Raw genomic sequence first — 576716 nt, 5'->3', positions numbered from 1 at the left:
ATGTACAAGTTTCTATGTGAAAATAAGTCATTATTTCTCTAGAATAAATGCCCAGGAGTACAATAAAGAATGCTCAGTTGTAGGGTAAGCACATGATTTTTTTTTATATGCAACTGCCAAACTTTTGTCCAGAGTAAACTGTATGATTGTATATATATCACCAACAATGTATGAGAAATCCAGGTTCTCTGCATCCTTGCCAACATTGGTATTATTATTTTTTATAATTCTTCTATTTAATATGTATGTAGTGATATCTCAATCTGCCCTTAATTTCTATTTCCTGAAGACTAATGATGTAGAACATGTTTTCGTATGTTCGTCATATGCATATCCTCTTCAATAAATGTCTATGGGTATGTTTTGTGGGTATGCCCATGTCCATTTCAAATTAGACTGTTTTGGGGTTTTTGTTTTGTTTTGTTTTGTTTTTTGCTGTCAATTGCTGGGTGTTCTTTATATATTCTAGAAATAAGTCCTTTCCTTAGATATGTGGTATGCAAGTATTTCCTCTCAGTCGGTAGTTTTTCCTTTCATCTTTTTAGCAGGGTCTTGCACGAAATAAATGCTTTTAATTTTGAAGAAATCATGTTTATCAAATTTTCAATTTATTTATCATGCTTTTAATGTCCTAAGATTTCTCAGTCCACATCCTGATGATTTTCTATTTTCTTCTATTTCTTTTTGTAATTTTACATTTAATGTTTAATTCATCATCCATTATGCGTTAAATTTGTATAATGTGTGAGGTTTACACTGAGTTGGTTGGTTGGTTAGTTTTCCCTGTTGATGATGAGTTGTTCCAGCAACAGTGGTTAAACGGCTATCTGAAAAGCTATCTGTTTTCCAAGAAATTGTAAAAAACAAATAAGGATTTTTTTAGGTATGGAAAACAAGTGGGAGAACTGAAACATTTAAAGAGAATTTTTTTTTTTTTAAATCTTGAGCACTTTGGACTATAATAGCTACAACCCCAGAGAAAGTATTTATTACTATTATTATTATTATCATTATTATTTAACTTAGATTTGATTGTGTAACATCCTTTGAGGACAAAATCAGGTCAGATTAGAAACTTCCATCAATAAAATTAACAAAACAAAGAGTTCTGTAATTTCTTAGCTACAGAACTGGAAATTAAAAGAAGAGCTGGTGGATTAATATATTAAAGACATATTTCTTTAAGTTAAGAATTTTCCTAGATGTACTGCATCCCTAAACATTCTAAAATTACTTATGGCTTTAAGGATAGCATGTAAACACTTCAGATCATTTCAGATTCTCTTGGAAGACAGATTATGTCAACCTTAGTATCTGCCTTTTTTTAAAATACAACTTTATATCCTTTTGGATGTAGGAAAAATAAATCTTCAACAAATACTTCCAAGGCTTTCATATAACTAAGAAATTGAAGGCTTGGTTTAGTTGACAGAGCAAAAAGTTTTATTAAGAAGGGAATTAAGATTTGGCTCCACTGATTATTAGCTATATATTCTTAAAGCTTTCTCAAATCTCCTGGCACAAAGCAAGTTACAAATAAATAAATAGAAAATAAATAAAATAAGCACATTAGCTTAGATATGTTTATTAACTTGAGGGATAGGAAAATCTTAGCTTGCAGGACTGCTGTGGTAAAGGATTAGGACTTTGCAGACCACATAATAGGTGATCAAAGCATTAGTTTCATGTTTCTAGCTGCCCATTCATTTTAGCATCCCATTCTCATTTTATCATTGCCTTTGGGTCTGTCTTCCCACATTTCAAGGATATGTATTATTCATTTCCCCTTCCCCATTGAATACTATGAAAAAAGTCCCATTTTCCTTTTGTTTAATTATACAATTAATCTTCTAAATTTCTTATTATCTAGCATAAATAGACTAGTATAAATATGTGGCACAGTCAAGGTAGGAAGTGAAAAATGAAAGGTCATTTAATTGTTTTGTTTTAAGTGTGTACCTGGTAGTTACGGACCACTCAAGGGCAAAGTAACAATGTAACTTTTTTTTTCTCATCTTATTTTCCTCTCCACTTCTGTGAGAAGAGACTAGCTGCATGATTTTGCTCAATGTGCAACTGTTGGATTTACTGGGGAAGACTATATAGAGGGAATTATAATGATAGAAAGAAAAGAAAACAAAACAAAACCAAAAAACCTGACTCAATATTTCATAAATCTTCAGTACTTGGCATTGATTTTATAACTTTGTGGGAATGGCTAAATCCTGAATAGCTGGGTCCTAGGATAAATGATAACTCTTTTTTTTTTTTCACTTGTTTTTCTCACCATTACTAGTACTTATTTAGTTTGGAGATTTCAGAATATGGAAACTATACTTCTGAATTGTTAGGAAATCTTTGGAGAGAACAGTCAGCTCTATCTACATTGCTGTCCATTTTTCTGGGTCACATTGTACATATAGGACTGACATTTTATTAGTTTAAAAAATAGAATACTGGCAGTTTCATGTGGTTTATCCTGATATATAAAATAGATACATATGCTCATGGGTCTACTCCACAGTAGTAAGAGTTCATTCATGTCAGAATTCCTTCAAATGTGAACAGTGTATTTTGAAAAATTTTAGGCTACCATATTAATGGTAAAGTGAGTATCCCTTCCTTCCTTCAAGAAATATTTGAATAGCTGGATTACTCTATGCCAGAGTATTATGTACTTGGGATTGTACAAATTAGCCAGTATCACCACCCTCACGAACCTTAAACTCCAGTGGATAAAAGTAAAGATAAATAAAAGAGAAACATAAACTAGTAAAGCACAATACATCTATAGTGTATTGAATACTAATAAAAACTGGAAACAACTAAGCAGGGGAAATAAGATATGGTACAGGTGAGTATTATAATTTTGAAATAAGGTATCTGGGAAAGGCCTCAAACAAGAATAAGTATCTAATGAAAGGGAAGAAGCAAGCCATGCAAATATCTGTAGGGAAGGATTCCCAGCAGAAGAAGGTGAGTAAGCAAGAGCACAGAGGAGACATACCAAGGAAGGCTCTGTAAATTAAAGACTTGGCTTTTACCATAAATGAGTTTGGAAGCCATCATGGCTTCTGAGCAAAGAAGTAAGATTACTTATTAATATTTTAGTAAATCAGTCACCCACTGTGGAAACAGAATTTGGAAGCAGAAAAAAAAAAGGAAGTTAGTAATAAAAGTTAATATGGTACTATAATTATCCATGCAGGATATGGCAGTGGCTTAGAGTGAAGTAAAAATGGAGGTAGATAAAAAAGAATTGGCTTTGAAAGCAAGGATATGGGAAGTGAATAAAGAAAAACATCAAAGATGTCTCCAAGATTTTTGGCCTGTGGTCTGAAAATGATGAAGTTTTAATGAAATGAGTGAAAGAAGAATGTCAGTAAACTTGTGGTAGAAGGAATATCAAGAACTTAGTTTTAGACATGATAAATTTAAGAAGGCAAATGTCTCTAACCTAAATAGTAAGACCTAAAAAAGTGACTGGAGCCCTTTGCCATGGGCTACACACAGCCTTAGTCTAAGACTCAGAGAAGCTAAAATAAACGGTCCAGTGGCAACTTAAAAGGATGAGAATCTGGATATGTCACAACAGCAAGGTGAGCCAGCAGAGTAGCAATGTATTTGTGCTGTGACAGCACCTGACATACATGTATCTTAAAGCATAATGGCAGCTGTGTCATTCAAGTTCCCAAGTCTCACAAAAACTTCTATTTTGCTAACTGTAATCTAAAAACGTACTGGGACTGGGGTGTCTCGGTGGCTCAGTCGGTTAAGTATCCGCCTTCAGCTCAGGTCATAATCCCAGCATCCTGGGGTCAAGTCCTGCATTGGGCTGCTAGAGTCTGCATCTCCCTCTGCCTCTGCCTCTTTCCCTCTCTGCTTCTCATGAATAAATAAATAAAATATTAAAAAAATACAAATAAATAAAAATAAAAACATACTGGAAAGGCAGTTTTAGTTAAAAGGTTCCAGTTTAGCCCAGATGACACAACATAAAACCACCAAGAATGGGCAGTTGTCTATGCATGTCTGATATTCAAGCAAGATGACTGGGCTTCAAATATACATTTGGGTGGGTCAGCTGTAAATGGTATTCAAAGCCAAGAAGCTAATGACATCACCTACTGGGTGAGCATAGAGAGAAAATGTCTGAGGACTAAACCCTGAGGCACTCTAAATTTCAGAGGTCATGAATTTGAGAAGGAACCAGAAAAACATTCTAAGTGCAAATAGCCAGAAGTATAGGAGAGAAACCAAATGAATGTGTGATCTCAAAAGTTAAGTGGGGAAAACAATAGCATCAAATAAGAAAAAGTGATCATTTCTCTCCACAACTGGTAAATTTCCTCACTTAATATGCACTTCAGTTTTTAGTTCAAGTTCTTTATAAAGACATAATAAATAAAAACTATGGGATAGACTTGGTTCTAGACTTTCTTAGGGAGCGAGGTGGGGAAAGAGGTGGGAGAAGGGCAGAGCGAGAGATGGGGGAGTCGAAGAGAGAGAGAATCTCAAGTAGGCTCCATGCCCAGCAAGGAGCCTGACAGGGGGCTGGATCTCACAACCCTGAGATCATGAACAGAGCCAAAATCAAGAGTCAGACACTTATCCGACTGAGCCACCCAGGAGGCCCTAGAATGGTTTTTAAATGGAAGAAATATCTGAAATACAAACTCTAAGTATTGTATCAGGAATGGAGTACAGAATGTTTAATGTAAAAATAAATGATTACGCAACTGTCTGTTCAACAGCAGGGATGTCCACTACCACTACTGTTGTGCAATATGGTACTAGAAGTCCTAGCTTCAGCAATCAGACAACAAAAAGAAATAAAAAGCATCCGAACTGGCAAAAAAAAAAGTCAAACTCCCCTTCTTCCCACATGACATGATACTCTATGTGGAAAACCCAAAAGGGCTCCATCCCTAAATTGCTAGGACTCATGCAGGAACTCAGCAAAGTGGAAGGATACAAAATCAATGCACAGAAATCAGTTGCACTTCTAGACCCTAACACTGAGATAGAAGAAATAAAAATTAAGGAGTCAATCCCATTATAACTGCACCCAAAACCTAGGAATAAACCTAACTAAAGAAGCAAAAGATCTGCACTCAGAAAAACTACAGAACACTCATGAAAGGAATTGAGAAAGACACAAAGAAATGGAAAGATATTCCATGCTCATGGACTGGAAGACCAAATATTATGTCTATATAATGTCTATGTCTATGAATGTCTATGCTACCTAAAGCAATCTATACATTCAGTGTAATCCCTATCAAAACACCATAAAGTTTTGTTTTGCTTTTTTCACAGAGCTAGAACAAATAATCCTAAAATTCCACATGGAACCAGAGAAGACCCTAAATAGCCAAGGAATGTTGAAAAAGAAAACCAAAGCTGGTGGCATATAATTCCAGACTTCAAGCTCTATTACAAAGCTATAAACATCAAAACAGGATGGTACTGGCACAAAAACCGACAATGGAATGGAACTGAGAACCTAGAAATGGATCCTCCTCTCATAACATAGTTCTCTTCCATGTTCTCTCCCAAGAGAGAACTTTTGGGACTTCATCAAGATAAAAAGCTTCTGCAAAGCAAAGGAAACAATCAACAAAATAAAGAGGCAACCCACCGAGTGTCAGAAGATATTCACAAATGACACTAAGACATAGGGCTTATACCCAAGATCTACAAAAAACCCCTTAAACTCAACACCCAAAAAATAGGTAATCACATAAAAAAAATGGGCAGAAGACATGTAAAGACACTTCTCCAAAGAAGACATACAAAGTGCTAACAGACACATGAAAAAATGTTCATCATTGGCCATCAGGGAGATTCAAATCAAAACTACATTGAGATACCATCTTACACCAGTTAGAATGGCCAAAATTAACAAGACAAGAAACAACAAGTGTTGGAGAGGATGTGGCGAAAGAGAAACCCTCTTACACTGTTGGTGGGAATGCAAGTTGGTGTAGCCATTTTGGAAAACAGTGTGGAGATTCCTTAAGAAATTAAAAATAAAGCTACCCTACGACCCTGCAATTGCACTACTGGGTATTTACCCCAAAGATACAGATATAGTGAAGAAGGGACATCTGTACCCCAATGTTCATAGCAGCAATGGCCACAGTCACCAAACTGTGGAAAGACCAAGATGCCCTTCAACAGACAAATGGATAAAGTAGATATGGTCCATATGTACAATGGAATATTACATCTAAATCAGGAAGGATGAATACCTAACTTTTGTATCAACATGGATGGGAATGAAGGAGATTATGCTGAGTGAAATAAATCAAGCAGAGAAAGTCAATTATCATATGGTTTCACTTACTTGTGGAGCACAAGGAGTAACATGTGACATTAGGAGAAGGAAAGGAAAAGTAAATTAGGGGAAATCAGAGGACAAGATGAACCATGAGAGACTGTGGACTCTGAGAAACAAACTGAGGGTTTTGGAAGAGAGGGGGGTAGGAGGCTGGGTGAGCCTAGTGGTGGGTGTTAAGGAGGGCATGTATTGCATGGAGCACTGGGTGTGGTGCATAAACAATGAATCTTGAAATACTGAAAAAATAACGAAAAACAAAAACAAAAAAACAAACAATAGAGTCTTTCAGGGAATCTAATTTTCCCACTACAGTTCACAAAGATTTCTTGTTCTCAACTTTTATGGTTAAAGAAAACAGGTTTTACAGGAGACTGCCAAAACTGTTTAAGTTTAATCTTTGTAATAAAGATTACTTGTTTAATATTGAATTAAACTAGACAGACTTTAAGCCAGTGTAAGGCTTCTTAAATAATACATCTACAAATCAAGAGAAAGTCACAATGATAATCAGAATTTTTTGTTTTGTGCAATTCTGTGCCCAAAGTATTTTTGTTTTTTTATCACAACTAACTGGATCATTGCTCCCGAAGACTCTTTCCAGCTTGTTTTTAAATACCTTGTTCTAACTAAGTATGTTTAGGACATTTTGCATATAATGCCTCTCTTTTTCACAGAGCATTCAGGCTTTGAAAACTTATGTAGTTTAATTAGGAATTCCAAATTATGGAATCACATTTCTGTATTGCTGCTGTATATAATACTTATTAATCCCCCGGGAATCAAAATTTTAGAAATGATGAAATTAATTATACCATTCTAAACAGGAGACAGTACTAGATATTTTGTCTGAATTCACAAGTTTCCACTGTATATGAAAAATGCTAAAAACAATGTACCTGTTTACTATATTAAACCACTTCACCTACTTGTTTTAAAGTATACATCAACTTACTGTTCATAAATTAATATCAAACTAAAGTGTAGTTTGTGATACAAAGTTGGAATGACTTTTCTAGAACATAAGTGTTAGAAGAAAAATTGCAAATTGAGAAAATTATCTATGATCTCAGTGAATGACAATTTCTTTCTTTCCATTGTTCAGGACAAAAACCTTGGAGTCATTCTCCGTAACTCTCTTTTTCTTCATATCCCACATCTAAACTGTTCTCAAATTCTGTTGACTCTACCACTTAAATACCTTCTAAATCGAAATTCATCATATATAAGCAAATTTTGACTAGTCCATGCCACTTAACATTACTTGAACCTACATCTGAGTCATCATCACCTCTCACCTGAATTACTGGCATGCCACTGAATCAATTCATTGCTCTGTGACTACTCCATCCACAATATACAGTTGACCCTCAAACATCATGGGTTTGAACTGCATGGGTCCACTGACATGCAATTTTTTCTGACAAATACAGCACTGTAAATGCATTTTCTCTTCCTTATGATTTTCTAAATAACTTTTTCTTTTATCTAGCTTACTTTCTTATAAGAATACAGTGTATAATACAGCATACAAAGTGTGTTAATTGACTATTGATAGTGATCAGTAAGGCTTCCAGTCAACGGTAGGCTATTAGTACTTAAATTCTGAGGAAGTTATAAGTTATACACAGATTTTCAACTATGCAGGGTACCAGTGTCCCTAACTCCTGCATTGTTCAAAGGTCGGCTGTATTCTAATGGAACATCAAGAGTCATAATTTTAAATTAGAGTTCAGATCATATCACCCTTCTACGCAAAGTTTTTCAGTGGTGTTCCACTCACTCACAGAAAATGATAAATTTCTTAGAGGGAAAGGTAAGGCTCTCAAGTTACCCCTCAAACTTTATAATACAAAAAAAAAAACAGATCTGTGCCTGGATAGATTAATAAGATATTTCAGTGATACAGAAGATGAGTATGTGGCACAATAAGGATTACCCTGAGTTTATGCTAAGGGGTTAGAATGAAATCTCTCTTTTAAAAAAATAAATTTGTTATTTAGAGGAATTCTAGATTTACAGAAAAGCTGTGAAGAGGCTACTGAGAGCCTCCTTATGTCTCACATCCAGCAAACCCTGTTATTAATGTCTTACATTAAAATGTAAAAATAAAAAATTTTCATAATTAGTGAGCCAATATTCATATATCATTAATAAATAAAGTCCATAATTTATTCAGCTTGAACCCTGAGTCAACACACAAAAAGTCTGACTACTCTGAGACTGTCTTGCTGGAGACACAGGTATAGACACACTACTGACTGATTTCATCTAAGCCTAATCTTCCAGCCACCACTGACATGGTATCAGATATGTAAGTGAAACTATTTTCAACCCTTCAACCAGCCTTGTGAATAACTGAAATCTACCAAGAGAACTAGGTCAATGTTACATGGAGCATCTTATCTAAATTCCTGAACTGCAAGATGATGAGATTTAACAAAATAGTATTAATTTGGGGATAATTTATTACAGATCAATAAATAAGAACAAGTCACCTCATCTAAAACATTAAAATGCAGACAGGTGGAAAATATATTTGATGAAACATTTTAATATCTCTTGATAGACTAGATGTTGCTCGCTTAGTTTAAGTCGCTAGTTTTCCAGAAACAAATCTACTCTCCTTCCTTCAAATTGCTAAGCCTTGCTGTTCCTAGCCAGAGGCAATGCTAGATTAATTGTAGACGGAACATCTTTTCTTACTGGAGTCCTGGCAGTTACAGATTCTGGAGTAAGTTATGGAGCTGGGGATACCTGCAACTCAGAACAGCCATGAGTCACATAGTCATACTGACTATTAGGAAGTAGCAGGCACTCTTGGAGGGCCAAGATGACAGCCATAAATATCTCTGAAGGAGGTGATCTACAGGGATGGGAGATGCCAGGCAAAACAAGTTGTGACAATAAGATATAACCCTGAGACATGGCGAAAATCTGTGTGAGAATATCACTTTTCTGTTAGGGACAGTAAAACCTTCCAGGTGTTGGCTGAGTTCAAAGTTTCAAGGAGCATGAACTAAGGATATCTTCATGGAAGGCAAGATAAAGGGGAAAAGAAGCATAGCTGCTCTTCTATTTGAACAATATGATACTATTTTTAGAACAGTAACATAAGGTTATATTGGAACTTTGTATTCCAGGACAAATAAGAAAACAATGGTGTAGAACTAAACACAATGTGACCCACAAAAATAGTATAGTTCTATTTTGATGTATTTTTAAAACTTATTTTAAGGTTTTCATGAAAGCCTAAAAGTCAAATCTACTTATCTTCTTTACAATAGCGCTCTGTGAAAACTTTGCCATGGTCTCCTGGCATGGAGAAAGTGTTTTAAAGGGGTTGTTGCTAAGCTACAGGGTATGCAGGATCATCTGTTGTGCTTCATGTATATATATATATATATATATATATATATCCGAAGCTGAATTTCTTAAATGAGCAGTATTTGCTTTGGTTTCTGTGCAAGATTTCCTCCTGTGCCACTGTAAAGAGCCCGTCCAGCATCACAGACTCTCCCAAGAACCTGTGAGCATAATGAAATGTGTATCACTAATGAAAGTGTGTTTGTTTTTTTTTTAAAGATTATTTATTTATTTATCTATTTGACAGAGAGAAATCGCAAGTAGGCAGAGAGAGAGAGAGGAGGAAGCAGGCTCCCTGCTGAGCAGAGAGCCCGATGCGGGACTCGATCCCAGGATCCTGAGATCATGACCTGAGCCGAAGGCAGTGGCTTAACCCACTGAGCCACCCAGGCGCCCAAAAGTGTGTTTGTTAAAGTGACCTGATGCCTTGGAGGAAAAAAAGCCCAGAAATGGTTTTTATAACTTGAATGTTGGGTGACACTGTTGCTTCAAATGTGCTATTTCACTTCATACAAGCATTATTTATGACAAACAGAAACAAAAATAGAATGAGATACTTAGCTTAGAGTTGATTAAAGGAGTCTATGTCCTAAAAATACTTTTCTCAAGCTTGGCACCACTGACATTTTAAGCTGGATGATTCTTTATCATGGCGGCTGATTTCTGCACTATATGGTATGTAACAGCATCCCTAGCTTATAACCACCAGATTTCAGAGAACACTAAAGCTGTGACCACAAAACCTATCCCCAGATATTAAGGGGATAGGGGCAGACTCATGGGGCACAGAGTCATAACCACAGGAGAAATAAGACCCTATAGGTTAAGAGAGGTGTCCCTGGAAATAGAGCTTGGTTTCCCTCTAAGGTCTAGCACTGTGAGATCCAGGTGAAGCTATTATTTCTCTGCTTTTAATTTCTTAGTCTGTAAAATGTGAATTGTAGGGAAAACCATGAAGGAAATTTTAAGTGGACCAAAGGATTACTGGATACTTTCAATGGAAAATAAGTCATGTGCAGCATATCCTTCTAGGTTATCTGATTCTATGAGGGATATCACCTTCCATTGTCTTTGAACCACTTTACAAGTCTGTCATTTGTAGAAAAGTGACAAAAATATAAGTAACTCCTGATGACAGAAAGCAAATTGAATCTGATGGAACACAAATGATAATTAGCTCATAGAAATTAGCAGGTTTTTTCTGTTTTTAAATTCATTTCAACACTCCTTTTTGACTAATGTGTGAAGTGGTATGTAAATTCTCCTTTGAACCTGTAGTAACATCTTAGTATATTCCCCTTTAATTAATGAGTTAAATAAAATCTTTAAAATGTGTATACTTTATATCAATATAAGAGTTATAACTTTATATTTTAAATAATAATAATGACACAAATGATTTAGAGTAAGAACCACTCAAAAAATACAGACAAAGTATTTGAATAGTCAGTCTTAAAATAATGATTATTGCTACTGTATCACAAGCATCAAATAATACTGAATTTTAAAGACAGAGCAAAAAAAATCAACAGCATTAATTAATGAATAAAATTTTTGTCATTTCATGCATATACTGATCAAATCATGAATTTAAAATATATAAAAGAAATATATTAAAATATTAAATAAAGCTGCTTTTCTGTCTTTAATACTCTAATTTCCACTTCCAGGCCATCAGTGTACTTTGAACAATTACATACCAACAATTTGGACAACCTAGAAGAAATGGATAATTCTTAAAAATGTACAACCTATCAAGAAGAAACAGAGAATCTGAACACACCAATTACTACTAAAAAGATTGAATCTGTAATCAAAAAAATCCCAACAAAGGGAAGTTTAGGACCAAATGGCTTCACTGGTGAATTCTATTAAACATTTAAAGAAGAACGAATTACCCATCCTTCTTGAACTCTTCTGAAAAAATATAAGGGGAGGGACACTTCCAAACTCACTTTACGGGGCGCCAGGATGGCTCAGTCAGTTAAACTTCTACCTTCAATTCAGGTCATGATCCTAGGGTTCTAGGATCAAGCTCCATGTTGGGATCCCTGCTTGGCAGGGAATCTGCTTCTCCCTTTCCCTCTGCCCCACCCCCTGCCCATGCTCTTTCTTTTGTTCTCTTTCATGTGCTCCTTCTCTCTCAAATAAATAAAATCTTTTAAAAAATAATAAACTTATTTTATAAAGCCATCATTACTCCAATACCAAAAGCCAAACAAGGATACAATAAGAAAAGGAAATTACAGGTCAACATTTCTGATGAACATACATGAAAACACCTTCAACAAAATATTAACAAACTGAATTCAACACTGCATCAAAAGGATCATGTACTAGGGTCACCTGGCTGGCTCCGTCAGTTAAGCATCCAACTCTTGATTTCAGTAGAGGTCATGATCTCAGGGTTGTGAGATGTGTCGGGCTCTGTGCTGGGCATGGAGACTGCGTAAGATTTTCTCTCCCCTCCTCTGTACCTCCTCAACCCCTCTCTCCCTTTTTAGAAAAAAAAAAAAAAAAGGAAAGGATCACATACTAGGATCAAGTAAGATCTGTCTCTTGGTCGCAAAGATAGTTCAACATCTGCGCATCAATCAGCTTGATACACCACATTAACAACATGAAAGATGTAAATCATGTGATCATCTCCATAGATGCAAAAAATCATTTAACAAAATTCAACAACCAGTAATGATACAAACTATCAACACACTGAGTATAGCAGGAATGTACTTCAACATGAAGCAGGAATACACTTCAACATATATGACAAGCTTACAGCTAACATCATACTCAAGGGTGAAAAGCTGAAAATTTTTCGTTTAAGATCCAGAACAAGACAAGGATGCCCAATATCACTAATTCTTTCAACATAGTAGTGGAGCCCTGGTCAGAGTATTTGGGGCTTGGGGGGAAAAACAAAAGCATCCAAACTGAAAAGGAAGGATATTAAAGAGATATTCACATTCCCATGTTCACTGCAGCATTATTCATGATAGCCAAGACATGGAAACGACCTAAATGTTCATTAACAGAATAAATAAGATGTTGGTATATACACACAATGGAATACTATTTAGTCATAAGAAAGAAGAAAATCCTTCCATTTACTGTAAGATAGATGGACCCTGAGGGCATTAGGTTAAGTGAAATAAGCCAGACTGAGAAAGAAAATTACTACATGATTCTCACTCTCTAATGAGAGCATTCTCCATGGTTTCATGCCTGATCTTTCAACTTGATTTTTATATAGTTATTTTTACTACTACTATTTCAACTGTCACTCAATCTAACAAATTTGAAAAATGAAACTTAGTCAAAATGTCTTGTCCAAATTTTATTCCCAAATCTCCAAATGCAGGATGGACAATTCCTATCCAAAGCCAAGCTCTCACTCTAAACATGACTAACTACTACACCTCTGTCATAGAAATTATTCTTGTTTCCCTTCCTTTTAAAGGAGTTTCAATTTTTTCCTACTCTGACCTAAAACCTCTTAGACAATTTTAATCCTTCCACATCCAGTTATCTATCACACATTTCTATTCCTCCCAGATATCCACACAGTGCTTGGCATGTACAAGTCATTCTATAAATACTTACTGTTGAGACTCAAGGAAAATGAAAAGTAGCACTATTTAAGAAAGAACAGAAATCCTACAGTAGATTACAAAGATATTTAGGATAAAGGGAGGCCTGGGTGGTTCAGTTGACAGAGCGTCTGACTCTCTATTTCAGCTTGGGCTATGATCAAGCTCCGTGTCAGCATGCACTCAGCATAGAGCCTGCTTGTCCCTCTCACTCTGCTTCTCCCCCTTCTCCCCTCCTTGCATTCTCTCTAAAATAGATAAAATCTTTTAAAAAAATTATCCTCAAAAGTCTTAAAAAAATAGATAACTAGGATAAAGCAATACAGAGACCATCATTTTTACACTGGGTGACAACAATGTTCCACACATAGTGGTTCCTTAATCCTCATCAAAACTCAGAAAATTAAATCAGGTACAATCACTACCTTTATTTTAAAGAAAAGAATCCATGGCTCAAAAAGCAGAGTAGCCTACCTAAATAACGCTGTCGGTATTGCTAGGATTCAACTGTATCTATATCCAAAGCTCATTTCCTTTAGTGGCACGATACTCTTTTCTACTATAATATAAAATTGGTCAGGGAACAATTCCAGACAAAAGGATACACAGTGAAATTATGCAGACAAAGGGCTTAACTGTACAAAGATAAGATTAAAGGCTGTTTACCCTAGTGGTGCCATAAATGCCCCAGCAGGCTTCTGGCTAGCCATTTAATTATTCCATTATATTCCAAAAAATATGTAAACCTGTATCTAGCTCTCAGATAAGTGCTTCATTTTGGATAACATATAACATGGCTGTACACATGTTCACAGAGAAACTACATAGATCATATAAGTGTGGTTCTTGGAATAGGCCAGGTCTGAATTTGAATTCTTGCTTTATGATTTAACTTGGGCAAGTTTTTTACTTTGCTTAACTTGCTTCTGTCTGAACAAATATTAAGACCTAATCAAAGTTGTAATTGTGAGGACAAAATAAGTAAAGCAATTAAAAGGTTCTGTGTATAATGAATGCTTGGCACTAAATATATCTTTATTAAGCAAAAAAATTCCTTGATTTTAATTTTTTTAAGTAATACTATCTGACCTTTGTGACATTTTTAACACAAGACTCTTAAATTTGACATAGGAAGTCTAAAATTTAAGCTGACCAGTTTTTGTATGAGTCCCCTGTAAATAGTTTTTATAATAAAACCTATCCTGTGTCAATTTGATATCACAGGGAGCATGGGGAGCATAGGGAAGCATAGAAAGAGTCATTTAAATGAGCAAAACACTGGGTGGCTCAGTTGGTTGAGTGTCTGACTTTTGATTTGGCTCTGGTCAGCTCAGGTTGTGGTCTCAGGATGGTGGGACTGAGCCTTGAGTCATACTCTACCCTCAGTGGGGAGGTTGCTTGAGATTCTCTCCATCTCCTGCAACTCTTCCCCTAGCTTGTGCTCTCTCCCGCTTTAAAATAAGTAAATCTTTAAAAAAAAAAAAAAAGAAAAAAAGAAATTATAAATGAGTATAACACCAAATGCTTCATTGAAGAGGTATTCTGAATATTGCTAGCCTTCAGTAAAATTTACCCTAAGCTTCAATTTTTAAATGCTATTTATAAAAAGAATCGAAAAACTCTCCTTATGCTAAATGCTAACTCTTGAGCTAAAAAAAAAAAAAAGTAATAAATGTAAAGGTTACAAACAAAACTGGTTACATCATTAAATTTAGTCATTTTCTAAAATAAAAGACTATGTTATCTGTATATAGAAAATGTCTCTCCAGGCCTGTTTTTAATGCTTTCTACTTTCATCTTTCTTTTATCTATACAAGGATGTCCTAGTTAGAAAGAGAGAGAGGTTGCTACAATACATTTGACTTTTAAAATATTTAGGCTTTCTGACCCCCCAAAAATTGACTTAAGTGAAACAAGCATGATTGTTATTTTAGCGCACAATTTAACCTGATAAAACCTTTCAAGTATACATGATAAACACTCATAAGTCATGGACCTGGAAGGAAATATTCCAGCCTTGTGAAGGTCTAGGACCTGGCATGTTAAAGTTTGTTTGCCAGGTGGCTAAATTCCACAGCATAAATCATAATCCAGGTGTTAGAAATTCCTTCATAAATTTACAGCTGGCAGAAGAATGTTGTTAGCATTGCATGTTAATGTTGAATATGCACAAAGGAGACTTCTACTTTCACTCCTCTCTACCTTTGGCCCAAGTAACTATTACAGTCTCTAATACTAATCTGATCAACTCCTAAGAAGACAAAACAAGCAAATGAAGTTTTTGTCAGAGGCTCTGTCCACACCATAAAACTCAGATAAAACAAGGGATGGCATGGGCTCACCTCTCACCATCAAAGGTTTTAAGGGTCACGATTAAGCTCATCTTCAAATTATGCTTTGAGGTCCATTTATCCTCTTTCATTTCTCCAAAACCATGTGACTGCCAAGTACTACTCATAATGTAATGCTGAATAAAGCTTGGTTTCTTTCTGATGGGTGTTTACAAACATTCAGTTGAATGGTCATGTAGTTTCTGCCTTCATTCCCTTGAAACACCGAGACACTTAAGTGGAAAAACAGACTGCCATATGGGTGATCTGATACTCAGAGAACTGAGGCCTCATGGGTAAAAGTCAGGACCTGTAAGGCCACCTTGGACTTTCTAGCTGAGGCTATCTTAAGTGCAACAAAATTATAAAATGAGTGTCTCATAAACAACAGTTAATTTATTTTTCATAGTATAGGAGGCTGCAAGTCTAAGATCAGGGTGACAGCATAGTTAGGTTCTGGTGAGGGCCCTCCTCTGGGCTACACACTGTTGACTTCTTAAGATTGTCACATAACAGAAGAGGCCAGGGAGTTCTATGACTCTTTTATCAGGGTCCCAATTACCTTCCAAAGACTTTACCACCTAGTATCATCAGGGGTTAGGATTTCAATATATTAATTTGGGATGGGGAGGCACAGATATTTAATCTATAGCATGTGGTATAGATAACTGATAAAATATTGCTTTGTATTATTTATATTTTGCTGTATGTGGTATTTTCTAAGTCAGAGAACAGCTACCATATTCTTGGAAGAGTGTAATGATAAGTATTTCAGGTTTTAAAGTTTGTATGCACTCTGTCATATCTACTTAACTTTGTCATCTTAGTGGAAAAGTTGTAGTGGATAGTAGGTAAACAAATGACATGACTGTGTTACAATAAAACTTTATTTACAAAAATAGTTGGGCAGATTTAGTTTATGGGCCATAGTTTCCTGACCCTTGTTATAAATTAACAGACTAAAAAAATGTGTCATTCTTGTTCTAACGTATGCATTCAATTATTAAGAATTAGTTTTTTTGCTGTGTGGAAATTAATAAAGGGAAACCTTATTAGAATTAAGAGGCTGGAAGGGAGAGCCAGTATTACTCAATATCAGTTACAGGAAGAATTGTCAATTCCAGACTCTAACAGAAGAATTCCCAAAAGGAAAGAATCATCAATTACCAGCCCCCAAGAGGGAATGATATACACTGCATCTCATACAATAAATCGACTACCCCTGCTACTTAGCCCTGAGAAAGCAACCTCATCCTGAACTCCATTTCTCCAATGGACTTCCATTCAAAACGACTTCTCCCAATTTCCTCCATCTCCACAAAATAACATTCTTCTTCTCTTTTTTGGGTGGGGGGTGGTGGACAGAGACAGAGGGAGGTGGAGAGTCTTAAGCAGGCTCTACACTCAGTGTGGAGCCCAACCTGTGATCTCACAATGCTGGGATCATGACCTGAGCTGAAATCAAGAGTGCGACGCTTAACAATTTAACCAACTGAATCACCCAGGTGCTGCACATTCTTCTCTTAATTTGTAGGAATTGCCTGTGTTTTTACCATAGCTTGTGTGTCCCAAATTTTACTTCTGCTATTCTGAATAAACCCACTTTGGGGGTAAAATAACTAGCTATTTTATCTTCAACAACTGTCTTCAGAAAATTCTATATTGAAAGAAATCCTATAGATATTTTTTATAAAAGAGTATCAAGGCCAATTCTGGCAGTCAGTATCCCAGTGCACAGTGTGATAAAGTCAGGTAAACAGTCATTGTTCCAGAATATTGTACAAAAAAGGTAACTAGTTTTCTGTACTATTTTTCCTAAAATTATAGTACTGCTACTTTTATACAATAATGTACAAATTTAAAGAAAATAAAAATAAATAATAAAATCTGTCAGATTTTATTTTTTAAAACTATCAGAGCAAATGTAAATTATTCTGAACTTAAAAGAAAACAACAAGCTATTTCAATGAAAATGTTTGTATCTGAGGAACTAATAAGCACATAAACAACACAATTTAATATTATGTGTTCATTAATTAAGATGTATGTGTAATTATCCTTTGAGTGAAATTCTCTTCTTTTACCCTTGGAACACCATTTGGCACATTTTTTAGGCAGATTCTTTAAGTTTTTCTCATTCTTCATTCAAGGTGCATATGTCAAATAAATCAAAGCAAATAACCCTAGAAACATAAATAAAAACCTTCTTGGTAGAGGGGGAAAAAAAGGTAAAAATAACTTGAAAGAGAGCAGCATAGGAGATACTAAGGTTTTAAATACTGCTTCTTACATGCTACTCATGTTCTAACTAAATTAAATAACTGGCTCTTTCAAAAGCCTTACAACTTCAAAATAGACGGCACAGACATGGTAACTGAAAAAGACTGAGACTAATTAATTTAGGTTGAAAAACTGTTTCTAATGAAGATTACTCCCTTTGGCTACTGGCACTTGAATTGATAGATGAATCACCAGAACAAAAGAAGTTGTTCAGAAATATACTGGAGTGCATGCAGCAATGCAGGATATCAAAGTATTTCAAATCACTGAGAAAAAATTGACCTTTAATAACTTGTGGTGGGCAAACTGATAGAAATTTGGTAAAAGCCAAACTGAACCAATATCCTGTACAATATACAAGAGTAAACTCTAAATGACTTAGAGATCAAAAATACATGAGTACAGAAATACAAAATAAGTCATATCAGTACTAGATTAAAAAAATAACAGATTATTTCTATGACTTGAAGATGACCTAAAAACTTTTCAGGTATGGTTTTGTTAAAAAGAAAACTACAGGCCCAAAATACCATCACAACAGCTAGGCCAGGTAACCAATTGGGGCTTACTACCTAATCTAATTGCAATTTCAACCTCCCATAAAATATGTCTTAACCTGCCATGCAGGAATTTTCTGATAAGTACCAATGAGGTAATCTGTCAGTAATCTGTCACAGGGGCCCTCTCCACAACCCCAAAAGAAATGAGATAAGCTACATAATAAGACCCCTTGCTCTGTCTCCTAAGGGAAGGTGACCTTGCCTGGAACAATCCTTTCTTTTCTTTTACTAAAAACTTTCTTGTCCCACCCTCCTTCCTATAAATACTTTCCATTTTGTATAATACCTCAGAGCTTCCCTCTATTTGCTGGATGGGATGCTGTCCCATTCATCAATCATTTAATAAAGTCAATTAGATCTTCAAATTTACTCAGTTGAATTCTGTTTTTCTTAATAAGTTAAAAACATATCGAATAAAACAAGTGTGTAATAAATTCTACTACATTAAAATATGTTGCAAAGTAAGAAAAAAAAAATCGCACACTATGAATAAAGCCAAAATATAAATGAAAACAGGGAAAGATTTCCAAAAAATATCAGTAATAACAGGATAACCTCCCTAACCTAAAATAAACTCCTACAACTTCAGGGGAAAATATCAGAAACACAATGAGTAATACTGTTAACAGTAACAGTTCACAAAATAACACAAAATGGGCTAAAATTTATAAAAAGACACTCAACTTCTTTCATGATGATAGTCATGCAAATGAAAACTACAATGAGATAACATTTATCACCCATAATATTGGCATAAATTCAAAAGTCTGACAAAACATACCATACAAATGAGGCTGTTTGACACTTTAGTGTGCTACTGGTAAGATTACAACCCTTCTGGAGAAGAATTTGTCAATATCTAATAAAACTACATATCTATCTACATTTTACCCAGCAAGCCCACTTCAAAGAATCTACCTTGAAGGCTCATCTTCAGGAGTGTGAAAAATATGTATAGTTTTACTCACTGTGGCATTACTTTTAACAGCAAAAATATTGGGAATGAGATCAATGCCAAATATAGATTAAGCATATTCATACGTCCATGTAACAGGGGACCATTATTATATAGCTGCCAAAAGGAATGAAGACAATGTCTATGACTGATCTGGAGTAATTTATAAGATATATTATTAAATGAAAAAAGCGAATTGCAAAATAATAAGCTACCTTTTATATAAAAAAAGAGGAGCCAAGAACGGGTGTTTGTGTGTACAGTTTGTGTAAAAACTATAAACATAAATACATATAAACATTTTACATATAAATACATATATATGTTACATATAATTTGCTAAAAGGAAGACAGCGAAATATAAATCAAATCAGTGAGTCAAATCAATCATCTACACAGATGAGGTGAGATCCCAGTGGAAGAGAAAAGAAAGAGGATGTAATTTTTCTTAATGTTTGATGTTTGAAGCAACTTAATGATTGACATTCCTCCTCCCAAAATCAGTAAGGATGTAAAAAACCTTTATGAGTGATTATGAACAGAAACAAAATTAAATGTATTCTAAACTGATAATACAAACAAAAGTAAATAAATTAAAAACAAGTTCAAGTAACTTCTGAACATAATACTATGACTATAGGTGACTAGTGGGATCTATTTTAAAGGAAAAAATGCAAAGAAATCTTGAATTTTAATAGCAAGCTTGTGTGTGTGTGTGTTTGTGTGTGCATGGTGTGTGTGTGTGTGTAGCACTAGTAGTATTGATAAAGTAATTCCCAAATTACTTGATGTGTATTATGGCAGTAAGCAAACAAGACAAGTACCTTAAAGTTTTGGAGACCAAATTTTCTCTATGCAAGGGAAGGGGAAATACGAATATGCAATGGGGCAAGAAGAAAAAAAAAAAAGCTTATGGTGTATGATCACAGTAGAAGTGCTTTTATGAACTCATAATTTTGAAACACACACACACACACACACACACACACACATACACACGGCTGTTTCCATGGAATGGGCCAAATAACAATGGCAACTTAACACCTGATCTTGGTTTCTAGCTTTCTTTCACCATTGAAATAGCCAAGGCAGCAGCTGCTGCTGCTTCTTCTTTTTCTTATTCTTCTTTTTATGTATTTTTTATTTTTGCAGGAGACAGAGAGACAGAGAGAGACCAATATTGAGCAGGAGGGAGCAGCAGAGGGAGAGGGAGAAGCAGGCTCCCCAGTGAGCAGGGAGCCCAATGTGGGACTCGATCTCAGGACCTTAAGATCATGACCCCAACCAAAGACAGATGCTTAACCTACTGAGCCACCCAGGTACCCAAGGTCTTCTTAAACTGCAGCTTCCAGAGAGTAAGGATAGAAAAAGCATAAAATGGCATACTTTGTTATGCCTAAAAGTATGGAAATACTCAATACATGGTAATAATATATCAAAGGATTCATAGGACCTTTTGAAGAGTTTGAAGAGTCTGCCACTGGCCATATCTGAGACATTTGGGGGCTTAAAAGAAATAATGGCAGTTATGAATTATAACATATGCTGTATATATTTAAAAGAATCCATGAGCCCATGATGACACAAACAAAGCAAACAGACACAAAGGGTGGGAATACTGAAAAGGGATATGTAGTCTTTACTAAGAATGCCAAACCATCATAGAAGAAATGCCTGAATATGCAAATCTCCATTTTAAGACCTATGATATTAATTTCAAGCAAATAATATCTTGGGATCTCTTCATATTACTTACTAATAACAACAGAAAATGTACCTGTACAGTAAAGAAATCTAGAAGACACCATTTTTATCCAGAGACCAAAGTTAAAATCACCAGTAACAGTACAAACTGACATCTCAATGCACCACTACAATACAGAGAACAGCATTATCACCTTACAGAATTCTAAACAAAAATATTTAAACTGAAACTACAAAGAAACAATCAGATAAAAAAAAATTAGAGACATTAAAGATAACCTGACTTAAATCTTTAAAAAAGACCAGTGTTATGAAAGATTTATAAAAAAGGCATGCAAACTATTCTAGATTAGAGGAGATGAAAAAGATAAGACAACTAAATGTGATATGTAATTCTTTATTGGAAACAAAACAGACCATTACAAAAGGCATTATCAAAGCAATAAGGGAAATTTTAATTTCCTGTCTGTAGTATTTGGGAATAAAGTATGTGGTATCTACAAAAATACCTTAAATGGTTCAACTAAAGGGGGAAAAAAGCCAAAGAACTAACAATTAATAAATTTAAGTGAAAGATTATATTAATTCCACTATCCTTTTTAACTCCTCTGTAGCTTCACATTTAAAAAACCAGCAATATGGAAAATATTCCTTTTACCTTAACCACTATCCTTGTAAAGTTCTTTAGACATTTCAGTTTTTTAGACATTTTGGTTCTAAATGTTGTTCTGTGTTCCATTCATGGAGCTGCAGTCAACACTGAATTGACGTGTTATTTTTCATAAATATTTGAATGTTTGCATACATACGAACCAACAGTAGAATCTGTTTAACATACAGATTCCTGGGCTCCCACGTACTGAAATTCAGATACATTAAGTACAGCATAGTTTAGTATCTGAAGCTTTAGAAAAATATTCCAGAGGGCTTTTGAAGCTAGTGACGTAAGATCCACATTTTAGATGGCTCCCAAACCTGGGTTGATAGACTAAACTGAGGAGGTGTGTTGTTGTTATAGTTATTGTTGTTGTTGCTTTTTTATTTAAATGTATGGATTACCAAGCTATAGTAAACTCGATTGAGTTATGCTTTCCAGAATGATACCCAGTTTGTATTTTCAAAACTCCAAAGAAGTAAAACTATAAGACAATAGCTTCATCCCCCAAGAGATTCTGATTTGGAAATCAGTAACAAGTGATACCCCATGGTCACTAAACTTCTTGGTAGCTTCCTGTCAAAATGTGGTACAGTTCATTTGAGAAAAGTTATAAATACCAAAAAAAATCCCTTTAAATTATATTTTCAGGAACAAAAGATAAATTCAGTCTACAAAATTCAAGTGAGCACTTGTTTTAGGCAATAACTTCCACATCACCTTCACTGCCCTAACAGATTTTTTAGTCATAGTAGCAGTCCAGCAATTCCCTTGTTCATCTTTGTAAATCAAACACATAAACATGAAAGGATCTGCATTTGCAAGGTTTACATAATTTGAGTAGATACTGGGTGAAGGAAACAAAGCACCTTTTATTTCTTTAAGAAGAAGAAAAAAATAAAAACTCTGAGAGAAGTAAACAAAACAACTACACTCAGGCTGGCAGCGTCTGGAAATATAAGTGTGCCACTTTTCCAAGTGAGGGCTTTCAGAGCTGTTGTACAGAACACAACATCTACACCGTCTGCAGTACTATCACCTGTGGGCTCGTTAAAAATGGAGCTGCTACATCATACCAACAAGTGTCAGGGATGGTGGGGAAAACAGCAAGGAACTCAGTAAGTAATGGGTGATGATGGTAGAACACAGGTCTAGAGATTCAGATGGAAAGCACCCCATACAAGACATTAAACACAAGCTGAAATAATTTTAAGTGATACTTATGTGGTGATGCCAAGATTTCAAAAGTTGCAAGTTCAGTCACCCCAATAGTATGAATTTTATCTCATGGTTTAATTTAAATGTCTTTAATGAGCAATAATGTCAAGTGTCTTTTCATGTGCTTTACTTACTATCTGTACATATTTTTGGAGAATTGTGTATTCAGATCCTTTACCCTTTTCTTTTTAGTAATAAGTTTTAAGAGTTCTTTATATTCTAAATTCAAGTCCCTTTTCAGATTTACAAATACAACAGCTTCTTTGAAAAAGATAAGAAATGTATCTGAGAGCAAATGGATAAATTACCTAGAGAACTAACATGGTTTAACTGAAACTTAGTCAAGGTTAGTTGTTTTCTTGTTTGTTTTTATTTTTTTGAGGAGTAAAACTTCTAGAGTACTACATAGGATTCCAGAATAAATCACCAGCATGAGAATTTAGGCATAAGTAGGGAAGTTATTTTCTTTCTAAGACCTCTACCACAGAAATGGTCTCATTGTCAAAGCCAGAGCACTTGTCAACACTTATATTTCAAAAAGGTACTTTATTAAAGAGACTAGAGAATTTAACACATGATACTAGAGGTAAACAATTCTTTCTACACATATTGTTACAGTTTGACCATCTTAAATATTAATTCCCAAGGCCATTTCCTCCCTCATAAAATATTTTGTTTTCTCAGTTCTGAAGAAATACATTCATCTTTTGAGGCACTATTTCTGCCTTCTTTCTTTTGATGAAGCCAAAGTCTGACCTTGACCTTTAGGAAAGGACATGATGAACATATTTGAAGACAAAGGTATCTTTTACAGGCATTTGGAAATAATGAAAAATACCTCTTTCACAAAGTAGTACTAGTTTAATGTAAGTTTTGGAGAATGCTTGGGTGAAGAGAATTATTATGTTACTATCATACTTTTTAAGTATAGTTGAAATTTTACTCACATGATTTTAAGGCAGCCAAATGTTTTGCTCAGAAATTTAAAATAGCAATAAGAAAATATACTTAAAGAATGTATTTTAGCAAAGCCACAATCTGACATTGCTTGTCTCTGAGGACCCATTTCAGTGAAAAAATACTCTCACAGAAATATTGTAGAACTTAAGAACATCAAAAGAAACCACTGCTGAGGCTACAGACAATTTATAACAAATACAGATTTAAGTAGTCACATATTCAGCAGCTTTGAGATGGCCCATCTTTACATAACATTTTATGTTCTGCAATTCACCTTAACTTAAATGGGTTTCCGAAACAGCTACTCCATCTAGAGATACTGTTTTGGTTGAACAATACAATCACTTATATCCTTAGCCACAGCCTTAATACATATGGAATAGTTTTTCTTGTGCTCTATTTTAATTATATGCACAGATATAACCACAATGTTGAGAATTATAGTCACATAAAAATTTAAGACAATTACTGAATGATTACTTTATATCAGGTATTTTTTTTTTAAGAATTATACCCTTATAAGGTTACTCTGATGAGTATTATTAACTTCATCTTTTAAAAAAGATTTTACTTATTTGACAGAGAGAGAGAGAGAGAATGGGAGAGAGAAATCACAGAATGGGAGCAGCAGAGAGAGAGGGAGAAGCAGGCTCCCCACAGAGCAGGAAGCCTGATGTGGGGCTTGATCCCAGGACTTTAGACACTTAACCTACTGAGCCACCCAGGTGTTCTGTATTATTATCCTCATTTTACAGATGAGATATTGAGACACAGAAGGGTAATCTTAATTACCTAAAATCATGGAAAGAGTAACTATGTTTGGCAATACCAGATCTAGAATTTGAACATCAGAGCCCACTATTTTAACTAGTAGAATAGCACAGACTCTAAAATGTATTATTTCCTGAACTATGAGTCAATTTGTTTAAATGTATTTACTCTAGGACTAACAACTTAACTACAGTGAAAATACTAAACAGAAATGCAACCTTAACTATGGGCCAGTAGGGGCACTCATTTACTCAAAGAAGACTGATTTAGTATCCACTCTGTCCCTGTGCGGGAACTGCAGTTTTAGCCCTGAATGAGACAGATTAGAGACAGGCTTTCTGGGAGCTCCAATTGTGGAAGAGAAGGGCAGTAAATAAGGACACACAAAGTAATTCTTTAACTTCAGTGTCATGAAGAAAATAAAATAGTTAATATGATAGAACACCAGAGTGGAGCAGATGATTTAAATAATGTAACAGAAAGGTCTCTGAGAAAAGTGGCATCTGATTTGAGACCTTGTTTGTGAAAAAGAGCAGATAAAACACTCCAGACAGAGAGAACTACAAGTTCAGAATGATGAAGGGTGGAAAATGCCTGGTGACAATACAGTCACTCGAGAACTCAGCAATGAACTCAAGTCACAGAACCGCTTTCAAGAAGTGTATATTCATAACAGAAATTAGCCCAGATTCTTGTACCCAAACCATGAAGCAGATAAATGAAAGTTTATCTGCTGGGTGGCTCAGTCGTTAAGCGTCTGCCTTCTGCTCGGGTCATGGTCCTGGCATCCTGGGATGGAGCACCATGTCAGGCTCCCTGCTTGGCGGGGAGCCTACTTCTCCCTCCCAGCTCCCCAGTGTGCTTGTGTTCCCTCTCCCGCTATCTCTCTCTGTTGTAAATAAATTTTAAAATCTTTAAAAAAAAAAAAGAAAAGAAAGAAAGGTACCTTATAATCCACAAAAATTAGAATTTAGGATTTGTAGGAAAACCTCAGCTCATTTAGCCAACCTCCTAAAAACCAGTTATGAGTGACCTGAGACTATTTTTTTTAGTTTTTTTTAAATTTTTTGTTTTTTAGTTTTTTTTTATTTTTTTAATTTCTTTTCAGTGTACCAGAATTCATTGTTTAAGCACCACACCCAGTGCTCCATGTAATACATGCCCTCCATAATACCCACCACTAGGCTCACCCAACTTCCCACCCCCGCCCCTTCAAAACCCTCAGATTGTTTTTAGGAGTCCATAGTCTCTCATGGTTCATCTCCTCCTCCAATTTCCCCCAACTCCCTTCTCTTCTCCATCTCCCCATGGCCTCCATATTATTTCTTATGCTCCACAAATAAGTGAAACCATATGATAACTGACTCGCTCTCCTTGACCTCTGAGACTCTTAATCTCACAAAACAAACTGAGGGTTGCGGGGCGGGGGGTGGGGGGTGCAGGGGTAGGCAGGGAGAAGGTGGTTGGGTTATGGACATTGGGGAAAGTATGTGCTATGAGGAGTGCTGTAAAGTGTGTAAACCTGGTCATTCACAGACCTGTACCCCTGGGGCTAATAATACATTATATTTTAATAAAAAAAAAAAAACCTTTAAAAAAAAAAGAGTGACCTCTGAATTATAAATGATCTTCAAAGTTAAACATATATTGTTTGTCTAAAAAAGCAACTCATTATCATGTAAATAGTTAACCATTATCTCCATGTAATAGAATATCTCCAGTAATAGAATAACATTAAATAAATATTGGCACCTATTGTCGTCCTTATATTGTTGTACTTTTTCTTTTTTCCATCTATCACCTTGCAATATACTATGCAATTTACATATTATTTTACTTTTTTTTATGGATTGAGTCATATCATACAAGCTTCACAAGTAGTGAGGGAATGGTCTGCTTTGTTCACCAATGTAGGAATATGTTTAGTCTATAATATGTAGAAAGAAGTGAATGAATAAACAAAGGAATGCATTAGTGTGTAATTAAGTTCAATGACTAGAAATTTAAAATTAAAAATGGGTTTGGGGGGGCCACTGGTGGTGTAATTTTTTTCAGAGTGAACTAGTGTTGGACCAGGTAATTTCTTAAGTTATTCTCAATCTTACTCATTTGAGTCTGGATCTAACTTGGAACTTTGTAAAAATGCCATGCAGAGTAAATTTTTTATTGTAATTGTTAGCATTTTAAAATGATTGTTAGGAAAAAAATTTATTTTGCTTTCCATAAGTCTATAAAAATTGTGCAGTAAAATGGATGAATTTTACATTTTTATTAGCATGTTTCCTCATTGGGATTAGAAAATGCCTATGGTAATTAAGTCCTCAAAAAGCATGTTTAACTGGGCCAAATACAAAATGAATTCTGAAAGTTTCTTCATTTGTGCCTTTTATTTTCATCCACATACACCTAAGTTTATGTTCAGTATACATGGGGTGGTTCTATAAAGAGAGATAAATATTTTCAAAGAATTTCTAAACTGTTTAAATGAGAAAACCTCAGTTTACATGGTTAGTAGACTGTTTTAAGTAACGATCCCTATAAATTCTCTAGTTCTTGACTTCAGTATTCACTACAAAGGGAATATTTATCTTAGAATCATAGCAATTTCTACTAACAAGTAGCATTCAAAGCAAATTCATTTTAAAAATGACAGAATTTGTAAGAGAAAAGACTAAAGTAAAGGTACTAACCCCCCAAATTATAGAATACAGATTAGAAATATGGAATGATGCCTTAAATTCATCTCTTGCTTTTTGGTATATGTATTTGGTCCTTTTCTTTCTATTGAGAAAAAAATGATTTTTACAGACTTATGTACAACACTGAAAGACTAAAGAAAAAAAAATCCCAGCTCAAGATAATATTTAGATTTAAATCTCTCATTTTCATGGACATCTTCAGCGGCTTACACGATGTAAAAATGTCTTTAAAATTATTCATCTATCTTGCCAGAATTTTTAAAATACTAATTCATCGAGATCCACTGATAGTTATCATTGCCATCTTTAATTTAAGGCAGAGTACTGAAATAAAATAACATATAAATTTCATCTAATAAAACCCCATTATTTTAGCAAGAAAAAGAAAAGAAAACACTCAATCGATACTTATCCAATGAATGAAAGCATATGTGAATCTAATTGAGGAAAAAAAACAAAAGGAAGTTTTTAACTTAAATTGGGGCCAATCCTATACTAACCAAAATAATTTGAAGAAGGGAAGGGACAGACATTGAGGCTTATTCTGGTGCTCTATGCAGAGATTGCACTTTTGACTACAAAGATTTTTACATAATTTTTTCCTAACTAATGCTCAAACCACTTCAAGCAAAGTATTATGTAATTTTGTTGAAGAAGCTGAGACTCAGATTTAATAAATTTTCACAGGAGAAAAACGACAATTACAAGATTTAATTGTATTTGATTTTGAATTTTTAATACTATCAGCATTTCCACTTGGAATTTTGAGGAAAAAGGGGAACATCAAGTCAGATAATTGAAAAGAACTCCATTAAGTCTTTGAATAATTGAATTTTTGAGTAAAAATTTTTGTTCCAATCTTATAAAAGTTTTTAAGAAGTCTTATTATACGGGGAGCCTGGGTGGCTCAGTGGGTTAGGCCACTGCCTTAGGCTTGGGTCATGATCTCAGGGTCATGGGATCGAGTCCCGCATCGGGCTCTCTGCTCAGCAGGGAGCCTGCTTCCCACTCTCTCTGCCTGCTTCTGCCTACTTGTGATCTCTCTCTGTCAAATAAATAAATAAAATCTTTAAAAAAATAAAGTCTTATTATACTGTTTTTTCCTTTCTACTGCTGAATTTTCATCAGATCTGACATAAACTCTACTTTAGTAAATAGTAAGTTTATGGAACTAAACTCATGTTAAAAACATTAAGTATCTGCCACAGATATATGACAAAGATATTTCAACTAATTGATCAAACACAGTTGGGACTGGCTGCCTGACCTATTCACTGAGCAGAAGTCCAAGTTCTCACAGGAGCAGAATAACATGGAAATGTCTTCCAGAGGGACAAGGGAATCACAACTCAAACCATGTAAACCAGAATGTATCTCAGAATGAATAAGTGGGCAACAAAAACTAATAGATTACTAATGGGATTGTTGCTCAATATAAACTATGGAAAAGAATCATTGATTATTTCATTTTTACAAATAGGGCCAATTTTACAATATTTAAAAATGTTGAAACAGTTTTCCTGGGGAAAAGTAAAAAGACATAAAGATAAACTCTAAACCTTTTTTTTTTAAGTTTATTATATATATTTATATATATATATTTACATGTTATATATTTTTTATTTCAAGTTTTTTTTTAAAGATTTTATTTATTTATTTGACAGATTTTAGAAGCAGGCAGAGAGGCTGGCAGGGGTGGAGGAGGGGGTGGGGGAAGGGGTGGGGGAGGAGGAAGCAGGCTCCCTGCTAAGCAAAGAGCCCAATGAGGGACTCCATCCCAGGACCCTGGGATCATGACCTGAGCTGAAGGCAGAGGCCTTAACCCACTGAGCCACCCAGGAGCCCCTTTATTTCAAGTTTTTATTTAAATTCCAGTTTCTTAGCCCTCCACCCGCCTTTTTTTTTTTTTTTTTTGATAGACTAGCAGTGTCAGAAACTCTTTATCTACACATTTTATATTATAAAAGTTACCCAAAAGAAGAGACGTCTACATTCAGGCAAGTATCTGATGAAATTCATCAAGAGAGACAAAAAGATTGAATCCCTTCTCCTACCTCTACCCCCTCTACCCTGACCCATAGTTTTGAGTTGCTATCTGAGAACCTGCTCCTCCTGAATAATTAATAAAGAGAATTCCAGACTCTCATGAACTCAATAAGTAGTCATATGAACATTTATATAAAAAGAGATACACACATATATACCAACAAAAAGTATCACAATCCAATTTTTGGCATTCTCTCTCTCTGAAGATTCATAATATGTCAACTATTCATCAAACTGTCTGAATCTTTTCATCCACTGCAGGACCCAAAAATTCTTTAAAGTTTAACCTATCCTAAAGTGTATTTTTTAAGTACTTTTTTTAAAAGATTTTAATTATTTATTTGACAGACAGAGATCACAAGGAGGCAGAGAGGCAGGCAGAGAGAGAGGGGGAAGCAGGCTCTCTGCTGAGCAGAGAGCCTGATGTGGGGCTCAATCCCAGGACCCTGAGACCATGACCTGAGCTGAAGGCAGAGGCTTTAACCCTCTAAGCCACCCAGGTGCCCCCTAAAGTGTATTTTTTATATTTCTTCTTTAACTGCAAAGTTTTTAAGAAATAACCCCCACCTTTATCTTGACACATATAAATATATATCATAAATTCATGGGAAGATATTGAAAGTTTATTTATTAAATTCCAACTGATTGCCAGCTAGGTGCTAAATGCTTTATACTACATACAACCCTTAATAACAATTCTGCAAGGTAAGCAAGATTAAGATTCATTTTTCAAAGGAGAAAATGTGCTTAGAGAGGTAGAACTGTAAAAGGTGGAGTTGGGATTCAAATGCACATCTTTCCAAGGCTCCCAGTTAAGCTACCTGTATACTTTGGGTAAATTATTGTATCGTGTGCTTTGGTAATGTGAAGGCATCTGACCATCTGACCTTTGACAACCTTCTATATTGCCAAGTACACTCCCACTTCCAAAGGCAAGGTCCTAGCTAATATAATTTCTTTTGACAGGTTCCGGGGAACTTTCAGTTTCATGATCTACTATTGTAAGTATTTATAAGTGACTGAAGTATACTTTCCCAACCTACTTCTTGCAGGATGGCATGGGAAAAAGACATTCTAGAGATAGTGAGGAGGTATCTTCTAAGGCAAGAACTAACCAGAAACTGAAGGAGTATAGTGAATACCTGAAAGAGAAAGAATAAAATGAGGGCTTGAGGCAGACTATCTGGGCTGTAGAGCCCTATAAATGTGGGTTCTAAATGCACCTCCACCATTCAATAGCTTTATGGCTTCAGACATGATAGCCAAACACACACATGGAGAAAAACAGAAAATGTTCCAGTTTTATATCCATTATTATATACATATTTTTTTTACAACTTTCAACTAGGTTATAGTTGTAATTGACTGTTGTTGTTGTGTTTTTTTTTTTTTTACCAATTTAGGAGTATTATAATGTATCACATACATATTTTGTTTATTACACAATCTACCACCAGATCTATGAAAATCCCCTTCACCCAGATGGCTCCTTCCAAAGCTCCTTTGCTGGCAACTGCCACTACTTTTAATCCTTAAACTGTATTTTAAGATTCCATTCTGGGACCAGTTCTCTTCATATACTTCCCCTGGGCTTGTCTACCTCCAATGCTAGCACCAATGATCTAGAATCCTCCACCAACCTTATTGAAATGAAGCTCCAGTTATACCTCATTACTGACTCATCTTCTTTTGTATTCTTTGTTTCCCGGCACAGAGAGCTTTCTCTTTCTTAAATATTATTTCCCACTTTTTAAAAAATCTATGAATCTTGGGGTACCTGGGTGGCTCAGTGGGTTAAAGCCTCTGCCTTTGGCTCAGGTCATGATTCCAGGGTCCTGGGATGGATGCATCTGGCTCTCTGCTCAGCAGGGAGCGTGCTTCCTCCTCTCTCTCTCTACTTGCCTCTCTGCTTAGCTGTGATCTGTATTTGTCAAATAAAATCTTTTAAAAAAAATCTATGAAGCTTTTATTTATTCTTCATGATTTTGAGCTGTAATATCATACCCTCTGGAAAGTATACCCTGACTTTTGCTTACAGTATGTTTTGACCCTCCAATAATGGTATTTCTTAGGACAAAGCTGAGAGATATATTCCGAAAATAGAACAGAATATTTGAAATCTGATCAGTTATGAAAAGCCAGAAACAGGGGCACCTGGGTGGCTTAGTCGATTAAGTATTTGATGCTTAATTTCGGCTCAGGTCATGGTAGCATACAGTCTGCTTGAGATTCTCATTCTCCCTCTGCCCCTCCCTAGCTCACTCTCTTATTCTCTAAGTAAGTAAGTAAATAAATAAATAAATAATATCTTAGAAAGAAAGAAAAGAGAACAAAAGAAAAGAAAAAAGAAACAACAAAAAAGGAAAAAAATCTAGTCCAAATTCTTTTTTTTTTTTTTTAAGATTTTATTTATTTATTTGACAGAGATCACAAGTAGAGAAGCAGGTGGGGGGTGGGGGGAGCAGGCTCCTTGCTGAGCAGAGAGCCTGATACGGGGCTCAATCCCAGGACCCTGGGATCATGACAGGAGCCGAAGGCAGAGGCTTTAACCCACTGACCACCCAGGCACTCCTCTAGCCCAAATTCTTACATTTCCTTAAATAAACCCAGTAAATGTTAGATATGATCGTAAATATCTGGTCTCTAAATAGTAAATACCAGTCTTACTCTTACCCTAGCACAAATATTGGAGCCCCCAGCCTATACTCTAAAGGAAAGTGATCTCAGCTTGATTTCCAAGAGACCCTTTTTAGTTGCTGATAAAGATGTCTGATTCAGAAACTACTTGGGTGCCTGCTACTAAATATTCTTGCATTATCCTCTGGTAAGACTTTATTGGAAATTACTGCTTATCCCCTAAAAGAACAGAGCTGAGAACTCATCAAACTTATAGAAACAGTATAACTGATCTGTGCATTCTTGTCAATAAATGTTTGCACCTATACAGTAGAATTTGATAATGAGACTTGATTTCATTGTAAAGCAGTAGCAAGGCTGTGGGTTGGGGGGAGCTCATGTCAACATTTAATTGTTTGAGGTTAATTTACTAAAGAACTAACCGTTGTACATCACTGAAATAATTTACATTAATTCTCCACAAAGAAGCACTCTATTTCATTAGAGCATTTGGCCATTTTTTTTTAAACCATAGTAAATATCTTCTTAACTTTCAAACTCAAGACTCAGATGTCCAGAATATGCCTAGCTTTATAGAATTTATACAATATGTTTGTTGGAAAATTAAAGCACTTGTCTGCAATTAAGAATTATAATTGAAAAGATGATTCAAGTTCACTGGAAAACTAGATAATTTTTTTTAAAAATGAAGTTCTATCTGTCTAACCCAAATTCAGCCAATTATAAGACTGAGTTAAAGCGATATTTATGAAGAAAGTACATTACTTGAACTCCCTGCCTGGAATACAGTTGCCTTCATTCTGTGTCTTGGCCACAAGCTACATCTCACACTCTGAGTTTTTCACAAATGAGGATCAATGGCAAAAGAGAAACCAGATCATTTAGTTTTCCCAGATTTATGACTATAGCTATACACCTATATATATCTATACTATATATATATATACATATATATACTATATATGACTCTAGCTATATATAACTATCATATCCTTTCTACTATTATTCTTTCCAATTTATATATAACATGTTAAGCACTGGCAAATAATGGGAATCAGCAGTAAAAACATGACTCATTCAGTAGATGAGGAAAATGAAATCCAGAGAGATTAAGTGATTTATCTACATAAAACTTAGTGGTAGTTTAAAGTGGTACCCACCTTTATCTTCCTCCTATTCTATTGCTATTTCTGCAAGTATCACAGATTTTTACAGTTGTGCCCTAAATATATCAATCTCACTCTATGAAGAGACTTAAAATCTAATTAGAAAAAAATGTATTATTACTGTGTGTCACGGTTTTCAGTACAAACACCCTAAAAATCCACTGTACTTTTTAATCATTTGTAATTTACTAAAACATGGTATTGATTAACATAAATCACCCAGTTTTTGAAGAAAGCCAATGAGTTTCTCAAATAATACTGCTTTCTACTTAGCTTTTCTTTATTTAGCAAGGGCCACTGGATTAAAATCCAACCATCAAAACTGGATTTGAAGTAAAGAGAAAGAAAAGATATATAAGAAATTCTTGGTTCTTAGAAAATAGAAGTCTTCAATAAAATCAAGATAGACCGTTAAATTCATACTGCCATATATTATGTATTGAAATAAGAAAAAATTCTGTTAAATAGTTTCAGTGTGAGTCCTTGAGATAATAAGAACTTCTCAAAAAGATAGAAATAAAGTGTAAGTGGAGGTTAAAACAATTAACTTTTAGTCTGAGCATATGGCATCAGATGTGTAGCTTTTGGTGGAATTGTACTTTAGAGAAAATTCATCAGCCTTTGCAGCTACTTCTGCATTCATGATTATGGGAATTCCCTAAGGTTTTAAATGTATGCCTTATGAATATCAAGCATCTACTCATTAAGAAAAATAATTGAAGGCAAAGATAAAAATAGTCATGACAGATTGGAAATTAGGAATTTTCAATTACTTGTGGAATATTCAAGGAAAGCTATAGCAGAAGTTTGTTTTATTCTTATATTCATTAAACATATCTTATTAAATTTCTGTTACTTAGCAGGACTTATACTAGGCACTGGTATAAAGCATGAACCAAAGACCGACCTTGTGCACTTGATACTTTCTGGAAGGCATATTTGTTTAACATCATTTGTTTAACATGTACCCTACTTGTTGTTTATTACCATTTTGGAATCCAAAAGACAAGAATCTTCTCTCTTGGGGTGCCTGGGTGGCTCAGTCAGTTAAGCATCTGACTCTTGATTTTAGCTCAGGTCATGATCTCAGGTTTGTGAGATCAAGCCCTGCGTGGGTCTAAGCACTGGGTGTGGAGCCTAAGATTCTCTCCCTCCCTTTTGCTCTACCCCTCCCCTCCAAAACAAGAATCTTTTATCTTTCTGCATATATGTATTGCACAGAAAATTGCACAAATACTCATTAACTATAAGTAGCAGGAATGAAAGTCTCTGCTTTCCACCTGGCCTAAGAGTAGAGGACATTTTTCCTTCATCTTTAAATTAATTCCATATTTGGGCAACATCTCAAACATAAAAGGTGCTCAACCAATTCTGTGAATTTATAAATAATACACACTGTAAATATTTTGGAACTTGTACTTCATCCTACAAATTTTCATTCTTCTCTCCATTTTTCTGTGATGAAGTGCTTGCTTTCATGTAAGATTTAAAACATGCCATGCAAATAATTTCATGAGTAACATAAATGTTACACCCTCTTGCACGACGTGGGTGGCCAGAGCCAATATGTAAGAATGTCCATCCAAGGGGCACCTGGCAGCTCAGTCAGTTGAGTGACTGACTTAATGTTGACTCAGGTCATGATCTCAGGGTCCTAAGATTAGGCTCCAAATTAGGCTCTGGGCTTAGCAGGGTGTCTGCTTAAGATTCTTTCTCTCCCTCTACCCTGACCCCCCCACCCCTGTACACACTTTCTCTCTCTAAAATAAATTAATAAATCTTAGGGGAAAAAAAAAAAAGAATGACCAGCTAAGTGGTCAAAAGACTACTAGAAGTTTCAGCTATCCGAGAGCTGGTCCCTAGGGAAAACTTGCTGGATGATGAAGAAACTTTAACATGTAGGAAAACCACAGCTGGCCCTTATGGGCTGCTAAGAGAACTTCCAAATGCCACTGTGTTTGGCAGTTATACCAAAAACAATCCACTGGAATGAAAAGACGCTTTCTCTTGCTATGATCTTTCAATCCTTCCAGAGTTCTTTCTTGACAAAGTTTAATATCAAGCAAACATGCAAAGGGAGAATATTTTCAAGGTTCAAATCTAATAATATAAAACAAGGGAAAGAGCTATAGATTTTCACTTGAGAGGCAACATATTCACAAATGGAACAGGAACTATTCTGACAGACTTAGAAGTCTCACCTCCAGGGTCAGTGACAAAACCTGTGACTGAGGCAACCATCTTTACCCTCATTACTAGTCTTGCTTGACAATGTTACTTTTGATGCCTTCATATTACGTGGGTGCTTATGTTTTTGAACAACTATCTAGTATCCTTGATGTTTATGCTCTATAATTTTAACCTATCAGAGCTGATAGAATATTCTAGTCCTTTGTTTTTAATAAATGATAAAGAATACGTTTAGATTCACCAGTGACAAAATACAATCTGTTTTCCACTTAAAAATGGGAAATTAGAAGCTCTTTGCTCTTTCAACAGTCTTGGATGACTGTGACTATAGTTCAATAATCCTTTAGGAGACAAATAAGAGATGCTATACTGCAAAGCTTATTCATTAACTTGCAGCTCTCAACCATAACTATATTAGAAAAATTTCCACTGCTGTTACCTTTCCTACGAGAAAACTCAAGAAACTCTTCTGAAGGACTTTTTCCAGATTACATTATCCTGATTTTTTAATGTAATGTATTTTCAAAATGTTGTAGAAGTAATTTTAAGTACATAATAGAGAAAAGGAGAGATTATAAGGAAAAGAAAATTAAAGGGTATGTATATGAATGATGTATAAATGTTTTTGCAAGGCATCTTTGAAAGAAATAAAGGAAGTTGAAATAAATACACTAAGTACCTTCATTCCTATTATGAACAGACATTGGACCTGTTGTATGACAGTATGTTTGAGTAACTACATCAATTTATGCATTCATGACATTTTTTTTTTCTTTCTTAGTTTCCCTGCGATCCTATTACAGGCCAAGCTATTCTTTACCATACCCCATTTGACCGAGGTTCACCACATACATGATTTTCATATCCTGAGAACATGATAAAAAACATAAACATAAACCTGCATCTTCCCATAGTGGGCACACACAATTGGCCACTGAAAAATTTAATAAAGGAAACAGCTTGATATTTGGAAGCCTCTTGTACACAGGGATTGATTGTATCAATAAATAAGTATTCCAGCACCAAAGGAAAATAAAAAAGAGTATAGACTGTGGAGTCAGGAAGAAAGTTTGCATTCAGTTAGTTTTACTGTTTCTCAAAAATATGAGCTTTGGTAGATTAATTAACTTTCCTTAGATTCAATTTCCTCTTATGTAAAGCATAGATGAGAATGTACCAAACCAGAAAATTGTAAAGATTAAAGGAATTAATATACATCTCCTTTGTACTCCCAAAATTTAGTTCCCTGAGCATTACATATATTACTGTTTCATAATTAATAATTCCTGTGTTATCTAAATGAATAACCTGACCATTCCCTCCCAGTCTTTTAGGCAAGCTGCTGCTGTTGTTGCCAGATAATCCTTCCACGACTTTTGTTTCCCCCCCATACCTTTTTGTTCTTTGATCATCAGTTCAAACATCTCTTCCTCCAAAAAACTTCCTGTTACCCTTGAATTTATTAACATATTCTCTCTCTGCAGTCCCTTGGCATGCTGTCCCTACTTCTGTTCATACATTCGTTTGTTTGTACATTAATAACTGACATAACTTCTGTCTCACGTACTAAACTGTATGTCCTTCTGGATAGTTAATATCATTTTACTGTAATTTGCATCCCATGTCCTCATTGCCAACTACAAAGACAGCTATATTTTTCCCCACATAATATATAATGTTTCTAATTCTACTTAAAATGCATATATTAAATTTTTAGAAAGCAAAATGTCCACACTTTCAGTTCTGATCCACTGAGGGATGAGAGAAACTGCAATATATGCAACCTGGAATCTTGGCCCCTGCCTGCCTTTGCTTCTGCTCCTTTACTGCCATCTTCTGACAGGATATGTGTTTGCTGCTGGGGGCATGTGTCACTTCTTGGAGCCTCTTTTCTTCACTGGCTGAGTATCTAGGCAGCACTGAGGATTTAAGGTTAGTGATGCTGTTGTTTTTGTAGATGATGTTGCATTTTACTTCCACCTGAAACTCAGGGCTTTTTCTGATTCATTTCCCTGATGGGAAACGCTAAATGACTGTCAAAATCTCTTAGGTGTTGAATGAGGACCAAAATTATCAAAATGAAAACACACTGCATTATTCACTACGGCATTTATTTCCTTGATAATTTTGTAGGTGCTGCCCCAAGTCAGAGAGCATAGATTCTAGTCCAATTTGAACTTTAAAAAGTCACTAGTCTCACATCTGTGAAACGATAAGAATTGGAAATGAATGTTGTCAATGCCTTTATAGACACTGAAATTTTATGATTCTTTTTCATTTTACAGGATATTTCATTCTAACTTACCTAAAATAGTACACATGATACACAGATGTTACTTTATGAGTAAATACTGACTGAAAAGCATAGTCACATGGCTAATTTCATACTCACTTTAACAAACTTGTGAAGTAAGCAGGGAACATACTCTTTCATTTTACAGTTGAGAGAATTTCAAGGCTAAAAACAAATCCTGAAAAAAATAAAATAAAATAAAAACAAACGCTGGCTGTAGTTCTTATGTGTTTCCTTCCTTAAAACAAATAACTTTCACTACCTTATTTCACTAATAACTTTCACTAAGACTATGTGAAAAATGTAGACAAACTTTTATTTTGTAAGATGGCAGAACCTAAGTACATATTGAGTCCACTCCAAAACACAAACTATAAAGCATTTTTTAAAATTAAAAATGATTGGGGCTCAGTGGCTCAGTGGGTTAAGCATCTTCCTTAGGCTCAGGTCATGATTCCAGGGTCCTGGGATTGAGCCCTACATCAGGGTCTCTGCTCAGCAGGGAGCCTGCTGCCCCCTCTCTCTGCCTGCCTCTCTACCTACTTGTGATCTCTTCCTCTCTCTCTATCAAATAAATAAATAAAATATTTTTTAAAAAATGATTTACTAGAGGAGTATATGTATATATAACTTCCACTTGTATCTTACTATAGAGAAAAAAGTAGCAATGATGTTTCCTAAAGTAACAGGATACATAAAATGTGGTTATAAATCAGATAATTCTTTATTATGAATTCCTTATATAAAAATCCAGGGAAATTGATTATCAAACCCATTATAATTAATTAAAACTGAATTAATAACTGACAAGAGGGTGTACTGGATACTAGTCATTGTACTTTCAAATCCCAAATATTTTATTCAATTCTTGAAAGGCAATTGACTTCCAGATAACTAAAAGATGTCAGTTGGACTGCTTAGTAAAAAAAGACTAGATTTCCTTGTTCTGTTTCAACCCTACAGTTTCTTCAGTGTGTAGGGTCATGTAATTTATTTATTTATCTAGTGTGTAGGAATGTAATGTATTTCTGGAAAATTAAAGATAATGAAGGATCTTCAAGTTGCTAGTAACTACCTTAGATATAGTTCTGCCTGTCTAGCATGTTTACTTTTAATTATGGAAGATATGGTGAAGATATATTTATCACAGAGCATATATGTACATTTTAAAATTATAAATAAATCCCTGTTCTCATCATTGTTAATTTTGTTTGATAACTCTAATGCAGGTATTTTGAAAAAAACAAGTTATTTTTTTAGAGATAAACACCATCGCAGTTCCCTATTTTATATAACAAATAATCCCCAAACTTAATGACATATAATAATAATTATTTTGTTACTTTCTCATCATTCTGAAAATTAGAGCAGGCTCAGCTGAGAATAGCTAAGCTATTCTCTCATTCACGATCTCTTACACAGTGGCAATTAGATGGAGGCTAGATTTATATTCAGCTTGAAGTCTTCTTCACTGGATGTCTGGTAGCTGATCCTGGCTAACAGCTGCCTAAAGTTGTGGCTGTCCTCCAGAATACTTTATACATGGCCTCTATATACAGCCTAGGCTTCCGTATAGATTGGTGGCTGAGATCAAAGAGTACATTCTAAGGAAGAAAAAATGTGAGCTGCTAGAACCCTAAGTCATGGGCTTTGAACTGTCTTACTGCCACAAACTCTATTATTCAAAAGATGAGGCAGTGTAAGTTCAAGAGGAGGAGACATAGAATGTACCTCCCAGTGAAAAAAGGATCAGTAAATTTAGAGACCATATTTTGAAACTGCCAGTTAGTTCTCTGGGCACAAATTACTTCCAAACTAACCACAGGCAAAAAATTCACCTACGTCTAAGACTCTCTACCCAAAGTAGCATTTCTTTGTGGGATCAGTGTCACAGCTCCAGTCCTAATAACTGATTTCTATGTCAGGTCCAGACCCGGAAGAACTCCCTAAAAGTGGTTCTCAGAATAGAAATTTTTGAGTCTTGAGTTCCTTTCAATATGAAGACGTCTCTATGAAAGAGACAAGCTTTTGTCCCTCTATAATGGACCGACAACATCAGCAAAGACACAGAACACCTTTCATTCAAAAAAGGGGGAGAGCAGGAGTCACACAGCAAGTCACTGTTCTATAGATATTCTGAAATATCTGGGTATAAATTGCTATTCCCATGATTAGGGCTCATTCCTTCTCCCGGAGAATGATTCTATTTGGCTTTTGGCTTTAGCCCCTTAGCTACTGCTCCAACCTCTGCTTCACCTTGCTTTTTTCATTAGAAATTACCACCATTTACTGCTAGCAGTTTACTCATCCAGCTTTCTAAATATTAGATCAAGGGCTCTAAAGTCTCTTTCATTTCTTATGGTCTCTGCACTTTTAGCACAAGCTGGTGGGCAGCACCTAGCACTTTTAAAATTTTTCGAAGAGTTCTATGAATCTAATTTGAGTTTCCTAGATTAAACAAAAACTACAACCACAAATCTTATTAAGACCTATCCTTTTCTACCTTGACTTCCCAGTGATACTGCTATGAGACAACATCTTTATGATTCTTAGAAGCTTTATTTGTTTAACAGAGTGAATGTGTTTGGCATGCAAAATCCTTAGAGGATACTTGTCTAAATGTTTTATATGAATGATACTTGTCTAAGATCTTTCTGATATCTATAAAATGAAAACAGAAAACAAAACAAAACAAAAGCCACCTACGTACACACACAAAATTAAAACAGTCTTGCCTTGAATTTAATCTGTGGCCTGGAGTCCATCTGCCCTCAGGAGATACTAGGAATGAAAAACTTTAATTTTGGTATCCAGCAGGTTCTTCTTTCATTTTATTTAAGAGCTCATTCTTTAGCACATCCTCCTCATTATACACAGCAGGAGGAAGCCAGACGGCACTTTCAGTTTTTCCACCTATTCATCTCTTTAGCTAGATCACCAAATCCATCAGAGATATTTCTATTTTCCATGTTACTCCAAAACTGTTGCTGAATATCTGTCATTATAAAACAAAGATCCCATTTCCTCCAGCTTTACAACATTTTCCTCTCAAGGAAAACCACTTTCACTCAAGGTCATTTAGGCTTTCAGTATCACTTGCCTTGGTGCTTATTAGGCTTCCCCACTCTCCTTGAGGCTCTTCAGATTTCCACCTGCCACCTGATCCCAAACCCAATGCCATGTTTTAGGTTGTTACAATTGCACAAAATTCTACGTACTAAAATATTTCAATTATCATTTGGTGCATCACATATCACGTCAAATACTGATTCTACTGGATTCCAGACAGTATTCTTTGGCCTTGTTGTCTCACAGAAACTGTTTATGTACTCTCTAATCAGGGGATCAACGATTCTGGCCAGCACAGTTATTACCAAAGCTAACCCCTTGGTTTTCAGGTATGGAGATCCCACGTCATTGTGACTCTACTGACTTGGTAATTTCTTAGCTACTAAGACTTCAAACTCACTAAACCTAAGATTGGGGGGGTGGTGTACTAGACTAAAAAATTCCTGGTTGAGGCCTTGTACTTCTGGGCTGAGCTATGCTAGTACCTAACTCTCAGAAGCCATTGTAGGAGGAGGGCCTTGCTATCCAAGAAGGAATCAGGGATTCAAATTCTCAGCCTTGTATTTCTTAACCAAATGTCCTCATTCCATGCCATACCCTGCTAGTAATCATTACCTTATCGCAGGAGTCAGTAAACTTGTTCTATAAAGGGCCAGATATTAAATATTCTAGGCTTTTCCAGTTTGTGTTCTCTATTAAAACTGCTCAGTTCCACCATTAGAAAGTATGAATTGACAATATGAAAACAAATGGATATGGTTATGTTCCAGTAAAAGAAGCAAACGAAAATTTTAATAAAAGCTGTTGGTGGGCCAGATGTGGGCAGAGGTCTGCCTTCACTGTTAGTGTAATGGATGTGTGAGGCTGAGCACTTAGCAGGTGCTAAATCTAAAAACTTGTATTTTGGCCTTGGGATTGATTTTCAACCACATCTACTGTTAGAGATAAGGCACTTTTAAAAATTGCTATAGAGGCCTTCCAATTTTCCTCTTGTGCTCTTATTTGGACATTCCGAGTTTTCTCTGTTCTTTTCTTTATGTACACACTAGTTTAAAAAAAAAAAAAACTTCAGTACATGCTTCAATTATTCTTAATCATTGTTATTAACCATAGTAACTAGGTGCTACAGACACAATTTCTCAAAATCTTGCTCACCACCTATAATACATTGTGGCTGGCTATATAACTGATGGAGTCCAGTGCAAAATAAAAAAGCAGACCCCTGCTCAAAAAGCTGGAAAAATGTTCATCTTCTTCAGTGGTCTCTCTCTCTCAACTGTCATGGAGATTTTATTTGCTATTAAGTATCACATTGGTTCAGGCATGGGGAAAGTTGTGGCACAAGTGCAGACCCTCACAGGTACCCAAGGGCCTGCCCTCTGACAGAGTGGTGCAGAATGTGCATGTTTGATCTCCACCCTCCCTATGCTGCACCCACCCTATGGGCAGAGGCCAACAGCAGTCACTGAGCAGGGGCAGAGGAGCAGATAGCCAAGAAATAGTTGCAGGAAGGTTAAGAGGCAACGGGGGGGGGGTAAGCAGAGTAGGACTGCAGGTAAACTGAAGCTTCAAACCCTTGGCACATGTTTCATTGTCCTACGGGACTTCCCTTACATAACACACATTTTAAGATAAAATTATTAAGAATTTCAAGAGAGTAGACTACAGGGCATTAAACCCTGAGCAAAGGGCCTTTGTTACTGCATTGGTTGTATGATCAAAGAATTGGTACTGACTATATTCCATCTTCAACCAATGACAAATTGAAAACCATGCATTACCATTTTATTTTTTTCTAATAAGATATCCACATAGTCATTGTTATATATATATATATATATATATATATATATATATATATCCTAATCCCAGATTCATATTCCATAGACCCATTTCTTTGGGTCATTCCTGGTCTAATTACTATATCAGTAAGTGTCCCAGCAGGATGAGAGACTGTCCATTCAAAAGTGGTAATTAAATAAATTCAAAGAAAAGACTATTTACACAATTTTGAGACAGGGTTAAGTAAAAATAACAAGCACTCTGGAGAAAATTGGACTAGAAAGCAGTACCATTTTTAAATCAGTAGGGACAAAGGCAGCTGTCTTCAGAGAGAAAACTCTAGTTGTAAAATTATCAACAAAAGCTGTAGCCTTTGGTGGAGGAACTCATCCACTGTCAACCACATATCAGGAAGGAGGAAGCTGGTGGAATAATTCTCTTTTCCCTCTAGCTTCTATGCTCCCACGGGTGCCTCCTCCCATTTGCTAAACTAAAGCACTCCAAAAGGTGGAATTCCTAAGGATCACACTTTTGAGGCACAGAATATAGAATGGGTTGTAAAAATAGAAATAACGGAGCAAACAGAAGACCCAAGGGAAGTTATTTTTCACTTATGTCCGCACTACAACATATATAACGTGTCCTATCCAACCACCACTAAAAATAAAAAATAATGTAATAATTAGCGGATTGAATTGTTAATGTATAGATTAAAGTTTGCTGAAATTTGAGATTTACTGTGAGGTCAACCAATCCTCAATGATTTTCATAGTCTAACAATTAAAGCTTAAGAATCTCTAACTGGGAACTAAAAGTGCAGCTAGCCCACAGTTTCATCTGCATCATAATGGAGTTGATTTGAAGGGTAAATAAGCTTTGGAGTCATTTGTCAGGAATAGTTTTTTGTTATTTCTTTCTTACAATACCATTATTATAGTAATATTAATAATAGATTAGGCACTAAACTTAATTCATAGAAATTTTTAGGACAGCAATTTGAAATGGATTGTCAGAGATAGTACTGTACATGTTCTCATAGGATGCCATAACTTTTTCATAACTACTTTTCTCTTCATAACTACCTTTTCTCAACTTTTTCATAACTACTTGGAATATATGAAAATAAAGATAAAATAGAAGATATTTGGAAGATAAAATACCTTACAAAAATTTTTCATGTAATACAGATTGTGGTTACTTGGCATATTTATCATACTCAAAGGTAATCGCAAGAATGATTGTATATTCTAATAATATGAATGTGAATTAATTTACTCAGTATTCACTAAGTGTCCAACACTGCTCTGGTGTGCCTGAAGTACAGAGAAACTTTTATGTATTTCTGCTTAAAAGCTGATTAACTGCCTTTCAAATTATTTAGAAAAATAATCACCTTTTTATCAGTCCGGGTTTCTATTTAAAAACAACAGAAGCCACCCTAGTTCAAGTAGAAAAGCAATCTATAAGAGTATTATGAAATCTCAAGGATCAAGTGTTAAGTTTATAACCTATCCAACTAGGGGCGCCTGGGTGGCTTAGTCCTTAAGCATCTGCCTTCTGCTCAGGCTCAGGTTCTGAGGTTATGATCCCGTAAGTCCTGGGGGGTTCCTGCTCAGTGAGAAGCCTGCTTCTCCCTCTCCCGTGCTCCCCCTGCTTGTGTTCCCTTTCTCGCTGAGTCTCTCTCTGTCAAATAAATAAATGAAATATTAAAAAGAAAAAATAAATATAAGCTATCCAACTAAAGAAATAATACTACATTGCTAAACCTCGGCAGTGGACACCTAAACCTCAGCGACTCAACCCCCAAATCTTTATATTTTAGTCACCAACATCATGAAGAAAAAAATGGATCTCTTAATTTATCAAGTACTTCACACTGGTTTCTTCTGAATCAAGGTCACACACTGGGGTCTCTGACTAATGAATCTAGGTTTTTGTTTCTGTTTTTCTAACTGCACGAATGACTGAAAATTTTAAGTTCTGGCTTCTTTCTTAAAGGGTAGGAATAGTACACAAATAAAGTTATGGCAAACACATTGGAAATTCATTAAAAAGGAGTTCTGCATATGAAATAATGTGGGCTAGATTTACCTCCATATTAAAAAAAAAAAAGAGAAAACGGTCACTATGTGTTAAATAATCACTTTAAACATTAAATAATACACTTCTAAATAACTCACAGTTCAATGATAATACAAGGAAAATTACAAAATATTAGGAACTAAATAAAATGAAAGAACAATAAACTAAATAAACAAATAAAAATGTGTGTCTACAGCTAAGATAATTCTTACAAAGAAATTGTAGATTTAAATGTTTATATCAAATAAGAAAGTCCAAAATCAATGCTCTAGGTTTCTACTGTTTAAAAAAACAAACAAACAAAAAACCCTTAAAAAAAAAAGTAAAATAAGACTAAAGAAAATAGGGGAAAAAAAAGAAAGAAAAAGAAAATTCAATAAAATAGGAACTGGAAAAAAAGAAAAACAGAAATACCATTAAAACTCAATGCAGTTATTCTGAAAATACCAACATACTGAGTTTGCAATTAAGACCTTCCATGAAAACATCCCAGGCCCAGATGACCTCTTTGGCTCAGTCCATCAAACTGAGAATTATCAATCCTTCTCTAAATCTTTTAGAAAAACAAGGAACATACTATAAACTGATCTTATGTGGATAGCACCAAAACAGACCAAGATATTTCAAGAAAAGAAAAATAAAAAAGTGTGATATCCATCACTTTAGTTAAGACAGAACAGTCTTAACTAAAAATTAGCAAAAAGAATCCAGTAACATTATCTATAAATAAATATAGATAACATATTGGAACCAAGTTGATTTTACCAGAACTAAAATACTGGCTTACCAATTAAAAATGAATCAGTATAATTCACCACATTAACAGAATAAGGGAGAAAAAACACATGATCATCTGAATCACATAATCACCTTAATACATATTGAAAACATTTAATAAATCAACACCCATTCATAATAAAAATTCTTAAGAAGAACAGAGAGAAATTCCTCCCCTTTTTATGGGGAAGTATCAAAATCAAATATAACAGTCATACTTAATCCCCCTATGATCAGAAACAAGATGTCCACACACCCTCTCCATTCAAAATTGTATGGGAAATGATAGCCAAAGAAGAAATAAATGGCAGAGATGTGGAGGAAGAAAGGAATGAACAGACAAAGCACAGGCAATTTTTAGGATAGTGGAAGTAAACTGTATGAATGTAAATGTATGAATGGTGGATAGACAACCACAGAAGGTACAGCTCACTTCAACTGTAACAAATGCACCACTCTGCTGCAAGATGTTAATATCTGGGGAAAGCTGGGGCACTTGGGTGGCTCAGTCAGTTAAGCATCTGTTTTCTGGTAAGGTCAAGATATCAGGGTCCCAGGATGGAGTCTTCCCATCTGCTCCCCGCTCAGCTGGGAGTCTGTCTCTCCCTCTCCCCAACGTGTGCTTGTGTGTGTGTTCTCTCTCACACACAAAAATAAATAAAACCTTTTCTTTTTTTTTTTTAAGATTTTTATTAATTTATTTGACAGACAGAGATCACAAGTAGGCAGAGAGGCAGACAGAGAGAGAAGGAGGGGAAGCAGTCATGTCCCGTGTCGTGTGTCCCCCCCCCCTCCCCCGAGCAGAGAGGCCAATGTGGGGCTTGATCCCAGGACCTTGAGATCATGACCCAAGCTGAAGGCACAGGCTTTAAACCGCTGAGCCACCCAGGCGCCCCTAAATAAAAACTTTTAAAAAATTGGGGAATGTGCCTGAGACTGAAGAATGAGGGATTATATGGGAACTTTCTGTAAATTCTGTGCAATCTTTCAGTACACCAGAAATTAAAAATAATGTATACTAATGTATAAAATAAATATGCCTATGAATAAAAAGTGGACAAATAAATGTGTAAGCAAATAAATACATATAACAATGGTGAATCTAGTAATAGCAAAGGGTATTGCATCCTACAATTCACATTTTCCAAATCATAAATTAGGGAAAATAGGAAAATACGAGGAAATCTATAAAATAATATTTAAGGATATAAAGTAAAATCTGAATAAATTAAAAAGGGGCTTATCGTCTTGGAAAAATCGAGCCCTTTCATACCCCTGCTTAAAACCATCACTAGCTTCCCATGGCTCCTAGGTCAAGAGCTAAGCCGCTAAACCAAATGCATGATCCTGACCCGCCCTTGGCGTCCTTGTCCTCACTGCGGTGCACTGACTGGCTTCCAACCACCATTTCTGCTCTCTGTAATTCAGGTATACCTAAAAACATCCTAACACATGGGAGGAAATGACCCCCCTAAACTTCTCTCTCCACCCGGCCTGTTGTGCTGCTGCCTCACGCCGGGTAGGAGAGGCTGAGAAAGTGATTTCCCTGCTCTCTGTTCTGAACTGTTCCCCCATATCCCCTCTTGGGAATTTTCCTTCCAAATCCAAACGACGTGTTTCCTTACCATCCTGTGCTTAGTCCCCATCTTGTCCAATGTTCTGTACACCTGAGAACGGGGCCCGTCTTTTTCCCCTCAGCACTCAATAATTACAGATTCGACAAACAGACCACATTTCCATTCTCCTCTATGTGAAATAAACGAGTAAGGCTAGATAATCCACTGGCAGTAACACAGCTCAAATAATCCCCATAACAGGAAAGACCTTTTTCTTTTGTTTTCTTCCAGTCTACGCACCTGACGCCCTCACAAGTCTGGAAATGGAAAATAGAGTTCCCATGACCCCTCTGGAGGTCACGTGGCCAGTTCGGCCTTCTGGCAAGCGATCAGGACTTCATTTCCCGGCGTGCATCAGGACACGCAGCCTTTACCGCCGCCCTTCCTTCCACCCCACCTCACACCCAAGCCTGGGCTTCGCGCTGTTGAGAGAGTCTGAGGTAATGGCCCAGGCTGTGGCCGCTGAGGTTGAAAGTCCAGGGTATCTGTCGCCTGGTCTCTGTGGCTCGCCGCGTCTGTGGTCTGTGCTGGGGCAGCATGGAGTCAGGGACCCTAGACTGATCCAGACTGTCATTTGTGTGAAGTTGGAGCCCCTGAGGGTCGTGAGGCTGGAGCTGCTCAAAGAGAGCTGTGGCTGCGAGATCCCACCAGGCATCAAGATGCTTTTCCACGTGGCCATAGTGAATTCTAGGTAAAGGGAGGATTTGGCCTCATTGCAGTGTTCAAAGAGCTGGCCAGGCTGCTCCAGGTCTTGGCCATCCGGATACAGACCCTTCCGTGGAGGGGGAACACTTCACGGGACACAGACCTCCCCAGGCGGGGCGGGAGAAAAAAGCTACTCCCAAGAGAGGCTGCAGACCACCCTCTGAAAGCGTCGGTGGGAATAGTCAACCGGGGGCCTTCTTTCCCTCAGTACCACCGGAGATTTAAGAGTGAGGACTACACCGACTGATGCTACCGGTGCCTGTTCATGAGGAACAGCAGTTTATTCCGGCCAAAGCCAACCCAAGGAAAGGGCAAAATCGTTCTCTAATGCTCTTGCCTCGGACTATTCAGAAAGGACTGCTCAGCTATTCCCTGTGTAATGCTGATCGAGGAAACACACCTGGCCTGATGGGTCGGACATAATGTGGTATGTTAAAATAGATATTATCATATGAATTACAAATAACTAATTAGGTAACTAAATAAAATTTATACAGATTAGAAACAAAGTGAAATTTCAGATGGCAATTCTTTGTATAGAAAATCTCAAGTCTAATAAGATGATGTATCAGTCTCACAAGATTCAAGGAAATACGTAGAATTTAACTGTATTCCTATATTTAAGCCAGGTATAGTTGAAAATGGAAATTAAATACCATTAACAGTAACATCTCTGTATTTTAAATACTTTAGGAAAAAATCCAGAAGAATAGGAGCAATATTTGTACACAGAACCCTACAAACCATTGCTGAAAGAAATTAAATTTTCCTTCTAAATTGATCTATAGATTGAACATTAGCCCAGTCAAAATTTCTAGAGGTCCGTGTTTTCTGCAAATGGACAAACTGAAATTATTTATGGAAATTCAAGGAACATAGTATGATAAAAACAATTTTTAAAAAGAAAAAAAAAGTGTAGAACGGCTTACACTATTTGATTTCAAGATTTCCTATAAAGCTACAGTACTGAAAACAGTGTGATGTTTATGTAAGAAAATGCGAATATGTAACTGGAACAGAATAGAGAATCTAAAAATAAATCCACAGGCATATGGCCTGTTGACTTTCAACAGAGGTGCCCGTTTGCAGTGGGGGAAAAGCTAGTGTTTTTAACAAATGGAACAATTTATAATCTCATATAAAAATGAACTATATAATGTTGAATTTGGAATGTATCATAAATCTAAAATTACAAAAATTTTAGATGAAAATATAGAAGAGAGTGTAAACTTGAGTTACACCAAGATTTCTTAGGAAACAAAAGGTATGAATGATAAAAAATTATTAAAATTGGATTTAGTTAAAATGTTAAGCCATTTTAGAGGCCACTGTTAAGAAGCTGAGATGTCTGAAAAAAAAAAAAAAACAACTATGAATTACATAGGAAAGACTACTATCCAGAATATTATACGGGAATATATACATGTTTTATATATGTGTGTGTATAAATATATGTATGTGAATATGTGCATATTACTGGTTTGTAAGACCATATATGTAACATTATATACTAACAAAATGACAAATGTTTCAGACACTTCAACAATGAAAATCTACAGTTAGAAAATAAGTACACAAAAGGCCATCAACATCATTATTTACTAGGGAAATGTAAATTCAAACCATAAGGATATATCGGTACATCTACTCAAATGGCTAAACTTTAGACATGCTAGCCAGGATGCAGAATAATTCAGTCTCTTATACAATGCTGAAAGGAATGAAATAGTCTATAGCTGCTTTGAAAACAATATGCTAGCTTCATAGTAAATTAAAAACTCACTTATAACCCAGGATTCCTACTCCTAGCTATTTACCCAAATAAATGAAATATGTCCACCTAGTGACTTGTGATGTGAATATTCATGGTGGCTTTATTCAGAATACCTCAAAACTGAACTGCTGATGACCTAAATGTCCATCAGTTAATGAATTGAAAACAAATGCAGATCATATAATAGAATACTATGCAGTGATTAAAGGGAACAAACCGCTGGTACATGGGAAAAGGTAGAGAATCTCAAAGGTATTAAGCTAAGTACAAGACACTAGACAAAAATTGACACACTAAAATATGCCATTTATATTACATTCTGGAGTAGGGAAAACGATAGTGACAAAAATCAGTGGATGCCAGGGTCTGAGTGGTGAGAGATGATTGATGGTAAAAGGGCTTGGCAGGGATGGGCTGGGGGGCAGTGATGGAATTAATCTGTCTCATTTGTGGTATTTATTTTAAGACTGTTTACACTTGTTGAAAGTCATTAAAATATATACCTAAAAGGGTTAATTTATGCATAAAAATTGTACTTTGCTAAATCTGACTTAGACATCAAAGCATATAGTATATTATACATCAAAGGTAATGTGGGAATACAGGAGAGACAGAAGAGGCAATGGGAAGTCAGGAAAGACTACCCAGAGATGATGCTTGAGCTGGGTGTTGAAGGATGAGGAAAAGCTACATAGTCAGGTACAGACATAGTGGGGAGAGAGGGTACATACGAAGTTTAAAGAGAGTTTCAGCAGGTTCAATAGTGTATGAGCCCCCAAGGTGTAAGAAAAAGAAGTGAAAAGTGGTTTAATATAGTAGGATGTGAATGAGGATTTAGCAGGATTTAGCAGGAAATAATGCTTGGCATATAGGCAATGGCTAAAACATAAAGATCCTCAAATAGTGAGGTGAGATTTTAAATTGTATCTTATATGTAATGGAGTATAACCGCATGATTTTAAATCCGAGACTGATTCATTCAGATTTCATTTTTAAAAACTAGCTGCAATACAGAAATCAGGCTGAAAGATGGGGAAACTGAATAAAAAGCCTTGTCAGAAGAGAAAGGTCAAGAGGGCCTAAAACAAGACATTGGCAATTACAGTTGGAGAATGTATTTAGAAGATGATGTGAGTAGACATGGATTAAACACTGAGTAGATAAGGGAGAATCAGAAGATGAGTGTGATTTCCAGATTGGATGTCACTCTGATGATTAGTGCTGTTCCTGGATTGAGGAATGTACCCCTATGGTCCGATTTACATTAGGAGGAAAAGTTACAGAATCAAAACTAAAGTGTTAAGCTTACTGAATCTGAAGTAGCTATGGGATAATTAAGTATAAGCTGATTCGGTTTCTTTATCCCTTCCCCACAAAATTGCATTGAGTTTGTACTGTTTGCCTCTTTAAAACCAATTTTGTCTTATAAACTTTTTTTTTCATTTTTTATTTTTTATAAACATATATTTTTGAAAATAGAACTGCCCTATGACCCAGTAATTGCACTACTGGGTATTTACCCTAAAGATACAAACGTAGTGATCCAAAGGGGCACGTGCACCCAAATGTTTATAGCAGCAATGTCCACAATAGCCAAACTATGGAAAGAACCTAGATGTCCATCAACAGATGAATGGATCAAGAAGATGTGGTATATATACACAATGGAATACTATGCAGCCATCAAAAGAAATGAAATCTTGCCATTTGCGACAACATGGATGGAACTAGAGCGTATCATGCTTAGCGAAATTGTCTTATAAACTTTTTTAATTGACTTTTTTTGTTGTTGTTGTTGTACCTTATTCTTACTCTTGACCTCCCTTCCTTCTTCTACTATAGCATTATTTACTTTAATATGCATAGTCACTGTATATGTAAATATGCATACACACATCAAATAATCTCTCACAAACATGCGAGAGATATATTCTCAGGTGTCCTCTCTTCCTTTTGATTACACATTTTCTAAAGGCAGAAATAGCTTTGACTTTCTCCTTAATATGGTGGTACTTGAAAATCTCTTAAAAAATAGCTCAAATTCAGGGTCTTTGGGAGGCTCTGTTTATGTGTCTATCTCTTGATTTTGGCCAATGTCATGATCTCAGTGTCCTGAGATTATCCCCCACATTGGGCTCCGGTGTTGGGTGTAGAGCCTGCTTAAGATTCTCCCTCTCCTTTTGCCCCACCCCCCCACCAAGAGCAAGAGAGCATGCTCTCTCTCTCAGGAAAAAAAAAATAAAATAAAATAAAGAAAGAAAAAAAAGCTCAAATTCTAAAGAATTAGGAGTCTCAAGCAGTTTCTCATATTTTGAGTGGATAATCATGTTTTCTTCGCTGTTGTTCCTTTTTTTGCTGCTATTATTGTTTGTCCGTGGCCATTTTGGTTACTGATTCATTTCAGAGCTAATTAAACTTCTATCAGATATCAGGCAAGTGAAGAGAGAAGATTTAATACATAACTACATCTGTTTTGGTGTTGATTTTGAGTTGTAAGGTACACATTGAACTGTTAGAACTCTTTTCTTAGGCTTTTGAAATGGGAAAAAAATCCTTTCCATGTGGCAAGAATAATTTTACACAACAATTACTTAACTTTTTTTTCTAGTAAATTCTTTAAACCACATGGGATGATCATGACAACCATCAATGGGAACAAATTAATCAGCAGTTAAGGAAAGTGAATAAATTTTATGAATTGATATGTGGTATGCATGTGTTCTTCTATCTAATTTTTGTAGAAGCACAAAATAAAGATACCCCACATTTTAGAATACATTATAGTTCATTATGTTAAATTATAAAGTAAATAAAATATTAGAAAGTTGTAGTATCTTTAAATTATTTTAAAAACTGTGTTCCAGTTTGTCAAAACTACTTGAGATTTGTCTCTATAAATATATATAGTACAAAATTTTAAGTAATATAATATAAATATAGTATAAGATTAAATTTCCAGAAAGTACACAAGGGCTAACAAAACTAATCTATGATGATAGTGAGTGGTTTGAAGGAGTAGGAATAGTGACTAAAATGGTACATTAAACTTTCAGAGGGAAAAACTTTATTTATTTAGATTGGTGATTACATACTTGTACAAACTCATCTTAAGAGCTAGGAATTGTATTATATATCAATTGTCTCTTTTTTTAAAGAAAGAAAAAATACTGAGTAAACCAGACATACTGGTTAATCTTTTGTGTTCTGAGGGCATAGGCATGCACCGTTCCAAGAAAGTTGAGGAGTCCATCTGGAATCAGAATTCCTGTGCTCTGAAGTACTTTCTGACTTTGAAGACTTTAGAGCATAAAAGCAGGGCTTTCTATGTCACTGGCCTTAGTTCTAGGCTCTTAGAGAAGAACTGAAAGAAAACTTTTAGCAGAGGAGGGACTTACTAGAGTTGTTGGCCAAGGAAGAGCTAGAAGATGAGGATTATGTAAGTATGAGGCCTTTTCCCTTGTTCCAAAGTTACCAAATTTTAATCTAAGTGATGTGATGTTAATCATCTGATTCTCTTATCTCAGATTTTGCATACATAACATGTAATATAGAAAGTATGGTATTGTGGAAAGAATGCAGGATAAATAAAAAATGTGGATTTCCATTTTAAGTTTACCACTTAATAGTACTTGGACTTTGGGAAAGGCATTTACTCTCTCTGGACCTTGCTGGTTTTTTTGTTTGTTTGTTTGTTTTGCTTATTCTTTGTCTTTGTTTTTTAATTTGTAAAATAAATAGCATGTACTAGGTGACTTCAAAATTCTTTCAAATCTTAAATGTTTTATAAAATAAAATTAAAGAAGAAACACCTATAATATAGTCATAATATAGTCATAATACAGACTGCAGATCACAAAGACAACCAGATAAAGACAAAACCAGCATATCTAATCCTATGGCAAACCTTGCATATATTTGCATTACAGAATGGGCTTATATAAGATCAATCTGTACATGTGGAAAGATAAATGAGAACAAATTGGACATACAGACATTCATAATATATTGTGATTATTTTTATGATTTACAGGGATAACCTTTTTTCTGTAATTGCTAAGACAGGTTACTAATACGTAATATATTCCTGATGCATACATTCTCCCATACTCTTTTTTTATTTTTTTTCTGGGTCTGCAATGGGCAAAGAGGGCTTTGTTTATTGTTTTGTTTGTAAGTATTTTAAAGAAAGGAAGTGGCTCTGAATTGAAAGACTAAAGGAGTCCGTGCTATCAGTTTAAACTAGTACAAGAGGGCAAAGGGAGAATTTTTAAAAGGAAAAGAGAATGATGTCCTTTCCATTAAGACTTTTCTGAAGGATGTTTTGTCTTAAGACAGCAAAGAAAACCAGCACCCTTTCCAAAGGAACCAGGCATGCAGTATCCTTTAAAATTGTCCAGTCAGCAGTCTGAACCTTTCCTGGTTTCAACTCTTGCTAAATCTTATTTATGTTCAGGGTGACTGAGTGGCTCAGTCAGTTAAGGACCTGCCTTCGGTTCAGGTCCCAGAGTCTTGGAATGGAGCCCCATATTAGGCTCCTGGCTCAGTGGGTGTCTGCTTTTCCCTCTGCCCCTCCCCTCTGCTCATGGTTTTTCTCTCCCTCTCAAAGAAATAAAATCTTTTTAAAAAATCTATGTTCAGTTTTTCTCTGGGTTCTGTGAAAAGTTTCAACACTCTTTAAAAAAATTCTCTTTATTAAGCTAACAAATTAGCCAAAACTTTTTAATAATACAAAAATTTTTGTGTTAAATAATGTATTTTAAAAAATAAATAAATAAAATAAATACTGTATTATATGGAGTTATTTTTGTATGATATAATTAGAGAATTAGAAAACTGAAAAGTGAGAAAAAGCAGTAGTACTAACCATATTTGTCTTCAGTAACTCAATGGATAAACTTATAGACAAAGGAGTTTTAGGTCAATACAGGAAAGAACTTTCTTTTACTCAGTGTATTCCAAAGTGGGTAAGCTGCCTCAAAAAAATAGCAGATGTCAAAACATGAACTGAGTGAATACATCATAAAGAAGTTATAATTGTAGAGGGGATTCAGGTTCAATTTTTTTTTTTTTAAGACTGTATTTGACAGAGAGCGATAGAGGGAACACCAGCAGAGGGATTAGAAGAGGGAGACCCTGGGATCATGACCTGAGCCAAAGACAAACATTTAATGACTGAGCCACCCAGATGCCCCTCAGCTTCAATTATTTAAAATAAGTTAGGGAGAGGGGGCTCCTGGGTGGCCCTGTAGGTTAAGCATCTGACTCTTGGTTTCTGCTCAAGTCCTGATCTCATGAGTCATGAGATCGATCCCCACACCTGGCTTGCCCCCCTTCCTGCATCTGGCTCCCCCCCACACCCTCCCACCCTTGGGCTCCACGCACTCAGCAAGGAGTCTGCTTGAATTTGCCTAAAGATTTCCTCCCTCCTGACCCTGACCGTGCTCTCTCTCTTTCAGATAAAGAAGTCTTAGAAAAAAAATAAGCTAGGAAGAAATTAGTGGGCTTTTAGATAGTGGAGAGGCAAGCTGATGAACATTATGATAGAATGAGAAGCTTGTTGTATAAGAAAAGTTATGCGTGCAGAAACCTATAGTCCCAAAGTGATATTCACATCTCTAACTATTCAAGGTACACCAAAAAGTTCTGTGACTTATATATAATTTTGCAGAGTCATTAACTTAAATAGTACCAGATGAGGCTGGTTGAGAGTAAGCCTTACTTCACACCATCTGTATATGCTGAACTTTTTTTTTTCTCTATGCAATAATTTTCTTTATATGTCTGGAAGTTTTTTTGGTTTTTTGTTTTTCTTTTTTATGGTTCAACTTTATAGCCATTTAAGGAAAATTATGGCTTTTTTAAAAAAGATTTTATTTATTTATTTGACAGAGAGGGAGATCACAAACAGGCAGAGAAGCAGGCAGAGAGAGAGGAGGAAGCAGGCTCCCCACTGAGCAGAGAGCCCGACACGGGGTCCAATCCAAGGACGCTGAGATCATGACCTGGGCCAAAGGCAGAGGCCCAACCCACTGAGCCACCTAGGCACCCCCAAAATTATATGTTTTAATGGTTTGGGAGAATTTAAAATCCATGAGTGCCTCTAAAATGATTTCTCCTCAGTATTAAGAGATACTATTTTTTGATGATATTAAAAGAAAAATTTTTTAAAATGGAGCAACAGTTATTGGTATCATCAAGCAAATGACAGGGTCACATGAGATGAGGGAGTGGAATCAAATAAACATTGTTTATAGGCTAAGTGATGTAAAATCAATTGTGTTTGTATCTAGCTTTCACACTATTTCCTTGCATCACCAAAAACAACTGACTTCATCCTTCAAAGCTCCATTTCTCAAATGTACAGTTAATATAACTATACCTAGAGCTGTTTTGAAACATATATCAAGTATTTGAGAAAAACTCCACATGCATTATCAAATTATAAACAAGTATTAGCTATTTTAATTAAATTAATATTGGTATAGAATCTATCAGTAGCACAGGACTTTCAGAGACCTGGTGATTTTTCAGAGTGAAATATGCTCACACTCTTTTTTTTTAAGTTTTTTTTTTTTTTTTTTTGACAGAGAGAGATCACAAGTAGGTGGAGAGGCAAGCAGAGAGAAGGGGGAAAGTAGGCTGTCTGCTAAGCAGAGAGCCCGATGCAGGGCTTGATCCCAGGATCCTGAGAGGCAGAGGCTTAACCCACTGAGCCACCCAGGTGCTCCGAAATATCCTCACGCTCTTATTTCTACATTCAGGATTTAGAGGAAATTGTTTTACAAAACAACTGCATGTATACTATTTGTGCTTCTGAAACCACTGTCTTTATTCTTAGAGTATTTGATTAAATGACTTATTCATTGGTAGGACAAAGGAAGAAAAACAACTATCTGAACTGTATAGGTAGAGTGAGAGTTGCCTAGAAAACCTCAGTTCCTCCAGTGAATAGAGTGGTAATGAGTGTCTAAATAAAATAGCTCAGGACTTCCCACCCCCATGCTCTATACCCCTGCACCTAGTGTTTCAATATTTCTCTTGGAATCTGCAGGCTATGTACATTTCTTTTCCCACCCCAGGATATAATTCTGTTTCTATTGGAATTCTCTTGCAAATCTCATGTTAGTAGTATGATGATGACCATATATGAATATCTACTTTTTAGCCCATTGGTGACTTCTAGAAGACAAGGCAATTTCTTCTCATTGGGAGCCATTCTTAGGCTAAAACCAACAATAATTAGTGTATTTTGTCAACTACCTGGAGAATTTTCGAATCATGGGCAAAATTATGTGCAGTAAACTGTTGGCTGAAAATATCTAACTTAAAGCTGATAGGCGTATTGAAAATCTTGCTAAATAAAATTAAAATGAAGAGATTGTGTTTCTGGAAAGAAAAGCTCATATGGATATTTGTTTATTTCAGCATAATCAGTTCAATAACTGTAATCGGGCTTAAGATCACTACTTGTGTTTTTTACTTATTTTGGGGTGATATAATTAGGTTAGCTTTGAATACATAAGGCAAAAATTGATCTCCCAAGATTCACTCATTCTTTACCTTTTGTAGATTTGTCAAGATGAGAGGTTTTAATATGGAGTCATTTATTTCTATTTTAATGTTTTAATGATTATTATAGTCAAAGTGCTTATATGTTTACAATTTTAAATACTTCACAGGAGAAATAATGTAGGAATGGCTGTAAAAGGATATAATGCTGATTTGAAATCTTTAAAAGGAACTGTGGGAAAATTTGCTTTTAATCTACAAATGGCAAGCCACCTGCCACCCAATATGTCCACATTAAACTCAAAAGAACTTAAGATCTGTTAATTTTCTTTATTTCCTACTTTACACAATGTCATCATTCGCCATTCTCATAATTCATTTTTCCTACCAGAGGTGAATGGGAGGTTTGATTATAGTTAAGACTTTGTTAAATGTAAAGAATTAAATATTATTCATTAAATATATATTATGCCCTTTCTGTATACTAGTATCCTTTGTGTGGTATAAAGTGCCAAGTTTTGTTCTTTTTCAAAATTGCTTAAGCTATTCAACGACATTTGAATTTCCAAATACATTTCACAATTAGTTTGCCAATTTCTACCAAAAAACAAAATGGTCATGATTTTAACTGAACTAAATCCATAATTAATTTGGGGAAATTCTTCATCTTAATACTGATTCTTTAAATTCATGGGCATGGTATGTCTAACTATTATTATTATTAATATTTTACTCATATAAATATACTAAACATGCTAAACTTACTTTTACTTCTTCAGGCTTTATTCATTCATTTTTTTCCCCCCTTCGGACTTTCTGCATAAAATACCATGCCATCTGCAAACAGAACCACTTTTAGTTCTTTCTTATATATATATATATATATATATTTTTTTTTTGCTTTGATGCATTGACTAGCACATTCTATATAATGTTGAATAGAATTCAAGGGATATTCTTGCCTTGTTTTAGATCTTAAAATAAAAACACTCTGGCTTTCACCATTAGGGATAATGTTATCCATAAGTCTTCTTTGAGTGCCTTTTTTTTTTTTTCAGGCTGAGAAACTTTTTATTCTTAATTTGCTGGGATTTTTTATTATCCCTTGAACTGGAGCCAAGAGGAGAAAAACAGTGAGTTAAAGGTTGTGGAACTGAAACCTATTTCTTTGTGGATGCAGTTACTGTAGTTTCTAATCAATCATCTCAGATAATATGGCTGAAGTACATGATTTAAGTTGTCATTCCCCTGTTTAAAATCCTTTAATCTTGTCCTACTACTTACAGGTTAAAATTCAGTTCATCAGGCATGAGGTTCATGGCCTCTGCCTTCAGCTTCAGCTTCAACTTCTTATGCTTCTGCATTTCCCTGCATGCTATTCTATACTCTTGATATTTGAATTATGTGTATTTCCTAAAGCATACAATAACTATATCCTATCTCTGTTTCATAACTACTATTCCTTTGGTCTGGAAAGCCTTTTCAGTTTGTACTGGGCAGGAGGGGGAAGTTCCACTCACTGAATTTGAACCACCTCTGTAAACCAGTCTCAAATCTCTCACCCCTCACTATAAATGATTGTCTCAGAGCATAATAATGTACAATGACTGTTTACTCTCTTACTTGACTTGCCCACTTGTCTCTGAGCTTCTTAAAGGTATAGATCCTGAGTGCTATGTTTGTATCCTGGAGGCTTAATTTACTGGTGTATAACAAGTCACACATACTGACAGTTTAGAATGAATTCTTGAAGGAGGCAGTTTACCTGAATTGGTCAAGGCTGACAGAAACAGATCGTTTAGATTGGCTTATCCTGTATTTATATATGATAATACCTGAATAAATTCTTAACTTTGGAAATTATAGATGTGACATTTATTATGAATGTCTGAGTATTAATTTCAGAACAAGAATACATTTTCACAATGCATCATTAAAAATTGAGATGATTAATATAATTATTTATCTGGGAAATCTGAAAGACATGCCATCTTTCTCTCAAATGATCTAAGAAGGTGAAAGAAGTAATTTCTAAGTGAGATTTAGTTTTCAATACATTTATTAAACTTTTCAGCCATATGAATTCCAAGAATAAATTTAATCCTTATTTACACCTGGAGGATATATTCTCCCATCTATCAAGCATCAACAGGAAGTTGAGCTTAATTTCCTATTTTCTCTGTCATTAGCACTGAAGAAAACTCGTCCTTTATTCTCTCTTAAGTCAAGAATAGTGTGGGAGTTAATCTATGCAGGATGATTGTCTAGGGACAGATCAATTTGTAGATGTGTGCTAAGCAATGGGAATTGAGTGATTTCTGCTCTTGTTTCAGGGTGTTAGACAAAATGTGACCTATCATCACTGCCTAGACAAAATTGGCAATAAAAGCATAAAAAGAGAGACTGCAAAATGCCTTTGATGGAGATGTCAGGTTTGAGGAATGAGTTTTCGGGCATATAAAATATATGAACCTGGTTAAATTTCACCAGTGAAGTTTCATCTGGGCTTGTAATTCTGCCCTGTTTGGGGCCAGTTTCTCCTGCCTCACTAGTGAGATAAAAATACATCTCTTGTTCTCGGCATATCTGTGGCACATCTCTGGTAGCAATGATTTGTACATTTTAGCATTTTATGGGATCTATCACCCAATTAAACTATAACTAATAGAGGTTTTCTGTTTTGTTGTTGGTGTTGTTGTTTTGCCACGTGATATTTGACTTCTTCTTAGAAAGGACCGTTCCAACGCATGGCAGATTTCATCCTCAAAACTGCCACTTTAATGAGAGGCAAGGGTCTGTTGTCCGGGAAGCCCATGTAAGAAGATTATAATGATGAGATGTGCTGTTGATGCTGTGAAATGTTTATCTGACATTAAGGTTTCCATTAGCACTTAAGGAGACTCCCAGAAAAATCTCTGTGAATATCATTCAGATTGCCATTACACAAATCATGTTTTTCTCATTTGGTGCTCATATACTCAATTTTCCCCTTTAAATTAGAATCAAGCAGTGTGGGACATCTGTAATAAAATGAGACTATGTAGAAATACCTGAGCAGAGTTGTTTATTTTCCATTTTGTTTTGTTTTTCTTTTAGTGTCTTGTTATTTTTCTTAAATAGTAATTAGGATTAATGACTATATGGTAGGTTATTAAGAAACATCAGATGTTAGCAAACTGAAAACTCCATTTTAAATCTGTGGTATAAGATTACAAAAGCATAAATAATCAAATAGTAATACAGGTTTAAGTCTTGTGATACAATATGCATGTTTACAAATTTTTGGAAAGGAAACAATGTAAAATAAAGTGGAGAGTAATGTCAATGTATACATGACCAAAACACTAATAATTTTCCCTCGACAAAGGAATAATCTTTAGTATTAAGAACACTTCTTTTCTGGGACTCCTGGCTAGCTCAGTTGTTAGAGCATAAACTCTTGATCTTCGGGTTATGAGTTTGAGCCCCACAGTGGGTGTAGAGATTACTTAAAACTAAAACTAAAATCTTAAAAAAAGAAGAAAGTTGTTTTTCGTTACTTTCTACTCTTAAAAGTCAGGAAAATGTCTTTGAATAGCTGCTTTAAATATTGGCAACCTAGGGAGGGACAGCAGTAGACTTTGTTGCTTAGAATGAACCACTTAGATAATTTATCATTTGCTATCTTTGTAGCTTCAGTGATTATCTAGATCTGTTGTCGGGATTCTAAACTCTGGGTTTATGTCACATGATATTTGACTTCTTCTCAGAAAGGACCATTCAGGTGTATGTCTTTAATGAAACGAGGGTGATGATTCTGGTTCAGTATTGCCTAATCAATGCAGGAAATCATCAGTTCAATAAATATTTTTAATACTGGATTGGAAACTAGTTTTACTACAGTCAAACTCTGGAGGGCAGTATTTCTCAAAGTTTTGTCTAAAATAAGCCAGAATTACCTAAAATGTGGTTTTCTAAGCCCCACTATAGAACTTCTAGAACAGGATTTCTGATGGAATAGGGGTAAGGGACAAAAAAATAAGCATTTTTAAGTAACTCCTCAAGAAAATTGTTCACACTAAATGTTTTGAGCAGCATTACTCAGAACTGTACATTATTTAGAACTGTATTATATGAGGTGAGTAATGCAGGTTATTCTGGAATTTCCTTTTAAATTTTCAGAACCCCAGATGTAATCTATCTCCAAATGAGAACAATTTCATCACTTCAAAGTGACTGGTATTGACTTTCTTATCAACATCAACAGCATGTTGTGATTCACATTTACCTTATTTCTAAGTGACTAGTATTTAATATAGTAGCCACTAGGTACATAGAGCTATTGCACCCTTGATAGTGTGATTGAGAAACAGAAGTTATATTTTAAGTTAGTTTAATTATAACTTTATAAATGAAGACTTAATTAATGTATTGGAAAATTTTATGTGTGTTTGAACCAATTTGGAAGTACAAATTTACTTTTTTAACTGATAATTTTATGAAATCTCAGCATAATGTATTCTTACGCATCTTAATTTGAATGTTAAATTTCTAAGATAAAATTTGCAGCAGATCTCAAAGATTTAGTATGAAAAAAGGAAAGCAGAATATCTATTAATATTATTTACATGCTAAAATAACAACTTGTTTATATTGAGTTAAGTAAAAAACATTTTTAACTCTATTTAAAAAATTTTTATGTGGCTACTAGAAAAACTTGATAAATGGTATGGAGGACTTTCATTATAATTCCGTTGTACAGCACTGCCCTAGAGTGAAGAAGCAGTTATCATTAACTGTGAGCAGTAGCATCCCTAACCATTAGTGAAGGAGCTATGCTTTTATTAGAGTCTAGAAGTTGAAGAGTAATAAAAGGAAGAGCTGGAAGACAACATGGACTGGTAGGCAAGAAAGCTAAAATTATAAGAATGGGACAATTCACCGGCTTCAATTTTAACTTAATAATGAAGTAAATAAGAATACTTATTATCAGATTTGTTTTGCTAATCATTCCTGAGGAATTTTTGGTCCATATTTTTATTATTATTATTTACCACACAAGACTGGCCTTCAGGAATAATAATCAAGGAATCAAGGAATGTGAAAGTGAGAACAGCTTTCTTTACAGAGGAAGATATAGTCAATGTTCCATTCATTCAGTTTCATAATTAATATTGTCATCGGAAATTATGCTTAAGAAGTGTCATCCTCATGATTGCCCTTCAATTTTATATAACAGTCATGTAAGGAGGACAACCTGACAGAAGGTAAAAAGTTGACAGGAGGGCCATTGAACCAAAAGATCCAATAAACCAATCTCAGTATGTGTTAAAATGAAGAAAATTGCCTTTCTCTTATTCCGCTCCTTCCCTTCTCTTTTCTTACTATTTCTGTTTATTCCTTTTCCTTGCTGGCAATCTAATGTTAAAGCCATTAGGTAGGGCGGGCTAAGCAAGGTAGTCTGCACTAAATGGAAGAGTCATGATAGATGAAAGCGGGGTTCAGAGCCCAGAGTGGGGATGATTTTTCACACAGGAGAAAATTGGGAATGAGGAGTGGAAGTCCCAACAAAGTGAGGAGGACAGTGCAGTATGGGATACTGGACCTAAGTGAGATGAGGCTGAATTCCATATGGGGTGCAACAGGTAGCCCTTTGCAGAGTGCCAAAGCTTAGAGTAGGTGAAGAATCTTCTGTGCTGTGAAATGGTTGGGCATACAGTATGAAGCATGGGCAAAAGAAGGCACATTCTACACAGGTGGATGGTAGTGGAGGCTAGTCACTGAGTGTCAGAGATTAAGTGGTGTAAAGAACACAGGCACAGGGAGAAGGAATGTGGTGGCTGTGAGGATTAGTTAACTAAATAAATATGTTTATGGTAATGGATGCTAGTATCAGAGAATAGAGTTATAAGCATGGAGGAGAGAAAGGGAGTAAAGTAAAATGTTGTTTGACTGAATTTGGAATTATTAATGGAAACTGAGATCACATATATATCTACCTCTCAGATTTTGGCTTTTACATGCCATTCTCTTCTCCAAGAAACTAGAGATTGTTGGAGAAATGACTCAATGCACGGATAGGGCAAACAAGCTCAAAGAGGAAAGTTAGCGCCATTTATAACAAAAAATAAGTAAGCATTCAAAATATAGTGTCTTAAGGATATAAAAGCCAGCTTGTTCTGGGACAATTTAAAAATAAACTTGATAGTAATGAATTATGACCCACTGAATGCAGTGGAGAACCAGTAGCTCCAGAAAATAAAGACACATATGGGCATAAACTTGAAGTTTGGCAAGGAACAGAGTATTTTTGTAATTTCAGAACAATTTGCTACAAAATACCTATTAATTACAAAGGGCAAAACAATAGTATTTTTGAGAATAGATGTCTGGCAGTTATCACCCTTATAAAGATATCAAACATCATTAGTAATGGGACAAATTGAAATCTTGTGCCCTATATATAGGCTACCATGAGAAAAACATAGGATCACTTCTGCAATAACCATCCAAAGAAGCATAACCTGAAACTACTCATGAGGAAACATCAGATAAAATCAACTGAGAAACATTATATAAAAGGGTTGGTCTCTAACCTTCAAAGGTATCAAGATCTTAAAAGTTAAGGAAAGACAATGGAACTCTTCCATCTTGAAGATGACTGAAAAGACATGACAAGTAAATAAATGAATGTTTTAAAAATATATTTTTGTGCTCTAAAGGACATGGTGGGGCCAATGTTCACATTTAATGGGGTCTGCGGATTATATTGGTCTGGACTCAATGTTCTGAACTTGCTGATAAATAGTTCTTGAAAAATAAGTTTGTTTTACTGTTTTTGCAACTTCATGAATGTCAGAAGGTTTTCATATAAAAATTAAAACTCAAGAAAAAAAGTACCTGTTTTTAAAAATCTCTCATCTGTTAGATGAATGGTTTTAAAATATTTCCTCTCTAGCTTCTAGTTGCTTTGGTTTTTTCAAGTAAGAACCAAGCTCTTAAGCAAAGAGAGAATGGGTAAGAAGTTTTAGAAGTTTGAAAAGAAGGGAGAAATTTGAAGTATTCAACTCAAAGAACACAAAAGAGAATAGACTGGGGGGTTTAGAGTATGGCACTGGACAACATTAAGAGCCCATTTGAGGGTAGAAGTCACAAATTTCAAGTGTGAACAGAATTTTTTGTTCAATTATACTCATCTTCAAAGGTGTAGGCTAGAGTCGAAAGAGAGTTTGGCTTAATTTGGATGTTGGCTTTTCCAGGGGCATATAAAAAAGCAAAAGAAAGAAAAGACAGTTAAGGATATGTGCAAGGGAGTTATAATGATTGACTGTGGGAATAGAAGCTTCTGTGGGTTATAAACATGATGTACATTGTTGAAGAATGTGTTCTTTTCCTGACTCAGCCTTATTAATGCGAGTGTTCCCAAAATCCTTCCACTCCTAATTGGAGGAAAATATAGCCTGTGTTTTTAAAAAGATGGAGTGCCATATCCTCCCCATATTACTGTAGGTATGTTTCTATCACTAATGTTACAGCATTATTTCATAATTATCTCTCAGGTGTTTGTCTTTCCAACAAAACTGAGAGGTTCTAAAAGATGAGATTCTTTTTATTTTTTTAAAGTGCTCAGCAGAGAGCCTGATACATTGTAACCAACATATTAGTCCTATAAGAAGTCATTTGGGGGGGGGGGCGCAAAATCACCATCTTGTGGCAAAACACAGAATATTGTCACTATTGACCTTAAAGTTGTTATTGTGTCTTAGTAATTATTAATATAATTACTTTTTGGTCTTCGGACTCTAAACTACATAGGATTAAGTATAAAATAGTGTCTTATCTGAAGATACTCAGTTTTTACATCTTTGCTTAAATCTCTGTCGACATAATTTAAAAGTTGGGTTCTCTTTAACTGCATTTTGTTTGTTTGTTTCAAGAGAAAAGAAAATCATATTTGTGAAAGAGAGGAACGTTTTTATTTCAAAAGCCTGAAGAATTTTCCCGGGACCCAAATACAGAAAGTAACTTAAGGTTAGCCTTCTTGGGAACTGAAAAACAATCAGGAGCACAGGCCAGATCTCCCTTTCTCAGGGTCAAAAATTACTTTCTGCCCTTCTTTTTTATTTTCTTCTCTCTCTCTACAGAGCTTTCATCTGATCCCTCAACTTGAAAATGTTTCAAAATGACTGGCCTTGGCCCATTTCTACGACAGGTCGTGTGTTTTCAGTCCACCAGCTAACTGACAGGGTCTCTGTATACCCATACTAAAATGCAGATAATCTTTTCTCAACAGGCCTGCCTGTGGATGGGCTGCTTCTTGCATCATTATTCCTCTCCTGGCTCAATCTGTTGTGATAACCAGGTAAGTCAGTGATTTCACCCAGAGGAAATCCATGGGCAGATAGATCTCTTTATCAGTGGCCTCTCAAACAGAAAAGCTGGATAACTAAGAACAGGTCAGATAAGGGGTGGGCTGTAAGAATTAAACCTTACATAATTGTGAAAGTCTAGAAAGGGGAGTCAGAGGGTCAGAAAAAAAATCACTCTTAGCCTCTGGAAGAATTTCCAGCTTTACATTTCAGAGTATCATGAAAATGTAATCTTAGTCCTAGTAATCCACTGAAGAACATCTATAAAATGAATCTCAGTCAACGGCACATTTCCTTAAATTTGGTGTTGGTGCTTTGCTCCCAATAGTATGTTTACTAACATTTGTGATTTGGCCTGACATTTCTCACAATAAGGATGCTAACTTCATGAACTTGATGTTAAAATTCACAAATGATGGTCATCCATAATTCCATTTGCTCCAATGTACCATCTATGACATGCCTTCTATTTAGGTTTAATGTCCTTCATGGTTTTGTGTTGACATGACTTTCACACCTGAAATTTCTTAGGAATCTATGAAAACTATGAGTGTTTTGCTTATTCTTTTTCAATATTAAGGGAGATTGACATCCTGCATTTTGAGGTTAAGAAAATTTACAGGCAAGTTCCTGGAGTTTCTGGAGATGAATAGAATCAGCCATTGTTTGCAGGCCTAACATCATCACTGAGGAAAGTGCTGGATATTAACCAGAATTTTTTGGTTTTCATTTTTTCCAAAACAAGATTTTCATGAGTAGTGAATTTTCTAAATTATATGGGAAAAAATGTTATGGGGGATGAGAGTTTAGCTATAAATGTTTCTGGGTGTCTCTAACAAGAGAACACAGAAAACCAAGAAAAAGAAAAAATCATTTAAATTTTATTGCTACTTATAAAGTAAAGTTTTAGAGAGCATATCAAAGTGTTGGGGGAAGGGAAAAAGTCTACAGAGGTGAAATGTCCTTCTCCTAGCCCAATAAGCACTGAATTTGCTATATTTGAACAGGGAAGATGGAATTAGACTATAGATATTTGGCAGTCGGTAGTGAGAAGAAATACTTGCCTTTAAATCATATAGCACAAGGAGAGAATGCTCTGGAATAAGTACTCTTAGGTTCTCATACTATAGTATTTCCTAAAAATCTGTCCACAGATTTGAGGAGGTTGTTTTCTAATTCCATAGCACATATGCCTAGGTCAAGCCTTACAACAGATAGTTTATAGAAAGCTCATCTCTTTGCCATTTTCAATTTACTTTTCTTAAATGTGAATCGAAGGCAGAAATGTACTTCTGGTCCATGCTTGGGTTCAGCACTGAGTATAAACTAGAGGAAATAGAGAATCAGATGAATGATATCTCTGTTTAGTCAAAAGATGTTTTTGGATATTTGTAATCAAGCCTCTAGCTATAGAATGTGAAAATGTATGAGAAAACAAGTTAATTTAAAGGTTAAAAAAATTGAACACTGATTAAAGTTAATAATATTTATAATACCAAGGAGCTCATATAGGATGAAGAATATATCTATAAAATCTACTGTATCCCTTAAGTATACGCCATGTAAGTACAACCTGCCAGAAACTGGCATCAAAGGAAAAGTACATGCTGCCAAAAAAAAAAAAAAAATGGCTCTTGAGTCATAATATGATACTGCCCTAATCTGTATTTTATGAAATTACCTGTCAGCTTAACAAATTATTGCCCAGCCGGTTTTTGATTCCCTAATCAGAGAGGGGGACTACTCCAAATATTCCCTCAGGACAGTCTTCTTCACAGCTCCTACTTTCACTCTCCTATAAGGGTCCTTTTCAACCAACATCTCCTGTAGTCTCCCTTCAGCCCTTCCCCTGACCTACTTGATGATTGCTTAGATCTATCAATAGCTGCATCATCTACATGGAAACATCAACTTGTGTCAATGTTTCAAGTATTCCTGGACACCATGCCTCCTCCCAGGCTGCTAGTAATAATTTAACTGTCATTTAGTCTACTCAGAAATTATCGTTAACTGGAAAATATATTCCATTAATCCCAGACTAAATGTGCTTTTTCAGTTCAATTTTCCTTTAACCAGATTCCCCAAATGAGAGTTGTCACGGTAAAGCCACTGATGAGCTGGGAAATATGATGAGATGGAGATAGAAATAAAAAGACAAAACATTTTTTAACTGGTTGTGGCTAAACTTTCTTAGTTTGCCAAATTTTTAGAAACATATACTTATATCAAGGTCCTTTTGCAGAGGCCTTATGTAAGTGAACAGTCTTGGATCTTTAATTCCATTAGCTTCCCAGTATATCTGTGACCATAACATCAGTACCTAGAGTATAGGGTATATGGTATATAGTATGTCCATAAAAATTACCTATTAAATGCATAGGTTAATATATTAAAATGAAGAAGAAAAAGAGCTGTAACACTGAGTATTTGAATGACTGCTACTAGAATGCATGTCCTCTTTTCCTGAAGATGGAGATCTCTTCTTGTCTTCTATCTTGTCCCCACCACCTTCTGATGAGCTTCAGGGGAATTTTTCCTTATTCCAATATTCATGTCCAGACTCAGAGGGTAGGCCCTGATACCCTGGAGATATCTGACCTCATGGTCATTATCATGACCATCACCTGCATCTTCACCATCACAGTTCAGCTATTAGACAAAATTCTCTTATTATCATTCTGAGCAGCATGGCCCCTAAAATCAAGTCCCTCATCCCAAAACAGGATGGTTGTTTACATTTTCATGCAAAAAGAACCATTTAAAGTGTATCCTTTAGTCCTCACATACAGAAAGGAGCAGTCCCTCTGCTGCCACTCCCTTCCTCCAGCAAAGTGGTAGACTTCACCTGGTAGAGAGAGTAGGAAAACGACAAAGGATTTTACAAATGTCAGAAATAGTAGGTACCGGTTTCGAAGTACTCCCAATAATCAATGATAAAAGATGCAGTGAGATAGGTGCCGAAAGGGAACCACAAGTGTTAGTGAAGTCAGAGAAGAGGGAATCTACTTGCACTTGTTGGAATCGGAAATTTGGTAATTAGAACTCCAGCTACAAGTGTAGGTTTCCGTAAATGACTGGAAAGAAAGACTGAAGCCACATGCCCCAGATTTTGAATATCAGTCTAACAAAATTTGTCTGTGGGGGAGGAAAATTTATTTTCCCTTCACCCCTCTAGGTTCTGGGCTAAGACTTCTCTGTAATTAATTAGTAAGAGTTTCTAAAGTTTTGGTCATCTCTCTTCTGGAACAAAGAGGGAGACACCCTTAGAAATGGAAATTTTCCTTACAAATGTCAATTTCTCTTACAGAAAGTTAACTTCTACTGGGTTTTCAGAGCCTCTCTTATATTTGCCATTTCTTAAAAGTAATCAACCTAAAATAATCCTCATGCTAAGAAGATATATTTTGGGGTGGCAAATTCTGTTCCTCTTCAATTATTTGGTGGGCAGTAGTTAGCTGCAAAAGTTTCTGAGCAGAGACTTGACATCATCAGATTTGTGAATCAGGAAGGTTAGTCTAGAGTGACATAAGAAGAAGGAATAGAACTAATTAACTAATTAACAGAACTAATTAAGAGACAGCTGTCCCGAGTGAATCCAGTTCCAACCAAGAGCAAATCAAAAGCAATAGCAAAGGGGGATATTGGAAAAGTCTGGATACAGTAGGCTTTAGGTTGACTTTGCTCAGAAAGGGATCAAGGTACTTGATCGAATACGTAAGCACTGAAGTCATTAGATTGAAACAGATCACTCCCATGTTCGTGTGAACTTCCACTGGTACTCTATCAAAACTTATTCTTACATTTCTATCTTAACCTTGAATAATATTGAGAGTCTCTTTATCTTGTTTTTGCATTTTAAGTAGAGTGTATTTTTTAGAATCAAGGATCGTAGCTAGTAGGCATCAAGGCCCATTGCAGGACTTAAGCTTGGTTTAGTTTACCTCAAAAATTTTAAAAAGCAACCTATTTTCTTTTCAAATGAACATGTATTATATTGTCATACATAAATTTGAATAAAATGTACAGCTTTTAGAAAGAATCATGGGGATTAGTACTTTTATTCAGTGACAGCTGAAGGTCACAGAAGGCCGTTAAATTGTAATAGTTTGTCTACTCAAAATCTTGATAGATAGCTCTGGGAACTTAGAATTTTCCTGGGAAAAAATTATTTGTCTCTTTTTCAAAGAATAGAAAGCAAAAGCCAGTAAACATTTAGGCCTTCTGCCAAAGGAAAATTATCTATGCCTAGAATGGACAAATTCCCAGCATATGAAGATTTTTTTCCTACATTTCTGTGGCATAGTCACGTCTTATTCCAAGAGCCTGTGCTAGAAACTTGTTGAACCATTGAGCATGCCATTAAAACCACCTTCACTCTTAAAAAAGCAGTGGACATTGGACACCTAGGTGGCTCAGTTGGTTAAGCACCTGCCTTCAGCTCTGGTCATGATCCCAGAGTCCTGGGTTTGAGTCCCACATTGGGAACTTGGCAGGAAGCCTGCTTCTCCCTTTGCCTGCTGCTCTCATTCTCTCTCTCTCTCTCTGACAAATAAATAAAATATTTGGAAAACAAAAACAAACAAACAAACAAAACAGTTGGACATCAAAGTCCTGGCAGTGATTCCTGTTGTGCTCACGTAGAAAAACTTCTCATGACATCCAAAGCCTAAGGATAATTATTTTTAAAAAACTAGGAGAAAATAAATAAATACCTTTTGTGTTGTTGCTAATGCTAGACAGAGAGTGTGCTTAGTGACTCACATCCTCACTTACTACTTGAGACAGTCTGTTGAGTTATGTATTACTGTCCTGACTCTGGAAATAAGGGAATCACAGAAGTTAAGAAATTTGTCCAAAGTTATAAAGCTGCTAAGTGAGGCAAAGATTTGGATTTGTGTCAGTACTGTTATGTAGTATTAATGCTTCTACTGAAGAACACAGTTTGGAAATTAACACTTATTGAACAGTTTCCAAGATGGAATTTTAGAGTTAAACATTACAATAGAAAAAATGTTCTATTGTAAACATTACAATAGAAAAAAAGAGACCTCACAATTTGTCTGCTCTCTAGTCTGCTGAAAGGTAGATGAAATAGCATAGTTTTATTGAGGGTAATATCTTCATTGAAATCTATTTACCACTTGACATTTCTCAAAATCTATTGGATTTGTTGTGACTTTAAGATTATATTCTGAGGGGGCGCCTGGGTGGCTCAGTGGGTTAAGTCTCTGCCTTCAGCTCAGGTCATGATCTCGGCGTATTGGGGTCACGAGCCCCGCATCAGGCTCTCTGCTCAGTGGGGAGCCTGCTTCCCTCTCTCTCTGCCTGCCTCTCTGCCTACTTGTGATCTCTCTGTCAAATAAATAAATAAAATCTTAAAAAAAAGATTATATTCTTAATATGTATATATATATATATATATATAGAGAGAGAGAGAGAGAGAGAGAGAGAGGGAGATCTCTATATGTATGCATAGTATATTCTGATTTCTACCAGATCTCATTGTTTTCACCAATGGTGCACTGGTCTAAGCCTGTAATGCTGCAAATGTCTCTTGAAGTGGTGTTCTCAACTTCCAACCCTAGGCGCTCTACACTCAGTTTCCAAAAGCAGCAAGGACAAGGTTTTTAAAATGTAAATCCAAATCACATTGTATTCTGCTCAGAATCCTACAAAATTGTTCTGCCAAACTTTGTTTTGACTCTGGCTGTCTCCCTGGCCTCATTCCTTACCCCTCTTCTTATCCTTTATTGTGTGACAGCTGTACTGATCCTGCTGAAATTCAAATCAAGCAAAGTTTGCTCTTGCCTCAGACCTTTTTTTTTTTTTTTCATATCTGGAATGCTTTCTCCTTGATTTGCACTTCTTTTTCATGTAGGTTTCTGCAGAAAGCCTGTCCTTGATTATTTTACGGGGGTGGGGTGGGGTAGGGAAGCGCACTTGAGTCTGTCTCTATCTCTTGTCTTCACTTGATTTATCTTTATAGCTCTTGTTACTATTTGAAATTGCATTATAGACCTATTTAATGCCTACCTTTCCAGCAGGATGTGAGCTTTATAAATACATGTCTGATTTTGTTTACTGCTGTATCCTCAGTGTCTACACCAGCATCAGGCACATGAGAAACTCTTTTTTTTTTTTTTTAATGATTTTTTTTTAAGATTTTATTTATTTATTTGACAGAGAGAAATCACAAGTAGATGGAGAGGCAGGCAGAGAGAGAGGGAAGCAGGCTCCCTGCTGAGCAGAGAGCCCGATGCGGGCCTTGATCCCAGGACCCTGAGATCATGACCTGAGCCGAAGGCAGCGGCTTAACCCACTGAGCCACCCAGGCGCCCATGAGAAACTCTTAATACATATTTCTTGTATGAGTAAATGAGTGGATGAATGAAAGAAGAAAGGAATCCCAGCACCACTTCCTTCATTTGATTGCATAAGCATTCTGAACATGACAGAGTATCGTAGGGATCATTTTATCCACTTGCTGTTATGTTGTAGACATGTGCTTTAACTTGAGAGACCTTGGCAAATTCAGGACTTAACGTATGTATTTATTTTGATAGTTTTTTATGTATGTTTATATATATGTGTGTATGACGATTTATGTACTTATTTTGATAGTTTTGATAGTTAGGAGAAGAGAATCCTTCTGTTGTCCACGAGAAAACCATGGGAGGCTGGGAGGCTGCTAGCAGGGACAGGAGAGAAGGCAGCTAAAGAGAACCACAGAGAATCAGCAAAAACCTGATGACACTGAACCTCACTACAACTAGTGAACCTACCTATACCGCATTTTAGTAACATTTATAACCTTTGCGTACCAAAGCCATTGGGATTTTTGCTACTTGAAATCAAAAACGGCTTAGCTGCTACAAGTTCATATCACATGTTTGGTTATTTAGCAAATACAACTCTTCCTCACAACTCTCTTTACTAGTACCTGTATGTGTTAGATTTTTAAGAAAAGGAATGATTGACCTATATTAACCTGTATTTTCATCAAAGTTACACTTTTTTAAAGCATTTGGGACTTGTTTAAAGACTAGATCATTGGCTAGATTTTTACCAAAATTGTTTTTACACTTTTTTTTTCTGTTTGTTGCATAAATTTTTAGTTTGTTTCAAGGAATTTCATTTGTGAGAGATTTTTCTCTCTTTGAAGTGTGATTGTCATCACATACTAACTTGGTCTCTTGGTTTTGTGAGAAATAAGATTGGTATTTCTGAAATAAACATAAATCCATCTGACTTTTTAAAAAAATAAACAATATAAGCTACAATAGCAAGCAAAATTTAGACACTGTATAAAAATAAGAGAAGAGAATATTATAATAATCTTATTATAAGAATAATAAGAAGACTTATTATTATTAAAAATAATAAGGTGAAACAAATGCATAAATAGGTACAATGAGTTTCCTTTCTCTTAAGGCACCATATGCAAAATAGATATGTATATATCAAGAGACATTTATGCAGATTAATGTCAAATCACCTTCTCATTGGCTTGAATTATTTCTGAAGTTCAAACAAGTTATATTTTATCATTTTAGAACAAAAAGAGGAAAGAAAGATTTATTCTCATGGAAAAATAACATAAGTGAAAGCAATGTGAAACAAAATAGCAAAGGAAATAGTATATGTGGGGAGAAACAGAAAACATTAAAATTCCATTTAAGACTTTGTAGTGCAAGAGTTGGTGATGCATTGTATTTGTACTCATATACTTGACAAGTGCATAGTAAAGGTACAGACATTGTCATCCTATTGAAATCTTCTATAGCAAAAGTCATGGACTGGCCCAGAAAATGATTATATTTTGATCCTAGAATCTCCCTTTCCTGAAAGTTAAATGCTATTTTGATAATTTAAGTTAATGTTAACCAGGCTAAACTTTTGAAAACAATTATAATGAAATGACATTTTGTTGTGTGATAGCCTCATACTAGTTGTTAGTTGTGATATTGGTGATAGCTTTGTTAAATGAATTTAGTTTTTCTTGCATTGCGTTCTATGGTACACTAAGTATCCCAAAATGCTAGTAACTGTGCAACAACAAAAACAAAAACGAAGGAGTGGATCTCTTTTTAAAAATACATACATTAGAGGAACTAAATTAATATTAATCCAGTTCTTTCCTGAAAACATGAGATTTTAACTTTCTAATGGACATCTTATATATCCTTGAAGTGCTTTTTTCAAATTTATGAGAACACTTTTAATACCTGAAGAAATTAGTATCCTAAGGAATACAACTTGGAATTGGCTGATATAAGTATTTTAAAAGATCTGGGGATAGATGTACCGTTCTAGGGTATTTTCATCATTTTTTTAACCATTTCACCTTATGAACTTGAGGTCTCTCTCTCTCTCTCTCTCCTCTCACTCCTTCTGCCCTCTCCACCAATAATATCTGAAATTCATTTTCACACTGGCATCTGTGATTGTACATTAATACATCCATGGCAACTTGGGAAGTTCCATTTGCCCCTATAAGTATGTGGGGCCTTCTTATAAATGATCTTTAAATTCTCTTTTCACTAATATTAAACCTTAGACTCGCCTTTATGTAGTTCAGAGTATCAACAACCAATATTTGTTGAGTGCCCTGAAGGTTAAGGGGAAACAAAAATTTATGAGACGGGACATTAACTGTAAGTTTCTTGAAGACAAGATGACTCTCAGAGCTAGTCATAGACCTGGCATATGTAGCTAGCATCTTTATTTTGTAATTGGCCAACACCCAGATGATTTTACTCTTCCAGGACCTTTGATCATATTAAGAAAACTCCCCAGCATGCATCACAGTGGTTTTAAGGTAGTTGAGACAATGAAGGTATGTGAGTCAGTAGCAGTATGAATAAAGACTTGGAATGAAAACAAAAAACGACACTGACTGGAACTGTACACTACCAAAGTGCTAACAAAGTCTGTATTGTTTTGCTCATCTGAGGGACTGAGCTAGTTAGTTCTGAAGTGCTCTCAACCAAAATTTAAAAAGAAAAATGGCGAGTATTTACATGTTCTTTGCTGAAAAACATTAATATGAAGTAGTAATTATTTGAAAAAATGGAAAGAGTCCATCAATAAATGTGATTGCTAACAATTTTGAGTTGTTTGAATCCTTTTAGGTAAATGAAGGAACTGATTCCTGTTGTACTGTGGGGCTGTAAACAAACTTCACTCAGTAAGCCCTCCAGCCGTTCATTGATCCTTTCATTTATTTGCAAGTCTGAAATTAACCAGGAATAGCTGAGAAGGTGCTCAAGTTCAGTGTGCATGGAAGACCTTGGTCTCACAGCATCTTGAGGGACAGAGAAAACTTGTATTTTTCCATCTGCGTAATCTTATCTGTTCCTGGTGTTTGCTAACCCTTCCTGATTACCCTCAAGCTTCTCCCATCCTCCTTTATTCTCTCCCCTCCATTTATGTTCTTACGCACTTCACACTAGGATATGTTGCATTATCTCATAATTACTCCTTTAATTATTGCTGACATTGCCAAGAGTAGAACATCTACAAGGAAAACAACACCTTCCGTATTATTACTTGCTTTATCTACATGGCATAATTCTGATATGTACAAATGCTAAAAGGCCTCTTTCCCATGAATGAAGACAAAGTGGGAAATGGAAACACTGATCCCATTTAGACAAAGAGCCTATTAATATATATACACTTTTACCATCTTCCTTACTAACTGAGCTCAACTGAATGATCTTTCTATCTTAGTCATTTCCTTTCAGCTTCCGCAGCCATGCAACTAAGTTTTATTGGATGAAATGAGAATTGAATTGCTAAAAGGGATCTAGAGTTCATTTTTTTTGGAGGAGAGGGAGAATACTCACATTAGTCTTTATTGTTAAGTGTGTTGCTGATGATAAGATTTATGGATGGAGCATCAGTGGTCATCTTGAATAGGTGGGAAAGCTTGAGCATGAAAACAACCAACAGTTATACAGAAATATAAAAGTAGTTGAGGTGCTTCATGATTTTATGAAGCATCAGGTAAAACCAGAAGTGCCTGACTTTTGCCTTGTTTTATGCTAAGAAAAAAAAAACTTTTTTGACTATTTAAAGGACATCTTTTTTATTAGAATCCAGGTACAATACTTATCTGATGCAAATATTCTATTGTGTGTTTACTTAGCATCTACTCTGCTCTCAGAACTGCACTAAATTATGTATTTCAACTATTTTGATGGTAACTCACAGTAAGAACTTGATTTACATAATAATCCAGTATTCGTTTATACATTTCTTTTTATACATAGTGGAAAAATATTTTAAGAAACAGTATCTCATTATTATATTCTATATATGTTCATGATGTCCAATATCTCCATTTAATATATGTGATATTTGAAAGTAGAGTTGGTTTAATCATGCCAAGAAGAACATAAAGAGAATACAGAGGGAAAAAATATTAATGGTTATTTGAGCAAAGAAATGTATGCTGGATGTAAGAAGAATGGTAAAGAAGCACAAAATACAATAATTACTATATGCCTGGCAGGATGTTAGGTGATTTGCATAGGTTGAGCCCATCTGGTTTTGTAAAAATGCTGTGAGTTAAAGTTAAATACAGTTTTTGTTTTTGTTTTAGTGGACAATTAGAATTCTTTGAAGCTAAAGAACTTTCCTTAAATCATATAGTTAATGGGTGCTAGAGTCAGGAGTCATACTTAGGTTTTTCTGTCCACTTCATTACTTTAACTTTTTAATTCTTTTAGAATTAAATGTGAGAATTTTTTATCTGATTTTTTAACAGTAGCAGTGCTTATTAGCTTGTTTCATTTTCATTTAAATGATGCCTTTAGAATTTTGAGGGCTTGGGAAAAAGAATAAATAAGATCAAGGAAAAGTACTTGGTTCACTTCTGCTCAAAAGCACTTCCCATTGGTCATTGATGGTCTAATTCAGAAACAGTCCTTGTACAGTAGATTCACTTTATGTTTTAGAAAGAACGATGTTCTCTCTTGCATGTTCCTGAGCATTCTGTGGGAGTTCATTGATCAGAGCTTCATTTTATTTCTCTCCCTTGTTCTTCACATGATCCTTCTGGAAGTTGTGAGTCTTTTTTTTTTTTTTTTTTTTTTTTTTTTTTTAAAGATTTTATTTATTTATTTGACAGATCACAAGTAGGCAGAGAGGCAGGCAGAGAGAGAGAGAGGAGGAAGCAGGCTCCCCGCTGAGCAGAGAGCCCGATGCGGGACTCGATCCCAGGACCCTGAGATCATGACCTGAGCCGAAGGCAGTGGCTTAACCCACTGAGCCACCCAGGCGCCCCTGGAAGTTGTGAGTCTTAAGTGCAAAGTCAAATTGTTTTGAATCAGGTATTAGAGTCATAAAGACAGTAAGATAAATCCTGGTTCTATATAAAGATGTTACCTTATGCAAATTACTTAACTTCACTTTACTTATCTGTAACAACGTGGTATACACACACGCCTGGTTTTAGGATTGTGTATGTAAAGTAGCAAGCATAGAATGATCATTAGTAGTATGAAGTATGTAAGCCCTAGGTCACACATCCTAGTTTCATATCCTGTCTCCATTACTATCTGAGTAAACAGGTAATGTTACTCAACCCCTTTGTCCTTTTCTTTCCTCTCAGTAAACATTAAAAATACCCCTTTCATGGTTGCTGTGAAGTTACTAAAAAGAATAATTCATTTGAAATGCTTATCATAAGACATGTTACCTTTAAGCACTCAAATGTTAGCAGTTGTCATCTTTCCTTAATAGATTAATAATGAGTTGATCTATGAAATAGATACTTCCAAATTTTTGCAGACAGGTTTTTAGAACCCTTCTAAGAAAACCTATCCTATTAGTGCAGTGAACCTTCGATTTTTCAGACTCTACCTAACAATATAAATATCCACTTAACATAATCCTGTAGTGCTAGTTCTGGGGGACTTGATTGACTTCAAAGAAAAAAAGTGGATTGCAAATGATAAAAGACTAAAGCTTGTACAAACTTTTGAAGTATATCTCCTGTTGATGCTTGAATAATTAGAAAATGTATTCAATGTAAAAAACAGAAATTTTCCCACCATTGGACTTCATGTGATTTAGGTCATAAACTGAATTTTTATTAAATTGGAAGCAAAGTTGAAAAATTCCATCTGGGACATAACGTATTCTTTATTTGGAGATTCCTTCTTATGAAGTATTTAATGTATTATAAGTCACTTTAATGAAATCTTTGTAAAGATGATTTTTTTCAAGCTGCCACTACTTGGAAAGAATGCAGTTGTTCAAGATTAATCTGTATTTCTGCAGGACACACACAGACGCATGAGCAATAAGTAAACATTAGGATTTTGAAGTTGTTTAAACACAAGAAACCTAATTACTATAGTCTGCTGCTTACACAATTTGGCAGATATCCTATCTAATTAATTCTGTTACCTAAAAGCCACTGAATAATTCTGTTTTGAGGCACATTTTATCTATATTTCCCATCTGGATTGGTCCTTTGTACTGGTATATTCAGTATAGAACCAGTGGTGTTATAATTGGCAAGACTGGAATTCATTGTGAGATGTAGAATAACTCCTCCTGTCCTCCTGTCATTTTATTTGCTGTAGGCCTAGAGAGTAAGATAGTCTCAGCAACTTTACAAAGCAACTTCTGGCTTAGCTGAGATTTAAGATACAGATGATTGGTCAATGTATACTCTATAGGGTAAATTTATTATTGGTGAGGTAAACTCCATAAGTACAAAAGGAATCAGTATTTCCACACAAGTATATATTTTTATTCTGAATCAAATTTCCCGTTATAACTGGTTGGTGGAAATCCACTCATCCCTTTCTTTCATCATTTGATCTAACTTATATGAAAACATAAGCTAATTAATGACCCAGAGCTGTTGTTTTGAAATAACTAATAACATAATTTGGATACCTTGGTAATATCATATTTATACAACTAGATTTTATACAATATTAGATATAATTGCTAGTAATTCCAACATTACCTTTCTGTTTCCAATTTAAAACAATGTCCAAAATATCATTACTTTGAAACTACTAGATTAACCAATAAATATAAATTAGTCATCAGTAAATTATCTCTCTGTCATACCCACGATTACACCTTTGTCATAGAACCAATATATCTTATTTTGGAGTCCCCAAATCGAGAGATATGACTAAAATTACATGAAACTCAAACAAGCAAAAATACTCTTTGCATAAGTCCATCTGGATTCTAAGTCTTCATTTTCAGAGATATTAATTATGAAATTATTTACAAAATACATAGTTTACTAATTCTCATTTTCAGAGAAAATTTAAGTTTTAAGAGTTGTGCATCCATCCATTTGATAATTCGGTATTCTAAAATTTTCTCTAAGAACAATTCTCATTCAGTCAAGCAGAACACTTTTCTAGTGCGAACAACTTAATTTTTAAACAAATGTTTTATCCCAGGAAAGCTACTGAATTCTTCAAATAGTTGCTACCTATGAATCTATTCTGACCTTTCCATTCCACATTGTTCATACTATTTCTACTTTTTCATCTAAAACGTTTGATTTAAATTTGAGTAAATTAATACTAAGTTGGAGTTTCTTTGTGTCTTGCTCCCATCCCTCCATACCCATTGTCACTATTTCCTCTACTTTCATCTAAAACAAAGATTTATTCATCCCAGGCTAGAGATCAGTAGCATGTTTGATTCAGAAACTACAGACATGAAGATGAAATAGCCTCTGCTCTCAAGTCTTTCACAGACCAGCAGCAAAGATTCCACAAATATTAGTAATACTAGAGAAATGTGATAGGTTCTATGACGGAGAGATAATCCTTTCTTCTGAATGAATGGAGGAAGGCATCTCAGATGTTGTAATATTTTTTAAAGGGTCTTTTTTTTTTTTAAGATTTTATTTATTTATTTGACACAGAGAGAAAGATCACAAGCAGGCAGAAAGGCAGGCAGAGAGGAGGAAGCAGGCTCCCCGCTGAGCAGAGAGCCCGATGCAGGGCTCCATCCCAGGACACTGAAATCATGACCTAAACCGAAGGCAGAGGTTTTAACCCACTGAGCCATCCAGGCACCCCTAAAGGGTCTTAAATTAAGCCAGATTTTTATGAGCAAAGAAGAAAGGTAGGACTGCTCAGATATATTTGTACTATGTAATGGAAAATGCAACAAGTTTTTAGACCTAATGTAGGATTTAGGGCAATGATCTCATAGTACACTACTGTATAAAACTTTAAGTTTTTCTAAAAACATGAGAACTTTATTCTAGTTAAGGGATTTGGATAACTTACTCTTACTAACTTTTTCTAAGAAAGTGCTTGGTTGGGGCGCCTGGGTGGCTCAGTGGGTTAAGCCGCTGCCTTCGGCTCAGGTCATGATCTCAGGGTCCTGGGATTGAGTTCCGCATCGGGCTCTCTGCTCGACAGGGAGCCTGCTTTCTCCTCTCTCTCTGCCTGCCTCTCTGCTTACTTGTGATCTCTCTCTGTCAAATAAATAAATAAAATCTTTAAAAAAAAAAAAAAAAAAAGAAAGTGCTTGGTTGAAGGAATGAAATGGGTCATTGAAGGTCAAAGAAGAGATTCCGTTTTATCTGTAATGTTCTTTGATTTCCAGGGGAAGTTACTTACTATTTTAATAACTAATAACTGTTACAATGATTTTTTTTTCAAAATTATACATCTAAAAAATTCCTTGAAGTCAGTTGTATCAAAATAGTAAAGGTGGTTGATTCTGGAAGGTAAGAATATGAACATTTAACATTTTTCCTCCTTGAACTATATTTTTTAAAGATTTTATTTATTTATTTATTTGACAGAGAGAGAGATCACAAATAGGCAGAGGCAGGCAGAGAGAGGGGAAAGAGGCTCCCTGCTGAGCAGAGAGCCTTGATCCCAGGCCCCTGAGATCATGACCTGAGCCAAAGGCAGAGGCTTAATCCACTGAGCCACCCACGCTCCCCTTGAACTGTTTTTTGTTTTAACATTTTAAGAATCATCTAAAATTTTTAAAAAGAGATATTATGTAATTGGAAATTTGAATGACAGATTGATGAAATTAAGAAAAAAGGGCAGCAATATCAGGTAGGAGATAAAAGCAGTAATCCTAGTAAGAGACCCTGTGCTTCTATTAAAAGCAGTGACAGTAGAAGGAGACTGAATTTACAAACTTAGTGTTGTGTTACACAAGAGGAGTGTCCTTCCTGCACAATGCAGTATCTCTAGGATAGAGAGTAGGGGGGTGTTTTTTTAGTGTAACTTGAGATATTTTTGTATTAAGATATGTAGTTAAATTTGTTATAGTATTATGAAATCAGTGGTATAAAATAATAATCTGTAATATATGACAGTTTTCCAATTAATTCCTGGATTCTTGTAAGAGCCAAGTAAAGGCCTTCTCTGAACTCTCCCTATCTGCCTTAAAAACAGATTCTCCAAGAGAGACTAAGTTGTCTTAATTCCTCTTCCTGGGAGTTTCATCAACCAGGGAAGACTGATCCTTATTATAGGAGAGAGACTAGAAGTTAGCACCACATCCAGACAAACTTCCTGCTCCCCTAAGATGCCTGCTCCTTCCTCCCCTTTCCCTGTTAAAATGGTGTTTAATCCTGAATTCTAAGCCACCTTGAGGAATTATTCATTTTTCTCTTTGTATCTCTCATGTATACATGGAGTGTACATGATAATTAACTTCTGTTTGTTTTTCAGTTATTCATCCATTTATTATTACAGGGGGCCCAGCTAAGACCTCAGAAGGAAACAGGCAAAATTATTTTTGCTCCCCATTTTATTCAATCTATATAATGACTGTGGTAGAAAGAGATTATTAGTCCCATTGAATAGATGAAGGTAATAAGGACTCATTACCATTACCCAGGATCTAGATCTAGGAAATGTCAAACAGCAGCTTTTAAATCTAAATCTAAATATGTGTGGCTCTAAATCTTATAATCTTTCCAAGTGCAGATATTTTAATTTATTTATCAAAGATTTTTCAAGCAATTCCTATATGTCCATGTACTCTTTATAAACCATATATTTTTTCAATTTTTTTATCAAGGAGTTTATACTCATATTAGAAGAGATAATTATTGTTATACACAGCTGTAAAACAGAAGCCCAATTGTGTGTTATATGTTATGTAAATATAATAAATACTATGAGCTAAAGCTATTACTGTGGGCCCTATGGTAGGTTAGGTGCATGCAAAATTAAGAAAGTTTATGTTTTGGTGGTTGTCTTAGTTCATTCAGGCCACTATAACATAATAGCAGGGACCAGGTAGCTTATAAACATAAAAAGTTTACTTCTCACAGTTCTGGAGCCTAGATGTCCAAGATCAGGGAGCCCACATAGTCAAGTGCGAATCCTCTTTTTGGTCCCACACTTCTTATATCCTCCCATAGTGAAAGGGACTGGGAACTTCTCTGGAGTCACTTTAATAAGGCACTAAACCATTCATGAGGGCACCATCTTTGTGACCTAAATACTTCTCAAATGCCCCACCTTCTAATACCATCACTTTTGAGGGTTAGGATTTCAACATATACATTTTCAGAGGATCCAAATATTCATATTATAGCAATAAGGAATAAATTTTGGACTCAAGATGCCAAAAATTGAACTCTATTCTAACATTTAACCTCACAATTATATTAAATTACTCTCTATAAACCTTAGTTTCTACATTTTCAGAATAGGAGTAATAAAACCCATTTCACTGTTTTGTTGACAGAATTGCATAGGAAAATGCATGGGAAAGCAAGAAGCAAATTCATAGTTTAATACAAAAGGCATTATTATAGGCAATGAAATCTGCATTTTATCTGAATGCCAAATTCCAGTCATGTTAAAGTTGATAAAATCTTTAACCCAACTGTCAAAAGTTTTCAAAAAGAAAACATCAAAACTATTTGTTCTTGAATTTTAAAATTCTTCTTTGAATTTTATGACTCATCAATCTTGAAAATGTTTGTTTGTATAGTTCACTGATGTTCAAGAGATAGCAAAGCTCTTAAGTAAGATTTCTGAAGTTTGGAAAGAAACAGAACCCCAAGTCTATCCAAAAGGAACCTAAAAATAAAACAAGAGAATAGGAAAGTCCTACTTCCAGAATAGAAAGCATCCCTAAGATTCACAATTAAAATATATTTTAAATATTAAATCCAGTAATTATGATTGAGTTATATTCTTGGAAACTGGAGGTTGAGAAACAAGAGATTCTATTCCATATTTGTTAGTGATTTAAAAATAAGAGTTATTTGATGTTTACTATATGCTAGTACCTTAATATTTATTAACACATTTAGTTCTCATAACAACCATAGGGGATAGTTGTTCCCACTTCACAGATCAGGAAACCTAAACCTAGAAGGTTAAGTAATTTTCCAAAAGTAGATACACAACATGGGCATAGGCACTCTGATCTCAGTGGCCTTGTTCTTAGCTATAGAGTTTAGATGCTATTTGTGATATTAATGCCTAAGTTACAGTACAGGGTCATAGTAGAACCTCTCTGAACCCATTAACCTCAAACAAGCAAACATATATCCTATTCAAAGACTTTTCCTCTTTGCCTGGAAACCTTTTACTCCAGATATCCACAAAGGACATTCCTATTTTCTATTTTCCAAGCATACGATACCTTCCCAGGGAACTTCCTTGACCACCCTTCTGTGTGTGGTCTTTCTACATAACATGGGGTTTTTAAAAATAATGCTTACTGTTCTTCATTTCACATTCTAGATTTGCCAACTTTATTATTTCTGTTCCTACTATTTTGATAAGCAATGCTGAAAGCAATGACTGGCATATTACAGACACTTAATAAACATGTGTTGAATGAATGCGTAGTTATGAGCTAGACATTGTGTTAGCAGCTTTGAATATATTGTCTCGTTGACTCTTAAAATAATCCTTCTAGGTGTGGATCTCATTATTCTCCTTTTCACACATGGGGAAACAGATTCAAATATGTCAAATAAATTTAACAGATGCACATAAGTACTAAATAGCTGAGACAGGATTAATCCAGGTCTATATAATTTTAGAGTACTAACATTTTGCATTACTCTGTTGCCTTTCTGATTGTTTCGGATGAAAAGTCAGGAAAATGATTTTATCTCTGCTGCAAACCATTATTTTATAGCATGATAACATGTTTTAGTATAAGATATCTATTAGATTAAGTCTAGTTTTATAAAGGTGTTTCTTCAGACCATTACAATTGAAGCTTTTTTTAAATTATTATTACTTTCATCTGTTTTAGTAACTCTACTGAGATATTCAATTTAACGTTTTCATTAAAAAATAATGCACAATTCCTTGAATCTGGTGACTTTAGGAGGTATATTTATCCTTAACCCTATGAGCCCCAGGGCCAAGTCAGAATTGTAAGGCTTTTTATAATACAGAATTCAAAGTCTACTCCGCAAATGGCTAAGGTTCTAAGAAAAATGAATTGTTTCCTTTTCTTTTTGTCTTTGCAAATTTATTTTATGAAACCTTTATATTCTTGAGAAATGTATCATTATATTATCCTGGGATTTCCTGGTAAGTGCCCGATGCTTGGCTCTAAACACGTTTTTCATAGAACACCCATGTAGTCATCTTTCAGCATTAGAATGCCCCGTTGGTTTAAGCTAAGAGTCATGTGATATGGTAAGTGCAGAGGTGGTTTGACAAAAAGGATTTTTGTGGTTGTAGCTCATAGGAGATGGAATATGCAGCTAATGCATTCAGATAACTTTTCCATTATTTGTAATAAAACTCGTGCTAAATTGAATATTTCTAACTCTAAGAGTTTTTAAACATATTTTGGTTTGTGAGATTGATTCCCATAAGTTAATCTTGGGCAGCTCTTTTGAGAAAGTTAGGAAGCAAATACCTAGGGCTTTTGCAATATGCATTATCTATGTGAATAGTAAATGTAATGAGATTAGAACACTTTTCCGTCTATCAATAGTTGTTGGTATTGGATGAAAATATATTTGGATATGTAATCAGTCTGACTGATTGAAGAATTTTGAGCAACTTTGATATAATGTGTGAACCTGTTAATATGTAAGGTATTTTATAAAATGATATCTGGAAGATATTCTAGTTAGGTTAAAATAATAGAGTTAGGATCAAAAGACTTTTAAGATAAGGTGCTATTCAATAAAGTTAAAGTTGGACATCAAGTACAAGAGATCTTTTAATCCTTTTTTTTTAAATCCTTTTTTTTTTCCACTAAGTCTCAGGATTCAAGCTGGAGTTTGCCTTAGTTTTCTTTTTCATAACTCATTCTGGAAGTTTAAGCAAGTCAACTAATTTCAGTGGACTTTATAGAATAAAATGAAAAGTTTGGATTATATGATCTCCAAATTGCTTTAAAACTTGAAGTGATTTTTTTGGAGATAACCAGCATAAAATATTTAAAATCTTGTATCATAGCATCTTGAATAGCTGAAGGGCTCTTGGGTAGTATCTAATACTCTAGTACCAAAATATGGTTCATTGCTGAAATTGACAAATGGCTATTGTAACTTGCAGCTCTTCCAACTCCAGATCAAGGATTTCTGCTTCTGTAAATCTGAGGTGTGGCCACGGATAATATATTAACACTATCGTTAAGTCCAGTAAACAATAGCTATTAGAAAACAGACCTGTACCCCTGGGGATAAAAATATATGTTTATAAAAAATAAAAATTAAAAAAAAAAAAAAGAAAACTGAGGTTAAATAAATCATTTTCTCAATAATTAGAACTCGGTTTTGGCTAAGTTTATTTTTTAAAAAAAGTAAGTACATTGGGTGCCTGGGTGGCTCAGTGGGTTAAGCCTCTGCCTTCAGCTCAGGTCATGATCTCAGGGTCCTGGGATCAAGTCCCGCATCAGGCTCTCTGCTCAGTGGAGAGCCTGCTTCCCCTTCTCTCTCTGCCTGCCTCTCTGCCTACTTGTGATTTTTTCTCTGTGTGTCAAATAAATAAATAAAATCTTTAAAAAAAAAAAAAAAAGTAAGTACATCTATAAAATAACATGTTTCCTTGTTTTGAAACATTTGGTTTCCCTTTTCTTTGGAGGGGATATGTTCCTTTTCTAAAATTGAGTGAGATGTATAGGCCCACTGGAAAACTGAAATTTAATCATAGGCTTATAGAATGATAACCTCCCCTGCTACATCTTACCACCCCCACCACAGTGGAATACAGGATTATAACTAGAAGAGCTGCATTCAGTATGTGGACTCTGTTTAATCAGGAGTTCTTAGGAAATCCAGAGACAACTGGGGAGATAAAAAAAAAAAAACAACAGAATAATTCAAAGCCTCTGGCACCAACAGGTACAACAAACATTAAATATAGAACTTTGGGGCATCTGGGTGGTTCAGTTGTTAATCGTCTGCCTTCGGCTCAGGTCATGATCCCAAGGTCCTGGGATAGAGCCCTGTGTCCAGTTCCCTGCTCAGCGGGAAGCCTGCTTCTCCTTCTCCCACTCCCCCTGCTTATGTTCCCTCTCTCGCTGTGTCTGTCTCTGTCAAATAAATAAAATCTTAAAAAATTACAGACCAACTACTATTACCAGTTTTGTCTGGATTTCAACAAAAGTTAAAAAGCTTGCTAAAAGTCAAGAGAAAAGTAGTAGTATCAAGAAACAAAGTGAATATCAGAAGCAGACTCAGATACACAAGCATGCTAAAAGTCGAGAAAAGTAGCAGTATCAAGAAACAGTAAATATCAGAAGCAGACTCAGATACACTATTGGAGCAGGAGGTTTTAGATAAGTGCAGGAGGCTAGAATGATACATGTTGAAATGGGTTAGAGCTGGGAGACATCAGTAAGAACTCATATTTAGCTTAGTATAGATTGATAAAGCTACATACAAAATATGTGTAAATATGTGTATAAATACCAGTTTTTATCAACATATGTATTTCTTTGTTCTGTCAGCTGAGATGGCCTAAAGGAAATGACATCAGGATAGCAGTAATATCTCGAGCACCCGAGTGCCATACCTTGGTTTCTAAGGCCATTCTCCAGCAAAGAAAACTGGGTCTCTACAGAAAAACAGTTGATCTAAGAGTGGGGCAAGAAATGTGTTAGATTACTCTCAAGTATCTAACAGTGTCAGAAAGGGGGTTGTAAGAGGATCACATGACCAAACTGAAGGAGCTTGCAGTGGTCAAAGCCAGAACAATTTCAGCAAGAAAATAAGAAAAAGTAGTACTGGATTATAACTCAAAGTATAAAATAAATATCTATGAATTATAAGGGCCTATTTAGCCAGAGTGATTCCATCTTGGATTAAACAGTCGTTTTGTTGTTTATGCAGTAAAACTTAAACTGTCCCTATCCCCCTTTCCCCCGGGGGACTGACTTAAAAACAAGTCCCAGAAACCAGTCCCAGCTAATAAAGTCCAAACACAAGAGTGGGTCAGGCCAGGTGAAGACATCCAATCAGTGGGGGTTGGGGGGACATACTGTCTCCCTAGCTACCAAGGAGTATGGGCCCCACCCTTTGGGCACCTTTTGGGCGCCAGTTCTGACCAAGGTGATAGGCTAGTTCAAATGTCTACTATAGGGTAAATTGTAATTCAATTGGTCACTTATGTGTGACCTAGCAGGACTGTGCAGCTTTCTCTGTGCGTTACAATCTCATTGGCCACCTGTGCGTGGCCAGGCCCAACCACATGGCCTTTGCCCTTAAAAGCTAGTCTGTAAGGCAGAGAGAGCTCATCCTCTCTGTAAGAGGCATGGCCCGGGCCGGTCGGTTTGATTCTTGATGCTTGGTGCAAAATAAAGCTTTGCTTGACCTTTACTTTGTATCAGTCTTGCTCCTTTAATCACAGACCCATTAATGACGGACCTTTCAAATCCATATTGATATATATAACTGATTGAAAAAATTAGTAATTGAGGGGAAAAAACTCTCTTATGTAAAAGAATTCCAGACAAATAATTTATATACTCTGTTCTCAGGAGGGAAAGTGCTTCACTCCCCACTACTTAAGCAAAGTAGTAGACTTCCTTCCAAAGATTACAGTATTGAGAGAGGAAAAAAAATAGTAAATTAGTTAAAAAAAAAAAGGAAGCCTGATGAACATTACCCTAGCCAGGTGATCAAGGTCAACATCAACAGTGACAAATATCATAAATGGTATATACCTTTTGTCTGATGGAATGAAATTGTTACAGGGTTCTTCTCACAGACTCAAAGAATGAATCTTATGAACACAAAGGATGAAGTGATAGTTTATTGAAAGTAAGAACAAGTTAAAAAAAAAAAAAAGGATCTAGAATTAGAGGGGTCCTGAATGGGTCGCCCAATGAGGCTTTTTTTTAGAACTGACCAGAAACTTGTGGCCTTACAATTCCCATGATGTCTTTTTGTTAAGTAGGGATTTATGATAACATCTTGTAATGCCTGACTTCTCTTTTGAGGCCTAGTCATTTTCTGTGGTCATTTTTTACTTTCTATGGTCATAATATAATTATCGGAAAAAGCATTTTAACCCTCACAGTTGGGACAGAGTGGTCTGGTTTTTCTTCCTTATCTTTGTTTTCATTCTGTCTCAGTGTCTGCGTGCTTGAAATATCCTCAGAGCCTAGTTGGAGTCATTTTCTTTCCCTACCTAAAGTCCCATTCTTTCCCTATTCAAAATTACTTTAATTCTGTGATTTTTGCTCTCCCAAAACCCATAATCCTAGTCTAAGTGTGAGAAGAACATCAGATAAATTCCAATAAAAGATACCTTAAAATATACATAATGCTCACAATTTTCAATGTCAAAAAAAAAAAAAAAAAAACATCTAAAATTGTGAACTTCCTTTAGTCATAATGTATCAGTATTGATTTGTTAATTGTAACAAATGTGCCATACTAATAGAAGTTAATAAGAGAACCTCATTGCTGGGCATATGTAACTCTCTGAAATATCTTCTCAAGTTTTCTGTAAATTATACACTGTTCCAAAATTAAAGTCCTTTTTTTTTTTTCTGTTAGTTAAGATTGAAAGAAGACCTCATTGGAAGCCAGAACAAAATTTCAGACATTATAAATACAGCCACATAGTATTCAAAAACAAGTAAGATGGAAGCATCTATGTTTAAGGAATATGTTCTGAGAAACTCAGATGTTCTGAATATCAGTCAGTTCCTACAACAACCTCTGTGTTAGGCAATTTCATGCAAAATATCTTATTAAATTAATAAAATTTAGCAACCATGGACACTTCAGGTGATTTAGATGAATTGAAGAGGTGGAAAGGAAATGGAAGATCAACCAGGTTCACTGAAAACAGTGAAATACTTGGAAAAATAAACAGGTAGTAATTACTTTTTCAAGGTCAGAAGAGATTAACCTGAGATCTACTTCCAAGGCTCCAAAGCCATAAATATTTGAACTTAATTGGCATTTCAGCAACTTTTAACACACAGATAGATAGCTTCACTGTCCCCTTCAAATTCAAGATAACAAAGATACTGGTGGAAGAACAGAGGCCAGAGGAATGCTTTGCAAATCCACAAGGTGCCCCCAAGCACCAAATACTAGTAACTATTTTCATGAAAGGGTGGTGTTTGACTTAGGCTTCCAAAAGGCTTTAGGTATTAGCCCCAGAATCCTGCCAATTTTTTTGCTAAATATGTTGTCACTTGCATGTATAAAGGTATTTGAATTGAAAATATGCCCTAAAGAACTTTCAGAAACAATGAATAATTTTTGATTAACAATAAGCATGGATTCTCATGAACTCTCATGAAAACAGAATATAAGATTTTCCTGAGACAGGATTTTGGAGAATAAGACCAATTACCTATACCCACATTCATTTTCTGCTTTTCCTCTAAATCTCCAAGTAGTTTAGCATGGGGCCTGACACAATTGTTTCGTGTTTTAATAAAATGAACAAATGAATAGATGAAATAGATTGATCACTTTCTTGAATATGTTCTGAGAATAAATCAAATTCTCAAATATGTTCTTGAATAAATCAAATTCTTATTGTAAATGAAATTTACTTGAAACAGAACACTTTGTAAATTTTTAAATTTGTAAATTCCTGTAGGTTCATAGTACTTTTGAGGAAATTGAAAGATTAATGGCATACTGTGGGTTGCACAGAAATATAGAACTCAGACTCAATTTTGAGTTTGTCCTGAAGGTCCAAGGATGTATATGACTTTTTTTTTTTTAATGCGTTATTGCAGAAATAAATAATGTAGGAAAGAATGCAAAGATCTACTCCTTAATCAAACACTTTCAACAGTAGTTTCCGGGGACCATTCTGATTTATGCTTGATATCTTGGCTTCTCACTCAGTTTAGTATTTGTCCAGGATTTTTATTTGTTAACAGTGAATAATTAATAATTACTATTAATATTTGTATTTAAATAAGACCAGAAATGTGTAAACCTTCAGACTACGTTTCCATCTTTTGACATGGGTATGGTATGGGGTATGGGATCATATGTATTAAAGTTTCTTCACTTGGATACATGGGTAAAACTGAAACCTGATTCTCTTTTCTATAGAGACTGCTTCCTGAAAACAAATTTCCCTCAGATTAAGCAGCTGCAGCAAAACTCTTCCTCCTGTAACAGTCCTGAGTGGTGGTTGGAGAGATAATCTCAGCTGCTGCCCCTAGCAACGATTTTTGTGAACAAGCATTGTGGCCTGCAAAAACCCGAAATATTAGAGGGAGTTCTTTAGACAGTAAAATCTGAGAGAAGTCCTGGAAAACTATTAAATTGCAAAAAGAAATAAAGAGCAAAGGGTAAATATTTGATTAAATCTCAAAGAAGCCATGATAATATAGGGACTGAAAACATATAGAATTATTTATAGCCCCAAAAGGTAGGAGATGGATAAAAGGAGTTAAGAAGTTCTAAAGTCTGTGCCTTTTTTTAAGATGTGGCAGAAGTGCCAGTTTGCTAAACTCAAATAAGGATGTTGCATCACGGTAATCACTAAACAAAAATTAAAGTATGTATAATAGCATTATAGGAAAATAGGAATCACAAAACAAAGCAAAACAAAACTGTTGATCTGTCTAAAAGGTGAGACAAATTGAAAACAAGGGTAGATTGAAACTGAAATATATCAACAACTACATTTGATATAAATGCACTTAAGCACAATTAAAGCACAAAGACTGTCAATGAGATTTCTTAAAAATCTCATTATGTTCTCTCTAAAAGAGTCAAAACTGTATAATCTAATAAAGCATAAAGCTTGAAAGTAAAGAGATAGGAAAATGTTATACCATGGAAATATTAACAAAAACCAGCCTGGTATGTCTAAATTACTAACAGATAAAATTGAAGGGAGGGAGGAAGGAGGAAAGGAAGAGAGAAAGTCAGGGAGGAAGGAACTCAGGGAGGGGGAGAGGAAGATTCCCCAAGTTTGTGAATTAAGGTACTAAGTGTTCTATAATCCAAATAGGAAATCACAATGCCAATTAGAAACCAATTTTTATTGAATAAAGACTGATAATAATAGGATTACTTTATAACAGCAAACTGTATATTAAAACATGTCAGATGTAATTAAAGCCATGTTTAGAAGAAAAGACATAACTTTAAATTTATACTTTAGGAAAGAAGATTGAAAATCAGTGATCTATGTATGCCTCTTTAGAACCTAGGAAACAACAATAAATCAATCCTAAAGAAAATAGCAAGAGGAAATTTTAAACACAAAAGTAGAAACATGTATAAAACAGATCAATAAAAGAAAAAAAATCAACAGAGTTTACTATTGGCAATTTTAAGAGATCAATAGAACTGATAATGCTCTGAACAGAAGTAATCAAAGGAAAGAAGCAGCAACAAGAATGAGAAGTGAACTTAGCTTTAGATCCTACATACCTTAAAAAAGATATTTATAGGATTTTTTAAAAAGATTTATTTATTTATTTGAGAGAGAGAGAGGACAGGTGAGCAGTGGAGTAGGGGGCAAGGAGGTGAGGGGTGGGAGAGAAAAATCTCAAGCAGACTCCCCACTGAGTGCAGAACCTGGAACAGAGCCCAGCTCAAACTCACCAGTCTTGAGATCTTCACCTGAGCTGAAACCAAAAGCTGGAAACTCAATCAACTGAGCCACCCAGGTACCCTGAAGATATTATGAATAGCATTAAACAAAAGAATTTTTAAGTAGTAGATAGTCGGGGAAATACCTAGAAAAAGATAGCATTCCACAACGGACTTGTGGGGGAAGAGGGGAAACAAAAAACAAAGACCTAGTTCTTTATCTATTAAAAAGATTAAATCAAGAATTCGGAATTTTTTTTTTTTTTAAGATTTTGTTTATTTTGAGAGAGAGAGAGGGAGAGAGTGAGCATGAACAGGGGGGAGCAGCAGGGAGAGGGAGAAACAGATTCCCTACCGAGCAGGGAGCCTGATGTGGGATTTGATCCCAGGACCCTGAGATCATGACCCAAGCCGAAGGCAAATGCTCAACCGACTGAGCCAACCAGGTGCCCCAAAGAGTCCAGAATTTTTAGAGAAAATGTCTAAAACCAGGTGATTTCCCAGCTAATTATTTCAAAAATTTAAGAAAGAAATATTACCAATCTTAAAAAAAGAAAAAAAAATTATTCCAGTGAATAAGAAACATAATAGTTTCTAAATATTTTATATGAGGAGAGTACCATTTTCAATATATCTTTTAAAAAAATATATTTATTTATTTGAGAGAGAGTGAGCAAGGGTGGGGGTGGGAAGGGGCAGAGGAAGAAGGGAGAGAATCTCAAGCAGACTCCCTGCTGAACACAGAGCCCCACATGGGCTTGATCCTGCAACTCTGAGATTGTGACCCAAGCTGAAATCAAGAGTTGACACTTAACTGATTGAACTACCCAGGCACCGCTCCTTTTCAAAACATTTTAGCAGTACTATATGAAAGAAAATTATGTGCTGATTTACCTCATAAACATAGATGCAGTATTACCATCTGAATCTACTAGCACTTAAGAAGACTCATTACATCAAGGCCAAGTTGAAGTTAATAAAGGAATAAAAATTAATTTTAAATCTGACAACCAATTTACAACATTAAAAGGAAGACAGGGTATTAATCAGCTCAATAGAAATTGAAAAAGCATTTGATAAAAGTCAGCTCGCATTTATTATTTATAAAAACAATAAATCTGGGGCACCTGGGTGGCTCAGCTGGTCTGCCTTTGGCTCGGGTCATGATCCTGGGGTCCTGGGATGGAGCCCCGTGTTAGGTTCCCTACTCAACAGGGGAGTCTGCTCTTCTCTCTCCCTCTGTCCCTCTCCGTTGCTTGTGCTTGTTCTCACTCTTTCTCTCTTTCTCAAATAAATAAAGATAATCTAAAAAAACAAAAAACAAAAAAGATAAATCCTTACCAAATTGTGAATAAAAAGGAATGTCCTTAATCTAATAAAAAGGGTATCTACAAAAAACGTAAAGCAAACTATATATTTAGTGAAATACTGAAAAATTTCTGCTGAGATTAGGAATGAAATGAAAATATTCACCGTTATCATTTCAGTCAACATTGTACTAGATTTACTAGCCAGCATAGAAAGGAGAAAAATAGGAAAACATAATTACTAGAAAGTTCCCATGATGCTATCACTGCATAATCCTTTGATCTAAACTGATCTAAAAGTCATACCATTTTAAACAACCTCTTGTGTATATCCTTAACTACTAAACACTTTGGAGGAATTTTACCCTTTTTAAAAAAATATGAAACAATTGGGGCACCTGGTTGGCTCAGTTGGTTAAGGTCCTGATCCTGGAGCCCTGGGATAGAGCCCCAAGTCAAGCTCCCCACCCAGCAGGGAGTCTGCTTCTCCCTCTGCCCCTCCCCCACTCATGTACACACTCTCCCTCTCTCTCAAATAAATGAATAAATAAAATTTTAAAAAATATATATGACACGATTTCTCATAACATTTCCAGCTGGAATCCATAATGTGATTCGGAATCTCTCAGGGCTAGGGGAAAGAGGAGAAAAATGGAAATAAAGAAATTCTGAGTCTTAATATGGCTATTAACCCATTTTAATTGATATTTTACTCATTTGTTGCCATTTTTATCTGTTTACCATCATTTGTGCTATTTCCTTTTAGTTAATTAATTTGCCTTATGATTTCTTCCTTAATTTTATCTATTTTTCTTCCTTGATTTTATTTATTTTTCTTCCTTCACTTTAAATTCTGTTGAAATAATCTGGATTTTCAAATCATAAAATTATCTTATAATTATTTGACTTGTTTCAGAACATAGTTTTCAACAACTGTTTAGTCCTAAATGCTTTTTTTAAGATTTTATTTATTTATTTGAAATAGAACAAGAATGAGAGAGAGAGCACAAGCAGGGGGAAGGGCAGAGGGAGAAGCAGACTCCTACGGAGTGGGGAGCAGGAGGCAGGGAACCCAATGCAGGGAACCCAGTGCGGGGACTCAATCCTAGGACTCTGGGATCATGACCTGCGCCAAAGGCAGATGCTTAACCGACTGAGCCACTCAGGTGACCCCATAAATGCATTTCTAACTAGATTATTTTTGCTCACCATTTATATATATATATATATATGATTTTTTTTTCCCTGTTTTGACTTCCTTATTCTGATTCTTTTGTTTTTTTCCCCCTTTGGCTGGAGTATTTCCTCAAATAATTGTTTTCAGATACAACACTCATGTTACACAATTTGAGTCTTTCTTGTTTATAATAATTTATTATTGCTATGCTTTTGAATTATGGAGACATCACTTTTAATCATATTGCTCTAAAGTTTGCTTTATATTCTGTCATTTGATGTTGAAGCTAAGAAGTCCTCCTTTCAAATTTGCACCACATTCTTTCCTTTACTGCCAAGTTCATCTTGAAATTTGTTTGAGATAGTCTTTGGAATACAGATCATGTCAAGATACGTGTGGTGTTAAGATATGTACCTTCTTTCAGTATTGGTGCATTTGCTTGGCATTAATGTGATCCTTTGAATTTGAAGTATCGGGAGTTTCTTCCATACAGGAGCCTATTTGTTTTGTTTTCTTGTATTTTTATCATAAATTCCATTTTCTTCGAGTTTCTGTTTGTACATATTAAATTTTCTATCCTCTATTATAACTTCCAACTTTTATATTTTTGCTCTATATTCAAAATAATTCTTTGTGTTGATTTTTAGTCAATTAAAGTTCTTTTTACCAATGATTTATCTGTGGGGCACCAGGGTGGCCCAGTTGTTAAGTGTCTGCCTTCAGACCAATGATTTACTTGTTATCCAGTACTTCTGCTAAGTTGACTTTTTAAGTGTGCTTCTTACCTACTTTCAACAACTTTTTCTTTTACTCTGCTCCCTTCCCCTAGCAGCTTATTTTTCTATTGTATATATAGAATATTTTCTCAAATCTCACAAAGGTAGGAGGTAAAATTTTCTTCTCTTTTATTGTATTTAGTATGATATGGTGAAGTTCATTGGATCTGATGGCTCAGTTCAGTTCTTGAAATTGTTTCTCTTCAAATATCTTTTCTTTTCTTTCAAAAGATCATGACTCCACAGTTGAAGCAAAGCAGAATGACTCCTGGGTTGGCAGGCAATGACCTACATTATATTCAGTGTATGATTTGTGCCAGTTGCTGTGCCTGGAGACTCTATAATTGGTATAAAATTACTAAAATAGACAAACTCCTGTGACTTACTCACTGACTTGTCTTCTGCTTTCACTACTGTTGAATGGAACTTGGTGCAACTGTTAATGGGAATTAAAGAAGGAAATTTGGGGAAGGCTGAGTATGTACTAAAATTTCTCTAAGTTAAAGACTGGCTTGACTCTCACTTTCCTGGGGCAATCTGCAAGTTAGCTGCGGAATGCTCCTTTTTCTAGCCCTGATAGCCAGTTAAGGAAATGATTGTGAACTGATCTCTTGCTTCCTTAGTACACAGCTGGAATCAAACAGTGCTTAGAACAAAGCAACACATCTTGTATTTGCTTCAGTCTCTGGTGCTCCTACAGGGGGAGGGACATGGTCTCATCTAGTCTTGTATTCAGGTTGTCCTGAGTTACACCTGGGCAACTTCCTCTTTGCCTTCATGGAATTGCTCATTACTCAATCAGTTCAGCCCTCACCTCCACCGTATATTCCAGAATTTCCTCAAATTTTCTTATAGTTTACTCTTTTGCTCTTGGTAGATCTTTTAAAATTTCTTCAGTTAGTTCAATAGTATTCTACGGTAATTTTTTTCAGTTAGTTATGGTTAGCTTTGTGGCTTCAAAGAGTCATTCTGAAACCTTTTCTAGCAAATATATATTGTCCGACATTCCTAACAATTGTTCCTTTTAGCAACTTGTAAATATTTAGACAACTATGTAAAAAGCAAGCCTTATTCTTTTTTAAGAATGTATTTTTATCATGCAGTTAAAATTACAATTACAGTTACGTTTAACCATTTTCAAAATAAGATCAAGTTAGTTTGGCCAGTTAAGAGAACCCAAGACAGATTATACCAAAATTAAGCATACCTGAGAACAAAAAAGGTTTTTAAATACAGCCTGTGTTTTGAAATTAATGAGGGACTAGAGATCTGAATTTACTGTAATCACTAGCAAGTGAGTGGTTACTATAGTAACAGAGATAAACTGATCCAGGTTGAGAGGAAAATATTTGCAGCTGGACCAATCAAAAGAATTGTTTTTGTGTGGCATTTCCTGCCATCTCCTGTTTATACTCTAAAAGATGGGGGGGGGGGCGGGGAAGGACATGTTCTGGGTTTTAGGAAGATGATTGAGTTAAAGGTTTACATGGATATTTTCTAAGATTTATAGCAAACTGTTCTAAATAAAATTGTTAGCCAAGATGTCGTGGAAACCCCTTTACTAAAACTTTGATGTCTACAATAAAATTAAGGTAATACTTCTATCTCACACAATGTTATACGTGAGTTTTATCTCAATAAAACTAGGGAGAGGGAATAAAGTACTTACAGACTTAAAAGGAAAAAAATATACTTGAAGTCTACACAGGCTTTGGCTAAAGACTCAGGAACAGAGAACTGCTGAGCTGATCCTTGAGTATCCACATTAACTGAAGGTCCTTTACCACCAGATTTCTGGAGACCTCAGGAGATGTTTGTACCTAGGTTACTAGTGGAAAAGGACAATGAAGTGAGTTTGTTGACAGAGTTTGCTTATCTCTATTATACAAAGCAGTAAAATCTTATTTTTTATATATTAGAGAATAGTAATTCCCAGTTTATGGATATATGAGCCATATCAAATTACTGTATGGGATTTATAAATCTGCATGCATACTTACAGTTATCTTAGAGCAAATGAGTAACATTTCTTACGCATACATGAGCACATTTTCAAAGATATATAAATGTAATTGATAACATATTTAAATGCTCATGAATTTCAAGTAGTTTTATATGATTATGTCAGATATTGATACTCAGAATATCACAGTATGAATACAGATGGTTGGATAACTCTGTATTTGTGTGTGTGTGTGTGTTCTCTTTTGGTTCCAAGATGTCTTCATGCTCAAAAACGAAGTCCCACCACTTGAGACAATGAGACTATGCTGTGACATAAGAGATCATCCCCTCAGGGATGGGTCTTACTGAAAATCATTTATGCTGTGATTTAACTGCAACTCTCTGGCCAAATCGCATTTCCATGTAACCATACCCTTTAAATTATTGCTTGAAGGAAGGAACACTTGAGGATTTGATCAAATTTATGGGAGATAAAAGGGGTAGAAATTACCTAGTAGTTAAACACTCATGAGCAACTCAAATTAAACCATTGAGACTGTCTCTCGGAAAGTATACCCCACCAAACACCATGACAGATATTTCAGTTGAGAACTGTGAAGCCCATCTTTTGTGATTCTAGAAACTACTTTTTTTCTTTAAGTTGTATATACACATTTTTTTACCCTTTATTCATTTCCTTGTATTTGCTTTCCTTTTCCTACCAACCATCTTTTCAACTCATTTTCTCAGTACTGACCAACATGCACCTTTTCTAGAAGCTTTAACACAGAGGCTAAGAATCCATAGGTAGTAGGGAAGCAAGTAGAATCTGTATTACTATGAAAGCACTTTGTCAGGTATTCTGAATATATACTGATACTTTGATATTTCTTTTAAGCAATGATAGTATTTTGCTGAATTATTATTTATAATTTTAATTCTGCTTTTACCTTCTTATATAAGTAAAGTATCATGTAATTAACAGTGAAACTTGGCCATATTTGCCATATTAGTCAGATTTTTTCATGCTGGTTCCAGAATGATAGTAGACGAGGCTTGAATGGCATTTTGTTTGTTGTCGATGCTGTTGTAATGACAGTCATTCCTGAGCCATGAGCAGTAGTTTATAAAAGCATGCAGAGCAGAGAGATAATTTTCTTTCCTTGTTTGTTCAGTTATAACTAATGATGAGTAAGACATGCCACTTTTTGTCCAGAATACTTTTCATATTTTAACAACTACGAATTTACAAACCTCTTAAATATTTTTTACTTTCTCAAAGAGTGCTGGAAAAAGAAGTCATATTGCTTCAAATATGCCAGGCTTCATGTGTAGCACATCTATTGCCATAACTTGTACAATGGTTATAACTAGAATCTCAGTCAGTCCTTGAGTCCAGATTTGGCCCACATCTTTTCCATTGACCTGTCTTAACATTCATCTGTCTAAGTTAACACCTAATACGGGGTCAATAAACACTCACTTAAATGAATAAATAAATTAATATAATAGATTTTAAAAGACCGTCAAAGAACTAATCTGAACTTCATCTAGTTTGACTCTAAACTGAAGGATGGCTTTTGCTAAATTATTTTTTTTATGATCTGTCAATGGGTACTTCCTCATGATCATTATGGATTCATGCACTCAAGAACAGAAGATGAGTAAGAATGAGATCCTAAATTTATTTTTCTTTGTTTTTTAGAAGAGAGAGAGAGAGAGTGTGTGTGTGTGTGTGTGTGTGTGTGTGTGTGTGTGTTTGCAGTGGGGGAAGGAGCAGAGGGAGAGAGAGAGAGAATCTTAAGCAGTCTCCATGCCCAGTATGAAGTCTAGCGTAGGGCTTGATCTCACAACCCAGAGATCCTGACATGAACAGAAATCAAGAGTTGAATGCTTAACCAAGTCAGGTGCCCTTAAATTAAAATTTCTAAGTTGACCAAAATAACCTTCTGCCCAGATACTCAGAAGGATCACATCCTTTACTTCTTAACTAGTACAACAATATCCATTTCCTCAATTACTATGTTTTTAGCATTTGCTCCTCCACTGATCACCTGCTCATATTATGAAATCAGTCTTTTGTGTTTCTTAAGCTGTATTTTATTTGACCACCATTTTTAAAATATAGCTTTTCCTCTAAACTTCATTGAGATAACATTTGTAAGTTTAAGGTATATAATGTGATCACTTGATATATGCAAGTATTTCATAATGATTACCACAACAAGGTCCATTAATATATACTTCACCTCACAGTTTGCTTGTTGTTCTTGTTGTTGGTTTTGGTGATGAGAACATTGAAGATGTACTTTCTTAGCAACTGTCAAGTATATAATACAGTATTGTTATCTATACTCACCATGCCATATATTGCATTCCTAGATCTCACCCATCTTATAACTGAAAGTTTATATCCTTTGATCAGCATCTCCCATTACGTCCAATCCCACTCCCGGCAACCACCAATCTACTCTGTTTCCACAAGTATGGCTTTTCTAGATTCCACATATAAGTAAGATCATGCAGCATTTGCTTTTCTTTGACTTATCTCACTTAGCATTGCAACCTCAAGTTTACTCCATTTTGTCACTAATGGTAAGATTTCTTTTTTTTTTTTTTAAGATTTTATTTATTTATTTGAGAGAGAGACACAGAGGGAGGGGGAAAAGCAGACTCTCTGCTGAAGCAGGGAGCCCGATGAGGGGCTCGATCCCAGGACTCTGGGATCATAATCTGAGCGGAAGGCAGCAGCTTAACTAACTGAGCCACCCAAGCGCCCCCAAGTTCCTTTTTTATGGCTGAAAATATCCCATTGTATATCACATTTTCTTTATCATTCATCTGTCAGAAGAGACTTAAATAATCCATGCCTTGAGTACTGTAAATAATGTTTCAGTGAACAAAGGGTGCAGATATCTTTTTGAGACAATGATTTTATTTCCTTTGGATGTATACCCAGAAATAAGAATGCTAGATCATATGGTAGGTTTTTTTATTATTTTGTTTTTGTTTTTGTTTTAATTCTTTAAAGACCTCCATAGTGTTTTTGACAGTGGCTTTACTAATTTACACTCCCATCACCATTGCATAAGTGTGCCCTTTTCTCCATGTCTTCAATTTCTTGTCTTTTTGATAATAGCTATTCTAACAGGTATGAGGTGATACTTTATTTTGGCTTTGATTTGCGTATCCCTGATAATTAGTGATGTTGAGGTCCTTTTCATGTACTTACTGGCCATTTGTATGTCATGTTTGGAAGATGAAAAAATTGTTCGCCCATTTTTAAAAATTGAATTACTATTATTATTACTATTATAGCTACTTCTACTACTGAATTATAGGAGTCCCTTTTATTTTTTGGATATTGAAATATCAGATAAATGATTTGAAAACATTTTATTCCATTCTTGCCTTTTCATTTTGTTGATTGTTTCTTCATTGTGCAGAAGATTTGTTGCTTAATTTACCTTTTAGTCTCCACAATCATCATCTTTGAATAAGCATGAGGACTATAGTCTTACAACCGTGACCCTGGAAATATCATTTAGGATTAATTTCCTTCCATATTAAAACATTCGTTGATGAGCTGCCCAGTAGAAAAAAGTTTCATTCTCTTACAGGCTTTAGCCCCACCCAGCTGATCTTTTGTATACAGAAATGTGAATGAGAACTTCCAATACCAAGTTACTAAAAGCATCTCTGCAGCCTTGCCTATGCCTTCACTTAGCCCATTTTACTTTTCACTGCAGCCTCTCTGAGATGGAGTTAGTGCTGCTGTCATTTTAAGGCAGCAAGATATCGTCAAGAAAAAACAACTCTAAAATCCATCCATCCTGTTGAAGTCAATTGCCTAGAAAAGGCATGAATACAGAAATTTAGAGAGTCAGCTCTGCATGTTTTATCTCTTTTGGATTTCCAAGTGAGAATAATCACCAGAAAGCCTGAAGTTACCACTGATTATAATACAGTGATTTTTTTTTTCTGTCTTCTATGATTTTTAAAACTTCAGTAGTGTGAACTTTGACTTACATAGCTCTTTAAGAATTTTGCAATGTCAACTGTGAAGTTTGAGCTGGATTATCTTTCTCCTGAAGGCTTCAGACATGAGCATGCTTCCAACCCAGAATTTACACTAACCTGTTTGACCGAACTCTCTGATGATTCTAGTCAACTGGAACTTCAGCATGCCAATTCTGTCCCCACTGGTAAGCTAAACTTTAGATTGATATTTTTGTGTATCTTACATCTGTATTTTCTTTAATGTCATATATGTTACAAACAAATCTTGATGTCACCTACTTTGTGGTGGTAAAACTGATGTCAATTTTAGTTTCATCAGTTGTTTTCCCTCAAAATATATAAATAAGTTTCTACAAAAAGAACAGAACATTGCCCCAGTAGAGTGAAATGCCAGAAAACAAATTTAAGGGACACAGAAAAATATTAATAGTGAAGTAGATTTTGTTTTTCTGAACTCAAGTCTATCAAGTCTTAGTTTTTTTTTTGGGATGATTGATAAAATCAGGGATTGTATCCATAAACTGCAGAAAAAGTCCTGCCGTCTTTCATTCATCTCTTCTATTTCAGTTTCCTTTTATATAATTATATGAAGGATAATATGTTTTCTTTACCTTCTCATTAAGAACAAAAAAAATATTCCTTTTTCTTATGTTATTTTATGACCTATTTAAATTCTATATGAGCTGACAATGCTGACAAACTTCAATGTGAAAATAGTATTTTTTGATATCTGTGGGTGGTACTTACTTATCCAGCATCCAACAATTTTTATTTTAGCACCGCAGTTTTGAGGAAACAATGCTATATACTAATAGTCTGCATACATTAAGAAATTCTGTGGGTTTGGATTATAGTGAACAGCTATGAGATGTCAATAATGAATTAGTTGTGCTTTGTAGAAAAAAAGTATAATAAATAAATATATTAAATAAATACTGTTCTAAAGGAAAATGCCGTTATGAGCTAGTTGTTTATCTTTCCTCATAAAAAAGACAGTACAATGAGAAAAGGAAAAGTTAAGCAAAGTCTTTATAGCTCTGGATGTTACATACAGGTCATTAATCTTTGTCCAATGAAAAAGAACTTGTAGAAATAACAAATTCTAGTTTGCAACCAGAGGAGTCTTCTAAGAAAACTTGGCATATTTATTTATTTTGAGATGAAAAGAAGTTTTGAAAAGAAGTTTTATGTGACTCCCAACCAATTGTTGAATTGTTGTCCGTACACTCTTGTTTTATATGACTTGTTTTATAATATGGGAAGTTCTATAATCAGGAGATATGACAACTTTTTAAAATTTTCTTTCACCCATACCATTATTTCTCTTTCTTAAATTGAAAGCCTTACTGGATATTGAACATACAGTTTCATAAATGGAAAAATCGAGAGTTTTTTTGTTGTTTGTTTATTTGTTGTTGTTGTTTTACAAATGAACAGTACAGTATAGTAGACTTAGACAGGAAAAAGACACATTACTTATTTTACATGTACCAGTTTAGTCATGGTTTAAATACCCATGTTCTTTTCACCATGTTTTTGTCTTCTAGTTGTCTCTGTTCCAGTTACCACATCTAGTCCAATAAATTCAACTGCTGTCTTTCTAAAACTGGCATTACACAGCTAGAGCTTAAGTTTGAACTCTTCTCCAGTGCCTGGAAGACACTTTCACCTCAATATCCTTGGTGGTGCCTCAAATTCAACACAAATAAACTAAACTCCCTAAAAATGCCTCCTCCTTCTTACATTCTTATTTTTGTCAATATCCCCTGAGTCACAGACATTCCTTAACACGTGTTGCAATATAAAGTACAAGGTTATTTCTATGCATATTAGTTTAATATAGGTCTTCTTTACTTCTTTGTCCATCACTATGAGCCAGTACTAAACAGGGTGCCTGGCAAAAAAGGTTCTTTATATCTTGACTCATTGACTGCCTGGCTGAGAGACTGAAATCTTGGCCCTCTTCATTTCCCTAGTTCATGCACCTGTGTAGTCTTCTATCTCATCTCAACTTCAGGTTTTCCAAAACAAGCTTCTTGTCTATTGATAGCCTCCTAAGCACAAGTCTGACTTATTCCCACCTTTGTTTACAGTCTCTGTTAAGTGTACATGACCTTGTTCTAAACCTGGTGCTCTAGGATCTAAATCTTTTTCTCCCCAGAACTTTGCCAGTTTCATGTAACCTACTTGTATCCTACAAGAATGATTTACACTTTTCAATTACTGTTTGCGTTATTTTTTTCAAAATAATTTCTAATAAATGTTTCTCCTCCTTCTACTTCTGAAGGTTTCACTGAGAAAAAAGATATATCATCTTCTTCTTAAATGCCTGTGGTTGACTCTTTATATAAAGGAATATTTCCTATGCCTAATTTCTACAAAAAGTTTGTCCTATATATGAAAGCATTCATATTCTGGATTTTGTTGTTACAAATACATATGTCCATGGCTTCTCTTCCATTAGATGATTTTTCTTGAAGGTAACTGCCTTTTCACAATTGTTTTTGCCTATAAATCATGAGCATGTCATAAATGTGATCGAGTGACTAAATTTTAAGTGTAGTTTATCTTTTAATTCATTTCCTTTCATAGGGAATACTTGTTCAAGTCAGGTTATACATGCATTTTACCTGCCAAAATACTATGTGGAAATTACACACAATTTTTTTTTTTGATGATACCATCATATAGGATATTACCAGTGGGGAATTTGTCCTTCATTTAAAAATTTTATGGTGCATTGGTCATCTTAAAATCTACATTGTATGCTAGATCTTTTCCTCTATATTCAAGAGAGTCAAGGTGTATTCACTTAAAATATAATAATTGAAAAAATAATATATATATTCATTGAATATTTATGACTGAGAGTTTTGCTTGGAGTGTCTATATGAAAATGAAAATGAGGTATTAGTAGAAACATCTTGGTTGTGTGACACTATGTTTTTAACATACATAAGCACATATCCCCAACATGGGAAAATAAAATACAATAGGAGAATGTTAGTCCATAGAGAGTTGAGCAGATATGTCTAAAAAGAAATGTGTTCCATTGTTAGCAAAAACAGTATTTATGACTTTTATTTACATAATAACTTGAAGATAATTCATACTTTCAGAATCTGACTAGTTCTCATAAGACCTCTATGAGTTAGAGTTCATTTATCTTGAACTTTATTAAATAAGAGAATTCAAAGGCCAGAAAAGGTAATGTAATCGGACCTACAAAACACATATACATATCTAATGTGTGCCTATGTCAGTGGGGAGTGTGGTGGCAAAGACAGAGATAAGTTGAGTTGCTCTTAATCTGCTTTCTGCCTCTAAACTTAGTGTTCTTTTTTTTTCTCAGCATTGCATGGAAATTATGATTAAAAACAGTCCCATGGGATAAAAATGCTTCTTTAGGTTTCAGAAGTGTATTTCATCAGTAATCAGTAATGAGATTATAAATATCATTCCCAGATTCCGGAATGTGCTTTAAATGACTCTTTTAAGATTATGAACATCTCACATTCAGGATCATCATTTTCACCATTGTGATATTAATGATAAGCACATATATATCATTTCCTATATATCAAGCAGTGCTGTGAATGTTCTATATATGTACACATGCAGAGATGTACATACATTTGTGTACATATGTTTTATATGTACACATATGTCAATATATATATATTTATCCCTGTCAAATAGGTAATAATAACTTCCATCACAACACAGTCTAACATATATTCAAGAATGTAGTGATTCAGCTTTTTAAAATTTGTTAATTTCATTTAATCTAGAATTTTGTATATTCTTTAGACCCTAAAATCCTTTTACATAGAACATTTCCTAACATCCTCCAAGACCTGCTTTGGAGATTTGGTGTTAAAGAAATGAATTACGCAATGCTAGTGAAGTAACTGGAGAACTCTAATAAAAAGTCAAGATAAGGTCCTGCTCAGTCACCAACAAGCAGTGTCACTTGGGGCAAAGTTTTAACATCCCTCCTGGGTGATTTTTCTAATCTCTAAAATGTCTAGAGTAGATTAGTTGATTTTAAAGGCCACCGACAGCTATAAAAAAAGCTTAATGAAAATAATTAGATGTAGAGCATTTCCAATGCACATCATTAAGCTAGATTAAGACCAGAATATAAAGAAGGGTAAAGACAAAGCCTCTGTTTACATATAATTTATAACAATAATAATGAAAGTCAGCTTATGCAAAGAATTTGATAATTTATGGAGTTCTTTTAAATTTGACTTGTACAATCCTTCTGTAGATCAAATCGTTTTATTACTCCCATTTTGGTAAATGAAGAAACTGCATATTAGTGATATTTTACAGTGAAATTTTAGTAAGTGATAAACCAACGTGGACACAGATTTTTTCCAATTCCAAGTGTTATTGCTACTACGCTAGTACAAGTGTGAATACCGGCCTTACTAGTTACCCTGCTGCTATGGCAATAGGGAAGATGACAAAAACAGCATTTACTGTTTTATTGACAATACCATATACTTGAATGGAATAGTCTCATTTTACTCTCCTAATGTTTTAAAGCATGAAGAAGTAAAATATTAATGTAATTGTCCATCGTATTTCAAATATAGAGCTATAGATCACTAATTTACATACCAATTTGCTATTTTCAATTCAGAATGATTGAATTGAAATCTTTTTAAGATATTTAGAATAACTTAATAACCTAAGTGAGACTATTTGGTGTATAGAAATGTTAATAAGCTGATTTTAAATACTATGTTAATTTTGAATGTGTCCACTGAGCCACCCCGGGGGCCCCCAAATACCATATTCTTAAGAAAGTGTTACACTATCCACTAGTAGTAGCCAGAGGAATCAATATAAACATTTATAAACATTACCTATCCCCATTAAACCACATGATCACAACACATACACACATTTAGTATGTAATTAGTATGTATGTAGTAATTCTCTGAGAATTTGACTATATTCGTCTTCCTGGATAGGTCTTGGAACCTAGAAATGACTGACCACTCTGCAGCCGTTACAGCTGTGCTAAGGTCAGCATAAAAAAAGAAAATCTTCATCATCCTGGGTGATTTGGGACTTTATGGAGTGGGCTTTGCACTGGTTATTTCTTTGTCTCAGGAAGTGAAGAACATGGTTTTTAAGGACATGCAAGGAGACCAAAAAAATAGATTCCGTTCTGTGACCTTGGAATGGAGGGTGAACATTCAGCTAGTTGCAGCCCAGAAGACCATCTCTGACCAAAAAGTAAAGGACCTGAGTGGCCTTTTTTGCTTAGTTAGAAGGAATTAGAGGTCCTAACTTCTTGAGATGCTTAGAATGATGACCCGTTGCCACATGTCTAGTGAGTTTATAATGCTGCCATCATCCGCTATTTATATCTATTAGTCGTCTACTCTGTTCCTAGCTCTCTGCCACTAAGAAATGTCAAGTATCTGGATGGTCCAGCGCCTGCTCTAACTCACTCTCTAAATCTAGTTATGAAAAAAAAAAACTGTGTATGTGATTGAAATAGGTAACTCTTTCTTCCTGTCAGTCTCATTCAGGGCAGGAATCAGCTGGAGAATAGTGCTTTAGCAGGGTGGTTTCCAAACCCTAAATATAGTCCATGGAGCATTTGCATAGAATCACCAGAATACTTGCGATTCCTGGGGATTCTAGGGTCCCATCCCAGATAATTTATATGTAAACTCTGTGGATACAATCAAGGAATCTAGATTTTAGAAATACCTCATTATGTTCATACACACTAAAGTTTGAAAATCCGTGCTTTGGTTAAGTGTCATTATAGGAGGACTAGCAAGAGCTTTCTACAGTGATCCTGATATTATGGCACTTGTTTCAGATAATTTCTCATCATTGTAATCTACAGCCAACTATAGCTTTTTTGTCAACAAGCTTTTATACTAAGGTTGTTAATCCATTGACATAATTGAAAGAGTGTTTTCCTTTTTCTTATATTTGCATATTACCCTCAGATAAATTCAGATCAAATGCTTCCAAAGAGCCCTCCCTCTCATTCTTTATATAAAACATCTAATTTTCCCTGTATTGGATGCCCAGAGTATCCATTTCTGTGGCATTGATATCAATGTTAAATGTTTATTTTTTGCATTTAATCTTGCATTTAAATGTTTTACTGTTAAATTTTGGATATAGCTTTCAGCTTTCAGTGCAGTTTTATCAAATAGAGCATAAACTCCCACAGGATAAGAGATATCTTGTACTTCCCTTCAGTCCCCTTAAGGAGAGACCACCAGAGAGCTCTATGAACTGAGGAGCTGAATTGCTTATTTCTAATATGACTTTACAAAGATGGGCCAATTGATAGAAGCCTTCACTTCCTTTGTGGAATTTTTAATATAACTCTGATCTCTTAATGGCTCTGCCTAGGGGCCTTCAACTCATCCTGTCTTAAGAAGAACAATCTAAGTTCATATAATATGCATACTTTGGCTGCTATGGTAAAATGAAAAGTTAATGCTAATGTGATGTAAAATGAAATAACCCCAACAACCATCATTTCTTTAAATGCCTGCTGAAGATATTCTACTAGGAATTGGGTACATCTATTATAATTCAAAATGATAAATTAAAAAATGGCCTTTCTGATAACATACAGGGTGTGCTAATGGAAGTATTGATAAGTGACCATTGCATACTATGTAATACCTTGTGGAGTTGACTAAACTAGATGGAGATAGAGATTAACACAAATACATAGATTTATCTCCTCAAAGGAAACATGTCTTCCTGATAGCAGATGAACGAATATTACTCTGTTTGTTTGTTTGTTTGTTTTAGAATAGGCCTCAGTACCTTAGTTTATACAGCACTTCGTACAGAAAATCAAGGATTGTGGTGAAATGTTTATGATGAGATTCTCAGGTTGGCATGGTGAAATACAGCCACAGTCTTTATTCATAAAGCTCTTTCTGGGAAGCAGTTTACGAAGGGCTCTCTGTAAAATAATGGGTGAGTTATCTTAGGGTATAAAATCAGATATGCTACTGATAATTTATAACCGGTTATAGAAAAGGTACTTAACTTGCAAGCATTATTCTCTTATAAAGTACAATAGATTCTAGAATCTAGAAATCACTATAACAGCTTGATAAGATTTTAAGCTAAGTTTTCAGGAGGAAAAAAAAAATCATAGAACGTGCTGATTATCAGCATGAAAAGAGAAATAGCGGCTGCTGACTCCAGAGTCATGTTGCTTCTGCTGAGACTGCAAAGCTTTCCCCTCTGCTCTAACCCCAGAGTACACCGAAAATCATTGAGTAAACAGGAAGAAGACACAGCAATACCCCTCTAGCCCAACCCTCTCCCGTGATTGGTTTCTTCCTGAGTCACAGCTGAACTTCTGCTCTGGAGTGGAAAAGCTTCACGAGAGAGGCACTGGCCAAGAATAGTCAGTGGGTGAACCCAGCCAGAGAAAGACACTCCAAACCTGTTTCCTTAGTTGCAAACAGGGGACTTGCAGAGTACATTCTCTGAACCTCTTTCAAAGATTCTCTGATTTAATTTTATAGGCATTTACTTAAAAAAAGGGTGGGGGGCCCTATCGGGAGGGTCCAGCAAATTCTGTAAGTCACCATAATTTCTGATTGCTTTACTGCTTAAAATAAATTTGCACACTGGGAAAACTCATCAATGCCTTCTGATACCCCAGCTTCCTATGGCTGTGTATGGTCTCATGCATCACTGTTGGGCTTTTTCAAAGCTCATTGTGCTACATAACATGGGGATACTTTTCATGTCCTCAAGAATGTTGGGAAAACCACTGCTTGGTCTCTTGAGTCAGCTGTGGTAGATCCTATTATTCAGAGTGGTGTTTTGCTTATTTTTAGATGACCAATGAACTTCTTACATTTCCCATGTTTGTATCGTATTTTCACATCCTTAACTTTCAGCTTTCATTTTGCTTGTCCTTTGCTTTTTCCTGCTGTATAATTTGAGTTCTCAAAAGCTAGATATACTCATTTGTGTTCTCTGAAAATTCTATATAGAAAATTCCTGCTCTAAGTTATGAGTAGAAAAATATATAAACTACAAATATAATCTTAGATTTAATGTTCCTACATTCTACTTTTTATAAGTTAATCCAGAAGACTGTGGCATTTATTTTTACAGTTTTTTGAGCTGCACATTTTAACTGAACACTGACTGATTGCTATAGAAGGAGTTGTCTACATAACAATATACCCTATAAAATAATCCAGTATCTTCATGTAAATTAAAATTGCTATTCTGTATAAACAACCACAGAGAGGTAATTGCTTAGACCCTAGTCAAGCTAGAATTCAGAGGTTGCTCTGTTACGATTTAGTTGTGTGATTTCTGTCAATCAGAAAATTCAGTGAATATCTGTATGTTTCTATTTCCTGATACATAGTAAGGGTATGCAAATCTCTACCTCACAGAGTAGTTAAGAATATTAAGTGAAACAACGATAAAACATTCAGCAAAATAATAGTAAATATCTAGGAAATGCTGTTATTCTAAGTATATATTATTGGATAGCTATATTACAATAGTATTCCAGAATGTGATGATTGACCATGTTCTGGTGATTACAGTCCATATGAGGCAAATCGCAGAATCTATGTAAGGCAAACTGAGCTGCTAAGATTCAAGTACAGTTGTCCACAGGAACACATGACTGTGCAGAGAATAAAAGTCACAAACTTCAGGAGCATTTGTTTTATTTGCTAAATTATCCCATTAATGCTTAATATTAAAATAAAGGTGGGTTTGGTAGGATGTAGAATAACTACCTAAATTAATTTTTGTAATCAAATACCAGACTGCAAAGAAAACTGTTCTCCTAGAGATGTGTGTGAGCACTCACTTTTCTCTAACAGGAGAGACATTTCTAGGGGAAAATTTGTGAGGCACTGGAAAGAAAACAGGTGTTGGTTGCATGAGAACCCTGGTGTCAGTTGGCTGCTTGGTCAGTGATGTCTCATAATGCCGGAGGGTGCTCAGTGCATTTGGTGAGGCCAGGAGTCTGTCCTGGATCCAGTGAGGCTCTGCTAGTTTTAGCACTGACATCCTGAATCAGTGTTCTCTTCTCAGGGTGTCATTGGTTTTCGAAAGCAACTGGGAATTTTACTTTACTTCATTGAGAGTTGGGAATGGTAAACTTTTTTGTGTGTGCTGGAAATTAAACTTCTGTATTTTGTTCCCACTCCAGATAAAAGTAGGCAGAGGTAAAGTCTTCCCTGTGTTCATCTTTAAAAGATTATCTAGCCTTTAGAGGTGAGATGCCTTATCTGAACATTGAATAGTGCCCTGAGCAAGGAGGCGGAGATATTAGAGACAATCATGTATTATCTAGATTAACTTGACTAACCTCATAGATGGGAAGAGATAGATTCACAGGCTTCTCTTATATGAGAATGTGAGAGTGAGGTCAAAAAAGCATGATGAGTAGCTTGCCTAATATTACACAGATGATTTGATATAGAGGTCAGTCTGTAATTTTCTCCATCCTGTATTGTCAGGCCCTCATGTGTCTTCTAACTCCCCTGGGTCATCATGATAAAGGATGACTGGACTTTGCCATATAGAACACCTTTTGCTATGACTCACACATAGATTTTAGAGCTTGCGAAGGTTACTTAATATTTCTCTGCCTATTCTTAGTGGGATACCCGCTTCATAGAATTGAGCATGGGATTGAGAAAATATTTGAAAAAAATACCTTCTGGAGGGACAGGGTTTAGAATGTATATTTAATGGATATGAGATGTCTCCTCTTTTCCTGCTTCTAGCATTCTGCCTACTCTATTACTCGCTTGTGTCTTCTCAACTCAAAAATTGTTGGTCCGTTCATATGAGTTTCTGTGACGACTGAGGTAATAAATCTAAAGTCAAAGTGTTCTACAAATACACACATCACTGTGACTTTTCTAATTAATTCTTGCAGCCACATGATTTTTAAATCAAACTTTCTTGAAAGTGATTTATGATTAATTTTTAAAAAAAATAAAGATCTGGGGCTATTGGTCTAAATGTCTCTTGTAATGTAAGAACTCTGATCTCATCATTCATCAGCTTATTTTTCATTACCACTGAAGAAATTATCATTCCCCTCTATCTGTCCTGCTGATATTTTCTTCAGAATCCTTATCTGATGCCAGAGTAGTTAAGTACAATTCAGTGTCTCATAGTTCTTCTTTGCCACTGAATATTTGGCTCTCATCAGTCAGATTTCAGAATTTAGGCTCCATTTCCAAGGCCACCGTGGAGAAAAGTCTCAAAACAAAAGCATGTAAAGAAGTGAGTTCTGTAGTAGATCCAAGAGCATGGATTTTAGAAGTCACCCGATACATATAAATGCTATGTATTTTGTAATTTCTGGCAAAAACACAATAATCACAGAGAGTTTGGTCATTTTTTGTGTTGTTTTGCCTTGGAAGCCTAATGAAACTTTTCTCAGGAATTTGTCTTATAACCTTATCATAGTTACCCTTTAAATGATTAATTGTTAAAAAATAAAGTTCCATTAGCTCCAACATATGCAGATACTTTAAAATTTGAGTTAAAAGGGGCATTTTATGACAGACAAATGGTGAGGAGAATAAGTGGAATTAATGGGAGTTCAAATGTATACATTGTTTATTACCTATGGGTCAACAATATAACATAAGACCTGCTAAAATGTAAGACATTGTACAGGTTAGGAATTAGGGGCAACTGGGTGTCTCAGTCAGTTAAGTGTCTAACTCTTGATTTTGGCCTAGGTCATGATCTTAGGGTCTTGAGATAAACCCCACATCAGGCTCTGGGCTCAGCAGTTAGTCTGCTTGAAACTCTCTCTCCCTTTCCTCTTCCCCACATTCTTTCTATCACTCTCTCTGTCTCTCAAATAAATAAATCTTCAGGAAAAAAAAAAAAAAGTTAGGAATTACTTAAAAGGAGACTAAAACATGGAGTCTGCTCCTAGTGTTAGAGAGGACATTCATTCATTACATTAATATTTACTGAGTAACCATATATACAATGTACCTATACACATACATACAAAATAGTTTTGTAATATATATACAACCTATTTTGGTACACACCATCAATGTATTTACCGTGTGAGCACAGCTGATATCAACTCTGTTCTCCCTAATATCCCAGCACTCAGTGGCATCCCTCGTCCCATTCTCATCTGTGAGTGCCCCGTAGTAAGTAAGGTCATTCTTTCAGTCTTAGGTTTGTGTTCTCATCTCATCCTGAATGTCGTCAGTGTTAGAATCTTTAGTGATAGATGCTTGCAAAGAAGGAATAGGCAGCCATGGACAAAAGGAGAGTCTGCATGGAGAATTTTGCAATATATTCTCTATGTAAATATGTCCATGTCAAGTTTATTTTTAGTCTTTAGTTTTCTGAAAGTTAAGCTAGGAAAGAGTCTTCTCCATGGCTATAAGCCATGTTTCAATGTTTCTGTCAGAATATCTGTTGATTTGTGTTAGTCTTCCCCTACTGTTTCTTTCTATTGTACATCCTCATGGGTCTTGGTCACCATTTTAATCCTCACCCATACGAGACTCCTCATCCCCCACAAATATCATTATGTTCTGCATCCTCTGTCCCCATGTCATCTCACTCAACCCACCTGGTAGAGCATCTGTGCCTTTTGTGTAACTCCAGCCTTTGTAATACAGAATACCCTCATCAAATTATGGGAACCATCACAAGTGACTGGTTAATGAGCAGTGTTCTTCTAGTGAAAGTGGCAGGTATCAGAGAACAATAAGGGATTTAGGATGGTTCTGGAAAGTCAAAATAGAATTTTAATATTGTACCTCAGTCACATGATGAATTAATTAAATCTTGCTAAGCTCTAACACAGGATATTATACTGTTTCTTAGTGTAAGAGTTTTCTGCCATGCAGTAAACTTTGGAATTTAAGTCTTATAGCTCACAGAAGTTGCTTGTAAATTGGAGCTGATCACTCAGGGGAAAAAAGAGGCAACTATTCATTGTAGCACATGCCAAAGGAAAAATCAATGATAAAGGATATATGTTTTGAACTTCCAGAAGAAATAGATTAATGTAGCTCAACGAGAATAGAAAAGGAAAGAAATTTTAAGCAGGGACAGACTGAAAGAAAGGAGGAAGGCATTCCTAGAAAATGAATTGACATAGATTGACCACAGTATACGGTGTCATAAAGTATTTATTTGTGTGTCTGTGCATTCATGTGTTTCTTTATTTTTTGCCACAATTACTTCCATACTTCTAGTATGAATACTATGGATTTTTCTTAGAGAATCAACCCCGTTTCTACTCTTTATAGTAGGTCATATCGTTTGTGCCCCTACTTTAAGATGTGCCTTAGGCTAGCCTTCCTTCCAATTATTTAGGTTATTGGACTAATGAATTCCTTATGGGATAGTGTTCATTTGATTTGATTCTTGTATCTATTACAGTAGGCATAGTTCTCATTTCTAGTTTTTGGTAAGGGAGTGACAAGAAAAGTCCTGCGTGGCGAGAGTGAAAGATGTATGTTGCACGATAGGGGAAGGTAAATTAAGTATAGGTAGAATAGTAGGCCTCAATGCTAAATGAATAGCATTGACCAGTACAGTTGGTAGACACCTTGCTAATTCTAGGAGACCCGTTTTAGCTTTCCCTACTTTTTAAAGTCAAGGCCTTGGTAACATTAGTCTGGGGCTACAGCCAAACCATCATTCTTAAGGAAGTCTGGAAACTGTGGCCTTAACCTCTGCTCTCAAGGTTCCTGGCTCTATACTCTTTTGCAGTTAAAATAGATAAAAACTAAGCCTCATATAGAAGTTTAATGTGTCCCCAAGGCAACATTGAGATTTTCTCTTCCTCCCATTAAGAGAAATTTTTATTTAATTTGTAGGAGGAGGAGGAAGTGGCTAATCTTAGGCTGTTTACAGAAACTCCTCCAGGGGTCTCAGAGTGGCCTAGCCTGTCTGGTTTGTTCTATTTCAGGGTGGAATCCATGTGGGTCCTTCATGTTCCTGTTTTTCATTTCATGCAGGGATCAGACCTAGGCGTAAATTTGTACGTGCATAACCACTGAGAGATGTCATGTTTAACCATCTGGTTAGAAAGTGGGCTAAAGATTCTTCTTCTCTGAGAAGCTGTGGCTACAGAAATGATTGATTTTTTTTTAATGATTTTATTTATTTATTTAACAGACAGAGATCACAGGCAGGCAAAGAGGCAAGTAGAAAGAGAGAGGGAAGCAGGCTTCCTGCTGAGCAGAGAGCTTGGTGCGGGACTTGATCCCAGGACCCTGAGATCATGACTTGAGCCAAAGGCAGAGGCTTAGCCCACTGAGCACCCAGGTGCCTCAGAAGTTGTTGATATTAATGACTTCCTGCGTTTCTATATATTCAGATTACCATAGGAGTTAAAAGTCAATATGGATTTTATCTTCCTTAGATGAAGAAATGGATTTTTTTTTTTTTCGGTAAATGGTTTTAGGACAAAATATATTAGGCCTGTCTTGGCAGTTATGGTGTATAACAGTTGCAGTAGAACCCATTTCCCCCTTGTTTATGGGAACTGTTAACAGTTTCTTCTAAGAAACCTTACTTTGTCACATTCTAATCATGATGTTAATGGATAAAACTCTCTCTGAGTGCTTGACTTATGACCATAGAGTATCCTACGGATTTAGAAGGGAAAATAAGCCTGTCCAATCATAGTGGAATTTAAGACCTTAGTTAGAAATACTCAGCTTGGGGAAAGGGTATGAGGCTGGTACTGAGCCTTGGGCAAATATAAGGCGAGAACCTGGTGTTATCAGCAACTATCTGTGGAGACTAATGATAGAGAAAACCCAGAGGAAGCAGAGCCACAAGAATGGCATTACTATAAAGTTAGAGTATGAATCAGGTTCTAACTGAAGCTAATCTGAACCTGGAGCTCAGTCAAATTAAGTCCATTATGTTTTCCTAAGCCAGTTTATATCAGGATTTATTTAGCTATTTTAGTCTGGTGCTACAGGAAATATTTTCTCCCTCTGCCTCTTCCCTTTGAAACCTCTTTCTTTTTCCTTAAAATTTCTCTCAAGTATACTTCAAGTATTTCTTCCTCTTTGGAGCTTTTTTTTTTTTGACACAGCTTGGGAGTTTGTTATTCTGTTACAATCTTTATCATGAAAAACAGTGATATATTTGCTTATCTGTATCTTTCATGGTGAAAATTACTATAATTCATTTCACATTTATTCTATGTTACATTTTATTAAGCTTTGGGATATGGGGCTGAACAAGACAAACATTGTGTGTGCACTGTGTAAGGGCTTTTCTTATATACAACAGACGCTTGCAAAATACTGAATTAGTATGCAGTTCAAAACATTCATTTCTGAATCTTTTTTGACTAACATCACTCCACGAAGATCTTAAATCTTCTGAATATCCACCATTGCCTTTATTTCTTAACATTTTGAGAGCTGATGCTTCAGTTTCAAAAGACATATATCTCAGATCTTCAAAGAGTTCCCAAATCAAAACTGCAGAAATATTTACCAAAGCAGATAAAATTCCCTGTGAATCATAATGTCCTTAAAAGTTAAATTTATAACACCATGTAGACACAGTCCATGCTTGCCATCTTTTTAATTTTCACTATCATTTTCTTGTTTATGTTGTTAAAAAAAATTACAGTGACTAGAGAACTAATTTAAATGGTTTAAAAAATACTTTTTCTTATTTCCATACACAGCAGACTATAGATTGTGTTCAAGTGATAGATCAACACTGAATTTGACAATTAACTCTTAAGAGCATCTAAAGCTATTCTGCCCAGGCCAAGAACCAAGAAGGTATTATATATATTGGCTTTATTTTTTAATGTAACCTACTATCTTCAGTTGGACTTTTATCCTGCCTTATGCCAGGGTCTGTTTTTTCAAAAGAAATGTTTGCGTATATGACTTTTCAAGAGTTGTCATTTACTTAAATGGTGAATGAAGAAAAGATGAGGAGAGAAAAATATCATGCGTTCGTGCTGGCTTTGATCTAAACCTAAATGACTCATACTATTCAATTTTGCAAGTTAATAAATCACAAGTGGAATTATATTGTGTATTTTCAATGTGGTCAAGATTATAAATTCCATGAATTTCAAGTTCATAAATACCATTATGGTGGAAGAGTAATATACCCATTCAGTGAAATTCTTAAGTTACTTGAAGGGATAAAGATTTGTATATTCAAACTATGTAAATAAAATATATCAATAAATATTTATAGTATATTTTTTAGTAAAATACTTAGTAAATAATTTGGTGAAAAATAAGTAAAATATTACTTTTTATTCTGTGTTTCTCACATATAGAAGTTTTATTTTTATTACTGTCCCTCAGAGCCTTGCAGGTCTCAACGTATAGCTTATCAAATGAAAGCTTGACCACTCATAAAACCCATGGGAGTTGTACTGGTAATTTTAGGCAAAACAGTCTCATTTATGCTCATAATCTGTTGCTACCATTGCATTCATTTATGAAAGAGCCATTTAAAAGTTTGGGCTGTAGCTGATGTTGGAACGGAATGAAACAAAATGATCCCCTAGAGATTGTGTTCAAGATACTAGCTAGCTTCCTTAGCTTTAACCTACCTACTCATATAATTGGTTGGATCTAAGATAAGACAATCAGCAATTAAAATTTCATAGAAGTATCTTATCCAAAACTTATAACTGTCCTCAAATAATCTCCTAAATTCTACTTATTTTCAGAATGCCATTTTTTTAATATTAAAAAGTACTCTTTAGAATCTTATATATGGATCTTAACCAATGCTACATTCACTATTTACTGGAAGACAGCCACTTAATTTGCCTGTTAAAATGCAACACGATTAGTGTTATAGTAAACTTATGAATACTGTGTTGGAGAAACAGTTACGGGAGTGATGAATTCTGACAGAAGTAGGAAGAAAGCTACAGAGAAAGTAGCTTAATGGAGGAGACACTTGTACAAACTCCTCATGAGTACAATTTTTCCATAAACTTGAAGTTTAAGGAGAAGAGGTAGTATAGGTAAAGGAACATCATGGGCAACCACAGAAAGACATGAGAAAGCAACTTAACAGTTGAGAGAGTAAAATCAGTCTTTAAAGCCATCCCCCAAACCATGAGAAATACTAAATAATAATTCCTCTGAATTTTTAGAATATTTTATATATTTGGTAGAAAAGTTATTTTTTGTTTTGTTTTGTTTATGAGCTCCTTAAGACAACTCCCTTCATCAAACTCTGTGTTCTTAAATGCAGGGGCCAGTTTTAATTTATCCAGCAAAACATACAGCCCTTGGCAGCCATTCAGCATAGTTGTCAACTGAATAGTGATGTAGCTGGAGTGTGGGTTGTGTGAGACATAGATTGGAAGATAAGGAGGTTAAGTTGGGCCAATTTGCAATGGGATTTGAATGTCAAAACAAGCAGTTTAGCCTTTATTCTTTCAGGGAAGATAAGCCACCAAATGTGTTTGAGCAGGTTAGTGGTGATCAGAGCTGTGCTGTTGACATTGCCAAAAAAAAAAAAAAAGAGAGAGAGAGAGAGAAGATTTTTTCTCTAGTCTCAGAATGAAGGCTCATTTTCTTGCTCCAATTTTTTAGTATATGTGCTGCCGAAGCGAGTACCGATTGTCTTGATAAAAATATTTTAACTTGGTCACACACAACTCTTAGCTTTTTTTGTTTCAGTTTTTTTTGTTTTGTTTTGTTTTGTTTTAAATAATTAGGAGGTTCCTGAGAGAATAGACACTGATTTATGAATAAGAGGTCATTATCTGAACAAAGGGTATTTTGGTGTATGGTTAGCATCAACTGGAACAGATACTCCCAGAGGAAGGCTCCTTATTCTAGAAACTTCCTTTGAAACCTGAAGAATTTAGTGGGTTGACTACCACGTAGTTTTGAATATGCTATTTTTAAGTATAAGAGCCAATCATTCCCATAGGCATTAAATTGTACAGTCATATTTCCAAGTAAAACAGCAGTTACATTAAAGCTACCAGTCTATGTGGAAGAAGCATTGCCTAAGACCCATACTGAAGTTGAAGCTTTGTATTTGTCCTCTGCTAGTAATTTTTACTCCTTCACATGTTAAAGGAAAACCCAGAAACCTTTTAAGAAAAATGGAGTTGCACCATTTTATATAGAAAGGGCAAAAAAAGCAAGAGATGTTGATAACCAGTAACAGTATATTATATTTTCCAAACTACAATTCAAATTTATGGTTTAGTTTTCTATTGACTGTATCATAGAAACTTAATTTTAAGCTATTTCTGATTGAGATGAAAAAATTACCAAACATAATTTGTACATTGAAAATTTGATTTAATTAGTAATTTGCGACTATTTAAATATATGTTTATATGGTTATAATACTCTTTTAATTTCTAAATTACTGATTTGAACTTTTAGTTTGTATTACTTGAATCTTCCACAGATGGAGACAAATGTCAGCTTTCCCTGATTTCCTCACATGATACAAGATTCAATCCATTCTAAATGAAAATAGTACATTATAAATACTACATAGTTAGAATTCTTCTTAAAAAAATAAAAAATATGGTATGTGTTAATAAGCTTGGCCTGTGTTTCTGAGTAAACTTTTATCTTTATTTCCATTTTCCCTGTTTCTATAAACATAACATCAACACTGTTTCCTTACTGGGTAGTGTCAGAAGAATTTAGCTTATGTTTTAACATCAACAAACATCCCCAAGGAAGAGACAAGGTGGTATATAAAGAATATTAGCATAATTATTATTTGACAAATGAAAATGATTTTCTGCTCCTGGTACAAAGTTCTTTCATAGACTGAAAAGGTAAATGTGTACAAAGACAAATTAATCAAAATATTCTCAATCAAAATGGTCTAGTTCAAGGTTAGTAAGTTATTTATTCTCATTTATAGTATAGTTGTACTGAGATTTTGACATGCTAGGGCATAATGTTCATTGAAACATTATTGGGTATTGAGCAGATGAATGAACATACAGGAAAGGAGCATTTTAGTGTGATGCTGTACTTTTGCTTTACTCATTTAAAAACTGTTATCTCACTTAATTAGACTTAATTTCTAAAATAAAGCCAAATTAATCTGAAATATAGTACCTAGAGAAGTCATCTTACAAGTATTAAGTGTTTTAAGAAATTAAAGCTTGGGGCATCTGGGTGGCTCAGTCATTTAGGTATCTGCCTTTAGCTCAGGCCATGATCTCAGGGTCCTGGGATTGAGCCCCTCATCTGGCTCTCTTCTAAGCAGGGTGTCTGTTTCTCCCCTGCCCTTGCTTGTTCACTCTCTCTCTCTTTTTCTTTCTCCAATTAACAAATAAAACCTTTTAAAAAAGAAAAAAAAATAAAGCTTATTTTAAAAAATATAAATCACTTGCCATAAATCAGATTTTTAAATGCATAGATAATATTCTAAGGTATTAGGTTGTTTGTTTTTTTCTCCTATAATCTCTTGACATTGGAAAGAAAAAGCTCAGCAATGCTTCTCCTGTATCTGTAGGCTGATTGCTTCATTAAGTGTTAAGGTGAGGATTTAAATCCACATACCTCTCTTTACCAAGCATCTTGCGTGAACCAGTGCCTTCGACTTCTCTGTTCCTTCAAAGATTCTTCATCTTTAATAATAATAACAACAATAATAATTCATTAAGACTTTACTCAGTGCCAGCCACTGTTCTGCATGTTTTTTCTAATTTACTTTATTTAGTCCTCATAATGGCTCAGGGAGGAAGTTACTGTGATAACAGAGAAAAACAACTGAGGCACAGAGATGTTAGACAGGTTGCCCAAGACCACATAATTTGTATGTGGTATAGCGGGTCGGGATAGAGACAGTTAATTTGGTGGTAATACCTAGACTAGATTACAACAAGCTCTGTCAAATGTGGGACTAGTAGAAGTGACCTTAGGGCACTTTATTTTTATTAATCTATTCCGCAATAGGTTGACATTGAAGTCTCTATGAACCATTAATATCAAAAGGTCTTCAAATGGATGCATGGTTAAAGATATATAATACCAAGCCTATTACACTTTATTTGCTGAGCATTGAGGATTGAAGCTCCCCACAGAGAGCCACAACTCCATAGATCATTTAGTTGTAGAGAATTTAGTGATTTGTGAAATATTAAAATGTCAAAACTAAAAATATTTCCATAAGTTATAAAAGTATTATTAACCTTCCTTGATGGGGAAAAAGTGGTCTAAGATATTCAAAGCACCTTTTTAAAGACTATTTTGATTAACATTTTAAAAGTTATGTATAAATATTTATTGAGCTTTGTGCATGCACACACACACACACATATACATACATACATATTAAAAAAAAAAAAGCAGTTAGCATGTTTTTGCCTTGGATCTGAATGAGGCAGCAGCCTTGGGTAGAGCTGTCTTGAGATAACATAGTCAAAACAAGAAGGGCATCAAGGCCCATCTTTTGTCTTGTATTTTCAGTTTTCTGATTCATTGTTTGTTTCATTTTATAGCCTCTAAAGAATAAATGAGGGGAGTGCCTAGCTGGCTAAATTGGTAGAGCATGTGGCCCTTGATCCTGGGTTGTGAGTTTGAGCACCATGTTAGGTGTAGACATGACTTAAAAATAAAATCTTGGAAAAAAAAAAAGGAAAGAATATGTGAGATCTTGAAGTTGTATTCTAATCCTTTGCTTCAATGTAATGGGAATAATTTTGCTCTCACAAGTTCGGTATGATCATTAAGTGACCTGATATGCAAATGCTGGGTAAACTGTAAAAACAATAACTACATAATAAATCATGAACTGATTTGGTTGATAGGAGTAATTATATTAATAATAATAGCAGAAATTTAATGAGAGTCAACACCAGATGCACTTTACTTTGTACAAAGACTTTTGGTGTTGCTTTATCACAACTGGAGAGCAAATTCTATTTTAGTACACCAATGGATTCTTCTCATATTTCATAGAGGAATTATTATATTCTTGACAAGGTCATGAGCTGACTTTAAAGTTCAAGTGTGATATGTCCATGATTCAGAGGACAGAAAAACCATGTTTACAGTGGGTCTTAGGATGAGTGAATTGGGCTAAAAATATTCTTTCGAAGTCTAAGGCAAAAAGCTTTATCAACTAGACTAGCCAGTTAAGGAGTTTCCCATACCAAGCGCACCTAAAATCCAACTGACCTTTCTCATTAGTGGTTTTCAAACATTTCTGTATTTGTCCAGAAAGAGAACCAATCTCCAGGTGCTGAGATGTCCCTTAAATGAATGTTTGGTGTTCATACCTCCCAGCCACTGAGCTCTCAATGATAGTAACATGCTATTCTAATAGGATCTTACTTTGGGGCCACCTTCCTAGGAATAGTTTTCTCTGTTGGAGCAGGGAAAGCAGAAATACAGCACTGCTGACCAAACCAATGCACATGCAATCAGGAATTATCTAGAAACAAACACTAAAAGGAGCATGTATGACAGAAGCAAAATGTAAGTGGTATACACAAAGGTTAAGCATCTACTCTTTTCTGTTGAGGTTGGGAAGAAAGCAATTCTGCATTTTCTGAAGAGATCATTGATTTCTGGAAAGTATTAAGCTTTTAGATTCCAGTTACAACTTGAGCTCTCTTTTCCAACACCTAATGTATGAAGAATCATACAAAATTCAAGATTATAACAATCTCTGTAAGACTGTGTATCATAGTTAAAGCAATACCTTTTTGTGGAGGTAGATTTATTTTCTATGGCATTCTGCAACTGAGAATTGAGGACCCTGTTTGTTAAGCAACCATCTACCTCCTCTCTCATTTGATATGGGCTGATCAAGTGCTACAAACGTTGTAGTGTGAATAATATTAACTTATTCTATGTGAATATGATGACAACTAATAATTAAATAAATTTAATAAATGAATTCATAAACCATTGCCTCAGCCAATAAATTATAGCTTCCTCCTTGACTAGAAAGAGTGAATTTATTGGTGTTGGTTTTTTATATTCCTAATTGTTAAATATAAATCTCCCTGTGGCCAAATTGGTGGTCTTCTAGTCTTCTAGTCTTCTATCGTTCCTCCTTGACAGTTTCTCTCTTGGGAAAAAAATATGTATCTGCTACATACTCATGTGGTATAATATAAACTACAATAAAATTTTATCTGAATTCAAATTAAATCTCTCAAATATATGTAGTTGCACAAACTTCCCCAATTCAATATTTGATGTCATTTCTCCTAGACTCATATCTATCTCCATCCAACCATTTCCTAATAAATACTTCTAAGGTTATCAGAAATATACAATAAGCATTTTTATATTAATCAACATTAATTTAGTGGTTATTATATCATATATACAATTCCACTTTCTCTTATGCAGCCAAGTTTTTAAATTTTTTTTTTATTTTTTGATAGAGCACATCATGTGAGCAGAGGGGTGGGGCAGAGGGAGAGGGAGAGAGAATCCCAATTAGGCTCCACACCCAAGGCAGAGCCTGACACAGGACTGGATCTCACAGCTCTGACATCAGGACCTGAGCTAAAATCAAGAGTCAGATGCTTAAGCAACATCACCCAGATGCCCCTATGCTATCAAGTTTTTTTTTTTTTTTTTAAGATTTTATCCATTCATCCGACAGACAGAGATCACAAGTAGGCAGAGAGGCAGAGAGAGAGGGGAAAGCAGACTTCCCGCTGAGCAGAGAGCTCGATGTGGGGTTTGACCCCAGTACCCTGAGATCACGACCCGAGCCAAAGGCAGAGGCTCAACCTGCTGAGCCACCCAGGCGCCCCTGCAACCAAGTTTTTAAGCTATAATGATTTAACCAAATTTTCTATAGTTTCAATCAGGAATACTGTTTATAAAAATACTGTCATTTGAGCAAAATTTTGCACTTTTATTCAACATGTTTCTTACTTCCTCAAATTTTGGACATAATTTGTAAGTTCAGCTTAGCTCTGTGGTTTGAAGAAATATGGGGGAAAATGTGAGAAGAGTTGGATTTTGAATAAAAGTTAATCTTAATAAAAATGAGAAAAGTGGAGACAGGCAAATGAGGCAGTGGGGAAATGTATCAGCAAATGTGTACCTTTTCTAGACCTAATCAAGACTATTTTCATTTAATAAGAAGTTTTCCTATAAGATAGGAAGTGGATCCTTGCAGTATCTCAAATCCTAGATTGCTGATTCAGGTTAGATAACTTTATAGAGCTATGCTGCTGAATCTCCTTTATGCCTGTCCAATTAGAACATATTACTCACTTGGTGGTAACTCTCCTTTCCTAGATGAGTATGTGGTCATTGAGAACGTTGCTTACAAATCTGCAGGAATTGTAAGGAAAAAGACTAATTCTGAGATTGCAAGAGCTAAAGACAGTATCAGCCTGGAAGTTTCAGGTGTGTGGAACACACATTTAAGATTGTGGAACACTGTTTTAAGAGTACTCTTTTAATAATACAGCTAATCTCAAGGTGAATTTTAGAAAAATTAAAGTTTTCTGCCTTTTTATAAACTAAACTAAATGGTATAATTTGATTGATGTACAAGTTAATAAAGAGGTGAAAATGTTTGTATACCTGAAATGTGTAAAAAAAAAAAAGGTCTATTTCAAAGAATCAGTCCTTATTCATTTAAATTTGCATCTATCTTTCCCTTCAAAGTATGTTACATTTCAATATTTCTTGATTTGATTTCTGTTTGGACTACTGCAAGTTTAATTAGATTTTTTGAATCCAGATTACAATTTAGTTTATTCATATATGGCTTTTAAAAGGAAACTAATTTTAGGTATTCATTCTGAAAATTTTTAATTTCCAAAGCTTTTTATAATAAAGGGGTTTTGAAAGAGTAATTTTCATGTATATGACCTTCAGTGCTATACCAGCACACTAATTTCCAAACAAATATTTGTCCCGTAAAATAAAAATTTCTATATACCAAAATATACTAAAATAAAGTTATCTATTGAGGCAGTCTCCTAAATTGGAAAAATAAAGCCAAGTTACAAACACCACTTATGTCTTAACCATATAAATATGTCTGTGTATTTATGAATATAACTAACAAAACTGCATTTTTTTCTGTTTTATATCTGGGGTTAAGGTTTTCAGTGACAGTTGTTGTAAGATAGGCTGACACGTTTCAGCCATAATGAATTTACAACTGTCACAGTCCATTATCTGCTTCCCAATGGAGAACTGTTCATTCAAGAGTTAGGCTTGGATTTTGGCAAAAGTATTCCATATTATAACAATAATCTCGACATAGATTTTATCACTATTAACTGACAGCATTTGGATACATGCAGCTCAATCCAGAGCCATAATCTCAGAAGTAGTTTGATTCTTTTTTATATTCCATTTTCTACTCAATGTCTTCTTGTCCTTCCCTGTCTCAATGTAACATTTTAAAATAAAGTGTCCAGAATAGATTTAGATTATACATCCCATGCTCATGGATTAAAAGAACAAATATTATTAAAATGTTTATACTACCCAAAGCAATCTACACATTTAATGCAATGTCTATCAAAATACCACCAGCATTTTTCACAGAGCTAGAACAATCCTAAAATGTGTATGGACCACAAATAGCCAAAATAATCTTGAAAAAGAAAAGCAAAGCTGGAGGCATCACAATTCTGGGCTTTAAATTCTCTTACAAAGCTGTAGTCATCAAGACAGTACAGTACTGGCACAAAAACAGACACATAGATCAATGGAACAGAACAGAAAACCCAAAACTGAACCCACAGCTATATGGCCTGCTAATATTCAACAAAGCAGGAAATATGTCCAATGGAAAAAAGTCTCTAACAAATGGTGTTGGGTAAACTGTATAGCAACATGCTAAAGAATGAAACTAGACCACTTTCTTACACCATGCACAGAAATAAATTCAAAATGGATGGAACACTTAAATGTAAGACAGGAATCCATCAAAATCCTAGAGGCAAACACAGGCAGTAACCTCTTTAACATCAACCATAGCAGCTTCTAACTAAATATGTCTCCTGAGACAAGAGAAATAAAAGCAGAAATAAACTACTTCGACTTCATCAAGTTAAAAAGCTTCTGCACAGTGAATCCACAAAACTAAAAGGAACCTTCAGAATAGGAGAAGATAATGCAAAATAAATAATTTATCAAACTCACCCCCCCCAAATTATCCAGTTAAGAGATGGGCAGAAGACATGAATAGGTATTTTTCCAAAGAAGACATAGGGTAACTGACACATGAAAGGATGTTCAACATCACTAGTCTTCAGGACATACAAATCAAAAACTACAGTGGGGTATCACCTCACACCAGTCAGAATGGTTAAAATTAATAACACAGGAAACAACAGGCGTTAGCAAGGATGTGGTGAGAGGGAAACCCTCTTACATTGTTGGTAGGAATGCAAACTGATGTAGCCACTCTGGAAGACAGTATGGAGTTTTCTCAAAAAGTTAAAAATAGGGTTCCTGGGTGGCTCAGTGGGTTAAGCCGCTGCCAGGTCATGATCTCAGGGTCCTGGGATCAAGTCCCACATCGGGCTCTCTGCTCAGCAGGGGGCCTGCTTCCCTTCCCCTATCGCTGCCTGCCTCTCTGCCTACTTGTAATCTCTGTCTGTCAAATAAATAAATAAAATCTTTAAAAAATATATTTAAAAAAAAAGTTAAAAATAAAACAACCCTATGATTCAGCAATTGCATTACTAGATGTTTACCCAACGGATGCAAAAATATTGATTCAAAGGGATACATGCATCCCAATGTTGAGAGCAACATTATCAATAATAGCCAAATGATGGAAAGAGCCCAAATGTTCATAAACTGATGAATGGATAAAGAAGATGGGAGATGGAGATATATATATATATATATATATATATATATATATATATATAGGGATATTACTCAGCCATCAAAAACAAAAGAAATCTTGCCATTTGCAACCATATGGTTGTAGCTAGAGAGTATAATGCTAAGTGAAATAAGTCAGTCAGAGAAAGAAAAATACCATAAGATGTCACTGATATGTGGAATTTAAGCAACAAAACAGTTGAACATAATGGGGGAAAAAAGAGAGGCAAACTAGGAAACAGACTCTCAACTACAGAAAAAAAAAAACAAACATTACTGGAGGGAAAGTGAGCAAAGGGATGGATTAAATGTGTGATGAGTATTAAGGAGTATTTGAGCACTTGTGATGAACACTGGCTGTCATATATAAGTGATGAATCACTAAATTCTACACCTGAAGTGAATATTACACTGTATGTTAACTGGAACTTATTTATTTATTTAAGATTTTATTTATTTATTTGACAGAGATCACAAGTAGGCAGAGAGGCAGGCAGAGAGAGAGGAGGAAGTAGGCTTCCTGCTGAGCAGAGATCATGACCTGAGCTGAAGGCAGAGGCTTAACCCACTGAGCCACCCAGGTGCCCCAAGTTAACTGGAATTTAAATAAAAACTTGAAAAATAAAAAACAAAAACACCTTTAAAAAAAAAAAGGAAAAAGTATGGTATATTCACAAAATGAATGCAGTATCAAAATAAAAATTAATAAAGTATAAAAAAAGAACCAGAGTTTGGTTTATAGAAAAGTTCAGGAAATAATACAGAGAATTCCCTATATACACCACACCTGGTTTTCCCTATTAACATCTTGCATTAGTATGGCACATTTATACAAGGAAGAAACCAGTATTCATTTATTATTATAAACTAAATTCCATGCCTTATTCAGATTTCCTTAGTTTTTTTACCTGTAGTCCTTTTGTTGTTTCAGCATATTATTCATATAATACCACCTACTTTTATGTGTCATGATTCTTTAGGCTCCTCTTGATGGCAACAGTTTTACAAATTTTCCTTCCTCCAACTTTGAGTACTGGTCAGGTATTGTTGAAAGTCCCTCAGCATATGTTTGTCTTATTCTTATCTCATACTTAGACTGGGATCATGTGTTTCGGGCGGGGTAGACCACAGAGGTAAAAAGTCATTTTATCACATCATTTCACAGGTTCCTACTTTCCACATGACTTATGACTGTCCTAATTGTCATAATTTAGCTGACTAGAGTAGTGTTTATCAGGTTCCTCCATTATAAAGTTATTTTTTTTTCTCTTTACCATAGTGTACTCTTCAAAAGGAACTCACTGCATACAGCCCACACTTAAGGAGTAGGGAGTTATGTTCTACCTCCTTGAGTGAGTAGCATCTGGATAAATTATTTGGAATTCTTCTACATAGGATACTTAATGTTTTCTCCCATTTGTTTAGATTTTTATTTATTTTTATCAATATGGACACACGGATACCCATTTTATACTTTGGGTTTTAACATAATTACTTTGTTAATTTACTTTGTTGCTCAAATGTTCCAGCTTTGGCCATTTGGGGTTGTTTTAGTGGTTTCCTTGTTGCTTTGATATCTTACGATATCGTAATATCATGCTGACTTATTTTTTTTCCCCTGATGGAACGCTCTTTACTTTTGGACAATACAAGATATTCCAGGATCATCTTGTATATTTCTTCCCCAGTCCTACAGGAAGCCATTTATCTAAAAATTCTGGTTTTTGTGTGTGCTTGTTTCTTTTTTATTCAAGAAAGGTATTCAAAACCAAGATCAGGGCATTAGGTACGGTTATTGGTATTGTGATATCATTGCCTTTGGGCTCTCTCTGCTGAAAAAACAATGAAATATATGTGTGCATAATGACCTGTATATAAACATATATCTATGCATATTTCTATGAGCAACTACCTCTGTCTATATTGAACAGAATATGAGTTCAAACTGATGTATGTGACTCCTGTCCATTACCACATGATCATTATTGTCTCCTCTCTTGTTTATAATACTCTACTCTCAACAATGAGAAACTTGACTCCCACCATCTACCTTTTATATTTCAATCACAGTGTACAGTGTGCACAGTTACCAGAATTGCTAATCCTCATCAGAAATGACTTTATCAAGTAGAATACAACCTTTATATATAATCACTTGTCTTTACTATTGTCAGATTCCATCCTTATACATAATCTCTTGTTTTTAGTCTTACAGATTCCATCTCTTTCTAAACTTACTTGGTTGACCAATATTTTCTCCCACTCCCTGCAGCTAAATGGTTTCATACATTTGCGATACATGGAAATGGCTTCGTCACCTTCTGCCTTCTCTCCTTAAATACCCTACCTAAAATATTTTTAAATTTGTTTATATTAGGGTTTGCTTTTTGTGTCACAGAAGTCCTAAAAGTTTAAAGAAATGTGTAGTGTTATGTATCATGTGTCATGTATCATGGCAGTATCATAATAGTTTCACTGTATTAAATATCACCATGCTGTACTCATGAACCTCCTCCCTCCTCAACGCATGGCAACCACTAATCATTTTTACCATCTCTCTAATTTTTCCACATAGAGAAATGTCATGTAATTTGGAATCATCCTTGCAGCCTTTTCAGATTGGCTTCTTTGATCCACCAAAATACATTAAAGTTTTATCCACATCTTTTTGTGGCTTGATGCCTTATATCATTTTATTGCTGAATGATATGTAGACCACAATGCATTTAGCCACTCACTCCCTGAAGGCCTTCTTGGATGTTTCTACTTTGGGGTGATTTTGAATAAAGCTACTAAAACTTTGACCTGCAAGTTTTGTATAGACATAAGTTTCCAATCAGTTTGGTAAGTACCTAAGAGCGTGACTGTTAAATTATGTAGTAAGGTTATGCTTAGCTTTGAATTCAGTGGCCAGACTATCTTCCCTACTGGCTATGTCAGTCTGCATGCATTCCCATCAGCAGAGACTGAGAGAGCTCCTGCTGTTCTGCATCCTGGTCAACAATTCCTACTGTTCCTTTTTTTTTTCTTTTTCCTTTCCTTTTTTTTTTTCCCTACATTAAAGTGTATGGTGGTATTTAACTGCTGTTATTTTATTTACAACTCTTTAATGACCAGATGTTTAACATTGTTCCTATGCCATCTGGACATCTTTGATGAAGTGTCTGTTAGATTTTTTGCTCGGTTTTTAATTGTGGTGGTAGTTTCCCTATTGTAGGGTTTTTAAGGATTATTCTAGATTGCATATACAAGTCCGTCTTCAGATACTGGTTTTGCAAACATTTTCTCCCAATCTGTGGCTTCTCTTTTCCTTAACAGTGTCTTTTTTTGGGGTAAGAGTTTAATTTTAATAACATCCAACTTATCAATTCGTTTTTCTTCTTCTGTGTATGGCACTTTTGGTATATCTAAAAACCCTTACTAAAAAAATTATAATTAAAAATTAAAAATCCCTTTCTAGACCCATGATCATATACATATCCTCCTATATCATATACTAAAAGGTTTATAGTTTTTGTGTATTTTACATTTAGTCTATAATCCATTTAGAGTTAAATGGATTTTTTGGGAACAACATCAGACTCTGTCTAGGTTAAAGAAAGGGGATGAAAACTTTGGAGCAGTGCTTGAATGCAGGAAAGGGAATTTAAAATCAATCAACCTCTCTTTTTCTCTCAAACTATCTCTGCCTGAACTTCAACGAGTATGAGTGTCTATATATGTTCCTAAGATGCCGGTTAAAAAAATGGCCTCTGCCATGTGATGTGCTTTCAGATGGGCATGCGGGAAACACAAAGTAAAGATTAGGGAATCATAGTGAGAGATCATAGAATCATAGACTCTAGATTCATACATCCTGATTAGAATCCCAAATCTATCTCTTACCAGCTAATTGGCTTTGGACAAGTTTTATGTAGCCTTTTGTATATGGGTTTCTCTATCTGTGTGAGGATAATAGTAATTAATACTTATTCATAGAAATGAGGTAAGATTAAATTAGTTAGTATTTGTTAATTGCTCAGAACAAAATCCAGGACATATTACATACAATAAAAAGTATTTTTAAAGTATTTAAGAAGTAAATGCAAAAAAAAAATTTTTTTTAAGATTTTATTCATTCTTTTGAAAGAGAGAGACAACACAAACATGGGCAGCTGCAGAGGGAGAGGGAGAAACAGACTCCCCCCACTGAGCAGGGAGCCTGATGTGGGGCTCAATCCCAGGACCCTGGGATCATGACCTGAGCCGAAGGCAGATGCTCAACCAGCTGAGCCATGCAGGTGTCTTGTATATGCAAATTTAGATTCAAATTACCTCTAGATATTTGTTACTGTTGAGGGTTTTTTTTTTTAATTGTAATTCTTAAAAATTAACAGAAATTTAGTGTGTGTGTGTGTGTGTGTGTGTGTTGTGTATATTCTTTCTGAATGACTGAGTTAGGTGCGGGGGGGGGTTCTGTGTTCATGGCTGGATCAGAATGTTAAGTGGACAATGTCATCTCTGTTGTGACCAGTGAGATAATTATAGTTATTGAACTGTGGGAGGAGAATCTGGGTACAGCCATAAAACCATAGTTCTATGCTTCAAATACTCCTGCTATAAGGGAACTTCTTCAATAACTTTAATATTTCTGAAATTTAATTTATTCACTATTTTCAGTAAGTGAGGTAGGCATAATTATATATTGCAACCAGGTCTGAGTGCTGACCCTAGGAAGAAGAATACCAGAGACATGGCATTGTGGCTGTGCTTAGTGGTGTTAATAATAAGATGACCTTCTCCTGAAGCCATCTTAAACCCTTGCCAATTGCTTTTTTCCTCTACATTCTATTTTAAATGTGCAGTCTTTTGAATTTTTCTCTTCTGTATTTTCCCATGCTAGTTCCTACTTTTATTTGACCAACAACATTTCAACTTAATTCGTTACACTCACTCTCCCAGGGTTCTGGTCTGCTTCCTCACTTCTTCCCTAGATATTATCATTATCCAGTCAAACTGCTGATTCTGTGTCCCAAGCAATGCTTCAAATCAGTGTTCAGCTTACTGCAAATTCATATTTGTCGAAGAGCTTTACTGATTTGAACTCCCTGAAAAGGCAATATTAATAATCCTATTATTATGTAAATTAAGGTGCAAAGCTCTTAGAGAGTAGTAGAGCTCTAGACTATTAAAAACTTTTCATTTTTTATTTTTTTGAAGATTTTATTTATGTATGTATTTATTTATTTATTTATGTGAGAGAAGGAGAGAGACCACAGCATGAGCAGGGGAGGCAGACTCCCTCCTGGGCAGAGAACTGGACAAAAGGCTCCATCTCAGGACCCTGAGATCATGACCTGAGCTGAAGTCAGATGCTTCTTAAGCGACTGAGCCACCCAAGTGCCCCTAAAATAGATAACTTTTTAAAGAAAAAGTTATGTAAACTTATAACCTCAGAACACGGCACCGACATATTTTTATATGTGAAAGAAAAGGCGGAGAGCTGGTGTCCTGCTTAGTGATGGTTTCAGTCATAATTCCAAATTGTCACCTTAAATTTAAACCCTTGTGCTCAATCTGCTAGATCAAGGCTCCTCAACCTTGGCCAGAAAATTCTTTGAGGTAAGTAGTTGCCTTGCTCATTGTAGACTATGCAATGGCATCTCTGGCCTTGACACACTAAATGTTAGTAGAACCTTCCACCAGCTCTGACAGACAAATCTCTAGGCATTGCCAGATATCCCATGTGCACAAAATTGCCCCCAGTTGAGAACTAAAGCACTACACATTTAAAACATTCTTTTCCAGAAGATCTTTAAACCCATGGGAAAAGATATGGTGAGATGGAGAACTTTAAAGTAAATATGAGTTAGAAATTTGGGCAGAACTTCAAAGAATTATATTAAAGTTTTTATGTTATCTGAGCCTGCTTAATCATTCCATTTTATACTTGGTGTTTGTTTTATTTGAGTAGAAATCTTGAGTAAATAGCAGTGCAAGAGGGATCATATCTTGTTTTTATTATGGTAAAATAAATAAAACTCTTCCTTGGGATCTCTTAGTTTTTGTTTTCTTTTTTCATGAATCCTTTGTTCAAGATACAATAAAACTGAGTATTAAACCAGAAATAAACAAAAGATAATACCTGATTCAAAGCAACTAACCAGATATTTGGAGCTCAAAAGGAAAACTGCAGTGCTAACATCCATATTTGATTGCTTATACTTATACTTAAGCCACTGTTGTTCTTTGGGATTGTGTTTTTATTTTAAGTATGAAAAAGCATGGCCTCTTTGTAGTAAAATTTAAAACACCCATTTATTAAATGCTTACTACTGAAGTCAGGCCAAGTAAGGATTCTTTACTTAGAAAGACCTCCTAACTCTGCATAATATTTTGCATGTTGTTGGCACTGAACTACAATAGAATGATGCAATTTTATTCAAGAATGAGTAAGTGGGAGGAAAAAAGTGTCAGAGAAAATTCAAATGAGAATTATTTCTGGTTTGAGAATAAGCAATGGTCCAGGATTTGTGGAGCCTAAAGCCTATGTAATTAAAGGGCCCCTTTCAAGAAATAATAATACAAATTTATATATAAAATAGGGAACGATTAGAGTGAAAAAGTAAATTACTACAATTACACTTTTTCCAGTTTTGACAAATTGTTCAAAAGCACAAACTTACAAAAAAATAACATGTTATTTTTATTAATTAACTGCCTGACACCCTCTACCATGTTTTTTCCTATATAATTTTTGGCTTCATTCTTTTTGATACCCTCTTCATATGACATTGAGTTTATAGTAACTTTTTCTATAGCAAGAACAAAAAACTATGTATTATTTCCAACATCATGCTTGGTTGAACTGCCTTATTTTCACATAAAATTTATTTTTAGCTACACAATAATTTTTGGTACTGCCATGTAAGCTTTTTGGACTAATGCCAAACTTGGAAATACTTTGGAAATACCTCTTTCAAGTTTCTTATTTATGATCTATAAGATTTAGAACAATTTCTCAGATATGTTTCTGGCTTGGTATGTTCCAAGTATTGTTATTTCTTTCCCAAGCACAAGTTCCAGAGTGAAGCAACATAGGATAGCTCCATTTCCCTATCATAACCACTGTCTTCACACCTTTGTGCCACGGTGCTGGGTGTGTTCACACCAGATGGTAGGAATATGCCTAGAAGCCATCTTTACACTGGGACTGCCAGCCATAGCTCAATTCTAAATACCTGTGACTGATAAGCCCATACTTATAGCTCAGCAATGAAAGATAACGGCATTCCCACTTCAACTTCCCCTTATGAGGTCACAGAAATATTCATGATCACCCGAAGACCCCATCTGATAAAAAATGAGATATGACATAGAAAACTCAGGGTTCACAGAGACAGCCATTCTCACACATTATGACTTTTGCAAATGTTACCAAAAGATGATCACAGGAAAATATTAAAGGGGAGGCACCCTGAATTTCAGATTTCACTAACTTCATTATCTGCCTGGGGTACCTCTTCAATAGAAGAGATGCACCAGGGGCACCTGGGTGGCTCAGTGGGTTAAGCCTCTGCCTTCGGCTCAGGTCATGATCTAAGGGTCCTGGGATCGAGCCCCACATTGGGCTCTCTGCTCAGTGGAGAGCCTGCTTTCCTCCCTCTCTCTGCCTACTGCTCTGCGTACTTGTGACTTCTCTCTCTGTCAAATACATAAATTAATTAAAAAAAAAAAAGAAGAAGAGATGCACCATTTTATTTATCATTCCACACAAGCCATGTCATTGTTTAGGCTACTTCTTTGCATCTTGATTTTGCTTGGAATTGCTTGTAGCATGTAAAATAAGCATAAACATTATCACGAGAGTTTAAGAAATAGTCTGGGCATTGTGTTTGTTCCTGGATTTCTTTTTTTTTTTTTTTTAACCTGATAAAGCATGGGACTGTAAGGGTTAGGATTATTAGCCATGGGTTTGGCAGTCATGGATTTAAATCCCAGCTGTACATTCACTGTGTGACCTTAGAAATGTCTCACTTCTTATACTCTATACCCTCATCTTCTACTTGAAGAAGAATGCCTCCTGACATAATTTCATAAGACTTTAGATATAAAGCACTTGATACAGTATCTAGAACAAAGGTAGTGTTCCATAAATAGGGGGTGAAGAACCCTTATGTTGTCAGTATTGTGGGGTCTCTTTGTGGATCGTATATAATCCTAGCCTTGGACTTTGAAGACCATTCAGATGTACTTTCCCCAATATTGGAAGCCAGTATTTATTTAGCTTTCCTACTAACTCAGCCTTTACTTCTGCACTTTCTGTATTTCCTAATTCTGTGCCTTCATCCCAGTCTTTCACATTAATGCCACGCACATTCTGGAGCCAATCCCATTTATAAGCAAAATCCTGAGCCATCTGCCTGAGCCATTCAAAGGTTTTATTCATCAGTAGTTTCCAACTGACTGTTTAAACTTTTGTTTTTATTGTTTACCCCTGGGCTGACATTTACTTCTTAGGCTTGAAAACTGATTTGACTTCACCACTCTGATCTTCAAAACTTTTTCTAAATAACATAGATTATAATGTGACATCTATCCTCTGGCTCTTTCTTATTCCCACTCCTGATCATCTCATTTCATTAGGTCCCAACCTGTGTGGTCATTCTTGGCCATGTCCTCACGCCCACTGGAACCTGCTACATTGGGTTGATAACTTCCGTGGAAATTTCAAGTGACTCCTAGGTCTCTAAACTTTTATCTATTCTTTCAGAGGCAACACCATGTACTCTCATTTGCAAACCACCATCAACCCAATAAGCTTGGCAAAGTCACATGAGGTCAGGTTTCTTGAAATATTGACAATAACGTCTACTCAGGGTCCTTTTATCCTCCTAGTAAAGGAAAAACTATCCTAAAGTTCAGTTTAAACAAATTTGTGGTTGATGTAGTCTCAAATGATTCTCAGTCCAGAGACTCACTTATTTTCATTCATTCATTCAATTATCAATTTATCTACTCACCCATAAAATACTTTTAAAGCCTTGCTGTATATATCAGCCACTCTGAAAATCTATGGAAAAGAGAATTGAAGAAACTTCAATGTTTATGGCCATGGCATGCAATCAATAAACTCTGTCAATTCTACTTTGGAGTGATCTTGTATACTGGCCATTTCTCTCTATTGTCATTGAAATCACTCTGTTTTTCACAGGTCAGAACAATTTCACCCCCAATTTATTATTAAGCCTTCAAGTGGTCCGTTTCCATTTCTTATACTGTTTAAGTCATTCCACATAGGGAGTCAAAATGTTCTTTTTAAAAAAACAAATCTGATTATGTCCCTCCCTTGCCACAGCCCTTTCAAAAATTTTCCATTGTCCTCACCATGGAAATTAGAATCTTGAATCTGCTTCTCTGTTTGCTTCTCTGGCCTTATTTCTTGCTGTTTTCCCCCTGTTCATGTTCTGCATTGTATACCTACTGGACTGGCATTTGGTTTGGTCCTTTGATTGCCTTTTGCCCGTTTCCATTCTACATACTTTATTCATGAGGCCTGGGAGACTTGTCCCACCTCTTCTTCTGTGCCACCATTTTAGCTAGGCACACATCCATTACTCCATTTACTTGTTAGAGTCACTTTATCAGGGCAGCCTCATTAATTAGGCCACATCCACAAATTGCACTAGCATGTCCTGTGTTTCTAATATTGTAGTAAAATTATGTCTGGATTATTGGTCTTTCCTATTGGACTGGACTGTAAGTTTCCTAAAGATACAGTCTGTTGCTTGATCACAGATGGACCCCTGGTACCTTAGACTGCATGCAGTGGACACTTTGAAATGCTTGTTGAGTGACAGTGGCAAATGAATGAATAGTACTACTCTCTAAACCCCATAGTCCATGAAGTCATCAGAGAAGTAAAAAAATCAATGAGAATCCGGTGTGATTAAGAATTCAGGGCGGACATATACAGAACAGCATGGAAACACAGGCCAGGGGTAATTGAACCATCCAGTGGAAAGGTTGGGAAAGATTTTAAGAAAGGTGATGTCTGAGTGGAGACTTTTGAACATGAGTAGGGATAAGCCTGCAGAGAAGAGGGCTAGGTAGTTGCAATGGAAGGCACAATATATGACAAATAAGGCAAGAGGCACAGAGGAAAACAGTAGGTTCTAGGCACAAAAAATAATGCTCTGTCCCGAGGTAGCTCAGTCAGTTGAGCACATGACTCCATCTCAACTCAGGTCTCACAGCTGGGAGTTCAAGGCCCACATTAAACAACAATAATAATAACAACAACAACAACAATAATAATGCTCTACATGTAGGGCTTGGGGTGCACATGGGACAACAGCAGTTAATGAAGCAAGAGAAGTGGACAAGGACTAGATCTCCAGGGACCCTGACTTTGTAATACAAGTTAATTGTAAATTAATAGTATTCATCAGTTGGTTTTTAACAGAGGAGTAGCAAATCCAGTTTCTTAGGTGCTGTAACCACTTCTTATTTCTCAACTCAAATGCACCAAGGAGAAGCAGTTTTTTCTGGGTTCACCCTAATAAGTACCAGCCTCTTCCAGCCTCTTCCAGTTTTTTCATAAAAGGATGCAAAAAATGTTACCCTGCTACACTTTCCTTTTTTGATATCAAACTTCTTGACCAAGTGAAATTTTTTTTAAGTCGCATAGTCAGAGCTTCCAGATTTTATTTCAATAAAGGCAAGATAAATAACATCACTTATCTTAGTTTAGTTTAAAAATATATTTTGCCGAACTTAAATAATGATTTACAAAAATTTACACTAAACTCTGGGAAAAATAGTGACAATTTATATTACTGAAAAGTTTGGCTATTGCCTCAGCATTGACTATATTTCATTTTATGTCTCCAATGATTCTCATCAGACACCTGCCTCTATTCAGAAACAAGTTCCTTTGAGTAACTGCTTTAATGCGAAAGCCACGACTGGGTCGTCAGTGCACTACTGCCATCTGCCGGTCATAATTAACAACACGTTTCCATCTTTCTGACTCTTCAGGAAATGATTGATAAATAGTGTGAAATTAAATCCATTTGTAGAAAACAGAGGTGAAGCAATCAATGATTCATCTCTGTAGTCACTGTTAAGAAGTTCCTTCTTGTTGTGTTTTAAAACAAGCTCTCAACATTCAATTATTCATCCTGAGCTATAGGATGAAGTCAGATTCTTTATTTGCATGATTCCACTTGTTTTCTTCTGGCAAACATCGGTCTTCAATCTTGCCACTCTTTCTGAGACCATATACTCCTTCCCAGCAAAGTAGTCCAAACCGCCAGCTCCAGCTGTGTGTGATCAGTGAATTGACAATGTTTTTGATTTTGGCACATACAATAATGAGCTCTTTAAGCAGAATTTTTATTTCTTCACCTACTGCTTAGACAAATAAAGTTGTAGTCGGCTTTGTTGGTTTAGTCAGACCTAAGGAAAAAAAGGAAAACTGGCCAAGAGTTTAAAATTGTAAGCCTACCTATAAAATGCCATAGTTTATCTGACGTCAACATAGGTAAGAACTTCCCTGAGGGACATGTAAGTTGTCATTCCAGTAACACAGACACAATGTACCCTCATCTGTTGAACTCCTAGATGTTTAAACTTGACTATAAGTTTGAGATGTTGTGGCTCATATCTTGACTTAGCAGAGAGGACCAAATATTTTTAAGTTTATGCTTCCGTACAATTTTAAACTGATTTAGTTCATCCTGGTGAGATGTCAAATGTAATAGTCTTTGCGGTCTCTGTGACCTACATACTTTTCAAATTCCTGCCTCTTCACTAGCCAGCTAGTACATTCCCTCCTACCGGTATGCATCACAGTTTACCTCTGGTGAAAGCTTTAAAATCAGGCTGCCACATGCTGTTAGAGTGGCTTCGAATATAAGGAATATAAGGATATAGTCCTCACTGCCACAGGGTAGCAAGTAGTCTAACACTAAAACCTGATATTATTTTCTGCTTTCTCATCCCATTCCTGGCATCAGTTGTCACAAGTCAGGTCTTATAGGAGGGAATCCCTGAGACTGAGATAGGTGTAAGATATTTATTAAGTCATTTTTAAAGAATGGCTTTGGGATCAATACTCAAGGCAGGGAGGTGGAGGAAATAGGATTGAGCAGAGGGAGAATGGTTAGACCTTTACACCCATCCTTCCATCAGTCAGTGGATGCAGACCAAAGGAGGAAGGGCATGCTTTTGGATGAAACAGTTGTTCTCTGAAACTAAAACAATCCTAAAAGGACTAAAAGCTGAAGGGAGATATGGTGGTGAATCTTGTGGCAAAGCAGTAAGTATGTTTTCAAATTGGTTGAGTCTGTGTGTCCAGAAATTGGATTAATAACTTCAAGATTTTGATCAAGAAAAAATAATCAAGAATGGCATCCTCTGGCAAAAACTGCCATTTCCAGGCCAAAGCCATGTGGGCTCTCAGATTGTTTGTACTGTGCCATAGCCTACAGCAATCTTTTAAGGCTCTTAAATATAAAGAGGCCTTTCTTTATTGCATAGATACAAGCTCACCTTATTAGCATCAGGTAGAAATCTCTCTGAGGTTCCTGACCTGTTTTTCCAACTGGCATTAACTTCCCTCAGCCTAGAATTCTCAGTGTTGGGGAGATTCAAAAATATAGTGCCTTTACATGTTTGTAAAACATAATTTACAAGATAATTATCCAATATGATAATTATTGCCAAAAGCATATAAAGCTTTGAATCATAAGTGTGGTGTGATGCCTAGATCTGCCAGTTACTTTTTCTGTGACCTTGAACAAGCCATTTGGCTTTAAGCCCTTTACTTCAGTATTCCCTATTTTGTTAACTCAGTGTGTTAATATCTACTTCATCCCTCTGTGAATATAAAATCAGAAAATGGATGTAAAGGAGCTTTGCCAAAGGTGAGGTGTGACATAAAGGCCATGAGTAGCTTCTTAGCTCTGGACCTGCAACCCATCTCTTATATCTTGGTGTGTATATCCTAAGTTGCTTTTCCTTCTTAGAGAGAGTGTGTGTGTGTGTGTGTGTGTGTGTGTGTGTGTATTTAAAATGCTAACCTATCCCATCCTTTTGTTGTTGTTCTTACTTATTCTCTTAAAACTCCCTATCATCTACGTCTAAATGATGGATGACCCTCGTCTCTTCTCAAAACTGACACAGAACTTCTTCTCTTTGCCTCTCCTTATGCTAAGTGATAACAAGAGGACCATTGCTTCTTCACGGGCATATTTTCAGTGTCCACAGCATATGTTTTTATCGTTATTTTAAGCTCAAGACCCTCTACATCTGTAAGAGGTTACAAAAGGGGTTAATTTTTTAAAATTCTGCATATATAGATACAAATATGTATGTGTATATATATGTATGTATATATGTACATATATATGTTTGTGTGTATACATGTACATATATACGTTTTGTGTGTATATATATGTATGTATATACACGCCATTGTGTATACACACACAACTACCTGATATTCAAGTTGTTATGTCTCTATTGCATACATTGAAATATCAATATACAAATAAAACAATAAATAGAACATGAATAAAAGAACAATTATTAGAAATTTTTAAATTTTTTAAAAAGTTTACTTAGCTATAGTAAAACATTGCTGCTTTCTGATCCTTTATTCTTAGCCTCATTCTATTTCAGGATCAGAGCTTTCTTGCTTTCTCCTGGGACCCATGCCATGCAGGGGAAGGTAGGCCATCCTGAGATGAAAATAGACTGGCACAGACAGGGTAGTTGGCTAAAAGACTTCAGCCTCCTGAAAATATGACTCTTTTTAGACAAATATATTTTAAGTGAGTAGAATCATAGAAATGGATAGTTCAACAAAATAGGTTAATTTACTTGTAACCCATTCTCCCTGAGCTCAGAGCAGAGGAGGAAATGGACACAAGATAGGCAAGTTTTAACAGTCAGAAGCAGTAGGAAGATAAACAGGAATAAGAGGACTGGAGGGTAGAGGGTTTCAATGGAGAATACTTGTCAATGAAGACAAGTCAGCATCTCTACCAACAGGCTATAAAATACCTTGACTAGAAGAAGGAAAAGTAAAGAACTGATGGATCTAAAGATAGTTTCTATCCCAAATTTAGATGGAGATTCTTTTGATTGCCTACCTCATTGCTTAGTTTCATTTTGAAATAAGGTGATTCTTTAATGTCGTCCTTAGTAAAGATCTATCTTTTCACAAGAATGTTCCCGGTTATTCTCCAGAGTTTTCTGTTTTAGTTATTGTTTTCAGTTTTCTTTTTGTATTTCTCAGAGTAGACGGCTCTCGTGGACAAGATCCTGTGGGGTTAAATCGGTGGCTTATCCTAAGGAGTCGTGGCCTTTGATCAGGGCTTTGGGTTTGGGTCAGGTCCCTTTGAAGGATGTTTCTAGTCTGCCAAGACTGTTCAAGTTCTGTAATAATCATACTTAAAAGAAGAAAACACACACAAGCTACCCGGGAGCTACCATCACCCTGCATTTGTTATTCACATGTGTTTTTATAAGAGATTCAGCAGAAGACTCCATAGCCAAGGATCTCTGAGAAGGTGACTTGTCCAACTTTGTCCCTGACATACTGAACAATAGTAGTGAACTGATCATCTTCAGTTAGTGGCATCAGTGCCCAAAAATAGAAGAGCAATAGGCTATACTTGTCAGCACAAGGGTAAGAAAGTGTTATGAATCAGAATTAAGCCTTTGGGACTTCTTCTCATAACCCATATATCTTTTGAAAAGCTACTTGAATTCTCTATGCCTCAATTTACTCCTGAATAAAATGAGATTGGTAAGCCCTTTATCATAAACTTATTTTTTAATATGGATTGGGGCTATAAATGTAAGCTACTTGGCATAGTTCTTGCCAGATAGTAGTCAATAAATATTATGTATTATCATTATTGTTATATGATTATAACTTATTTGGAGTTGAACAGTTCATAAAGTATTATTCTGCATCTTCTAAGGTGCATGAATTCAGGTTACTTGTAAATCTTTGAGTTGATTTTTATTTAAGGCAGAAACTTGTATGATGTCTGATGCGGAAACTCGTATGTAGTAAAACACTTTACACATATTTGTTCCTTTCCATTTGAAGATGGATTTGTCAAGTAAACCTGCTTTGAAGAGGGAATAACTCCCCCACCCCTGGCCCGCCTGATAACAATTAGTCCTTCTGATATATGTGCCTCAGGGGTCCCCTTGGTGGCTCAGTCGGTTAAGTGTCTGACTTCAGCTCAGGTCATGATCCCAGGGCAGGGGTGAAGGTGGGGGGAGTCCCTGCTCCACGGGGAGCCTGCTTCTTCTCTTCCTCTCTGTTCCCCCTTGCTCCTTCTCTTTCACTCTCTCCTGTCTCTCTCTCTCAAATGAATAAATTAACTCTTTTAAAAAAATGTGTGTATATGCATATATGAGATATATATGTGTGTATATCCTGTATATATGTGTATATGCATATATTATATATGTATATATATTCCATTTTATGCCCCCCACCACTTTGTTGATTCTTTTTTTAAAAGATTTTATTTATTTCTCTGAGAGAGAGAGCATGAGGCAGTGTATGTGAGAGAGAGAGAAAACACAAGAAGCGGGAGGAAGGAGAGGGAGAAGCAGACTCCTGCCAGGCAGGATGTGGGGCTGTATTCCATCCAGGACCTTGGGATCATGACCTGAGCTAAAGGCAGAGGCTTAACCAAGTGAGCTAACCACAGGCCCTGTTGATTCTTTTTACTCATTTCCTTATTTGTTTCTAAATGTCAAGCATTACCACGGTTCTGAAGCCAGAGATAAAGGCAATGGTGTACTAAGGGGAATATCACTTCCCTCCATCCCTTCTATCCTTTTCACCCTGACTCCTTGTACCTTCTGAAGGCAGCCATTTTCAATATAATGTAGTTTATCCTTCCTGTGTTTCTTTTTGCACAGCAAGCAAGTACATATATATATTCTTATTTCCTCTTTTTTGTAAACACACGTTAAATGCTAAAGATTATATTTCATGTAAACAGAGTATTTGTTTGTAGAGCTCTCATTCTGTTTTTACAGCTACAAATTATTCTGTCTTGAAATACATCATAGTTTTTAAATTATTTTTCTATATAAGCACTCAGGCTGCTTTCAATATTTTGTATTTATAAAAGTGATTCAGTAAACAAACTTGTATATATGTATTTTCGTATATTTACAGATAAAATTCCCAGAGGAGGAATTGCTAGATCAAAATGCAAATACATATGTAGTTTTGTTGATTGTTGCTAAATTCCCTTCAAAAAGGATTTTTCCAATTTGCATGCTTGTCAACAAGTACTTTAAGCAATCTTTTAATTACCAATAAGTATTAGGTTCATTTACTCTATAATTCTTATTGAGTCAGAAATAGAGATATATACAGTTTCAATTCTTTTTAATAAGGGAAAATATATATATTTTTGCTCTAAACTCATTATTCAAAATTATAATTTTCAAAGATTCTTTATCTTATTCTGATCCCCATCACAATTCCATGCATTGAATGATTAAGATTTTGAAGTCTAGCAAAACTGGGTGTGAATTCCAGAGTTCTCATTTATGTGATATTAGCAGTTTTAGAACATTTAGAAATGTTTGTCATTTCTAAAAATCTGGGTTTTTCATTCTATGTAATTGGTTCTAATTATATTTCCTATTATGTATATTATTATGATTAAAGAGAATTACCTCTGATATCTTTACATACAGCATCTGGAATAGGGTAAGCTTCAAATTATATTTTTTTCTTTCCCTAAAACATTTTGGGGAATTGAGATTTGTTTAAATTTTGATTTTTAGAAATTTTGCTGGCTTTCTTTTTGTCAATGAGTTTCATATTTTATTTTTAGATCTTTTGTCAAAATTTGTTTCCTATTGCAGCATATTTTAGATAATTTTACTTCAAGGTTTTGGAAATAAAGCAAAACTGACAAAATCATAATACATAAGTTTTAAAAAATTAGTTTTTTTAAAGGATTCTAAAATATATCTTAAGACATTTTTCTTTTTCTAAAAAGCCTGAGTTATAGATGAGGAACAAACAAAATTGTGTTTGTTTCTGTTTTTTTTAATGAAGATAAAGAGCTTTATTCTGTATATCTTTTAGTGTAGATAAAAGGTTCTATAACATACATTTATTCTCTTTGTAAACTGAAAATAATTAATAACACAAAAGCTACATATGCCCAAATACATGTATCAAAGTATAGATGCCAGTTTTTCTCATTCTAACAGGTTTTCTGTAATTTATATCTTAGTACATTTCATATCAGTCTTTAATCTTTACTTAACCATTCTGCTCTGCCTAAATGAAAGTGTTTATGAATGTCATAAGTTAGAGTGAAATTTAAGAGCTGCACTGATTCTAAAATAAGTTTTTCCCTTGTATGAATGTGGTAGACAAAAACTGGACTGTTTATAGGAAGTGTTAGATAAACTGTGTAGTAATATATCTTTTTAAAGATTTTATTTATTTATTTGACAGACAGAGATCACAAGTAGGCAGAGAGGCAGGCAGAGAAAGGGAGAAGCAGGCTCTCCACTGAGCAGAGAGCCCCATACAGGGCTCAATCCCAGGACCCTTCTTAGATCATGACCTGAGCCAAAGGCAGAGGCTTTAACCCACTGAGCCACGCAGGCACCTGAAACTATGTAGAAATACTTTTAAAACCAAAGTTTGGAAGTTTAAACAGTTTAGTGAATCTCTTTATGACAATATCAATCTCCATCCCTACTACTATCCTCTGTGTGTTGTACTTAACATTGTGTATGTGTATACATGTGTATGTGCACATGCTTGTGTATAACACAGGATGTGTATCATATTAAACTTAATTAGTTTGTCCACTTAGCTTGTTAGCTTGTGGGAATCACAAAAAGGAAACTTACACATGTTTTTATTTTGACAGCACAAATTCTATAGGAGCAATTTCTATCAGAATCTCTTAAATGTAAATCTAAAAACTGGTTAACTTGTATTTACTTAGTGTGATGTACATTTTTCTCCAATACATTCAAATCTTCGTATTGAATTTAATGCTTTTAATTTAGCATCATAGATTAGAACTGAAAGACATAGGAAGTAATCTGGTGTAATATTAATAGTCTCTAAGATTTGCATCCTCAAAATATTTTAAGTTTCGGGCCCCTGGGTGGCTCAGTGGGTTAAGTCGCTGCCTTCGGCTCAGGTCATGATCTCAGGGTCCTGGGATCGAGTCCCGCATCGGGCTCTCTGCTCGGCAGGGAGCCTGCTTCCCTCTCTCTCTCTCTCTGCCTGCCTCTCCATCTACTTGTGACTTCTCTCTGTCAAATAAATAAATAAATAAATCTTAAAAATTTATTTAAAAAATATTTTAAGTTTCAACCATTAAAAACAATTACATATCAATTTATTTACTTAATCCCCATTCATTCAATACTTACTGAGTGCCAGGAGATGTTCAAGGCTTCATATAATTGAACAAAACAGTCAGTGATTCTGCACTGATGTTGATTATATTTTAGAGCAGGAGAAAATCCATAAACTATATGAATATGAAAATTATAAGTATTTTAGAAGGTAATAGATATTGTAAATAGAATTTGTAAAATATAATGTAGAACAGAGGAATGCAGGTTGAGGGTCTTTATGTTATTACAAATTATTGCAAACTTCACTTGTTGTCTAGAAATTTATTATGTTTTGGTACTATTTATCTATTACTCTATTTTTAGACAATCATTTCAAATATTATCCAAGATTTGGAAATATCTAAATCCAAAGTTCTACTAATTAGAGATAACTTTTCTAAGCATTTCATGGAATTTTGTGAATTTTTGTGCAGAATTTTTTCAATATTTATATTAATTATAATTTGGATTAAAAGTCATTTATGGGCTTGCATTCAGGTTTTTGAATATTAAATATTTTACTTAATAAATTAAAATTGTATTATAGATTCATAAGTGCATCAAGACGTTATTAAACTATTTACATGATAATACATTGCTACTTTAATCAGAAAAATAATACCCCAAACACATTGTTATGCATGTGGTGACAATAAGTTGGTGACCTCCCATTTATGCTAATTAGAACTCTGTCTTATCTGAGCAAGAAGCAAGGCTAATTTGCGCCTTCATTTATATTTAACCCCATGAAAATGAGTCATGACTTGTGGCTGAGAGATTTCTACTGCTTATTGCCAAAGTATAGCAGTCCATTGTCTTCACAGCTCTTTTCAGTTTTGAAAAGAGCTGTCCCCTCTGCCTGGAGCCCTCGTTCTGTAGATCAGCTCCCTGGTGCCCCTTATCACAACTGAGGTCTCCACTCAAATGTCATCCTATCAAAGAGACTTCCTCCCATGCTGTTAAAAGAGCCCTTCCAAAAAAAAAAAGAGCCCTTCCCTTTGGTCACATTCTCTCATGTTGTCCATTTCATTTTCTTCAGTACTAAAGTTGATTTGTTTCCTTGTTTATTGTCACCTTGCCCTCCTACCTTAGTTCTCTAAGTGCCCAGCACCTGTCTGACTTGATCTCCACGATAACCTTGGTCTCAGCTGAGTGTCTAGCACATACCAAGTGCTCAAGAAATATGTGTTGAGTGAAGAATGAAAAATGATGAGTTTTCATGTTAAAATATTCAAGGCAACTAAGTTTTCTCCTTAGTTTAGCATTTTCACTATAGTTCTTTTCATGACTAGATGAAGTGCGAAATTAAATGATATTTTATAAAGAAAAAATGCATTTCTAACAGAATAATATATTATAGGGTAGTGTAATATGGCACATTTAGTATAGTGGTTAAGATCATGGGCTGTGGAGCCAGATTACCAAGCCATTTCTGGCTTAGTTACTTACTTGAACAAATTACTTAACCCCTCTTTTGCCTTTTCATTTGTAAAATCAAGGTAATAATAGTGTCTACCTCATACAGTTATTGCAAAGACTAAGTGAGTTTATCTCCCTGCAATGTTTATCATAGCTCATAGTACATAGTAAACATTTGATAATATTGGCAATAATTATTATTCAGTGACTATACTTCTCATTTTTGTGATGATCCCTCTGCATAAAATAAGAAGGCACAGGTGTGATCCCCACATATACAGTAAAATTGTGCATAAAAATTCAGGTTTGAGTACTATTCACATTTTTAATCATGCCAGTACTTCCCCTGATAGTAAAACCATTTTCAGGGACCCATTTTTCTGTGCTGTTATAGAAAAATAAAACACTGGGCTATTTCAAAGATGCTAAGTATATATGAGTGCTGAAAACTACTTGCCAGAAATTACACAAAGTGCCAACATAGCACCTTGTCCCCATGTTCCTCTGCTTTGTGAGAAGTTTATTTATTGAAATTGATCCCCAGAAACATGAAATGTTGGAGTTAAACTTTGCTAAAATGCATTCTTTAAATATACTTTCCTTTCTTTATTTCTAATACTTGGGTAAATAGTGTGTTACATTACTTCTAAACTCAATGTGTGATGACAACTCAATAATTGGCTTGACCCACACTTAAGCTACTGCCATACTGTGAAAAGAGACATCTTATTACACTCGAATATCCTGTGTGAGATTCTTCAGGTTTCAAATATGACCATTAAGTCATGTCTAAAATGCAAAGACCAGATTCAACACCATAATGAGAACTGTAAGATGCAGAAAAAATACTGCAAAACATTGGTGTGTTCTCCCAGAACTGAGATAGCCCGATATTTAACATGGGAAACAGTGATTTTGGCAAGTAATATTTCAATTTATTTTTGTTTTTATTTTATTTTATTTTATATTTTTTAATCATGTAAGACTTCTTAATTTTATTTTTTTCCAAGTGTTTATTTAAATTCCAGTTAGCTAATACACAGTGTAATATTGGTTTCAAGAGTAGAATTTTGTGATTCATCACTTACATACAATAAATACCCAATGCTCATCGCAAGTGTCCTCCTTAATACCCATCACCCATTTAACCCATCCCCCACCTACCTTCCCTCTGACAACCCTGTGTGTTCTCTATCATTAAGAGTCTGTTTTATAGTTTGCCTCTTTTTTTCACCCTATGTTCATATGTTATGTTTCTTAAATTCTGCATATGAGTGAAATCTTATGATATTTGTTTTTCCCTGACCGATTTATTTCACTTAGCATAACACATTCTAGCTCTATCCATGTGTTGCAGTCTTAGAGGAGAACGGACACAAGTGGTAACCTCTTTTTTTTGACACTGGCCACAGCAACACTTTACTAAATATGTCTCCTGAGGCAAGGAAAACAAATGCAAAAATAAACTATTGGGACTTCATCAAGATAAAAAACTTCTGCCCAGTGAAGGAAACAATCAACAAAACTAAAAGCCAACATTTGGAATGGGAGAAGATATTTGCAAATGACATATCTGATAAGGGATTAATATGTAAAATCTATAAAGAACTTATCAGACTCAAAACCCAAAATACAAATAATCCAGTCTCAAAATGGGCCAAAGACATGATTAGATATTTTTCCAAGGAAGTCATCCAAATGGCTAACAAACACATGAAATGATGCTCACCATCAGTGATCATCAGGGAAATACCAAGTAAAAGCGCAGTGAGATATCACCTTAGACCTGTCAGAATAGCTAAAATCAACAACACAAGAAACAGTAGGTGTTGGCGAGGATGAGGAGAAAGGAGAACCCTCTTACACTGTTGATGGGCAAACTGGTACAGCCACTCTGGAAAACAGTATGGAGACCTCAAAAGATCAAGTTTGTTTGTTTTTGTTTTTGTTTTTAATTTTCACATATATGTATAAATAAAATTGCTTGCATGAGATAGCTTGTGTTACAGTTTCTGCTTCATCCTAATAGTAGACATTTTGAAATATGAGTGTTGACAGTTCTGGATTTAGAAAGAAAAATAATACAAAGTGCCATCCATCCTAAAAAAGGCTCCTTGCCTCAAAATATAGCCCTTGATTTAGTCTGTGGTCTTAAACTTCTCTATAGGATTCTCACCTTCTTAATCTAATACTCCTAACATACTTACCCAACAAATACATAGCTTACTAACTCTACACATTAATAATAAACATCTAGTGTTTTTCTCACTTATGCCCATATATATTTCTGCCTTTAAAGAAGTTAGTCTTTAGTAAGGAATATGTAGACCAATAACTTTAGTTCATACAATAAACACCAGTATAGTAGCAAGTAATATCTAGTATTTGTGAAACATTTGTTATGCTACAGAAACTAATATAGTACTTTATAAAGCTTACTTAAGTTAATAATTCCTACAATTATTTCAGGTAGTACTAATGATCTCAATTTTACAGATAAGAGTTGAGGCACAGGGGGTATGAATCACTTAACTGAGGTTATTCAGAAAGCAAGTGGTGGAGCTGGGATTCTAATCCAGGTAGGATCTTCACTCCGGGGCCCAAACTTTTAATTACTCTGCTAAAATCAAGGTTTGACTATAATTTTACTAGGACAAAGATAAGTAAAATGTAATTAAGCTTTGAGGTGAGATGCAGAATAGAGAGCTTTCAAGGAAAATGAGGGAAGATATGACATATGGAATGAGTTTTGAAGGATACATAATTTTCAAGCAGACGATCAAAGGATAGATATTTCAGGAAAGGAGCAAAAGCAAAGAAAGAGGGATTGATAATAATTGGAACTGTTATAAACATCTCTTTGCTTCCTGAATAATGTTCAAATTACTTAAGCTAGCCTTGAAAGGCTAATTTGATCTTACCTCAACCTAAATATCTAGTCCTGTTTTTTTTTATTTTTGTTTTTTGCTATTTATTTTACATTTTGTAATGTATTGTTTCTTCTTCCATTTTCATGCTTTCCTACCTCTATTTCTCTATCAGTGTTATTCCATCCATATGAATCTACTCTGTATGTCTCCACCTGTTCATCTTTTACTTAACCTTCAAGGCCTCATTTAGAAATGCCTTCCCTGGGTGCCTGGGTGGCTCAGTGGGTTAAGCCGCTGCCTTCGGCTCAGGTCAAGATCTCAGGGTCCTGGGATCACGTCCCGCGTTGGGCTCTCTGCTCAGCAGGGAGTCTGCTTCCTCCTCTCTCTCTCTCTCTGCCTGCCTCTCTGTGCCTACTTGTGATCTCTCTCTGTCAAATAAATAAATAAAATCTTTAAAAAAGAAAAAAAAAAAGAAATGCCTTCCCCTTCATAAAACATTTCCCTCCAGGGCAGAATTTTTCATTTCTCTTCCTATCCTCGTCCTTAGCACTTTCTCTATTCTTCTCCATGTGGCTCATTACTTCACACACACAGCTTACCTCTTAATGTATTTATGTGTCATTTCATTCATCCATTAATAGTTATCCTAGCTAGGTAGCTATCATCTATCTTTACAAGTAATCTACCAAAAAGTTTTAAAGGAAAGTTGCAAAATAACAGTTAAGATCTTGGACTTTATAGTCTAAGACAACTAGATGGGATTACTAGCTCTGGGTTTACAAACCATCTATAAAGTTGGTGAAACAATCTGAAGTTACATTTCCTCATCCTAGAAGTGGACAGAGAATACTTCCCTCAGAGCATAGTTGTAAAGATTAAATCTAATGGTAAATATAAAGTGCTTAACTCAATATGAGCACTAATGAAGTGATAGCTATGGCTGTTACTATTGTTTAGATACACAAAATATTCCCAGGAGCAAACATTTAAGAATCATGGTTGAATAATACAGCAGCATTTCTCAATTTTTAGCATTTATTCTTATTGTATATAATCATCACCCCAGGCACTTGTTAAGATGCAGACTCCGTATAGTTTTACTTCCAGATACTCTGATGTTCAAAGTTTTGGTTTGGGGAAAGAATCTCCATTTTTAAGAAGCAACCTGAGTGACTGTACTGCAGATGATCTGGAGACTATTTTGAAAATATGCTAAAGCAGAGACATAGCCAATGAAAATTCTTAGCTAGAAAAACAATATGTGTATTAGCCAGAAGTGCCAGCCTTGATGTCATCAATCTCTTATCAATCTCTTTACCATTTTCCTTTCTCTCTCATTTTAGAAGAGGGGAAAAAAAAAAAAAAACCTCTTTTATTTATGCATGATCTTTCCAGATTATGCACATTCTTTGCAAAAATAGAGGCTTTGGTGCTTACATGTAAGAACTCTCACATATCATATTTCTTTGATTCATAAAGAACAAAAGAAAGCTGTAATAAATCAAAAAAAGGAGAAGATTCTATATAATAGCAATGATTTAAAGATAAAACCTGTTGCTTATATAAAAGATTCGTTTTTGTTTGATTAACTAAGGTTGTCTTTTTTGTCTTTTTTCCTGAAAATGCAATTCAGAGTTCTCCATTGTGATTTTAACTATTCTCAGAAACAGAACACTTTGTAATGAATAGCCATCAGAATATTTCTTGGGCATAGGAGAGCACCAATCAGTGAATCTCAAATCAAGATCTCATGCGGAAATGAATTTGTTTTGATTCTTTCTGCTTCTTTAGGGTTTTTGGATTTTATTTTTTTTTATAATTTTTTTTATTTTTTATAAACATATATTTTTATCCCCAGGGGTACAGGCCTGTGAATCACCAGGTTTACACACTTCACAGCACTCACCAAAGCACATACCCTACCCAATGTCCATAATCCCCCCCCTTCTCCCAAACCCCCTCCCCCCAGCAACCCTCAGTTTGTTTTGTGAGATTAAGAGTCACTTATGGTTTGTCTCCCTCCCAATCCCATCTTGTTTCATTTATTCTTCTCCTACCCACTTAAGACCCCATGTTGCATCCCCACTTCCTCATACCAGGGAGATCATATGATAGTCGTCTTTCTCTGCTTGACTTATTTCGCTAAGCATGATACGCTCTAGTTCCATCCATGTTGTCGCAAATGGCAAGATTTCATTTCTTTTGATGGCTTCATAGTATTCCATTGTGTATATATACCACATCTCTTGATCCATTCATCTGTTGATGGACATCTAGGTTCTTTCCATAGTTTGGCTATTGTGGACATTGCTGCTATAAACATTTGGGTGCACGTGCCCCTTTGGATCACTACGTTTGTATCTTTAGGGTAAATACCCAATAGTGCAATTTCTGGGTCATAGGGCAGTTCTATTTTCAACATTTTGAGAAACCTCCATGCTGTTTTCCAGAGTGGTTGCACCAGTTTGCATTCCCACCAACAGTGTAGGAGGGTTCCCCTTTCTCCGCATCCTCGCCAGCATCTGTCATTTCCTGACTTGTAGATTTTAGCCATTCTGACTGGTGTGAGGTGATATCTCATTGTGGTTTTGATTTGTATTTCCCTGATGCCGAGTGATATGGAGCACTTTTTCATGTGTCTGTTGGCCATCTGGATGTCTTCTTTGCAGAAATGTCTGTTCATGTCCTCTGCCCATTTCTTGATTGGATTATTTGTTCTTTGGGTGTTGAGTTTGCTAAGTTCTTTATAGATTCTGGACACTAGTCCTTTATCTGATATGTCGTTTGCAAATATCTTCTCCCATTCTGTCAGTTGTCTTTTGATTTTGTTAACTGTTTCCTTTGCTGTGCAAAAGCTTTTGATCTTGATGAAATCCCAGTAGTTCATTTTTGCCCTTGCTTCCCTTGCCTTTGACGTTGTTCCTAGGAAGATGTTGCTGCGGCTGAGGTCAAAGAGGTTGCTGCCTGTGTTCTCCTCAAGGATTTTGATGGATTCCTTTCACACATTGAGGTCCTTCATCCATTTTGAGTCTATTTTTGTGTGTGGTGTAAGGAAATGGTCCAATTTCATTTTTCTGCATGTGGCTGTCCAATTATCCCAGCACCATTTATTGAAGAGGCTGTCTTTTTTCCATTGGACATTCTTTCCTGCTTTGTCGAAGATTAGTTGACCATAGAGTTGAGGGTCTATTTCTGGGCTCTCTATTCTGTTCCATTGATCTATGTGTCTGTTTTTGTGCCAGTACCATGCTGTCTTGATGATGACAGCTTTGTAATAGAGCTTGAAGTCCGGAATTGTGATGCCACCAACGTTGGCTTTTTTTTTCAATATCCCTTTGGCTATTCGAGGTCTTTTCTGGTTCCATATAAATTTTAGAATTATTTGTTCCATTTCTTTGAAAAAGATGGATGGTACTTTGATAGGGATTGCATTAAATGTGTAGATTGCTTTAGGTAGCATAGACATTTTCACAACATTTATTCTTCCAATCCAGGAGCATGGAACATTTTTCCATTTCTTTGTGTCTTCCTCAATTTCTTTCATGAGTACTTTATAGTTTTCTGAGTATAGATTCTGTGCCTCTTTGGTTAGGGTTATTCCTAGGTATCTTATGGTTTTGGGTGCAATTGTAAATGGGGTTGACTCCTTAATTTCTCTTTCTTCTGTCTTGCTGTTGGTGTAGAGAAATGCAACTGATTTCTGTGCATTGATTTTATATCCTGACACTTTACTGAATTCCTGTATAAGTTGTAGCAGTTTTGGAGTGGAGTCTTTTGGGTTTTCCACATATAGTATCATATCATCTGCGAAGAGTGATAATTTGACTTCTTCTTTGCCGATTTGGATTCCTTTAATTTCCTTTTGTTGTCTGATTGCTGAGGCTAGGACCTCTAGTACTATGTTGAATAGCAGTGGTGATAATGGACATCCCTGCCGTGTTCCTGACCTTAGCGGAAAAGCTTTCAGTTTTTCTCCATTGAGAATGATATTTGTGGTGGGTTTTTCATAGATGGCTTTGATGATATTGAGGTATGTGCCCTCTATCCCTACACTTTGAAGAGTTTTGATCAGGAAGGGATGCTGTACTTTGTCAAATGCTTTTTCAGCATCTATTGAGAGTATCATATGGTTCTTGTTCTTTCTCTTATTGATGTGTTGTATCACATTGACTGATTTGCGGATGTTGAACCAACCTTGCAGCCCTGGAATAAATCCCACTTGGTCGTGGTGAATAATCCTTTTAATGTACTGTTGAATCCTATTGGCTAGTATTTTGTTGAGCATTTTCGCATGTGTGTTCATCAAGGATATTGGTCTATAGCTCTCTTTTTTGATGGGATCCTTGTCTGGTTTTGGGATCAAGGTGATGCTGGCCTCATAAAATGAGTTTGGAAGTTTTCCTTCCATTTCTATTTTTTGGAACAGTTTCAGGAGAATAGGAATTAGTTCTTCTTTAAATGTTTGGTAGAATTCCCCCGGGAAGCCGTCTGGACCTGGGCTTTTGTTTGTTTGGAGATTTTTAATGACTGTTTCAATCTCCTTACTGGTTATGGGTCTGTTCAGGCTATCTATTTCTTCCTGGTTCAGTTGTGGTAGTTTATATGTTTCTAGGAATGCATCCATTTCTTCCAGATTGTCAAATTTATTGCCGTAGAGTTGCTCATAGTATGTTCTTATAATAGTTTGTATTTCTTTGGTGTTAGTTGTGATCTCTCCTCTTTCATTCATGATTTTATTTATTTGGGTCCTTTCTCTTTTCTTTTTGATAAGTCGGGCCAGGGGTTTATCAATTTTATTAATTCTTTCAAAGAACCAGCTCCTAGTTTCATTGATTTGTTCTATTGATTTTTTGGTTTCTATTTCATTGATTTCTGCGCTGATCTTTATGATTTCTCTTCTCCTGCTGGGCTTAGGGTTTCTTTCTTGTTCTTTCTCCAGGGTTTTTGGATTTTAATACTTAGCATCATTCCAGAGAATCTGACTTAAAAAAAAAATTTAAGAGGCCCAAATATATGCAATTTTTAAAAGTCTCCCACTTGATTGTGGTCATCTAGATTTTAAACATCCATCATCCCAACGTGTGGCTTCTAGCTTCAAATCCACCAGAAGTGCTTGTTAAAAACATAAATACATGATTCTTATCCTGGCTTATTGAATCAGAAATCTTTGAGGGTGGCTTCAGCATCTATAATTTTAACAAAGTTTTCTGATGATTTTATGCACATTAGACACTGAGAACCCCCACCAACTAAAATGATCCAGTTTCCTCCTCCAGTACGTGGAAAAGAATACCAGGAACCCAGGGACTAAGAAGCCTGAGAACTATTCCAGAAGCCATTCTGTTATTCTTTTTATTTTATTTTGCTTTTAAAAATTGTAGACCTCAAAAAATATTCAGTAAGTAGCACTATATATATATATATACATATATATATGTATATATATATATATATCACAAGGCTGCACTGATAATTAACATTGTCTACTATATTTTCTTTTTATTTATTTTGTGGAAAATTAAAGTTCAAGTTTCACTAACCATATCAAGTCTAGATATTTCAGCTTATATTCCTTATAGACAAAATCACTTTTCTATGTGACTTACATACAAATGTTACCCTCAAGAAATTTAACATTATTATCTAATACTTCATATTCATTTTCCCCCACTGTCCCAATAATGTCTTTCACAGCTTCTTTTTTTTTTTAATCATATACACCACCAAGGATCATACATTGCACATAGTTTTAAGGTTTATTTACAAACCCCAAAGCCAGAAGAAGGAAGGAAAAAAATAAAAAAGATTAAAGAAGAAATAAATGAAATAGAGAAGATCAATGAAAGTCCTAGAATTGTAGACTTCAAAATTATATCAAGATGAAAGAAAATTTGAGCAGAACAATTACTAGTAACAAAATTGGAATCAGTAATCAAACAAACAAACAAAACAACAACAACAACAACCAAAAAGAAAAAAAAAATAACAGAAAAAAACTCTCAACAAAAGAGAGTTTCTTCTAATCATTTAGAAGAAAACTTAATGCTTACTCTTCTTAAAATATTCCAAAGAAATAGAAGAGGAAGGAAAATGATGAGATTGATTCTACAAAATCAGTATTCCCTATACCTAAACCAGACAAAGACTGCAAAAACAAACAAACAAAAACCTATAGGCCAGTATCTCCAATGAATAAATACCCTAAAAAAATATTAGCAAACCAAATTCAACAATACGTTAAAAAAATCATTCACCATGATTTACTAGGATTTATTCCAGGGATGCAAGGGTGGTTCAATATTTGCAAATCAATATGATAAATCACATTGACAAGATAAACACCATATGATCATCTCAATAGATTTTTTTAAAAGTATTTGACAAAATACAACATCTTTTTCTGTTTAAAAACTCTTAATAAAGGGGCACCTGGGTGGGTTAAGGCCCCTGCCTTCGGCTCAGGTCATGATCCCAGGATCCTGGGATTGAGCCCCTCACCGGGCTCTCTGCTCAGCAGGGAGTCGGCTTCCCCACCTCTCTCTCTGCCTGCCTCTCTGCCCACTTGTGATCTCTGTCAAATAAATAAAATCTTAAAAAAAAAAAAACAACCTCTTAATAAAGTGGGCTTAGAGAGTACATACCTCGACATAATAAAGATCATATATGAAAAACTTACATCATACTAACATCATAGTCGATGATGAAAATTGAGAGTGTTTCCAATCAGAACAAGACAAGGATGTCCACTCTTGCCACTTTTATTCAACATAGTAATGGAAGCCCACACCACAGCAATCAGATAAGACTTAAAGACATCCAAGTTGGTAAGGAAGTAAAACTGTACTATTTGTAGGTGACATACTATATATAGAAAACTCTAAAGACTCCATCAAAACACTATTAGAACTGATAAATGAATTCAATAAGTCACAAAATGCAAAATTAACATACAGAAATAGGTTGTATTTCTACTGATAATAAAGTAATAGAAAGCAAAAATAAAATAACAGTGAGATGCCTGGCTGGTTCAGTCAGCAGAGCATGGGACTCTTGATCTTGGGGTTATGACTTCGAGCCCCATGTTGGGGGTAGAGTTTCCTTAGAAAAATTTATTTGATTAAATTGAAGAAAAAATAAAGAAAACAATCCTGTTGACAATTGCACAAAAATAATAAAATAGCTAGAAATAAACTTAACCAAGGAGGTTAAAGACCTGAACTCTAAAAACTATAAAACCCTAATGAAAGAAAGTGAAGATGACACAAATGGAAAGCTATTTCATGCTCTTGGATTGGAAAAACAAATATTGTAAAAATGTCCATACTACTCCAAGCAATCTGCAGATTCAGTGTCCTCCCTATCAAAATACTAACAATGTTTTTCACAGAACTAGAACAAATAATACTAAAATTTGTGTAGAACCTCAAAAGACCCAACACAGCCAAAGCAGTCTTGAGAAAGAAGACCAAAGCTAGTGGTATCACAATCCTAGATTTCAAGATATACTTCAAAGCTGTAGTGATCAAAACAGTATAGTGCTGGCACAAAAACTAGACACATGGATCAATAGTTTTCTTCAAAATAGAAGATTCTCCTGCTGTACATGATTATAAGTAATTTGTCTTGCAGAAAAATCCTCAAATGGAATTTGTTCTATTATTTCCTCTTAATTAGAAAAAGTTAAATATGATTTTCAAAAAAAGCTATAAAGTGTCCTTATTAGGCCATTATATCAGGAGGCATTACGCCATACATTGGTCCCACTTTTCATGAATAAATTATAATCATCATTTGAAGGTGCTGTTCATATGATTTTTTCTTGTGAAAGTACCTTTCCCCTTTTGTTAATAAGTAATTAATAAGTAATCTGTGGGATGATTTGTGAAGTTTGTAGGAATATTCTCTTCCACAGAAATGCTTTACTGAATAATTTAGCATCTTTTGGTGACTCTTTCCTTAATCAATTATTACAATACTGATTGCATAAGACTTTTTAATTTTATCATCCTTGTTTCTTTAATGGCATTCTTCTATAAAGTAGAGCTTTTCCCTCTCCCCCTTAACACTGCATTTTGTTATTATCACCTAAGACTCATGGATTTTTTTCTTTTATTAAAATATGTGTACACATATATCCTGTAATATACATACTGATAATAATAATGCAGCTCAGTGAACTTTCACAAACTGAACACACTGCTGTAATTAGCATCCAGGTTAAGAATAGAGCATTATAGCACATTGTAGCTCCCTACAATAGTTATATGTCAAGGATAACCACTATTCTGAAATCTAGCAACATTTACTAGATTTTCCTATGTTTATATTTGAGATAAATAGAATTATATAATATGTAGTGTTGTGTTTTTGTTTTTTATGTCTGACTACTTGGATCACCATATTTTTTTTTAAAGTTTCACTCATATTGTTATACAGAATAATAGATAATTCATCTCCTTACTTTCTAGCATGGCATCATGTAAATATATCACATTTATATATCCAATCCATTATGAATGGACATTTGGGTTGGGTTGTTTGAAGACCAGCATAAAAATAGTCTCATAAACATTCTAGCTTATATGTCTTTGGTGAACTCATACATAACTTTTTGTTGTTGTTGTTGTTCTTTTAAAATTCGATGCGATATAATCCATTGCTGTCATAATTCCATTTGATGCTCAAATTTCCCAAATTTCACCACTAGCTTCAAGCAGGCTTCTGGGTCCTTTAACAAGTCTGATTAATTTCTCTTGTTACTTTCTAACACATAAGATAGTTTAGGCTTGCCTTAAACTTTCCCAGATGTAGACCTAGAATTAGCCATTTTTCCTGAGAGCCCGGATAATGAGTAATGCTATTTAGAAATGAAGATCTAAGCACTAGATGTGTTGCTTTTGGGAGTCAATGTTTTTAGGCCTTTTAGTGGACAGTGCTAGGAAAATATTTTTAATATAAATAATGAAATTGCACTGATATTTACAATATCAACACAATGCCACATTTTCTTCATTTTTGACTAGTCTACATATCTCTTGTCTCTTAAGTGAAATCTTTGGTACACAAAACTATTTTTTGTATTTACTCAAACTACACAGTACACCAAAACTACTTTAAGAACTTTAGAACTACTATACCAAAAAAAAACCCCAAAAAACACAACTATTATACCAACAACAAGCCAACCATGAATATTCAAGATTTCTTCACTTTTTGTTGTTGTTCTTTCTTATATTCCTCTAACATTGTACAAATCAGGTATTTGGATCAATTATTTATTTCTCCCCCCCAACTACATTATGCTTATGTTATCAATTTGATAAGCATTTAATATTAACCATACCTGATTACATTTAATTTAATGATTTTATGTCCATTTTGTGATTTTCTTTTATCCTTGCTTATCAAATCTTATGTTTTGCATAAAGAAAGTATTAACATGATTAAAAATTCAAAATATATTTAGCCAAGTCACATTCCCTCCCTTTGCTATTCTGTTTACCCTATTCCCACCCTGTAGCCATCTACTTTGATTAAATTTTGGAGTATTGTTGCAGTGTTTTAATTTTTGAAAAAATAAGATTATATATATATATATTTTTCTTAGTTCTACATTATTTTATAAAATTTATATGCTCTTGGGCATATTGCTTTTTCTAACTAATAATAATATATCCTGGAAAATCACTCCATATCACTTCATGGATACTATTCTCTTTCTTTTTATAGCTGTTTAGTACTGTGATAATGCATCATAATTTATCAAGTGATTTCTTTATATATGATAAAAAGGCAAAAGGCAAAAGGATGTTCCCAATGTTTTGTTTTTATAAATAATGGCAAATGAATACTTGTATGTGTTTGGTTATGTATGTGGTATTTTGGAAGATGACTTTTCATATTGATTCTTAGTAGTATAGTAGGTCAACCAGCATATGCTATGGAAAGTTTAGTTCGCTTTTTGTTTGTTTGTTAATTTATTTATTTATTAAAAGAAGGAGGGAGGGGAGGTGGGTCAGTGAGGCTACATGCCCAGTGTGGAGCCGCATCTGGGATCATGACCGGAGCCCAAATCAAGAATCTGATGCTTAACCAACTGAGCCACGCAGGTGCCTTGTTGTTGTTTTAGTCTTACTACGTAACAATTTCCACTCTAGTGTAAAATATAAAATTTCTATCAGCAGAGTAAAGAGAGCCTGTTAATTCACAGACTTACAAACAGAATGCGTCAAATGTTTAAAAATTTTCACCAATCTGATAAATGAAAATGGTATCTGAGTGTAGTTTTAGTATTAATTTTTATTTTTAACAAGTGAAAACTGAATGTTTTGTCATGTTTTAGGGCCAGCTGTGTATTTCTGAAATTGTCCGTGTCATTTGCCTGTTTTTCTTTTGAATTTTTCATATTTATTTCCCTGATTTTAACAGTTCTTTTTTTTAATATGTTTTTTTTTAATTTTATTTATTTATTTGACAGATAGAGATCACAAGTAGGCAGAGAGGCAGGCAGAGAGAGAGAGGAGGAAGAGGAAGCAGGCTCCCTGCTGAGCAGAGAGCTGGATGTGGGGCTTGATCCCAGGACTCTGGGATTGTGACCCGTGCTGAAGGCAGATGCTTTAATCCACTGAGCCACTGAGTGGCCTGAGCCACTCAGGCGCCCTGATTTTAACAGTTCTTAATGTACTAGAGATACTGCCCATTTTTTATGGCATAAATTGAAAACATTTTCTCTGAGTTTTTTTTCATTGCTTTGGTTTTACTTTGATTTTACTTGATATTATTTTCTTTATGTAGCCCAATTTACTAATAATTTCTTCCAATATATCAGAGTATTCGACTCAGCTAAAAAAGTCTTTCCTCAGACTGAGGTAAAAAGGTCGGTGATATTGATATTTAGTATTGCTCTATTTTCTTACTTTTAAATCTTTGATTTAATTGAGGTTTATATTTATGTGTAGTAGGAGGTAGGGATGTAGTGCGAGCTTCTCCCCACCCCTAGTGGTGAACCAGTTGTTCATCTGTGCGTTTTAATATTTCATTTTTCCCAGTGATTTGCATGCCACTTTTATCAGACACTAAATTTTTATATGCACATTCTCTATTTCTACATTTGCTTTAATTTTACTGAGTTGTGTATTCATGTACCAGTGCCAAAAGGGGAATATACTTGTGAGTTATTCAGTGACAGAATCATAAATACTTTTGATTTTGTTCATCACTGAAACCAAGAGACAGGCCATTGGGAGTTGAAGGGAATGTCATTTGCAGAAACTATTGTTTCAACTCAGTTAATGCTAGAGCTTTATTTGATTACCATCTTTTTGTTCTTTATTTCTTTTGAAGAGATGAGAGTATTATTGAAAATCCAGATGTTTTATTTAGTTTAGAACTTGTCATTTTAAAGAGGAAGGATTTAAAATTTACATCTTACGCTCTTCTCTTTCAAGTTAGCTTTCTTTTTAAATGAAGTTATTATATATGGACTTTGATATTGGCTTTTATTTTTATTTACTTAAATGAATAATAGCAAGATATAGAAACTGAATGAAAACTCTGTAAATGGTACTTATTATAGCAAAAGAGAAAGGCTTTTAGAAAGTCTTTTCAGTTTCTTAAAATCAATTAGTGGAGCTAAACTGGATTATGTATGCATATATTAGTCACTCAGACATTATCATCTGTTGAAATAACTTTTTTAAGTTATGAGGTTTTTATTTCTTTGTGACATTCTTTATTCCATGGAATGCACCATTCTTTTATATTGCCTTTAGATTTCTGTATTTTTTCTATATTAGAACTACCACTTAAACAAAGATATAGTATTAACCTTAACTTATATTTGTCTAGCGCTTCAAAATAGTGGAGACCACTAAAAATGAAATATTAAAACGCACAGATGAACAACTGGTTCACCACTAGGGGTGGGGAGAAGCTCGCACTACATCCCTACCTCCTACTACACATAAATATAAACCTCAATTAAATCAAAGATTTAAAAGTAAGAAAATAGAGCAATACTAAATATCAATATCACTGACCTTTTTACCTCAGTCTGAGGAAAGACTTTTTTGTAGTGGAGACCAATTACCTCATTTTGTCACTGGGACATATGGATACTGACTGCCACATTTGAGCTGGACCCACTTAATCCAGACATCATTCAATACACTGTATACCTGCAGGGTTTTGTTTACAGAGAACTTTGTCAAGACAACAAAGGATTACTTAAAAAAAAAAACACTGAATTTATTTTATAGAAGGATGATTGAAGACATTTTACTATGCAATTAATATAGGAGATAATACATATATATGTGTGTCATTGACAAGGATATAGTGATAGTATGATATTCTTTAACTTTTTTAAGTTTTGAAAAATTTTTAAAGGTTTTATTAATTTACTTGAGAGAGAGAGAGAGAGTACAAGCATGGAGGAGGGGAAATGGGAGAGGAAGTAGACTCCCTGCTGAGCAGGGAGCCTGATATAAGGCTTGATTCCAAGACCCCAAGATCACAACCTGAGCCAAAGAGATGCTTAACTGACTGAGCCACCCAGGCACCCCCTGATATTAATTCTTAATTGCCGTGCAACGAAAGGACCAAAGGCTTTTGCCAACATTAACATGGGGAATAAACTGTGTTTTCTGGTTTTTGTCACTTCTTGAGCTATGCAGTTCTTTGCCTATTCTGGTGGCTCTTGTTGATTGTGCTAAACTAATTCATGCCTTTTTTTTTTTTAAAAGGCTAATTAGAAAGGAAATAATATTTTGAGCACTGCAGTATCTTTAAATGTATTTTTATATCACATCTAATACACTGAGTATAAGCTGGTTTTGTTTATGAATTTTTACACATTTATATTAAATAATCCTTGTTAACTAAATCTTATAACAATAATTTCCCTCTAATATAGACTGAACTCTGCTTCAGGACAAACTCCCATATCTTAGTTGCTTAACACAGATGATGTGCCCTTTTTCCCCTGATGCGAAGTCCTCTGTGCTTTTCTTCCTAGCAGTGTTTCAGAGTCCTAGATTTATGCATCTGAGGACTTTGTTCTCTCAACATATGACTTCCACTCTCACAGGAAGAGAAAGGAGAAGGAACATGAAGAACAAACATTTGTTGTTCCTTCTGACTGGAAGTGGCCATGTCACTGTCCCTTGTACTTACAGCCCACTGGTTCAGAACTATTCACTTGGCCCCAACCTAACTACAATATAAGTATGAGGGAAATGTTGGGAAATGTCGGCTAGCAAATAAAGTATTTGCTGAGTCTCTCTCTGTCACTTGCTTTTGGAAAAACCTTGCTCATAAACCTAGGGAAAGCTTCCTTTTCTGTTTATATGTTTGAGGTTTTCTTCCTCCTGCAGTTCTGAGCACTTCACGTTTTCTGCCTGGCTGCCTCTATGTTCCACCCATGTGTGTTGGTGAATATATAGAGAAATAGAGAAAGTGTAGAATCTGCTCTCTCTGGAGGACAAATGGCTTGATTGCATTCAGAGTTAAGAGACCCATGATGGGTGTAGATCTTGATGCCACAACATTCTCTGTGTGACATGTGTAAGCTACCGCTGAATCAGAAGACTTCATGTATTCCTGTTTTATCTTTTCATGTCCAGTATACAGACTATAGTTAAGTGGTTAAACTTCCAAGAGGTACTATTTCCAGTTTTTGTACCACCTCAAGCTTAATAGGCTGTCAGCAAGCTAACTTTATGCAAAAATTTCTGCTGGATTTATCAGTGCTGTCCTTCATTACTGAAGCCATTTACTTAACCTGAAAGATAGGGTTGAGACACAGAATTATAATCAGGAGAACTAAATTATCTTTTTTTTTTTTTTAGTTCTGTCACTAGCTAGTTGTTTTCCTCTCTGGGGATTTCACTTAACTACTCGGGGCATTAGTTTCTTAATCTGTTAAATGAAGATGTGAGTCCCTTCCAAATTTTAAATACACACGTGTGCACACAAACACATCCTTCTTTGTCTTGACTTCATAATAAAATCTGTCTTAGGACCCCTAAATGAGAAAATAAAAATTTTTTCACTGACAAGGAAGTACAGGAAGAGAACAGGTCTATTCTTATACTCTGGGTCAAAATCTGAGGCACAGCTATCCAATTCTAGATCTTCAATTTAGATCTTCCCCATATATCCAATTCTAGAAAAGTCTCTGAAATCTACTAAATCAGATGTTTTAAGAAATTCTCAGCTTCCAATATGTCTGAATTTATAATCCAAAAGGAAGAATGAGGTTGTTTCTGTTTTTTCTCTATAGATCTAAGTTAATAATTCATTGTAACTAAGGAAACATTTGAATTGAGTATCCATCAATGAAGCAGTTTTTCCCTGCATTTACCTAACATTTAAAATAAAAGGTAACAAAGAATCATATTTTAAGTCAGTGAGATACTTCCGTGTAATTCAATGCATAAAATGTTTATAAGTGCTTTTTGGTTCATGCTTTTTTTTTTTCCTAGAGAAACAGACGTGTCCTAAACTTCTATATCAATGATATAAATACACAATTAGAAGCATTCTCTTATGCAAAATACAAGGTGTTTTGTTTTCATAAAACTAAATTTAACTTTGGCCTGGTTCAGAAAAAACTCAGAAAATCACATTATTTAGGGCGTCTGGGTGGCTCAGTGGGTTAAAGCCTCTGCCTTCAGCTCAGGTCATGATCCCAGGGTTCTGGGATCGAGCTCCACATTGGGCTCTCTGCCCAACAGGGAGCCTGCTTCCCCCCCTCTCTCTGCCTCCCTCTCTGCCTACTTGTGATCTCTGTCAAATAAATAAATAAAATCTTAAAAAAAAAGAAAATCACATTATTTAATAAAAATTTTAAGTGATATTTCTTAGTGAGAAATTCAGTCTGATTCTGAGGTAAAAGATACATGAAAAGCATCATGAGAAGTTTTTCTGGAAATACTCACATCCTAGAAAGACCGTGGATTACTAGATCCTTATAAGAAACCTCTTTTACTCTCTAGATAGTTTACCTCTGGTTTCTGAACTAAAAGTTCAGAGTGTCTTGTTCAGTAAGGCCAATGAGGAACCTGAGGACAAACATGGAATTATGTTTTTTGGATTTCTGACATTTAAATTATTTACACAGTTTTTTTTTTTTTTTTAATTTTTTATTTTTTATAAACATATATTTTTATCCCCAGGGGTACAGGTCTGTGAATCACCAGGTTTACACACTTCACAGCACTCACCAAATCACATACCCTCCCCAATGTCCATAATCCCACCCCCTTCTCCCAAACCCCCTCCCCCCGGCAACCCTCAGTTTGTTTTGTGAGATTAAGAGTCACTTATTTTGAAACTCTTCCATGGGACACTACTTCCATCACCTTGTTTAGAAAAGTGAGCCACTCCAGTGAATGACATGGCCTACTGGGTGTTACACAGATATTTGAACACTTCTTACACATAAACCCCTACTTACATGTGTCCAACAGATATGCATATGCATTTATACACATTCCATGACAATTTTTATCATTCACCCAGTGAACCACATTCCATTAAAGATAAAACTTCTTTTGATCTTTTCATGCTATTTCTGAGGTGTGAACAAAATTCATATCTAAGGTAGAATGCTAGGATGTTAGTACCCTGCTAATGATTTAAATAACCCACCTGAAAGACTCTCATATGTCACTGATCCTAAAAGAAACACATGAGCAATACGCAAATGAGAGCATCTCTTGTTAAAATTTAGTTCATTGAAAACCAGTTCCACACAGGCCAGTGAGACTTGGGTGGCAGCCATCCTGTTGGACATGGAAATACAGGAAGGACCAGTGCAATGCTTGACCAAAGTATACATATATATTTTTTATACACTCACACACATACACACATATGTATTTTAATGTGCATATTATATATATTATATATATCTTTGGGGGTATACTTTTGTATATATAGTATATATTATATAAAAAATAAGAGAAAACAAGAAACTTACTGGACACATTTTTGGCAATTTGCAATGAAAGGATGCTTTACTTTCAACTAACCTTGAAAAATCAATTAGTCAAAATTTTCTTTGTAGATGAAGAAACTGACTGTAAGAAGTAATGACAGTCTTATACAATACCCCACAGCCAATCAATAGTAAAGATGGGATATGAGGCCAGATAATCCAGTTGCTAATCCACAATGCCACCACCACTTTTTGTTTGCCAACTTTAGGCAAATCATGTGGTTAAACATGAGTCTGTGCCACTCCCTGACTTATCTGTGCTTCATGGACAAGGCTCTGACACAAATAACTCATTTGTTTGTTCCATCTGTTCTTACTGGATGTTGAGTAGATCATATAGGAGCCAGGATGACAGTTTGGGTAAATACAAAAAAGTATGTTCAACGTTAACATGAAATGCTAACCAGGACACCTGCATGCCACAAGTTCATTCCATAAGGATTACCAACACCCAGATTGTGATTCATATTATGGATTCAGCCTTTGGAAATAAGTTTAACATGCTAGGCTTTCAAACTTCACAAGGCTGGTGTGTTTTATTTCAAGGCTATGGACTTATGAGCCCTTGTAGCATTTCCTGGAAAGGTATTATTAATTTTTATCTTGCACTAAAAGTAAAGGTTGTAGCTTCCCCAATTCAGTGATTTGTTTGGATCAGAGAATCTAAATATTTTAAGATCTATTATATTGCTGCATTCCCTGTCTAACTAGGATGACTTTAAATGGAGAAAATACAAATGAATGTACAGAAGGATAAAAACAAGGCTGGAGAAATAAACTATGTGGGCTGGACAACCTGTCTTTAAAATAACCTATCTTTAAAATTTATCACAAATGAAATGACAATCTCTTAAGTTTTTCAAATTATTACCAAGGTTGCCATTATTTTAAGAGGTTATTTCTTAGCACATGTAGAGAAAATATGCATTTTCTGAACATTGATTTATTTCTGAGGGTTGGGATTAGTTTTATTGGTGGCTGACAATACTCAAAATTCTGTTTACTATTATTATGTTATGCTATTTTGAATGTCTCTCTAACCTTTAAATAACAACTTGAAACTAGATTTGTTTTTTGAATGATTTTTTTTATAAGGAACACATATCATGTAAATATTAAGAAGACAATAAAAAATCCTCAGGGTGAATAGCAAGTTTTCTATATCCAATTGAATAATATGAGGTGAAAAATTACATACAGCTCAGCAGGTGTTACTATATATTTCAGTGTAAGATGTCATTATTTTCTAGTCATCCCTGCATAGCCCTCTCAAAGTGTTTTGTCTCATTTAGCTTTCAATACAACCATTTGAGGTTGGCTTCAGTATTCCAGTTTTAAAGATGAAGAAACAAGTTCATCAAAGTTAAAAAGTTACCCAAATTTAGTGATAGATTCAGAATTCAAATTCAAGCCCCTAGGAAAGCTGACACTGTTCAATGCTTGGATCTATTTCTCTGTAATGATGTGTTTAGCTATGTTGTTTGTTAATCTCCATGAGGTTAATGATCTGACAGGTAGGTTAGAGTTTGACATTTCTTCCAAATATCTTAAAGAGATTAATTAGAAAAACTGCTGAACTGTTCATGGGGGACAATTAGAGTAAGGACTTTTTAATCTTATCCTCAGGCAACAAAGACATTTTGTCCTTTGAATTTTATTTTATATCCCTCTGTCAGACATTATTTCCTGGTTAAGACTATTACAAAGACAGTGGGTGTTACCTGCAGGATAGGCTATGGGTTTAGATGAACTTAAATTCCCATACCACCATTTTTAGTAGTGGTATTTGATAAGCTACTGTAACTCAGATTTTTTGTCGGGGGGAGAATCATTGTGAGGATTAAATGTGCACTGTTAATGGAATTTTGCAGGTATCTGTTAATCATGGCCTACTCATTACTTTATATTAGATATATTATTTATTTACCTTCCTTTAGGTTTCCCATACATTTTCAGACTATCATCTTCAGAATCTTATTAGCAGGAATTAGAATGAGACCACACATTTGAGAGGAGGTCAAAAATATAAAAGATAAGAGAGGATTTTGGTGTCTTATGTACCTCAAACATTAACATACTATACAAAAATGTCTCCTGCAAAAATCAATCTCCAATCCTGATGTTGAACACTTTTATCCTCAGTACATAAGTCTGCTTCCAAATCTTTCTTTTTGAGATTTTTAAAAAAATTCGGTTGCATTTTCAAGCACCATCTGAATGTTATGAATATGATGATAAATTATGTTATGAATGGTTTGATCTTTCTAATTTCTTGGATTTGACCAGCCATGTTTAGCTGATGGAGTAACACTTCCTTGGTGGCATTGCTAGGAAATGAGCAGTCAGAGGTGTCTCCTAAATGCCAAAAACTAAGAAAGTTTTTGTTTTGATTTTTTAACTTAGATTTGCCCATGAACCAGAAACCTCAGGAGTTTCAAATCCAGTTCCATTCATGGTGGTAAACCTCAAAATATTAACCAAGTTACCTGTGAGATGAAGTTATGCAGTAGTAAAGACTACCACCTTGATGGGTAGATGAGTCAGAAGTAGGACATTTTTTTAAGATTTTCTTTCTTTATTTGAGAGAGCAAGCAGAAGCAGGGGGGTGGCAGAGGGAGAGAGAGAAGCAGCCTCCCTACTGAGCAGGGAGCCCAATGTGGGACTCTATCTCAGGACCTTGAGATCATGACCTGAGCTGAAGGCAGACACTTAACTGACAGAGCTACCTCAGTGCTCCAGATATAGGATATTTACAGGGCTTTGTGGTCCAAACTCAAGTGGTTTAAGACTTTTTTTTTTTTTTTAAAGGAGGGTACAGATTGGGAATGGGAAAATATCAGTTGAAGACTGATATAAGTTGAGGATTGGTGGACACAGCAAAGCAAGGGCCATGAAGTAAGTTGTGATCACTGAACTGTTGATAGTCAAACTGCTTGCCCAAGTGAGCAAACTAGTGACTCAGATAAATTGTTGATAGGAAATTCTTTGAGCCAACAGTGAAGTTATTTATTATTTTGCAATTTAGGTTACCCAGGATAAGGTTTACTGGTACAAACAACTAAGTCATGATGACGTAGGTACTCTACAGTTGTTTCTAAGTTATAAGAACAAAATTGCTCTCAATTCTCAACAAAGTCACATCAGATGCTAGGGGATCCCTGCACTCTCAGAACCCTGTTCAGTACCTCAGAGACTTGACTAGAGAAGACTGGTCACTGATGATAGACTTCAGTAATCTGACACTAGGCTTCTGGAGTGATCTTTATGTGAGTGGATGGTAAATTATAAGAGGAGAATTAGAAAGGTACCTAATGGAGGGAGAAGTGATTGAGACTATCACAGAGTAAGGTAAACACAGGAAGAATCCATTAAACCTGAGACAAATGAGTAGGCACCATTCTCTGCACTCTGTAAATTAATAGGGAAAAAACACTAACCTCTTTGAATCCAAGTTACTAGATAATTTTTAGTAAATGTTTTACTGTTTTAAAATAATACCATATAAAACTGTATCATATAGTGACACTTAGTCTCAAAAACGTCTGGATGGATTTTGGACTAAACTTGAAATTTCCTACTCTTAGTTGTGAATGGATCAATAAAACACCATAGTTTACAAGAGATCCATTCAGGTGCCTTGTATATTGCCTTTCTTTAGCTTTTAGAATTCTTCTACGAGTATAAAGATGATAAATTATAAGGTTAAAATTATAAAAGCAGTTATAAAGATTATATCTTAGCTTACATTTGTGATCTTATTCAGCTTCCAGACATATCACAGAATGGTGAAGAAAAACTTCAAATTTTTGCTCATTTTAGATGCAATCTTTGATTTCACCACTTACTATGTTTGATCAGGTTACCTTACTCTAATAAGCCTTCTTACTTATCAAATAAACTATACACTTATTACTTCTGTGAATCTCTTTACTCTATAAAATGAAGATGATAAAAACATCTATAGTTGTTGAAAGAGTCAAAGGAGATAATTTATGTTGATTACACCACTGTTCCTTAGGCACTTAGGCTTTTCTTTGCTTTTTCCTCTTCCTTTTCTCAGCTACCACAGTTTTGCAGGGTACAGCTAAAATAGGTGTGAGTTTTCCGTTTTCATCTCGTGCCAGCTAAATAAGTGATCTCAACTGGGGAGACTCTTTTTTAACCCCCTGTGGACATTTAAAAAGGTCTACAATTATGTTTGGTTGTTACAACAGGAGAGGTTGATGCTACTGGTGTCTAATAGGTAGAGGCCAGAGATACTGCAAAACAACCACAATGCACAGGACAACTTCCTCCAACAAAGAATTATCCACTCAAAATGTCAGCAGTACAAATCAAAAAATGTCTGATTAGATGCACATTTTATTTAAAACAAGTTTGGTATTGAGAGAATCATCAAAATCAAAATCATAACTAATATCAATAGTACATATTGGCAACTTTATGCTTAGTGTATATGTATAATTATATATGTGTGTATACATATATGTGTATGTATACATATTGCATATATATTGTTTTTACTGTCATTATTTCATTTTGGTTTACATTATTTAATCAAAGCTTGTTTTTTTATGCCCATTTTTATAGGAAATTTGGCAATAATAATATAATCTGACCCAAGTACACACAATTTATTACGGACGGAGACTTAAATTTAACCCAGGTGTTTCTGTCTCCAAAAGCTATGCTTTAACTTTCTAAACGATTCCATGTTCCTGTGGTTAAATTCTAGCCTTGCCATGTAATGATTTGAGTCTTTTGACTAAGAATTTACTTTTCTTGAGTTACAGTTTCTATTCTGTTAAAAAAAAAAAAAGAACAAATTTACATTCCCATCCATGCTATGGAATCAATGTGAGCACCAAAGTTAGGAAATCAATGAAAGTATTTTAAAATCCCAAAGTACCATAAAATGCAAGCTGCTATGCCTCCTGGTTAACATATCCATCTCATCACTGAGAATACTTGGGAGTTTCAGTTTTATGTGACTGAAACAATATTCTATCAGTAGTAGCTCCTATAGAAAGAGAGATGAATGAAAATAAAAATTCTGTCCCATTGCAACCTAACTCCTGTTTGGATAAGGGATATTTCTGACAAATCTACAAAAAGTAGAGGGACCAAGAAATAACTATAAAACTCCAGTTTCCTTCAGAGTCTAATCTGTTTTATTTACTGGTTGGATTAAGCATGATTGAACTAAAATAGTTGATATTAGAGAAAAAGTTGGATTACCTTTCACACAGCCTTTTTTAAAAAAATTTTCCGTGAAAAATAAAGCCAAGAAATACCAACAAATACTGAGACTATAAGGGAGACAAATGTGGCATGTGTGTTTTAGTCATTTCTGTGAAAATTTAAGACTATGTTAATATCACAATGTATTCAAATAGAATTTCCTTATTAATGGTACATTTTACAGAGTAAAAATAGATTTATCCTGGTTTTTACAAAAGTATATGATATATTAAGTAAAGTTTTATGAGTTTTTTTTTTAATTCTTTTGACTAATGTCTTAATGGTATCATAGTCTTTGATTGCCTTGTGTGGATCAGAACAGTTAGCTTTCAAAGAGATGTTACACCTAACATTCTTGTTGATAAGAAATGTAACACAATGGTATTCACTAGACGTTTGCTAAGCAGTTACATCAGTCAACCATCCAGCACATATTTATGAAATACCTACTCTGTGCTGATCACTGTGTAGCCATGTGCAAGGATACTTGGAAATTAAAAACTTCACTTTCTGAAAATGAAATTGAAATAACAAATAATTGAAAGAACTGATTTAACTGAAATTGAAATGAAATTGAAGTAACTGCCTTTTAGATTTCTTCCAGGAAGCTCAGAGCCAAAGCTGAAGCTGGAAGACTCTAGGTCTTTACAGTCCTCATATTTGAGTTACCTACTTAGTCATAATTGCTTCTTTTCTCTTTAACTTTTTTCATAGTATTTATTCCTTGTTGGATTCATGTGTGTGTTTTTTTTAAGATTTTATTTATTTATTTGACAGACAGAGATCACAAGTAAGCAGAGAAGCAGGCAGAGAGAGGAGGAAGCAGGCTCCCCACTGAGCAGAGAGCCTAATTCGGGGCTCAGTCCCAGGACCCTGGGATCATGACCTGAACCGAAGGCAGAGGCTTTAACCCACTGAGCCACCCAGGTGCCCCGGCTTCATGTGTTTTACTTATACTCCATACTCATCCTCACTTCTGATCTCCATTACTGTCAATTCTGAATCTGAATAGTAGTATTAAGATTAAACACTGGATTCAAATTAAATCTATAACCATCAACCTATAACCAGGTACATTTTTAAAACCAATGTCCAAAGGAAGATCAACAAAAACTTCAAAATCCTGCTTCTAAAATGGCTCAAATTCTTTATAGAATGAGAAATGGTGTTAATAAATTAAATATAAACATACAAAGACATTCTTTCAGCGAATACCAACTATGGACATTATAGCTCTCTTGCCAGCATACATCTATTTGCTTGTCCACAGTGAGACCTAAATGCAGCTTGAGTTGCACTCACTTTAAAGTGAACTTTGAGGGGTACCTGGATGGCTCAGTTGGTTAAGCTTCCAACTCTTGATTTCCCCTCAGGTCACCATCTCTGATTGTGAGATCCAGCTCCAGTTATGGCTCTGCTCTCAATGAGGAGTCTTCTTGTCCCTTTTCCTTCCCCTGCTTGTGCTTGCCCTCACATGCTCTCCCTCTCTCTCTCTCTCTCAAATAAATAAAATCTTAAAAAAAAAAAATAAAGTGAACCTTGTCCGAGCAAAAATTGGATCTTGATTTTCTATTCTTGTCACAATAAAGATCCAAGTAACGCAGGTCAATATGTGGTATTCCTCTGTCCACAGGACTTGGTGCTGGGATAGTACAATCTATGCAAAGTTCAACAATTTTCTCTGGCCCTTGGAGGATAAGCATACTATCTTCTCTCATTGAACACAGAGATAGATTCTTAGTTGTGTGTGTTCATCTCTTTCAGATGCATGCATATAAATATACACAGTCAGAAAGGGAGATAAATGGAGAGAGCAATAGATTCTACTCAATAATGTTTAGTCATTAATGCAAGAGTACCAAAATCAAAATATTTTCTATTCTACCTCTGCAGTTTACAAACCATAAAACATAAGGATACTTGTTATTCTATTTTACAAATGAAGACATTGAGACCCCAAAGAGATTTGGGGATTAACCTTTGCCACAAGTAGATCACTTGCATAATGCCTGCCAGAAGGTAGTATATTAGAACAGATGACGAGTGAACAGAAACTCCAGAAAGAGAGACCCAGCGTACAACACTTCTGGGAGGAGTATGAGATTATCAGGACGTTGAATGACAGTTTAGATGGGGAACAATTAAAAACAACCAGAAACCAGAGGGAGAGAAGAGATCCTGGAGCTGAACCAAGATCTACCTGATTCCGGAGTCCCTTTCTTTAATGACTCAGGCATTGCCTTCCTTAAAGCCAAGATAGATATTCTCAATTCCAAGTAAGTATGGATCAGACGCTACCCAAAATTAATCCACAGGCCCATTATGGGCCATTTTTATTTCATGGCTTCAGATCACTGCCATGTACATAATGCACACTTTCCCTTGGTGATTTTTACTTTTATTAAGTCTTTAGCCTCTTCGTAGAGCCTCCCTGTGGTGTGTAGATTTATGATGTTAGGAGGTCTCTCTGAAGTGGCTCAGGAGGAAATAACTAAGGCACAGAAACAGAAGAAGAGGTTGTGCCTTTCCAGAAAATTAGCTCTAAATAGAATAATATGTGTCAACACAATAGCTAATTCTAGACATCATTTATCAATACCTCTCTAAGATTCTCTCCATGCCAAAAGAGAACATTCCATAGAGAACAAACATGAACAAAATAAGAGAATTTAACTTTGTGGCTATCCTAAGGGGCCTGAAATACCCTTTAAAGAACATGTCAAACAAACTATCAGTTTTATTTTTTTATCACTTTGGAACGGCTTTTTACATTTTCCTTGCAAGAAAAAAAAATATTTTTTTAAAGATTTTATTTGAGTGGAAGGCAGAGGGAGAGGGAGAATCAGGCTCCCTGCTGAGCAGAGAGCAGTACATGGGGCTGGATCCTTCCCAAGGCCCCCAGACCTGGGATCATGACCTGAGCTAAAGGCAGAGCTTAACTGACTGAGCTAGCTAGGTGCCTCAGAAAAAAACGGGTATCTAAAGAACAACCTTGATTCCTTTGCCATTCTGTTTTGTTTTCTCTGTCAGGATGTGCTTAGTTGATGTACCTTACAGTTGTAAAAATCAACCACACCCTGAAAAAGTTTCTGAGCATGATAAGAAGCTTACTGGGAGAGACTCCAAAATACTTTGACTCGGTTTCAAAATCAGCATCTTACCCCTTTGACCAGCACCCCATTTCCTTTCCTGTTCTTGCTCCTTTGATTTATGTAGATTTCCTTCTGATTGTTTTTCTCTCCCACCTTGCACTACCCACCCAAACAGAGCTTCCTCTGTTTACTTAACTTACGGCTGACCGCACTGACCCTAAGCAACTCAACTTCATTCCACAACCGATAGCTGCCAGGGCACTGTCAAGACAAAATGTCCCCTTTTAGAGGTCCTAAAGCTTTACTTCATCAGAAACTTAATAGAAACCTCAGTGTACTGAAGGAAGAAGAGTGGATTTATTTCTGGAAAAATTAAGAATGATGCTTTAGCTCCATCAAAGGAGCTGAGAGTGTTTTATCAAGTAAATTTTATGTATAGCTGTATTCTGAAATGTTTAGATTAGGACTCAATAGTGTTTATAGATTTTGGAATTATGTATGCAGTATGTACTTTCTTTCAAGGCTGACCACAAGCACGGGCTGTAAAGGAATAGTCAGTATGAGGTCTTTGAGGTTATGTAGCTTTGAACCAGATGTTCATGTCTCAGGACCAGCATCATTGTCCATAGCTACAAATCTCTAGAGTGCTCTAGTAAGCAAGATAAGTATTCATGGCTTATATTTGCCTGAAATATAAGAATAGAGGAAATTTAGCCCATAAGAACCTTGATGGCATGGCCCACACCGACCTTCATAACATCACCTAAAACTACAAGGATTTTTTCTTTATTTATTGCAAACTTCTTACAAATGTGTGAAAATGCCATGTTTCCTCCCATTCCTATTTTTTTTTCCTCCCACTCCTATTTATGCATGTACGCTTTGCTTTGATTGAAGCACTTTCCCACTCTTTCAACAACCTTCTTTAGCCAGTTAAATCTCATTATCAAAAATCAAGTGGTACATTTGACTTCTATTCCTAGCGAGCTGTTCTTCGGAGGCTCAATGATCCATGTGCTTATCTTTATCAGCCTTTAGAAATGTGCATTAAAATTGATGCTGTATATTCAGCTTCTATTAAGCTGAGCACTATGGGGCCACAGGGGTTGATATGGTATTATATTTGCTTTTCTAGAATGACATGGTACTTAAACTATAATAGGCACTTAATGACTGTCTACTTCATAAGTAAGTGATGGGATGAATGAGGTTTGTGAACTCTGTCTTTATTTATCACATCTGCAATGTGATTCTCTTCATCTTGTTGCCCATGTTCCTCATTCAACACCAAGCTTTCTCTCAGCCAGTCCTTCCTAACCCCCAGCTTCCTCCATTGTTTCCTTGTCATCTCCCATCCTTGCATTTACTCTCCAATATCCAAAATGTAAATCTGTACACATAAAAATTATCTGAAATTTAACTTTTTAAAATACTGTTGTATTTGCAGTTACATTCAAATCCATCCTCATTCCGTTCTGAGTCAGGTTAAACAAACTGTCTGGCCCTCAGGCTTCCATAGGCACTGGCCTCACACCAGAGAGCACAAGGGAAGAAATCAGGGCATTTGCCCCATCTTTCTCTGCATGGGCTGCAACCTTTTTTCAGCTCCAGTTCCCACCTACCAAACCTGTCATACTTTCGGGTTCTACCAGGATATCCCATGCCTTGAGTGCTAGTAATCCTGTCTCTTCCTGTTGTCACTCTACTCCAAGAGTCCTGGCTCCTTCCTAATGTCATTTATTTCTGGGTAACTTTACAATCTCTTGTTTTGCCTCTTTGGTTTCCCGTAGCCTGATTATTTAATTCAGGGATTTAAATTCCTGTATTGTTATTATTTGCAGTACTTAAAATAGTTTCTGTTTTCCTGTTTGGATCTTGACTGATCAATTGGCAGAGAGTGGCTGATTTTTTTCTTGGGAAAAAAAAATGTGTGTGTGTGTGTGTACACACACACATACCAATGATATACTTCAGTGATTATGGAAGCTCTGTAGAAACTGAAAAAAATAGCAAATGCAAATGAATGTAACAAATGGCCCCGTGATTATCATTTGATATGGACAATGGCTAATACTGCTTCTTATTTGGTCAAAGACCTAAATTCAGCCAGAACAAAGTATTACTTCATGAATTTCAGGCTTATTGCACTAAAACGGAATGAATCACATTTAGTCCTATGTAAAATTAATCGCCTTCATTAAAAAGATTGAAATTAAAAGTTCTTGGTTCTTCCTTTGAAGTGTTGGATAATATATTTCTTTCAGTTACATAGTGAGGAGGTCATGTAAGCTGAAGTGGTAAAAATGTATTTCCTGGAAGATTCTGAAAGTAACTCAATGAAAAAAAAATGCAGTCCATTAAATCTTATAATATTTCTAGAAATACAGCTAGAACATTTGGCTCTTATTTAACCAGTCCAATTTACCCAGTAATTTTAATTAAATGAATCAAATTACTAGGAAGCTTTATCAGCTATCCTTGCATGGCAAAGTTAGCAGTAATACTCTCAAACCATGGGCCTAGTTAAAAATTTGGCACCATATAATCTTTGAAAGAAGTCCAGGAAAACACACAAATATTACAGCAAAGATACCAAGACCCAGAAGAAGTTAAGGCACCAAATGCTCTAGTTCTGTTTATACAGTACAAAATGAAAAGATCTTAGATACTTTTTATGTGAGGATCTTTACCTTTATACCAGTAGAAGAGGGATATTTGTACTATTGTTCATTATATTAGTCTACTGGGGCTACCATAACAAAGTTAACACAGACTGGGTGGCTTAAATAACTTATTTTCTCACAATTCTAGAGGTTAATGTGTCAGCATGGTTGGTGTCTTCTGAGTATTTCTCTCATTGGGGTGTGGATGGCTGACTTCACATGATCTTCCCTCTGTGCCTGGGCCTGAATTTCTCTCCTCATAAGGACAATAGTCATGTAGGATTAGAGTGCACACTAATTATCTCATTTTAACGTAATTACCTCTTTAAAGGGCTTAGCCCCTCTGAGATACTGAAGCTAAGGAATTCACCATATGAGTTTCAAAGGATGCGCATTTCAGCCTGGAAAACATACAGTGATTGAACTTCTCTTTTAGAGATAATACATATTGGACTTGGTGGGTTTGGTATTAAGGAGGAAATAAAGCAGAGAAGGGGATAGAAGACATTCTTAAAAAAAGAAGAAAAAGAGGGAGAAGAGGGAGAAGAAGAAGGAGAAGGAGAAGAAGAAGAAGAAGAAGAAGAAGAAGAAGAAGAAGAAGAAGAAAGAAGATGATAAAATGAAAAAGAATTGCTTCTCACTCTGCCACACTCAAACAGGTACCGATGTGACATCCTTTCCCCATGTGTATACATTGCCTGTCTTTGGTGATCATTTCTCCGTTTCTAACATGGCTATTACCTAGACATCCTTCAAGAATTAGCTTTTGCACCATTCCCTATAGGACACTTGATCCCTCCCACTTTTATTGATTGAACTCAGTGGTCTTCCTTTGTGAAACTTCAGCATTTAGCACCAGGATGTTTATCCGCACAGGTAGGGTCATTATCTTGTATGGTAATTATATACATCTGTTCCTTCCAATAAACAAAGAGCTTCGTGAGGAACAAAGACTAGCTCTTTCATCTCAGTGCTTGTCTTGGCACTTAGTAGGTTCTACTTAAACATAATTTCTTAATCCAGTAGATCAGCATCCTCTCTGTGGCAGACATAGAGGATATAATAATGAGAAAAATCAGATGAAGTTTAATGAAAAAAATCTGATGAGTAATGCATACTGCATACACCCCCACCATTAGCATCACCACTGTCCATCATCACTCCAAAAATATCCTTTATACTTTCTCTTACTAGACAAGTAGACTAGTCTAGACAAGTGGAATTTTTTGAGGAACATTATAGTCTCTGGGCAGGAATTTTCTTCCATTTTGGGTAGTCTTTTCTTGAACAAGTAGTAGTACCACAAGACTTGAATTGTGTAGTGAGTCAAATACTATAAAATGCAGAGTCATTTCTCAAAGCTTAGGTAGGAAGCCAAAGTTCATATAGGGTAATTTTTATCCTGAGTAAGATTCATGAAGAATTATAAATTGGAAAACTTAGAGGTGAATGGTTAGAATTCAAAAGACAGCAAGGATGAATGGAATAAATGTCGAGGTAATATTTAATTCCCGCTGAGTGGCCTACTTCACAAGCTGCACAATGGAAGGGGAAAACCGTCAGTGTCAGCCCATCTTTACTAAAAGCCTTCTGGGGAATAAGGGAGGAATTTTGAAGAAGACATTTTCTGCCTCTCTTCTCTAGGATGAAATTCATGATTCAATACAATTTTATAACTAGATGTTTACAGTGGGATTCATCAAATCCCTCTATGAATTATCTAGGAGGAATTTTTTTTAGTCTCCTGTTGCAAAGTTGCTGAACTTTATAAATAAAGTACTTTCAAACTTGCTCATACCCAGAACTCAGTTGCTCGGCAATGACTCACTTCTTTTATTCATCACTTCTTCTTTCCCTGTGGTTCAGGTTTTAAAGATTTATTAATTAGAATGTATTCATTAATTAATTTTAACACATTTGGGCAACAATCACATGCCGGATAATGCATGTAACTCCTGCTCTTAAAAAGCCTAAATTCAAGCAACTAATAGTTAATTCAAATAACAAATGTAAATATTTCTAAGTACAGAGAATTCAGGGGAAAGTACTTTTAAAAGACTTTCATGTATGAAGTCCAAGTTTAGCATGTATCAGAACGACCTTCTCACTTACTTAACAAATGTTTTAATGGTTCAAAATAAATTTACCTGGAATTCTCCTTAGACTCTACAAAGCCACCAAAACTTTCTTTGAGACCATGTATGAATAGTTGAGATGATGCCCTAAAATCCCAAATACATAACATTACCTAAAATATTATGCTAGAAATTCATCACTAGTAATTTTTTACATGGCAAATATTTCATTTTAAAGAGAGTCCATATTCAGATATACTTTTGTTTTTATGTGAATATTAAGGAAACCTATCTTAAAATACTCTATGTCTGGTTTCTCAGTGCTCTTTATTTCATTCTTGGTTCAGCAGGTGAATTTTCAGAAATTCTTTTGTTCATGTTTTTGTAAATGACTTTAAAAACATTACCATCAGCAAAGAGAGTATAAAACATTGACTGGGTACAATTGCATTCATTTCCATAATGTTTTCCTCTTCTTCTGAAAGTAAAGACAAGGAATCTCTTTTCAAATTCAGCAGTAGATAGGTTTGCTGAATTGTGCAGATAGACACCAGTTAAATTTGCAGATTTTCTTGCCTTTCTTTATGGTCTGCAAAATAATCTTATGGGTCTGCTTTACACACTATCCTTCTGCTGGGTCTACTGAGCAAAAATTCTGACTTTAAAAGTTTCTGCTTATTCTAATTCAATCTACACAATTTTGTAACTTTCTTTTGCCTCACTTTGTTCTTTCTCTTTGTTTTCTTGACATATAAACATTGAATAATATACTAAGGTGAAAAACTGATAAAGAAACTATTTGGAACTAAAAAAAAAAAAATAGATGAATACCTAAGAGCAAAATTAAGCAACACAGCACTAACAGCATAAAAAGGAAAGCAAAGGAGAGACCTAGATTCTGTGGTAAATATACTCGTCTGGAAAAGAATATGAGAAAATCAACATTTACGGAATATTTACTGTGTGCAGCACATTGCCCTAAGCACCACCAAATGTAAAAGTATAAATAAATAAGGAGTTGATAATTTCAAATATTAGGTTCAAAATCATAGAACAATGGGAAAATCATAGAGCTAAGACAGAAACCAAGTAGACTGAGCCCAAAGAAAGTGTAAGTTTGTTTGTTTGATTTTGATTTCTGTTCTAATAGTTTTGATAGTATCAATGTTCAGACTCTGGTAATTTCAAAGTCTGCAAAGTAGAGGTGACATTATCTCCTGTGTGATTGTTATCAAGAGTATATGGAATAAAGAACCGAAACCTGCAAGAATGGAGCCAAGCATATAGCCCAAATAATCACTCACACAGTCCTTCCCTCGAGGCCACTGTTCTTCTTAAGCAAAGTCAGAAAAGCTACAGATGAGGATGGCAAAGGCCCCTTTTACCTATAAAATTGTTTCTACTGGACTGTTAAACCGAAAGGGTCAACCTTGACATATTTACATCAAACTGGTCTATTGGCTTTTTAAAATATCATCTAGATTAAGAGGAGATGGCTAGAACTAATAATCTGAGGATCATGTTGGCTGTCCCTGTTGACTGCCAAAGAAGTGACACATCTCCTAGTTCTAGATCAGTACAACCACCAACACTGAGCTGCTTTAAGTTGAGCAGATTCCTTTCCTAAATGCTTTCACTGACAACATGATTCTCTCTGTAGTCCTACTCACCACAGTAGAATGGACCCGGAAGGGAGTAAATATCAGTCACTGCGAGAATGTGATGTGGGTACAACTGAAATGAAAATGACTGGTCAAAACATCTCAAAAGAAAAAATTACTTCACATGCATAAATAGGACATTTCCCTAACTCATGAACAGTAAGTAGTTTGGACACTAACCATGAACCTCTGTGTGATCTTTCAGGCCCAACTGTCGGTGATTACAAAGGCTGTACCTGGCAAGGCTTATTGAGGGAAACTGTCATTTGTGCACAGGGATTTGGCGCACATCAATACATTGCAGTCGTAGAAGAGTTTCAGAAAACACTCAGCCTTCCCTCAGCCCCTAAGGTGGCCAAGCTCTTACATGTAATCTGTATCCCTAAAACACACTCCATTGGCCATTGGTGGCCTCCTTTTTTTTTTTTTCCCCTTTAATTTGAGAGAGAGTGGGGTTGGGGAAGAGGCAGAAGGAGGAGAGAAAGAGAATTGTAAGCAGGCTCCATGCCCAGTGCAGAGCCTAACGTGGGGCTCAGTCTCAGGACCCTGAGATCATGACCTGGGCAGAAAACAGGAGTCTGAAGCTTAAGCATCAGACTGCTTCCATCCTGATTTCCAGTTAGTTACCACCCAGATGCTCCTGTCAGGGACTTTTGTCAGAGATCTTCCTCAGGCACTTCTGCCAAGGTCGCATTACTGGGGAGCAGGAGAGGGACATTTTGGACACTTTTCATCCACTCTGGCCCAGTACTCAGTAGCTGTCCACTCCTCACCCTTTTCCCTCCTCCCTGTCTCTAGGGGCTCTTTCCACAGTGCATCAACCCTCACATCTGTGCTGATCCAGCTGACCCTAGACCGGCACTCTTTCATGGGAAAAAATGAAACAGTGGGGAGCCAGTGCTTCCTCCAGTACAGCATATACTATTGCAGTAAGTGATTGAAGCTTTGACCAATACTTTCATTCTGGCGGGTTGACTTAATTGGCTACTCCAGCATCTGACAGTTCAGCTCTCTTCAGCTCATCTCTAGCTCCTGGCAGTCATTACTCATTTCCATGCTGCATGGAAGCATGAGGCATTGTCCAGAAAAGTCACAGAATCTGGAGTCAGACAAGACTGGATTCAAATTTATACTCTGCTACTTTTTAGTGTTTGACAGTTGTTATAATAGGCTGAGTTGTGTCCCTCGCCCCCTGCCCAATTCATATGTTAAAGTCCTAACCCCCAGTACTTCAGAATGTGCCCATATTAGGGGATATAGACTTTAAAGTGGTTTGTAAATTAAAATAAGGTCATTAGACTGGACCCTAATCCAATATGATTATTGTCCTAATAAGAAAAGGAAATTAGGACACACACACAGAAGACCATGTGACAACACAGGGAGAAAATGACCATCTACAAGACAAGGAGAGAAATGCTCAGAAGAAACCAACCCTGTCACATCTTATCTTGACCTTGGGGACTCCAGAACTGTGAGAAAATCATTTCTATTGCATAAGCCACCCATTCTGTGGTATTCTGTTATGGCTGCTCCAGAAATTTAATATAACAGTGATCATGCTACTTTTCTTGGAAATTTTCTCTTATGTAGATTGGGAATAAATTAATAATTGATTCATGACACCATTTAAAAATATAAGAAAATCAAGTAAAGAGTATTATAAATACTCAAGAAATACCAGCTTTTATTTTCCTTTGTTTTTAGCTTGAAATATATGGCCTTCATTTCTTCCATGATTAGCCTCTCTATTTTAAGACCTCTCACCCAACGTTCTGCATATACTGGAAGATTCATCTTGATCATATCACTTACCTATGTCAAATAAATTAACAATTCCTAAAAGTCCTTGGGACATATTTAAATTTATTGGTATGGTCTAAAAACAATCTGCTAAAATGGCCCCATTTTATTTTTCCCATCATATCATCTATTAGCCAGCCCCAGTTTCCCATTTCAGTTATAGTTGATAGACTCTCTTTTCCCAGCACCTGTGATATTTTAGCATTTTGTCTTTGCACATGCTATTATTCTGTTTGAAATATTCCCTCTTTTTCTTTTCTCCCTATTCTTAAGCCTTCTTATTTAGAGCTTAATTGAGAAGCATGTTTTTAGCTTCTTCACTCCTAGCAGTCTCAAGCACGCAAGGAATAGGATTTAGGAAATGAGGTTATTTAGAGATACATCCTAAACTCACTCATGAAGCAATTATTGGGAATTCTCTATTTGATAAGAATTGAGCTAGATTTGGATATAGGAAATGAGAAAAATATAGACCTGTCTGTCTTCCAGGAATTCATAATCTGGCAGATTAGAAGCAACCACGCTCCCCACTGCTAAATATCTTGTGCGATATCTGAAAAGGATGCTTTGTACTGAGAGGGATATATGCAAATAGAAGAAGGGCAGAGCTGACTTTTAGGAGGAGGGAACATTTGAGCTCAATCATGAAAAGTCTGGAAACATAAGCTAGAAGGAAAAAAAGAGATTCTGGAAAAGACAGACATGTTCAGGGAAATCCTTGTAATCGCCACAACTGGAGTGTGTAAAGAGAACAATAGGAGACAGGAGGGAGAAAGGGACAAGAGAAAACCCTGGATGTGCAAGAGACATGTTTGGAAACATAGAAGCCACCTAAGCCAGCCTGAGGCCAACATGCGGCTTTTCCCCTACTTCCTCTCTGGTCAGACACAAAAACATGTTACGAGCAATATACCTGCACCTGCTTGCAAATGGCTGAGAATTTCAGATAGTCTTGATGTAAGACATATTATTTTCATGTCTAAAAACCCTCTACTGGGGGAAAAAATCACAACCAAAAGGATATTCATAAAGATTGAAGAATTTCAATTACTCTTGAGAAACTGTAAGTTGGTGAATATTATCCAGGACAAATAACTGCAGTGCTTTAGTATTCTTCCCCCTCCCCCATGCTCTCTCTACTGATTTTTTTATCCTTCATTGTTTGTCATCCTTTCCTTGATTTCATGTTTAATTAATAATTTAAAGGTATGGCATTACCATTTGAAGAAAGAAATGTAGAAGATCTTTATGAATGCTATAAACTAAAAGATAAGTTTTAAATTACATTTTGAGATTTTGCTATACTTTTGTTTATATTTGTATATATTTTCTCTCCTTCTAAAATATTTAGGGCAATTATTTTTTCACCCCAAAACAGTGATTTTTATGTATGACAATTTCTGGATGAACATGGATGTTTTCAAGACTCTGGATAAATTAAGAAAGGGTGAACGACAATATTAAGTACTAAGCCTATACTGTGTTCTGAGTATTTATAGCTTTTTTTCATTAAGTCTCATGAAACACTTAATGGCAGGGATTAACTACATTTTATGAATGAAGAAACTGACCATTAAAGATATTAAGTATTTGACCCTTACCTCATTGTTTTATGTTACAAAACTTGAGTGTTACCTCAAGCATTTCTATTGACAAATTTCATGCTGTTTCCCTTAAACCTAGGCTAATTGAAGAATGATGGTTGGAGAGCCAAGGATAAAAAACTTTATAATGGACTAGTTTCTGCTTGAATGAATTACAACTACATTCATAAAATCCTGTCCAAGTTTTAATTAAATAGCATTTTTGTGAAACTGATAGTTTTCATTGCTTGGATTTACTCAGACTCGTTTGATTTCAGATTTGTCTTTTTTGTTTTGCTTTTATTTTTGTCTTTGAAATGGCTCTGGACTGAATCCAGAAGGTTGTAGGATGCTGAGGAGGGAAAGAAAAATCATATTCTATGTAGATTCTACCAATTCATGATGATGAGCTTCATAAATAACCACTTATAATATTATTTTCAGATTCACCATGTTAAAAATGGCAAAACAAGAGACAAAATGTTAATTAGCAAATGTAGGTAAATAGATATTGGCAAATGTATTTATGGGAATAAAATCCAATTGGTATAGGTATTGACTCTTCTTTAAATGTTGGTAGAATTCATCTGTGAAGCCATCTTGTCCTGGGCTTTTCTTTGTGGGGAGTTTGTTTGTTATTACTCAGTTTTATTGCTGGTAACTGGACTGTTCACATTTTTTATTTCTTCTTGATTCAGTTTTAGGAGGTTATATGTTTCTAAGAAATATCCATTTATTCTAGGTTGTCCAATTGGTTGGTGTAATTTTTCACAATATCCACTTATAATCCTTTGTATTTCTGTGGTGTTCGTCATTATTTCTCCCATTTCATTTCTGATTTCACTTATTTGAGTCCTCTCTCTCTCTCTCTCTCTCTCTTTTTTTTTCCTTTTTCAATGAGTCTGGCTTTAGCTGGAAAAACTCAACTTTCTTGATCTTTGCAAAGAACTAGCTCCTTTTTTCATTGATCTGTTCTGTGTGTTTGGGGTTTTTAATTACTACGTACCTTGGTATGGACCTCCTTGGGTTGAGTCCTCCTTGGGTTGAGTGGGGGAATCTCTGTGCCTCCTGAGTCTGGATTTCTGTTTCGTTCCTCAAATTTAGGAATTTTCCAGCTATTATTTCTTCAAATATTTCTTCCGCCTTTTCTCTGTCTTCTCCTTTTGGGATCCCTAAATATGAATGCTATTATGTTTTATGGTGTCACTGAGCTCCCTAATTCTATTTTCATTTTTATTATAATTTTTTTCTCTCTCCTGTTCAGTTTGATTGCATTCTATTACCTTGTTCTCCAGGTTGCTGATCCATTCTTTTGCTTCCTCTAGTCTACCGTTTATTCCATCTAGTGTATTTTTAATTTCAGTTGAGTTCTTCCTTTCTAATTTGTTTATTATTTTCTATTTCTGTGTTAAAGGTCGCACTGAAGTCCTCCACCCTTTTTTCTAGTCCAGTAATTATCTTTATGACTAGTACTTTAAATTATCAGGCATGCTACCTGTCTCCATGTCATTTAGCTTGCTTGCTGTGATATTTGACCTGTTGTTTCATTTGGGACATATTCCTCTGGCTCCACATATTGTCTAATTCTCTGTTTCTGTGTCTTTGTGCTAGGAAAGTTAGCTAAGTCTCCTGCTCTTGAAAGTATTTGCTTCATGAAGCAGAGGTCCTATGGTTATCTGTAGTGCAATAACCAGTCCTATGGTGACTGGTGATTCAAGGTGTCCTTTGTGTGCTGCGTGTCCCCTACTATTATGGCTGAGCCACTTTCATCTTTAGTTCCATCATTTGCAATGTCTCTCTTTGCCTGTTGTGGACAGAGTTTGGTCCCTGTGTTCTTGGTGGGCCAGTCCAGGGCCACCTTGGGCTTGAGCTGAACCAGACCAGGCATTTGCCAGAGATGCAATAGCACAGAAGTGGAGGATGCTTTCCGTGTGTTGTCCCTTAAGAAGCTTTTGTTGGTGGGTAGGGTCTGCAGTTAGAGCAGATGCCTGCCCCCAGCTCACTGCTAGGGCTTCACTTAGAATGGTAAGGGGCACCTGGGTGGCTCAGTTGGTTGAACATCTATCTGACTTTTGGTTTCAGTTCAGGTCATGATCTCAGGGTCCTGAGATCAAGCCCTGCATTAGGCTCCCCACTCAGCCTAATGAGTCTAGAGTCAGCCCTGGAGTCTGCCTGGGATTCTTTTCCCCTTCTTTTCCTCCCCCTGTCTTGTGCTCCCCTTGCTTGTGCTTTCTCTCTCTCTCTAAAAATAAATAAATAAAACTTTAAAAATCTCTCTCTAAACATAAATAAGTAAAATCTTTAAAAAACCACGTATGTGAGTATTTTCCCTTCTCCTTGTAGCAGGAGTTGTTTCAGAATTGCGCTGACATCTGTCAGGGCAGATGGGGCTTGACACACTGCTTTGGACAGGCTCTGGCAAAGGGCATATTGCAGGGTACAGGTTGGCTGGAAAGTACAGGGGCTGGGCACATGGTGTTAGCAGCTTTGTGTGGGTCCATTCTGAGAGGGGACCTAAGGCCACTTTAGAAAACTCCTGCCTCAGGGTTGAAGGGTTGGGCCCACAGAAGAAAAGCTCCTGCCAAGGCAGGCCTGGTAAAAGGAGTGGATGTGCAGAAGTGCTCAGGGCTGGGGCACACACTGGAGGGTAAGGGGGGAAGTGTTGGTGCTGGGCCAGTTCCTGCAGATGTGTGCACGTATCTAGGCTGGAGGGGTGACAGAGGGAAATGGCCCCCTCCAGCTCCCCTGTTTTGGGGGAAGTCTCCCAATGATCTCTGCCCCTCCAGCACAAGCTCTGAGATTAGTAAACAAATCTCCCACCGATATGACCCTGGCATTTTTGAAATGTCTGCTTCAATGCTGTAACTCCACACAACTGTTCATTGTGCTATCTCTTTAAGGGTGGGGATTTGGTTTCCTCTTACTTTAAAACCCAGCCAGCTGATTTTTTTTTTTTTTAAGATTTTATTTGTTTATTCGACAGAAAGAAAGAGATCACAAGCAGGCAGAGAGGTAGGCAGAGAAAGGTGGGGAAGCAGGCTCCTCCCTGAGCAGAGAACCCAATGCGGGGCTAGGTCCCAGGACTCTGAAATCATGACCTGAGCTGAAGGCAGAGGCTTAACCCACTGAGCCACCTAGGCAGCCAGCTGATTTTTAAAGTTCCAGGTATTATACCCCATTGATCAAAGAATTGTGAAATTATGCCCCTCTAGTTTTCAAAGCCAAATATTCTGAGAATCCATTTTCCCTGCGCAGGTTCCCCAAGCCTGGAATGACTGGATGAGGGTCTTTTTTTTCTCTCTCCTTTCTGCACCCGTAGAGCCCCTGTGTCCTTTTAGCTTCTGTATCACCATCCTACTCTTTCAGAAGTGGCCTTCTCTCTACATTTAGCTCTGGAAAGTGCTCTAACAGTCTTTGGGTCATTTTCTGGGTTATTTATACTGATATGGTATTATTTAGTTGTGTCCTTGGGAGGAGGTGAGCTTAGAGTCCTTCTACTCCCCATCTTCCCTGGAACTCCTACTTTTATTCTTGCTGTATGTTATCTTGGTATAAAAATGTTAGTGACATAGGGCTGTGCACTTGGCATGGAGTCTGCTTGTCCCTCTCCCTCCCCAAGTTGGGCTCTTTCTCTCTCTCAAATAAATAAACAAATAAATAAAATATTTTTTAAAAATTAGTGGCAGGGCACCTGAGTGGCTCTGTCAGTTAAGTGTCCGACTCTTGATTTCAGCTCAGATCATAATCTCAGGGTCCTGCAATCAAGCTCTAGTTTGGTGGGTAGTCCGCTTAGGATTCTCTCTCCCTCTCCCACTCCCCCAACCTGTGTGCATGCACTCTCTTTCTTTCTAAAAACAAAAGTTAGTGAACAATTTTTTCATACTTCCTTCTATATTTATATTTTTCTGGAAAAGTCTAAGTCAGTTTATTTCAAAGTTTGTGAGTATGATTATCTTTTTTTTTTTTTTTTAATTTTGGTCCACTCATAAGAATCCTTCTCCTTAAAATACAGCAACTTTATCTGTATGCCTCATGGTTCATCATTTCTTGTAAGTTTTCTTGGGACACCATTTCCTTTTAAAACTACATAGTTCAGGTTTTGTTTTCTCCAGTTTCCATCTCCCACCAAAACAAATTTCCTTTCTCATAAAACTTCCATTTTTGTCTATACTTTTTCTAGCTTCTGTCAAGAATGCCATTATGGATCATTGGGATGATTTATTTTTTATTTGTATACTTTTCTGGTAATCATTTTTCTATTTTATTTGCTCATTCTCTGTGGCTTTCCTGTGTTGTTCTTCCTTTTAAGGTAGCTCTTTCTTTGTTGTTTAATTATATTTTCCTGGATTTCTTGGTCATCACCGAATTAATAGCACACAGTACAATGTCTGTGGGGTTTTTATAAATATTTGTTGAATAGATTATGAATAAAGAAAAAACAAAAAAACTTTTTTTATTTCTTTGTACTCTTTTATTATTGATAGTGGTTATGGAAGACAAGTCCATTTTCACTGCTTTTATGTTTTCAGTTTGTCAACCAAGCAGAATTGGCAAGGCTATTTTTGACTCGTAATATATTTGCTGATAATATAGTATTCACACATTTCTAAATGCCATAATGTAGGGTAGCTAAAATCATAGGCTTTGTTGAAAGATCAGTCTCACAGTTTCAGGTCACAGTCTGCCAGGTAATAATCAGAAGAGTGTGGTAAGAAGACCATGTTGTTTTGTCTCTCCCATAACTCCAGCACCTATCCTGGGGTCTTTCACATACTTAGTTCTCAGGAAGTATCTTCGGAATATCTGATTGATGAATAAATTTATAAAATTATGCATGCAGTTTTTTCAGTTGCTCAGAAACATTGTAATTAACAAATTTATGTGTCATAAATTACCATAAATGTCTATCAAAACTACAAACAAGACTATGGCTTTAAATAATATGTGACACCAAGTATAACTGTTCATTGATTTGAAACAAACAAACAAAAAATGACCCACTGATTCTGTTTGTTGAGTAACAAAAGAAAAGAACGGCATGATCTCTTTCAAATGGGTGAATATCAGATGTGTGTTAGGGCTTTACATGGAAATGGAGAAATTGAAGATACCCCAGAGTTGAGCCAAATCTGGCTAATGATATGCAAGTACCCCAAGAGATCATAAAGAATTAATTGCTTATGTAATATAAGTCTATAAGGCGGGGAAAAAATATGATTAAAATAGTGTCAGCACAGCAGATCACCCTTCCCAAACTGCTTTCTCTCTCTCTTTTTAAAATAAATGATCAGAAATAAAAAGAACATCAAATTCTAGATTTCTAGCACAGAAATTCACAGTTTAAATCAGTTCCTACTATTAGTACTTGATGTAAGGAGAGGCTGTTTAACCAGGCAAGAATGACTTGTGTTATTTTGTAAAAGAAAAACCAGTGTGAGGAAAATGCAGGCATATCGAGAATTATATGATTTTCATATCTAAAACAATTCTATATAATCTGTATTTATTAAACTATTCCAAAAGAAATATGTGCATGAAGATTTATGTCAAAGTATGTTCTGTCCATCATTATTTGTATTATTGAAAAATCAGAATAAATGACAAATAAATTATGATGCATTCATCTGACATATATGAAGTCATTGAAAAGTATTAGAAGTAGCAGATAGTATTAGTATTAAACATGTATATTATAATTTATATATTGTTAAAAATATTTGTTCACCCTCCTCACAAATCCTAGACCCACTGATGCCACGCTTAATCAAAGGACTTAAGTAGGGCATGGAAATGTGAGAAGAGAGGCCTCCCTCTTTTGACAAAAACAGCGTTCTCTGTTTTTTCTTACTTCTGCTGTGATACAGGCAGTGTCCCAGAGAGTGGCTGTGCCAGCAGTCCAGTCTCACAGTGGAGGACTGATGAATTCATGGAACAGACATCTACCACTCTTCCCTACATCATGTGCTTCCTTTTTATTGTCGTTGGAAAGCACTGGGGTTTCAGAGTCATTCATCGTTACCACAGCATTAGTTTGTTGGAGCTGACACTGAGCGGGTATTATGAAAGTTTTATATTCCCAAACTCCAACACACAACAAACTGAGCCATGGTTAGGAAGGAGGGACATAGGGGCAGAGGGAGGAGGAAAAACTTTTACTTCATACGAATATTTATTAATTTATTATTTGTAAAAATATTAGGATAGATAGATTTCACCAATATATACTTATCTCCAAACTCATCAGATTGTTTATATTAATTATGCATACCTTTTTATGATATCAGAAGAGGAATACATATATTTCAAAATTTCAAAATTAAAAAAAAGTCTAGCTGAACACACATAATTTATCCTTACCCCTGTAAATATGATCAAAGATTTCAGAGGGAGTTATTCTAAGTCATTTGATTTTTAAGGTTTTTTTTTTTAATTTTTAAAGATTTTATTTATTTATTTGGTAGAGAGAGACACAGCAAGAAAGGGAATACAAGCGGAGTGGGAGAGGAAGAAACAGGCTTCCTGCTGAGAATGGAGCCCCATGCAGGGCTCTATCCCAGGACCCTGGGATCATGAACTGAGCAGAAGGCAGACACATAATGACTGAGCTACCCAGGCTTCCCAAGGGTTAATTTTTAGTGTGTTGCTTTATTCACATTTTTTGTGGGGCTGACGAAGATTATATATTTAAAAAAATGAAAATCTGGATATGCTCTCCAAGCTGACATATTTACATGAGTGGTTCTGAAATGCAATACAATTTACAAAAAAAATGTTTTCTCTATTTAATAGGAATGGTCAGATCAACTAAAAAGAAGAGAAAATAAGACATATTTCAACTTTATGCTATAATATTTCTTGACTAGGCTCTGACTAGACTGAAATAGGATCCTTTAGAGAAGCTAAAAGAAGCCACACTATTTTTTTTTTCAGGATTTTTATTCATTTTACTTTTGGTAGAGATGAGATGTTTGACCTTCTTCTGACTTTAAATGCCAAAACCCATCATTTACAAAGTCCTACAAACAAATCTGTAAACCAAAGAAATCCAATAAAAATACATTTAAAATGTATTTATTTCAAGGAAAAACCATTAGGAACTCTTCCTTACTTCCACTCTCGGGACAGAGGCAGGAGTTAATGTTTTTCCTCTAAAGTCATATTGTAGGTCAGAAGTCAGAGATTGGGTAAAGGTTCTAGAATGGCAGATGCCAATTCGATATGGGAGAGGGGGCTTTCTGACATCTAATCCAAAACCTGAGGATTAAGAAATAGCGAGGAAATTCATACATGGAAACTAATAAACCTTTAAAACCTCCTTCATCCTCTCCTTCTTAGCTTTGTAACTTCAGAATGAAATAAATCTTGCTTTCTAAGTGCATGACTGTGGATCAGTCATTTAATCTCTCTGAAACTGTGTTCTCTGTGAGTTGTAACTGGGAGCAAAAATATCGTCTTCAATGGTTTGGGGGAGAGTGAAGTACAATAACGTACACCCAGTGCTTAGCATTGTTTGTGACCAAAGACAGGTGCTCTGCACAAGGGAGGTGTTGCCTGCTTTATAAAAAGTGTGTGTGTGTTTGTGAGAAAACACATCACCCTCACCTAGCTGCATTTAAGAGCCTGACTCAACAAAAGTGCCTAACACGGGTATCCCAAATTATGCCACATTTCTTTGTCCTCAAATATTGCAAGGGAAAAGAATTGTCTGAGGCTTTTGCCAACCCTGCAGTCACCTGGACACACCTCAGAAATTCTGATTAGGAAGATCAGGGATGGGACCTGGGAATGAAAATTTTAGCAACTTTCCCCCAAGTGAGTCTGAGAAAGGTGTCCTAGGAAAAAACTCTAGCTTCTTTTTTATAAGTGAATTTGACATTTGCATAATTTTTAGCTCTTTACAAAAATAACCCAAGGTTTTAATCAGAAATGAGGCTGCGTACAGACTGCTTTAGCGTGGTCATGCTTATATTCAAATAGGGATCAGCTTCCGAATGAATAAGATCGCATGAGGTAGCTATCCCTTCAGGGGTCATATTTTAGTAACAGACTAATGAACCATTATTTTCAGTTAGAACAGCACTTTCCACTCTGTTCTACTTGTTAGGGATACATCAGGTTAGAACACATTTTCAGTAGCCAATTTAATGTGTTTGAAGAATGGCCCACCTCTCTCCTGTAAAGGTAAAATTGGTTAACCCGGCTTGCCACCCCTTTCCTTCTTCTAGAGGTCATCTCCATCAAAATGACACTCTTCGCCTTTCTGGATTTCATTACCGTTGGGCTTTGATGGGTATAATTGGTCACCATGGCTTCAATCTGACTAAACTGATATTTCATATCTGTCACTTGATAGACTGACCTATCCTTTTGCAGCGATGGGTTCTTCCTAACCTCTGCTGAGGTCACCTTTGTTGCTCAATTTTGCTCTGAATTAAAGCAGCTCTGTGCTAGTTGGTCACAGCACGAAGTACGTATGCCCTCTAGTGGCCACCAGTCATATTGCACTGCAGAGATTTTGTTTCTGCCTTTACTCTTGGGGTTGGGGGCGCCAGGAGAGCAATTTAAGACAGAAATCAATTCATCCGAACAAAGAATAAATATCTTTCCATTTCACCAAATAATAATGTCCTTAGTGTGAGTATTTTTCTCATAGTATTATTTTGGATGAGCTGACATGAATAGCCTTTTAATGAAAAATAAGCTGTTAGGGAAACGCCTTAAGAATGTATTAAGGGCGGGGCGCCTGGGTGGCTCAGTGGGTTAAGCCTGTTGCTTTTGCTCAGGTCATGGTTTCAGGGTCCTGGCATCGAGCCCAACATCAGGCTTTCTGCTCAACAGGGAGCCTGCTTCCCTCTCTCTGCCTGCCTCTCTGCCTACTTGTGATCTCCCTCTCTATCAAATAAATAAATAAAATCTTAAAAAAAATGTTTATTAAATGGCTATTTCCCATCATATGAGGGGAGGAACAAGCAACTCACACGGAGACAGAACTGCCCATACTATGTCTAAGCTTTAGCATAAATATCTATCATAAAATATCTTATTATTGTTGATATTAAGGAATAAATTTTGATTCCCAGGATGTCTGAATTCCCATCATCTCCCCCACTGTTAAAAACCCTTCATTGGATCCTTATTGCCAATAAGTGAAAATATAGACTCCTTAGAACAACATAAACAGGGGCGCCTGGGTGGCTCAGTGGGTTAAAGCCTCTGCTTTCGGCTCAGGTCATGATCCCAGGGTCCTGGGATCAAGTCCCGCATCGGGCTCTCTGCTCAGCAGGGAGCCTGCTTCCTCCTCTCTCTCTGTCTGCCTCTCTGCCTACTTGTGATCTCTGTCTGTCAAATAAATAAATAAATCTTAAAAAAAAAAAAAAAAAAGAACAACATAAACAAGGCTTTCACTATTTGGGTCAAAACAATCTTTTTAATCTTTTTTGCTATTCCTTCATTTCAAATCGGAGATTCTAGCCAAATCAAACTACGTGTATGAAGACAAATTATATCCATTCAGACTTCTATCCTTTTACCCATGTTGTTCCTTCTACTTGAAATGCCTTTCTTCCCTTCTTCCTTCTATCCTCCAGAGACTTGTCTAAAGCTTGACTTAAATATCATCTTTGTAAAAGTTTCCTGATTTTCCCTTTTCCCCATTTGTGCCTTAAACATTCTACCACATCATCACTGAATGTAGTGAACTGAGTTTTTGAGGATCTCCTTAAAGCCTGGAAGTGTGCCTGTGATCTAAAACATAACTCAGGTAAAACACTCTTATAAATAAAAAATCGATTTAACATATAAATAAACTCCATTGTGTTTCTAATTAGAAACTGGTCTATATACTCTGAACTTAATTTTACCTATGGCTTTCCTTCTAAGACATTGTTGGTGGTGTCTTTTTGTCAGCTTAGCGTCGATTCCCCATTATTTTAGTTAGGATTCCCAGTCCCATCACTGTAGTAACAACTCTTAGACTCTCATTCTGTGCTTCCTTCCATGCACTCCTCTGACCTTCCAGTGATGTGACTCCATCCAGTTCTGCTTCCGTTTATGAGCACATGGTTTAGATCTGACTAATAAAAGCAACACATTCTTCTGGCCTTGGTGATTGATTCAAAGACAGACAACACTGAAATCTTTGTTAATTGTCCTGGAAAGGAAACTCGTACCTTCCCACTAACTGTGAAATGTCTCCACTATCTTCCTACCATACGAAGCCAACATTATGGTAATAGAGTGCAGAGACAGAAACTGGGGTGTTGGTGATATGGTTAAGAATATAAATTTTCATGACTCAATAAAGCATATTTTGGAAGGTGATCCACTTAAAATTGAGTTCTCTTTATGGAGCCTAAAGAGTCCTAACTGATCATATATATTTTACTATTTATTCTTACTCAGACCTACTTAGTCTTACTTAACTGGACTCAAGCAGCAAGAAAACAAGCATCCTATTAGTAAATAGTTCTCAATATTTAGCATAAAAATACCATTGTTGTTTGGACCTCTGGGAAACTAACTCTTACATATTGGGCTTTGCACCTGTGTTTCAAAGTCCCCAGTGCTTTAAACTCCAGTGACCCTAAGTAGTAATTTTCTGGTTATTCTGCCCTTTATTATCTACTTTTTCCCTGTACCATTCTTCACTTCTCTGTTAATGTTCTGTGCACCTACCAAGCAAACTACTTGCATTTGAAATTTTGTCTCGGAGTCTTTTTCTTGGGGAACCCAAACTACGACTAAGCCTCTCTGTCTCTCCCTCCCCCTCTCAGGATATGAATGGCAGATTTCAATTTAATATGGGTAGGGAGCTGCCATTGGCTCATTTGGTTCATTTCCACAATTCTGTAAAAGGGAATTCTAACAATGTTGTCCAGTTTTCTTGTTGCTCTTAGGAAGGAGGGATTTTTTGGGGGGGAGGGGCAGTCCTTACTCCATCCCTAACTTATAGAACTGTATATTCCATCCCTTCTAGAACTGTATATATAGTATACTATCAAAATCTGGAAACTTACATTGGTACAGTATGTATGTATAGTCCGTGTCATACTGTCTTATGTGTAAAGTTGTGTAACCACTATGGAGACCAAGATATAGAACTTTTATATCATCACAGAGGCTTCTCTTGTGCTCCCTCTTTATGTTTACATCCACCCCAAACCCGGATCATCCACCATTTTTAAACCCTGTTAACCATTATTCTGTTCTGGAACCACCTGTTGGAAGAGGTATCCATTCCCCAGGAATAGTGTTTCTCTGCTTCACTCAGTTATTGTCAGGGAGCAACCAACAGACCTCTTCACAAACACAATAATAGATTTTAGGGTGTGGCAACTGGGAAGCTAGTCAACCATGCTCTCTGGAAGCAGAATGGCTCGTTTTCCTGGCTGCCAAAATCAGTCAGAACATCAGTCGTTGTTTTATCCCTAGCACTTGGTACATAGTAGTAATAATATTTCACTATATATCAAATGTTGAATACTCTTCATATAGGAACTCACTTAAATCTTATTGTAATCCTATGAAATAGTAAAATTATAGTTTCTATTTTACAGATGAAGAAATGAAGATATAAAAGGCCAAGTAACTTGTCCGAACTCATATAGCCTTATAAATAACAAAGATAATGGCTTCAGAATTTATATGGTATATATAATGCTGTAGTAGGCATTCCATTAGTTTCTGTTAAAGAAATGAATGACTGAGTAGGAAATACTTACTTTCTCCCCCACATTCATCTTCCGGATAGCACTTCTAATCCATCCAAACTCCTGGTGAGAATAAGAAAATTAAGAGATTGAAATGATGAAGAGAAGCCTTTCTCCCAAATTGTCATTAGCTGAAGACCATCCAACATCCATCTCAGATGACTTGAAAGAGATATTTGTCTGCACTTACCTTTAAAAGATTATGGAAAACTTTAGTTTCAGAAACTGAAATTTGGCCAATATGTTCCAATCTGGAGTAATTATGTATGGAAATCTCTTATTCCACTCGGGGAAGCAAATAAGGGCCAGCAAAAATGTTTATAAGGGATTTCATCAAAATGTGTTGTCAGGAGAGTATGAAACGCTTTAGTTTATCCAAAGATGGTGCAGAAGTATAAAGCCCAAGAACTTGGTTATGTGCTGGTAGGTTCCTGAAAATACTATTTGAAAGGACAGAGCCCTGCCCCGTGTCCCTCTGACTCCTGTTACAACTAAAGCCAGGTAGGCTTTGCAGTCGGGGAAGGTCTTCCTTAAGATCGTCCTCTCTTTTGGGAGATATGTGACCCAGCACAGCTCATGTGCATCACAAAACACAATGGTAGTACCACCCAGATGAGCCATAATTCTTATCCTATGGCAAAGAGAAAACATGAAAGCCCTTTCTCTTCACCTTACACGTGTCTGTTCTCTTCCAAAATGCCTATTAGCAGCAGGGAACTGTGAAGCAGGGTTTGGGCCAATGTTATTTTGACTGTCAATGGAACTCTTCCCCTCCCCCCACCCAATTTGACTTGGCTGTGATCTGATCAGCCGAAACAAAAATTTCTGAAACTTCTTGTGCTCAGTTGAAAATAGAGCTGATGATGCTGGTCGTGTGATCATGGAATGAGATCCAGGAATCCGTCTGAATTGGGCTTTTCCTTAGCAAACAGGATCCTGGTTTTTTGTTCTCTTTTCTTGAGTAGATTCTCTGATTATGAGGATCTTTTTGTTGATTGTTAGGAACCTCAAGGACAAATGTGTTGCCAACTTCTAATAAAATTAGAGGACTCCGTAGCCCACATTCTGCATATTAATTTCATTTAAAAAAAAAGATTTTATTTATTTATTTGAGAGAGAGAGAGCCAATAAGCTGGGGGTGGGGCAGAAAGAGAGGCAGACTCCTCACTGAGCAGGAAGCCCCAACCCTGGGCTCTCTTCCAGAGCTCTGGGATCAGGAGCTGAGCCTAAGCCAGATGCCTAACCAACTGACCTACTCAGGCACTTTTGAATGCATCTTTTCCCAATAATACTTGGCTCTTATTCTATTTCTTCTCTACTTTTAAAATCTTATCATGTGTATTCATTGATTTCTTTAAAAAAGACTTTTTTTTTTTTTTTAAGATTTTATTTACTTGACAGAGAAAGACACAGCCAGAGAGAGAAAACAAGCAGTGGGAGAGGGAGAGAGAGAAACAGGCTTCCCACTGAGCAGGGAGCCCGATGTGGGGCTCAATCCCAGGACCCTGGGATCATGGCCTGAGCCAAAGGCAGACGCTTAACCAACTAAGCCACTCAGGCACCCCATAAAAAGACTACTCTTTAAATTAAGAAGTTTAATATGTTATTCCTAGCGTTATGTAGGTAGGTCACTTTGTGGCATTAAAAAAGAAGTTAATATGATTAAATAAAATTGAAAACAGAAGACTATATTTCCAATCTATCCAGTTAAAAACAGTACTTGCGTATCACTTCAACCAAGCATCAGGGGAAAATCTGGATTTCATGAAGCCCTGTGGTCTTTAATTTGGGGAGACTTTTCAAAAAGAATACAAAGTTACAAATACAGAACTATAAAGTAAATGAGAAAATAAATCAAAAGCAGATTATAAATTTTAAAAGGTCACAAAACCTACAAACATCAGAAAAAACAGAAAATAGCATATATCCTAAGTAACTGCCTATCACAGCTCTGTAATTACTTTTCGTATATTTTGACTACACACTTCTTGAATATTTTAATGCATATTTATAACATTTCTATAGCATTTATATCTTTCTAAAATTTTATAACATTTTCTAGAAAAAAATTTGAAAGACAATCATTGCTTTCTCCATGAAATTGACCAAATATTTTTAATCATTTTCTTAAAATTTGTTTGTTTCACAACTTGTTATCAATATTGTAGTGCAAATCTTTAGGATTTTTATCAACTATGTGATGTTCTCTTTCAAATTCCCTTCATATATGAGCAGTGTGATGTCATTGCATTCACATTTTCTTGTGCAGAAAATGATGTTACTCATGCACTAATCTGTTGGTATAATTTTACCTTTAAGAAATAAAATACATACTTATGAAAATGTAAACATAAATCTGGGGTCCCTTTCTTGGCCTTAAAACTTCTAAGGAGGGGCCCTTGAGTAACTCAGTTGGTTAGGTGTCCAACTCTTGATTTTGGCTCAGGTCGTGGTTCCAGGGGGGGTCATGGTTCCAAGGAGGTGAGATCGAGCTTCACAATAGGCTCCGTACTGGGTGTGAAGTCTGCTTAAGGTTCTCCCTTCCCACTGTGCTTGCTCTCTTGCTCTTTCTCTCTCTAACAGGAAAAAAAAAAATTAATTTAATTTTTAAAAGTTCCAAGGAAAATGAGGGATTTGGGCACTTAAGATTTATTCATTTTACTATAAATCTGTCCTGTAAGCAAGTACAGAAGAACCATGTCTTTAGTCAACTACTTAAAACATTTAACAATTAGTTCAATCTAAAAAAAAAAAAAAAGCAGCTCACAGTTGTTCCTAGAAATGAAAACTAATAGAGCCCAATGACTCCTTGGAAAGAGAAGAGAATTGGGATTTAGTGAAGGCCTAATTAGTCCAACCTATGCTTAGTAATTCTATAAAAATTGAATTCATCTACAAAACTATTCAATAAATACTTAAAAGCACCAATTCTTCAGCATACTAGGAATCTAATTGGCAACAGGAAAAGACCTGGTATCTTAAATTTTAATGGGGAAGACAGATAATGAACAATTAAACAAATAACTACGGATTGTCATGAGTGTTCTTCCAAAGGAAACAGAGTGCTATGAGAAAGACAATTGGAAGATGGGAGACCACATTCAGACACAGAAAATTTCCAAAGCAGTATTTATTCTGAGACCTGCAAGATGGGATGGAACCAGACACAAGAAAAAAGAGAAAAATGCCATCAGGAGGTGGGATCAGTTTGTGCAAAGACCCTGAGACTGAGAATGCTATGGCCAGTTTGGGGCAGTGTAGAGAAAAGCTAGTGCTGCATTAGTGGGTGGGTGGCCATTGTGATGTGATGTGGGTGGCTCAGGTCCCAGCTCACTGCAGTCTTGGAGGCCAGGTAGGGAGGGTCCCAAGTGCAGTGGTGAACAATGTGGGGCTGGCTCTCAGGTCCACAAGACACAATGTCTGTTCAGTCTACCGTGTGCATCTTGGAGCATATGATGGGAGGGAAGTGGGGAGGGTACTCAGGAAGCTGTTCCAGCGGTAGAGGCCAGAGGGATGGTGTTTTGTACTAGGAATAGATTGCAGATGGAGGGGAATGACTTAAATCTGTGGTCATCGCTGCATGACTATAATGAGGCAAAGTACAAGAAAAAGAGGATTCAAATTTGATTCTCTGGGGTCACATATTTTTACAGATGTGGAGAAAGACTGAGGAGAAACATCTCATTTAATCCTTAAACAACTCTGTGAGGTGACTGTTTTCATACTCACTATATGTATATGAAAATGGTGGGGCGCCTGGGTGGCTCAGTGGGTTAAAGCCTCTGCCTTCGGCTCAAGTCATGATCCCAGGGTCTGGGGATTGAGCCCCACATCAGGCTCTCTGCTCAGCAGAGAGTCAGCAGTCTCTGCTTGCCTCTCTCCCTACTTGTGATCTCTGTCTGTCAAATAAATAAATAAAATCTTTTAAAAAAAAAAAAAAAGAAAGAAAAAAGAAAATGGATGGTAAGAGAGCTTTAACTTCCCTCCTAGCCTTGAATTCAGAAGTAGAAGAATATAAATTAGTTTCTTCTTTTGCCTTAAGAGATGCACATTTTGAATGCTGATCTTCCTTCCTCCCACTAAATTTTTGGATTTGGGGCCTAGTCGGTCTGTAAATAAGGTTTGTATTCAAGAGGCTATGTATTCAAGCCTGTGAATTCAGAACTACTCTGTTAGAATCGGTGTGTCTTCAGAATTTCCACTAGAGGGAGCCAGCACAATGTGTTTTGTTTTCCTCCTGGCTGTACATTGTTTTTGATAATCGTGGTAAACTTAGTACCTTTTGGTCACCCGCAGACTTAATAAAGTCACTTTAAACTTAATAAAGTTCATTTTGTTATCTTTTAGAAATCCATATGCATAGTTTGCATAAGATCCTAAAGTTTTCATCAAAAGCTGTTTGCAGGGCCGCCTGGGTGGCTCAGTGGGTTAAGCCGCTGCCTTCGGCTCAGGTCATGATCTCAGGGTCCTGGGATCAAGTCCCGCATCGGGCTCTCTGCTCAGCAGGGAGCCTGCTTCCTCCTCTCTCTCTGCCTGCCTCTCTGCCTACTTGTAATCTCTCTCTGTCGAATAAATAAATAAAATCTTAAAAAAAAAAAAAAAGCTGTTTGGAAGGAGAAAATGTAGGAGATTAAGGAAAATTTAGGAAATGGGGAAAAAAGAAACTCTTATTTACATTATCTGCAACAAAACATCTGATTTAAACTGGTGGTGGAGGAGGGGCGCCTGGGTGACTTACTCAGTTAAGCACCTGACGTTTCAGGGTCCTGGGATTGAGGCCAGTTTTGGGCTTCCTGTTCAGCTTAGCAGGGAGTCGGCTTGAGAGTCACTCCCTCTGCCCCTCCCCCTGCTCACAACGGACTCTCACTCTCTTAAAAAAATAAATAAATAAATCTTTAAAAATATAAACTTGGTAAAGAAAATTCTAAAAATATTTTAGTTAAAAAAAGACATGTAAAATTATATAGAATTTAATAGATACCATCATTATTACCTTCACATGTACAAAATTATATGGGTTCTTTCTTAGTCACTGTGCTATCTTTATTTTTAATTTTAGGTGAATATATAATACATATTTATGAATAATTAAAGTTTACTTCTAGCATGGCCCCCAAAACTGTTTTTCCTGTAATGTCATGCCTTACCAAATATAAAATCTTTGTGCTATAGGAATTTTTGGAGCGCTTGGATCAACCTTTCCAATGAAATGAACAACACAAAATAAGCACAAACATCATCATCATCATAATAATAATAATGGTAACCATTTGGGTGTCAGTTTCATCAGATCGAAAGGGTTGGTTTCAGATACAGGGCAAGACAGGACAACCCTGGTGTGTCCCTTTCCTTTGTCATGCGCTCAGTTATGAAATGTTGTATGAGGCCTTTGGCAGCAGCATAGTAGTAGTGCATGGAATGATATGAATGATAAAGGCCTCCTTCAGAGTGGACACTCCAAGGTGCTTGTAGATGAGTGCCTGTCCAATGAAGCATGTGTTTCTAATTTGGGATTGCCTTCCTCTCTGGAATCTGACACAGAAGGTGTTGTGAGTTCTAAAAGGCTTGGATTTCACGTGTTGAATCCGGATACGAGATACAGTGGCGAATACCACCTTTTGAATCCATACTGCTGCATCCTAACAGATGGCCATTAGATTAGCCTGCAGGGGAGTCAACCTTTTGTTGTCTTTCTGAAAATAAGCAAATCAGCTCTCTACATCCTGAAATTACCATGGAAGAAATAGCCCAGGGAGCTCTGAATCTAGCAAGTGCCAATAAAATCTGGGAAATCAACCTTTCTTAACCATGAAAGATGTGCATTTGATGTATCTTAACATTTTTGTATTCAGAACACATGAAAGAAATTATATTTAATATAAAGGCCTGGGACATCTCAAGATTTAGCTTGGTGCTTTGAATTCTGGCTCTACACTGAAATCATTTGGGAAAATAATTTCTTAATAAGCTCAGTTGGGCCACAGTTCATACCAATTAAATGAGAATTGCAAGGCTTGAAATCCAGACATAAGTCATTTTATAAGTTTTCCAAGTACAGCCAATACTGGAAATCACTGATGTTTCCCAAACCTTTATGTTCAAGGTATCACTTGGGATTTTGTTAAAATATAGAATATGATTCAGTGTCTCTGTGTAAAGCCTGAGTTCCCAGAAGATAGTGATATTGTTGTGAACACACCATTCTGCAGAGTAAGGATACCAAACAGTGTAGGCAGGCTTCTCTGTCTTGATAAATAGCTCCTAAGATGCCAGAACTCTTTCTGCTCATTTGGTGATATTTATTATTGCTTGATCATGTAGAAGCTCTTGGATTGTTGACATACTCTCAGCTTATCTTCCAAGAGTCTTTAGCTTTCTTCCAGAATCTGCTAAGACTTTCAGCTTATATTATTTTCCTCTGGGAAAACCTGAAAAAAGAGACATGTAGATTTTTAGCAGAAAGGAGTTTATAACAAATGAACTGTACATAAATGAATGGAAACACAATGCATTTGCTTTTTTATTACTCACCTGATTGTCATTAACATAGTAGGTAAAATCAGGTCTGTGGGTATTTGAGATGCTTTCCCACCAATTCAAAAATAGAGGCCCAGAGAAGTTAAGCAACTTATCCAAAGTCACAAAGTTAATAATTGGCGAAATCAGGATTTAAACCCAGGCAGTAGATGTTTCTAAGCTCTTGCTCCCAACTACTATTTTATACAGCTTTGCAATAAACCCAATAGTTAGGAACCAGTTAATAGATGAGCAAATTAGAACCCTGAAAATATAAGAGACTTACTCAAATGTCAAAAAGGGATCAATAATCAGGCATGGGTTGAGACTCAGATTTATTGTCTTTCAATCATAAGGAAGAAGTCCAAGTTGTTCTCTACTTGGCTACTGAAACCAAGGGAGAAGTTTGTCAAATAGAATATGCTAGTTTCTGAAGAGTCATGTGAACCCTCTGTGGATTCAATTTCCCTTCCATTTTCTTCTCCATATGTATTTTGGGCTGTTTACACCACAGACTAATGCTTTCATAAAATTAATCAGATGATTGTGGAATGCGGAGTGTAGCCCTCTTTCTTGCTGAGAATATTTATGTCTTGGGCCAGGAGGCTAAAAGCCCAGGAGGGAAAGGGAATGAAGGCAGAGGAGGCCCAAGAAAGGGGCACTGGCTATACTCTACCTGTCATAGGGCAGGGGAAACCGTCCTCAGGGGAAACCATCAGCCTGCCTTTTTCCTAATTTGCTTTTAAGATAAAGAAGTAGAGTTTACTTCACAGATATTCCACTACTGCTGACATTTGGAGTGGTTGTTCGGAAAAGCACAAATGGACCTTATGTCAGCAGGCAGGAAAGTAGAATTTTTCACTGTTTTTAAAAAAAAAAAATGTTCTAAGAAAGGGCCTACAGGAGAAAACATAAATTTAGACTCTTAAATTGTCATCTTTTTGTGAGTGGATACAAAACAATCCCTAATTTGCTTGCTTGCTTTCTTTAATTTTTCTAACAGATCCAGAAGTGCCTGTCATTCTAGCTTGGATAATAATGAGTACAAACTAGAGTGGATGGATGGGTAGACTTTCCATGGCCTCTGTCTTCTTTCTAAATTTCAGATAAGTTTCACTGGCCATTGTGTGCCTAGAGCAATAAGGAAAGAAAACATCTAAAGCAGACCAGCATTGTCCTCTTTAATCTGTAGCATGTCTGGAAAGCATCAGGGTAGAAGGAGAGGAAAATGCAGTCTTTCCAACTGGATACACTAAATTAGTCAACATGAGTGTTTCTAAATTGAAGATTGTTTAATTAAATGGTGCAATGGATCTACTATGCAATATATATTTCCCTGCAAATTACCTCCTGGGAAGCTGTATCAAGTGGATTATAAATTAACACAATCTGGGTTTTTTTTTCTGATAGATTGATATTTGATATCAAATATTGATATCAATATATTGATATTTTTCTGATAGTCAAAGTTTAATAAAATGTTCCTAGGAAATAGATTCTAAATCCGGAGATTATATTACCCTATTTCACATCACAATGATTCAGCGACTGTGGAGTTTCCAGTATCTATCAGGCAATATGTCAAGACTTAAGAATATGGTGGCAAACTAGATGGTTCAGGTCTCTTTTTTATAGACACTGCATTTCAATAAGGAAGAAATAAACAATAAGTAAGTAAATTCTAGATAATAATAAAGGTACAAAAAACAAAACAGGCTAAAGGCATAGATTATATTAACTAGGAAGAGGAAATTTGATCTAGTGGTCAGGGAAGTCCTCTCCGTAAGGGGAGGTAGTTGAGAAGACAACTGCATCATGAGAAAAAGCAAATCAGGAACTGGAGAAGACTATTCCAGGTAAAAGAGACAAACATAACCCAGTGACCCTGGGATATGTATGAGTTTACAACATTCCAGATATATAAAAAATGGCATATGGGGGAGGGGTGTGCCCAGATGGCCCAGTCAGTTAAGCATCCCACTCTTGATTCTGGCTCAGGTCATGATCTTAGAGTTGAGCCCCACATTGGACGCCATGCTCATTTTGGAGTCCGCTTGAGATTCTCTCTCTCCCTTTGCCCCTCCCTCTACTCACATGCTTGCTGTCTCTCTCTCTTTCAAATAAATATTTAAATTTTTTAAAAAGGGGGGGCACATGGATAGCACAGTAACCAAGAAAGAGAGATCAGAGCAGTAAGTGTGAGTCATTATTGTCAGTCTTTATAATCCATCATAATCAGTTTTATTCTAATTGCAGTGAGAAGTTAGTAGAGAATTTAAGCAGTGTTATCTGATTTAACTCTAAATTATTTTATAGCTTCTGTGCAGGGAATAAATGGTAAGGTAAAAGTAGAAAGAATAATTAAAAGTCTTTTGTGTTAGTCTAGATGAAATGTGATTCTGTTTGGAACTAGAAGAGCAAAGAAGGAGATGAAAGATGGGCAGAATCAAGATATATTTTGGAGGCAGAGCTAACAGGACTCATTGGATTGGAAATGGAGACTGCACCTATTATCTCTTTTTGTACAAAAATGACCCTAAAGTGAAACCAGCAGGTTTTGTGGGTCAGGAATTTAGGAAAGGCTTTAGATGGACAATTAGTGTCTGATCCATGTGGCCCCAGTTGAGATGACTGATGCTGGAAGGTCCAGAATGACTTTTGTACCTCTTTCTTTGTACAAAATGCCTCATCCTTTTGAGCCTCTCTGCATGGTTCATGCTTCTCACAGTGTGGTGGCTCCATGGAAATCACATCTTTTCATTTTTTAAAATTTTTTAAGATTTCATTTTTTTTTTTTTGAAGGGGGCATGAGAGAGAGAGCGAGAGCGCATGAGCATGGGTTGGGGGCGGTCAGAGGGAGAAGCAGACTCCTGCCAAGTAGGCAGCCCAATGTGGGACTCGATCTCAGGATTCCAGGATCATGACCTGAGCCAAAGACAGTCGCTCAACCAACTGAGCCACCCAGATGCCCAAAATCACACTGTTTACATGATAGTTGGCTTCCATGAATGACTATTACCAGATGAAGGAAGTGTCTGTATCTGCCAGTCTCTCACTGCTTAGGCCAATAGATTATTACATCTGTACTTCATCAAATTGGTCACAGAGAAACCAAGAGAACAAAATGTGGATTTACATTTCTCAATGGGAAAAGGGCCAAAGAATTTGTAGCCTTTTTTTTTTTTAAATGCTACAAGCGTGGATGATAGAGAAGAATTTACCAAGTCTTGTAGATTACTGATTGAATCATTAATAGTTATAGAAAGTTATTTAAGTATGAGCTCTTCTCAGGGAATAAATTACCTCATTACATCAAACAATAAATTCTGTGCAGATTAAGTCTCTGGTGTGTTAGATAATGGAAAGGAAGTAACATCCTAGGCACATACTGGAAATACCATTGACAAAATTTGGCTGTTAATTGGATATGGAGGACAAAAAAGAAAGAGTCACTGATTTATGGAAGATTGTATTGACTGGGCTGTAGAGACATTAGGTATAAGGAATCAATAGGAGCTGGTTTAAGTGCCTAATCCAGGACTTTGACTTTGGACATAATTTATCAATGTGTTAACAGATTAAGTGATTACTAGTCAACCTTAGAATGAGTAGCCCTGATGTTTCGTGAGTCTCTGATGAGTACTTATCAGACTCTGGACAAAGAATTAAATACAATTATTGCAATTCTTTTGTGAGGTGATTCCAGGAAGTGAGGGTAGGGAAATAGAAAAGTAAGACAGGAAACAGAAAAATCAAATGAAGTAATAAAGTCACTGTTGTGGGTTTATGTAGCTTAGACCTGCTCTGAATCCCACGTGATTTAGGAATGACATAGCACACATGCCTCACGCACCCCAAGGTCACCCAAAGAGAGAAGAACCTGGGGTATTTACCTACTAAAAACCCATTAATCATTAGTTGAAAGATGTTCCCATGGATGCTAATTCCCTAGAACCCCTAGCTTGCCTTTCACACCAACGGAATAGGCACAGATGGTGAGAGAAACCCTTCAGGCAGAGAGACACAGATGCTGGCAGCAAAATTCAGAGAGACATGCACTAAAATAGCAAAGGCTGGGCACTGCTACAGCAGTCTTGAGAGGTTATATGTTCTAGGAATGTCAAAAGCAACTATTAGAACATTATTTGCAAACATGTCTAATACTCAAGTGAAATTGTTTGCTTCTAAAACTATGAAAAAGGCACATTTTCGTGTTAAGGCATTAACATCAACTCTTGCTGGCTTGCTGGCTTGGTGATAGTCACTGAAAATAGAACAAGGAAACAACGCACCATGGAGCAGCACAGAATCCAGAGGAGCAATTAATTGCATATGGCTAGAGAAAAAGGTCTGTGCTTCTGTCATGTGCTTTCCACTAGATTTATAACTCTGTACATTTTGCATGCATTTATGCATATAAATGATACATATTTATGATACTCAAGTTACTGCTGAAGTATTTGTACTTGATGGTTTCCATCTGTATCAGAAATGCCTTCTCCCTCTTCATCTTCACTGGAAAACCCTCCTAAAGACTCAAGTTTTTCTCATTCAGCTGGGCTATGTTCTGCTTATTAAAACTGTGTTGTGATAATTTTCCATATTCTTATTAAATGACTATATTTTGCCTTGTGTCAAATGTATGTATAATCTTTGTTACAGATCAACTGCTTTCTTTATTGTAGGTAAAGGTTCTCCCAAAACAAGTTTATTGTTTAAATGATTTATCTAGGGCTTTCACTTGTGCTATCAAGTGAAGTGCTAAAAGAAATACAAATTGAAAAAAGATAAGTATTTGCTTTGCCTGCAGAATAACAAACGTTAGTCATTATTCACATTTTTTTAAAGATTTTATTTATGTATTTATTTGACAGAGATCACAAGTAGGCAGAGAGGCAGGCGGGGGGTGGGAGGGCGGAGGAGCAGGCTCCCTGCTGAGCAGAAAGCCCAGGACTGGGATCATGACCTGAGCCTAAGGCAGAGACTTTAACCCACTCAACCACCCAGGTGCCCCCATTATTCAGATTTTTGAACAACAGACTCAGGGATGGAAAGTTGAATAAGATGATCAAGAAAAATATAGTGAAATAAAATTTTAGTTGTCAAAGTACTTCTTACAGAAAAATATTCAGTTGGTGCATTAATATTGGCCAATATATTTGAGTGGTAAGTGTTTGATATAAAAAAACAAAATACCTAGATTCCTTTTTTTTTTTAAGATTTTTATTTATTTATTTGACAGAAAGAGAGAAAGAGAGAGAGAGCACAAGTTGGGGGGAGAAGGAGAAGGAGAAGCAGTCTCCCCACTGAGTAGGGAGCCAGATATGGGACTCAATCCCACGAGCCCAGAATCATGACCTGAGCCAAAGGCAGATGTGTAATTGACTGAGCCACCCAGGCACCACACCCCCCAAAATCTAATTTTCTTAAGAATGCACTTTTCCCCATTAAAGTGATCATTAAATATATATTTAAATTTTGATGTGATCTTCAAAATTTGAAATTTGGGGTCTTTTTTACATATACATCTACACAAATCAAAAATTACCAGGTAACATTTCTGAGTTTAAAGTTTAAGGTATATGATCATTGATACTGTAAATATCCAAAGTGTTTTGCTGACATAAAACATGAGGTAGAGTCATGGATTCTTGGTCTTGAGAAAAAGAAATAAGCTGTGAAAAATTACTAAAACATGGAGTCACATTCCAGTCCTCACTTGACAACTCTAATGAATTTTGCCTTTCTTCAGGCCGAAATATAATATGTCCTATATTAAATCATGCTAATTACAGCTTGAGGATAAACTGATGACCTGCTAGGTCAAATTGCTTCCAAACACCCAAATTAGGTTTAGGTTCTATGGTTTGACATTTTGTAGCAAGAGATTGGAGTGGATCTTCTGTCCCGATCTACATTTAAGGTGTATCATGTGCCAAGTTTTATACACAGAGGGGCCAAAGGTAGAAGGACAGAGGGTGAGAAGAGGAGGAATCTATCTTCCCTGGACTCTCAGTTTGGTCTCTGTCTCACTCCTTCCATTTTGTATGCCTTTTTTTTTTTTTCCTCAACATAAACATAGTATGTGCTCATTGTACAAAATTTTCTAAATGCAAAGATATATCATGAAAAAGCAATCAAAAGTAACCATAAGTCAGACACCTCCAGAATCACCATTAATATTTTAGGGTATATCCTCACATTGCTGTTTTATGTTTTTTTTTTTTCCACAATTACGTGATTTGTGCTTCTAATTACTGCTTTGATTGAATTAATTCCAAAGGATCCTTTCTCAGGAAAACAACTGAAAGGATATAAATAAGGAGTGACATTTCAGTGGTAGATTTTGGCTATTGACAAGAAGGTGGCTGCCTCCTTCACCAAAGCAAAGATCTAGTCTTATTTATATAAATAGTACATTAAAGCTTCATACCATGAATCCATCCTACTGCCCATTTTATTTTACTCTCTTTATGAGTAATTTGATGACAAGTTTTTTCATCATGAATGTATACACACTAAGTATTTTGATTTTTTTTATTTGTTGACTATTCCATAGGAGTTATGACTCAGGGACTTTAAGTTTAGCTGAAAGAACAAATTTTCAATTAATGTAGTTTAGAATTTATTGACCTTGGTTCTTGATGATAGACAAATTTAATCAGTTAATGACTAACATGTGTTTCTGACATATAGAGAAAGCTAAGGTATAGCTATGAAATGCCTGCAATGACTCATGATTATCTTCAAAGCTAACTCCAATATATTTTTCATCTTGGAATCCAAGGCCCTACCCAATATGGTTCCAATTTCCAGTTTTAAATTTGTCCATAGGATTTTTTTTCATGATATAATATTTGATATTTCTGAAAGAACACAGATTATAATTAAATTTGATTTCAAATTCTCACCATAATATATTTTCTCTGTCATCTTGTCAATTATTTATTTTTGTTAAAACTCTAATATACTGGGCTCCTGGGTGGCTCAGTGGGTTAAGCTGCTGCCTTTGGCTTGGGTCATGATCTCAGGGTCCTGGGATCGAGTCCTGCATCAGGCTCTCTGCTCAGCAGGGAGCCTGCTTCCCTTCTCTCTCTCTGCCATCTTTAAAAAAAAACTCTAATATATCTACTTCACCGAGTTATTATAAAGATGAAATAAAATGAGGTACATTGTGTGAAATACACAGCACGGTGACTAGCACAGAGGAACACACTCAAGAATGTTATTTCCATTCTCTTTCCTTTGATGAGACTTATACGCCAGCCAATGAAATTTTATGTTGGCTTCCATGCCTTCCTACCCACCTCCTTCCCCAAAGAATTTGCTCATATAGTCTTCTTTACTTTGGGGGATACCTCGATTATTTTTATAATTGAGAACTTTTTATCTTGTATATATGAATCAAAACATCTTCTTCACAAAGTATTTGCTCATCCTACCCCTCTAAAAAATAATGTTCTCTGAAATTTCATCAAAATGCTTTATCTGTACTTCTCTTTAGGTCGTTATTACTTCTTTCCATTATAATGATGTTTATACATAGACACGCAGCAAGTTACTTAAAAGCATGAATTTTAGAGTATAAAGCATGACAAGTTTTTTCTTTTTTTTCTCATTCTATCACTAACATGTTGTGTGTTTGTGAAGTGTTAAACCTGACTGTACCTCAGTCATCTCTCTTTTTTTTTTAATAGTGGTAATTCTCATACCCATTTTTAAGATTAGTATGAGTATAGTGCCTGACAGAAAGGATCTACATAATGATGAGGATGGTTATGAGCTTTGAGAGGGCAAGTCCAATTTTATGCAACCTGGGAACCTTCACAGAAGGTGGCACTTAACTGTAGCTAATTAAATGAGGAAATGAATAATACGTGTTTTCAAACATAATCATGGGAAACAGGTAGCCTGATGCTGTATTCTGTTGCCATAGGTTCCACCATGTTCTGACACTTGCAACACCTTGGGTTATCCCATTGTCTCTTAATGTCTTTGACATGTCTTCCTTTGCCAAGATGTCAGGAGCTGTTACACAGTTTCTGTAGCTGTTTGAAGGAATAATTACCACAGTGTTCTCTACCATGTATGTATGTTACCTTGAAAACTGAATACCCATTGCACTAAGATGCAACACCCTAGAGCATGCTCTTATTGAATCACATAAGTAAACATATCTATTGACATTTTTGTTCTTGGTACTTTCTAGTTCCTACTTGCTTCATGACTAGCATGCAGAAACGTAAAGGATAGATAGATCTTAAATGCTATCTATCTAAGGGAAGTCCCTGGGCAAATACTAAGAAAAAGAGAAAAATGTACACTCTGCACTATTGTGAAGTGTGAAAAAGAAAAAAGAGGAATGCACCAGACAAGGTGTGTGATACTAGGATTCAAACTGTCTTCTTCTCTGACAGGAACCTGAGTAGGAGGTTAATGTAAATATCTATTAAGTTTGGAGAGTCTGAGAATATTTGTGCTCTTGGTGCACAAACATAAGAATTGACTGAGGATTCTAGGGACCTCTAGGAAATTCTATGCTTTGATTGTGTGCTGACATATACAATATAGGGATGAAAAGGAGGTGGACAGATAGATCGACCTCAGGAAGTAGTCAGAAAATCCTGTGGTTTGTGAATGGTATGCAGTGTATTTAGAACTTTCTGCATCCCCTTATTGAAGTGACATGGAGATTCTGGAAGTTATACTAAACTGCAAATGCCTGAGAAGCTACTGTACACCTGATTTTAAAACTCAAGAATGTAAATGTGCTCCCTCTAATTCATTCATTACTAGGAAATAATACTTATTTTATGTGCAAAAAAAATGTTTGGAAATCAAAGCATCTTTATATATTGTCTTTGCCTTGATGCTACTCAGTGCTTCTCAAAGCTTGTTGTGCTAAATAATGATTGTATAGGTAACTATATAATACATAGACATCAAAACTATATATAAATACATAGAGATATTTTTAAGATCATTTTGGTGCAGCTATGATTTATTTTACAGTGATCAGAGGAAATATGTCCATCAACATTTTGTTGATAAGCAATTTAAAACAGTAGCTTGAAATCATTAGGAGTCCCCAGCCCTTTTGGAAAACCGATGAAAATTATGGGTCAACTCCCAGAAACAAATGCATATATACTCATACACAAAAGTCCTAAATATAATTTAAATGATTAAGAAAATCCCCAAAACCTAATCATGGACTTTAAGTTAAAATAAATCCTGCTTTAAAATTTATTGTGGGGCTTACTATGGTTTACCTTGGAAATGTGAGCTATGTTTTATTTATTAAATTCCACAGCCTTTGGCACCAACATTTGTGAGAAAGAAAAAAAAAAAAGACTTATCTCAAAGTAAGAATGAAGTCAATCATATTTACAGCCCTTATATCATCACACAACATTTCTTACTCATGTCAATAAGCAAACTTATCCCCAGTAACCCATATTATGAAATGGGGCTTTGGGTTCCAGGAGTGAGTTGCTTTTGAATTACTGCATGGCTTTTCACCAGATATTCAGTTTAAAATGTTTCTTAAATGTTGCAATGACTATAAATTTGGTAGTATATATCTTCCTTTATATAAGGATGACAAAGCAAGTTAAAGTCTCTTCCAAATTTTATCAAAATGGGTCTTCACCAGAGAGGAATTTATTCCATCAAATGTTACACAGTAGATTATTATACCCTTTATCTTAAACAATAAATGCATTTGCAAGCAGTTTTTATAAATGCCTCCTGTGGTTCAAGTTCATTGGTTAGGGCAGAAATGACAAGTAGTTAGATAAGGCAGAAACTATTAGCTACCCATGCAAGAGCATCCTCTCTTTTGTACTTGCTCTCAAAATGTTTCTTTAAAGATAGGATGAGGCAAAGAGCTCAGGGGAAGTGGGGCTTTGTCCCAGAACCCTGACATGAATTCATGATAAAACCTACCCTTTAAATAGAAAAATAAAAGTGACTGCTCTGAAACTCATTCTGTCATTCTATCATTGAAATGTCTTTTTTTATTTTTATTTTTTCCCCTACTTCCTGACGCAGTCGTTTTTCCCAGTAAATGGATCCAGGTTTTATATTGCTAGAAAACTATAACATCTGTGCTCTGTAGTTTCTGATTTTGTTTTTGTTGTTTGTTTGTTTGTTTTTCTGGGAGGAGGTGGATGTTTTGGTAGAACCAGCTTCAGTGTAAAGCAGGTCCAAGGATTCCATTTATTTTTGTTGTTGTTGTTTCTGTCGTTCTTGTTTTTCACTCTTTTACTTCATCATAGAAGAAATCCGGGGTGGGGGCTTAGAGGTTATATTATGGAAATATATTCAGATAGAATTTAAAGATTCTTAAATAACCCACTCAAGTAAGAGAGCTGGCATTCTTTTCATTATTCACCTAAATATCTTTTTTTTTTCCTACCTAAATATTCTTGCTACCATATGTTGCCAACATTTGTGACTGCATTCCAACAGGAGAGTCTCTGTGTGGTTGTTGGGGAAGGCCCTAGGAAGATGGCATATTTTGGAGAGTAGGAGGAAGGAGTGGAAATTGAGGGTTACTTGGGTGGCTCAGTCGGTTCAGCGGCTGACTCTTGATTTCAGCTCAGATCATGTCTGAATGTCATGGGATTGAGCTCCATGTAGCACCACACGCAGGGTGTAAAACCTGCTTGTGATTCTTTCACCTTTCACAGCCTCTTTCTTTGCTCCCTGCCCACTGCCCCCCCCCCAAGAAAAAGTAGAAAGAAATTGAAAGACTAGACATGGAAATTGGGCTCTGTGGAAATAAAATGTTTTTAAAGTACTGTTATCTACTGTTTTAGAAAATATGGTTTATAACATTTTGCGGGTCATCTTGGGGGTCAGAAGCTGACCCATGCTGAAAGTATGGTCATTACTCTGATCACAGTTTCCACAAGGAATATATAAAACTCGTGGAGAGCCATGAGCTCTTCTGCTCCAAACCATCTACATTTTCAGGATTCATCTGCAACAGCTACTGTGTCAGTGCTTTATATAACATGGCCACACTGAATCCTCGAAAAAGCACTGTTCTCATTGTTAATATTGTTGTTATTTTAATGATCATCATTTCTTGCCAAGTGGGGAAACAGAAGGCACAGTAGTGTAAGCAGCTGTCCCAGGGTCACACAACAAAACTGACAGAACTGAAATCTACCTAATTCTCTACTTTCACCACCTACACAAATACCTTTGCCCCTTCCTGAAAAAGAATGACTATGACTTACAGTTTGATTCCTAATTCTCCTTTGAAACTTTTAAAAACTGAAAAATAATTCATGCCTTTTTTTTCTATATCTTTAAGAAACAGAAATATGTCTGAGGCAAGGGGTGTAGATCTCACCCACTGATAGCCTGCCACTTCTGTCATTTCTCCAACACATTTTTTATAACCCCCTTGTGATAAAGCCTTTGTTTTTCCCTTAGCAATAATAAAACTCATTTAAGCCAAGAAATTATGGGAGAATAGTAAGACCAGTCAAAGGCTTTAAATGTATTTTTTCACACATGAAGTCATACAGCAAAAAAGAAAAAAAAGTTACCGTAGTTCTTTAAAAAGTCATTTAAAAGATATTTAAAAGATATAAAGGTATAGATGTGAAATAGATCATCAACTCCTATTTCCATTAGATATCAGATCCAGTTGAAATTTTCAAAGCTAGCTTTACTATATCTCTGGGTTTTGTTCTTGCAGGTGTTAATTGTTTGGAAATGAGTCTGAGAAAATGGTGCCCAGTGGATACTTTGAGCCAAACTCTTCCCTTTTCCCACCTTTAAGTTGCTTCTACCCTCAGTGTTCTTGGGATTGTTTCTCCTCCTCTCAGTCTACAGAGCTGACTTTCTCTAGATGATTCTCTTTTTATTTATTAGCTTAGAAATTCTCTTGTGATAAGCACACTCCAATGTTAAATGGAAAGAGGATGATAAAAACAGCTTCTGATGCTGTGTCTTACCTAAATATGTGTGTGTGTTTAATGAAGAAAAGAAAATAAATCAGTTTAATATTCTCTGTAATAAAGTGATGGTAGATAGCAAGGTTTTTGTTTTTTGTTTTTTTCTTGTGCTGGTAACTGGTCTTCTGTGCACTTATTTATATGTAAAAATGTTCTTGGTACCTAGGGAAAATAAGCTCTTATTACACGAATGAGTTTATTAGAACTCTCCTGCCTTAGGCAAGTAAGCAGTTTCTTTATGAGTCCCTGAATGTAAACATCTCTAAAATAAGAAATGAGAAAATGTCTCCATGAGATGCCAGGGCTGGTTCTGGCCCTAGATTAATTGACCCTTGCTTTTAATGCTTTGGAGAGTGACTAATTTTAAGCAACATATATAAATCACTGAAATTCAAATCGTGTTTTTTTTCTGTTGTTGTTGTTGTTTGTTTGTTTTTAGCTAGTCTAAAAGGGAGAGAAAATTGTAATATGCTCTCAGGGTAGAGTCCTACCAGTACTCACAGAGATTGCATTCCTCTGTAAGCCTGAGATTAATGTGTCATGAGACGGGAAATATCTACCGAGGTTAGGAGGTAAGAGAAGAAAAAGGATCAGTCATTCTTTACGGTTTCTGTGTTCGGTGAGGGGACATCATCCCATAAATAAGAAGTTGTAGATGCAGAAAGCCTGATTGGTTCAGGCGGAAGAACATGGGACTCTTCATCTTGGGATTATGAGTTTGAGCCCCACAAAGAATTACTAAATAAATAAATAAAGAGATTGGGTGAGGAGATTACTAAATAAATAAATAAACAAGCAAAATTATAAAAAGTCATAGATGCTTCTATTATATTTCATTGCAGTACATAATTATCGCTGATGAAAAATAGCAAAGGCACTTATTTGCATGCCCTCCAATTTCTGAAACCAGTAGGGCCTTCATGATTAAAACAGGCTTTCATAATTTACATATGAGCAAAGCAGCCAGATTTTACTACAAGAAATATTATTAGCTTACAAGTCATTTAAATGTGGGTTTGCACTGAGTAACAGGACCTGGAAGCTGAAATGCTTTTAAAGATCATCAAGGATTCCTGTTATTCATGAATCCTCTCTAAGGGCTACCACAGTTAAAACTGTTCAAATATGGGGGGCACCTGGGTGGCTCAGTGGGTTAAGCCTCTGCCTTCGGCCCAGGTCATGGACCCAGGGTCCTGGGATCGAGCCCCGCATTGGGCTCTCTGCTCAGCAGGGAGCCTGCTTCCCCCTCTCTCTCTGCCTGCCTCTCTGCCTACTTATGAGCTCTATCTGTCAAATAAATAAATAAATAAAATCTTAAAAAAAAAAAAAAAACTGTTCAAATATGGTTGGGTATATCTAGAGGCAGGGAATCACAACCAAGGAGGCTCAGTCCATATTGGACAGCTCTTACAATCATGTTGGTCCAAATATTTACAAATTACACTTACAGAGTTAATTTAGGATATCATTTCCTATCATTTAAAGATAGCAATCACTGGCTCCTTGTGCCCTCTCTTCTTCTGGCCAAATATCCCCAGTTGCCTTGACTATTCCGTATGCACGTATATGTGAATTCCTTTGTCATATTCAGTATTTTTAAGGATTTCAGTATTCCCTTTTGATACCTGTAGATACCCCTGACTATCTCCTTGTTGGCTTACCTTGTTGATGTCTATGAGGATCATTTTAAATTTTGCTTTATAAAGGGATGTTTTTTGGTAGTAAGTACTTCTGTCAATATCAGAAATAACCAGTGAGTGTCACTGTTCTAATACACACCAATACTTGTGGGTTTTGTTGTCCTATAATGATCAACAGCACCCTTGCAGAAACCATAAAAACTTGTAATTATGCAGAGCACAGGCAGTGGGCTGGATGAATCAAGGGTCCTCTTACTCCACCCACATCAGCTACTATAGAAATTTTGGACAGATTTACTGGTGCCTTTTTTTCTCTTTGCTAGTCTACTTCAGTTTTGCAAGAAGAAAATATATTTTGCTTTCCGTCCAAAATAAAAGACTGGCCATTTTTTTTCCCCCAAAATGCTCTTCCTACCACTCAACTTCATAGTCTGTAAATAAATTCTGCTGACTTCTGATAAATATCATTATTTCTGATTTGATTTCAGTTATTTATTTAATGGATTATTGATATAAAGGGAAGATAGTAATTCTGAGTATCCATTTGTACCAGGTTTCCTTTTAAGCACTCCGCATATACTATTTCTTTTAACTCCACAACAATGCAATGAAGTCCTTATTCATGCTACTGTATAGATCAGGGAAAATAGTCTGAGATATGTTAAATAACTTGACTCAGGGTGACACAGGGATACATCTGACATTAGAAGCCAAGATTGTCTAATACCAGAGTCTCATTCTTTCCATGACACCCTCCTTCCCTCAGACTATACATGCAAAAATGGGATGCTTAGAAACTAGTATACGAACCGTTACAACCATGTTGGGATTTTGATGGACCCTGTAGGTAACACCTTTCTCCCACTGCCTGAATTCCGAACCAGGGGAGAAATAGAGCTCTGCAGACTGACAGATGGATATCAAAAGGTCAGCTCTATAATTGATGAAAGCTAGGAAAATGGGACTTTGATGTGTGGCCAAGTGAGCTTCTGAATTCCCTCTCCTTATAAATCTGAGGCCTACCCATCAACTAAGTGACTCAGCTGGGAAATCTGATCCCCCATAGTGTCAGACCCCTTATTATTAGCAGAATAAAGGGGAACAGATTGAAATGGAGAAGAAAGAAGAAAATTTTTCCAAATTTGCGAACCACATAATCCTGATAAGCTAATTTTTCCCCCCCAAAGGAAGAAAGGCCAGGAGTGCAGTCTACTACACTGACATCCCCACTGAAGTCTACAAGTCCCTCCACATGGGACAATTTTTCTTAATATGCCATCTTATAATACAGACTATTAACAAAAATGGAGAACAAATGAAAAGGAGAATTTGGATCCTTCCTGACACTAATCTAGGAGTTTTTTTCTTTAAACAACTGACATTTATTGTTGACAATGATATAAAAATCCTTTAAAGACTATCATATTTTATTACCCAAAGAGAGGTAATATGTTTATAAAACATTTATAGAATTAGGTATGCAAATAAATTAGGAAGGAAAGTAAATGAACACAGTAGTAACAGAGGGGGGAATAAAAGAAGCATTAGTACTGGAAAAAATGTTAAATGAAAGCAACATTTTAAAGAGTACAGGGTACTGAGAGATGTGGCACAAACTCATAATTAAATTACATATGCCCTATAGTTTTCTTACAAGGATAATGAGGTGTTTATCCTATAAGCATTTGTGCAGTGATGAACTCCTAATTTTTTGAGTTCTTAAAGATGAATTTAAAGAAGGATATGGAAAAGCTATTCCCTGAAATAGATGTGTTTTTATATCTGCAATGGCAAGCAAGGTTATTTCATACCTTTTTGGGCTTGTCATATAATTGTAAGGACTTGGGGTTTTACTCTTAGTGAAATGCGAGTTTACCAAATGAAGGGCTTTAAGCAGGAGATTCGTATTAGCTGGATTTCATTTTAAATTCTTCTGCCTCATGTCTACTCACTGTGAACCTCAAACCTACCTTCACACTGGTCAGTAGAGAGGCCACTTAAGAGACTCACAGCAGGGGAGAGAGTGAGAAGCTATGGATAGGTTCTGGATACACTTTGAAAGTGGATTGAAGTGAGGTTATGAAAGACAGATATTCAGATTTTGGCCTCTAATGTTTTTCCCATCAGATGATATGGGAAGACTATATGGTTGGGTTAGGTCTGGGAACAAATATTGGAAGTTTCATTTAAGAATATTGAGTTTGGACATGATTCTTTCAGACCAAGTAGAAATGTAAAGAAGACAGATGTGGGGTGCCTGTGTGGCTCAGTGGGTTGGGCCTCTGCCTTCGGCTCTGGTCATGATCTCAGGGTCCTAGGATCGAGCCCCACATCGGGATCTCTGCTCAGGGGGGAGCCTGCTTCCCCCTCTCTCTCTGCCTGCCTCTTTGCCTACTTGTGATCTCTCTCTGTCAAATAAATAAATAAAATATTTAAAAAAATAAAAATAATAAAAATAATTTTAAAAAGAAGACAGATGTGATATAAATGCTTGGAGTTATGGACAGATATCTGGATGAGAGATATGCATTTAGGAGGTATGAGTGTATCAATTCATTTCACCATGAAATGGGTGAGATCACCAGGGGTAAGGAATAAAGACAAAGAAGAGAAGATGACGACAAAGAAGAAAAAGTAAAGAAGATAAGGGCCCAATAATTGAGTCACAGAGCTTTCCAAAGTTAAAAGTTCAAGACATGAGAGGAAGACATAACAGAGATTAAGAAGGAGCATCTAGTAAGGTTGAATAATCAACCTCTACCTCCCTGGAAACCAAGTGAAGATAGTGTATCTAGAAGATCACAAGCAATTATGTCAAATGTCCCTAATGTAGCAAGTAAGATGAAAACTAAGAATCCACTGTTGATGTTGGCAGTAAAGAGAACATGGATAATTTTAGTACAAGACTTTGTGGAGGTATGGAACAAAACAAACGAAACCACAAAATTTATGGAAGATTTAAAAAGAGGACTTAGAAATGTTACTATTGACTGTACTTTTGTGGAATTTTGGAGCAAAAGGGAACAAAAATTTGAGGAGAAAAAACATCAGGAGAACTGGATCCAAAAGAGGTTTTTCTTTCTTTCTTTCTTCTTTCCAATTTTTTAGTAGTTAATGCTTGCATGGTGATGGGAGGCAGGACTTGATTCTGTAAGGAGAGATGGGAGAATTATCAGGCTGTAGTAGGTGGAAGGAATGGAAATTGGTGTCTAAGCAGAGGAGATGGGCTTAGCTGGGAGTGCATTAGTTTAGTAGAGTATCAGACAGGAAGTCAGAATATAGGGGTTTGGGATGCCAGTATGTGGGTGGGAGCTGTGGAAGTTTTCTGCAGATTGCTTCAATCTCGGAGAAATAGGAAGCAGAACTATCAGCTGAGAGTGAAGAGTGGGGAGGAGGTGGGTGTTAGAAGACAGAATTTGAAGTGAGGGAATAAAATATGAAGTAGTCTTCTGGGTGAGTAGAAAAATTAGATGACCAGGGAAATATGCTGACTGCTATCAACATTAAGGACTCACTTGAGGTTATTGTGATGAATTTGAGGGAGATAAGTCTACATGTTGGCATGCTTTTTTTCTTTAATTGTGGTTGAACTTTCTAGGTGTACACATGCAATTGATATATTATGTACACACACCCATCTCATATCTAAAAGTAAATTGTTTTGTGTATTTCCTATTCTATTCAAAAGTGTCCTTTTAAACAATATCCATGGTCATGTTATAGCTTGTCTGAGATAGTATTTTTTAAAAATAATACAAATGTTTGATAATGTGTCTCTAAGACAGTTGCTCATATTTTTCTTCCTTTTGGCTTTTTCCCTCTTGACATTGAACCTGATTTTAAAAGCAAACAAAAAGTACCACATCCCAACTAACATAACTGAATATGTAAGCATTGAAAATTATTTTAGAGATCAATCTCATTCCCCTCATTACAGATTAGGAAAACTAAAGCCCAGGGGACAGAGAATGGTACAGGATTCTATATAATTCTACTCATGTGATTTTCCAACTAAACCTCACCTTTTTCTTTTCGTCTCCTTTTTCTTCTTCTTCTTTTTTTTTTTTTTTAGAGCCATAGCACAGATCCAGCTTTGCCTTATGTTATGATATGTCCAGGGGATATTACTTGTTCAGATTTTGGCAGTCACATAGGAGCAAGCTGCTGGAGCTTTCATTATAGATATTCTTCTGCAGAACAGGTGTGTAGAAAAAGGTCTGTCCTATTTCCCAGCAGATGCTCAACCTGTCTTCTCCCTTATACGCACCAGCTCAGTTGAAGCAGAAGTAACCTATGCCTGCGTAATGTCACTCACACTGTTAAGAAAATGGCACTATTGTTGCCTGGTTACCTCTCCATTTTCTTAATTGCTTCTTCATAATGTGAGTTTCATAAGCTATAGCAACTCATGGAAAATTCAGAATTACAGAGAATTGCCACTGTCACTAGCTTTCCAATTTCCATCTGGAATTAAAAATCCAGATCTCTTATCCTATCTCCGCCATAGGCTTATAACCTTGGTGAAGTAACTGAACTTTCTGGGACACTGGTTTCCTAACGTACTAAATGAGTAAAATGGACTTCATCAGTGGTTGAGATCATTTTTAGGTGGCTGCACCTGGGCTTTATGAGAAATGAAAGTGAAGTAAAATTTTAATTTTAACCAGAGCTACAGTGGCCTAGTTGTCTACTCTCTGAACATCCTCCTGCTTTCCTAGGTTTCCTTGAGAAGCTACACAGAGTCCAAATGCTCCAAGGATCATGATCCTAAAACTGCTGGATGACAGGATCTAATAATCTCTTTTGGCTCTGTCATTGCATCAGCCCATGATTCCACGCTAGAGGGGTGTGTGTATGTGTGTGCACGTGCACGCAACACATGCACGTGCATGACAGAAAGACGTGAAGGATTTAGGCCAAAGATGCTTATGCATGCAGAGTTGCGCAGAACCTTAAACCCTTAATACCACAGATCGTAGACTGTTTTATTTTTTCCCCAGTGATGTAGTCTCAAAGGAAACGAAGTGAGATTGAGACAGACATTTTTGCCTTTTCATCTCATTTTTAAGCCCTATGACAGAAATAAACCTGCATTTGTTATAAAAATTTGTATGGTTAAAGGTGATGGAGAATGATTAATATCAAAAATTTCCAAGTGGAGAAGAGACTGGTGATTCAGTTCTGCTAAGCTCAGTACTGGGCAGAGGCTATGGAAGCCCCTGCCAAGATTCAGCCAAAACGCCAGTCATCATGTGGTATCATCTCATAATTCCTTAGACATAAACTGAAGGTCACTGTATCCTTTAGAGAAGTGAGAGAAAGGCCCCTTCATACAGAAGTGGCTAATGTATAAGAGTTCACTAAATGATAGAAGTCAGAATACCTCTGATAATTCTAATGAATACGCTAAGGTCTTTAAATACTACTTTCAACATCCTTTTATATTTATCTCACTACAGAAGTAATGTAGATAATGAATTCCAACTGCTGGAATGTATTTAAAGTTCAGAGGGGAATAACAAATCTAAAATATTATTTGGAGATTAACATTCTTAATACTCTAAAATATTTACTTTCAGCTTTTATGTAGCTGTGTGTGTGTGTGTGTGTGTATAAATGATATATAACACCATAAGAAAAATTGTTACAATCAGCAATATATAAAAGTGCTTTGTGATCAAACTCTCACAAATATTAACTGTTACCCATTTTAGTTTTGATAGTACAATGCCATATTCTTGATCTCTTTGATTCTTTGATTCTTTGATTACTTCTGAGGATTAATATCCTTTAGTATTTACATAATTTTTAGTTTTTTTTTTATATTTTAAGTTTGCTTTTAGAATAGAGCAAGCTTTCCATTTAGGATTTTTTAAAATGACTTAAATTTATCACTTTTAATTTTTTTTTTGAATTTCATTTTAATTATTTTATTTAATTTATTTTAATTATTTAATTGTATTGTATTGTATTGTATTTTCAGTAGGCTTCACCCTGAATGTGGGGCTTGAACTCAGGACCCTGAGTTTAAGAGTCTCATGCACCACTGACTGAGCTAGCCAGGCGCCCTGAGCTATTAAATTATTTTTAAATAGTATGCTTAAGTACATGCAGCAATAGCCAATGCAGAGCAATGTCTATATAATGCTTTAGTGTGAAGAATTTATATGTAATATAAAAGTCACCAAAGAGTAATAATAACGAAGCGTTAACTTTTTACTCATTAAATTCATGTTAAGCTATTCTATTTTTTGAAATTAATTTTCTCAAATTCAGACTACTACAAAATTTAATAATAATGAAATGTAGGTTCCTCCTTTACGTCCCAAAGCCACTCGCCACAGGTAACTACTATTACATCTTAATATATACAATACTCTATGGGTTTGCTAATTTCTATAGTACAGGTAAGTACATATTATAAAGGTGGGTTACACCTAGGTAGGTCTTAGTATAATAGGTTTTAAAACATCATTTTTCACTAAAGAATAATATCTTTCCATATCAGCACATGTAGATCCACCTCATTCCTTTTTTTTTTTCTTTTAAGATTTTATTTTTAAGTTATTTCTACAACCCAACATAGGGCTTGAACTCACAATCCCAAGATCAAGAGTAACATGCTTTACCAATTGAACCAGCCAGGATCCCTCACCTCGTTCATTTTGATGGCTCTTTCATAGGTTGACATACGGTTGTATTTTATGTTGTTTTTTTTTCCCCCAACTTTATATCCAATATAGCAATAATCATCACTGTGTATCTGTATTTGGGCTTAGTATGTGTTGTTTCAGGAAACGAGATTCTCAGAAGTAGAATGGCTCCATTGAAGTGTATGTGTATTTTCAGTTTTTAACTTACTGCCAAACTGCTCCTCTAAATGGGACTTGCCATGTTAAAGTCCTATCAACTGTATGTGGCAGCACCCATTTCTCTACAGTTGCCAACCCTGGCTCTTCTAATATTTATTTTAGAAATATTGGTAATCTGATGGCATTTTGTTTTAATTTATATTCCTTTACTGTTCCTAAGTTTTCACATTCTTCAAGAGTAATCTCCTTATATATGTTAAGGAATGTTTGCAGTTTAAATTGTGTCTTGATTTCCTCTTTCATTAGATTGTTAATATTTGATTTCTAAGTACTTTTATAATTAATTTCTAATTTTATTGAATGGAAGTCAGAGGATGTGCTCAGAAATACACTTATTGGTTCCACAAAACATAAATCTTATGGCTGTCTCTTCCTAGAAGCCTGGTGATGCACCATGTTATCAATTTTGCTTTAGTCTAATGATTGAATTCAATGCTTTACCTAGATCATGTTACATTTCCCATGCCTACATCCATATCTAGATAACAACTATGTGAAAAGTCAGGTTGCAGAAGATTTGATAAGAACATGTTATCACCCCCGGTCAATAATTTAGAAACTACCTTTTTATAAGACAATAGGGACTTCAGATCATCCACTATCATCTGCTCATTTTACAAAGACAGAAATTAAAAGTGAACGTCCCAAGATTATCCACTTAGTCGGTCATGACTCACTTCATTCTGAACTAATGGACAAATGAGCATTATTTCTCTGAAAAGAAAAAAATAATTCACATTAACAACTTTGATCCTAATCAAGAAAACTAATTGTAGGTTAAGTTGGCTCAGAATTTATAGTGTATAATTCATTCTGATTTAGAGATCAGTATTCGTTGAATCAGTGAATGGTTTGAAAGCAACACTGATGAGTCTCAACTTTTGCATTTCAACAACTTCTGACATTGGCGGCCCTCCCTTTTTAAGATTATATGTAGCTCCTCTGATGACGTCGGTATCCAGATTTGTCACTGTATTTAGGCTATTTAACCAGATTAGTGTAGGCTTTTCCACTGAGTCAGACTACAGACTGAATTTTTGCCTTAGTCACAAATCTTCAAAATAGAGGGTTTTCACAACAATAAAAAGTTTGATTTCTAATATTTACAAGTAGTCTGAACATACTTAAAAACCAAAATTTTAATGAAATATTTTAATATGTTTTGTGTTTCTGAGGATGAATTAGTCTAATGTGGTTTTTCTTCTTTCAACATTCTTCACTGAATTTTCTATAATTTTTCACAAAAGACTGGAACCGTTTGGCCAAATACTGACACAGAAACTAGTCTTTTGAAGTTGATAGACATAGACATAGTGGACACACTTTCCAACTATCTTTGAAATGAAGAGTTCTTCCAAGATCAATATTATAATATTTTCAGCTCTTTGTTTTGTTTTTGTTTTTGTTTTTGTTTTTGTTTTTCAGACCCTCCCTCATCAGTTTCCTTTCCTCTGAAACCAGCTGTGATCATTGGGCAGGGGTCTGTCTTGGCCCCCTGTGCTGTTTTCTCCCTATCTTTCTTTCTCAAGAGTTTATTTCTTATATAGGTTCAGCCTATATGAGATGCATAGCATCTCAGTCTAAGTCTCCTGTTCCTATCTCTCCCTCAGGCTTGGGAACTGACGTACTGAATTATCCCAGAGTCAACCCAAAGTTAGTCTGTCTGAAACTAGGCCTACCCTATCTCATACCTACCTGACCCTGCTCCCTGTTTCATCAATAGAAAACATATGTCAAGTCTCTGGAACTTAAAATATTAACTTGAGCTATTATTTTATTTCTGTCTCTCTTTTTTACCCAATTCTCCAGGCAATTATGATTTCCTGGTGTTTCTTTTGCAATGTTTACTCATGATTTGAGTTTCTACTGCTACAGTATTGATTGGAGTTTCAGCCCTTTAAGAATTCCCAGATGATCTTTGGGGATCTACACATAATCTTCTACACACAATTGCCAGATATGTCTTCCTAAACTTACTTTCAATAATTAGGGCTTCTCTTCACTATCCTTCAGATGCAGTTAATGATTTAGTGAAAAAGATAAGATGTTTCAGTTTTGTTAACTATTGCATGATTGAGTTGGATTACGTATTTCTTGGCTTCCTTATGTCATTCTCTGCATTTGTTGTCTGAGTTCCACAAACAGGTCTCTAAGAAAGCCTTTGCTATTCTAGTTTCATACTTTGACTCATTATTTCTCACACTTGAATTAACTTTGTAATCTTGGTCTATCCAAATTCTTTAAATTTAAAAATTCAAGTTAAATCCTGAAGGTTTAACTGAAGATATTTAGTTTAAAATTATTGTAGCCTTCTGAAAAAAGAAAAAAATATCTAGTCTTTGTCTCTCCAAAATAATTTTATCTGGCCCATATTGAACTCAAGTTGGAAGAGGTGAGTCCAGTCTTAAAATAGAGGTAAAACCACCTCCCCGTCACCCCCCGTCTGACTCCGCCATTGCCGCTACTGCTGGGAGGAGGGAGCCATGATCCAAAGAAACCAGAGCACTTGAGAAAACTGTTTACTGGTGGTTTGAGCTTTGAAGCTACAAATGATAGTTTAAGAGAATATTTTGAAAAATGGGGTTCACTTACAGATAGTGTGGTGATGAGAAACATTCCAAGGCTTTTGGTTTTGTGACTTAGTCTTGTGTTGAAGAGGTTGGTGCAGCAAATGTGTGCCTGACCACACAATGTTGGTGGGTATGTAGTGGAACCAAAGAGAGGTGTTTCTAGAGAGGATTCTGTAAAGACTGGTGCCCATCTAATAGTGAAGAAATTTCTTGTTGGTGGTATTAAAGACACAGAAGAGAGACTACTTTGAAAAGTATGGCAAGGTTGAAACCATAGAAATTATGGAAGACAGGCAGAGTGAAAAAAAGAGAGGATTTGCTTTTGTAACTTTTGATGATCATGATAGAGTTGATAAAATTGTTATTCAGAAATACCACACTATTAATGGGCCAAATTGTGAAGTAAAAAAGGCCCTTTCTAAACAAGAAATGCAGTCTCCTGGATCACAAAGAGGTCATGGAAGTGGATCTGGCAACTTCATGGGTCAGGGAGGAAACTTTGGAAGTGGTGGTAACTTTGGCCATGGTGGAAACTTTGGTGGAGGAGGAGGCTATGATGGTGGAGGATGTAGCAGCAGAGGTAGTTAAGGAGGAGGTGATAGAGGATATAATGGATTTGGAGGTAATGGTGGCAACAATGGTGGTGGCCCTGCTTATAGTAGTAGAGGAGGTTATGGTGATGGTGGACCAGGATATGGAGACCATGGAGGAAGATATGGTGGTGGTGGTGGTGGTAGAGGATATGATGGTCACAATGAAGGAGGAAATTTTGGAGCTAACCGTGATGGTGGTGGTGGGAACTATGATTGTGGAAATTACAGTGGACAACGACAATCAAATTATGGAACCATGAAGGGGGGGCAGTTTTGGTGGAAAAAGCTTGGGCAATTCCTATAGTGGTAGTTATGGATCTGGTGGGGAGATGGTGGAAATGGTAGCAGAAGGTTCTAAAAAATTTTCAGGGGAAAGGGGCTATAGTTCTTTGCAGGAGAGAGAGTATGGAGTTAACAGGAAAGCAGCAGGTTACTTTGAGACAGTTGTCCCAAATGCATTAGAAAAACTATAAAAATCTGCCACAGAAGGAACAATGATCCATAGTCAGAAGAGTTACTGCAGCTTAAACAGGAAATACTTCTTGTTCAGGACTGTCATAACCACAGTTTGCAGAAAGTACAGCTATTGATTAATGCAATGTAGTGTCAATTAGATGTACATTTCAGAGGTCTTTTATCTGTTTTAGCTTTTTCTTTTTCTTTTTCTTTTCATTACATCAGATATATTGCCTGGTGAATTGTGGTAGTGGTGCCAGAAATAAAAAAAATTAAGGAATTTTTAACTTAAAAAAAAACAAAAACAAAATTATTTTATCTGTTTTATCATTTTTTTTTAAAGAGAGTTTATTTATTTTTGACAGACAGAGAGCACAAGTAGGCAGAGCAGCAGGCAGAGAGAGAGTGGGAAACAGGCTCCCTGCTGAGCAGAGAGCCCCATGTGGGGCTCGATCCCAGGACCCTGAGATCATGACCTGAGCTGAAAGCAGAGGCTTAATCCACTGAGCCACCCAGGTGCCCCTGTTTTATCATATTAATAGCACATTTGTCATATTCATAGCACAACTGGAAAAACCTAAATAGCCTTCTGCATAAGTGCTAGGTAAGAAACCTGAGCATAAGACTCAGCTCTGTGATTTCCAAACATTTCTTGGAATATCTCCTCCAAGCCCACATACCAAGCCCATAATACGATACGAGGTCTCAATTGCCTCATCTGTGAAATAGGTAGGGTTAGAGTAAATAGTTCTCAAGTCCCTTTCAGTTTATGATCCATAAGCTGATATTTAAAGACATTTTGTCAACATAGTGTCAAATATACTTTACTATTATAAAACAAACTCTATCATTATAAAATAGCCTCTATTACATGTTTATCTGGTGATCATTAAGTTTCTCAAGCCCATGCCCTTATAAGAATATTCAAACTTCAGAATCAACATAATTTTTTGTTACTATATGAAACCAATTTTATTTAGTTGACATGCTACTAAAGTGACATGCTACTAAACAGGTTCTGATACCAGTTCTAGTGTGAGGGGGAATCCCCATCCCCATACCAACAAGCAACTCTTGGGATACCATCTGAGAGTTTTAAACTTCAACTCATTTGTAACTCTACCTGGAGAGAGCCTTGGATTCCACAGATTATGGGCTCGGTCCAGTATGACCCCCATCCCAGCCCCATCCCACTCCACCTACCAGTCATAAGTCCAGGTTATCCCCTGTGATTCTGATGGACTAGCTGCAAATTTGACCTTCGAGCAAACCCCTCCTTGAACCTCAGACACTAGTAGCAAGTTGTTACTTGGTTGTTACCTGTACTTCTTACCAACCGCCTAAAAATCACAGATTCCCATAATCCCTTTCTTCCTTGGGTTCACCAGTTGATTAAAAAAAAGACAAACCTGTTCCTCAAAATGTTGAAAATAGAACTGCCCTATGACCCAGCAATTGCACTACTGGGTATTTACCCTAAAGATACAAACGTAGTGATCCGAAGGGACACGTGCACCCGAATGTTTATAGCAGCAATGTCCACAATAGCCGAACTATGGAAAGAACCTAGATGTCCATCAACAGATGAATGGATCAAGAAGATGTGGCATATATACACAATGGAATGCTATGCATCCATCAAAAGAAATGAAATCTTGCCATTGCGACAATGTGGATGGAATTAGAGCGTATCATGCTTAGCGAAATAAGTCAAGCAGAGAAAGACAACTACCTATGATCTCCCCGATATGAGGAAGTGGTGCTGCAACATGGGGGCTTAAGGGGGTAGGAGAAGAATAAATGAAACAAGATGGGATTGGGAGGGAGACAAACCATAAGTAACTCTTAATCTCACAAAAGAAACTGAGGGTTGCTGGGGGGAGGAGGGGTTGGTAGTAGGGGGGTGGGGTTATGGACATTGGGGAGGGTATGTGCTTTGGTGAGTGCTGTGAAGTGTGTAAACCTTGCTACTCACAGACCTATACCCCTGGGGATAAAAATATATTATATGTTTATAAAAAATAAAAAATTAAAAATTAAAAAAAAAGACAAACCTCATTTTAGAATCATTTAAAGACCTTTACCATATTTGCAAAGAAATTGATTATTTGTACTTTTATTATTTATTTATTTATTTATTTTTGGTGGTGGTGACAGGAGGTAGGGGGCCCGGTTCAACAGTTGACTGAAATGCCTCTTTTTTTTTTTTTTTAATTTTAAGAGTTTACTTATATATTTGGGAGAAAGAGCAGGCTTGAGTGGGAGAGAGGAGGCAGAGGGAGATGGAGAGGTAGACTTCTCACTGAGCCGAGAGCCTGATGCAGGGCTCAATCCCGGGACCCTGGGATCATGACCTGAGCAGAAGGCAGATGCTTAACAGAGTGCCCAAGTGCCCTGAAATGTGTCTTTTTTATCAAGTTTTTCCTCTCTTTTCTATCATGCCTCTTCTTTTTCTTTCTCTCACTTTCAAATCCCTTATGAAACTGTGTTCTTTTTTTCTTATAGCAACTAATAATTTTGTTCTATTCTCTGAGCTCAAGGGTGTGAAGTTTGGAATTTGAAATTTCTGATATTAAGTCATCCTTTACATGATCATTTCATTTATTTTGTGTGTGTAGAAATGATATAGATTTTCATAGTGTATTATTTTTCCATCCATTATATAAATCTCTTTCATTAACTATGTTGTACTTCAATATATTGTCTTGGAATTTTTAGTAATGATAAAATTTACAAATAAAATAATGACTGCTTCTTAAAAAAAAAAGAATAAAAAGCTTCTATTTAAAAAAAAAAGTTATCTCAGGAACAGACAGATGGAAGAGGTGCATAGGGCATTGGATGTGAAAAGGAGAACAAAGCTTCCATGTTCTCTCAGGTGGGCTGCTCTCACCAAATCTCCAAGTATTCTCTAACCCTGAAGTGCTCTGATCTCCATCTTTTTGGGATTTTATGGAGGCTTCGTTACATAGGCAAGGTTGATGAAATCACTGGCCATTAGTGGTTGAATTCTGTCTGTAGCCTCTCTCCTCCCCAGAGGTCAGGGGGTAGGACTGGAAGTTCCAAGTCTAATCACCTGGTTGGCTGTCCTGGCTAGCAGCCCCTCCTCCTTATGTGCTTTCCAAAAGTCATCTCATTAACATAACAAAAGATATTTCTATGCTCTCATCACTTAGGAAACTCCAAGGGTTTTAGAAGCTCTATACCAGAAACAGGACAAAATTACATTATAAATTACATCACTCCTACATATTAATTGAATAAGCTTAGGCAATTTTTATTGGAAAAACAAAAAAGCTTACTAATTACAAGGTCCTGTGCCAAACACTAGTTAATTGGGAATGGGGTGAGGGATACAGAAATGAATTCAAATGAATTCTACATTTAAGGAATCAATTGTCTAATGAGGGAGGCATACAGATAAAGATGAAGGAATTACTACAATTAATTAAGAATTTAACATTACAAATGCTACTGTACATACACAAACTTGAAAGTTTACAACAATATTCCAAGGTAGTAATTATTAATTCCTATTTCTGAGTATATACTATCCACTATATTCAATAGGTGTCTTTTGAGGCTTAGAAGCATTTCTGGAGGAAGGCTTATTTAAAGGGAGATTATTTCTAAATGGACATGTCACTTAGAAGAGAGCAGTGCCTGTCAAAGTACCATTGGAGCTGAGTCTTCTTTCAAAAGCAGAGCAGACTTCCCATTGATCCTGTGGGTAGGAAAGGCATGTTAGGCACATAGAAAAGGTTACCAAAATTCCAGAGGCAAAGAAGTAGAGGTTATGGTCAGGGAATTCTGGTGATTTAGTCTGGTTGCACAGAAAAGCAGGGAATGAACAAAGAGAAAGGTACGGCTTTTGAGTTTGGGAGGGCACAATATTAAAAGAGGGTATTACTCACCCAGGGAAAAAGTAATTGGAAAATCTAGCCATTCTAAGCTTTTTCAACACTGACAGCTAAATCAGCTTGCATAACAGTACATAGACCTACCCACCTGCTTAGTTTCTAATGCAATTTACTAAAAAGTTGTATCTTCCTACACACTTCTTTATAACTAATTTGACCTATACCAGATAGCAGTTTTACAGCAGAAATAGTCAACATGAAAAGCTCTTTTTTCATGATAATTTCCTATTCTCCTTCTGGTCTACTGAGTTTCTAAGCAAAATGTTTCTTGTTCTTTTCTTCCCTCTTACAGGCTTACAAGAGTTGTGCTCATCTCATTGTGAGCTGGAGAAGAGTGTGTGGGCTGCCAAAGGCAAACATAAAGGTGAGTTATGAGGGTAGATTTTCAGGTGCTCCCACCAACTTCGCTCTTCAGTATAATGGAGTAGCAACTGCAGAGTCTTTGTCGGGAGTGAAAATTTAACACTGATTCGTATTATCACATTCATGTTATTAATTATTCATGTGACACTTTAACTTACCATGCAGTTTGCAAAGCACATTCATATCTGTAATTTACTTAGTTTTATCCCAAGCTTCTAGTGAAATTACATTTACTTGTAAATGTCTTATGCAAGATATAACATACAAAAACCTTTGTACCACTTGTTCTTAAGAAATGAATTTAAGAGTCATGTGTCTGGGCGGCTCAGTCAGTGAAGTGTCAGTTTCTTGGTTTCAGCTCAGGTCATGATCTCATGGGTCTTGAGATCAAGCCCCAAGTCCTGTCCTGCTCTGCACTCAGCAGGAGGCCTGCTTGAAGATTCTCTCCATCTATACCTCCCCCACCTCTCTCTCTTTCTCTCCTAAAAATAAATAAATAAATATTTGAAAAAAATGTTCACATTATAAATTAGTAGCTTGGCAAGTATTAATAAATTAATCAGCTCAAGGCCACTGCCAAACCATTTGATATATGCTTACTTATAACTTCTGATGTAAGATATTTAATGTGGATTATATAGAGTCTATATTGTATATAATTTATATATATAGGCAATATCTAACTTATGATGGTTTAACTTACAGCTGTTCTGCTTCATAATTGTGCAAAAGTGATAAACATTCAGGAGAAACTGTACTTTGAATTTTGATCGTTTCTCAGCTAGTGATATGCATAACATATGCCTATGATTCTGGGCAGCAGCAGCCACAGCTTCCAGACACACAGTCATGAGGGCAAAGAACTGATATACTTAGACTCATCCTGCACCTATATCATCATTCTGTTTTTCACTTTCAGTAGAGTATTCAGAGTATAAATTACGTGAGATCACTAAAGCTTTATTATAAAATAGGCTTTGTGTTAAATGACTTTGCCCAACTGTAAGTGTTCTGAGCACATTTACAAGAAGCTAGACTAAGCTATGAAGTTTTGTAGGTTAGGTGTACTACATGCATTGTTGACTGATGATATTTTCAAATTAGAATGTGTTTATTGGAGGGTTCCCCTTTCTCCACATCCTCACCAGCATCTGTCATTTCCTGACTTGTTAATTTTAGCCATTCTGACTGGTGTGAGGTGATATCTCATTGTGGTTTTGATTTGTATTTCCCTGATGCCGAGTGATATGGAGCACTTTTTCATGTGTCTGTTGGCCATCTGGATGTCTTCCTTACAGAAATGTCTGTTTATGTCCTCTGCCCATTTCTTGATTGGATTATTTGTTCTTTGGGTGTTGAGTTTGCTAAGTTCTTTATAGATTTTGGACACCAGTCCTGTATCTGATATGTCGTTTGCAAATATCTTCTCCCATTCTGTCAGTTGTCTTTTGATTTTGTTAACTGTTTCCTTTGCTGTGCAAAAGCTTTTGATCTTGATAAAGTCCCAATAGTTTATTTTTGCCCTTGCTTCCCTTGCCTTTGGCGATGTTCCTAGGAAGATGTTGCTGTGGCTGAGGTCGAAGAGGTTGCTGCCTGTGTTCTCTTCAAGGATTTTGATGGATTCCTTTCTCACATTGAGGTTCTTCATCCATTTGGAGTCTATTTTCGTGTGTGGTGTAAGGAAATGGTCCAATTTCATTTTTCTGCATGTGGCTGTCCAATTTTCCCAACACCATTTATTGAAGAGGCTGTCTTTTTTTCCATTGGACATTCTTTCCTGCTTTGTCAAAGATTAGTTGACCATAGAGGTGAGGGTCTATTTCTGGGCTTTCTATTCTGTTCCATTGATCTATGTGTCTGTTTTTGTGCCAGTACCATACTGTCTTGATGATGACAGCTTTGTAATAGAGCTTGAAGTCCGGAATTGTGATGCCACCAACTTTGGCTTTCTTTTTCAATATTCCTTTGGCTATTCGAGGTCTTTTCTGGTTCCATATAAATTTTAGGATTATTTGTTCCATTTCTTTGAAAAAGATGGAGGTACTTTGATAGGAATTCCTACACATAGGAAATGTGTAGATTCCTTTAGGTAGCGTAGTGATGCGAAGGGGCACGTGCACCAGAATGTTTATAGCAGCAATGTCCACAATAGCCAAACTATGGAAAGAACCTAGATGTCCATCAACAGATGAATGGATAAAGAAGATGTGGTATATATACACAATGGAATACTATGCAGCCATCAAAAGAAATGAAATCTTGCCATTTGCGACAACGTGGATGGAACTAGAGCGTATCATGCTTAGCGAAATAAGTCAAGCAGAGAAAGACAACTGTCATACAATCTCCCTGATATGAGGAAGTAGTGATGCAATATGGGGGCTTAAGGAGGTAGGAGAAGAATAAATAAAACAAGATGGGATTGGGAGGGAGACAAACCATAAGTGACTCTTAATCTTACAAAAGAAACTGAGGGTTGCTGGGGGGAGGAGGGTTGGTAGAAGGGGGGTGGGGTTATGGACATTGGGGAGGGTATGTGCTTTGGTGAGTGCTGTGAAGTGTGTAAACCTGGCGATTCACAGACCTGTACCCCTGGGGATAAAAATATTTTATATGTTTATAAAAAATAAAAATTTTTTTTAAAAAAGAATGTATTTATTGGGATATAACATCATCATAATTTGAGGAAGACCTGTAGGAACATCTATCAACATAAAATAGCAAACTGCCCCAAAACCTTAAAAAGTTAAAAGTTAGCAATAAACTGACGCATAATAGATGAACGAAGATAAATGCAAACCACACTTCGCAATCAACTTCTTGAGATCCAGCCATAAAGAGAAAGAACAAGGCTATTAGTTTAACTAATAATTAGTTTTAATAATTTTAATCTAAAAATAATCTAATTTAGATTTTAATCTAAAATCTAATTATTAATAATTTTAATCTAAAAATTAGTTAACTGTATTAGCAATACAGTTAACTAAATTGTCATGGTTAGAGGATAGATCACTCAGAAAGTATATGGTTCAAACATGAATAAAGAGAGGCAAGCATTGGCAATGCTTATTAGAGAACTCTTAATGGAAGAATTTATTCTGGCTCAAGATATCCCCCTGCACCATATGTCGATGGGTACATTGAGCTCTCACACTCAGTGCTACTAACCTTTCAAACTGTATAACTCACTTACTTTGCCTTGATTCTAGGCTTGATAGAAATCTTTGCATTAGAATCCAATTTCCAGTGTGTGTATTTTGGGAAATGTATACGCTGAATGTATGCCGTAACTGTCAGTACCCAAAGCAGTATTATTTTCATGGCTTAAGAATAATTTTATTAGTATTGTATTGGTATCATTTATTCCAGGCTTATTGAGATATTGACATATAATTTATGTAATTATGCAATTTATGTATTAAGGTATAATGATTTAAGACATGTGTACACTGGGAAATGATTACCACAATCAGATTAGTTAACACCTCCCACCCTTTATATAATTACTTCTTTTTGTGTGTTGTGATAATTTTTAAGATCTATTCTCTTAACTTTCAAAAATATAATACAGTGTTGTTAAGTATAAGCACCATGCTACACATTAGGTCCCCAGGAACCTCCATATTATTTCATAGTGGCTATGCTCATTTACATTCCCACCAGCAGATCACAAGGGTTCCTCTTCCTCTACAACCAACATTTATTAGTTCTTGTCTTTTTGATAATAGCCTTTCTAACAGGTATGAGGTGATATTTCATTGTGGTTTCAACTTGCATGTCCCTAATAATTAGTGATGTTGAGCGTGCACTCAGCCATTTGTATGTCATCTTTAGAAAATGTCTATTCAGGGGTGCCTGGGTGGCTCAGTGGGTTAAAGCCTCTGCCTTCTGCTCAGGTCATGATCTCAGAGTCCAGGGATCGAGCCCCGTATCGGGCTCTCTGCTCCGCGGGGAGCCTGCTTTCCCCTTTCTTTCTGCCTGCATCTCTGCCTACTTGTGATCTCTGTCAAATAAATAAATAAAATCTTAAAAAAAAATAAAAGGAAAAGAAAAAGTCTATTCAAGTCCTTTATCTGGTTTTTAATCATAAGGTTTTTTGCTATTGAGTTTGTGGGAGTTCCTTATATATTTTGAATATTAACCCCTTACAGATTGTTTGGAAACATTTTCTTCCATTCTGTAAGTTTCCTTTCTTTTGCTGATTGTTTCTTGGCTCTTGAGAAGCTTTTTAGTTTAATTTAGTCTTCCTTGTTTATTTTTACTATTGTTGCTGGCACTCTTTGTGACTTTTTTTGTCATATCCAAAAAATTGTCGTCAAGACCAAAGTCAAGGAACATTTTCCCTATGTTTTCTTCTAGTAGTTTTATGCTTGTGAGTCTTCCATTTACATCTTTAATCCACTTTAAGTTAATTAAAGTGGATAATTCTTGTACGTGGTGGAAGAAAGGGGCCTAATTTCCCTAACCTGTATGTGGTTATTCAATTTTCCCAGTGCTGTATTGCTATTATTAATATATCCTGAGAACTTGGTTGCCATGACTCCACCTTTGAAAAAGGTTCTGCTTCCTTCTGTCAAAGTCAGATTTCTGAGATTATAACTAAAAATCAATCTGTTACCTTAAGATTCCTCTCAGCAATCAGTAAGCCAGCCTTTTTCTGGTATAAAGTTTGCTATTCTTTCTGTAGTACTTAACATCACTCACTATTTTGCCTCTAAACAGCTTTCTTGTACTAAATAATATGGGTAGGAAATTACCAGAAGTTTTTGCAGATCCAGAAGAGGGTGGAGTGGAAACTAGCAAGGATAAATGATGAGTCAACGAAGAAACACATGACTAAAAACAGGCTTTGGGATAAAATTAAATGACCATTAGAATATTAGCAGGAACTGATATTTATCAAGTTTTTCCATGTGTCAAGGTCTGTGTTAGACTCTACGTGAGTTGACTCTTCCCAGCAACAATATGAGGCCAGGGTTACTATCAATGGCCTTGCTGCAATCCCACTGCAAAGATTTTGGCTCTTCCTTGCTTTAGGATTCTAGGATTCAGGAATCAGGGAACACAAGAAAGAAGTTAGATAAGTGATAAACTGAATCAAGTCCTATTGGTAACAATCTAATGATTTTTTTTCCTCCATTTTTAACAAAAGGTGTTCAATGAATATAATAAGAAGCAAAAAATAAACACTTTGTTTGGGTATTCTAAAAACCTACCAAACCAAAAATCATGCTTCATAAATACAGACCCATCATAATTGATTGTCATCACCGTCAAGCTATTTAACACTGTAAAGCTATTTATAAGTCATATCCCCTTATTACTGGTTTAAATCCCAATAATTTTATAAGTTAAATAAGTATTACTTTTTTATTTTATATGTAATCTTTGTATCCCTTTTATAAATTCTAGGCAGGTTTATAAGTATGTTATTAAATAAAAAAGGAAAAAAAGGGAAAAAAAAAAACAAACAGCTGTGATGATCATTCCCGCCTGTGGTGTTCAGACGATAAGCAGTCCATCTAGTTATCAGTCTGTAAAAAAACTGTATTTTATATTATTTCTAATTTCATTATAGTCAGTCCATAAAAATGGCTAGAGTCCACTCTTTTTTCTTTTTTAGTCCTTATTCTTTTCCCTCCCAAAACCTGAGTTTTTCTAGCTCTTTTTTTTTTTTTTTTTGCTCCCAAAACCACTCTGAAAGAGTTGGTTGCAAGTTGCTGGAACAAGGTTCACCTGAAGCTCAGAATGTCTAAAAAGCATTAAGGGTCTCAGTAGGAAAAAGTGGATGAGTTAAGCAGGCAGTCCACAATATCCCAAAGGGAATGGTAAATGGAACTAAACTTCAACTTCAGGAAAAATGTGATGAGATAGAGAGTTAGAGAGGAGACACTGAATTTTCAGTCCCACTTGACCTTTGACAAGTGATAGCCAAGGTTCAGTTTTAATAGATGTCCTCAATTTTTCCAAGTTACAAATCCAAATATTTATATAAATCTCTCAATTCATAATGTTGGCAGTGCCTTCAAATCCCTAAAAAAAAAAAAAAATACTAGGTAAGGCTAATAAAGGACCCCGAAGACAGATTTGTCCCTTGTTAGTAAACCCCAAATCTCTGCTTCATTAGCTTCAGAATTTTGATAGAGGACAAGATAAGCAAAACTTAGCCCTGTTAATATGGACTGTCCTTCATCAAGTGACTGATGAGTTACACCAATATTCTGTCTCTCTATTCTGTTTTACTATGGACCTATCATCTCCACTAGGGGCAGGGTGAGAACAGAAAGGGTGAATAAAGAATAAATCTATCTCCTGCTACTAAAAAATGAGGGACCTATGGTTCAAGCATTTATTCTAGATGGGGTTACTGTAGGTTCTGGTTTGCCAGAGACAGTCCTTATTTATAACTGTTACCCCATCCAATGTAATCATTAATAATGACTCCTTTCATACACATAAGTATGCCAGTTGGGGTGGCATTAGTACTGCTTACAAGTGTCATAGCTATAGACAGACCAAAATCACATGAATGCAGGGACGTAAGTCAATCATTGCTAAGTGCTATCTGAGATAAAAACCATTATAGTGTCCAGACTCAAAGCCAGATTAGCTGACCCTAAACTCGTAACTCTTTCCACAATCCAGGATGTTTTCAAGTTTTATGTTAAATGTCAGAGACCATGGATACCAGAACTAAAGCTAAGAGAAACAAAATACACTCAGACACATTCTTTAGGAAGTAACAGAGCACAGATTGTATCTGAGATCTTCTGAGGTCAAGGCTGGATACTTTTCTAACCATCTCCCTGTTTGGAAACCAAATACCAAGCATTATGCTAAACATAAAAGTCATTACACTAAAGGTACAATTTGGTGATGCATCTGTTAAGAGAAATAGAAACCTGAGAATAGGATTAATCATTAGGGACATGACTAACAGGCACAAAAGAATCAGAATAATTCATGATCCTATATAATTAAGTGCTAAATTATTTAGCAAGGATGAACAAGTTCAGAAGAGACTTCATGTGGGTTGGTATATTCAAGGAAGAGGTGGCACATCAACTCGGCCTGGGAGAACTTGATGAACAGCAGATAACAGCAGATGGAGAGTGTTCCCCAAAGAGGAAACAAAGAGAAGTATTTTGGGCTGTTTTTGTGAAGCAGATCAAGGAATATATTCTGACCCAGAGTTTCCTGGGAAGTTCAGAGAAATCTGGTGCATTAAATTAGATTGGGCCAGATTATGAGAATGTCCTTAATGTTTAATTTTGTTTTACACATACATATCCATAACTTTATGCATTCATGTGGATATTCATGTATAAATGCACACATGTGGATATTGACATGCTTTTGAATGTCTAGTTGTTTTTCTTTTTCCCTTATTAGGCTTCCTTCTCTCCCTCTCTTCTTCCATCCAGTTGTATTAACCTACCTACCCATGTTAACAGCCCAGTACATAGATTTCTGTATATTTTCTTCCTGTCAACTAATCATATAGATGCCTTAGTAGGATAAACCATAATTTACTATATTGCTGGGTATGAGTTTTGTTCTAGTATTTTGCTACCAAGACCAATGATGCAACAAGCATGTGGATCATTATTTACGGGTCATTATTTATGGGTGCTTTGTTTGAATGGAATAGACTTCTAAGAGATGGATTATTGGTTAAAATAAGCTGTAATCCTTCACGATTCCAAAGCAGTGTATGAAAGAATGCTTTTCCCAACATCCTCTATAAAAATAGATATCATGGCTCCTTTCCATTTTTGCTAATGTGAAGTGCCTAAAAATATACCTTGTTATTTTAACTTATCGTTCCCTGACTAACAGAGAAAAATTTTTTTCATTTTATTTATGATTTTTTTTAGATTATAATATTACAATGTAGTCTGTAAATACTCTGCATTATTTTTTTTCCCCGTTTTGCTTTACTCTTCCTTCTTTTGTTCCTTTTATCAATCAGGGTTCAATGAGCAAAACAGAATGAGATACACTGTAAGTATTATGGAATTGGGATTTGTTATAGGAATGGGAATTTGGGGAGAATGGTCCAAAAAGGAATGTTGATGAATCAGAGAAAAGCCACTAACCAGCTTTCCTGAAGCACTTGGGTGTGGCAAAGAAATCAAGAGTTTGTCAGGGAGTCTGGAATGGGACCATCATGGAGCATTGGTGGAGCCCCCTGTGGAAAGACTATGGCCTCTGCATGGCATTTCCATAGTGGGGGCGGGGGGGGGAAGCTGAATCTGGTACTGGGAAAAAAAGGGGCTAGCTAGACTCTGTCTATCCCTGTGTCATTCTCTCATTGCTTGAAAGCACAGTGACCTTCAGAGTGCACTGGCTACTGCTTTCCTGTAGGTTTACTATCCTTGTACAAATGTCTTTTTGATCAGCTTTAACCTGGAACTATATTGGGAAACCAGTTCTGGAGAACATGGCTGTAGTTTAGTGAAGTTGACACAAAAGGAACGTAACAAAGCACATGATTGATTTTTGTGAATGTCTGCAAAGTACAAAGATAATGTATGATGATCTTATAAAATTCTGTTAAATGAAGTTCATTGATTGCAGTAAGTCCATCTAGATCTTTATTTGTTATTTGGTCCATTATACTGTTTAAATTTTTTGAGAAGTATATATTGTCTTCCATTACAGTTTTGTTAATTTGATTGTTTTTTTAAATTAAAGGCTGTAAAGTTTGGTGCATAAAATATATGACTTACATCTTATTTATAAATTATACCTTTATCTTTAGGCAATGTACCTTTTTAACATTTTAGTCCTTCTAATGTGAAATTCCATCATGACTGACATCAATATGGCTAGACTTGCTTGCTTTCTTTTTTCATTTACCTAGAATCACTATGACCACCCTTTATTACTTAACATTAAATATTTATTTCTCATGGAGTACATATCTTGATTTTAATCCAGTTTAAGTCACTGTCTTTTGTGGGGGAAAAAGAGTGCTCATATTTGGGATATTGGCCAATAACTTGATCTTTTTCATTCCCTTTTGCTTTAAACCTATAATTTATGTTGATTGTTGAGTCCACATTTTCCTTTTATTTTTCCTGGTTTGATCAAGGTGTAATATATTTCATTCGTTTTCTCATTGGACAACTCACCATTCTTTTCCTATTCATTAAATATAACTTTTTCCCCCTTGTTCTCATAGTTAAATGAGTTAAACCAAATTATTTTTTCTATTAACATGCATGCTTCTCCTTTGCCTTTTGTTGATCCCTTCCCCAATAAAAGAAGATCTTAATGCTATTTTCATCTTCCACTTTTCTTTTCTAATTCTCCCCTCCTTAGGCTTCCGTAACATTCTTACTTCTCCCACTCCCAACTACCTGGATTTATTGAATTAATAATTAGGATTTTTTTGTGTTTTCTTTTTGATAGCTTTTTATAGTTCTTATATTAAGTATCTCTGGAGAGTGTGTTATTGTCCATTTGAATTTAATTAGGTAAATCAAGATCTGATACTATTATATTTTACTCATCTTTTATCTTGAGGTCTTTTTTCTAAGTTATTTTTTTTTAAGTAGAACCCATAAGTGTTTAATCAGACTATGTAAGTTATATATTCCTCAAATTATTGCAAATCTTCAAATTTCTTCAAGACTTGAGAATAATTATATCTTGTGTAGAGGTATGTGATTCTGGGATGAAGTCATTTATATCATCATCCTGAAGAAGCTATTCTAGCTTCCAGCATTGCATATTAAAGAGTATGATCAGTCTCTTTTTGGTTTTCCTTAGTCAATATTTTACTGATTCCTAGGTGACAAAGCCTAATTTGAAGATTGGAAAATATAATCACTAGAGTTAAGGTCCAAACTTTCCTGCAAGGGACTGTAAGAAAATTAATGTTTTTATTGTATAAAATATGATGCTCTAGTTTTTTTTTTAATGTTTAACGACAGTTTTACAATAAAACACCACAAACATGGAATACTTAGAGCTTCACACATTTAGAGGTTATATAACCATTTGCTGTCTATTCTTAAAGAAATTACGAAGATGCACTCTTCTTCTAGTATAAAGCTTGCAAAGACTAAAAATATATATCCTGGCTGAATTTGGCAAATAGATTCCAGTATATATCTCTTAAATGTACTGAAAATATATGTAGCTTTTTCTTATTAATTATAGGAATTATAGAAATTATAGGAAGGGAGGAAGAAGAACTTTATTTGATATAAAGTATGATTTACTGTATATTCTTCAAGGTAACATTATGTGATCATCTACTCCGTGATGCTAACATAAATTACTTAGATTTAATTCAATGAATATAAAGGCTATAAATGGCACATTGATTATTGATTTGCCAGTATTTGTTTTTTAAGTAAATTCAGTGGTGTCACATTAAATAATTACTTCAATAATCTCTCCATCCTATAGCTTTTATTTTGGCAAACAGTCTGTTCATCATATTAGTGTTTAATTTCTGACCCCACTCAAACTCATATTTCCACAGAGTTTATATTTGTAGATTTTCTGTACCATTTCCACTATTTTCCTTCAGAGAGGAAAGAGGACTAATCCTGGTCAAACCAGCCAAAAGGATTGTATTTCTGAAGTCAGAGCAGAAATTTTCTTCCAATTGACAAGAATCCTAGAATATGAGGGACAGAAGAGAAGTTAGGAAGCATCTAATCCATCAGCCTTCTTACAGATAGGATACCTTGAACCAAGAAGGCAAGGTGATTTGCACGCTGCTGGAGAGCATACAACTTTATACACCAGTCTATAAGCTCTAGACTCCCAAAGTAGTGCCATCTCTTCCACATTTCTCTGCCAGGTTAAAAAGAGGACCTCCATGGCCAAGTGCTGATTTTCCTTTTCAATTTAAAATCTACTATTGGATTAAAATGGCATAACAACATTTTCTACCTAGATTATTTCTAAATACATTTTTATCATTTTTTATTTCTTTACACTTATTCTTCTAATGTAAGTAATATGTATTTGTTGGTTAAAGTGACTGTTTGACTTACTGTCCAAAACAGGATACATTTTAAAGTTTGAGCTATTAATGATTACACTGAAACAAAAAGCAACCCAGAACATACTGTCACTCTAGGAATAAATGGAAAATAAGGTTAAAATATCAGTAAGCAAAATGAAAGAAAAAATTATTACTTCACTCGTATTTTCTTTATGTAGACTTTGATATGTTTCAATTTTATTACTATAGCTCTATCTATGCATATATTATTTTTGCAAAAATGGATCTCATACTGAAATATTCTTTTGAAATTTGTTACTAATAAACGGTATATCAGAAAATAAATTTTCATGCACACTATCTTTTTAAAGGATTTCCTTTTTTTTAAGATTTTATTTATTTATTTGTCAGTGAGCGAGAGAGAGGGTACAAGCAGGGTGAGTAGCAGACAGAGAGAGAGAGTGGAAAGCAGGCTCCCTTCTGAGCAAGGAGCCAATGTGAGACTCCATCCCAGGCCCCTGGGATCCTGACCTGAGCCGAAGGCAAACACTTAACTGACAGACCCACCCAGGTATCTCTAAAGGATTTCCTAATATTACATTTTTAATGTCTTTGGAAGAATGTCAAGGCATTAGACACATTCTTTACTCCCCCTGGACTGGTTATATTCAAACAGAGAGCATAGTGTATTCACAGCCAGTCAGTCCAGCTTCCCAGGGACCACACACTTATTTTCTCTGAAAAGAAAATAGGTAACTGCAGAAGCTACTTTATTTCCACTCCAACTGGCAAATAACCCCAACAACAGACACAGCACAGACCTATACCAGTTGATAGAAGCATCAAGCTATCAGAGTAGATGCTAGCTATAGACAACATTCACACCTAGAACTCTAGGTGAGTATTTATGGAAAAGTTGACTCAAGAGCATGGAAGTTCACCAAATGTGGTAGAGTAGTCAATATGACCAGAGTATCAGTTTAAGAGCTTATGAAGATGAACAGATGTAGAAAATAAACCAACAACTATTACAGTCCTAGATTTTCCAAACAACAGGACCAATCTTTATGAAATTATCTACCTAGAATAAGTAAAATCACAGAACAATATAAAATCACAGTCTTGCATGTAAATTTTGAAAGGTAATTAATACACTTGACTTATCTTTGAATGTCTTATTATTAGACTTTTTTGACAAACAGAATAAATGTTTGTGCTAACTTTCAAAGGAGTGCATATCTAATGCATAATACAAACATGATGAAAAATGCCATGAAATGATGTTAGTCATATTCTATAGGAATTATAGGAGATTAAATTCACATCTAATTGGCTTCATAGTGGGTGGATGTGGAAAGAGGAAGTCTTCGTTTTAGAATTGGTATTGCTCTGGGGCCTTAAAGGATGAGTAGGGGTGGGGAAAACATGACTAGGAGTTTTAGAAGGAGCATCCCAAGTGCAGAAAACAGCAGCAGCAAAAGTAGAGAGGCTTATGAGGAAGAAAACCATTGTAGGACCAAAACTGAGTATAAAGAGTCTTAGAAACAAGATTAGAAAGTGCTGAGAGCAGATCATGGAGCTCCTTGAATGATAGAATGATAAACATGGACTCCATTCTATAGACAACTTGAAATAATGGTAAAGTTTTCAAGTTAGAGAAGTAAAATAGAAAATGTTTATTCTGTCATTACCTCCTTTATTCTACACATCTGCCTTCTCTTAATGCTGTCTTCTTAAACTGTTTTGTGTCCCTGTCTCTTCAGAATACTGTTTAGCAAGACCACCTCAGGCTAGATTCAGATTAGGTAGAAGCTGCTGATTTTCCTCCAGTGTTTTCTCTTACTCACTTAGATCCATTAGGAACGTCAGTTCTGAATGCTTCTCTGAGTGTCTAGCCTGGCTGTCAGCAGGACTAACCTGTTGTTACACTGTCGCGTGTGCCCAGGAGCCCAAGGCTTTGGGGAAGCAATTGTTAAATTGTATTCCACCCTTCCATTTATCACAGCACTCGTTTTTTTCAAGAGCTTGTTTATACCTTTAATAAACCATGGATAGTGACTAGAACCAAGAAAGTAGTTAATAGATTAAATATAAATATATATATATATATATAAAATATATAAGTGGTTTAATATCATTTCTCTTGGTTTTGCATAAGGAAGACAACTGCTCAGGTCACTAAAGCAGCATTTTTCTTGAAGTCATTTTAAATTAATTACTTTCTTTATTTATTCACTAGTAAGTATTCATTGAGTTTGTGTGACTGGAACTGTACTGGTCTCTGAAGAAACAGAAACACTCTAGCTGTTCTCAAGGAGATCAGAGTCTCCCTATAAGAATGTCTCTGGGAGAGCTCTCTCTCCCCTTCTCCCTTCCTTACTCTTTGCAAATAAACCTATTACCGGTGTGACTTGGCTATTTCATTTTGCCCATTAATACCTTAAATAACTGGATTCTAGAAAGAGAATGACTGCAAAGAGAATATCTTTATTTCAGTTTCCATTGAGGCAAAGAGAAGCAGAATCGGCAATCCCAGTTTCAATTGAGTCATTTATTCAAGATGCAAAGAGGTAACAACAGAACTCTCTCAGTTCCTGTGATAGAGCACAAAATGGGGAACCTCACAATTGGCTGAGCTGAATGGTCATATATCTGAGTTCAAAGGAATAGAAAACCGCTTGATGTAAAAGCAGAGTTTCTTACCTCTCGGGGAGGCAAAAGTTAGCATGGGGCCTGATAGATTAATTACCTAAGAAGGACAGGAGACAGGTGGTGAGCTGTGGGAGAGCTAACGCCGCAGAGACCTGCGCAAGGAAACAGAACAAAGAAAACCAGGGTCCAAGACTGAAAAAGAAAAATTAGATTGGTAGAATGATAGATACTGAAGGAGTTTAAAAATATATGTATGTAATCAATATAAATTCAGTGTAGAACATGTCAAAAAAAATATGGAGGTCCAAAAAAATCAGCCTTAATCCTTACTTGCAAAATTAGTTATTTTGGACATTTTGGTATGTTTCTTTCAAGTCTTTTTTTTTTTAATATATTGCAAAACATAGTTAAGATCATTATATATGATAATCATGTTCCTTCACTGAACATTATATAAAGTATTTTCTCATTTTTAAAATTTGAAGAAACAAATTTGAAACCAAAAATAGTAAAACAAAAAAAAGTCAGTTTAGCCTTCCCTGATGAGGCTATTAAGTATTCATTTCTAAACTTTCTACAATGGAAATGTTAGATTCAAAATATTTCTTATCAGATCACAGAAAGATTTATTTCTTGGGAAGGTCTTTGTTCAAACCCCTCCATCTCCACTTTCAGAATACATACACATATACATACAGCTTTTCCTTCTCTTTGCATTGCCTTTCCTGTAAAGCAGATGGTGCTTGAAATTGCCTAGGCCCCTCACAAAAGCTGTTCCTCTAGCAACCTTCCTTAAAAGACGATTTTAAAACAAGCAAAGATATTCTTTGAATTCCCTGCTAGCCAATATGTCAGTCCAGCCTAAAATATTACTAATTAAAACTAATCAACTTTATGAGAATATAATTTAATCATAGTTGCACTGCATAGGCTAGGGTGCCATGGTGTTAGATATACAAAATTGCTTTTTAAAAATAATTAATTTCTAATGAGGTTCAAATTCTTAACTCATTCCTAGCTCCAGTGCCTATACATCCTTACCTCCTGCTGAGTTGTGGTTGTAGAAAATAAGACATCAGCACAAAGAAGAGGTTCTAAGAAATTGAAGATGTCCTTATGCCTGGAAGTGTAGAGTAGAACCATGAGCCTTTAATTCTTTCAACTGTTCCTCCTGATCATAAATTGAATTAAAGCTCATATTTCAAAAATATTTCTGATTCCAATAGTGATTTAAAAGTGTTTGTAAAAGAAGATCAGATCCTCAGGAGTTATAATTATAATAGTATGTGATATTTATTGAGCTTTGCTTTGCTGCCATGAACTAGTCTTTAATTATATGATCTAATGAATCATGAGATTGGGTGCTATTAGAATCCAATGAGTTGGACTGTGTCAGAATGACCTATAAGTCAAGCTATATTAGAATTTTAACTGAAGATGAAATAAACATAACCAAGAAAACCTCAGATATTCATTTATTGCTTCGGGTTTCAAAGCCCCCTTCTGTAAAATAGCTGTAAAATGAGGCTCTGTGGAGATAATCTCTGAGGTTTTTTCCTGGATCTTCAGTTGGAGATAAACTCACACTGAGTTAACTTTTCATAACCAAGTATTTCTTCAATGTTTGCATTCTGAGCTTTTACTGAATGTTCAACATTTTCCTTTTGGAAAATCCATTATCCTTCATTCAAGAAGGGGTCTTCAGTTGGAGATAAACTCACACTGAGTTAATTTTTCATTACCAAGTATTTCTTCAATGTTTGCATCCTGGGCTTTTACTGAATGTTCAACATCTTCCTTCTGGAAAAAACATTATCCTTCATTAAAGAAGCCTGCACATTCTATGCTATATGCCTTTCCCTGAGAGTAGAATCAAATTTCTCTCTCCTCAGTGCCTAGCCACAGAAAACTCAAGAAAAATCTAGTCAGAACCACCAGGCTGACTGACCAACTTCTGAGATATCATGAGAGATATTAATAAATTGTAGTTTAAATCTTTTAGTTTCAGAGTGATTATGCAGTCATATTTAACTGGAATGTTTTCCTGTTCACAGCCTGCCCTTGTGCTATACACTACAGGTGAACTCAAAGCATGATGGTAACTCAACCTGTTTGGGGTTTTGAAAACCTTGACATCATTCCATCTTTCTTTTTTCCATCTCCCTTTAATTAAATTCTTCAACTGACTAAGTTAGTCTCACAAACCTTCAAAAATCAGGAAAAGCATAGTTGCTTTCTGTGTCTGTGCGGTAATGCTCCATCTTCCAGGAGGAGCTATGAGGTTTGAGTCCGGCAGCAGGAAGAAGAAGGTAAGAAGACAAGAGCGGCCACTGAGGAAGGTGCCGAACTGGCTCCTGTCCCTATTTTGGGGCCACTGTGATTTGGTCCTCCCCAAGTTACTTCACCCCTTTGCGTGTCAGATATCACCTCTCTCAACTAAAGTGTTGGTTTTTATGGTCTTGAGAATTCTTTGTTGTCCCAGGCCTCAGTTTCTTTTACTATATTAAAATAATATTCTATCTACTTTATATGGCTTTTGTGAAGATTACATTTAGCATGGTAGATAGTGTCTTCTCAATACCTGTTACTTAGTAGGTAAATAAATGGCCCAATGTCACTATCGTATGATTCGAGGCCTCAATAGCTCAAATACAAGAGGATAACTCACGTGTAATATGCTTGACATTTAACATAACTTATCTAATAAAACCATTCTAGTGGCTAAGTGAAAGTTATCCATATTTCTATGCTCGAGTTTGAGAGGGAAAGACAGAAACGTCTCTCCATCTGCTGCTGCATTCCTCTCAGAGGCGAGATCAGCTTTGCCCTTCTGTAAGTGCCAGTATTTACAGACCAACTTTTAGGAAATCAAAACTGTGTCTCAATATAATAACCAGACTCGAAACTTAAAAAAGAGGTAATTACTCAGTGGCTCCAGAGATTTGCTAGGATTTATTTATAGTCGCTAAGAAAAGTCCTCCCCTCCCTTGCCAGGCAAACCCAACGCAACGCCCACCCACACTGCGGCACTGGACGCTCTGGGGATGCGAGGTTAATTCCCCGAGTAGCCGCTAAGGGGAGCTGGACGCTGGACCGCCCTCCGGCGTTGCCATAACAACGGTGGGCGCGCAGCCTTAGGAGCAAAGTGCCGGCTAAAGCAGGTGTTGGATTGCAGCGCGCTCGCGGAGGCTCAGGGATTGTGTGGCGCCCGGGAGCCTCTCAGAGAGTCTGGCTCCTGTTCCTCCGCCTCCCTCTCGGACAGCTTCCGAACCCAGCGGGGACGCGCAGAGTGAAAATGGTCCACCACTCAGGCTCGATTCAGTCCTTTAAACAGCAAAAAGGTCAGTTGGGATCTTGGTCCCCCCTCCCTAAGGGCGTCACGTCCCCCTCTGCATGCCCTTGCAGTTGTGTAGGAGCATCCTTTCCAGGCTAATGCGACGCAGAGGTGGAGAACTCTGTGAAGTTTAAAAAAAAAAAAAAAAAAATGCTTCTTTACTCTGCATCCAAGATGAGTCTGATTTCTGAGCCTCCGCACGGTCCCAGGGAGAAGCGGAATTCGTCATTTCAGGGACTTGATTTAATGTACTATCTCTCCTAAGACTGTTTCATTGCATTGCAGTAAACCAGCTGAGTAAGGATTGTTTTACCAGCCCAGTAGTGCTCTGAGGTTTGAGGACAGAAATATTGGACCCTGTTTGCCCCAGTCTGTCATTCAAATGGCTAAGAAGCTTCACATGAATAAATCTCTTACTTGAGATGCTTTTACACAGTCCTAGATAAATGAATTTTTGGTCAGTTCGATAAGTTGGCCTGTTGAAAGGGTTCTGAAACTTTCTTGGAAAACTTAATTTTGCCCACATCCTATGTTTGATTCTGCGTTTCAGGCTTTTGTTATTGTTGGTAGGTTCCTCTTCCGGGGGCTTTGTATTATCTCTCTTAGCTTGTCCTTCATGTTTCTCTCTGGATGCAGTGGTATGAGTACCTATGCTCATAATCAAATTAAGAAATATCCCTAGTTATCTTCACTCTTTAGTCCTTATTCCCTATTTTGTTGAAAAGTATTTTTCTAGAGCATGTTTATGTTTAGGCATATTTACAATTCTTTGCAGTTGGTCCAAAAACATGTATTAAATAACATAATTACCATTTTATTGAATTAATAATGATGATGGCAGTTATGCCACAGTTGACCACAGGTACCTAAGATATGTGAATTCTAGAATGGTAACTTGACTCATTCATAGCGAAGTGAATATTTACTTATGTTATTATCTGTACTCTTATCTGTCCATCTATCTATCTACAGTCAACAATTGTTTCTGTATAGATTGTTGACTATTTTAAAGCAAAATCTGGATGGACATACCAGGGATAATCTAATAGGGATTCCTGCATTAGGCAGAATATGGGACTGATTGAGCTTCAAATTCCATAATATTGTACTGTTACAGTCCAAATTCTCTAGGTTCTTTTGAAAAAATATGTTGTGCCATTCCACATAAAATCTAAGTGTTCCAAAGAGAATTAGATTGTTTCAAGAAGTCATGTTCTCTTTAATCATTACTTTAAACACATGTACACTTTAAGAATGAAGACAAAGATAGTAGGAACTTTACCTTAGCTTCATACAATTAATATTCTCTGATGCATGGCTATAGGTGACTCATTCTTGGAACATGGAACCTTGAAATGGTCCCCACACAACTTATTATTATGTATGCATACATATTTTGCTTTTAAAAGCTAACAACTGCCAATTTAAGGACCACCTGTGATTGCTCAAAGTGAGTCATAAAAAAATAGTACAAATCTTTGTTCTTCATACTGTCCAAAAACATTTGGTTTCCTTTATGATGCATTATGAGCATTATTTTCAAGTCTTTTACTTTTTGGCACAAAAAACAACTTTAGCAGAAGGATAAATGTGGAGAGGAGGAGGGATAGGAAAGGAAGCACCAATAAAGTGGTTCTGGTTAATTGCTTCTTAACCATGAATGGGCATTCCAAAAAGATGTAACAAACTGAGGATTAGCTACTTTAATCTTTCAAAGAAGAAGCAAAATAAGATTTTAGATGCTTTCTGATCCAGGAAGCATGAGACAGAAAGCTTTTAGGGGTGCTTTTCAGCATAACATTAACCTGAAAACTTCACATTAAAATGGAGAATATGCTGGAACTCTATAGGGTTCTAATTACCAAGCTTGCCTTTGTTAACTAGCTTAAAAACCTTGAGCAAAGGGAGTCTGCTTCTCCCTCTGACCCTCCCCCCATCTTCTCCACCTCACCATATTCTCTCAAATAAATAAATAAAATCTAAGAAAGGAAGGAAGGAGGAAAGGAAGGAAGGAAAGATGGATGGATTGATTTAGCTGAGCAAACCAGTCTCTGGGGATGACTTTTTGTTTTAATCAAGTGAAATTAAAGTTTGTTTTTATTTTGATTTCAACTCTATAATACCTAGAAAGAGCCTGGGATATTCAGAAAACACCATTAGTGTAAGACTTTAAAAATGTTCACTATCACTTGAAAAATAGACACACTCTCTATTTAAACTCTCAGCAAGCAGGGCGCCTGGGTGGCTCAGTGGGTTGAGTATCTTCCTTCCGCTCAAGTCATGATCCCAGGCTCCTGCTTCTCTCTCTGCCTCTCCTTGTGCTCTCTCTGTCTCTGTCTCTCTCTCTGACAAATAAATAAATAAAATCTTTTAAAAAATAAGTAAAATAAACTCTCAGCAAGCCAGGAGAACTATGTAGTAATGTATGTAATATGTAGAACTATGTAGTAATCTAATCAATCCCTGATCCAAATTCCCTCACTGATAATAATATCTATCTAATTGGGTAATCAGCATTTTTCAATAAGTCTAATAGATGCCAGAATTGTTTTCTGTAAAATGAAATACTATCTGAAAAACCAGATTTCTCCATTAATTTAATCTGCAATCTTCATTTTCAGCCTTGCATTTTAATTCTACATATACTACTTACAAGTTTTTTTCTTTAAGATCTCTAAACTTCAGTTACTACCTCTGTGAAATGAAAATAATATCTACATTGCAAACCCCTAATGTGTTCAGCAGTTTGGCGTACAGATTGGGACCCATAAGTATAGTGAATAATTAATAATAATAATAAAAAAATAATGATGGCTATTCTTCTTCCCAGGCCCATCTGCTTTTATTCTTGACTACTTAGGAGTAAAAACAACAACAACAACACCCTCAACAGTTTCCTTAGAAGTTGTTGCCCTTTATTTTACTTTGTCTCACTTTTGTTATTTTGGGGTATTTTTAAGGAAAATGAGACTCTAGGTCATCTAAAAATTCGTTGCAATAGTCTTGATTTACAGTCACAAACTACACAACTCCCATGCCCATTTCTCAGGAAGGCCTCTCAAAAATTCCCATAGAGTAAGTTTAGATGTTCATTTCATAATTTCAAAATTTCACTGCAGATAAATTGTACTTATTCACTCTCCACTCAACCCATATTTACTCAGCTCTTGCCATATGTCAGATATGGTGCTTAGCAATGGCATTGTCAAGAACGCTTTCATTCATGAACCTATTACTGCAAAAGTCTTCTTCAGAAAACTTTGTGTAGTAGGAAGGCGGAGAGGTTTGCTAAACACAACCTTTATGCAAATTATAGGAAACTGTATTTTTCTAGGAAGATGTTGACATATTGTTTATTGACAAAGCCAGTTAAGTTTTCTTTTCTGAAGAGACCTACATATATTTTTAATTTTTTAATATTCTAATAATTTTTTATTCTACTTTGATTAAATTTACATTGTTTTATTAAGAGGCTTAATAAATTAGGCAGTAAACTGGGAGAATGGGGGAGGGGGGCAGAGTATTCCACAGTTTATTTCTGAAGTCTCAAGATTACACTGGAGTGTATTATGCTTACAGAGAACTAGGACTGTGTTTTTGCCTTTGCCTTCGCACATATTGGAGGAACACATTAGCTGGCAAGTCAGCAGTGATATCTGGTGAAAGTCCAACTGTGCTTCCCAGCCTGGCTTGCTCTGTTCACTTGATGGAGGATGAATTCATGTGTCAAGCAAAAGTGGGCAAGAAAAGGACAATGTGAGCTCTGGCTTGTAGTGGCTGTTATTTACCAATACAGCCAGCAAGACTTTGAGGGAAACCATAGGTCACCTCAAACACAGCCTGTCCTAAAAGGCTTGGGCTTAATGGAATTAGCTGAAGCTGTTAAGTGATTCATCATTATTCTAAGGGACATTTGGTAAACATGAAAAGAGTGTTTTTAATAATTCCATGGAATCAAACACTTCCTACTCAAAAAGTGGCTTAATCATAATAATAATCTTTACATGTACTTGGGAATCTGCAAACCACAAAGCGCATGTATTCTCTCTCTCTCTCTATCTGTCTATCTTTTTTCCTCAAAATAAATTACTTGCAATGGCAGGTGCCCATCTGTGAAGCCTCTCAGCAGCCATCCTGCTTTGTGTTCAGTTCCTAGTTCCCAAGACCCTGAAGGGACATTGCTGGGGGGAATACCTAGTTTCAGAATCTCTGATATCCACTGTTTAAGTCTCATTTTCCTCTCACTCATATCTTTAGGATCTAGGATTTTCTTTTGCTCTTCCCCTGGTAAAATGAGAAAAAAAAAATCTGGAGCCATTTATACACTGACGGAAATGTATTCACACGTGTGTACTGACTCTCCCTGGTATTTTGCTAGTTGATTCTTTTATTTATGAGAAGAGAAGGCATTGCCTCTTTTAAAAAATTCCTGCCACGTAGGAGAAAAAAATTTGGGGGGGGTGGATATTTTGGGGTCAGAAACTGTACTTCTCTCAGGCTGGTGCTGACTATCATCCTGATCACAAAGGATTAGGCACTGAATCTAATGGAGAGCCCCTCAGGTCTTTCTACTCTGTCTCTTAATTTTCACCCTTCTCTTTCTTTACCTCCTCTGTAGATTTCCTACATATTTACAACTCTAGTTTCCTAATGATAATCTCCCAACCGGGGGAGAGCCCAACTATGAAGGGAATGTAAAGAAATTTCTATCCAAATAGGAAACACAGTGTCTGGGGCCATTTCTTTTCTTTCTTCTTTCTTTCTTTCTTTTTTTTTTTTTTTTTTTGTTAACATATAATGTATTATTTGTTTCGGGAGTACAGCTCTGTGAATCATCGCAATTCACAGCACTCATCATAGCACATACCTTCCCCAGTGTCCATCACCCAGCCACCTATCTCTCCCCCAACCCCCAAAAGTCTCAGTTTGTTTCCTGAGATTAAGAGTCTCTTATGGTTTGTTTCCCTCCCTGGTCCCATCTTGTTTCATTTTTCCCTCCCTTCCCCCAAAGAACCTCCCGCCCTGCCTCTCAAATTCCTCATATCAGAGAGATCATATGATAATTGTCTTTCTCTGGTGGACTTATTTCACTCAGCATAATACCCTCTAGTTCCATCTAGGTCCTTACAAATGGCAAGATGATGTGGTATATATATTTACAATGGAATACTATGCAGCCATCTTGGACCATTTTCTTTAAAAATGCTGCATACGTCCAATGGCTTAGAAGAATTACTGTGTCACTTCAAAGTAAGGATATTGAGGTTTAAAATGATGACTTTGAATTAGCAAAAACAGTATAGAATATGTGATAAATAAATATCCTCTTAGGAATGAAGAGAAGTGATAACATTTAAAAGAAATTTCATCCAAAATAATTATAGGATAAAAATATGAGTGTTTCAAAGCTATCTAGAAGTTCAGTTACCCAAAATATCACATTTCTTGAGGATTCTAAGGAGCGTAAGTCTTCATTTGAATCAAGGATTTAACATTCTACTCTGCCCATGGATGTTACTGAAAAAAAAAAAAAATGGGGGGTTGATAATTATATAAATCAACTTCTCAAAAGAACCTAAACCTAAAAAAAAAAAAGGCCTGGCCTCTTTCTGTTTATTATTTCAGTATTTTACAATTATGCAGATGTTTAGAAAGTATTAAGGTAAAGTGTGTAGATTAATGTGAAATAGGTGTATCTTGATGAAAAGAACACGGATTGGAATTCCGAGATTGAATTCTGTCACTATCTCTGTAACTTGCGAATTTGCCTTTTCTGAGCCATAGGTTCTTTATCCAGATCCGTAGGTAATCATCCCCACTTTCAGGATTGTCGAGGAGGATAATGATAACACCACCACGAAAACCAGCAGCAGCAACAGCAAATACAGTGTAGATACTACTCACCCCAAAGCTTAAAAGTACACTTCATATTGGATGCTCACTAAACCTTTAGTAGTTCCATGTATCATTTTTCCTATTTTCAAGGTGAGAGAATTGAGGTGTAGCTCTTTGAGGTATAGCTCATTAGCTCTTAATGAGTGACAGAACTGAGCGGTGAACACAGCCCTTCCTGACTCTGAGGTCTACCTTAGAATTGTTCTGCATTCCATAAGGAAGTAAGGAAGCCTACTTGCTCCAAGTTCTCTGGAGGAAGGAACAAAACAAAACAAAACAAAACAAAACCGAGGCAGCTGAAAGGCTGCTCACTCCCATTTGATTTCCACTGTCTGGCTGTCTGTAGCTTGTCCTCTGGTTTTAATCTCTTCTCCTCTATAGAACTATCAGAGTTCCAGGCAGATTTCAGTGATTTCTGAGCTACATCATGGATAGCTCACTGTCCATTATGTGGCTTCAGTAAAATGAGAACTTTAGATGGGATAATGTCTGTGATACCTTCTGACTCTGTAGTTCATCAGAAGTTACAGAAGTGTGAAATCATATTCCAGCAGGCAGTGCATTGGTACAACAAACCTACCAGTCCCTTCACGTCACTACCTTAACTGCTAAACTAACTGCATTACAAAGCAGCATTTACTTTAAATTCTGATTTGTTCCAACCCAGCAGGCACATGAGAAATCAGAACCAAATGCAGGATCCACGGTCACCAAAACACGAGTCCCTCTATTCACATCCTCACTGGCACCGAGACCAAGTTGGCATTGGAGGAGAGGACTTCCCCATGCATAAAACTGGGTGGACATGAAGACTGTTTTTTAAAGGCACTGTATTAGTCTTAGTCTTTTTAGCATTCCATTTCTAGAAAATTAATAGGATGACCAAAAGACATCTGTCAACTCCTAAAGTGGTGTGTGTGTATATATTTATGCAAATGTATTTATGTAAAAGTATATATTTATATCTATATAATATGTATATACATATATATTAAACATTTTATTTATTTACTTGAGAGAGACGGCGATAGCAACAGAAATAGTGAGAGAGAGCACAAGTGGGGAGAAGGGAGAAGCAGGATCCCTGCTCAGCAGAAAGCCCAATGTAAGACTCAATCCCAGGACTCTGGAATTATGACCTGAGCCAAAGGCAGATGGTTAACCAACTGAGCCACCCAGGCACTCCCTAAAATTGTATACATCTTATATCTTATAAAATTGTATATGCACATTTAACAGCAATTTAGTCAGGGGGCAAGGGGTCGGGCTTTCCAGATACATGTACAAGGTCCAGTTTAAACTGTGTTTCCATCACTCAGTGGTATCTTGAGCAATTTGTTTCATCTACCTTAGCTCATGTTTTTAATTAGAAGATCCAAATTTTCAAGATCTGAAGAATCACCTGGAGTTCTTGTTAAATGCAATTCTTCAGTCCCTCCAGATGTATAATCTCTTCTCCCTCCAGGGGAGGAGACTAGGAATCTGTGTCCTTAGCAAGCATGCATCCTATAGGGTTCTAACAACTGAGCCCATTTGAAAAACTTTTATAAAATAGTAACTACATAAACACTGAATGAGATAATGAATTAAAGTGTGTAGGCTACAGCAGGTTGTGAATAGGTGTTCTCTATTAGTAGTAGAGGTAAACTATGTAGATCCTAGACTTAGATGAATACATGCATTTAGTCCTAAGAAAATATAACTTTAGTGTGTCTCTATATTAACTACAATCCCCAATCCTTCCTTTTTTTTTTAAAAAGATTTTATTTATTTATTTGACAGAGAGCGAGATCACAAGTAGGCAGAGGCAGGCAGAGAGAGAGGGGGAAGCAGGCTCCCCGCTGAGCAGAGAGCCCGATATGGGTCTCGATCCCAGGACCTTGAGATCATGACCTGAGCCGAAGGCAGTGGCTTAAACCACTGAGCTACCCAGGTGCCCCCCCACCCCTGCCAAATCCTTCCTTTTTAAGATATGAGGAAACTTCCTAAATGGGAGTTACTGCCTTGTCTCATTTACTGGACAGTTCAGCAAATGAGTTATCTGACTTGTAGAGAAGAGCTCTCAGACTTTGCCTTCAGTTCTTCTATATTGGCCCTTATAAATACCTCAAATTCTATCAGTTCCTTATATTTGCTGTAGGTATTTTAGGTCCTATTTTTTTACTGTATAACTTTTTGAAAAATAAGGAAGCTTTAGCGCATACCCTCCCATAATGAAATAATTCAGGGCAGGGCCTTAAAAGTACAATACATTGTAAAAGTTTATAGTTCTTCTTGATTTACATATATGGAAGATGTGCATTAGGTTTGTGGTGATTTATTTATTTTTTTAATAATTCATTGTCATAATTTAAAGTCATGGTGAAAACACTATGTGAAATAAGAAGCATAATATGAAATCACAGAATTGTGTTCAAATCTTAAAACTGTTCACATAGTGACCATGGGCAAGCTAATTTCAATGTGTTTCAATTTCCTTTCTTATGAACTCTGAATAACAAATACTATTATTAAACATGTGTTCTTTGCCAGACACTGTTTAAAGTATATTGCTTATAGTATCCTACTTAATCTTCATAAAGAGACATATCTGTTACTGTAATTTCACAGTTGAGAAGACTGAAGGATAGAAAAGCTAGTGTTCAAGGTCACACAAGTAGGAGTGGCAGAACTAAGGTAGCTATCCAGAGGTGGAAATGTCATGAGAATGAGCAATTCTGTATGGCTAATTCCTTCTACAGCAATTGCTTATATAGTAGGCTCAATATTTGGTGACTAATGTTTTTGTAAAACACTAGTAGCTCCCTATCCTAACTTCAAATCAGTGAAATTAATGGTTGCCCATTACTCAGCACAGGGTTTTTCTGTTTGCCTACATAATCTCTACTTCCACTTGGTTACATCAATATTTCCCAAAGCATTTTTCAAATAATTCTCCCAAAGTTTAGCTGATTGCAAAAATTCAACTTCTTTTCCCTTTTTGGTAAAATGACTCTAATTTCCTAACATTAGCTCTATTTGGACTTATTCAAAAGTTGTTTAGCCGTGAACCTGTGGATCTTAATAGGCACAGTGGTGTACTTGCAGACAGTGGTGCATTTACAGTGTACTTGCCTAGAATTACCTTGACTACCGACTGAACATAGTAACATAAGATGGCCTCAGACTTATAATGAATGAGATAAATGGTCAAGAACTTGAAGGGAGAAGTCAAGCAGCTTGGATTCAAATGACACTTCTTGGCGCCCCCGAGTGGCTCACTTGAGCTTCTAGCTCTTGATTTGGGCTCAGGTTGTGATCTCAGGGTCCTGAGATAGGCCCCACATGGTGTTCTACACCTAGTGGGGAGTCTTCTTGAGGATTTCTCTCCCTCTGTCTCTGCCCCTCCGTGCTCTCTTTCTTTCTCAAAAATAAATAATTAAATGTTTAAAAAAATTATGCTTCTTGGGATTTGTAATGTATGATTTTTGCCAATGTTCTTATTTCTCTAAATTTCCCATTTGTCCTATGTAAATTGGAACTGGTAGGGTTGTTTAGGGGATAACTTGCTGTAGTGTGTACTTAAAAAAAAATGCATATACAAATCTGACTCTATTTTTTTGCTACTTTTTCTGATCTTAAGAAGTTCTAAGACATTCCAGTATAATTTATGTTTTTTGAATAAATGTTCCTACTAAACATAGGTCAGGAAAAGTCAAGTTTAACACTTTTTCTTTACAGTCCAATTCTTAGACTTAACTTCTTTTTAATCATGTTCAATCTACAAATTTCAACATAAGGAATAAATTTTGAAAATAGAATTATCAAAAAATGATTCACATGACTTTTAGTCTCTGAATTTATATTTACTTCTGATATAGTATTAACAATTTTTGATTGTTTATGATATTTTGCTCACCAAATGATATTCATGAAATGAAAGTATAGAGTGATAATTACAAAGAATTTTATATAGAAAGGGTTCAAATTACATCTTTCTCTTCACCATATTTTATATATTATAAAATATATTATGGCCTGATATAATAAAAAAGAAATAGCTTTCAGATGTCAGTCACTAACCATAGACAAGAAAATTGGGGGTAAAGCAGTAAATTCAAATTTCCTTACTGAGGAAAACACTGTCTTTTAAAATACTATCTTTGGTATAATGCCTCCTTTGGAGCATTCATATTTTGAATAATGCTTTTCTATTTCTCACACATTGCTCCAAGACAAGTGAGTTGGTGGTATGTACCACACTGAACAGCTTGCAGTTAGTCATAACTCTTACCAGATGTGAAGAAATCACCCACTCACAGGCACTTATACCCAGCTAGAAAAGAGTACTCTAGAATTTAAGTCACAAATAAGCAGTTACTTTAGTCCATAGTCCATATAAAATCATGTTTTGCAAAACTTAATTTATTCTCTCTAAAAACACTGTATAACTGAATAATGAAGTATGCCTGAAAAAATTCTATCTAAATATGATGTTTAAGACCTAATTATTACAATTTTCTTTATATAATTGGAGTCCTGCAGGGTACTTGAGTACTGTATGGTCTTTAGGAATGGTATGATTTGATATCAAAAAGTAAAAAAAAAGGTGGGGAGATTCTGAACCTTTCTCTGCTTCAGACCGAATCTTGAAAAACCAACCATTGTTAGCCAACGGGAAATGTGACAATCAAGTCTTCTTTGAAATTATCTAATATTCATTTCTTCAGCCTAATTAAAAATCCTTGATATGAAAGATATTAAATAGATATAAAGCTTAATATATTTGAATTTTATTTCTTCCAAGAATATTTTGTCAGATTTAAATCTTATTTAACTACTCAGTAAATGAAAAGATGTTATGTGTTCATTGAAGGTTTTTAAAGATAGTGGTCTTGAAACACGGAGGTCTTATAATTGAGCTTACTGAAGATGGCTCATCACTGTGTGCTTGATATTCATTAACCCATCTAATTCTCAGAAATCCATCAAAGAAGGTACTACTCATTCCATTTTACAGTAAGGAAATCGAACCATAGCATGACTGATAGTTTATGTAGTAACATAAGCTGAGCATTTGGTAATGTAAGACAGGTGCTTAACAGAGCTAGAATTTGGACCAGCAATGTGGGTGCATATCTTCTTTTCTATAGAGGCTTTTACCAAGATGGCTGAAAGGAGCTGATAATAGTTCAGAGCCCACTGTGTGTCCATCAGTGTGCTAACCATTGTATATATGTTCTATCACATAATTCTTATGTTAACACTCTGAGACAAAAGTCTGTTTTGCAGGTAAGTAAACAGACTGAGAAGTTAAGGAAGTTGCACATGACCACATAGCTAATATGTGGCAAACATGAGATTAAATCCTATGGACTTGCTAGTGTACCATGAGATACACTAGGGGTAGGGAGAGTAGCTTCTTTCTATCATGAGTTACACTGAAGAAATTGGATTAGGAAAAAATAGTGCATTGATGAAGAGGGATCAAGATATGATCTTTGTACACAGTGCAAAGGGGAAGGATTTTGGCCCTTTATGAAATTCAGTCAGTTATAAGATACAGCAGAGATATCAACAAAGAATCTTTCAAAAGTTCTGTTACAGCTTATCTCACTTTTTTTTTTAATTTTTTATTTGTTATAAACATATATTTTTATCCCCAGGGGTACAGGTCTGTGAATCACCAGGTTTAAACACTTCACAACACTCACCAAAGCTCATACCCTCCCCAATGTCCATAATCCCACCCCCTTCTCCCAAACCCCCTCCCCCCAGCAACCCTCAGTTTGTTTTGTGAGATTAAGAGTCACTTATGGTTTGTCTCCCTCCCAATCCCATCTTGTTTCATTGATTCTTCTCCTACCCACTTAAGCCCCCATATTGCATCACCACTTCCTCATATCAGGGAGATCATATGATAGTTGTCTTTCTCTGCTTGACTTATTTCGCTAAGCATGATACGCTCTAGTTCCATCCATGTTGTCGCAAATGGCAAGATTTCATTTTCTTTTGATGGTGACAATCCTATAGATGGTGATAGATCCGTATAGATGGTGATGAAGATTTTCTTACCATCTCAGCAAGACTCCCTTCCATTCTCACACTTCTCTAAACCACCTTCTCCAACAATACCCATTCCCTTTAGTGTATCCTCCATCCTACCCTCTCAAATCTGGATTTTAACATTTGTTGCTATTTCACCTGGATGTGAATATTGAGTTCTAAGTTTGTTTGTACTGGAACGAGACATGATGGGGGAGCAGGAATCATGATGCAGCATATCCTAGGCCCCACAATTATATGTTTTGGGCAAAAACTTAACAGAAGACCTCCGTGTTCCAGGCACTATGCTAACCATTGAAAATACAACATTCAGTGAAATTTGACATCTGTTGAGGTATCTCTGCTAGGGTTTATGTTCTTTTCCATTGATACCTCTGTTGAAACACTGTAAGTATCTCTTAGCCATTTTTATTGAAGAAGTAACTGGCTGTCATCAGTTTGGACACCTGCTTTAATCATAAAAGTACTCCTGTGGTCAAGGAATCACTTAAAATTTTGAAAGGAAGCAAAGAGCTTTAAGAACAGTTAGAGTCAGCCTTGTCCTTGGGATAATTCAATGCTGATCCAGCATCGAAATCCAACTATGCTGCCTATAGTAATGCTTTGGAAATGTTTTCAGTAAAATTTCCCAGCATCTAATTTTTATAAGGAGTTAGTATAAGGTGGTAGTTCCATACAGAAACTTCAAATGCTTGCACTGTCAATGCACGCATGCAGTATTGATACTGTAGAACAGAGAAGGCAAATGTCTGTATTCTAAATTATCATTCCCCCTCTTTGTGCAAGTCAAAGCCTGACTTCAGAATGCTTCCTTACTTGGCACCCCCCGGACAGAGTTCATTTGGAAATGAAATCTTTTTGTCAGACTTGTTATACAAGCTGGAATTCATCTCTACCTATACCCATGGTGAGAACAAGTCAGTATCACTCCTTTTACACTCTGCTGCTGAAATTTGTTCTGTTCTTATCAATCTCTTAAAGACAAGGGGTACATTTTTCTTCTTTTCTTTTAAAAATGATATTTATTTACTTATTTACTTATTTGAGAGAGAGAAAGAATGCACAGGAGCAGAAGTTTCTTTTTTTTTTTTTAATTTTATTTATTTATTTGGTAGACAGATCACCAGTAGGCAGAGAAGCAGGCAGAGAAAGAGGAAGGGAAGCACAGTCCCTGCTGAGCAGAGAGCCTGATGTGGGGCTCGATCCCAGGACCCTGAGATCATGACCTGAGCTGAAGGCAGAGGCTTTAACCCACGGAGCCATCCAGGCACCCAGAAGGTCCTTTTTGGCAGTACTTAGAAAAGGACAGACAATGGGGAAAAAGAGCAATCAAAGTAAAGCAAAAAAAAAAAAAAAATTGGGAGTTTATTTTATGATGGAGTTATGAAATAATTCAGGTACTGCTTGCATAGTATCTTGGAAGTCCAAATATCATTTGGTTTATTTAAAAACTAATAAATTGTACAATACCCTGTGCAATATCGTGTGTTCCACAGGACCAAGAAATTGATCCTGAGCCAGAAGACTCTGGTTATGATGTATCTATAGTCCTCTCTGGCCCGGATCACTGAGTATTGTTTGCAGAGATGAAAAAAAAAAGTATAGATATTCTTCTAGTTTAGTAATATCCCTCAAAAAATACCACTCATTTAATATATAATCCCATCTCTTCTTCCCGTCGTAATATTAGACTTAGCTTGCAACGTATTTCACTCTTTTCTCCTGTTCCTATCCCATTCCTGATCCTGAGACAAATAATAATCCCAAATCACCACTTAAATACATCCTGCCTTACTTTATGCAGTATGATAGGATAGAAACTAATAATTAAGCTTGACTTGTAGTAATCATAATATACTGATCTTTGTCAAATAGAAAGTCATTTTCTTAGGTGTACAATTAATATGGTTCAATACATTAATCCTCCAAAACCAAGAAAGGCATAGGGCATTCCTATAAGAATCTCTGAAATATCTTTGAGGCCACATTCTTAGAGGTCTAACTTGAGAATCTAAAAGGGTTTATTTTATATATATTGATCAAACTCTTACCATGTTCTATATTCTGAGGTTTACAATCTATAAACTGAGTTAAATTTAAGGATTGCAGAGATGGCCAATTCATACCTATTTGTAAAAGTGTCACAGTAATGGGAATAATGGACATTAAACTTTTTAAAATATATATTTTTATTTTGGGGGAGGCAGAAAGAGAGGGAGAAAATCATCAAACAGATTCCCTGCTGAGCACAGAGCCTGATGCAAGGCTCGACCTCACGACCTGAGATCATGACCTGAGCCGAAATCAAGAGTCAGATGCTCAACTAACTGAGCCACCCAGGTGCCCGGACATTAAACTTTTGACCTAACTTTTATTCATCCTATATTTATGGTTAACTCTTCTGAGTTCCTGAAGACCAGGTTTTGAATGACTCTGAAATTAAAATCACTCATTTATTCATATTTTAATTGATTTACTCATTCAGTGATTTTACTAGACACTGTGGAAGATACAAGGGATTTAGAGAAAAAAAAAAATCAGAAGAGGCCTTAACTCTGCAAGATCTGGCATCCTAACAAGGAGAGAGCTGGACAAGCAGCCCACAACAGAGTTTGAGAATGCTGATGACAGGCAACCAAAGGACATGGAAATAGGAGCAGGAGGTCTATCCTAATATGAGGATACAGGGTTTTCAGGAGAAGCATGTGGTTGCTCTTATGAAATCAACGGGGTTTTCTTCTTTCACCTCATTTTAAAACTCCTTACCAAGGAGGACCTGTGATTGTAAGCACAGAGAAACGTTTATGAGACCCTTTGAAAGGAAATCATGGTCTTATTATTAGTAGATTCTTATGTTAATAAGAGATAGTGTTTAGCTGATTAAGTCAGACATATTATTATTTTTTGATGTAGTGTTCCAAAATTCATTGTTTACATATAACACCCAGTGCTCCATATAATACATGCCCTCTTTAATACCCACCACCAGGCTCACCCATTCCCCCACCAACCTCCCCTCTAAAACCCTCAGTTTGTTTCTCGGAGTTCATAGTCTCTCATGGTTCACCTCCCCCTCCAATTTCCCTCCCTCTTCACTTTACCTTTCCTTCTAATGTCCTTCATGTTATTTCTTATGCTCCACAAGTAAGTAAATTTAGTAAGTGAAAAACCCCTGAAGCAACTCAAAATGTTGAAGCCAGTTCACTGCTCATACCAAGGACCCAATTTTCAAACTCTTAGAAGGACTGTGGGTGAGAGTAAAAGCCATGTCCATTCTCCTTTGGGAGGTGTGTGAGTGAGGTTGATCAGCAGGGGATGACCCATCAACATTGGGGAGGTGGGTCCTGCACAAGTGCAGACTGTCACCTTCTGATCTAGGACCTGTTACCAACTCCAACTGCTCACCAGGTCTGAGCAGGCTGCTTAGCAGGAAGTGGATCTGTGCAGATATTTGCACATGGCCTAAATTAAAAATTGTTTTCTAATATTCAAATAACATGATCATTGTAGAAAATTTGGAAAAACATTATTACCTTAAAAAATTGTGCCTGTTAAAATATTCTACACATTTTAAGATAATTAGATTCTGATTTTCTAGTTTATCACTATATGGGCTTATTTACCATTTTTCTAGATTATCATTACTTAGGTTTAACTTTATGTGTAGGTGCATCCATCTTCAGTGGTTTTTTTCAAGTTTCACATTATATATATGAATAAATATATTTTATTTTAATATATATCTATAAGAAACACAATGATATTAATATTATTAAATTATATCCTAATGATATAATATTAATACATTTATATTTATATAAATACATTTATTTATTATTTTCCTGATTGAAAAGAGTACAACTTTATGATTTCTTTTTTTAGAAGGTTCAGATTTATTCAGTGGGATACATTCTCTTGATACCTTCATATGTGAATGAAAACTTTTTGACTCTAGGATACTTAAGACGGGAATAGTTTTCCATAAATATTATAACTTTGAACTACAGAGTGCTTCTTTTTTCAGCCCAAGGAATTTATTGTAGCAATGCTTTAATTATCATTTCGGATTCTTTCATTTTTGCCTCTTTATTTAACCATCACAATTGGTTGCATAAACTCAGGGAGATATACATCTTCCAAATCAATTTATCTTCCTTTCTTTTATTGTCATTTCCCCCAGACATTCTGGTGGTGCTCCTTAAGATTCTCTTTTCTACTGATGACTCAGTCTTTCCATAGGTCGATTCTGATCTTTATTTCTTCAAAAAGCATTTTTAATGTTAACAACAAATTGCTAACCCTAAACTATGCCTTTATTTTACCTAGCTCTCTTTTCATTTTGATATGTTGTAACATAATTTTTTTGAGAATTCATTTTTATCTAAGGAGAGATCCCTGATTCTGTCTGTATTATCTTTGTTTATTGTAGCATATCTTATTCAAAGGTTTTCTCTTCTGCAACCTTTGAAACATGTTTCTTCTTATATTGGGAGGAAAAAAGGAAACTTAATTTCTATTTCTCATCCTCCTCCTTGAGGAAGGAGAGATCTAGATAGCCAGGTGTTTAACCCAAAGTTGTTTGAAAGGATTCTCCTGATCACTGCTAGTTTACCATCCTCCAGTTAGATCTTAAGATCGATGACAACTCTTAGTTTGTTTCCAAGTCCAGTGACCTAGAAATCTTGAGATGACCTGAAGGCAGACTCTATAGGTGCTTATTTTAAAAAACATTTATTTAGTCAGCTATACCTCTGGCCATATTTACTAATGAAAATTTCTTTTTGGCCTGATTTCTACTTTAGGCACATTGTGGTTTTGTTTAATTTATTTGCTTTTTTTTCCTCCCGTATCAAGAAAAACCCAGTAGGATCAGTGAAAAGCTCTACTTTTTTTCTGTTTGGGATGGACACACTTGCCCAGGGCTGTAGCTCTTTATTTGTTAATACCTAGAGATGAAGGGTATCAAACAGTCTCTTAATCTCTTCTGTCCACTTGGCTTTGCTTTTCCAGACAAGAAATAATAGTGAACTCAGACCAAGATCCCTTCAACCTTCTTGCAGCAATACATCACCAAAGATGACTAGACATCTTTATTTAATCTCACTTTGTCTATTCCATAATTCTTTAGTTTCTTGCATTGAGGTAGAAATGAAGCATCATCCATTTACTTTTTCACATTCTCTTCCTCCATCTTTTTGGCCATTGGATGGTTCAGAGAGGAAATTAATCCTTAACAAATGATTTCCCCAGAATTCTTTAAGAAATTTAATTGTAAACTTTACCAATATATGTATTATATTTCTCAAAATGGATGTGCCTTGCCTTTTTCCATTTTCTTTAATGCTCCCTGGATTTTATGTTTAATATTTCCTTTGCTTTCTGTCTTTGCTCTATTAAATTTAGTTTGCTGGCTTTCAACTTAAATGGCTTGGAAGGTATATATTCTGTTTTAAATTTTACTAATGGTTTGGCCTGTTCTTGCTGTTCAGTATATATCGGATCATTCACACATTCCTCCCTTCATTATCTTGATTACATTTTTCCATCCAAGAAATTTTTCTATAAATTTGAAACTGTTCCAGTTTTTCGATTTCTCTATAGCTAAACTGTCTACTTTCCCTGCTTTCTTCAACATAATCACAGTGAACTCTAATTTTCTGTGTACTTGCTGCCACTGCCACCCACCAATAAACTATAATCTGTTGAGAACATTTTCTTATTAATTTTTACCACCAAAATTGAAATCGCCTGACACACGGAAGATACTTTTAATTCTATTTTTGAAAGATTGCTATGCAGGGGTGATAAAAATCAAGAACTCTATTAAAAATTTTTAGTTATTTTTTTCTTTTGTGAACCTAAAGCATATTTTTCTGAAAATAAATGATTCAACATAATAATAGAGACTCATGCAGAGCTGTACTAATTAGGAGGTATTGCTAAGGCAACCATTGCTGATTTCTTTAATAAGAAAACACTTTTTAAAAAAATGACTTGAAACACAGTGGAAGAGTAACAAAAGTTAAAAAAAAAAAAAGGCAATATCCTGCCCACCCCTGTGTACTCCTTAGGCTCTATTCTCAGAAACAAACTCTTTAGCTTTACTACTTACTAATGTTTGTTCTGAGACTTCTAGAATTTCTTAATTGTATACCTATGATCCAGTATTTGTTACATTAAAATATCTGTTGATTTCCCATCAAATTAGTGGATATTAAACTTCTCATACTACCACTACAACACCTCTGCAATCCCTGCTTCCTTATTTTCCCAGTACTGATCTTGAATAAATCAATAGTTAATGTATATATTATTTTCACATTAAAATTGTTTAGTGCTTCATCAAGCAGTTAGTAGTATACAAAATTAATAACCTTTCAAGTAAGTAAGATTTCTTATTTTTCTTTAAAAAACTTGTTTTTACATTTGCTATATTTTCATCATAACTCTTCCATAACTTTTTAATGTTCAAAAATAATTTATCAAATGCTTAGCTGTTATTCTTCCTTACACTGAAACACATGAAATTATAACTTGTTTTCCTTAAGATGCCTCTCCATCTTACCTATCTCTTGCCCCAATGAGAAATTTTTAAATTTCAGGATTGTTGCAGAGCTGGGACTTATCTTTCCAATTATCTTATATTACATCTCCTTTTCTTGACCCCATGTCTTTCCTTTTTTTTTTTTTTTTTTTTAATTTGCTGCCATATCTTACTAGGACATTCTCGAATAGCTTTTTTAAGAAACTGTGTTTCAGGAGTTAATTTTTTGAGGTTTTGTACATCATAAAATGTCTTCTTTTCCCATACCAGAAAAGTTGATTGAATCTTTGGCTAGATAAAGAATTCTAAGATGGATATTATTTATTCTCAAAGCTTTTATGTCATTATTCTGCTGCTGACTTCCAACAGATAGATTTGCTTTCAAATAGCCTAATATCCTTCTGGATTGAAATCAAGTCTCTCTTGTGAATTTTTATTTCTTTTCTCCCCTCCCTCCCAAGTATTCATTCCTGCCCAATACCAACTTTTCTAAGTTTTAAAATTCTCTTTAACTTAGTATTGTGTGAAATTTCATTATCGTGGATCTTAGCATGGTTCTAATTATTCGTTCTTCTGGTCACTTAGATGCTTCTTTCAGTCTATAAAGTGATAATTTTAATTCTGGGATGTTTTCCTCTATTAGCTCTATAACGATTCTCTAATTCTTTATTTTACTCATTTTTTTTTCTAAAGCTATTTTAAGATAAATATTGGAGCTCTGGGGTCCTGGTTATCTTTTTGTTTTTATTCATTTCTATATATACACTATATATGTGTGTGTATTTACACATATGAGATGTATATATGTTTGCTATATATATAGCAAACATATATATATGTTATCTAGACATCTAGATATCTAGAGATATCTCTATATCTATATATATAGATATATATTTATATATATATATCTAGAGATTTATCTATATTTATGTGTGTGTATATATATAATACATGTATATATATATATATATATATACCCCCTACATACATATTTTTAATTTTAAAAGTCTTGAGGTGTAATATACCTACTATAACCTGCACATAATTAAAGTGTGTGATTTGATAAGTTTTGACTATGTACTTACCCATGAAACCAAAATTACAGTTAATATTATGCAAATATAATTCACTTTCAAAAGTGATTCTTTGCCACTCTTCCTTCCTGCATCTACCTGTCCCTTATGTTCAAACAACCACTTACATACTTTCTGTCACTTTAGATTACTTTGAATTTTCTAGAATTTTATGAAAGTGGCATAATACAACATAAACTCCTTTTTTGTCCTTTTAATTTACTCAGGAATTATTTTCATGTTCAGTTATATTGTTTATTTCAATAGTTCACCCCTTTTATTGCTGATTAGCATTATATTATATGGTATATTCATTTACTATTGCTGCTCTATAAAATTATCACAAACTTAGTGAGCTAAACAACACAAGTTTATTCTTAACATTTCTTGTGGTTGAAGTCCAAATGAGTTTCACTGTAGTGGAATTAGGTTGTTAATTGCACCACAGCACCTGGGAGATGAACCTCTCTGTAATCATAATGTCAGTCTGTTTTAGCTCTAGGAGTCACCTGGCTTTTCCACAGCAAATGATGCATTAGTATGCTGAATCTCTTAGTCAAGGCCTCATGGAGTCTCCTCTGCATGCTTTTACTGGAAGCTTTCTGTACGTTGTTAGTTTCCTCCCTCACCTTATATCTGTGTTCCAAAAGTTCGTTCTAGTGGCTGAGTTAACATTTTCTCATCATGTATTCTTTGATCTATACATTAATAATTATTTGTATTTTTGATTCTTATTTTGGTGGGGTTCTGGGAGTAAGTATATAAGTGATAAAAGTTTGTGGTAGATCTTTTCTTATTGAATGGATAACCTGATATCTTTGTTCAGTGGCAATCTTGAACAAGTATCAGTTGCATACCCAGAGAAGGTTCTACATTGATATTGGCCTTGGGCATGACCTTTTAAATTTAACAACAAAAGCAAAGGCAACAAAAACAAAAACAAGCAAGTGGGACTGCATCAAACTGAAAATCTTCCGCACAGCAAAGAAAATAATCAACAAAATGAAAATGCAGCTTACAGAATCTGAGAAGATATTTGTAAATCATACATCAGATGAGATTAATATAAAAAATATATGAAGAACTTATATACTCAATAGAAAAACTCTAATCAGAAAATAGAGGAACTAAAGAGACAGATTTCTTCTGTTGATCATCTCTACGTCATCCTTAGAAATCTGAGGATGACGTAGAGATGATCAACAGGTAGAGGAAAGGTACTCAAAATTATTAATCATAGGGAAATACAAATCAAAACCACAATAAGATATCACTTCACGCCTCTTAGAATGCTATTATCAAAAAGGTAAGAAATAACCAGTGCTGTCAAGGATATAGAAAAAAAAAGAACCTGTGAGCAGTGTTGGTAGAAATGTAAATTGATACAGCCACTATGGAAAACAGTGTGGAGGTGCCTCAAAAAATTAAAAATAGAACAACCACATGAACCAACATTTCCATTCCTGAGTATTTACTCAAAGAAGAGAAAAACGCTAACTCTAAAATACTTTTGTACCTCTATTTCCATTGTGGTATTATTCACAATAACCAGGACATGGAAGCAACCTAAGTGTCCATCAGTGGTTGAATGGATAGTGTGGAGATACGCACACACACACACACACACACACACACACACACACAAATATTATGCAGCCACAAAAAAGGAAATTTTAGCAGCAGCATGGATGGACCTTGAAGGCATTGTGCTAAGTGAAATAAATCAGACAGAAAAAAGATAAATACCACATCATCTCACTGATATGTGGAACTTTAAACAAGTAGAGCTGATATATATATAGAGAACAGATTGTTTATTTTCCAGATGCAAGGGTTGGGATAGGTGGGCAAATGGGTGAAGGAAGTCAAAAGATACAGACTTACAATTATTAAGTAAATCAGTCATAGGGATTTAATGTACAGCATGGTGACTGCAATTAATACTTTATTGAATATTTGGAAGTTGCTAAGAGAATAGATCTTAAAAGATCCCATCACAAGAAAAAAAATTCATAACTACCTATTATGACATGTGTTAACTAGACTTATTGTGATTATTTTGCAATATATACAAATATTGAATTATTATGTTGTACCTCTGAAACTAATGGGTTATATGTCAATTACACTTCATTAAAAAAGCAATTTATTGCACTTGATGTGTAAGTGCAATTTCACCCCTAAATTTTGTACTATTAAGCTTCAGACTTAGAATGTAAACATATTTTATACTTGTTTGCCAGAAGCCAGAAAGGGCCAGTTAAATTTAATCTGAAGTTTGGTTTAATCATATCAGTGGTCAGTGTTTACACCCTGGTTCATGAAAAGCTGCTGTTTGAAATGAAATGTATTCAGATTTTTAACGAGTGTTTAAGAGTTCCATCATCTTGGGAAGAAAGGCCCATCAGTGCTTTTGCATGTGTTTTGTAATTGCAGAAGTTTAGGAGTATTAGATTTATTTTTCATTTTGAATACCTGATGACATTTTACTGTTCCACACTTTGTGCTACACATTTTGAAGAGATGTATTTTTTATTGTAATGTTTGTAATAAAACATTATTCAATTTAACACAGAAATGTGACTTGGGTTGGCCATTTGCAATATAACTGTTGGTGTAATTGTAATGATTTATTTGAACTATTATTGTTCATGCTTCTCCCTTATGAGTGCCAGGCAAAAAAAAAAGGGAACATTTTCAATAAACATGTTCTTAAGGGCAAACAGAGATGGCAATTAGACTTCCAGTGTCAACTGCTCACTGTGGTGTTTGCTGATGATTTAGAAGGTAATATTTCTGAAAATAGTGTTCCAACTACTTTAAGTATGTCCTAGGCAGTACAGTGGGAACCACTTACAAAACTGCCAGTAAACAGTTATCTTCAGCTCTTTGACACTCTGATTTCTTTTTGCAATAATCCCATATTTCTTGGGGCTCCTGGGTGGCTCAGTGGGTTAAGCCTCTCTGCCTTCGGCTTAGGTCATGATCTCAGGGTCCTGGGATCAAGCCCCGCAATCGGCTCTCTGCTCAGAGGGGAGCCTGCTTCCCCCTCTCTCTCTCTGCCTACCTCTTTGCCTACTTGTGAGCTCTCTCTCTGTCAGATAAATAAAATCTTGAAAAAATAATAATCTCCATTTCTTTAATATTTCCATCTCCTCTCCATAACTAGTTATGTTCTGCTTCTGACTGTGAGTACTGAATTCACTCTGTGCCAGATTTTTGTAAAACACCTTTTTTTATTCTCTTTTTACTTACCACCATTAGAATTTAGCTGAACAGTTGTCAATGATTTTCTTTTATGCAGCACCTGAGTCACAGATTGAGGAGAGTTAGAATTGTATATTACTATCTTGAGTGACCCCTCCTCCAACAGGAGATTTTAACATGAGGATGATGATTAAATGTAACTCAGATTGCAGCTTCTCTCACTGATGATCGTGGATCTTGAGTCAAGTCACAGACTTATATCGTCTCAAGGTGGTGCTCCACAATCAATCATCATCATTTCCCCATATTTGCTTTGAAATAAAATAATAAAACAATAATGATAAATACTTTCAGTGCCTGCTGTATATTAAATAGTCTGCTTGGAGTTTTGTGTATATTGATCTCTGATTTTCATAATAACTGCCCAAGGTAGATTGTGTTTTTTCATCATTCGGTTATGAAAAATAAAGCTTTGAAGGTTTAAGTCATTTAAATTCAGGTTGTTCTTTATGAACTCTAAAACATCTATATATACCTGACTTGTTTCCCTCTTGTTTCTTTGAGCAGGTAGCCATGTAGCAATTATGAACTCATACTAGCTAGGACTGACCCTAACCAGAGGGATTTCACCAATGACTTCATCTGTGTGAACAAAATGTGCTTTTATAAGTCTCAGATAATCAGATTATTTCCTAATAATTTGATCTTTGGGGGAAGGAATTATCTTCCTGTGAATTCCAGTATAAAATTACAATGTTTTTCTCCAAATACTAATTAATATTATTTCATTTTTTTTCATGACTGTAGTTCTGAATTAACTTACATAATCTTGCTTTTTAGTCCCCATGAAGGAAACTGGCATATGCATCCTCTTCATAATTTTAATTTTTTAATTTCTTTTAGCACCTGGCTAGCTCAGTCGGTAGAGCATGAGACTCTTAATTTTTTTTCTCTTTATAATTTTATTCCCATCAGTGGTGCTTTACCCATAGATATGTTCAATAAATATTTCTTAAGTGACTAGCTAAATGCATGATCTGGAATCTTCCCTCAAGACTCTCCCAACTCTACAGGTGGGAATGAAATATGCATGTATCAATCAAGAAGAAATGATATCACTTGATGTTTGTCATATATTAGATTATATTACAGTGAGTTTGTCCTACATAGATTGTATTATAGTAAGTAATGTAATCTATTAAATGCATTTATCAAGAGAATGGGAAATTTCGGGGAGTTGGAATAATTAGGAATGTCAACATTCCCATTAAATTTAAATTTTTTTTTTTTTTTTCTTTAATTTTTTATTTTTTTATAAACATATATTTTTATCCCCTGGGGTACAGGTCTGTGAATCACCAGGCTTACACACTTCACAGCACTCACCAAATCACATACCCTCCCCAATGTCCATAATCCCACCCCCTTCTCCCAAACCCCCTCCCCCCGGCAACCTCAGTTTGTTTTGTGAGATCAAGAGTCACTTATGGTTTGTCTCCCTCCCAATCCCATCTTGTTTCATTTATTCTTCTTCTACCCACTTAAGCCTCCATGTTGCATCACCACTTCCTCATATCAGGGAGATCATATGATAGTTGTCTTTCTCTGCTTGACTTATTTCGCTAAGCATGATACGCTCTAGTTCCATCCATGTTGTTGCAAATGGCAAGATTTCATTTCTTTTGATGGCTGCATAGTATTCCATTGTGTATATATACCACATCTTCTTGATCCATTCATCTGTTGATGGACATCTAGGTTCTTTCCATAGTTTGGCTATTGTGGACATTGCTGCTATAAACATTCGGGTGCATGTGTCCCAAATTTTTGAATACCTTAGAGACAGTGTACTCCCATCATCCAGATGAGGGGTTTATGGTCTATAGAGACTAAACAACCTCCCCTAAATCATCCAGTTAGATAAGGGCAGAATACAAAGGCATCAGGTCATCCAGGGGCAAACCTTAATTGATACCAATTTTAGGGTCTCTATTAATCAAGGTTCTGTTTAGCATTGCCAAAAAATAGTACAGACTGGATGGCTTAAATAATAGAAATTTATTTCTCATAGTTCTAGAGGCTGGAAGTCCAAGATCAAAGTGTTGTAGGTTTGGTCTCTCCTGAGGCCTTTCTCATTGGCTTACTAAGAGCCATCTTCTTGGTTGAACTAACATAGCCTCTTTCTGGGGCGCCTGGGTGGCTCAGTGGGTTAAGCCGCTGCCTTCCGCTCAGGTCATGATCTCAGAGTCCTGGGATCGAGTCCCGCATCGGGCTCTCTGCTGAGCAGAGAGCCTGCTTCCCTCTCTCTCTCTCTGCCTGCCTCTCTATCTACTTGTGATTTCTCTCTGTCAAATAAATAAATAAAACCTTTAAAAAAAAAAAAAACAACACACATAGCCTCTTTCTCTGTGTAGACTCATCCTTAGTCTCTTCCTCTTCATATAAGGACACTAGTCCTATAAGTGCCCCATCCAAACGAACTCCTTTAATCTTAATGACCACTCTAAAGGTCCTGTCTCCATGTACTGTCAGAGGTTAGAATGTCCTTGTGGGGGACACAATGCAGGTTTTAAGATGGTCCAAGTCTGTGCTTTTTGAGGATGTATGTTTGGGTTGTTTTTATATTCTTGAGACAACCTATACTTTTTACTCTTTCCTAATGAATTTCTCTTTTCTTCAAGTCTCTTTCCTAATGAATTTCTCTTTTCTTCAGTTCTTATTGGTAGCTATGGTTTCTTCATGTTCCCTGATATGCATTGCAAAAAAGAGAGAGGAAACCAATCGGCCTAACTCTCTCTCAAAGAAAGATGATACCATAGTTCTCTAAGGAGAGAAGAGATTGTCTTTTAAAGTTCAGGTGCCTACTTCTGGTCCATTCAGCTATGACAATGACACTCCTTAAAACACTGCTTTCGTAATAGGGATTAGGGCATATTAATTTGTGGTATTACTCAGATGAAGAGGTAAGCTAGTAGAAACTGGAATTAACATCTGTAGAATAGATATTTTATCCATTTCAGAAGCAAAAGGAGCTCAGTTTCAAAATGGCAGTAAATGTTGTGGCCTTAATGTGAGTCCACATAGCTCTACTGGCTTCCAAATCCAATAAGCTGAGATGAGATTTTAACTTCATTTCTTTTTCCATGCAGAATGAATCTTTTGGCAAACTCAGTCCCATATCTATAAGTTTGGGACCCGTTTGCTTTGAGTATCATCCAGAAGCACACAGCCAGAACCTACTTACTCCTCAGGTTTAATAACCTAACTCATTAGGGGACGCCTACATGGCTCAGTTGGTTACGTGTCTGCCTTCGGCCCAGGTCAGGATCCCGGGACTTTGGGATGAAAAAGGCTCTTCTCCCTCTGCCTGCTGCTCTCCCTGCTTATGCAATCTCTCTCTCTGATAAATAAATAAAATCTTAAAAAAAAAAAAAAAACTTAACTGGTTCAACAGTGTATCCCATGCTAATATAGTTAATAATTTCATAGTAATTCTAAAACATCATTGCCATTGATCCAAAAAGCCTCATTTCTCAGAATCTTCCCAGTTCATGCTGTGATGCCACCATAGTCTCTGTGTTGATTCTCTCTCCGACTGAAATTCTGAATTCTTTAAATGTTGAATTCCACTTGAGTGGGCAACATCCTGGTGACAAAGAACTCTAAACTGCAAGTGTTGAGGGAACTCTCCTTCATCACAATGAATACAAATATTAATGACAGATAGCTCTGCATGGCTTATGGAATGAGCCAGAAGAATCTATGAACTGTGACTTTCCTCCAATAATTAAGTTAGCTCTAATATCAGTCCCTGAATGATCTCTGTATCAAATGTTATGTCAGTAACCTCGATATGAATGAACCCAGTTTAAAACTATACATTTTCTGGAAATAAAATTGACAAGATTCCATTTCTTGTATTCTTACCTGGTTTTGTATATGAAATATAGTACCTTTGGGCCATATGTGAAGGACTGGTAGAAAGTGAAAAGAAGAGAGGGGCAGAGAAGGAGAAGAAGATAGGGAGAGAGAAAAGGAATTTTTTTGAAGAATTTTCTTTTTTAAAAGATGATACTTCAGGTACAAAAAAAGCACAAAGATCTATGGTCACAGCATAACACACCCTCCCCCCCCAATTTACAGGGCCGCTTTCATAAAATAAAATAAAGCCTGCTTATTTTCCTATTCTAAATCAATTAAGTGTGACTGTAAAGTAACACATGTTTTCAGATGAAACGAATCTGTGTGCATGCACGTGTGTGCTGGAAGTGTGGAGGTGAGCAGTGAGACAGTAAAGGTGGCAAAATCAGCGGAAACTGAATTGTGAAATCCTTATCCAATTTCAGAAGGGAATCGGGAAATCTTTCAGAATCTGTGCTGTCTGGAAACATTTGAATGTCAAAGAAACTACACCATTTCTGTTTGATATTTCCAATTTTCAGTTGCTTCCTCCTCCTCTAAATTTTGTGTTTCATTTTGAGAGCTCTAAGGCTAACAGGTTAACAAAGCTGATTTTGCCATACTTTGATTTTTTGAACAGACAGCAACAATACACAGTTGGTTACCGCTTTTTTTTTTTTTTTTAACTTTTGTTCTAGTTCCTTGGCAAACTTTAGGGTACACCTTTAATTTTTTTCAAAGATTTTATTTATTTATTTGAGAGAGAAGAGTGTGTGAGAGAATGGTGAGGATCAGAGGGAGAAGCAGACTCCCGGCTAAGTGGGGAGCCTGCTGATTTGACACTGGATCCTGGGACTCTGGAATCATGACCTGCACCGAAGCCAGACTCTTAACCAACTGACCCACCCAGGCACCCTGGTACACCTTTAATTTTAGCTGTTATTTTCAATAGCATCTACTTTTATTTCTTAATCCCAAATTATGTACTCAACACTATACCTTTTCTTGACTTCATCCTCATTTTCTCTTCATCCCTGTATAAAGAATACCTTCCACTTCCCCGTAAGCAATATTGACTACTCTTGCTTACTGTTATTTCCTAAATTGAAATCTTCCTAGTTCAATGTATCACTGAACCATCACGTTAAGAGTTCATTCTTGGATATTCAGAAGAATTTCAGTTTAAGCATCAGTGGTTCCACCTTCTGCATCCTGGTGATTATCCAAAGATAAATGAGATTGGGTAGGTGCACACCTTCTTATCTTTTCTCTCCTTCTGTATATTCTTCTCTATATATTCTTCTTCATGATGAACAGTCGTACATGGATAAATTGGACTTCATTTTTTTTAATAAAAGAAGTTACTGTACTTTTATAAAGGGTTGTCAGTAGATGGAATTTCCTTTTCCTTTTAAAGTATGAATCTTTAAGTAACAGTGCTTTTTATATTATATAAGTAATTTTAACTGAATACTGATTGATTTTACAGTGCACCAGGCATTGTTCTAAGTCCAGCAGTTAACAAAACAGATAAAAATTCTTATTCTCAGGGAATTAATATTCTTCTGGTAGAGAGACAGTGTTAAGTAAGGAAAATGCATAATGTATCCAACTCATGGTGACTGACATCAAAGAGATTAAATTAAAGCAGGAAAAATGTCCATAAGATGGTAGAGTGATAGTCAAAATTTTAGAGAGATTGGGCAGTTACTGAGCATTTTTGTAAACATTTTGTTTTTGAATATATTATTTTATGAAAATAATAGTATATGATTATGGAGTATTTGGAAAATGCAAAAATATGAAGGATAAAAAATCATAAACTACTACCTAGAAATTATAACTTTTATCCTACTGGTTTATTTCCTTCCAGTTATTTTTCAAAGTCTAAGGTTTATACATACAAATGTATGCCTACATTTGTATTTATGCATGTCTATAAACACAGACACTTAAGTGTAAAGGTTTGTTGAAAAGCCAATTCTGTTCACTGTTGGTGGCTCTAGAGTATATCAGGAAAGAACTTGGATTCTAGGACCAAATTGTTCTGGTACAAAACTAAGTTCTCCTACTAACTATTTTTGTGATTTTGGACAAGTTGTATATGTGAGCTGATTAACCAAACATGTAAAATAGAACAGTGATGGCTTCAGGCTTACGGAGTCATAAGGATTCAAGAAGTTTTAAGAACAAACAGGCAAATATGCATATACACAGACTTCTACACTTACCCCAGCAGAGCAAAGCGTACGAACTGCAAATTCTACTTGGTTTTGAGATCGTTTTTGCTTCCAGGTTCACAGCTGCTTCATCGGAATTTGCTTTTGCCAGATTTTATAGACCTGGGTAAATTAAAGTAACTTTGAATGAAGATCTCTTGTGAAGATCTAAAGACTCATATACCTTTCAGGCTCTTCTGTTTCTGGAATCGGTAGTTCTTTTCTATGGGAGGGAGGGGATCCCTCCAACAGTTACTCTTTCTCATTTTTATTTCTATGTGAGTGGCAAAGAAACCATCTAAAACATCAACTCTTCTTTGATGTGATAAATATCACATTAGAAGTTGAAATAGTTAAACATTCATGAGTTGTTTGGCGATGGCAAAGCAGGATTCTTCTCAGTCCTGCGTAAGAGGTATGACAAATTAAAAATCCACACTTGGATGTACAGATCACTATTGACCTATTTTCCTTTGATGCTTTTGTCTGTTTCTGGAATCAGTCTTTATAACTGATACCCTAAATATCAAGAAACTTGGTCTTTCAGAAGGAACAAAACAAATTTTGATAGAAACAGAAAAGGTAATAATAATTCTCCCCCCATTTTAATTATATAATTTATTCAGGTTGTGTTTTAAAATTAAATATTGTGGTAAAATTAGGATAATAAAAATGATAAATTTCTGTTCCATAAGAGTATGAAGAACTCCTTTTATTCATGTATATTTCTATGTATAACCTAGAAATTTATCTGTAAGTTATTAATATGTATTTGGTATTTGGTGGAAAAATTAATGTTAAAATATGAATGAGTGAGTGGGTTATTCCTGGCTACAACACTTAAAGTAACAAAACTACAGGAACTTTAGTATTCCTTCCCCATTCTCTATGGGCCCAAGCACTGTGATAAACATTTTGAGGGTACAGAGTAAGACATGTTTTTATGTTCAAGTTGTGTATGGTTTAGTTTTTGAATAGTGAAAGAGGAGACAAGATAGATGTGCATGGACAATGAGAGAAAAATTCAGCAGCAGAGTTATCATCATAGGCCACAGGCTAGTGGAAACATGGAGTATTTTAAGCCAAGGGGGATATTATCTCCAAAACAACCAACAAAACCCCACGTGTATAGGGTCAGATGTTCAAAGTTTACTTTTAAATTTCTCGTACATGCTTGGGGTAAAAAGAAAATGAAGTCTCCAGTGGTGGGGAGGGGAAGAGTTCATCCTCAGATGTACACAATCATGTACCCAAAATGCAAAGGGTATCATCATATTAAGGATGATAAAGAGTATACATTCTTAGGGCACCTGGACATTTAGTGGGTTGGTCCTCTGCCTTTGGATCAGGTCATGATCGCAGGGTCCTGGGATCAAGCCCTGCATCGGGCTCTCTGCTCAGCGGGGAGCCTCCCTCCCCTTCTCTCTCTGCCTGCCTCTCTGCCTACATGTGATCTCTCTTTCTCTGTCAAAAAAAAAAAAAAAAGAGTATGCAGCCTGGAAGAAAGACTTTATAGAGGCTGCTTGACTTTGAGGTAATTGGATTCAAACACCACTTTGTATCTAAAGAGCATGTATTTGATTACTAAATGATAATATGTCATTACAGGTACATGAATGGAAGAGTGTGAGACCATTATAACAGCTCCGTGGGCATCCTGACATTGACCTCCACTCACTCCTTATGCCACCCTTTATAAAATTACACTTTAAGTCACAGTTCCCCAAACAGATCCAGCCTCTGTGCTTATTAATAAGAGGTGTATTAAAAATTGAAAAGACAGGGGAAGGGAAAAAGAAGACATGGGGAAAAGTAGTCCCATGACAGATTAGAGGAACTTTAAATTCTACATTAAATATCTGATCATGCCCTTTCAGCATCTCTTACCTAAATGTTTCACACTTCTCCTGAACAAGCAACATTCTTTTCATAACTGCTGGCCAACTTGACACCCTTACTCTCCAGTTTGCTAGGATTTTCAGAGATTAGAAATTAATTGGCAAGAACATTCTCTAACACATCACACTTGGCTCCTCTACTCTTCTCCCTCGTCTACCCACTGTGATAATCTCTCAGATAAAAATAAGCATGAACTCCTACCTTAAGAATATCTAATAAAAATGGTGTTATTTTTTAAAGCTGGTACCTAAGGAGAAACAGTTCTAGAAACAGGTTGGTTGTTTCCCAAATGGTTTTCTACTGTAGAATTAGTCATCATATCTCAGAAATTACATGAATATTCTCTCAAAGCCCACTTCTATTTAGCAGCAAGCTTACAGCTGTTTATGTACTTAGCCTTGTAAACCCTAGTTGCTGCCTCCTTGAGGATCTCAAAACTATGCAAAAATGGCATTGCTTGCTGAAGCTGCAGACTGTGCTCTTCAATTAAGAGAACACTGACATCATTTTAGAGTTTGAAGACAGGCCCCTTTGCCTATTTTTTATTCCTAATGATTTTCCTACACTGGTGAATCCTTTTGAGGAAATCACATGTATCCTAATCTTCTGTATCCTGGACTTCAAGTGAACATATATCTGACTTGAGATATCTGTAATGTCATAACCACTATGATCTTTAATCACTGTGATCTTTAGTGTTAAATTTTTTAAAAATGCACTCACTTGCAGACTGCAGCCCTTTTTAGGTGAAGCTTGGCCTACATCCACATTTTCCAAAGCGTGGTCCCTGGAATTCTATTAACTTTAAGAAAATTAACAAGGAGGTTAATGACCAAATGAGGAATGAATTTATTCTTAGTATTTATGGTTTCATAATCACTTCTGAAGTGAGGTGAATATTAACTAAAATTAGCATATTGAAGGCACAAATAAGTTTTACCAAGCTCTGGCCAAACTGGTTTCAAACAGACTTGTTTTCAGTGTACACTAACATACTAGAAAAGAATGCCACAAAAAATGCTTTGAGAAATTTCAACCAAAGAGTGGGTCATTCAAACTATGTAATCTATCGTGTTTAACTGTTAGTCTAGCTGTGAGAATCTGGTCTTATTTCCACTTTGGATGATAGAGTAGACGTCCTACAATCGCATGTTAGAATGCTCCTGACAGTTAAACTCAAATTAGTATAGTGGATTGTTTCCGGAAATTACAGAAGTTGATGTAACGGATTACCCCCAGCCTAAATGACTATTAAATTATGACATTATGACATCTAACATGTTGAACAGTATTTTTACACAATTATTTTAGGCTGACCTTAAAGAACTACTTTGAAAAAAAGAAAAAAAAAAAAAAGAAAAACCTAATGCAAGTGACAAGATTCAGGCTGAGCTAAGAGAGAGAAAGAATTACTCAGACTCCTGATTAAATGTGTACATTGACTAATATTTGCTTGTTTTTAATGTAATCAAAACTAGTAAGGATGTGGAAGTAAAGGATTAGAAGAGAATGCAATAGAATAACAGATGACTAATGCTATATCCCAAATATTTTGTGCCGGGCATTGTTCTCAGTGTTTTCCACATAATAACATTTGGCAGTAGATGCTCTCGCAGTTTGGGCATCTGGGAAGAGCAGATAAACAAGTAGTAGCTAACGTTAGACACGAGATCACTGAAAGTTGAGTGCCTGGAGAAACCAGCAAGAATGATGCCTCTTAGCTCCTAGAATCCAGAACAGCTCAGACTGTAAATACCAAGAACTTCTGAATGGGCTACACTGGTAGAGCTTAAACAGGATTAACTGAACATCTTTTAAGGAGAACCCTCCAAATCATCCAAAAACTCAGGCACAATTCCCAGTTTCCCTTGATTCTTCCTCCACCCTTTTTTCCTTAAAACCAGTTTGTTGCTTTGTCCCTCACTTCTACCCCCAAAACATGCCAGATCATTTCAGCTCTTCCTGGTTAATATGATTCCTGATTGGTTTTTCTGTTTCTATTCTTAATCCTTATATTACATCCCTTCGAAGAATTTTGGAGAAGTATCACTGGGTAAACGTATGGGTCTTGTTCTCTGAACTTCTTTGATTTGACCTTTCACTCCTTCTGTGAGCATCTCCCCTGGCAATTCCATCCTGCCTGGCTTTGTTCCCTAGTAATTCTGTCTTGCTTAATCATGTTCTTGCCTCTCTGGTCTCTTTACCCAGGTACAGTTAGTCTCGCAAACATACATTTTCTCAAGCTGTTTAATGCATTTAAAGTATTTTTTTTTAATACCTGCCTAAATCCTATTTACCCTACAAAACTTTTCTTACATAGTACTGATACTTTTAACTTAAAATTATGTAACTTTTGATACACAGGATTTATATGAAAAGAACACTTAAGATGTGATACATATATGAATAAATGAATTAACTGACAAATTTTAAAAAGACTGAATAAAAAAGTAAATACAATGAAGATGTTGGGGAGAAACAGAGAAGAAAGCTAAAAATAACTAAGTTTCTCTGGCAGGTGCATTAGTTTCATATTGCTACTGGAGCTAATTACCACAAATTAATTTAGTAGCTTAAAATGACACAGAGTTATATTCTTAAAGTTTTAGGAGTCCGGAGTTTAAAATAAGACTCACTGGGTTAAATTAAGCTATCAGTAGTACGGATTCCTTTTTGAGTCTCTTGGGAAGAATTTGTTTTCTTGGCTCTTCTAGCTTCTAATGTCGACCTGGATTACTTCCTCCCTCAAAGCTAGTGGTACAGCACCTTCTCTTGTTGGTCCTCTGACCTCTGCTTCCCACATGCCTTCTCTTCCTCTAACTCTGAGGCTTCTTGCTCTTTCTCAGAAGGCCCCTGGGTAATTGTACTGGGCTCACTTACTTAATCCAGGATACTCCTCTTATCTCAAGATCTTTAACTCAGTCACAGGCTTCAGGGATTAGGGTGTGGACCTCTTTGGGAAGGGAGTATTATTCTGCCTCTCAGAGAGGAGAACTAGAAATGTCAATATGAACATGTCATAGTTTATGCATATATAATCATATTCTTCCCTGTCTGGTCTCCAAAATTCTGCTTACCCTTTTACCCTTCGTCCTAATATCTACTTTTGTTCTCAAACTGTTTAATGCATTTGAAGTTTGGTATTGTTTTTTAACTTGTCTAAATCCCATTTATTCTTCCAAACTTTCCAAATGTGATATCGTTATTTTTAACTTAAAATTAATTAAAATTATGTAACATCTGATACAGGGAAAGTAATGGAAAGGGTATTTAAGCCATGACACATATATGTACTTACATGTATATGTTCGTGTATGTGTGTCATTTCCTCACTTTTTGTGCTGAGAGAATCTGGAAGGAAGGATACCCAGTGGCAGCAAGCAAAAGTCCCCAGTTCTTGGTTTTATTTTATCTTATTTTTATCTGATTTTTTCAATGTTGCAAGACTCATCGTTCATGCACCACACCCAGTGCTCCATGTAATATATGCCCTCGCCAATACCCACCACCAGGCTTACCCAACCCTCCCACCCTCCTCCCCTCCAAAACCCTCAGTTTGTTTCTCAGAGTACACAGTCTCTCATGGTTTGTTTCCCCTTCCAATTTCCCCCAACTCACTTCTTCTCTCCAACTCCCAATGTCCTCTGTGTTATTCCCTATGCCCCACAAATAAGTGAAACCATATGAGAATTGACTTTCTCTGCTTGACTTATTTCACTCAGCATAATCTCCTCCAGTTCCATCCATGTTGACACAAAAGTTGGGTATTCATCCTTTCTGATGGAGGCATAATACCCCATAGTATATATCTTCTTTAAAGAAGACCACATCTTCTTTATCCATTTATCAATTGAAGGGCATCTTGGCTCTTTCCACAGTTTGGCGACTGTGGCCATTGCTGCTATGAACATTGGGGTGCTTATGGCCCTTCTTTTCACTACATCTGTATCTCTAGGGTAAATACCCAGTAGTGCAATTCAGGGTCATAGGGTAGCTCTATTTTTAATTTCTTAAGGAATCTCCACACTGTTTTCCGAAATGGTTGCACCAACTTGCATTCCCACCAACAGAGTAAGACGGTTCCCATTTCTCCACATCCTCCCCAACACCTGTTTACAGTCTTGTTAATTTTGGCCATTCTAACTGTTGTAAGGTGGTATCACAATGTGGTTTTGATTTGAATTTCCCTGATGGCTAATGATGATGAACATTTTTTCATGTGTGTGTTAGCCATCTGTATGTCTTCTTAACTAGAAGTCCTAGCAACAGCAATCCGACAAAAAGAAATAAAAGGTATTCAAATTGGCAAAGAAGAAGTCAGACTCTCTCTCTTCGCCGAAGACATAATACTTTATATGGAAAACCCAAATGACTCTTCCCCAAATTACTAGAACTCATACAGCAATTCAGTAATGTGGCAGGATACAAAATCAATGTACAGAAATCAGTTTCTTTCTTTTACTCTAACAATGAAAATATAGAAAGGGAAATTAGAGAAATGATTCCATTTGCTTTATTACCAAGAACCTTAAGATACTTAGGAATAAACCTAACCACATAGGTAAATGATCTATACTCGAGGAACTACAGAACACTCATAAAAGAAATTGAAGAAGACACAAAAAGATAGAAGACCATTCCATGCACATTGATTGGAAGAATAAACATTGTCAAAATGTATATAATGCCTAGAGCAATCTGTACATTCAATGCCATCCTGATCAAAATTTTACTGGCATTTTTCAAGGAGCTGGAACAAACAATCCTAAAATTTGTGTGGAACCAGAAGAGACCCCGAATTGCTAAGGAAATGTTTAAAAAGAAAAAACAAAGTTGGGGGCATCACTTTGCCTGATTTCAAGCTTTACTACAAAGCTGTGATCATCAAGACAGCATGGTACTGGCACAAAAACAGACACATAGACCAGTGGAACAGAGTAGGGAGCCCACATATGGACCCGCAACTCTATGGTCAACTAATTTTCGACAAAGCAGGAAAAAATGTACAGTGGAAAAAAGATAGTCTCTTCAATAAATGGTGCTGGGAAAATTGGACAGCTATGTATAGAAGAATTAAACTTGACAGTTCTTGGTTTTAAATACCACCCTTCAGTGAAAGAAACAGAGCTCCTTTAGAAATGATTAGACTAGAGCAGGGAAAACACATGCTAAACCTTGAACGATTTCCTGTGCTAGAAAGTAAGAATATACTCCAAAGAACATTTGAAAAGATGTAAAAATGACACAGACCAAATATGAGATCATTTTAGCATTAAGATAAATGATAATAATATATTTAACCTACTGAATAAAATAGGAATCTGTGACTCCAGGTTTACTTAAGTATGAATAAATATATATACATAAATTGGGGGTAAGACAAGGCTCTTTTTTACATTATAATGCAAAATTATTTCTGCAGAAGGGATGAAGGAGACAGGTCAATTTTAGCAAATCATCATATTGCTAGTCAATTCAAGTGTAATTTTCAATAAAGGCTAAGGCCGGTGGGAGAAAATTTGATAAAGAATATAATTTGTCATTATTTGATGTTATTTTTGCATAGAACACTAATCAATTACAAAGGAAAGATGGTGGCTTGATTGTATGGAGAAACCTGGTAGATACCAATATGACCAAGCGATCTACAGTTGTGCCACACTGGTGCAACAAGTTGACACCTTGAGCCTGATGATTCAATGTTCTGGAAAGAATGCATTTTTGTGGTATTTTTGCCAGGAATTTCTTATAAGAAAGCACCAGACAGATTCAGGTTGAAGTTCATGTTATAGAATATAAGGGCTATATTATTTAAAATTCAAAGATTTGAGAGATATTCCAGATTGGAAGGTTTCCACAGGACAAATATGTATGTATTCCTGGAAACTATCCTTGGCCCACAAGGAAAAAGAAACATTGTTGAGGTAATTAGTAAAATTTTAAACAGATCCGTGGATTGTATAAGAATATTGTATCAATGCTGATTTCCTGAGTTAGAGTATTGTTTGTCCTTATGTAGAAATGTGGCTGATATGTTTTGGAGAGGAGGTGATGCACTTAAATATTTAGGGATGATGAGGAACCATGACAGTAGTTCTCAGAAAGCTTTTTAGAATTCTTGTACTAATTAGTGTTGGGAACAAATAAGAGAGAGAAGATGGAAAATGGTGAATTGGTCCAAAGTGGTAATGATGAAGGTGATCAGAGTCAAATATGATACCTTCTAGTTCTTTTTTCCATGTCTCTTAACCTTTCTTTTATTATATCTCCTTTCCTTTTGGTCCTACATTCTATGTAATTTGTTTAAATCCAATACCTTAGCTCTCTCTTTAACTGTATACAGTCTACTGTATAACTTCACTGAGTTTTATATTTTAATAATTATTATTTTATCTCTACAATTTCTTAATGAATTTCTTAAATCTATGACTACTCTTTGCTTGTTCATCTTTCTGAGTCTGTATTTTATTTTTGAAATATTTTGTTCTTAGTTACTTTATGTTTTTTATGTTATTCCAGTATCCAAAATCCTTAAGGATCTAAACCTGTTTTTATTTGTCCTGATTTTCATTAGAGGTTTATTTCCTTGTTTCTTTGGGTGATCTTTATTGTGTCTTGTATTTGTGAGATCTTAATTTGTGGAGTACCATGGGTGCTTAAACCAGGGATGCATCTGTGTTTTCTTTTACTGGGACCCATGGGCTATATTTTCCTACAGCCACTTTTCCCTAATTTAACTGCCCAAGCTTACTGTAGAAATTGTAATTTCGGCTCCTCACTTTGAAGTGGCCAAAGATCTAATCTCTTGGACAATACAGGCTTTCACATTCTTACCACTCACTATTTCTGTACTGGTTCCAGATCATGATTATTTCTTTGTTTGGTTGTTGTTCGTTTTTTTGTTTTTGTTTTTGTTTTGTTTTGTTTTGCTATTTTTTGACCCTTAGAAAGTTTTATTACTTCCTATGAAGTGAGAGATATATTCAAATATGTTTAAGCAGAATCACATTAATACTCTAGCAGAAGAACCCTGAAAGTGTTGTCTTTCATTATGCAAAAAGAAGAATATTTTATGTATTTTGTTACTCTTCCTGAAATGGCTATAAATCTCTTATAAATAACACCAATGTTATATATGCTGTTGTCTTAATGTTAACACTCTTCCCCACACAAAACAGTTGAAATGAACTGAACTACAAATGAATTAATGAAGGTTTATTTGAAATCTCTTCACAATAGCTTTTAACATATCTAATAGTAGCTAAAATTTACTAAGTATTTAAATGTGACAAACAATGTTCCAGGTAGATGGCATGTAATATCTCAGTTAAGCCTTTGTAATATGTGTATGACTAGGTACTAACCATTTCCCCATTTTATGGATGAGGAAACCCTGAGAGAGCTAAATAAATTGCTTAACACTAACCCTTGTAAGTGGTCCCAAAATGGCTAATTTTTCGGTCTATTTGTCCTGGAGCCACTTGAAGGCACTGATGATGACCCCCATTTATAGAATGCCAGCACCTACACAAAGATGTATTATGTAAACATAAATAAATGGATAACTACATAAATATGAACATGAACATACATACCCAGTACACACACCTTTCTATGTAGCCTTCCTTCTTAAGTTATTCTAGTAGGATTCTGTTCTGTGGATTTCACTCAAATGGAGTAGTTTTGAGCATTCTGTATCCTGTTAGCACTTGCAGGAAATATTGGGGGAACATTATGTACTTGAGAAAAGCTATCACCTTTGAGGCAAACTTAGACCTGTACCTGTCTTCTGATGGCAGAATTCAGTGCTTAGAGGGAAGGCCCCCAGAATTTCTTCCTAGGCAATGAATCCTTTGGACAACTTTGTTTGATATGTCAAAATAATTTATAAACTGGAATTTTTTTTTTCTATCTCCATAACAATATGATCAGGTCAATTTCAGAACAATATTAGCAGCTACTCCACATAACTTTTTTTCTCGCTCTTAATTTTTTTAAAAATTTATTTATTTGACAGACAAAGATCACAAGTAGGCAGAGAGGCAGGCAGAGAGAGAGAGAGGAGGTAGCAGGCTCCCTGCCTAGCAGAGAGCTCAGTGCAGAGCTTGATCCCAGGACCCCAGGATCATAACCTGAGCCTAAGGCAGGGGCTTTAACCTACTGAGCCACTCGGGTGCCCCTCTCTCTGTTTATTAGGGAAAAAAAAGCTTAGAACCAAATGGTACAGCACTGACTAAGAACATGTGTTGAGACTACCCGGGCTTAAAATCTTAGCTCTACCACTTCTGTTTTTGAGTTAACTTACACTCTTGGTGCCTCAGTTTCCTCATGAATATGATAAGATTCTTAGAAGAATCTTAGAAGGATTTTATGAATTTTAAAGGTCAGTAAATATAACTGAAGGAAGGAAGTAAAGAAGGAAGGAAAGAAGGGAGGGAAGGAAGGACTCCAAGATCTGATACATAATTATTACACTGTATATAGTTTTTATTTTAGTTTTCTATCTTTAGCCAACCTGACCTGTTCGTTTTCAAATGGGTACTCTTTGCAAATTGATACCTATAAATACCCTTCTTTAGAGACCTTATAAACTTTGATTAACATTTGAAAAGAGTTTTCTGATTCCTATGAAAAGTCTTACTTTACAATTATGAATATGTATTAGGTACCACATGTTTGCTAATTTTGTCTAAAAGTTGAATATCTCAAGTTATATTTTATAGTCCTTTATCTTCTCATTATGCATACTGAAAAGGTATTATTTTCTTCTTGAATAAAAGGCTCTGAGGAATATTGAAATTCTAATTTTGTATGTATGCTGCAAAATCCTAGAATTTAAAAGAGGTTTATAATAAACTTAATGTATTTTGAAATATTATAATTAAATGGCACTGTACACCTCTGCTGCCTAACTCAAGAAGTATGTACTGAGCTGTCTTAGGAAGTTCAGTATATGTATAATAGTCTGAATCGAGAAGTAACACTTGGAAGCAGATATAAGGGTGTGTGCTTTGGTGAGGGCTGTGAAGTGTGTAAACCTGGCGATTCAGAGACCTGTACCCCTGGGGATAAAAATATATTATATGTTTATAAAAAATAAAAAAATTTTTTAAAAAGCAGATATAAAAGTTAAGAAGGGAAAAAAGAGGACAATTAATAAGAAACCACTCACTGTTTCTTACTTTAAGATAATTTTGTCTTTTATAAGCGTCTTCTAAGTGTTAGAAACCATAGCATATAATTTTGCGGTTGGCAGACAATCGTGTACCAAACTTCTGGAATATCACCAGAAGTGTCTGTCAAGTTTTTTCACTGAAACTTTACAGAAATATAGACTCAAATTAGACCTCAAGCATTTCTTTTATATTGGATGAATGTTACGGTCTCAGTAATTCAATAAAGGATTACTTTTGTACAATGTTGCGTACAGTATAAATTATAGTGAGAGAGATTAGACCCAGAGAGGTAAGAGACACATTTAGGAGGCGATTACCATGAGGTAAAAGAGGCACTGATGTGAAAAGATGGAGACCCAAAGCCTACTGCAAAACCCCTTTTATCTTGAATTTTGTGGGAATTGACATTATGTTAGAGAGAAAGTGAAAGAGAGAGAGAGAGAAACTAAGTAACTGAAAAGATTATAGTGACTTATAATTATTCCTTAAGCTTCAAAATGACTTGATTTGGGGAGGTATTTGGGCCTGAGCTCAAGCTGGGTGTGTGTGACTCATTAGCTGAGTGACAATGGATAATGACATTCCCTCCAACATAACATGGGAGTAATGATACTCATCCTAATGGATGATTATACAGTTCGAAGCATGTGAAAGCACTTTGTGAATTCTTAAACTACACAGGTGAAATGAAGGAACCCAGTATTCATAGCTACCTCTTCTGAATCGTGAAAATTTGCCTCAGAAGGAGGCTGAAAGTCCATGAATCTTGTTTTCTTGACTACTTTCTCCCTTTAGTTATTTCATTAGGATTAATTCCTGGGACCGAAATCATCTGTTAAAGATAAACATCATCATATTCTTACTATATCTTGCTGTTTTATTTCCCGTGATTAAGCCAGTTGTTGAAGCTAGAAGTGGCTTATAATTTTACCAGTTTCTCAGCTACCTCATCAAACCTGGGCTTTAGTGTTTATGTTTTTCTGATTTTTATGACTATCAGAGTCACCGGTGTCTTTTTAATTTATATGCCTTTGGTGAATAATATTTACAATATTTAAAACTCTGTGCACTTTCTTCCCTTTGAATATTCTGTCTGATTAATACTCATCTTTTATTTACTAATATCTTGATCTTATTCATAGACACTAATAAAACATCTACTAAGTGAATTATTTGCATTGTTTTATTAATTATTAAAATCTCTCATATTTGATAATTAATATTTTCTCCATTAACAGAAGACTTACATTGATAAGATAATTAATAAAAATAAATATTTTCCCAATCACATTTAATATTAATATCTTCCTACTCCATTTTCTTTTTAATCTGTTTTTTTTACTTTTATGTATATTTAATATAACTATATATATAGTTTTATATATTGTATATATGATTTTCCTTTGTAATTTTTTGTCTTCTGTTTCAAAGTTGAATACAATTCTTCACAGAGCTAGTACATATCCATTTCTCCTTTCACCTGAGTTTTTTTTTTTTTGGAAGATTATATTTTATCAATATTTGTCTTTTTAAATCATCTGGAGTTTATTTGGAAATGTGGTAGGAAAAGTATGGTTCTGGACTGCCTGAGCACCCCTCATTGATCTCTTACCTTCCTCAGCTTCCATGACTTGCTCTTTCCTGGTTCTCTTTCTCCTAATCTGACTCCCTCCCTTTTTCCCTTGCTCTCCCCATCCTTCCTTCCTTCCTTGTCTCCTCTTCCTGCATAAATAAATATAAGTCGTTACCTTGCATCATTTTTCAACTTTTCTCCCCATGTTATGTTTCTGAAGGACTCATCTCCTCACACTTCAGGGCACCTTTTTCAATTTTTTTTTTTAAATAATTGAAATGCAAGTACAAGACATGGTCCTGAATGTTCCATGTATATTATGTGTCATCTTTAAAACAATTTGGTAGGTTGTTCATGGCAGTGCTTTTACACATAAAATGGTAACTCTAGAATCTAAGTGATTTGTTCTGTAACATAAGGCTAGTAGATGGTGATGCCTAGAAAGATGCCCTGTGTTTGTTAAACTTTAAAGCCTTATCTTAATTTTAATGCTGTATTGCCTCAGCCACCTAGTCTCTCCATTACTCTCAAACTCTGGTTATTCTCTATCTCTTCTCTTCTTTTTTTTTTTTTTTTTTAATCTCTTTCTCTTTTTCTCAGCAGTGTCTCTCAATCCATCCCTTCCCTCTCATTTCTCGTTACATAAATTCCTCTAACAGTTCACTGTATCTTTAACTAATGCATAGACGACTCTTTACCAACCACCATCCTTCATGTGTATATATATATATCGAGAGAGAGAAAGTGGAGGCAGGGGAGAGGGAGATAGAGAAAGAAAGAGAGAATATAGAATATTCTAATATTCTTGGTATGATATTTGACCATTACTAATAGCCAGATTTTCCAGTACCTCAACATTCATTCCCTTCAGGAATATCTTGTGCCTTTGTTAAATTAACTTCTTACCCTTTGTTCCTGCTGCAAAATTCTCCATCTGTACCAATTGCTAATAATATATAACTAGCTCTAGCTTGGTGGATCCTACATTTCTGAGAATGCACTTTTGTCCTCCCAGACTGCCTGCTTGCCTTCCTGCCTTCCTGCCTTCCTTCCTTCCTTCCTTCTTCCTTTTTGATGCTATTAAAGATCACTCTTTCAGGTCTTCTGTTGTGGAGGCTAATCTGTCTTTGCCAACAGTGGCATGAAAGTGGACAACAGAGAACTCTAGTTTGTTTGGTCCCTATTCGGTCAAATTCTAGATTGTTTTATAGTCCATAGGGGTCAAATTTAGCCGTTTCTGGTAGTCTGTTTTTGCCATGAGTCTACTCTTCTTATTTTTAAGACTTTGAATTCAGGGAAGCTTCTGGATGGAAAGACCCATGAATATACCCAGGCCCACATTTTTCCTGCTTCTGAGTTATCTATCTGCTTTTGTAATTATAAGCCTAATGTCTCTGCATGGACTTTGTAAGAACCTGAGCTTTTTAGTCAAGAAAATTATAATACTTAAACTGTAGTTAAGCACATGGAAGTGCTTAAAAAAATGATATTGAGCAGGGTTCTGGCTGGGTCTTCATAACACACTAGCTGTGAGGCCTGTAGGAGTTCTAAGGCTTGATCACACAGAACTTCTGTGTCCTCAGCCATGTGGTACAGCATTACATTTGCTCACCTGTGAACTTCATACAGTGATTCTGAGTAAGAAAAACATTCATTATGTGTATGATGTTGTTCAACTGAGGAGAAAAAAAGTTCTTTGTGATATGACTGTGTTCATTACAAAGAATGGACAGTTTCCCTTTGATGGTTTCAGAGGTAAAACTAGACAGAGGGAAATAGTAGGTTTAGAAAGAGATTCCTTGGTCATATAGAGGTAATAGACCCTCTACATTTATTGTCGGGGCTGATAAAAATTCAGTCAGACTTCCATTTCACAGATTCTAAATCAGAATTTTGAGAATAGGTACTGAGAATATTCTTATTAACTGCCTTTTTCCCTGTCCCTAACACACACACACACACACAAACACACACAATACACACACTCATAGGCAATCATTTTTGCACATGCTGCAGTTTAAGAATGAATGATAGAGGCAAAAAAAGTAGAAAATTAAAGGATGAGTTTTGGAAATATCTACATTTATAGGAGAGGAAAATGAAGAGTAGATGAAAAATATAAAATCAAGTAAAAACAAAATTAAGACATATAAACAATAAAAAAGTGTCATTTTAAACAGAGGAGAAAAATTTCAACTAAAGAATACACATACCACATTGCTGTGTTATGCTCTAATAATCAGGTCTCTCTAGAACAACAACAAAAACAAAATGATATAGATATAGATCTATAGATCTATATATATATAGATATATATTTTAATACTTTATGCACTTGGCACATTTTTTTTTTTGCACTTGGCACATTTGATTTTATTTTTGAATTTTCTTCAATTCCACATTACATTTGTGCCTACCAAGATAATCACCCCCTCAAATGCATATTAATTAAGGCATCCTGGTTATTTATGAGTTAACTGTTTTCGTCCATCTTGTTATATTAAAAAGTTATGCTCAACATTTCTTCTTTTAAAAGGTAATTTAGCTGGCTTTTCTTACAGTTGCCACCCAGGCTAAAGTATTGGTGTATATTGGCTGATGGAGTTATGGAGGCTGAGAAGTCCCATGACCTGTCATATGCAAGCTGGAGACACTGGAAGGTAGTATAGGTCAAAGGCATGAAGGCCAAAGAAGGGACAGGAGGTGTAGATTCCCCTGAGAACTAAGAGCAGAGTACAGGGGAAGACTGATGTCTCTGGTAAGCAGTCAGGTGGAGAACCAGCAAATCCTTCCTTCCTCCATCTTTTTTTTTTTTTTTTTTCTATTCAGGCCTTCAGTACATTGGATATTGCTTATCCACATAGGCGAAGACAATCCACTCTACTTAGTCCAGTGATTCAAATGCTAATGTGTTCCAGAAACAAGCTCACAGAAGTAATATTTAACCAAATATCTGGGCATGCTGTGATCCAGCCAAGCTGACACATAAAATTAACTCTCTTAATTGGTAAATAAATAACAAAAACAACAAAAGACATCAAAAAGATAATAGGTTTAGAAATTAGGAGACTACTGGGGATGTCCAGAAGAAAACTCTAGTCTTATTTGCAAAACAAGTCAGGTTAGAGCTATAGGGAACAAGTGTGAGGGGCAGAGGTCTGGAAGTTGAAGACTAAAACAAGATGTTTAAAAATGTGAAGAAATAATGATAGAGATTTTAGTTCTGTGGTTAATATGCAGAAATGTCCTTGGCAAGATTTGGATTGCATGATTTCAGATGTACCTTCTAATTCTAAAAAGCAATGGATGATGGGGCAACTGGGTACATATGACTTTCTAAGATTCATCCAGACTTCCTTGTCCTACCTCTTTCTGGCTCTGATCCCACACACCTCATTTCATGCCTGTCTGAGTCCATGCTTTTTCTTGCTTAGATCCTACACAATCTTCATCTTGACCATCCTTCAGGTATCTACCACAGCACCAAACACAGCCCTGTGTATGTTATAACACTCCATGAAGGCCAGGTTGAATCCTTTCCCTGGTATTTCCTTCCCTAAAGAATCATAAAACCACCCCCCCTGCAACATTCTCTCTTTGGGGAAGGAAAAGAGGGAGTGAGACAAAAAGAAGAAATCAGTATCTAAAGGCAGAGGAGACAGGTCAAGAACTCAAGGTTATCTGGCATAATACAATGAAGAGTCCCATGTTCCACCCCACAGTGGATGGGGACCCTTGACCTTGTCTAGATTCCATCTTTTTAACAGTTTTAATGGATACATATTAATTGGAATTAAATTCTGTCAATTCAGTTGACATTTGTTGCCTTAATGATCAGAAGGCCTTCAATATTAAAAAGCAAATGTAAGACTGAATGTTTTTGATATGCTAGCAAATATTTCAGTCTCAGTTTTCTCTTTTCATATCAATATTTCAGAATTGCTATTGCCATAAAAAGATCTTTTTAAAACTGCAAACAAATAATTGGTTAAAGCATATACTGCTAACTTTTCTAATGCTTTGGTAAAAATATAAGGGATTATCTTTACATTTAGATAAAATCTTTTTGATTTTGACCTGAAAATACAGTGAATTTACCTTTAAAGTGATCTACTAACAATATACTCTTGATCTATAAAAGCATTTTAACATTTATTTAAGTGACCTTTCTAAATAATGGAATGTTTTGACCAACTTGATAAAGATGGCTGATTCAGCTTTTAGAATACCAAAGATTAATTTTAACTGTCAAAATTTTACTAGTTCATTGATAACGGATCTTTTATAAGTCACCTGCTTTGGTGGTTTTATTGTTTGTGTTTGTTTGTTTTGCCAAACCACTTGCTCAGTCTACTGTTTTTAATACTTAGGTAAAATTTTAATACTTTATAATTTGAGTTAAAATATTTTCTACAGCAGCTGATAGATCTTTTCACACACCGCTTGAAAAATTAGCTGAATAAGAATTAGAAAAGTTAGAAAATCAGAGAACTTTTGAGATTATCTGCTTTTGACATTATTATAATTAAGGGGAAATGGGAAATTTCAGGGAAATTATACTGCTTGCTTAGATCATAACAGAGACTAGAACTCAGGCCTTCTGACTCAAAATTGCTTTTTTGGTATGGGGTAGGTCATGTAGTATCCATAAAGTCCATTCTGTAGACATTTTATCATATATTATGTATCTTTACATATTATGCTACTTTTTAAAAGCTGTATTTATGTGGATGGAGTAAGTTATCTTTCTAGATGATTTAGAATTATAAACATTTTGTATATTATAAATAGGTTTAGAAATTTAAAAAATCCATAACAATTTTATGGAGTTAGAATGTTAATCAGTGATACTTTGGCCAAATAACAAAACTGGTCAAAACTCTAAGTCTCTCCTAAAAAACAGTACTGATTAATGTCTTCAATAATAAAGTCTGGATTGAAGAAAAGTTTTAAATTAATTTCTGTAGATTTTCAGTTTTCTACAGTTGTTGATCTCATACATAGTCATCAATAAATAAGCAAACAGACAGCAAATATTACTTCTCCAGAGCACTTTTCACAGCCTCCTAAGGCTCCTGGGAACAACATCATATTACAGGAAAACTTGTGTGTAATTTGGGGCCAAATTTGCAAACTTAAACTCAACATTAAAATTTAGTGTTTAGCCAGAGAGAGAGAAAGAGAGAGAAACTGTGTGTGTGTGTGTGTGTTCCTCACAACAAAGAGAGAGAGAGAGGGAGGGAGAGGGAGAGATAGAGAGAGAATCTTAAGCAGGCTCGGTGCCCAGCGAGGAGCCCAACATGGGCCTCAATCTCTCAATCTCACCTGAGCTAAAATCAAGGGTTGGATGCTTAACTCACAGGGCTACCCACACACCTCTGTGTTGCCCTTTTTTGCGGGTGGGAAGCCAAAGGTTTGGGGGTCGTTTTATTCATCCATAGTCCCACAGTAGCAGAAGCAGGAGCATCATCAGTCCCTTTTTATAATGAGGCTTCCCTCAAATCCTTAGAGAATTCTTTCCCAGCCTCAGATTTCCTTGGTCCTTATCTGGGCCTATCAGCACACTTCTCACACTCCTTTGTAATTATATGAAACTATGCATTTCCCCCCTTAGACTGTGTAATTCTCAACTACAAGAACCAAATCTTACTGCACGGGTGTCCTCCTTCACCTGACATGGTATCCTCAACTGCGGACCAGGTATCAGTACATGGTTGTGAAGGGGATGATTTGTTTTCCTGTAGCTCTTCTATGTGGACTCTGGATAGTGCAGAGTAAGATTTATTTCCATAATAATATTAATAACATAATGGTATACTATGTCCATGTATTGTGCTTTTATTATGTATGGACACTTGACTGAGCACCTAAAATGGATTATCTTTAAAATGGATTTTCTTGGGTGCCTGGGTAACTTACCTGGTAAAGCAACTGCCTTCGGCTCAGGTCATGATCCCAGAGTACTGGGATCCACTGGGAGCCTGCTTCTCTCTCTGACCTTCTCCTCTCTCATGCTCTGTCTCAAATAAATAAATAAAATCTTTTTAAAAAATGGATTCTTTTATTTATTTCTCACAATGACCCATACAATAGGCATTATTTTAGTATATTTGTTTGGTTAGTTGGCTTTTCTCCCTCCCCTGGGGCTAGAAGACTCCAGTTCTAGAACTTCAAGTTTCTCAATTATCCTCAGTTCATAAGACATTTAGATGCAGCTGTTATCATCATGTTCCTTACATATAAGGAAACTTGCTTTATGCTGCCTCAAGCTCATCACAAGGACTAAGGAAGTTTCCAGTCCATGCACATTGGATTGTTCAGTTCAATCAATTAACTCAGAAGAAAATACCAAAGATCAGAAACAAAGGGATATAGGCAATTGTCAGACAGACTTGCATCCCAGTCTTGAATGTCTATGACCTCACACAGGATTTGTACTTACTTTGAACATCAATTTCTTCAGTGGTAAAAATGTTAAAATTTTTTTCCTTAGAGGTGTGATAAATTAGATCTAGCATCACAGTGTAGGATTTAGAAATTTACATCCAGTATCATTAAATGTCATTTTTAAATCTGTTTCCCTTTTGTACAAAAAAAAAAAAAAAAGTACTTGGAATTTTTTTAAAAAAATCAATACTCCAGAAGAGCCTAGGTTCCCAAGATTTCCTAACACAATTTTCTTTATCCATAAAAATGGAGCTGAAGTTCTCTGATACAGAAAGAAAAGATCATGAAAGAATGCTACTATGTTTTCTTTAACTTTTGAGAAAAGATGAAGACATAGTTGAAAGAGGTTAAGATTTTTTTTCTCTACTACTTTATGATCTGTGACCCTTTCAGCCTCTCTTACGTTCTCTAGTTCATGGTTTCATTCAGCTAGAAAGTGGTGAAGAAAACTTGTTCTCTTTAATTTTTCTCAATCATTATGAGGATGGGTGAAAAAAGCCCTTGTAAATAAAAGGTGCCATACAACGGTATATATTGTATTACGTAAGAGACATGTGATTAAAATCTGCAGAGCTCAATAAATATGTAGGAAAAGAGTACTCTAAAAATATCTGGTGCAATCCCAAGTGGCAGCTCTTGGCCTTAATCCATTAAGGAAGAGCGTACCTAGAATTGGTGAAGTTCTAGAACATAGGTGAGGTTCGGTGGGGGAAGTCCGGAGCTGATGACCAAGAAAGAATTCTTGAGACATCTTTGGTGCAGAATGGTTGTTCATTAAAGCACGGGGGCAGGACCTGTGGGCAGAAAGAGCTGCTGCTCCAGGGATGTGAGGAGTGATCTATTACATACTTGTAAATTGGGGAGGGGATTAGGGATGATGTAAGACTCTAAGGAATTTTGGAAGCGAGGTTTCTAGGACCTTGAGGGGCTAGCCATTGTCTGGGGAAAGGGTTATTTATTACCAGTAATAAAATCTTTTTTTTTAATTAAATTTATTTATTTTCAGCATAACAGTATTCATTATTTTTTCACCACACCCAGTGCTCCATGCAATCCGTGCCCTCTATAATACTCATCACCTGGTACCCCAACCTCCCACCCCCCCGCCACTTCAAATCCCTCAGATTGGAAAATGAAATCTTTTTGTGAGACCCTTTAGATATCTATCAGTGGGCCATATGCTTGGGAATGATTGTCAGCATAATCTTGGAGGTTTAGACATAAAAGTTTCCAAAGGAATTGTTACAGGATCCTGGCTGGGGGTAGGGGGTAGTCAGGCTAAGATTGTCCTTTGCCCTTTGCGCTTAGCAAAGCCTTAAGGTGGGGGTAGTTGAGTCTCTAGAGGAGAGTCACTCTGCCTGGTTTAAGGGCTTGTCAGTAGGTAAGGAAATTTAATAATTTTTCTTCTGCCTCTGTTTCCCACATCAGAATCACACTCCATTCAAGGTTCTGGGCACACTAAATTTGGGGAAAGCCAAGTAGCATAAGTAAAGTTTTACAGCACTCTAGAGGGAGCTTTTGCAGGAAATAAGGAACTCTCAACTAACATATGATCAAGGAGAGAGGGCTTTATGAATTTTCAAAAGATTTCTGTGAGTATAGAGTTACATTTTGGAAGGAATGCTGGGAACAACTGCGAAGAAGTAAAAAGTATATTTCATATGTATGGGCAATGTAAAGCATGACCCAGATCAAGTTTAACAAAAAGTTAATTATTTGTCAAATATGGTATTTTACTACATGAATCTTCACTTTATACTATATATACTCAGTTTCTTTGGTGTATCTGAGATATTTAATAATTTTAAATTGATTTTCCATCAGATCATGAGGCATACTTCAGCATGGATGAAGATGATTAGGGCTCACTATGGGAAAGTAACTATATAAGGTGAGAGTGAAACATAAGCAATGCCCTCACTGTCTGGTAGAGGGAGGCCTTCTTCGTGGAGCCATGCAGGGTATGCCCTGCAGTAATCAAGGGATACTATTCATGTAAATTATCATGGGACTTGTTTCCCTGGTATTGTTCCATTCATCAGCCTTAGAAGGAAAGATGAAGTAGAGGAACACGAATAACCAAAGTGTCATTTAGAAATTGGGGTGAACTAAGTGGGCAGGACCAGTTTCATGAATGTGACTTCTGAACTCAGGCTAGAGAAAGAACTAGAATTTGGGTAGGTAGATGACTAGAATTTGGGGTACAGGAGAGAGACAGACTTTCAGGCAGATGTAATTATAAAAGCAAAGTCATAGAGTTGAGAATATTGATGATTTATGCATCCCTCCACTTCTGAATTTGTCCAGTACTGTTACCCGGAATAACTACAAATCTTAGGAAATAAACATTGTGCCCAGGCTCACTTTTCACTCTCCTTCACAGCCCTGTTTTCCGTTCTTCTGTCCACCAGTCTCTTTCTGTGAGTTTCATTGAGCACTTTTGCACTAAAGTCTTAAGAACTTAAGGTCTTATTTCTGTCAGTCATTTGCCTTCCAAAACAGGACTATGCAGAAGAATGGTGCTTTCAGGGATAGAGCACCCGCACCAGGAAAACCTTTCTAAAACTCCCCTTTATGTAAGTGGTTTCAGTTTCTTCCCATCAAATACACAAAATCTATAAAATACAAACTCCATAGCATGACTTTCAGGCTCCTAATGATCTGTCCCATTTCATCAAATTCTGTCCTACTCACCATATGCTACAGTCACTTTACAGCCTGCACTTTCTTCCTCTCCTGGACTAACCCATCCAGCTAGGGGTGGGCCAAGAGCCCACACTTTATATGCAAGTAGGGCTTAATTACAGGCTTCACCATGTACCACAGCTGTAATTTGGATAAATTATTTCCTGAGGGAGTTTTGGCTCTTTTTTTGTACATGAGATAAAGTATTTAAGGTTAAGGGTGATTGGTATATTGAAATGAAATCAATGCAAAATGCTTAGAGGATTTTCTAGAGATATCAAACTCTCAATAGAGTTAGTTCCTTCCTTTGCTTTTGTTGATTATTGAATGGATTGTCTTTCCTTCCTCATTACCCCCAGGGCCCCAGCTACACCAGTTTTAAAAGGTTTAACCCACACCTTGTGTCCAGCCCTTTTCACATTAGAAAGTAAGGCTTTTTCCCCCTCTGTTTCTCTCACGTTTCTTCTCTTTACAGTTACTAACTGCCCTCCTCAAATTCGAAATACATTATATTGGCTTCTGGATCTAAACTGTTCATTTTGCAGTCTGCAAAGGCTAAACTCAAGATAAAACACACAGTATTTAGGAAAGTTTTAAATAAAATGTTTTTAATAAAGTATAAAAGTTTTTAATAAAGTTAAAAATATATATTTTATATATAAAATATAAAAGTTTTTAGTAAAGGATATGATTCCTTTATTTGTATCTTTATTGCTGCAATAACACCATTCTGTTAAGTCCTGTGTACCTACAAGTTGTGATTCTGCAAAGCTGAGATTGTTACGCCTTTATATGCCTATATGGTCCCAAACTGGGACATGAACCCAAACATTTGAGGAAACTTAATATGTGAGGTCATTAAGAGCAGTGGTTTCCACTATTACTGGTTATGAGCATACAGTGGATTGCTGGGGCATTTTCATAATCAGATCTTAATGCTGAGGAAGCACTCAACTGATCATGGATGCCTACATAGACATAAGGCAGCTCCCATATGTGTGGGACTGAAAAAAATCATAGCATATGAAAAGAAGAAGTCATCTTGAACATCTTTCAAGTTTTATTTATTTTTTTGTCTATGGAAAATATAACATAAGACAATATTGAAAACCATTTTGTAATAAAAATCACTTGTGCATTTGGTTTGCATATCACCTTTTGGTCCTTGGACCATAGATATACATATTTCATAGTTTCAAACATAAACATAGTACATCTGTCATTTGGCATATTGCTTTTTATTCCATAATTTTATTTTAGTATTTTCCTTTTCTTTTTTTCATACATTTGATTTCTGTCAGTGAATATTCTAGATGTTGTTAGAGATACAATGGTGAAGAAAGCATTCATGGTAAATATAACTTAAACATACCTATATGCACATAGTATATAGGTATGCATATATTAAACAATTAAAGAAAATAGAGTTTCTATTAGTATGGAGGAAATGGGGAGTATCTTTCAACAGGTATTTAATAGTACCTCTCATGGCCTTTCTCTTTGCCACAAAAGTGAATACCTTTTTTACTTTGCACATGTATCAATAACGCTTTCCCCTCATAGCTTAAAAAGAGAGAAAATACCAAGTTGCCTCCATGAACGGCTTTCACCCAAAAGTCAAGGCAACTCTGGAGAGTGTTACTATTCTCTTTAGAAAGTTATCTGTTTCTCTGGCTAGAAATTAAGTCATCCACCTTTAGATGCCCAGTATAAGATGGCACAGAAGAAGCATGACGTCTGCCAAAAAGAAGAAAGCCTGTTCCCAAAAAGCAGATTGGAAAATGAAAAACACAGTAGTCACTGGGACTTGACATGTACCATAACCCTGTGAATAGGGAAAGTCTGGATTCTTGGTCGTGGAAGGAGAGTGAGTTCTCAGCTCAGCCAATCATGGAGCAGCCCCTGATTCTGTTCTCTGAAATGATTCACTAGGTTTATTGTACTCCATTGCCCTGGTTCTACCTTCCAAGTGTCTCCCCTATTATTCTCTTTCATGGCCTTACCTGAGGTGGATGATTTCTAGAAGAAGCACAGGCTTAGGAATCCACTTCCTGGTGTCTAAATTCAGAAATACATGGATTGCCTTAATAGGTAAATAATTAGAGGTTTTTGTGAAACAGATTTTAGGTTTCTTTAGTGTTTGAGTTTCATTGTAATTTAGTGTGCTCCTGGTCATGTGTTTCCGGCCAATCTCATGCAATAGCAGCAGCCAATATTTTATGACCTTGTATTAACATGAGATTTCCTCCTTTTAGCTATATTTCCTTACAGTTTGTGAACTTTATTGCTAAATGTTCTGCTTCTCTGGCAGAAATGGAAAATTAAGGGGTGCGTGGGTGGCTCAGTCGTTAGGCATCTGCCTTTGGCTCCCGTCATGATCCCAGGGTCCTGGGATCCAGCCCCAGCATCAGGCTTCCTACTAGACAAGGAGCCTGCTTCTCCCTCTCCCACTCCCCCTGCTTGTACTCCCTTTCTCACTGTCTCTCTCTCTGACAAATAAGTACAATCTTAAGAGAAAAAAAAAAAAGGAAAATTAAGTTTTCCAGCTCTGTAAGACTCCAAAGCATCCATTTTTACTGTATATCACAAAACACTTTCCTAGAAAAGCTATATATTACTTCCTTCTTGATTTTTTTTTTTTGATGAGTCAACTTTATCTAAATTTTGTCTTTTCTTGGAGGACTACTAAAAAAAAAAAAAAAGAATCAGTTCTCATATGGAAGCACTCTGATTCCTTTTTTAGAAAAATTTTTCCTGATATTACACACCTAAGGAATAGATAACAAGTAACTTTTTTACAAGCTCATAAGGACTGTCATCTCCCAGGCCTGAAATTGGGTCAGTGCCCTGTGTGCCATACTGGAGTTTGGCACACTTTTTTTCTGTGAAAGACCCAATAGTAAATACTTTGGGTTTTGCTGACCATATGGTCTCTGTTGCAGCCACTCAATTCTGACTAGCAGCATGAAAGACCTGTAGTCAATATGTAAACAGGTGCACATGGCTAGAGAGCAATAAACTTTATTCACAAAAACAAGTAGCAAGTCAGATTTGACTTGCAGACCATAATTTTTTGACCCCCCCCACTCCAGCTCCTTCACTCTTTTTTTTTCTTTAAAGATTTTATTTATTTATTTGACAGATAAAGATCACAAGTAGGCAGAGAGGAGGAAGCGGGCTCCCCGCTGAGCAGAGAGCCCGATGTGGGGCTGGATCCCAGGACCCTGGGATCATGACCTAAGCTGAAAGCAGAAGCTTTAACCCACTGAGCCACCCAGATGCCCCCTCCTTCACTCTTTTAATTCCACATTTTAGTCTGTTACCATCAAGTCCCTGCTATTCCTAAATAAGTTCTGATTTGACAATAACACAAAACCTAATTCAAAACAGTTTCAACAATGAGGAACAATTAGTTTCTCACATAACCAGAAATTCCAAATTAGGGCTCCTTTAGGATTGTTTAGTGAACCCATTTACCATCACTATCTCAGTGTTGTCAGCAAAAATCCCAGGTTCTATACTTTTGTCTGCCATTCCATTTCCAGAGTCCTGTTCTTACCCTTAGGCTAGTGTACCTCATAATCACAAAATAGCTACAGCAAGCCCTGCAGTTATATACACACACAACATCCCACTGTAAAAAGTCTTCCTTATATCTCCTTTGCACAGTGAGAAAATTTCCACTTAATGCCCAGTAGCACATTTCCTTTCATTCTCCACTGATATAAATGGTGTCACATGCTCAATTATAAGAAATCTAGGTCCTTATTACAGTGATACAGGAAATGGATTTTTGTGGTAAAAGACCTATAATGTAAAAATATACTGAAAGATGTTTGTGAATTATTTCCTTTATAAAATCTAGCCATAGGGAAGTTAACTAATCAAATATTGCGTGTATTTTTATCATTCATGTTTACATTTTTCCCCCAAAAGTTCAAAGAATGCACTTGGATAGGAAAAGTAGATTAGTTAAGCAACAATCCTTCCAATATTTCTACTCAGTTATTCAAATTTTTTAGTTTTATAAACTTTTATTATGAAAAATTCCAAATAATATAAAAGTAGACAGAATCATATAATGAATACCTACGTATACATGCTCAGCTTTGACATTATCAACTCCATCAACATGTTCTATCTGTATCCCTATTCAATTCTACCATCCATTGGATTAGTTTTTGTCAATATATCATGTTTTATTTAGTAAATATTTCAGTATGTACTTCTAAACTTTAAGAAATTTTTAGGGGCACCCGGGTGGCTCAGCCAGTTAAGCATCTACTTTCTGCTCAGGTCATGATCCTAGGGTCCTGAAATGGAGCCCTGGCATCGGGTTCCCTGCTAGGCAGGGAGCCTTATTCTCCCTCTCCCTTGGCTGCTCCCCTGCTTGTGCACTCTTTTTCTCTCAAATAAATTAAAAAAAATAGTAAAAAAAAATTTTTTTTGAACCAAACCCAACATATTATTATAATATCTTAAAATTAGCATGCTTAATGTCAGGATACTAATATCCAGTTCTTGTTTAGATTTCATGAATTGTCTTATAAATTGATTTTGGTAGTTGTTCGAGTCAGAATCTAAAAAGACTCATACACTGTAATTGTCTGATGTGTTTCTCAGATTTCTTTTAATGCTTTGAGTCTTCACATTCTCATTTTGTCTCTTGCTGTTTATTTGATGCACAATTGTATTTTTCATATAGATTTATCCATATTTTAGGTTTTGCTGGTTATATTCCCTTGGTGTGAACATGTGCCTTGGCTTCCTGTAGTTTGTGTAAGATTTAGAAACATGATCAGATTCAGATTCAATTTTTGTCGAGAGTATCTCATAATTGACATTGCACATTTCCATCAGGAAGCACATAATACATGGTTTTCACTCTATCTCTGTAATAATAGCAGTCATTAGTGATCATTGTCTTGATTTATTATTTCACTAAGATGATATTTTATGCTAAAGATGTAGAAATGGTGGTTCCATTAAGTTCAGTTACTTATACAAGAGGAAGTATGGCAGTTCATCAGCAAATATTTTTGACACTAACTTCAAAATTTAGCTTGAATGGGACCTTTTTACACTTCTGCCTCACCAACATCTGTTTTCTGTCACCTGGACTGCCCTTCTGTATCATCTTGACTGTCCAGTTTCAAGCCTTATTTCTTCTCACCTATTTTCCACACAGTAGAGAGCAATCCTTCAAAACAGCCATTAGACCAAGTCACTGTCCCTAACCTTCCACTGATTTCCAATTTTACTTAGTTTGAAATTTTTACTTAAATTCCAGTTAGTATAACATATAGTGTTATGCTGGTTCCAGGAATAGGTTTTAGTGATTCTCCAATCACACTTAGAATAAAAGGCAAACTCCTTTTATTTTAGATTTACGGGCTCCTACATTATATGGCTTCTGGTTTTGCCTCTACTTTTGTTCTGTCACTCTTCTGTTCCCTGTTCCACAGCCCCAGAGACCTCTTTGCTCTTCCTTGAATGTTTCAAGTACTTTCAAACTCAAGACCTGCACTGATTTTGCATCTGGCCTGTGATGCTCTTATCCCAGATGTTTGCATACTTCATCCCCACCACATTCTGATTTTTGCTCATCCTTTACCTCCTCGGAATCAATTTTTGTGGTGGCCCCATCTAAACCTGTATTACCCACCATTCTCTGTTCTCATATCCTGCCTTTGGTTTCTTTGCTGAGCACTTATAAATACCTGACATCACATGCTTGTATTGGCAATCTTTCCCATTTACGAACAACGTGAAGGAGGGATTTTGTCTGTGTTGTTCATTCTTTTAATGTGGTAGGACTAAAACAGTGCCTGTCATATAGTGGGTGCTCTGTATTGTAAATGTTTGAATAAAAGGATGAATGAATGTATCTGAAAAAGAAGCTACACTGAGTAACTCCCAGTCCTCATCCATCCTTGTCCAGGTGACCCTAGGTGATGGGCTTGAGCTTCGTTTTGTTAAACTCTGTATGCAAGAACACTGGGCTTACATACCTTGTGAGGCCAACTTCGTGTTAGTGCCTAAACACTTTGGAAACTACGGTTTCCCAAGACAAATTTATTCCCTGTCTGATTTGTAGAGTAATTGCTGCTCTTACTGACTAAACCTCTCCCTGCATATGATTTTATTTAAAGAAAAAATAGGGGTGCCTGGGTGGCTCAGTCAGTTAAGCATCTGCCTTCAGCTCAGGTGATGATCTCAGGGTCCTAGGATCCAGCCCTCCAACTCCTCTGCCTGCTCAGCCAGAAGCCTGCTTCTCCCTCTCCCTCTGCCTCCTCCCCTCCCTGCTCAAGCTCTGTCTCTGTGTCTCTCTGTCAAATAAATAAATCTTTAAAAAAGAGAAAAAAAATGTTGCATAGAATTAATGGAAACAAAGTTCCTAGACTGTTATGGAAAAATCTGGCAGTGTAGTGGCAGTAATAACTGGAGCACTTGTTACCGTTACTCAGTTAAAACTTTGTTTTTGGCTTGCTCTTCCGTATGATACTTCCAATTTAGTAAGGGGTTAGAGGGAGACTCATTTATGTAAGGCAATAATTATAATAACATAACCATTATCAGTGTTGTGATGAGACAGCTACATGGGGAAACAGTGATTTTATAGAAATACCACAAAAGTTGAGATACTTAAAGGTAAACCATAAAATTGTACAGTAGAATTAAGTTTTGAAATCACATTGCTAATTCTTGGTAGATTTGCTAATAGCCAGTGACTAATTTGACTAATAAGTACTTAGTGTATGTGTATGGGTAGAGGGCAAAATCTAAAGTTATTAGGGGCAGTTTCCAATGTAAGTGTTTACCTCGCAGTGGGTATTCAAAAAATGTTAGTTTTTTCTTCCCATCATGGATGCCGTATAGGTTTTTACTCTTCCTGTGGGGAAAAATAATCTACAAAGTGAAAAAAAGATGAGAAGAATTTAATTGTAAAAATGTTACTTGCTTTATGTTACCACCTGCCTCATCAACAAAGTTCTGATGCTTGAAATAAGCCATTTGTGGAATTCTCCTTCATCACATTTGGATGATGTCACAATACTGCCCGGATCTTTTCTGAATTTGTCACCAGTTCTGTTCTTGGGATTATTTTCTTGAAGGTTCTGATAAGGAAAATAGAAAGGAAGTATGTCTTCTTATTGATAAAGAAATTATAAATGTTTGTGTGTTCATTTCATTAGTTCTTTACCTTTACATGTTACTATATTTGCTGACAAAACTCAATAACCAAACATGAATGAAAAACCATTGGGAAGACACTGACTCTCAGGATATTAGCGGCCAAGTCTGTACACATTCTTTATAGGTCAGTCTATCAGATGGTGAAGAGAGAGTGTGATCACCCTCTGTTCGTGCCATACATCTGTGCTAATGATTGAGACCAAATGATTCTGGCACAAAAGTTTTTTAAAGTTTTTATTTGAATTCCAGTTAGCATCCAGTTTAATATTAGTTTCAAGTATATAAGTTCGTGATTCAACACTTCTATGCAACACTCGGAGCTCATCTCAAGTGCACTCCTTTATCGCCATCACCTGTTCTACCCGTCTCCCCACCCACCTCCCTTCTGGTAACCATTTTGCTCTCTGCAGTTAAGAGTCTGTTTTTGGTTTGCCTTTTTCTCTTTCTCCCCCCACCCCATTCCCACTTGTTTTGTTTCTTAAATTCCACATATGAGTGAAATTCTGTGGTGTTTGTCTTTCTTGAGTTTTGAGACAAGTCCTAGCATGGGTAAGAACTACTCCTGCAACTTCAAGCAAGTCATTTACAGTCTCTGACGATCACTTTGTCCATTAAATGCGCAGTTACATTATATCGGTACTTTTCACACTTAGGAACACAAATGTGTATATTAAAAATTCAGATTCTATATTCCTTTCTGAGAGACTTGGAGAAAAGCTGAAGAGACTGCATTTAAATATACTTAAGTAGACCTCACACTAAATTACATCAGCTATCTAAAGGGTTTCCTCAAACTGCAATTTCTAAAGGTGTTCTTTTTTTCATTTTCTTCTAAGTGCTATATTTGAAAGTGGCATTTTTGCATTCCAAGCCTAAAAATGGCATATTTAATAAGTAGGATCAAACACGGACTCCTCCTGGTGACTATATTTCATCTCTCATGGCCTTTGCTGATAAACCTTTGAATGCAACTTTTAATACGGAATTCTTATAAGAATTCCACAGGAGTCCCATTTTTTCTTTTGATAGAATTTTCAGAGAAAACCACGAGATTCTTAGAAAACTTTGTTGGTGTAGTTAGTGTTTTACATGAATTAGACAGAGAAAGAAAGATTTGGGAGTCTATGTGGCCCTATTGATCATACTGGCAAAGACTAGGTATATGACCAATTGTTAACTCTTAGGTGGTACTTTTTTGCAGGAGATGAAACATTAAGCCAGCCCAGAGTAAAATGCCTGTGTTCTGTGTGTGTGTGTGTGTGTGTGTGTGTGTGAGAGAGAGAGAGAGAGAGAGATTGTGTATTGGGGTGGGAATTGGTATTGGTGGGTTGGTGACAGGCGTGTGTGTGGCTGACGTATGTCAGTGTCTTGAGTTGTTGCATTCATACGAAATATGCTTACTCTTTCCCTTCAAGTGTATGATTTACTACAAAAATGACTATGTATGTTTTATAGAAATCAAGACTTGGTTTAACTTGCTTTTATATTAGAAAATAGAAGATTAACTCACTTATTTTATTAAACTGATTTATTTCCATAGAACTATATACACTATATATATATACACACACATATAATTCATATATATATATGAATTAGAAAAAAGCTTATATGAACTTATATGAGTCCAACTTCTAACATGTACATTGATCAGGAAAACAAAGCAAACATTTCTCTAATTGAGTGTTCCAAGTTGTTCTCTGAATATATAACAAACTTGTCTACCCCTATGCCTTGGTGAATTTGTTCTATTTTATACACCCAGCTTTGCCCTCTGAAAATCACATTCTTTAAGACCTAATTTAAATGACACTTTTTTTTCTTCTACTACTGTTGCTGTCTCCACTTGGAGCTAACGTCTGTTATCCTTCTGCATCTATGCTATTGGAATATACTCTGTTGATGACAGTGTTCCTTCATATTTAGTATCAAATGAATATTTTCACTCAAACTCCATGACCTGTGAATGCTAACTTCCTAAGCTTCTCTTGACTCTGTCTACTTTTCTCTTGTCCCACAGCTACAGTCTTAGCTGAAGGCCACCATATGTTCTCCCTTGGCTAACTGAAGCAGCCTGTTCTTTTGTTGCCATGACTTACCTTGTATCCAACTCACATACATTCTGCATGCTGAGAAGACAAATTAGCCTGTGTCACTCTGCAGCTGAAAGCTTTCAGTGGCTCCCTATCCCCTTAAAATGAAGAATAAACTTCTCAACAGGCCATGCCAGGCCATGCAAGAGCTGATCCCTGCTTTCCTCCCCATCCCTCCCCATTCTGTATCACTTTTTGCTCTGTTCACCAGTAACACCAAACTTTTCCCTCACGTCCCGATGTTTTTACATGATGTTATTTCTCTCTAGAAAGTTCTGTGCTCCCGTTTTATCTAATTCTTCAGGTACAGCTTAGAAATCTCTTCCTCTGGACGGTCTTAATTGCTCCCCACTCCCACTTTAAGTTTTGGTAAGAAGCCCCTCCTACACGCGGCAGGGGCTTTGGGCACTTTCCCTACCAAAGCATGTCTCACATCCTAGCAAGTGTAAGTTCTCGTACACATCATTGCTTCCTTTTGCCTAACTCAGCATTTCTTCCTAGATCTGAGACTATATATGGCACATAGTTCAACAAACGTGGAAATACTGAAATGGCATGTACTTGGTAATGGAATGTTTTATTGGAAAATAAAAGAAAAGAGATGCTTTTGGCTTGGAGTCAGCTAACAAAGCATTGAAGAATGCACGTGTAATTATTTATTCACCCAGTTTTTAACACTGGACCTCAGCTCCCCAACTGTCTATTGTTTAATGACCTGACTTTTGAGGGACAAAAATTATATGAGTTCATGCCAGTACATGCCGTTTGCCTTGTATGTATATTGTGAATTTAAGTACTGAGATATTTGTAATGAAATAACATGATATCTCTCATTTTCATGGAGATAGAAATTACCACGAAAGCAATGAATATCATCTATTTTTCCCACAGCAGATTATTCCCCTCTAATTGTCTTGTCTCTGTTTGTGCCTTTGCAGGAGTATTAAATTGTGTGAGAAGGATAGCAATTTAAGTGATGTGTTGTTCTCCTTTTGCTTCCAGCAAAATGATGTGGTAAAAGGGATGATACGATACCCTTAGAGACAAGGCAGCCATATGGCTGATGGTTAATGTGGTTGAGTAATTAAATGACTGTGTCTCAGTGATAGGGATCAATGCCATAGTAATTTTCTTTATGGTTGTAAACCTTCTGATGCAGAGTTCTTTTTCTTGATCCTGTCTCATTCAATATTATGATTATATGAGGAATATATCATCGATTCCTCAAATGAACTGTAAAGAAAAAAAATGCTTTTGACATTTATAAATGTACATAAAGGTAAGCCCTAATATTGAGTATTCAGGTACTGCTCTATCTTCTGTGTATTCCATACTTAGAGGGCAAACTTACTGAGTGTCTATTATGTGCCATGCATTGTGGTGGCCTCAGTGGTAGTCTCACAGTGTACCTGTGAAAAGCCATATGTCCTGCCTTCTGGGGACTCACCGTATAGTAGGTATTTAGACAAGAATCAAATGATTACAGGGAGATTTATTTAATTACAATGGAGTTACATGCCTATATGTGAAAAGGTCATAAGAAAGGAAACCTCATATAACTGAGAAAATATGTCTTAAGTAGCTGCAGATAATGTCCTTCTTTTATAATATCAAGAGCTGATGAAATGGGCCAACTAGAACACAGTGGAACTGAGCGCAGGTCAAGAGGTTATTCTGAATTGAATCCAGACTCATCACCTTTGTGAGAATTGAAGGGAGATGATGTGGTTTGGCAATATCCCACAAGCCAGTTGTAGAAACCTGATCTTTAGTTGAGAGAAGAAAGGACTTAAAGGGGAAGTAATAGATGTGTGCAAATATTTGAAGAGCTGTCATATGGAAGAAAGACTGCATTTAATTTTCAGTTTTCTGAAAGGCAGAACAAGGACCAATGTTGGGAACCATACAAAGGCAAATTTCAGCTATACAAAAAGAAGGTCTTAACAGCTGGAACTGTCTGAATGTGGAGCAGGCTGCCTAGGGGGAGCCACCAACAGTTTTAAAGCCCTGAATGACAATCTGAGCAGAATTGCTGAGTTTGGTGTTAGAGCAGAAGCAGTAGAAATTTCCATTGTTTGGAGGATCAATGCTCCATGTATTAAGGATCCTGCTGGTTGTCAGAGCAGCTTCGTCTCTCTGTCCTGGGATCTGAGATTCCTGAATCTCTGACAGAGGCTTTGTCCAGTACTGGGATTAATCTATTGGCTTAAATTACAGTAATTTTCTAGAGTGGAAGAAGTAGAAAAGTCTTTTATCTTTAATGGAAATAGAAACATCCGTTTGTAAAACTTGATGCATGGAAAACAAGCTCAGCTTGATCTGAGGACTGAAATGTTTCATTCTTTCATTCAGTCATCTGCTCGCTCTGCAAAATATGCAGAGTATGGTGTCCTGTGGCTTGGAAGATGTAAAGATAAATTAGTTGCTGATCTTGACTGCAAGTAGTTTATGGTCTAACAGAGAATAGTGATGTAATCACTATTGTAATCCAGAGAAGGAGACGTTATTTTAATAAAATGTTTAAACTAGATTAGGGGCATCTGATTGGCTCAATCGGTTAAGTGTTAGTTCTGGTCATGGTCCCCGAGTCTCAGGATCAAGCCTCAAATCAGGCTTCCAGCTCAGTGCGGCGTCTGCTTCTCTTTCTTCCCCTCGCTCTGCTCGTGCTCTCTCACTCTCTCTCTCTAATAAATAAATAAAATCTTAATTTAAAACATTTTTTGGAAAGACTAATTAGATTACCGAGTTGAGCATTTTGCCGGTGTGAGAAAAGTGTTTATCATTTACACTTTTGCAATAATTACATAAGTTAAACCTATATTCCTTTTAGAGATATGTCAATCAGAGTGAATATTAGGTTGGATAGTAGTACACCTTATTTTAAAAAAAGTTATCATGGAGTTTCAAAAATAAATTGATCATCCTGATGCAATTTTGCATTTCACCAAGTACTGTCTTTTAATGATTCAAGTCAAAACACTCAGGGATATGTTCACAAATGTTAGCCAGTACGATCTCCGAATGATGTGCTAGCGTGTTTGTATGCACTTAATGAATACTTCTCTACTCATCTCACTTAGTGTCTTTGTGTCTCATCTTCTTAGTGTCTTTGTTCATTTGCTCAAACCAAGAAAGCAACACCTGTTTTTTGCCTTTCTCCTGTTCTTCATTATTTGTAACCTTACAAATTCTGTATTATGGGTACAATTAGTTTTATGAGTTTTAACACATTTGCATGTAAAGATTGCATTTAGACTTGTCCTTCCTCCTTCATAGAGTCTAAGATTAAGTATTATAACTACATCTTCCATTATCCTTGTGACTTTTCAAGGTAGGACCCGTGAAGTGGACACTTATTGTGTGAGGTTGATTCTGAAAATTAAAGGAGTATTAATTGGAAAATTAATGGCATAAAATTGGAGTTATGTTTGTTAATTTTAATGTGACCTCCAACAACAAATACATACAGTTACATACTGATCATTCCTTAAATTAAGCACATTATAATTTTTAAATGTTAAATATTTATAGAGAGATAAGAAAGCTATAGTGAAAATAACATAGGATTTGGAAAAGTACAAATCTGGATTTGAATACAAGTTCAGCTCTTTATATGACCTCAAGCAATTTAATTAGGCCATCTGAGCCTATATTTTCAGCCACATGTTAGATGAGGATATGAAACATTTTATTGGATCAGAAATACTGTACATAAATGGTTTAGCACTATGTCTGGCCTACAAAAAGACCTTAAGAAATGTAATCACTATAATACTAATAACTAAATTTAAACAAGAAAGTCAAATAAAAGATTTTTTTTTTATAAATAACACATCAAAATCATAAAAATAATACATGAATATTAATCTCTATGCATATATGTTTTTAAGAAGTAAAATACTTAACCCCTTAAACTGGAGTATAGTGAAGGAATATTGCTCTTGATTTAATACTCTGATAGTTATTTTAGGATTTTTAGTCTTGAAAGTATATTTTAAGGATCATGGCTGGCCCCTGCTGTAGTGCAAGCTACATGGTGCTTCCAGTGGTCCCATGAGCAAGCTCCTGTGGAGGAAATGAGCAAGAATCTTGATCCCTAACCTCAAAGGACTGAGACCAAATGGTAAAAATATATCTTACTGACAAAAATTGTAATGTAAATAAAAACTACCATTATTAGTTAAGCAGAATAGCTGCTATTAAAATTCAAAAGAAAGACATTTTAAGGGCAGAATAAAGAAAGGTTTCTGAGGGTATGGATATTTGTGGATGCATTATTGAGTATATTAAACTATAGGAATGTGACACAGCCACATTCCTCTTAGTCCCCTTTACTCTGAATTAAATACCTGCTCCCACTTAATTCCTTATTAATCTTTAAAGTCATAAATGGAGTCAGAAAAAATCTCCATGTATTTCCGGGAATGAGTGTTCTAGACAATCAACATTTTTTTTTTCAGAAGCCAGAGATCCTTTCTAAAAAGATTCACAAGGCACAGAATATTTTACATATGTGCCTTTCAGTGGGAATGGCGAGAATGCTCTTACTTCATCCGACAATCCCATGGCAGCCATGAGCTATATTTACTCAGCGGTACTGAGCCCTTCCTTGGCACTGAGTTGCCATACTGCTCATTAAAGCAGAAGGAGGAAATGAAGGGAGCTTTGCCTGGCTTAATGACCCACATTTTCAAATTGTCATCCTGGTATCTCTGAATGCCTTTCCCATGGGTATTTAAGAAATTACTTCTTTTTTTTTAACCAAAGATAATCATTAGATTGTCTGTATGATGAATTTTTTAAATCCCTAAATAAGAATATTTGAAGGCAAATATGCCATGCAGTTTTTGGAAAACTATGTTCTGAATATGGCTTAAATACATTTCCCTGTAATTGTCTAAGTTTTCTATTTCAGTATAATAATTCTGTCATGCTTGTAGAAAAATCTTACTATTCTAACCTATATATATAAATATCATAAATTTCAGTCTGATTTAATATGCCAGAGAACCAATTTAATTTTTTATTTGGAATACATTTAATTGTGAAACAAACTTCTTACTTTAGGAAGGGTGTTGTACTTGACCCCCAAAGCACTAATGTCATAAACTCTACTTATGAACTGTTTTCATTGCTTTTATCTTTGAATTGTCTTTTTTTTTCTTTTCCCCAAAAACAGAACAAAGGGATTGGATTGGTGGAGAGAATTTACACACAAGGGATCCTGCCCAAGTCTATAAAAATATGCCACTGAGTTTATAGTCTTCTTGCATTTATTGGCAGCTCCACAGTGACAGATTTAAGAAATTGAAAAGAGGTTAAATAAAGTACAGATGAGAATAAGTAGAATAAAATTTGAACTAAATAAAGGCCTTGAGATTTCTCTTAGAAACAGAACGCAAAACTTAACTACTAAAAACCATAGCATGTTATAATTTTGGAATTGGAATTGTCCAGATTGTAGAAGTTAATCCAAATATAATAGGGGAGCAAAACAATGATTTGGGGGGTTTGTTTTGTTTTGTTTCGTTTAATAACATGCAGTATTCTTCCTCAGAATTGTCTTTGGTTTGGTCAATTTATTTGTCTTGATTAGGAGAAAAGTGGTTAGGATTTAGGAGTGACTGGTTTCTTTATCTATCCTAAAACCACCACGTCTCCATCTCCAGCTCACAGGATTGGCTGTTGAAGAAGTGACCATAGGTACCCAGGCAGAGCCAGACTGCTGTGTGTGCGTCTGTTTGAGAGTGCATGTGAGAAACTTTAAGTCCTGTATATCCTTAGGCCTACCTAGAATTTCTTTAGAAGCTCCTGAATATTCTTAGATCTGCTCTACCACCATTGTACCAATTGGCATATGGAAAGAATGTGGCAGACCTGATTAGGAATTTCAGAGGATGGTATTCCCTTTGAATCAGAGTCCCATCTAAACTTATTCATTCAAATAACAGTGTGTACACAGAAATTCTTGTCAAGCCTAACAGAAGATGCTACATTCAGTTTCAGTGCTATACCCTCAACTGTGCTTGGAACCTATACTAATTCCCGTGCCATCTGTTTGCCCACTGTTGCCTCTTTGACTGCAAAGGACTTGTAATCCAGTCCGTAAGCTAAAAAGAAAGTAACCATGGAAAATGGATATCTCAGTGAGAAACTGTGCCTACAGCGTCTGCTAACAGACACAAAATAGCTGGTGGGCTCCTATCTTTCCCATCTGACTTTGCATTTCTTTCCCATGGTTCTCATTGCAAAATGTAGCACTTCTTCGTTCATCAGTCCATCTTTCTTTTTTAAGGATTAGAAAAGTCCTAATCATTTTGTTGCTTTTCTGTGTGTCACTGTGGAGAGAAAAAACCTATCAAGGACCAGTGATTTCTTGAAAAACCAGTAAAATAAATCCAGGCACATGTTTTGTTTTCTTTTATCTTTGAACTGGGCACTAAATCTCTCCACAATGTCAATGATTTCGAAATTCTTTTCTATAATGTCAGTCTGTCAATTTAAATATGTTCTGTATTATGCGGTGACAAGATCAGAACATTTATATTCAGAGAGCTTTGAAAGAGAATTAGAAGGCAATGAAACTCCTTTGAAGTTTTTGACATTAGACTTTGACAGAAGTAAGAGGTTTCTTCTTCTTATTCTTTTTTTTTTTTTTTTTTTTTACTGTTTTCAGCTTAGATGGAATGATTAAAGTGCTCAGCATCAATTTTCTGTAGACTGACAATGTTTTTCTTATTAACGTCCACTTTACATAGCAAGTGGTGTTGCTCTAAATACTTTAGTTATATTCTTGATATATATCATAAAATCATCCAAACTCTATTCTCCTTCTCTGCCCTAAATAACATTTATTAAAACAGGTTTTTGTTTTCTCTTAGCCTGTATTTGAATGTTGATATTTCTATTCAGTAGATGTGTTCCAATGCTGTGTAACTAGACTATCTATATCTATATCTATCGATCTATCTATCTATCTATAAGCACAGTATTCCTGGGGATTTGTAAGTATTTCCTGTGTTAAGGCAGAGATTTAGTGAAACCCAGGATGATTATTTTCAAAACTTAAAATAGATTCATGAGAAAGATATGCAGAGTAGACACAAACACATTCAGGAAAAACCAATTGTTTTTATTTTTCTGACTAGGGCCTTGGCTCAGAATCCTATATAAAATTACTGGCTTTGCTAAACCAGGCTCTGCTTTAAGATAGAACATAACAGCAGACATAATGGCATCCTTGGTGTGTTTCTTCTTCACCTATATCTAATTTGAAACTTAATGTTACATCCTTTCAAAGCCTTCATAAACACAAGGAAATCTTGAAGGAAAATGAAAATATTCCTAAAGTGTAATCTCAACTGGTTAAACCACCATGCAAAAGCTTAGCTGCATAGGCCCTACCTATCCTGTTATTGTTTCACTTTTTCAAGTCCCAACACATGAGAGAGAGAATTAGACAAGACCAGGAGAGATTATACATTGCAGTACAATATAATCTTTTCTGTCAGTATACCCACTGTTTTGTTGTTGAGAGCAACAACAAAAGTGTCCATTTCCTAAAACCCTACCAGGACCTCTTTACCTTGGAAGTGGAGTATAGAAAGGGAGATGCTTCATGGCCCTGGAGCCCATCAATAATATTTCTTCTTGCACATATGAAAGCTATTATGCTACAGTAAAAGGAACATAGCTAGGGTATCCTATGGACTTGAATTCAATTCATAGATTTGGCAGTTAAGGCGCTGAATGTCTTTTATAAGTGTCTTTAATTAATCTTAGTTGTCTTATTTTAAATATGTATAATTAAAGCTTTCTTTCAGGATTATTTGAGAATTAAATATAACACCTGTCACAAAGGAATGCAAGGCTGGTTCAACAATCAAAAATTCATCAGTGTAATTTCCCAAACTAACACACTCGACAGGAAAACTACCTGATATATCAACAGGCACAGAAAATATAATTCGACATCTATGTTGTTAAAAACTTCAGCAACCTAGGAATAGAAAGAAATGTCCTCCATTTGATATAGGGCATTTATAGAACACTTAATACATCTAACATTGTGCTTAACCATGAAAGTCTATTTTCCCTCTAAAATTGAGAATAAGCAAGATTGTCTACTTTGACCTCTCCTACTTGATATTTGCATTGGAAGTACTATAAAGTAAAATGAGAATAGAAAAAGAAAAATTATTCAGTTGGAAAATAAGAAATTAAACTACTCTTATTTGCAGACAATGTGCTTCTCTATGTAGAAAATTCCAAAGAATCTGTAAAATTTTTCCTGGAACTACTAAGCAAGTTTGCAAGTTCACAGAATACAGTATCAATAAACAAAAATCAATTGCACTTCTATACATTAGCAATGCACAGTTGAAAACTGGAAAACTGAAATTTAAAAAGATATTACCTTTTTAAAAAAGCTCCAACAAAATGACATTGTTAGCTTTAAGTCTAATAAAATTTGTGCAGGATTTTTATGGAGAAAGCCAAAAAAATATGATGAACTCAAAGAAAAAATCTCAAGAAATCATCAGACTGGCTTCATGGACTGGAAAACTTGATATAGTTAGGATATTAATACTTCCCAAAGTGATATAGAGATTTAATTCAATCTCAATTGTAATATCACAATTATAGATAAGTCAATTATCATTTATAAATAAGCTGATTCCAAAGTGTATAAGGTAAGGTAAAATAACTCAAATAACCAAGGCAATTTAAAAAAAGAACAAAGTGGGAGGACTAGCACTGTCTGTTTTTAAGATACACTATGAGGCTAGAGTAGTTAAGACAAAATGGTGTGGGTGAAGGAATAGACACATAATTAAAAACAGAATAGAAAATCTAGAAAGCAACCTAATAAGTATGGACAACTGATTTTTGATTAAAGTGCAAAGACAGTTGAATGGAGAATAGACAGTCCTTTAAGGAATAGTTGACTATTAGAGAGCCATATGCCAAAAATGATTATTGTTTTATACCTCACACTGTATATAAAAAACTAACTTAAAATATATAATGGACCTGCATGTCAAATATGAAAGTATAAAAGCCTATAATAAAATGTTCATAACCTGGGGATAGGCAATGATTTTTTAGACATAGCACCAAAAACAGGATTCATAAAATTTAACTTCATTGCAAATAAAAACTTTGCAAAGGGCACTATTAAGGAAACAAAACAAGACAAAACAAAACCACAGACAGATATAAAATACTTGCATATCACATATCAAATGAAGGATTTATATCCAGAAAGTAGAAAAGATTCTCAAAACTTAATAATAAGACAAAAATGCAGTTTTAAAAAAAAGGGACAATATCTGAACAGGCTTCACCAAAAAAAAATATATATATATAGATAGATAGATAGATAGATAGATAGATATAGATGAATAGATAACAAATTGTAGGACATCCTCACAATGAAGTTACTACTTAGTATTTAAAGGAACAAAGTTTTGATGCTTATAAAAATTGATGATTCTCACATGCATTTTGTTAAGTGAAAGAACCTAATCTTAGAAGTTATACAGTGTATGATTCTATTCATATGGCTTTCTGGAAATGGCAAAAAATAGAGGTAAAAAGAACAGATCATTCATTGTTGAAGCTGGGTAATGGAGGACACTAAGCACAAATGGATGGGACTAGAGAATTGATTAAAGTGTTGTAATTTTTGTGTATCCTGTCAATGAAATTGTTGTAAGAATGTCTGTTTGTGTCAAAACTCAAAAAACTTAACACTAGAAATGTTGACTTTATCCATGGATATTTTTAAAAAAGTAGATGAAGAAAAGAAAGAAAATAAGCACTTGGTTTATCCCTAAAAATACATATAGGTTTTATAATGAAAATAAAAAGTATTTGGAAAAAAGCAGCTTAGGTTTTATTGAACTCAAAACTCTGCAAAAATAGCATCATCTTCCTGTGAATAAAACCCATGATTTTTAAAATATAATTTTTTTAAAAATTGAAAGTCAAATGATATTAAATTACAGCTTAAATTCTGACTTTCTGTAATGTGACTATTACTGAGCAGAGTAGGTTGTAAATAATTGGTGGTAAATTCATTATTAGCCAACATAATAATTAAACATGATAATTAATACTGACAATAATACTTACTGCCATTATTATTTATCCTTTATCTTTTAAAATGGACTTTAAAAAAAAAACACCATAATACTAGTAGCTTAGATTTTCTCATCCTAAACTCACTGAAAAAAATATCCAGAATCAATACTATTTTCCTGTTTTTTTTCCTAGTATAACTACATTTTCCCATTCTTAAGCTTTTAAAATGGCTTTCAATTATAAATTCTCCAACTATGTTCAAAAGAAGTTGTGGGAATTGCCAGCCTTTGGCACGGTATGGTGAAACCCATCAGTAAAACAAAACAAAACAAAACAAATCAAAACAAAAAAACAGCAGCAGGTTTCAAGCAGTGGGAAGTTCTGTGGTTACAAATGTTCGTGGCAGGCTAAAAATATAGAACAGGTTGTATCCTGATGCTGTGCTGGTTAGACTAGTCATGCTTGTGTTTGGGTTCAGAGACTACACATCAGTTGCTTCTGGTTGAGTTACTGGTTTCACCAATGACAGTGTGTGGTTGGAACAGATGAGGTCAGATGTTTAGTCTTTCAAAATGCCATCATGGACCTGTGAGGTGTAGCGGGAGTCTTCAGACCTTCCCCTCTCCAAGAATAAGGTATAATCCAGGTCTTCTTGCTGACTCCATGCAGTTGTGTGGAAACCCCAATCCCATCTCTGAGCTCTTCAGAGAGAAACCAGCAGTATTGTTGCTGGCAGTGGTTGTAAACATTGTAACCTTGTAGCTTGTCAGAAGTAATAGAAAACCTCAAATTTTATATCCTAATCCAAACTCAAGATTTGTTTTCATTTGGAATTGCCTTCCATGAGGCACGCAAGGAAGATCAGGAGTTTGGTTTTACCCCTGTACACACACCCAAAACAATGGGAAAAACCTCAGCTGCAGGTATATCTTGTATTTCTGCTTTTGTTCCCCCCCCCGCATGCATTCTAAACAAAGGCCTTTTCATCACAGCACATTTCATAAATACCAGGAATCTCTATTACTCTTGGCTTCAATTGCTGTGAAAATCTATTTGAGTCCTAAAAGAGAAGCAAGGAAATGAATAGCCGTTGCAGGGAAGGAGTGGGATTTGGGATAGCTCCACTAATGTGTGGATCATTGTGTACAAAATAATAACGTCCATATTTATGACACTACCATATAAGCATTTAATTTAGAGAAAAATCTTACTTGTATTTCACACAGCATTATAGGTTATAGGTTGTATGAATATTGAACTTTCAGAACCCTGTTTCATGAAGCATAAATATTTCTTGATGCCCTCTTGACATTTTAATCTTTACTGGAGCAGTGAGTTTTATCTCTTTGTTCACTGCTGTGTCCCATTTTCTAGAAGGAATATCTGACATCTATGAGAATGAATAATTGTCACATGAAGATATTCACTGGTAAACTCATTAACAGACCCTTCGGTCTTTCTTTTTGTAAATGTCTGTTTGCAGACACAGTGCCACGTGCTGAATGTGTGTCCATGAACAAGGCAAGCATGGTCCTTGTCCTCATGGGGCTCCCTGTGCAGCTAGAGAGACTCTTTGTTAAATAGCAACCTCATAAATACATAAATGCAAATGTGAAATTCTGTTAAAGCAAAGTACGTTTTGTTGTTCTTTTTCTTGTTTTAGAGAGAGCATAAGTGGGGTGAAGTGCAGAGGGGAGGGGGAAGGAAAACCCCAAGCAGGCTCCCTGTCCAGTGTGGAGCCCATGCAGGGCTCGATCTCACAACCCTGAGATCATGACCTGAGCCAAAATCAAGAGTCGAACACTCAACCAACTGAACCATCCAGGCGTCCCAAAGTATAAGTTTATAAGAGGACTTACAGTGAAGAAAATGAGCCTATTTGGGTGGGCTTGTCGACTTGGAAGTTAGACTCTAGACAAGACTACACACAGATAAAGATTAAAAATGAGGGCTCTCGTGTCACCTTCAGGACTTTTGAAATGTATTTCAATAATTTATAAACTCCTTCTTAACTCTGTGCCTTTCTTACAGTGTCCTGTCTTGCAGTAGACTTATTAGAGAGCTTTTCTTATTCATACTTCTTATTAATATATTTTAATTGAATGAGATAAATTTTTATTTTACAAATTACTCTTATTTAAGACTGAGTGTATGTTGTTTACTTTTGTCTCCTGCACAGTCTTGCACAAAGCAAGTCAGATTCCCTTTCCTCCAGCTATAATTATCTCCAGGTTCTTACGTCTGCTTCCTGTTCCTGTTCAGCAGGCCTGTGGGTGATAAAGGCTTCTGGCCCTTGTTAGTTGTAAAGAATTTCATCAACATCTATTGGTTTCTCTTAGTTCTGCTCACCCCTTTGTAAATTTAAATATATATATATAACTTGCTTCAATTACTGTGAGTTAGCCATCCCTATTCTATGAGGACTCTGATACAAGAGACATAGATTTATTTCCCTGTTCCTAGTGAGAGTAAAACTGAAAAATGAGTGAAGAACAAACTATTGTAAATAAAGATGTTTCTGAGTAAACAAAGAAGTTCTATGTTTTATAGCAAAGAGTGGAGGCCTCGATGTCAGATGGACCTGGTTTGTTCCAGGCTCCAGAACTTCCTACCTGTGGAACTAGAGACAAGTTACTGTGGTCCTTTGCATCTCAGGATTCTCACGTGTAAAGTGGAGATGAGAATTCATAACAGAACTAGTATGAGAATTACTGATAACATATAGTATGCAAGAGCATACTATAGTGCCAAGAGACACTTTGTAGGCAATCAGTAAATGGTGTTTTTTATTACTAGCAATAACCTCCACCAAAAAGGGCACACTCAAGCAACAAATCAGAAATGTTCCTTTGAAGACAACAAAGCTACAGTGGTTTTGATAAGGAAGAGAAGAAGAAAATTCTGAGTGTGTTTGTTTTTTTTCCCCAATGCTTACTATTTAGATAAATATGCTTTGGTTTTATCTGCTATTAGAGGAAAGTGTATTTGGATTTTATAAAATAAAATGACATGCTGAGACCAGTACCCATTCTCGGGCCATCGATTCTAAAATATTTCGGAGAAAGGTGTAAGTTTTACTAAACTACAGAATTCATCTTGAGATTATAGCAAGAGTCAGACAATTACATTTGTTATGGACAAAACTTATTATGGACATAATGTAAAATCCATTAGGTCATAATATCATATTATTTTGCTATAAATCTTCCAAAAATTCTTCTAACAATTTACTTGATAGAATTTTCTGAGTTAGTTCTATAAAAACTATTTTTTTTTTCATATGAGACCTTAAGATGAGTTAGTTTTTCTTGAGGAGAAATTTTACTGAAAGAGTAGATCTTTTGAAAATCTGTGTTTTGCGCTAAGAAAACCAACCATTTTGGTGCAATTTGATGGCTCCATAGGTTGAGTGTTCAACCCTTGGTTTCTGCTCAGGTCATGATCTCATGGGTTGTGATATGGAGCCCTGCATAGGGCTTTGCACTCAGAGGGGAGTCTGCTTGAAGATTCTCTTCCTCTGCCCCTCTCCCTACCCCCCAAATCTCTCTCTCTACAATAAATAAATATATCTTTAAAACAAAAGAAAATCATCTTTTTTTCTTCTCTCTCTCCACTTGTCTCTTTGAAATTTCCTAAGGATTGTTTTTCCAATTAAAATTCTACATCAACTCAGAGCCCATTGAGTTTAAATGGTACCTGAATGGCAACTTTTCCTCTTTTGGTGCCAGATGTCTTATGTGAATGCATTTCTAGAAGATATCTTATTTGCAATTGCGACTCTGGGACCTTTGTTTATACACGAGTGAAATGGTCATTTCATTTGATCCCTTTAAATATGTCTGCATTTATGAAGTGCTCTTAGAACAATTGGAAGTAATTAATTGTCACTTGAGAAAAATCTATTCTAAATATAGGAAATGACACATATTCTGCAGGTTATAGATTTATGCTTGAACTCATGAGCTTCATATGCCTATCAGAATTGACATGTTACTATGATCTCTTTTCTAGTTATTGGCTTTAAAGGAGTAGTTATCAAGTATTATTCAAGGGTATCAGGTGATCCAACAAGGAAAAAAATGGAACTTTAGAATGTTGAAGAAATAAACTCTTATACTATGGAGGTAGCTGATGTTAATCATGCTGTGCACAGAACAGATACCGTTAGTTATGCTCAGCAGAATGGGATAGCATTTCATGTGAAACTTTGAAAAGAAATTTTGTACTCTATTTCTTTTTTAAGATTTTATTTATTTACTTGAGAGACAGAGAGATAGAGAGGGAGTACACAAGCAGGGGGAGTAGCAGGCAGAGGGAGAAGCAGGCTCCTCACTGAGCAAGGAGCCCGATGCAGGACTCAGTGTGGGATTCAATCTGGGACCCAATCTGGGACTCGATCCCAGGACCCTGGGACCATGACCCGAGCTGAAGGCAGATGCTTATCCAACTGAGCTACCCAGGTGCCCACTTTGTACTCTTTAGAACGTTAGGACATCAGACTTTCTATTTAAATTGTATAAGTTTCTAGCAAAGATGATCTGTATAAGAGCTTTGGAGACAGTTCAGAAAATGAGAGAGAACTGCTTTGAAGATGTATAGGAAGAAAATGCAGAGCTTTGGGAAGGACATTTGTTTCATCGTCAACATTTCTTCCCCAGTTTTCTTTAAGTGTTGCATTTGACAAATATTTTCAGCAATTATGTTATTCATGGAGAGTTTTCTACCTTATGTGCATAATCCTTTGAAGAAAATGTATTGAACCCAAGAATTATAAATAAAGACAGAGAAGTAGGAGTAGGAATATGCCAAAAAGAATCCACTCATATTACCTTCATAGACAGGACTTCACTGGCATTGCCACCTGGATTAGGAGTGTTTCTTGGATGGTTTTATAATGTGCTGTGTGTATTTCATATTGTTTTTTTAGAATAAAATCTGTTTTTATGTATCTCCTTCCCCTGTGAGTGAGCACCATGTTATGCTCAACAATGAGTCAAGGCCTGGCCCAGATAAAGAACTCAAGAATTGTTTGAAATTATTATGTAAATGATTTTAAAAAATGAATACAAATCAGTCTTAAAAATAAAAATTGATACCTATGTTTTATAACTCAGTTACATACATTGCTAACTCACAGCAGATTAAATATTATTCATATAAATATTAATATTTATATGGATATTATTAATTTTATATTGATATTATAAAATATTTATAAATATTATTTATAATTTAGATTACAATTTATTATACAAATTATATTATACAAATTATATTATAATTATATAATTCATAGAAATTTATATAATTTATAAATTATATAACATGTATTATATAATATTTATGAATATAATAATATTTATATTATATGAATATTATTTATAAATATAATAATATTTATATTATATAAATGTTGATATTTATTAATAAATAAATATTAAATATTATTCTATTCTTTTATAGATGCACATAAGAAATACAGTTTTATAGATAGTGTGGGTAGATATTCCCTATTAATATGTACCAAGCAGCTCTTGTTCATTTTTCAACAAATTATATTCCACAGTTTGTTAAGATTGTGGATATAGAATTATAGGTTCTGAGGTTTGCTTTAGCTCTGTGGTTTCTACATTCAGAGCTCTCTGCTGAAAATGTGTGTGGTATTTATACCAAACGAAACCATGGCAATGAACCATGTAGGATTGGGGCTCATGGGGAGCCATAGAGTATTCTGAAAAGATCATAGGCTTGGAATCCCATAGCTTATAACTTTAACATTCAGTTCTGCCAGTTGCTAGATAGATGAACTTGAGGAAGTAAATATCTAAACCTCTCCCAGTTTCCTTCCCATGTAGGGTAGGCATTGTTTAAAAATATTTTATGAATTTTGGCAAACACAATTATTCAAGGAAATAAAATAAGATATAAATCCGTGAGAAATAAAGGGCAAATAAATGCATATATAAATAAAACAATGCCTCAAAGAACAGTAGCTAATTTTTTCCCAACCTAGACTGCAACAGTAATTCCTTTATGCCTCTTTGTCTTACTAGGCCACAGTTTTTGGGTTTTGTTTCAGCTCTCTAAATACATTGCAGTCTTCCTACCTCATGACTTTCATACATGTTGTATCTTGTCTTAAAAGCACTTCCCACAAACACACATGCACACACATTACCATAACACAAACATATGTAAGCATCTTTCTATAGAGTAGGTTCTTCATGGTTAGGGGTTTTTTGTGTTTTTTTTTTTTCCAGCCTGATATGTCACTTCCTCAGAGAAACTGCCCCTAACCACTTCTTAAAGGAAGTCACATTATATAGAAGTACTTGTATGGACTCTGAAAAACAATCCGAGGGTTTTCAAGGGGAGGTGGGTGGGAGGTTGGGGGAATCAGGTGGTGGGTATTAGAGAGGGCATGGATTGCATGGAGCACTGGGTGTGGTGCAAAAACAATGAATACTGTTACGTTGAAAAAAATAAATCAATCTTTAAAAATTAAAAAAAAAAAGAAGTACTTGTATTTTCACAGTATTTCAGGCAATTTACATGTATATACTTATTCTTTTTGTTTGTTTCCTTGTTTGGTCAGTGTCTGAGTCTCAACTAAAATAGAAGTCCCTTGAGGCCAGGAATTATTGTCTTCCTTACTCACCACAGTGTCAGCAGAGTGCCTTCAGAGAGCACAGGCCCAGTGAGTGTCTGTTGACTGCCTAGGTGAATACTGGAAGAATCAAATGACAGAAAACACTGACATTGGTGAGCATAATTAAGTTAGTCTCACCCCATGCTGGTTTGTAAATTAGTATCTACTGATTCAGTAGTCATCTTTCACCCAAAGAAAAGTTGGAACTTTCACTCCTGTTTGAATATTGTAAGAAAGGGAAATTTAGAAGTTGCTCCTTTTGGAAGCTACATGCTGGTGTCAGTGGATTAAGGTGAATACAGTATTATTATAAAGTTCCCATCGAGCCATTTCTCTGGGGCCAAGGGTAATTTCTCTTTCAGTCAACATCTTTGTCATCAACAATCACTGTCTTCTATCTATGCAACTTCCCTCTCCCCCACTCCACCCCCAAATATTTATTCAGAGTAAAAGACTCCTCTCCACCAGGGTCCAGAAACAGAAAACTGACCATTTAATATCCTACATAGATATTTCTTAAAAGAATGTATCGATCATATTAAGAAAGATTAATAGGCATAGAAATGTACTAGGACAGACTTGCCCTGTGTCATTTCTTGGATGTAGTATAGAAAAAACTAGTTGGTCTTTAAGGGGAATTGTCTGGTATGTTTGTGGTTTTCAGTATGCTTTCTGTGGAACTTGGGAAATTCCTCTTCAGGGAAGTATTTTCTTGTCAATACAAGGTCCCAGAAAGCTAAGCGACTGGGTATTATGCTTCTAGTCAATTCATAGTTCTTCCTTGCATCTCTTTCTAGTTCATATTCTATGTATACAATGAGACTTGATATGAAAATACATAGTTTTATAAAACCAAAAGATAGAAGCCCACTCCTATGTTTATCTGAATTTCTTTTCTTTTTTTTTTAAGATTTTATTCATTTATTTGACAGACAGAGATCATAGGTAGGCAGAGAGGCAGGCAGAGAGATTGGAAGGGAAGCAGATTCCCTGCTGAGCAGAGAGCCTGATGGGGGCTCCATCCCCTCCATCCCAGGACCCTGAGATCATGACCTTAGCTGAAGGTAGAGGCTTTAACCCACTGAGCCACCCAGGTGCCCTGAATTTCTTCTTTTCAACCATATCTTGTTTCAGTAGAACTTCTTTCAAAAATTGTTTTGTTATTTCTTTTTTCAGTATTCCCATTAGTTCCAATGGGCAGTATACATTTGTACCTCTGCTTGTCTTTACTTGAATCCGTTTACTTGAAGAGCTATTTAGAAACTTTGAGTCAATTTATAAACTGACTATAAAATTGAATAGTTAAAAAATTACTAACATGAGCAATTTGAGTGGATTTTTGTTAAATTTGTTTATATTCTAAATATAATAATTAATGAAAATGTACCTTTTCTCTGTCTTTACCCCTTGTCCATATCTATTATGACCCAGATTCTACTCTGTCTCAAAATTGAAATTAAAATGAGTAACTGCAAAGCAAAAGCTTCCTTAATTGAATGTGCTATGTACTAATGCATTGGTACTATCCCTTTCACTTTTCAATCACTCCCTTAGAAATTTACCTTAATACAGAGAATCAGCATGTGGGCAGGGAGGCTCGTGGAAACTAGTGGAAACTTTGTCTATCTGCCATCTTTGAGTTTGGCCATCTCTGTGCTCTTTCTGTGTTTTAGTCTCTATTGGTATGGACTTCGCTAAATGTTCTTTACATTTCAGTGTCTGTGAGTTTGGGGGAAAAGAGATAGGGTTCAGGAGTTTTGAACTAATTTATAGATTCACCCTGATGTGGTGGTTTTAGCTTGGGATAGAAAATCTTATCTGCTTATTTATCTGTGTGATATAAATCATGTTACTTTTCCTCTCCAAGTCTCAGCTCCCCACAGCTAATAGAAATAACAATGCCTGCTCTATAAGATTGTTGGAAAGTCAAGGAAGAATAGAGTACAAAGAAGGGCTCTATTTAGTAAATAACAACTTGAACGTTTATGTATTGTTTCATTTATTTTGCCACTTTGAGAATTAAATGGTTAGATGTATCCAAAGACAATCCAAATGATTGTTCTCATAACTTCCTAAATGAATTTCACCACTTGTTGTTGTTGTTGTTGTTTTTTATACAAATTCTTAAAAATTATGAAAGCACAGGAAAAAAGATGGCAGGATAAGTCAAATAGGAAAAAATGCAAAAGGTCAACTTTTATCACAAGAAAGTATTCAATGTTATATCTTACCATGATGTGAATCTTGAATCATTACATTAAACATTTTTCTTGTGAGAAAAAAAAAATGATGGAAGGTCAACTGGAAAAGAAGCTATTTATTCCTCTGGACTATTTGACAAAATTCTCACTTTCCCTTATAAAATATGAACAAAACGAACTCAATTAGTTCAAGTCTCTAGATGGTAGGTTTTTTTGGTTTTTGTTTTTTTTTAAGATTTTTATTTATTTATTTGACAGACAGATCACAAATAGGCAGAAAGGTAGGCAGAGAGAGAGAGGAGGAAGCAAGCTCCCTGCAGAGCAGAGAGCCCTACTCCGGGCTCGATCCCAGGACCCGGGGATCATGACCTGAGCCAAAGGCAGAGGCTTTAACCCACTGAGCCACCCAGATGCCCCTAGGTGGTGCTTTTCAAAAATACTTTCCTGAAACAGCCACCACAAGAATTAAAATTATTTGTTGACTTCTGCGGAGTATATACTTCTTAACTCACCATTTTGAATTTGCAGGTATGAATGTAAGCAAGAGTGAGATAACAAAGGAAACTTCGTTGAAACCATCCAGGAGATCCCTGCCTTGCCTCGCCCAGAGCTACGCCTACTCAAAGAGTTTGAGCCAGTCTACCTCACTCTTTCAGTCCACCGAGAGTGAGTCTCAGGCTCCCACTTCTGTAACCTTCATCTCCTCGGACAAAGCAGAGCCAGGTGAGCAGCTATTCCTGCTTTTTTTGTTCAACTTGCAAAAAATAAGTGTTTTCAAACCGTTCCTTCCTTCCTTCATCTATTTTATTAGTCCTTACAGAACTCATTAGCTGGAAGGCTGGCATAGAAAGGAGAACATTTCACCCGTCAGACAGGAGACATTTGTTGGCTAGCTGTGTTTTCACGTCTTTCTTGCCTTGAAAGAAGCCAACCTTGTGGGAACCTGGAGCTCGTATTTCCTGTTTGCAGGAGAAGACGGACCAGCTACCTGAATTTCTGTCTCATCATTTCTGGAGAGAGCCTGTAACCAGTAACTGAAGAGAGTATGTCAGCAGTACTAAACTCAGTTTCCTAAAAAGAAAGACCAAAGATTTTAAGTAATATTGACAATAAAGCAGTGAAGATTTGACTCCAGAAAGATGTGGTTGGACAATTAGCAATCAAATGTTAGCACGAAAGCCTTAGAACAAAAGGGCTGAAATACAAGGAAGTTCCAGCTGGATGCCACATTAAAGATACTTTGTGGCTGCCCTGGGCACTTTCTGCACACATCTGCCCATCTGAGACATCATTATGCTTTTAGACAATTCCTTTTCACAAAGCCAGGAGTCAAAATACAACCCAGCCCCCTATCATTCAGTAGATGAGGTGTGTTTCTATTTCCCCATCTGTTTCTAAGTTGCTTTTTTGTCTGAAGAGAATGCATTCCTTTATGATTCCTTGGGGTTGTTTCTTCCTCTGGATAACTTGAAAATACCAAGATTCTCTTTTCAGTAACACTGTGAAATCACTACTAATTATAAATAAGAGTTTACATCCATGTCCAATAAGAAAAGTGGCTAATTATTCAAGAGGATGAAGGTACTGAAATATAATAGAGATGAATCTTGCCCTTATTGAGTGAAATTTTAAATAACTAATTTCAACTCATTAACTTAAAATATTCCTTTATGCTTGGCCATCAGTCACAGTCATTTTTCTAAATGTTAATGTTTTTATTTCCAAAAACTATGAATGTCGATGTCTTTTTTTTTTTTTTTCTCCCCCTACAGTTAATGCTGAGGAGGATAAAAAAGACTCTGTGCTCAAATGCTCTTTTGCTGACCTCAGTGACTTTTGCTTGGGTAAGTAGGTTTCGAGTATTTCCTTATTCCTTTACCCCCTCTCCAAAAGTAAGCTGTCTTCTTCAAATCTAGAATATTATTTTTTAAGAAAATAATACCTGTTTGGTCTTTAATATTTGATGGATGAGTGTAATATCCTCAGGTTATAAAATGATTAAGGTATTTTATGCACAGTTTGAAATTCAAGTGATACAAGATTTATAATGAACAACAATCTCATAACCAAAAACGTTTAACACTTTCTGCTGTTGAGCTTTTGGAAATATCTTTCAATTCCCTATGAATAAGCACATTAATTCTGCTATTTCTAGATTTATTAAATTTCAGCAGTGTCTGTTGACCCCACTGTGGTGTTAGATGAAGATTTAGCTTATTTACATAACCCTTCAATTTTTCATAGTTACACTATCATTTAAATTTTTAAACCTCTCTGCTGATTAAATTTGTCACTTTAAATAGCATATTTACACCTTTATATCATGTTCTATCACATTTTAACAGTATTTTTTACTCTCCACTTGGCAAATGTAGTATTACTATGAAAATAATGCTTTTGACAGTCACAGGATGACTTCCTTTTCTATAGTTAAAGTTGTTATGACCTCTCTGCCACTCTTACATAGTCCTAGAGTCAAGGTCAAATTGATTCCGCTTTCCAACTCTCCATCAATTACTCAAAATCATGCCACACTAAACTTACTTTCTTGTTTATGCCACTAACTTTTGTTAGTTTTATTTTCCTAGATTATCTGTATATTTTTTTCTTGGGAGGAGAAAATATCTCACCTTCTGAATATTCCCATCTGTTCCAGATTCTAATTTTTATATCCTTTACTTCATTCTTCTTCTTTAAGAAATTCTTGGTATTCACTGACTTTTCATTAGATATCTAGATACCTGGGTTAATGCCAGTTTCTACTGTACCACATATTCCTCTTTCTTAGTTTTCAACCTCATTTTTTTCCCCACAGTGTATCCTTAAGAAACTACCTCTGAGGGTCGCCTAGGTGGCTCAGTGGGTTAAAGCCTCTGCCTTCAGCTCAGGTCACGATCCCAGGGTCCTGGGATGGAGCCCCACATTGCATAGGCTTTTTTGCTCAGCCAGAGAGGCTTTCTGCCTCTCTGCCTACTTGTGATCTGTCTGTCAAATAAATAAATAAAATCTTTAAAAAAAAAATAGAAAGTAAGAAAGAAACTACCTCTGAAGGCTCATGTGAGATGCAGACTTTCTAAGTTATTGTATGTCTGAGATGACTTCAGTTCACTCTTACATTTCATTGTATTTTATAAAGTCCTAAGTTGAAAATCATTTTCCTTGAAATCTGGAGACTGGATTCACTATTACCTAGCATCCACTGTTACTGCTAAAATTCCAACTGCTATCTGATTCTTGTTCTGTTGTCATTGAATTTTTTTTCTTCTCTCTGTGCATTTTTATTGTCTTTATTTTTTGTGTTACAGAATTATACAGCATTATGTTTAGGTGTGTGTGCATGTGTGCATTTTCTTTTATCTCATGATTTTGGTTTCTGCCTCAGTTCTGGAAGATTTCCTACACTTTTCTTCCAAATGACTTTTCATTTCTGTGTGTGTGTGTGTGTGTGTGTGTGTGCGTGCGTGCGTACGCATTGGGGAGAGGGTAAGATCATATATGTATATTTGATTTCCAAGTCTTTTTTTGTTTTCAGAATGTAACATTTTCAGGGTATCTGTTGTATTTCATGAACATAACATCTCTAATCTCTCTAATTACACTTGTGATTTCTTAAGTTTTTCTTTGTTTTCGTTTTTTTTTTAAGTTTTAGTCTGTTGTTCCAGTGATCCATTTTCCTGCGTGCTTCTATTAGTCATTCTCTTTTAGGCTGTAGGATTTCCAACAATTTCTGGTGATCTTTGGTCATCTGCTTACATTTAAGAAAAAAACAACAGGAAGGCTGAGTCAGAGTTCTGGGTACTTGGAGACGTCTCAGGGAAGGAAAGCTCTCACTACAGAGTGAATGGCTAAGGGGCCATTACGTAGGTGATCTACCCAATCTCAGATGGAAGACTGTACTCCAGAGTGCTGATTCCCACATTACTGCTTTTGCGCTTTGTATTTCTTTTATTTTTTTTAATTTTTTATTTTTTATAAACATGTATTTTTATCCCCAGGGGTACAGGTCTGTGAATCCCCAGGTTTACACACGTCACAGCACTCACCAAAGCACATATCCTCCCCAATGTCCATAACCCCACCCCCCTTCTACCCCCCCTTCTTCCAACCCCCCTCCCCCCAGCAACCCTCAGTTTGTTTTGTAAGATTAAGAGTCACTTATGGTTTGTCTCCCTCCCAATCCCATCTTGTTTTGTTGATTCTTCTCCTACCCACTTAAGCCCCCATGTTGCATCACCACTTCCTCATATCAGGGAGATCATATGATAGTTGTCTTTCTCTGCTTGACTTATTTCGCTAAGCATGATACGTTCTAGTTCCATCCATGTTGTTGCAAATGGCAAGATTTCATTTCTTTTGATGGCTGCATAGTATTCCATTGTGTATATATACCACATCTTCTTTATCCATTCATCTGTTGATGGACATCTAGGTTCTTTCCATAGTTTGGCTATTGTGGACATTGCTGCTATAAACATTCGGGTGCACGTGCCCCTTTGGATCACTGCGTTTGTATCTTTAGGGTAAATACCCAGTAGACCCCGGGGGGAGGGGCCGGCTCCCAGTAAGTGGCGGCGCTTTGTATTTCTTTTGATAAAAAGTTTGTGCTTGCATGTTTTATTTTCAGACCTTCAGTTTTCTTCAGGTTTTCACTTCTAAATCTCACTCATATCTTTGTCTACCTGCCATCTTTGAGTTTGGTCATCTCTAGGATGATTCATTGTCTTCCTGCCTCTGCACAAAATCAAGGCTAAACTACATGATCAGGGCACCTGGGTGGCTCAGTGGGTTGGGCCTCTGCCTTTGGCTCAGGTCATGATCTCAGGGTTCTGGGATCGAGTCCCACATTGGGCTCTCTGCTTTGCAGGGAGCCTGCTTCCTCCTCTCTCTCTCTGCCTGCCTCTCTGCCTACTTGTGATTTCTCTCTGTCAAATAAATAAATAAAATATTTTTTAAAAAAAGATTAAACTACATGATCAGTTAACACTCTTACATCAGAATTTTACATTCTAGAAAACTACTGTAGGCCTGTATCTTTAGAAAGTATTTATTATCATGTTAAGTCTCCAGAGCAAGGGACAACAAATGTACTTGAAAGCTCATTCAGCCATCTTGAACTTTGTTTGTTTATTCTACCAACAAGTTGATGATACACAGCTCTTCAGTGTGATACTTTGGTGTATAAGCCTGTATAGCACTTTGTTGTATAAGCCTATATAAGCCTATGAAACCTGTACAACACTTATTTTAGAGACCTGTTATAGAATTTTACATCTAAAAATCTATTCCAAAAAATAGTATCAGAAATTGAAAAATAATTTTCCTCACAGCTGCCTTAACTTAGGAATAGAGGAAAATTCAACATTATAGTAATTATACTATAGTACATTTTGTGACATATTTCTGGGTGGGGAAAAATAGCTTAAATATAAATGTAGACCTCCCCTCATTTTAGTTAAAAATGTATTGGAAAAGAGGTAGAAAGAAAGGAACAAACATGTTACCTAAGAGTGTGTATCTTCATGTGGTACGATTATTTGTGGTTTCTTCTTGTTGTCTGTGTTTTCTTCCCCCCCCCAAACAATATATACAAATATTATATAATAAGAATATGTAAAGAATAAATTTACATCAGAATTTTTTGTAAGAAAAATTGTTCATATTTCTGTCAAAATAGCATATGTTCAATGGAGAGTTTTCAGAATTGAAACTTGAAAGTGGTGGATAGTCACCCAGTATTTGGAATAACAGTAATATTGAAAGATTCTGTCTTGACCCTCGGTTTGTAGTCAGTATAATTTTTACTATTTTTCCTATAAACAGAGATAAGTTTATTCAACCTTCTCTCTTCCCTTTTGCTATTATCATGCAAGATTTACTTCATTTGAGTGAGATTTGCATTAAGATCTATAGCTTGCCAGACTTGGTTATGAGCAATGCCTTTGAACTTTTTTTTTTTTTTTTTTGGTAATTCATAAACTGATTAGAAAGAAAAGAAAGCCAGAATTTATCAAAGAGTAATATTCATCTGTTACAACGCTTATTTCACAAACTTAGAGTGAATTTATTTATAACCTTCAGAGGGTTAGCCCTGAGTTTTCAGCAGTGAACATTTCGGTGGCCTGACTGCACCGCCTGCATCAGTGGTTGTCAACTCTGGCTATGCATTCAAGTCACCTGGGAGCTTTTAAACCTCTGAGTCTCAGCTCCCAGGAATCAATTTTACTTGGTCTAAGGAATGATGCATACTTTTAACTGTATCCCAGGCAAATATTAAATGTAGCTAGAATTTAGAATTTCTAGCCTAGGGGCATCTGGGTGGCTCAGTGGGTAGGTATCTGCCTTCAGCTCAGGTCATGATCCCAGGGTCCTGGGACTGAGCCCCGCGTCTGGCTCCCTGCTCATTGTGGAGCCTGCTTCTTTCTCTGCCTGCTCTGCAAGCTGCTCTCCCTGTTTGTGCTCTGTCTCTGTCTCTCTTTCTCTGACAAATAAATAAACAAAATCTTACGGGGAAAAAAAAAAAAGAATTTCTAACCTAAAACATGTATCTTGATTTCTCTCTGAGGACATTGTTAGGATACTTTTTCATAATTTTTTAAACAATGAGCTGTGTTATTTATCGTAGCACTCTGAATTACTGCAAATTAGTCATGTTTCTTACAATACTCACTTTTGTGTGTGTGACATCAAGACAGTGCTGGCTTATTAAGTTTCCTAATTAAAAGAAGACAGCCACCAGCAGTTTCATTTCATATAGAACATCAGTATCAAAGAGAACATTTCATTAGAACAAATACACTCAATCAGAGTACAAAGGTCTTTCCCATGGTAATTAATTCTGAAAGAGGTTACTATTATTACTTTTCTGATAAGACAAAAACAAGAACAAAAACCTTGTCCAAAATATCCATACGGTTGATGTAGTTTACATAGCCCTTTTCATAATAATTTTCCCACACTAATACTAGTTAATAACCTAACAATAACTCTAGCCATGCAAGCCTTTCCATTCAATTTTATGCATCTTATTTTTGATAGTGAAATAATCATGATAGTGTCATCACAAATGTTAACATTTTCTCTAAATGCTTAATGTAATTGGATGTCCTAACTCCATGAATGTTTCTCTCCTTATCATTCTAGTGTGTCCCAATCATCTGACACACTTGACCCGTGTTCCTCTCTTCAGGCATTGTACCTCACAGTCAATACTTTAGCACACCCAGCATCGATCTACCATTCATTCAACTTAGGAAATTGTCACAGCTTCTGAAGGGGTAAATATGCACACATCAGGTATTTCCTTTTACAGTGAATGTGAGAATGAAGCTCTGGCTGACTGTACCATCACCAAGCGTTCCAAGAATCCATCCTGGTGTAACACCTGGCTGGAAAGTACTCCTTTTGAAACAGCCGCATATCTAAGATGTATATGATTTTATCGCTTTTGAGAAGACATCAAGCAAAATGATGTCAAATATACCAAGAGTGTAATTAAATAAAGCATGAGTGTTTTAGCAATACATCCTTCCTTTTAAATTCAATGAAGTTACATTTTCTAATTTTGCTTTTAGAGTGCCAACTGCCAGCTTCTAGCATTGGGTTGGTTAACAACCCAGTGTTGATTGTTGGTACTTGTTTTTAAGTACCAACAGGCCCTAATACAATTTTTGGAACCTGATGGATACATCTAATTAATGGCTTTTTTTTTTCTTTCCAAGAGAAAGGGAGAGCACATGCACATGAGTGTGAGGGGAGGGGTAGAAAGAGAGGGAGAGAGAGAATTTTAAGCACATTCCACACACAGTACTGAGCCCAGTATGGGGCTTGGTCACAACGATCCTATGATTTGGATCCTGATCCATACACCCTGATCCAAAATGAAGCATCAGACACTCAACCACCTGGACCACCCAGGATCCCCCCGTACTTTTTTTTTCCCCCCAGTGTACTACTTTGAACTGCCCCATGAGACTATCAGTGCTGTGGCACAGTTAACTGCATGTAGTCAGTGTTTCATTGAGGATGAGTATACCTCATTGTTCAAAATGATAGCCATGGAGGAAGAAGCATTCGTGGTCCTGTTGATTCAGAGCTGGACATTTCCATTAAGACTGCCTGACAGGATATAACTGTAACATATTATGGATGAAATGTTGTTTTCCCAGCCAGACATTGGTCAAGTTCCCATTCTTATATCTATGAGCTGTGTGACTGTGGCATGTTATTTACCACTCTGAACCTCAGTAATCTTATAAATTGGAATTAATGATCCATACTTTGCAAGACGATTGAGTTAAATGAAGAGACATAACTCCATCACTCTCCTAGCACATCATAGAGATTCAACAAATACCTGCTCATTACTTTATTCGCTCACTCATTAAGCTTATCTTTTACCCCAAATTTTGCTGGGCTCAGAGATATCTTCACTAACCATTATCACCAAAATGTGATTTTTATGGCAGAGTGGAATAACAAGGATTTACCGAGCACTTACGACACAACTCTGTGTCTGCCTTACCTCACTTAATTCCCTTAACCATTCTTTGGATTAGGTACTCTTATGAGCCTCTTTTTATACCTGAGGAACCTGATTGGCCAAGAGATAAAATAACTTGCCAAATGCCATACGTCTTCCCAAGGAAGAGTTGAGATTTTTAACCCAGGAAGTCTTCATCTTTCATCTTCTCCCTTAATCATCATAGTAGGAATCACAATCCATGGAGATGAAAGGTGGTTAGCGATGTCCGTAGAATACCAGCTCGGCAATGCTAATGAGTATGAGGCTGCGAGCAGCAAAAGATGGGGGTAACATTGCATGACATACTATATGTGGGAGATGACTGATTGAAGAAGGCTAATCAGGTTGGGAGTTTAGAATTCCATTCTTCCATTTTCTTCCTTCATTCTTTATATTGCTGTCTGTGAGCCTTTAAGTCTTCTTTTCTTTTCTTTTTTAAAGATTTATTTATTTTAGAGAGAGGTCGGGGGGAATAGCAGGAGAGGGAGAAATCCTCAAGCAGACTGCCCGCTGTGTGGGGAGCCCAACATGGGGCTGGTTCCTATAATCTTCAGATCATGACCTGAGCTAAAATCAAGAGTCACTCAACTGACTGAGCCACCCAGGTGCTCTGAATTCTACTTTTCATAGAACAGTTCACAGAGCCAAAACACCATTCTGCCTTGTGCCCTCAGCCACACAGACAGACACAGTCTCTCTCTCTCTTTCTTTCTCTCTCTCTGTCACTGTCTCTCTCTCTCTCACACACACACACACACAGTTATTCTGGAAAGTGTCAGTCCATGTAATGGATTTGAAATCCTGATGTGACGATACTCTTTTTTTTTTTTTAAAGATTTTTTTATTAATTTATTTGACAGAGAGAAAGATCACAAGTAGGCGGAGAGTCAGGCAGAGAGAGAGGAGGAAGCAGGCTCCCGCTGAGCAAAGAGCCCGATGCGGGGCTCGATCCCAGGACACTGAGATCATGACCTGAGCTGAAGGCAGTGGCTTAATCCACTGAGCCACCCAGGCGCCCCGATACTCTTGTCTATCAGTCCTGGACGCCCTGCTATAATCATCCACCCTCTCTCTTGCTCGTATTCTGTAAAATGACAAGGACAGAGACACCCATATTAACAAGTGACTGATGGCTGAGTCTGCTCACACTCATGCTGCAGTAAAAACAGATAACTTTTAAGTAAAATAATCAGGGCTTACTAAAACCAACGTAATTTGAGTCCAACCAACTAAAATATACATCTCTCTAATCTTGTGAAATCAACATTTCCTTAATGCTATGAAGCGAGTCCCTTAGGAAGTGATTTATATTAGAGTGGTAAGATAATTTGTTTTCTGTGAGCTTCATCGTTCAGCTTGCTGCAGTGTTCATTTTATTTCTTAAAACGGTTACGGTCAAATGAGTACGCAGTGATTTTGATTTCATTCTACGATACTTGATAATCTCCAATAATTTTTCATAGTTTTTTCAAATAGCATTTCATATTAAGATGGCATTAAAAAAAAAAAAAACTTCATAGTAATATTACCAGCCTATTTCAGAATCACAGAAATAAGGGATTTACACTGAAAGAACAGATTGTTTTCCAGGAGCGACAGCCTCACAGTCACTGTACATCTTTTCAGTTGTTAGTTAAACCCATTATGTAAGTCCTTTGGGCTCAATTTTCCAATTATTTTCAGAACCTGACACTGTTGAGTAGTTGCTGCCACAAGCCTTGTCCAGTGTTTCAGTCTCTGAGTAGATCAGCATCATGACTTCCTTCCTCTGATGCTTGCCTCCTTATGGTCTGTTTTCCATACAGCAGCTACAGGAAGCCTTCATATGAGGGGAATGAAATATCATCATTTCTCTACTCAGTCCCCTCCTGATTTCCCACTTCATGTAAAATGTAAACTCCTTACTGGAGCCATCAGAGGCCTTACGAGGTCTGGACCTGCTCCAGCTCTAGACCATTTGCTAATGCTTCCTTTGACTCACAGAGCATCAGCCATGCCAGTCCTCTTTTGTTCTTTGTTCATGATAAGTTTGCTCTCATCTCAAGGCCCGCCACTGAGAGAAACCAGAGTCATACAAGCTTCACTTTGTGTCTCCTAATCTTGACTTAAGAGGTATTACTGGAAATTATAAGATTTATTTTTTTCCTCTTTCCATTTCCAGAGGACACAGACTTAGTCTTGTTGGTGCATACGGGCCAGAATCAAGAATAGTACTTAGCATGTGGTAGGTGTGCAGAGAGTATTTTTAGGGTCCCTGAAAGGATAGATGAATAGATGAAATGATACTGACAGACATATCTCTGGAGAATCTACTCTCCATTACTCCTTTGCTTTCCATGATGTCATTCATTGCTGTGATTTTTCCCACTGGTTAGGAATCAGTGTTCCGTTATTTTTCTTAGTGAAGACCTAATCTAATTGTGTTACACTTTTTCATGTAAGTCATATTGACAAACCTTTTATGGAGCATTTAAAGACCTAATAGCTATGACTCTTCTTAAATAGTACGAGAATCCCTTTATAACATTATTCCTATGGGAAGTCCTCCGGAACATCATCCATTTAGATGCTTCCTACTTCCTATTATTATTATTGCACTTTAGTTATAATACTGTTGTACTCAGTTCACTAGATGATAATAATGGCTATTTATTTTTTCGTATTACCTAATATATACTGTCTACTTGAAGATGTATGGATGATTGACGATTGGGTGAATGTATGAAACAATAGATGTGGATAGAATAAACATTGGCATGCTGACAGTGGAAAGCATTTATCTTCAAGATCTGCTGGTTATGGGGTTGACTGAATACAGCTCCGACCATACCCTCAGTGTGACTGTCTAGCATCAGGACTTTTGAACAATGCGAGTGTTGGGAGAAATAGGCAGTATAGGAACTGCGAAGAATGATTAAGTCTGGATCTTCATTATCACCATGTTCTAACCACTGAGTAAACCATATATGGACCATTAGGTTTGTTCTTCATAGGAAACTTTGGTGGAATAATAATTTTAAAATCATGGAATTTATTAGCAGTCAGATCAAGTACTAACTCCATCAGTCAGCAGAAAGGTACACCATCTGTGCCTTAGGTTCCTGATTTATGAAATGGAGATATCACTATTATGGTTTGATTTTTTATAATATAAATAAGATTATTTGAATTAAGAGTTTTTGTGAGATGCAAATAAAACAATGTATGTTGGAAATATTCATATATTAATTCACATTAATTAACACAAAAAATTAATTTGGGTTTGCTGAAATCATCATTAGTTCTCTTTTCACTATATCAGGCTCCCTGCTTCAACATATTAAATGACTTTTTTCAGCTTTGAGAATCTTGGGGTTTTTTTTAAATTTAACAAATTTATTGAGATATAATTCACATACCATACGATTCACCAATTTTAAGTGTACAGCTCAGTGGTTTTTAGTATATATAAATTATAAAGAATAAAAATAACCTTAAACCATTAATATTATTATTTAATCATCAGCCCCAACTACTTTGGCAATCCTGGAACACACTATCATTAGCAATGTATGGGATGGTCACACTGTTGGAAGTCAGTAGAGGCCAACTAATAAGATCACTCACACATATTTAAAATTGCCTTAACAGTTACCTCATCAATTTCCAGATGCTCCAGCAGTTATATTAAAATGTAGCAAAGTAATGAAATGGCATTAAAATAAAGAAGAATTGACTGGAATAATTTGTCTATTAAAATTCCATTCTGAGAGCTGCTTTGAGGTTTATGTTACAATCATAGGAGCCTGCTATCTTCATTGGTTCCCTTGAGTTTTGAACTGATACTGGTTTGCAAACAAAATTTGCAAGAGTTAATGGATTCCCACTTGACTCAAGTTTTCATCATAAATTATATTACTGATGATTGGAAGAGGGTATAAATTAAATTTTTAAATTGTTTATTGGCATACTCACGTTAATTACATGGTTTCCTATCCACCTAAGCTTTGAAGTGGAAGATATGACCTAGTTGTAGGTCCAAATTATATGATTAGTTTTGTAGATTCCCAATTACTGGAATTGTGAATTTAAAGAAAGATCAAAGAAAAAAAATGTATATTTCTTCAATACCTTATATGTACAAATCACATAGATTATTTTATTTAATCCTTGAAACAGATTTTATTATTCCAGATTTTCATATCAGCCAGAGTGGCCCCTTTAAAACTTAAATTAAATTACATGAGACTTCTACTTAAAACCCTTCAATATTTTTGTAGGTCCAAATAAAAGCCATAATCTGCATTATGGCACACTGTGTAAGCATCATCTGGCCCCTTACTACCACTTGTTGTCCCTCCCCTTTAACCCTACCCTCACCCTCCATCCAGCGGCACTTGTTCCTTGATGTTAAGTATGCTCTCACTCACCACAGAGCCTTTGCACTTGTTCCCTTCTCTGCCAGTAAATAAATGAAGATAAATAAAGACAACATATTGCATGTTAGAAACGGGTATGTGCTAAAGAGTAAAGCAAAGCAGAAAAATGATATTTTATGCTCAGTCAGCAGAATTTAATTAAGGATCAGACATAAGGTAAAAGAGAAAATGAGGAGTCAGGATCTTGGCCTCTGTAGCTGGAAGAATGGAGTAGCTATTTATTAAAGTGGTAATTATTTTTTTATTTTATTATCCATTGGCTTGGGGAAACATTCTTGGGAATACAGATTTTTTTTTTCTTTTTGATGACTTTCAGATCCCTCTTCAGTTGTGCCCCTAACACATACTGACACACTTTGTTCCAAAAATTTTACTAATTTATATTGGTACAGAAAGCAAATGACTATTATCAGTTTCCCTAGTGTCTTGTCAGCAATGGATATTTTTAATTAAAAATGAAAGATGTAAAAAACTATGTACTAGCATAAAATAGTACTTTTTAAATTTTAAATTCTTGGGCATGGAGACCATTAAACCACATAAAAATAAGTAAGTTTTTACTAAATTTATCTCATCTTTATTTCTTTTTTGTTGACAATTTTTATCTTTATTAGGATACTAATATTTGTCTCCATCATCATTAACTGAAGGAGGATAGAAAGCTATGTTTATAATTAGAGATTACCCTTTTTTATTCAATAAATATGTTATAATTTTTATGTAACCCAAATTTTTTTTTAACTTGTGAATATTTTATGACTTCAAAGTTTCCTAAATCATTGTTTTTCCAACACTACAAGAGACAGTATTACATAGTGGCTAGAAATGTAAGGTTTAGGGCCAGATTTCCTGGGCTCTTCTTCTGCCACATACCAAATGTGAGACCCTAGGTAACTGCCTACATTTCCTCACTGGTAACAAAAGCTAGTAACAATACTTGTTACTAGGATTTAGTCAAATGATATGTGGAAATAATATGGCACCCTTCCCAGTGCTTAGACCAGAAACATTGAAATTATTGTTGATTTTTCTCTTTTAGATGCCATAGCAAATAGAATTCTGTTAGTTTTTCTTTTAAAAAAAACCACATCCTCAGTTTGACCATTTCTTAGTCTTAATACCACCTTGACCCAAAGCACATCCTCTCTACCTGATTATTGCAATAACTCTTACCTGGCTTCTTTGCCTCTGGCCTTGGCCCCTTCAGCATATTTTCATGTCAGCTGACAGAATGATTTTGATCAAATCTGCTCAAATTTACTCTGCTCAGATTCATCCAATGGCACTCTTTAACTCAGAATGAAAACCAAAATCGTTATGATGGTCCCATGCCCTCCCTCATATGCTCTTACTTCCTCCATTACCACTTTAACATGATACCTTGTCACCTTCACTTTTGTTCATTCCTTACCTGTCACACTAATCTGTTTGTCTGTGAACAGATGAGAAAGGCATGCTCCCACCTCAGGGCCTTTGCACTTGCTGTACCCTTTGCCTGTGATGCTCTCCTACAGAGGTTCACTTACCATTTTGGCATCTTTGCTCCAGGATACCTCAAGAACGCCATCCTTAGCCACCTCATTTAAAATTGCAAATTGCTGCCCTCCCTATTATCTCCTTGCCCTCTTTTTTTTTTTAATTGACCATATCATCATTTAATAGATAGGGGTTATATTTGTTCTTTTCTTAACTTTATTACTTTCAACTTCATGAGGGTAAGGATTTTTGTTCATTGTGATTCCTACTCCCTTCAAAGTAGAACAGTCTCTCGTACACTGTAGATCTAGCTCAATATATTGATTTAATGAATGAAGAATACCTAATACATCTAGCAATTAAATAATTAATTAGCAATCCATGTGAAAAAGAGTACAAGTCATTAGTTACAGGAATATTGTGTATAAAGTTAGTGTAAGAAAAAAATCCAGTGTTTAACAAAAGAATACGAACATTTAAGACATTTTTATATTCAAGAATAGTGTATGTTAAGTCAGTAAGAGTAGAGGTTTCTTGTTTCTAACATAGGAACACCATAGGGACATTGTAAAAGACAAGATAGGAAAGGAAAATTTACATTACAATGACAGGAGTTTGCAATCTTGCTAATCTTGCTAATAGTAAAAGGAAAAAAGAGTACTATTATTATATATGGAAGAATCCTTCCCTATACTTTCAAGAAAAACAAGAAGAAAGGGAAACATACTTACATTCCTAGCAATAAAAGGAAATTTTAAAAATTATGTCACTATGATCCAGATTTTTTGAAATAACAAGTCTTTTTTCTTTTTCTTTTTAAGTTAACTCCTATGATATACAAGTTGTTATAGACTCTGTAGTAAATTGAACACACATGAAAAAGAGATTGAACATAGTCCTGGGATAATTTTGTGTAAATTCAAAAAAATAAAGAGAATCACAAAAAGAAAGAAAGGAAGGAAAGGAAGAAGAGAAAGATAAAGAAAAGGAGGGGAAAACCAAATGTGATGGAATTCAGGACAGAAAATGATTCATTCTATTTGGAACTTTGGGGCAGGAAGGAGGAGAAGATCTGAGAAGCTTTCATGAAGTTGGTAGCATTTGGCAAGACTTTCAAAACTGAGCTTTCTTCCAACAAGATGATGATGTAAGGATGTTCCTGTTCCAGGAATATTTGTGTTATAGGAATTAAAGAGAAAGAAGAGAAAACTAAATTGAATTAAAATTAAGCAAAACAAAATATAAAAATTTCTGCCCAGAAAATGTAATTGTGAATGGAATAAAGTTTAAATGAGTGGAAAACTTCTATACATTGTATTTCTTGTATTCTGTGGTAAATGAGATGTATTAACATAAATTGCATTTTCTCTTGTAAACATTTAGTAATCACACAGTTGTTAGAGCATAGAGGAAGACCCTTTGAGATGTCTTCAAAAACCTCTTTACAGATGAGAAGAGAGACTGCCAGGGAGAGAACTGATGTAGGACGGGGCAGATGTAGGCTGAGGAACCACAGTAATGTGACCTGCAGGGTGGTTTGTGCTCCCAGCTTTCGCTGCCCATTTACCTACTGCCATTTAATCACAAAGGTCTCTTCCTATGTCTCCAATATCAAAAGAAAGAGAAGGATGGGGAGAGAGAGAAAGAGGGAGGGAAAGATAAGGAGACAAGGAGAAAGGTAAGGAAAGGGACAGAAGATGAAAGGAAAAAAACCTATTGGCCTCAAAAAAAAGTGAAACCTTTATGCCTTACAAACCAGCAAGCTGAACATGATGGGGTTTAGATAACTGATCCAAAAAATTAACTCCAAAATTTCCGTTTCTTTTTCACTCATCTGACACCCATTCAGAACAAGTCCAGGTTTTACACTTTTTTTCCTTGCATCTAGACCATTCTTCCTCCAGTTACCCGTGTGACTTACTGCTTCATTTTCCTGCATCTTTGCTCAAATGTGACTACGATTCTCTGTACTAAAAGAGCACCCTTGTTCACACCTGTGACACCTCTGTCCTTCTTTTCTGCCCTCTACTTTCTAGTGCACTCACCACAAAACATACTTACTATTCCCTTAATTTGTGTTGTTTATTGTTTTTCTCCTTGGACTTGAACGCTCTCTGAAGGCAGGATTCTGTTCGCTGCTACATTTCCAACTCTTAAAACTATGTCTGACATATCATGAGTGTTTAATAAATAATTGTTAAATGAATAAAATGCAATCTTCTTAAACCTAGGGAAAACATAATAGTATATTTACAAATATCAGCTTTGGAATCAGATCTGGATGTGTTTGAGTTCTAGATGCACTCTTTAATAAATTAGTGACTTTGGCATAATACTTAATCTCCATCTGCTTTATTTACTGTTTAATGTAGGTCAAAACCATACCCACATTTGTACAGATGTTATAGGGAGTAAAGGAAATAATACCTGTAAAGTTTCTGGCTCTTAGAATATACTCAACTACTGTTAACCATCCATCAGTGCTAGCTATTTTTAGTAGTTCTGGTTTTAATCCTAAGTGCTTAGAGCATTTAAACATAATTGGCAATTAACAACATACTATGACATAATATTACCTTGTCCAGTCTTAATTCATACCACTACTCAGATTCTGATAGTCTAGGTGTACACGGCATAATATATGCTATAAGATTCCTAATAAGGAAATTAGTGCATATTTTAAACAATTTTCTATTCTAATACTACATCAAATGATGGAAATCTTTAAAGCATTATACATAGTTGTCTATGTCAGAATTTATGTTTGATAGGTGTTAACAGATGGAATAAAATAGCTCTCCAAAACATTTTCATTTATTTGAAAAGGCTAAATATATTCAATTTTGTCTGTGTTTGAACTCAAAGAGGTACTTCTATCACACGGAATACAAATTGCGTGAAGCACGTCAGAAGTCTTCGGTTGGACTGACAGTCCCATAGAGGTTTCTTGTTTTGTACTGTTGCATTGATTATAGCTTGTTTATTGTTCATATATATTCTTACAAGGCCCTACGCTTTTTATAATTCTAGTGGTAATTAGTTTTCAGTATTCTCTTCTCATTTGCAGCTGTAGTTTCATTTCGATCTTATATTTTTAAAAAGTTTTTTCTTGTAACGTTTGTGAGAATTGCTTCTATGATTTCTCAGACTTCTGTCACACTTCAGTTAAATTCACATTTAGAAAACGCTACAACTTTGAAGAAAACAAATTCTCGAAATTAATACAGTTTTTAATTAAGCAAATAAATGCTTGGGAATCTATTGAGTTTTTAGAAATATCTTTACCTGGGGTACCTGGGTGGTTCAGTAGATTGAGCATGTCTGCCTTTGGCTCAAGTCATGATCTCAGGGTCCTGGGATGGAGCCCCAGGTAGGGCTCCGTGCTTGGCAGGGAGCCTGCTTCTCCTTTTCCCTCTGCCACTCCTCCTGTCTGTGCTCTCTCACTCGCTCACTCCTCCTCTCACTCTGAAGCAAACAAATAAAATCTTTAAAAAAATATCTTTATCTTCATGTTCAAAAGAGATGATGAGTTTGCATGGTTCTAATTTTATTTTCAAAAAGTTTAAGTCCACTAAGCAGCAGAGATGCATTTAATTTTTATGAAAGTTACTGTAGTTTCATTATTAATCCACTACAGGGAAGATTTGCCCTTTTTTTCTCTTCTTTTTTTTTTTTTTTTTTTTTTTTTTTTTGCTTACTTTTTGGATAGATGGGTCATAAGAAAGTTATACTTGGCTAAACCTTGGAAAAGCTTGAATAAAAGAGAGATTAGTACATTTAAAGAGAGAGAAAAGGAAGAAGGATAAAAGTGGATATAATTTTCTCTTTCTCTTTTCTAGCTCTAGGGAAAGATAAGGATTACATGGATGAATCAGAACATGCTAATTATGACCGATCTCGGCTAATCAAAGACTCTGTTCCCAAAGATAATTCTGAATCCAAGGCAAAATTGTCGAAGGTAATACAAACTAAACTATCAATAAGTCATGTGAAAGTAACATTTCTAAAACCTTCCAGTTCTTTTCAATATTAATGCATATTGTGCTGGAGAGAAGAGGGCACACAGGTTAATATGTATTTTTAAGGACTTAAAGGTGGAAAGTTGTATGTAGACATCATATTGCTTTATGTTATCAACATTTTTTTTAAAAAATTCTGAAACATAAAATTAACCTTTAGAGGGTTATTACCTTATTTTTTCATACTTTGGGAAAAACAGCATGATTTCACGAAAGCATGGAATGGACCCAGGTTTGAATTCTAGGTTCTATGCCTTACTATTTGTGATCATTTGAGCAGGTTAATTAAAGTTGCTGAGCATTGTTTTTCTCATCTGTAAAGTTGTATTATGTTGTCTGCTTGACAGAATTCTTTGATGAGTGCCTGAGAAAACCACGTGAAAGTATTTAGAGTATAGGAAAGACTGACTATATAGCAGGTTTTTATAACAACCTGGAAGCTGAGAACACCTCATTGAAACTCTAGTCCATCAGCAGATGGGTCACTGGGCTAGAGTTCAGATTTAAAAAACCCTGGCTGCAGCAATGCCTCCATCCCACAAACATAATGATTTTGTGGACTCTTCAAAGCTTCTGAGTTTGGTCATTCAATACCAAATACTATCCATTTTTGGTATGTTCCAAGGAAATATCTGGCTCAGTCTAAGCCCACTTTTTCTTCTTCCCCATTATTTTCTATTGATTTAAGTGGGAATGCCTTTGTAAGAGAAATTTGCAGTTTAACGTAGGGAATGACTTAGCTTTCACTGTCACTGCATGGCAAATAGTCTCATCTTTGAAAAAGTATTTCTCTAATATTTGATTGGTTTGGCCTGAATTAATTTTGCAAATCCCTTCATTAGTCACCACTAAAACATCAGAGAAAAAACACGATAAAATTTAAATATTACTCTCATAAATTAGACCAACATTAATAAATAGATGTAGAAATAAATGCTGGTGTCAGATTTCTTCATTCCTCTTTTGTTTTGTGTTAAATGGGGTCAGTGCTTTGTGCCAATAATTCTTAGATTATCTTTACAAGTCAGGGGTTCATCTGTTTACTTCATCTGCTTTCCTGTGTCTGTCAGATCAACATGGTGTTTAGAATGTTTCTGCGATCTGTAAACCATTATTCCAAGTCACCTGAGAGAAGGAGGAGTTATCAGAAATCCTGAGAAAAAACCCAGATGTTGTTCCTCAAGATCCCCATAGCACCAATAAGAAGACAAACATAGGATGATTTAAGTAATTAGAAAAGGAACTAAGATTGAATAAACTCTGTCTTATCTGCTTCCCTAGAGTTTACCACATGCACCAATGATACCTGCCATGTCGTTTCTACTCAAGAGTAGCCATTCCTCAGTCTCACTTAGACTGGGCTTGAACTGTAGAATATGAAAGTTAAGAAGAAATAGTTAAGGGGTACCTGGGTGGTATAGTCAGTTATGGAGCCTACTCTTTTTTTTTTTTTAAGAGATTTTATTTATTTATTTGACAGAGAGAGATCACAAGCAGGCAGAGAGGCTGGCAGAGAGAGAGGAGGAAGCAGGCTCCCTGCTGAGCAGAGAGCCCATGCTCGATCACAGGACGCTGAGATCATGACCTGAGCCGAAGGCAGAGGCTTTAACCCATGAGCCACCCAGGCGCCCCTGGAGCCTACTCTTGATTTCAGCTCAGGTCATGATCTCAGGGTCGTTGGACCAAGCCCCAGATTAGGCTCTGCACTCACAGGGGGACTGAGTTTCTCTGCCCCTGCCCCTTCCCTTGCTTTTTCTCTCTCTGCTTTTCAACTAAATAAATAAATCTTAAAAAAAAAAAAAAAATAGTTAAACCTGCATGCATATTTTATTTTTAATGTTAAAATAAGAGAATGGTGTGTGATGATAACATACCACAGTTGTTCAATCCAAGAAATGCTAGTGTAATGTCTTATTGAATCTGCCCAAATACATACTTTTCTGCTATTGCACTTCTACTCAAAATGTGGGAAAAAAAAAAAAAGTAATGCATCACCTGAATGTTTTTAGACTCATTCTTTTAGTTTCTATTAAAATATGTCTACTTTTGTCCTTTCATAAGTTAGAGCACAGCATAAATTCCATTTGAACAAGTGGTCTTGTGACAAAAAGAAAAAAGTGTTTAAAAGCCATTAACTGTTTACTTGCTTATGTACAAATGAAGGGCAAAATAATCTCCTTAGAATATGTTATTTGTGTACATTTGTCACAGGGAAGCTCAAAGAGCAGCAACCTATATTTCTACCATTTGGACTATGCCATTTGGTATTTGGATATACTTCCCCTTATAAATTTGTCAACCTTCCTCTTACTCCATCCCACCACTAAATAATATGGGTATTTATATACATATTAGTGTGTATATATTAGATTATATACATTTTAAGATAGACCTTATGAAATTGACAAGATTTCCTCATTTTTGTGCTATAGAACAGCAACTTTCATATTGTTTAATTAGCATGTATTAACATAGGTATAAATTTCATGGCTGAAGATCTTACCTCACACATTATTTGGTTGGGATAATTGTACTGGTTGCAACAGGTCTTATGCATAAGATGCAATGCATTTGATATTTTATATCTTTATACAAGTTACTCATTTGCAACAGAATTATTTTAGACATGACAGAACAAGTTTATAGAGTCAACAGGAAGGGAGCACAACTCCCAGGGAAAGTGACTGCTAATATAAACTACTATATTGTGAGTAATGATACGCCATATTCTGTACGGGATTACAGAAAAACAAACGGAGCTTTCCAACAAAATTTGCCATGAGCTATAAACTAGGTTCATAAAAAATAACTCCAAATCCTCCAAGGTGGTGTCTTACATATGAATTTATGAGGAAGTCTGTTGAGCTCATCTTATTGTCTGTAAAAACAAACAAGTCTAGAAATGTCTGGAGTGTTTGATTCATCAGCTATTGTGCCAATGCTTCCTGAATGATCTTGGGTCAGCATGGTGAGTTTAAATTTTGATCTCATGTCCACTGCTTATGATAATTTAGTAAGCTAAGTGCATTTGCAAGGCACTATAGCTTGTTCTAAAATTAAGTTTCAGAACAATTAATTGTATCCTTATGATACTTTACTTTAGGTCGTGAATTACCTGAATGGCTCAGTGAGTTCAACATTTAACTTTTTTTTTTTTAAGATTTTATTTATTTATTTGACAGTCAGAAATCACAAGTGGTCAGAGAGGCAGGCAGAGAGAGAGGAAGAAGCAGGCTCCCCGCTGAGCAGAGAGCCTGATGTGGGGCTCCATCTCAGGACCCTGGGATCATGACCTGAGGCAGAGGCTTAACCCACTGAGCCACCCAGGCACCCCTAAACATGTAACTCTTGATTTCAGCTCAGGTCCTGATCTCAGCGTCAGGCTCCATGCTAGGCATGGAGCCTACTTAAGATTCTCCCTCTCCTTCGTCCTCCCCCCGCCTCACTTTCACTCTCTTTCTCTCTAAAACAAAACAAAACAGAACAGAACAAATTGTGAGTACTTGGTATGTCATTTATACCAAAATACTTCAATATTTTAGGAAATAAAAATAGCTATGATATTGATATATCAACTATGATGAAGTAGTATTGATAAAGTAATAGTAAATAGTAGTAAATATTTTTTTATTTATTTGGAAGCTAGTATGTGCAAAACCTGGCCATTTGTAGAAAAGAGAAATATGGCACAGGTGGACAGATTTTGCTTTCCAGATATTAGGGTGCACTACAGGATGTGTGCCTATAAATGGAGAAAGCTAAGAGGCTCTAGAAATGAGAGATGACACTGACTATGGGATCAATCCTGATGTAGCTAGATTCAGGCTTTTTGGTAGGAGCCATATTTAAATAACTCAAAGACACTGTAGTAGATGGAAAATAGGCCAAGTCTTTCTTCCTCATATCCACTCTATTTTTAATGAGACATTACAGCGTCTCTCATCAAGAGATATAATCATTAGGATGGCGTTGGGCTTTGCTTTGGCTAGTAGAATGCTGCAGAAGTGCTAATGTGCCAACACTGAACCTTAGACTCAAAAGATTTTGCACTTGCATTCTTTGTCTTGGGACTCTGCCTCTAGCATGAATGAGCTTGTCTAAGGATGAGTCCTGTGGATCAGGGCCCCTTGAGCACAGTTGCCCCAACTGAAGCAGAGGTGTGAGAGAATTCAGTGACAAAGACCAGGAAACTCAGACCTGTAAGAGCCCTGCTGAGATCAGAATTACCCAGCTGGGCCCAGCCTACCCACAGAATCATGGTCTAAATGAAAACTGTTTGCTGATGATTTATTTCTCAGCAGTAGGTAATGGGTGCAGCCATAAATGTTAAAGGATAGCCTGTTGGCTGATACCAGTTGATTGTTAACATAAAGTGAATTCTTCCTCAATTACTGAGATTTGAAAAATTGTCCCTGGGTTTTTCTGAAGCATACTCATATTATCCATTTCACTCTACAGAGCCCAAGTATGTTTTAAATGTCATAACCTAAATAACATAGTATCAAGCCAGACTATCTAAAACATTTTGACATCGTTATCTTAGAAAAACAAAACAAAACAAAACCTCTGTTTACAAAAGGGTTTTCTTTGTGATAGCATTAAATCAGGGTAGAATTCCAAGATTACCTTCAGTTGAACTATGGGTCTATAATTAGCAATCACAAATACCCACTAAAATTGGTGAAGAGCTATTTTTTAAAAGGGAAATTTGTTTCTTTTTTTACATTTTGACAAAAAGTCTCTGTCACACCTACGTGGACAAGAAATTTCAGGAAGCAAATTGTAATGTAAAAAAAGGAAAAGTTCTATAAATCCATAGATTGAGGCACCTGCTGACTGCAGGCAAATTTCTAGAATAGAGAGGGATTGTTTTTAAAACAGTTTGGGTAAGTATTGCCTTTTTCCCTCTCATTAATATTGAGAGACTTGTGAATTATAATTAAAGATAAGATCCTAGAGCCAGCTGGATGATCCTTGGAAGCAAAATCCCTCTCTGTCAAAGAGCCATGTCCTACACTCTAGCTGAGGTCTCTAGATGTGGGTAATTTGCAGGGAACATCTATAGTTAGTTTAGGTGAGAAGGAACAAATCTGTGAAGCAGAACCGTGGTTTCTGTAGTGGACATTAATGAAGAATTTCTTGCTACTCCTGTCCCTCAGGATGCCGAAAATCATTGCAGGTGTTACCAATAATGAATGAGTCTGGGAATATGAATCTATATTCCAAATTACAGTGACTTTTCCTCTTAAAGGATGCCGAGTATCAAAATAGACAGGAAAAGGTTATGGAGCAGGAAAATCTTGACATGAATATTTTAGTAGTTCATTAAATTTAGATTTCAAAGCCATTCAGTTTGACTGTGTTAACTGGCATTGGCAGATGATGTTCATCTTTAACTCAACTGGTAACAGAAATAATTTTCTGTCAAAGCTGGAGACACATCATGTGTTGGAGAAGGTGAGAGTGGCCTCTGCAGTCTCCTGCAATATGTACCTTTCACATGGACATCAGCAACTATTTCATGTACCTCAGTAGCTCTTTGCTTCCCGATAATCCACAGGGATCGTTAGCTTTCTGAACTTGTGTGTATTTTTTTTCTAGCAGTTGTGAGATAATGATGACTTAAACTGTAAGATAAATGACTAAACTCAGCCCTAAGGGGTTGCCTTAGTTGACAAGATTATATATGAAGTTAAATATTAATTATTTGCATTTATTGGGATAGTCAGTTTCTAAGGAAAATCCCAGTATTTATATAAGCTTAGGACCTGAAGTAATATTTTTATTTAATAATACCATTATGGGAAATGGTGTTCTAAATATTTAATTTTCATATATATTATGGAACATACAGCAAGTTATCTTGGCTTGTTCATCTTTTTGGCCAGCATCTTAGATTTATTATTACTTTTTTTTGTTTTTTTGCCTTGTACAAGAAGACTTCTTTCCAGGCTGCTTAGTCTTGTCTGCAGAGTCTTCGTCTGATACAGAGGAAAGCACTATCCTCCCTGCAACCATACAAGGCATCTTCTTTCCTTGTGTTTTTTAAGTACTCACTTTGACTGTCAGAAGTCTTCCCCAGTGAGTTCTGGGGACTTGTGCTACACTAGCTGAATGATAGTATAGATTTTACAGAAGATTTAGTAGAAGATTTTCTAGAAGCCTTACAGAAGGCTTCTGTACCTTGCTTAAACCTAAACTTGGTGTGTGTGTGTGTGTGTGTGGTGTGCGTTATGATAAAGGCGGCATTTCATATCAGTGATGACCTATTGGTCTTTCAAAAAATGTGCAAATGTTCTCACACTACTAGGTCATTAAGGGGTTAAACTATTTTTAATGCTGCTGCATATCTTATACCAAGATGAATTATTGAAGAGCTAAATAGTTAATAAACTCACAATGAATACCTAAATATAAAATAAGCATTTTTTTTCCTAATCACAGAATAGTAAAATGATCTTTCCAAATGGTCTTTTTAAAAGCACAATGAAATCGATCATGGAAGCCTTGAGAGATTTGACTATTTACATACTAATCAGTGTCAAAGTTACAATAAAGTTAGAGTGAGGGATAAACTTTAAGATATGATAATGAGCTGACAGAGTAGAAAATACACAAGCCATGGGGCATCTGGGTGGCTCAGTGGGTTAAAGCCTCTGCCTTCCACTCAGGTCATGATCCCAGGGTCCTGGGATGAAGCCCTGCATTGGGCTCTCTGCTCAGCAGGGGGCCTGCTTCCTCCTCTCTCTCTGCCTGCCTCTCTACCTACTCGTGATCTTTGTCTGTCAAATAAATAAATAAAATCTTAAAAAAAAATACACAAGCCAAGCAATAGTTCATATTCTTAATTTACAAAGATATAATTACATAATTAATGAATTCAAGAGTGAAAAAAATTGAAAAACAGTATATTTTAACACAAAACTATTAGCAGTACTAGCAATTGCTAAAAGACAAATATCCGCAATATTTTTGTGAATCAAATTAAAAAAGAGTTTTGAAAAGTAGTATTGACAGTGTAAACTATAACTTCTTATTGCCTGTTGGTAGGTGTGTATTTTAATCCTCATTTTCTGGAAAACAGTTTATCAATAAGGATTAAAAAACGTAAAATAATCTTACCTTTTGACCCACTTCTAAGAATTTATCTGGAGCATATAATTAGGTGTTAGCCCATGTAATAATGTTTAAGGATGTTTCTCACATTGCAGTTTGTGAGGCGTTGAGGGTGACTAAACACTTAAATGTTTGAGAGTAAAAGGTAAAATTAAAAAAAATACGAAAATTGAATAATAAACTTTCAGAGTAGTTAAGAATGATGGGAAATGGTCATAACATGTGATTATATAAGAAGGTTGTTATAAAAAGCAAAATGTATGGTATGATATCAATTATATCAAAATATCTCTTATTGAGAAAGTATTCAGAATTATACACAACAAATTTTCACTGCATGGTAGATTTCAAATGGCCTAAATCTTATTTCATATATTCTTAAATTTAAGCCATAAGTATTATCGTATTATCCCCATTTAGAAATTTTACATAGCTGATGAATGACTAAGGCAAGATTTGAAAAATAAGATGGTTCTGTTTCCTGAAACTACACTTCTGCTTGTTACACTAGCAAGAGAAGAACAGTTCAGGACTTCATCTGCGTGGTCTGGTAACCATCATAATTAGCCTTTCAGTTTGTCCCCCATTATGCATTGGTCACTTATACACCAGAAGCTGTGGTAAACACTTTGTATGCATTATCTCATAACTTCCCCTAGCTCAGTGAGAGTAGTAGTCTCATTTTACTAATGAAGAAAATAAAGGATAAAGATGTAAAGGTTTCTTCTCTAGTCTCTGAGCTAGACAGGAATACAGTGGGATTATAGTGTGTCTCTTTGATTCCAGAACCCTGTGCCTTTCGGACTCTGGTTAACTGACTTACAGTGAACTGTAAGATGTGTACCTGCATATTAATCACACCTTTGTAAACCCTTAAAACATTGCTCTGAAGTAGGTAGCCCTGCTTTATTTTTTTTTTAAGATTCATTTATTTATTTTAGAGAGAAAGAATGAGCAAGCAGGGGGAGGGAGAGAGAATCTTGAAGCAGACTCCCTGCTGAGTATTGGGCCTGATGAAGGGCTTGATCCTATGACCCTGAGCTCATGACCTGAGCCAAAATCAAGAGGCTGCCCAACTGACTGAGCTACCCAGGCACCTCTCTGCTTTTTACAACTTGTGTGGCTAACTCACAAGATCCTATGAATCGGTTGACCTGTTTGTAATTTACTTTTGCATCAATAATTAACCAAGTAAAAAGGCAAGAAGTTTGTTTCAACTGAATATTACTAAACTTCAGGAAAGTAACCATAAGGGAGAAGGTGTGCATATTCCTTGGTGGTTACAGAATAATCAGTGGATGAAATATTTTCAAATGCATCTCCCATATAGAATGGGAATCCCCCTTTGTCTATCAAAAAAGAAAGAAAGAAAGAAAGAAAGAAAGAAAGAAAGAAAGAAAGAAAGAAAGAAAGAAAGAAAAATAGCTCAACAGTTATGTCTAGAACAGTGGAACAGAGGGGTAAAAAATCAGGACATGGAGACATTTTAATTATGAGAGTAGATTTAGGTGAGGGATGAATTTGATGAGGTTGTTGTCTTCAGTTTCTTTGGAAGCTATATAGGAAAAGATATGCCTACAAAGGAAGTCTTATTTCATAGCCAGTACAACTAAACAAACAAGATGCACAGATATTTTCTTTCTCCTGACACTAATGTTTAGGTAATAAGCCCTATAGGAGGCTTCCTGAACCATCAACTTACTGGTTTTCTCCATGAGAACTTAAGAGCTCATCTTGGGAGATCTTTTGCTTAAGCCTCCCTAGAGTACTTAGCTCTAAAATGAGAGCTGCAATAACTTGTCTGCAGACGTTGTGCATGTGTTTATGGGATGTGAAAGTAAACTCAGTAAATTAGTGTGTCAGCATACCGGATAAATTGTTTAGATAATTGTTCTACTTGACATTTATACATTCGGTCAATGATAGGCTCACATCAAACCAGTTCTCTGCTTAGACATGAAGGCTGGCAGAGAAGCCACATCAAAACTAATGTTATTTGAACACATTTAAAGTCAAATTTGCCTCCTTAATATCCCACCTCCAGGCCCTCCAGTTTATGTATGTAGTGGAAGGAACATAGGATTAGGAGTTGGAACATTAATAATAATAATGCTAAGATTAGGAGCACCTGGGTGGCTCAGTGGGTTAAAGCCTCTGCCTTTGGTTCAGGTCATGATCTCAGGGTCCTGGGATTGAGCCCTGTATCTGGCTCTCTGCTCAGCAGGGAGCCTGCTTCCCCTTCTCTCTCTGTCTGACTCTCTGCCTACTTGTGATCTCTGTCTGTCAAGTAAATAAATTTAAAAAATAATAATAATGCTAATATTAAATAACTACAATGGCTAATTTTTATTAAGGACTATTCAGGGATTTTGTTGATGGCCTGTATTGTTTTAGCGTCACAACCATTCTAAAAAGGTAGAGTCTGTTTTTATTCCCATCTCATGGGTGTGGAAATGGAGGCTTGGAATGACCAAGTGATTTCCCTGTTCGTATATGGCTGGGAATTGTATAGAGTCCATCACACTGTGACGCACTGGCTATGTTATACTGAATGGAGGTATGCACAAGGGCCTGTAGAAGCCATGAGACAAGTGCATTAGGTAGTTAGAGAATAGGTTCACATTACTGGGGAATGAATGATCTTATGCACTAGAGACCATGAATTTGGTGTTTTCCTCAATATTTTATGCTTAAGAAAAAATATAATAGGGGCGCCTGGGTGGCTCAGTGGTTTGGGCTGCTGCCTTCGGCTCGGGTCATGATCTCAGGGTCCTGGGATCGAGCCCCGCATCGGGCTCCGTGCTCCGCAGGAAGCCTGCTTCCCTCTCTCTCTCTCTCTCTCTCTCTCTGCCTGCCTCTCTGCCTACTTGTGATCTCTGTCTGTCAAATAAATAAATAAAATCTTTAAAAAAAAAAAGAAAAAATATAATAAAACTGAGACGCCTGTGCTCAGATCCTTTAAACTATAAAATACTCGTCCCTTCTATGCTGTTTCTTACCCTTCCGTCTTCCCATGTCCTTTTCCTCTGTTCCCACCAACGTGCAGACTTCTTAATCTCACCCAATGAGCCCATCAAAATACGAATATTTCAAGCAGCTGTCACTCTTTAAAGAAAAGAAAACATCAACAAAAATAAAGCAGTGTATTAAATGATTTCTGATGCTTTGTGGACTTTTTTAAAATTGAGTCTTTGCCTTTGAATTCCTTATAAGATACAAATGAAGAGCTCAGATTGAGGGTCTCTGTCATGGACACCTGGGCAATGTGATTAATCCTGTGACGCCACAGGCAGTTTAAACACAGAGATTATAGTAGTCTACCCTTTGTTGTTTAAAGATTTCAAACTATTGTGTGAGGTTAAACTTTCCTATTTTGTGGCTTACCAGAAAATCAATTTTTAAGTACGTTGATTAATCCAAGACCATATCCAGTAGTTGGCTGTTTCTTCAGTGTCTTGTCAGTCCCAAGTACAAGCTGTCCTGTGGAGGCTTTCTTGACAGAAATAAATGTAATCTTCTGCTGCATCTCATCATGTGAATGTTAACCAGAGAGGGACGAAAATGCTCAATTTTATTTATTTGTTTATTTATTTTTAGGTAAAAGGTACTTCTGTTGCTCTCAGATTATAATCACTTCACTATATGCAGCCCAGAGCCAGTATGATGCATATTGCCAAATTTAATGGATGCAGGATTTTTCAGAAACCATGAAGGTTTCTATTTTAGCTTTCCACCATGAATAAGAAAATAAAGCAAATTTCCTTGAAATGCTGGAGGTAAAAAAAAAAAAAAAAAAGAAAAGAAAAAGAAAGAAAAGGAAATCCTAGTGAACACCGTTCGGCTATCAAAAACATCTATTGGCTCACCAATAAAAACGTTAGTTCTCTTTGCCAGACCACTATTATTCAAAACTGACACATACCTCCCACCTTTTATGTTAATCTCCCAACTCATTCAAATAACATAAGAAGGTGCAATAGATTATTAAAAATTGACAGTAAAATTATCAAAATGTCACTGACTTTATATGACTAAATGTCACTTAGGTGAATCATCCATAGAAGCTATTAACCAATGACATAGGAACCTCTAACCCCACCCTCAAGCCAACCCTCTCAAATCAATTAAAAAAAAAAAAAAAAAAAAGAAAAGAAAAAACCAATGAGAAGTTCTTATAAAGAGATGACGGTTTTGTTTTTTTTTTTTTAATCATTATTCAGACTCAGGCATTTAAAGAGTTGTCTAAAAACCCTCCAGTCAAAGGTTTCATGCAGCATTCAGTATGTAACACTCCAGCTAATGGAAAAAAAGCAGGCAGTGGAAGGGAGAACTTTCTGTTGTCATGCTGAAGAGTGCTTTAAAGAAGATTGTCATTTGCAATTCTGTTGTCAGCAATGAAGGATTCCAAATGCAGCTGAACCCAGAATTCTGACCGTGGTATGTTTCAAAGTACATCCATCTAGGAATACTATATTACTTTTCTGTTTTCTTAAAACTGTGTAGAGAGGCCAATTAAGAATAATTGATACTGGTTTCAGAATTGGGATGAGTGTGTCTCTTATTTCAAAATATTAGAAATGCATTTAAAAAAATAACAAATATATGATCTAAATTGTTACATTGTGAGCATCTGTGTTTATCTTGCATGTAAAACAAATGGCACCTTCCTGAAGTTTTGACTATTTTTAAATGCATTTGATTATTGGTTTCATTGAAATCATTACTCACAAATTCTACTGTAAAATTAATTCTTGATTCAAGAATATATAAAATACAATTATTTGTAAAAGTATGTGTTTTTAAATGCTCTTAAGAAATTATTTTTATACAAGATATTTTAGTAAATAATTTCCGTCAAAATAGAAAATCTGAGAAAAACTTCTGAATTTAGAGAAGCATAACTGATAGCTTAACATGTTAAAGTAAACAAGTGACAAAGCTGTGAAAGTCACTGTATTTAAGCAATGGAACAAAATGTTTCAACCTGCTAGCTTTACTTTTTCACAGTTTTAAAGGTGGTAAAATTATTATTGTTTCCATTCTACAGGCTTAATTTTAATTTCTTTGTTTAAAAATATTAACTGCTTCCCTTTGGCGATCAGAGATTCAGTCTAAGTCTGCATTTATGGTTCGAGCACTTAAAATGGATATGGAAATAAGTGTCCTTTTCTTAAAGAAAAGTAAGCACTTAAAAGAGTCCTTATATAGTTTTTAATATCAGTGAGCAGGAAAGGTATACTCAAATATATTCTCTTAGTGGAAGTAAATTACTAAGATCATATTTAAAGCCCACATATTTTAAAGATGTTTATTTCTTTGAGAACCCACTTGAAAACCATAACGTATGCTCCATCACAGACTGTTCTACTTAGAAAGGCTTGGCTTTTGGTTTTCTTTAGCTGAACCAGAAAACATTCGATTTTGAGTAAATAAAAATAGGTGGAGAGAATAATAGAAGATAGCCTAAAAAGCTGCCTGTCACATAATAGAAATTCATTCAGTATTTTCCTTCTTGTCTGTCTCTCTTTTTAGTTCCTTAACTTTTTTAAAAGAATATTTACACCTGCTTCATAATTTTGACTCTTTTAGTGGATATTTTTATCTTATCATATGGTATTCAAAGCCACAATTTATCCACTTCTGCAGGTTAGGTAACTCAGGTGTTTGGGATCCAGTCTGAAGTCTTGTCTTCAATGATGAATTTTCTATCTTCTTTGTGACCCCATTGATACTGTGTTGCTCAATGAGCCAGCTCTGTTTTATAGGACATTCCAAATGTGAAAACCTAATGATTCCCCTTAAATAAAAAAACTAAAATCACCATGGAAAATTTCAACTCAAAGGCAAAGTGTCAGATAAATCATCCAGATCAATTCATTGTTTGAACCATCTTGAGAGAAGTAGGAAGCGCAAATGTTCCATAATTATATCTGAATTTAACTGAATTAATACTCAGCCATCAGTATGAAAGTAGCTGTGTATTTGAAGACTCTTTTCAGGAAAGAGTGTGTGCTGCATAATTATACTTCATATTCATAAGAAATATGCATGCTTTACTATCTTAAAAGTAAACTTACAAGCAGGACTATCACTAATTATTAGATTTAAATACATAAAAGTTTCTTTTGGAGACTTTTTTTTCTTCAATAAAATGAGAGACTATATTTAGTGATACGCAAGTGATATACTATATATCATTGTATCTCACATTCTAAGAAATTTTGGCTGCAGCAACTTCTAAACAAAGTAGGTTTTTGTTTTGTTTTGTTTTGTTTTGTTTTTTATTCTAGCAAGATACCTTTCAGCAGTTGTTCTCAAACTGGGAATAGCAGGATCACTTGTAGCGCTCATTAAAAAAACAAACAGATGACCAGGCTCTACCCCCAGAGTTTCCAATAACAATAATTCCAGCTGAAGCCTGATAATTTGCATTTCTAACAAGTTCTCAGATGATGTTGATGCTCCCGATGCTAGCACTACATTTGAGAATGACTGCTTCAAAATTTCTCTTAGCATCTCCAGTGGACTCCGCATTTTGGGAGCCTACCATGTGCCAGTGTCTGTACTAAGGCTGGAAATGCATTCACGCATATTCATGCAAAACTTCTACCCTTGCAAAGTTTGTAGTCTAGTAGGGGAGTCAAAAAATAGATAGGTAAAACAACCCACATATCTGTTTACAAGTTGTAAACAGTACATTAAAGTGGGTCCTTTTAGTGGAAAGGATGCTATTTGGGGCAATCTCTCAGAAGAGATTAAAGACGAGAAATGAAAGATGAGAGGTCAGCTGAGGAGGGAAGTGTGAGAGAAAGGCATTCCAGGCAGAGTGCCCTCGAGGAGGGCCTTGGGGTGGGAAAGAGCTTGGTGTGTTTGAGAAACTGATATGTGGCCTGTGTGGCAGGAACACAGAGACTGAACACCAGGATGGCCGAAATGAGAGGAGAGAAAGAGGTAAGCAAGCGCGATGCTGTAAGGGCTTATGATGGGGAGTTTGGATTTCATTCTCACTTTTAAGGGTTTTAAACAGATTTCAGTTTTCATGAACTCATTCTGTTCCTGAGGGTGGGGGAATGATGGTGGAAAGTGGGGATGATATTACAGCCTTCCAATCGAAAGAGGACGATGCTCTAGCTAGCTGCAGTTGTAGTTGGGGTGGATGCATGAGTTTTTAATATCAAAATGTGGAAACCATTAGATATATAACCACAGAGATGACAGTTATTCAAAAAATCACCTTGAGGCTGATTATAATGACATGGAAACACGTCAAGGAAATAAAAAGAAAGCAGCTTTGAAAGCAAAATTATAATTGTGTATGTGTGAGAGACCAATTACAATAGTAAGATTACAGGTGATTTTTATTCCTTTTATTTTTTATGCAATATGAAAAGAGACCCATTAGCATAAAATTCCAAATTAAAATACTTAATGAGAAAGAAAAAGCTGACTTTGAGAAGACAATCATAATTTGAATGATTAATTCAGTCAGGTGTGTGTGTGTGTGTGTGTGTGTGTGTGTACATACACACATAGAATTCCAGATACGATGCAAAGTATAGTGGATAAAAAGCGAATAAAATCTAGTTCTTGTCTTCAAAAAGTTTGCAGTTTATTGAGAAGAATAGGGAAATAAGAGCAATAGGTCTCAAATGTTTCAGTAAGAATCATCCTTTATGCCGCTTGACAGCCCTTCCAGGTACCAATTGCTCCTACCACAACAAACACCCTAATAAATCTGAATATACTCTCCTTTTTCCATGCCCTTTGTCTTTGCATCTAGAGTTTTCTTCCCCTCTACCTATTTATTTCTCAGGAACTGAATCACATATTATTAAAGACATTTTTTAAAGAGGAGTTTTACGGGCGCCTGGGTGGCTCAGTGGTTAAGCCACTGCCTTCGGCTCAGGTCATGATCTCAGGGTCCTGGATCGAGTCCCGCATCGGGCTCTCTGCTCAGCAGGGAGCCTGCTTCCTCCTCTCTCTCTCTGCCTGCCTCTCTGCCTACTTGTGATTTCTCTCTGTCAAATAAATAAATAAAATCTTTAAAAAAAAAAATAAAGAGGAGTTTTAGGTTTATGACAGAATTGAGCAGGAGATACAGAGATGTCCTGTATCCCCTATGCCCCCCACATGTATAGCCTCTCCCATTGTCAATGTTACTCACCACAATGTGCATTTATTTTTTACCAAGGATGAACCTATATTGATACATCATGATCATTAGGTCCATAGTTTATCTTACAGTTCACTCTTGGTGGTGTACATTCTATGGATGTGGACAAATATTTAAGGGCCATATAGCCATCATTATAGTGTCACACAGAGAATTCTCACTGCCCTAAAAATCCTTTTTGCTCTGCCTATTGTTTATCTTTCAATAGATGAACTTCCAAGTTCATCTTCCAAGCCTTTCCCCCTACCTCTCCAGCAACCACTGATCTTTTTATTTGTGTTTTTGTTGTTTGCATAGTTTTGTCTCTTCCACAATGCCATATAGTGGGATTATGGGAGAGCAATTTCTGGATCACACAGTAAGAGTATGTTTAGTTTTGTACGGAACCCCCAAATTGCCTTCCAAAGTGGCTGTACTTCCAAAGTGAGTGAGAGCTCCTGTTGCTCCACATCCTTGCCAGCATTTGCTGTTTTCAGTGTTTTGGATTTTGGCCATTCTAATAAGATGTATAGTGGTAACTCATTGTCTTTTAAATTTTCATTTCTGTGATGACATATGATGTGGAACATCTTTTCATATGTGTTGTCGTTTTGCATCTTCCTTGGTGAGGTGTCTGTTAAGGGATCACATGTTGTTTTTTAATTGTTTTTTGTTGTTGTTGAATTTTCAGAGTTCTTTGTTTATTTTGGATAAGTCCTTTATCAGCTGTGTCACTTGAGAATACTTTTTCCCAGTCTGTGACCTGTCTTTTTCTTCTCTTGATATATCATATTTCCCAGAGAAGAAATTTAATGAAGTTCTGCTTATGAATTACTTCTTTGATGGATCATGTCTTCAGTATTATATCTAAAAAGGTATCACTATATTCAGGGTCATCTGAGGTTTCTCCAGTGTTACCTTCTAGGAGTGTTATGGTTTTGTGTGCTACTTTTAGGTCTGTAATCAACTTTGAATTATTTTTTTGTGAAGCGTGTAAGTCTATGTCTGGCTTCTTCTTCTTCTTCTTTTTTTCTTACATTTGGGTGTTTAGTTGTTCCAGCAACATTTGTTGAAGAGAACATATCCCCACTGAATGAAGATGTGTTCTCTTTGTCTGGATAGTCCCTTTATCTTTGCTCTCATGGCACTTGTACTCACCCCTCTTTTAGCACAAATCACACCAAATTGTAATTATTTGTTCCTGCTATTTGTCTACCTGACTAAATTACTCTCTCGAAGGATGAGGATCATGGATTATTTTTCTTTGTAATTACATTACACCTTGCATAGAGCCTGACTCATAACAGGAACTCACGATAAACTTGTCAAATGAGTGAATGTGAAAGCGAATATTAGAACCGTAGGGGGAGTAAAGTTATTAGTGGCTTTCAAGAGTTAAGATAAAGTTTATGGAGAAAAGGAAATCAAGCTTGTTTTCAGATAAAAATTTTTGAGTAATTTTACTTCTAGGAATGTGTATTAATAAAATACTTAGAGACATTAACAGAGTTACAAGAACAAGATATTTATTACATCATTATGAATCATAGCAAAGGATAATTTAGCAAAACAAGCCAAAATATCCTTCAGTCAGATGTAAATAAATAATGATCCAACCATAAAACTGAAAATAGTGTTCAGCTATTTAACATTGTTCAGCTGTTTCCCAGGGCAGTTCGACTAAGCCAGCCCGAACCATTCATCCTCAAGTGGGCCGATGGCACAACAATAAATAAAACATCGAAATACAAAATTGAGGTATTTTCCACCCTTGGTTCTGGGATTCCCTGACCCAGCAGATCTATTCCACACAAGCTGCTGAGACAACAAAGCCATGGACACTCTTCCCTGAAGAGCTGGGAAAATTTCAGGGAACCCCAATATCATGTACCCTTAATCTCATCTGTATTCTTTGCACTAAAGCAAGATGAAAATAACCCATTTTTTACCTGGAACAGACTTTGTTTTTGGCCTAACTCAAATGAAATTATATAAAATTTCATTTATTGAAATAAAGATGTCCTGTGGACTTCTATTGTTTACCAAAACATCACTTCCTTTGTGGTCCAGGTGGAGCAGACCCTCTTTCCTTACCCTAAGAATGTCAATCAGAATTCTCCATCCTCTTGATTGCAACCAAAGGGATATATAAAGACAAAATCCTCAAGCTGAATTCCTCTCAGGGATGTTCTGCAAGAACTGTAAAGAATGATATTCCCTCCTCAACCATAGAAAGGAAGTCATTTTTAAAGGGAAGGGATGAGAAAAGCAGAAAAAAACAAAAGACAAATAAAAACAAGAGGCAGAGATAAGGAAAATATGCAATGGTAGAAAGAGTGAAAATTTTGACAACTGCATTTGAGTCTCCTCTACTAGATGGTTTTGAAGCCAGCTAGCTCTACTCCTGGACTTTTTAGGGTGAGAGAGCTGAATAATTTTTCCCCTGTGGGCAGAAAAAGCCTTTTATGGCTAAAGGAAGTTATAGTTGTCTGATTTGTGCTGGATTTCTGTCATTTGGAACTGAAAAAGTCCTGATTGATAGAGATATTTATGATATCCTTTTGAGTAAGAACAGATTTTATAACAATATGTATGAAATTCCGTGTGCATCCCTGTGTTATATATTGCATTGCATATATCATATAAATATTTGTGCACACACACATGCTGTTACATCTGTATTTGTGGGGAGAAAAAGGAAAGAATAAGAAATGGAACTCTGATCTTGTACTGGCAATTATCCTTGAGCTGTTACCTGTAGCAATACTTACTCTCTCCATTTTGTACTGATCATATGTATTATTGGAAAAACAAAGGCAGAGTCAGGAAAAAATAAAAAAGAGAGAGAGAGTTGGCAAGAACAATTGTTAAGAGCAGAGTAGGGATTTAAACCACTGGAAGAGCAGCATGAGCCAATGATTGGAGTCTGGACTAGATCATGTGTGTGCAGCAGCCAAGGCAAGAGACACACCTGGCTGTGTAGGACATTGTGTGGGGCCATGGAAGGACTGTGCATGTGGGGACAATATGGGCTCATGTAACATGTCTTATTCAGGAGCACGCAGTGCCTCACACCCTTGAACTCAAACCTTTGTGACATCCTGCTGTCTTAACTGCCCTTGCACACACACTGCTGGATTGCAGTCAGTCAACGGAGCGGCTGCTGGGTGGACTCAGACATCATTAAAGCAAATTGGGGCTACGTTACTACTTAATGAACTTTTCGGATTATGGACTAGACCCCTGTTTGACCCTGAAGGGCGAATACGGCATTCAAGGATCTTTTGTTGATGATATCAGGATGTTGCTCTTTCATATGCCTGAGAGGAGTAGTTGGTAAAAATTAAGAATTAAAATAGTAACAGATTATAGAAGCAATTGACAAATAATACGTATCAAAGAGTACATAGGGCTTTCTGTAATAAACATCTGTGAAATAGATAATAATTCTTAGCACATTTTATAGTTATATGCCTTTCAGTATAAGGAGAGTTAAGAACTTGGCTCCTGGACTTAGGACACATGAGTTTGGATCTTGGTGTTGCCTCTTAGAAGCTGCATTGGAAAAAGGGTTAAATTCACTGTTCCTCAGATTTCCTCTATCTGAGATAAAATGGGGGAATGGAGGCAGTTAGTATATCTACCTCTTAGGGTATTTGTGAGGAATGAATGAATATTCATTTAAAAAGTTAGAATTGTGTTGGCACATAGTAATTGCTCAATTTCTTAATAAGAAAAAAGGATTCATGTTATTATGGATAGGGAAATTGAAGATTTGAGAGATTAAATAACTGGTCCAAGGACACACAGTCATAATGGGTGGCAAGACTGGCCTTATCCCTTTGGTGGTCTGATTCCAGGCTGAGAATGAGAGGGAGATTGGGATTAGGAAATGAAGAAAGGAGGAGGCAAGTGTTTAGAACTTTTAGGCCTATAAGAGAAAAAGGGAAAAGAAAAGGGGAAAAAAATGATCTTGGAGAAGAGATTTGTCTGAAGAAGCGTGTGGTGCTGTGAAACATCTCACTTTTCTCTACACTACAGGTGATGAGTTATGCTTCATTTACTAATGCTCTCCATGGATGGGATTTTGTGAGGAGAGGTGGGGAGGGCAGTAAAGAGGGTGAGGGAAGCTCATACATGCTATCCGTTGTAGGTATATAACCTAAGAAAGGAGATCTAACCTACTGAATACCGGAATGCTAGTTTCTCCCTGTACCACCAAACAAATGGTTATTAGCTTTTGAAGGGCCTTGATAGTGTCTAGGTAGGGCCCTGTCGATAAGACTTATCTTCAAGTATTTGATGGAAAGGGAAGATAGAGAACAAAATAAGGCACCTGAGCAAATGGAGGATGTGAAACCGAGAAAAGGGGAAGAAGTCCTGTAAAGAAACCAGGAATCGGTTGTTGCTCTGAGAAATTTAGAAAAGGCAAACACAACCTAAGAAATATGTTTCAAAGATTAAAATACATATTTAAAGATTAAACAGTGTTCAGTTCTCTTCTCCTGCTAAGTGTCTCTTGGATCATGGGCGCTTCTGGGGATTACATGCTCGTCATTCGGGATTGATTTTATAGAATACTTACAAATCTGCTCTTTTATCTTTCATTCTCTCACTAAGAAGGAAGTTGAATACAGCTGCTATATAGATGTGTCTGAAAAAACATCCCACTCAGAAACTATCTGACTTCACATGTTTTCATAGCTGTATGTAAGAAAAATTCATGTATACCTTGAATTGGGTTCCATATGTATGTTATATTGTCTAAAATTTATTTAATATTGCCTTTTTAAAGTAAATATGTGTGCATCAGTAAGTCTAATACTTTTTAGGAAGTTTTGAATTAAAAAAAAAAAAGAGTGGGGGATTAAATGGTTAAAAGAGAATGCTTTTAGGATTCCTGAATTGAAGTCTCTGGACTTGACGTTATTTGTAACCGTTTATGCTTTTCCTTTACGGGCCTCTGCCTTGGAAAGCTGTATTTTCCAAAACTTCAAATGCAAAACAAACAAACAAAAAAAACAAACTTCAAATGCTTGACAGAGCATTTCAAATGCCAAACATTCCAAAATGTTTACGTGTTTATACATGTGAATTCTCGTTTTCGTCCTTCTTAGGTAAGCAGTTCTTCCTCCGGTAACAAGGAGAAGCACAGGAGACTGCCTTCAAGGAATTTCTTACCCTGACATGAATCTTAGAGTTTTGCAGATACAACTGGCATTTTTGACATTGGACTAGAGTGTTTGTTATTAATGGATTTAAGGTAGCCGTCTGTAAAAAGAAAGAGATCCTGGGGCAGGGCAGAGGTTAGAGAAACTACTACTCTGGTGGAACCTGGCCCTTGAAATCTGTCATCTTTGTTTGACAGGGTCTTAAAGTGTAACTGGGTCAAAACAGGCAGACAAGAGGGGAGGTTTTAAGTGGAAAAAGTTGTCTGGACTGACATTTGTTGAACCCTGTTATTAAGAATCACCCCTAGTGCTATATGCTCCTCAGTCACCATTCCTTAATGTGGTTGCCCCTGCCCTGCAGACCCCAGCCTGATTTGCAGGGATTCTTTGGTGTTGCAGGGATTCTTTGGTGATATATAATTGTTGGGCTTCCAAAGTCTCCAAGAAGTGAATCACAATAATCTTTTAGTTTGAACCCCTTTGTATTCTCTATTCCTATACCATGGTGGTTTTGAATAGCAGGAAGCTGAAAAGCAACTTCAGAACTTAGCTCACCAAAACTCTGCTCAGAAAGCAAAATATTTAACCCATTTAAGCTAGTATGCTGTGATCACCTCTGCCCCCCAGCTGGGAGATGTCCTGGCTTGACATGGACTGAGTTCCCAGAGACTATTAGAAAAGCCATGTTTTACTCTGCCTTCCCTCATATATAAATAACTTATCCCTGTGCATCTCCTCCTTATCATAAAGGAATTATGGAAATAGTAGGATAGAGACACCACCCACTTGGGGGTTTTTACAAGGCCGAGTAGTTTTGATTTTAAGGGTCATACATAGATTTTGAAATGAATTATTCCATGTATTTGCTAACTCTCCTGTCTGATTTATCTGGCTTGTATACACTCACTTTAGGGCCTGTACTAGACTAAGCACCACATAAACAGTTGTAAGCAACAAAGGCCTGTTCTGTGTCTTCATACATTAAGATAAATAAACAATGGTGGTAAAAGGGCTCAAAAAAATAAATAAATAAAAGCATCTGCTGATCCCCATATTGGTCTATTTAAGATACTACTGTGCTAGTTCTCAAAATTCCCGAAGATTTCAGAATCGGGTCCTGTGAGCAGGTGCGGGCTGGCTTCGAAAAAGGAAAGATCTCAGTGTAAAGATGGGTAATTCAGAGAGTAGAAGCAGGGAATCACAGGGCTTCATTACCAGGAGTCCCTGAGAAGCCCCAGACCATAAGGACACAAAACTGTCTCTGTTCTTCCTTCACCTTTTCTGTTGGCTATGGAAACCAGAAGGAATTTCTACTTTTTGATGTAGTTCATCCGTATCCTCTTCACACCTGGGTGGAAAACAGGTGAATCTGAACCTACCCTTCATATGTAGCTCCCACCTCCATTTCTACCTCCTCCCTCTACGAAACGGCACTTGGGCATGGAGCAGCCCTGCTTTAAAATTTATAATTTTATGAAGTTTTCTTAAAAAGAAGCAAAAATATAAAAATTCAAAGCCAAAGTATTTTAACTACCTATACATTATCTATTAAGTGGTGAGTTACACTAGGGATATTTAATTTTTTTCCTAAGTACAGCTTAATATCTTTTTAAATTATTGTTTGTAAATTCTAAAGCCAAACAATGTCACCTTTCAATCAGTCACTAAAAGAACAGGGGGCCCCTCTGTTTGCGATTTCTTTTTCCAGTCTGGATGAACAAGTATATATTGATTTTGGGCCGTGGCATAGGAGTAGCTTGGGCATCTAGAATTAAAATGATGTTTGATAAAATTGGGTTCTACTTGATGCATTAGAATGAGGCTAAGCCTTGGTGGCTTGTTAATGAGGTAGGGAACCGGGGTGTGTAGACCTCCCAACTCTACCTCCCCTCTTCTTTGTTGCTTCTAGTGTGAATGTTCATAGAAGCTTTTGCCTAAGTAGTTATGACACCATATGATCTAGATTTTTTCTCTTCATTTATATAGTCTAATTAGTTTCTTTTTAACTTTTTTCTTTCTGCATGCATAAGAGTCACTTTACTTGTAATATGGTACCTGATTAGGAGAACCCATCTGTTCAGTAAGGCTACCTTTCTTTAGCCCCAGCTGGCACGATAACTTCCTGCACTGAACTTCTGCAGCAGCACTTGGTTAGAATTTCGTAAAAACATAATTAAAAATGTTTATCATTTTGCCAGATAGCTACTTGGTGATTTAATCCCTGCCATTTTGTTTTATGGAACTACTTGCTTTCACACAGATGCATTCCTCATCCTGGTGCCTGTTCGGAGTTTCATCATTTAGTAATTACAGTAGTCAGTTCACGGCGTAAACTGCCCACTAAACACTCTCCCATAAACCCACTCACTGATCCACACGGTTGGACTGCAGGGTGTGTCTGTCTTGTTCACTGTTTCTCACACATGCCTAAAATAGTAACCAGGATGGAACACTAAATCGTACTCGTTGGAGAGCACATAATTTTATAGTGTAGGGAATATTTGTCTCCTCCTTTATGAATGAGGAAATCAATGAACACGAAAGTTAGTAAAATCCGGGGTGCTTGGGTGCCTCAGTGGGTTAAAGCCTCTGCCTTCAGCTCTGGTAGTGATCCCAGGGTCCCGGGAACGAGCACCATATCGGGCTCTTTACTCCGCAGGGAATGTGCTTCCTCCTCTCTCTCTGCCTGCCTCTCTGCCTATTTGTGATCTCTGTCTGTCAAATGGATAAATAAAATCTTAAAATAAATAAATAAATAAAAATAATATAAAATAAAATTTAAAAAGTTAGTAAAATCCAAGTCCACCTAGCTAGTTAAAAGGCAGTCAGAATTGAAATCCAGATCTGTCCGCCTCCATGTGATGGAAAGAAATAGCTAAGGTAAAGAAAAGGGCACAATTTGCATTGCATTATAGGTGATTAATAAACTTCTTTTGTTCAAACTGGAATATATAGGGCATGACTTTAATAGTCATTTCATTTTTCTGATTGCTGTTCACCTCTGTATCCAGTCACTTGAACAAGTGTCTGGGTTTGAGTTGGAGCTAAAAAGAGATTTGTTGAATGATAGATGCCTTTTTTTTCCTATAGAATGTGACTAAGTACAGTAGATATGTGTGTGTGCGCATGTGTGTGCACTTTTTAGGTTCATGAAAGTTGCACCTCTTGAGTTTAAGTAATCTAACTTTCATGGCATGTCATTTGTTTTCATCCTTGTTTATTGACATATTTGTTTAATGTCTATATAGAAACATGCTGGAAAAGGACTGCTGTGGGTAGTTCCAGGGGCATTATTGGATAAAAAATAAGCTCTGGTGTAATGGCTTTCCACATCCTTCAAAGAATTACAATCCTGCGTTTAGCTTCTAAACAGAGGTGTGTTATAAAAGATTTGCATCAGTAAATCAGCAGAATACTGTCAATTTTTCTGCCTTCCAAAATGTCTTGACTATTCTTACCTTATGTTCTTATTTCTGTTTTTTAAGTGATGAGCTATCTATTATTTTTTTGCCAGTTTTAGAACACTGCAGCCATTGACTAGAGATGAAGCTCTTACGTGGTAGGAAGGACACAAGTTAACCCAGTTCTGGACTTGAGATCATTTTTTTAAATCAGATTTTAAATTTCATGGATGTCTGTCCTGGCATCTTGTCTTCCTACTCCATGCTCTCAGCCTCAGGGACTAGAAATCTCTGGCTAAATGTCAGATGCAAAAGGCACTACACCTTAGCTTCCTCAGGGCATTTCTTTCTTCCCTCTCCACCAATAAAACTCCAACGACAGTTCCTCAAATCTTGCTCTTTCCAATGAAAATTATAAACCCAGATTACATCTGATTAAAGCAAAGCATTAGCAGCTTGTTACAACTACGTGTTTGCCAAAGCATGGTTTTCAAAATAATTTTTAAACTGAACCACAATGACCTAATCATTTTTAAGATAGGACTTTACTTTAATGTGTGTTGAGAAAAAAAAAATAACCAGCACATTAAGCTTACTATTTTTTAGGTTAATGTTATCTCGGCAAAAGCTATTTTTTTTTTTTAAGAAAAAGTACAAGCTAAAGAAAACATTTTAAATAAGTGGTCTATGACTATGGCCAAAAATGGAGATGTATGATTAAAGGTTGATAAACAATGCCATATTGTATCTTGTCTAATCACTTTTCAGATGACAGTCATCATTCATCGAGAACCTAGGCAGTCTGGTATTCTTGCTAGTTCTTGTACATACTTCAACCACCATCTTCACAGTTTCCAGAGAATAAATAGGCCTTATTATTACCATTTCATAAATACAGATGCTGCATCCTTAATTAAGCTTTTGGGCACAGTGACGTGAGATAAGAAGCAGAACTGAGTCTTCATCTCCGGTGCTCCAACTATAAATCATGCTGTCTTCATAGAATTAAAGAAATACGAATGTCTTCACTGACCTCAGTTTCAAACACGGGCCATTATTGTGCGTTAGCTTTTCCTAGTCTCTGAAAAGGAAAGATTAGTAGGGGAAAAGGAAATGTTGTATACCTTCCCTAATGTCCATTTTAAAAATAAATTCAAATGACTGCCCTGTTAATTTAATTATGGGGTTTCCAACATGCTTAGAGGCTTTGCTTTAAGAGATTCAACTTTGTTTCTGACAAGGCCAGCTAAGGGAGATTAGCGGACAAAGGCACCTGACCCAGTTCTTTGCCTTGTGTCCAGAGAGCTCTAAGCAGGCCCACACATGAGCCCAGGGCATCTGTGAACTCTCTGAAATTATTATATGCATGGTTGTACAAATATGTAAGTATGTGTATTTTTCTTGGGATACTGCCTATTACCAAAGAAGGATTAAAAAACCATTGGTTTTATCTTGACCTGTCCTTCTAGAGCTTAAGGGACTAACCTACCAGCACTGGAGAAGCCTGTACAAATACAAATAGCCAGGACCATAATTTTAAATGAAACTCATGGGGACCATAGAATTCTTCTTTCTCTCTCTTTAAGTATCCAGCAAGAGTAGCTCTGGAGCTGGAAAGAACTAAGCTCATGGCAAAATAGGCATTAATATTCTATGATATATTTTCAATGCCAACTTTCCAAAGTTTCCAACATGACCTGATTTATTTTTGCTCAGTAGATTATTTGTAGCCAATGTGAAAAGGTCATCTGCTTTATGATGTTAGCAAAATCAGTTGTTTGATAATCTGTTTTCTGCTTGCTTGGTCTCAAGAGATTCTTGTCTTATTGATAGAGCTTTTAAGGAGAAGGAAAGAGGAACAGTGGACTGCTGGGTCATGAGAAATAATTTTCTGCAAATGTAAGGAACACAAGTCTCATCTCTTCTGCAGGAGCCAATACTCTTCTCACCAGATCAAATCCACCTTGGTGTGAAGGTTATGGGAGATTTTATCCAACGCCTTTTTAGCGAATGTAATTCAGTTAAACACTGAATACTAGAATAGTTTGCTTTGGAGCATTATATGAGCTTTCCTAATTTCCACATATGGTCAAGGACACCAATGATGATACTAACCATTTATTCAGTGCCAAAAAAAATCTGATACCCTGATCAGTAGGTCTGCCATTTCAAGTTAAATAATCAAGTGAAACAGGAGCCTTTGACCAGGATAAGGTTCGGGGCCACTACCGTGTTTCAGAGATATTTTTTACCCTATTCTATATTTTGACTTGACATTTTTATTTCGCATTTCAAAACTGCAAGTAAATGCAACCTGCCCTGTTAAAATGGGGCTTTTCTGTATTGAGCTTCCCATTACTTTTAGGCATCTGTTAAACCTTTCATCTATTATAAATCCAGAGCCAAAAGGAGAGAATATCTTAATATTTTAGGTACATTTACTCTGACGTGTCCTAAAAATATCTTAGAAAAACTAGGCTGATTCGTTTATTCACCTGTGTATCCTTGGCAACCATACACAGGAAAGTGCTAATACAAAAGCCTACATTTGCGGGATCTGCAAATGTCCTTGAAGGTAGAAGTGACCTATGTGCTCAGGTATGCAGCTTACCTCGCCATTTCTGATTTCTACTCTGTTCTGAATTGACCTAGCAACTCCTCACTATCTTGTGAATTCTTTAAAAATTTTTAAGGCTCTGCTTTGCATAATGTTTATTTATTTTCATAGGAAGGACTAATTAATAACTAGAAGTAGTTCAGCATTTAAAAAAAAATTTCTGCTGGGTTTGTGAGATTACCAATCTTTTAAATCACTTTCCTAAACACATGTTGGAAATCATCAAGTTACCCTTCATTATGAACACCCTTTTTTTGTTTTGTTTTAAGAGCTCTGGGGCTCCTGGCCGGCTCAGTCAGAAGAGTATGACACTCTTGATCTTGGGGTTGTGAGTTCAAGCACCATATAGGGTGTAGAGATTACTAAAAAAAAAAAAATAGTAATTAAAAAAAAATTTTTTAAATAAAGAGCTGTGTAAGGGAGAATATAGAACTCATGATAGCAAGAAATGTGTTGATGTTACTGATTTTTTTTCAAACTCTCTACAAAGTTAATTTCCTCAAACTCTTTTATTATAAAATGGTATTTGATTTTATTTTGCATTTAAAATTTGATCTTTTAGTCTAAAAATCTTCATTCTCACGCTTACAGTAAATTCTTAAGTGGTTTTGCATTTGTTTTTTTAATTTCCAAATGATCACTGCCAGAAGTACAGAATAACTTCAGGCTGGATTTAAACAGAGTTTATGTGTTAAGTTGTAGGTGGCTGACGGGAGACTTGACAGTGCTCACATCTCTTCAGCATATGAGCTCTGAGGTCATCATCTGTTCCTAGTGATGCCCTTGAGACCTGTTATATAACAAAAATTCAACCAACTACATTCTGAAGTTCTTAATTGGCTTTATTAATCTGTTTATGAATCAGGTAGCATCCCCTCTAACAAGTAGAGGACAGCTTCAGAGGACTACAGAAAAGAAAGGTTTTTAAAGGTAGAGAAAGAACAGAACAGATCACCTTCCTAAGGAGAATGAAAGGGGTCTATTAGTAAATTACCTAGCACTGACCAGGAAGTTCCCATGTTGACTAGTAAAGGGTTAATTCTTGGGGAGGAGGGATGTGTATGCAATGTGGGGTTAAACAGCAGTTAAGTTAGGTAATAAGTCTTTGTTTACTGACTTGGGACCTTAACCTAAGTGATGCCTGTGGTCTTTTTAACAGACCTCATGGAATTCCTTCTGAACGATTCCTTCTGAACGATCAAATACATTCAGTTTAATATCTCTGATAAGCTTATTTTACCATATTTCATTTAAAAAAAATGATAATGTAGGCACAAGTATAGTTGACTGAAGGGGGTGTGCGGTTTAGCGACCATGATTAAAATTGAAGTTTTATTGTTTAAATGTCTTTGATTATAATAACTATAGTGTGTGTCATTTTAAGTATCATAGAGTGTTTCATCCATTTAATTCTTGAAATAGGCATGCAAGATTGTCATTGTTCCCATTAGACAGGTGAGGAAACTGAGGGTCAAGTTATAAGTAAGATTTTAACTGCTAAACAAATACATAATCCCAAGCTGTTAATTACAAGGGTCAACAGCAATGCTGATCTTTTGAATTATTATCACTAGGAATATTTCAGGCATATTGAAAACTGTATTATTAGACCATATTTAGCTATAACAAGCTATATTGAATACTGAGCTTTACTGGATCTGAATTTGCTAGAACTATTTCCAAGTAATTATTACAGACAAAATTGAAGACTTCCATGTAATACTTCCTGATCCTTTTCCTCAATTTGTCTCAGTGTAACCATTCTTATGATTTTGGTGATTAACTTTCTTATGAATATTTTTGTACTTTTATCACCTATGTTACCTATCTATCTATCTATCCTGGGACAATAATGAGTGTTGCTTTTCAGGTTTTTAAACTCTGAAGAAATATATAATGTATTTCATACTGCTTTTTTGAAAGTTCAAGAGCTCCTCTTTAAGAGCTATTTGAGCAGATACATCATATCTCATCCTATGCCTACACAAAGAATGGCATTAACGTATCACCACAGTTTGTTTATTCAATCCTGGTTGATGAGAAGTTTTATGTTTCTAATCTTCTGTTCCAGATAGTGCAATAATGTTTCTTCTTTTGTTAAATGCCTATTAATAGCATCACTGGTTTTCTGTTGGATTTTTTGTCTTTTCTTACTGATTTAAAGAAGTTATTTATATATCCTGGAGACTATTCCTTTATTGGTTGTAGTCAAGAAAAATATCTTCTAATGAAAGCTTACCTTATCACATTCTTTATGATCTTTTAATGTACAAAGGTTTTATTTGAAGGTAGGCTTACTAACAATAGCTTTATCTTATATACGGACTTAGAGGCTTTTTTTAATGCAAAAAACAAACACATAAAACTACTTGTCTACTAAAATCATCAAAATAGTCTATAGTTTATTGTAAAAGTTTTAAAATTTTGCTTTTCACATTTGTCTTTTAACTATTTTATTTATTTATTTATTTTATTTTATTTTATTTTTAGGTATTTGGTATTATTCCAAGAAAAAAGACTTTTTTTTTAGTGTCACTAAATGACTCATCTACCTATCCAGGAAAAGTACATGTATTTGTAATTCCATCTCAGTTCTCTGTATGTAGGTCTTTTTCTAGGATCTGTATTTTGTTTCTTAGATTGTCTCTTCCAGCATGAATACCCTGCTGCCTTAATTACTATAGAATTGTAACAAATATTAGCATTTTAAAAGACATGCCCACTTACCTAGTTCTTTTTCAAGATTTTCCTATCAAATACACTTTGATCTTCCATATAATATAAAGATTAGCTCATTAAGTGCATACATGTATACAAAACCATACTTAGACTTTCAGTTAGAGACCAACTTTATAGTGAATGTGAGATAGCATTTTCACAGTACCGGTCTTGCTATGATGAACAAATACTTTAACATGTAGTATAGGCAAATTTATGTATCTTTTTTTTTCTTTTGAGTCCTGTCTAAGAAATATTCACCTACTGTGAGTTCTTATGTCAGCTTTTAGAAGATATAAATATATATATATATGTATATATATACATATATATATTCGTGCATTTTAAAATCAATAATCCATCTGTAATTTATTTTTAGAGCTTTATTGAGATAAAATTCACATACCATACATTCATTGCCCATTTAAAGTGTACAATTCAATGATTTTAGTATACTTACAGGTTTGTGCAACCATCACTGTAATATCCATTTTAAAATATTTTTTAAAGAAAACCTGTACCCCCCAAAAGACCCTGTATCCATTAGCAGTTACTTTCCATTCCACTCACTCCTCCAACCCTAGGAAATGATTAACATATATTCTGTATTTATTCGTCTACTATAGAATTTCATATAAGTGGAATCATATAATAATGGTCTTTTGTGACTAGCTTCCTCTACTTTGTAGATTATCAAGGTTCATCTGTGTTATAACATGTGTCAGTATTTAATTCATTTTCAATACCAAATAATATTCCATTATATGGATATTACACATTATCACATTTTATTTACATGTTTTATCATGTTTACAGACATTGCATTGCTTATTCTTTTTTACTATTATGAATAATGTTGCTATGAATACACACACACACACACACACACACACGTTTTTGTGTGGATTTATTCTCCTGGGTATATACCTGGGAGTAAAACTGATGATTTGGTATCTCTATGTTTAACATTGTAAGTAATTGCTGAACTGTTTTCCAAAGCTTATTCACTATTTTACATCCCCACCAGTGATGGACAAGGATTCCCATTTCTGGTTTAATGTTTGGCATTTTGATTATAAGCATCATAATAGGTGAGAAGTGATGTTTCACTGTGGTTTTGATTTGCATTTCCCTAGTATTTTCATTTAGGGAATAGGACTGTTGGCCATTTCTTTGGAGAAATCTGTAGTCAGATCCTTTATTCATTTTTAGCTGGGTTATTTAGGTTTCTATTGCTTTTTATATATTGTGAATATAAGTCCCTTATCAGACATATTTTAAGAATATTATTCCCATTCTGTGGTTTGCATTTTCACTTTCTTTGTTTTTTAAGATTTATTTATTTTTTGAGAGAGAAAGAGAGAGAGAGAGAGAGAGAATGAGCACACAAGCAGGGGAGAGGCACGTGGCGAGAGAGAGAGGGAGAAAAGCAGAACCCTGCTAAGCATGGAACACCACACGGGGCTCCATCTCATGATCCAGAGATCAAGACCTGAGACCAAATCAGGAGTGAGCTGCTCAACTGACTGAGCCACCCAGGCACCAAGCCCCCACAACCTTTTTTAATTTCTTAATGGCATATTTTTTGGAGCACAAAGTATTTAATTTTTATATACTCCTATTTATGCTGGTGTTGTACTTAAGAAATTATTACTTAAGGTGTTGTACTTAACTCAAGGCCCCACATATTTATTCATATAGTTTAGACTAATAATTGTATACTTTTCTTCATTACATTAAGATCTATGGTCAATTTTGAGTTAATTTTTGTGTATGGTTTAAGACAGGGATCCCACCTCTTTTGCAAATGGATATACAGTTGCCCTAAGCACCATTTGTTGAAAAGAACATTTTTCCCATTGACTTGCCTTGGTACTGTTGAAGGTCAGTTGATCATAACTTTATGGGTTTATTTCTGAACTAAAATTGATGTTTGAATATAGTATAAAGTATAAATAACTTTTTTACACCAATATCTAATTTATCTGAATCAGCATTATTTACCAAAGCAACTATATCTTCACTTCCTTTCCTAGCTTTACTGAATTTTCTTTAGCTTATTAGTTATTTAGAAGTTTTATTTTAAAATTTATCAATATTTTTTTCCATTATTTTTGTTATTCTTTTTTAAATTGATTTCTACATCTTCATCCAGAGAAGCCACACTATTAACTTATCAGCATGTGTTACGGTTTTCTACATATTTTTTTTTTCTACTTGGAAACTAAAGTTATACATATGTTCCTGCTGATTCCTCTAGAATTTGAATAGATGCATATTTTATTTTATCTATCATTTCTAGATATTATATGACATCAGGGTTTTGAAATTATGTTGTTTGCCATAATACTGGAATCACAACCCTGATTTCCTATTTTTATGCCCTACTTCTGAAACTTGGAGCTAAATTTTTACTGGGAGTACTTTACATCTCTGCGTTTTCCCCTTTATGCTTTAATTTATTTCGTGGTCAAAAAGAGTGCCACGTCCCAAAGTATGAGCTTTGTATTCCAGTCAACTTAGGAAATTTGATAACATTGAGGTAGATCAGACTGCTTTTCTTTTTGGAATAAGAGAACCCTTGTCTCCCTGTCTCCTATTTTCTCCTTCATGATATCAAAGTTGCTTACTCAGTTGAAGTCAAACAGATCTCAATTGTCATTTATAATTTTTTTTCTGAAAAGACATTTGAAGTACTTTAAGGAATGAATTCAACTGCCCAATATTTATGTATCATTTTGTACAGAAAAAAAAAAAATCCCTACCTAGAGTTAGTTGAAAAACCCTTAGAGGACTTAGAAAACAACTTCCTGGAGAAATAAAGAAGTGTCATGGAATGTCAGAGCTACAAAGGGCCTTTATTTGTCATAGCACCTATGCTTTGATTCATGGTAGGGACTGAGATTGTCTACAGCCATGAAAGAAGAGAATAGAACTATGAGTAAACTCAGATTCTTTTATTTCCTTCCATTTTCTTTTTTTATATTCTCTGTTATGGCTGTTTCCAAACTGATAGGTTATCCCCTAGTTATCCTATGGGGAAGTTTGGTAAGTGAGACTGTAGCCTTCTTTCCCGAGTACGGTATTTCATGATTTCTTTTTAAAGTCAACTTTTAATCTTTTAAATAAGTCCTTTTTAAAAAGATTTTTATTTATTTATTTGACAGAGAAAGACACAATGAGAGAGGGAACACAAGCAGGAGGAGTGGGAGTGGGAAAAAGCAGGCTTCCCGGAGAGCAGGGAGCCCCATGTGGGGCTTTATCCCAGGACCCTGGGATCATGACTTGAACTGAAGGCAGACGCTTAACAGCTGAGCCACCAGGTGCCCCTTAAATAAGTTCTTTAATTTTGACCTATTTATAAATCTTACTTTGACGGCCAGACTCTAGGATGGTCTAAACGATCTCTTCTTCCAGGGATTCATACTCTTGCATCATCCTCTTCCCTATGACTTGCTTCCAAACACCAGAGTAAAGCAAAGGGGATGAGATACCACTTCTCTGACCCTGTTACATTGTACAAAACCATCTTGCTGTCAGATTCACTCTGAAGACTCTTCTTTTTGATTTAAGTCTTAGCCCTATTGGGAAAGCCCGCATGTCAAGAACTGTAGGAAGCTTCTGGGAGCAGCGGTGGCCTCCAGCTAACAGCCAGCAGGCAGTCAGACGCTCATTCCTTGGCCAAAAGGAAATGAATTCAGCCAAGAATCTGAGTTATGTTGGAAGTGGATTCTCCCTAGTCAGGCCTTAAGATAAGAGTAAAGCTCCACACTGACTCCTTCCTTGGTTGCAGCTTTGTGTCCTCTAAGCAAAAGACTCAGCTAAGCTACGCCTGAACTCCTGACTTACAGAAATGGAAGTGATGTATCTGCATCGTTTTAAGCTCCTAAATTTGTGGAACGCTTCTTATGCAACAATAGATAACTAATACCATAAAATATGCTAATCTGATACATTAAAATGCAACCTCATCAGTGAATGGTTGGTGTACCATTAATGAAGCAAACCGACAATTATCTAACTCAGATCCACCAGCAGGAGCTTGCTAGCAGGCCAGGCAAATGTAACCGACAAGATGCTCTGTCTGCCTGACAGAAACAGATTTGAAGTTTTGAGTAAATGATTTTTGCCCAACTTGTAAACATTAATTGAATTAATTCAATAAAAATTAAGTCAACAAGATGCTCTATGGGCACAATACCAAGTATTTAGTCTAACAAAAATTACAATGACCTAATCTCATTAAGCACTTTACTTTAATAAGCTATCTTTCTAAAACCTCCCCCTCCTTTTTTCTTGCGCACAGAGGGCTTCCTCTTTAGAATTTCCTCTCTCTCCTCTATATCCCTACTTAATAACATCACATAATAATAAGAGTAATAAGAAGAAGCATATCTGTAATATTTTACAGTTTTTTTTACTTCTGTCATTTATGCATCATGTCATTAAGCATATATTTAGAGTGTCCTATGTATACATTCAATGATAGGATTTTTAAGATGTATTTATTAATTTATTTATTTATTCAACAGACAGAGATTACAAGTAGGCAGAGGAGATAGGCAGAGAGAGAGGAGGAAGCAGGCTCCCCGTCGAGCAGAGAGCCTGATGTGGGGCTCGATCCCAGGACCCTGGGACCATGACCTGAGCCGAAGGCAGAGGCTTTAACCCACTGAGCTCAATGATAGGATTTTTTAAGATATTAATTTTTAAAAGATTTTATTTATTTGTTTGACACAGAGGGAGAGAGAGAGTACAAGTAGGCAGAGCAGCAGGCAGAGGGAGAAGCAGACTCCCCACTGAGCAAAGAACCCAACACAGGGCTCCATCTCAGGACCCTGGGATCACTACCTGAGCCCAAGGTAGACATTTAACTGACTGAGTCACCCAGGTGTCCCTCAATGATTGGATGTTAAAATGGACAAGAGACATCTTTCTTGGGCACATTGCCATACCTAATTTTCACTTCACTACACCTGTGTGAACTGTTGATATTATTAGGAAGAAAAATTTGACTCTCTCTGTAACTTGAATGCTCTAACTGCAAATCCAATTTTTACTTTTATCCACTAAAAGAAAACAGCTTGCTTATCTTTTTAATAATCTAAAATGACCTTTATTGATGTTTCTACAATGCACCAAACCTATACTTGCATTTTACTTGTTATCATTGGAATTACATCTTGTATTCTTTTTTTTTTTTACCATATCAGACCTTACAGGGTGCAATCTCACTTTGCTTCATTATTCCTATATTCTCAGAGCTGCAAGAGTTCTTAGAACATAGTAGATAGGTAATAAATACTTTATACAAATAAATATGATTATATTGTTTTATTAGAGAAAAAGGATCACAGTGCTAAATAAAAAGAAATAGAGCTCTCTGGCTTTATTATAAGAATGGACTTTGACTTCAAGACATCTTTCTAGCTCTTCAACATGTGTATTTAACTAGTATTGCTAGGAATGTGACAATAAGAGATACAAGGTAGCTGATAAGATATATGACATAACTTAGTCTTTAAAAAAAAAAACTTTTAAAAACACTTTATTAAAAATACTTTTATTTTCTGGGGTACCTGGGTAGCTCAGTGGGTTAAAGCCTCTGCCTTCAGCCCAGGGTCCTGGAATGGACCCCCACATCAGGCTCTCTGCTCAGCAGGGAGCCTGCCTCCTCCTCTTTCTCTGCCTGCCTCTCTGCCTACTTAGGACTTCTGTCTGTCAAATAAATAAATTTTTAAAAATCTTTAAAAATACTTTTATTTTTTAGAACAGTTTAAGGTTGATAGAAAAATTGAGCAGAAGGAAAAGATTTCCCGTATACTCCCGCCCCCACACATGCACAGCCTCTCCCATTATCAACATCCCACACCAGAATGGGAGATTTATTACAGTTGCTGAACCTGCTTTAACACGTCATAATCACCCAGAGTCCATAGTTTACATTACAGTTCACACTTGGTGTGGTACATTCTGTGCCTTAGAACAAGTGTATAACAACATGTATCCAACATATAGTATCACTTAGAGTAGTTTCACTGCCCTGAAAATCTTCTGTGCTCTGCCTCTTCAGCCCTCCCTCTCTCCTGTCCTTGGCAACTACTGATCTTTTTACTGTCTCCATAGTCTTGCCTTTTCCAGAATGTCATATTGTATTGCACAGTATGTAGAGTTCCCAGACCTGGCTTCTTTCACTTGGCAACATGGTCATTTATGAAGCTGGAAAATCAAAAAACAAAAACAACAACAACAAAAAAACCTTAATATGATTTAAAAACAAACCACAAAACTTTGGCTGCTATGAAGATAAGCAAGCAAGAAGAAGAATGGACATGTTTACTCCTACCCCTTCCCAAGTCTGTTTCTTCCCCTGTAAGTCTACCCGGGAGAGTAAAACTCAAGAAGCAGATCGACGTCAAGATTGGAGTAAGGTCTGAAATGTCTGGAATATGCTTGGTTACTGTTTTGTTGCTGTGATTAGATATAGATATGCCATTTGGAGCAAACAGCTTTAGCCCACCTGTTACATATCCTGTGAGCAGGTGAGGCTGCAGAATCTTTCTGCACCTGCCTCTAGGCCAGGGTGGTTTGCTCCTTCCCTGTATACCCAGGAAGCATAAGCAGTGAGAGAGAAGAGGCTCTGCCCTGCTTCTCCAAAACCTCATCCCTTAATCTGGGAGCTGCTCAGAATGACACAGTTTGCACACCCACTTGGTGTCAAGTAAAAGGAAGATGAATTGCTATGGAAATCCCAGATGGGATAAACTTGCTCTTTGGCTAACATAAGACCTTTCCATCTATTTCAAAGTTTGCCTCAATTTCAGCATCTATGAAATGGAGGGTGGGGGAAGCACTTATCTCTCAGTTTTTATGAGCATGAAATGTGTGAAGATATGCAAGGTGTGTAGAAGAGTGCTTGGTTTCTGCTTATCTTATGTTAGTATTTATTATTTCTTTAGCTATGACTTTGTTAGTCATTGTTTTCTTAAATAGTTTTCTCTACCAGATGTAATAGGAGCTAGAATACAATCTACCATCTGATAAAAGTATCAGAATTTCAGATTTCTAAAGACGATGGGGATGAGAATTAGGGTTGACTTTCTGTTAAGGAAGCTACCAGCCTGGCCAGGGTCTTCTCCACAGTGAAAGCCACGCCTGTATAGCACTGAAGTGTGATTTTTTGAGATTCCTAAGACTCATGATTAAAGATGATTTGCATAGGAAAATTTTCATAGTAATTACATTTCTGAAACATTTTTAGTTAAGCTAGGTGTGTTAAAAGATATATATGTATTAATATGCTTTGTGTCCCTGAGGACACTTAGAAAATTAAAACATTCTTCTCCCGTAAGTACCATTTTAAAATAAAAAATTTCCATGACAGAAAAACCAGAAATTTTACTAATTCAGCAGCACTTAGTAAATTTCTACTCTTGTGCAGGATTTCTCTTGAACTACAGTGCATGTGTATTTTCTATTAGTTTATTTGAACAGGGGTTGCTTTTATTGTTGTAAATATGTGAACTTTTTGACAAAACCGTTTCTCATTTGTCTGAAATGAGACAAATGTTTTTTAGGGTGTTTTTCAAATAAACACCCTAAAAAACATTTCCCCCCCTCCATAATGGGTAATGTTAACAATAAGAGCTATTGTAAGGAATGGTTTTAACTCCAAAATAAATTATAGTTACATACTAAGGATGTTTGGATTTTTCTCTGTTTAAGGAGCATAAATCTAGAACTTCTGAGTAAAACATGGCATCAGACTATCAACATCAATATAGTCATTTCCAAATATCTCATTAATGATTGCCAAAAAACGATACAGAAACACTAAAACAAACACCACTGCTAAAAAGTAATGAATAAGATTTTCATTATTTGAAGTTTTGGAAAAGATTAAGAAACACAAGCATGAAACACAGAAACTTGGCCTTAAGAAATGAAACCAGATCACAGTGGAGAGTTGGGCTAGCCTGGCCCATCATTGGTCTGAAATGTTGGACTGCAAGGGCCACACAGCGAAGGAAACTAAGCATCCACTGCCCTTAAAAACACCAATTTTCTGAGCCAGAGTCATGCCTTGTCCACATGTGCCTCTCTCTCTCTCTCTCAATCCAAACAGAAACAGAAATACCCAGGAAGAGGGCATGACAATAACTGATTGCATTCTGAATAGCAAAATTTGGATAAAAGGACTATTGCAGGTGGGAGTAGATATTTACAGCACTTGAAACCTATGCATACTATAGGTTTTCATGCCACATAGTATGGCAAAACAAGTCCATTTTTAAGCAAAAGTAACTTAGTAGAGACCAGTAACTTACTAAGTTAGTTAGTAACTTACTAAGACCAGGACTCAATAATCAAGAAGATTCCATCTGTACAAAGCCATCCATGTTCCATAAAATCTTAAAAGACATCAGAAATTGCCTTAGACTCTGTACTCATGGGCTCCATTCTGAGTTGTGTGGCATACTGAGGGGTTGAAAGAAAATTTTTCTTGTTAATCAACGATTTTTCTCCTAGGTACATGCTGATATGTATGCACATGTGTATTGCAAGATACACACATGAATGTTTATTATAGCTTTATTTTTAATAGCCGAGACTGGAAACAGCCTGAATAGCAGTTAAGAGAAGCATAAATAAGTTTTTTTTGTATTTATATAATAATATAACAGTGAAAAAAGACGAACTACAAATACAAGAAAATTAGAGATGTATTGCACACCCATAATGTAACAGGAAAGAAGCCAGACAAAAAAGTTTATTCATTTTATATTTGCATTTGCACAAAGTTTGAAAAGAGACAGAACTAAAATATAGTATTTAAGGATATGTCCCTTGATAATAAAACTAAGGAAAGGCAAGAAATTAGTTTCATAAACAATAGGATTATGACTACCTTCTAAGGAGGGGCATGAAGAGGGAGGACATCACAACTAAGAAAGATGATGTAAGGGGGCTTCTGAAGGAGATGGGGGGCTCTGTTTCTTGACTTAGGTAGTAATTATACAGGTATTTGTCTTATAATAATTCACTGTTGTGCATTTGTTTATTGCACTTTTTGTTTTATAAATGCTGTTTCACAAGTATATGCAAAGGATACCTGCTTTCCTTTGCTCTGATTCCATATCCACACTAACATCCTTTGGATTACTTATCTATGTTTCCATCTGTTTTTGTCCTGAAGAAGATAATTTTCCAAAAAATTAGAAGGAGTCATTGGAATAATCAGAAAACAAGACAGATCCCAAAACAAATTAATACATTGCATACATATTTTACCTTATTTTTTGTGATAACAGCTGACTTTTTAAATTTTTTTTTAAAGATTTTATTTATTTATTTGACAGAGATCTCAAGGAGGCAGAGAGGCAGGCAGAGAGAGAGAGGAGGAAGCAGGCTCCCTGCTGAGCAGAAAGCCCGATGCGGGGCTTGATCCCAGGACCCTGAGATCATGACCTGAGCCGAAGGCAGAGGCTTAACCCACTGAGCCACCCAGGCGCCCCATAGCTGACTTTTTTTTAATCTCAAAAGGTCAGACAACATTGAGAGTAGCCTGTGTATATTACCTCATTTAGTCATAACTATAATCTTACAATGTTGATAATACTGTTATCTTCCCTGAAAAGCTGTGTGAATTGAAGCTGAGAAGTGAGATTAAGTTACCTAAGAACACAATTAATTAAAACCCCAGTCTGTCTGATACAGATACCAGTACCGTAACCAGCATATCATACTGAATTATACTAACTCAAAAGTATGGTAACCATGTAATCGGTCAGCAACCACTTGCAGATTAATGACCTGACCTAATTTCATATCTGCCTGACAGAGGACCATGATAAATTCACCCAAGACAACATGACCCTTACTGGCTCCCAGCATGTGTTAATCAGTCTTCCTCTCATACACCTTGACGTTCTTCAATTCCAAAGCTCAGACCTCTATTCCTGCACATGTTAGAGAGCACTGTAACTAAACATCTACATGTCTGCCACTCCAGATGTATGCTAAATTTCCTGAAAGACTTCTTTGTCCTCTTACATTTATCCCCCAAGTTTAACACGGTACCTAGCATATATTAGGTGTTCAATAAGTTCTTGTTAGCTTGAAAAGAACAAATACTGAAAAAAATATGCATCTCACAAACAGGCAGTTACTACCATAATTTTATTAAAAAACACCCAAAAGTGCCTTTTCATGCAAATAGGCAGACTTCTGTTGCTACTTTAAATGTGCAAAAATCTTTGCAAAGGATTCTTTCTCAGCATGAGCCGTAACATGCATATTGTCGAGATATTCTTTAGAGAGGCCAGCTTTTCTGAAAGTACCTGAGCTTTGTGGTTTGTAATGCATTAAATAATTAAGTTGTTTTCAAAACTGTTAAAAGATAAGGTACCTGGTGGATGATCAGCATCCCAGCTATTCTGAGCAAAACTAGTTTTATTCTGTCTTCTGAGATTCATAAACATGAAAATTGTTTCTAAATTAAATGCATCTATATTGTGATTGAAAGACATTTCACTATTCCAGATAATTTAAGAGATAAGTCTTGATTTCATGTTCGAATGAACATTATTATATCGAACAATTAAAGAAGTTGTTCTTTTGGTGTCTAGATACAATGATATGTGGATGAATTTCCCGCCAGTTCTGCTTTTTAAGGTTTGAACATGGTTAATCAATATATTGGTTAATAGTTGCCATATATCTATTAAAGTAAAATACAATGCCTATAACCTTAGAATTATATAGAACCTATACAATTTTTTAAAGATTTATTTATTTATTTATTTATTATTTTTTAGATGGATTGAGAGAGAGAGCACAGGGCGGCAGGGGCAGAAGGAGAGGAAAAGAGAGAATAAGCAGACACCATGCTGAGGCTACAGCCTAATGCGAGGCTTGATCTCAAGACCCTGAGAGCATGACCTGAGTTGAAATGAAGAGCCAGTCTTAACCGGCAGAACCACCCAGGCACCCCTATACGACATTTTTTAAACAAGATTCCGAAGAGATTTCCATATTTCTCCATGCTTATCTATTACCATTTTGATCACTATTTTTCATTTGGCCTGGTAAAACTCATCATTAATAATTTAGAATTCATAGAATCATTAGATAATAAATTAGAATTCTAGTTAATATAGTTTGACTGAGAACACATTCACTCAGAAACAAAAGCTGTGAATAATGCCTAAGGTCACTTATTATAAAAACAACAAAAAAATATATTGATTTTATTTGATAGTAAGGCAGCTGTTTCTCTGGGAGAGTTGAACATTTGTTTTGCTTAGACTTAGAACAATGGGTAACAGTATCTGACAGGGTTCCACTTTCAGTCCATGCTGCTTTTAAAATATGAAAAGCACAGTGACGCCTGGGTGGCCTGATCATTTGGGCATCTGCCTCCCTTTGGGTCATGATCTCAGGTCCTGGGATCCAGCCCCGCATCAGGCTCTCTGCTCAGCGGCGAGTCGGCTTCTCCTTCTGCCTCTGTGATCCCTCTCCCTTGTGATTGTTTCGTTCTCTCTAAAATAAATAAAATCTTAAAAAAAATTAAAAATATGAAAAGCACGTAAAATGGATTAAAAAACTATCTTATTTTCTTTTATTTTTCCTACCAACCATTCATTTACTTCTAGGTCTTCTCACTGAAGGACTTTTGCCTTCACCTGGGACTAAATATGTTAGTACCATAAGACTCAGATGACCCTTAATAATGGACTGGAGTGGATGGTATACTTCAAGAAAGGAAAATGCAGAAGAAAATTTGTATATGATTTTGTTTTAACCCAGTCCTTGTTTAAATTAATACAATGATGTCTGGAGACAATGGGTCATAAGTGAAGTGGGTATAAAGCAAAGGGCACACCATGCCTATTGCAGTTCAGCTGTAATTTTGCAATTATCTTCACCTCTAGTAATTTTATTTGTTTTAAGTACTGGAGGGGAGAGGATGAGAAATGAAAACACGATTTCTTCTTGGCCTTATATCCTTGAGGTCAGCCTTACCTAGATACACAGGATTATGGATATTGCCTGCGTTCCTTTGTTCCTCTCACAAATACTTATTGATGCCTACTATGTATCTGATTCTGGGTTAGATGTCTGGAATACTCTGAGGCAAAATGATGAAGCAACAACAACAACAACAACAAAACCCTTACCTTGATACAGTTTTTATTCTAGTAGGACAAGGCAGACAGCAAACAAAAGATAATATATTGTTTAGTGTTATATAACATGGTAGAAGTTAGTAAGTGCCAAGAAAAATAGACTGGGGAAAGTGGGCTAAGGGTCTCGGGGAGAGGAGTTATATGATGTCATTTCTAATGTGGCAGATCACTCAGGTGCCTCAGCTGTCAGGTCAGGTAAGTCTCGCAAGGCAGGAATTTGGTGGAAAATTGACCAGTCTATAAAAAAATAGCATGGGTGGATGGGCGCAGCAAGGGGAGGGCCTTAAAGCGATTTTGATGAGCAAGTGATTAGTCTTGGTAAGTAAGCTCTTTCAGTGGGCTCACGGATTTATATCCTGTGAACAAGTATTTGGGGAGCAAGCAGCTCAGGAATTATTGTTTGGTTTAGTGTTGTTGAACATAAGTTTAGAAAATAGTATCTATTCTGAGTATCATTTAATATTGGAAGCTATGTTGGCTTCAGTACTTATTCAGACTTCGTGCCTTTATTTTTGAAATGGGAGTTGTAAGTATTAAATAAGATCAAACATATAAGGCACTTAAGTCTGAGACTGATGTTGAATAAATATGCAGTATATGCTAGCTGATATTATTTTTATAGGACCTTATTGAATAAAACATACACATTTTGATGCCAACATCAGAGAACCAGTTTCTGGTATGAGACTGTGTAATTTCAAATTCTGAACATCACTTGTTAGCTTGTCTCCCATTATAGATCGCAACTGTCTTTAATCATCTTTCCATGTCTTATAACTGGAATGTAAAACAACACATTTTTTTTTTTTTTTGCTTTGCTTTTGGATTGCCCATATCCAAACCAAAGTGACTGAAACCAAAATATGTGTGCTTGTCTAACCTACGCTATTAACAAGCATTGTTTTATTTGCAGAATGACATGAATTACATAGCATCCAGTGGACTTCTGTTTAAAGATGGCAAAAAACGGATTGATTACATCCTGGTTTACAGGAAGTCAAATATACAATATGACAAAAGAAACACATTTGAAAAGAACCTCCGAGCAGAAGGCCTGATGTTGGAAAAGGAAGTAGGTGCTTTAATAACACTTCTTATGTGACATAATGGGCTAGGAGGGATATAATCTCTTATGTTTTAGCATGGGAAGCGTATCACACATGTTTCTATAAAATGCATAGTTATTTTCTCCCAAATGTAAAAGAAATACGTATGTATGGTCCCATTTAAATGTGTATTCCTTTTTTACTTACACATTTCCGTAAATTTAAATATTTTTCAAAGGGCATAACTATTTTTACGATTTCACAAATTGAAAAAGAAATCATTATACCTATATAAAGTACAAAACCTACGAAACGAAAAATGCTGAAAGAGTGCCAAGCCGTTAATGTCTGGGTTTTAACTGTAAATGAGTTCCTCCTCAGTCCTTTTTTTTTTCCCCCTAATGCTTTTATTTTATTTCAGACCTTATTTTTTTTTAGGGCTATTTTAGGATCACGACAAAACCGAGAAGAAGGTACAGAGATTTCCCATAGACCTCCTGCTCCCACAGATTTTCTCCCATCATCAAGATCCTTGTACCAGAGTGATACCTTTGTTAGGATTAATGAACCTACATGGGCTCATTATTATCACCCATAGTCCAATAGTGGTCACTTTTGACGTTGTACATGATATGGGTTCGGGTAAATGTACAATAACATGAATAACATGTATCTACCCTATGGTATAGTGCAAAGTATTTTCACTGTCCTAAAAATCCTGTGTGTTCTGCCTTGTGCCTCTCTCTGCCACCTTCAGCTCCCGGCAACCACTGATCTTCTTACTGTCTCCATAGTTTTACCTTTCGCAGAATGTCTGATAGTGGAATCATACAATTTATAGCCATTTCAGGCTTGATGTCTTCCACCGACTCATATGTACTTAAGGCTGCTCCATGTCTTTTCATGGCTTTATAGATAATTCCATTTTAGTGCTGAAAACTTTTCCATAATATAGATGTACCACAGTGTGTTTCTTCATTCACCTACTGAAGGACCTCTTGGTGGCTTCTAGGCTTTGACAGTTATGAATAAAGCTGCTTTAAGCATCCTTGTACAGGCTTTTGTGTGGACATAAGTTTTAAACTTTGGGTAAATACCAAGGAGTGGACTGCTGGATCATATGGTAAAAGTATGTTCATTTTTGTGAGAAACCACACCGTCTTCCCAGATGGCTGTCCCATTTTACATTCATTCCCACCAGCAATGAATGAGAGTTCCCATTGCTCTAAGTCCGTACCAGCGCTTGCTGCTGCCAGTATTCTGAACAGTGGCCATTCTAGTAGGATAGTAGATAGTGGTAGCTCATTTTTTTAATTTGCATTTTCCTGACGTATGATGTACAGCATCTTTTCATGTGCTTATTTGTCATTTATATATCTTGTTTGGTGAGGTATCTGTTAAGGCCTTTCAGCTGTTTATTTTCTTATTGTTAAGTTTTAATTTTTTTTTTTTAATTTATTTGACAGACAGAGATCACAAGTAGGCAGAGAGGCAGACAGAGAGAGAGGAAGGAAAGCAGGCTCCCTGCTGATCAGAGAGCCCGATGCGGGGCTCGATCCCAGGACCCTGGGATCATGACCTGAGCCGGTAGCAGAGGTTTTAACCCACTGAGCCACCCAGGCGCCCCATTCTTATTGTTAAGTTTTAAGAATTCTTTATATATTTTGGAGTAACTGTTCTTTATCAGATATGTCTGTTGCAAACATTTTTTTTTTTTAGTCTGTTGCTTGTTTTCTCCTTTCTTTTTTTTAAAAATATTTTTATTTTTTTATAAACATATAATGTATTATTAGCCCTAGTAGTACTGGTCTGTGAATCGCCAGGTTTACACACTTCACAGCACTCACTATAGCGCATACCCTTCCCCAATATCCATAACTCATTTCTTTTGACACTGTCTTTCACAGAGCAGAAGTTTTTAATTTTAAGCAAGTCCAACTTATCAATTTTTTTCATGGACTGTATTCTTGGTATTTTATTTTATTTATTTTTTAATTTATTTTTTAAATTTTTAAAAGATTTTATTTATTTATTTGACAGACAGAGATCACAAGTAGGCAGAGAGGCAGGCAGAGAGAGAGAGAGAGAGAGAGGGAAGCAGGCTTCCTGCGGAGCACGGAGCCCGATGCGGGGCTCGATCCCAGGACCCTGAGATCATGACCCGAGCCGAAGGCAGCAGCCCAAACCACTGAGCCACCCAGGCGCCCCTATTTTTTAAATTTTTTAATCTTTTTTTATTGTCTTGTTAGTCACCATAAAATACATCCTTCGTTTTTGATGCAGTGCTCCAAGATTCAGTGTTTATGTGCAACACCTAGTGCTCCTTGCCATACGTGCCCTCCTTAATACCCACCACCAGGCTTAGCCTGGTGGTATATTTTAAAAAGCATCCTCATACCCAAGGTCATATAAATTTTTTCTTATTTTGTCTTTTAAGAGTTACTTAGTTTTTCATTTTACATTTAGGTCTTGATCTATTTTTAGCTAATTTTCATGAAGGGTGTAAGGACTGTGTCTAGATTTGTTTAGATAGCTTTTGCATGTGGATGTCCAGTTGTTCCAGCATCATGTGTTTAAAAAACAGTTTTTGCTTCATTGTTTGACCTTTGATTCTCTGCAAAAGATTAGCTGGCTTTCATAAGTCATAGATATTTATGTGGGTCTATTTCTAGGCTCACTATACTGTTCCATTTTTCTACTTGCATACTTATTCACTAATTCCACTACTGTAGTTATTTAGTCAGTCTTGAAGTCAGGTAGCACCAGTCCTCCAAATGTGTTATCCTCCTTCAAAGTCGTGTTTGCTATTCTGGGTCTTTTTCTTCTCCATAATCTTTGTCAGTATCCACAAAATAACTTGCTGAAATCTTGATTGGCATTGCACAAATATATAGATAAGTTGAGACGAACTGACATCTTAACAATATCGTCTTCCTATCCATGAACATGAAATCTCTCTCCATTTATTTAGTTCTTTGACCTCATTAAATAGAATTTTATAGTTGTCCTCATATAGATATTGTACATGTTTTCTTTAGATTTATACTCAAGTAATTAGATCTTTGTGGTACTAATGTAAATGGTATTGTGTTTTTACTTTCAAATTCCATTGTTCATTGCTGAAAGAAAGCAATAACTTGCATATATTAACCTTCCATCTTCTAAAATCCTGTTGTAATTATTTATTGGTCCCAGGATTTGTTTTTGTTGTTATTGTTGATTTGTTTGAAATTTTTACATGTCTCTGTCATCTATGTCATCTGAGAACAAGAGAGTTTTCTTTATTCCTCCTGAGTCTATGTACCATTTTTGTTCTTTTTATACCACACTGTATTCGCTAGTACTTCCAGTATAATGTTGAAAAGGAGTAAACAGGTGCCTTTTTCCTGATCTTAGTAGGAAAGCTTCTAGTTTCTTACCATTAAGTATGTTAGCTGTAGGTGTTTTATAACAATCCTTTTCAAGTTGAATAAGTTCAACTTTATTGCTAGTTTACTTAGTTTTTATCATGAATGGATATTGAATTTTGTCAAATGCTTTTTATGCATCTATTAATATAATCATATGATTTTTCCTTTTCAGCCTGTTGATATGATGGATCACATTAGTTGATTTTCAAATACTGAAATGGCCTTGCATACTTAAGATAGATCCCAGTTGGTTGTGGTATATAATCCTTTTTATACATTGTTAGATTCTATTTCCTAATATTTTGTTAAAAATTTTTGTGTCTATGTTCATGACAGATATCGGTCTTAGTTTTTTTGTTTGTTTGTTTGTTTGTTTGTTTTTTTCTTGGAGTGCCTTTGTATGATTTTAATAATAGTGTAGTGCTGGCCTCATAGAATGAGTTAGGATGTTTCCTCTCCACTTCTGTACTCTGAAAGACATTATAGAAAAGTGGCACAATTTCTCTGCTTGGTAGAAACCATCAGTGTACCTATCTGGGCCTGGTGCTTTTCCTCTTGGAAAGTTATTAATTAATGATTCCATCTCTTTAATAAATACAGATCCATTCAGATTGTGTACTTTTTGTATGTGAATTTTGGCAGATTGTGTCTTTAAAGAAACTGGCCCATTTCATCTATGTTATCATATGTGAGCATAGAGTGAATCATAATATTCCTTTATTAACCTTTTAATTTCCATTGGCTCTGTAGTCAAGTCCCCTCTTTCATTTCTGATACTGATAGTTTGTGTCTTCTCTGTTTTTCTTAGTAAGCTGTCTAGAGGCTTAATGATTTATTGATCTGTTCAGAGAATAAATATCTCACCAATTTTTCTGTTGTTGTTTTTTTCTGTTCCCAATTTTACTGGTTTATCCACTAATTCTTTTTTATTGAAGTATTGTTGACATAATGTTATGATATGATATGCTTTAATTCTTGTTCTTTTTTTCTACTTATTTTGATTTTAATTTTCTTTTTTTTCTAGTTTCTTAAGATAGAAACTGAGATTATTGACTTTAAATCTTCCTTCTTTTTTTAAGTACATGCAATCAATGCTATAAATTTACCCCTAAGCACAACTTTCACTGTATTTAAATTTTAGATAGTATTTTTTATATATATATATATATATAAAATATATATATATAAAATATCCTGAGGGACACCTAACAGTGTCCCTCAAGATATATACTGATAAATTGTGTTTACACTTGCACAAAGCAGGAAAATATTTTTTCCTCTGGAGATTTCATTTTTGCCCTATGTGTCATTTGGAAGTGTGTTATTTAATCTACATATATTTTGAGATTTTCCAGTTATCTTTCTGTTATTGATTTCTAGTTTAATTCCATTGTGGTCTGAAAGCAGACATTGTAACATGATCTCTACTCTTTTAAATTTGTTAAGATATGTTCTATGGCCCAGAATATAATTTATCTTCTGAATGGTCCATGTGAGTTTGCGAAAAATGTGTATTCTGCTGTAAATGAAGTAATTTATAGATGTCAATTATATCTACTTGATCAATGGTGTTTGTGAGTTCAACGATTTTCTTACTGGTTTTCTGCCTGTTGGGTTTGTCTAATTCTGATAGAGGATTGTTAAAGTCTCCATCTGTGACAGGGGATTCATTTGTTTCTCCTTGCAGTTCTGTCAGTTTTTGCCTCACACAGTTTGACATTCTTATGAGGTGCATACATATTAAAGGTTGTTATGTCTTCTTGGAGAATTGGCTCCTTTTATCATTATGAGATGGCCTTCTTTATCTCTGACAACTTTTTTTCCTTGAATGATTGTTTTAAAGTGTTTTTTAAAGAATGTTATTTTTTTTCTACTGAAACAATAAAACTATCAATGTCCATTAAAAAAATAGAAAGTAGGTAAAGAGAAAGGAGATAGAAACATATCTTTCACACTCCTTTTATCAAAAACAAAAACAAAAACCTCTTGCCATCAAGTCCTAAAAAACATCCATTAAACACATAATTACAAAAGAAAAAAAAATCTTAATGTGAAAAACTTAAAGTATAAAAATGTACAAAGTAAGAAGTTAAAGTTTACATCTACTAGCTCCCAAATCATGTCCTTTTCTTTATTATTAGCCCTATTAATACCTTGATTTTATTCTCCTAGGTGTCCCTCAGGATATTTTCTATGTATATATAAAATGTATACATTTTTTAGAAAAAAACAGTCATCTTATGCATACTAGTCTACTACTCCAATCTGTCATTTAACAATGTACTATGAATATCTTAAATTGCCATTATATTTTGATCCAGCTCATCTTTTTTGTAAGGTGTATAGTGTTACAACTTGGGGATTTAATTAGCCGTTCCCTTATTCGAAGAAAATTTTTAAATTAAGTTTTTGAGGAGCCTCTAAATTACTACAAGTGTGATTCAACTACTTTTCTAAAGAATGGCACAAAGTGAAAATTGTTGATCATTTCTTTGATTAAATATCTAAGTAATTTGCTAATCAGTGTCAGTGAAATAGAGTGCTCACAGATACTTACATATGAAATGGGAGGCTCCTCCCCTTTATTCCCACAGGACAGCTCCTGTTGTTAGTTTTCTAAGAAACACATAAGGATATACTGAATTATAAGTTGAGGAGGCTCTAGAAAACTGATGTATTTATATTTATTAGCACTTTTAAAATATATATAAAATAACATTACAATGCCTTGACTTTTTACAAGGTAAGGATTTATTCACACACTGTCTAGTGCTATAGAATTGATCAAGTTGAGTTCTGGTCTCAATTTCTATTGACTCCTTTAATTGTGTTTCCCTTTTTTGTTTTTTTCCTGGAAATTTTAATCCAGAACATCCATATCACTAGAGTAATTCAACCAACAAGTATTTATTACAAAAACCTTATGAACTCAGTCTTGTGATAAGTTTTTATTTCCCCATGATTTCTCCTCCATATAATCAATCATTTCCTCATCTGTTCCCAGAGCAATTTATACATACATCCCATTATAATATTATTAGTTATTTTGCTTACATATCTCCAATTATTTATTAATTCAGCAAATAATCTTACCACATACTATTCAAGCTACTGGGGATCCAATCAGTAAGTAGACTTTCATTGACACTACATAGGAGTCAGTCTTTCATAATTATGATAACTTATCATAATCTGTGATAAGTGACCCCTCCCCCCCAAAAAAAGTAATCCTAGAAAGATTTATATCGAGGGCAGTGATCTAGTCTGGAGGGTGAAGGAACACTAGAGGAAGGGAAGAAGTGAAATTAAAAAAATAATCTTTGAAGTTTAAAAATGGATAATACCTAAAATAAGTCAAATAAAAGGGCGAGACATGGTTTTCAGTACTGACTACACATTCTAATCACCTGGGGATCTCTTAATCTATTAATGCCAAACCCCATCATCATAGGAATCAATTGATTATCTTAATGGTAGTGGTAGGAAGGACCCTGGCATTTTTTAGTACCAGAATAAAAGGGTACTAGATGAGTATGGAAAGAATGGTGAGGGCTAAATTCTTACACCTAGTAATATAAGACTTTTGATGACTTTCTTAAGGAAAATGGGGAACTATTGAAAAAATTTAAGCAGGGCAAGATCATGACCATATTTGTTTTCTAAGAAGATACCTTGGAATCCTGAAAAGAGGATAGATTTGAAGAGTAGGACTAAAGGCACAGATATCATGGATGGCATTAGAGAGGGAGGAGAAAGATATGGATCTGATAAATATTTAAGTTAAAATGTAGATACTTGGTTTGGTTATGATAGGAAAAGAGAGGAAGATCTCAAGGGTAATTTAGGATTGTGGCTTGAGCTATTTCTTTATTCATTCAAGGAGCATTAATGAAGTACTTATTATACACTATCTTCTGGAGATAAATGGGAATCAAGATAGATAAAAATGGGTAACGTTCTCATAGGAGAGAAACCGTAAATCAACAAGAAAAACTGCATAATGAGAAATGTCATGCAATTATTAAAACAAAATAATTTATTAAAGTTTTTTTCAAGTTTTATTTATTTTAGAGAAAGAGAATTAGCAGGAGTTTGTATGTGTTGGGGGAGGGTCGGAGGAAGAGGAAGGAAGAGAATCTCAAGCAAACTCCCCACTGAGCATGCAGTCTAACAAGGGGCTTGATCTTACACCCATGGTGATCATGATCTGAGCTGAAATCAGGAGTCAGATCCTTAACTGACTGAGCCACCCAGGTGCCCCTAAAACAGAATAACTTATATAGGGAATGTGGCTAGGTAGTTATGTATGCATGTGTGATCCGAAAGAGTTATAAATGAAAAGGAGTCCATCATGGGGAGATTAGGGGACAGAATACTATTGGCAGAAAGAATAGCCAGTACAAAACTACTTTTGACAAGAAGAGAGCAAATTCGGGGAGAAAGTGGAGTGGGATTATGGGAACAAAGATCGTAAGCTAGTAATTAAGGGACCTTTGAGAAATATAAGTAGAAAATGTTTGAATTTTGTGTTAGAGCCCACTGAGGAGTGTGAACTGAAAGTTAATGCTTTTGTCTTTAGTTCATAGATGGTAATATAAGCCACGTATTAGGATGAAGCCACTAGAGAGAAGAAAAGAAAATGCATCTAGGGGACAGCCTGTAAAATGTAGGAGAGGAGAGTAGACATTTGAAGGAGTTGGAGGTAGATGGAAGAGGCAGAGAAGAGGAGTCACAAGGAAAAGGGACTAGCAGGGTAACGTACCACTGAAAAGTCCAGTAAGACAAGAAGAAGGCTCGTTCCATTGGAGGTTGAGAAAAATCTTTGGTGAAAGCAAGGAGAATCCTCTCTCTGAGGAGACAGACATGCAAGCAAGATGGACATGGTTTGAAGGGTGGAAAAGCAGAGTCAGCAGCTAATGTTACCCTGGGGGTGGGAGGATGGAAAGCAGTAGCCAGAGATGGGCAAGAGCTCTTAGGAGGTTTCATTCTCTCCTTCTTTCTTTATTCTTATATGAGATGCTTAAATGGTGATGGGAAAGAAGGGTGAGGAGAGGGTGAGAAGAGGGAGGGGAGGGAAAAGAAAGGGTTTGTAATACGAGGATAGAGAAAAGGAAATTATGAACACGTCAGCAAGTATCAGACTTGTTAGCTGAAAAATAGGAATATCCCTCAAGCAACAAGTTCCCAGTTTTTAAATTTACATTCACCAGAGCTAAGCCTTGAGTCTGGCAGAGAACAGGTTTCAAATCCTCATTGTATCACACGTTCACATGGACAATTTCTAGACGATCACATCATCAATAGTTAGGGATTCATATTGGAAGGCCATATGAATGAAGAGGTAGATGATCTGTAACTGTGCTTGTGTTCCAAGTACACTTTCAGGTTGTATGAGCAATTTGTCTTCTTAGATCTGTTCTTTCTCAACTACCACATTCTGTTTTCTTTCAGCTCTCTGCCACTGGCTTGCAGAGAGTGACTTTGTAAAAACTCAAGTTTTTAAATTCCTTCTCTCAAGAGTGAATATTCTACTTCTTGGGAATTTTGGATGGAATAATTAAATAATAATGTGAAGTGTGAAGGCGGTGGGTGTTTTGTTCCATCCGAAAAGGCTGCCTTCATCAGAGCTAACAGAATAGCGGCAGATTGGGAGCTTTTGATTCCAAGGGGGAAAGTAATCTTTCTCCCTGGCAACACCGTCCCTTCACCAACCCCCTGCTCAGTAGCTGCAAGAACACGAAACTACTTTTGTTTTGTTTTAAGTAGAGGTATAACAAAAGAGAAATTAAGTTGAGGAAGTTATAAAAGAAGACAGTTCATGCTGCTTGAAAAAGATCTATATATATTTAAAGTTAAGACATACAAAATTAGAAATGTTCTAGCTGTATGTGCACTTAGCTTGACATTTCACTCCTTGATGGTAGAATTAATGTGGAAACATCTTTCTAAAGCATCTCTTTTATTTAAGTGTATTAGATATTTTCACATCTTAAAGGTTGACAGGAATGAATTAATAATCAGTGCTATGCCAGCTATTCATGATGCTAATCTGAATTTTGACATAGTGCCTCTTCCAGAATAATTCTGGTTTATTTGCATTCTTGTTTCCATCATCTCTTGGTGAGGTACAAGTTACATAGGACGTGTACTTAAAATAAGTTAACTCACTCATTCATCCATTCAACAAATGTTTAGTGAGTGACTACTCTGTGCCCAGCATGGAACTCAGTGCTTAGTAAACATAAATGAATAAAATGAAGATCGCTTCTTCCATGGCACTAACATAAATAAATAGATTCACATATTAGAAGATAATAAATACAACAAGGAAAAGAATAGAGAAGGTGAGAAAGATGGGGCAAGCACAAGCAAGTTGTAACAAGTGACCGGAAGATAAGAAGTAGAATGAGTGAGGGATAAGGTAGTAGGAGAGAGTGATTAGCAAGATATTGAGCATGAGATTATAAAAGGCTGTGTAGGTCACTGAAAACACTTTGGCTTTCACCCTGAATGCGAAAGGGTTCTGAGAACTTATATGATCTGAGTTCTATTTTAAAGAGTTACTCTGGCTCTTATGCTATGAATACATTATTGGGGGCAAGCATGTGAGCAGAGACTCTGTTGGATAGCACTGTAGGAATCTAAGCCAGAGATGATGATGGTTTAGACCAGGGTGGGAGCTGTGGGGAAGAGGAGAGTGATCGACTCTGGTTGTACATACTGTAAGGTAAAACAAATCAGGATACACCTGGTAGAATAGAACCCAAGCTCTCCTGCTGTGGGAGTTAAACCTTCTAATACCTCTCCTAAAATGTGTGTCATTCACACCTTCTTCATGCCACAACTGTACTCTGGCAATCAACATGCCTAGGCTTCAGGAACCATGATGCTCTGAATGAGAATGAGATCTCCATTCACACTAGATTAAGGTCCAGCTCCTGAAAGACCATTTTTTTTTGTCCCAGGAACTGTGTGTTTCACAATAGAGATTCCTACTTTCAAACTCACATGGTACCATCGGAGGGAATGCAATGTTCAAACATCAGTGCCTTTCTCAAGGGCTTGTTACTCAGTCTTAAATCATTCCACGCGTAGAATGTGTCAGTCTGGTATAGATTGGTTTTTGTCTGTGTCTAGACTCATTCATTTCACAGAGGCCTTTCTTCCAGAATCTGAGGAAAATTAATACCTGATATGTTTTCTGTAATCTTGAGGGTGTCATTTTTTTCTATCTTTATAGCTGCTAAAAAAGAGCCCACTTCTCCCTAGGAACTAGCTATAACATACAGGTATAGGATAACTGAAATACACGTAAAGGAAGAGATATTTTCCAAAGAGACCCTAGTCCACAGAAATAGTTATATTACAATTATACCCAGTTTATATTACCAGAAAAATATTTAATTCTTTAATCACTTGATTCTAGTTACTGTAGAATTTCCCCCAAATATAGGTTGTTACTGGTTTTATAATTGTATAACTCAAAAGGCCTATTATTGAAGGCTTACACAACTAAAGGATAAAGAATTACAGAGAAAAAAGAGAAAGAGCGTGTGAGAGAAAGATTCTAGTGAAGCTTTGAAATTAGCTATTATTTTGGCTCACATCTGATTAAAGAAGCATGCTCTTGACAGAGAATGAACAATTCAGGATATCCTCTTACACTTGAGTAGTTTCTGTGTCCAGCCTCTCATAACACTCCTAACAGCTCTCTGAGTTAAGATCATTGTCTCCAGTTCTCAGGAGAGAAAGCAGGATCAGAGAGATAAGGTAATTTCCCCAAGCTCACAGAGCTAAGTAAATGGTAAAGATGGAATTAGTGCTTAAGTCTTTGTGATTCCAAACACTTTGTTCTGTCTACCATACCATGTGATTTTTTTTTTTTTTTCTAAGTAAGCAGTTAGGATTGAAGAACTTTAAGTTGTGCCTGGTAAGTGAAAAGGCAAGTTGGTCTAACACCAGTAGCCAGCACTATAATTTCAAAAGAAAGATCTTTGTTATCAGTTTCAATATAAGAACTTTTGTATGACTAAAGCAGGAAAAACTATAATAAAACATGACATTCTTCTTTCACTTGCCTCATTGAAGGAGTCATTTAAATGCTTATGTTTTGTATGTTTAGAAAGATTTTCTTGATCTATCACTCCTACACAGAAACCTTTCTCTTTTTTTTATTGAATTCAATTTAGTTAACATGTAGTGCAGTTTCAGGGGTAGAATTTAGTGATTCATTAGTTGCATGTAACGTCCAGGGCTCATTACATTAAGTGCCCTCCTTAATACCCATCACCCAGTTACCCATCCCCCCACCAACAACCTTCAGTTTGTTCCCTGTAGTTAAGAGTCTCTTCTGGTTTGCCTCTCTCTCTGTTTTTATCTTATTGTATTTTTTCCTTCTCTTCCCGATGTTATCTGTATTGCTTCTTCATTTCCACGTGAGTGAAAACATATGGTATTTGTCCTTCCCTGACTGACTTATTTCTCTTAGCATTATACCCTCCAGTTCCATCCACATCATTGCAAATGGCAAGATTTCATTGTTCTTAATGGGTGGGTAATATCCCATTATATATGTATACCACATCTTCTTTATCCATTCATCTATCAGTGGACATCGGGTCTCATCCCATAGTATGGTTGTTGCGGACATTGCTGCTATAAACATTGGGGTGCATGTGGTCTAAATTCAAAGGCCTGTTAATATTTAACATATACTGTGTCATTGTTAATTTAATTCCCACATTTTTTACCTGTAATTTAAAACAAGCATATTCAAAGTAGGAAAGCTCTTTGGAAATTATACTTATATGAAAGCATGTTTTGCTATTTTTCCCATGATGATTTGCAAAATACAAGTACCTCAATAAACTCTCAAGAAAAAAATAATCCATGGCCCCAAATTTTGGAAATTTAATTTACTTTTTCACCTTCTTGGATATTTTTAGCAAGTACACACATATTAAAGTGTCTCACAAGTCCTCTAGCGAGAAATCCAAAATTTTATTGACCATGGAATATCTTGCTTCTTTTTTCATTGTACTCTGGGAAATAAACTTTAGCAAATGCTGTTCAATAAAAGTGCCTGTCCTATGGCAATGATGCCCCCTATATCTGAGTATCAGTCAGGTGATTGCCCCATGGTTTTCTAAGAATACTCTTTAAATATTGGTGATACATACTTGAAATATTGTTCTGCAAACTTATGAAATCAGCCACACCTAAAATATAAGCTATATATATGTATATATATATATACATATATATATAATCTTAAAATAAATGTGTTTTAAGATTTTATTTATTTATTTGACACAGAGAGAGATCACAAATAGGAGAGAGGCAGGCAGAGAAAGAGGGAGAAGGAGGCTCTCTGTTGAGCAGAGAGCCTGATGTGGGGCTTGATCCCAGGACTCTGAGATCATGACCTGGGCCAAAGGCAAAGGCCTAACCCACGGAGCCACCCAGGCACCCCCAGGGCTATATTTTGGATATAATGTATTGATTATAAATTTATGAATATATTAATGTGTGGACATAAAACTGTACAGTTTAATTATAAAATATATGTGATTTTAAATTAAAATGATAAATTTCTTCCATACTTCTGAGCTTTTAAGATGATTATGTTTCTTGAGAAGTTCCAGCTATCTGAAATTTAAATGAACAGTGCTAATCAAATAGAGTCCAGTTGTGTCTAACCTAGAAACCTTGCTAAGTGAAAGCAAAACATAATTGTTCCTTTATATATTAGCATCAATAACCACCTGAAGGGTAAACTCTGTGGAATTCACTCCTAGAATAGTCACATTCATCCTTCTTGCTATGTGGGCCTCAGATAGTACAGGACCTTGAGAAAATAACTGTCTAGGCTTTAGGGGCACTGGGTGTCTCAGTGGGTTAAGCCTCTGCCTTTGGCTCAGGTCATGATCCCAGGGTCCTGGGATCGAGCCCCACATTAGGCTCTCTGCTCAGCAGGGAGCCTGCTTCCTCCTCTCTCTCTCTCTCTCTGCCTCTCTGCCTACTTGTGATCTCTGTCTGTCAGATGGATAAATAAAATCTTTAAAAAAAAATAATAACTGTCTAGGCTAAAAAAAAAAAAAAAGAATATGACCATGAATGATATGTAAGGCCAAACTAGTCAATTATATAGTTGCCTATTTTAGCCTAGTGGGACACATCTAAGAATCCTTATAATTATCTGATTCAAAATGCAGCTGCAGGGGTGCTCTGGGTGGCTCAGTGGGTTAAGCCTCTGCCTTCTGCTCAGGTCATGCTCTCTGCTCAACAGACACACACTTGTGATCTCTCTCTCCCCACACACACTTGTGATCTCTCTCTCTCTGTCAGATAAATAAATAAAATCTTTTTTGAAAATGCAGCTGATTATCTATTAGTAATATGAACAAAATATTCAGAACAATGGAATCCAATTCTGGGAATTCTTAAGAATTAGAATTTTGTTAAAAGCCCCATTAATAATTTTGGTGCACAATTGATTCTGCTTAAAAACCTTTTGTGTGGATCAAAGACACTTCAATTCTTCTGGACTAAAAGGTTAAAGTAAGTGTGCAAATTTGACAGCTCTGTAGGGTCATGGACTTGTATGATTTATGCTCCATTTTTTCTCCCAGGATTTTCATAGGACCTAGCCGGTATTAGTTACTCAATAAAATCTGCTATAAGAGTAAGTGAATGAATCAATGAATGATTAGTGGCAGCTGTGAGTGTTTTCTGTTCCCTCTGAGCAGAATGATGATAAAGTTTCCAACAAGAATAACTTTAGATTCCTAACTGGCTCGTGATTTTTCTGGTTGGGTATTCCGGATCTTGATAACAGTCAATATAAGAAAAAAATCATTCTTATATGCAATGGCATTATTACATTTTTATGAAGGTTTTTCTGCATTACAAATTTTTATTCATATAAATCCTGATTAAATCAGTGACAATGATTTATGTGGTGACACGGTGACCGTGTTGTTTCTTTTCAAATCAAATTGTGGCACAATATCATCAACTTTGATCTAGATAATGATAACTGTCTTTCTATCCTTTGCAGCCAGCTGTCGCAAACCCTGATATCATGTTTATTAAAATTCATATTCCATGGGATACGCTGTGCAAGTATGCAGAAAGGCTAAATATCAGGATGCCCTTCAGGTACTTCCAAATTTTACTTCACTCTATCTCAATGTATCTCAAAGATTATTCTGTTCTTTGCAAAACTTTAGAGAAACAAATGTTAATTAACTCTTCTACAGAGCTTTTTCTTCCAAATGTTAGAATATCTTGGAGACTTTTTTTTTCCCTCCTCATATGTTTGCCAAATGTGATAAAATTTATGGTCCCTTGGATGTTTTATAACGTTTCTAGGTGGACTGGCCTAGAGGGAGGGAAAAATGGTTGTTTTCAGAGTTTGACTTCCTGTTTCCAAGATCAGTCTCAGTTCTTATTTCATATGGGTGGGTCTCACTGCTTTAGTGGAAGGCAGGATGTATATGTAGCATCCATTTGTAAGCAGAGAGAGTGTTTCTCTTGGTCTAGCAGTTAGCAAGAATCATTCCTTGCAGTTCAAACACGTAATCTCTTAGATCTGTCCTCAATCTCAGAGGATACATGGGAATGAGTCAGACATTTAACTGACTGCACTACTCACGTGCCTCCCTATAACATGTCTTTTAAAATAATGTTTACAATTGATACATTACTAAAACTGATAGAAAATGTTGTTGAAATTCTCATGATATAATAATATAAATATTAGAACTAATATGCAACATTTTTCAGAAATGTATCAAAGGAATACTAGTTCCACAGGTTCTTAAGAGAAAAATATCCTGTGAGCAAATATGTTTCTGAATTTCTGAGTTGAACAGTAAGTTTCCTTACTGTAGGAATTTTTAGAGAAGTGGCTCTCATGCTGCCTGTAGAGTACATTACAATCACCTGAGACACTTAGTAAACATGAGGTTCCTGGAGCCCTCCCCCCAGGGATTATGGCATACAAATTCTAGAACAGAAGGTATATACATTTTTAACAAGCATCCCACAGGATTCTGATGCAGATGGCAAAGAAGTATTGTCTTAGCAATTTTAATATTTTAGTAATTCTGACCATTTTTATACATTTCAAGAGTTGGTTTTACAAAGCACCCTTTCCATTTGAGGATAGGATTTTTTTAAAAATCTTAATATGTAGGTGTTCTTGGGAAAACAGTTTGACAAATACTGGAACACAGAGTTTTCTTGGAACATTTTCCAGATCAGTTTAAATAATAGATGTAACATTAACTCCTTAATAACTAACTTCTCATTTATTTATTAGGTGCACATGAAATTTGGCATAGCCATTGCCTCATAAAAAGAGAATGCTATACAAGCATAAACTAAGTGGCAAAGTGTTTTTATGATGGCTGAGTCAGTTTCCAATTGTCAACTGTTATCAAATTTAAGAACATATATCCTGCCTTAAAATTAAAATATACAATAACAAAGAACTTAAATAGGAAAAAACAGATATTTCTTTTTAGGACAAGAATTTTTAAAAGATTTATGCATAAAAAAGCTTATACATGCTTGGCTATCCCACATATGTATTCAGTATTAAAACCTCTCTCTATTGTATTTCACAAAGAAAACCTGCAAATGTATACAGAAAAGATTATTAGAGTTGTAACCTACCATACAATAAGGATAAATTATTGTATGAACAGAAATCTTAAGCATTTTATTTAAATTCTCTACTTAAATATATGTATAGAACTTTATACTTAAATCTTCTAGCTCTTTCCTTTTTTGATTATTTTTCCAAAGTAAATATGGCCTATGTATTAGATTTGATGTTTCAGAAACTACCCAAGAAAATTTCAGAGGATGAAAATAGTTCAAATTTTCTTATTTTTCTTCTATCAGCGAGGACTTAGCTTGTGTCTTCCACATTGCAGAAATATTAAGTCCTGCTTTCGTTATTTTTCTTTTGTTTCAAAGGTAGTTCCTATTCATTCTTACCCCTTTCGTAATAAAAGAGTCAAACATATTTTAAGATGATTTGGTCATCCCCCCCCCTCAATTTGAGTTCCTTAATAGGATTCTTAATCTTCTCCCACAAATATTTTAAACATAGCAGATTGGGGGGGAATATTTTTAAACCATTAAGAATAATTTTTCATCACAATTGGGATTAAATTTAGATCACTTTTCTATGCAAAGAACACTTCACTCAAAAATAAAATAACTTAGAAACAACCAGGGAGCCCGACATATGAAATAGGTAAAACTGGAGCTACTCTCCCTGACAAGGTGAGGACCCAGGGTTCCACCCGGGTGACTGCCCATCCCCCTTGGCCCTGCAGGCATCTCCACTTGTGACCACAGGGATGAGTGGAACACTGGTTTGGAAAACCGTGCTTCCCATCATTATTTACTTACAGTTTTGAGTGGATGTTCTAAATAGCTGGGTAGATAGATCGGGAGATAGATGCTGCCTTGATGCAAGGTATAAAATCATAGAATCGTTCAAATGAAAAATTAAGGGGAAAATAAAGAAAGCTCTGTCTGTGAACAATATGTAGTTAATAAAGTACAGGGTGGAGGATTATGGGTAGAAAATTATTTGGTCCTGCTGGTTCACTTATGAAGAAGAATTAAGGAAAAGAGCAAGTTATTATTGACGTCATGGATTAAAAATACACTTAGGGGGAAAAAACAAAATCTCCCTCAACCGAGAAAACTTCACAAAAGTATAAGAGAAAGAAAATGCTTGTATTATTGCCTAAGCGTTAAATCAAAATGTGATGTACATCACAGGCAGTTTGCTTAGTGATTGCAAAGACAGAAAGAAATCTCACCCTTTAATATAGCCAAACAGATAAACAATAACCAGTCCTCAAGCAAGAGGACCCAACAGCACTAATTGTCACACATAGTTCATCGTGAATTTAACTGATAGAGAGTGTTAGTTAGGAAAAGTGAGTCTCTTCATTTTTATTTGCTTTTATAATATTACTCTGAAAAGTGTATATATTCATCCTTTGTGGCTTTCTTCCTTTGTTTTTTCCTTATTGTCCCCAAAGCACTTCAAAGATAAAAAAAAAGTTTATGAGAAATTTCAAACTGGCAGCAATAAAGATAAATGGAGACTAGTATTAAATCTAAATGTCCCCTTGCAATATTCCTTACTGTATCTGTGGTTGATAATAATAATTTTTATCTCCTCTATATAACATTTCTATGTTTTTTGGTGCAAAAAACTATTTTAAACTAATTTCTACATTTGTAGCTTTAAAAAAATAATTCGTTATTTAGCAAATGTTAATATTAAGTGCAAAGTGATCTCAGGCACTGAAGGAAATAAATGCAACTGTAAATTAAACAAAGACTCATTCATTTACTCATCAGCTATCTGAGCACCTGCTATTTATCAAACAGTGAGCCAAATATACAGCATGCATACAAAGTCAAATGAAATAAAACCACTACTTTCAAGAGGCTCAGTGTCCTGTAGAAGATAGTCTATTATCAGTTATATAATGATGATGAAATAGTGCAAGACAATCTGTGTAGAGGCAGTTCAGAAAGAAGATGGTTTATATTCCAGTGGGGATGGAATTACGTATGCACATGAATTTTCTGTATATTTGAAAAAATGAAGGGGAAGATATTTAAATGAGTTTAGGACAGACATGGCAAGACTTGAAATTTCATATTTGAATTTAGTATTGAGGTATGTCAAGGACAACTGAAAAAAATATATCGTTTTTAGCAGTAAAACTAGTGTTTGCCATGAAATATGGTAGTTCAGGTTTTCAAGTTTTCTAAGCAGTTAATAACACAGTTAGGACCAAATATCGATTGTCCTGACTCAGCTCTGCTTTTTAGATGCCACAGAGGGAGGAATTTACTGATCCTCTGAAATGGGTTTTGTTGGGTGGGGGAAAAAAGGCATTTTAGAAAGCCTTGACTATGAGATTTCTGAGCTCCAAAATGAGGACCTGGTAAGAATCTTTAAGGAGATGAATTATCCTCTGTCACAAACTTCTGGATTCTCTGAAATCAGACATGCTGCACACCTACTTAAAACACTCAATGTTTTTCATCCATTGTTTTTTATCCAAAAACCTTAGAGTCAGTGGTAAGACGCCTCATTATCTGTGTCTTCTTCACCATCCCTGCCAGCTCTTTTATCACTGTGCTCAACTTGCAATTTTATACTCCAGAGACCACCAAAGTAGCTGCAGTTTCCTGAATCTGAAAATACTTGGTGTTGCTCCTATAACCCCATGTCACATGCTGCGGCCTCTATCAAGAATACTGTGTCCTACGTACTTTATTCAGAGGACGACTCCCACTCATACCTCAAGATTCACCACAGATAATACATGCTCTGGAAAGGTTTTTCTGACTCCTTTCTCCTTCATCTACAAAAACTAATTGAGATCCCATCCTAGGTCCTTCCTTAGCACTCTGTTTTCCTGCATTATCACAATTTATTTGAACTATCACTTGTCTCCTCAACTGTTAAGGAGACTCTTTGAGGGAGATGCCCTCATTTTTTCCTCTACATTTTTAATGGTTATACCTTAACGTAGCTCGCAGAATAGCTCCGTACTGCATATGTGTTTAGATAGAAATATAAATAAGTGGAAGGATGGATGGAAGAATGGATCAGTTCATATAAGCAAATGATCCAGTTAATATGCATTGGGTAGCAGAAGACAGACTCAAAAAATGGAATTAAAAGTCAAATGTTCAGAAGTGATCTATTAATTTATCAAAGTTTTTTTAATATTTTATTTTATTTTTTCAGTGTTCCAAGATTCATTGTTTATGCACCATATCTAGTATCAAAGTTTTTTGTTATTAGAGACTTAAAATCTGAAATTAAGACAACATACATTCAGAAGTCTTACTATCATATTGGCTTATTTCTTGTCTTAGGTATGTGGAAGTTGGAGAGTTAATATACTCAGTATGATTGAATGTTGTCACTCACTGGTTTCTCTTTTTTCACATGACTGTTTTCACCTGTTCCTATTATTTTTCAGGAAAAAGTGCTACTACACTGACCGGAGGAACAAATCAATGGGCAGGTCAGTGGCTGATGCATAATTTGTTTATAACAATTTGTCATTTGGCAAAAAGCAAGAAAAATAAAACATTCAATTACCCATATCAGCAGTTGTAAATTTTAGGAATAAAAACTTTGTTGATTTGTTCAAATATTTCCAAAATGACTTATGCCAAATTTAACAATGTTTAAAATCAGATCATCTCTTTTTTTTTTTCTATTTACCATTGCCATTCCTGCAATCCTCTTTTTGTTTTGTGTTTTTTTTTTTTTTTAAGATTTTATTTATTTATTTGTCAGGGAGAGAGCACACAAGGCAGGGGGAGCAGCGGCTGAGAGGCCAAGCAAGGAGCCCATAGTGGGGCTTAATCCCAGGACCCAGGGATCATGACCTGAGCTGAAGGCAGATGCTTAGCCTATGGAGCCACTCAGATGTCCCAGCAATCATCTTGATATAATGTTGTGAGAAGGGGATTTTAATTGCAAGTTAGCATCTCAGGAGATTTTAATTAAAAAACAGTTATAAAATCAGGATTGATGGGCAAATGATGACCCACTGGAGTCCTAGAAGAGCAGACATGGCAGAAACCTCTGGATCATTCAGTCCAGATCTCTTGTTTGACAGAGGTGGTCAAGGACAGACCAGCCTTTAGAGTGACGAAGTGGTCTGCCAAGGCCACACAGCATCTCTTGGATCACAGGCCAGCTCTTATTTCACCAGCTGAGCTGCCTGTTTTATCCGAATATCGAAAACATACTTTTTCAAGAGCCTCCTTTCAAAATTTCTCTCTACCCACTGCAGTAACCGTAGCTATGACAAGGAATTTACCAAACCACAACCCTGAGACAGGAGAAGCTCTCCCACCGGAATTACCTTGGCCTGTTTCACTGAGGAAAATGAGCTTCCATTCAATGGATGCTAAAAACAAAAGGCTTCTTATACTCAGGTGTTTTTCTCTTCATTGCAAAAGAATCATTTAATGAAAACAAAATGTGATAGAGTACACTCTATGGAATGTAGGATGTTATATACAGAATGACACAAAACTGGAATCCTATAGAGTGAACATCAGAGCACTTTAGGAAAGGAGTCTGTAAGTCTAGTTCTTTACCAGAGAAAGTGGCCGAATATAATTAGAGCTTTAGGAAAATTTTTCATTTTAGGAGAGGAGAATGTTGTTCTCTCTTAAACATTAAATTTAGATGTGGTAGGAACAGGCGACAAGAAAAGTGAATAATCGGCGGTGGGGGGGGGACTTGAAGTTAGAATGAATAACAAAGGAATTAGTACTTAAAATCTCTTTAAAATACTAAAATTATTAATGATGCTCCTCTGCCAGGTCAGATTCCTCGGCTTGTTGGGTTAACATGCTCAGATTTAAAATGAACTTTTGTCATTCCCCTTGGGCATATTTGGTCCTAGTCTATAGCAGAGTCCCAAAATTATTTTTATATCATAAAGTAAAAGTCATTGGAAATCAAATATATGAATTTACAACTGCCGAGGGTTTTGTTTGTTCTTCTCTGCATGTACCTGCATTGTATTTGATGTGTTGATAAAATGTCTTTGGATTAGGTTCAGTGAGCTCTATAGACTTAGTGAGATTTTGCTACTGTATAATTAGTGGGTTTTCTGATAAACAAGCATCTTTCTTTCAAAGACCAACAGAGGGTAAAATCCTGTATATTAAAATAGCAACAAACTTCTACATTATATAATTTAGTTTCAGAATGCACTTGTGTTTAGAATGCATGACAAACGTCTAAGGAAAAACATTTTTAATAGTGGAAAAATGTGAGGTTTTTTTTTTCTATTTTGGTCAAACTTTAAAGTAGGCTGGAAAAATAAATGCTGTATTTTGTATCATATGTTTTATTATCTGTTGTGTTTATTATTATTTTCTGTTTAATTCCATGTAATGAAAATTCAATTATATGTTCCAAATACTTATTAAAATCTTTAAACTTTATGTATTACAAATAGTTTCTTTAATATTACGTATTACAAATAGTTTTTTGTTCCTTGACTTTCTGGATGCATATGGAAAGGATACCGAATACCTGGGAAGGGCATTTACAGAAGTATATGACATATTAAACTGAGAAAAAGGATATCATGTTACTTGCTTGAATTTAGACTTTCACTTAGGGAAATAACTGATTTTGATTCTTTTTTTAAACTTTAATTTTGGAGAAAATTTAAGTGTCCCCGTTTGTACCACCCCCCGTGTGTGTGTGTGTGGTGACCATCGTTGTTATAAAACTTTAAAAACCTAATTTGTAGGCAATTGGCAAGAGAGAAATGAAAATCAATTATGTGCACTTAGATTCCACTTGTGCTTTTCCTTTCTTGAAGTGGGAAAGATGTTTTGTGCATAGGTATCTTGAGCAGTAAACGTTAGGTGATGAATAATGTACAGGCAATTATCCAGCATTTGAAGACTGTCATTTCTTCTGGCAGGTTGATAGGAAATGGCTATGGTTTTATTGTTGCTGTTGTTTATCACTTGTTTACAAAGCACTTTCATATCCGGTTATCAAAACATCTTCAAAATGACCGTTTGGGGAGGCAGACCAAAGAGTAACTAGTTTTGCAGATCTGGGAGAAAAAGTGACCATTATTACCACTCTCTACTAACCCCATGCTTCCTCCTCCAGAGTTCACAGCTGTTTGGGTAGAGCTGATGCTCTGACCAAAAATCCAGATTTTTTTTCTATTTCCATAGAATTCTCTGCTTTCCATTGATTTTAGCCAAGGAACTTAAAACTCCCTTAGAAGTCATTTTCACAATATGCCATGAAATCTTGAGTTTGCAAGATGGCCAAGGTGAGAAAGATTTGGCAGAGTGTAGATTCTGCATTAGATCATGTTCTTGACATGTTGGTGAGACTGGTAGTAGTAGACAGGGTAGTAATACTCTCTTTCCTTATTATTACCATAAGCATTGAGTACTTGCTGGGTTCTTAGCACTATGGATGTAGGCATTACGTATTTAATTCTCAAAATATCTCTTCCCTTAAGAGATGAGAAAATTGGATAAGAATCAAGGAAGCTGGGTAATAATCTAGAACTTCACACCCCATGATTTCAGTCCAGGCCTGACCCCGACTGACCAGGCCTGAGCACATTACACTATCAGAATCATTTACTTTTTCATAGAAAGAGTATATGAAAAGTCTACATTATAATATTATTTATGTCTATAAAAAATGAGAGTGGTCTGAAGGCCCTTCTGTTTCATTAATGTCTTTAAAATTCACCTCCCCTTCTTCTATGTCTATATGTTGTCAGAGATAGGCCCTCAGGAACTGTGGTTCATCAACATTTCCTAAGTGCAGTCAGAAGGGTATCCTTTTATTTGATTCTTCCGACACCTAGTAAGGTAGGACAGATAGAATCACAGATAAAATCACTTCCCCTCTCTCCAGATAAAGAACCTAAAAGATCCTAAAGCTCAAAGTTTAAAAATGTTTGCTTCAGTTTCAGTAACCGGCAAATTCAGTCCCGGAAGACTCCTCCTCCCTCCTCCCTCCCCTGTGTTCCTCACTGTGCCAACTTTAAAAAGCTGGAGTAATGGCTCTATTATCCATTAAGTGATTTATAAATATCTGTGTAGTAGTTGCTGAAATACAGAGATACTCTGTTATTTCAGAGGCTTTCGTTATGTGAGAAGCAGCAAAATGAACACCTCAGATATTGTGCATTTATTATTTTAGGCTAGAAAGAAAAGCTTAGTCCTTCTAAAACCAAAAGTGACTTGAGGTTTAAAGGTCCAGACTCTCTGCATGCTGAACTTTACATCAGGAATTCGTTGTTATTTCAAATTATGCATCGTAATTTTACCATAATAGACTTGAGTGGAATAATTCTTAAGATACGCTATTAGCTGCCTCCACATTGCTATACTAAATTTTTAAAAAATTTACACAGCATTGGACAAACAGATATTAAGATGCATTGTACTTGTCTAGGAAACTGCCCTATTCTGCTACTTTGAATCTTACTATTGTGAAAGAGGCCAAAAATTGACAAAGATAGAACCTCATAAATAGTGTGTAAATATTGCAGTTCTTTTAAGTAAACACAATTGTTATTATAGTCACTTGGAATTAGGTTTTCAGAATCAATCTCTGGATTCAATATCTCTTTCTTTTACTTGCTTTTCTTTGTAAAGTAAATACGATTCCAATCAATATATATATACATAAGAACTGGGTGATGACTGTAATCTAAAGTTGTGAGCAAAGACTCCTGATGTAAGATTTCCTGAAATAGTATCTTAATGTCATATATCTGGTGTCTGTACTAAACCCATTACCCAAAGTGCACCCAATGGATAGCAGCATGGACATCCCCTAGGAGCTGGGTACAAATGCAGAATATTAGCTGGTTAGGAATGCAGTAGGCCCACCCTGGGTCAAGTTTAAAATAAGGCACCAGGGGTGCCTGGGTGGCTCAGTCAGTTAAGCATCCAACTCTTGATTTCAGTTCAGGTCATGATCCCGGGATTGTGAGATAGAGCTCAGTGTGGAGCCTGCTTGAGATTCTGTCCCTCCCTTTCCTTCTGCTTCTCCCCTTTTAAAAATAAGTAAATAAATAAATCTTCTAAAAAATGAAATAAGACACCAACTTAGAAATCTCTAACAAAGTCACTTTTTTAAAAATAGGAAATAGAGGCAAGAAGTTAAATAACATCTATCAGTTCGCACAGCCACTGTGGGGCCAAGTTGCCTTTGAACTGGGTTTTTTGTTTCTGAGTTGTTTTTTTTTTTTTTTAAGATTTTATTTATTTATTTGACAGAGAGAGAGAGACAGTGAGAGAAGGAACACAAGCAGGGGACGTGGGAGAGGGAGAAGCAGGCCTCCCACTGAGCAGGGAGCCCAATGTGGGGCTTGATCCCAGGACCCTGGGATTATGACCTGAGCAGAAGGCAGAGGCCCAACTGACTGAGCCACCCAGGAGCCCCTGAACTGGGTTTTGCTTGATATCAAGACCCCTGCTGCTCCCCCCACACCGCTGCTGTTTCCATCATAGCTGGGGCTCACACAACAAAGTGTGTGGTAGACATTTACTTCCTCTCAGTCTCTACTTGAGAGCCACATGGCTGTAGAGGTTTCAGAGAATCCAGGAATGACCTATGGCTACATATACCGGTATACATACATACATCTATGCACTCACAACTTCAAGAAGTGTGTCATACCCCTTTATTGTTATGTTCTTTCCTACCACCATCTTTATGTATGATGATTTTTTAAAAATATTTTCCAGGGCACCCGGGTGGCTCAGTGGGTTAAACCTCTTCCTTCGGCTCAGGTCATGATCTCAGGGTCCTGGGATTGAGCCCGACATTGGGCTTTTTTGTTCAGCAAGGAGCCTGCCTCCCCCCTCTCTCTTTGCCTGCTTCTCTGCCTACTTGTGATCTCTCTCTCTGTGCAAATTAATAAATAAATAATATCTTAAAAAATAAAAACATCTTCCGCAAATTTTTCTTTTTCTTTTTTTTTTTTACTTATTTGTCAGAGAGAGCGAGAGCGAGCACAGGCAGACAAAGAGGCAGGCAGAGTCAGAGGGAGAAGCAGGCTCCCTGCAGAGCAAGGAGCCCGATGTGGGACTCGATCCCATGACACCAGGATCATGACCTGAGCCGAAGGCAGCCGCTTAACCAACTGAGCCACCCAGGTGTCCCCGCAAAATTTTCTTGTAAGGATAACCTAGTTGCACAGAAAGAGTTGTTTTGGAATTTATTTCTTTTGTGAGGGAGCAGGAGAAATGCTTGTGAGTGGGTGTGAGTGTGGGTATGTGTATGTCTTTTTGGAACTCTTTTATCAGAATGGTATAGAAGATAGCATGGCTCTGGAATGCAACCTAATCTAGTTCATGTGACTTTGTTCCAGTGTACAAAATTATTTTAGGAGAATAAAAAAATGGATGTCCCAAAACCCAATGGTTCTTGATAAGTCAGCTTTTCCAAACCTGCAGGAGTCAGACTGCTATACGGGCCCCTTCAGCCGCGCACGGATTCACCAGTAAGTTCATGTTTCTTTTTCTCCCACCACCTGGTTTGTTACCTTTCATTACCTAGGAATTATTGATAGAATAAAAATACCTTGGAGCAGTTCCACTCTTTGCCAAGTAAGTCAGAGAGTGCATCATTTTATTAAAATGTTTTTTGCACTTAATTTGTGAATAGTACTCAGCTAGCACTATTAATTCCGTATCAGCTGATTTAGAGAAATTCAAGAAATGAATAATTAATGGTAAACTTATGGGCCAATAGTCTAGGTCCCAGTTCTTTCAAAATAATTACAATGGTGGTAAGCTACCCAGTTAAAGTAACATTGTTATCAAGTAACATGAATGAATAATGGATTGTTCCAATTAATAAATTATTATACATACTTATACTTAATTAATATGCATTTATTAGTTTAATAGACTTTAATTGTATTAAACTAAGATAAATGGGACATTTTTTAGGGATTTGTTGCATATCTATCCATCTACATACCAGCATATCTGTCTCTATCCCTTTGTTCATTCAACCAGTGTTTATTGAGTTTCTGCATAATACAGATTGAGGCTATGACACAGTCCCTGTCTTTATGGATGTTGAAAGGCAGGATGAAATTAATGAATTAAATCAAATATGTGGGAGGAGAGAGTTCCCCATTGATTATTGCCCTGTAGCATGTTTGGTGCTCCAGTTATCTGTTTCATCCTGCCTCTCAATGTCCCACATCCCACACTGTGCAAGTCCCTATCTTTATGTTTACCCTATTCTCTTTAATTATTAGTTTACATTTTCGTCTGCTCCACTATACTGTGAATATTATGAAGACAACAACTGCAATTTGTTTATTTATATGCCATCTGTTTCCTCCCTCCATAATATAACTCCATGAATAAAGGACACTTAATCGTCTAGAGAAATATTTGTTCAGTGAATTCTGCATCAATCTGATGGTGAAAGAATTGTGTGGACATTGCTTCAGATACCGAGAATTAACAGGACACCGATCATCTGTGCTAACTTGTTGCCTCCAAGTACAAAACTAAAAAGCACAATATCAGAATGCTGGAAGCTACTAAAATGGACATGATTACAGATACCATGAAAAAAAAGCAGAATAAAATCAACCTGCTAGGAAAGACAGAAATACAATGCACTTTTTTTTTTTTTTTTAAATAAGAGAGGGTGAAGCTACAGCCAGAGGAAAGGATCTAGGAAGACTTTTTGAAGGAGATAGTACTCTCCATCAGTAAAAATGTGGAGTGAGGTGGGAAGAGGTGGGGAAAGATATCAGAGACAGAGCAAATCCCAAGGAAAAGAAATGTAACATTTTGAGGTGTGATAAATTGTACAATTTGACTATCAGATGCAAAAAGCCAGAGCTATAGGAAATCAGAGGATAAAATGCAAAAATAGAGAGCCGGAGAGGAAAATAAGAAATTTAATTATGTGTGTAATGTTGACACATTAGTAGTAGGAGTGCTCTAAGAACCAGAGCTGTGCTTGAAAAGTCAGGTAGGAAATTGGGCGGCCAATTAAGAGGACGTTCCTTTCTCATGATCTAGGCAATGAGACCCAGAACAATAGGGTAGCTCAAAGCCAGATAGACACAGTTCAGCTAGAAAAGTTGACTGGTTCTGTAATATGGATGGTAAAAAGAAAACAAGAATCAAAAGAAGACCTAATACTTCAGTACTAAGTGCCTGGGGAAAAAAATGGCTGATTATTACAGAGATAAAGCAACCGGAACCGGGAACTGTCAGAAATTGAGTAAGGTCCAGGATGTTTCCATTTTTTTGAGGATGCCAGCATATTACAAAATAAAGACTGAAATAGACCCCCCTTTCCTGTCAGGATCACCCTTTTGCTCTTCACTCATTGGCTCTCATTACTGCTTCTCTTTGCAGCTTTTACTATGTGGGGACAGTACAGGGCATGAAGGGAAGGGAGAACTGCTGCTTCTTACCGAGGTTCCGAAAAGAAGACATGTTAGCTTGGAAGGTGTGATATGGGGAAATGACATCAATAATTAATGTGTTCTATTTGGAATTACATTGCTTAAGGTAGTACAGAATTTATGGGAGGCAACGGACAATTTAATGCTGCTGTCCCTCTTTCATGCTAAACAAGAAATAGGAGGACATCTAGGCTCCCCTATAAACTGCAAGATTTTTAAATGAATATTTGATAATGCCTGTATTATTTATAAATGTATTTTGTCTCTGCCAGTTGATTTATTTTTACGAGGGTAGTTTGTCTTTTGATGTACTGTATTTCTCATGCATTAGTTTTAATGGAGAAAACAGATGGATGACTACTTAGAAACTTGTAACTGTTGCTGGACTCTGGGCTCTGCTTTGAATAATAAAACCAATCCCCTTATCTTAACAGCTTCATAATAAACAATAAGGACACATTCTTCAGCAATGCTACTCGAAGCAGGATAGTCTATCACATGTTACAGCACACGAAATATGAAAATGGAATATCAAAAGTGGGTAAGAACACTAATTAAAAATATAGAGAAGGTAATATTTGCTGTTACTAATTATATCCAGAAATACTTATTTTCACATTTGAAGCTGTGCCTTCATTCATTAAATATGAGGATATAATGCACTGAACACAAATTCTAAACATTCTGTTTTTCAGCCTTCCAATAAAACACTTAGTTTTCTAAATAAGACATAAAAATAAACCCAGAATGTAAAATAAAAATGTGTCTAAGTGAGAGTGTTATGTGCTTACATAGTCTTTAAAAATAAAAATATGACATTTCAATGACTGTAAAGATATCATGCCCTTTGTAGAGCATACAATAAACACAAAGAGTATAAAAATAAAATTTAGGGGCACCTGGGTCACTCAATGGGTTAAGCCTCTGCCTTCAGCTCAGGTGAAGATCTTAGGCTGCTGGGATCAAGCAGCTCTCTGCTCAGCGGGGAGCCTGCTTCCCCCTCTCTCAATGCCTGACTCTCTTCCTACTTGTGATCTCTCTCTCTCTTTCTGTCAAATAAATAAATAAAATCTTTAAAAAAATAGAAATAAAAAAATAAAATAAAAGCAATTTAAAAAATCCACGAACTCAGTTGTCACTCTCACACATTAATACTGAATGTATATATAGTAAACCTGCATGATTCTAATAATGATTTGTTGAATATGATATATATACACATCATTATTAGAATCATGCAGTGTTTACAATTTTGTCTTTTTTAAAAAGTATTTATGAGTGTTTTCTCAAGCCCTTTGGTATGTCTGTAAACATTATAAATAGCTGTACAAGATTCTATTATAAGCATTCATCAAATTTCAGTTATCTACCAAGTACTTAGTATAATTGATTGCACCATAATAATTAAATGATTCCCCAATTTTGGAAATACAATTATTTCTTATTCTTTACTAACATAAATAAAACCATAACAAAAATTATTCTCCAGAAGTTTCCCAGTCTTGCTGGGACAATATGAGAATGTCCATTTCACTACACTCTGGCTGAGCTGGAGGAGATTTTAAGAAGTGTCACATATTGATATTTATGTATCCTTGGCTCAGTATTAATTAAAGACTTCTCAAAACCAGTATCATTTAGAGACATTTTGTGGGTAGAGAGTTCCTCTATTTTCTTGACCAAATATTGTTTTTTTTCTTTTTTTTTTTTTTAAAGATTTTATTTGACAGAGAGAGAGAGATCACAAGTAGGCAAAAAGGCAGACAGAGAGAGAGAGAGAGATGGGGAAGCAGGCTCCCCACTGAGCAGCGAGTCCAACACAGGGCCCTGAGATCATGACCTGAGCCAAAGGCAGAGGCTTAATCCACTGAGCCACCCAGACGTCCCAATGTTGTTGTTTTGAGGCAGAAAAAAATATTTGCTCCAGGTTCATGTGATCCCAAATAAATGGGTATTAAAATGCCTCATATTTCATGATACGGCAAAATGCCATGTGTTGGCACCTTACAAATCTCCATTGATTCATGTTGTAAGAATACAAATAGACTCTTTAGTACTGATCTCTTTCATAGCCCTTGGCCTTCAGAGGTGATGTGGCTATGGGTGTCATTTGGGTTATTTTAAGTTTTTAAAATTAATTTTTTCTCCCAAATTTATATATGTTGTTACAGAGGGAAGTCTTCATTTGAACTGACTCAAAAACTGTTCTTTTGTTTCTCTTTCCAGGTATCTGTAAACTTATAAACAATGGCTCATATATAGCAGCTTTTCCCCCTCACGAGGTAATTTTGAAATACAATTTCCATTGGGGGGGAAAAAAAGAAGTTTCTCATACTCATTGTTGATACTTCTTTTATTTTATTTATTTATTTTTAAAATCTAGCCTCCCTCTCTCAGGAGGATTCAGTCAGTCAGTGGCTCTGGGCCTTTCTCAGACCCCATTATGATCTCTGGTTACACACTGGGCCCAGTGCTCTCCAGGACAATTCCCTAGTGAAGTTTTTCCCTTGTAAGGAGTCCCAGCCTTGGAGGGAACTTAGGGGCATGGTTCAATCACTCTGACCACCGTCCTCTGCTTCAAAACAGAGTCCCAAGCTTGACCCACCTTGGGATCCACACCACTCCCAAACAATGCAAGTTCTACTTTGAGATGTCTGAAAATCTAAGACAAACCCACAACACAAACCTACACCCCATTATTTACTTAATTCTCAGCCAAGCTACCTGTCTACCAATTTTAAATTAGAAACACCTGCTCCAGAATGTGGTGAGTTCTGCCTACTGAGTCATGAATGACGTTTGAATTAGTTTTGAACATCGTCTCCCAACACAGAGGTTTGGGGTCAGCAATCTCAGAACCCATCACTTCTATTTATAAAGGCTGAGGACTCATAAGGTGTAACCCCTAACCTGAAGAATCCCAGTCTAGTAAAATTTTTAAAGGATAAAATACATTGTGTACTTCCTATGTGGCACTGAGCTAAGTGTTTTATATGGATAATCTCATTTAATCCTTAGGGAAACCCTTTGAGAGAGACAATAATAATAGCCCTATTTCATAGCTAGATCATTGAGGCACAGAAAAATTAAGTATCAAAGGCACAGGTTTGGGCCCAGGAAGCCAGACCCCAATGCATCTATTCCTTGTGCTATGAATATCTTACTTACTGTAGGAATGGGAATAATAATAATGGGGAATATGTTAGGTTATTTCATGCAACAGGCCTTGTGCATATATTTTTCCATTAATCTGAAAATAATCCTGGAGGGATAGATATTATTTTCTCATTGTAGAGATGCAGATATAAAGCTCAGAGAAATTAACCACGATGTCAGATTTGACATAGTTGGTAAGTGGTACAGTGTTCAGACTAGCAAATCTAAGGCCCTGGGAGAGCTTTTACGGTTTGTTCTTATTGCGAGTAATTTCGTCTACATAACTAGTCTATGTTCGTTTGACATTTTCTTGTGTGAAATTTGGAACCTATTTGGAATAGGTTGTAAATAATCGTCCTGTTTATTCTTCTCTGTTGGTTGGAGTAGAGGACTGATCATGAGGATGTGGAGGGGTGGTCACTGAGTGCACATGGTCCTCTGAACAGGACTGGAAACACGTGGGCCAGCAAGGGTCATCACTGCAATTTTCTCTTAAAGCCACCAGGTGTCACTGTCAACCCAGAACAGTACGGTTGAGGTTCTTGAGCAGAATTAGAACAATGATCTACTAGGGTTTCTAAGCTTAGACCCTAAGACTGAGGATGTGCCTGTGTCTGCCCACTGAGACTGGGAAGCAAAGTCAAGTATTTTAGAAAGATTATCATTAGTGACTGAAAGAAAACTGAGATTTTTGGTTCACCTTCCCTTACTTACCCAATCTCAGGCAGTCTACCCTAACAGATCAGTCTAGCTGGACAAGCAAACAGACATTTCCCGGGTGGACATGCCCATGCTTGAAATCTTTTATCTTCACTTTTATCTCCTTACCTTCTAGTCTATAGGCTTTAAAAGCCTTGATCTCTTAAGGAAGAAAACTTGGACTTAAAAACTTGGAGAGGAAAACTTTTCTCTTCTTCCCTTTAGGGTTCTTTGACCGACCTCATAAATTGACATAAAGCAGGTTAATAGAAGAAAAGCAAATGTAATTACACATATACAGATCCCCACAAAGATATGAGAGGCTTGTAGCAATCAGGAATTGAGGTTTATATGCTGTCCTGAGCTAAGAAGAAGGCAGGGGTCTAGGAGGGAGATAATTCACAGGACATTGGAAGAGCAAATGTTGGGTGAACAAATGTTTGCCGTGTCATGGAGATAAGTATTTCTTATGTAAAAAAGTTATCTTTGGTAATAGTTCTCCTTACTCTTATAGGCTTCCTATCTAAATTATTTTGAGCAGGTAAGAGGTTAGGTAAAAAAACTCTTCTTGAGTTTATTGGTCATTAATTGTTTTCAACTTAGAAATAATCTACATGCCAAAGTAACACATTCTGGGGCAGCCTGCCCTGAACTTGATGCTGCCCATCAGCACTTTAACTGTATTTCCATCTTTACCTAATTAATTTATCTATTTCATTAGGAAGCCACAGAGTGAAATCCACATATGTGTCTCCTTTTAGCCTGGTGCACTGTGATTCAGGGTGTTCTTTCTTCATAAGAACTCACATCCCTGGTTGTCTGGGATCATTCAAATGACAGTTTTCTGCTTTTCAATGGCCACACTATATCAGAAACAAAATTAACTAACACTGACTTTGTACTTTATATGTACCCAGCACTTTATAGTGCAAGTGGGCCCTCACAAAACCTCTCTATGGTGGAAATCATTAAATTGACTCTTACTCTCATCATCTACATAAGGAAACTAAGGCGTGACTTCACTTGTTTTAAATTTCATTAAACTGTTTATAGAAGTAGAATCACAGGGGCACCTGGGTGGCTCAGTGGGTTTAACCTCTGCCTTCAGCTCAGATCATGATCTCAGGGTCCTGGGATCAAACCCCACATCGGGCTCTCTGCTCAGCGGGGAGCCTGTTTCCTTCCCCCCCCCACCCCCCGCCTGCCTTCCTCTCTGTCTACTTGGGATCTCTCTGTCTCTCTCGGTTAAATAAATCAATAAAATATTAAAAAAAAAAAGTAGAATCACATATTGGAATAAGAGGGAGTTTGTCAAATTCTGTCCTAAGTTTTGGTTTAGAAAATAGTAACCATATTTGTTCCCCTCCTTTTTGATTATAAAATCAAAGCTGTTCCTCTATCAGGCATATATATTCTATGTGTCTAAAATTGCAACCTGTATGACAATTTTTGAGGGGAGATATAAAGAATTTGAAAGTGTCTCCATTTTTGGAATATATATTATCCAAAGTAAGGTCTAAGGATTCTAGAATTTAAAAACTTGATTAGCACTTGTGACTTAGGCTTCTTACACTTTTTGATTGGACATTTACTTTCTTCTTTAGCTTCTGTAAATAAAAGAAATATTTCCTGGGACTGAGTCACTTCTTTAAGGTAGAATAATATTCTTAATTTCTGAAATAAGGATTACAACTATTTCCCTCAGTGATGGTGATGAGATAGTGTTTATTAAAAGATTTTAGGTTACAAATAGTAAAACCAAATTATAGTTTACTTTAAGTGAAAGGGATTTCATTAGTTTAAAAAGGGACTTTAAGAAAGGACTTTTAAGGAATTATCAGTATATTTTCAATGAAGAAGAGATATATAAAGGCATTTACTAAATCATTCCAGTGATTGACTTAAGTTTACAAATCTGCAGCTTTCAATACGCTATTAAATTGTTCTGTAAGGAAAAAATAGTAAAAGCAATTCCTGTTTAGTTCAAATTTACCAAGGGAACTTATCTTTGGTTTTATGTTTCAGGGAGCCTACAAAAGTAACCAACCCATCAAAACGCATGGACCTCAGAATAATAGACATCTATTATATGAGCGCTGGGCACGCTGGGGAATGTGGTATAAGCATCAGCCCTTGGATTTAATCAGGTAATGTGGGTGGATTGATAATGAAAGATATATTATGCTGTTCTGTTGTCATTTTCCTAGATTTGGAATTACCTCATTCGCCCACCAAATCGTCCGTATTACTCAGGATGTAGTCAGGGAAAAAGAAGCCACTGTAGGTCTTTTCAATAAAAGAAACTTAATTTAGGGCTTTGGTTAAACAGTGGATGACAAAGCTGAGAAATCAGAGAGGAATAGTAAGGCAACCAGAGATTAATAAGAGCAGAAGATTGCCAACAATCCTGAGGTTGGAAGGAAAATGGGATGAAGTATATTCCAGAGACCCCCACCTGGGCCATTGGCCAGGAGCTATACCATCCATAACTAGGACTGTCCACAGAGAAGTAAAGTGTTGGAGAAGGTATGACCACTTTTCCCTGAGGATGACCAAGTGAGAAGGAATGATTCCCGCCCCCCATCTCTATCTTTGAGTCTTCCAGCACCTCCTTATCCAGCTTAACTAGGAGAAATTTACAATGGAAACTGTAATCTACTTCCCAGTGAAACAAATCAAAATAGGGAAAGGCAGAACATGGATCTGAGAGCAAAGAGGAAAATGACCAACACAGCATCTCTACATATATTTGTATTTCAACCAAGAATTTAGTGAGTATCTATTCTATTCCAGGAAGCACATTTCTAGTGAGTAACTGCTCTCAATTTCAGTTAATCTTCAGATACTGTTATATTCATGATTTAATTAATTTTGATGGAGAATAATTTGTTCTTTTAAAAAAATACCAGGAAATACATATTAAAAATGACCTAATCAAGTTTCTAGCTAACTATAAATATTCTTAGAATGAATGAAAAAAAAGAGCCTTCATAAGTTTATCTATGTTGATACTTTGAACAGTTTATAAAATGTACATATCAAGAATAACTTATAACTGTCAGCATTGTCCCAGCAGGAAACTGATAGAACTGAGAGAATAGAAAGGCTATCAGAAGAAAATCTAATAAAAGAAGTATATGCAGAAGTGTAAGAAATATCAAGGGAGCAAATGGATAAGGATGATGAAGCTTCCAGGGACAAGTAAAAATTAGATGCTTTTATCAAACCTTGGCCTGGAGGAGCAGGGGGAGGGAACAGTTGGTAGAACCTGTCAAAAACAAAAAGGGGGGATGCCTGACAGTAGTTACAGTCTTAGAAGGAAAGCAGCTATGGGCTGATCATTCTCCAGGAAGGAGAAAGTCAGGATAATCAATACACCGATATCTCTTAGATCTCACTCTGTGATCTCCTGCTAGTACCTTCAGTTAGCCAAAAAGCCCCTCAGGAAGGCAGAAGAAAGAAAGAGCATGAGAGATACAGTTCATGAAGGTGAGCCTCCTGGGGCATAGAGCAGAAAGGAAAAGGGATAGGACATGATCTGGATATACAAATCATAATATCCAGCACCAAACCATTTCAGATGTTAAGTACTTGGGCATATCCAAAATCAAGATGCTTTGATTCTAATTCTGTTAATCACAATAAATTATCAGATTCTTACTTGTGTAGGTGAAAAATTATTTTGTTTTGTTTTAAGAGAGATAGAGAGAGTGAGCAGTGGTGAGGGGCAGAGGAAGAGAGAGAGAGAGAATCTTAGGCAGGCTCCTCGCTCAACTCAGAGCCCAAAGTGGGGTTCAATCTCACAACCCTGAGGTCATGACCTGAGCTGAACTCAAGAGTTGGACACTTAACTAACTGAGCCACCCAGGCACCCCATTATTATTATTATTATTATTATTATTATTATTATTTTATTTAGAGAGAAAGAGAGGGGAAAGAATTGTTATTTTAGAGATATGTGAACACAGTGAGATGTGCTCACTCACAGAATCACATTTATTATTAGGAACTAAAATTAAATTGCTGTTCCCAAGCAAACATTTTAGTGTCAATAATCTCTTATCTATTGGATGCATTGCTATTATGGCTTCAGGTAATTTCAGCAAGCAACCTTTATTTTCAATAATAGGGTTCTGTGGCTACTATTGCCAATTATTTGGCTATTGACAAAGAAGGGAAACTTTGCTTACGGAAATTATATATTTTGTGTTCAATTGGCTAAAAAGAGGGAGGAGGTGAAGGCCATAAAAGAATATAGATGATCCAGCATGTTCCTACTCTCCAGAAACTTGCTTGTTAGCAAAATATAAAATGGATAAAAAGAGAATGGCTATGGGTGTAGTGAAGAGTGACCCCAGTAGCAACCTAGCAATTCCTCCCTGCCTTGGCATAGTTTTTGAGATTCCTCTAGAGATCCTAGAATATTATGAATACCAGTGCTATAGGTCAAGGGAGTTTCCATCAGCTTCCTTGGCCTGGAACTAGCTTCTCTTTCTCCTGGATCAGATCTAAAATCTCCTGAACTTAGGTGATTAAACTACAGTCAAGCAATATTGTTGTTCCCCTTAACCTTCAACAGTATATACTTTAAAATCTCAGTATAATTCTCCCTATTTAAAGGGGGTTGTCTGTACCACCCTCTATAGTCATTATTATAAAGGCATTTCCTTATATTAGTAATATATGCAAAAACCTATTCTACTTCACAGAGGAACACTTGTTTATAAGGAACAAATGGCTTTATTGAAATACCTGTTACTATGATAAGCTTTTGTCTCAACTAGAACATTATTGTTGTATGAGAAGTGAATGGTCTACTGATCTATGTCTCCAAGGAGAAATCAATGAAAAAAACAAAAACTTGGATAAATGAAATATGACTCTATTTCTATACCTGGTAGAATATGCAAAATTTTAATTGGCACAATGCAGAGAGTGATGTAGAAAAAGAATTATTTTCAGAAAGAAAAAATACCAAGAGAATTGTCTTGTCCCAGAAAAAAAATACCAAGAGGATTTTCTTCCTAGCAAGAATCACTGCTCAGCGCAATATTCCTAAATGAACTGTAAAACACCAATTTTTAAAATATCCCTTAAACAAAACTGTTTTAAGTAACCATTTTTAGAAGATAGAGACCAAACAGTCATAGAGAATTCAAAAAATTATTATTTCTTACCAGAGCTTTATAAACTGCATAGCAGTTGATATGATCAGTAGACTGGGTGAAGAAAGAGCAGTTGGGTAGTCATTAAAACTATGTTATTCATCTGCCATTTCCATATAAATTATGTTCATCAGCTCAAGGGAAATAAAATATATCCATTTCCTTAGCTTCATTCACTACTCCCTGCGGTGGATGCTGGTGAAGAAGACACAAGTCTACTTTCAGGCACTTGAAGTCTCATGGGGAGAGAGAGGAATGGATGAGTTAATTGTCATAAAGGGTTATAAGTTTAGGACACTGAAATATGGGTGAGGGCAGAATGGGAGCAAGATCAGGGGTATCTAAGCAAGGGTAGCAGTGGAAGTCAGGAAAGGCTTCCTGTAAAAATTGATGTAAAGTGAAGGATGCATATAAGCCAGACAAAGGAAGAGGATGAAATGTAATTTTCCAAAGTAAGAGAGCAGCATTGACCAAGGAAAGAATCATGTGCTCCAGGAACTGCAGTTAACTTTGTTGAGGAAGGTGTGACATGACTGTGTCTAGCATAAGGGCATCTGGCCAAGGGTGCAGATGGAAACTGAAATCGAATCTACTTTCAACATCTACCTACAGGGAAGACTTTTTTTCTAATTTACACAAAAGCAGTATGGTGTAGCACGGTTCTATGTGTGGAAAACAAAAAGACATTTTACTGGGAAGATGGAGAAAGGCAAGAATTGGCTTATAAAAAGTTTATGAACCTTGTTAAGAAGTTTGACTCAGAAAGAATACCTTTTATAAAATTGCCCCCGTAATGACAATGTTTAAAGACGAACAGCATCACCATTGTTGGATTCATTAACAAGTGGAGAAGTCAAGATACCCCGGATGAAACTGATGAGGAACTGAGCTGGGATGTCCTTCTTAAATTCTGACTAGTTGTGACAGCAACATTTGCAGTGTTGCTTATGTTGCCTTAAACTAAGGGTTTGCTTTCTTGTGCAGGCTGTACTTTGGTGAGAAGATCGGGCTATACTTTGCTTGGCTGGGATGGTACACTGGAATGCTGATTCCTGCCGCGCTTGTTGGCTTGTGTGTGTTTTTCTATGGAATATTTACAATGAATGGAAGTCAAGTAAGGTAAGCTATTAATAGCTAATAATACTACTTTTTAAAACGTATTGGCCTTTATTCTGATTGGCAAAGCTTTATGATAATGCTGACTATGAAAAACAACTCATGGTTCTATAATTTATTTGCTGGGATTTTTTGAGGAGAAGAGAAAAGCACTATTTTTAAAAGGTCATTTCCATATTTTTATATGCAAATTTTCTTGGATATGTTCTAAGACTATTTCTCTGTATGCAAAATTTCTCTTTCCACTATATCTCACTTAATAATTCAACAATACAATGATAGTTTTATATCATTTACATTTCCAGAGTATTTGGTAGTCTAGAATGCCCTCTCACTACAGTAGTTTAGATAATCAAAATAACTACAATTCTTGAGGGCGACTGGGTGGCTCAGTGGGTTAAAGCCTCTGCTTTCAGCTCAGGTCATGATCCCAGGGTCCTGGGATGGAGTCCCACATCGGGCTCTCTGCTCCACGGGGAGTCTGCTTCCTCCTCCCTCTCTCTGCCTGCCTCTCTACCTACTTGTGATTTCTGTATGTCAGATAAATAAATAAAATTTAAAAAATAATAACTACAATTCTTTAAGCACTTAAAATATACAAAGAGCTTCCCAATAATGTTCTTGTTTTTTCATTTGATAGGAACTTTACCACCCTTGGAGACAAGTATTCCTCTTTGCAGATGAGGGAACCTTATGTAGTTAGAGATGTCTGAACAAAATATCTGTAGGACATAAATCCTGCTCTAAGCAATCTTCTCTCCTGAAAACATAAAATCACTTTTTACTTTCTTCTTTTTCTCTATAAGAACAAATAAGTATTTTAGTATCCACTTATGGTATCAAGATGGTAGGAAAAGGGGTGCCTGAGTGGCTCAGTGGTTAAAGCCTCTGCCTTCAGCTCAGGTCATGATCCCAGGGGCCTGAGATTGAGCCTCACACCTGGCTCTCTGCTCAGCAGGGAGCCTGCCTCCTCCTCCTCTCTCTGCGCCTGCCTCTCTGCCTACTTGTGATCTGTCAAATAAATACAAATCTTTAAAAAAAAAAAAAAAGATGGTAGTAAAATAAGGTTTGACAAAAATCAAGCATTTATGAGAATGGTGATTCTACTGTTAAAGTTGAAATGACTCAAGATTTGGGTGGAGGAACGATACATTACTATTCAGCAGATCCAAGGCTCACCCCCGGGCATTAATGAATCCTCATAATAAATGTCCTATTTAATCTATACAAGGATATCACCAAGTTCAGGCTTGTATGATATAATTCAAAACATGTAAAACACTTCTCCCCTCCTTTAAAGCTCAGCACTTTTTTCTCCTGTGGTCCATCTTTTAACCATGACCTTATTACTGGGTAGTAATCATGGCAATTAACAGGATCATAAAAATAATTTCCTTGAGTTTTCTCTAAATAAATATATATATAATATACCCATGTGTACAGTTAACAATTTGCCTGAAAATGAAATACTTCCATTGTCCTAGAGTTAAATCCAGTTCCATAACCAGCAACCTTGATTGGTGTCTTAGTATCCCCTTGCTCTCCATGAACGCCAAATGATAATTAGTTTGAAAACAAAGAAACACCTACTGTTCAAACACATTTCATCTAGTCATAGGTTTATTTCAGAGTTTTGCAAACTTACTACCACTTTGGAAGGCAGCATCTTCCTAAACAAACTTGTTCCCAGTGGAAACACCCATCCCTCTTTGGGCATTTCTCTGTAGGCTGTTAAATCAGTAACTTCTGAGGCTAAGAAAACAGGTTGTGATTTGAAGTTATAATGTGTTTTGAAAAGAAAAGCACTTTTTTGGACTACTTTTTAATTCTGTTTCTATGAATTCAGCTTTTTTTTTTTTTAAGATTTTATTTATTTATTTGATGGACAGACATCACAAGTAGGTAGAGAGGCAGGCAGAGAGAGAGGAGGAAGCAGGCTCCCTGTAGAGCAGAGAGCCCAATGCAGGGCTGCATCCCAGGACCCTGGGATCATGACCTGAGCCGAAGGCAGAGGCTTTAACCCACTGAGCCACCCAGGTGCCGTAAATTTGGCTTTTTAAAAGATTCACTTTAAAGGAATACCATACAATATTTTTTCCTTTGGCTTATCTCACTTAGTTTAATAGCCTCAGGGTCCAACCACGTTGTCACAAATGGCAGGATTTCCTTCTTTCTCAAGGCTGAATATCCTATTTTATTTGTGTGTATATACACACACATACCACATCTTCTTCATCCATTTATCCATCTGTGGGCACTTAAGTTGTTTACATAGCGTGGCTATTGTTAAGTAATGCTACAGTGAGCATAAGAATGCCAATACCACTTCAAGGTCCTGTTTTCATTTCCTTTGGATACACACTTAGAACTGGGATTGCTGGATCATATGGTAATCCTATTTTTTAATGTTTTGAGGAACCTCCATACTGATTTTCATAGTGGTTGCACCAATTTACATTCCCATCAGCAGGGCTCTGATTATAAGTATCCTAACAGGTGATACCTCACTGTGACTTTGTTTTGCATTACGCTGATGATTAATGATGTTGGTCTTCTTTTTATGTACCTGTTGACTTATAGATCTTTGGAAAAAAAAAAAAAAGATCTATTCAGTTTCTCTGTCCATTTTTAAAATCAAATTGCTTATTTTTCTGTTACTGGATTGTATGAGTTCTTTATATATTTTGGATATTAACCCCTTATCAGATATATGTTTTATTAGTATTTGCTCCCATTCTGTAGGTTCTCTTTTTGTTTTGTTGGTGGGTTTCTTTGCTATGTTTGCTGCAGTCCATCTCACTTGTTTATTTTTGCTTTGGTTGCCTTTGTTTTTGGTGTCAAATACTAAAAATCAGTGGAAAGGCCAATTTCAAAGAGTTTATCCCCTCTATGTTTTCTTCTAGGATTTTTATGGTTTCGGTCTTAAATTTAAGTCTTTAATCCATTCTGAGTTAATTTTTACATATAGTATAAGAAAGGAGTTTAGTTTCATTCTTTTACATGTGGATATCCAATTTTCCCAATACCATTTATTGAAGAGATTATCCTTTTTCCATCGTATATTTTGGCCTCTTTGTCAAAAATTGACCACATATACATGGGTTTGTTTCTGGGTTCTGTATTCTGTTCTATGGATCTATGGGTCTATTTTCATGCCAATACCATATTGTTTTGATTACTATTGCTTTATAATATTATTTGAAACCAGAAGGTATCATGCCTCCCATTTTGTTCTTCTTCCTCAAGATTGCTTTGGCTACTTAGGATTTGTTATGTTCTGTACAAATTTTAGGATTGCTTTTTCTATTTCTGTGAAAATACCATTGAAATCTTGATAGAGATTGCATTGAATTTGTAGATGTCTTTTAGTAACATAGACATTCAACAGTATTATTTCTTCCAATCCATGAGCACAAAATACCTTCCCATTTATTTGTGTCTTTTTCAATTTCTTTCATCAATGTCTTAGTTTTCAATGTATTGATCTTTTACCTCGTCAGTTGAATTTAGCCCTTAATTATTTTATTCTTTTTAGTGCAATTGTAAATGGAACTGTTTCCTTTTTCTCTTTTGGATAGTTTATTGTTAGTGTGTAGAGATGCTACTGATACTTGTATATTGATTTTATATTCTGCAAATTTATTGAATTCACTTATTAGTTCTAACAGTGTTTTTGGTAGTCTTCAAGGTCTTAGAAAACCACACTTATTTTTTAAATTTTTATTTATTTTTTTTAATTTAAATTTAATTAACCAACATATAGTCCATCAGTTTCATACGTAGAATTCAGTAATTTGTCAATCACGTATCACAGTGCTCATCACATCACATACCCTATTTAATGCCCTTTCCCCCCCCACACACCTCCATTCCAACAACCCTCAGTTTCTTTCCCATAGTTAAGAGTCTCTCATGGTTTGTCTACCTCTCTGATTTCTTCTGTAGGGAAAGGGAGGGAAAACAGAATGTGAAGAAATCTGGGGAAAACACTGTTTTAAAATGAATTGATAGAGACATAAAATGATTTTTAGATGGATAGCTACTGTTCAAGTTGGTTCCATGGAGAACATATTCTTTAAAAAGTTTTACTATGTGATGTAGACTCCTTCCTCTACCTCTACAAAGCCGAAAAAAAACAAAAGGCAATGAAAGGAATAGTTTTGCCATTCCTATTGATTTATGTACCAACAAAGTGAATTAGACTCTTTGCATATAAGTATCTTTAGTACAAGGAGTGTTTTAAAAGGCATTAGCAAACTCTTTTCTTCAGTGCTTTATGGTATTATATTACTGCTACTCTGTCACACTATAATTAACATCTTGTCAGACTTTCTATTCTAAACCAAGATAAACATCACTGAATATCTTGACTTTCAAAATTTCATGGGACTTGTAATTTCTATTCAAGGTGTCAGACATAGTTAAGTCATGGCTAGGTTGTAGGTGTTGTCATGGCAGGTCAGGGGAGGACACAGGGCTTTTATTTAGCATTGCTTTGTTTTAGAATTATTTTATTAAGCTCTTTTTTTATGACAAGGTAACAATATGCTTAAAAGCTGAAGACTAGGTTGTGTTTATTATGTTTCTATCAACTATGTTCATGTAAACTAAGGTCATATTTCTTAATTGCCCTGTAGTTAATTGTAAAACTATGCAGCGATCAAGTTGTAGATTATTACTCTATGAATATGTGCATATGTGTATTTACATGTGTTCATTGGTCTTACCTAACCAAATGTGGTCAGATGTTCACCTAGCAGAGCATATATCATAGGAATATGAAAATGAACAAGCAGGCAGATCAAATGGTTTTCCAGGTCTAAGGTAAAGAACAGAAGCCCCAGCTCTCTGGTCCATTCTTTCTTCTTTGCCATTAGAACTCCCTGAGAAATTTAAGTTATCATCAGCATCAGATCTGCTTTTCAAAATCTGTTGAGTCATAAAGGACTTCTCTAACCCTCTCCTGACAACATCCTTAGCAATGAAGTCTGTCTAGTGCCTATGATGTTCCAGGCACAGTATCAATATCCCTTATGTAATACCCCAGTTAGATATTATCTCCATCTAGAGATGAAGAAATTGATCCTCAGAGAGGTAAGTGACTTGGTCAGGGGAATGTATGTAATAAGTGGTCAGCTAAGTTTTAAACCTTTATTGGATTTTTTTAAGTTGTGGAAAGAACACTTGACATTAGATTTACCCTCCACACAATTTTAAGTGCACACTACAGTATTGTTAACTCCAGGCACAATGTCACACAACAGATTTCTAGAGTTTATTCATATTGTATAACTGCAACTTTATACCTGTTGAATAGCAACTCCCAATTTCCCCCTCACTTACCCTCTGGCAACCATGATTCTATCCTGTTTCTATGAATTTGACTATTTTAAACACTTAATATATGTAAACTCATGCATCATTTATCCTGTGCCTGCTTATTTCACTTAGCATAGTGTCCTCCAGGTTCATTCAATACAATGAACATGGGAGTGCAGATATCTCTTCTAGATCCTAGTTTCTGTCCTTTTAGTTATATACCCAGAAGTGGGATTGCTTTCCATAGTGGCTGCACCATTTCATAGTCCCACCAAGAGTGTACAAATGTCCCAAAATCTCCACATCTTTGCCAACACATGTTATGTTTGTTTTGATTTGTTTAGTAATAGCAATCCTAGCAGATATAGAGTAATATATTGTGATTTGATTTACTTTTCCCTGATGATTATATCTGATTCTAAAATCATGTTTTCCTCACGCTTTCATACTACCTTCCCTAAGCCCACTTTCACAGTTTCACATTTCCTCAAAATAGACATCACCAAGCATCCTCTTCTGTGCTTTGTCATGTTAACAGAATCACAGGAAACATCAAGACCTGGGAGCAGGTCCAGCCATCTACTCCCAAAAGGACAAATCACTCCCTACTCCCATGATCTTAAGTTGGTGGTAATTATTATTTCCTTTGAATCAGTCCTTGATGTGTATATCTACTAATAGATATAAAAGGAAAGAAAGCCACAACTGAAGTGGCAGTTTATATTATCAGGCGGTGCAAACGAAGTGAAGAAACACTCCGGCTGTACACTCCCCCTCCCTCTAGTGGTTAACTTAAGTCAAAGAAATTTGTGATAGTATTCACTTCCTTTTTTAGACTACAAAATATGTTGTTAAAAGTTGTTTTTTTGTTGTTGTTGTTACATATCAAGTTGAACTTTGAACAACTTATAGAAAATGAGCATAATAATTCTGGAATCAAAAAATAGGACTCAGTCTGATGGCGTAGGATCCTAGACATGGTGCTTTGATAGGTTTGTACTTTTGTTTGACCCTGTGGGAGATGGAAAAAATGATGTGGTATAAAGTGACTCTAAGGGGCACCTTGGTGGCTCAGTGGGTTAAAGCCTCTGCCTCCGGCTCAGGTCATGATCCCAGGGTCCTGGGATCGAGCCCCGCATCGGACTCTATGCTTGGTGGGGAGCCTGCTTCCTCCTCTCTCTCTGCCTGCCTTTCTGCCTACTTCTGATCTCTCTCTTTAAAAAAAAAGAAAAGAAAAAAAAAAGTGACTCTAACACTTTTAGTATGAGATTTCAATGTAGGACACATTGTGTCATTCTTGAAACAGAGTGAATTATGAAATTTTAATCAAAATTTCCTTCAAGGGCTGTGTTAATTTTTGTTCCTATAAATTAATGGTAAAACTAAGAGGAGGTATAAACTTTTTTTCTTTTTTGATCTTTTAATATGAGTGTTTTACTTGCTTTTCTTCTACTTCATATAAATGTCCTGATTACTAGCAGGATGATGTCTGTGAGAATTGGAGAATTACAGTATTAGACCTTTAAGATTATCATCACCATTAATAAACTAATTTTATAAGAAAGTTCCTTTTATTTTTTTGTTTTTTATTTGCCAGGTTTTTTTTTTTTTTCCTCAAGTACAATTAACAGACAGTGTAATATAGTTTCAAGTGTACAATAAGATTCATCAGTTCTATACATTACTCAGGGCTTTTTATGAGACATGTACTCTTAATTCCCTTCATTGGAAAGTTGCTTTTAATATGAAATAAATCTTTCTCTTTTAGATATGTTACAGTTGATGGGGAACTGCACCTCGAATCACAAAAACCTAAACTTGGGTCCCTGAGGTACTTCTTGTTAGCTGTATGACCTTGAGCAAATTACTTAAATTAATCGTCAGTTTCCTCTTAGTTTTGGAGACAAGTACCATTGCAGGAGATTGCAGTGTGGACCAGACCTAACGAACATGCCCATTTTAAAGTTCTGTATTACTATATGGTATTATTACTTACTATTTATTCCTGCTTTGGAGTGAGATTTGAAATACATATACATTATTTTTTGCTTCATTTGAGTATATGTGTTTTTGAAAGCAGTAAATCATGCTGTAAACCCTGACAATTAAACTTGTATTACTTATTAAGCAGCTGTATTTCCAGATATATTTTCAAAATCCTTTAAATTACTTTCAACATTTCCAAAGCAAATTTATTTATTTATTTTTTTTTTAAAGATTTTTTATTTATTTGACAGAGAGATTACAAGTAGGGCAGAGAGGCAGGCAGAGAGAGAGAGAGAGGAGGAAGCAGGCTCCCTGCTGAGCAGAGAGCCCAATGCGGGACTCGATCCCAGGACCCTGAGATCATGACCTGAGCCGAAGGCAGCGGCTTAACCCACTGAGCCACCCAGGCGCCCTCCAAAGCAAATTTAATTAAAAAGCATTTTTTAGAAGTTACTAAGTGGGAAAGGGACACTTATGACAGAAAAAAGGCACAAAACATTTTAAAAATATGTTGCTGTGAACTCTCAGGCTGGGAAGCCTTTGAGAAATTGTTATTGGTGTCCACCTCATATAACAAAGTCATCTGTAATGGATGCTGAGACCTTTAAAATGTAATAGGTATATAAAACCAAAAAGACAAATATTAGACAATTTAATTCTCATAGAGAATATAACACATATTAAGTAAATAAGAACTGTCTTATCATCATGACTGTGTGTCAAGACCCTGCAAAAAAATCAACCCCTCATATTTCCAGTGAACATAATGTCTCCATTGACTCTAGTGGGAGCTATGAAGTTGTGTGAATTACGGATGCTGTTCATTTTAGTGATTCGAAAGCTGTGAGATTCAGGAGAAAGGTCAATAGACTTGAGAAATCAGAATATTCAGATTTGGTTCAGCTCAGCCATTTCCAAGCTGTGAGTTTGGTTAAAACTCCCTTGGGTGTTCCTCACCAGAGTATCCTGAGTGCCATGAAATCCTGTATTAACTGTCTTTGCAGCAAAGTCCCACAAGTGTCTCCTAAGTACAAAGTGTGGCCTATTATCATTACAGTATCCTGGCAGAGACTTCTAAAAACAAAGAAGCAAACACAAATCTCTGTTTTCACAAATATCCTAAAAATTTGAGTTGGAGCCACACAAATTCTTCCCTATCTGTTCATCACTCCCACTGTGTCCATTTCTTCTTTTCCTATCTGCCTTGCGGCTTCCCACAAGATTGCCAGAGGGGCTAAGCGCCTCTTATATGTGGAGGTTCATGCCTTCTTTTTCTCCTTTGGTTTCTCAAGCCAAGAAATTTGCAAGGCCACCGAAGTCTTCATGTGCCCTCTCTGTGACAAGAACTGTTCACTGCAGAGACTCAACGAAAGCTGTATCTACGCCAAGGTAAGTGTGGACCCTCACATTCTCCTTCCTGAACTCTACTTTTTCTCAGAAGCAGATAGTAAAAAGTCCTCCAAACAAACTTAAGTGTTCCCAAGAGTTTCAACAATCAGTAACAATGACAACTGTCTAGTCTGTCACTCTGCTGCCATTAAAAAATGAGTGCATTTTTATTTGAATATTTTGTTCTTCCAGTGCTTTTATAACAGATCACTGTCATAAGAGACATAAACTTGCACTTGGAATGACAGCTAGATTTTATTAAGGAGAAGACGATGGTTTCCATTACTAATGATTACGTTTGTAACTTCCATGAACATTCATCACAATACTTTTAATTTTACGAGAAAAACAAACAACATACTAAAATTCTCAGGTTGCTGCCCATTAGAATGGTTTTTTTTTTAACTTTTGAATCCCAAGCCATACATTTGAGCAAATAATTAAATCAATACCTTTGGATTTAGAGCCTAGACATCAGACTGTTTTAAATTTTCCCAAGTGATTCCAATGTGCATACAAGTTTGAGAAACTGAATTTTGCAGTGATTACTGTTCATTATTAAAACAGCTTTATTGAAGTATAATTAACAAATATAATATACACACACTTAAAATGTATTAATTGATACACTTTGATATTATATATGCATCTGTGAAACCATCACTACAATCAAGGTAATGAATATGGAATCACTTCCAAAACTGTCCTCATGGTCTCTTGTAATCCTGGCCTCCCAACCCTCCCCAGTTCCACTCCTGTGCCCAGACAACCAACTACTTTCTGAATAGATAAGTTGGTATTTTCTGGGCTTTTATGTAAATGGGATCATACAGTGTATGGGGTGTGTGTGTGTGTGTGTGTGTGTGTGTGTGTGTGTGTGTGTTTTTTTCTGGCTCCTTTCACAGCACAATTATTTTGAGATTCATCCATGCTGTAACACTTACCGGTAGATCGTTTCTCTTTATTGCTGAATAGTATTGCATTACACAGCTATACCAGAATTTTTCTATCCATTCCTCTACTAATGGACCCATGGGCTGTTTTGAGTTACCGTTTTACATAAAGCTGCTCTGAACATTTGTCTATAAATCTCCATATAGACGGGCACTGTTATTTCTCTTGGGTAAAAACCCAAGAGTAAAATGACAAGATTATATGACAGGTGGGTGTTTAATCTTCTGAGAAACTGCCAAAATGTTTTCCCAAGTATTTATGCCACTTGACATTCCCATCCTCAGTATGTGAGAGTTTCAGCCTTGTGTACACTCACTAATCCTCAGGATGGCCAGTTTTTTAAATTCTAACTATTCTCATAAATGTATAGAGATGTTGTGATTTAGTTACTTGGAAATAATATGGACATTTTGGATCTTGCTTTTAAGGTTTGTGAGCTGGGTTCATAGCAATACTGTAACCAGCACAAAATTTTCCCCACAATGATAGCAAGATCTGTCTGTGTACAGTACCTGATGCAGCATAAATGAAGGATTTCCAGTCCGGCTGGTGGGAATGGGCATACTGGTACTCATGCAAGGTGGTTCTTTCCTTGTAGGTCTCCTCACAGACATGCTCACTGGGCACTATTTGGGGTGCCCCTATCTGCATCCTGTGAACTCTTTTAGTGTGATAACCTGAGGCAATCCTAATGCTCACCTCACTTATTTCCCACTTCTCAGAAATCATTGCCCTTCTTGCCCCATATCTACTGTCTTGAAATCTGTTGCTTATGTATTTCATTCATTCTTTGGTTGTCTCCAGAATGGGGTAAAATCAATCTTTGTTAGCCCATCATGTTCAGAAGTAGAGGTCTCTATACAATTAATTTTGACAAAACAGGGTATAAAATCAGAAATCACTCGATATCCTACTATGAAGCCAGAACTTATGAAAATTAGCTTCGGACTTATTTATTGTGAATGTAAACCATGAGGAAAATCTGTTTTATTTTCAGTTTAATTTCTAAAAGTATGCTTAGTTTTGAATCATTTTGAATGTTTCCATAAAGATGTCTTGTTTGGGGAAGCATTTTCTCAATACTTTTTGCAAAAGCCAAGCATACTAAAGTCATTAGGTGTATGCATACACCTGCATACATACATACATGCCCTTCTCCTAACCTGTGCATATGACAGCCTTAGGGATACCAGCAAATCTATATATATGTTATTTCTACTTTTACTTGTACACATTTAATAAAACACCCTAGCAGTATCTGAATTCTAAAAATAAGAAACATTCCCAATGACAGAGGGATAAAGAAATTGTCCAAGGAAACCCTAAGTATAGAGGGTTTTTGTCATTATATAATATCTATATCCCTCCTTTTCTTGGTTAAAAAAAAGAGTATGTATAGAGACATGTATGACTAAGAAAGAATTCACTTAATAACAATTATAAGGAAGGTGGAAAGGTACCTGGCAGAGAAGACTATTACCTTCTGGAACAACGCAAGAAAAAAATCCCACCAGGATGAAATATTTAATATCTATTGTATTTTTTCTTCTGACTAAGATAAAATGCAGCTACTTGTTTTACACCTTAAAATCAGAATTACTCTTCCTTTATTGATGGAACTAACATTCTTTTGGAATATCAGTTTGTATATTTAAACATCTAGAAGTTACTTGATGGACAGTGTTTGAAAAAAAGAATAGATTATTACCAAAGAAACAGGCAAATCAATCTAAGATCACCTAGCCATATCATCTAGAAACTTGTTAATTTCTTATGGAATCCATCACCACTTTGGACAAGATACAGAAAATTAAGTGTCATGTTATTGAAAAGTATGTGTGTCTACACATAATTATTTTCTTAATAATTTTAGGAATGTGTTCCATAGAACAAAATTGGTCCCATCACGTGATAAAATTCATATTTAAGTAATTAACATATTTTAACATTAGTTTAACATTTAAACATATTAACATCATTTTTAATATTTACAACCATGATAATTAAAAATGTTTTCCAACTAAGTAATTCAGTGATATTTGCACATTCACTAAAAGCATCTGACACCAATAATGTCAATTTGCATTATGCTAAGCTTTCTCATTTTAGGTGAGATCATTAGAAGGGTTTTGCTTTTTTTTTCGTATCATTTTAAAAGTGATTCTGACCTTGAGGTCAGCTTTATTTATAACAGTTATTAGTTTCTGGGCTTTTTTTTTTTTTTTTTTAATTTGCTCAGTAAACATTTACTCAATACCAAGTATGGGCCTCAGACCATACACCAATATTGATACTACACAGAAATAAGACAGGCTATTTTTTTCTTTTAAGAAACTTCATGAAAAAGTTCATGTAGGAATCACATAAGACATGTGTTAAGTAGATTCCTGGGCCCCACGTCCTACAATTCTTAGGCTTGCAGGCTTAGAATTCTGCAGGCTTAACATGCAGGCTTAGAATTCTGCATGTTAACAAGATCCTTAGGTGATTCCTCCAAAAGATACCACATATTGCTCTAAATAATAATTGGTCAGGAACAGGGAGGAGGTTGGGCATGGACTACTGCCATGTTTGACGCAGCTTGTGTTGAGGTCCAGTGGACATGGGTGGTTACACAGAGTTTGCCCTGTCCAAGAATTAAGGACTTAGGAAGTGAGAGAGGCCTGAACTCTAGCCTAAATTCCAACTCCTTGCTGCCCTTCCCCCCCCCCCCTTCCCACAGAATAGCCTGACATGCAGGGTTGAATCTGCCCAAGAAGTGCTTTGTTCTCCTTGGCCTAGAACAGCTTTAATGGAATGTAAATGAGAGTTTCCAGAAGCTAATGTGATCCTAAACCCATCATACAATTTTAGAGACAGACCTAGCAACTACAGTAGAAGAGATCAAGACTGTAATTTTCCAACCTAATAAGAAATTTACCCCTTTAAACAATATCTACATTTATTGATTTCCAGCCATACTCAGCTCCCCAAGAGAAATCAGATGTCAAACATAATGGAGAGTTTGTACTTAAACATAGTTTTGTTTGAGGCTTCGTTTGCTTCTGTCTTTATATATTATTCCTACTCACATCAACAGTGTTGAATAAAATGCTTGTCCGTAGGTTCCCCCATGCATAAAGGCAAGCTATCTTTCTAGTAAAATAATTCATTGCAAATACACACCTGTAGATAGGACACACTTCCTTTTGCTTTTGGAAAAACCTGTTATGTTGCTTTGGGAATTTTCTTGAGATTTCATCTGGAACTTTTTTTACAGGCAAGAGTCTCTTTCCTAATAGGCAGAAGGTCTTTCCCCCTTTGTTCTCCTGCCAGTTGCGCACAGTCGAAGTTGAGGCATCCATGCTATGCTTGACTCTTCCTTCTCCCTGTCCCCCATTTTCATACGACAGTTCAGGTATCAGTACCCTAAGTGCAACCCTCAGCACCTCCAGCTATTAATGCAGACTTCAAATTATCCCGAAGTCCGTGGCCTCTCACATATCTTAGCACATCCCACCTGTTATATCTTAGTGGCTCTAACACAACGATTTTATACTCCTCCTTAGGGTGAGTTCTGAAGTTTGTAACTCCTACTTTAGCTGTATCTCACATTAGGTATATGTAATCTCTCATTATATTAGTATTACACGTATACCTCCCTGTATCTCATGGATGTGCTTCTTTAAAAATTAATGCTTAATTTATTGAATAAAAAATAAATTCCTGAAAGATTTATGAAAAAAACTTAGAAGAAAAAAAAAAGACAAGCTTTTTTAAGGAAAATGTGACTTAAATTATGACAGAACATAGGCAACACAATTATTGGTAAGCATGGCTTTGTATTTGTCCCTTTTCTGAAAGCACTGTTGTTCCTGAAGCAGGGGGAGAGCCATGTTTTCCTGGTGACCTTTAAGTCCCCATGTGTAAGGTCTCTGTTCTAACACTCTAAGAGACTGTTTCCTGCACTGGGTCTGTTCTGAAGGAAACCAGACAGCTGCTCACCAGCGTGGTGGCAGCAGTGTCTCTGTGGGATGCCTTTGGAAACAAAAACGCTGGATTCCCACAGTGGGTGTAATTTTATGAGCTCTGTAGAGAATTTCTTTATGGCCATTTTCTCATCTGTGCATAATATATAGTGATGACTGTGGTGAAAACCAATTCTTACAACATTTTTAGAAATCCCAAGCCTTAAGAACCATAGAAGTTAGAACCAACTAGGACTTCCTGCACCTAACCACAAACCTTCTAAAGGAGCACGTTTTGTCTTATTTTACAGGAAAACACACTCTACCTTTATCTGTATTAGCAATTATTTTGCAGTATTTCCCAAACATTGCAGTTAAAATACACATTGGTATTATTTTAATGCCCTCAATGACCGTAGACTGTGCAAAGAGGACACCATTGTATTCCCATTTTCCTTTAAATAATGTTCTTTAGCCCCTAATTGGCCTTTCTCTTCTATGAGGATAGTGTACCTGTTTTCCCTATAGTCTCTATAGCACATACATATATAACCACAAAACATATATTACCTTGGCTGTATTGGTTTAATATCCCTCACTATAAATATAAAATATATAGAGAATGAGGGCATTATGCAAATGAAAGGAAGCAAAAGTAAGTTGAATTTATAATTTATTAAAATCAAACAATCCTTGCAACCCTGAATATTGTATTCAGTAACATCATATAACTAACTGTACACTGATCTTTATAAAAATTCAGATAATGTCTGATTGAAAAAAACTTGGGTAATATCCTAAATGTTTAATGATATATGAAACTTCTTGAAAAAAGTTGTAGCCACTATTGGACCCATGACACATTCTGATAGATGTCCAAAAGTAGGGCAAGCACTATGATACCTTTCCGTTGAAAGTGCCAGTGCTGGCTCACTGGTGGAATTCTGCATGTTGTAGTTACAGCTTCCCCAGTCCTGGAAATTTTGCAGACAGGAAGTGCAACTAGGTATGCCTCAACTGAAAAGCTAAACTTAGTCTGACGATCAGTGGCCCACAGTACTTCCTCAGGGTGCTAGAGCCCCTTTTCAGCAGAAATGAAGGTGAAGTCCAAAGAAGAAAATAGGGAAAATGTTGACTCCTCATCTCTTCCCATGAAAAAATCATAAGAAACAGTTACAGGACTCATGAAAGGATCATACATCTTATATTTACAGACCATAAAATAATGTGATTCATTTGGAAAAAAAAATCATAGAACTTAAATGTACACTGTAATCACTAGATTACTATAATCAGTATGTGATTAATATTTTTGCTTCATTTTCCATTAAGGTGACATATTTGTTTGATAATGGAGGGACCGTCTTCTTTGCTATTTTTATGGCAATATGGGGTAAGTATGTTCTTCTGTTACTTAATTGCTTGTCTTTGTTTTCTGAGGCTGTTGTTTCTTCACATATGTACACACACACGCATACACACACACAAACACACCCTGTGTATCAATTCAACAGTGAAATCTCTTGCTTGCTTTGTTCGCTTCATACATTCATGGCTTCTTTGAGAATTTAACTCTTCTGCTAATCCTCTAGTCCCTAAAGCCTTGACCTTTCTATACTGAGGAGTGTGTTTTTCCTGCTGAAAGCTGGTGGTAATTATAAAAAAAAAAACTGGAACATACTAGAATTCAAATTTATAACACCTGTACTTCTGCGTGTAGAAGTAATGCTCAGAAAATGCTTTGTTTGCATAATATTTCTATGTGTCTATTTTTTTAATGTTACACTTTACACACTTAGATAGACAATCTATTCCATGTTTGATTAAGCAATGATATCTAATACATAATAAATCTTGTTCTTATTTAACATCTTAAAACTGTAAAAATTATGTACAGGTATATGCTTTGGCTGAGTTTTATCACCATGTTTCTCATTGACTCTTTAAAGCACCCAAATTAATTGAGTCCTAAAAGAAATCAGGCATGTTAAGATTCCTCACCCTTTGAAGAGAACTGATACCATTCCTGGTTAAGAGTCAGCTTCCCTACCATTGCCCTGTTGAATGCAAAGTCATTGTCTGCTTGGCCATTCAAGGGGCTGACCATGTATGTGCTGGAGATAGGAAAGTAAAACGTTCTACAATACAAGTCTCTCACTCCCATTACCTTAATTTCCCCAGGAGCAGAAACTCCATATACTCTCTAAGTCAAAATTTTAAAAAACTTTTCCTTCAAGAAAGTGTCCTAATTTGCCTTCAAGAAAATGCCAATATTGATGCATGCAATTAGGACAACAGGGTTAGTTAAATTATCAGGCAGGGCAAGCATCGTGAACCCTTTTAGTTTTACCTGATTCCCACAAACGTTTCCCACTAAAGAGTAAAATAGACCAAAATACAAATTAAGGTTACTCAATAGATGATTCTGTACAGCCAAAAATGGTAAGAAAGGAAACCTTTTAGATGATTTATGCTCTACGTTTCTGCTACTAGTCTCATACTTTTATAGTTCTCCTTGGCACAGCCACAAGACAGAGATCTTGCTTCAGCTTTCGGAAGATAGGCTTGTGAAAAGACTAGGGTGTAAGCGATCATTTGCCGTCCGAAGCCTTCTTCCCTTTCCTTTTATACTGAGGTACGAAGTTGAGGTATGTCATCCATAGGGATGCCGTCCCGTGCATTTTCTTGGCCTGCTGGCACAGATGAATCATTCACAGTGGAGTTGTAATAACTAGAATTCCCAAAACTCGCATCATAAGGCTCTGGTGCATTGTCTAACCGCAGAACTAAAAAAGCAACAAAAAAATTATTTTATGGTGACTGTCTGGAAGATGCATGCTTGGGCATCTGCCAGACTATAGGAATTGTTCTAGATTAGTAAGTAGATACAACTTTCATATGGGCTTTGCAGATACTGGTTTTGAAGTTTTAAATAAGCATATGCTTATCATGACACATTTCTTTCTAAGACTAAGAGAACAGTTAAACTTCTAAAATAATTTTACTAGTAGTGAACCAAAAATAAAAGAACTAAGGGAGAAATCCTAATGAAAGTAGAGTGGTACTTTGTATGAAGAAGCACAGACAGACATATGTCTCATTGACTTTTGAGTTCAGGGCCTTGAATTTTTACTTCAGAATTTTTACTTCTGGTGTAAAAAAATAATTTTTAAATACTGAAGAGCCTTAATTTTAAATCAGTGTCATTCTTTTTCTAAATGTCTCAATATCATTACGGTTGAGCCAAAGAAGATGGAGGTGGAAGAAAACTATTTGTAAAACCTTATATTTCTTTGTGGTAGATCCTCGTTATCATGCACTTGGCATTCTCTGATTAATGATATGAGATTATTTTTTACTTTTTCAATGAACAGCCAGTTTTTACATCCTTAATGATCTTGAATTTATTTTCAAAGAAAACTTGGTATGTGCTAGGTATCTTTAAGTACTAGACAGTGACTAATTACTAATCAGATTAGTGATTTAACTTTAATTATTAATTAATTTAATTTATTATTATTTAATTTTATTTAAATTATTATTATTTTATTTAATTTTAATTATTCAGTTAGGTATTCCTATGTCCTATGTATTCTTTATCCCTTCTGTTTACAGACTGGGTGCCCAGTAACCTTATGGACTTGGGGGAGGTTTCTCAAAGCTGTCTTGAGGGAGGAAAGTAGGTGTTGTGATTGAGTTATTCCATTATGCCTTAATCACAACATCTTAGACTGTATTAATTTGACAGACTGAGCTTTTGCATGTGATTACAGGGGAATCTGGGGTTTTAAAAAAAAAGGTTTGGAAAACCCTGTTGTTTGAAATCCTATCCTTTAATTTTGAAAAGTACCACTTCTTATTTTATATGGATTCCTAGAAACCCCCCAAATAGAATTCAGTTAAATTTACAGTTAATGGATTTGGTTCTGAAGATGAACAGTATGTCAGTCATGCTCTGAACTTAGTAAAATCAACAAGACTTTATTGACAGGATGTACCGGGGCATTTAAGTATTTTTTATGGTGGCAAGAGTCCTTTGTAGAACAGAAAACATTTTTTTCCCCTGAAGTATTTAAAAAAAGACAAATCAATTATGTTCTAATCAGTATTACATTAAGAAGAAATCCAGTTCTTTATTCTTAGCAGACACATTTCTTATTTTAGATCTTAGAGTTGGTCTTTTCTATCCCATGAGTGAAAAATTCCTCTGTTTTGTGATTTTATATACCCAAATATACAACTCTTTAGATTCTGTTTTAGAGACTCATTAAGACAATTGATTGAGGGGCTACTGCCTCCGTGTAAACTTTAGAAGAACTTCAGATTGGAATAAATCATTGTTCAAATTACTGCTGCCATGAGATCCAACAATGGCAGAAAATGTGGCTGTGCAGTTACTTGCTAACAGCACTGACCCTTTTTCCCTCAATGGCATACCATTCTCTTCCAATTCCATAGACGTGTTTTAGGTTCTGGGATTTGGTTTATTTAAAACTAATTGTGATGCAATGATCCACAGCCCCGTATAGTTTTAAAATTCCACCCACAGGCCCATAATTATTTTGGTTATGTTCTTTGAGAAACAGAGAGTAGATCAGAATAAATCTTTCATCTGTTTCTGTCATACGAATCTCCAGATCCCTTCTAGATAAGGTAGTGAACATTAGCATCCTCATTTTATTAAATCCACAGTGTGCAGGTGAGATTCTGAAAATTGTTTTTACCTGGTTCGTTTCTGTCATCATAAAGTCGTCGATGGGAAAATGAATCCGTTTTCCTTTTTCCACACAGCAAGTAGCCAACAAGACTAAGCAATGAAGCACCCAGAATAGCACCTAAAATGGCCCCAAATACTACTCCTGTATTTTTATTTTCTAGAGAAGAGAGAAAAAATAATTAACAGATAAAGAAATAGAAAATAATTTTTCAAAGAAGAGAAATATGTACATTGGACTTTCTTTATAACAAAGAATGTTTAAACAATATTGGGTTTTTAAAAATTAGATAATAGTGATATGTTTGTGTATTTTGTGAAGTACTGTGTGTTGGGGATATATTGGCAAATATACCTCCTTATAAAACCATACTTCAAATTTTTAATTATGTTTAAATACTTCTTATTTTTATAACTGTCTCTCATTCTTTTTTTAAAAACAATAGTACTGAAGTGCCATGTGTATGTTCCATTAAGATCTAATTTCTATGTTGAGTGCTATATTGCTTTTAATCAACTCTGAATCTCTAATGAACGTTAATGATGAAATGAACTTTGGGCTTGTTTCTATAATAACTGAAAAGTAAAAAGCTAATGGGAGTAAGTGGGTAATAGGAAATGAATCCATAAAACCCCAACTGAAAAGGCACTATAAGGGAAAAGCAGTATATCCTAATACAGGACGTTTCCCGATGCAATAAATAAACCAAAGCAAGATGTTTGCAATGTCTTGCACACTGAGAACAGATGTGTAGGTCTGAGTTTAAGGGACCCCAAAATTTTACTCTATCTCCCTTTTTACTAAGTACCTTACTTGAAGCCTGAGTTTGTTGTTAACAAACTATGCAATTCTCCCTGAACTCATATTTAGTGTATTGTATTTTCATGGTTTTTTTAAAAAAAATCATGAGAATGTTATTAAGGAGTCTTATAAAGTGTATAATTCTATATTATATATATAATTTATAAAAACATTAACCTACACACTGGAACCTTACAGCAAAATTACTACTAAAATAAAAGGGAAACAAGGTTAACCAATTTTCTTTTGATTAAAGAGCACTGGTGGGCACAAGTACTCAGTATTCTTAGTATGCATATTGAGTTTAGAGAGACAAAAGAAAGAGAATATTTATTAAAAATCTTTCCAATGTAGGGGCACCTGGGTGGTTTAGTCAGTTAAGCGTCTAACTTGGTTACAGCTCAGGTCACGTTCTCACTTTCATGATCTCGAGCCCCGTGTGGGGCTCCATGCTGGGTGTGGTGCTGCTTAAGATTCTCTTTCCTTCTTCCCTGCCACGCCCCGCCGCCCCGTTCCCTCTATCTCAAAATACAAAAACAAAACAAAACAAAAACAAAACTTCCTGGTGTAGTATCAGAGTATGTATGAATGAAAGGATGCATTAAAATTATAGCTAAATTGAAAATATATGTACATACAATCTATTAGCTGCAGTGCTATTAGAAAGCCTAGATTTCAAAATTTAAAACTTCTATACACTACAACTTTCAAAATAGGAATTTGTATGTATGATTTAGTGTTTACATCACTAATATAATCTTGAAGCAAGCTGTATTTGGAATCATTGAATTCATGGGAGGAAAAGGAGTATTTTTTTTAAATTTCAGGGAAAGGCAAATACCATATAATTTCACTCATATGTGGAATTTAAGAAACAATTTTTTATGGTATTCATTAGGTACTAAACTAAGAATTCAGGAGGATTTATTTTGTTGAGTTTACTTACTTTTTTTTTAAATCAGAGTTCTGTTTTCCTATGATTGCTATGTGATATCAGATAATTTATAAATTAATTTATTTCATTCAGTTTTCACATACATATATTTCTAAAGTTCAGTTGCGTATTGTTCCTAAAAGCATGGGGGCATTTCAGGCAGTTTTCTCAGATTCAGTGAAAATTGTTGCCCAGTATCTCAAAATTGTACGGCTACCTCAACCTAATAACCTACCTCTAATTTTGTCCCGCTGTCTCATCATGTTCCCATACGTAATGACTACTGTATGCTGACTAAAGCCTGAAAATCCCTTTATTACTTCCACTGAATATCATGGTTGCGCCTCAGAAGTGTGAACCACCTGTGCTGCTGTAGTTGTTTTTTTTTTTCCAATATGGTACATTCTTTACTTTTTTTTTTCAATATGGTACATTCTTTACGTACATTTAGATATAATCTGTATGACTTAGTTTGAGATTCAGTTTCACACAAAAGGAAAGTTAAATCCATTTATATTTACCTTCTTGGGGGTCTGATGTATTGGAGAAGATTTTTGAATTATTGGTAAATTTTAAGGTGGGCTGTAAAGTTGTTGTTTCTCGGTAGGGGTTAAACCCTATGAAGCTGTCATTGGATGTGGTGAGCCATTCATCTGGTTTTGTTACCATGGGAGTCACAGATGTGATGTTTGGTGCTGTAGGGAGGATGCTAACTGAAATGGAACTGTTGTCAGGAGTTTTTATGGTGTCACTGGCTGAAGACCAAGTGAACTTTTCTGAAGATACAGCAGATGTAGCTTTGGGAGGTGCTGAGACTGGAAGAGAATTTTCATTTGCTATGGATGAGTTCCAAGACAATTTAGGAACAGAGCTATGGATCAGAGGATGGCTTGTGGGAGACGTAGGCATGGGTCTTGGGTTCCTAGAAATGTTGTTCGTTGATGAATTGCTGAAGACGTCTGTTGTTCCATGGTGTTTATTTAATGGGTCCCAAAGAGAGGAATTACTTGCCTCAGGATTGGAGGTTTCTCTATTTTCTTTATTTGAGCTTAAATTTCTATCACTTTCCAAAGGAACAGATTCATTTTCCATTGTTTTTGAGCCTGCTGCAATGCTTTGTGTTGTGTTTCTCTCTAGACTTTCTTTCCCATGGCTTCCAATTAATAGTAAACTAAACAAATTTGAAATCAATAGAATTTTGGCTGAGGTCAACATTGTAGCCTTTTTTGGTATTGGTGTTATTAAGAGGAATCTGAAAAAAAGCAAATAATAAGCATCTGAATTATTAAATGACATAGTGTTGTTTTTTAAAGGATCTATATCTTTAAAGTAAACATCTAGAGATATAATACTGAATTGATAATGCCATACTCTTTATTCCAAAAATTAGTTTTCTTTGGATTATATACTAAACCTAGAGTGAGTTTTATTTTCTATATAATATCTATTTCTTCTTTCTTCTAAGGAAATGCCATGCAAAAACTTTGTCAAGCCACATACCACTATTCCACTATTTCAAAGATCATTTATCTTGGGACAAGCTGAAATATTTGTATATATTTGAAATATTATATTTGGATTGATAAGTAGAATATTGTAAATATAGAGCATGTACACCTGGCTGATTTCTTTAACATATTTAAGAAAATATGGTTTTTATAAAGATATGATTTGGAATGTTTATTGTGAAAATGAAGTTACTGATTCTACTCTAAACATACTACTTTAAAATGAATCAGTTGGGACTTCCACTTAAAAACATTTTATTAGTACCTCATTTGAGTTATTTGAATTTTAAATTAATATCCCTTTTTTCACAATGCTTTTCATGATGCCCTTCTTCCTACTAATCAAAATTAGGGAAAATCAGGAAGACTCTCAGATTTCAGGATAATCTTTCCTTGAGTGCCCTTATTATATAAATGAAACATCTGTCTGGGAGCATGTGTAGAAAAAATGACGTAGTTAAATAGTAGCAGAGTTGAGGTTGAAACCCTGGTCCAGACCTTCTGCCTCTGAAATGTGGAAGTACCATAATTCATTAATAGTAGGATATGGGGAAAAGATCTCAAAATTAGATTTATATTAAAATTCTGACTTGTATTATGAGTAACCTGTGAAAAATAATCAACATAATAAGCAGTTACTTTATTCATCATTGTAATCATACTGAAATCACAATGTTCTGAAGACTAAATGAAATTGTATAGATAGAAGTACTTGAATCAATACCTGGCCTGAAGTAAGCAGCTAGTAGACATTAACTTCCATTTTTTATTATGAAAATATAATAATATTCCTGTAAGTGCCTTACATCTCAGAGAGTTTGCATTATCATCTCACTTGATCCTCACAATGATCCCTTGTGACAAAAAAAAGATAAATAAATAACTTGCATAGTCTTATTTTGCAAAAGAAGAAACAGGTTCAGAGTGGCTAGGAGACAGCTAATGAAAGGAAGAGAATGACTGAAATCCAACTCTACTGACTTCAACCTAGTTAGATGCTAATATTTGAAAGGCTAATTGAATTTAAATAAAAAAAACAAAATTTGAAATATCTTTAATATAGAAAATATTCTTTTTAAAATGTTAGACTGTTCCTCCCCAAACAATAAAGTCTGATAACTGATTTCCTATTCTTTGAATTGGATCTTAGAGCTTATTTTTCACTAAAAGCCTCTATGATGACCAAGATAAGAAAAGGAAGGATGTGCACCTGATATTTTTAAGGTCCAGTATTACATAGCATTTCTTAAAAGCTCTCCCAGAAATGTTTACAGTTATGGTAAACCTTAATTTTTCATTAGGGTCTGAGGAGCCTCTAAATACATCTTCTGATTTTCTTTGGGATTTAAGTGCCTTCTTCCTGCTAAATGATATCTTACATAGTGGTACAACTTAATTATATTTATAATACATCCTGATACATATTTTTCTTTCAGTTATTAGCCCATACCTGTGGATTCCTAAGGCTTTCAAAATGTAATATCTTCCATGCCCTATGCTTATCACATAAATAAATTCTACTTAAAAGGCAAGGCAGGGGTGCCTTGGTGGCTCAATGGTTAGATGTCTGACCCTTGGTTTTGGCTTAGGTCATGGTCATGAAATGGAAGTCTGTGCCTGGCTTCTTGGCTCCACTCTAAATGGAAGTCTCCTTGGAGGTTCTCTCCCTCTGCCCGTCCCCACCCCCTAAAATAAATAAATCTACTGGAAGCAGACTCTGTATACTCCTGACACTGTGTTTCCTGATCTGGTAGGAATTACGTGGGTATTTGTATTTGTGATACCGTCTGTTTATATTTCATTCACTTTTCTGTGATAGCCAAGAATATGGATTTAGATCCTAAAAATTGTTAACATCATTGGAAAACATATTACTACTCTGCTTTTATTAAATCAGATGTTTCACACGTTTTCTCATTTAGTTCTTACCAAAAACAAACCAACAATGAGGAAGGAATTATCAATCCTGTTTTACACATAATTAAATGGGGCATTAAAAATGCAAACAATGGGGGGAGTCTGCATGGCCCAGTTGGTTAAGCCTTCGACTCTTGTTTTTGGCTCAGCTCATGGTATCAGCGTCGTGAGGTGGAACCCCATGTGGGGCTCTGCACTCAGTGTAGGGTCTGCTTTGGATGCTCTCTCCCTCTTTCTCAGCCCCTCCTCCACCTCTCTCTAAAATAAATTAATTAATTGAAAAGAAAAGTGTCAAGGACACAGAGTAGTGACAGAGATCGGGTTAGGATTCAAACCTCGGCATTAAAGCTAGTCATCACCATCTGTGTAACAGAAGTTACAAAGGAATATAGAAATTGGTTACAAAGAAATATAGAATTCAGCTGCTTTTTAGAACTTCTTCCCACCAACATTTTTTTTAGCACAGCTTCTCCAAGTTTTATCATTTACTCAAAGTAGTTTATAATACCATTATTTTAAACACTGGAAAAATAGGGCCTTCTACCTTAAGTACCCCTCAAATACACTAAATACATTTTTATCCTAATTTAAGAAAACCCCAACAATTATCTCTATGATTCTAGGTAGACCCCTTTGGCATGTAGTTTACAAATTAACAAAAGTTATCCCCAGGACCTCCAGTTCACCAACACATTATTAAACTGATACCTCACCCAGCACATTTAAAATACAATTCAATTTAGTTTAAAAATACTTCCATGCCTCTTTTCAGAAAAATCTTTCTCCTGTGAGCTCTGTCAAGTTCATAGCAAACATTAGAGCCCTTTTCATTATTTAATTCCAGTGTTCTCATTAAATTTATGAATCGTCCTTAGCCACCCATTTTTTCATTATTATACATTTTGATTTACTTTCCCTTCGAGGTTATTTTCTTTTCCTAATGAAGTGGTCACCAGAAGGGGAAAAAATAGGCCTTAGCTGTTCTAGTTTTCTCATGTTACATGAGGAACGTGGTATTGAGCTTTCACTCCCTTCCCGTAATGAGAATCCACATATCAAGAGTCAGCAAAGTGAGTTTTGTTGTTCCTGATTCACTTTGTAACATTGAACCACCAATGGGATCTCTCTACCCCTCACCCAGCTTTTGACTGTAACTTGAAAACCTAAGGTATTAATACTCCAAATGAGCCAAGCGTTCTGTTACTGCCTATAATTTATCTCCAGGGAAAAGAGAAAGATGGGAGAAAGGGTTGATGTGTGTTGTGAATACCATTTGCAGTTTATTCCAAAAATAATATGGTTACGTGTAAGGCTCTTGGGAGAATTGGTTTATTCCTGCTATCCTGGCCTGACAGTGGAGGATAACTTTGTTTCTGCTCCTTAGCTTCCAGGAGAAACAGGTTACACCTCTCCGCTCAGGTCCCTTCATCTTAAAGGGATAGAAGCAAAGAGAAATTGAACCCCAGCCCTGGACTTTTGCTGGACAAGGACTAGGAAATTTGGATTAAATTCAACCCTATCCTGAATTGAACACAGTGTAAGCCCCAAAGGCTAATGGAGTTAGTACAGAAAGTGCTGAAGAGCAATAAAAAAAAAAATCCGTGCTCTTTCTCTTTGCACTTTCCTCTCAGCCTCTCTCCATCTCCAGAGTTTAAGTATGTAAAGTGTGTTGTATACTCATTGTGTAAATTTATGCTAGGTGATGGTTGGCAAACTTGTGTGTGCCCAAATTCATTTGTCAGCCAGGTGCACTGTGGAGGCAGACAGAGGTGGAACCAAAGAAAAAATGCAATTGTAGAAAGAGAGTGTATCAAGAGAACCTGGTAGCATCATTTCCCCTCCTGTTCTTTTTGCCCTTTTTGTCCCCTAGGTGGAAATTTGAGAGAGGAAATTTGAGGGTATAGAGCATAGGAACAGAGCTAAGATCATTACAAACTTGAAAAACTTCTAAGATTAGAATTATTATGAAGGGAACAGAAAAAAAGGATTTCCACTCATTTTATGGTATTTTAAGCACAGATTCTAACCCTTTCTGTATATATTGAACTATTTTCATTATTTGTAGTATTTAACAAATTTTAAAATATACTTTCAAAGGGTGTGAGTTGCACTATTTTTTTTTAAAATAATTGCTCTATGCAGAACAAATGAACACAGTTTTCTCCTCTGTTTTTGGTGTTGACACTAAAAAGTGGTTTCACATTATGACTTTTGTAGGGAGGACTGTAGAAAGTGGTAAGAGAAACACAACAACCCCGTCCATTAAGGGAAGCAAGTCCAGACTCTCCACATAATTTTGCTTCCCCTTAAATGCATGGAGTCATTATTCTGCCCAGCCTTCTTGTTATAACTGAGTCATACCCATTTTATATCAAGTTTTAAAAATAAGGAGGTACCCTGGTTTGTATCAGGTAATCAACCTATGCAAGGGAAGAGAAATGCTAGTTATTGGCAAGTCAATCAAAATCTAAGCTTTTAAATTATAACATTAGTTCAGTGCACTGAGGGGTACTATAAAAACATGTTTCTGCAGCAAAATAACTAAATAGAACTTAAAATGTGCTACTTCTCTCTGTTGCTTTTACTTTTTTTTTTTTTTTTTAATGGATCTCAGGCTATAGGTTAATACAGATGGGTTTTGTTTTTCTTTGTCATAGGAAATTCAGTCTGACATTAGCCTATATCCCAGGCAGACCGTGGGTGTTACTTTTGAGTAGCCTTTACAATCTTGAACAGTATATTGCTTTTCCTAAATGAAAGAACTGTAATAAATGAGGACATAATGAACTATGCTTCTAGAAATGCCTCTTTTAATAAGAGGGTTTTGAAAGGATGAGAATACTTAGAAGCCAGAAAGGAGGATTGTACCTGAGGAATGCAGGCATATCATTTCGTTTTTGACTTAAAAAGAAAGGAAGACAAGGCTTTCTTTCAGGGGGGAAAAAAAAATCTAGTTGTGAACGTAATTCTCATTAAAAGACTGGGGTATGCAGGAATTCAGGAAAAATATATAGAATGTCATATTCCCTGCTAATTTGAGCATTGTTAGTCATAATCTTCAGTACTGAAATAATTAGGTGGAAGAGTATCGAGCTTAGAAAGAAAAACTGTCTGCAGAATATTCTAGACCTAGACTCCCAAGCATGGAGATTTCAGCCTTCTATTATATTTCACTGTCTGTAGAAAATGCCTCAATGGATAAAATAGAAAGTGCCAAACAGTAAATCAGCATCCATTTAATCAAAGGAGCTTTACCTCGCCACAGACTGAAAATAATTTTAAGAAACATGATCCACACCTTCATTCCATAAGATGTGTTTCACAGCAAGTGACTTGGCCGTTCAGATTTCCAGTGAGCATCAGATGTACACACATACCACACTAAGTGAAATAGTTACATACACAACATTTTGTCAATTTTTTGATTAATAAAATCTTTGGAAGAGATGTACAGAAGCTGGTAATTCATTGTATTCAAAGATTGTTTTCCAAAAACTGTCATATTCCAATACTTTTGCAAAATTCTTAAAGCCTAAAAGCATAATTTAAATCTAAATAATCAATTCATATTAATGCCATTTCCACTTTAAACATCGTGAAACTTAGATACTAAGATCTGACTTAAGGCAACTCTCTCTTGTAGTCATGTACATTTTAAGTAAGGTTTTTATTTAACTCTCCAGCTGGTTTCATCATCGAGCAAATTTGGCAGTAATTCCCAAGCTAAGCTAAGTCACTTAGTGCGAATGCTCATTTTGTAGGTAATTACTTAATGAAACAACTACCTGTTTTTATAAGGGTCTCCTTATAAAAGTAGCTACTTGCCAGAGAGTCCTGTCAAAAAGTTGAGCCTACTTTGATTCTCTTTGGCAAATAAAAGAGAGCCAAAGACAGAGAGGGAAGGAGAAAAGAAAAGAGAGGAGAAAAAAGGGAGAGAGACAGAGAGAGAAAGAAAGAGAAGGGAGGGAGAGAGAGCGAGAGCGAGCTGGGATCCTAGGTAACCCAGTCCACACTCACCTGTAGGTTCTGGAGGTATTTACAAACAGGAACTGAAATACCACAGACAGCTGTCCTGGCTGGAATGAGTCTGCTGAGCATTAGAGAAAGCAGATGGGTTAAGAATGACAATGTCCCACTGAGCAGGAGGGTGTCTGAGAAACAAAATTAGGTGGAGCTGGCCAAATCTTGCTTGTGTAATAGAGCACCCAAGAACCTGACTGACCTGCTTCTCAGCTGTCAGCGTGAAGATATCACCTCATTCAGACCTTAAAAAAAAAAAAAGAAAGAAAGAAAAGTCCAACCCTCCAGGTTTCATAGGTTGATCGTTTTGACTTTGGGGCAGGCTAGTTCTCTTGAGCAGTGGAAGAACAAGGGGCATCCATTTCCTGCCCTAAATGGGGAAAAAAAAAAAAAAAAGGGACAAAGACTTTGGTAATGTTCCCTGGCGTATCCAGAATTTCTGGCACATGCTGGATTCGCCCTTTGCAGGTGAGGAAACCAAAATGACTCACGTCCTGCACCTGTTACAGCCCCATGTTATTCTCCTACATCATCAACAAACCTGTCTTTCCCATAGTAGGATGCCCTTTGTGTACCAAAACCTGAATGGAGAAAACACAGTGGTGAGGGGTCTTGTCTGCAGTCCACTGAAATCAATTTTATAGAAAGTCACACTTCACACAAAGTGAATTAATGTGTATTGGCCTCCTTGAGAAAGCTGCGAAGCGTTCAGTTAGAAATAATCACCAGGATTGAGAGGGGCTTTCTTGCTGATTTTCAGGAGTTTGGGGAGTTACTAGGACCTGTGTGAGAATGGCCCCATGATCCAGAGTAATCCTGAGAGTCTTCTCAATTAAGTGGTTTCCATCCCATGTTCTCTTTGCTTTTACTCTCAGTTTAGAAGCTGGAGAGTTTCACAAGTGCCCAGGTAATGCCTGATTAAATCCTGGAGTTGAATAACAACCTGGCAGGCTTCCTTCACTTCCTTCCATGGCTTATGAAAGGGAGCAGAGTGAAACTGCACTTTCTGGGATACTCTGCACACCAGTATTTGGGGGCTGGCGCCAAGGCCCGTTGAGCTCAGTATGTCTGAGGTACACATTTAGTTTCTGTTGTGCAAAGAGATAGCTTTCCAGCTGCTGGGAGAGAAAATGAAACTTTAGCTAACGTACAGGACCTTCAAATTGAATGTAAAGAATCTGCCCAGTTAATTGGCTTCAGGAAAGAACAAGGTAATGTGTGGTTTTAAATGTTCTGAGGTCCGAGGGCCTTTTCAGAGTAAGATTAGAAATTAAGCAAACCCCTAAAAAAGTGTTTACTCAAAGGGTATGTCATCTGTATCTGCACTGGTATGAAGAAAAGCAAGTTGAATTTAATCAAACAACTGGTTACTGAGCAATGGCTTCATAGAATTCAATTGGTTCTTTTCAGGTTAGTCAGTTACTAGGAAAAATTCCAACTGACAAAATATTTTTTGTCTACTTAGAGATCTGAACATGACTTGGCAGGGTTGGGTGTGCCATGCCCTTAGGGATTTTCCTAGATATGTGTATGAATATCATTACCACTTTCTGACTTGACTATGGTAATTATGGCCTCTGCCAGGCATGGAAATTACAAGGTACTGTTGCTACAATTCTCTTCTTTCACTGTGTAGGAGACGAATCTTATCTCCCATAAACCCCTTTTCTAGAGACTCTACCTGTGACCTCAGACTCCCCTTCATCACTGCCCTCCTGACAACCATAACCAATTGGTTAGAAATGACCCTACAAATAAACCCTATTTATCTTCCCTGTCATGAGCACATCTGGAAATAAAGTCATAAAATAAGAAGTATTCATGCATTTAATGCCTCAGTGGTTACTTAGCCCACTTACTTGTGATCACAAATCTTTGTGAAATCACCCAAGTTCGAGTTAAAAAGTAATTTCTTGGGGCACCTGGGTGGCTCACTGGGTTAAAATCTGCCTTCAGCTCAGGTCATGATTCCAGGTACTGGGATCAAGCCCCATGTCTGGGTCTCTGCTCGGTGGAGAACATGCTTCTCCCTCTCCCTCTGCCTGCTGCCCCCACTGCTTGTGCTCCCTCTCTCCATCAAATACATAAATAAAATCTTTAAAAAAAAAAAAAGAAGAAGAAGTAATTTCTTGCCAAACAAACAAACCTCAGTGAGATACATTCCCAAGTATATACCGTGTTCTAGGTAAGATCAATCCCGTGTTGGCCCTTGTTTCTCCAAAGTAACTCAACAATAAGGGACAACTAGCTGGCAATTTAGTCAGCCAGGCTAGCTGAGATGACACATGGTACAATGCCTGGCTAACTATTTTGTACTTACCTACGATGGTACCTTTCATCGGCCCCTCTCCAATTGCTTTACACCTATCAAGTCTCATACTACTTATTGGAAGAAGCAATAATTTCTCTTTGTCTGAAATGGTGGAACTGACAACATGTTCTACCAGAACATGAAGTTACATTATTGTCACTGATGGATTTGAAAATACAACCAGAATGTAACTTGGGACCGTGCCTCAAGTAAAATTAAAACATTGTTCTGGATCCAAAATGGTATTCCTTGTATACAAATCCTATAGAGTCATGTGCCTGATGGTGGTGCTATATATCGGGAATTTGTTTGCCATAGATCAAAATCCATTAATAGCCGGTTCTGAGTCTAAAACATGATATAAGTTGAATTCATGTTTTATCTCCCCACAGGAGCATGGGCACTTTAAGAAACAAATATTTGATTAATAATAAAGCAAATAACATGGTTATATTATTTGAAGATAATTTAATGGTATTCTTCAGGAATACAATAAAATTGATAGCTGGAAAAATTCCTTATGGTTGATAACTTTTGTTTCAGTATTCTGTGAGAAGAGAAATAGATTATTCTCATGAGAGCCAACCATTGTTTAACATAGCTTATCTTTTTTCCTAAGTCACGTGGTATTATAATATGGTCATCTTTAACAATATGGTCATCATTTAACAATCACATTATGTAAAGATTAAGTGCTCCATTTTGTTGCTAAGGACATTCTACAACAATGCCCTTTGTTAGGTACAAGTTGCGACATAGCATTTGCATGTATGCAGGTGTGCATGCTTGGATGCATACCTACATAAAATGGGGAGCTAAGGAAGGTTGTAAAAACCTGATTTAATAAAACGTGATAAATCACATACAAACTTTAATTCAGCTGTAGTTCAGAGAAGCAAACAACATAACTATAACAAAACATGTTGCATTCTTATCTACACATTATGTGTAGATGTTTGCTTTGTAAATATCCTCATAAAGACAAAGGATTCACATAGAGTTGTTGCTGAAACCTCTCACTATAGCAAGAAGTAACACGTATCCATGGATACCTGAACCAACTGAAAAACAGTCAAAAAGCCCATTGATATCCTTAAGAGAGGTGTTTTTAAAAAAAATATTAGGCTTCATGTTTAATATCTGTTAAATTTTGGTATAAATTTTCTTTTTTTGTTAATAATAATGACAACTCAATCCAGATTTTAAAAAGAGCCTCATGGTCAAAGAAATTTTAAAAATTATTTTAATTTCTTATGACTAAAGTTAAAATTAATTTTAATTTCTTATGACTAGTTTCATTTTCTATTTTTTTTGGTTAGCAGTAGGAGAAGATAAATACTTTCAGACAAAATATAAAGGATATTATTCTGAGGTAGAAGCAATAGAAGCAGAAGTAGATTTAAAGATAAAATGAAACAACTTAATCATATCAGGGAGAAGGGGGGTGGGGTTATGGACATTGGGGAGGGTATGTGCTTTGGTGAGTGGTGATTCACAGACCTGTACCACTGGGGATAAAAATACATGTTTATAAAAAATTAAAAATTTAAAAAAAAAAAAGAAAAAAAAATGAAACAACTTAAATTTTACAATAGTAAGATCTTATAACAAGTGTATTTTAAAGGGATATGAGTTAAGTATAAAAGACTAATGAAAGTTTTATTTTAAAATGTCAGTTTTTTGTAATGTGCTAGAAATCACATCTGTGGCAAATATTTACATATATGATAAAAAAGAAATTTTGGATGTTCTTATAAAATTATACAAATGGATAACAATTTTACAAAGGGATTTTAAAGCTTATACTAAAATTTTGAAGACAACTGATTCTAAATGATACTTAAGCTTCAAGTTGTTCATAGATACAGAATATTTTATTGGGTATTTTTCTGTGCTAATTAAGTCCTGACACTATAGGAATTCCCTATGCCTTTTTATCTCCCCTTCCAATTCCATCAAGGAGGGGGAAAAAAAGAGCCAGAGAGTGGGAATATTGCTAAAAGGTGATGGAGACATTTTGAAAGCAAACACTATTTTCCTCAGAGCATTACCCTTGCAGATATGGTCACCCTCTACATATGTTACCAGAATAACTTTGTTAGCATAGGATAGCCCCATAAATTTTTATTCAGTGTCAGGGCTCTTCTTCTGGCTGGTACTACAGGCTCATTCTTAGAGAACAGCAGGAATGGAGGAAAGGCTCAGGCCATCAACTCACAATTTTCTTGTTGAATCCTAGCTTTGCCACTTAACTGGTTTCATAACCTTGTCTAATCACTATCTCATTCCCAGTGTGTTCTCATTTGTAAAATAGCAAAAGTGACACCTACCTTCTAGTCACCTGTGGGGAGTCAGTGAGATAAGGTAGATAAACACGTGGTAGGGCTCAATAACTATAATTATATGATAACTATAGTAATTTTTGTTTAGAGATGGTAGAAATTAAAGTTTTAGCATCAATGTGAACAGAAGTTGAGATGAGTCCAACCAAGCATGGAAACACTTATGTTAAATTACTTTGAGTTTGTGTCTATAGCTTAGCACATAGTAGTTGCTCAATAAATAATAACTGAGTGAAAAATGAAATAATTCAGTGCACCTGGTTGGCTCAGTCAGTTGGCCTTTGGCTCAATTTATGATCCCAGGGTCCTGATATCCAGTCCCGTGTCAGGTGCCCTGCTAAGCAGGAAACCTGCTTCTCCCTCTCCCATTCCCCCTGCTTATGCTTTCTCTTTTACTCTCTGTCAAATAAATAAATAAAAATCTTTGAAAAAAAAAGAAAAAGATAAATAAAATTGTTCTTCTCCAATTTTATTTTTTTTTCCTGACAGAGAGGCTTTCCCTAGTTATCTTTATAAAAGCTACAACCCTGCTTTCTTGACCTGTTTTAATTTACTTCCCCCACATTATTTTATCGGCAGCATTTATAGTCACTTAATGTACTTTTACATTATTTTTATTGTTTATTATTTGTTCCTGTATGAAAGAGCTCATGAAAGCAAACATTTTTGGTCTTCTTTCTTAATTGCTTCATACAAAGAACTAGACTAATTCCTTGCACAGACTAAATGCTCACTAAGTGTATAAATGGGTGAATTAATGAGTAAATACATAAACAAATAAATATAATTAACAATAATAACCCCCCAAAAGTGAGAATACTAAGTATAAGACATCTGCAAGCTCACATTTCTTCTACCTAGAATATTATTCTAATTGTTGGCTCTTTCAGGTATGAGATCAACCTTTTTTCCCACTTCAAGATATCTCTTAAGCAACTTTGTATGATTGTACATGTACATCACTAAGCAATGTCCTACAGCTGGTAATAAGGGATAGGGGCTAGTTTATAAGAATAGTTGATTTAACTATGAATTCATAAATCTTCTGTTATAGCAGGTGAGAGTGTAGACACTACTGCACACAAGTGTTGGTAAGTGGGTAGGTGTGGCTTTGGGGTATAATTTCTCCTGAACACTTTGGTTTTTTGTTGTTGTTGTTGTTGTTGTTTTAAAGATTTTATGTATTTATTTGACAAAGAGAGATCACAAGTAGGCAGAGATGCAGGCAGGGTGGGGAGAAAGCAGGCTCCCCACAGAGCAGAGAGCCCGATGCGGGGCTCGATCCCAGGACCCTGAGATCATGACCTGAGCCGAAGGCAGAGGCTTAACCCACTGAGCCACCCAGGTGCCCCTGAACACTTTGTTTTTAATGGTGAGGTAGAGAGCAAAATCGCACCTAAGAGTGGTAAGAGTGTATGTGCTGGTTATTAAATGAGAAAAGAGAAGGTATTACAGCATGGCACAAGTCTTCTCAAATCATTTTTTAAAACAAATCAACCCACCCAGTATACTTGTCTTTTTCTTCAATGATGTTGGTGTGCATGGGGACAGATGGACAGTAGATGGATTGTTGTTTTTAACTAGGGTCATTTTCAGACTCTGAGTTTATAACAAACAGGGATAAGAGGTAGAGATCTGAGGGTGTATGCAGGTGGTTGAATATAATGGCAGACCATTAGAATCTTAAAGAAGAAAGTGAGGGCTCCAGGAGAGGAAAGGACAGTCAAAATATTATGGGACTGAGGATTGAAAAATCTTGGTCAAAGGTCAGTGGATTGAAAATATGGGTCAAGGAGTTATTGGAATTGGAGTTTATAGGGAATGAGCTAGAGGGATAGAGCTGATAAGTGGAGATTGATCAGAAGTATGCTGTGGGAGTACATGAATGAAATAGACAAGGAGAAGACAACTTTGAAGATAGAGCCAAGGCCCTAGAAAGATTATCTGTGTTTGTTGCAATTTCAAAGAATTATTTTAGAAATCATGTTGAAAATAGTTGCACTAAGCCAAGAGTTTTAATATATTAAGATAAGCTAGGGATGTGTCTCCAGGGATTGTTACATGACTTCCCCTAACACAGGTAGTAGGAAGTATGGATTGATAATGTGAGACCCAAATCTGTGAATGAGGAGGGGAAGAAATGGCCTTGAAACAGCAGTGAGGAGCAAGAAATTCACCTCCTCATCTCAGTCTCTCAACTGGTATGGGAGACAAATCGCTATTAGCTGAGAATGCCCTAAGGAAATTGTCCCAGGTTTCAGTTAGCAGGAGAAGGTGAGGGGACCTAAGTTACTGTTACGGCACTGAGCACAAAAGGATAAAGTGAAAGTATCTCAAAAAGTGTTGGGAAGGAGTGGGAGATGGTCACAAAAGTCTTCTGTTTCCCTGAAACTGGAGAATCAGACTTTGAGGGTTAAGGGATAATCTTGGAAATCTTGGTCTTCTTGAGATAACTGATATGAACAGAATTAAGGAGCACAGTGAGTGAGTTATGATGGACCCAGTTGTGAGGGATAACAGGAGGAAAAGTTATGTGTGTAGGATACAGACATGGAGGCATCTTGCTAAGATGGAGAATTCTGGGCTCCCTCTAGACTCCTGCTCAGAGAAGAATTCTGAAGTAAAGCCTCTTATTCCTAACACCCAAAACAACTACTCAGACTTGCAAGTGGCAACCTGCTGGAAAATGATACTATTATCTTTAACAAGTACATGATACTCTGTTGTGCAGAAATGCCTACAAAATCCCTCCATGTCTGTATGATGGAATATACCATTATGCAAGTTTCCTTCTTTTAGAGCCTCAATTTTGTTACAAAGTGTAATCTCTCTAGATGACTACTGCTCAGTCTATCAACTATGCAATTTATTTTTATAGGGACTTAATGAAATTACAACAAGGCATAAATATAATAAAATGGCAAAACTAGTACATGGAAAATAGAACTTATTTTGCCACCTTGAGGAAAAGGTTGATTTACTAATGCATTCTAAAAAATATATTAAAGAAGATAATCATAAAATTCAGGCATCTCTAATTTGTTTTTTTTTTCCTGTCTATAAAGTTAGTAGAGCTAAATAATAATAAATAATAACCATGGCAGCAACAACACACAGAGTGTATTTGCTGAGTGTCCTCAGCACTGAGCCATGACCTTGTAAGGGGCAGAGTGAGGAGAGAATAAGATGCCAAGACTAGGTCTATACACTCTGACGAAGGTCCTTGATTTGTTTCTTGGCTCAGAACCCAGGGAAGAAGGAAAGGAAACTTATCCATAACCTGAAAGGGATTTTGAAATCAAGTTCACAGACAGCAAATAGCAATGACAAGTGGCTTTCCCATCCATTTAGACTCTAAGCACCTTAAACACTTTGGAGAGAACAATGAAAACATGCTATGTTTAACTAAGCTGACAGTTCCTAGAAGCTCTTAGCTGTAGTATAACAAGAAAGAAATTTTTGTACGAAATCAGGACAGAATCCTTAAAGGACACTTAGGATTATTGGAAACTGTCCCTTTGAATGAGTATTTGAAGCCATTAACCCTGCCTTAGGACTCAGAGTGACCTGGGGTACACAGTCAAGTTCATTTGGGGCAGGAAAACTTTATTTCTGAACTGTAGTATCATTACCTATGAAATAGCAATAAAAAAATTGTTTCTTGTACATGGAGCTGTTGTGAGGCTTTAATGAGTAACGTGTGAAATATTTAGCAGGATGGCTGGCATATATGTGAGTGATCCATTACAACTCTTCAAGGGAAGGAGATGCACAGTTTTGGAAGCTACAAAAATATGAACAGAAAATGAAGTATAAAAATAAATAAACTGGGAAAAATCACAAGTTTACAAATTTTTAAAATCTCCAAATAAATAAAGTCAAAATCCAGAAAAGTAACAATATTTTAATTAGCTGACTACCATATTTCTGTAATGCTTTTTGCCCCACATTTCTGTTTTATCAAATTGCCTTTTAATATAACATATAAAAATATTACAGAGAATGTATAGAAAAGCAATTCAGTCTTTCCTCTTCCTCTAACATGATTAATTGGAAGTCTTCTTTATCGATAATTTTGAAAAGTTTATTTCAGCTTTATAATTCATTATTGGTAGTGTGCATTTTTAATGTAAATTTGAGAAAAGCTCTGGTGCATTTCACATACCAGTTGAAATTTATTTTTTTTTGAAATTTAATTTTTTAAAAGATTTTGTTTATTATTTGAGTGAGGTGGAGGAGGGTTGGAGGGAGACAACCTCAAGTAGACTCTTCACTGAGCGTGAAGCCCAATGTGGGGCTTGATCACATGACCCTTAGATCATGACCTGAGCCAAAATCAAGAGATGGATACTTAACTGACTGAGCTACCCAGATGACCCAAGTGTTGAAATTTTAAAAATTTTCCATAGAGTAGTTTCTGGCTCTGTACTTCAGATCGTATTTCTCTTGCTTCATCAGTGCTGGACACTCTAGAACACTCTAGACATCTAGAGTCTAGAACATCTCTCTATACAATCACTGGTCTGGCTCCTGAGTCCACATATGAAGTAAAAGGAGTTTCCTCAGAAATCATTGCTATATTAAGATAGTTAATAATCACTGAACAACTTGTAGAAGTGACTGCAGACCACATTAAATATATCTTCCTCAACGCAAACTAAATGTATCCCTGAGTCAACGTTCAATTATTCCTTTTTCAAAAACACTCATGGCCAGTCTACTGCACAATGTTTGAGGAAGTCATACTGACTGTGTGTACAAGGAGCTTTCAGACACATCAAAATTATGAATATACACAATCCAACCCTTCTTGGACTAAGTAAATATTTGCTTGAATTGTGGACCAAGAAGCATTAAGTTTGCTTCTTTCTGTCTCTGCAAACTCAGATATAGCGGTCCAGTAAAAAAAAAAAAATCTTTTTAGACAATTAAGTTATAAGCATGTATCAAAATTTTATTAGAGTTTATCTGCAAAGGAAGTTCTCTAAGAGATCAATGCAAAGATTTCTGTCTTGGTAGCGTCAGCTATAAGAAAAGAGAGTGGTTGATAATCATTTTTAGACTCCAAACAACAACAACAACACAAATGGAAAAGATTTATTTATGGTCAAAGAGCTTTCGACTGTTGATTGATGGAGCACTGAGTGGGTGAGCAGCCAACCTCCCAGAAGTTCTCGATCTCATTTAGGTCTTTTAGAAATTTGCTTAAAAAATAAAAAGAAGGAAAGAAGGAAGGAAGGGAGGAAGGGAGGGAGGGGAAAGAAAGGAAAGGAGAGGAGAGGGGAGGGGAGGGGAAGGGAGGGGAAGAGGGGGGAGGGGAGGAGGGGGGAGGGGAGGAGGGGGGAGGGGAGGAGGGGGAAGGGGGAGGGGAGGAGGGGGGAGGGGAAGGGAGGGAAAAGAAAAGGAAGAAAGAAAGATTGATTGTTAAACATTTCATCTGCGGTGCTAATTTCTTCCCAGAAAGATGTTACAAATTATATAGCTTGAAAACTTCTATCCCAAACCATGTTTGGGGTGATTTTTCCTTTGGCACAGAAAAAGGTCAGCATTTGGATCTAGATTTGAATTTCAGCCAAATATCTTTCTCAAGTAACTTAACCTCTAAGAGCTCCAATTTACTTATCAACTGAATGACATTAATAACCTTGTATTTACCTGGGTTGGTTGTGGAAAAGACACTGGTTGTTTTAAAAATAGCTAGCACAAAGTCTGGGACATTGTAAGTGTTCAATCAATGCTGGTTCTCTTCTTCCTCTTTGGGAATATGAGGCAACTCATTTTCACTTTTTTTTTGTATGCTCTTTATAGGAATAGACAAATATGCTCTCAAAAACAACAAGTTTTGAATTGAATTATTTACTCCAGCAGTAATTTTACAGTCTTAAATACAAAAGAAGAAAAAGGACAATATAAATCATTTGCTAGGTTATGGACAAAAGAAAGTATGTGGAAATTGACCGAGACTGAATTTGTGAATCAATTGAAATATAAATAAATGACAATGGCTTTATTTTTCCTGCAGGATGATATACAATATGTTTAAACTTTATAAAGTATATTTTGTATTGTATATCCCTTGTGCAGTAGAAACCCAGTAGAAACTTTGTCTATGTAAAGTTTCCTATGTATAACTAATAGAAGGTTGAAAAAATGGTTATTATAGTTTATTGTACTATTAAAATGAATTAAGCTTAATTAGACCACTTACAAACTGTATCTTACTTAATTCATTCAATGTCCCTGTGAGGATGATTCTACTGTTGTCACTGTTCTCATTATGTAGACCTTCATACAGGGCATTTGTCACACTGTTAGCAAAGCGTTTAGGCAGCTTTCAAACCCAGAGCATTCCTACCCCAAACTATGTTCTTTCTCCAGCACCACATTGCCTTTCCTAGGAGTTTTTTGAGGATCACTGTAATTTGCTCAAGAAGATAAATTTTATGATATTGATGATCAAAGCAAAGCTAGTCCTTTCTTTTATAGTGACTATCATTCTCCTGTGGTGCCAAGTACCATTCTAATTAAACCGTACCCAGTTCCAGAGGGATGCTTATAAGGTGAAAAGACAAATATTTAACAATGTTTAGGGCTCTGGCCCTGGCTGGTCAGAATGAAAGCAGACCTTCGTTCTGGAGCCCTTAGTTCTGGAGCACTTTGTTGGAGGCCATAATCTGTTTCAGGGGTAAACTGGAAGGTATCCTATTCTGGTGAAGGTATCCTGTCCTAGTGTAGCTTTCCTGGGAAGGTCAGACCAGTGCATGAGGGGTATGAGGCAAGTTAGGGACTCACTTATGAGTTTGCTTTTCCTTTTTTCAGTCATAACTTCACAACCAGTATGACCATACCTTTGAGTATCAGCAACTAATCAGCCATAAATAGACTGTCCAAAAGAAATACCTTGGATGGAATTATCAAAATTATAATTATAGTTCCTTACCAATGGTGAGATTGTACATAACTTTTAGTTTCTTCTTTGCATTTGTGATTCATTCATTCAACATATATTTATTGAAAACTTCCTATAGAACAGGCATTCCCGGACCCCTTGTGTTTCAAAAGTGAATCAGACAAGGTGCCATTCTAGTTATTTTTGCTGCTGTTTCTACATTTATCATCTGAAAATGTTCAACATAATTAAGGATGTTAAGTGTATCAAATAGTTGAGTGGTAAGATGAAGAGAAGGCCTGAGAAAAATTAATCCTGTGTCTAAAAGGTTACATTATATTTTAAAAAAAAATATATGGCAAAAGCTGACAAGTTTTTATTTGCATGGACTCTGACACCACTTCAAGTGACAGACAAGTTAACTTTGGTAACTCTTGATACCAAAGAGTCTGCTCTGGTTGAGATTGTCATGAGAATTCTCACTGGGTTTTAATATAATATCAAGCTGCTCCTATGTTGCTTCTTATTTCTAGATGAATTTTCTCAGGGGAAAAAATCAAGTCTGATTTTAGGAATCGGTGAAGAATTTCAGTACTAGGTCCAAATGTTAGGCTTCCCATGCTCTTAGAACCTAGTTATTTGCTGTTTCCTTTTTTAATTTAATATTGTTAAATATTAATATATTTAATTAATATTAAATATATGAATTGTCATTAATATATTAAATTATATTAATTTATATATAAAATTTATTTCTTAAAAATAAATATAGGGAAGAAGGAAGGGAGGAAATTGGAAGTCAGAGAGAGACTCCATGTGCTTGGACTAAGAGGAAATTTCACAAGACAAGAGAGTCTTGACAAACCAGTTTCGCGTGTGCTTGGGTCTCCTACGGTTCAGCCCAAATGTTCAGGCTCTGTCTCTTCACACATATTGAAGCCTCTTATATTGATTAGCCTGCTTTATACTGACAGAAGGAACTCCGTTAATGACATTTTTTGTAAGGTGCTAACCAGAAAAAGAAAAGAAAGAAAGGAGATAGCTTTCTCTAAGCATGGAAATGTAAAGCGTTCCACATTCGTGGCCCTCCTGCTAATTGTAGAACCTGTTTTGTGAGGTTTCTATTTCTACCTCATGTATAGTGATGTTGCAATACTGTGTGGGAAAGGCACATTATGCTCAAGGATGTTGCTGAAAATAAATCTGGGGAATGGAAGAAAGTCTTTAGTGGTACTCGGGTGTTATCTACATTGGCAGTCTCAGAAGTACTGCTCTGATAAACTTTTGTTTCAGCCAGGTCTTCTTTTGAGAAGGTTTTCCATCTTTATCTCTTCTGATGAAAACAATACTTGGAATTCTTTGTGTTGTCCATATTCCAACGTATTTAACTTCATTTGTGTTCGGAACTGACCTCTTTCCCCAGCTCCGTCTTCAAGAGCCCCCACCTGCTGAAGTACAGTGAAGTCATTTTTTAAACTTTTAAAGTAGTGACAATTTTTCCACATAAAATTGAACTTGAATTCTCAAATTATAAAACAGTTATAGAATGGACTTCTGTGGTGAGGGACTATCTTTCCACTATCTCCATCGTGCATAATTTGAAAACGTTTCTAATGAAAAGAGCATGTGACCAAGAGTTAGAGTTAAAATCACTCGATTCCACTCAATAATTCAGCTCAATGTAACAGTTATGGAACATGTCAGTGTGCCAAGCACTGCAAATGCTAAGGGAAAAAGGCACTCTAGAAACAACTTCAAGTGTAGGAAAAAGCAGATGTAAAAAAAAAAAAATTGTAGTAAAGCACTGTAGATGCTTTGACAGATTTCTAGACAAGGCCAATATTACTTGCCAACCACTCTGAGCCTTTATTTCTTTAAATTTGAAATAAATAACTTGGAAAAAACTACGTATAGAATCTAACCTCTTTGAGGGACACCTGTGTGTCTCAGTCCATTAGGTATCTGACTCTTGATCTCAGCTCAAGCTGCAATGTCAGGGTCATGAGTTCAAGCCTGCCATTGGGCATGGAGCCTACTTGAAGAAGGAGAAGGAGGGGAGAGGAAGAGGAGAAAAAGAAGAAGAATCTAACCTGTTTGAGATGCATAACTTTATGATTCTGTGACTCTGTGCCATTGACTTTGGATCACAAGGAAAAGCCATTGGAAATGAGCATGAGGAATAAACGGAAGTTCAAGATGCAGCACATGTATCGTTGAAGTTTAAAGTAGAGAAAAGTATGTCATTATAGTCAGAGAGGCAGGAGTAAAAAAAATAAATACATTGTATGGTTGCTAAGGAACAGAAGTATGTGGTATCACCTTCAGCTTTTCCATAATATTCCTCCTACCTCCATGACTCATGTGAAAGCTGGCTTTCCCTGGATCACAAAATGCCCTTCTCCAATGGCAGCCTCTCCTCCGACCCCAACCCCAACCCAGTCTCACAGGACCAAGGGGAAGAGTTGATAAACTGTACACAAGAAGCGGTTTTATACTTCCTAACTTTGTAGGAAATAAAAGTGCTCCAGAATCCATTTCCACAAACAATTAGTGGTAACACTTTGGTAAATATTCTTTTGGGCATTATGTATATATAACGATCATATGTCAGGCTCATCCAGTTACTTATGGTACATACACAATATATAAACGCCTATACTGTATATATAATATATGCTATAAATTTCTATAAATTCATCTACATCTATATTTATAGTGACACATCCTTCTAAGTGAAATGGCTTTATACGTGTTTATTTTTAAAGCATTTTCACTTTTCATTAAGGCAATTCAATATGCTCCCTGTCCTCTTCATCATCTCATGGTCTCTGTCACCCTGCTCATTCTGAGTGATCATTTCTAAGTCCTTCCACATAGTTCATGCCAAATGTTTCACCACCAATTACAATAAAATGACTTTCACTGCTTATAATATACCTTTTTTTTAAAGTCACTGATTCATGGAGTCCTTCAAAGATGCCTGTTTCTTCTTGAATTCCTATTGCCATTCTTCAGTCCTGAACAGGATGCCAGCTCAAGCCCTTTCCTCATCCTTTTCTATCAGGAAAGGGCTCAGGTTCAGAGAATGCTTGTGGAAGAACAAAATCACCAAACTAGGCATTAAAGCATTTAGCCTCTCCAGCTTACATTTCTGTCATTTGGAGCCTACTCTTTAGTCTAGGGGCAAAATGTGAGCCAGTGGGACAAATCTTGCTGATGACTCAGGGCAGTGTGGTGGTTTATTTGATTATATTTTATTGGAGTTTGAATGTGTTTAAATGGACAGAGCACTCAGTAGTCTAGAGTTAAGGCTCAGCCTTTCTCACTATATTTATATTGGGCCACACGTCTATCTACCTACCTGAGATGACCCTGAGGCCAATTCCACTGGGCGCTTCTGCTTTGCCCTTTTTCTCGGGTCTTGGCATATGTCAAACGCTTTCTTCTTTCCAGGGCTATTTGATATATTTGTGTCAGGCTACTGTGCAAGCCTCTCCTTCTTCTTCCTCCTCCTCCTCCTCCTCCTCCTCCTCCTCCTCCTCCTCCTCCTCCTCTCTTCTTCTTCTTCTTCTTCTTCTTCTTCTTCTTCTTCTTCTTCTTCTTCTTCTTCCTCTTCTAAGATTTTATTTATTTATTTGACAGGCAGAGATCACAAGTAGGCAAAGAGGCAGGTGGGAAGGGTGGGGAAGCAGGCTCCCCACTGAGCAGAGAGCCTGATGCGGGGCTCAATCCCAAGACCCTGGGATCATGACCTGAGCCGAAGGCAGAGGGTTTAACCCACTGAGCCACCCAGGCACCCCAAGCCTCCCAGGTGCCCCCTGTGCAAGCCTCCTTAATGCTCAGCCAACACTTCAAAGTGTAGTCTAATCGCCTGTGTTCATACTTTGGGTTTGCAACTCCCCAGAAACTGGTGGTGTAGTGAGATACGGTCTTCCCAGCCTCCCACTTCCTTTTCAGGCCCTCATTGCAAGCTCAGAGCCTCCTGCTGTAAACCTGGGAAACGACTGGCTTGTCGTAATGATCAAGCCCACTGATGTTGTTAATCACTTGGTATTTTAAAAATTACTTTCTAAAATCTGGCCTTTGATAAATAATTTACATACGGTGAAATCTACAGATTCTAGGTGTCTTTTGATCACCTTTGAAAATGAAAGGGACGCTTGGGTGGCTTACTCGGTTCATTGTCTGCTCAAGTCATGATCTCAGGGTCCTGATAGAGTTTTGCGTCTGGCTTCTTGCTCAGTGAGGAGTCTGCTTCTCCCTCTCCCTCTGCCTGCTGCTCCCTCGGTTTGTTCTCTCTCTCTCTCTCTCTCTCTGTCAGATAAATAAATTAAATCTTTGGGGAAAAAAAGAAAATGACATAAATTTATATAGTCACTTCTCCTGTTAAAATATGGAATATTTTCATCATCTCTGTTGGTTTCCTCATTCCACCTGCCAGTCATCACAGCCCAGAAGCGATGACTATTCTAATTTTCAAAGTGAACTACTTTTATTATTAATTTTGTTTTTATTATATTTACTAGGGTTTAGTTAAGTGGTACTTTCCGTCCTTCTTTGGTGTTTGGCATACTGATAAATTAATTTTTTTTTTCTTTTTAGAAGGGAAGAGTGGTGGATAAGGGCAGAGGGAGAGGGAGACAGAGAATCCCAAGCAGGCTCCAAGCTCAGCACAAAACCTGACACAGGGCTCTATCTCACAGCCCTGAGATCATGACCTGAGCTGAAATCAAGAGTCAGTCCCCTAACTGACTAAGCCACCCAGGCACCCCAGCATGCTGATAAATTACTCTTCATGCCCTCTTTCTAATTAAAACTTCCTTAGAGAATATTGATTCACTTGAGAGTTTAAATGATCTGTGAATAAAGTAAATATATCTTAAACTGAGAATGGATTTTTAACACAAAGTGTAGTTAATATTATTGATATTCAAAGTCAAAACATTTGTGGAAGTTAAAATTATACCAAAGCTAGTTTTCAGGCTCACACAAGCAAGATTACCTTTACTTCTTAGATTTTCTAGGAGCCGCTTCTAGACTAAGTTTATGCCAGAAAGATAAATTAAGAAATGACTATGTGACACATTTCAACTTTAAACCTTGACTGAGATCAGTGATTTAGAATTTTGTTGCATATTCTGTGTCATGTACTGACTGAAAGACTTTAAGTCCCAGGCTTATAATTACTGCATGTTATAGTTGCTTATATGACACAATGCTTTTTTTCTTCTTCAGTTTTCTTTTCATAATAAATTATTTCTCTGTGTCTCTCCCATATAGTTCCTCTACATCTCACTTATTTTTTAAGTTCTAGATCTCCCTCTTGGTAGCAATGATTGTGATCTACTATTTTTATAGCAGATCCAGTATTTGGAAAACCTCATTTGTCTTCCTTTCAGTGGAGCTTGGCTATTTCGATTCTTTTAGCCTTATCTACTCTCTTTAAACTTTATATAACATCAGTAGATAGCATGGAGAGTAGGCTTGAGGAAAAAATAATTTTTAAAAATATGAAGACTATATGGACAATAACTCGCAAGAGTTTCAGTCCTGACTGTGCCATTTATTGACTGTATGATCTTGGACACAGTAATTTTATACCTTTGTTTCAAAAATCTGATGATAGTAATACCTGCCGTATTTACTTGTGTTATGAAAGTAATAAAATTAAATCATGTGTAAGAAAGCACTTGTACATTTTGAAGTGTGACAACAATGTAAGATAGTGTGATTATGAACATTATATTTTCTAACCAATATCAGGGCTGATTTGTAATTATAAAGGAAAAAAAAACCACACACAACCTCAGAATCCTCTTCCCCTGGCATTTCTTTACTTGCAAGGCTAGAGGAGAATAAACACAAACTGGGAAGAACACCTCACTCCTTTACACTGTATTGTTTGTGATGGTGGTGTTTTTCTAATAGCATGTGTTTCTATGTTTGTGCTATTATTCTGTCTTCATTATAACTCTAACTGCAATGTAAGTTAATTTTATTTAGATGACTGTGTCTGTCTACTAAATTAGGAGATCCCAGAGGTTGGAGTACCTTGCCCAAAATAAGAGAACAGCAAATGGATGGATGGATAGAGGGATGGATGGATGGTTACATGGATGAATGATATCACAGTTTTTAAGAATGCACCTATGAGGTCTTAATGATGTTTGCAAAGTCTTGAATGCTGAGGTGAAGCCCTCTTACTAGAAAGCAAGCAATCTGTCTCTCAGCTGTTTACACGGAAAATCCAGTTAATGATTCAGCCATTTCTTTACTGTTTCCACTGAGTCCTCTAGTCTATGCTAAATTCATCTAGAATATTCATCTAAGAGTATCTTCTCTGGTCTTTTTCTCTTCTTCTCCTTCCACCATGGTAACCTTGTGCTTTTCCTCTCTCTCTCTCCCACCCCATCCTGGAGGAGTAGCATCTAATCTTTATTGTCATTCCTGGCTGGAGAAGCCCCCCCCCCTTTTTAAGGTCTTTTATGTGATTCTGAAGTAGCATATACAAAACAAAAGGGATGATGTATATTTACCTCACTAATACTGACCTTCTATTATAACATCACTTTCATGGGCCAGGCTAGCAAAGGCCTATGCTTATTTAATCCACTGAAAAAACTATTCTCTAGGGTTCATGCTGATAGCAGTAGTCACAGACAGGGAAGAGAGGATGAGGGGGGAAAAAAGTTGTATAAATTGTATAAAATTAATACAAATTTAATTTATTTTAATAATTTAATAATATGGCAGAAATGCATTAATCCCAGAATGAAAAGTAATGATAAAAGAATGTGATGTGGTTAGGCAATGAATAATGATCATGATGATGATGATGATGATATTATTATCTATAGCTACAGTCTTCTTGGAGTTTTGGAAAAGGAGAAGAAGTACACTGACCTATACTTGGGACCTTATTGAATGGGAAGAAGAGGAGGTAAGATGTTAGGAAACCAGGAGACAGAGAAACTGGAATAACATATGGTGCAGGAAATTATTCACTGTCCTTAACATCCAAGCTGAAAGGAACTAAACACTGTTAGGTTTTCCTTTGATGTTTTTTACTCCCAAGATTTCTTATTTCATGAAGTTAAGAAAGACCGTTGATGAGGTAATGTCATTTTTTCAAAGACTTTCACAGTGTTTCCTAAAATTACATTAGTCAAAAATTGTGTTAATAAACTATAGCTTAGGGTTTATTTGGAAAATAATTTTCATTTTATTTTTTAAAAGTTACTTCTTTTCCAAGACTTACTATAAAAGTAGGTCAAAATGCAGGGATTTTGTTCCAGCTATTGGATATATGTACCTTTTTAATTTATGACTTTGATAGGTAGTAACTTTAGTTTCTCTTATAGGAAACACTTCGTCCCCAATTTGAAGCCAAGTATTACAAGATGGAGAGAGTGAATCCCATCAGTGGAAAACCTGAGCCACATCAGCCTTCCTCAGACAAAATCACTCGTCTTCTTGTCTCTATCTCAGGAATATTCTTCATGGTAAAGTACAACCATCAATATCAGAATGTTCTGGGATCCCATATTTAGAAGGAAATTCTAAGATACCAATTCATTTTGTGAGCCTCAGGGTCAAACCATATCCAGTTCAGTACATTTAATACATACCATTAAACAAAATTAAAATCACAGCAGGTCAAGGAGTGATTACAAAGAGAGTTTGGGAATATCTTTAAATAAAACACTCTTTGAAAGAAACAAAAACCATCTAAAATAAAATGGAAATTATATGAGTTGTCCTGATTAATTAAAACTAAGCATTCCACTTGAAAGTGGAAATTTGAACAGTATCTTACAACTTGTATTTTGACTCTAATGTAACTGAAGGAAAAAAAACTCAAAGGAAAAAATTGAATTTATGTATCCTTTCTTGGAAAAGCAAATTCCTTTAGCTCTTCGGACGGGGGGACGGGGCAGGGGCAATATCTTGGTCTGTGGTATTGCTTTTGCTTTGTCAATTATGCAAAATATGGATGTCTTCTCCTGTCTCCCATATTGTAGATTTCTTTGGTGATCACCGCAGTGTTTGCTGTTGTGGTATATCGCCTGGTTGTCATGGAACAGTTTGCATCATTCAAGTGGAATTTCATCAAACAACACTGGCAGTTTGCAACATCGGCTGCTGCTGTCTGTATCAATTTTGTAATCATTATGGCCCTGAATCTTGTAAGTGTTTACAGTTTTCAAAAGGTTAAAATGCATAGGTAGGGGAGAGGTCTATGTTTCCTTCATGCTTGGATTGTGTTTTACAGGAAGCCAATGAGTCCAACCCACGTTTCCATCAATGGCAACTCAGTTTAGCAGAAAAAAATTAATCTATATGGTTTGGATGATGGGTTTTTTTTAATTAAAATCAGTAACAGTTGTATTGTCTTCCTTGTCCTTTGAGTTTATAATCTTGATGAGCAAACATTTCCATTCATTGAGTATCTATGTGTGCTGGAAAAAGTGCTATGCTCTTTTTATTCAAATAAAGCATCTTTTGGTTCAAAAACTGAACCTCTGTGGAGAATCTGTTATAAAAGTATAGGAAAATCTGTTTGAAATTGAAGGCTTGTTACTTCCAAAGCCTCACTTGAAATAGAAAATAGACAGCTACTCCATGTTTCTTTCTCTGGGTCTAAACAATTTTCTCTTTCCTCCCTCCTTTCCTTTCCTTCCTTCCTTCCTTCCTTCCTTCCTTCCTTCCTTCCTTCCTTCCTTCCTTCTTTCCTTCCTCGGTATTTTCCGTTTGCATATCTGCTCTATTCTATTAGGAAATGTCTATCTTGCTTAACTGTGACCTGTCTTCTTTCATGCTGTGGTATTGCAAAGATTTTGTGACCTCCTTTGGTTCTAACTACGTGATCATGTTGGTTTCTATAGCCTATTTAACTGAGATCACCCAGTATTTCAATGTACTAATTTTTCAGAGCCAACAGCTGATTGGTTCAACATCACCTACACTGATGGACCTGTGAACTCTTTGGCTGAGAGGGCATTATTGTATCTACCTTGGCCCATATCTTCAGCAAGGTCTATGGGTAGGGTCCTATTCTCTGAAGACAGGAGGCATTGATTGGCACATTTAGGGTAATAATCTCTTTAATTAATTTAATTAATCTCTTCAATTCTTCCAACAATGCCATAAGGCCAGCATGCTCTCTATTATGTAAATAAGGAAATGAATCTGGAGAGCTTAAATAACTCTCCCTAGATGAGACATATATTAAGTGTTAGTGCAGGCATATTTACATCATGAGATAATGTCTGAAGATAGATGAGCAATAGACAAATAATGATGTTTATATTATGTAAAGTAATGTGCATTGAGTCTATATGTGGGTGAACACTGATGTTACATGTTTAGCCTGGAGAGGGCTAGGACCATCTAAAATAATCAGAAAAGTGAAAAGTCACTGTGATAAATAAGTTTTGATGTAAGGATGGCAGTTAATATCTTCTATTGGAGTCTGCTTTCTTCAGATTCCTTTTTGCTTTGTGGAAGGAAATTACTGTTTACAGTATCTCCAAATAAATCACACAATATGTTGAGTTTATGTCCTTGACTCATAGATTAAAGTAAATGATAAACATTGGAAAAAACACAATATGGGATGGAACAGCATGGCTGGTCATGTGTGAAAGCACTATAGATTGCACATTACACAAAGTCACCACATTGTGTTGTATTACACATACCACATTTTACACACACCACAATTGATGGGGGAGCCATTCACAGAACAGACATTGTAGATTTTTATATTTATGGTTAAACTCTTATGGTAGATAGTGAAAGATTTTGTTTCTAACAAAATCAATTTTTTTTAATTTAATTTTTTTTCAGTGTTCCAAGATTCATTGTTTATGCACCACACCCAGCACTCCATGCAATACATGCCCTCCTTACTGTTTTTGACAATTTTTCCGTAAACAGAGATTATTGGGGTTGGCTTCATTTTCTGAGGAAAGGAGCCTAAATACTTGATGTGTTTATTTCTAGGTAACACTAACAATCAACTGGTCTGGTCTTAAATTGACTCAATTTTCTTATCTGTAGTAGGCTGGTTGACATAAAAATGACTATCTAGGATCTTATAGTCTAGTGGGGACATAGGACACAGTGAGGAATGAATGCATCATAGTTGAAGCACAAAAGGCTCTAAGTAAAATGGGGGAAAAATACTGCTCAGGCTCTCATCACTTTGTGGTGCCTGTTGCTCAAATTGGTGTCCTGATAAAAAGCAGTAGACATTAGACACAGGCAAACCGAAGATTTGCACTTGATCTGTGGGATCCTGGCCAGACCCTGTAACATCCTTGAGTTTTGATTTTTTGATCTTTCATGTGAAGGTGATAAAACTAATGCATAGGGGAGTTGAAAGATTAAATGAGATCCTCTAGCAAATAAATGGTGCCCAATAAATGTTAACCTTTTTCTATTTGGTTCTCTTTAATATTTTAAAATTTTATTTCTCTTTAAAAGTCTCTATACCCTCCTATTCTCTTTCTTGCAAAATACTAATATTTTATTTTTTCTCTTTCTCTTCATCTTTAAATCATAAAGCTTATTTATTAATCTTCAGTCCAAGTTATAGAAATGCCAGTGATCTTTTTTTGGTCTTTCTGAATTTATTTATAATTTTTTCATTCTTTTTTAAAATTATTACCTATTGCCCATTCATAATTTTTTAAATACTCAAGAGTTGTCTTTAGAAAAATAATCACATCTAAGGTGTTGTATTATGTCTTTTGATCAAATTTATGTCTAAAATATAAGAAGATTTAAAATATTTAATTAGTTCATGTGGAAATTATACCACTGTGCTAATTTTCAGTAGTCTTACTTGGTTTTGTTTTTGTTTTTTTTTTTTTAATTTTAATGGTATTTCTTTATTTTTAAAAAGTGGATGTTTTGTATTTTGTTGTTACTTAGGTATTTTTTGTTTGTTTCTTTTCAGCATAACAGTATTCATTGTTTTTTGCCGCATACCCAGTGCTCCATGCAATCCATGCCCTCTCCAATACCCACCACCTGGTTCCCCCAACCTCCCACCCCTTGCCCCTTCAAAACCCTCAGATTGTTTTTCAGAGTCCATAGTCTCTCACGGTTCACCTCCCCTTCCAATTTCCCTCAACTCCCTTCTCCTCTCCATCTCCCCTTGTCCTCCATACTATTTGTTATGCTCCACAAATAAGTGAAACCATATGATCATTGACTCTCTCTGCTTGACTTATTTCACTCAGCATAATCTCTTCCAGTCCCGTCCATGTTGCTACAAAAGTTGGATATTCATCCTTTCTGATGGAGGCATAATACTCCATAGTGTATATGGACCACATCTTCCTTATCCATTCGTCTATTGAAGGGCATCGTGATTCTTTCCACTGTTTGGCGACTGTGGCCATTGCTGCTATAAACATTGGGGTACAGATGGCCCTTCTTTTCACTACATCTGTATCTTTGGGGTAAATACCCAATAGTGCAATTGCAGGGTCATAGGGAAGCTCTATTTTTAATTTCTTGAGGAATCTCCACACTGTTTTCCAAAGTGGCTGCACCAACTTGCATTCCCACCAACAGTGTCAGAGGGTTCCCCTTTCTCAACATCCTCTCCAACACATGTTGTTTCCTGTCTTGCTAATTTTGGCCATTCTAACTGGTGTAAGGTGGTACCTCAATGTGGTTTTAATTTGAATCTCCCTGATGGCTAGTGATGATGAACATTTTTTCATGTGTCTATTACTTGTTTTTCTATATGTATTTTTCTTTCTGAAATTTACTATTGTTATCTTTTTTAGTTTTGCATTATAAAATCAATACATTTTTATTATATAAAGTACTGACAGTACGAAGACATTAAAAATATTAAGAAAAGTCACTGTTTTCTACCCAAAATGCCACTCATGTCCCTTCCTATCATAAACTAATTGTACCCATTGGAGGTAATCAACGTTAATGGTTTCATGTCTATTTATTCCCCTCACCATCAATTATTAGTGTCTTCAAAAGAGTACCCTGTGTTCCTGGTTTTGACAATTTGTTCCAAAGACCTTCTGATCTTCAAAAACATCTTAAGTGAGTTAGGAACTGACCTAATATTTTTGAAGGTGGAAAGTATTTAATAGGGGAAATGAAGAAGCCAAGTGTGTTTCAATTAACCTTTTCTTGGGAAGGCAAGCATGACAACTCTGGGAACAGAACCTCCAGCTCCAGGAGTCAATCCTTGGTTCCTACCCAGGGAAATAGCTATCTTTTTTTCACGCAAGCTGAAGCATTTGTCATGATCAGAACCTGTAAGAAATAAAATAGGAGCTTTCACCTTCATACATTTTCCCTATCAAAAGTTTCTTTTTATTTTCACTAATAGTTCAGAACATTGAAATTCGGCTTGAGACTCCCTTGGTGTACCAGACTCCAATTTCATATTATTCCAGTTGTTTCTTAATCACCCGTCCCTTAAACTCACTCGGCCTCATTTCCAACCCGCGCCCTCAGTTACTGTCCCTTTCCTAGAATCACAGTGAACCCATATTCGCGCAGTCTTCTCTCATAAGCTTCCTCTCACTAAGTCTGAATACTTAGAGGCTCAATATATTCCTTCTTCCAAAGTACTGCTTTTTACAGATAACGAAGGCTGAACTAGATGGAGTGAATCTCCTAATTGTAGAAATAAAACCTCTGGAGGCAGATGAGGATAGTGTTATTTTTGTCATAAAAATAATCTTTTGAGGTCCTCAAAATCCCACTAGCTCTACTTAATTCAATACAAGAGCCCATGTAACTGCCTAGTCCTATAATTCATCCGTTGTTCCTTATAGAATGTAAGACTGACTATCTTTTCTCTAATTATTTATTTATACTTGTTGGGAATTTTGACATAAAGATTTAAAGATTGTTGGAAGTAGAATCAACCACAAAACCTCTCCTTTGCTCCTGCAACTAATTTAGGAAAAGATTTTTAAATGGATTTTAGTATAAAGGAAGTGAACTACACAGCCAACTCAACAAATGTGAAAAGAATGTTCTATTCCTCAGATTTTTTTTTTGAACTCTTAGAATGTTTATTAAATCAAAGATTTACAAGGACAGTGATGAATAAAAGTGAAATTTTTCAATCAGGAAACATGAAGTTTCAATGTGTAAGGGTTTATATTCAATTTCATTTTTTTTTTAATCTTCTGCTTTAAGATTATATCATAACATGTGAAGCACTGGTGAGATCTATGTCACCAGAAATTCCCAGTTTGCTGATTTCCTGGAGATTTTTCATCCGATGATTGTACTGCAACAAGTGAGCATCATTGACCGCAATCTTGAAGTGGTCAGATTCAACCAGCACTTGTATTTTGAATGGTTTACCACTTTCGAATGGGAAAGTCGCCTGTCTTTCTTCCTTTCCCCAGATGTTATCCAGCTTTGTATTACAAACAATGACTCTCTTGTTGTCCTCATTGAAGCGTGGGTTAAAGTGGAAAGCAACATCATTCCCTCTCTTGAAATCTAAAGCAAATCTGTTTGCATTGGGCTTCGTTGTGCCCAGAATTGTTATCAGCATGCGAGGCATGACTCCTCCAGGCAAGGGCAGGTCATAAGGTACAGTCAGTGGTCCAGCAGGGATGCCAAAGGCGCCAGCAGTGGGCTGGGCTCCAGGAGCACTTGGCTGTCCAGGAGGCGGGTAGGCCCCAGGCCCACTCGGTTGCCCAGGGTGGGCTCCTGGTGCAGGTGGTCCAGGATAAGCAGGAGCTGTTGGGCCAGGTTAGGGTCCTGGAGGTGCCTGTCCAGGATAGCTGCCAGGAGGGGCCTGTCCAGGGTAGCCACCAGGAGGGGCCTGTCCAGGATAACTGCCAGGAGGGGCCTGTCCAGGGTAGGCACCAGGATAGGAGGCTCCTGGGTAGCCCCCTGCTCCAGCAGGCTGGTTTCCCCATTGACCAGGCCATCCTTGAGGGTTTGGGTTTCCAGACCCAGATAAAGCATCATTAAGTGAAAAATTGTCTGCCATTTTCCCGACGCCTTGGCGCTCGCTGGCTTGCTGCGGGGGTGGCTTCTGGTGAGGTGCTGCGATCCCTATTCCTCAGATTTTATCAGTGTAAAACCTTAATGCCCTTCTAAATTTATGTATTCCCTTCCTATCCAGGATGTTAACACATGTCACAGATTATCAAACAGCTCATCTGATTTACCTGAACCCACAGGATTAATTCAAGGTCATAATCAGATAAACATAGATTAAAACTATTAATATCAAAGTGCTAACTCTTTAAAAAAAATTATACCACCAAAATGATTGACCTGGAATACCAAATGCTATCTCTTGTTATTTTCAGACCAACACTAAATATGCAGCACATAAAAATGTGCTTTTTTTTTTTTCTTAATAGCTAGACTTTGTGATCTCTGTGCAACCGTATTCTCCAAATGAGGGTTTGGCCTCAGTCAAAATAGTCTATTAATCTAATATGCTTTTCAGCTGTAATCTATATAGGCATGGCAAAATAGTTTCAGTTAGTCAAACCCTTTTTTTTTTTAAATCAGGAACTTTAAATATTTAAAGTACACAGCCATAAATTTAAAGTCATTCATTCATTTCTTTTGTCTCTTTCATCACATCAGTGATTGTTGTGAATTTTGCTTCTGTAACATCTCTCTTAGCTATTCCCTACTCATCATTCTCACTTCTCCTTCCTTAGTTCAGCTACTTGTCATTTCTAGCTTGTACCATTTCCATTTCAGTAGCCTTCTAACTGTTGAGTCTTCCTGTCTTTTTCAACTTTTCTCACCTCCCTTGTACACTGCTCTTAGAAGGATCTTTCTGGGGCACCTAGGTGGCTTGGTGGATTAAGCATCCAACTCTTGATTTAGGCTCAGGTCATGATTTCAGGGTCTTGAGATGAAGCCTCTAGTTGAACCCACACTCAGGGGGAGTCTGCTTGAGAGTCTCTCCCTCTCCCTTTGCCTCTCCCACTCATGCTCTCTCTCTCTAATAAATAAATCTTAAAAAAAAAAAAAAGAAGAAGAAGAAGAAGAAGGATATTTCTAAATCACGGATTTGATCATTTTATTTTGTACTTGAAAGTGCTTAGCGGGTTCCCATTGCCTCTGGTATAAATTCTAAATTCTAACAAGGCATGGAGGCCTCCCGTTATTTCAAGCCAGTTTTCCTTTCTTGTATTGTTTAAAGTTGGGTTCCCTCCCTCCCTCTCACACTCTGCCCTCCAGCCTACGAGGTCCCTCTCGTTGGCTGCCCAGCATTCTGCTTTTTCATGGCCCTGTCTCTGTTCACAGTGCTCCCTCTATTTGCCTTCTTTCCTTTTATCTCCATGGAGACTGTTTCTTTATCTTCAGAAATTCCAATAAAGGATCACTTGCTCCATGAAGTTTTTTCTCGATCCCATATGTAGAATCGAATAATCTCCTCTTTGTGTTTGTTCTTCTCACAAGGTGCTTGGACATGCCTAGTCTCCCTCCTTATCGGACTGCCCTGATGGAATTAAACACTCCTTCTTGTGAATGCTCTTCTGTTTACTGGGCTTAGGCATGCCTGGTCTCCCGCTCTTAGGGTATAAGCCCCTGACAGTGGGGCCTCCTCACTGTTATGTTCCCAGGTCTTTGCCTAGGCCTAAAAGACATTTAGAATATATTCTTCAAATAAATTTTAAATATTTCATTCTCCACATTTCCTAGCATCTTGAACATTATTCACATTGGAAAGAGCTTAGCCTCTTGAATAATTGTTCAAAATTATTTTTGTAGCTGGAATTCTCTTTTCAGTGTCTTTCACATTTGTAGCACTTGTGATTTTCAAACTAATAAGTAAAGAACATGCATCGTTTAAGCCTTCAAAACAAATGGATCATGGCATCCCTGAATAAATGTTCAATGTGGGATAAAAATAAGGGTAAAAATAATGAAAATTGGATTATAAGTCCATCTTACAGATCATGAAAGTAACTTAGATTGTTTCCTGTTCTTGCTATGCTTCAAATCATCTGGAATACTTGAAAAACTAGAGAGCCCTGAGTCCCCTTCAGAATTTCCCTTGTGGAGCTGGGAAATCTGTATATAAAACAAAACATTCAAAAATATTCTCCCAGGGGCACCTGGGTGGCTCAGTGGTTTAAGCCTCTGCCTTCAGCTCAGGTCATGATCTCAGGGTCCTGGGATCGAGCCCCACATCGGGCTCTCTGCTCAGCGGGGAGCCTGCTTCCCCCTCTCTCTCTGCCTGCCTCTCTGCCTACTTGTGATCTCTCTCTTTCTATCAAGTAAATAAATAAAAATCTTTAAAAAAATATATTCTCCCAGTGATTCTGATCCTGTCAGTGCCTAACATAGCACTAGGAAATCACTGATTTAAGAGATGTGAGGTAATTTTGATATACAGCCAAGATCAGAAACTACATTTTCAAAGATAAATTGCAAGTAATTTAACAAGATTAAAACCTCAATTTATTTTTTAACACCTCTTATCAGACATATAATTAAAAATCTACAGAATTTGAAAAGCCAAAATTTGAAACCAGGAATTACTCTTCACTGATCCCATTTTTTTTTCTTTAATGTTGCTGCCCATAAAATGCTATTATACTACTTAAAAGTGCCATAAACAGCTTGGTTAATGTCAGATATTTCCAAGAAGATATTTTTTGTTTGTTTTTAGATTTTTTAAATTTATTTAACACAGAAAGAGAGAGAGAGAGAGAGATCACAAGTAGGCAGAGCAGCAGGCGGGGTCATGGTGGGGGGAGCAGGCTCCCTGCTGAGCAGAGAGCCCGATGTGGGGCTCAATTCCAGGACCCTGAGATCATGACCTGATGTGAAGGCAGAGGCTTAACCCACTCAGCCATTTAGGTGCCCCTCCAAGATTTTAATAAAATTTAAAAATATACGGTTATTCCAAAATGTATATTCTTGTTGCTTGACAATCAAACATTAATTAATTAATAGGTTACAGCAGCTTGTACTGTGTAATTTTAAAGAAAAAACTGAAACATCACAGAAGGATTCTTATAGTTTGAAATATCTGGAATTAAGCCAATTAAACCACTTCAACATTGGCAACAAAACAATGAACTCGTGGGACACCTGGTAGGCTCAGTCCATTAAGCGTCTGACTCTTGGTTTCAGCTCAGGTCTTGATCTCATAGGTTGTGAGCTTGAGCTGGCACTGGACTCTACGCTCAGCTGGGAGTTTGCTTGAAAATTCTCTCCCTCTTCCTCTTCCCTACAACTAAAATGAATTTTTAAATAAGGAATGAACTCTTTTTTGTATTCTTCTTCTCATTTTAAAATCCATGTACCATTGTACACTATAACTTAAAACAAACAAACAAACAAACAAACAAACAAAGAAGGGTGTCCAAAGAGTATAATAGGGTAGATTTAAAAAATCAGCATATTAGATTAATAGACTATTTTGACTGAGGCTCCCTGCCCAGTGGGAAGCCTGCTTCTCCCCCTGCTTGTGTTCCCGCTCTCTGTATTTCTCTCTGTCAAGAAAATTAATAAAATCTTTAAAAATTAAACCACCATAAAACTATCTGGCCTGTGACTGACTTACGGATTTGACAGATTTGACTTAACCAGTCTTGTTTTAAATAACCACCAAACCACTGTTGTTCTTTTGGAATGCAAGCTATCATGCTATGTTCCTCTTAGTTTGGAAAATTTCTTTTCAATAATAAAGAATTCAGACTTTTACTCAGCCTTTCAGCATAGTAAAAAGTACATATAATTTAGTGATCAAACACCATGTCAGCCACTGATTAGCTGACTGACTTGTTCTACAAAAAGTTTTAAGTTTTTTAAAGTCCCATTTCCTTGACCTGTAGAATGGAAATAAAGACAGCTACTGCAAAAGACTTACTCTTACAGAAATCAAGTGTGTCTGTGTATCTACACATATTTATAACATGTTTATATTATGTACATTTAGTTTGTGTATAAATGTAAAGCACCACATAGTAAGTTTTAAAACATGCTCCGCTTAATTAAAAATGTAGCCACTTTATAGAATACACTTTAAATGTTTCCTTGAATAGTGTCAATAGCAGCCTTTTCTAGAGGGAAAGAATAACATTCACTGTTCTCTTATTACAGGCTTATGAAAAAATTGCTTACCTTCTCACCAACTTAGGTAAGTCCTTCATTTTTACTTAGCTCCTTAGTAAAAGAATAACATATGGGCATATCAGTCTGTAGTTTTTTATGTACTCTTGCATTTTTAATGTCAACTTCAGTTATGTACATTGTCACTCAGATTGAAAGACATACATGGGAAGTTGGAGCAAATTGCTTAATATAGAGAGGAACTCTCCCTAGGTGGGAGTGCTTTTCTCTCTCTAACTTTTCAGTTCGTTGGGGTTTTCCCTAAATTTTTATTTTTATCAAAATATTATACTACATAAATGAAATTTAAAAGGCAAAGTAGTATTGAGAAATTTATAATTAAGGGGTGCCTGAGTGGCGCAGTCAGTTATGCATCCCACTCTTAGTTTCAGCTCAAGTCATGACCTCAGGGCTGTGGGGTCAAGCCCCAACTCAGGTTCCATGTTCAGCTCAGAGTCAGCTTGAAATCTTCACTCTCCCCTCTTGCCCCTCCCATTTGTGTGCTCGCTTGCTCTCTCTCTCTCTCAAATAAATAAATAAAATATTTTTTAAAAATTTATAATTAAAACCAGTACTCTGCCACATTACCTATTCTTATTTTCCATTTCCTGAGAGACTACTTTTTCTTTTATTTTAGGAATTTCTTTTGTTATTTCCAACCCTATTTCTAAATAACATATTTCTTTGACGTTCTTGGATTTTTCAGGTTTGGGAAGCTATTGCCTTTCCCTTATAAATGACAAGAACTTAGGTCTTAGCAGTTCCTACAGCGTTCTATCCCTGTACACTTCCTCTTCTACCACCTGTTATACACACACTATCTCTCCTCCTTCCAAAGTAGCTATATTTAACAGATTTGAATTTTTAGTCAAATTAATAATTGGTGTTTACATCATTGTTTCTATATAACTATTTTTTTATGTAAGGTGTGGTATATGCTATGATTGTTTCCTTTCTTATACAATCTTTATAATTTCATGAAGCTAATAATAGCACATTTTTCTTTAATTTTCTCCATACTTTCTTAATTTATCTCAAATTTTCTGCTTCAACTCTGAATAATCTATAAATACATACAAAACCATCAGGTAGGCTACTCATTTTATTTTCTTCTTAGAGTTCCCCTTCCCGAACCTACTGTTTCCTCCACTCTCGAGGGCCCACCCTTATTGTGGTTGGTTGCATCTATGCTTCCTCTCTCCCATCCTCTAGGAAATCCTTTTACCTTTATTTCTCTCAGTAGGGTATCACTCTTTGGATCCATCGGTGTTCTTTTGTCTTGGCTTAATTCCTTACTTTGCTGCCTGGAAAGGAAATTTCTTGAGACCTTATGTGTCTTAAAATGCCTTTTCTCCATCCTCAAACTTGGTTTTGGGTCTCTTGGTTTGTGAACAAAATTTTGATTACAGAGCTATTTGAGCAGTGATCTTTTATTGTTTGAAAACTCACCAGATCCCAGGCACTATGCTGGACACTCTGCATTGATTTTGTTTTATTGACTTCCCAATTTTACGACAGTAGGGTCCCTAGTGTGCGAATTTGAAAATCAAGATAATTAAGTTGAATAAGTAGAATTTAAACCCAGGTGTGGCAGAGTTCACTTAATTATGGTGGAATAACTATATCATTCCACAATTGCTTCCCCCTATAATGCATTTGCTGGAGCACCAAAGTTTGTAGAGGGAAGAACTGGGCCCTAAGTCGGGCTCTGGAAATAAGTGGTTATATCCCTTGGAAATTCTGTGACTGTGAGCAAGTGTTCTCTCTCCATTCTTTGTTTCCTTCCTCCTGTTCCTTCCACTGCTTCTCTTCCTTTTGTTCTCCCTCTGCTTTTGTTTTTTTGAGTCTCAGATTTTGTTATTGATAAAATGAGAATGATAGCATTTCCTGTTTCACCACTGCTGAGGATTGGCTGTCTGACATATGACAAGTGTTCAGAAAGTGGGAATGATCTGTTGCATTGTTCTTAAACCCTCTGAGCTGCAGTTTCTTCTGCTAGATAATGAAGCACTTTAGATTGTCTGAAAGCTTTCCTCTAGCTCTGGTTCTCTATATTCATTTGCTTTTAAAGTATTTTATGCCGAGGATGGAAGCAAATCTGAGGAAATTATTTGGAGGATCATAATAATGGGAAACAGAAGTTATTTTTTTTAAAGATTTTATTTATTTATTTGACAGAGACCACAAGTAGGCAGAGAGAGAGAGAGAGAGAGAAGCAGGCTCCCTGCTGAGCAGAGAGCCCGATGCGGGACTCGATCCCAGGACCCTGAGATCATGACCTGAGCCGAAGGCAGTGGCTTAACCCACTGAGCCACCCAGGCGCCCCCCAGAAGTTATTTTTTTTAAAGATTTATTTATTTATTTGACAGGCAGAGATCACAAGAAGGCAGAGAGACAAGGCGGGGGGCGGGGGAGCAGGTGGAGGAAGGCAGGCTCCCTGCTGAGCAGAGAACCCGATGTGGGACTCAATCCCAGGACCCTAAGATCATGACCTGAGCTGAAGGAAGAGGCTTTAACCCACTGAGCCACCCAGGCGCCCCTAGAAGTTATTTGTGTTAAGTACCAGGAGCACCAAAGTTTGCACTTGGTATTTGACATTTCCATGTATAACTCATGACATAGTACCTATGGATTCATAACTATTAATTAATAATGAATGGTCTATACTAATTTAAATTAACAAAAATAATATTTTGTTTAAAATAATGTGTATATAGACATAAATATATGTTTACTATTTGAATATTTATAAATACATACATAATAAATATTCAATATGAATACATACAAACACAATAAATATATGAATACATACGCTGCCCATTGGAACTGCCATCTGCTTGGCACTGAATTGAACGTAGCTTGTGTTTGCAATTCCATCCTCACCCTACTGGTCCTCAAGTCCCGGTGAAAGGGAATTCTGGAGCCACAACCCACCATTCTGACTTCATCATAGTAAAATGTAGTGCCTGGTGAGTCTGCCCAGGTACCCCACTTGAGTATCAATCTGCTCGGCCATCAAAGGTACTCCAATTATAGGCAGCCATATATATAATAAATCCATATATATAATAAATATGTATGGCATTGTATTCTGTGTAATTTTAGACTGTGCAAATTTGTGCTTCAAATTAGAAATTAGGTTTTACTTCCTGGTAGAGGTGACACATTTTTTTATTTAAAGAAGCTTATAAACTTTATGTTTCTTGACTTATTTTTAGCCAAATATTTTATTTTTGAAAGTCACAAAAAAAATTAAAGTTTTAATCCTACCACATTTTTTATGTGAGAAAAAACATATAATATTTGACCCAAAGTGATGTTCTTTTCAGTTTGGTTTTATGGTCCAAATGACAAATTATTTATAATAAAGAACTAACGAATCTATAATATGAATTATCTATAAAAAATGAACATGGATTCCAAGAAGCAAATTAAGCCAAACAATCAAGTTTCAGTTTTGTCAAATAGAGGTCAATTCAGGAACAAGAGCACATATATCAAGAAAATAGTAACGATAAAGTCAGATGTCACCATATTAATATTAGGCAAACCAGAATTTTATATCTGTTTAAATGGGAAAGAGAGATACAACAGTCTGCCAGGTCAGTGTAACATGATTTCTATACATCTTTTATAAATCTTCAAAATATAGAAAGCAAAACATAATAGAAATGCCAAAAGAAAGGACTGACAAATCCATACTCAAATATAAGCCACGATATAAAATATTTGGATGTCAAAACTAACAATCTGGGATGCCTGGGTGGCTCAGTTGATTAAGCAGCTGCCATCGGCTAAGGTCATGATCCCAGCGTCCTGGGATTGAGTCCCACATCGGGCTCCTTGCTCAGCAGGAAGCCTGCTTCTCCCACTGCCTCTGCCTGCCACTCTGTCTGCCTGTGCTCACTCTCTCTGACAAAAAACAAAAAAACAAAACAAAAAAAAACTAACAATCTTCTCTTTAAATATATATAAACTGTATGCTTACCAAAGTATATATATTCTTTCCAAATACTTAATACATAGACAAAACATATCCAAGTAATCTGACCATAAATGAAAACAACTTTTTTGCTCCAAAGCAGAAATCACACAGGAACATTTGTGGATCATGATGCAATAAAATCAGAAATGGAGATCCAAAAACAAATTACACAACGGGGATTTTTTTTAAAATCCATATTCTCATTTCCAGATAAGTTTTATACTAAATTCACAAACTGTTTGGAATGAAAACAATAGTGAAAATACAGCCCACTAAAACCCTGAGGATATGTGGGTTCTCCTGGCTGCTCTCCTGAGTGCCCACCCAAGTCAGCCTTGGGGATGCCCACAGACCCCTGTCACTTCTGTCACATATTGTAGTTGGGCTTGGAATCCTCCAGGACCTGTTCCTATTCTATTACTGGATCATGCACCCATTTTGGGCAACCTTTTCCTTAAATCAGATCCAATCTGTTTTCTTCCTTGAATTCTTTAATTATATGAAAATATATATTAGCTGTGCATAGAGATCCTCTATCATCATTTGGATACTGGGCGGGAGCAGAGACTGCAGTCTACACTGCCATCTTAATTCAGTCCCTTGCATCATTTTGTTTTAAGAGTCATAGAAACAGGGACACCTGGGTGGCTCAGTGGGTGAAAGCCTCTGCCTTCAGCTCAGGTCATGATCTCAGGGTCCTGGGATGGAGCCCCGCCTCGGGCTCTCTGCTCAGCAGGGAGCCTGCTTCCTCCTCTCTCAGCCTGCTTCTCTGCCTACTTGTGATCTCTGTCTGTCAAATAAATACAATCTTTAAAAAAAAAAAAAATGGGAGGGTCATAGAAACATGAGATGTGAAAGTAGACAAGTTCTTGAAATCACCTCATCTAAACTCTTTGTTTCATAAATGTTAAAACTGCTAGCCAAAAAATGTAGAGAGATGTACTTGAGATTACCAGAAAATTAGGTATAAAGTTGAGATAGGAGCCCAGCTTCTATGACTAAGGTAGCCTTCTTTCCTCTTTACCATTCTACTTGAGTCTGTGCAAAATACCCATTCTTCAAAATACTCTGTGGACAATTCCGTTCCTTATTGAAGCATAGGCAGTTTGAGTGCAGGACTGATCCAATGTACATGGCTACTTCCAAATGACAACAGCAGACAGAATCCTGAAAATCTTTAGATATTATTAATAACAGGCATCCTATTTTTGTAGTTGTGGGGGAAGTGTGAAGATTGTATCATTGGATCCTTTTATCAACTATGTGTGCACAGCGTATACTCTCATTCACGTTTTGCAGATGCAGACCCTAGAATTCAGAGACACTGAGTGCCTCATGGAACCAGTAAATTGCTGAACCAGAAGTGAAATGTGGGGCTTCTGATTCTCTCTCCATATTTCTTGTTATTCACCTCCTTTATGTAAACACACCCTGTTTTCCTTTTAGAATATCCTCGAACAGAATCTGAATGGGAAAACAGCTTTGCTTTGAAGATGTTCCTCTTCCAGTTTGTTAATTTAAATAGTTCTATCTTCTATATTGCTTTCTTTCTGGGGAGGTAAGTCAACTTTATGGACATCATCTTTGTAGAGTGAAAAAGACTGCCAACAGTTCCATTGCCAATTTGTTAATAGAGGTGGTGAATCCTTGTCCCCGGCCTTGGAAAACTGCTACTCAGCCTTCCCATGACTTCTAAGTCCAGGGCTCTGAGGTGCCACTACCAATTAAAGTAGGCATACAGAAACAAAGTGTGTGTGCCGTACTTCGGTTGGATTATGATTATCTGATCATGAGTAATGATTTTATTAAATAGGAAATGATTTTTGTACAACCCTGGGATATAGTTCCTTAGTGTGGAAACTTCTCCTAACTATCACGTCAACATTTTTTCCTACGTTTCCTGCACAATGGAAGCATATTAAATAAACTATGCTTAATGCTCCAGCCAATGCCATGGAAACATACTAAAACTAGAACCATTTTAAACTAAACAACTCAGTACATTACATTAATATTCATTAGCTAGGTCAACAAAACATTAAAGATCTACAGGTGAAAGTGGAAAATTTCCTTCGGTTGTTTTGTCTGGACTTTATCACCCCCATTGGGGGTGAGAATTGAATTCATAAGCCACTTTTTCCTTCTAAGTCAGGTACTTTGATGTGTCAGCATGGTGAAAGTCTACAGTCTGGGGACAAGATGCACCAGTGAACATTTATGTCTACCAACCCATGCATTAGTAGATGTTCTTCAGTCAATCCCACATAAATGCTAATGAGTTAAAATGGCTTTTTACAGATTTGTAGGCCACCCAGGAAATTACAATAAACTCTTTAACCGGTGGAGACTGGAGGAAGTAAGTAACCTTGTAAGGGTGGATGTGGGCCTGGGTGTGGATATGGGCCAATGACCATGGGAGGGAAGTGAGGGGAAGGAAAGAGAGAGAAGGGGGGTATATGGAATTTCAGGCATGCTGAAGACACATTTTTTGTAGACAGTTCTTATGGGTTCAGAAAGGAAGGAACTACATCTTTCCAAAAAAAAAAAAAGTTGTGATCTTAAAGGTTAAACCTCGAAATCCTGACCTCAGCTCTTTAATTTTCTATCAAACCCATTTCCTCCATTCACAAAGCTCAGAAATTTAGATCCAAGGACTTCACATTTTGGAGGAATTATTATAATCTATTCCATGGGTTTTTAAACTTTTAAATATGTTAGGTTTCCTTTTAAGCTGGGAAACTTCATCAAAAGACATCTTATTTGAAACACCAATCTATAAATATGCAGATGTATATCTTCCAAATCCTATAGGTTTTTAAATTAATTTTTAAATATGTATGTCATGGGAACAAAAGGTCTAGTATTGCTAGAACACAGGGTTAAACAGATTGTATATTGTCACTGAGACGGACATACGGTACTCCAAAATGCAAGACCCTACCTTATAAAATGCAAGACCTTATAAAGGTCTTATAAAATAAAGACCTTATAAAATGCAAAATGCAAGACCCTTATAGACCCTACCTGTGGTCTAGAAGCCCACTTCCTCAGACTTTTGCCAACTGAAACATTTTAATTTTCACCAATATAACATCTAAAAGACACCTTCTTTTGATTTCAGATCCTTTCATTTTGAGTGAGATGAAGAGTGTTTTTCATATGTTTGTTGGATATTTTCTGTTTCTGTGTGTATGTGCTATCCTTGCTCATTTCAATTAAACTGTTTTTCTCGGTCCTAAAAATTATAAAAATTATAAAAAATTTTTCTGTCCTAAAACTTGTAAACTAGTAACATTAGGCTCTAACCTTACAAATTTGCTGCAGATAATATTTCTCATTTCCTTGTTTGTCTTAATTTTGTTTTGATAATTAAAAAAAAACTCTATAGCATTTTTCATTTAAAATATCACTACTATTAATGACTTCAGGCATTTATATCATGCCAAAAATGTGTTTTTCATTCCAGAAATTAAAAAAAAAAAACCCTCATGCTTGTACTTTTCACCAATTTAAAAAAAAAAAAATATTGACATCTTTGGTGCATTGGAAGTTCATTTTTGTGTAAAGAGTAATCAAGATTCTCCCCCCACCTCAGCTGGCAGTTACATATTTAACTAATAATACATTTTTTATCATTTGGCAAAATAAGATTTCAAGATCTATCGTTGATTGATTTATCATTGATTGATTATTTATCATTGATTCATCATTCTACATCTTGAAATCATATCTACTTCTGGACTCTGTTCAATCTCATTGGTCAGATTGTTTATTGCTCCTGTAGTTCAAAATCTTTTTGATTATTCTAATGTAAAATCCAATTTAATATGTGGTAATATTAGTAAGAGGTCATAATTTAGAAAGACGCTAAGAGAAGTTTCCCTGAGAAAAGAGGTAATTCCATTCTATCTAAAAATTGCCACCAAACCCAGGAGAGCCCTCGTTGATATTGTCTCCTTAGAGCCTTCTAGTTGATTGAAATACATGGAGAAAGCCTAAAACTTCTCAATAAGATGCTTTACATCATAGAAACCTGAGCTCACCTGCTAACCTTGCTGCTTATTAATTCTTTGCCCTTAAGTTAATCCCTCTGAATATCTGTTTCCTCATCTGTAAACTAGCAGTAGTAATACTTGGGTTGCAAGTTGTTTATAGATAGGAGATAATTTGTGTAACACAATTAGCACAACCCCTGGACTTTGGAAGGCACTGTATAGTTTGTAACTGATAGTTATCAATGCTCTGTCTCCACAACCACATAAGTATTCTCCTCTTAGACAAGAACAGAGGAGGGCCTTAAATAATTTTAGGCCTTCAGAAAGTCCCCAATCAAACTTGCAGTTTTCACTCATAGCCCACAAGTATGACTGTATTGTCTACAAGGCTTTCATGTACTTGGTTTGGGACCCAAAGCTTACCTTTTATTAGGAATGTTTGACTGGAATTAGCAAGGGTACTGTGGCGAACAGGTGGATGGATATGCCTATCGATGCCATTTTAGAAACTGCCGTCACCAATACTTTTGTTTAATTGGATATTTTTACTCTTAAGGGTAAGATTATTGGAAGTCATGTTTCTTCTTTGGAAGTTCCAGGGAAATTATTCCAGTACTGGTGTCAGGAAATATGTTTCATAACCATCCTAGACATTTTCCACAATATTTATGGCACACACAATGGCCACATTTTCCCAAAAGATTTTTTTTTTAAATCAGTGAAAAGAAACGTGGGTTTTTGATAGACCCTAGAAATTCTAGAATTGTAGACATAAATATGCATAATGGAAGATAAGAACTGATCGTCAGAATTCAATCATGCAGCAAGCATTTTTGACACATACTCCATTCTAGGCCTCTGCTGGGTAATATGGGGTATACAAATGAAAAAGTCCCTTTCCTTTCTTGATGATGTTGATACTCCCAAAGAGAAGAACATAACCATGTTATGTAATAAGTATTGTGTCTTGGAGTCTGACAGTCTGCATTCTAATTCTGCCCCACCCAAATCTTTATATCTCTAGGTCTTTTGTAAACTGTGATAAGAGTAACTATCTCAGTAGGACTGGTGAGTGGTGGATAGAATTGGGCTCATGCATGTAAAATCCCTGGCAAAGGGGCGCCTGGGTGGCTCAGTCAGTTAAGCATCTGCCTTCAGCTCAGGTCATGATCTCAGGATCCTGGGATTGAGCCCTGCATCAGGCTGCCTGCCCAGCAGGGAGCCTGTTTCTCTTTCTTCCTCTGCCATCCCCCAGCCCCTACCACCCACCCCCCCAGCGCCATGCTCTCTAGCTCTCTTTATCTCCGTCAAATAAATAAATAAAATCTTTAAAAAAAAAAAAAATCCCTGGCACAAATAATGATAGCCATTATAAAGAAAGCAAAATGAACCTTGATTTTATTTAAAACATTTTGAACTAGCTATACTGACTTTTCCTCATACTATACTGCATGTAATATCTCACATAAATATTTTATGTAAACCTGTATAAACATGTTAATAATGATTAATATTTAATGAGTACTTACTATACACCAGCACCTTTCAGCAATTTTTCCTAACTGCTCTACATATGTTAATGCAAAAATTCTACTATTATACTCATCTTGCGGATGAGGAAACAGAAATTTAGACAAGTTATATAATTTGCTACAATTATAGAAACATAAATTGATGAAGTCATCAGTTAGATTCAGCCAACCCAGCATCAGAGGCTGCACTTTGAACACTGTGCTTTCCAGTCACCATTGGGATAACATAGAGGCAAACTGAGAATATAAAGGAAATTGACTTTGATGAGAGAATGCTGAGTGGTTGCTGACTTGCACATGTAAATCGAATTTAGAGTAAACATAGCTCCTGTGAAAAGAACATCAGTGTCAGAATCTGATGGTCCTATCTGCCACTGGGCTTCATCATCTCCAAAATAGAGATACCAACACCCATCTTAGGAGATTCTCAGGAAGAGCCAATGAGAAAAATATGTGAAGGCACTCAGCTGTGGGTTGTCCACAGTCATATGATTTTGGGTGTGCAATAGGAATGGAAGCCTGGGTGTCCCACACACCCATCGATGCCCTTTTACTTATTCTAAGTATAGGCTCTCTTACCAAATGAATTTTAGAGTATCGAAGGACTGAATTTTGCTCAAGAGAACCATTATTTGAGGAGGGCAGATCCACAAAAACTATTGGATCCTTTTCTCTGCCCTATAAATCACCAAGCCATGAAGTCTCAATTTCAACAAAATTGTCTGTCGTCGGCCTCCCCACTTTGGCCTATGATTGTGGAGAATGAGCCAATCAGATGGTTCAATAATGGTCTTTTTTTTTTCTCTTTCTACACAATAATATGCTTTGCTAAACCATCCCTTCAAGGCAATATTGGGTAAATAGAATTCATCTTTAGCATTATGTACAAGAGCAGAGGATTGGGGTGCAGGAGACCAAGGCTTTCAATTCCATGTCAGCAGTCCACATTGTATGACCTTATACATGTTAATTGACATCTTTCAGTCTCTCTATAAAAATGAAGCATTTCATCTTGCAGCTGTGATGTATGCCTCTGTAGCTTAGTAATTACTCTGTCTCAGACATTCTATGGAACCCATTTATCATATATATGTGGCATAACTCAGGGGGTCCTAAATTCATCCTAGAAGGAAGAGGCATGCTTCAATGGGAGAACTGTGACTTCTCTACACAATAAAAATTACCACTGGCAAGCTTCTCTTTTACTCTCTGACTCAGTTTAGGGAGTTTTAAATTACTGGGCTGGAACCGGAAAACCAGGCTCTTCATGTCCTAATTATCTGTTCCCTTTGAAGTCCCACTGGTACCAATATGATAGAAATAGAAACTGAGGATCAAAGCTCTAGTGACTATTGTTCTTATGAGGAGGACATGAACCCATTTGTAAAGAGACAGACCCACGCTTTATCCTCTACAGTACAAAGTTTTCAAGCAAAACATGTCATTTGCAATTTTCATTGTAATCACATTTTTGTTTTGGGGGGGTTTCTAATTCTAACCATTTTTGGACATCTGAAAAAGCAGAGGAGCACAAGGAAGGCAAAATTGAGATCATACTGACGAGGCATTCTGTGGCATGTTTTTTTCACTTAAAAATACATTCTAGTATAGGTAGATATTCCCTCTCCAGGATATAGATCTTAACATGTGCCTACTATCTTTAGAATAGGCTAGATTTGATTCACTTCAGAAAATAATAGGGAAAGGGAAAAATGATTAACTTTACAGTAGAAATACCTGGCAAACAGTGTACCAAGCACTGATGAAGATTATGTCACTAGTGATGTCTGTGGCTATCATATAACTTCTGAAGGGATGTGGTGAAATTTACATCTGTGATCTCCCTCCATTCTCAAAACACATAGACACAGTCTAAACTCACGAAAACATCAGATAATGTTGGCTTCTCACCTTTGACAAATAACCTTGATAACATAAGGGGCAGTGGAGGGAATTGGCTGAAGTGTGTATGGGCATTCTCTGTACTTTCCTTGCAAATTTTCTACACATTTAAAATTATTCTGTTTCAAAAAGGTTATTGTAGGAGAACATATTATAAACAAACATTTTTCTGTCTCCTGGTTGTTAATAGATACACAGTATTCCTGAGCACTCATTAAATGGGACCATGCCTAATACACAGCTTGATAGATAGTAAGTGCTCATTAAAAGATAGATTTTTTATATGTAGAATATGAGAAACAACACAGAGGGCCATAGGTGAAAGGAGAGAAAACTGAATGGGAAGTAATAAAGAGGGAGACAAACTGTGACTCTGAACTCTAGGAAACAAACTGAGGGTGGCTAGAGGGGAGGTGGGTGGGGGCATGGGGTAACTGCGTGATGGGCATTAAGGAGGGCATGTGATATGATGAGCACTGGGTGTTATAGGCAACTGTTGAATTATTGAACACTGCATCTGAAACTGAGGATGTATTATATGTTGGCTAATTGAATTTAAATAATAAAAAGATTTGTTTTTATTGCTGTTATAATTCCAATCAATATTCCATTCTAATTACTGGAAACTTCCCTATCAGGTGTCCTTCAACATGTTATTTCTTTCTTGTTTTTATTTTCTTGATGCACTGAGATTGTGTAGCTAGCTTTAGAATTGGATGTATAGTGTGAAGGTGGGGACATGTAACCAACCGAGAAGAGCAAGACCATTGTTGTCACTGTGTTTCAGTGTCATCCCAGTGGCTGTTTGATAGACCTCTGCCTCCAGATGGGCGTTATCATGTTTTTGAAGCAAATATGGAACAACTTCATGGAACTGGGATATCCGTGAGCACTTGATTTTTAAACTTACCTTATATATAGTTCCAAAAAAAGAAGTAGTGGGAATAGTTCTTAAGAATTGGGGCCTATTAGACAGACAGGGGTGGATTCAGTTCCTGCTCTTCTGCTCACTAAATGAGCGACCATGTGTGAGTTAGTTGACCTTTCTGAGCCTCAGTCTTCACATCTCTAAGAGGATCAATGGCTATATGTGCCTTGAGCAAACACTTATGAGGATTAAACAAAAGAGTGGGTGTCGAGCACCTGGTACTCTGTTCAACACATTAAAGTGTTTGTTGCTATTCTTAAATCACTATTGACAGTATAGATTCTTGAGGAGAAGAATAACTTTCTGGGTTCTTCCGGCAATCAAAAGACCAAGGTTGTCATTGTTTAACAAAGACATTTATGCTTCCCCTCTTAAAAAAGAATAAAACAAAGATAAATTTCTGGATAAAGGAGGTCTTGTACTCTTTATTACATGAAAAAAAAAAGTCATTAGAACAGGATTGATTTCACAAAACAGTAGCATTCTGTTTTGTCCCTTTTGATGGGATTTAATGATCTCTGGAATGCTGACATGAAGAGTGTTGAATGCCTACTTCTAACATCTAATAACATAGATTACTCTTCCAAATACACTGAAATACAGTTTGTGTAAAACAATGTCTGATGGAAGCTTTGAGGCCTAACCAAGGTTAAAAGCAAGACTATTTTGAGGAGTTTCTAAGTGAAGATATAAATAGCTTAGGCTTAGTCATCTCATTATGCCGTGATTCTTTCTCCTTGCTGGCCAACAAATGGTCTCAGGACATTCCAGAGCAGAGACCTTAGGGCTGGAGAAGTGATATTTACCCTGAAATCTGCCATAAACTATTGTGGTAAGTTACAGGCAGTCTTAGAGCTTGGACTATGAAATCACAGAGACCTGGTTCACATTCCTTCTCTGCCTCTTGCCAAATGAAGATGCTTGTAATTTCCTTGACCTATCTGTGAGATTATTTTTCTTATTTATAAAATAAAGGAGGAGATTACAAGAAATGCCCAGTGATCTTTAAACCTCATCAATAAATGACAAAACACTTTTTTAAAGAGATTTTTATACAGTATCCAAAACAGAAAAAAATAAATATCTCTTGTAAATGAAGAGAGCATAGGGATTAGGGAGCCCAGTTCATTGTTTGTATCCCTTCCTATCCCTGGCTTATCTGTTTGAGACACAGGATTTGGAAACATCACTTGAAAATAGCTGAGGAGGTTAGGTAGGAAGTGCCCACCACAGGATCTGACGTGCTGTGAATGAAATAGCTTCATAAGCACCATCAAGATGGGGTAGTCGTCATTATACTATTGAGAATGATTCTTGTTGTTGCAGTTGCCTATGTGCCTCTGTACATAGCATGCACCTTGGATAACACATTTTCAGCATGACCTTGCCCATGTGGTCAGCCTGGATTGTGTATATCAGATCCCTAACGTACCATGGTAAGGGACATCCTGTTGGTGTTTTTCTGAATCCAACAGGGATGGACCAGTCAATAAAGCAATAATTTTGAAACATTTATAACTCAGTTCTCTTTTTTAAAGTAAAATCTTAAGCAGGCTGAAGTAAATAAAATTAAACCAAGCAGGCCTGCCTCAATCTCAGCACCCAGCCCCTTTTGCATCTCCATGAGACCCCAGAAGCAACCTCCATGGGACCTACGTGAGGAACTGACTACTTGACATTTTGGTCTCTGGTTGGTCTTCCAATACCCACTGAGTTCTAGGTCCATGATTAATTAATATTGAGAGTTGGGATTCATTTTGGAATTCACTTCATTCTGGAGGTAATGTTCATCTAACTCTTAAAATAAATAATTGCCCAGAAGTCCCCACGATGGGATATTTCAAGGTCACATAATTTCAAGACTGCCCCTAAGCTAGGGAAATAGTGTTGTTAATTCCATTCCAAGTCTTTTAAATGGACCCAGGCACAGATCCATTGCCATAAATTATTGTTCACTATAGTAGCAAAATGTAATTGTTAATACTCAAAGCCTTCATCTTCATGAACCACAGAGGTAAATAGACTTAGTAAAAGTCACACAGCTAGTGCATTGTAGGGTGGAGACTAGAACCTATATCTCTTGAAACCTAATCTAGGGCTCAGTTATTTGGTATGGAACATGATTTTACTCATGTTCAGAGAGCACAATCCAGAAGATTTGGGGTTATGAGTAATGAAGGGCTCAGATGTAATCATAACAGGCAACATAGAAGTTTAAGTGCATATAGAGGTTGAGGGGGTAGAGGGAAGGAATCCTACAAATGGGTGTTTGTCTATTAAGTATCAGGAAGCACGTAAGTATGGGGGGAATTAATTCCCAGATACAAAGGTAGATGTGTGCAAGGTCGAAGAAGGTTGAAGCCTATTCCTGCCTCCTAAACTTGGAAGTTGAGACCATGTAAATACCCCCCGTTCCCAGAAATGCCTAGTGTACTCCCAAGGTAGTGCTTATCTCTCTTTCCTTATTACACTATAAATTGCTCACCATATGCTTTTTTTTTTTTTTTCACCATATGCTTTTAAGAGTTCAAAAGCCTCTTGTCTTCTCTGTGATGTAGGTTGATCCAGAACTGGTGGTCACGACATAAAATCAAGCGGGGAATACAAGATGCATCGATTCCTCAGTGGGAAAATGATTGGAACCTGCAGCCCATGAATATTCATGGGCTGATGGATGAGTATTTAGAAATGGGTAAGGAGAGAAACTTCTGCGCAGCTATTTGGCCTTTTTAGTACAGTTTTGTTTTTTTCCTTCACACAGGCTTTGGTTCAAGAGAGAAAACCATCTCTCTCCTTTCTAACCCCAAGCATTCTAAAATACCTCTGTACCTTTTTCTCAACATAACTAGAGAAGATATTAAAACAATGTCCTTGAAAGGCTCACAAATTCTGTCCTTTGTCAACTGTCCCATTTGACCAGAATGGAGGGTATTCTCATAGTAGAACATCTACCTTTAGTGCAGATCTTTTTAAAGGAACAAAATAAATCAGAACCCATTCCTATATCAAAAATACACCACCCTGCTCACATAAAGTGATGATTATTTCTTGCAATAAACCTTTGCACAGACATGGTGTGAGTTTAGCTTCTTTGAGAAGCCCGATTCTCACTCCAACTGTTAAAATCTTTGTGTGTTGTCTTCACATTTGCTCTTTCTCTGGCCTTTAAAGTCGTCTCCTCCATAAAGAGAAAGGACAAGATTAGGTGTCCTGTGTCCCATAGAGGTTTTCTTCAAGGCCACCTCTTTGACTTTTTTATTCGCTCTTCCTTCGAGCCGCCTGGTAGAGTGATGGAAAGCATGGAAACTTTTAATCCTTTGAGATCAAAGTTTAAATGCAGGTTTTCACATTGTTTGCTATGCACACTTTGGCAAGCTGACTTCACACATATGAGCTATAATTATCTGAACAGCAAAATATGATGAGCATATCTACCTTGTAGGGATATTGAAAGGACTAAAGATGATTTATGGGAAGCCCCTCAGAGGGCACCAAGAAAGCATTCAAGAAACGATACGGTTTATGTTACAAATTTTACAACACTCTCCCTTTACAGTTTTGCAGTTTGGTTTTACCACCATCTTTGTTGCGGCTTTTCCTCTGGCCCCTCTTTTGGCGTTGTTGAACAATATCATTGAGATCAGGCTGGACGCATACAAATTTGTTACCCAGTGGCGGAGGCCTCTGCCGGCTCGAGCAACTGACATAGGTAAGAGGCAGAAATCACATGGCTTTTGCATTGCTGAGGCCAAGAGCCTTGATCTCAGCCCTGTATGGGTTTCCATTCTTGGGACTCCCTTCCAACTATAACAAAACAGAGCAGTTTTGATTAACAAAATCATGGAAGGAACACTAACTTAGTTGAGAGTATTTTACATTAAACATGCTATTTCATTAACTTATCACTAAAAACGATCTCATATATGTTTTTCCATGTTAATAAACATAGCTCTGCCTCCTTCTTTATAGTTCCTCCACAAATTTCCATGGCACATTTTATGACATTTCTAAAAAAAAATCATTCCCTTAACTAGAGATGCTTACATAGCCCCAGTTTTTTTCTATAAGAAGCAACACTGAGGTGAACATACATCTTCTTACATACTTAGATTATTTCCTCAAGATTAGGTCATTTACTTAGCTTTCCCGCTGTAAGCAGGAATAAGCATACATAAATCTAGCAATAGACAAATATAGGTATAAATATAGACACAGACTTCGATATTATATGTATTATGTATCACATATCCAGAAATGTGTGTGTACAGGTATAGATCCCAAAAAGAAGGCCTGCTAGATTAAAATGTACTGATATTTTAATTTTAAAAGATATCAGATTAATCACCACAAATATTCTAACAAGTCATACATCAAACAACCATGTTGGTTTCTGTTCACTGGTTTCCACAATCCCTAAGCAGCAGTGGATGGTCTAAGACTTTCAAATCTTCTATAGTCTGGTAGATTTTTTTTAATAATCTTATTTTTTGGAGGACCTTTTTCCAAATACTAGTAACTGAAAAAATTTTAATATATTTATCAATTATTTGCATTTTCGTAGCAAATTACTCATTTGTATTCTTTGCCCATTTTTCTCTTGCCTTCTTAAAATTTAGGACATTTTGTACATTTTATATCATAACACTTTGTCCATTTTTTGTGAAGCAAATATTTTCTCCCTGGTGATTGCTTTCTTTTCACCAAATATTGTTACTTTTATAAAAATAAGTGTTAAATTTTGATGAATTCGAATATTTTTATGAATTCTGATTTGTTTCATGACATTTTATATCTTATGTCTTCTGTATTTTTATTTTGTTCATTACGACTCAATATAATGAAACATAGTAAAGATTTTGAAAGACGAAGAAAGGGGTTGGCAGAGAGGAAGTTGCCATGCTATCCCTTCAGCTTTTTAGCACTTGTGAATATCTCTTTCCAGGACTTTTTTTTTTTTAAATATCCGTATATTTAAAGCTAAGTTTAATCCTATTTGAAACATCAGTTTTGACTAGAACCAATAGTATGTAGATACTGTATATAATTTCAAAAGCTTTTTTGTACATATGTATACCAAATTGGAAAAGTCTGCTAGTGATCTTCAGATCTTGACACTTTTTTATATTTTTACTTTAAAAGGTCCTTGAAACAATTCCTGATGATATTTTCATTTTCAGATCTCTCTAGATGGGGTCAACTTTCCCTCAGTGGAAAAGTATTCAGTAAATGTTGGATCTGTAGTGAGATATTATACTAAGAAAGTAAATAATGGACAAAGCCATGGCCCCAGTAGAAGTAAAAACACTCTTTCCAAAGAAGAGTCATGAAAGGGTTTTCATTTTTTTTTTTTTTCCATTTCATTCCCTATCTCTACTCTTTTTCCCCCTAGGAATCTGGTATGGCATTCTCGAAGGAATTGGTATACTGGCCGTGATCACCAATGCATTTGTAATCGCTATTACATCTGATTACATCCCACGTTTTGTCTATGAATACAAATACGGCCCCTGTGCAAGTCGTTTTGAGTATGGTGAAAAGTAAGGTTGAAATTCATACTTTTTTCTGATATGTTTTATGTTTGTGATTGAAATGGGAACTCATTGGGAAGTTCTGTTCTGTAACCATTAAGGGCAGTGTTTTTGATCATTGTACTTACAATATGCTTATTGAATGAAATCAAGCGGGATAAAAAGGGTGACAGTGTTTTCTTATGCAAATAACTTTAAAGTGTCTCTCTGTTATACGTGTAAATGCATCACTGGTATCCAAATGTTAAAAACATTATAATGTATTTAGAAGTAAAATTCAGAACTGGAACAGATGTTAGAAATTGTCCAATGCAATCTTCTGACTATATAGTTGGGACCACACTGGTTAATCAAATTGCTTCAGGGAATAAAGCTAGTTTGCAAGGAAATACAAAATATGAAGGAAATGTCAGCTACATGACAGGAGAGTTTTCTTTCTTTTTGTTAAAAATTTTACTTATTTGAGAGAGAGAGAGATAGTGACAGAGAGCACAAGCCAGGAGGCAGAGGGAGCAGACTCCCCATTGAGCAGGGAGCCCGATGTGAGACTTGATCCCAGGACCCTGAGATCATGACCTGAGCTGAAGGCAGACCCTTAATGGACTGAGCCACCCAGGAGCCCCTTTCTTCAAAAGGGATTTTTAACTAGGGATTTTAAGGTGCAGAAATGCTGCCCTGGACTTTTGTCTTTTGTTAATAAAATTTGAGTCCATACTTTAGAACAGCATTTTGTTTTATTTTCAAATTATTTATTTTATTTTATTTTATCGTCAGTGTTCCAAAATTCATTGTTTATGCACCACACCCAGTGCTCCATGCAATGCGTGCCCTCCTTAATTCCCACCACCAGGCCCACCCAACCCTCTTCCCTCCAAAACCCTCAGTAGAACAGCATTTCTTGACCTCTGTGCTATGGACGTTTTAGATGAGATCATTCTATTCTGGGGGAAAGGTAGGGGCTATTCTATGCATTGTAGGATATTCAGTAGCATCCTTGGCCTCCTACCCAGTAGATACAACTAGCAACCTCCCTATTCCCCAGATTGTGACAACCTAAAATTGTCCTCAGACATTGCAAAATATCGCCTGGGGGACAAAATCACCCAGTTTACAAGCACTGTTTAAGGGGAAATGGATTTTTCACATCTTTCCTTCTTCAAAGCAAATATTAAGAAAGAGTGCAAGAGAGCACTAGACTTGGGGAACAGAAATCAGAGTTTCAGCTGGAGATTAGCCTTAGGTGTGGAAGGAGTGATGGGAGAAGCCACTTGCCCTCCTGCCTCAGGAGCAGCTTTGGGCATGCGTCTTATTTAGATGCAATGCATGTGCCGCAAGAGTCTGAGCTGTGGCTTAAGATGAAATCAATCCTTTGCTCCACTGATGAACTGATGTTTTTCTCAGAACACTAAAATAAATGCCTTTCTGATCATAAATATCTGCTTTTCAAAGAGAAGTAATAAGGGCATAAAATACATTTTGGAGTCTTGTCAAGAGAATTTAACTTAAAATGAAACACCCTAGGTTCAAATTTTATCTTTGCCTTTTACTAAAAGACACATCATCAGTCTGGACCTGTAATAAAGAAATGGTGTCTAGGGACGCCTGGGTGGCTCAGTCAGATAAGCATCTGCCTTTGGCTGAAGTCATGATCTTGGAGTCCTGGAATTAAGTCTCACGCCAGGCTCCTTGCTTATCAGGGAGCCTGCTTCTCCCTTTGCTTGCTGCTCCCCCTGGTTGTGCTTTCTCTCTCACTCTCTCTCTCTCACTCTCTCTGATAAATTAATTAATTAATTAACTAACTTTTTAAAAAGAAATGGTGTCTAAAAGTAACATTTTATAAACTATAAAAGACCATATAAGTCAATTGGTTTTAGTACTAACAGTGAAAAACCAAAAAAGGTCCCTTTTTTCTTAATTCAAAATAGTCTAGAAGCAGATTTCAAGGGTTTATAATATGTAGGCAGGTTTGGGCAGCCCTCTTCCTTAGAAGCATTATTTGCTACTGTCTTTGCTTCCACCTAGTGGCAGGTGGAAATGATACTGGTCGGTTATCTCTGTTTACTTTTCAAGTCCTGCCTTTAATGGAGATAGCACCCGTGCCTTCTCCATACCCAGTGACCAGATGTAGAATGACTTCAAGAAGATATGTGGAGGGCTTGGAGGAGGTTGGAACCACACATTCATAGGGCCCTGTTATTTAAATTTAAATTTAAATAATTTAAATAATTTAAAATTAAATTTAAATCCTGTTATTTAATTTTTTCCCGTTATCCTTAGCAGCTAAACTGGAGTAGATTCATTCAGATCATAAATTTCCCAAACAAAATAGCAAAAGGACAAAATGGCAGTGAAGAGGAGGGTATTGGCAGGAGAGCAATTGGGATGATAAATCATGGGTTCTGAGGTGGATGGGGAGGGGAGTGAAACCAGTGTGGTGCTGCACTTTAGACTTCAGGGGTTAGAATGAGATAGATGCACATTTGGATCCAGGTTTTAACAGCTGTTTATCCTGGGGAGTGATTCTCAGCATAGGAAAGGTCTCTTTCAGATTATTTTCTTAATAATACTAAGATATTATTTGTTTGTTTTGCCAAATAGACATTTGTACAGATGGTTAAAAAAAAAAAAGTGATAGTGGTTAAAATGATCCCGTGGCTTCATGTAACTGAAGGCAGTGGTACCAAAAAGTACTAACAATGGTTGTGTTCCTCACCATTGTAGAACGACCATTTAAAAAGTGCCAGTAATAAAATTCAGGATGCCCTTGATGAAGCAATAACGATTGTTAATTTTATCAGATCTCCACCCTTGAATAAATATCTTTTCAGTATTCCATTTGATAAAATGCAAAGTGTGACAAAGGTCTTCTGCTACATGTTTAAGTATGGGGATGGTCATCTCAGAGAAAAACACTTGCATGATTGTTGGATTTGCAAACTAAACAAAATTTTTTAACATGAAATAATGATCTCCATATATACTATTATTATTCAGACTTGGGTATTTAGGAGGCACTCTTCTAAAAATGGACAAAACTAGCTTGTCATTTTAGGGGAAATAATTGACAGTATTTGTTGCCATTAAGAAAGTTCAAGTTTTAAAGTAAAAATCAGAATTTTGGATAATTTAATCTACCACTGAACTTGAAAGATTCCCAGTACTTACAGATTTTTTTCCTGATAAAAATCAGTGGTGATTTTCATAGTCCATTATGATTTTCATAGTTCATTGTAGAAATATAACAACATTTGGAAGATCTGCATAATTTAGGAAACTATTTCCCAAGTGACCCATATTTAATGTCACAATATCATGCATGGATAAAATATGAATTTGAAATACAAGATAGACCTGTGGATTTTAATGTAAAATCCATATGAAACGTTTATTAATACTTTAAGGCTCCACATTGCAATTAAACTTTAAGAAATGACCACGGGTAGAACTTTGATGTAATGTCAATGAAAAATATCAATAATCAGCAAGACAGGAAACAACGTGTGTTGGAGAAGATGTGGAGAAAGAGGACCCTCTGACACTGTTGGTGGGAATGCAAGTTGGTGCAGCCACTTTGGAGAACAGTGTGGAGATTCCCTATGAAATTAAAAATAGAGCTTCCCTAGAACCCTGCAATTGCAGGTAAATTGGTATTTACCCCAAAGATACAGATGTAGTAAAAAGAAGGGCCATCTGTACCCCAATGTTTATAGCAGCAATGGCCACGGTCACCAAACTGTGGAGAGAACCAAGATGCCTTCAACGGATGAATGGATAAGGAAGATGTGGTCCATATACACTATGGAGTATTATGCCTCCATCAGAAAGGATGAATACCCAACTTTTTTTTATCAACATGGATGGGACTGGAAGAGAGTATGCTAAGTGAAATAAGTCAAGCAGAGAGAGTCAATTATCATATGGTTTCCCATATTTGTGGAGCATAACATGGAGGACATAGGGAGATGGAGAGGAGAAGGGAGTTGAGAGAAACTGGAAGGGGAGATGAACCATGAGAGACTATGGACTATGGACTCTGAAAAACAATCTGAGAGTTTTGAAGGGGCAGGGGGTAGGAGTTTGGGGGAGCCAGGTAGTGGGTATTATGGAGGCACGAATTGCATGGAGCACTGGGCGTGGTGCATAAACAATGAATTCTGTTATGCTGAAAAGAAATTTTTTTAAAAAGTTTTTTTAAATCAATAATTACTTGAAATGCTATTAAAATACCTTTTTTAAAGTACTTATCTATGTAATTATCTACTTATTCTTCAATCAAAACAACATACTGCAACCAGATTTAATGCAGAAATAAATATGAGAATCTAGCTATCTTCTATTAAGGAAGACATCAAAGGATGTCATTCTCCTCTCTTCATCTTTTGGAACATACAAACTATTTTTCTTTAAAAATGTGCTATTTATCTATTACAAAGCTGTCATCATCAAGACAGCATGGTACTGGCACAAAAACAGACACATAGATCAATGGAACAGAATTGAGAGCCCAGAAATAGACCCTCAACTCTATGGTCAACTAATCTTCGACAAAGCAGGAAAGAATGTCCAATGGAAAAAAGACAGCCTCTTCAATAAATGGTGCTGGGAAAACTGGACAGCCACATGCAGAAAAATGAAATTAGACCATTTCCTTACACCACACACAAAAATAGACTCAAAATGGATGAAGGACCTCAATGTGTGAAAGGAATCCATCAAAATCCTTGAGGAGAACACGGGCAGCAACCTCTTCGACCTCTGCCGCAGCAACATCTTCCTAGGAACAACGCCAAAGGCAAGGGAAGCAAGGGAAAAAATGAACTATTGGGGTTTCATCAAGATCAAAAGCTTTTGCACAGCAAAGGAAACAGTTAACAAAATCAAAAGACAACTGACAGAATGGGAGAAGATATTTGCAAATGACATATCAGATAAAGGACTAGTGTCCAGAATCTATAAAGAACTTAGCAAACTCAACACCCAAAGAACAAATAATCCAATCAAGAAATGGGCAGAGGACATGAACAGACATTTCTGCAAAGAAGACATCCAGATGGCCAACAGACACATGAAAAAGTGCTCCATATTACTCGGCATCAGGGAAATACAAATCAAAACCACAATGAGATATCACCTCACACCAATCAGAATGGCTAAAATCAACAAGTCAAGAAATGACAGATGCTGGCGAGGATGCGGAGAAAGGGGAACCCTCCTACACTGTTGGTGGGAATGCAAGCTGGTGCAGCCACTTTGGAAAACAGCATGGAGGTTCATCAAAATGTTGAAAATAGAACTGCCCTATGACCCAGCAATTGCACTATTGGGTATTTACCCTAAAGATACAAACATAGTGATCCGAAGGGGCACATGCACCCAAATGTTTATAGCGGCAATGTCCACAATAGCCAAACTATGGAAAGAACCTAGATGTCCATCAACAGATGAATGGATCAAGAAGATGTGGTATATATACACAATGGAATACTATGCAGCCATCAAAAGAAATGAAATCTTGCCATTTGCAACAACATGGATGGAACTAGAGCGTATCATGCTTAGCGAAATAAGTCAAGCAGAGAAAGACAACTATCATATGATCTCCCTGATATGAGGAAGTGGTGATGCAACATGGGGGCTTAAGTGGGTAGGAGAAGAATAAATGAAACAAGATGAGATTGGGAGGGAGACAAACCATAAGTGACTCTTAATCTTACAAAACAAACTGAGGGTTGCTGGGGGGAGGGGGTTTGGGAGAAGGGGGTGGGATTATGGACATTGGGGAGGGTATGTGCTTTGGTGAGTGCTGTGAAGTGTGTAAACCTGGTGATTCACAGACCTGTACCCCTGGGGATAAAAATATATGTTTATAAAAAATAAAAAATTAAATTAAAAATGTGCTATTTATATCAACTTTTAATGTATGTGATAAATTATTTTAAATGAATTAATAGATAAATATTTTCTAAATTTCTATTTTAATTTCTAATGTGCTAAATACCAATACATATAGCCCTCTGTAAAAAGTTCCTTGAGATTCTCAGTAATTTTTAAAAATGTAAAGATTAGTCAAGATCAAAAATTTTGAGAAATACAGTCTTAGGAGGAAGTTATTTAGTCTCTGTAAAATTTAGTTCTTTAATCTATATGATGAAGATAATAATATATATGTTCTAAGGTTATGGTAAAAGTTGATTCTGACCACAATTTAATACTTCACCACCAGGACAGGGATTTCAATCTGTTTTGTTCCTTGTCAAATACCAACTGTCTAGGAATTTTCTAACAAATTATAGGTTCTCAATAAATATGTATTGAATAAGTTAATAAATCACAAAGACACATGTTGATCAATTGGATGCTTAATTACAATTAGCCAGATAGGGTGATATGCATATATATTTATAAAACTTATATTTTTAGGGTCTTAACACATGGGAAATAATTAACACAATGCCAAGTACATAGTAAACACTTAATAAAGGGAGGTAAATGAAGTGTGGGGAAACGGCAGACAAGATTCTGTCTCATTGAGATAAAATTATAGATTAATGGAAGTGAGGAGATAAAATCAGAGAGCTGAGTCGTTAGGAATTTATAATTAAAATGGAAGGAATAACAGCACTTACCAAATCCTGTCATGTGTAATGAAGAAATTGAACTAGAAACTTATGACTCTGAATTACATGATGCTTTTCTTTTCTCCCAGTTGTTTAAAGGGATATGTCAACAATAGCCTATCCTTCTTTGACCTGAGCGAGCTTGGTATGGGAAAATCTGGTTATTGCAGGTACTTCATTATAAATTATAGCTATCTTTTCTTCTTGCTTTCATCTCCCATCTCCTCTCTCTACAGGCTGATGAGCCCATTTCAACTGACACTTTGGGGTTTTGGCAAATTAAAAACATGTGGGGCCTTCGCACTTTAATCTCTATGCCTCAAATCTTTGTCTTGTGGATTTTAGGTACCGAGACTACAGAGGTCCCCCTTGGAGTTCCAAACCCTATGAGTTCACCTTACAATACTGGCATATCCTTGCTGCTCGATTGGCCTTCATTATCGTGTTTGAGGTTAGTCACAGGCTGATAAAATCACTATGGGTAAACGGTTTTCTGACTGAGACATTAGTTGACTCTTCAATATAGTAGTTCCTCACTGAGTTCCAAAAAAAGGACTTGTTGATATACAGTACAAGGTTTAGGTATGGTGAACCTGCTATACAACATACAAAAAAGAAAGAGCTGAAAAATATAAGAAAGTAGATCATGGGTATTAATACCAGAAAATGAGGATAAAAGAAGCTATTAACATTTGAACTGAAAACTTTGAACCTCCGAGTAACCACATTAAAGGAAAGGATGGTTTTCATCATTTGATGAGAGAATCTCTACTTACTCATCAAGGTGGAGAAACTTATTTGCTAATCAACTTAATTATAGCTGACCACATGTGTATTTGTATAAGGAACAGTGCATAATTGAATAAACAATGCCCAAGAGCACTTCCATAAAATACACATAAATTTTGATTATCAGAGTCATTAATATTAGACTAGTCCTGTGAAGAAATCTTGAAGCAGCTACAGTATTATTGGCTTCCTTAGCATATAAGAAGCTTAATACAGTGAAGCATTTAGTGCTGGGATATATTGGATATTCTTTAAGGTACCGCCAAACTCTGTGAAAAAGCACTTTGAATGTATCTGTTTCTTAGGGAGAGAGAAAAAGTAGCCATACCGGCAAATATACCTCTCTACTGATCTCCAAAAAATATGTCAAATTTTGTCGTGAAACATCCTTCATCTGTAATACAAAATGCTTAGCTCTAAGGTTTAATCCAGGATGAAATTCTATTAACTAATGACTCTATGAGCCTATAAAAAAGTCTCCTGATAAAGTGTGACTTTTCATTTTATTACAGGTAGCAAAAAGGTTAAGGCATATTTCTAATGCAGTGATTCTGGAAAGTCTTTTTTTACTGTGTTTTTAATGTACACTTCATCTTCTATTAGAACTCAGGTGAACAGACTTCGTCAAATGTCTCGATTCACAACAAACTTTCATTGTAGATACATATGATTCCCTTTTTATCTTTTCTTCATTATTTCTCATTACTAATTCCATTACCCACCTACTCCAAAAGCACCGACTCTCTTTCTTTCAGAAGTTTTTCCACATGTTTATTTGGGGAAAAAAAAATACACACACACACACACATACACACACATAAAATATTGTTTTAAATGTTCTTTTTTCAAAATTACTTCAATGATATTATGTGATAACTCATTTTTATCTCTTACCCACTTTACTTTTTTTAGATATAGAAAGAGATCTACCCATGAAGTCTACCACATTTAGATAATTTCTTCTGTCTACTTAGTATGATAGTTCATTGAATTTAAGTGCCGTAGTCCCCTTGGGTGGATATTTAGGCCTACAATAATTCTTTCCACCTGTATAAATCTCTTATTAGAAATCTTGGACATGTAACCTTCTGAACCATATTTAAGGGTTTCTCAGGAGTATTTTACTCAGGTTTGGAATTATTTATATGCATACTTGATTTCACATAAAACTGACAGGTCCCTCCAAAATTCCCTTAGATTTTCACCAGATTTTCAAATTGTCTGAATTTCTAGTATTTTGCAGATGGATAGGAGTAAGGTAATATTTTGGAGTTGTTTTGTTTTGTTTTGTTTTAATCAATTTATTCATGACATTGACTATTATATTACTAAAAAGTCATTTTGGTTTTTTTTGTGTGTGTGTGAATTTCTAACTTTGATCTATTTTGGCTGAGTTTCCAGTTTATTTGTTACCAAATCTCAAGATTTTCTTATGTGTGTGCCAGTTATAAATCAGTCTTTACCAGTTATAAACACTCCAGATATCTCTTTCTTGTCCATAACCTATTAATTTTATCAATTAACAAATAGTGTCTGATTTTGATGTCATCAAGCCCATCATCGTTTTCCTATTAAGGTATTGGCTTTTTTGGTCTAGCTTCTTTAGGAAATTTTCTTATCTCCAGGTAAAAAGAATATTCTACCATATTTTTTACTATTAATTTTATAGTCTTATCTACCACACATCTTTTAAGATATCAGGACTTTTCATAGAGTCTGAAGGAAAGACTTATTTTTCTTATTCTTTATATAATGAAATAACTTTTTGTACTGCTATTTACTAATATGTTATTTATCCACTGTTTTGTAAATCCACCTCTGTAATATTCCAAATCCCTACAGTAAGCATGTGCCTGGCCTCGGTGTTCTGATTTCATTACTTCATTTGTCTATTCCTGTTCACTGTCACACTATTTAAATGCCGTGGTTTGGGAATATATCTTCATATCTGATAAAGCCATCTATTTCCCACCCCTGCCAAGCCTGCTCTTATTTTTAAAAATTGCCTTGAGTATTTAGAGTTATTAATCATTCATAAACATTGCAGAAGCCATCAGACTCCCCCAAATATCATGCAAGGATTATGATTAGAATTACTTGCGTTGGGGGAAATTGGAGGGGGAGACAAACCATGGGGGACTGTGGACTCTGAGAAACAGGCTGAGGGTTTTGGAAGGGAGGAGATGGGGGGATGGGTGAGCCTAGTGGTGGGTATTAAGGAGGGCACGTACTGCATGGAGCACTGGGTGTGGTGCATAAACAATGAATCTTGGATCACTGAAAAAAAATTAAGTTAAATTTAAAAAAAGAATTACATTTGTAGAAAGCACTTGTTGACTTATTTACATACTCTGTGCTGATTCATTAATAAATATGAAATTTATTCAAATCGTTCTTATATCCTATAATAGAGTTTTTAAATATTCTTTTGCTTGTTCATTCCTTCTTATATCCAAAAATTTTGTAGATATTTTTATTGCTGTTATAAATACTATGTTAACCTCCATTATGACTTGATTGATTTTTGCTGGAATTGTCTGTCTTTCTAAAATGTGCGTAGCTCCTTGTTTAACTCTTTCATTTTCTAATCTTCTGTCTGTTAAATCTGTTAGATTGTCTTTTCAAAGAATAATTCAAGTTGCCCATAACAATAGCTTTGTTGCTGCACTTGTGAGGTTTCTGCCTCGTTTCTCTTGCTTGCCTTATTGTGTTGTTGGAAATTTCCACATGGTGTGGAAAAGCAGCAGTGTGAGCAGTTGTGTCTTGTTTCCAAATTTAATATGAATTTTTTTAAGTATGATACTTGCTGTAGTTTTTTATTTAAGAAAAATTATGTCAGTTTAAGAAATTTGTCATCTATAACTAGTTATAAGCTTGCCTTCATAGATGATAAACCAGCTTTTTAAACAAACAGTCTTAAAAATACTGAATCATTTTTACATATCAGTCTTTCTAAGTGAATCGGTTTATAGGGTCATTTATTACCATTACCATAAAGGACTTGGTGCAGATTCTTCACTAATTTAAATTATAACAATTTTTTTTTATTTTTATTCCTATACTTTTGAGACACACTGCCGGATAGTTCTGTGAATACCAAATATTTGATCAGGAAAGAAATTTCTGATCTACTTTTCTATGGGAAGTAGGACCTGCTTTACCGCAGTGCAGTTTACTGAGATACTCATACTAAACCCAGTTAAAAGTACCTCGAGTTCTTCCTTTCCACATGGAGAGATGATTGTCACAAAGTCCTGTAGGTAAATGGAGTTTTTTCCACATATCATGCTAACTCTATCAGTATCAGATTTTCTTCTTTTCTGTCCTCTACAGAAAAGAGAAAGGATGCATTTATTATAATAGGACATGATATTTAAGTGGTGCTTATACTGCTCCAAGCCCTTCTCCACACCCTTCACGTATATCTGCTCATTTAATCCTTGTAACAACCTTTAAGAGATACTATTACTATTACCATGTTAGAGATGAGACACAGAGAACATAGGTGATTTGCGTAAGGTTACAGAGCTAACATGTTAGGGGATGGTTCAACACAGGTGGTCTCATTCAGCCTCTGAACTTGAGACCACAGGTTTTACCTTTTGGTTTTTGATCCTGTCTTTTTTATACACAATACTTTCATTGGTCTCTTTAAAAAAAAATAATACATTTTCATCATAAAATAATTATGTAATAGAAACAAAAATATTAATATTCTAGATATCCTGTGTTTTGATGCTGGACTATAAGGTAAATGCAATGTTGTTTATGATCTGTTTTATAATTGGCCTTTCAGAATCTTTGAAAATTGTACTTTCCCCTCTTAAATTTGCAGCACCTTGTTTTTGGGATCAAGTCATTCATCGCATACCTGATTCCAGATGTACCAAAGAACCTGTATGACCGAATACGACGGGAGAAGTACTTAGTCCAAGAGATGATGTATGAGGCTGAACTGGAACATTTGCAACAACAACGGAGAAAAAGTGGTCATCCCGTTCACCATGAATGGCCTTAGTTGATTCCTGTTGCCCAGTGGGGGCAAAAGCATTAGTGGGAATGACAGCAACTTTAAATTCTAGGTAGGATCCAGGAGGAAGGAATGCCTGGCAAACCACATGTATGATATGTTACTTGGAAATGCAGCACAACCATCTCTGGGATTTGGAATGTCCAGGCTTCTAGGGAAGAGAAAGATGACTCATGACCTTAAAGAATGGTTAGATTGACAGTGCAGGAAGCCAGGATCTAATTCTCAGAACCAGCCTCAGGGAGTTGTGTGTTGGGAGACCTCCACCCTCCATCAGCTGCAGTGTAACGGGAAGGGTGATGGTGAGGATGCTAGCAACAGATTTCCATGTAAACGTTCATAAGCCAGGCATGCTGAAAGTCTCATGTGGTCTTCAATCACGTACTTTGGAACATTACTTAGGTTGAGTAGAGATACTTACAAGAAATGACTTACAAGAAATGACTTTAAATCAGTTATTGCCTTTGCTGCCAGAATTCCATGTCCCTTCAGCTTCTAGGTTTGGGGAATTTTTCTTGTTCCTTGATGAGATTATGGATCTGTGCCACAAGGAATTTATGCTGCTTTACATTGACTATGCAGTGGAATTGTTGCACACCACCTTTAGTAGTCAAACCAAAAACTAAGATTCTAAAAAGAATACTATTCATTGAAATATATCCTATTGCATTGGCTACATTCAAACGTGTTGTTTCACCGGCAGAATAAGTCGCACTGCCTTTTTTAAAAAAAAAAAAAACAAGCCAAAAACCCATGAATTCCAATAGAGCCACATACTTTAAAAATATGGGCGTTTATTCTCATATTATATAGAATACCACTCATCCATATTTTACCATGGAGGGCTGTTTTATAGTATTTTTAATTTTTTCCTCCTTGGTTTATTATAATAACTCTTGCAGAATAACAGAATAACTTGAAATGCTGTACATATGTTGGTTTTCCTTGTACCTTTGCACCTTGGCAATGTGTAATGCAAGTTACATTTCGTGCAGCTCTGAGACCAGATACATAGTATGCCCTTGTGACTTGTTTATTCAGGAAATCAGAAGCCAAATGCTTTGCAACACTTTAAGCTTTTCTAACAATGTACATTTTTGTTCATGAGCTGATGAAAATTAATGCATGGATATGAATTTGCATTATTTGTTTAAAAAAACACACCCATTTTTTTATTTTCTTTTCTTTTCATCGATGAGGGGAGTTTTCTGTTACTGTTTCTTTGATAGACCAACTTGGTTGATTTTTGAAAACTCTTTAAAACCAAGATCAAGTCAATTCTGAAAGACCTCATTTTGCTTTGTAGTAGAGTTGCTACTTCTGTGTCAACTCTGTCTGTGGTATTGTTCACAGATGGAGGAAGTAGGAATGAGGGATTCAAGGAAAGAAAGTCTGGTGGAGGCATAAGCAGTGGGAGCGGGAGGGGAGGAAAGAGTAGAGTTGAAACACCGGAATGAATGGGAGAAATGAAGACACCTTTCCTTGGCAAAGCAATCAAAATGAATCTCACTTTTCCTCCCCCGGGAATGGGGGTTGGCAAATTACATATACTCACGCATTCAGATATATACTATATATGTATGATTCATAATCTTTGTCCAGTTTGGTTTTTGCTCAAACAAAGCACAGTTATTTCCACAATGCATAAAGATTATACTAAAGACAATGGAAATAAAGCTACTTTGTATATATGCTAGGGTGTCTCTAGTAAGAAAATTATAAAGTTTCTCTTACTAGAAAACTACTTTTTGTCATCCTAGCACTGAAAATGGCCTTTCGGCTTTTTCTTCTTTTGCTCCAGGGAAAAGCTGTGCTAGATCCTCGTTGTTCCTTGGTTTGGTTTTGTCAAAAATACTTACCCTTCCTGCTTGCCCTCTGATTCTGAATCTGAACCAGGGGTAGGACCTCGAAACTTCCTCCCATGCCCTTGTCACGTGGGACCCTTCCATTCACATTCCCCAGAGATTCTGTTTCTGCCACCTGCATACGCATAGCAACTAATTCCACTAACTACACAAAGGAGTTTAAGCTCCTCCATTTTTGTAGCATCTGCAGCATTTCCTTTTCTTTGTTAGTTAAATGTATATACTATGCCTGAGCATAAAAACTCTGTATGCCTATTGAAGACACCAATTAACCTAACATTTAGGTCTTTCCCAAATTAGGGATATAAGACAAAGACAATTGTTTTACAGAAGAGCAAAGAATAATGATAGCCATGTTCTTGAGAATTCTGTTCTTTCTGAGTTATTTTTATATTACCACCATTAGGGTTTAAAATTGTATTGATTGCCCAGAGAGAAAAACATGAAAAGAGAATGGTACTTTGAATTTTAAAAAAATTATAATAAATTGATGTAAACGTTACCTTCTCTGGTAATTTCTCAGACCAATCAAAAAATAGAGAAACAATGAAAAAGTTATCTGTAAATGTCTTTTTGTGAAACAACGCAGTGGAACCCAGCTCTGCCTTCATCATTGTTGACAGCAAAATATTGTCAGCCCCCTCACAGTATGTGAGTTTTAAATCACTCTGCTTTCATTGAGAGAAATGTTTTATATCATGGTTTTCATACGAATACAAATTATTTCTCAAAGATTTATATAGCACACACTATTCTCAGGAATTCTGTATTACATGAATGCTGCTTATATATTTTCATATTCTAAATTGTTGTCTTTTCAAGCAAATAACTAACATATAGGTGCATGCAGTCTGCCTTGATAAGTCGTTCAGAGCTGAAGCACTTTCCCGATACAGTGTGTCGAAAATTGCTCTAGGTAGTAGCCGAAATGGTTTGCAGTTGTCTGAGTCTATGCACGCCCTTTTCAATAAAATGCTGCTGAGTGACTGCATGATGAGATACAACTCCTGAATGATGCACTTTCTTTCAAAATGACTTTTAGCCCAATCTGTTGTAGAATGGAATGAAAAGGAACTTTTTCACTCAATAAATCATGTGATATGTTTCTTCCTACAATTTTCATGTTCAAGTTGATCCTGCTTGTTTTACAAATAGAAGTTGGAGTGTGGGGAGAGGGGATTGTTCACTCTTTAGCTCCAAAGGCTATGGTTTCCAAGTCTTGCAAAACCTTGTTCCACTCTTCAAAAGTTTTGGCTGTTTGTCTTCTGATAAACTCATTGTCATCATCAGGGCATTTGCACATGAAACATGAAACCTACAAATGGAGGCTCTTACTGATTCTAATAATGCTTTCTTCTAGAAAAAGATGGAAGAGGAAGCTTGGTTAGTGCTTAAGAAGGTAATGAAGCTCCTGTCATACAGAAGCATTTTCTTTTTTTCACACTTAGGCTGGCTCTACCAATTGCTGTCAAAATCTCCTTAAGATAAGAATTTTAGCACTGATTAAGTTCCTGCCAAGGAAGGAAGACATTTAGGGGCACTGTAACCAACTGCCAACAAGAGGCCACCAAATGGCCTAATTTTTCTCAACTTGATCAAAACTGAAAATCCAGGTGGCCTGAAGAGTTGTTACTGATATGGCTGAATTGATCCGTCTGTCAATTGGAGGCAGGTAGACAGAGGCCCTGGGTGTGTGTGCATGTGTGTGTGCACACATGCACTTACTGACTGTGAGATATGCCCAACTCAGTCCTACTATGGTCATAGGTATTTCCATTCCATTTTCCCCAAAATCACAATATTATAAAAGACTTTAGGAATAGTTGTGGATTTTATCCAATGAATCAGTTAACACCTTATTCTTTCTGGTATTCTCAGTAACTTAGGAGAGAGAACCTTTTAGGAGTGGTTTAAAATACCTAGCTTCTGATAGAAAAGTCTGACTTTTCCTATAGGCATTTCTATCCAAAATGAAATGTGCCAAACACATGTAGTCCAAGAATAAATGCTGCTTAGCTTCAGCCAGAATCATTGATCAGACTAGGTTCCTGTTACCAGGATTGTGTATTTGTAATGGTGATGTTACCTTCAGTTGAACACGCCATCTGGTTTCATATGAAGAACCATACCCACCACCACATGTGATGGTTTCCTTTCTAGAAAACAAGTATTATAGCCACTGTGTTCTAGCCACATTCACACTGAGGTATCTTTTCCAGGGAAATAAGATGAAAACAGGTTAATAGAAAAAATACTCATATTTATGATCTCCTCCAATTTCCTGTGTAATCAAAGTCTACTCTCCAGAAGAAGTCGTCTATCCATCAAACCTTACTGTTCTTTTTTTTTTTTTTTTTTAATTTTATATATTTGAAAAAGAGAGAACAAGCAGTAGGGAGGAGCAGAGGGAGACAGAGAAGCAGACTTCCCGCTGAGCAGATAGCCTGATGCAGGGCTCCATCCCAGGATCTGGAGATCACGGCCTGAGAAGAAGACAGACATTTCACAGACTGAGCCACCCAGGCACCCAAGCTTTACTTGTATATGAGGGTGTCAGCATGTGCCCCAGCCCCATTCTCCCTCGTTCCACACCCAACTGGCCCCAAGCACTTGGGGTACTCTCCGGAGCACACCAGAGAGTAAGCTGTATGGTTGTGTTGCATCTTTCTCTAAGATGGAAGGGAGTAAAATTTCCAGACATATGCCCAAAATTGACTTCCTCAGAATATTTATTTCCATCTTAATTCTCTCTGTGTTGGGGGGAAAATGGTTTCTCTGGTGTTTCTCAGAAAACAAAAATTTCCTAAATTATTAGTTGAAAGGCACAATGTATTGAGATTTCTTTAGATATCCCCCACAAAATAAAATTGTCATAAGATGACTAGCCCCATCTGATTTTCAAACTGACTCAAATCATTTATAATTATTTCATCAGTGCCCATGCCACTCAACACTACCAGGTGAACACAATAGGCTGTTTGGGTTTTGTTTTGTTTTTAATGATTATTTTTTTAATGTCTATACCCACCATGAGGCTCAAACTCAAAACCCTGAGATCAAGAGCTACACAACCTACTGACTAAGGCAGCCAAGGGCCCCCACATTGGCTAAATTTAATATCTTTCTAACAACTAGTATGAGCAGGGTTTTCCCACTTTTCATTTCGTGAGAAGAAAAGAACTGAGTGGCCAAAAAAATCTGGTGGCATAGATAATTGTGGAACCAATGTTTGGGAGATGGTGAAGGGACTTAGGACTCTCCTACCTGAGCAAAAATGTCTGCTTTGCAAAGCCCATTTTAGACTCTGCTGTGCACACACCCAGCCTTCTTTCTGACTGAAAAACAATTGCAATTTTGTTCATCCTCTAACGTTCAGAGAAATGAAGTGTTTTCCCCTTGTTTTTTTTTTCTTATTTATTTTACGATTACAAAGCTAACTGTGGTAAGCTTAGATTTCAGTGACAACTCCATCCAAAGAATAAACAACAATGCTGAAGATGAAAATGCCCTTAAAAATATGTATAATTTTACTTTCCTAGGATGTGTGACTATTGGCTTCTATACTGTATTTTTCAACTAAGAAAGATCTAGGGAGTCCTGTAATTCAAGAGGAAGTTTGGGGAAAAGATGGAGTATATTTCTACAACCATTTTTATTCTCCATAGGAGAAATTATGTTGCAACCGTATATTTAACCAGATGAACTTAAATGTTGATTTTTTTTCTTTCTACTGTCTGCAATTCTTCTGCAAATCAAATTATATACAGTAGATTGTTGATCATTAATCATTTTAATCATTAAACTTTCATAAGAAGTTTTAAAGCCAATCTAAGGAAGATTTGCTCTGTCGAAATAGATTGAATAAAATTTTAAGGTCGGCATTCTTGAAAACAGTAAACAATAACGGTACATAAACCTTTATGATGTAGATTCCAAATCAATCAATTAGATTGCCTCTACAAATTCTGCTGACCATCTTATGCTGGTAAAATAAGCAATTTGTGGATTGCTCATTTATTTTCATACGTGGTAATTACATTGGGACATTGAATCAACATACTACATAAAATTATTTTTAGCTTTTTAAATATGTCAAAGCAGATTCTGTAATGGGGAACAGGATGTTCAAAACACCTGTGTACATAATTGCTTTAACATTTTTTAAAACCAGAGGAATGGTTGTTTCTGGAAATTCCTGAGGGCAAATAGGCCAAGGCCCATAAAAGACATCACCATTATATATGGTCTTTCTTGATTTAGAGTAATCTATTGTATTAAGTCATAAAATCCTCATCCTGGTTACTTCTGAGTATATATGGGTCTGTGTGTGTGTGTGTGTGTGTGCCCTAAGCCCCTGAGCAGCCCCAAAATAGGCATAATCCAGAATACATATAAATCATATTATATCATATGTCAAACCTTATTTTGACATATGCTTTCTTGGTGATTTGGTAGACCTGCTTTAATCTATTAGGCGTATATAAAAGCTTTTAATTTGGGTAATTATTTTGCACACTGCTCCTAACCCAGAAAATAGTCACATTGATCATTTAAATATGCTTTGGTCTGAAATTACTTTTAAAAGAAATCATTAAAATTGTTACACATCTTAATTATATATCTATGTTCATTCTACAGATATTTCTTAAAATTGAGTAGTTGTATAACTACAGCATTAAATATAGTATTTCATGGCTCTATGAAAAAGACAGAAAATTTGGAAATAGAAAAAAATCATCTTAAATTTCACACTAATATACAGAAATATTACCAATTAACATTTCCATGATAGAATAGAATTATTTTTCTAATTCATCATGATAGTATAACAAGAGAGCCACTGATACACCTACACCCCAAGTGTAGGTAGGACTACACATGTTGATTAAGAAGCCAAATATTTATATGTTTAACTCAGTCTTCTAAACAGCTGATATTTCAAATACCACAAGTGCAGTGTTAGAAAAGTGAGTTTATGAATGTTTGTTACTCAGATAGGTGTTTGCAAATCTAGATTGATATGGTCAGGAGACTGGAATGCAGGAAGAATAATAACATTAACTTTCTCCAAAAATTACAAATAAAAATAATCCATTAGATGATTATTAATTATGAGTTACACTTGATTAAAATTTTGTATCATTTTAATATCATTGGTAACATCAATTAAATTTCAGTTGTTTGGAAACAGATTATACTTCAAGGTTATTAAAGTTAGATAAAGTAGTTAACTTTGCAGTAAACCCAGTTACCTTGGAATACTGAGATTGTGCACATGAGATTTCTAAATATACAAATGTATACATAGAAAGCTTAAATTTTGGTACTGTTTTAAAACAATTTGTTTCTAAGAGAACAAGTAAAAGGAAACTGTTCTGTTTTTTATTTCTATTTACTGATCTGATCTTTGTAATAATGTTTAAGTAAGATTATAATATCATAAAGATATTTCAATAATATTCTCTTTGAAACATTGTTTGCAAGCCCCCTGGTGTGTGGTTTCTTTCCTTTTTTTCTTTTTTTTCCTCTTTAAAGTGAAAATGCTAGAACCCTGTAAAATCACAAAAGAATGAGATTTATATTCAAGAAATATTATTTGAATTAGACAAGGGAAAAGGCCTCACCCCTTCTGTTTGGAGAATCACAATCTCTGGTAAGTGTGCACTGAGTCGTACACAAGGCTTAAGATCCCGTTTACATATACAAACACAATACTTAACAATCATAAAAATGAAAATTGCATTTTTCCAGTAATAAATCTCAGTGGGGTTTTTTTCTTTTTTTCAAGAATTTCAGACTAGAAAATTTGCTCCCTGAAAAGTCATATTTCATTTGAATTCACCATTAAAAGGCTACTGTTTGGAAATTAATGGTATGACTTTTAGTTTATAGTTTATGGTTCTCTTGTTCTTGTTAGTTCTTAAAGTGCTTCAGTAATTCATATGCTAAGCCAGTATCTTGGAAATTTAAAGAGAAACAGTGAACCAACTTAACTGAAAATGAATACTGTAATGAGTATCACTTTCTTCATATATTGAAGACTAACAAGTATTGAACGTTTCATGGAGCCAGTCACCACGCTAACTAGCTGATATGATTTCCCTCTATAATTCCTCGCAACAACCCTACTAAGTAGGGACAACTTCTGCTCCTTTTAATGTGTAATAAAATTTTAGAAAGACTTGCCCAAGAATTCCTGAGATAATTTGTATCAGAACTTCCATCTGAATCTAGGTTGTCTTCCTCCAATCTGTCTCCAGACAGATTAAACCACAGGTTTAAGTCATCTCCTTGGCTTGGATTGGACGTGACACTGGAGAGATCTTATATTGCATGGTCAACCTTGACTCAAGTCTGAACTAAGGCTCCTAGGGAATAGTGAGGGCAGGAGAGAGGTGTCATGACCAAGAAGACGAGCCTAGGACTGCACTCCACATTTCCTTTCTGTTCAGCCACACAACAAACGTGGTTCTTAGACACTGTGGAAGATAGTTTTCCTCTGGGACTCGACACTCTACCTGAAGCCTTAGATTTTTATACATTTGTTCAGTTAGGAAGAATGAGGAGGGATCCCTATATTGACCTCTATACGCACCTCAAAATATTAACTCATAAGGCCACAGGTTCCACTACGTGAATAATAATATAAAATTATTATTATTTTTATAATAATAATAATGACAATAATAATGGTATTTTCCATTTGTAAGTTCACTGATGCTTTGATAATAGTTCAGGTAAGAGAATTAGCAACTAAAAAAGAGAAAAGGGGGTCCTAAAAAACTCTCTGGGCAAAGTGCTGTCCTAGTGAAATGTTGATGGGATTATTTGTGAATAAAATGAAGAACATTATGGTACATTTTGATTTCATGCAATTCCAAGAGTAAGTTCAAAACCTTGAAATGTATCCCATCCATCTATACCCCAGCAGTGTGCCTCTCACCCTGGGCCCCTTGTGTCTGGTGTGTCTGGAGGGGTAGCTCTGTGCTGGTTCTCAGCATCGGAGACCAAGTCTGCGTGCAGGCCGCTGTGGACCTGCTGGGGGCAGAGTCTCAGCTCAAAATCAGACTGTGAGGTGTTCTCAGATGCCTGAGTGGCCACTGCTCAGTTCAGACACCCTTTAGGCACTGCCATCCATGCTCTTGCCGTGGAAAGAACACCAAGTTCTTTCTCCAGCATTAAAATCTCTACAGGGTGTGCTGAGAAGGCAAGATGCAGGGGTAGTAACTGATTTATCTTCTCCTTAAAGTGAATGAATAATGGGTAATTTGTCAAAGCATCCTCTGGGAGGCAGGGGGCAGGCAGGAAACCACATATATAATTGCTACTGTTTATCAGGTTTCATCCTCAGAATTGTTGCTTCCCTTCCCAGTCATAAGATATGAACTAAACCAATGAGGTTTGGCCCGGATGTCGACATTCACCTAATATATTCTCGAGCTCTAAGTCATAGAAATGTCCTAACTACTAAATCATTTGGAAAATAATCACGCCTTCCAATTTGCAGATCCTTAGATCAACATCTTTGTTAACTTGGTGGACCTCAAGAAATGTTTTCAGACATTTCTCATTTTCATGATTTTTTTCCTTCTCATTTTCAGATATTTTTCCAAGTGTATTCTTACTTTACTTCTTTCCTCCCTTTTCAAAATGTGTTTTTCTCATCTCCCTTGTAAACCACAACCCAGTTCTCTCTTTTTCTAACTCTATTCACCTCTCCCACTGAGAATGGAGAGAGAGAAGGCAAGCATTTGGTTGTGGCTTGTGAATCCCAGTTTTTTTTTTTTTAAATTTCTTCATTGGTTTTCCCCCATCTTTCTATCTTCCCTCCCTAATAACAAACACTGGTTACATAATGTTTTTCTCTATCTCATTGCTTCTTTTAAGGTTTGCTCCTCCTGGATTACATCTAAACAACAGAACCTTTGGGGCTTCTCATTCTTCCCCATTTGGATCATTTCATTTTATTTTGCTAACATATTATTTCTAGGCCTTTTAATCTTACCTGGTCACCAAAAGAAATTCCTGGCACTGCTCTAACGTACCTGACACTGAGACACTGCTGTATTTCTTATAATCTTCCCTCTGATCTAGCCTCTGTGGAACTGGTTCTTTTTTACTTTCTATAAATTATAGATTTATAATTATAAACAACCATATAAATCTTTCCTGATGTCACCTTAGCCTGATGGAACACTTTGAGCTTGCACAACAGAGCTGAGTTCTCAAAGATCATTTTTTAAGTTCTGGAGTAAAAGAAAATACAGAACAGGAGTTGTTATTTTAAAAAAATGGAGCGGCAGTGAAAGGTTTTTAGAAGAAGCAAAGAAATAAAGTCCTCAAAAAGTGAAAAGTATAAATCCTGTGGACAAGGTATTTTGCACCAAAGAAGACCCCGTGACGAGTGAAATCTGTGGGTTGGTAAGCTATTTGCAAAGTTCTTTTCCTCGATCCTAGCCTAATAGCCTCCTCTAGGACATTCCTTGTTCCTGTTCACCTGGCCCTGGAGAGAGACTCTAGACTTCTGTTGAGCAGAATCAATTTTTCTTTGTAAGGTGATAGAAAGACCTACTATGCCAAGAGCCCAAAGGGTGAGCGTATTTAGTGATGACTGTTGCACTAACTAGATATACCAGACCCTCTCCTGTGCTAAGCAAAATTATTTCTAAGGCTTGGTCAGGACAGCTGTAGGAGCGGGGATGACGGAAGAGGAGGACTTCAGGTATGGGGGCCTGGCATGAGATGAGGGGTTTAAAGGCAATTAAGTGTTCCAACTGCAACTGCAGTGTGAGGTGTTGTAAAATGTGTCTCCACCTATGTGAGGTATGGGGGTCGGGGCGGATGGCATGCCTTCATTTTACCAGCAGTGATGGAGAAGCATTTAATATGCATAACCCCTTCTACATTCTGCCTGTGAATTCCAAGATACATGATGGCTCAAGAACTACCAAATCAAATCAAAACAAAACACCCTGAAGCTTAATATGACATATCCAGTCCTAATTTAATCCAGGAAGAAGTTGCCAAGGCACTTAAGACTAGGCTGTTTCTTCTCACCTGAAAGTTGGGGTCTTCCAAAGAGTATCCTGGGAATATCCAGGGAAACAGTCATGTTATTTGTAGTTATAAATAAGTATAAATAGACATTAGACATCCCTGTCTTTGAGCAGTGACAACTACACAATCTACTAGCCAGTAGGCCAGCAGGATACGTACCGTGTGTATTTGTGTGTGTGCTTTTGCTTGTGTGTGTGTGTGTGTGTGTGTGTATTGTACTCTCATGCATGTGTTAGAAATGGGTAGTCTTCTCAAACGCCAAATTGTTGTAGCTGTTGTCCTTCAGATCATGGCCTGAAATATGGACCAGGTTTTCTTGCTTGAGTCCATTCTGTAAGACAGATTCAGCCCCTTGTTTCCAGGAACTCCCATTCTCAAGGTTTTCCTGAGGAAAATGAAAAGACACATATTAGACAGGTCTTGATGTATTCCAAATCACATGGAATCTTACTGAGCATCTCCTCCTCAAATTATATGGCATGAGCAAATGATATAATATCAAATCATGTAATCATGTAAATATGAAAGCAATGCATTTCTTGACAACTAAGATGACTCAATCCATCTAGCTAAGATTTCTAATGATAATAAAAACGGAACAATTTAGTGAGCATTTGCAATTCATCGTGTTGTGTGAAAAATGTATATTGTATATCTCTCAGTATCGGAGTCCTGTGAGGTAGTAGTTTCATCTCCTGAGGAGAGACCAACCCATGTCTCAGATGGTGGTGGTTCCCTTCCTTCCTGGGGGAAGAGAAGAACCTCATGATCATAAGACAGGGACAGGCAGGCAGACTCCCGCAGAGGCTGCCCAATGTCATTCTTCAGGGAAGGAGCCCAAGAATGACATACTAAGTGTTCCCTCCCCCTCTCAGCTCAGCCTTGAGAACAGAAGGTGCCATTATCAACAGGGTTGATCATTCAGGAAATTCTTGACCAGAAACATAAGTCTGTAAATCAGTAAATAACTTGATTATTTCCTTCTAGAACATTCTCAAAAATCCATTTATCCAAACAACACAATGCTCGATCAGCTGCTTTTCAGCAAAATAGATTGCTTTCACATTCTGAATGCCTGTCAAAACCGTAAGCTCCTTACTTCAGTAAAGTAACTGTTACACTCAGTTTTACTTCATATACAAGTTACTGTGGCATTTTGGGGAAGGAGAACAATTAACAACCTAGGTGATGTGACATGGTGAAGAGTCTGTCTTATAAAATACTAGAAGAATAAAATGTCTGCAACTGAAAGAATGTGAATAAACCATAATTAACAAAACAAAACAAAACAGACACTCCTGCACTTAATGAGGCTGAGAGAACAGACATAGGGAAGACCATCTGCAAACTTGACAGGAAACATTATATCTCCCAGGGTCCTGCTGTGGTCAAACTCCATATGGGGCCAAGGGATTATCACTCTCTTACTCAATGGGCCCCAGAGAACTTTGTTTTCCTGCAGCTTCCCTCAGACTCCTCTCAGAATCCTTCAGTGGGAACTCAAACCTTGCAAAAGTCATGTCCAGCATCCCTCTTGTTAAGGGCAGCATTGTCTGCTTCCCTGGAGTGTCCCCACCCCCAGGAGCTGCATCAAGTCAACAAAGTCAATTTGGTTTGACCCTAGGCTGTTCCTGATGGTCTTTGGTAGCCATGATCCTAATGATACTTGGATAGTGTCTCTAGCCCTGCCTGCTCTAAATGCAGCTCTCAGTGGGGTAGGAAATGTATGCATCCTGCTGTTTCTCTATTTAAGAAATTCCCCCTGTCAATCTGACTCTCTATTTATACCTCATGGAGCTAGAAATGTCTGTGTCCAGATGGCACGGGATGAGCTCCTTCTGGTTCCCAGGTAAAAGCTGAAGTTCAGAGGTTAAACAATCTACCCAAGGCAAGTAAGACACAGAACCGGGATTCCTTCCAGGACTGACTCTCAAGGCTATGTTTTTCACCATGATACTAGACAGCTGTCCCCTGTTTTATTCCTTTTCTACAGTTCATTTTTATATTTTTCCTAGAATTCCCCCTTAGAAGGGATAAAAGGAATTTTGGAAATTGATCACTTGCAGAGCCAGCAACTCTCCCCAAAGATACATGTACAGAGCCACATATTTACAGGCTCAGAAGCTAATTAGCTGGGGTAACTGATGTTGAAACTAGATTTGGGTTGTAACATTCACTGCCTTCCCTTCTCACAGTCACCTGTGCAGGTGGTTCAAATGGGCAAAGAGGGAATCTCTTTGTGCTCGTGTGTGTGTTTTTCAGAATCAAACATCGGCTCACCTGCTCCGTTCCACCGTGGTGCTGGACACCACACCAGCACAGTTGTTTGTATTTCTCAGACCAAAAGCAAACTAAATTGCAAACTGGTCTAATTAGCAGCGGTTGAATATCCTTTCCACTCTGGTGACCTATTAACAGAAGGACAGATGGATGAGGTGATCACATGCTTCCAAGGCTTCATTAAGAGTTTAAGTATTGTCTACTTACTAAGTAGGTCATTTCTTAGTGTAAGGGTGAAAATAAGCCTGCCTAGTTAATAGACAGAAATTGGTAACTGCTCAAAGTGAGTGGGGGGATAGTTTTTAAATATCCTCGAACTGTCAGGTCAGGCAAACTCACAGGTACAGAGTTAAGCAGAGACACCATATTTATTTTTAGATATGGATTATTGAAAACTCTACTTTTCCCCTTTGGTAGGTCACCAGGAGGAATAGCAGGAATTGTATTTCTTCCTCTAGGAAAACTGTTTTTCAGCTGTATCAGGTATATTAGAGGTCATCAGAGTCATTACTTGTAAAATTAAAAATGTTATTTTTAGTGTTTCTTCTTCCTTCTACCCCAGGATCCTGAATCAGCAATACCCTTACATTCCCTCCAGCTAGCCTAGGCCTTCCTCACATCTCCTTTCCAATCATTAAAATATAACTGTCTATTGACCCTTTCCTTCAAACCCTGCTATAGTTTAAGAGTCAGTCTTAATAGTCAAGTTTGATAGTCAAACCAAAATTTAAAAACTGACAGTATTCCCTGACTAGAACCTTTCTAAATTTTGGTATAATGATAACCATTTGCAAATACAGTGATTTCTTTGTTTGTTTAGGGGGATGTTTTTCCACAAATATGCCCCATCTCCTTCAATGGCTGTCTTTAATTCAATAACCAATTTCGTCTCAATGTCCCTAGCTGGGGTAGCCGAGTAGAGATTACAACCTTGAACACATTCCTCGTATGTACCAAACATTGTGCCTGTCCACAAGCTTTTTCCAAATTCAAATTTCTTTCTAGAGATTAAAAAAAAAAAGTAGATCTATAAAGCTCCAATTTGAAATTTAAATGATATATTCCCTGGCATTATGTCACTCTGTCAAAAGACATTCAACCAAATAGAATTTTACTATCCTTAATCCCTTATTAATATTTATTGGTGAGTGCCTTTTGTGTACTAGGCACATTTTTATGTAGATTATAAAACCTATCTAATCTTTATGAAATAAATATTGTGGGGCCACAATTGGTTCAGTCAGTTATACATCTGACTATTTTTTTTTTTTTTTTTTACATGTGACTTTTGATTTTGGCTCAGGTCATGATCCCAGAGTCCTAGAATCGAGCCCCACATCAGGCTCCCTGTTCAGCAGGGAGTTTACTCCTCCCTCTCTCTCTGACCCCCTCTCTCTCTCTCTGCTCATGCTCTCTCTCTCTCTCTCTCTCACTCTTTCTATCTAACAAATAAATAAAATCTTTAAATATTTTTAAATAAAAAATTAAAACATATGTCATATGGGTTAGCAATAATATTATATGATAATCAGGAGGATGTTTTTGCCTATCAGCTTGGAGAGAGTAGACATCTGTCTCTGGGAAAAAGGGCTTCTTGCAGGCATCCAAAATCACACCAGTAAGTCATCCACCTAGTCCGCCAATGCGTGAGGCTAGTCCATGTCTTCCTTGGCCCCAAAGAGAGGACTCTAAAGACCCCACCTGTTATGAAGCTAATGATTATTCCAGCAGCAATGCATCCGAGGCAGCCCACTGCACTGTAGTAAAGGTAGGAGAGCGAATACCAGGTGTCGGCGATGGCAGGTCTGTAGATGACAACAGCACGTGTCAGCAGTTCCACGAGTTCTCACGTCACAATCCACAGTGATGTAGAGGACCACTGACCGTTCCTTGTCAGGAACTGGCATTTCTCAAAATGTCAACATTTTAATTTTTTGCCATTTGGTTATTCTTTTTTTTAAAGAATTAATTGTAGACTAGTTGTGCTTGGTCTTACACTCCATTTAACCCATCCTTGCGTTGCAAATATTGCCATGGAGATACTAAATTATAAGAAGTACAAGGAGGACTGTGCCTCCCATTTCTTTTGTATTATTCATTCTTCAGATACTTATCCAGCCCAGATTTAGTGCCAAAAATCGTGACAGATATTGGAGATAAAAAGATGAGTAAGCTACAACGCCTACATAAGGGGAGCTAATGGGCAACAATAAAGGAACCGTAGTACCTCGGTAGAATAGGAGCAAAAGATTCTGGGAACATTTAAATTTAAAAGAGTATCAAACCAAAGCTTACGTGTGAGATAATACCTGAGCTTATTTTTAAAGACTAGTGAATAGCTAATAAGCAAAGAAGGTAGTTAGGGCCACGGTTTAGCACTCTAAGGAAAGAGGATGGAAAAAGCATAGGCAGGAGGGAAGAAACATGGGGAACTTGGGAAGTATAATAGGTTGGTGTTATTTGTAAGATTTATGGAAAGGAACGGTTCTAAAGTGAATAACACTCAGAGGCATGAGGAAGCAACATAATGGAGTGCTCATAGAGTATGGAGCCAAAACAGTTCTAGAATGTAGCTCTTCCTACTTCATCCTTCAGCAAAGCCCATAACAACTTTTCCACCTGATAGGCAGAGTTAAGGAGCTATCCCACATTTCTTAGATTTGTTTCTACAAATAATGAGAGAGTGAGAATGTGCATTTCTTAAAGTCAGGGACAGTGCCACAGGCTCTAGGTATCTTCTCTCACTTAATCCTCTCAAGCAGCAGCAAAATAAAGATGATTGCCCTCATTTTTCTTTCAAAGACTTAAGAATTCAAGAAGTGACAAGTTACTAACTTATGCAGATATAGAGTGGATAAGTGGTAAAACCCACAACCAAACCCAGGCATTTCTGTTCCAAAGACCATGGTCTTCTCCCTACACCATATTATCTCCTGTGTTTTGGCATCTTAAATGACCTATTCCGGCCAGAAAGAGAAGGAAAATCGTTTGTTAAACCCATTGGAACTTGATCGAGAAGGTGCTAGTTCACAGCAGTGCCCCCAGCTAAGTAGGTCCACTACGGTTCTCTTCATTGTTCACAAACCTATTCTACTCAGGTCCTTTACTCTTTCAAGGGCACCATCTCTGATCCTCATAATCATGCACCTAGTTTCAAACCCTCCACTACTTCTCCTGTTTTGAACTTAGACTTCTGATTAATGCTTTTGCTGAGCTCACACTTGTGAATCCCAGGATGTAGGGTAACGGATATCTAGGGAACAGTCAACAGCCCTGCATATGCTGGGCACTGCCTGGCGGGATTCTCACAGGAAAAGCAAGATCTGGCCCATCGGCCTTATCTCTGGAGCATGCATCTTCCTCTATCCCAGTGCCCCACTCTCTGGGACCGAACACCATCATTAAGGTCCACATACCTGCTAGGTAACACTGTAGGCACTGACGTTGTCACATTAGATGGGACACAATGCTCTGTGGATAAAGGCAGGGGCCATGTCTTGGAGTCTGGTGCAGGGTAGACGAAGGCCCCAATGGCCACCCAAAATGACAAGGTGATTCCAGTCAGAAGGCCACCTAATGCACCCTTGATGGAGGGAAAGCAAAAGTTAAGGAGAGGTTTGATAAAGCTGTTGAAAGAAAAAGAGATGAGGAACCCATGCCTCAGAGAGTCTTACTCTCCACCTCAAATCTTGGCCACGTGAGCTGGAAACAGCCCACGAAACTGCCTTTTTTCCAGTTTTATTAAGAAATCACTTGTTCCCTCAATGAAAACATTGGAGAATGTCATAATGGTCACTATTTTTACAATTCTAGAAGGAAATCTTTCCCCACCTTTTAGCTTCATCTTACCATTTAATCTGTTGAGAGATGTACAACATGATGGCTATAGTTAACACTACTATATAATATATATGAAAGCTAAGAGAGTACATCCTAAAAGTTCTTTTCCAAAGGAAAAAAATTTTCTCTTTTTTCTTTTTTTATCTGTGTGAGATGATGGTAAATTTAATGTGGTAATTATTTCACTATATATAAATCAATTCATTATTCTGTACTTCTTAAACTTATACAGGGCCATCTGCCAATTGTCTTTCAAAACTGAAGGGAAAAACACCTGCTGAGACCCTGGTTCCTGGTAGAAGAGGTTCGGCAGCTGGGGAAGACAACTTCAGAAACTGGAGACAAAGGGGTCATTTTTCATTGACAGCGATAACTTGTTGTATAGGAATTCTCTCTCCCATATCTGGCAGAAATTCTGGCAGAGACCCTCACTCACAAGCTTGGAGCTTTTCTTTGGGTCTAAATACTAGCAAGCATATTTATTAGTCTTGCTGTTTAAGGTTTCTATTCCGTGATAAACAGTGGAAAGTCAGTGAGTGATTGAGTCATTTCTCCTGTAGAGGAGACAGAGTGGTCTAGTGGTGACCACAACAGGAAAATAAAATCTGGACGCTCCCACCCTCTGCTGACAGTTGAGCCTTCTCTGTGAGAGAAAACAACTTGTTAGTTCCTCTATTTATTCAGGAAAATACTTTTTTTTTTAAGATTTTTTATTTATGTATTTGACAGACAGAGATCACAAGTAGGCAGAGAGGCAGGTGGGGCGGGGGAGGGGAGGGAAGCTGGCTTCCCTGGGATCATGACCTGAGCAGAAGGCAGAGGCTTTAAGCGACTGAGCCACTCAGGCATCCTTGTCATAACTCTTCTTTTTTTTTTTTTTTTTTAAAGATTTTATTTATTTATTTTACATAGAGAGAGATCAGAAGTAGGCAGAAAGGCAGGCAGAGAGAGAGAGGGGGAAGCAGGCTCCCTGCTGAGCAGAGAGCCCGACGTGGGGCTTGATCCCAGGACCCTGGGATCATGACCTGAGCAGAAGGCAGAGGCTTTAACCCACGGAGCCACCCAGGTGCCCCAGGAAAAGACTTTTTGATAAGAGGACTAGAATGTTTTGTTCATTATTGTTTGGGGAAACTGAAGCAATGTATGTGATTCAAATACTTGTGTCTTGGTCTAGACCAGGGGTCCACAAACTTCTATTACAAACAGCCAGCTAGGAAATACTTTAGAGTTTGTGGGCCATCCAGTGTCTGTCACAACTACTCAGTTCGGCCATATAGCGCAAAAACAGCCATACACAATACGTAAACAAAGGAGAATGATTATGACCAGTAAAGCTATTTATGGACACTGAGAATGAAATTCATATATTTGTGGGGCATGAAATACCCATGTTCTTCTTTTAATTTTTTCCAACCATTTAAAAATGTCAAAACCATTTTAAGCTTGCTGTCCATACCAAAAACAGGATGCTTAAGGGGTCTAGTTTGCTGTCCCCTGGCCTACCAGTACAGGGTGAATGGATTTCAGTAGGAGGTTCACCCTTAGTGAGTGATAGTAGCTGCCTAGGAAGCCAAGCTTGGAAGGATTCTGGGTTTGTACCCACATTCTGTGGAAAGAGAACTGTGATCAGCCATGATCACAAGAGAGCTCAGATCAGCCATGGCCAGTGATAACGGGGGGAGGTGACCCAAATTTGTAATGTTTCCTTTCCTCCACCTGGAACAAGATGGTTTTCTGAACTAAATAGAAGGGCCACAATTCACTAACATAGATAAGAAGTTAACGTGTAGAAGGACATAGGTGTTAGATCGTTCATTATTATTTTTTTCATGGCCAGGACATTGCCTTCTCTTATATCATCTCCCCAAAACATACTTATCCTTGTCAACTTCAATATCAGAAAAATTAATTAAAACAAAAATGACTCTCAGGGAAACACTACAAATTACCAAATGCTCCCTACATATTCATGCTCTTTACCTAGCTCTGAAAGATTTACTAGAATAGAGGTCAGCAAGGGTCAGAAAGCCACAGAAACCTAATTAGATAGATCATGTGACTCAGGCTTCATCGTGCACCCTAAAGTATATTTAAAAATATGCATTCAGGTTTATTGTAGTCCAAAGATTTCTTTTTTTTATTTTCTGTAGTCTAAAGAATATTTATTTCTAAAAATATATGCATGTAGGTGTATGGATGGCAATAGTAAAAAAATAAAAGATAGTTTTGCTAGATTGAGAAAATTATGAGTTTAAAGCTATTTTAAAGAGTTATTATTTTTCCAAATAAATGTTCACTTTGATTTATATTTACATAAAGTCATCCAACTAATATTTACTTAACAATATATTACTAGTTTGTAAGATCAGAATATACTAGGATTGTTTACTCTGTCCTTCTTAAATAAGTTAATTAAGTTAATTAAATTTGTTATAATTTTAGGTAAAATATGGAAAAAAATGAAATTCAGATATTTTTTTAGGTTTTCAAAATTTTCTTTAACCTAAATTATTCCTGAATTCATTATATTTTTAAAATTTCATTTGGTGGGTTCTGAATTTAAGGACGACAATTTAAACCCTAGAGAATCAAGTTTGATGCCATGACATTTGGTACTGCATCTAAGAAGGCTTACTTTCCTTGTTTCCTGCATCTAAGAAGGCTTCACTAAAATCAGAGATTCCAGTTCTACTCTGGAAAATAGCCACCATTTTTTTTTTCTTGGTACGGAGAGATGGCCTTTCCAAGGAGAAGTGGGAAGAGAGAGAAAATGGCTGGGCTTCAGTTTTATCTATTTAGTTTTTACTTTTCAAACAATTTGAAAGGTAGATCCAGGACCTTTTGTTTTACTTATTTTTTTAATTTAAATTCTAGTTAGTTAACATATAGTGTAGTATTGGTCTCAGGGATAGAATTTAGTGATTCACCCAGTGGTCATCCCAACAAGTCGGACTTCAGTTTGAGCTGGGAATCGTGGAGAGACATGCAGGATCCTTACCTTCCAGTTCACAAAAGGGAACACGATTCCCAGAGAGAACAAGCCCAGCATTGGTCCCCCGCACATGCCGTGGATGCTGAGAGCAGCCTGCGAAACAAGACAGATCAGATCAATGTGCCCACTCCCCCGAATCCATAGTCACCTGACATCACTCTCTCTCAGACACGGGATAAAATTTAGTCCTAATCCTGATGGTGGCAATCATTAATCATGTGCTTTCTGGAAGTCATTTTTCCCTCCTGGGGAGATAAGCACTATGTAATAATAAAAATACATACAAACATACATTTGTGTGTTTGTGTGTGTGTGTGTGGGTGTGTGTGTGTGTGTGGGTGTATGTACACACCAGTAATTTGGATTTGGTAGTAGTTTTCCCTTAATGTGGAACTCACTGATTTGCTTACATTTTCTGTCTTACCAAAAAACTTCATTTTGTAATATACCAAATAAATATATCAATAATTTACATTTCATATCTTACATGACTGACCACCTATTCTAGTTTAGTTTGAACAATTCTGTCATTTTGATCATAATAGGTTACCCCACTCCCACCATCCCACCCAGAATACCTCAAAGATGTTGAAGCATGAAGTTGGGACATGATGGGGAGGCCACTGGGACACTCCCTATCTCATCTCTCCTTTTCATGGCTCTATTTTCATTGGAAATTGAGGGGGTTTGACAAACGCATTTCCATATCTCTTTGCCTCTGTTACTGAATTGGTGGGAGCTGAATTGGTAAGGAGCTTTCATTAAATTAATTTGCTGTTGGCCTGCCGCCTTTTCTATGGCCTCCCAAGAGTCTTTGACATGCACATGCACTGAAATGTGTGCAAGTGTACAAGTGTGTACAAGTGCCAAACATGTGTGCACAAACACACACAGCTAGCTATCCTTCAGTACAGCCCCTATCTTGCTGTCACAATGGAACTGTAAGGCTCTTAGATCAACAACTGAGAAGAGGATGCTCTAATGATCCTATATGTACCTTATGTTTGTCAGGCACCCCAATGTGCCAGATGGTTAAAAGGAGCTACCAGGCACTCCAGATACATGACTTCATTTCATCCTCACAATTTTAGTAGGTACCATTAACTAAATTTTATAGATGAGAAAACCATACTGATGGAAAATATATTAAAGGCATAATTCCATTTAGAAAATGAGAAAAGTCAGATTTAAGAGATGTAAGCTAGGTTTGCTTGGTTGTAAAACCCACATTTTTCTCTCCTAAGGGCAGTCTACAGAGAAAAAAAAAAAAAGAAGAAGAAGAAGAAGAAGTGAAGAACACAAGCCCTCATAATGGCCTCCTGCTCTTGTTTAAGGGAAAAAAGTTCTTGAAAGATCCCATCACTAATAGGATATTTGGATTCTAACAAGTTCTTGAATTTGGATTCTAACCCTGATGCTCATTACTATGATTTGGTGAGTCTTCTCTTATTAATTCAGATACGTTCTATTTCCAAGTCTTCTTTATGAAAAATAGCCAGGACCGAGAGGCCGTCGAGTGCCCTCCAGCTGTAACGTAAGTTCTTTTCTCTAGAAAGATGAGCTGCGATGCATTGTTGGGTTTGTTTTCCGGGTTAATTTTTTATGAAGTCGGTGCCATAGATGGATCTTCTACAGGATGGAGACAGATAAGGTTGAAGTCGATACTCTTCCTCAAACTCAGGACTTAGTTTAATATTCTTGACATTTCCTCTGTTGATTGATAACATGAATTACAGTTGCCATTGTTGCTGAATTTGGAAGCTAATTTACTAGCTATTATATGGGAGAATCAATAAGTTTAGGAAAGACGTTCATGTTCCCCAGAGGAGGAAAAAAACATTAATGATCTCTTATAAAGTCATCAACCAATATGTTTCTGCAAGAAACAGTCTTCATGTGATAGAAAGAAAAAAAGAAATCCAACAGTTTCTGGCTTTTGAAAATATATATTTCTGTAATTTACACACCTAAATTAATTTTAATTTTTTTAATCTTTCTTTTTGTTACTGTTCTTAAGCAGTTTCAGTTGGAGGAAGGCTTAAAGTTCATCCAACAGCTTTCTTTGCAGTGGGCAAATCTCACATAAGTCACTCCTGTAAGCAGGGATGATGACTAAGAACATACACTTTGGGGCGGTTGCCTTGTTGTGCCTTAGCCTTCTCCTAGATCAAGTGCGGATCATAACTTAGCTTGCTTAGTGGGTTTTTTTGTGAGTATTCAATGTGGAATCTGAGAAAGGCCAGAATAGTGACTAAACACTCCAGAGTACATGTTATCTACTATTATTCTTTTTTCTTTTTCTTTATTGTAATTTTAGTTCCAGTTAATTAGCATATAGTGCTGCATTTGTTTCAGGTGTTATCCACTATTATTATTAGTAGTGAGCTCTCTGTTTCCTGAGACATGTCATTTGGTTGCTGGACTATGTGGGGACCCAGAAAGCACTTTCTCAAGTCAAGATAAGAGCATGCATGGAAATCATCATGGCCTTTGGTAGAACTAGATGATAATCATTAAGATAGAAGCATAATGGATACAATGACCTTTCCCAAAAGGAGCTCTGCAAATCACCAGTTAAGGGGTGATCTTTGCTGCTATCTCCCCCTCCCCCTATTTCTGCCACCAACACCACCACCCCCTGTTGTCCCCAACATATGGTCTATGGTAACATATTTTTTAAAATGAAAAAGGGGATGCCTGGCTCATTTGGAAAAGCATGCAACTCCTGAGCTCAGGGTCATGAGTTCAAGCCCCACGTTAGGTATAGAGATTACATAAATAAGTAAAACTTTAAAAAATAAAAATAAAAAATAAAGTGAAACAAGTTTCTTTGTTTTGAGACTTTCAAGGGCTTTCAATGTGTTAATATGGCTGTGGATTTCTGAGAGGAGAATGCAGTGTACAGCATTTCCCAAATGTCTTTGACATTGGAAACTTGCTTTCTTAGAGTATTTCACAGGTCGAAAGTCTCCAGAACACACTTTATAAAGCCCTAAACTAAAACAGTAAAGAAGATTGAAGCTGCCTGCCCCTAAAACCACCCAAAACACCCACCATGAATATGGGATAGCTTTGTGAACATGAAATTAAACCTAGCTCTATCGCTCACATCCATGAGATTAAGGCTTCAGCCTTCCCATGTGTAAAACCTGAACATGAATGTCCCATTATAATCAAAATAGCAAAGCTGTTTGCAAAATTAAATAGGGGAATTATTAGTGCCTTTCTGTACCAGTTAAATTAGACATATTCAAAGAAAGGAGACAGTTATCCTATAGACAATATCTCTTCTAGGAAACAAGAACTCAGAATTGTTATCTCTTGCCAGTCAGCATCTCCTAAATTGTGTGAACTGTGAGGTAAACATTTTACTTTACTTTATTTATTTTTTAAAGTTTTTTTTTATTTCTTTGACAGAGAGAGAGAGATCACAAGTAGGCAGAGCAGTAGTGGGGGGGAAGCAGACTCCCTGCTGAGCAGAGAGCCCAATGCGGGGCTCGATCCCAGGACCCTGAGATCATGACCTGAGCCATCCAGGCACCCCTAGGCAGCAAACATTTTAAACAATCCAGAAAGTGGACCCAACAGATGAGACAAGTGGAACAAGCAGATGAGAACTTTCACAATCATTCCCAATTCACAGTAAGCTTTTTTATACTGCTCGTGGAGGGATCCTTGCCTATGCTAAAGCCCTTCCTATCTCAATTGGAAGTAAGATTAAAATGCAAACACTTCTGTGAGACAACAATATAGTGATTCAAATTCTCACTAATTTCAACACGATGATACTTTCTTAATAGTAAATGTTGGGATAAGAGGAGGAAGCCATGGGGCCCAAGGCCTCAGAGTCAACCTGGAAATTTGGTCCCTGTGAATGCGTGGGTGGAAAGCTAGCCGCTGAGGTCACTCACACTGCCAGTTCTGTTGTGTGCATGAGCAAATAGCAAAGGACTGAAAAAAATGGGAAAAGATTATCATGCATCTGTGATGAAACAGTAAGTTCTGAGCTTACTGGAGAGGGCACTGGGTTTCTGGACCCACAGGTTTTTATGTAGACAGCTGGATTATGGTGTCCCCGGTCTCCCAGAACTATGCCCTGAAGCTCAAAAGGCAAAGAACGGAATCTACATAGGTAGTCCTTGGAAGGATCAAGAAAGATGCACAGCTCTGCAAACTAAAATACATCCTATAAAAATCAGTGGTTTCTCCTCACACATCCTTCTTCACTTCGTTGAAGCAACATTTATTGAAAACATGTGCCATGCCAAGATAATACAAAAGATGTTGAAATGATGCAAAGATACGAGGGGGATGGAGAGGGCGGAAGTAGAATGTGAAGATGGGCCTATCTACTGTTGCTTGGAGAAGTGAGCGATTTGCAGAGGGAAGAGAGGAGGCTCGGGAGTCGAGGGCCATAAACTCAGCCACTGACTGGTGGGGAGAACCTAAGCAGGATATTTTCACTCTTTTCTATAATCATCTCCAAAAAGAAGATGCTAGAACCCATGATCCTTGAGGCTCCTTCTAGCATGGTCGTTTTGTGGAAGTGGGAGTTGGACAGATGGGAGGCAGTTAGAGATGGGCTCATATACCATCTCCCCTGCCCCTTAACTGTGCAACTCTGGGACAATCCTCTCACCTCTCTACTTCTTAGTTTCTTCATCAGTAATGTCAGTATATGAATTATACTACCCTGAGAGAAGTGATTAAATGAGGTAATACATCTGGAACAGTACCTATACCGTTAACAGTTAACAGAATATAGTTAACTGTTTAATTAATAGAGATTATTCTTATTGTTTTGCTATTATAATTATCACTTCTACTTTTATTTCAGTCATATAGTCTCAGATCTGGATTTTTAAAAGGGGTTCTAATTTAATTATGGTGTACCATGTCACTGACTTCCAGTAGTGGTTTTTTAATAGTTTCCCCTTCTGAAAGTAATTTTGGTTAAATTTTTATAGGTATGTTTCATTTGGACCTGGTATCAGGGAGTCTCAGCAAATGGTGCTTGGAGGAACAGGCAAAGTTTCAGCAAAGAAAGTGGTAAGAGCTGCTCTGAAATCAAAAGCATCTTTTTTCTCTTTCATTACCTGCACGACCCCCCCCATGAGGGATGCAGCAACAGCCATGGAGGTACACATCACACCAAACAAGAGACCTGAAAGAAAGAAAACTCATGACCATCATCCAAGCTGGCTTTGAGGGATTTCTTGAGCTCCTGCCCATGATAGTCTCTGAGGCAAACCCTTTTGGAAGGGATCTCAGTGAGAACTATCCTGGCCACTCAGCCATCACCAGTGGGAGACTTCATTCCCAGTCAGGTAAAAGGAGCTGGATGGAAGCCAGCCTCCAAAGTTTTTCTCTCCGGGATTCAAGAGGAGAGCCATCATGTGAATGCAACATGAAAATGTGGAAAAGGCACCAGCCTAACCTAATCCAGGCCCAGTTAGTGGGAGGTACTTCCAGTTTGACCACTCATCAAAATGTAGCTGAGGAAGTTACTGACCTTTCTGGGATGCAGACAGTTCTTCATCTTTAAGATGGTTGAATATCTATATGTTTTACCTCACAACATTTGAAGCTCTGGAAAGTTTTTCTAATTTTTTCCTTTAGTGCTTTATTCTTACCACTCTTCTGAAGATATTGTGATATATTATATTATTTGTTTCCATATTTACATAGGAGATCCCCAAGAGCCATCAGAGTACCAACCCTGAAGCATCTCACGCAGGGCCCCGAGGACCAAGGGAGATCGCTGAGTGAAGAAGCAGGTGCGTCTTAGTCGTCTTTTTAAGAAGATGAGTTCTTTTAAACTATCTTTAAAAAAAAAAATTTTGTTTTGTACATCTTGATTTAAAAATCATCTTAAAACCTCATTCATTTCCCATTATAACCCCTAAACTAAATAAGAGAGGGAGAAAGAGACAAGGAGTTGGAGATATAGACAGAGATACAGTGACAGAAATGGAGAGAAAATGATTTTGTTTATTCTGTTTGAAATGATCTCCCAGCTAAATATCTCGCTCAGTTCCCAATGTGACCTGTCGTAGTGCAGAGTACTGACCATATGTCAGACACTTGGCCAGTGCTAGAGTTTTCAAGGCAGCACCTGATTCCTGTCCTAAGGATCTCACATTCTAGTAATGGATTACATGTAAATAGTATATCCAGCAGTGTCAGGTACCTAGAAAGTACTGTGTGTTTGCTGCTGCTGCTGCTGTTATTATTATTATTATTACTGTATTTTAGGTTTGAATCATGATATTCATGATATTTATTATCAGGAACTCCCTCTTAAAACGAAATCATGCTGCCAACTTCCAATGTGATACTTTCCAACTTCTCAATGAGCCAGAAAAATAAGGAAGCTCACAACAACCCTAAAAACCAAGTTTGATCAATCAAAACATTTTGGGATTCTAAAATTGTTCCCATTATCCTTAAAGAGGGTAGATTGGATTGGGAAACAACAATGTCTGCCCTGACTCTGAACTGCTTCATGAATAAGGAAAACTCTGTGTACCTGAAAAAAAAAATAACAAAAGACATGTTTTCTGTCTACTACTGACTTTCCTTCTGCTGGGCCAACAGTTATCTGTTCAAATGAAACTCTAGGCAGTCATCCGTCAATCCAGAGGTTCTAATTTTTTGTGCTGACTAGAGAATGATTCATTCCCCTTCTCCCCCAAATATTATACTTCCACCAGATTACAATTAATAGCAACTGGCGAGGCAGGAAATTTAGGGGAAATTGGTGGGGGGGTTCCATAGATATCTGGAGAGTACGGCACTTCAAACAAAGCAGTCAATGTGGGAGGGAGAGAAAGTTCAATGCTATGGATTTTCTAAATGTCACAATAGCTCAAAGGATCAGACAATAAACCATGGGCATAAACCAGCATATTTCTGAATATCTTAGAAATTGGGACTTGTACTGGGAATAATGCCCCTCTACCTGCTATTAGCATAATCCATTTGGCAAGGTAGTGAAAAGAATTAAGGCGATTCACCTACCTAGTTAACAAACGTGGTCAGCATTGATCTCTCCTTGTTCAAGCATACGTAGAAAGAAAAAAGAAATGTGGGATCCATAGCAGAATATTGCCAAACAAAGGCATGCATATATTAACCTAAAAGCTCAAATGCACAGTATGCTTTTCTAGAAATAATTTACCTTAGGAAGCAGAAAAAAAAGGTATTTAGAAACTGTTTGGCAATTTTAATATGATGCAAAAAAGCACAGACTCAATGAAGCAAACAAGTTCAGGTCAAGAGCAAGTAAGTGAGGTGGAACATGGCAAGATAGAGTGCGACACCAATAAAGTTAGGTGAAAATGGGTCCAACTGGGCTAAGGCAGAACTATAAAAAAATTAAAAATGAAAATTGACCAAGCACTTCCACTCGTAAGTATTTGCCAAATAGAAATGAAAATATATTCACAGAAAGACTTGTACAAGAGAACTCATAGCTCCTTTATTCATTATAAACTCAAACTGAAACACCCCAGGTCTATCAACAGAATTAGAAGTTTAAAAAACTGTGGCATATCCATACACTGTCATACTACTCAGAAATAAAAAGGGATGAACGACTGATATACAAACAACATGGATAAATCTCATAAACCAAAACATGCTGAGTGAAAGGAGTCTTACCAAAAACAGCATGTACGGTGTGATTTCTTGTATATGACATCCTAGAACAGGTAAAACTAATCTATGGTGGAAAATATCAGAATAGTGCTTGTCCCGGGGCAGGGAGTGGGGGGATGTTGGTGAAGGGGATTGACTGTAATAAGCAAGAGAGAACTTGCCAAGGTAATGATGATTCTCATCTGTAGTGGTTGAGTTACACAGTTATGTGCATTTGTCAAAACTCAGCAAATGTGTACTTAAGGTTTGTCTATTTTATTATAGGTAAATTTTACATAAGAATTTTTAAGCAAGTATTCAATTCTAGTTAATAATGTGTATGCTAAAATAATTAGGGGGAAGTGTACTGATGTCTGCAATTTACTTACTTTTAAATGTATGAAATATAAGGGCTCCTGGGTGGCTCAGTGGGTTAAAACCTCTGCTTTCAGCTCAGGTCATGATCCCAGGATCCTGGGGTCGAGCCCCGTGTCAGACTCTGCCTCTCAGGGAGCCTGCTTCCTCCCCTCTCTCTCTCTGCCCGCTTCTCTGCCTACTTGTGATCTCTCTCTCTCTCAAATAAATAAAATCTTTAAAAAAAACCCTATAATATACAAGATGGTATTCATCCTACAATTGATAATTTAATTAAATGAAAATAATCTATACGATCGTTAAATCCTTACAGATGAAAGAATCTTATATTGTATATTATCATTACTGAAATATTAACAACCAGTGGAGATTATTGGATTAGCGATACTTAGAAAATTGGCCATATAATTGAAAAGAACAATTTATGTCCTCATCATAAATCATAGATCAAATAATTTGAATACATTTAATATTAAATGTAAAATATAAAATTATTTACAATCCAGAAAAAAAATAAGGAAATCTATAAGTGGATTTTGAATGGGAAGAAATATGTAAGCATAAAAAAAAAGGATAGAATAGTAAAAGAAATGATACATATATTTGACCAAATATGTATTTATAATTTCCGTACATCAAAAATGTATTTTAAAAAATCTGGGGGATATTCTACAACATAAGAAGGTCACATTTCCTTTATACATGAAGAGATTTCACAGACAAAATTTCTGATATCTCATCAACAAACGGCATAGATTTTTCACAAAAAATATAAATGTTATTCATCATCCGAAAAATGTTCAAATGCACTATAAATATAAAAATGTAAATTAAAGCAAAAATGTGATGTTATTTTGTCCATGAATTTGATCAATTTTTTAAAATACTAAGGTAAAGGGCACAGAGAAATATGTCACTACTCACTGCTGCCACACACAAATATTATTAATTGGACCATGTTAGAAATATTTTTCAAAACATAAATCCAGAACTGTCAATGGATTTGTGTTATTTGACCTGGTAATTTTTTTGGATGTTTTTTACTTAGGAAAAAATTACAGATCCAACAAAGATTAATGTATATGGGTATCATCATGACATAACAAAAAATTGAAAAATATTCTAAAAAGTAACAACATAAAAATAAAAAAGTAAGGCATTTTGTAGACTATCAAGCACACATTCAAAAACCATGTGTTCAAATACTGTATAAATGACACAGGAAAATGCTCGCTATACTATCCTAGGAGGTACATATATTTTCTCCAATTACCTACATTTTTTGTAATAAGTGAATGAACATATAATCTGTTTATACTTAAAAAGAAGTAAACTCTGTAAAACTACAATTCAATATGATGAGTGCATCAACATAATATGCAACTGTGTGATTATGCAAGGAACAATTATTCCTTGAAGTGAGGTCACCAGAGTTTTGCATAATAAAAAAAAATTCTCTAGAAAAGAATTCGGCATCATAAACTTGTCAAACCACCATGATACCTGAAGCTAATAGAACCCTGTGCATCAACTGTACTAAACATAAGTATGTAAGTAAGAAAGTAAATAAAAATTATAAATAATAAAAAGAAAAGGAAATAATCTGATTTTAGTAGACAAATTGACTGACCCATAGAGAGCAGAACATGTTTCCATGTAGAGGGATGAAAATATGGTCTGAAGAAGGCATAAACAGATGTTGAAGTGACAAACCTAGAGTGTGAGATAAGGACAGAAGAGTGTCGAATGGAAGGTTGGTGAAAGGTAAAATAGCTGGTAATTCTTTCCTGTTACCCTCCTGACAGGTTTGGAAGTGTGAATCTTTATGTACAATTCCTCACACGCTCAGGGTGCATTTGGGCCCAGAGTCCTGAAGAGCACGTACCACATGCACATTTCATGGGTAGAAGGCGCCCCGGCTGTACCTACATAAGCCTTTACTGATCCAGGTGCTCATCTTGTCGGAGAGATGGGGGAAACAGCTCTTGACAAAATCCTCAAAGGTCACTGTTGCTAAGGCATTGATGCTGGCAGCCACGGTGCTACAGGGAGAGAAAAGCGAGAACATAGTCCAAGCTAAATAAAGCTGACCAGCCTGCCCCGTCATTCAGGGCAAATAGACAAGGCAGGGCTCGAGAAACAAAAACCAGATGCAGACATATTGTCCTTATTCTGGGGCTTCAGGAGAGTTAGGTGGCCTGCCTACTCACTCTTCAAAGCTGCCTCTGTGCTTTGTGCTCTTTGATTTCTTCAGACTCTAGTGAAGAAGCTTGATGTTCATGCTCTAATACCTAGTAGTGCCCCTGAACAAGACATTAAATGAATTGGCAGGCAGTAATGGGTTTTGTGTGTATGTGTGTGTGTGTGTTTAGGTTAAACTTGAGGCTGGAGGCAGTGACTGTCCTAATCCAGGTATCTCAGTAGAGTTTGCCCCTCACCATTCACTCATTCATTCATTCATTCATTCATACCATTAATGCATGTCTTCATTCTAGGTACCAGACACACAATGGTGAACAAGAAAAACATAGGCCTTACACTTGGCAACACAGACATTCAACAACCACTTACACAATTGATCACAGTTGTTCAGAAGGAAAATAACAAGGTGCTATAAAAGTATGCCTTGCAGAGTCCTAAACTAATATGAAGTTAGGGGATTCTTCCCTTAGGAAATGATGATTAAGATAGGCACTGAAAGAACACATGCAAATTGGGGGGAAAAAGATATTCTAGAGCAAAAGAACAATTACTCTTAAATGACTCTGGCTGGAAAGCTTATTGCATTCAGCAATCTTAAGCCACCCCAGGCTTAGAATGCAGTCCGTAAAGGAGAACAGAGCAAAAGATAGGATGGAAGATGGACAAAGGAAAAAACTACATAAAAGATTTGATATTCTCTCTGACTTTTCAACCACAGTCCAGTCTTATGGTCCTAAAACTCACTTTGATGACAGAGAACCTGAAAGTTGGGTTTTCTTTTCAGAATAGAATGAAATCTTATTTAATTCTTCATATAGACCAGGAATATTTTAGTTACTAAAATAGGTAACAGTATTAAATTCATGTGAAGCAAAATCACAACCACAAAGAAAAGTTCTGGAAAAGAAGTGAGCTGATGAACAAAACCTGGCCAGTTGTTTGTAAATTTCCCACTGATATTCAGTGGCTAATTGTTTTATTACCCTCCAGGGGTCATGTGAAGACAAACTAGCTGTTGGCAACAGCATGGAAGAAAACCCAAACATTTTCTTTTTCTGTAATGCAGAATAATTTCAGCTGTAGTTTATTTTAGTTGGAATAGTTTCAGGTCCTTTGTATGCAAAATTAAAAGTTCCTTCCTTAAGTGCCAGTTACTGCAAGTAGAAATTTCCCAAGACCCAGTTCTGGGGAATTGAAACTGTAAGTACTTTGAGATACCATTCTCTTTTTCCTGAGAATCAGGGCATGCTGTGTGTTTCCTGCCAGACTCTCCTTCTACCTGTGGCTCCATGAAAGTCAAATAAGGAAAGGTGTCCAGGTAAAAAGAGTCCATATTCCCAACAGCTTTGTCTCAAAATATATCATCTGGAAGTCTCACATGTTCGGGTTGACCCTTAAATCCTTTGAAAGAGTGGAAGGAAAACATTGACTTTGGCTCATATAGAAACTCTACTGGGTTGCCATTTTAGTCAAGTATATTAGACGTATGCTGATTTCTCAAATTCTAAAACTTCTGTAAGATGGTAGAGATCTCTCTTTAATTTTTCCTATCTCTCTACCACTCTCTCTTTATTGTATCCCCATTCCTGTCTTTTCCTTTCTAAACTCAACATCTGACGTAAAGTTGTAGCAGAAGGAATGTCCCTATAGCATGTACTGTCCAAGTGTCCCTTTCTTAGAAGTTTTGGACTTGAGACCAAAAGATCCATCCATTCTCTTATGGGGAGATTATCTGTTGACAATTGCATGTTCTGTGTCTGGAGAGACTCAGCCTTAGAGTTAAAAAAAAAAAAAAAAAGTAGATAAATAAGTAAAGCTCTATAGAGAGGAGCAAAATAAAAGCTAGAATGCCACCACTCCTTGAGGTTAATCCTCTGGTGCTCATTTTTTTGGTCCTGAGTTTCCCTGAGATCTTAATCTCAACACCACAGAATAATACCACTTTGTGTTACTGAAGCAAAATCCTAAAAAGAATGTAAGCAAAAATAATTCAGTAGTACACTAAGCTAGAATTACACCAGAAGGGAGTTAAAGTCATTATACAAGTTCAAGGATATTGCTAATTTGAAAATCTGGCAACAGATTAATATGCCAAAAGTTTACAAAATAGCCACTTCAAAAATGCCAAAAATTTAATAAAAGTCAATATCTCTGACAAAATCTTTCCTAAAAGTAGAATAAGCATATGTATTTTGTTCTTTTTTACAATTTGTTAACTTAAATGCATATTCTTTTTTAAGAAGAAAAATATTTTATTTATTTACTTTAGAGAGAGTGAGAGCATAAGCAGGAGGGGCAGGGAAGAGAGAGAGAATCTCACACTGACTCTGTGCTAAGTGCACAGCCCAAGACAAGGCTCCATCTCAGGACTCTGAGATCACAACCTGAGCCAAAACCAACAGTGGGACACTTAACCAAGTGAGCCACCCAGGTGCCCCTTAAATAAGTATTCTTAGATGTAAATAATATCTTCCAAATTAAAACTTGATATCACAGTTAATGGTAAAATCTAAGAGTCATTTACTCCTTTTCTCCTCACAAAAGCATACCCTACCACTTACAGTCTACTGCAGACCCATCAGGAAGAGAGGGACTTGACCTTGCACTTGGATACTACTCTATCCCACCCGGAAGGGAAGTGTCTCTTTCCCCTCAGCAACCACTCAGCCAATGAAAAGCCACCACGCTTCGAACTCCTGGTTTTCTCCAACCAGTCTTTTAGTCCATACCAGCCTTCCGGACTTACTCCTTTCCTCCTCAAAAAAAGCAGACCTTTCCTTTGTTCCCCACACTTACTTATGGTTTTGCCTCAGCTTACTTGTCCCATATTTCCATTCTCTCTTATTCCCCAATAAACCCATCTTTTGCTGGTAAGATAGTTGGGGGGTGTATTTTTAAGGTTAATGCTTCTAATGCTTTCCCATTGATCTTCAAATCCAAAGCACTTCATCAAGTTTCACAAGTACAGTTTCTGTCTCAAACAACGAAGGAGAACATGCAAATGAACCTGCAGGGCAGCAGACACACAATATGCAGTAAGTGGTGATTATGACCACCATCACCCTTGTCACCTCACTGTGCTTGCCATCACTACCGTCATCATCCTCTGCATCGTCAGAGTGGAGTGTTGTCTAAATACTAACCTCAGAGTTCCACTGAAGGCACAAGCCACGAAGAGTCCAGGCAGTCCTGGCATCATGGAAAATATCTCCATGACAAAGTATGGCATCAGCTGAAGGGAAGGGAAGACCGGACAGGATCAGTGGTCTTAGCAGCAGAGTCTCAAATGGGAACACATCACTTTTTAGCAAAAGGAGTTGGGAAAAAAGACAAAAAGAAAAAAAAAAAAAAAAAAAAAAAAAAACTAGAGGAGTTTGTGGGGACTCAGGGTGTCACCCAATGGCAGTTGAGATTACAATTAATCCAACTTTGTGGAGCTGAGGTCCAGCTCCAACTGGAGGGGAGGTGAAGGGTAAGAAGGGAAAGTTGATATTAGGGAAAACGGTGGATGAACTTCAGAAGGTTCAGGAACTTGTTTTATTTTTCCCATGTTTGTAATACACGCCTATCCCTTGCCTGTCTACTCTTAATGTTAGCACTTAAATCCTAACAACACATGCTTAAAACACATATTCAGGGAATCTAGGAATTATGGTTCTACTTTGTAGTCAGATTTGTGAGAGAGGAACCCCATCGGGACATAGGGGACAGTGGAATATGCCGAAGAGAGAGAGGTGATGGTTCTTCTTCTCCATCAATGGAGTTTTTGAAAACACTTTTAATGTAGTATTTTAGGGTGATGGTGTTTAAGTTATGTTGAGAAGGCATGAGCAGAAGCTCTATAGAAATAAGGGTCATTCTTCAATTTTAGAATAAAGCATCTTTAATCAACCTTGAGACATACAGAAAAAAAGAACTGAAATGTCACATCAATAACCAAAGCCATGGGTTCAAGCCTAACTTCCACTCTCCTCAACCTTGCCCTGGCCCCTGGCCTTTCCTTCATGAACAAGGTGAGACATCCTTCTATGTGTCACTCCTCCATTTAGAACCTGGTGTGCCGTGATGTCACTCAAGAGGAGAGGAAAGAATTCAGCTCTCTAGGGGTTAGAAAGTGGCTTGAGATCCAGGTGGGATAAAAGGGAAGAACCCATATTACTTATTCATGGCCAGAAGCACACTCATCTCAGCCATTCCCCACTGGTTCCAAGGGAACACATACCTGATCTGGTGCTGAAATAATGCCAGAAGTCCAAGGGTCACAATCTCTGAAGTGGGAGTACATGATTAAGCCAGAGAAGACAGCGCACACCAGAATGATCCAGAGACCCAACAAGTTAAAATACAAGGCTCTAGAAAAGAACAAAAAGCTCTGTTGGTAGTCTCTATGCCATTTTACAGTATGATGAAGACATTACCAAAAATTCAAGGAAAAAATTTGGAGGGATTTTTTGCTATATTAAAAAAAAAAAAAAATCCACAGTCTTCAAGAATCATTACATTTATACATTTGCAAATTTTTGTTTATTTGAGAATGTTACACTTTAGACTGATTATTAAATTTCAATGAGGCAAATTTTTGATGGCTTTCCTTTTGAAATCAGGAGTTTTTCTGCAAAATCTCAACATGTAGTGTAAGATCTATTCTCTTGGATGAAATTTCACATACCAATCACTCATCTTATATAACTCACAGTGATTTTCCCCCCACTCAATTCATAAAACTGTCAAAAAGCAAACTTACATTTTAACATCTTTTCTTCCAGAGGGATAATGAGATAAATGTAGAAGTAGACACATTTTGGAAATAATCACTTTGGAGATTGATTTAGATGAAATTTAAAGTTGAACTTTTTGTTTTGTTTTGTTTTTTAAGGAGGATAGAAAATATGCAAAACCTAAGGTCATTTTACCATATTCTGGGGAGCAATTCTTTTTATTTGTACAATAAAGATATGCTTTATTCCAGTGTGAGTGCTGTGGCAGTATCCTATGGTTATTTTGTATTCATTGTTGTGTTTGAAAGTCAAAAATATTACTAGTTTTCGGGGGTTTTTTGTAAGGGCCTATTTAGCCAGAGTGATTCCATCTCGGTTAAACAGTGATTTTGTTGCTTATGCAGTAAAACTTAAACTGACCCTGCCCCCCCCAACCCAGGGGAATGTACTTAAAAGCATGTCGGGGAGACAAGGACAAGTAAGGCCAGGTGGAGACATCCAATCAGTAAACGCACATACTATCTCCCTAACTACCAAAGAATGTGGGCCCCGCATTTTGGGCGCCAATTCTGACCAAGGTGATAGGCTAGTTCAAATAGCTACTATAGGGTGAACTGTAATTCAACTGGCCACCCGTGTGTGACCTAGCATGACTGTGCAACTTTCTCTGTGTTGTTACAATCTCATTGGCCACTTGTGTGTGGCCAGGCTCAACCACATGGCCTTTGCTCTATGAAAGTTAGTCTGTGAGGCTGCGGGTGGTTTGCCTCTCTGTAAGAGGCGGCCTTGAACGGTCGGTTTGATTCTTGATGCTTGGTGAGAAATAAAGCTTTGCTTGACGTGTGCTTTGTATCAGTCTTGCTCCTTTGATCACAGACCCTAACATTTTGAAAGATTTTATTTGTCTACTTAGAGAAAGAGAGAGCACTGGTGGGAGGCAGAGGAAGAAGAAGAGAGAATCCCAAACAGGCTCCATGCCCAGAGCAGAGCTCAATGAGGGGCTCGATCTTAAAACCTTGAGATCATGACCTGAGCTGAAATCAAAAGCCAGACATTTAACCAACTAAGCCACCCAGCTGCCCCATTGGTTTTCTTAATCTCAAGGGATACTTGAAAGTGGGCTGGATTTATATAAACCACCTTATTCTGGAGAAAGTTTCAAAGGGCCAGAAGAGGAACAGTGGGAATTTTCTTGGATCAAGTCATTACTTGAAGGGAATCAGATACATCCACACTTAAATGTAAGGACACAAATTAATTTCAAAGCCTCTGAAAGCCCATACTGTACAGGTGTACCTAGCTTTCAGAAAACTCTTGAGTCAGTAGCAGAGTGGCACAGCGGAAGCGTGCTGGGCCCATAACCCAGAGAAAACTCTTGAGTCAAACTACCCATTTATGAAGCAAATCCGGTTAAATGAGTCTCTCCTTTGGAAGTTTCTATTTCATACTATTTACATTAGAAAAGGGACTTATCCTAGAAGTTATTTCCTTGAGAGTATTCTAACAATGTTTCTTGTGGAGCTGTGTTGATTTGTTTGTTTTTATTTAGAGGGGTTGATTTAGAGATAGCCTTTTGGGGATACAATTAATACGTGAGGAGGTCAATACCCATTAACTGCATTGTTTGTACTCTTGCCGTCCTCCTTTCTGGGCAACTTTATTCAAACCTTTACTCAGGCCACCTCCGAGAGAGCCCTCCCTGACCATCTTTTATTAAGAGAGTCCATCCCTGCTCTCTTAATCAGTTTCTACTTCTTATACTACTTTACACCTTGACAGCACTTAGCATTATCTGAAATTGTAAAATATATACATTTGCTTTTTATTCGTTTCCCCCACTCCAACGAACACAGTGCGATAGAATTGTTCTGGCACATAGAAGACATGGAATTATTTATTTTTGGTAATAAATAATTGAATGACTGAATTAATTAGTAGTAGAAATTCAGTACAATATGATTGTACTCCTCATATCACTTATTTCTTTAAAAGAATGTTGGACCGCGAGTCAAAAGACTTTATCCTTAACAACCACCTGATGTTAAATAGGTCATGTGACACTCTGAGACCATTGTATCATCTCTAAGAAGAGTGTTAACACACCTGCTCTCCTTCTATTATGGGACTAATATGAGGAATGAAAGAGTTACATTCTGTGGAGACGTAGGTTATATGGCCATACATGCATACATCATCCAAAATAATTTCAAGTTATTGAAGTGGGAAATGAGAAACCAATGGCAAAATTGTATTAAATGTTAAAATCCTTGTGCTGTGAATTTTTCATTAGAAATGGACTTTGAGGGGCACCTGGGTAGCTCAGTCCTTAAGCGTCTGCCTTCGGCTCAGGTCACAATCCCAGAGTCCTGGGATCCAGCCCCGCATCAGGCTTCCTGCTCAGCGAGAAGCCTGCTTCTCCCTCTCCCATCCCCCCTGCTTGTGTTCCTTTTCTCACTATCTCTCTCTCTCTCTCTCTGTCAAATAAGTAAATAAATAAAATCTTTAAAAAAAAAAAAAAAAGAAGGAATGGACTTTGATTCTTTACAGAGCTAATTCTCCTACTTGTAACTTAAACTATTTCATTGATTCATTCAAAAATATTTATCAGGCATCTCTTTATACCAGGCTCTTCTAGGTCCTGGGGTAGAGCTGTGAGTAACACAGAACCCCCCTCCTCACGGAGCTTAAATTCTGGGATTGGAAGCAGACCATCACTGAAATGAAATTAACAAATACAATGATTTTAGACGTGAATGAGGAAAATAAAGGAATAAAACAAAAGTGACTGGTGTGGGTGTGCTCATCTTAGCCAGAAGATGACAATGGGAAAGGACAGAAAAATCGGTATCAGCCCCTTCTACCTTCCTTGCACCACTTATGATCAGCAATCTTGAAAGATAAACTTGGGTCTAGAAACAAGAGGAGATGAAGTCAGGTTCCAAGGAGCACACCTAAAATGACATGGTGGGTGACATTATTTCTGGGTGTGAGGAAGGTCAAGAGGGCTTAACATCAATCAGTGATGTGAGTAATAAGTGAGTAAGTAATCAGCATTCCTGGCCATGAAATTATATGCATATATAACGAGTTGCTTCTGGTTTTAACCCATGGACACGTTCAGTATGAACATTATGGATCTATTTTCACCTACATATGTTTCAGTTTGTATTTTCCCCAGGTAGCAGAGCTTTTCCTAAACTCTGATGGAATGTTTTAATGACACCAGGCTCTCAGATAATTGAACAGAAGCAGAGCATTTAATCAACATTCTACAGAGCCTCCTAGGTGAGAGCAGATTTGCAGCTGGCTCCGAGTGGCCTCCAGCTGCCCCAATAGTGACCTTGAGACTTCAGCTGGTGTGACAAATGACACATCCCCACTGCAGGCTTCCTTCCAGCTGCATGCAGTTCAACTGGACTGATCATTTTGACTGATTTCTATTGTAGTAACCAAATCTATTTGGATTCTCTCAGAGAAGTCTGTTCTAAAGAGAAGTTTTATTTTTTCATCTTTCCTTATTCTCACAAAATTCCTGTCATAGCTCTGGTCTTTCCACAGAAGGGGAAATGGGTGAAACCAGGAGCTGCAATCCTAAATGCTTAGGAAATTGTGTACATTTTTTCTCCATGAATATCTTTCCTTTTCCAACAGGTTTCATAGCCAGTAAAATCTCATGCAATAAATTTCAAACTCCAGGCAAACATTATGAATGTAATTGTATCAACTTTTGTTTGATTTAGATGAACTCACTCAATGACGCTTAAAGATACACAAACACAAGCACACACTCAAGAGTACACACTACTACTTATTGGAGTTATAGGGGGAAGTTAGGCATGTTCACAAGAAAAAATAATATAACACAATACATAAGATTAAAAACAATCTAGATATAGTAGAGAATTATTGGTTATTTCACAAAAATATCCTTCCTTTTGGAGATACAATCAACTTCATTTTAAGGCAGAATTTTATTTTATTTTTTTTAAAGATTTTATTTAGTTATTTAACAGAAAGAGAGATCACAAGTAAGTAGAGAGGCAGGCAGAGAGAGAGGGAGAAGCAGGCTCCCTGCCTAGCAGAGAGCCCAATGTGGGACTTGATCCCAGGACCCTGAGATCATGACCTGAGCCAAAGGCAGAGGCTTTAATCCACTGAGCCACCCAGGTGCCCCTTAAGGCAGAATTTTAAATGAATTTTCGTTTTACCTATTTTTTTTTTAAAGTAGGCTCTACACCCAATGTGAGGCTTGAACTTACAACCCCAAGATCAAGAGTCCCTGCTCTACCAACTGAGCCAGCCAAGAGCCTCTAAGAACTTTAATTTTAAATGAATTGCGTGATCCAAATCACACTTGATATTAATTACATTTTCAACAATTTAGCTATTTGATACAAAATGATAATCTTGTATGGAGGGTATGTTAACATTATTTAATGTAATAGGATATAAATATGTTATCAGCAAATTAATGGAACACTAGATAATGCCTTCAATTCTTCCTTCTGTGAGTGTAGGAAATACATAAGTAATATAGTCTCTTGGAATTCAGATTACAAAACAGTGATCCATGTCCCAGCAAAGTTATTTTCTATTCAGTCTAAATAAAAAAAAAACTATGCATTGGAAGTATTTTAAAATCAGTTGGGGAAATATTCACAGTGGTTGTTTCTCACTTGAAGAAAAGTTGAGGACATCCTGACAAATCTGGGGATGCTGGAAATTTGGACAGAACAATGCGGATAAGATTGCATTTTAGACGCAAGACTAGCTTACTTCTGTCATGTCTGCAGAATAATGCATGACTTCCTCCAATCCCCACTCTAGGGCACGGGATGCATTGCATGACTTGGAAGAGGCTTCCCAAGCTGTGTCCCTGCTGGGGTCTTTCAGTGCGAGCACACCTGGCAAGACAAGTGACTGCTAGATGAGCAAGAGCTGGATTGGCAAAAGCCCCATTATGACTTGTCTTATTACCTTGGCTTTCCTTCTTTTAAACCTCTTCTTGGAAAATTTAAGGATCTATGCATCAAAAGAAAAACAGTAGCTCAAGAGACCACAGGCTGAATCAAGTCAGCCAAAAGGACCATCTCGTCACAGAAACTCTAAGGAGGCAAAATATGCTATTTACCTCTGCATTGCCACCCAGGGCACCTAATTTCACCTAGTAAGTTCTCAGTAAGTGCAGGTGGCAAACGGTGGAGAGCAAAGGCAGGCAGAACTGTAAGTTCAAACACACTTCCTTGCTGAGATGGGATTAGTAATGCCTGCCTGCCTCAAAAAACTGTTTAGAAGATTAAATAAACATTTCCATTTATCTCTCTCTCTCTCTCTCTCTCACACACACACACACACACACACACACACACACACATGGAAGCATATAATAAGTACCCACTAGGGCAAAGAAAACTGAAATGTTTATTTATAACTTACAGTTTTGCATGTTTTTCTGTTTTGCAAGAGATGCAGCGCTGTATGGTGGACTGATTAACTCCATAGATCCCGAGCCAGGTGAAAGTTCCCCCCACTGAGATTGTCCAAAACGTGTGCCTCCTGAGAGGATCTACATCAAAGCTAGGAGGCAGAGAGACGCGAGTGAACAAAAATGTTCTTTTGATGCCCAAATATTATTTTAGTCACTGAGATCATACAGCTATATCATTATAAAATATGGGAAAGTAGTATTGGACGTACTCGAATATATTTAGTCGAGATCCATTTGTCGAGTGCTCTATGACATTGTGCAATCCACCAGCATGAGCTGATCCTTGAATGAGAACTGTTAAGAAGCCCACAATCATGACAACCATCTGAAATGCATCTGTCCACACCACTGCTTTTAATCCTCCCTGAAATGGAGAGAATGGATGTGAATTCTCAGAAGGGAAGTCTGTAAGTCTTCCAATTCTTTATAACTTTTCTGCTGATGCAATACTTCTTTTCCTTTTGTTGCTCCCTACCTTCCTCCTCCCCTTCCTTCCTTCCTTTTCTTCTTTCTCTAGCCTTGTCTTGAAGAATGAGGGGGAATTTACCAGGTACGGAGGACAAGAGGAGAGGGGAACGACATGTGTGGAGGAGGAGGTGTATGGCTGCCCGGAGAAATGAAAGAATACTAGAATATGTAGATTGAGGTATTTACAGAATGCCCAAAGGGAGGTTGCTGAATTTGCCAGAGGCCAGAACACCCCGATTTTGACAAGGCTACTTAGATGATTTCTCAAGAGCAGTGAGAGAGCATTAAAGAGATTTACATGATGAGAGATTTTCACGTTTGCTTCTCCGTGGTTTCAGGGGTGTTTGTGTGGATAACAGATGGGTGGGCCAAGGGAAAAAAGGAGCGATAGAGACACTCGGAGTTGATTTCAGCAGTCTGTGCCCAAGAGGACAGAGGTTTGAAGAAGGTTTGCAGCAGGGTAGAGATGGAAAGACATGGATGGACTCGAAAGAAAATCATTGAATACAGATGATGAGGAAATGGGGGAATTGAGGATAATCATCTGGGTCTGGCTTTTTTTCTTTTGTAAATTTAGTGATAATAAATAAATTTGGGGGGACTGAGATGGTAGAATGCTGAGAAAGAAGAAAAGAACTAGGAAAGAATGATCGGTTCCAGATACTGATGGAGTAAGGAGTTTTAAGAGCTGGAGGATGGTCGAAGAGTGAAGTGAGCAGGGCAGACTTCGCGGAGGATAAATCTCACAGCAGAACTCAGGACAGCTCCACGAGGCATGAGGTTAGCGGGCTGCTTATCAAAACTGGATCCTCTGTAGACTCCCTTGGGGAATTTGAAAACAAACAAAACACAGATGCCCGTGTCCTAGCACCAACCCCAAGGATTTCTGAATAAATTGAGGTCTGGGTTGGGACCCGGTCGTCTATATGTTCTGAAAGCTCTCGCAAGGATTCTAACGCACAATTCTAGTTGAGAGCACGTGGGCAAGGGGAGAGGAGACGAGAAAGGCTGCCGGAGTAATCCAGGTATAGAATCCCTCAGGACTACAGCGAGGTGGAATGAGCAAATTGGGAAAGATGAAACAAAGAGATATCTTAAAAAAGGGGGGGGCTGAAAATGAATAAGCATTATGAGAATGGAATGATGTGGTATTTTTAACATTGAAAAACAGAATTATCATCCCCAGTTACTCCTCCAGAGTGTCAAGAACTCCTGTGAAAAGATGACAGGCTTCATCTTTATCTTAAGAAGAAAGACGACGTTGAGGTTGTCCCATCATTTCTTTTGAATTACCATGCAATTTCATAAGTAGACATTAAAGTTCTTGCCAGAGGCATCGTATTTGTATATTGTGTTCACATCCTGACTTGAAAAATAATCAGTGTTTACCTCCTGCTTCCCAAGTAATAGTCTTATGATTTTCTCTAAAGATATGAAGCCTTCCAAATCCACATCACAACATCAGATTTTAGTAATACAAAGACCAAATGTCACAGACCTCAGTTTTCGGCAGCTCCTTGTTACTGGTTATGTAAAACTGTGCTTAAAGCTGCACTTCAGCTAGACATGAGGCAAGAGAACCAATCGCTTTATCAAACGTATATCAAAAGACAGATTATAGCCACCATGAAAATTTCTCTGTAACTCCTTCATACAGTGAGATACACACACACACACACACCACTGACCTATAACCCTGATCCAGCGGTGCCACTGATGTATTTAATCAGTCTGTGTTGTTTGAACTCGAACGTTTACTTTACTAAATGGCAAACCCTTCGGTGGCAAGGGCTATTGTTTTAACCTCTTCAACTGCTTATTTTAGATATGCAACCATCCGCAGGATCATAAAGAGACTGCAACATGAGCAACATGTGCTAGACAAATAAACCACCCTTGCAGTGAGAGCTGGAAGCTTGCAGCCTGCCTAGAGACAGGAGAGATGGGACAGAGGTGTGGGAAGGGATTAGATGGGAGGACACGGACTCCTATGGGGAGAGATTTCAGGCACTAGGCTAAGAGGCTTATACTTGATCCTGAGAACAATGGGAAGTGAGGCAGGAATTGGGTCAGTTAAGTGGCATGAAGAAATAGGTGATTAAGAGTAATCTTCTGGAAGCATGCAGGCTGGAAGGAAACACTGAAACCAATTAAGAGGTAGCAAATTTAGTTCATTTTAGCTTATTGCAATTATTAAAATATCCAGACTTGTGTCTGACATCATTTTTTCGTTTCTATTTGTGCTTCCTCTATGCTTTTATCCTCTTCTCTTGCTTAACTCACTTGAGATTTTGGTTTGTCTTTTTTAATTCCCTTTTTCCACTTTGATCATTTTGCCATAAATTTTTAAGTTAGATTCTATATTTAAAGAATGTCTTAATCCCTAACAATTCAAAGATGATAAAATTGTCAGATCAGATTACTGTCTTCCTGATTTACATGCTATTGTTGTCCAAATGAGGGTTATTCTTTTTCTTAATCCCAAAATTACATATATTAATAATAATTAGTAGTAGTATATTTTATATTATAAATTATAATATATAACTAGACATGCATGTTATACTATACTATAAAGTTATTTTTTTTCTTTTTTAAAGATTTTATTTATTTATTTGACAGAGAGAGAGATCACAAGTAGGCAGAAAGGGAGGCAGAGAGAGAAGAGGAAGCAGGCTCCCTGTGGAGCAGAGAGCCCAATGTGGGGCTCGGTCCCAGGACCCTGGGATCATGACCTGAGCCAAAGGCAGAGACTTTAACCCACTGAGCCACCCAGGTGCCCCTAAAGTTATTTTTTAATCATCAAGCACCAAAAATTGTTTGACTGAATTATTAAATGTTCACTATTTTTATTTTCTTATCATTACTTCTTCTATCAAAAACTGGATCATTTTCCTTCTTCCCACAGTACTCCTCTAGATTTTTCTCAGAAAAAAATAGATTAGTGGTAAATTCTCTTGGTTCTTGACCATTCCTAAGAGTTAGTATTGCTGAATACACAATTTTATGTTGACAATTGTTTTCCATCAATGCTTTGAAGATATTATTTCATTGTTTCTGCCTTCCATTGTTGTTGCTAAGAAGCTTGGCAATGTCCCTGACAATGTATCTAGTCATCCTGTCAGATATGGCCAGACATATAAGGAGCAAGAGCTTATTTTTAACCTACGTAAGAGATGTGTGTCTGGAATAAAGCTATGGTAGTGAGAATGGAACGGAGAAAAAAAAAAAAGATAACATTCTGTAGTGCAAAAGAGATGGTGGGAATTGTGTGTATGAAAAGGAGAGATAAGGGCATTTTTAAGTTGTATATTTCATGATCTAGTCCGAAGAGTCTCTGATATGCACACAATGCCAAAATATCTAGATGGTCTGCTCTTTGATAATATAGGATTACTTTGTTATTCTCTACAGAGGAGGAAAGATAACCCAGCTTTCTGAAAACCAGGGTCATATTTTTAACTGGTTATTTACAGCCTCTGTCTATGGGTGCCAATGATTCAGAAGGATAAAGCTTCCCATTGCAAAGCATGATAAATAATATATGCTCAATGAATGTTTGCTGAACTAAACTGATATTAACAATTATATAAATATGTTGCCAATGGCACTCAGATTCCTTGATGAAAAACTGAGCATATGTTAAACCAAATGTTACTGCAATCCAAGCTTATCAATAAATAAGAAACAACAACAAGCTGTGGACTCCTCAAGTTTATAAAATACCAGCCATCCTTTATCATTCATACATGCATTGCATATTTCTCAATCACTAGGCAGCTATAAGTGTATAAGCTATAAGTGTATAATTACGGTTCATAATTACCGTTAACAAGAACATTGTTTTCTTGCCGGTTGCCTATGGTCCCTTATCCTCTGAGCAAGAAGGGATTTCTTTCATGAAATCTTTTCTTTGCCATGGCTTTCTCAAAGGAGACCAGAACCCAATTCTGCTAATGGCACTGAAAGAATTTTAAATAAAAGAACAGCGCCTTCCTCAGGAAACTGTGACAGAGAAGCTAGCAAATTTCTATTTAATTTTGGAATAGCAATCTCTGTTTTAATTAGATGCCCTGTTGCCAGAGATTTGCCCTTATCCCCTATTATGGAAACAGTGTTAAATACTTCTTCACAGTTGGATACATACCAGGGTACAGTAGAATGTGCAAACAATTCCTGTTGCAAACACAGAGCCCCAGAGATCAAACCCAGTCACTAGAAAAGAAGAAAAAATATTGAAAGAAGTTTCTCTGAGAAAAGTAGAAGAGCAAGGTTTATGAGAAAGAAGTCACAATATTTTTGTCAGTGTTCTTTGTGGGTCAATGGAAATCAAATTAGAATTTTCTCTTATTATATTCACCTCTGTTAAAAATTATTTTATTACAGTGTTATACTTCAACTCAGTCTATAATTTTTAGGTAATGTTAAAAGCCAAACCTTTCCTCCTAAACTCTGCAGCTTCTGGTCTTTGCACCAACTGTTTGTTTGCTTTTGCTTTTGCTTTTCTTAAATTAAATCAATAAATATTTATTGAGCACTTACTATGTGGCAGATAACATTTCTAAACCTTCTGAACAACAGTAGCCCATCTGTAAGTGTGATTAAAAACTGTAGCTTCCTCACAGGGTTGTTATGAGAATATGCATCAAAAACACATAACCTAATGCATGGCACACAGTAGGCACATTGTTTGCTTTTTCTTAACAAAGTTAGTCTGAGGACTTTGAAACCACCTAAACATCAGCCATGAATAAATATGTCTCGATAAAGCACACAGCATGATTAAGCTGAATATTGAAGACTTCTAATATTATAGGTATTATTATGAAGTTTATTTTAATCTTTTTAAAATTCTTGTTTCTAGGATTCTATTTCCTCAAAAAAGGTAAGCATAAGTTTAAAAAAAAAATTACTATGTGTACCTTTTACTTTGTACTTAGGTTATTGACTTCATAAAATCCCTGAGACGGGATCAAAAAAACAGAACAAACAAACAAATGACAATCACACTGGGTGTTTGAAAACTTGTGGGCAAATCAAGTAACTCATTATTTGCCTTTTTTTCTCTCTCTCTTCTTTTTTTAGATTTTATTTAAATTAAGGTTAGTGGGACGCCTGGGTGGCTCAGTTGGTTAAGCAGCTGCCTTCGGCTCAGGTCATGATCCCAGCGTCCTGGGATCGAGTCCCACATCAGGCTCCTTGCTCAGCAGGAAGCCTGCTTCTCCCTCTGCCTCTGCCTGCCATTCTGCCTGCCTATGCTCGCTCTCCCCCCCCCCCTCTGATAAATAAATAAAATCTTTAAAAAAAAATAAAAAAAATAAATTCAGGTTAGTTAACCTATAACATATTATTAGTTTCAGAAGTAGAATTTAGTGATTAATCAGTTACATGTAACACCCAGTGCTATTTTCAATGTTTGAGTTTTGGAGCTCTCTATTGTAATGACTACAGTAATCATGGGATTACTAACCATGGGAATGTCTCCCCAGCAGGATAGAAGTATATTTCTCAAGGGGAGAATGTAAACATACAAAAGATGGAAAGTATCCAGGAGAGTATCAGTAACTCACCTTGATTGAGCGCCAATGCAGGTGCATACACCACCACTCCTGTGTAGAGAATCTGGTGGGGAAGCAAGAGTCAGGTGAACGGTGTGAAAAGTGACATGGAATGGAAAGCTGCCTCAAAGCTTCCTTATTGACCTTAGAGAGGAATTTTCCTTATCATGGTCCTTAAACCTGCCATTGGCAACCACTCTAGTCTTGACATCATTGATTACTGTCATTAGTGTGCAAAGGGGATCACCAGCTTTTGATGGGGGAAGAACATTGGACTTTTAAGTCTGCTGTGAATTTTGAGACTTGATGGCTAGATATGACACATTTCTGAAGGAAACAAAGATAGGGTTCAAGTCAAGGTAAGGGTTTTGGTTCAGCCTTTCTCGACCCACCCCTGCCCCCATGCCTGTGTCACAATGACTCACCCTCATTGCAGCACGCTGCCGAAACAGAGATTTTAAAGATTTTTATTTATTTATCAGAGAGAGAGGGGGAGAGAGTGAGCACAGGCAGACAGAATGGCAGGCAGAGGCAGAGGGAGAAGCAGGCTCCCTGCTGAGCAAGGAGCCCGATGTGGGACTCGATCCCAGGACGCTGGGATCATGACCTGAGCCGAAGGCAGCTGCTTAACCAACTGAGCCACCCAGGCGTCCCGAAACAGAGATTTTAGAAGGGAGAGAGGAGAGCACAGCGAAGATTGACACGGGTGATCTAATTCCTGCGTACATCTTGGGACTCCCAGCGTTGCAGCCACTATGCTGAAGGAAGTAGGTGCAGTCCCATTTTTATTTTAAATGGGAATTCATCATTTAGAGGTCATGTGAGGGTTTTAGGAGGCAAAAGTATAGGAGCCGTGCAGGGAGCACTGCCTTCCTCCTTTTCTCTCTCTTAAATCCCTCAGCCAGTGAGTGGGAGTTTTAAGAAAGGGAAGAAGGTCATTTTCCAGCAAGGAGTACTTCATGAGCTGTAGGAAGCGTACCAACCCTGTGGGACAGCATGAAGGCACCAAGAGCGTAGGAAGCAGAAGAGGAGTCCAAAAGGGGAGAATGGGAGTATTGTCTTAAAATGACTTTCAGCAAGACGAGCATTTCTGGTTCAATGCAGTTAAGTGGTGAAAAACTAATGACTGGACCATTTCATAGCCAAAGTAACTTGTACAAGCGAAATAAAAGTTTTTAATGCTATTTTTTCCTTTGTGGTTTATGATATACATTTGTTTTTTATTTACTATTTGGATGAATTTACAGGGTCTGTGCAATGTGGATAACTTTCACTGTAATCACGTATCTCGAAAGTGCTATCCTTGGAAGAAAGCAGTTTCTTCTTAGTGCTAGGTTTGTCCTTTAGTTGCATTCATTGCCCCCCCTGGAGTAAACAAACCCATAGCTTGTCACCCCACACTTCCCACATCTGAAGCAGACCTTCCGCCTTACCGTCTGCACAATGTAGATGACAGTGGCCGCAAAGCGTACTGGTTTATTGAATCGTAGTTGTAAGTACTGAGAAGAACAGAGAGAAGGACAAGCAGAGAGTCAGTGAATTATTTACATAAGAGCTGCTAAGAAGGTTCTTTTTTCGTGTATTCCTTTATGTTTAGTGCTTTGGATTTATAATGTGATTTTATGCCATATATACTCGAGAGAACCGGAAAAATACAGATTTTTTGAAGTCCAAGAAATGGCAGAGCTCTGTTAAAGATCAATTTTTGCTTACACTTCTCATGATAGAGAAGATAAATGCTTTTTATTTTTAAATTTTCATGGTTTGAATAAAAATCCAGATCCTCTGACCTTCTACTCAGGGGTCTTCCTACTGACTACACCGAAGCCACTGTTGCCTTTTCTATCCCGTTCCCCCAGAATTCGCCCAGACCTGTATTCCCTCTTTCCTAGGCCACTGCAGCAGCCCAGGGAATAATTCTTATTGGAATTAGAGGGATCAGCTGGTCCCTAATTCCAATCCTCGCCCGTCTATTCCATCAATGGATGTTTCCTAGACCAAGGCTCTAATCATATTGCTTTTTTTCTTAAAATCTTCAATGACCGTCCATCATTGAAAACAAAGTGTACATCCCACACTTGGTACTCTCTCCTGTTTGATCTGCCCCTTCCTATCTTAAGTCATACCTCTGTCCCTCCGATGATTTATTCTCCACATAAAATCACTGTGTGCTTTTCAATCGACATGCTTTGCACTTCTCAGACTTTTCTTTTCTTACCCTGCTCCACCCCTGCCCTGAGCAAATAACCATCTTATTTGTGAACCCTCTTTCCTCAGACGATAGGTTCAGTACACTGAGTCCGGAGCTAGTCCAGCGAGAGGGTGACTGAGGGCACCAGATATAAGGAAAACATTCGTAAAGAGGTAAGAAGGTCAGTGAGGAGACAAGTCTCAGATGTCACAGGATGGAAAATGATGCAAAACTTTTGTGGTGTTGACAACTTAGGTTCAAATCAGATAACCTTTGGAAAGATTCATTTACGGCGGTCAGCGATGGCTTTCTTTTCTAAAAGCGGTGCTTCTAAGGCTCGAGGGGCATAGTCAATGATAATGCGAAGTACAAGCATAAGAATGTAGTGGGATCTTAGTGACCACAGTAGTCACCATGAGTGCAATGCCAGCTTACTGGTACTCATGATTCCAATACACGCTGACAGCTTCTAAATGCACCTGTGAGCGTCTGCTTAAGGGCTTTGTTTCAGCCCTGGCAAGGCAGGCTAGAAATGCCTGCGGGTGTTATCTTTGGCTGAAAGCCAGAGAGTTACGCAGAAAAATATTCTGGCTTCTTTGCTGGTCAGGAAAGACCTCCGGGACATGATCTGTATGTCTTCCTGAGGTCCCCAGTGAGACTGAACCTCAGTTGCTCCCAGTAGCGACCTGCTCCAAAACACACATTTTATTGGCTTCATTTCCTTCCATATTTATTTTAACTGCCATTTGCCTACCAATGTTAAATGAAATTACTTCCTGCAAAATGACTTGCATTCAGGGTTTCCTTTGGGGGGAACATAACTTAAATCAAATAGAATGCAAATGGTGACTTTAAAAATGCTTGTGTAAAAGGGTGTGTCCTGCTGATGGGGACTTCTTGTTCCCCATGACATAAGAGAACTCAAGATAGCCTGCTGGAGTGTGCAAACACGTGTGATAGAGACAGGCTGTCTCATCTCAGTTCCCTTGGACCTATGAACCATTAGCTAACACATCAGCTGATGGCAGTCCTATGCAAAGTCTCAGTGAGATCAAGAGAAGAACCTCACTGTTTTACTGGACTCCTAGTGAGCCCAGACCAAATTGCTGACCCACAGAATTGTAAGCAAATAAAATTGTTGTTCGATAACATTTATTTTGGGGTAATATGTTACATAGCAGTATACAAGTGATATAAAAATTGGTACCAAGAGTGGAGAAATGTTGTAACCAATCCCCAAAATAATGCAGTATTGGCTTTGGGACTGGGTGGCACCTGAAGTTTGGGAAAGCAAGGGGGAAATTATTCCTGAAAAATGGAAAGACACTAAGGGGACTGCTATTGGAATCTGCACAAATTTAAGTAAGGGTTTTAACATCGTCATTTAGTTCCAGTAAATTCAGTCAATTCAGTCCAACTGAGAAGGGAGTAAGGAGAAAAAGATATGTGGGGGAAGAAGAAGAAGAAGAAGAAGAAGAAGTAGTAGTAGTAGTAGTAGTAGTAGTAGTGAATCAGAAGTAAGACTCCCTGAATTCTAGTTTGAGCTTTGCCACTATCTTACTGTGACCTAAGCCTTTAGTTTCTCATCCATGAAACGAGAGACAATTTCAACGGCATTATAATCTGTCTGAAAGAACATGTTTACCCATCCTTTCAATTACTCCCTCCCTCGTTCAATGGTCCTTTTTGATGTGTATTTATCTATCGCTACAGTCGAAAGTAAAAGTGGAAGTCCAGCTGAAGAGTTGCATGCTTCGTGCCTGCTTTTGAAAAATTGCACAGGTAACGCTTCCCATCTTTGTATTTGATTATTTTCAAAACTGCAGACCTGGATAGAGCCACATTCTTTTCCATCTTAGTGAATAATTAAAAATAATTAAATGGTTCTGACTTCTCATATTGGTTCAAACCCAAGTAAACGGATCCCTTCTTTATTCCTCTCTTTCTCTCATTCCCCAGATCTACATCATACAAGAATCCTGGTGCCCAAGTCCCACTTTCAAAAATAAGCCACTTACATTATCTCTTCTGTTGCTCCTGCAACACCATCAGCTCTTGCCTGAGCTACAGCAAGAGCCTCCTAACTAGACCCTGCTAGAGCAGAAAAACCCCAGACTCACTGCCAACATCCAGCTAGAGCAACACTCCAGATCCAAATCACGTCACGTCACTCCTCTGCCCAAATGCTGTCATGATCCATCTCACAGAAAGTACACATCAATCCTTGCCATGACCTCAGAGGCTTCATAACACTGGTTCAAACCCTCTAAGACCCTGAATACCCATCTTGGAGTAAAACATTTTATAGGATCATTTACTATGCTAAAATAACATTCAATAGTGACATCATATACACATCTAATTTCTGAAAGCTTGATTATAATTACTACAACACCATAAATGTAACTTAAAGGAGAATTAAAAGGAAAGAAACTAACCTTCCACAGTACGTCATCTATAAAGCTTAGAAACCATGATAAAAGATGATACTTAAAAGAGTAGTAGCCTGTGCATTATGGCAATGAAGAAGTTTGGATTAAAGAGATGTACGTAATTCAGAAGACGTTTAGTTTGAGAAGTCCAAGAAAAATGAGAAGACAGGCAGACACCAGTCTATAAATGAGTGCTATGGATAAATAAAAACAGACTAGATTTATTAGCGTGTGCTCAGAGAAAGAAGGCAATTACTAATGACAAATCATCCAAGTGGAGATCATGAAACTGTATGACACTGCAAATGAGCTGAGCCCAATCTATAACGTGACGGTGAGAACAATCCCTCATGCTTTGACACGGGGAAACTAGTGATAAAATCACACGGATGGCACAGCTTGGTGTTGAAATCCCACTATATATCAAAGCATTTTAATCATTTGGCTATGACCTGTAAAATACTTATCCCAAATCTCACTGGCTTAAAAACAAAGGACTTAATCAACTATACCCTAATTTAAACAATAAAATAAAATAAAATTCAAAAATAAATAAATACAATCTCTTAATTAAAAAATATATTAATAAGGGCACCTGGGTGGCTCAGTGGGTTAAGCCGCTGCCTTCGGCTCAGGTCATGATCTCAGGGTCCTGGGATCGAGTCCCACATCAGGCTCTCTGCTCAGCGGGGAGCCTGCTTCCTCCTCTCTCTCTCTGTTTGCCTCTCTGCCTACTTGTGATCTCTCTCTGTCAAATAAATAAATTTTAAAAAATCTTTAAAATATATATATATATATTAATAATTAAAAAAATGTAAAAAAGAATTTCATAATTTTGCAGATTGGCTGGGTTATTTCTCAACTTGTTTCCCCAGGGCCCTCATGAGACTGCGATCTGCTGGAAGATTAGCAGGGTGAGAAGGTCCACGTGGCCTCATTCACCCATCTGCTGGTTGAGTTGGCTGTTGTGGGGTGCCTCTCTTCTCCTCTGTGTGTCCGCTCCTCCTCCAGAAGATGGACCCGGTAGCCCAGCTTCCTGACACAGCAGTACCAGGACAGCATTCCATCGGGCAAAGGCAGAAGCTATATACCTCATGAGGCCTAGGCTCCAAATTTACAAATCCCTTCTGCCACATTCTGTCACAAGGACATCCCAGATTCAAGGACTAGAGAAAAAGACACCACCTCTTCCAGTCCTTGGCACTTCAAAAGACCCTGGAAAGAATATCTGTGAATGGGTAACAGGGAATGGAGAATGAAAAAAGAAACATAATACATTCAAGCTTCTATAAAGAGCTCGAATGGTATAAACTTGGGGACCGTAACCATAAGAACAACAGTAATAATAAAGAATAATACAAAACCCTTATGAGGCATTTACCATTTGTCAGATTCGGTTAAAAATATTTGCACGTAACGCTCCAATTACTCTTCACAGACATCCGGGGAGAGAGGTGCTTTTATTATCACTACTCCACATATGTGGAAATCAGGCAAAATTAAGCAATTTTCCCAGTCATGCCGCTGGTGGATGGCAGTGCTAGCATAGCAAGCCAGATACTCAGGAGGCCATGCTTTTAATCCTTGTGCCATTTGCCAAATTTCATAAAGCAAAAGGCAGTCCCCAAATCACCCCTTATGTACTTTACATGATCTGAAGTTCTTACCATTAGGGTACTAAAAATTAAAAATATGTAGAGGGCAACAAAATTTAAAAATTGAATTCAACGAAACCCTAACATTTCTTACAACTGTATTAACTTAATAATTAAAAGGCAATCTCACATCTCCCCAACTACATATTTGCCAGGGTTGGATGGAGTAACTGAACTGCTTTACTAAAACCAGTTACAATGACCTAGGTATTGAGTAACACATCTGGAAGAGATTGCTCATTAAATAAAGTTTCAGTAACCTCAAGACAATGTTTTTATTCCATTTTAATTTGGGGGAAATAGACTAATTTATAGTGCGTGTGTATAGCTTCCTTTTTTAAAAAGTTAACATTAGTCGGTGCCTGGGTGGCTCAGTGGGTTAAGCCTCTGCCTTCAGCTCGGGTCATGATCTCAGGGTCCTGGAATCCAGCCCTGCATGGCTCTCTGCTCAGCAGGGAGTCTGCTCGCCCCCCACCTCTGACTCTGCTTGCCCCTCTGTCTACTTGTGGTCTCTCTCTCTGTGTCAAATAAATAAATAAAATCTTTTTTTTAAATAAGTAAATATTATTATGTATCAAAGTATTACTAATTTCTATTTGCTGTAGGTTTTGAACATGAGGGCATTAAAAAATCACTAAGCATATGGTGGTACAATTATCCATCACATATATACGTCTTATATACTGTAAGACACCTGCTCATGCCCCTTAAACTCCAATAGTGTCCCCCACTCATTGTGACAACCAAATTACCTCATGAATATTCGAGGCCCCATGTGTCTGACCCCCATATATACAAGAACTGCGACTCCATGCAGTGAGGCTCCCCCACCTCTTTGATCTCAACTCTCCCCTTTCTCCCCTTGGCTCACTCTTCTCCAAGCATAATGATTTCTTTGCCGTCCTTCAAACATGCTAATCACTCTCCCCTTTGAGGACCTTTGCATCTGTGGTTACTTTAGCTTGGAATGGTCTTCCCTCCCACGGTGCAATTGCTTGCTTTCTCTGGGTCCCCGATTCAATGTCCAATTCTCACTGAAGTCTCACTTAACCACCCCGTATGAATTGTCGACATTCTCCGCCCAAAGCAGAGCTCCTGCATTCTACATTATCCTATTTACTTATTCCCTAACTGTACTTAGTAGAGCAGGATAGCATTGTGATTCAGCATGCCATCTCTACAATTAGATGGTCCATATTTGAAACACGGCCACTTGCTAGCAAGTTACCAAACTCTATGTGCCTCATGCTTCTCGTCTGTTAAACGGGGATGATAATAACAGAACCTACCGAAAAAGGTTATTTGAAGGTCAAATGATTTGATCATAGAGCTAGAGAGGTGCTCAGCACACAAATGGCAAACACTTTTCTATTATGACTGTCTTACATAGTATGTTTATTGATCATCTCTGCTATCAAGTAAGCTGTGTGAGAGCAGAGGTTTGGTTCAATGCTTCATCTCCAGGGCCTAGGGTGTGCCCGGAACATAGTAGTGTTTAATGAGTATTTAATGGATTATTGATTTAGTTAGTTGTAAAGATGATTTTCGACATTTAGGTAGCTTTTTTTTTTTTAAGTAATTTAAAAAGCTCTTTCATACTTAACTCTTTATGAAAGAAGGGAAGTATTATTTCCTGTGTGGAAACCAGAGCTGATAAACATTAGGTAACTTGCACCAAGACAACCTATTATTAAGCAATGGGCTTTGAAATCAAACTGCCATTTTCTGTCTCCTCTCCTTTTCTCTCTGTCTCCCCTCTCCAGCAGTCACTGAGGCAATTCTTTCTTAAAATGTTAGCAGTGGTGGTGGGTATTAAAGAGGGCATGTCTTGCATGGAGCACTGGGTGTGGTGCATAAACAATGAATTTTGGAACACTGAAAAGAAAATAAAAAGTCTGTGGGAATCACACCTTATTAGCTGAATGGAAAAACCTGGGATATATTTATCAGAAGTACACTAATGAGCCTCGAGGATATGTGTGTGTATATATATATATATATACATATATATATATATATATATATGTATATATATATATATTTTAGGACTAATGATAAATTCCTCTTGAACTATGTCCCAGAGAGTAGCTGATGCATGACCTAATTCTGATCACCTACTTTTGGTGGGAAGAGGAGTTTGAGGTTGGATGTTTGATTATGATTACCTGCAGAATCGCAAGTTTTAAAACCTGCTATAAAGTATTCATTTGCCAAAGTGGCTTTTTAGGTCCAGAGTAATCCTTTATGATCATTTAGTTAACAGAATTTAAAAAAAAAAAAAAAAAAAAGAGGTATGTTAAGAGTCCTCTGCTGTGACTTGGTAGGGATGGTGTTGGATAAGGAAAATACACATATTTCTCATAGAAACTGATGTATGATCATGCTGAAACACGACATGCGAACTCAATTTTTAACACATTTCTCTTGAGAATTATTGCAAAATCAAAACACCACTGCCTCATTTTGTTTTCCTCAATATAATCCCCATATTTGTATCCTTTAGCAAATCCTCCCCCCATTAAAATGTTTTCTAATCTCTTAAAAACTTTACCATTTCACCACTGATAGAAATAATCTATATTAAAATACTCAGCTCTACTATGAGACAGAAAGGGATAAAGATGAAATGGGTTCTCATTAGACCTTATCTGGTATACAATCTTGATGAAGCCATTTATGTCAATTTCAGTTTTCTTTTCCGGAAAATGATGATATTTACAGTGTATGTTCTGCATGCTTTTCAGAAGACTGATATGCATAATACAAATAACAACTTCAGCTCTCTTTCATTGAGACTCTCCTACAAGTCAGACAATGCATTAGGTGTTTGTAGATACGTTCTCATTTAATCAGTGAGATAGCCTTGTGGGATTGGCTCCATATTTTCATTCTACAGGTGGAAAAACAGTTCTGCGTGTGCAAAGATAAGTTTTTCCAAAAACAATGAAATGTGTTTTTACCATGATGCATAATCGTCCTGAAAATAAATGCACTCTTCAACTACCACATGTTATTAAGACAATGTATACTATTATGGGGGAGAGGGATGTCCAAGTGTAGAGAAAATAGCAACTCTTTCCAAAATGAAGAAGAAAAGAAGAGTTGTCTTACCTCGTAAGTGCTGGTGATGCCAGATCTGTAGAACACGGGGAGAAAGAGCTCTGATGTGAGGATGATGACAAATGCATATGAAATGGAGAAGAGCACAAAAGATGCCCCAAAGCGGTACACCTCAGAGGGAGCCCCCAGGACAGTGACAGCTGACATGAAGCTGGCTGTCAGGGACAACGCTACAGGACCAAAGCTCATTTGCCTTCCCCCAACAAGGAACTCCCTTGAAGTTGCCTTTTTCCTCTCCTTAATAGCAAAGAACACCCCAATTCCAGAGGAAATGACAAAGAGGGCTGCAAATACAACATAATCCCAAACTGCGAAGCTCTTGGCCTCCATGCTTGGAAGTATGGTCCCGGGTAGAAGTTGTTTCCAAAAGCAAAGCTCAGGGCAGTAGATGTTTTGCCAAGAGAGGAGACTGTGATTTTGTGAAGAGACTGATGACCACGGACACTTGACTGGATCTTCAGACACCAAGCTGTACTCAAGGAAGACCTCAGAGGTTGACTACAAAGGAGAATCTGGTAGTGGCATTGGTAGAAACAGATGAGAATTTGAAATCTGACCCGGCCAGGAGCTGTCTGTTCCCCAGAGAAGGAATTCAGATGTGTTCTGAAATTAATAACCATGGAAGTGGAATGGACTTGCCAGATAACATGCTCTTTTATCTTCTAGATTTTTTTTTTTTTGATTTAAAGTTAAACATTACTGGAGAAAAAATGGAAGTGATACAAGTTGACCATCTCAGCATTTTTAATTAGTGAAATGCAATCTGCAATATTCAACATCACCCCCAGGGGTGTCTTTTCCTGAGTAAGGTGGGGGAGGGATACCTGTAATTTTCCGAGGCTGTGGGTGTGGAAGGAAAGGAGCATAGGACTGGCAATCAGGAGACCTTTGCTCAAGTTGGCTCAGTTGTAAGCAAGCTGTGTAATTGTTGGCAAATCATTTAACCTTTCTGAGCTTCAGCTGGAACATGGAGGTAATAAGACCTTAATAGGTTTTTAAAGTTTTTAAGTGTTTGTAACTTTCTACCCACATTTCCCCTGATCTATAAAATGAAAGTTACTAATATCTACCTCATTGGCTGTTATTGGTGTTTAGAGCAGAGCACTTCTCAACATAATAGTTGGTTCTCTCAACTCAGGAAATAGATTCACCAATAATTAATAAATGATTTGTAGTCCTCTGTTTTATCTCTCTGTCTCTCTCTTGTTTCAACATTTATAACACTTGCACTCAGAGGCTAAGTCAGAGTGAGTACTAGGACAAATGAGAAAAGAAAGGTGAAAATCCAGTTACAGATTCCTGTTTCTGCTCTTGTTAGACGGTCCATTGTCCTGAAGCACCACACTGAGCCTTTGGGGGACAATTTCTCAATTGTTCTCATTGCTCATACTTCTCTTTCTTGGTCTTCCCTGAGACCTAGCTCTACAAAACCTGATTATTCCACAAGATCTAGTTCCTGTCTCTTCTGCTCTGTGGAGCCTTCCCTGACTCATACCTGCTCTCTGTACCCCAGATCCTGCGGGAATCAGCATCCCATGGTGCTCAGTTTGACCTCTGAGAGTGTCCTCAGGTATTTTAAAGGACCTATATGTATGTCTGAATCAGTCAGTCAGCTGTTGTAGATGACCAACATCTGGAAGATAGAGGCTCAAGACTTGGTCCATAGTGATCAAGAAATAGTAGCCATTGTAGAAAACAAGGAAATTGGGTGCCCAAGTGGCTCAGTTGATTAAAAGTCTGACCTTCATCATGATCTCAGAGTCCTGGGATCGAGTCCCGCATTGGGCTCTCTGCTCAGCAGGGAGCCTGCTTCCCTCTCTCTCTGCCTGCCTCTCCATCTACTTGTGATTTCTCTCTGTCAAATAAATAAATAAAATGTTTAAAAAAAAAAAAAAAAAGTCTGACCTTCATTCTTTCCTCACTGAAGTCAGATTATTTTTATAATGTTTCCTGACAGTCCAGAGTCTCTTAGAATCCAACTTTTCTGGTTTTACTTATTTGATTGAAAGAGAAGACAGTAAATATTAAAAAAAAAAAAAAGAGAGAGAGAAGGCTCAATAACCATTGGAAGTTCATTTGGTTGCTAACACTGTTCCACAACATCTTAGGACACATGTTTCTATTTGGAAAGCAAGGCCTTTGATAAATAAAACATTTTATTTCCTCTGGGCTTGAATTAGTTCTTTGCTTGCAAGTCCTTATTCTAGATCAGTACCCATCAGACCCGAAACTGGAGCCTAAGAGGCATTAATGAAGTAGCTGGGGTTTTGTGTGATACAAATTTGTAAATTATTAATGGGAAAGGGGGGGAGCAAGACGCTCACAGTCAAAATATGTTTGCACAAAATTCACTGTAAATATTGTGAGAATCGAAATTTGAGAACATCCTATTTAATAAGCTATTTCAAAACACACATTTAAATAAAGACTGACTAAATAAAAAGGTGCCACACACACACACACACACACACACACAAAAAGTCTGCCTTCAGCTCAGATCATGATTTCAGGGTCCTAGGATGGAATTGAGCTTTGCATTGGGCTCCCTACTGAGCGAGGAGTCTGATTCTCCCTCTGCCTCTATACCCCATCCTGTGCTCTCTTTCTCTCTCAAATAAATAAATAAATAAATAATCTTTAAAAAAGAAAATATGGAAATAATCAACAAAGCTAAAGAAGAAAATACAAATTATTCAATATTTCCAAAACCAGAAACATTTTTATCAAAGGAAATTCTAATTTTCCTTTTGACATCTGGTTAACTGAACATATCTTCGATTATTTGTTTCTTCTGGATACTGTCTTCACACCCTACTTTGGTCCATGGATTTGAATTAGGCCACAGGAAGCTCTGATGGCCAAAATATACTTCTAGTTATGAATAAATATGCAAAGACTCTGCCAGGAGCTGTGTCCTGTTAAAATTTCTCCTCTAAATTTGCAGACTTGGCATGATCTGTGTTAATAGGAAACTAGGCCTTTAATATTTTTATTTTAACCTAAGCTTTCAATTATTTTTGTCATGTGGTATTCTTATTATATAATGGGGTTTTGTTTGTAATGGTCTTAACATAAAATCAGAACTCTGACTTTCAGAGACTTGACTACCTTATACTTTAATATTAACACCAACTAAATGTTAATATTCAATCCACAAGGCATGTGAACAACTTGTTCTGGTCAGGTCAATATTTGTTCAAAACATTATCATTATATCAATGAGGTCCCAGGGTTAAATACCAGAAGCTTGCTGCTGATTAGTCCATGAGTACTACTGGTTTTAATGAACCACTGTCAAGAAAAAGTATTATCTACATAACTTCCATTCCTCTTAGATTTCAAAATTGTGGGGAAGCAGAGTGGCTAATGGTTTGGTATGTGAAGAAAACTTCATACCTCTCATAAAAAAATATTCCTTGCTTTCAACATTTTGCTGACTATAAGACACTGCATCAATTTCTTAATTTAGTTCTCAGTTATTTTCCATTAAAAAAATTTTTTGTCCCTTTTGTAACATTCAATATCTTCAAACTTTTTCCTTCTTCCTAGTGAAACCCACTCTATGCAAGATTCATGATGATTACAAGACATAGAATCAATTTATTCATAACTTTTCAGGGAAAATAACAGAACCAGCACATCTGATGGCTATATCAATTATCTTTTCCAAGATTTATTGATTGATTGATTTATGAGAGAGAGAGAGAGAACAGGGGAAGGGGCAGAAGGAGAGAAAGATAACCAGACCACCAGCTGAATGGGGAGCCTGATGAGGCGCTTGATCCCAGGTCCCTGGGATCATGACCTGAGCCAAAGTCAAGAATTGGACGCTTAACTGACTAAGCTCCCCAGGTGCCCCCAGGGCTATATCAATTAGAAGGTACATTCCTATATCATAAATATTAACATGGAAGAGAGGGGAAATGTACTTCTTTGATCTGAAGAAATCCCAGCATCTCCTAAATCCTTTTGTAGGTGCTCCAAATGCAAATATTTGCACCTTATTCTTCAATGTCAGGTGGGAATCCTTGTTAGAAGGTAAGATGAACCATGAGAGATTATGGACTCTGAAAAACAACCTGAGCATCTTGAAGGGGCGGGGGGGTTGGAGGTTGGCGGAACAAGGTGATGGGTATTATGGAGGGCACGTATTGCATGGAGCACTGGGTGTGGTGCAAAAACAATGAATACTGTTACGCTGAAAAGAAATTAATACAAAACAAAACAAAAAAGTAAGACATAATCATCTGTTCTCCCAACACACACACACTCTGCCCTAATGAGGATCCATTATCCAATTACCCACGGCCTAATAGGTTAAAGTTGTTATCAGTAAGTCTCCTTAGTATAAAATAGTTCTGTGCTTTTTGTTTAGAGTAAGTTCTTTCTTTTTTTTTTTTAAGATTTTATTTATTTATTTGACAGAGAGAGATCACAAGCAGAGAGGCAGGCAGAGAGAGAGGAGGAAGCAGGCTCCCTGCTGAGCAGAGGACTCGATCCGAGGACCCTGAGATCATGACCTGAGCCGAAGGCAGCGGCTTAACCCACTGAGCCACTCAGGTGCCCTGTTTAGAGTAAGTTCTAATGGGAGAAAGGAAGAGAGTCTGAGAACGTTGCTACCAAAGGGAAGAAAGGGTAAAGAACTGGCAAGATTAGACATCTGGGGGAATAGTTTTGGAGACTTGCCATAGATATGAAGATAAGAAAACAATACAAGAATCTGTCTGGTGGCAGAGACATTTCTCAAAACTAGCAAGAATTTCTCAAAACAAGTGTAAGGAGAACCAAAGGGCTCTAACTATGAAAATAATTAATATTAAATGTTAAAACTATTGAAATGTTTCCAGGTTTCTTGAGATGTAAGTGACCTATAACATTGTGTAAGATTACACAATGATACACTTATATATTGCAAAATGATTATAATGAAAGGGTTAGTTGACTGCATCATTTCCCATAATTACCTTTTTGGGGGAGCCGGGGGTGAGAACATTCAATATCTATTCTCTTAGCATCTTTTAGGTGCATAATGCCATATTGCTAACTATAGTCACCATATTGTACATTACATCCCCAGATAAATGTTACATTTTTGTCATGTTGTGCTGGAGTGTAATTCCCTTCTGTATCCCAACCTTTATGGAGAAGCTGCTACATCACTGGTATTATACTGGTGTATAGTCATCATCACACTAAAGGAAAAAGAGGCTGTGATGACCTTTGGGTTCAAAATGCAGAAGGAGAGAGTAAAACTATTGAAGGAGGTATGACACATAGAAGAAATTGAGAACCCAGAAAAAATAAAAATTGGAGAAAGGCCTCCTGACAGTATGACCTTTGAAATTGAGGTGGGGAAGAACATTTGATTTCCTATTCTACCGAAGTCAGGAGATTGAGCTTTCTTGTCTGTCTTTCTTTCTTCCTTCCTTTCTTCTTTCATTCTTCCTTTCACTTTTGTATTTTCTTTCTTCCTTTCTCCTTCCTTCCTCCCTCCCTTCCTCTTCCTTCCTTTCTTCCTCCTTCCTTCCTTCTTTCCTAATATAAAAAAGAAGGGTGATCTGAGAAGGCTGGAGGATTTAGGGCACTGAGGAATTGACACTTGAATTTCATTTACATACACTCACTAGAAAAAACGGCACACAACAGACATGCCATAAATTAAACTAAATTATATAAATTCTAAGGGTCCATTCCATCTTTATAATCTACATTTAATTCCTATATTCCTGAGGTGGTGGGGGGAGGAAAAACTAAGAGAAAACTTTTCAAGATTTGTTTTGAAGCTGAAATAGTCATTTACCTCCAAGCACATTTTCCATGTAAAATTGAAATGTACATTCCACCCTATCAAGTTCCTAAATTCATTGTAGCTAAATGTGACTGTGGTTAAAATTTTATTCACTCATTCTGTATATACTTAATAAATGGGAAGGGATGGGGTGACTCAAACCTTTAAGAGGCAAATGTCAAAGTCCAGCAGATAATGTTATTTAAAACAGACGAATGGCATCACACCTCTACAGTAAACAAGTACAACATTTGGAAGGAATATCCCAGTGGGAGAGCAGCTGAGCATGAGGATCAAGGTCCTTCCGTAATTGCCCTCAACACCTTCGTTATAGAACAGCAACTCTTCGTGCTACATAAGCATAAAGGAAAAAACATTTCTTGCTTAGTTCAGGTTTCTAGGCATTGAAATAGAACTTTTGAATAAGTATGAAAAGGGGTCAGAATCTGCTATGTGTCTGACACATTCATGTATCATTTTGGTCCTTATATGACTATAGAAATCTAATTTTTTTTAATTAAAAAGTACCAATCTTTAAAAAATTAGTGTCAACCATCCCGTTTTACAAATGGGAAAAAAAGAGTACAAACAAGTGCTTTGTCCAAGGTCAAGAGCAAGTTCATAAAGCTTCTGAGAAGTGGTTTTAGACTAAGTATATAACCTGGATAACTCCAAAATCTGGGCTGCTCGTACTGATGTACAAAGACATTTTTTTTGTTTTAAATTTTTATTTACATTCTAGTTAGTTAGCTTATAGTGTAATACTGGTTTCAGAAGTAGAATTTAGTGATTCATCACTCGCAGGCAACACCCAGTGCTCATCACAAGTGCCCTCCTTGATACCCGTCACCCATTTAGCCCATCCCCCAGCCACCTCCCCTCCACTGACTCTCAGCTCATTCTCTATATTTAAGAGTCTCTTATGGTTTGCCTCCCCCCTCTTTTTTTTCCCCTTTCCCCTATGTTCATCTGTTTTGTTCCTTAAATTCCACATATGAGTGAAATCATATGGTATTTTTTCTTTGACTGACTTACTTTGCTTAGCATAATTCACTCTAGGTCTGTCCACGTTCCTGCAAATGGCAAGATTTCATTCTTTTTTTATGGTTCAGTGACATTCCATTGTATATATCACAAAGACATTTTCAGCTTACTCACTCTCCAGCTTTAATGGAGAGAATTTCTAAAAGCATTGAAGGGGGTGCTTGAATGGCTCAGTTGGTTGAGCATCTGACTCTTGATTTTGGCTCAGGTCATGATCTCAGGGTTTTGAGATCAAGTGCAATATTAGACTCCCTACTAGGTGTGGAACCTGTTTAAGAGTCTCTCTCTTCTTCTCCCCTCCCCCCACTCTCACATACTCATCCACAAATGCGCTCACTCTCTCTCAAAAAGAAAAAAAAAATTAGTGAAGAAAAATCTAGTTTTCTCTATCCTGTTGACCTGAGCAGTGGCAATCAACACATCAGTGAAATAGAGCAGTGATAACCAAGGCCCCTTGTGTCCTGTAATACTGTCAGCTTCTCAAGTACCTTATCAATCAATCAATAAATAAAATATCAATTGAATTCAAGCAAATTGGAATACTAAGTGATTTTTATTTATTCAGATTCTTCGGAAATACACTGGAACAATACAATATAGTTGTCAATTTCTGATGTGATTTTATCAGTTACTATGGAAACTCCCTTGTTCCTAACTTCCTATCCATTCCAGGGTTCTTCATGCCACCCCACACCACTATGATTGAAGGGCTTTTGTGTATTTCCTGGACATTTGTCATCACTGGGAATATACAAACAAATGTGTCCTAGCCTCAAAGGCAACATCAAGAGAAAACTGCCAAAATGTGCAACAGTAACAACAACATAGAGTTTCCCCAACAGTGACATGTTTAAGGCTATGATGTGGGTGACTGTGTTCTCACTTACTTAGTGATGAATCAAAGACATCATTGTCTTCCTTTATAAGAGACTAAGATGGTCACATGGAGGTCCATCCACACCGATCAGAGGGCATTCACTCTGCAAGTGCCGAGTCTCTTTGTAATATTGTGCATGTCATTTAGAATTATAGTCTAAGAAATAATTCTTAGAAACCCTATTCTAATTCTACACTTTCTAATGATGTCCTAAGACTTTTGACCGTTATCAAGGTCAAAAAGTGATGAAAAGCACTCTATGTCTTTCTTCATCATGAAACTCAGGATAGTGGCTAAGTTATACAAGGGCATGATGGGTAATGGGGTGGAAGAAAGTGAGAATAAGTTGGTGCAATATGCCAGGGTAGCTTTCTGCACACATTCTAGAGGCATATCCATACAAGTGCCATTTAAAGATTTTTAGTGGGACCTACTTTGCTGGGAGCCTTGAATTTATTTTATTTCATTTGTGTCTCCTTTTTATTGAGGTTTGCTCTTAGTGGCTCTGCTTATGGTTTTCAGATAATTCAATGAACTTAAATGTAATAGTCAATTCATAGATACATACATATGTATCAATAAGTGGAGGGTCTTATTACTAATAATGAAGACCAGAGGATTTGAGCCAGAGCCAGGCTTACATTTTTTGCTCAGCCATTTATAATTTTATCACCTTAAACAAGTTATTTAATTTCTTTGACACTCAATCTCTCATCTTTGAAATAGAAATAAGAGCCTTTTCAACAGACTGCTGTGGATGTTAGAGATATGTGTCATACAAAATTCGCACATCATAGGAACTTCAAAACTGATGTCTGTCACATCTCCATTAGTGATCACTGTCCTGCTTCAACACATGCACCAGACACTTTAAACACTATTCTGGAGAAAACAAAGACAACAGGAAAACAATAAAGGAAAAAAACATCGTTTCACTGGTAAATATATATTTTCCAATCCAGGGGGCAAAAGTCAGATTTCTGACTGGGAATTTTATTGGGTTTTTCTCTATTCTGTATTCACAATGTCTAGATTATGGAAATACTCCTGGTTTCATTGCACTGATGTAATTTATCATATTGTACACTTTATATCACTTTTTTCTTCTTTTTAAAAAGTGGGCTCTTTCATTTTAGGGTAGGAATGTTCCTGTAAATGTGGTAAAAATTCTAGCTCAGTTGAAATCCGTCAGCTACAGCTAACTTTGTTTTGTGATTCTGTAGGTATTTTCAGCCGTTATAGATTCAAGTTACTTCTTGTCACTTTTGCATCCTAGATAAGCAAGTGTATAGCCTATTTTAAAAAATGTTTTGAGCTTTCCCAAATCAGCATTATTTCAGTTACCCCATGAAACAAAAATCTTATGGAATATCACAACAACTAGGACTTGGGGAAGAATGTGTAAGAAAGCACATTTACAAACAATCTTGCTGTGCACCATGTTTTAAAAATCTAGAGGATTAGAAAGAAGGGTTTACGGAAAAATGCTTACAATATCAGTGCCCTTGCAGAGAAAACGGGTTCAAGAAGCGGTATTATACAAACCAAGACAAATGGTTATGCTCTCTACAGGGGATAATCACTTGGGCACGGGAAAATGAGAATAAATTCAGCTGATTTCCTGGGACTGCCTCTGGCCATATTTTAGGCCAGTCATTGGTATTTGTTTCTGATCACAGGAGATTCCAGAATGTTCTGGTTTCCAGCCCCCACTCTCTGGCAGTGTCTCCACTGGAGAAATGCTTGAGATGGAGAAGGGGCCCATCCTCCAACATCCTCCCACACAGCATTCCCACCCAGGTGGAGGAAAACCTACACACTGCAACTGATACGCTTTGATGCTCTGTTAAACCTGATTTCTTAATGCCTTTATTTTTAGTCACCAAAGAGTGAAAATGCCCCAATTGCTAGGGCAATTAAAATCAACCCCATTGTCAAAGGGAGAAAGATAGAAGAACAAGTACATCTCAGGGTACCTAATAATAGAAACATTTGTATTTGATTTTGTCTATGTTTTAAATTTAGGAGTTTTTAGATAACGTATTCATGAGAATCAACTAGCTCTGTTACTACTCAATAAGGAAAATTCAATTTTTAAGAAGCATAGCTGTCCATCCTTTTATTGTATGCCTGACATTTTCTTTCCCTAAGAAAGAGAGGTCTTATAATTGACTAAATGGTTCTGGTCTGGAGTAACCACTGAACTTGGAAATCTGGTGTGAAATCAAGAAAAAATAAGTGAAAGGAAGGAGGGGGTTTTTAAAAATCAACCTGTATGACCTTGTAAGGCAGAAGTAAATATTAATGTTTATGAAGACCAAGTATCATGTTAAACAGATCATGGCTTTGGTCCAATCTGGATTATTTTCCAAGCTCTGCTCCACACTACAAGTTTGAAGAAAGTTACAAAAATTGATATTTGGTTTCCTTAGCTGTAGAACAGGAGCCACAGTTTGAAGTGTAATTGTGAGGATTAAGTAAGGCAATGCCTATAAAGTAGTTAAGATAATTAATAGCAGGAATAGTATTATGGTAATATGGGTGAGATAATTGGTACCAGGCATACAGATGAAATTCAGTAAATGATAACTCAATACTACTGAGTTATACAAAGTTACTACTTTGTGTAACTACTTACTACTGAGGAGACAAAGTTATTATACAACAACTTACAAAAAACTTACAAGAGAAACTTAACTTCATTAAAATTTTTAAAATTTTACTGATCAGTTTTTTGCTAAGAGAATAGGGGACTATTTTTCCTTTGAGTAAAGATCTATTTTTGGACTTTGGTTTTTGTTAATCATTGTTTATTCTAGCAATAAGATACTGCTGCCTATCTATGCCAAAGTTCACAGGTCCACAAGCATAAACATAAATTTAGCTGAAGTTCTGTGAGTTCATGACACGTAAAGTTCTGTAACAGAGAACAGTCACCGAGTGTGAAGGAAAAATAGTACTACTTCTTATAATAAAAATGGCATTTTCAATAATTTTTAGGATCTGAATCATCTTGAATGAAACCTTTCTGTAAGTTGATTTCACAACCCATCATTCCTAGGAATTAGAGGTAAATTGAAGGAGCATATTGTGTAAGCTTCTTTCCAAGTCCATCCCATTGGAAAGAATCTACAGAATGGACAAGATAAAAATGAAATGCAATTTTGTGGACCACCTATTTACTATACGACAGTCAGAGGGCTATACCACTACATGATGAACCCAAATACAAGCATACCTCATTTGGCACTTTGCTTTATCGTGCTTCATAGATACTAAGTTTTTTTTTACAAATTGAAGGTTTTTGGCAACCTTACATCAAACAAGTCCATAGACACCATTTTTCCAACAACATTTGCTCACTTTATGTCTCTGTGTCCTATTTAGTTATTTCTTGAAGTATTTCAAATGTTTTTTTATTATTTTCATATTTATTCTGATGATCTGTGATCAATGACTTTTGACGTTGCTATTGCAATTGTTTTGGGGCACATGG

The 576716-nt window shown here is 36.3% G+C and overlaps 3 protein-coding genes and 1 pseudogene across 6 annotated transcripts; 1 reads left to right on the top strand and 3 right to left on the bottom strand.

Annotated features, from left to right (window-relative positions):
• Positions 1–100286: 100286 nt before the first annotated feature.
• On the top strand, positions 100287–512613 carry ANO3 (anoctamin 3). 3 transcript variants are annotated; one of them, XM_004755876.3, is made up of 28 exons: positions 100287–100830; positions 228839–228910; positions 325285–325479; positions 326529–326600; positions 343011–343129; positions 385467–385625; positions 400069–400169; positions 405053–405097; positions 410975–411106; positions 413482–413588; positions 415274–415329; positions 418928–419049; positions 423052–423186; positions 431781–431877; positions 438111–438171; positions 469073–469155; positions 469577–469717; positions 470237–470401; positions 480315–480351; positions 485758–485869; positions 486610–486667; positions 492528–492625; positions 495227–495360; positions 496225–496377; positions 498058–498205; positions 504903–504983; positions 505159–505264; positions 509438–512613. In XM_004755876.3, the coding sequence occupies exons 1-28, from the start codon at positions 100677–100679 to the stop codon at positions 509618–509620; spliced, it is 3126 nt and encodes a 1041-aa protein (XP_004755933.1). In that variant the 5' UTR covers positions 100287–100676; the 3' UTR covers positions 509621–512613. The 3 variants fall into 3 exon arrangements, with proteins under 3 accessions (XP_004755933.1, XP_004755934.1, XP_012913389.1); XM_004755877.3 differs by lacking the exons at positions 100287–100830; positions 228839–228910 and adding an exon at positions 245070–245871; XM_013057935.2 differs by lacking the exons at positions 100287–100830; positions 228839–228910; positions 325285–325479; positions 326529–326600; positions 343011–343129 and adding an exon at positions 378344–378796.
• Positions 432751–451031, bottom strand: MUC15 (mucin 15, cell surface associated). 2 transcript variants are annotated; one of them, XM_045066117.1, is made up of 4 exons: positions 450671–451031; positions 443750–444480; positions 441503–441652; positions 432751–439468 (listed from the first exon to the last, which is right to left on the bottom strand). In XM_045066117.1, exons 2-4 carry the CDS (start codon positions 444441–444443, stop codon positions 439404–439406), a joined length of 909 nt encoding a protein of 302 aa, XP_044922052.1. In that variant the 5' UTR covers positions 444444–444480; positions 450671–451031; the 3' UTR covers positions 432751–439403. The 2 variants fall into 2 exon arrangements, with proteins under 2 accessions (XP_044922052.1, XP_004755932.1); XM_004755875.3 differs by having other exon boundaries at positions 432753–439564; positions 450671–451027.
• Positions 475381–476258, bottom strand: LOC123387771 (annotated as a pseudogene).
• A 7857-nt stretch (positions 512614–520470) lies between the features above and the next one.
• On the bottom strand, positions 520471–566119 carry SLC5A12 (solute carrier family 5 member 12). Its single transcript, XM_045066115.1, has 15 exons — positions 565503–566119; positions 557547–557612; positions 556126–556177; positions 554703–554770; positions 550297–550451; positions 550036–550176; positions 544104–544233; positions 543025–543113; positions 539609–539721; positions 534763–534830; positions 529673–529759; positions 526251–526417; positions 524536–524639; positions 522835–522962; positions 520471–520939 (listed from the first exon to the last, which is right to left on the bottom strand). The coding sequence occupies exons 1-15, from the start codon at positions 565839–565841 to the stop codon at positions 520787–520789; spliced, it is 1860 nt and encodes a 619-aa protein (XP_044922050.1). The 5' UTR covers positions 565842–566119; the 3' UTR covers positions 520471–520786.
• Positions 566120–576716: the final 10597 nt, after the last annotated feature.

The sequence above is a fragment of the Mustela putorius genome, unplaced genomic scaffold (genome assembly GCF_011764305.1).
Source record: "Mustela putorius furo isolate JIRA1106 unplaced genomic scaffold, ASM1176430v1.1 tig00003859_pilon_pilon_pilon, whole genome shotgun sequence".
NCBI lineage: Eukaryota > Metazoa > Chordata > Mammalia > Carnivora > Mustelidae > Mustela > Mustela putorius.
The sequence above is the reverse complement of the archived record's forward strand: the minus strand, read 5'-3'. Positions and strand labels throughout refer to the sequence as shown.

Coding starts and splice junctions, on each gene's coding strand:
- ANO3 (XM_004755876.3), top strand. CDS start 100,677: ATGTCAACTGTGAAGTTTGAGCTGGATTATCTTTCTCCTGAAGGCTTC. Junction 343,130..385,466: donor CCAAGGCAAAATTGTCGAAG/GTAATACAAACT, acceptor TTTTATTTGCAG/AATGACATGAATTACATAGC. Junction 405,098..410,974: donor AGGAACAAATCAATGGGCAG/GTCAGTGGCTGA, acceptor ACTTTGTTCCAG/TGTACAAAATTATTTTAGGA.
- MUC15 (XM_004755875.3), bottom strand. CDS start 444,443: ATGTTGACCTCAGCCAAAATTCTATTGATTTCAAATTTGTTTAGTTTA. Junction 441,653..443,749: donor TACATCAGACCCCCAAGAAG/GTAAATATAAAT, acceptor TCTCTTCTCTAG/AAAATAAAAATACAGGAGTA. Junction 439,565..441,502: donor TGATGACAGAAACGAACCAG/GTAAAAACAATT, acceptor TTGCTTTTTTAG/TTCTGCGGTTAGACAATGCA.
- SLC5A12 (XM_045066115.1), bottom strand. CDS start 565,841: ATGGAGGCCAAGAGCTTCGCAGTTTGGGATTATGTTGTATTTGCAGCC. Junction 554,771..556,125: donor TGCATTGGCGCTCAATCAAG/GTGAGTTACTGA, acceptor CTTCTTTTCTAG/TGACTGGGTTTGATCTCTGG. Junction 522,963..524,535: donor AATCATTAGCTTCATAACAG/GTGGGGTCTTTA, acceptor TTCTGTTAATAG/GTCACCAGAGTGGAAAGGAT.